General features: G+C 40.3%; 3 protein-coding genes, 3 long non-coding RNA genes and 1 pseudogene across 17 annotated transcripts; 4 read left to right on the top strand and 3 right to left on the bottom strand.

Annotated features, from left to right (window-relative positions):
- Positions 1–183,161: 183,161 nt before the first annotated feature.
- Positions 183,162–511,604, top strand: LOC114292579 (uncharacterized). 10 transcript variants are annotated; one of them, XM_028236575.2, is made up of 10 exons: positions 183,162–183,467; positions 186,118–187,256; positions 189,208–189,322; positions 192,055–192,196; positions 192,904–192,997; positions 194,166–194,243; positions 196,331–196,408; positions 200,113–200,187; positions 202,338–202,393; positions 202,827–203,715. In XM_028236575.2, exons 2-9 carry the CDS (start codon positions 186,167–186,169, stop codon positions 202,370–202,372), a joined length of 1,707 nt encoding a protein of 568 aa, XP_028092376.2. In that variant the 5' UTR covers positions 183,162–183,467; positions 186,118–186,166; the 3' UTR covers positions 202,373–202,393; positions 202,827–203,715. The 10 variants fall into 10 exon arrangements, with proteins under 10 accessions (XP_028092376.2, XP_028092371.2, XP_082772653.1 ...); XM_028236570.2 differs by lacking the exon at positions 202,338–202,393; XM_082916525.1 differs by lacking the exon at positions 202,338–202,393 and having other exon boundaries at positions 183,198–183,467; positions 186,043–187,256.
- LOC145820529 (uncharacterized) lies at positions 208,811–214,655 on the top strand. The gene is made up of 3 exons (XR_014362251.1): positions 208,811–209,167; positions 213,959–214,005; positions 214,415–214,655. It is a non-coding gene; the product is annotated as an uncharacterized LOC145820529 (long non-coding RNA).
- Positions 300,554–305,630, bottom strand: LOC114275252 (uncharacterized). 2 transcript variants are annotated; one of them, XM_082913649.1, is made up of 3 exons: positions 304,974–305,630; positions 303,843–304,074; positions 300,554–303,207 (listed from the first exon to the last, which is right to left on the bottom strand). In XM_082913649.1, the coding sequence occupies exons 1-3, from the start codon at positions 305,532–305,534 to the stop codon at positions 302,741–302,743; spliced, it is 1,260 nt and encodes a 419-aa protein (XP_082769775.1). In that variant the 5' UTR covers positions 305,535–305,630; the 3' UTR covers positions 300,554–302,740. The 2 variants fall into 2 exon arrangements, with proteins under 2 accessions (XP_082769775.1, XP_082769776.1); XM_082913650.1 differs by having other exon boundaries at positions 305,091–305,630.
- On the bottom strand, positions 307,915–312,983 carry LOC145819777 (L10-interacting MYB domain-containing protein-like). Its single transcript, XM_082913647.1, has 3 exons — positions 312,580–312,983; positions 310,257–310,665; positions 307,915–308,895 (listed from the first exon to the last, which is right to left on the bottom strand). The coding sequence occupies exons 2-3, from the start codon at positions 310,656–310,658 to the stop codon at positions 308,827–308,829; spliced, it is 471 nt and encodes a 156-aa protein (XP_082769773.1). The 5' UTR covers positions 310,659–310,665; positions 312,580–312,983; the 3' UTR covers positions 307,915–308,826.
- Positions 494,435–495,699, bottom strand: LOC145820530 (uncharacterized). Its single transcript, XR_014362252.1, has 2 exons — positions 494,953–495,699; positions 494,435–494,910 (listed from the first exon to the last, which is right to left on the bottom strand). It is a non-coding gene; the product is annotated as an uncharacterized LOC145820530 (long non-coding RNA).
- On the top strand, positions 503,796–505,605 carry LOC145820528 (uncharacterized). The gene is made up of 3 exons (XR_014362250.1): positions 503,796–504,240; positions 504,344–504,391; positions 505,163–505,605. It is a non-coding gene; the product is annotated as an uncharacterized LOC145820528 (long non-coding RNA).
- On the top strand, positions 506,447–510,220 carry LOC145820527 (non-structural maintenance of chromosomes element 4 homolog A-like; annotated as a pseudogene). The gene is made up of 5 exons (XR_014362249.1): positions 506,447–507,500; positions 507,838–508,059; positions 508,154–508,894; positions 509,544–509,636; positions 509,862–510,220. The product of XR_014362249.1 is annotated as a non-structural maintenance of chromosomes element 4 homolog A-like (transcript).
- Positions 511,605–521,304: the final 9,700 nt, after the last annotated feature.

The following is a 521,304-nucleotide window of genomic DNA, read 5'->3' as shown; positions in this document are numbered from 1 at the left end:
CCCCGCCTTCTTCGCTCTGGCTCTCCTAGCCATCTCCTTACCCTTCCTTATCCAATCCTCTCTGGTGGGCAGATAACCCAAGCCAAAGGTATGTGGGTTGTGTGGCACCTCGGCCAATGCTGTGACGCCCTTCCGGCCGCTCTTTCCCAATCCCATCCCGGGGATGTGTTGAAGCTTGTTCATGAGGTATACTGATTGAGCACTGACATACACCCCCTCACTAACAGCTAAGATGTTCTGCATGACCCGGGCCTCAGCTAGGGTAAAACCGGATGAGAACACATCCTCCATACCGTGCTTAATTTCCAAAACTGGCGTAGACACTTCCGGTGGTGGATGGATCGATGAATTCCCAAAAACTATAGCCACCTCCTTCCCGTGGGGGTATTTCAACATCTGGTGCAAGGTGAAAGAAACTGCCTTTACCTGGTGCAACCACGGTCGCCCCAAAAGTAGGTTAAAGGTTGCGGGAACGTCCAAGACGTGGAAATTAATCTCGTGCTATCCTGGACCAACCTGGGTCTGAATTTTGACAGTCCCCATCACCTCCCTGCTTGTGTTATCGTACGCACGAATCACCTGGGCAGTTGGCATGAAGTCCGCGGGCTTCAACCCGATTGCATATGCCGTCCTTGACGGGCACACATTAATGACGGACCCCGTGTCGACAAGAACCACTGGTACCCATTTGCCTCTACATTCCACAGAGATGTAGAGAGGTTTGTTGTGGTTTACCCCTTCGGGTGGCAATTCCTTGTCAGAAAAAGTCCGCATCGGGGTAGCTCCTCCCGGAAAGACTAATCCTACCAACTGCTCTGGCGTGGTTTCTATCGAGAGCTTGGCCTTGTCCATTGCCGATAGGACGGCCTGTCTATGTACTCGAGAAGCCATAAGCAGTCCCTAGATGAAATGTCTGCTTGTATCTTTTTCAACTGTCTCAAGACGGCCTCATCTTCAAGTTGCTTTTATTTCTGCTTCTCCGCTTCCCTATCCTTCCTAGACGCCTCTGGTTGATCTAGGTGTGGAGGCTTGAAATACCGTCCACTCCTAGTCATATGATCGACTTCGCCGATATACCAGGTATCATCTGGCTGATTGCTCTCTCAATCCTCATCCGTGTGGGCAAGACATAAATCATCGTCCTTCCACCACATTTCGTCGACAGCCAACAGACACCTGTCTGGCTCCGGTACAATTGCACTCGCAGTACTCTCTGTCCACATGCTCGCATCATTCTCTGTCTTTGTGCACACAGCAGTTTCAGTCCCTGCGTGGGCCGTAGCTTTCCTGATTCTCTCAGAATCCTCAAACCTTTCCTGTTCCAACTGTGTCAGTACAGCTCGCTGTTCATCAATTCCTGAATTCAAAATGCTCCAATCCTGAGCGAAATTCTTGACACCGACGCTCTTCGGCGATTCATTTTGACTTCCGGCCCTTCCGGCCACAACTGATATTCTCGCCCCTACCGGGCCCTGTTCTGGTTGGAATTCTTCCACAACATCTGGTTGATCATCTAGCCACCCGGTAGCCTCTGCCGATTCCTCATAATCAAACCAGTTGACTGTCGTGTCCCCTGGATCTTGGTCATTGAAAAACTAGAGGTTGGCAAAGTCCTCTCCCACAGCCGCCAAATCATTTACCCCTTGCTCAAATCTATCCCCCTGGATCACACACAACTCTGCCCTCTCTGGCAATTCTACACTTGGCCTAGCCTGGCCTGCTGACAGAATGTAATCACTCGGATTGTAGGCTTCCTCAATGAGACTCGCAGACTGTTCAAACCTTGACTCAGCAATCCCATCCTCCTCTGCAATCTCTTCTGCTCTGTCTTCGACAGTCACCACCATTGGTTCGGGTTGGGTTTTGGAGATGTCCAACATGCACAAGTCAGTGCAGTCGGGAAGGAACACCTCCGGCTTAGGTAGGTGGGAAGGAGTGATATAGATGCTAGGATCGTAAGACACGACCCCAGTCTGGATGAAGTTGATACGTTTGGGAGGTGGAGCTTGGTTGTGCGGAGGGAGAGGGTTGGTTGTGACGATGGGTTTTTCTGGAGGCAGGATAACCCCGTTATCGATGAGATCTTGAATCTCATGACGTAATTGGTAGCATTGGTCGGTGTCATGACCGTGCTGTTGGTGAAATGCGCAATATTTGGCTGGGTTGTGGGTAGGGGGAAGTTTTTTCGATAATGGCCGTGGCTCTAGGGGTTTCAGGTGCCCCTTTCTGATTAAAACCCCTAAAGCCTTGGACAAGGACATGTATAGTGGGGCGAAGGCTCTTTGGCTTTTGGGTTGGTATTTGGCTGTTTGTGTATTGCTTCCGGACGCGCCGGAGAATGGCATAGCTGCCACGGTCCTTGGAGGGGGAGGGGGGATGGTGGTGACCATGCTCACTTCTGAGGCTCTTGTAGTTGTAACACCACTCGGGCCAGCATTGTTGTTGCGATTGAAAGTTCTTCTGGGTTGCTTCCGGTCATTATCAATTGAGCCCTGCTTCAAGGCATCTTCAATCTGTACTCCCATCTCATGCAGATCTGAAAAGGTAGGGAATGGGAGCACGATCATCTTCTGCATCAACTTAGGCTGGAGATTGCGCACAATCATCCTAATCTGGTCTTTGTCCGTGGGCCTTAGGGTCATCATCGAGGCCTTGGCCCTCCATCTGGTCTCTAACTCTGAAAAGCTCTCCTTAGGCTCCTACCTCGTTGTCTCGAGATCACGAGTCGTAATCTCGATTTGCGTGTTATACGAATATTGTGCAATGAAGGCCTCGGCCATCTCATCCCAGTTTCTCTTGACGTCATCTTCTAATTTGGCATACCAGATGGCCGCCACACCTGACAGGGTCGGGCCGAACAAAGATAGCTTTTGTAGTCTGGTGAGGCCCATCGGCCTTAAGATATCGAAAAACAACCTCAGATGCACCATAGGGTCCCCGGACCCATCGAATCGGTCAATGTGCGCATCTTGAATCGGTCTGGCAGCGTCACGGCTGCGTCGGTATACCCGTCTTCAATATCAGGGATGGTCTTGACTCCCTGGGATTTCTTAAACATCTTTTCCAGCTTGCTCAGCTTTAATGCCGTGGGATCCACTTCGAACTCGAATGGAGAATCCGGTGCATTGATAGGTGTGGGTGCCTTGGATAGTTGTGGTAGAATCGGTGGCGGAGCTGGCCCCGTCGGGATGTCTGTATCTTCTTGGGCATTCTGAACGTTTGGTGTCTCCTCGGGTATCGGAACCCTTGGTGGGGGAGGAACCTAGTGTGAAGAAAATGCTCCGGTTTGCTGCTATAACTGAGTAATTAACTCTGCCTGTTAGGCCATAACAACGGCTTGCTGTTTGGCGAATTCTGCTTGACGGACAGCGTCCTCTTGCATGGCTTTCATGCTTTCCTGAAGTTGGCGCACCATGTCTTCCATCCCTGACATACTACCCTGATTTATCTGAACTGCCGGTGTATCTGCCTCTGTAGTAGACTCGGGAGTTTCAACCTGACTGTTCACAGACCACTGATCTGACAATCCTGGTACCGATACACTGCGTCTTCTTGAACTCCGTCTGACAACCGGGGGTAAGGAGTAAAACACTGGTTGTCCGTCTACTAGATCCTTGGATCAATGGAGTCGACGACCTCTAGTCCAGAGTGCTTGGGGGATATCTACTGGGTCAGAAGCAGTTGTGCTAAACTACCTAGCAAAAAGATAAATAAAGCAATAAGGAAATAAATAACCTGACAAATGGGCAGCATAACAGCGTAAAATAAATACACACAACACACAGTCGAGTATCACAACACACGGTTGATAAACTGAATACACTGCTCCTCAATACTAATTATTGTCCCCGAATCACTGTTCCCAAAACTGAACCTGATACCCGCAAATAACTGATTCTTAAACACTGAACTGGCGCCCGCAGGCCTGATGCCCAAACTTGCAAACTGATACACGCAACCTGTAGAGACACACTCTGGCAGCACATAGCAAGCAAGTAAGAGCCAAAACACCCCTATGTTGGGGTAGGGTTTTCCTGTCCTATTTTGTCAGGAGCTAGGGTTTCACTACGCACGCAGCGGTTTCAAACAACCTATAATCGGGTAAGCAACTTATCCTAGCTTGGAATGGTCACTATGGTTTCCGAATATGCACTAGGTCGAATGGTTAAAAAGGGTGCCCCGATAAAAACCGGGGCTTGTGTTCCCATACTGGCAGAGCCCATAACCGGTCAGCCTTATGGCATGCTTTGACAAAGCAAGCCTCCGGCAAACCGTTCAGGAATAGCAGATGGCAAACACGGTGTCCTAGGCGCACCAATGCACATGCAATAAAAAGAAACACATAAGTGTAGTCAAAACAAGATATCATGAGTTCGAGTTAAGTTCTCTAACTCCCCAGCAGAGTCGCCAGAAACTGTAGACATCCCCGAACGCCCCGGGAGGATGAATCTCGTTCTGTTCATATTGAGGGCTCACTACAGTTCGAACTCTCAAATTGTCACGGTTCTTAATCTGAACCAAAGAGTCCAAATCTGGAAAATCATTTTGGAAAACAGATTTTTGTAAAGAAGTGCCAAACATGGACTGCTTTGCCAGATACAGAGTCGCCACCTAAATATTTTATTTTGGGAGAATTTAGGAAACCCTGACTCGGTGCCAAAGGCCACGTGTCTGTCATCACCAAAGTTGCCTCGGCTCGGGAACTTGGGTACGATTGGGAAAGGTCAGCTATGAGCACCCCCGCTCGCCCGACCAAAGATCGACCTCTACTAACCATGATATCATGTTTTGAAAACATTATATGCTCTTATTCCGGTTATTAGCCTAGAATTACTATGTTATGCGCACAGCAAACAAGTATAGACCAAATCTCCTAAATTGGAACAAAACATTTTATGTTTGTTTTGAAAATGGTTTGCTACTCGCAAGTAGGCTAAAATGCAGATTTTGCCACCCTCAAGTGGGCTTTGGAAAAGATGGTTTTGCCACTATCTAGTGGGCTTAAAACTCACAGTTTTAGTGCATTATTCCAATTTAGGTAATTCAACCTCCATCCACAGGCACTCAAGCAGTTATATCACATAAGCAGCTAGCCTCATGGTAAGTATGCTGTCATGGCAACACTCACACACATGCAAGGATGCTAAAGCATGAGAACTTACCGAGTACTCCGAGCCAAAACAGAAACTAGTTAGTAATCATATGCATGATCCTAGTTCATGTTAAGATGGCTAATGCAACACATGCAAAATGCAACTAAGATGGGCTTGGCTAATCTACAATGACATGTGAAATGCTACAACTAACACATATTCAATTTGGAATTGGAATGCAAATGCAGTTAGAATGATGCGTCGAGCCCGGTGCATGCAAAACGAATGAATGGATGCAAACGTGCTATCATACTGTATGCTAATTGAAACATGCCCTAGACTAACCATCGAAAGCTAGTAAATAAAAGGGAAGAAAGACGTGGGGTTGGGAGACATACACACACTAACGCACACTTATTACACAATTGCCCTCACTCGGAGGGTCCGAATGAATAATACAGTCCGAATAATGAATCAACTATCCTAGCTAATTAATTATTACAGACCCTTAATTAATTAACAAATTAATTACAAAGTAAACCAAATGTGAAGCTTAAAGAGACTGCCGCAGCTCTGCCTCGGAATGCGCGAATAATGCATGCTTGACTCGCCCCGCTGGGAAACTCGCTGCCATAGCACTGTTGCCTCTGTTAACACTGCCCTGCCCCTCTGAAAATTCTGAAAGTCCCCGGAATTGCTCCTTGAGTGTTGTGGAATGTTACCGGCCAAAGGAATATGCTACCGGCCATGGGAATACTCTCATCGGCTAAATATTGTGCTCTCGGCCAAAAATTCTTTGTCGGTCGGCACTCAACACTGTCGGCCAGCCAAATCTTCCTACAGAAACCTGCAATTGACAGCAACAGAGGGCAAGCAGTGTATGGCATGGAATTTTCAAGCAAATGTGAGCATGGCCACACTCCCTATCATGCAATGGACTCAAGGGAGCATGACCCTCGACCCTCGGGCCATCAATTGTGCATTTCGATGTATGAAGGCCTAAGCGGCCAAGTTTGCAAATCGATGTTAATGCATGCAACAAACAAATGAAAGCTTCACGCCCTATCATGTAGGGATCAAGGGCGTCAGCGACCGAGGATCGAGGCGCGTTACGTCACTTTGAGTACGAACGCACCTCATCCCTCGTGCTTGGTTTGACACCCCAAACCAAGCAAAATGTAATGCATGTATGCAATATGGCTCGAGTATGCAAAATGACTCAAGCTAGCAAAGCATGTCAAATGTAAACACCAACCAAACATGCAAATATGCAATGTGCTAAGCATGCAACGCTACAATGCTACCTAGATAGACAACTAGGCAAAATGATAATCATGTAATAATGCATTAACTACAAGGATGCAACAATCATGCAATGTGATGATCATACTACAAGACACAAATGCATGGACTTACACTAGGATGGAGGAACCTCAGCCACACCCCAAAACAGTGGCCAAAGGTACTAAAATGATGGTGCCAACATGCAAGACAAGCATGCAAACCAATGGGCCTAAGACTAAGGCATAAAAGCCAACTTTCAAGCGCACTTAAAAGAAGACAAGCATGGGCATTAGACCAACAAAATAAGAGCTGTGGCATGTTAGAATGAGCCCCAAAACCTACTTAAATGGCATCCCAAATGTCTAAACATGGTGGCAAATATAATGACCAACTCTTGAGGCATAAAACTACAACACTTCAAAGCATTGAAAGAGAGCCAAATGCAAGTGTAAGACCACATTACATGGACTGAAATATGGTCTCAAATGATGCCAAATTATGGGAATAAGCCAAGTAAAGCATGCTAGTGACCCACACACCCAAGGCTCTCAAGCCAAAATGCATGGTGGCTATATCAAACATGGCAAATATGACCAAATCAGTACCGAACAGTCCTTAAGCATGGCAAAACATGACCTAAAGCTTCACAAAGCTGAGCCAAAACATGCAAGTATGATGGTCCAAAGGCAATATGCATTTCTAAGCAAAATAGAGGAATACAAGGCAAGTGTATTATGCATGCAAGGGGTCAACAAACCAACATGGGACAGAGGTATAATATGACCAAAAAACACCCAAAAACCTCTGAAATAAATCCACACAAAGCTAGGCATGCATGCTACCTTTATAACCCTTAAACACAAGCAAAAGAGACACAAGGGGAGAGGGGTGTCCCTCCCCTATGTAAGACCTCAAAACCTCTTCTTCACCATTGAAAATCCATTAGATTTCAGTGGTTAGAAGGCCAATGCACAAAAGGTTCAAAGCTCAATCAAAGAGGGGACAAAAGGGGGCCAAACAAGGCCTAAGAGGGAGAGGTCGACCCCCAACACCAAAGTGACCTTAATGAAAGGTCTTAAGCATAAAAATACAAGACTTTTTTCAGTTATACAGAAAGTCTAAAACAGTAAGCAAGATAGGCTAAAGGCTAGTGCAAGATTGGAGAATATAGAGTAAGTAACATTACCCTTGAAGGACCCTGGAAGAACAGCAAGCTCAGGCCCCTTTTTATGATCAAAATCGGCTCAAAACTTCAAGAACAAACCCTCAAGGCCTCCCAAGTCAAAGTATGGTGTAATAGTGTGTGTTTTAGTGCAATACTGTGAACTAAACACACTTTTAGGCTATAAAACACACACAAAATGAAGAGAGAGAGGGAGATATAGAGAGAGAGAGTGTATATCAGATATATATCTATATCTTGCTCTGGTTTTTTACTCAACCAAGACAAAGGAAGGGGGAGGCTCCTTATATAGACAATGGAAAAGGTTAAGCTTCCAAGGGAAGCTAACAAAGGGGTCAAGGCTTCCTAAAGAAGCCAAGGCAAAGGAGCCAAGGCTTCCTTAGGAAGCTGGGACAGGTGTCCAAGCTTCTTGAGGAAGCTAAGACAAAGGTCCAAGCTTCCTCAAAAAGCTAGACCAAAAAGGTGCAAAAGGGGCAAAACAACCACACTCGTGCATGGGGAGAAAGGTCCGTGCATTCTAGCTGGCACAGCTGGCTTGCACCATGCCTGAAAAAGGCAAAAATGTGGCACCGGCCAGAAAAGGAGGCCATCGGCCAAACAGATGGTCGGCCGACCACACCAAGTGCCGACCAGCCAATAGTATATTTCACCAATGGCCGGTAGCAATAATACATGGCCGATGGCCTCAATCCAAGGCCGGTGGGTGTCAGGGATAGCTTACAAGCTACTCTCTACCCTCAGGTACAAAACACACAAGTCCTTAGTGCAAAACCAAGCACAGAACAAGCAAGTCGAGAGATCCTGAGGCAAGGCGCGTGGCCGTGACCTCTGAGAACTCAAAACAAACACGAGCATGGATGATCACCGAGTATTCAAACGGTGATGTCCAAGTCTTGAGGACGGTCAAAAATGGGGTGTCTACACCCACATTGGACGACTTCATACGGAACGCCCACTTTGGACGACTTTATGTGGAACGCCTACATCGGACGACTCATATGGAACGTCCACATTAGACAACTTTATACGGAACATCAATAATGAGTAGAGATCATACGGAACAATTACTATCGAAGCCATGCAGAATGACCATCAAAGATTGCCATCATACAGTACATTTACAACGAGTCAATAACTTATATGAAACATACATAACGAATCGAAGACAAAATGGAAGCCATTGTAGATCAAAGTACATTTCCTAAGTTGTCACAGTAATTGTTGTTCAAAAGGAAACTCATTCATTCTTAGCAAAATCTCATTTTCAGAAAGCTTATCATATCGTATTCATTTCGAAATTTCATAGCACAACTTAGCGTCTCAAAAGCACTTATTCGGAAAATTTATCATATCATGAGCAATCGAAAATTCGTAACATATCTTATCATTTCATAAAGTACTTGTTTTATCGAATATCTCGTAAACAAAATATAGAGTTCATAATTCTTCATATAGCAAAGCCAATTTCAAAGTAGTTTATACGAAAATATCTTTATAAAGACATTATTCACCTTTAGCTAGTTTGATGTTCTACTTTAGCGTTCCAACCTACACATTACATATAACCACATGTATGGAATCACATTGTTAAATCGAATAACTCTTTCTTCTCTTTTCTAACTCAATTACTCATGATATTTTCTTACTTATTAATCCTCAATGAGTCATATATCATGCCTAGGAATGCCCAGATAAAGATGGGAACGAAGATAAAAACATAAAACAATTTTCAAAAATGTGTTGAAATAAGCCTGATTGCTCAAGCGGACCCTTGGTCGCTCAAGCGAACTGTGCAGCCTACAAAAATACTAGATAGTCCTCAAGTGTGCTTGAGCGGAATGCTGATCGCTCGAGCGGTCTGTGAAGACTGCAAAAGTGCTGGAAGCTCGCGATGTGCGCTCGAGCAGTATATATCCACCGCTCGAGCAATCTGCAAAATTTCTGAGTTTCTCTCTCTAAACTTGAATTCTCTCTGTTTCTCTCTCTAGACTTTCTTATGTTCTTCTTTCCAGCACCAAAACAAATGAAACAAGGCTCCAGCACAAGTGAAAATACATATACACCTCTTTGAACTCAACATATACACACACATAAAAGATAGAATGCTCTACACACTACTTCACAATGAATCACATGGGTAAGATTAGCTTACCTCTTAATTACACAATTCACATAATTAAACCACGCTTAACCACACGTAGTCTTAATTAATCAATTCCCACATAACTCGATTAGTCTAATAAACCTCAATTAAGACCCAATTAAACATATTTAATATTACTAATCTAAATCGGATTTTTAATTAAACTCCCAAAAGGCGCCAAATATTCAACTAAATTAATTAAGCTCATCTATTTTAGTTTCTCAAATCATTTAAGCTTTCAATTTATGATTTGAAACAAAATTTCTATTAATAAATTACATATACAAATTAGACACATCACAAATAAATCAAATTCAGAATTATCATAAATCCTACCTAACTTAATTAACTTAACTAAATCTAATTAGAGATTAATTTAATCATAACAAATTTTACTAAACTGAATCAAATATTTAACTAATTTCCCATAAGGCTCTATTCATGAAATTAAACTAACTCCACTCATCAATTATATTTTCTTAACCATTTAGGCTTTCAATTTCTGATTCAGAAACAAATCCTTAACAAAATTATATACAAACCAGACAAATATTACAAACAATCAAATCAGACACAGAATATGCTAATTAATTCAAAAATCAAATCAGAATAAATTAAATAAATAAATGAAAAATAATATATATGGTGGGGTTATCACAACTTTTTTCACAATGTTTGTATAAAAAAAATTAATTAGTAATTTACTAAAGCTAATTAAACTTTTTTTAGTGCACATACCTTGTCCCTTGAACAAAATTTCTACCATGATCAATTCTCGAGCTGTTCCCATACATGTGACCCACTATCACATAGCAATACATTTAAGACATGATTTCATAATTTTTTTTGAATAAGTTATACCTTGCACCCTTTTTATTTTGTATTAAATTTCATTTTGATCCTTATATATGAAATTATGGTAGTCAATTTCTGCACTTCTGATCAAATTTCACTTTAATCCCTACACATAAAATTATGACAGTCAACCCCTGCACTTCTAGTCAAGTGTTAATATCATTCTTTTGTTATTCTACTGTAGAAGTCTTTATTAGAAGTCAGTAATGTAACAAGTATATGACTATAAAATGACGACAAAAGAGTAAAATCACCCAAATTTTCCATCTATACACATTTCGTCCCAAAATTTACATCATATTTGGACTGTATTCAGTTAAAACAAAAGGCAGATTATGAATGATTAAAGAGAAGAACTAGAGTTTTGCAAAAATTGGAATCAAGAAACTCTATTTCTCACAGTAATACAATCTTTTGTCTATTTCTCTTCGATTTCTCAGGGGCTTTTTTTTTTTATTTCAAATCTCTATTTTCTTGTCTCTTTGTCCTAATTTTCAGAATATTAACATATATATATATATATATATATTGTTATATAGCTGTCACATGCTTATCATGTGAGACAAAATGTGTATTGTGGGAAATGGGGATGATTTTTTTCTTTTACTCTTATTTCGTAGTCACATGCTTTTTACATGACTGGATTCTGTTAAAAGCTTAAACAATGGAGTTATAGAAGGGGAAAATTGACACTTAACTAGAAGTGTAAGGTTTGATTGTCACAATTTTATGTGTAGAGACCCAAGTGAGATTTGACCAAAAATGTAGGGAGTTGACTATCATGATTTCATGTGTAGGGATCAAAGTGAGATTTGATATAAAATGTAAGAGTGCAAAATATAATTTACGTTATTCTTTTCCACCATATCATCAATCACATAGAATATTTGAAAGAAATTACAAATTATAATTTTAAAAAAACTTACTTTTTTTTTTTAATGTCAAATAAGCTCACAAAATTAAATATATTATAATTAAAAATTGCAATTAAATACCGTTGTGACTAGTGTGTCCTTCAATAACTAGACATTAAATTCTTACATAACTCAAAAAACAATAAATACGATAAATAGATTACAAATAGCATTAGATCAGCACACAAACACAAAATTTATCAAACTTGTGTGATAATTTTAGGCAATCTCCGTATTCCAATAATAATATTTGATACAATTCTAATTCATTGGAGTAATTTTCGATATCTAATCGATTTAATTTTTAATATGCATACTTTTCAAGATTATTTCATTTTTACTCTTATACTTTGTCACGATTTTCAATGACTTCCAGACTGCTCTTATTTTCACGTGTATCCCTATATTAATTAAGTTCCTATCAATTTTGCCCCCACCGTCAAATTTGAAATGAAAAAAGGTAAAAAAAATTACATTTTGATCCCAAATTTCAAAAGAAAGATGCAGACCCACCATTTTCCCACCAGCAAACCACCACCAGCAACCACCACTTCAAGCCCTTCTATCTCTTTCGTCATAACTCCGTTTCGCCTCATTTTTATGTCGTTGGATTCAACTCACGGTCTAGTTTTCGTATCACATCTCACACGCCTCATTCTTTCTCTTTTTATATGCTATCGGAGCTCCGAAAGTCGATAAAAAAAAGACTTTTCTTTTTGTTTTCGACTATTCTTCGAGCCATCTTTCGGACTTCATATTTTTCTTGATTCTGCACGGTTCTACTTCATTCTTTCACCATTCTCTTCACCTCACTTCCTACTTCGCCTCACACTACCTCGTTTTCTCACTTCTTCGTGTAATGAGCGGTTTTGGTACACCGAAAGTTGTCCGAAAACTAATTTCAAAAATTCAAAGGAGAAAACAAACGCAACCCACAAGCTGGAGCATAAGAAAAAAGAAATCAAGAGAAACAAATAGAGATTCATATGTATGCACATGGAAGAAACCATTGGCAGCAGTGTCTAGAACTTCAATGGGTCGAGTCTCCGTGATGAATTGGTAATGGTGATAGAGGAGTTTGGAATGAGAAACTCTGAGTACATATCCACGAAAAAGTTGTCAACAATGTCAAGGTAAACTGGGTACGTAAGGCACGCGTAGTTGTGGAGCACCTCTTCTATGTCCAACACATGGTCCACATCATTCATATCCATCATCTCTAACTCTCTCATCTTCTCCGCCAATATATAACCCCCTCCTCCTCCATTGCCAATCTGTGAACATGTCTCTCCTCTTCTACCTTGACTGATGCTTCCTATCTTCTTCTCTTCCTTTTCCCTCACTTTGCATTAGCTCTTCAGAGCATTCCTATCTTCAAATTTCGTGAAGCTTTCACTAGTAATATCTGCCTCATTCATCAACTCTTTGCTTTTTATCACCTTATCATTATCAGATTGCCACTGCTCGGAGAAGTCCCTGTTGAACTGATCTAATTGCTGCAAGTTTGGATTGCCATTGCCACCATATAAGAGGCTGAGAGGACAGGTTTTGGGTAGCTTTTTGTATCCCCCAAAGAGAAATGACTTGAGGTTTTGGAGAGTTTTGTGAAAGAACATCTTGGTCTTGTGAAAAGTGTTTCTTAGCAGCATTTTGTGGATTCCAGTGGTGTTTGTTTACAAGGAATATTGTGTGTGTCTCTGCTTGTTTTTTAAGTTTGTAGCAGCAACAGATAACTGCTCCAGCTTGTTTGGCTTCTTACTCTCCAGAGTTGTTGCTTCCAATATACAGCTAAGAGAGACAAAGACTGTTAAAGTTTCTCCCACTTTCCTTCAGATTAAAGGCAATGGATTTTAGAGGGACAATTTGTGTATAAGTGAAGAAGAAGAAGAAGAAGACGAAGAAGAAGAAGAAGAATGAGGAAGATGGAGAAGAAAGAAACAACAGATGAATCTTTTGAAATTTTCGAAATTAGTTTTCGGACAACTTTCAGCATACTAAAACCGCCCATTACACGAAGAAGTGAGAAAGGAAGGTAGTGTAGGGCGAAGTAGGAAGTGAGGTGAAGAGAATGGCGAAAGAATGAGATAGAATCGTGAAGAATTGTGAAAGATATGAAGTTCGGAAAATGGCTCGAAGAAAAGTCTAAAATAAAAAAAAAAAGTCTTTTTTTTATCGACTTTTAGAGCTTCGATAGCATGCAAAAAGAGAAAGAATGAGATGTGTGAATCCAACGACATAAAAATGAGACGAAGCAGAGTTATGACGAAGGAGATAGAAGGGCTTGAAGTGGTAGTTGCTGGTAGGAAAAGAATGGGTCTGCATCTTTTTTTTAAAATTTGGGGCCAAAATGTAATTTTTTTAACTTTTTCCGTTTCAAATCTGACGGCAGGGGAAAAATTGATAAGAACTTAAATAGTATAGGGGTACGCGTGAAAATAAGAGTAGTCTGGGGGGTCATTGAAAATCGTGACAAAGTATAGAGGTAAAAATGAAATCATCTCATACTTTTCTTTAAAAGTCTAATAAAATAAATAATTTAAATTATAAAAAAACAGATTCAAAATGAGTTAAATTTCCTAACTGAAAAGGAATCCGGCCCCTCTAACCTAAAGATAATCACTTGATGACCACTAATAACTTTCTCTACAAAAGACCTTCCTATCAGGAAGTTTGCACAAGTCAGAACGATGCTACTTGCAAGGCATTGACTTAGGCCATCCAATGCTCTTAAACCAACTAGATTATATATATAATTAATGAGAATGATTAATCTACATAATGAAGTTTTTTTTTCTTTTTTTTTTTAAAAAAAGAAAAAAAAAATCTACACAATGAATGCTGAACAATTCAAATGATGTTTGGACATGGCCTCACCAGGTACAAAGAGCTTGGGGTTGGTTGATCCATCAAACTTAAAAATACCTAGCTTCCCAAAAATAAAAATAAAAATAAAAATAAATTATGAAAAAAAAAACTTAAAATTTGTGTCTTATAATAAAATAAATTTTTAATTTTAACAATTTAAATGTTAATGTTTTGATTTATTTTCAATCTGAATTATCTATCTATTTTTGTTAAGTAAAATTGACGAAAAAATAGTATTTTAGCCATTAAACTCAATATAAGTGTATTAAAAATATATAAAAGTTGTCTAAAATATTCTTTTTCATTGATTTTAATGACTATAATATTAATTTTTTTTTATCAGTTTTACTTAATGAAAATAGACAAATAATTTAGATTGCAAACAATCAAATATTAAGATTTAAATTGATAAAATTAAGGGGGACTTAAGTGTAAGTTCTAATAGGTGAACTTATTGTACTTATTGTTCAATACGTCCTATGATAAGTAATGATATTTTTCATTAAACACTATTAAAAAAAGTCACTAATTGCTAATTTTCAGCGACAGATTGAAATTTTTTTACAAAAAATGTCACCAATTATAAGTTTTAACGTCAATTTAAAAAAAAAATGTCACTAATTTTTAACTTTTAGCGACAGTTTGAAAAATTCGCCACAAAAAAGCGTTACTAATTGCAAGTTTTAGCGGCAATTTATAAAATCATAACAAAAAAAGGTCACTAATCGTCAATTTTTAGCAACATATACAAAAAAAAACACAAAAAATTATTTTTAACAACGATTTTACTAAGACTTATTTTCAATAAGACTTGATATAAATTAAATCCAACTATTAGGACTTATTAGTAATTTACTAAAATTATGGAGCTACTATTCGCACCTACTAATTTTTTGGACTCCCCATTTTTTTGAACCACCACCTTGAATCCTAAATTTTAATGAGATTTCTTTGAATACTCCATTTAATACCAATTTCACCCATATTCATAATATCATCACACCTAAATGCACACCCACCTAATTTTGCACACCCTCTCTTCTCTCTCAACAAACGATGGATGATTGAGAGATGATTAAGAATAACAAATGATTGAGAGACGAATTGACTATCCATCTCTTCTCCTTCTCTCATAAACGATAGTCTTTTTTTCTTTGTCACCGTGAACAACGATATCTCAGTTGAAAATCTCTTCGACGATCTCTTTTCTCTTTTCTCAAGTAACCACCAACTCCCCAGCACATATTATTATTATTATTATTATTATTATTATTATTTTGTTTATTTCAGGGTAAAACCCTCGATATAGAGGGTTTTAGAGTGAAAAACCCTCAGGAAAAACAGAAATAGGTAGAAAATTCTACAAAAAATGGATGCATTTGGTATCCTAGTGTTGAACAAAATGTTTATGTTCAGCACTGTATTATTGAACTAAATATTTTTGTTGAACAATGTATTATTGAACAGAACTTTGACAATCGGCAAATCAGTACCGAACCGAAAATGACCCAGAATCGTAAATGTAAAATAGATAAACTTACCAATGCAACGTCAACCTCATCAGAATTGCTGTCACTATCCTCCATTACTCTATACGTATCAATGAATGGTGAAAATGACCACAAATATAGAAACTCAGAGTCTGTAATAGGATTGTTTGCAATGTTAATTGATTTGGAACCGAACACATTTGACTGATTAGGTAGTTTTAAATGTTTTTCATTGAAGATGAATACGTGGGTTTAGGATGGTGATGAAGAAGAATACGATTAGGGGTTAGGTTGGTAAGGAATATGTATAGATGGAGATGAAGGTGAGTGTACAATATTGTAGAGTATCATTCTAATTGTTTTCATTTGATGGATGAGTGTTTCATTAAAAGTTGTCCTTTAATGTAATTTTAGTTCAGGATATAATTGTAAAAAAAAAAAAAAGTGAGCATTGGAGGGTCCAAAGAAATTAAGTAGGTGCTAATAGCAGCATTCTAAAATTAAAAATTGAGATTTTTCTTATTATAAAAATCAAACCTAGAGATTTTTTCTATAAATTTCTCAAAAAAGAAAATTTATTGATGTCCAATTGATAAAATCAATAAGACACAATCCTGTCCCAAAAAAGGAGATTTTTTTCAATTGGCTTAACTGGATCATATTGTTGGGTTTCGATAAATCTACAACTCGATAATCTAAATAATTCATTTTATATGATTTTTCAATAAGATAGCCTATACAAAATTAAATCAATAAATAACGATAGTCACATAATTAAATTATATTTATCTTTTAAAAAATTATTATCAAAATCATTTTTGCTATGTATTTTATTAATAAAAAATTCCATATACGATCAAATTCAATTTTTTATATGAATATTTTGTTTAGCAATTAAAAGTTTGGCATTTGAAACCTTTATATAAAGTCAAGCTTATCAATTTCTTAGTTGTTTAAACACACGCACATATATATAACCAATTTACTATTTTATTATGAATTTTATAATAAAATATTTTCATTTTTAAACTTAATATAAGGGGTGACTTTTATGTAGGTTCTTGCTACTATTTCATGGTAAATTTCATTACATTTTGTTTTGTAAAACAGCCATGGAAGCATCAGCTTCTTCTTTTGAGGTTAACTTTCAAATTTCAGTCAATTTTGTTGTATCGTTTGACTCTATTCAATCTGAGGATGAAGTCGAATCTGTCATCTTAGGACATGCTTGGTAACGGGCACACACACCTACACTAAATGCAATGCCAGACCGACTGGCTGTGAGGTACAGAAGACTCCCTATCATACTCCTATAGAGGGTAGAATTAACATTAGTGCTAGAGGAGTCTTTGGAGAGGTGAAGACCGATGCTCATGGGGGTTCGTGCATGTTTGGCCAACTCTAGACCAAACTTAGACACAAGATTTTTGGCATACTTGGTCTGAGAGACAAACATACCCAAAGGTGACTGTTTAATTTGGAGACCCAAGAGAAAGGACAACTCCCCCATCATGCTCATTTCAAAATCATGTATCATGCAATCCGAGAAATATTTCACAAGAGAATCAGATGTGGATCCAAACACAATATCATCAACATAAATTTGAGCAACAAGTATATGAGATTTAGTATGTTTCACAAATAGAGTCTTGTCCACACTACCCCTTTGAAAGTCATTGTCAATAAGGAATGTAGTAAGTCTGTCATACCAAGCTCGAGGAGCTTGTTTCAACACATAGAAAGCCTTGTCTTACTTGTAGACATGATTTAGAAATTTTGGATCCTCAAATTCTTTTGGTTGCTCAATATAGGCTTCTTCTTTCAAGTACCTATTCAGAAAGGCACTTTTCACATCCATTTGAAACAGTTTGAATCCTAGAAAGCATGCAACACCAAGTAAAATATGAATGGATTCGAGACTTACAACAGGGGCAAACGTCTCATCATAGTCAACACTTTGTGGTTCAATATCCAAGAGTGGTGAATCACCATCTTTTCCCTCATGTATAGATATAGTGAGAGAACCTGTGTCATCTACAACCACATTGATCGATTCCATTAAAGATAAAGTACACAGGTTATAGACACGAAAAGCTCTACCAGTGGTTGAATACTCTAGAAAAATACCTTCATCATTTTAGGAGTCAAATTTGCTCAAAGGCTCGCTATCTTTGAAAATATAGCATTTACTCCCAAAAGTTTTGAAGTATTTTACATTAGGTTTCAACCCTTTCCACAATTCATATGGAGTTTATAAAGTGCCGGGCCTTAAATACACACGATTCACAACACAAACTATGGTATTTAAGGCTTCAGCCCAGAACTTGGGAGGGACTTTCTTGCTAAGGCTCATGACCCTAGACATCTCATGGACTACCCTGTTTTTCCTCTCAACAACTCCATTTTGCTGTAGAGAAATAGGTGCTGAAAACTTATGCTTAATTCCATGCATATCAGAAAAATCCAAGAATGAGCTATTTTCAAATTCTCGACCATGATTAGTTCGGATTCTTATGATACGCCCAATAGAAATAGCATGTTCATTTTGGATTTTAAGGACTAATGACTTGAAAACATCAAACGTATCATATTTTTCTCTTAAAAAATTAAACCACGAAAAGCGAATGTAATCATCAACAGTTAAAAAAATGTATCTTTTACCTCCAATGCTTTCAGTATAAGTGGGTCCCATAAGATCCATGTGAACAAGTTCAAGAGGACACTTGGTTGCTAAGTTGTTCACCTTTTTATGAGGGGCACGAGTTTGTTTACTAAGTTGACATGGCCCACACACATGGTTCACATTCTTACCCATTTTGAGAACTCCTCTCACAATCTCTTTATTGGCTATCTTAGTTAGGTCTCTGAAGTTCATGTGACCTAATCCTTGATGCCATAAGTCAAGATTACTTATGATGGCCGAATGACAAGTGAGATCATTTGGGGTAACGATCCCATAGCAGTTATCAAATGTGCGAATCCCATGCATGGCAGTATTTCCCTTTTTATCCAAAATTTCACATTTATTTTTTGAAAATAATACTTCATGATTAGAATCACACATTTGACTAATGCTCAACAGTTAAGCTTTTAGGCTATCAACAAGTAAGACATTTTCGAGCTTGGGTAGACCGGCCATACTTATAGAGCCCTTACCAATAACTGTACAAGTGCCACCATCTCCAAAGGTAACAATTCCTCCTCCATATTTCTCAAGAAATGTGAAGTAGAATTTGTCACCTGACATGTGACGAGAGCACCCATTATCCAGGTGCCACATGTGTGAGTCACATGCTTTTAGTGTTGTGTGAACAACAAAACAAGTTAGGTCACTCTTTCTCACCCATATCGTTTTGGTCTTAACAGAAGTGGGACTGGCAATCTTGGTAAAAGTCTTAGCATTGGGAACACCATCATGAATCTTGGTATTCAGCCTAGACATGTAAGGTTGTCTCCTAACCCATGAAATATTAGAATTTCTTACTTTTTGAGACACCTTTCCAAACAACTCATAACAATAAGGGAAAATGTGGCCATACCTACCATAATGATGACAAACAAAAATAGGTTTTACCTCCCTTTTGTTGATCTTACCCCCTTTAGGTTGATAGAGAGCTTTATCATTCTGTTGAACCTTTAAGTTTCCCTTTGCTTGAGTCTTGATGTCCTAAGATATAGAGGCCTTTCCCTTTTGAAGTGTTGCATCATCATAGCCTATCCCACTTTTGTCACAACTCATTTGTCAAGACCCAATGACGTCTTCCAATGTCTTTGACCCTATGTTCCACATATCCATCGTGGCTCTAGCATCTTTGAGTTCTTCCTCTTTTTGACCAACCAGTTCTACCAATGCAACTTGTAACATCTCAAGGATTTCAATCTTCTCTTCATATGTGGCATAGATTTTTAGAAGTTCATTCCTTTCGGTCTCACAAGACAGAAGTTTTCCACAGAGGTCTTGTCTATCATTTGAGGTCTTGATGACATCTTTTCTAGCTGCTGAAATCTTTTCCGTTAACTTGACATTCTCACTTGCACATGCTTTGAGCTTGATAGCGAGTTTGTCATTTATCTTAGATAAGTTCAAAGATTCACTATACAACTTTTCATAGGTTGTTGTAGTTGGTCACCATCAATCTCATCATTGTCTTCCGAGGTTTCATTATCTTCTTTTTTTTCTCTTTCTCCTCGATCTCATCCTATCGAGCAACTAAGGCATGAAAATTGATGGATGGTTGTGAAGATGACTCTTATTTTTTATGGAATTGACTAAGAACATCCCATGCATCTTTGGCCTTCGTACAGTGAGCAATCCATTGTTGTTCTTCTTCAGAAATCGCTTCACGGATGGTGTTCAAAACTCTTTCATTGATCGGATTGTCAACTCTTTCCACATTCTCTACAATCATGCACCAACCTTCAGGATCACTAGCTCTGAGATACACCCTCATTCTGCACTTCCAATATAGATAATTACTCCTATCAAAGGTAGGAGCACGGTGCAGGCTAGCCTTACGAGCAAACTTAACTAGCTTTGGAATTGGTTGAGTGAAGCTAGAGTAGAAAGCCATATAAGTACTATCTCCGTCTTCATCGAATTCAGCTTCTTCGGGTTCTTGCTCTAACCCGCTTTTATCATCCCAAGTCACTGTGTAAACTTTCTTTCTGTTCTTTTTCGATGGACATTCAAGTGCAATATGCCCAAACCCTTGACATTCATAGCACTTGACTCATTGACCTCTCACATTCTTCTTCTCAACTTTAGGAGCAACTTTAAATGGAAAAGTTTTGGATTTTTCATTACCCTTATCTTTTGAACTAGAGTCCTTGAAATTAGGCTTCTTTTTATTTAAATTTTTTTGAACTGTTTAGTAAACATAGCCGTCATTTTAGACTCTAAATCAATCCCAACCTCAGGGTTCGTAGCAGTCTCATGAGTACTAGAAAAAGCCACACTATCTTTTTATTTTTTCTTAGAAATCTGGTGGGCTTCACAAGTCTGCAAGTTTCCAACCAACTAATCAAGCTTGAGGTTCTCAACATCTTGAACCTCTTCTATAGCTGTCACTTTTGATTGGAACCTATCGGGTAAGGATCTCAAAATTTTTACAACAACTTTAGATTCAGGGATTTTTTCACCGACTGTGAAACAGGAATTCACGATGTCACTAAGTTTGGCATAAAAATCATCAAACTTCTCATTATTTTGGATGAAAAGAGTTTCGAAAGAAGAGGTGAGCCGTTGAAGTTTTTATCTTTTCATAACAGTGGCACCCTCGTAAATTGTCTCAATAATGTCCTAAGCCTCTTTTGCTATCTCACACGTAGAAATACGACGAAACTCTTTTGGTGTGACGAAGCAAAAGAGGGAATTATGCGCTTTACTATTCCAACTCAAATTTTGATAATCAATTGCGTCCTATCTATCAAGTGGTTTGGGGATATCAACACCATCGATGTTGACAACAGGTTCACTCCATCCATAAATGACACATTGCCAAGCTTTCTCGTCAATAGATTTTAAAAATACGCTCATACGAGTTTTTCAATAAGAATAGTTTGTCTTATCCAGTAATGAAGGTCTATGGGTCAAGTTACCTTCGCGAATTGAAGCCATGACACGAATCACACAAAATCACACTCCTATAGTTTTATAAAAAAACGAAGAGTGACCCGCTTTGATACCAATTAAAAAACCTACTGTAGACACCCCATTTTTGACCGACCTTAAGACTCAGACGTCATCGATTGAGCGCTCGGTGATGGTGCATGTTGTGCTCATTCTGAGGTTTCAGAGTTTCGGCTGAGAGCTTTACCCCCAGACCTCGGGACCCTTTTGTGCTTTGCCTCGGTTTGCGAACCAGGTCTTGTTTTCTCTTCTTGAAGGGAGGGAGAGGTCTTGTAGACCATCTCTCAGTGGCTGTAGGCTACTTTTCGTGGTCGTAGGCCACTTTTCCCGTTTGGAGACCAGTTTTTGATTTTTAGAGCCGTCTGCCGTGCGCCTCGATTCGGGGCTGCTTAACTTTCTCCGTTTGGCACGGTTTTTTGGCACACACCTTGCTTCCTCTCTCTAGAGGGACACTATGGCCCGGGAGATCACCTTTGTGGTCGCACGCCACTTTCGATGCTTAACAGCTTGTTTTCGGGGCTCCCGGCTGCACGTTTTGACCCCCGAACCCTCGTTTTGCATCCGTCTTGGTTCATTTTTGGCATGGACCTAGTTTTCAATGTTTGGGAAGTGGTACAAGGGTGGGAGACCACCTTTTCTCCTTGGAGACCACTTTTCTCCCGCCAGCCGATTTTCTTGTCAGAAAGCTGGTCTCCTTGGTCTTTGAGCCACATTTACTGGTCTCCCATCATACCACTAGCTTGCATTCAATGTGGAGACCATCAAATGGGGCTGCCGACCACCTTTCATTGGGTTGACCCTTTTGAACTGGTCGGCCGACTAGGGGAAGTGGCCGGCCAACCACCTGGACTGGTCGGCCTGCCTCCCCCAGTTTTGTCTCTGTGAGTGTGTGCCAGCTGTGCCAGTTGGAAGGCACAGTTTGTATCCTCCATACATGTGTATGGAGGATCTTGAGCCTTGGTTTTTAGCTTCTTGAAGAAGTTTTAGCCTTGTATCTCTATAAGAGAGGCCCTCCTCTTCCTTGGCACACGTTGAGAAATTAGTCTAAGGCAAAGAATAAATCCCTCTCTATATCTCTCTATTTTGGCTCAAAAAGTGTATTGTTCTTGTGCCTTTGCACACCACCTCATAGCCTAACCCTTTCACCATTGCTTGGAGCTTCTTGGAGGCCATTTTCAGAGGTTAAGGAGTTGGGTTTTGGGTCCAGAAGTTGTTGTCTTGCTGAGCTTCAAGGATAACACACTTTTTTCCTCTTTTAAGTTTTATTTTGATCCATCCTTAGCCTTATTTTCATGCATATTTGAGCTTTGTTGTCAACTAAAAAAAGCCTTTTTTTGAGGTCATTTTGTTGTTGGGGGTCATCTACCCCCTTGCATGCTTCATTTTGCCTTGTTTTGAGCCATGCCCTAAGCCCTTTTTGTTGACCTTTGCTTAGCCTTTTAACCACTGAAATCCAGCAGATTTTTTGTGGTTAACATGTATTTTTGAGAGCCAAAATCAGAGAGGGGTGACCCTCTCCCTCCTTGTCTTTTTCACTAGCATTTTGGCCTTACAAAGGAGCCTTCATTTGCACACCTCCAAGCCTTGTTTCAGGCCCTTTTCAGTGACTTTTAGGGCCTGCCTAGGCTCTGTCTAGAGTTGGTTTTGTCACCTTGGGTGTGTCTCTTGCCTGTGTAGAATAACCCCTCTTATAGCCTATCAAAGGAGCATGTCATTCTTGCATGCATTGATTATGTTTCAGTGGGTTTTTGGGCTTTATTTGGCATGTCATGTCTTTGAATTTTGCTGGTTTAGTGGCCTCTTGAATGCTTCATATGCTTGTAATGTAATCCATGTTCACTAGCTCACATTGCATGTTGTTTTGGCCCTTGATTCTAGCATATTTTGGCCATGTTCTAAACTGATTTTATACATGATTTGGGCTTCCTTAGCTCTATTTTGAGGTCCCATGGTCGAGTGATGCTTGCCATGCATGCTTGTAGTGTAATACCCTTGCCTAGCTTCGAGTTTTGAAGCCTCTTGCATGCTTAACTTGAGTTATTTTCATGTTTTGGCATCATTGAACATGTTATTCTAGAGCTTATACTTGTGCCATATTCCCATGTTTTCCACTCTTTAAATGCGTTTGAGAGTTGTGCTTGTATGCCTCATTTTTGGGCTATTGAATGAGCTTCATTTTTGTTCATTGCAAGCCATCATTTTAGTCTATTTTGCCACCGTTTTGGGTCTACATAGGGACTGTTTGGGGTTGCTTTGGTCATTTGGCCATCGCTTTGCATACCTCTAGTGTAATGCACTTCACTCGTTTCGGTAATTGTGCCATCCAACATGCATCGGGTGAGTTGTTTGCATGATTCAGGACCATCTTGCATGTCATTTCAGAGCTGGAACATGTGTCATTGTATGCCATATTTCATCATTGTCTTGCTTTGGTAGAGTTGCACTTTGTTCCTTAGGTTTGGTCCCTTGCATTTGTGCATGTTTGCATGTACCTTGTTGCCTCATTTTCATCATTTTGGCCACTGATTTGGGTGCGGCTGAGGTCCATCCATCTTGGTTTAAGTCCATCTTGCATTGTATATGCCATATAATCCATGCTATCACATGTTCGATCATTGCATTGCGTATGCCTCGTTCATAACATTGCGTATGTTAGTGCATTGTGTATGCATGCCATATAAGTGCATTGAGTATGCCATTGATTAGTTCATAGCATTGTGTATGCCATTTGCATGCTTGCATATCATTCCGTGCATCTTCGCATCACTTAGTTGCATTGCATTTAGATCGCATGCTAGAGTTGCATTTGTCCATACATTGTTTGTTGCATTGTGTTTGGAGTAGGGTTTAGTCCAAACACGGAAAACGAGAGACGTTTCGTACTCAAAGTGACGAAACGTGCTTCGATTCTTGGTCACCGACACTCTTGACTATCCATGATAGAGTTGTTGGCTTTAGATGTTTACATGTGCATTCATTTCATATTAAGTCGTGCAATTCGACTCCTCAGCCATCATGCATCAGGATGCGTGATTGATGGCACGAGGATCGAGGACTACACTCCCTAGAGCTTATGCAATGACGGGGAGCGTGGTCGAGCACACATATGTTAAAAATAGTTTGCCTTCTCTCTCTCTTGTCTTTGTTGCAGAAAATGCAGAAACCAGGAGAAGAAACTGGCCGGCCGACCAGGTTTTCTGCCAAGCCGACCACCTTTTCTGGTTTTCACCACCAAGGGTGGTCGGTAGGTGGTCTCCAATGCCTACAGCTGGTCGGTAACCTTCCCCTAGATTCCCAGGGTGGAGTTTCATGTCCTTGGAGCTTTGTGCAAGTTTCTGAGTTCAATTGCAAACAAAGGCGAGTTGAGACATCGCGATGGATTTCCCGACAAGGCGACTCGAGCATGCATGCATCCTTATCATTCAGAACAGAGCTGAGGCAGTCTATTTCATGTAGCTTGCATGCTAATTTATTTGCTTCCTTAGTTTAATTTGTTAATTAATTAATGTTGTGTAATATTTAGCTGTAATTCGTTATTCATTTTAGTTGTGTAATAACTAGTTTAATTAGCTTAGATTAGCTAGTTTGTTCTGTATTATTTATTCGGACCCTCCGCGAGAGGGCGAACTTTGTAATAAGTGTGCGTGTGTGTGATGCATGTCTTCCAACCCCACGTCTTTCTCCCTTTTATTTACCAGCTTATGATGGTTAGTTTTAGGGTATGTTTCAATTAGCATCTATATGTTCGCATGTTTGCATCCATTCATCTGTCTTGCATGCACCGGGCTCGGCGCATCATACTAACTGCATTGTATTTCAATTCCTATTTGAATATATGTATCAAATTGCATTTCACATGACATTTTAGAATAGCCGAGCCTATCTTAGTTGCATTTTGTATGTGTTGCATTAGGCATTCTTGACATAGCTAGGATCATACATTGATTTTTAACATAGCTTTTGTTTTGGCTCGGAGTACTCGATAAGTGTTTATGCTTTAGCATCCTTGCATGTGTGTGAGTGACTGCCATGATAGCATGCTTGCCATGAGGCTAACTGCTTATGTGATATAACTGTTTGAATGCCTGTGGGTGAAGGTCGGATTATTTAAATTGGAACAATTCGTCAATTGCGAGTTTTAAGCCCACTTTAGAGTGGCAAATCACCATGTTTTCTAAGCCCACTTGAGGGTGGCAAAATCCGCATTTTAGCCTACTTGCGAGTAGCAAACCGTTTTAAAAAACAAACATGAGATGTTTTGTTTCAATTTAGACGATCCAGTCTATACTTGTATGCTGTGCGCATCACGTAGCAATTCTAGGCTAATAAACCGGAATAAGAGCACATATGTTTTGAAAACAAGATATCACGTTTAGTAGTGGCCGATCTTTGATCGAGCGAGTGGGGGTGCTCATTGCATGACCTTCCCCAATCGTACCCAAGTTCCCAAGCCGAGGCAACTTTGGTGATGACGGACACATGGCCTTAGGCACGAGTCAGGGTTTCCTAAATTTTCCCAAAACAAAATATTTAGGTGGCGACTCTGTATCTAGCAAAGCAGTCCATGTTTGGCACTTCTTTCTAAAAATCTCTTTTTCAAACCGATTTGCCGGATTTGGACTCTTTGGTGATTTATCGGTCTCGCATTGCACTTTGCGAGATTAGATTCAGAACCGTGACATTTGAGTCTGAACTGTAGTGAGCCCAATGAACAAAACAGGGATTTTCCCGGGACGCTCGGGGACGTCTACAGTTTTTGGCGACTCTGCTGAGGAGTTTGGAGAACTTGACTCGAACTCATGATATCTTGTTTTGACTACACTTATGTGTTTCTTTGCATTGCATTTGCATTGGTGCGCCTAGGACACTGTGTTTGCCATTTGGTATTCCTGAACGGTTTGCCGGAGGTTGCGTGCCATAAGGCTGACTGGTTACGGGCTCTGCCATGATGGGAACACAAACCCCGGTTTTTACCGGGACGCCCTTTTTGACCATTCGACCTAGTGCATATCGGAATCCATAGTGACCATTCCAAACTAGGACAGGTTGCTCACCCGATTATAGGTTATTTGAAACCGCTGCGTACGTAGTGAAACCCTAGCTCCTGACAAAATAGGACAGGGAAACCCTACCCCAACATAGGGGTGTTTGGGCTCTCACTTGCTTGCTATGTGCTTTTAGAGTGTGTCTCTACAGGAATGCATGTATCAGTTTGCAAGTTTGGGCATTAGGCCTGCGAGCACCAGTGTTTTGAGAATCAGTATATCCGCGGGTATCAGACTCAGATTTGGGGCAGTGATTTGGGAAACAATGACCAGTATTTGAGAACAGTATATTCAGCTTACACGTGCCAATTGTGTGTTGTCATGCCGACTTTGTGTTGTGTTTATTTATGCCGTTATGCTGTCCGTTTCTGGTTGTTTATTTCCTTATTATGCTTTATTTATCTTTTTGCTAGGTATTTTAGCACAATTGCTTCCGACCAAGCAGATATTCCCCAAGCACTCTGGACTAGAGGTCGCAGACTCCATCGATCTGAGGATCTGGTAGACGGACAACCAGTGCTCTACTCTTTACCCCCGGTTGCTAGGCGGAGGTTAGTGAGGCACAGTGCATCGGTACCGCGGCTCCCGAATCAGTGGTCCTTGAGTAGTCAAGTTGAGATTTTCGAGTCTACTACAGAGGCAGATATACCGGCAGTTCAGTTAGATCAGGGCAGCTTAGCAGGAATGGAGGAAATGATGCGTCAACTCCAAAAAAGAATGAGAACCATGCAGGAGGACGCTGCTCGTCAAGAAGAATTTGCCAACACAGCAGGCCGTCATCATGGCCCAACATGCAGAGCTAATTACCCGGCTACAGCAGCAAGCAGAAGCATCAGCTTCACACCAAGCTCCTCCTCCACCAAGAGTTCCAATACCCGGGGAGACGGCGAATGTCCAGAATGTCCAAGAGGATACAGACATCCCAACGGGGCCGGCTCCGCCCCAATTCTACCTCAACTATCCAAGGCACCCACTTCTATCAATCAACTAGATTCTCCCTTCGAATTCGAGGTGGACCCCACGGCATTAAAAGTGAGCAAGCTTGAAAAGCTGTTCAAGAAATCTCAGGGTGTGAAGTCCATCCCGGACATCGAGGATGGGTATACCGATGCAGCCGTGACGCTGCCGAACAGATTTAAGATGCCACATATTGACCGCTTTGACGGGTCCGGGGATCCCATGGTGCACTTACGGCTGTTTTCAAACATATTAAGACCGATAGGCCTCACCATACTATAGAAGCTTTCTTTATTCGGCCAAACCCTGTCGGGCGTGGCGGACATTTGGTACGCAAAACTGGAAGACGATGTTAAGAGAAATTGGGATGAGATGGCCGAGGCCTTTGTCGCTCAGTACTCCTATAATACGCAGATCGAGATCACAACTCGTGATCTCGAGATGACTAGGCAGGAGCCTAAGGAGAGTTTTTCTGACTTCGTGACCCGGTGGAGGGCCAAGGCCTCAATGATGACCACTAGGCCCACTGACAAAGATCAGATTCGGATGATTGTGCGCAATCTCCAGCCCAAGTTTATGCAGAAAATGATTGTTCTCCCCTTCCCCACCTTTTCAGATTTACATGAGATGGGGGCACAAATTGAGGATGCTATGAAACAGGGTCTGATTGACCAAGACAGAGAGCAACCCAGGAGAACCTTCAACCGCAACACCAATACAGGCACAAGCAATGCCGCAACTACCAGAGCTTCAAAAGTAAGCATGGTCACCACCACCCCCCTCCCCAAGAGCCCTTGCGGCTACACCATTCACCAGTGCGTCCGATAGCAACCCACAAACAACCAAATACCAACCTCGAGGCCAAAGAACCTTCACCCCATTATATATGCCCCTGTCCAAAGCTCTGGGGGTTTTAATCAGGAAAGGGCACTTAAAGTCCCTGGAGCCGAGGCCATTGCCAAATCCACTACCTCCCTCTCATAACCCGGCAAAGTATTGTGCCTTTCACCAACAACATGGTCACGATACCGACCATTGTTTTAGATTACGTCACGAGATTCAGGATCTCGTTGACAACAGGGTGATTGTGCCTCCAGAAAAACCCAACGTCACAACCAACCCTCTCCCACCACATAACCAAGTTCCACCTCCCAAACACATCAACTTTATCCAGACCGGGGTCATATCATACGACCCCAGCATATATATCACCCCATCTCACCTACCCAAGCCGGAGGTGTTCCTTACTGACAGCACTAACTTGTGCATGTTGGACATCTCTCGAACCCAACTCGAACCAATGGCGGTGGCTGTCGAAGATAGAATAGGGATGATTTCGGAGGAAAGTGGTACAGTGGATTCAGGGACTGAGGAATTGGGGAGCTTTGCTGAGGAGGTGTACAATTCGAGTGGCCACATTGCGTCAGCAGGTCAAATTAGGCCAAATGTGGAATTACCAGTGGAGGCAGAAATTTGTGTACTGCGGGGGGATGGACTTGATCAGAGGATAGATGACTTAACAGTTCTGGAATGGGACATTGCTGACCTTCAGATTTTCAACGAACAAGATCCGAGAGACATGACAGTCAACTGGTTCGATTTTGAGGAGTCAGCAGAGGTCACAGGGTGGCTTGACGACCAACCAGATATTGTTAAAGAATCTCAACTAGGAAAGGGCCCGTCAGGGGCAAGGACATCAGTTGTGGTTGGAAGGGCCGGGAGTCAGAATGCATCGCCGGAGAGTGCCGGTGCCAAGCATTTCGCTCGGGATTTAGGTATTTTGAATGTAAGAGATATTGAACAACAGACTGCATTGACGTATCTAGAATGAGAAGGAATTGAAGACTCAGAGAGAGCCAGAAAAGCCAAGGCCCCTGTGGGGACTAAAAGTGCTGTGTGCACAAGAACAGAGGGTGCTGCGAGCACATGGACAGAAGGTACTATGAGTACAAGGACAGTGGTAACGGAGCTGGACAGGTGTTTGTCGGCTGCCGATGGCATGTGGTGGGAGGATGATGATCTATGTCTTGCCCACACAGATGAGGATTGGGGAAGTAACCAATCGGACGATACCTGGTACATTGGCGAAGTTGATCATATGACTAGGAGTGGGCGGTATTTCAATCCCCCGCACCTAGATCAACCAGAGGCGTCCGGAAAGGACAAGGAGTTGGAGAAGCAGAAAGAGAAGCTACTTGAGGATGAGGCTATGCTGAAACAATTGAAAAAGATACAAGCAGACATCTCCATCTAGGGACTACTTATGGCTTCACATGTGCATAGATAGGTTGTCTTATCGGCAATGGACAAGGCCAAACTCTCAATAGACATCACGCCTGAACAGCTGGTGGGATTGGTCTTTCCAGGAGGAGGTTCCCCGACATTGACCTTTCTGACAAAGAACTGCCGCCTGAGGGCGCAAATCATAACAAACCGCTCTACATCTCTGTGGAATATAGAAACAAATGGATACCGGTGGTTCTTGTCGATACAGGATCCGTCATCAACGTGTGCCCGGCGAGGACAGCGTATGTAATCGGGTTGAAGCCCGCAGACTTTGTGCCGACAGCTCAGGTGATAAGGGCATATGATAACACAAGTAGAGAAGTAATGGGGACGGTGAAAATTCAGACCCAGGTCGGTCCAGGACAGCATGAGATTGACTTTCACATCTTGGAAGTTCCTGCAACCTTCAATCTACTCTTGGGACAGCCGTGGCTGCACCAGGTGAAGGAAGTTTCGTCCACCTTACACCAGATGTTGAAATATCCCCACGGGAAAGGGGTGGCCATTGTTTTTGGAAATTCATCGATTCACCCACTGCCAGAAGTATCTACGCCGATTTTGGAAATCGAGCATGGTATGGAGGATATGTTCTTATCAGGGTTTACTCTGGCTGAGGCCCGAGTCGTACAAAACATCTTAGCTGTTGATGAGGGGTTATATGTCAGCGCACAATCAATATACCTCATGAACAAGCTCCAACACATCCCCAGGATGGGATTAGGGAAGAGTGGCCGGAAGGGCATTGCAGTATCGGCCGAAGTGCCGCACAACCCACATACCTTTGGCTTGGGTTATCTGCCCACCAAAGAGGATTAGGTAAGGAAAGGTAAGGAGATGGCTGGGAGAGCCAGAGCGAAGCAGGCGGGGAGGCCTTTTGAGTTGATGCACCAACCCATCCAGGGTACCCTAAACAGACGCTTCGTCCGGGAAGGGAAGGACTTTCCATTTTGTGGCTTCCCAGAGCCATAACTGAATGCCGAGAGGAGGCGCCTGCCGGGGTTTGAGATCTTTTTTGACCTGCAGTTATCCGAGGATCATGTTGCCGAAGAGCAGAAAGACCCATCTGCTGAGGTTGAGCAGTGCAAGAAAGTAGATTCTGAGAACGCCGAAATCGAAATGGGGGTAGCGCTGGCTTATCTACTTTCAGATCCTCCGATCGTATAGAAGTGTTTGGGGGATTATTTCTCAGTGTCCATGATCGCGAATGAAATGGTTGCGAGCCCACCTTCAAGCATTTTGGATGCATCCATCGCACCCTCTCTCATCTGGTAGTACGAGGAGGGATTTTTGTCAAGCAGCACCGGGTCAGGTAGTGAGTCAGAATCTGATTCCACCGAGTCTGTAGAGTCAGAATCAAGTTCCAGCTCGTCTGAGTCTGAGTCTGGTAATCCTGGGGGTGATAACCCGGGTACCACAATCCTGTCTAGGTCGTCTTTTTATTTCCCTTTTGAGTATGTTGTAACAGAAGAATCGGACGATTTGGATATGCTTAATGAGAATGGAATGGCTGTGGCTTCTGAGTACTTTTCTATGCCTTTGATTTATTGCATTAATCAGGACTTTCAAAATTTTGATGAAAACGACGAGGAAGAAATTCCTCTGGTTTTACAACGTTTAATTGATCAAGAGCATGAGAGATTTGTTAAACCCTTGGTTGATGAAATCACTACAGCTAATATTGGTACTGAAAAGGACCCGAGACTGGTCCAGATCAGGTCCACGTTGTCTTTGGAGGAACGCAAGCGCTTAGTCGCTTTATTAAAAGATTTCAAAGATGTTTTCGCGTGGTCCTACGAAGACATGCCTGGGATCGATCCTGAGATTGTACAGCACCGGATCCCTCTTGACCCAGAGGCCCGACCCGTTAAACAGAAACTCGGAAGGATCCGCCCGGACTAGGCTCTCAAAATTAAAGAAGGGGTCACCAAGCAAATTGACGCAGGGTTCCTGCTGGTATCTGAGTACCCAACTTGGTTGGCCAACATCATTCCGGTGCCGAAGAAGGATGGCAGGATCTGGGTATGCGTGGATTTCAGGAATTTGAATAGAGCCAGTCCGAAGGACGACTTTTCTTTGCCGCATATCGACGAGTTAGTAGACTTCACAGCGGGGCATGCTTTGCTTTCGTTCATGGATGGATTCTCAGGCTACAATCAGACAGTGATGGCACCTGAAGATCGGGAGAAGACTGCTTTCACCACTCTGCGGAGGACTTACTGCTATAGGGTGATGCCATTTGCGTTGAAGAATGCTGGAGCTACATATCAATGGGCCGCAACCACGATATTGCATGACATGATCCATAAAGAGGTTGAGGTGTACGTGGACGACATGATTGTCAAGTCCAAAGAAAGAGAAGGCCACTACACCGCCTTGCAAAAGATTTTTCAAAAGATCAGAGAATTTCGGTTGCGGCTGAATCCTCAGAAGTGCACGTTTGGTGTTACAGCAGGGAAAATGCTGGGGTTCTTGATTACACAGAGAGGTATCGAGGTCGACCCTTCCAAAATCAAGGCCATCTTAGAAATGCCACCACCAATGACTGAAAAGGAGGTGAGAGGCTTTCTGGGTAAAGTGCAATTCACAAGACGGTTTATCTCAAAATTAACCCTGACTTGTGAACCACTTTTTGGTCTCCTGAAGAAAGGAAAGAAGTTCCAATGGGACGGCCGATGCCAAGCTGCTTTTGAACAGATCAAGGAATACTTACAGAACCCACCCGTGTTGTCACCGCCTGAGCTGGGAAAACAGTTAATTTTGTACCTTTTAGTGACTGAAACCACGATGGACTGCATGCTTGCGCAGGAATCAAAGGATAAAATGGAGAAAGCTATCTACTATCTGAGCAAAAAGATGTTGGATTACAAGACCCGCTACACTCTGCTGGAAAAGGCTTGCTTAGCCTTGGTATGGGCTACCAGGAAGCTGCGGCACTACCTGTTAGCTCACTCTGTAATGTTGGTTTCAAGATTAGATCCTATTAAATATCTCTTCGAGAAACCAGCACTTACGAGTAGGCTAGCCCGTTGGTTGCTTCTACTTTCCGAATTCGATCTGAAGTATATGACTCGCAAGTCAGTAAAGGGGAGAGCGGTAGCGGAGTTCCTAGCCGATCACCCAATTGAGGGGGATGAAGCAATTGAGTACCTATTCCCAGACAAGGCCATTCTGCATATCGAATATGAGTTTTGGACGATGTATTTTGATGGAGCGTCAAACCAATACGGGTATGGGATAGGAGTGTTGCTGATAGCACCCGACAATTCCCATATCCCTCTAGCATTTAAACTCCGATTCAAAGTCTCGAACAACGAAGCAGAGTATGAAGCGTGCATTGCTGGTTTAGAAGCTGCCCTAGAACTAGGGGCAAAATGGTTGGATGTCATCGGGGACTCGAACCTTGTTGTGTCTCAAGCTAAAGGAGACTGGAAAGTCAAAGAAGAAAAGATGAGAATCTATCACCAAACCTTGGACTTGTTGATTCATTGGTTTGAGAAATTAAACTTCGCTCATCTGTTAAGAGAAAATAACAGGTTCGCAGATTCACTAGCAACTCTATCTTCTATGATAGATATCCCTTTTGGAGTCTGGATGCGTCCGATCATTATTGACTAGAAGTTTGCACCAGCCTACGAGTCGATTGCTGCCGTAAAAGAGGTTCAAGATGAGAAGCCCTGGTATTACGATGTCTGGAACTTCTTGGAGAAAGAAGTGTATCCACCAGGAGCAAATGCCAAAGACAAGAGGGCAATTCGAAGAATGGCTGCTCAATTCATCATCTGTAGAGGAAAACTGTATAAGAGAGGTCATCTGGGAATGCATAAGCTGTGTGTTGAGGCTGAAGAGTCGAAGCGCCTAATGGAGGCCATCCATGGAGGAGAGTGCTGAGCGCACGTGAACGGGGTGATGCTAGCTCGAAAGATCCTCAGGCAGGGTTACTACTAGTCCACCATGGAAGAGGATTGTATCAGCTTTGTTCGGCGATGCCACAAATGTCAGATCCATGCAAATCGTATGAACATCCCGCCATCGAAGCTATACAATATGACTTCACCATGGCCGTTCTCAGTCTGGGGGATTGATGTGATCGGGGCTGTCACTTTGAAGGGGTCTAATGGGCATGAGTTGATTCTGGTCGCGATAGACTATTTCACAAAGTGGGTTGAGGCCCAATCTTATGCAGTGTTGAAAGCTTCACACGTTGCAAAGTTCATCAGGAACAACATCATCTGTCGCTACGGGGTCCCGAACGAAGTCATTTCAGATAATGGTTCCCACTTCAAGAAGGAAGTGATTGACTTGTTGGAGAAATACAACGTGGCTTTTCATAAGTCATCCACATATCGGCCACAGACCAATGGAGCAGTTGAGGCCGCCAACAAGAACATCAAGCGTATTTTACAGAAGATGGTGGAAACCTACCGAGACTGGCCAGATAAGCTGCCATGTGCTCTGTAGGGCTACCGGACTTCAATTAGAACTTCTACTGGGGCGACTCCGTATTCATTGGCTTATCGGATGGAGGCCGTTCTACCTATCAAAATTGAGGTTCCGTCATTACGAGTACTGGCTGAGTGTCAGATAGCTGAGGCAGATTGGCAGCAGAGCAGATTTGAGGAACTCATGCTCTTTGATGAGAGAAGGCTGAAAGCACTGTACCATGTTCAAGGTTATCAACGAAGAATCGCCAAGGCTTTCAATAAGAAGGTTAAGTCCAGAAATTTGAAGAAAGGAAATTTGGTGCTCAAAGACAACCGAGCCCTCATCCATGACCCTAGGGGCAAGTTCAGACCCAATTGGACTGGTCCCTACATCATCAAGTCTATTTGGTCGGGTGGAGCTATCGTTCTGATGGACCTAGATAGCCTAGAGTTCTCACAGCCGATCAACATGGACAAGTTGAAGAAATATTACCCCTGAGTGGCTCGCTAGGCCGAAAACCCGAAAGGACGACCTAGGCAAAAGTTAGAGCACAAAAAATTTGAAATTATAAAAACTGAGCTCACAAGATTGAAAACCCGCAAAGGGCGGCCTTGGCAAAAGTTAGAGCGTAAAAGGTGAGGGTTAATACACGAGTGAACCTGAGCCGAACTACGTAAGGCTTGATTCCCATCTTTGGGATACGTAGGCAACTTCATCCTGAAGTCCAGCCATAAACTTATCCCCGATCAACTTTGTCCATTTGATCATCTCGGTCATCTTTGTCTATTTAGCATTCAAGAGCTTCGGTTGTGATCTCCGGTGCAGTGCTATTCAGACTAGGGGCAACTTTCCAGTTGCTGGGATTAGGGGTTGTGCATCTCAGTGACAGATCTCAAGCGTGTCCAGTTCTGATCCATATCGAAAATGGTTTTGAAAAGTTTTAATAAAAGTTGATTTTGCTCAAATTAATCTTTTTACGACTTAGACCATTTTTGGACCAAACGAAAAATTTTCACTACCCACAACTGTAGCACGCGCCCGCGAGGGGGCCCTCGCTACAGTTCGGACTCGATCAGTGTCACGGTTCTTAATCTGAACCAAAGAGTCCAAATCCGGCAAATCGTTTTGAGAAACAGATTTTTAAAAAGAAGTGCCAAACATGGACTGCTTTGCCAGATACAGAGTCGCCACCTAAATATTTTTTATGGAGGAATTTAGGAAACCCTGACTCGGTGCCAAAGGCCGCGTGTCCGTCATCACCAAAGTTGCCTCGGCTCGGGAACTTGGGTACGATCGGGGAAGGTCAGCTATGAGCACCCCCTCTCGCCCGGTCCGAAGACCGGCCTCTACTAACCGTGATATTTTGTTTTGAAAACGTTATGTGCTCTTAATCCGGTTATTAGCCTAGAATTACTATGTTATGCGCACAGCAAACAAGTATAGACTAGATTGCCTAATTTGGAAATAAGCATTGCATATTCGTTTGTCTTGAAAAACACTTTGGAATTTGCTACTCGCAAGTAGGCTAAAATACGGATTTCAACGAGTTTTTTCAACCCAGACAATCCAACCTTCACCCACAGGCATTCAAACAGTTTATCACATAAGCATCTAGCCACATGGTAAGCATGCTGTCATGATAGCATTCACACGCATGCGGTATGCTAAAGCATAAAATACTTACATCGTACTCCGTGCCAAAACAAAGAACTCGTTAGCAATCAATGCATGATCCAAGTCCATGTTTAAATGTCTAATGCAACGCATACGGAATGCCACTAGAGTAGGCTCGGCTATTCTATAAATGGCATGTGAAAATGCACGAGTAGCATGTATTCAAGTTAGATCTGAAATACTAATGCAATTAGCATGATGCGCTGAGCCTGGTGCATGCAATACTGACGAATGATGCACGCATGCATAACATGAGGTATGCTAAAGTAAACGTGTCCTAATACTAACCATCATAAGTAGGTAAGTAAAAGGGAGAAGGAAGTGGGGGTTGGAAGACATGCACACACTCACCCACACTTATTACAAATTTTCCCTCTCTCGGAGGGACCGAAAGAATAATACAGTTCGAATAATGAATTAACTATCCTAGCTAATTAATTATTACAGACCAACTAAATTAATTGAGCAAATTAATTAATCTAATTAAGCAATAAACAGTCCCGGGATGAAGGCCCAATGCAGTGCGCGCTCGGTTTTGCTCGGAAATCCGCCACCATGCACAAGATGCCTCTGTTTTCCCTGCTTTACTCCTCTGATGACTGCCAAAGCCTCAGGATTTACTCTGTGGATGCTGGGAAACACCACCGGCTGAAGGAGAACACCACCGGCCATGCAAAATGGTCACCGGCCACAACTTTGATCCATCGGCCAAAAATGGTGGCCGATCGGCACTAAATGTTGCCGGTCGGACAAAAGTTCCTGCAGAAACTGTTTTGACAGCAGCAGAGGGCAGTACTTGGCATGGCAATGCATTTCAAGCAATGTATGCACCAATCCTATCCCTCATCATGTGTATGACTCAAAGGGACATGGTCCTTGGTTCTCGGACCATCAAGCGCGCATTTCAATGCGTGATGGCCCAAAGAATCAAGTGTGCATTTTTGATATGGAATGCAATGCACACAATCAAACCAAGGGGCTTCTACCTCCATCATGACTTGGTCAAGAGGTAGAGCATGCATGCCAATGCAATGCAATCCTAATCATGTAAGCTAGCATGCAACATGAGCATACAAGCAAGTGACGTACACTAGGTACACAAACTAAGCAAATAAGCATGCCATAATTATGCAAACTACTAAAGCATGCAAGATGCAATCTAATCATGCGACATGCTAGCAACTTGACCAAGGGAATGCATGCCAAATGTGAGTGATTTCTAGCATGCAACACATGCAACCAAAGCATGCAAACATGGGATAATGTAACAACACTTGAATGGCATGCGAGGGATGGACTTACACTAATTGAACAGCTCTAAGTTAGGTCCAAAACAGTGGCCAACATGCTCAAGAATGAAGACAAAATGACATGCAAACATGCATGCACACAAGGACCAACACTTAAGCATTAAAGAGCAATTCTCGAGCACACTCAAGAGGGTGCAAACATGGACAAATGACATGCAATAAGCTCTGAAAATCATGCAAGAACATGGTGCCAAACCAAGCAAACAAGATAGGCTAAGCATGTAACAATGGTCCGAGATTCAAGGCAAGCTAAAGGGGTATTTGACCACACTTAGCAAAACCAAACATGGCATGAATTTAATGACCAAAAACAGAGTTTTAGCACATAAAACAAAGCCCGAAAGACCACTTAGATGGCATCTAAATGGCTTGAATTCAAAAGCATGCACAAATGCACTTTTAAGGAGCATACCACACAAGCTCATAAGGCATCAAAGAGGCATCCAAGGCAAGCATACAAGCATTCTAAGGGGACTGAAATGATGCTATAAATGGTGCCAAACCATTAAAATAAAGCAAGTAATGCATGCTACACACTCACATACTTAAGGCCAACAAGCCAAAATGCAAAGGGGCTATACTAAACATGCCATGGCCGACCGAAATGACTAAGGATAGACCTCTAACATGGCAAAATAAGCACAAAAGCTTCACAAAGCTAGACCTAAAACATGCTTGAACAATGGTTTACAACCTAAGGCATGTTAAGGCCTAAACATGGCATTACAAGGTAGGTATGCTAAGCATGCATGGTGTACCAAAACCAATTAAAAATAGAGGCATATTATGACATAATAAGCACAAAAATCAGCTAAGGCATGATCAACAAGAGCCTAAGCTAGGTGCTCCCCCAAGAGGCCAAAAATGGTCCTTTTCAAGGACAACAAGGAGAGGGGGTGGCCCTCTCCTTCTTGGGACCTCAAGGCACCATCCTCACCTCTGAAATCCCTCAAGATTTCAGTGGTGAGGAGGCCCAAACACCAAGGTCTCGGAGCTTACTCAAAATAGCACAAAATGGAGCCTCTCAAGGCTTAGGAGGGGTCAAACACCTCCAAACCATAAAACACTCTAAACAAACTATTTAGAGGGCCCAAAAAAAGAACTTTTTTATATTATACACTAAGCTCAAAAATAGTTCTAAGATAGGCAAAAATAGTATGCAAGAATGGGGTAAAAAGGGGTAAGATTGTTACCCTTGTTGACCTTCTTCACAAATGGTGGACCAGCCCCTTCCTTGAGCTCAAAACAGCTCCAAAGCTTCAAGAACAAACCTCTGGCCCTTCAAGAACCAAGAAAAGGTGTAACACTATGTGTTTGTGTGCAATAGTAAGACACAAACACACTTATACACACACTAAACACAAGAGGAAGAGAGATATAGAGCTAGGATATAGACAAACCCTAACCCTAGAACTCAAACCCTAAAATGGCTGTCTAAAAATGTCTAACCTCTTCAACAAGAGAGAAGACCTCTCTTCATAGAGCTTTTTGTCTTGTAAAGCTTACAAGACAAGCTTCCAAAGAGAGAGATCCCTCCATATACGTGTATGGAGGGGAGCCAAATGCAAGACAGCTGTGTCAAAATATTTGCAAAAGCAGATGCACAGTAGTCGGCGGGCCAAAGATGCAATTGACCAAAAAAAGATAGCCGACCGACCATCTATAGTGCCGGCCAGCCAAATATTTGGCCGGTGGCCACAAAACACAGCCGGTGGCCTCAAGACACGGCCGATGATGGGTGGTGATGGTCTACAAGCCCTACCCTGCCTCTCAAAGGCAAAACACAAGTGTTTGGTGTCAAACCAAGCACAAAACAGTCGAGTCGAGAGGTCCTGCGACGAGGCGCGCTGCCAAGGCTTCCGGAAACTCAAGACGAACACAAACATGGATAATCACCAAGTGTTCCAATGGTGACGTCCAAGTCTTAAGGACGGTCAAAAATGGGGTGTCTGCAGTTGCCCCTCTTTGACAGAACTCGAAAGTTATAACAATGACGGGAGTGAATGTCAAAACCCAGAGACGACCCATTTTTGACAAGGCCGAAGACTTAGACAAACATGCAAGACAAACAAGGTATGCGCCCGAAGGCGGGGGCAAAATGCAAGACAATGCACGAAGCCGAGCATAACTTATGATCATGCAAAGAAAAGCTGTAACGAAGCACACATGCAACAGTTTTAAGCTAGCATACACCAAACTACACTATAATGCAGAAAGGATGTAAGAGAATTATGCAATTCTCAATACGTCTCACTCGGAGGATACAATACCTGTGCGGTTCGTCTGGTTGCACCAGCCTCAAATGAACCGTACATACAATATCGTGCCTGTAAAGAAAACAACTCAACAGGTATGGTGTTATTAGCAACATGCATAACAACGCAAAAATGGATGCAAGATGATGTGCAATATATACAAAACTATGTATAAACAATGCAAATGAAAATGCAATGCAATTGAAACAATGCAAATTATATGCAAAGCAATTGAATCACGATCCAATCATGAGCGGTTCGAAACCACACAAATGTCAAATAGATTGATGGAGGTAACAAGTCCGTCTACCATAGAACGGTCTACTGAACTATGAGTAATGTAGACGGACACAAGAACAAGTATTGGGGGGGGGGGATTGACACAAGTGGGGAAACGACCCGCTGAAGAAAGGACAATGATCCTAATGCCGGATGCAAAAATTACACTACAATGTAATATATATATGTGGATATGCTGGGGAGATGGCAATGGATATGGCACGCGGGCCAAACCAAATCTTGCCTAGGAAAGGCATGTACACATACAAGCCATGTTTAACATAGAACGGTCTACTGAACTATGCTTCGACATGAGAAGTATGGGCGCATACCAGACCAAGCTCAACATGGAAAGGCGCAAGCCATAAATGGAAGGTGATGCAATGAATGCATGCAAATTACAATGCAATATCTACAAATATGCAATGGAATGGAAATGCAATATAATGGATATGGCCTGCGGGCCAAACCAAATCTTGCCTAGGAAAGGCATATACATGTACAAGTCGTGTCTAACATAGAACGGTCCACTGAACTATGTTTTGACGTGAAAAGTATGGGCACATACTAGACCAAGCTCAATCATGGAAAGGTGCGAGCCATGGATGGAAGTGATGCAGTGAATGCATGCAAGCTACAATGCAATATGCACTGGGATGGAAAAGATACGATGGATATGGCCTGCGGGCCAAACCAAATCTTGCCTAGGAAGGGCATGTACACGTATAAGTCATGTCTAACATAGAACGGTCCACTGAACTATGTTTCGACGTGAAAAGTATGGGCACATACCAGACCAAGCTCAATCATGGAAAGGCGCGAGCCATGGATGGAAGTGATGCAGTGAATGCATGCAAGCTACAATGCAATATGCACTATATCCTAATGATGCATGACAATGCAACTATTTACGATGATGCAATGACAATGCAATTATATTTTTTTGTTTTTGTTTTTGTTTTTGAAATGCAAATGATGCGTGTAATGCATGTTGCATGGAATGCGCGACAACACGCGACTTTTAAGATACATGACAATGTAAATGGACTGTGCATATCAATGCACTAAAGGTCTTGCACCTTCCAAGGATTTAAGGTCTCCTACACCGTGTATATTGCACAAGAAATGCATAACAATGCAAGTGAATTTGAAATGCGCAACAACGTGCGGCTTAAGACATGCATGGCAATGCAGACGAACTGTGCACATCAATGCGCCAAAGGTTTTGCACCTTCCAAGGATTTAAGGTCTCCTAGACCGTGCAATACAATACCTGTGTGGCTCGTCTGGTTGCACCAACCTTAAATGAACCGTAAATACAATATCGTGCCTACAAAGAAAACAAACTTAACAGGTACAATGTCGTTAGCAACATGCATAATAATGTACTCGAAATGCGTGACAACACAAAACGAGTGGGAAGCATAACAACTCTGTGAAGGTACAGACATGTAAGTGGAGCACGCGGTCTACGCGGGCAACGAAATTGATCAAAAGCATGCGGTCTACGCAAGCAATTAAATTCATTATAAACATGCGGTCTATGCAAGTAATGGAATTGTTTACAAACATGCGGTCTACGCAAGCAAAACATGCGGTCTACGCAAGTAATGAATTTGAACAAAAGAATGTAGTCTATGCAAACAAAACATGCGGTCTACGCAAGCAAAACATGTGGTCTACGCAAGTAATGAAATTGATTGCAAACATGCGGTCTACGCAAGCAAAACATGCGGTCTACGCAAGTAATGAAATTGAACAAACATGGGGTCCACGCAAGCAAAACATGCGGTCTACGCAAGTAATGAAATTGAACAAACATACGGTCTACGCAAGCAAAACATGCGGTCTACTCAAGTAATGAAATTGAACAAACATGCGGTCTACGCAAGTAATGAAACTGATTGCAAACATGCGGTCTACGCAGGTAATGCAATTGAACAAATATGCGGTCTACGCAAGCAATGCAATTGATTGAATGCATATAAAATGCAGTGAGATCCGCAAAACCGCGCGATGCGTTTTAGACAATGCGAGCGCACAAGACAGTGCAAATGATATGCGATACGCATGGGGCAACTTTTGAGTTTTGTAAAAGCCAAAAGGATACGAAAAGGATACACCTTGCACGAATTCGAGTGCCACGCTCAGAAGACACGACCCGAGGTCAAAACGGAGGCCGGTTGAGCGTCGGAAATGCACTGTTTTGCACTGTTTTGAGCACTAAAGGCCCTGGACCCCACACATAACTCAAACAAGGGTGTATGAGGCTCCAAAATCACTGTAGGAGACCACCGGATGTCCACCGGCCATCAAAATGCATCACCGGCCATCTACCGACCACAAAATTAGTCCACTGGCCAAATATTTGGCCGACCGGCCAACAGCAAAACAACTCAAACAAACCACCGCCATTTTGAACACTCAGCTCGTAACATAGTGCTTGGTTTAATCTGCATACAGCCCACACAGCTCACAACTGATTCTGAACACTGCTCATTCTGAACTCTGCTCATTCTGAACTTCATAGCCCATAACACAGTATTCTTAGTTCATTCTGCACGCGGCGAAAATAGTTCAAATCTAAAAAGATGGAATACAAAGGTGGGATCGGCTGAAGTTGAAGCACACTCAGACGTAATCTGGAAGCCACATGTTCACTGTTTCCAAGTGACCCAGGTTGAACCCCTGCGGTTTTACAAAAGAACCAAACCTATTTTACAGAAATGTGGAGAATGGCACAGCACTCTGAGCACAAAACGATTTGAGAAAAAGGGTTTTCAACCGGGGTATCGAGCCTACAACTGAACACAGCGGGGAGGACTCAAACAAAAGGGTACACGACCTAAACACATCGAGTAACACTCGGAAAAGACTCAAAACAAAGGTTGAGGTAAACAAAAGACACGACATACAGACGCGTTAACGGAGACGGGGGACCTCAGATCACGAGGAGCCAGTTTCTCTGGGTATTGTTTCCCACCCTTTTCTTATTTGTGATTCTCACATCACTCTGGCACTCAAGCTCGGTTTTTCTCTCAAAACCCTTTGGCTCGCTTTTTCTCTCAACTTACACCTCTCTATTCTTTATTCTCTCATTTTTCATCCCTCCCCAAAGTGATTGATGAATGAATAGGAAGTTGCGGGTTCATGCCCAACGTCGTTAGCTCACAGCTATTTCTTCTGGTGGGTAGAGTGCCCTCCTGGTAAGTATATTGACGACCGGGGAAAGACAGAACGCCTGACTCAAATGTGCCCCTAGTTCATCATTTTGACCATTTTTTCATTTTGGTTTTCTACTAAAACAGTTTTGATCAAGATGAGAGTCGGATTAACGTACTTGTTCGATTTTTGATTTGAAAACCATGCAAGTCAGACTATAACCACTGAAAATTTTCCTTTTTCGGTCCAAGAAAATGGTCCAGTTTTGGAAAATGGAATAGTTTTCGAGAAAATAGTCAACCTCAGTAAAAATTCTCAAAAACTATTTTTGCAAACGACCGGTGCTAAACAAGTGCGGAACTTACCCTCGAGATGCGCAACCTCGGATCAGAGGCAATGGAAAATTGCCCCTGGCTTGAAAGGGGTGGATGGCAACGGAAAGTTGCCCCTGGTTTGAATGGCGACTCAAGACGACTCGTGGCAACGGAAAGTTGCCCCTTGTTTGGATGATGTCGCAGCAGTCCGCAAACAGTCTTCATTGGTGGTGGTCAAATTCTTGGACACAGAGATGACGAAGACGGTCATAACAAATATATGGACACAGTCACCTTGGAAGCGTTGGTGACTGGACTTTGGGATGAAATCGAAACCATTGTATGGACCGAGACGCTATGAAAGCGTTGGGGGCTGGACTTCATGATGAAGTTGCCTACGTATCCCAAACATGGGAATCAAGCCTTACGTAGTTCCGGTTAAGGTACACTCAGGTATTTTAACCTCCACTTTTCAGGCTCTAACTTTTGCCAAGGTGCCCGATGCGGGTTTTCGACCTTGCGAGCTTCTTTTCATTTTCTTTTTTTTGTATCTTTTCATTCTCTTTTTTTTTCTTTCTTCTTTTTTTTTCTTGACTTTTTTTTGATTTTATTTCTTCTCTTTTTGCATTTTTTTTTTTTGTTCTTGCTCTAGCTTTTGCCTGGGTCGCCCTTCCGGGTTTTCGGCCCAGCGAGCCTCTCAAAAGGGTAAAAGTGTAACAAGTCCATGCCTAATGGTTTTTGAAGTTGAAGCCTCTCTGTATTTAGGAGAATGGCCGTTGCATTGATTTGCAGAAGAATCCGTCATGGTTGTTCCACGAGCTTCTTTTGGTGAGATCTAATCTTTTTGATTCGCCTCCGGTGCCTCTTGTTCGAGGGCTGCTTCAAAACTGGCCACACGGGCCTCCTCTGACAGTTGTCCGTTGAATGTTCCGAATGAGTTCGAGGTTCAAAACGAACAGGTCGAATCTTGAGGCTGAGAGCGATCCTAGGCTGCACAATCTCAAAAGCGATTCCATACAGGTCTTCACAGGGCCGCGCAAAACATTTTGTTTTTGAAGGTTTTTAAGAAAGCGACAAATCGCTCCCGCTGAAGATAGTGTGGAACTAATCTGGATCAGGCCAGGATCCTTCTCAGTACTCACGCCGACAAGCATGATTTTATTCATTAAGGGCTTAGCATGCGTCTTTTTCTCTCAAAATGATCAAAATTTTGCAAAACCCGAGGAATTCCTTCCTCTTCGTTTTTATCAATGCAGTGTTCAAAAGGGGGTTTTGAAAAACTTAGGTTAATGCAATGAGTTTGGCACACAGGAGAGCAGGCGAGATGTACTGTCAGCCCATTCAAATCCTCTGGCACAACTAACTCACACTGAAAGCAAGCATGAAAATGAGATAGCCACAGCTGTTTCATTCAGATTTGTTAGTGTAACTGGCCCTTCGGCAGAAATAGACTCAAAATAAAAATGGGTAATTACAAGACAAAACGGTGTTCGAGGCAACAACCCCGGAATCACCTGGTATTCTATACAAAGGGGACTGACTCGCTACAACAAGACAGACCCTTAAGCAAAAAGACTGACTCAAGACAAAGAGACAGACTCAAAACAAAGGACTGACTCGATACCCAAGCCAGAATTTACAAAGCTAGCGTTCACAGATGCTCAAAAATGCGTGCCAGACGCTACATCCAAAATATACCAAATGCCGCCCACAGGTGGTTCACCTTCTGATTACATACTTGCAGTATCTGTGTCCTCAAAATCCAATAACTAGGTGGTAACGGACTTGGCTGAGGTAGGCGGGAGGATAACCTCGTTGTCAATCAAATCTTGCACCTCATGACGAAGGCGGAAACAATTGTCGGTAGCATGGCCTGTCTGCTGGTGGTACGCGCAGTACTGAGCAGCATCATGCGTAGCAGGGAGATTCTTCGGGAGAGGCCGAGGCTCCAAGGGTTTAAGGTGTCCCCTCTCGGCAAGGATCTGAAGTGCCTTAGACAGAGACATGTAGAGAGCATGAAAGGTCCTGCACCCTCGGGGCAGGTATTTTGAAGTCTGAGCGTTCTTACTAGACGCACAAGCGAAAGGGTCGGCAGGCACTGCCTTGGCTTTCTGATCTTTCCCAGGTGCAGGGGCGGGAATAGGAGGAACTGTTCTGGCATGACGGGGCCTATCCCGATTTTCTGACTGACTTGAACTACCCTCAGGTGGAGTGGAGAAAGCATCCTCTACAGTTTTTGCCACAACTGCGGATATCTGTTGCTTGTTCATCCCTCCGGCCTTCAAAGCCTCAACTGCCCGCAACAGTTGTTCACTAGGATCGGCATCTGCCTTCACTTTGTCTTTTCCTCTGGCCTCAGCCTGATCGAGGGTTTGGGTTGACATTGACATGTCATTACCATAGCTGGAGGCCATCTCCGGTTGGCTGAGTTCAATCACAATTCGCCCCAACAGCGGGGGCTCCTGGGGTAGAAAATCCCGGCATATGGTGCGGCTGGAGGTGAAGCTTACATTCCGTAGGCGAGATCCGCCACAGACCTCTAGAGATCACCTATCATCCCCATTAGTTCAAATGTTGTAGGCTCGCGAGTCTGGTATAGCTGGGGGGCCTAGACCGGGTGCGCAACAGGCGACCTGGGTGGATGTGGCATACCGATATTGGTCTCACTTTGCAGAGTGATCCCTTGATCTAATGCAGCTATCATAACCACGATCTCTTCTAAATTCTGCGTCATCATAAGTCTGCTGTACTGGACGGTGACTGACGGATCAAATACCTGTCTTGCCTCAGCAAGGGGGAACACTATCTACTCCGTATCAATTCTCTGGACACTCTGAACTGAAAGGAAAAACAAACAGCATTTCAGCCCAAACAGATCAACCACAGGTGTAGCCGAACAACTGCACTCTATTGCTGATCACTGTTCCCCAGAATCACTGTTCCCAAAACTAAACTTGATACCCGCAGATAACTGATTTCTTGACAACACTGATACTGGTGCCCTCGGGCCTGATACTCAAACTTGCAAACTGATATGTACGTTCCTGTAGAGATACACTCTAAAGCACATAGCAGATAAGTGAGAGCCAAAACACCCCTATGTTGGGGTAGGGTTTCCCTGTCCTATTTTGTCAGGAGCTAGGGTTTCACTATGCGCGCAGCGGTTTCAAACAACTTAGCATCGGGTAAGCAACCTGTCTTAGTTTGGAATGGTCACTATGGATCCGAATATGCACTAGGTCGAATGGTCGAAAAGGGTGCCCCGGTAAAAACTGGGGTTTGTGTTCCCATACTGTCAGAGCCCATAACCGTTCAGCCTTATGGTCATGCCTTGACAAGACAAGCCTCCGGCAAACCGTTCAGGAATGGCAGATGGCGAACACGGTGTCCTAGGCGCACCAATGTACATGCAATGCAAAGAAACTCATAAATGAAATCAAAATAAGATATCACGAGTTCGAGTCAAGCTCTCTAAATCCCCAACAGAGTCGCCAGAAATCGTAGCACGCGCCCGCGAGGGGGCCCTCGCTACAGTTCGGACTCGATCAGTGTCACGGTTCTTAATCTGAACCAAAGAGTCCAAATCCGGCAAATCGTTTTGAGAAACAGATTTTTAAAAAGAAGTGCCAAACATGGACTGCTTTGCCAGATACAGAGTCCCACCTAAATATTTTTTATGGGGGAATTTAGGAAACCCTGACTCGGTGCCAAAGGCCACGTGTCCGTCATCACCAAAGTTGCCTCGACTCGAGAACTTGGGTACGATCGGGGAAGGTCAGCTATGAGCACCCCCTCTCGCCCGGTCCGAAGACCGGCCTCTACTAACCGTGATATTTTATTTTGAAAACGTTATGTGCTCTTAATCCGATTATTAGCCTAGAATTACTATGTTATGCGCACAGCAAACAAATATAGAATAGATTGCCTAATTTGGAAATAAGCATTGCATATCCGTTTGTCTTGAAAAACACTTTGGAATTTGCTACTCGCAAGTAAGCTAAAATACGAATTTCAACGAGTTTTTCCAACTCAGACAATCCAACCTTCACCCACAGGCATTCAAACAGTTTATCACATAAGCATCTAGCCACATGGTAAGCATGCTGTCATGATAGCATTCACACGCATGCGGTATGCTAAAGCATAAAATACTTACATCGTACTCCGTGCCAAAACAAAGAACTCGTTAGCAATCAATGCATGATCCAAGTCCATGTTTAAATGTCTAATGCAACGCATACGGAATGCCACCAGAGTACGCTCGGCTATTCTATGAATGACATGTGAAAATGCACGAGTAACATGTATTCAAGTTAGATTTGAAATACTAATGCAATTAGCATGATGCGCCGAGCCCGGTGCATGCAATACAGACGAATGATGCACGCATGCATAACATGAGGTACGCTAAAGTAAACGTGTCCTAATACTAACCATCATAAGCAGGTAAGTAAAAGGGAGAAGGAAGTGGGGGTTGGAAGACATGCACACACTCACCCACACTTATTACAAATTTACCCTCTCTCGGAGGGATCGAAAGAATAATACAGTTCGAATAATGAATTAACTATCCTAGCTAATTAATTATTACAGACCAACTAAATTAATTGAGCAAATTAATTAATCTAATTAAGCAATAAACAGTCCTGGGATGAAGGCCCAATGCAGTGCGCGCTCGGTTTTGCTCAGAAATCCGCCACCATGCACAAGATGCCTCTGTTTTCCCTGCTTTACTCCTCTAATGACTGCCAAAGCCTCAGGGTTTACTCTGTGGATGCTGGGAAACACCACCGGCTGAAGGAGAACACCACTGGCCATGCAAAATGGTCACCGGCCACAACTTTGATCCATCGGCCAAAAATGGTGGCCGATCGGCACTAAATGTTGCCGGTCGGACAAAAGTTCCTACAGAAACTGTTTTGACAGCAGCAGAGGGCAGTACTTGGCATGGCAATGCATTTCAAGCAATGTATGCACCAATCCTATCCCTCATCATGTGTATGACTCAAAGGGACATGGTCCTTGGCTCTCGGACCATCAAGCGCGCATTTCAATGCGTGATGGCCCAAAGAATCAAGTGTGCATTTTTGATATGGAATGCAATGCACACAATCAAACCAAAGGGCTTCTACCTCCATCATGACTTGGTCAAGAGGTAGAGCATGCATGCCAATGCAATGCAATCCTAATCATGTAAGCTAGCATGCAACATGAGCATACAAGCAAGTGACGTACACTAGGTACACGAACTAAGCAAACAAGCATGCCATAATTATGCAAACTACTAAAGCATGCAAGATGCAATCTAATCATGCGACATGCTAGCAACTTGACCAAGGGAATGCATGCCAAATGTGAGTGATTTCTAGCATGCAACACATGCAACCAAAGCATGCAAACATGGGATAATGTAACAACACTTGAATGGCATGCGAGGGATGGACTTACACTAATTGAACAGCTCTAAGTTAGGTCCAAAACAGTGGCCAACATGCTCAAGAATGAAGACAAAATGACATGCAAACATGCATGCACACAAGGACCAACACTTAAGCATTAAAGAGCAATTCTCGAGCACACTCAAGAGGGTGCAAACATGGACAAATGACATGCAATAAGCTCTGAAAATCATGCAAGAACATGGTGCCAAACCAAGCAAACAAGATAGGCTAAGCATGTAACAATGGTCCGAGATTCAAGGCAAGCTAAAGGGGTATTTGACCACACTTAGCAAAACCAAACATGGCATGAATTTAATGACCAAAAACAGAGTTTTAGCACATAAAACAAAGCCCGAAAGAATACTTAGATGGCATCTAAATGGCTTGAATTCAAAAGCATGCACAAATGCACTTTCAAGGAGCATACCACACAAGCTCATAAGGCATCAAAGAGGCATCCAAGGCAAGCATACAAGCATGCTAAGGGGACTGAAATGATGCTATAAATGGTGCCAAACCATTAAAATAAAGCAAGTAATGCATGCTACACACTCACATACTTAAGGCCAACAAGTCAAAATGCAAAGGGGCTATACTAAACATGCCATGGCCGACCGAAATGACTAAGGATAGACCTCTAACATGGCAAAATAAGTACAAAAGCTTCACAAAGCTAGACCTAAAACATGCTTGAACAATGGTTTACAACCTAAGGCATGTTAAGGCCTAAACATGGCATTACAAGGTAGGTATGCTAAGCATGCATGGTGTACCAAGACCAACTAAAAACAGAGGCATATTATGACATAATAAGCACAAAAATCAGCTAAGGCATGATCAACAAGAGCCTAAGCTAGGTGCTCCCTCAAGAGGCCAAAAATGGTCCTTTTCAAGGACAACAAGGAGAGGGGGTGGCCCTCTCCTTCTTGGGACCTCAAGGCACCATCCTCACCTCTGAAATCCCTCAAGATTTCAGTGGTGAGGAGGCCCAAACACCAAGGTCTCAGAGCTTACTCAAAATAGCACAAAATAGAGCCTCTCAAGGCTTAGGAGGGGTCAAACACCTCCAAACCACAAAACACTCTAAACAAACTATTTAGAGGGCCCAAAAACAGAACTTTTTTATATTATAAACTAAGCTCAAAAATAGTTCTAAGATAGGCAAAAATAGTATGCAAGAATGGGGTAAAAAGGGGTAAGATTGTTACCCTTGTTGACCTTCTTCACAAATGGTGGACCAGCCCCTTCCTTGAGCTCAAAACAGCTCCAAAGCTTCAAGAACAAACCTCTGGACCTTCAAGAACCAAGAAAAGGTGTAACACTATGTGTTTGTGTGCAATAGTAAGACACAAACACACTTATACACACACTAAACACAAGAGGAAGAGAGATATAGAGCTAGGATATAGACAAACCCTAACCCTAGAACTCAAACCCTAAAATGGCTGTCTAAAAATGTCTAACCTCTTCAACAAGAGAGAAGACCTCTCTTTATAGAGCTTTTTGTCTTGTAAAGCTTACAAGACAAGCTTCTAAAGAGAGAGATCCCTCCATAGGGAGCCAAATGCAAGACAGCTGTGTCAAAATATCTGCAAAAGCAGTTGCACAGTAGTCAGCCGGCCAAAGATGCAATTGACCAAAAAAAGATAGCCGACCGGCCATCTATAGTGCCGGCCGGCCAAATATTTGGCCGGTGGCCACAAAACACAGCCGGTGGCCTCAAGACACGGCCGATGATGGGTGGGGATGGTCTACAAACCCTACCGTGCCTCTCAAAGGCAAAACACAAGTGTTTGGTGTCAAACCAAGCACAAAACAGTCGAGTCGAGAGGTCCTGCGACGAGGCACGCTGCCAAGGCTTCCGGGAACTCAAGACGAACACAAACATGGATAATCACCAAGTGTTCCAATGGTGACGTCCAAGTCTTGAGGACGGTCAAAAATGGGGTGTCTGCAACAACCTTCAATTTCATTGATTTCAATACAGAGTTCTCCTAGTCTTGAATACAAATTGAAGTTGCTTTTTATTACACTCATAAAGAAAACTTGAGAGTATTGTTAAAGCAATAAATATGGGGCATAGATAAGTCAGGTGTTCCTGTGCCCCCTCCCAGAGCTGGTCGAAGCCTCTGATGCCAAGCTGGGCCTAACTTGTGCCTCTTCATTAAGCCAATCTACGCACTCGTCAGACAAACTGCAACTGAAAATGGGAGCGGGGGCCAGGAGCTCTCTAGTCCTCCATGCTGTGGCATACCGAGCAAGCTGCACGCCTCGGACCGGAAATGCAGCTGGGTATTCTATCCCCTCTGCGGGAAAATCTGATCATGGCCAAACTAGCGCTGGAACCGGAAAGGAAAGTAGAACACGTAGTATGTCAGGCCAATCAACTGGATCCCAGGCTGCCGGGACATGCTATAGCTCATTGCCGGTAGATTGAGCCAAAGATAGCGCCAAGCAATGCGGTCTGCGGACAAATTACACATCCAGTCAAACCACTATCCCTCGTCAAGGGCATCGACTAGGTGATGTCAGAAGAAGTAGCCGCGAGCTGAGTATGCTGGGCAAGAGTCCACAACCTGCAATTTGTCCATCAACCACACCTGGGAAGGGATGAAAAATGAGAGATTAAAGAATAGAGAGGTGTATGTTGAGAGAAAAGTAAGAAATGGGTTTTGTGAGAAAAACTAAGCCTGAGGACCGAGTGATATGAGCAACACACATGCGAGATAGGGTGGGAAACATTACCTACAGCAGCAGTGGACTCCCCGCAAATCTGGTCGTCTCTCAGCGATGGAAAGCATCTAAGCCCATCAATGTCTCAGCCAATGTCATGGCAATGCAGCTCTTTCCATCTTTCAAGCCTTGGGTAACTTCGATCAGACGAATGCTAGACTCGCTGAAACCTGGGGCAAGCAAAAAGTGAGATAGCATGCAAAGGCAAAAGCCATGTCGCCGAAAACCTTGCCAGTGGTGATCACTGCGGTCACCAGCATCAGAAAAGTGGTGAATCAAGCTGAGGATGTCCAATTCTCCGTCGCGGATCAGAGACCGAGCGTCGTGCATAGTAAGCCCACACATTCGACCTAAGGCTTGGGCGTGGCCGAAGCGAAGCTAGGGCAAGATTTCTTCGTCACGTTTGGATTCCATCAAAGCTTAGAAATCTTCAAAGGTAGGACATACCTCTTGCCCGCCAAAGCTAAAGACATGTGTTACCGGATTCCAAAACGTTGTCATGGCATGGAGGAATGGAAGATACAACGGAGTGCGACTCAGCATGAATAGTGCATTTATGCCGAAGCGCCAGAAGTTTAACTTTTTCGAGCCGTCTAAAGTAGCAATCCAAGCTGTGAGATTTTGGATGAGAAATGCCTCCATTTTGATGCAAAACTGAGATGGAATGAAAGAACCACGAAGCTGGAACTTTTATAGAGGATAAGGCACTGTTTGGAGGACATGTGTCAAAAATCTGGAGGTCACCGGGCCAAGTGGTCGACCGACCACTTTTTCTAGTCGGCCAGCCAGTTTTTCTGGTCGGCCGACCACCCCACTGGTCTCCAAGGCAGGAAGCTGGTCGGCCAACCTTCTTTGGTGGTCAGGCATGGGGGAAAGTTGGTCTTTGGTCCTTTCCTAGTCTCTAGAAGGGAGCTCCTAGCATTTCCATGTGTTGGGAGTGTTGAAGGTCCGAGTCTACCTCCGTTTCAGGTGCGTTCTGTCGCCCGGTTTGTCTGAAGTGCATTTGTTTATCGAGTTGTTGTTTAAGTTTTGTTTATTGAGTTGTTAAGTTTGCTTATCAAGTCGTTGAGTTTTGTACATCGAGTTGTTACTCTCTGTTTTTCAACATTATCGTGTTTTTCTTATCGAGTTGTAAACTTGCTGAGGTTTTGTTGTTTCTTAGTGAGTTAAGTTGTTTAGTTTGTTGCGTCGGTTCACTACCTGACTTGGTGATATACAATGCTCAATTTTCATTCAATCTCATTTTTGTGCAAAATGATGCGATGCGATGCTAAGAATACAAAATACAACACTTTTTGAACAAAAAGCTGTTTCACTCCATCATAGCTTCTTTTTTTTTTACAACATCTTACAACAGGGTACAAGTTTTAAAGAAAATAAAACTGCCTAAAAGCTGATGTGCTACAACTACTAGTAATAAAAGGAAACAAAGTAGGAACATCTGCATCAGTGCTATCAAGCGCAAGACTGAGAGGCCCTCTTCGTCCTCTTTGGCTGAGCAACCTCTGCACCATTACCATCCGAATCAGAGTCGCCGCCCGCGGAATCCTCCTCGACATCACCTCCGCCCTCAGAACCGGATCCATAGTCATCCTCTCTGCCTGCAGATGTCTCTGACTGAGGATGTGCAGACTCCTCCTCCTTGCTGGATTTCGGATCATCTCTGATAGGTGCTCTACGCCTACCTCGATTGCGAGTTGAATCCCCTTTCCCAGCTCCTCGAGAAGGCCGGGATGGCCCAGCCTGTAGCGGTGGCATCTGAAAAAGAGGACAATTTGAATACATTAGCCAATATGTATACCAGATGCAGAGACAAGAAAGCTACATAGAGTGGGTGTATGCAGATACGGTGTATGAATGTGGTGTGTGTCAGATGTGCTCTACACATACAGTCAACCAATGCAGTGAAATGGTCAAATTCAGCATGTCATCAAAAGTATGATAAATGCAAGAAAATTGAAAAGTACCGAAACACCAGCGATGAATAGTTGCGTCTCTCTCCGCAGGACCATGCCCTCGAGTGAGGCCACCAACCCGAGCAACCCCTCAGTATACTCGCTGGGAGGCTGCAGATGCAAGTGCAAGTTATCAGTGAATGAATAAATGTCCAAATATCTGAGTGATAAATCAAAACTGCAAAGCATACCGGTGGCGAGTCAAGGTCTTTGACGTATCGGTGATCAGGCAATGGAGGCTCCAATGGAATCGAGTAGGATGTCCCATACCGCCAACTTGTCAGCTCGGTCAGAAGATCTGGCCACCTAGCATGCTGATAAGTCGGGAGAATCGGGGAAATCTGTCCAGCCCCACCTCTCGATGTACCAACCCTGCTAGTCGAAGGCATATCTGCAGCCCGGACTCGACTCGACGGTGATGCACCAGCAGCCCTCCTCGTAGGAGTACAGATACCTGTCAACAGAGGCATCAAGTACGTATGGCGGTAAGTCACGTACTCTTCCTCCTCCGTGTGCAGAATCGCATCAGTACCCAACATAGCGACGTCGACCTCCTCGGGAGTGAGTCCCTCAGTGGACCGCATGTTCTCTGGAGGTGCTGAGGGGATACTCTGATCAGGGATGCCCATCGTCTGACGCATGAAGCGATCCCCCAGAAACTAGGCCCTGCCAACCGGCCCCTCAAATGATGTCTTGTATAGAGAAGAGGCCCACCCCCCAGGGAATCAGAAACGGATATCTCCTCCCAAGGGCGCCCAGGGCTGCCAACTGATCTGCGGATAACCAGTGCATGACCTGATTAGATATCATAAATATGCAAGATGAATCAAAGCTAAAAACATGAAGAACTGAGAGTTCTGAATTACCTCGGCGCCTGCACCGTATCAAAGAACTGCCGCAGGTAGGGCATAGTCTCCCGAGTCCTCGGCCGGCATCGACCCTCAAATACGTGAGAGTAAGGAATCACAAGAGGCACCTCCACCTCGAGCTCCGAGGCTAGCGTCGGAAAGTACGCGTAAACCCATAACTGTGGAAAATAGGACAATAGCCATCAGAATACAGAATGTACAGAGAATACAGAATGCTGAATGCATAATATGAATACAGAATGCTGAGTGCAGAATGTAGAATACCGAATGTAAGGTGTGCCGTGTGTAGTGTACAACTAATGAAAAATAGGAATGTAAATCAAGAGGGCAGAAAGTACCTCCCAGGCTCTCCAGTAGCCACCAACTATGTTCCCCCGCCCGCGGGAGGTCGCACTCATGTAACAGTAAAGGGTACCGAGGCCGGCGCCACCCCAGTCATACTGGCTGACCTGTGATAGGTCCACTAAAGCACTGAGCAGATACAGTCCAACTGTGTTCCTCCTGTCGGAGAACAAAGTGGTCCCAAGGAGGAACATCAAAAACCCTCGAGCGTACTGCTCTATCTCCTCGAGAGTCTCGGGCGTAGTCCCCCTGTACTGCACGGGAAACCAGGTGTACCTAACTCTACCTGAAGATCTGTCAATCGGCGGGCGGGCTCCCAGCAGATGAATCCAAGCCGCCTCCCACTCGCCCATGTCTGCGTCATAGGGGACCGGTCGGCCGGCCACATCAAGGCCAGTCAGCATGGAAAAGTCAAACGAGGTCATCGTCATATCCCCGGTAGCCGAAAAGTAGAACGAGTTGGTGGTGTCCCACCATCTCTCCACAAGTGCCTCCATCAAAGTCCTGCTCGCCGGGTAACGTGATAGCCCTGCGCAGAAGGGTCCAAACCCTGCCTCGTCAACCATATGATGAACGGTCTCTGGGAGCACCGCATACCACTCCCTAGCGATAATCGAGCCATAGCCTCGTGCAGAATGAGAAGATACCTGCATTCAGAATTAACAGATGTATTTAGTTTACAAATGAAATAAAGTAAATAAACTGTGTGTTCAGTATGAGTTGCGTGTTCAGGAATGAAGAAATGAACTGCGTGTTCAATATGAGCTGCGTGTTCAGAAATGAAGTAAATGAACTGTGTGTTCAGTATGAGCTGCGTGCAAATGAAGTAAATGAACTGTGTGTTCAGTATGAGCTGCAGGTAAATGAAGTAAATGGACTGTGTGTTCAGTATGAGCTACATGTTCAGAAGTGAAAAGTTTGAGTTGTGTGTTCAGATTACAAAAAGTTTGGGCTGTGTGTTCAATTTTCAAAAAACTGTGGGCTGTGTGTTCACCATCAAGAGTTTGGGCTGCGTGTTCAACTTTCAAAAACTGTGGGCAATGTGTTCACCATCAAGAGTTTGGGCCGTGTGTTCACCATCAAGAGTTTGGGCTGCGTGTTCAACTTTCAAAAACTGTGGGCTGTGTGTTCACCATCAGGAGTTTGGGCTGTGTGTTCACGACAAGAGTTTGGGCTGCGTGTTCACGACAAAACGTTTGAGCTGTGTGTTCAGGTTTCAAAAATGTAGGCTGCATGTTCACGACAAAAAGTTTGAGCTACGTGTTCAGATTTCAAAAATGTGGGTTGCGTGTTCACAACCAAAGGCATGAGCTGCGTGTTCAGAAATTCAAGTGCTTGAGTTGTGTGTTCAAAATGCAAACAGAATGATGTGTAATAGACTGAGTGTTCAGAACAAGCTGTGTGCCAACTCAACAGAATTCTGTGTTGTGAGCTGTGTGCTAAAACGAGCAAAGTCTGGTTATACATGAGCTGTGTGCCAGGTGGACCGGATGGTGTGTGCATGTGTTCAGAATGAGCAGATAAACATATATAGTGAAAACAGGAAATGCGCAAGAAATGCAGAATACATTGCAGAGAATGTAAAAATAAAGTACGTACCTGTAGCACGCGCCCGCGAGGGCCCCTCGCTACAACTCGGACTCGATTTGTGTCACGGTTCTAAATCTGAACCAAAGAGTCCGAATCCGGCAAATCGTTTTGAGAAAACAGATTTTTTAGAAAAGAAGTGCAAAACATGGACTGCTTTGCCAGATACAGAGTCGCCACCTAAATATTTTTTAAGGGGGAATTTAGGAAACCCTGACTCGGTGCCAAAGGCCACGTGTCCGTTATCACCAAAGTTGCCTCGGCTCGGGAACTTGGGTACGATCGGGGAAGGTCAGCTATGAGCACCCCCTCTCGCCCGATCCGAAGATCGGCCTTTACTAACCATGATATCCGTTTTTGAAAACGTTGTGTGTTCTTATTCCGGTTATTAGCCTAGAATTACTACGTTATGCGCACGGCAAACAAGTATAGACTAGATTGCCTAATTTTGGAAATAAGTATTGCATATCCGTTTGTCTTGAAAAAAAACACTTTGGAATTTGCTACTCGCAAGTAGGCTAAAATACGGATTTCAACGAGTTTTTCCAACTCAGACAATCCAACCTTCATCCACAAGAATTCAAACAGTTTATCACGTAAGCATCTAGCCACATGGTAAGCATGCTGTCATGATAGCATTCACACGCATGCGATATGCTAAAGCATAAATGCTTACAGAGTACTCTGAGCCAAAACAAAAACTAGTTAATAATCATATGCATGATCCTAGTTCATGTTAAGATGGCTAATGCAACACATGCAAGATGCAACTGAGATAGGCTCGGCTAATCTACGATGACATGTGAAATGCTACAACTAACACGTATTCAATTTGGAATTGAAATACAAATGCAGTTAGAATGATGCGCCGAGCCCGGTGCATGCAAGACAAATGTATGGATGCACGCATGCATAGCATAAGGTATGCTAATTTAAATATGCCCTAGTCTACCATCATAAGCGGGTAAATAAAAGGGAAAAAAGACGTGGGGTTGGAAGACATACACACACTCACGCATACTTATTACACAATTGCCCTCGCTCGGAGGGTCCAAATAAATATTACAGTCCGAATAAATAATACATTAATTATTACAGAATTTCTAATTAATTAACAAAATGAATGCAAAAAGAAAGGTGGCCACAGCCCCCGCCTCGGGATGCACGAATGATGCATGCTCGAACCCGTCTCGCCGGAAAGTCCGTACCATACCACTGCTGCCTCTGTTTACACTGCCCTGCTTCTCTGAAAATTACCAAAGTTCTGGGACAGGTCCCCTGAACACTGTGGAACACCATCGGCTGGAGGAAATGTCCACCGGCCATTTAAAATATCCATCGGCTGCTGATGAAGTAATCGGCCATTCACCAATGGCAGGTCGACACTCTATACTACCGGTCGGCCAAAAATCCCTTCAGAATCTGGTCTTTGACAGCAACAAGGACAGACAATGTATGGCATGGAATTTCAAGCAAGTGTATGCATGGCTACTCTCCCAATCATGTAACGGACTCAAGGGAGTATGGCCCTTGACCCTCGGGCTATCAATTGTGCATTTGATGCATGATAGCCTAAGGAGCCAAGGTTGCAATTCAATGTAAAAATGCATGCAACACACAAATGAGGACCAAGATCCTATCATGCCAACGTCAAGGGCCTCGGTGACCGAGGGTTGAGGTGTGTTTTGTCACTCGAAGTACAAACACCCCTCATCCCTCAAGTTTGGTTTGACACCCCAAACCAAACAATGTAATGCATGTATGCACTTGTGATTCAAGTTATGCAACATGAGGCTAAGATGCAAAACATGTCAAACGTGATGCAACCTATCATGTTAAGTATGCAAAATGCTAATCATATGAGATGCAAATGTAATGCAAACATGGACAAATATGCCCTAAGGCTAGCATGGGACAACATGTAATGAGCCAAATAAGCAACAAGCATATGATAAGCATGCAATGGTGGACTTAAACCATAAATGGCAGACCTCAACCTTGCCATAAACAGAGGCCAAAATGATGTACAAGAGCACAAATGATGCATGCAAGTGTGCACACGTCAAGGTCCATCACCTAAGCATGAAAGGGGGCAACTCTAAGCATACTTAAAGGCGGTATAAATGGGCATTAAACCAACATGCTAAGCTCTGAAAATGAATAGAGGATAATGCCAAATCAAACAAAACATGCAAGTAAGGCATGCAACAATGACCAACACTTGAAGCCAATAAAGGCGGTCAAACCAAAGCTATGTCAACCAAACCTTAAAGGACCAAAATGAACTAAAACAGTCCCAAGGGACTCCAAAACAGGACTAAAGCATGCATAGATCATGGTCAAAACATGCCAAGGAATGAGTCCAAAACAAAGGCATTCAAGGCCACCAAAAGGGAGCATCACTCAATACCTATCCCAAGCAAACATGGCATGAATTTTTCAATGCAAAACAGAGTTCTAGTATGCAAAAGGGCCCTCAAAACCCACTGATATGGCAGCCCAAGTGACTTAAACATACAAGCATGCACAATGCCCATTTCAAAGCACAAAACTACAACACCTTAAGGCATAAAATGATGATAAATGCTGTCATACAAGCATGATATAGGGACTGAAATAGCATGAGAGGTGACTCCAAATCATTTAAACAACCTAACCAAAGCATGCTAATGACTCATTTGCTCAAGGTCAAAGTTCTAGAATGTAAAGGAACTATGCAAAACACGACGAACATGACAAAAATAGTGGCCAACAGACCTAAAGCATGACAAATCATGACCAAAAGCTTCAATAAGCTAAGCCAAATCATGAAGATATACTAGGCTAAACACATGGCACATTTCTAGGCAAGGTAAGGAATTACAAAGCAAGTACAAGATGCATGCTAAGGGTTACAAATCCGACCAAAGACAGAGATATAACATGACTAATAGGCACCCAAAAACCTCTGAAATGGGACCAACAACAACCAAGCATGCATGTTGCCCTTTTAAGCCAAAACAAAGGTAAAAGAAGGACCAAGGGGAGAGGGGTGTCCCTCCCCTACACAAGACTTCAAAATCACTCCATCACCACTGAAAATCCACTGGATTTCAGTGGTGAGAAGACCAACACGACAAAGTAAACAAAGCTTAAAGAAAAGGGGACCAAAATAGGCCAAAAGAGGCCTAAGGGGAGGAATTCGACCCCCAATGCCAAAACACCCTTAATGAAAGATGTTAAGCACAAAAATACAAGACTTTTTCATGTTATACAGAAAGCCTAAATCAGCATGCAAGATAGGTAGAAAACTAGTGCAAGATTGGGGAAACTAAAGCAAATGTCTCACCCTTGAAGAAACCTTGAAGAACAGATGATCCAACCACTCTCTACTGATCAAAATCAGTCCAAAACCTCAACAAACAACCCTCAATGCCTCTCAATCTCGGAGCAAGGTGTAATGGTGTGTGTTTTAGTGCAAAAGTAAGGTCAAAATGCACTTTTAGGCTTCCAAACACACCCTAAGGATGAGAGAGAGGGAGATATAGAGAGAGAGGATAATATATCAGATATATCGATATAGAAGCTCTGGTTTTTTGATTCAAAAGCTCTAACCTCTAACAAAGGGAGAGGATGAGTGCTTATATAGGCAAAGGCCAAGGTTCTAGGCTTCTCCAAGAAGCTAGATGTAAGGGGCAAAGGGTGGAAAGGGTTCTTCGCTTCTAGGAGAAGCTAATACAGCTGGCCAAGCTTCCCCAAGAAGCTTGGCCAAAGGGTTCAAGCTTCTAGAAGGAAAAAGGGGTTCAAAGGTTCACACCAGCCAAAAACCGCACGGGGAGGAATGATGGTGCATTCCAGCTGGCACAGCTGGCATGCACCATGCCTCAAGGGTGCAAAGGAGTCACACCGGCCAGCAAAAGAGGTCGCCGGCAGAGTAAAGTGTCGGCCGGCCAAATATAGTGCCGACCGGTCATTGGTTTTAAGAAACCATGGCCGGTGGCACCCATAAACAGCCGGTGATGCTAGGGGAAGGCCGGTGGAATGTGGGTATGGCCAACAAGCCATTCCCCGCCCTTCAAGGCAGAAACACAAGTGTTTGGTGCCAAAACCAAACACGGAACAGTCGAGTCGTGAGATCCTGAGGCAAGGCGCGCAGCCAAGACTTTCGGAAACTCAAGACGAAACACTAACAAAGAGGATCACCGAGTGTTCCAACGGTGACGTCCAAGTCTTGAGGACGGTCAAAAATGGAGTGTCTACAGTTGCCCCTATTTGACAAAACTCAAAAGTCATAACAATGACGGGAGTGAATGTCAAAGCCCAGATACGACCCATTTTTGACAAGGCCGGAGACTCAGACAAACATGCAAGGCAAACAAGAGATGCGGCCGAAGGCAGGGGCAAAATGCAAGACAATGCACAGAGCCGGACATAACTTATGATTATGCAAAGAAAACTGTAACGAAGCATACATGCGACAGTTTTAAGCTGGCATACACCACACTACACTACAATGCAGAAAGGATGTAAGAGAATTATGCAATTCTCAATATGTCTCACTCGGAGGATACAATACCTGTGCTGCTCGTCGGGTCGTACCGGCCTTAAATGAACCGTACATACAATATCGTGCCTGTAAAGAAAAAAAACTTAACAGGTGCAATATCGTTAGCAACATGCATAATGATGTACTCAAAATGCGTGACAACGCAAAACGAGTGGGAAACATAACAACACTGTGAAGGTACAGACATGTAAGTGGAGCACGCGGTCTACGAAGGCAACGAAATTGATCACAAGCATGCGGTCTACGCAAGTAATGAAATTGGTTACAAAATATGCGGTCTACGCAAGTAACGAAATTGACTATAAACATGCGGTCTACGCAAGCAAAACATGCGGTCTACGCAAGTAATGGAATTGATTATAAACACGCGGTCTACGCAAGTAACAAAATTGACTATAAACATGCGGTCTATGCAAGCAAAGCATGCGGTCTACGCAAGTAATGGAATCGATTACAAATATGCGGTCTACGCAAGTAAAACATGCGGTCTAACGCAAGGAAAACATGCGGTCTACGCAAGGAAAACATGCGATCTACGCAAGCAAGACATGCGGTCTACGCAAGTAAAACATGCGGTCTATGCAAGGAAAACATGCGGTCTACGCAAGCAAGACATGCGGTCTACGCAAGTAATAAAATTGATTACAAACATGCGGTCTAGGCAAGTAAAACATGCGGTCTACGCAAGGAAAACATGCGGTCTACGCAAGCAAGACATGTGGTCTACGCAAGTAAAACATGCGGTCTACGCAAGGAAAACATGCGGTCTACGCAAGCAAGACATGCGGTCTACGCAAGTAATGAAATTGATTACAAACATGCGGTCTACGCAAGTAAAACATGCGGTCTACGCAAGCAAGACATGCGGTCTACGCAAGGAAAACATGTGGTCTACGCAAGGAAAACATGCGGTCTACGCAAGTAATGAAATTGATTACAAACATGCGGTCTACACATGCGGTCTACACAAGTAAAACATGCGGTCTACGCAAGTAAAACATGCGGTCTACGCAAGCAAGACATGCGGTCTACGCAAGTAAAACATGCGGTCTACGCAAGGAAAACATGCGGTCTACGCAAGCAAGACATGCGGTCTACGCAAGCAAGACATGCGGTCTACGCAAGTAATGAAATTGATTACAAACATGCGGTCTACGCAAGTAGTGTGTATGAGAAGAGTTGAATGTACACATGTAAGTAGAAACATGTTATTCACGATGCTGGAATGTAAAGTACTGTAACACAGCATAATTGAAATGATTTGTGGAATTCACAAGATATGAAAAGGATACGGGACGGGACGTTCTTCGTACGTATCGAGCATCGCCCGCAGAAGTTGTGGCCTGAGGTCAACTCGAAGGTTCACGTTTCAAAAGTATGCTTCCCCGCATTGTTTCGAGTGATGAAGGTGCCAAACCATGTAGTTGACCCGAACAAAGGTGCAGAAGGCGCGTTGACCGCAAGGGGAGTTTTACTGGTATCAATTCCGACACTTTGCTACCCTGTCATTCTATGCTTTACTTTCCTTTTTACTGGTAGTTTAAGCACATTGCACTGCCTCGGGTAGGTTTTATTTTTTTTATCAAAATTACAAATTTTGCAAAACACGTGATGGGAATGAAACAACCATTTTGTTCAAAAGATGTTGCAATTGTAAACTTTCTACGCATCGCATCGCAAGGTATCACACCACAATGTGAACGAAATTGAACCTGTTTTGAACATTGAGTACTTGCATCGTAATAATTAGGTAGTGAACCGACTTACAACTCGATAAGCAAAACAAAGGCATGATATAACCAATCAAGTGTGATTACAACTCGATAAACAAATCAAAAATTCAAAGAGAGTGAAATACAACTCGATAAGCAAATGTATAATAACTTGATAAGTAGACAGGTGTGACTCCGCAAGAATCGATCACCGAGGGGAGATTGGAGGTGGTGGAGTTCCCCAACCCTTTGTATAAACAACTCAGGGAACAAGGAGGAAGCCCATCGGCCAGGGGTAGAGGCCATCGGCCACAAAAAATGGCCATCGGCCAGAAATTTGTTCTGTCGGCAAACAGTGATGGCCGGTCGGCACAATATTTGGCCAGCCGTCCATGAATGAAGGAATCACCAGAATGTTGACACCTGTCCTCCACCCAACCTTATCTCCTACAAAAGACCTCAGCTCGTAGTTTTTCTCAATTCCACACTGATTTGCTCTAATGGAAGAGTTTCTTGCTCAAAATCTTACAGCTTGGATTGCTAGCTTGGATGGCTCGGAAAAGTTGAATTTCCGGGGTTTCGGCATAAATGCACTATTCACTCTGGGTCGTACCCCGTTGCACCTTCCGTTTCTCCATGCCGCGGCGAGATTTTGGAATCCGGTAACGCATGTCTTTAGCTTCTCTGGGCAAGAGATATGTCCTACCTTTGAAGATTTTCGAGCCTTAATGGAGTCCGAGCGCGACGAGGAGCTCCTGCCCCAACTTAATTTTGGCCATGCCCAATCCTTAGGGCAAATGTGTGGACTCAGTATGCGTGACGCTCGATTTCTGATTTGTGACGGGATGCTGGATATTCCGAGTTTGATCAATCGGTTTTCTGATGCCGGTGATCGCAACGACCATTATTGGCAAGGCTTCTGGCGACACGCCCTCTGTTTGTGCATGCTATCTCATTTTTTATTTGTCTCAGGCTCCGGAGGGTCTAGTGTCCGGCTGACCGAGGTTGCCCAAGGTTTGAAAGAGGGCAAGAGCTGTATTGCCATGACTCTGGCTGAGACGTTGATGGGCTTAGACGCCTTTTATCGTCATGAGACGACCAGATTAGCAGGGAGTCCACTACTACTACAGGTAACGTTTCCCACCCAATCTCACATATGTATCGCTCACATCACTCGGCTCTCAAGCTCGATTTTCCTCACAAAAACCCTATCCTCACTTTTCTCTCATCGTACATCTCCCTATTCTTTATTCTCTCCTTTTTCATCCCTTCCCAGGTATGGTTGATGGACAAACTGTAGGTTGTGGACTCTTGCCCAGCATATTCATCTCGCGGCTACTTCTTCCGGCACCGTCTAGTCAATGCCCTTGATGAGGGATGGTGGTTCGCTTGGATGTGCCGCTTGTCCGCAGACCGCATTGCTTGGCGGTGCCCTTGGCTGAGCCTTCCGGCAATGAGTTACAATATGTTCCGGCAGACTGGGATTCAATTGATTGGTCTCACTCACTGTGTATTCTACTTCCTATTCTGGATTCGACGCCAATTTGGCCATGATCAGACCTGCCCGCCAGAGGGGATAGAGTATCCTGCTGCATTCCCAGCCCGAGGCGCACAGCTTGCTCGGCAGGCCACCGCATGGAGGACGAGAGAACTCCTGGCCCCCGCTCCCATTTTCAGTTATACTTTGTCTGACGAGTGCGTGGATTGGCTCAATGAAGAGGCACAGATTGGGCCCAGCTTAGCATTAGAGGCTTCGACCAGCTCTGGGAGGGGGCGCAGGAGCACCTGACTTGACTATGCCCCAGATTTATTGCTTTATTAGTACTTTCAAGTTTTCTTTATGAATGTAACAAAAAGCAACTTCGATTGTATGCAAGAGCAGGAGAACTCTGTTTTGAAATCAATGAAATTGAAGGTTGTGGTATTGAAAATTTTCCACTTTGGTCCAAAAATGGTCTTAGTTGCAAAAAAAAAGATTAATTTGAACAGAGTCAACTTTTATTAAAACTTTTCAGAATCATTTTCGATGTGGATCAGAACTGGACACTCCTAAGATCTGTCACCGAGATGCACAACCCCGAATCCCTACAACTGGAAAGTTGCCCCTAGTCTGAAGAGTACCGCGGCAATGCATGGCAACGGAAAGTTGCCCCTAGTTCGAATAGCACTGTACTGGAGATTCCAATAGGTGCTGATAGACAAAGACGACTGAGATGATCGAATGGACGAAGTTGATCGGGGAAAAGTTTATGGCTGAACTTCAGGATGAAGTTGCCTACGTATCCCAAAGATGGGAATCAAGCCTTACGTAGTTCAAGCTTAGGTTCACTCGAGTATTTTCACTCTCCTTTTACGCTCTAACTTTTGCCAAGGTCACCCTTTGCGGGTTTTCAACCTTGCGAGCTCAGTTTTTATATTTTCTAATTTTTTGTGCTCTAACTTTTGCCTAGGCCACCCTTTCGGGTTTTCGGCCTAGCGAGCCTCTCAAGGGTAATATTTCTTCAACTTGTCCATGTTGATCGGTTGGGAAAATTCCAGGCCATCTAGGTCCATCAGAACCACAGCTCCACCCGACCAAATAGCTTTGATGATGTAGGGACCAGTCCAATTAGGTCTGAACTTGCCCCTAGGGTCATGGATGGGAGCTCGGTTGTCTTTGAGCACCAAATCTCCTTCCTTTAGATTCCTAGACTTAACTTTCTTGTCGAAAGCCCGGGCAATTCTGCGCTGATAACCTTGAACATGGTACAGTGCTTTCAGTCTTCTCTCATCAAAGAGCATGAGTTCCTCAAACCTGCTCTGCTGCCAATCTGCTTCGGCTATTTGACACTCAGCCAATACTCGTAATGATGGAACCTCAACTTCGATGGGTAGAACGGCCTCCATCCCATAAACCAATGAATACGGAGTCGCTCCGGTAGAAGTTCTAATTGAAGTCCTGTAGCCCCACAGAGCAAATAGCAGCTTATCTGGCCAATCCCGGTAGGTTTCCACCATCTTCTGTAGTATATGCTTGATGTTCTTGTTGGCGGCCTCAACTGCTCCGTTGGTTTGCAGCCGGTATGTGGACGACTTATGAAAAGCCACGTTATATTTCTCCAACAAGTCAATCACTTCCTTCTTGAAATGGGAACCGTTATCTGAAATGACCTCGTTTGGGACTCCATAATGGCAGATGATGTTGTTTCTGATGAACTTTGCGACGTGCGATGCCTTCAACACTGCATATGATTGGGCCTCGACCCACTTTGTGAAATAATCTATCGCGACCAAGATAAACTCATGCCCATTCGACCCTTTTGGAGAAACAGCCCCGATCACATCAATTCCCCAAACTGAAAATGGTCATGGTGAAGTCATGTTGTACGGCTTCGACGGCGGAATATTCATGCGATTCGCATGGATCTGACATTTGTGGCATCGCCGAACAAAGCTGATACAATCCTCCTCCATGGTGGACTAGTAGTAACCCTGTCTGAGGATCTTCTGTGCTAACATTCCTCCGCTCATGTGTGCACCGCACTCTCCTCCATGGACGGCCTCCATCAGGCGCTTCGATTCTTCGGCTTCGACACACAGCTTGTGCATTCCTAGATGACCTCTCTTATACAGCTTACCCCCACAGATGATGAACTGAATGGCCATTCTTCTGATTACCCTTTTATCCTTGGCATTTGCCCCTGGTGGATACGCCTCCTTCTCCAAGAAGTTCCAAATGTCGTAATACCAGGGGTTGTCGTCCTGAGCCTCATCTATGGCGAAAATTGACTCATATGCTGGCACAAACTTCTAGTCAATAATGACTGGACGCATCCAGACTCCGGACGAGATGTCTATCATGGAAGATAGAGTTGCTAGTGAATCTGCGAACCTGTTGTTCTCTCTTACTAGATGGGTGAAATTTAGCTTCTCAAACCGAGGAATTAACAAATCCAAGGTCTAGTGGTAAATTATCATCTTTTCCTCTTTGACTTTCCAGTCTCCTTTTGCTTGAGACACAACAAGGTTCGAGTCCCCAATGACGTCTAACCATCTTGCCCCTAGTTCTAGGGCTGCTTCTAGGCCGGCAATACATGCCTCATATTCTGCTTCATTGTTCGAGACTTTGAACCGGAGCTTGAATGCTAAAGGGATACGGGAATCGTCAGGCGCTATCAACAACACTCCTATCCCATACCCGTACTGGTTTGACGCTCCGTCAAAGTACATCGTTCAAGTTTCATCTTCGATGTGCAGAATGGCTTCATCTGGGAATAGGTACTCAACCGCCTCATCCCCTTCAATCGGGTGGTCGGCAAGGAACTCCGCTACCGCTCTTCCTTTTACTGACTTGCGTGTCACATACTTCAGATCAAATTTAGAAAGCAACAACAGCCAACGAGCTAGCCTACCCGTAAGTGTCGGTTTCTCGAAAAGATATTTGATGGGATCTAAGCGTGAAACCAAAATTACAGAGTGAGCTAACAGGTAGTGCTGCAGTTTCCTTGTAGCCCATACCAAGGCCAAACAAGCCTTCTCCAGCGGAGTGTAGCAGGTCTCGTAATCCAGCATCTTTTTGCTCAGATAGTAGATGGCCCTTTCTACTTTGTCATCTGACTCTTGTGCGAGCATGCAGCCCATGGTAGTCTCAGTTACTGAAAGGTACACTATCAACGATTTCCCCAGCTCTGGTGGTGACAACACGGGCGGGTTCTGTAAATATTCTTTGATCTGTTCAAAAGCTGCTTGACATCGGCCGTCCCATTGGAATTTCTTTCCTTTCTTCAGGAGACCAAAAAGTGGTTCACAAGTCAAGGTTAGTTTTGAAATAAACCGTCTTATGAATTGCACTTTACCTAGAAAGCCTCGCACCTCCTTTTCAGTCCTTGGTGGTGGCATTTCTAAGATGGCCTTGATTTTGGAAGGGTCGACTTCGATGCCCCTTTGTGTAATTAGAAATCCCAGCATTTTTCCCGTTGTAACACCGAATGTACACTTCTGAGGATTTAGCCGCAACCGAAATTCTCTGATCCTTTGAAAGAACTTTTGCAAGGCGGTGTAGTGGCCTTCTCTTTCTTTGGACTTGACAATCATGTCGTCTACGTACACCTCAACCTCTTTGTGGATCATATCGTGCAATATTGTGGTCGCAGCTCGTTGATATGTGGCCCCAGCATTCTTCAACCCAAATGGCATCACTCTGTAGCAATATGTCCCCCACGGGGTGGTGAAAGCAGTCTTCTCCCGGTCTTCGGGGGCCATCACTATCTGATTGTAGCTTGAGAAACCATCCATAAACGAGAGCAAAGCATGCCTCGCTGTAAAATCCACCAACTCATCAATATGCGGCAAGGGAAAGTCATCCTTCGGACTAGCTCTGTTCAAATCCCTGAAATCCACGCATACTCGAATCTTGCCATCCTTCTTCGGTACTGGAACAATGTTGGCCAACCAAGTCGGGTATTCGGATACCAGCAGGAAGCCTGCATCGATTTGCTTGGTGACCTCTTCCTTAATTTTGATGGCCCAGTTCGGGCGAATCCTTCTGAGCTTTTGCTTGATCGGTCAGGCCTCGGGGTCGAGAGGGATCCGGTGCTGTACAATCTCAGGATCGATTCCAGGCATGTCTTCGTAGGACCACGCGAAAACGTCTTTGAAATCTTTTAATAAAGCGACTAAGCGCTCGCGTTCCTCCGAAGACAACGTGGACCCGATCTGGACCAGCTGCAGGTCCTTCTCAGTACCAACATTCACAGTAGTGATTTCATCCATTAAGGGTTTAACAAATCTTTCCTGCTCTTGATCAATTAATCATTGCAAAACCGGAGGAATTTCTTCCTCGTCGTTTTCATCAAAATTTTGAAAATCCTGATTTAAACAATAAATCAAAGGCATAGAAAAGTACTCGGAAACCACATCCACATCGTTCTCATTAAATACTTCCAAGCCGTCCGATTCTTCTGTTACAACAGACTCAAAAGAGAAAGAAAATGACGACCTAGACAGGACTATGGCATCCGGGTTATCACCCCCAGGAATACCGGACTCAGACTCAGTTGAGCTGGAACCTGATTCCGGCTCACAAGACTCGGTGGAATCAGATTCTGGCTCACTACCTGACCTGGTGCTGCTTGATAAAAATCCCTCTTCGTATTGCCAGACGAGAGAGGGTGCGATGGATGCATCCAAAATAGCTGATGGTAGGCCCGCAGCCGTTTCATTCCCGATCATGCATACCGAGGAGTTATCCCCCAAGCACTTCTGTACGATCGGAGGATCTGAAAGTAGACATGCCAGTGCTACCCCCATTTCAATCTCGGCGCCTTCGGAATCTGCTTCCTTACACTGCTCAAACTCAGCTGACGGGTCTGTCTGCTCTTCGACAACGTCATCCTCGGATATTTGCAGGTCGAAGAAGATCTCGAAACCTGGCACGCGCTTCTTTTCCGCGTTCAGCCACGGCTCTAGGAAGCTGCAAAACGGAAAATCCTCCCCCTCCCGGACGAAACGTCCGTTTAGAGTACCCTGAATGGGCCTATGCATCAACTCAAAAGGCTTCCCAGCCTGCTTTGTTCTGGCTCTTCCAGCCATTTCCTTTCCTTTCCTTATCCAGTCCTCTTTGGTGGGTAGATAACCCAATCCAAAGGTATGAGGGTTGTGTGGCACTTCGGCCAATGCTGCGACGCCTTTCCGGCCGCTCCTTCCCAATCCCATCCCGGGGATGTGTTGGAGCTTGTTCATGAGATAGACTGCTTGAGCACTGATATATACCCCTTCGTTAGCTGCCATGATGTCCTGTACAACCCGAGCCTCAGCCAAGGTAAAACCCGATATGAACACATCTTCCATACCGTGCTCGATTTCTAGAACAGGCGTAGATACCTCCGGCGGCGGATGAATCGATGAATTTCTGAAAACAATGACTACTCCCTTCCCATAGGGGTATTTCACCACTTGATGTAGGGTGGAGGAGACCGCCTTTACCTGATGCAGCCACGGCCGCCCCAAAAGCAGGTTGAAAGTTGCAGGAACCTCCAAGACATGGAAATCTATCTCATGTTGTCCCGGCCCAACCTTTGTTTGAATCTTAACTGTTCCCATTACTTCCCGGCTTGTGTTGTCATACGCTCGAATCACCTGGGCCGTTGGCACAAAGTCCGCGATTTTCAAACCGATCGCGTAGGCTGTCCTTGCCGGACAGACGTTGATGGCGGACCCTGTGTCGACAAGCACCACGAGTATCCATTTATCTCTGCACTCCACGAAGATGTAGAGTGGTTTGTTATGGTTCGCACCCTCAGGTGGCAGTTCTTTGTCAGAAAAGGTCAACATCGGGGTAGCTCCTCCCGAAAAAACTAGGCCCACCAGCTGTTCGGGCGTGGTGTCTATAGAAAGCTTGGCTTTGTCCATGGCTGAAAGGATAGCCTGTCTATGTACTCAAAAAGCCATAAGCAGCCCCCAGATGGAGATGTCTGCTTGTATCTTCTTCAATTGTCTCAATACGACCTCATCCTCGAGTTGCTTTTCTTTTTGCTTCTCTGCCTCCCTATCTTTTCCAGATGCCTCTGGTTGATCTAGGTGTGGAGGCTTGAAATACCGTCCACTCCTAGTCATGTGATCGACTTCGCCGACATACCAGGTATCATCTGGTTGGTTACTCCCCCAATCTTCGTCTGTGTGGGCAAGACATAGATCATCGTCCTCCCACCACATTCCATCTGCAGCCGACAGGCACCTGTCCGGTTCTGGCATGACTATTCTCATACTCGCAGTACCTTCTATTCCTATGCTCGTGGCATTCTCCATTTCTGTACTCGCAGCAGTCTCAGTCCCCACATGGGCTTTTGCCTTCCTGATTCTCTCGGAACCTTCGAATCTTTCCTGTTCCGACTGTGTCAATGCAGCCGACCGTTCAATAATCCCCGTACTCGGAATGCTCCAATCCCGAGCGAAATTCTTGACACCGGCGCTCTCCAGCGATGCACTCTGTTCTCCAACCCTTCCGGTTGTCACTGACATTCTTGCCCCTGCCGGGCCTTGTTGTGGCTGAAACTCTTCTACCACATCTGGTTGATCGTCCAACCATCCCGTAGCTTCTGTTGATTCCTCATAATCGAACTAGTTGACGGCTAAGTCCCCTGGATCTTGGTTACTGTAAAACTGGAGCTTGGCAAGGCCCTCTTCCACAGCCGTTAAATCATCCGTTCCTTGTCCCAGACTGTCCCCTTGGATCACACACAGCTCCCCCTCCGTTGGTAGTTCCGTATCTGGCCTGTCCTGGCCTTTTCACAAAATATAGTCACTTGGACTATAAGCATTCTCAACACCATTCTCAGATTCCGCAGACTCTGGCTCAACAATCCCTTTCTCTTTTGGAGTCTTCTCTCTCCTGTTCTCGATAGTCACCACCGCTGGCTTAGGTTGGGTTATGGAGATTTCCATCATGCACAAATCGGTGCAATCGGGAAGGAACACTTCCGGCTTAGGTAGGTGGGAAGGAGTGATATAGGTGCTAGGATCGTAAGGCACGACCCCAGTTTGGATGAAGTTGACTCTTTTGGGTGGTGGAGTTTGGTTATGTGTGGGGAGAGGGTTTGTAGTAACGTTGGGTTTCTTGGGAGGCAAAATCACCCCGTTATCAATGAGATCTTGAATCTCATGACATAATCGAAAGCACAGATCGGTATCATGACCGTGCTGTTGGTGAAATGCACAATATTTGGCTGGGTTGTGGGCAGCGGGGAGTCTTTCTGGTAAGGGCCGCGGCTCTAGGGGCTTCAGATGTCCTTTTCTGATTAAAACCCCCAAAGCTTTGGACAGGGGCATATAAAGCGGAGCGAAGGTTCTGGTGTTTTTCAGTGGGTATTTGACTGTTTGTGGGTTGCTTTCGAACGCACCGGAGAATGGTGCGGCTGCCATAGTTCTTGAGGGAGGGTTGGTGGTGACCATACTCACTTCGGAGGTCCTGGTAGTTGTAGCGCCACTCGGGCCTGCATTAGTGTTACGATTGAAAGTTCTGCGGGGTTGCTCCCAGTCATTATCAATCAAGCCTTGCTTTAAGGCATCCTCAATCTGCACCCCCATTTCATGTAGATCAGAAAAGGTAGGGAAGGGGAGTACAATCATCTTTTGCATCAACTTCGGCTGAAGATTGCGCACAATCATCCGAATTTGGTCTTTATCTGTGGGCCTTAAGGTCATCATTGAAGCCTTAGCCCGCCATCTGGTCACGAATTCTGAGAAGCCCTCTTTGAGTTCTTGCCTCGTTGTCTCGAGATCCCGAGTCGTAATCTCGATTTGTGTATTGTATGAGTACTGCAAGATGAAGGCCTCAGCCATCTCGTCCCAACTTCTCTTGACGTCATCCTCCAATTTGGCATACCATATGGCCGCTACACTCGACAGGGTCCGGCTAAATAGAGACAGCTTCTGCAGTCTAGTAAGGCCCATTAGCCTTAGGATGTCTGAAAACAATCTTAGGTGCACCATGGGGTCTCCGGACCCGTCAAATCGATCAATGTGCGGCATTTTGAATCTGTCGGGCAGCGTCACGGATGCGTCAGTATACCCATCTTCGATGTCAGGGATGGTCTTGACTCCCTGGGATCTTTTGAACATCTTTTCAAGCTTGTTCAACTTTAGAGCGGTGGGATCAGTCTCAAACTCAAAGGGAGAGTCTGGTAGGTTGGTGGGTGTCTTTGATAGTTGAGGTTGGATTTGGGGGAGGATCGGGGTGGAGGTGGTCCTGTGGGAAGTTCTGTATCATTATGAGCATTGGCCGTCTCCCCGAGGTTTGGAACTCCTGGTGGGGGAGGAACTTGTTGCGAAGCAGAGGCTCCAGCTTGCTGCTGTAACCTTACAATTAACTCTGCTTGTTCATTCATAACCGTGGCCTGCTGCTTGGCGAACTCTGCTTGTCGGACAGCATCTTGCTGCATCATTTTCATGCTCTCTTGGAGTTGGCGCACCATCTCCTCTAAGCTAGCCATACTATTCTGCTCTGGTTGAATTACCGGTATATTTTCCCTCTCTGTAGGTGAAACAGGACCCTGATCTCTACTGAACTCAGGTGGGGTAGATAAGGCCTTCTGAACTGACTGCTGTACTGATGCCTTCTGCCTAACGGTCCTCCGTCTAGTAACCGGGGGTAGAGAGTGGTACACTGGTTGTCCGTCTACCAGATCCTCAGATCGATGAAGTCGATGACCTCTAGTCCAGAGTGCTTGGGGAATATCTACCTGGTTGGAAGCAATTGTGCTAAACTACCTAGCAAAAAGATAAATAAAGCAATAAATAACCAGACAATTGGATAGCATAACGGCGTAAAATAAACACATACAACGCACAGTTGAGCATTCATAACACACAGTTGGTAAGCCGAACACACTGTTTCTCGATACTGATCACTGTTCTCAAATCACCGTTCCCAAAACTGAACTTGATATCCGCAGATAACCGATCTCTCAACAACACTGATACTGGTGCCCTCAGGCCTGATACTCAAACTTGCAAACTGATATGTACGTTCCTGCAGAGATACACTCTAAAGCACATAGCAAGTAAAGAGAGCCAAAACACCCCTATGGAGGGGTAGGGTTTCCCTGTCCTATTTTGTCAGGAGCTAGGGGGTCACTATGCACGCAGCGGTTTCAAATAACCTAACATCGGGTAAGCAACCTGTCCTAGTTTGGAATGGTCACTATGGATCCGAATATGCACTAGGTCGAATGGTCGAAAAGGGTGCCCCGGTAAAAACCGGGGTTTGTGTTCCCATACTGTTAGAGCCCATAACCGGTCAGCCTTATGGCATGCTTTGACAAAGTCAAGCCTCGGGCAAACCGTTCAGGAATGGCAGATGGCAAACACGGTGTCCTAGGCACACCAATGCACATGCAATGCAAAGAGACACATAAATGAAATCAAAACTGGATATCATGAGATCGAGTCAAGCTCTCTAAAATCCCCAACAGAGTCGCCAGAAACTGTAGCACGCGCTCACGAGGGACCCCTCGCCACAGCTCGGACTCGATTTGTGTCACGGTTCTAAATCTGAACCAAAGAGTTCAAATCCGGCAAATCGTTTTGAGAAAACAGATTTTTTAGAAAAGAAGTGTCAAACATGGACTGCTTTGCCAGATACAGAGTCGCCACCTAAATATTTTTTAAGGGGGAATTTAGGAAACCCTGACTCGGTGCCAAAGGCCACATGTCCGTCATCACCAAAGTTGCCTCGACTCGGGAACTTGAGTACGATCGGGGAAGGTCAGCTATGAGCACCCCCTCTCGCCCGATCCGAAGATCGGCCTCTACTAACCATGATATCCGTTTTTGAAAACGTTATGTGTTCTTATTCCGGTTATTAGCCTAGAATTACTACGTTATGCGCACGGCAAACAAGTATAGACTAGATTGCCTAATTTTGGAAATAAGCATTGCATATCCATTTGTCTTGAAAAAAACACTTTGGAATTTGCTACTCGCAAGTAGGCTAAAATACGGATTTCAACGAGTTTTTCCAACTCAGACAATCCAACCTTCATCCACATGCATTCAAACAGTTTATCACGTAAGCATCTAGCCACATGGTAAGCATGCTGTCATGATAGCATTCACACGCATGCGATATGCTAAAGCATAAATGCTTACCTAGTACTCCGAGCCAAAACAAAAACTAGTTAATAATCATATGCATGATCCTAGTTCATGTTAAGATAGCTAATGCAACACATGCAAGATGCAACTGAGATAGGCTCGGCTAATCTACGATGACATGTGAAATGCTACAACTAACACGTATTCAATTTGGAATTGAAATACAAATGCAGTTAGAATGATGCGCCGAGCCCGGTGCATGCAAGACAAATGTATGAATGCACGCATGCATAGCATAAGGTATGCTAATTTAAATATGCCCTAGTCTACCATCATAAGCGGGAAGAAAGACGTGGGGTTGGAAGACATACACACACTTACGCACACTTATTACACAATTGCCCTCGCTCGGAGGGTCCAAATAAATATTACAGTCCGAATAAATAATACTTTAATTATTACAGAATTTCTAATTAATTAACAGAATGAATGCAAAAAGAAAGGTGGCCACAGCCCCCGCCTCGGGATGCGCAAATGATGCATGCTCGAACCCGTCTCGCCCAGAAAGTTCGTACCATACCACTGCTACCTCTGTTTACACTGCCCTGCTTCTCTGAAAATTGCCAAAGTTTTGGGACAGGTCCTCTGAACACTGTGGAACACCATCGGCTGGAGGAAATGTCCACCGGCCATTTAAAATATCCATCGGCTGCTGATGAAGTAATCGGCCATTCACCAATGGCAGGTCGGCACTCTATACTGCCGGTCGGCCAAAAATCCCTTCAGAATCTGGTTTTTGACAGCGACAAGGACAGACAGTGTATGGCATGGAATTTCAAGCAAGTGTATGCATGGCTACTCTCCCAATCATGTAACGGACTCAAGGGAGTATGGCCCTTGACCCTCGGGCTATCAATTGTGCATTTGATGCATGATAGCCTAAGGAGCCAAGGTTGCAATTCAATGTAAAAATGCATACAACACACCAATGAAGACCAAGATCCTATCATGCTAACGTCAAGGGCCTCGGTGACCGAGGGTTGAGGTGTGTTTTGTCGCTCGATGTACAAACACCCCTCATCCCTCAAGTTTGGTTTGACACCCCAAACCAAACAATGTAATGCATGTATGCACTTGTGATTCAAGTTATGCAACATGAGGCTAAGATGCAAAACATGTCAAACGTGATGCAACCTATCATGTTAAGTATGCAAAATGCTAATCATATGAGATGCAAATGTAATGCAAACATGGACAAATATGCCCTAAGGCTAGCATGGGACAACATGTAATGAGCCAAATAAGCAACAAGCATATGATAAGCATGCAATGGTGGACTTAAACCATAAATGGCAGACCTCAACATTGCCATAAACAGAGGCCAAAATGATGTACAAGAGCACAAATGATGCATGCAAGTGTGCACACGTCAAGGTCCATCACCTAAGCATGAAAGGGGGCAACTCTAAGCATACTTAAAGGCGGTATAAATGGGCATTAAACCAACATGCCAAGCTCTGAAAATGAATAGAGGATAATGCCAAATCAAACAAAACATGCAAGTAAGGCATGCAACAATGACCAACACTTGAAGCCAATAAAGGGGGTCAAACCAAAGCTATGTCAACCAAACTTCAAAGGACCAAAATGAACTAAAACAGTCCCAAGGGACTCCAAAACAGGACTAAAGCATGCATAGATCATGGTCAAAACATGCCAAGGAATGAGTCCAAAACAAGGGCATTCAAGGCCACCAAAAGGGAGCATCACTCAATACCTATCCCAAGCAAACATGGCATGAATTTTTCAATGCAAAACAGAGTTCTAGTATGCAAAAGGGCCCTCAAAACCCACTGATATGGCAGCCCAAGTGACTTAAACATACAAGCATGCACAATGCCCATTTCAAGGCACAAAACTACAACACCGTAAGGCATAAAAGGATGATAAATGCTGTCATACAAGCATGATATAGGGACTGAAATAGCATGAGAGGTGACTCCAAATCATTTAAACAACCTAACCAAAGCATGCTAATGACTCATTTGCTCAAGGCCAAAGTTCTAGAATGCAAAGGAGCTATGCAAAACACGACGAACATGACAAAAACAGTGGCCAACAGACCTAAAGCATGACAAATCATGACCAAAAGCTTCAATAAGCTAAGCCAAATCATGAAGATATACTAGGCCAAACACATGGCACATTTCTAGGCAAGATAAGGAATTACAAAGCAAGTACAAGATGCATGCTAAGGGTTACAAATCCGACCAAAGACAGAGATATAACATGACTAATAGGCACCCAAAAACCTCTGAAATGGGACCAACAACAACCAAGCATGCATGTTGCCCTTTTAAGCCAAAACAAAGGTAAAAGAAGGACCACGGGGAGAGGGGTGTCCCTCCCCTACACAAGACTTCAAAATCACTCCATCACCACTGAAATCCATTTTCAGTGGTGAGAAGACCAACATGACAAAGTAAACAAAGCTTAAAGAAAAGGGGACCAAAATAGGCCAAAAGAGGCCTAAGGGGAGGAATTCGACCCCCAATGCCAAAACACCCTTAATGAAAGATGTTAAGCACAAAAATACAAGACTTTTTCATGTTATATACAAAGCCTAAATTAGCATGCAAGACAGGTAGAAAACTAGTGCAAGATTGGGGAAACTAAAGCAAATGTCTCACCCTTGAAGAAACCTTGAAGAACAGATGATCCAGCCACTCTCTATTGATCAAAATCAGTCCAAAACCTTAACAAAAAACCCTCAATGCCTCTCAATCTCGGAGCAAGGTGTAATGGTGTGTGTTTTAGTGCAAAAGTAAGGTCAAAATGCACTTTTAGGCTTCCAAACACACCCTAAGGATGAAAGAGAGGGAGATATAGAGAGAGAGGATAATATATCAGATATATAGATATAGAAGCTCTGGTTTTTTGATTCAAAAGCTCTAACCTCTAACAAAGGGAGAGGATGAGTGCTTATATAGGCAAAGGCCAAGGTTCAAGGCTTCTCCAAGAAGCTAGATGAAATGGGCAAAGGGTGGAAAGGGTTCTTGGCTTCTAGGAGAAGCTAATACAGCTGGCCAAGCTTCCCCAAGAAGTTTGGCCAAAGGGTTCAAGCTTCTAGATGGAAAGGGGGTTCAAAGGTTCACACCAGCCAAAAACCGCACGGGGAGAAGTGATGGTGCATTCCAGCTGGCACAGCTGGCATACACCATGCCTCAAGGGTGCAAAGGAGTCACACCGGCCAGCAAAAGAGGTCGCCGGCAGAGTAAAGTGCCGGCCGACCAAATATAGTGCCGACCGGCCATTGGTTTTAAGAAACCATGGCCGGTGGCACCCATAAACAGCCGGTGATGCTAGGAGAAGGTCGGTGAAATGTGGGAATGGCCAACAAGCCATTCCCTGTCCTTCAAGGCAGAAACACAAGTGTTTGGTGCCAAAACCAAACACGGAACAGTCGGGTCGAGAGATCCTGAAGCAAGGCGCGCAGCCAAGACTTTCGGGAACTCAAGACGAAACACTAACAAAAAGGATCACCGAGTGTTCCAACGGTGACGTCCAAGTCTTGAGGACAGTCAAAAATTGGGTGTCTACAGTACCTCTCGTGCCTGGTGAGAGAGGTGAGACTCCAGCTCCCATAGCAGTATATCCGCGGGTGCTCGTCGATCAAAATCAGTAAAATGGTAGAAAATAACGGGAGGTAGGACGTGCTCCTGAGGACGATACCTCTCGGGATCGAAAGGTCGAACTCTCAGAGGCAAGGACATGATGTCTGGCTCATCCCCGGCACCTGGAGGACCTCCACCATGATGAAAATGACCTGCCATTTGAAGAAATCTGTAAAAATGAGCAAAATAAGCCAAAATTGGAAAACGTCAACAAAAGTCAACTCTCGGGAAATGAAAAGGTCAACAAAAGTCAACTCCCGAGAAAATGTTCCCAATTTCGAGACAAACTTACCTCAAGCAGTGAAAATGGAGAAAGAAGCTCCGAAATCAAATTTTAATCGGTTCAAAGTGAAGAGAACTGAAAGTTTTCGCGAAACAACTTTGCGTGGGGCGTTTGAAAACGCGTATAAAGCGCAGATTTGAGGGAGAAAATGGTCTAGGAAGGAAGAGGGACTAATTTCGGACTTGGAGTTGTGAGCAACAGTGTTTGGGATGTGTGTACTTAAAGATCCAAGCATGAAAAGACAAAACTGCCCCGGATTTAGCAAAGTGGTCGGCCGACCAGATTTTATGGCTGGCCGACCACCCCTTGAACAAACACTGGTTGATGGCCTCTCTAGGTGGTCGGTGGCCCTCCTGGGTGATCTCCAAGGTCTCTTTGTTCTCCCTGCAAATTTTGGTGGTGATTGAAGTCCCCGACTCTCGAGAAAGTACAAGAAAAGTGCATTATCGGGCGCGAAATGCCTCCGCAGGAACTTCAAATCAAGTCTTCGATGCATGGCTCGTCGTTACTCGCCAAGAGCAAGGTGTATCCTTTTTTAGTACATTGCGACTCCTCCGAGAGATAAATCGGAGGTCGCATTTGAGATGCTCTCTTCAAAGCTTGCATTTCTTTACTTAGCGTTTTGTTTCAAACCTGCTGTTGAAGTTGTACTTATCCTGCATTGTTATGCACATCGCTTGCATTGTTGTGCACATTTCATTGGCATTGTCATACATCCATACTTAACTTGCGTCGTCACGCACATTTCTCTTCCATTGCGACGTACTTTTCCATCGGCATCATGTCTGTCCACGTTCGATATAGCATTGAACATATGTTGCTAACTATGTTGTGCCTGTTAAGTTTCTCTATTTTGCAGGCGTGATATTGTATGTGCGGTTCATTTGAAGCTGGTGCGACCAGACGAACCGGACGGTATTGTATTCTCCGTGTGAGACGTAACGAGGGTTGTATAATTCTCCTACATCATAACTGCATGAAATGTAGTTTGATTTGCCTTCTTGTTTAAAACTGTCGCATTTATTGTGAATATTTGCTTCATTACAGCTTTATTTGCATGATTCTTACTGCATGAAATGTAATTTGATTTGCATGGCATTCTTGCTTAAAACTGTTGCATTTATTGTGAATATTTTCTTCATTACAGCTCGTTTTGCATAATCATGAGTTATGTTCAGCTTTGTGCATATCGTTTTGCATTTTGCCTCTACCTGCGGGCACATCTCTTGCTTATCCCGCCTGTTTGTCTAAGTCTTCGGCCTTGTCAAAAATGGGTCGGCTCTGGGCTTTGACATTCACTCCCGTCATGTATGACTTTTGAGTTCTGTCGAAGAGGGGCAACTGTAGACACCCCATTTTTTATCGACCTTAAGACTCAGACATCATCGATTGAGCGCTCGGTGATGGTGCATGTTGTGCTCATTCTGAGGTTTCAGAGTTTCGACTGAGAGCCTTACCCCCGGACCTCGGTACCCTTTTGTGCTTTGCCTCGGTTTGTGAACTAGGTCTTGTTTTCTCTTCCTGAAGGGAGGGAGAGATCTTGTAGACCATCTCTCAGTGGCCGTAGACTACTTTTCATGGTCGTAGGCCACTTTTTCCGTTTGGAGACCAGTTTTCGATTTTCAAAGCCGTCGGCCGTGCACCTCAGTTCGGGACCGCTTAACTTTCTCCGTTTGGCATGGTTTTTGGCACACACCTTGCTTCCTCTCTCCGGAGGGACACTGTGGCCCAGGAGACCACTTTCATGGTCGCACGCCACTTTCGATGCTTAACAGCCTGTTTTCGGGGCACCCGGCTGCGCGTTTTGACCCCCGAACCCTCGTTTTGCATCCGTCTTGGTTCATTTTTGGCATGAACCTTGTTTTCAATGTTTGGGAAGTGGTACAAGGGTGGGAGACCACCTTTTCTCCTTGGAGACCACTTTTCTCCCGCCAGCCGATTTTCTTGTCAGAAAGTTGGTCTCCTTGGTCTTTGAGCCACATTTACTGGTCTCCCATCATACCACTAGCTTGCATTCAATGTGGAGACCATCAAATGGGGCTGCCGACCACCTTTCATTGGGTTGACCCTTTTGAACTGGTCTGCCGACCAGGGGAAGTGGTCGGCCGACCACCTGAACTGGTCGGCCTGCCTCCCCTAGTTTTGTCTCTGTGAGTGTGTGCTAGCTGTGCCAGCTGGAAGGCACAGTTTGTATCCTCCATACACGTGTATGGAGGATCTTGAGCCTTGGTTTTTAGCTTCTTGAAGAAGCTTTAGCCTTGTATCTCTATAAGAGAGGCCCTCCTTTTCCTTGGCACAGGTTGAGAAATTAGTCTAAGGCAAAGAATATATCCCTCTCTATATCTCTCTATTTTGGCTCAAAAAGTGTATTGTTCTTACACCTTTGCACACCACCTCATAGCCTAACCCTTTCACCATTGCTTGGAGCTTCTTGGAGGCCATTTTCAGAGGTTAAGGAGTTGGGTTTTTGGTCCAGAAGTTGCTGTCTTGCTGAGCTTCAAGGGTAACACACTTTTTTCCTCTTTTAAGCTTTATTTTGATCCATCTCTTAGCCTTATTTGCATGCATATTTGAGCTTTGTTGTCAACTAAAAAAAGTCTTTTTTTTTTAGATCCTTTTGATGTTTGTTTAAGGTCATCTTGTTGTTGGGGGTCATCTACCCCCTTGCATGCTTCATTTTGCCTTGTTTTGAGCCATGCCCTAAGGCCTTTCTGTTGACCTTTACTTGGCCTTTTAACCACTGAAATCCAACGGATTTTCAGTGGTTAACATGTGTTTTTGAGAGCCAAAATCAGAGAGGGGTGACCCTCTCCCTCCTTGTCTTGTTCACTAGCATTTTGGCCTTACAAAGGAGCCTTCATTTGCACACCTCCAAGCCTTGTTTCAGGCCCTTTTCAGTGACTTTTAGGGACTGCCTAGGCTCTGTCCAAAGTTGGTTTTGTCACCTTGGGTGTGTTTCTTGCATGTGTAGAATAACCCCTCTTATAGCCTATCAAAGGAGCATGTCATTCTTGCATGCATTGATCATGTTTCAGTGGGTTTTGGGGCTTTATTTGGCATGTCATGTCTCTAACTTTTGCTGGTTTAGTGGCCTATTGAATGCTTTATATGCTTGTATTGTAATCCATGTTCACTAGCTCACATTGCATGTTGTTTTGGCCATTGATTCTAGCATATTTTGGCCATGTTCTAAACTGATTTTATTCATGATTTGGGCTGCCTTAGCTCTGTTTTGAGGTCCCATGGTCACGTGATGCTTGCCATGCATGCTTATAGTGTAATACCCTTGCCTAGCTTCGAGTTTTGAAGCCTCTTGCACGTTTAACTTGAGTTGTTTTCATGTTTTGGCATCATTGAACATGTTATTTCAGAGCTTATACTTGTGCCATATTCCCATGTTTTCCACTCTTTAAATGCGTTTGAGAGTTGTGCTTGTATGCCTCATTTTTGGGCTATTGAATGAGCTTCATTTTTGTGCATTGCAAGCCATCATTTTAGTCCATTTTGCCACCGTTTTGGGTCTGCATAGGGACTATTTGGGGTTGGTTTGGTCATTTGGCCATCGCTTTGCATACCTCTAGTGTAATGCACTTCACTTGTTTCGGTAATTGTGCCATCCAACATGCATCGGGTGAGTTGTTTGCATGATTCGGGACCATCTTGCATGTCATTTCAAAGCTGGAACATGTGTCATTGTATGCCATATTTCATCTTTGTCTTGCTTTGGTAGAGTTGCACTTTGTTCCTTAGGTTTGGTCCCTTGCATTTGTGCATGTTTGCATGTACCTTGTTGCCTCATTTTCATCATTTTGGCCACTGATTTGGGTGCGGCTGAGGTCCATCCATCTTGGTTTAAGTCCATCTTGCATTGTATATGCCATACAATCCATGTTATCGCATGTTCGATCATTGCATTGCGTATGCCTCGTTCATAACATTGCGTATGTTAGTGCATTGTGTATGCATGCCATATAAGTGCATTGAGTATGCCATTGATTAGTTCATAGCATTGTGTATGCCATTTGCATGCTTGCATATCATTCCGTGCATCTTCGCATCACTTAGTTGCATTGCATTTAGATCGCATGCTAAAGTTGCATTTGTCCATACATTGTTTGTTGCATTGCATTTGGAGTAGGGTTTAGTCCAAACACGGGAAACAAGGGACGTTTCGTCCTCAAAGTGACGAAACGTGCCTCGATTCTTGGTCACCGACACTCTTGACTATCCATGATAGAGTTGTTGGCTTTAGGTGTTTACATGTGCATTCATTTCATATTAAGTCGTGCAATTCGACTCCTCAGCCATCATGCATCGGGATGCGTGATTGATGGCACGAGGAACGAGGACTACACTCCCTAGAGCTTATGCAATGACGGGGAGAGTGGTCGGGCACACATATGTTAAAAATACTTTGCCTTCTCTCTCTCTTGCCTTTGTTGCAGAAAATGCAGAAACCAGGAGAAGAAACTGGCCGGCCGACCAAGTTTTCTGGCAAGCCGACCACCTTTTCTGGTTTTCACCACCAAGGGTGGTCGGTAGGTGGTCTCCAATGCCTATAGCTGGTCGGTAACCTTCCCCTAGATTTCCAGGGTGGAGTTTCATCTCCTTGGAGCTTTGTGCAAGTTTCTGAGTTCAATTGCAAACAAAGGCGAGTTGAGACATCGCGATGGATTTCCCGACAAGGCGACTCGAGCATGCATGCATCCTTATCATTCGGAACAGAGCTGAGGCAGTCCATTTCATGTAGCTTGCATGCTAATTTATTTGCTTCCTTAGTTTAATTTGTTAATTAATTAATGTTGTGTAATATTTAGCTGTAATTCGTTATTCATTTCGGTTGTGTAATAACTAGTTTAATTAGCTTAGATTAGCTAGTTGGTTCTGTATTATTTATTCGGACCCTCCGCGAGAGGGCAAACTTTGTAATAAGTGTGCGTGTGTGATGCGTGTCTTCCAACCCCACGTCTTTCTCCCTTTTATGTACCAGCTTATAATGGTTAGTTTTAGGGTATGTTTCAATTAGCATCTATATGTTCGCATGTTTGCATCCATTCATCTGTCTTGCATGCACCGGGCTCGGCGCATCATACTAACTGCATTGTATTTCAATTCTTGTTTGAATACATGTATCAAATTGCATTTCACATGACATTTTAGAATAGCCGAGCCTATCTTAGTTGCATTTTGTATGTTTTGCATTAGGCATTCTTGACATAGCTAGGATCATGCATTGATTTCTAGCATAGCTTTTGTTTTGGCTCGGAGTACTCAGTAAGTGTTTATGCTTTAGCATCCTTGCATGTGTGTGAGTGACTGCCATGATAGCATGCTTGCCATGAGGCTAACTGCTTATGTGATATAACTGCCTGAATGCCTGTGGGTGAAGGTTGGATTATTTAAATTGGAACAATTCGTCAATTGTGAGTTTTAAGCCCACTTTAGAGTGGCAAATCACCATGTTTTCTAAGCCCACTTGAGGGTGGCAAAATTCGCATTTTAGCGTACTTGCGAGTAGCAAACCGCTTTCAAAAAACATGAGATGTTTTGTTTCAATTTAGACGATCCAGTCTATACTTGTATGATGTGCTCATCACGTAGCAATTCTAGGCTAATAAATCGGAATAAGAGCACATATGTTTTCAAAACAAGATATCACGTTTAGTAGTGGCCGATCTTTGATCGAGCGAGGGGGGATGCTCATTGCACGACCTTCCCCAATCGTATCCAAGTTCCCGAGCCGAGGCAACTTTGGTGATCACGGACACGTGGCCTTAGGCACGAGTCAGGGTTTCCTAAATTCTCCCAAAACAAAATATTTAGGTGGCGACTCTGTATCTGGCAAAGCAGTCCTTGTTTGGCACTTCTTTCTAAAAATCTATTTTTCAAACCGATTTGCCGAATTTGGACTCTTTGGTGATTTATCGGTCTCGCATTGCACTTTGTGGGATTAGATTCAGAACCGTGACATTTGAGTCCGAACTGTAGTGAGCCCAATAAACAAAACGGGAATTTTTCCGGGACGTTCGGGGACGTCTACACCTACGTGATTCGTGATTCGTAATAGATTTAATTACAACAATTTCCAAACAATTAAAACTAACAATCTAAATCATCTAGCATGTACGAAAGTGATTTAGATTGTTGTTTAACAATAATAAATGGACACACACAATTTTTACGTAGAGAAACCCCACAGTTTGAGGACCTCCAATTATGATAAAAAATTTACAAGCGAAACACCACTAATCAATCCACTATAAAGAAAGAAAAAACACAAAATTACCAAACAATTTACCTACACTCTGCAAAATAGTCTTCAACAATTTGTGTCTCTTTCACTAACGCTTTCGTCTCAGAATTGATCAGCTTGATATTGAATCCACAACATCCATATCGAATCAATGGCCACAAGTAGCCTCAATCTCCTTCGAAAACTCCACGCGTGTGTTATGAGAGTAGAAAGAAAAGAGAAAACATAAACTCTTGTATTCAATCTGAAGATTAATGAATAAGTACATACTTTTTTATATATGAGAGAAGATAAGTATATACATAGAATATACTGTATAATAGATATATACAAATATATTTAACACCCCCTCCCCCTCAAGCTCAAGGTGGTAATGCAGATATCAAGTTGAGCTTGGAAAGTAAATCAGAAAATCGTCCTGGAGGATGAGCCTTGGTGAAGATGTCAGGTATCTGACCAACAGAGATAACAAAGATAAGACGAACAGTGCCACTAGTAACGTGTTGCTGGATGAAGTGACAATCAATCTCAATATGCTTAGCGCAATCAATGAAGACATCATTATGTACAAATTTGAAATAGCACTCTGATTGTCACAATAGAGGTTAGTGGCAGCAAGATGGGGAATTCTCATATTAGTAAGAAGCCAATGAAGCCACACAAGCTCTTGAGTAGTATCCGCAAGAGCACGATACTCTGCCTCAGTACTAGAACGAGCAACAAGAGTTTATTTCTTGCTACACCAGGCAATGAGAGAATCACCCAAAAAGAAATAGAACCCTATAGTAGAGCAGCAGTCAGTAGGATCCCCTGCCCAATCTGCATTAGAAAATGCATGTAACTGTAGAGAAGAGTGTGTTGAGTAGTGAAGACCATGGAATATAGTGCCTTTTAGATAGTGCGAATTGCGAACTAGAGCATCATAGTACGGAGACATGAACTGACTGACAATGTGAACAGCATAGGCAACGTCTGGACGAGTAACTGTGAGATAAACAAGACCGCCAACTAGCTGACGATATAAAGTAGCATCAGATAATAGGTGACCATCGAGAGGTGTGAGACGAGTCTGAGGATGAACTAGAGTAGTAACAATCTTGCAATCGGTAAGACCAACACGAGTCAAGAGATCAGAGATATACTTGGCCTGGGTGAGAAAGTAACCATAAGGATCATCAGAAATTTTCAAGCCGAGGAAGTAGCTAAGTAAACCCAAATCTTTTATCTCAAACTGGTGACTGAGGAACTGTTTGAGACTAAAGATACCCACTGTGTCATCGCCAGTGATAATCATATCATCCACATAGAGAAGAATAATAATAATACCACGCTGTCTGACGTATAAACAAGGCAGAATCATAGGCACTGGAGAAAAAACCAAAGTCATGAATAGTAGAACTGAACTTGGCAAACCAGGCACGATGAGCTTGTTTCAAACCATACAAAGCACGACGAAGTTTGCAAACTTTGATGGATAGAATAGAGGAACCAGGCGGAGGTTGCATATAAACTTCCTTAGTGAGATCCTTAGTGAGATCACCATTGAGAAAGGCATTCTTGACATCTATCTGACAAAGACTCTAGTGCCGAGCAATAGCAACTGTTAATAAGCTGCGAACTGAAGTAAGATAAGCAACATGAGCATATGTTTCCTCATAGTCAATCATATACTCTTGAGTAAATTCCCAAGCAACAAGACGGGCTTTGTAACGTTCAATGGAACCATCAGAATGAGTTTTGATCTTATAAACCCATTTGCAATTAACAGTAGTCTTGCTAGGAGGAAGATCAACCAAGTCCCAGGTATGAGTTTTATCCAAAGCCTGTAGTTCATTAGTCAAAGCTTGCTGCCAAAGAGGGTTAGAACAAGCCTTACGATAGGATGTAGGTTCATGAGAGGAAAAAGTAGTGGAACCAACAATATAATCCCAGAGAAGAATAGAAGGTTGTTTTACCCGAGTCGAATGATGATCTGCTGGAGGAAATGGTGGTGAGGATAGAGAAAGCTCCACAGGAGATGATGGAGGAGGCTCCACAGGAGGTAATAGAGGAGGCATAGGACCATTGTCAGATATAGAAACCTCATGATTAATGGTAGGCATAGGCAGCTGTGAAGGCATTGGACCGGAATCTGCATCAAATTCAGGAGACAACAAGTCTATAGAAAGATCAGTAAAAAAACAGGGAATGGGTGGACGGTGGTAGGTGAAACTTAGACAAAGTAGAGAACATTTTGTGTTCCTAGAAAACCACATGATGAGAAATATGAAGACGCTTGGAGACTGGATCCCAACAGCGATACCCTTTATGTTTTATACCATACCCCAGAAAAAGCAAAGACGAGAACGAGGTTCTAGTTTAGTGTGTTCATGAGGTTGAAGGAGAACAAAACAAGCAGAGCCAAAAAATTTAAGAGTGGTGTATGTAGGAGGAGAACCATACAGACGTTCATAAGGAGAGAGATTGGCTATGAGAGGAGTAGACACATGATTTATGGTGTAGACAGCAATGAGGGCAGCTTCCCCCCAAAACTTTTCTAGATCGAAAGAGGAGATGAGAAGGGCATCAGTAGTGTCTAGAATATGATGATGCTTTCTTTTAGCGTGACCATTTTGTTGGGACGTGCTTGCACAAGAACGATGAGATTGAGTACCATGTGCCCGAAGAAAGGAAAGAAAATCAAAATCCAAGTATTCCATAGCGTTATTAGAATGAAAGATTTTAATAGTTTGAGAAAACTAAGTGTGGTCCATAGTAGAGAAATCATAATAAATATGTTTAAGTTTAGACCGAATTTTGAGAAGAAATATCCAAGTATAACAAGAAAAATCATCAACAAAAATCACAAAATATCTAGACCCCCCCATGGTCGGGGTGGGGGAGGGTCCCCAGATATCTGAATGCACAAGACCAAATGGGGTAGTAGAAATAGAATTACTTTTATTAAAAGGTAATGCAAGCTATTTAGCAATTTGATAAGGTAAACAATCAATATTTTCAGAACTAACACGACCTTACCGACCACTAGAAACCAAAATTTTTAAACAACTAAAAGAGACATGTCCTAAATGATAATGCCAAAGGTGAAAAGAAGATATAGAAGTAGAAGTAGCGGAAAAGGAAACAAAAGCAGCAGTGGATGATGTAGATGGAATGCGAAGATGAAGAAGCTTGAACAAACGTCCATGCCTACGGCCTATCCCAAGGATCTATTTCGTCCGAGGGTCCTACACCAAACAACCATTAGCAGAAAAGGTGACGATGAGACCAAGTTCACACAATTGACCAATAGAGATAAGGTTTAATTTAAGAACATGAATGTGATAAACATTAGAAAGAGATATAGTAGAAGTAGAAATTTGACCAATGTGACTAATAGACATATGAGAACCATCAACAGTATGTATAGAGGGAATAGAAGAGGATGATGAGATAGAAGAAAATATAGTAGAATCAGAGGTCATATAATTATAGCAGGCATAATGAAAATACCATGAAGGACTACCTGATGTGACTGAAAGAACTGGAGAATGAAGAGTACCGGATTTGGCAAGCACCTACTGGATAATGGACTTAACATCATCCATAGAAAAGGATGGAGCAATAGGATCAGTAGAGTGGTGAGTGCAAGAACTCTCTAATACAGTAACAGTAGTAACAGGATGAGAACCAGGAGTAGATTTGGACTGATGCCGTGAAGATCCTTTCTTGGATGAAGAAACAGGGGGAGCTCAAGGACAATTGCTTTGGAGATGACCAAGAGCAGTCTTGTGGCAAGTCAAGCATTCACGAACTTAGCACTGAAGTAAGAAATGATTGGCAGGTAGGCCACGGTTGCGACAATAAATGCATGAGGTAGGAGGCTATGAAGATGAAGAACCCCGTGATGATGGCGTGGCAAGAACAGAATCCAAGTTTTGAGTTTTAAGCATCCCAAAACAAGTTTCTTCTGACAAGAGTTCGGTCATGGCTTGCTCGAAAGTCTGTAAGAGAAAACGATGGAGCAAGAAAGCACGCACAGGTTCAAAGGTGCTATGAAGAGCCATAAGAAATTGCAATAGCTGTTGATGATTCCTATGAACAAGAAATAATTGTGCATCCTCAAAATGTGCCCAAGTAGGTTCAGAAAGGGCCAGCTGGTCCCAGACAAATGACATCTAGGATAAAAAAATCATTGATGGATTGACCAGGCTCTTGGCACATGCGATGAAGAGTTTGTAGGAGTTGATATTGGTGAGCATGTCCAGTAGTCTGATTGCAGTCCTTCAAGAAATCTCAAATTGCTTTGGCATGAGAGACAATGGAAGCATCATCCTAAAAGCGTCCAAACTAAAGGTTAATGGAAGGGACAGAAGTAGCCCGGAACCTTGTGATAATCTAGTAGTTCTTCCCTTCCCATTCATCAAGACACTCATCGAAAGCAGATTCAGTCTCTTTGTTTTCTTGGATGGGTTTAGAAAGAGCAATAGTGATAATATGCCACAGCCGCTTCCCTTTGATAAATCTAGAGAGAGCTTCGACCCAGAGAACAAAATTAGACCCATCAAGTGTATTGGAGACGGAATAGATGTTGTCAGAACGATCCATGATGCTGAAACAGGAAAAAAAAAAAAAAAAAAAAAAGGTGCTTTGTAAAGGCTAATTTTTCCAAAACAGAACACACCAGCAGATTCAGGAGGTCGAAAATAGTTAGGATATGGTCTGAACGAGCCAAAAACACAACCAGAAAGGCAGTGAATTGACTGGTCAAAGTAGTTTGACCAATCTGGTCAACTAGGGTTGATGTCATACACGAAACCAGAGACGTGCGGCGCACTTTGGCAAAGATGCGTGGGGCACGATAGCAAGCGGAGTAGAAGTGGCGCACGAAACTAGGGCTAACGTCAGAAACACGCGGCTCACATTAGTAGATGAGGCCGTGGTGCACGATAGCGTGAGACAAGAGCAGAAGGCGAGTAGGGCGAGTGGAAAAACGACACAGCGCGTGGAAGAACTTCGAGTGGCACGTGGCAACTCGTGGAGGGTCGTATGGAAATGATTTTGATGGCCTTGGCTTCGCCTTGAAGAGAAGAAGAATGTGGTATAGTCCAATCGTTGAAACATGAAAGGATTAAATACGCAGAAACCAACGTGAGAAAAAAGCAATCTACCAAACAAAACAAAACAAAATGTTATGAAGAAGAAGAAGAGGCTAAGAGAAATCCCTAGGCTCTGATACCATGTTATGAGAGTAGAAAGAAAAGAGAAACTCTTGTATTCAATCTGAAGATTAATGAATAGGTACACACTTCTTTATATAGGAGAGAAGATAAGTATATACAGAGAATATACTATATAACTAATATACACAAATATATTTAACAGCTTGAATCTCCGGAATCCACCAAAGAAGAACTCTCTTACATTGATAAAAGTAAACACCCAACCCTTTGATTTAACGCACTCAATTCGTGAATAAACTCTCAAAATAATCAAAGCAAAACATGCCAAGAAACTCCAGAAGAAAAACCCTAATCCCCAAAAAGTAAATCTAGAAGTCGTACCCTAGAAGCATACTGAATTGCTGCTTTATAGAAAACAGGGCCGCAATGGTCGCTCGAGCAAAGGAATGCTCGCTCGAGCGATGAGAGTTAAATACATGTTCTGCCTAAGTGTCTTCACTCGAGCCACCACAAGTTGCGCTCGAGCGCACAAACCACTTTCCCAGTAATTTTGCAAACAGTGAAAATTCTAGGACACAACATTCTTCGCTCGAGCCAGACTTCCTGCACTCAAGCAAGCAAGCCAATTTTCTAGGAAAAATTACAACTCGATATACTATGTTTGTTCACGGAATTGGCAACAATAAGGGACCTAACCAATTTCTTTCATTTTCCTTTCGGGTGAGCACGGCAGATTTCTACCAAATCCAGATTTCGTTTTGCTTCTCCTGGTTGTCGAGCCTGATTGACTTGACTCTTTTCCCTGCCCCCCGATCTCTCATTTCGTTTCGTAATGTCATTTTCAAAATAGGTTTTGTAATTGTGCAACTTAAAATTTCATTTTCAAGTTTGTATTCTTTCTTTTCTAGTTTGTATTTGAAAATCTTTGTATGTATAGATGTTTGTATCTCCATATAAAAGATGGGTTGCATATGAGGGAGGGTGTTGTTTGGCTCATTTGCTAACAACTAAAGCTTTTAGAATTAGTGGTGATATAACACATTTTTGAATTCTTGCATCCAGACCTTGATCCCTATTCTTTGGTTAGATTTGTTGCTTTCTAAGCCAAACTGCTCTTTAATGGTTCTAGTCTAGTTCCAAAGATGACAAACCAACTTATTACCATTCATTGGTTTCATTTACAGTCCTAGAACAATGTTGACATTGTCTTTTCAATACTTAATATTATTCTCTAGTATTTGATTGCTAGCTGGTGAGGAGACCCATATTTTTCCTTGTAGGGCTCACATTTGTTGATGAGTGAAGAGCAACTAATAAACCTCTGAATTTCAATTTTAAATGTTATTTTCAGAATGGGTTTTATAATTGCTAAAATCGCATTTTCAAAATGCGAGTTTATGTTGAAAATGAAATTTCAACTTGTCACGTCAGCGCAACAAAAACCCTGTCAACTTGAAATCACATTTTCAACATGCGATTTCAACTTGCCACATCAGCACGTTGTTGTCCATGTTGACTTGAAATCGTATTTTGAACATGCAATTTCAATTTGAAATTGCATATTCAAAATTCAATTTCAAAAGTGGGTTAGTTTCCTACATAGTTTGAAAAGTGAGTCAATTCTCTAAATTATTTTTTATTTTAGAATATTCAAAAAAAAAAAAAAAGTAGGTAAGTTTAGTAGGAGTATTAAAAAAAAATAGGGTAACTACCAATAGATCTTAATAGTTGAACTTAATTCCCATCAAGTTTTATTAAAAATAAGTCTTAGTAAAATTGTCGCTCAAAATATTTTTTATAATGATTTTTTGCATATGTCGCTAAAAATTGACAATTAGTAACTTTTTTTTGGTCATGATTTTTATAAATTGTCTCTAAAATTTACAATTAGTAACGTTTTTCTGTGACAAAATTTTCAAATGGTTGCTAAAAGTTAAAAATTAGTGACATTTTTTGTGGCGATTTTTTTAAACTGTTACTAAAACTTTTAATTAGTGACATTTTTTTAACAATTTTCACACAGTTGCTGAAAATTAACAATTAGTGAGATTTTTTAATAGTGTCTGATGAAAAACGTCATTAATTATCATTGGATTTATTAGACAATTAATCTACATATTAAGACTTACACGCAAGTACCCTAAAAAATATTGGATTGGAAATAATTGATTCATCATATTTTTATTTTTATTTTCATGTGCGGTTCCGATTCGTAGCTCGAATTTTCCGTGGCTCGAGTGGCTCGAAATTCCAAAACGACGTCGTTTTAGGATTTTTTTGATTCTCTTACCGGTAAGATAATATTTTCTGTACCATTTGAGCCATTCGAGCCTCACTTTCTCGAGCTACGGAGCATTTTGCTATCTATATGAAATGCAAGAAAAAATTGAAAAAATTACTTATGGGTTGTACTACCAAGAAATAATTACAGATTCATGAAAAATTTATAATTTTAATTATTAATATGTTTAAACTTTTTTGTAATATCTTTTTAAAATATACCCTGCATTGAAATTTTTCTGAAAATATTTATACATGTTCTTTGTTGATGTATAACGCCGCTCGTGTCGTGCTTAAGTGTATCATCTTTTATATAGTCGATTCCAAACCTAAATAAAAAGAGTTGTGTCATGTAATCTATCAATCAATACATAAAAATTCTCATTAGCAATTTTAGAATATAGGAACAAGAAGATGTAAAATTATAAAATTAATAGATACTATGATCAGAAGAAAAGTTAATATAGCATTTTTAAAAGAAATTAAGTGGAATGGTAAAAAACTACATACGTAAATTTAAAAAATACTATGTATGAAATTTAGAGAAAATTATATAAAAAAAAATTCAAAAGTAGAACTTTATAACAAAATAAACCTTGCGTTTTTAATTTTGTTAATTTAAACAATATTCAAGAGTGTAGTTTAGTTTTGCACTAGTTGATTTGGTTCCCTCTATTTATCATATGATATGACATGTCACACAGTTATTTCAATCTGAAGATGGATCAGAAATTGGTTCATTTCCATTGATTTCAAACCTTGATGGTTCAGAACACCAGCAATCCATTGAAGAAATGACTTTTCAGGAAGCCTTTCACTTGATGGATGCTATCAAACCCTTTCTTTCTTTTTTTTTTGAACGAGCTATCAAACCCATTCAAGTGCCTCATTTTGGCTTTACAATAAGTCTTTTAAATTTTTTGAATTTCCAGAAGGATTTGGGGATGTTGTTGCGCAGTTGAGCAACAAAAACAGTGCCGTTTTGACGTTTGTAATTGTTTGTTTTTAATAAAAAAATAAATTGATTTCAGTATATTCTCTCATACTTATTTATTTTTATTTTTTCAGGGGATATCATTTAATGAATGAGAGGTCAATCCCATGGGGGGTGAGTCATTTTAGATAATGAAACTTTTTTTTAAAAAAAAAATCAGTCATTTACAACCTCCCTTACAAAATTGAAATGTAGTATTTTTATTTTACTTTTTACCGTGATTCTTAGATAATGGTTTTTTTTTTTTTTTTGTCGACGTATTTTGAATATTTCAAATGGGCTTCATAGATCTTTGTTTGAGCTTTGGAATTTTTCTTAGTGTTGTTTTGGATGGACATATTGTAGTTTTTAGCATAATTTGATAATTATTTTTTTTATTGTTTATTAGACAGACTGTATTGTTTGTTCTTGAAGTAGTCATTTTTTTTGTCATTTTGCTTCTTGTTTGGATGAATAGGTGCAAATATATATATATATATATATAAATCGAATTAGGTGAACATTATTTCTTCTCTCACTACGAAATTAAGAATTACATAGTAAAGTGAGATGATGACATCCACCTAATTAGATTTACATACATATAATTTATTTATTTTTCATTGATGACACCATTTGATTATATATACATTGAGAGGGTAATTTATATATATAAATTGGACCGAGCTCGGTAATGGGCCGCTGTGGGCCACAGTAAGAAGGGCGGAATAAAAGGATCTTGGCATTAGCCCGGTCCAAGGGAGTCTTGGAGTTAGCCCGGTCCTAGAAAGCGTTATTGTTATCCCGGTCCAGGAGAGATTTGCGGATAGCCTAGTCGCCACACTCAGAGTTAGCCCGGTCGTGGCACAATGCAGTTAGCTCAGTCAGACCTAGCCATTCGTTTGCACGGCCTAAGGACACTATGGTTAGTATTGTTTGTACAGAAGAAACCAAGGTACACACAGTGAAAAGAAGAACCGAACCAGGTGGAGCTTGGTCTATTCTGCAGCTTTAGCATGGCCATGTTATCCCAGTCGTATTGATATCTGACCTAGGTAAAACCATCTCACTTGGTTTAAGCAGTGAGGGGGGTGTTGAAGGATAAGCATTATCTTTCAGGAATGTGATTCTTAGGAGGACTCTACATGGAGGAGTAAGAGTCCTACTAGGATTGTGCCACGCGGAACCTATAAAAGCTCACAACATCACCTATGGAGAGGTAACACAACTTTGATTCCCGAATACACAGAGCTTTTATCTATTTGTTTGTTTTGCTGACTTAGGCATCGGAGAGGTATCCGACACACACCCGCCGGCTAGCTCATGTTTGTGTTTTCAGGGAGTAAAGCGACGATGTTTGGAGGAGTGCGGACTTGATCAACAAGATTATACGAGAAGGTTTATTTTTTTCCCGTACAATTGGCGCCGTCTGTGGGAAGATCAGACAAAGAACAAAACCTCTTGATCAAGTTTCCCTCGCTAATTGACTGGCACACAACGAAGATTTGCCGCAGTCCGCCATTGACAGACAAACCCCAGAGGAGGGTGGGAGGCGCGAAGGATTGCCCTCCGTCCCTCCCATGGTGGACTTAGAGCCCCAGCGACAGCATCCTCGGAGGGATACAAGGGGGAGGCGGAACAACAGCCCCCATTGCTCTCGCTCACAAAGTCCTGAAAGGCAAAGGCGAAGAATCGACCCTCAAGCTCTGGAGGATCGTGTAAAAGAGCAAGATGAACTAATAAGGAAGATGGCGGCGGACATGGAGGCCATGAAATGCTAGATCAAAGGAAAATGGGTGGCGACAGGAGAGGGGCGCAAAGGCAATACGCCTCCTCGCCACTCAGAAGATTGTGGTAGGCATACCACGCCCTCCCAAACAGAGAGTAGAAGCCTCAGGACAGGCGACACTCAATCAAGGACTTCCAGAACTCGTTACTCTAGGTCTGAGAGAATGAGATCATTGAGGTCTTACACTGAGGGAAGTACCCATCGGCCCTCACATACGCATCAGACATCATCCAGGCAAACGGAGTTGCCTAGATCGTCTGACTTACGGACTGTGCTTGAAGAAAGGGCACGATGAAAGGAAGATGCTAGGGCACGCGACCCGCACAGAGTTTCAGCCCTTCAGCGGTTGGCTCCTCGGACGCATGGAAGCGTCAAGGTTAGAATGCCAATACCGTACCTTGCCTACGAACCAACAGATAAAGCATTGGCAAGACTACATAGCTCGCCGTTCATTCCGGCGATTGAGAACACACCATTACCCTCAGGCTTCATCCAGCCTAAATTTACCACGTACGAAGGGAAGACAGACCCTTACATGCACCTAAGCCACTTTCGCCAGGTTATGGCAGTATACTGGCAAAACGAAGCTTTGATGTGCATCCTTTTCCCATCCAGCCTTGGCGACCTGGGTTTAACCTGGCTCGAAAGGCTATTAGAAGGCAGCATAGCCTCCTGGGCGCAATTAGCCGAGGCATTCGTGACAAAATTCAGAACGAACACCAAGACGCCAATGGAGATTGATCAGCTACTCTCCATTGACATGGGCGACAAAGAAACATTGAGGTCCTACAACAGTCGCTACTGGGAGATGTTCAACCAGATAGGGGACTGCCCCACCAATCTCGCCATCGCACAATACAAAAGAGGACTTCCAGTCGGAAACTGATTGAGGGATTCGATTACAATGACTCCACCCCTCACGATGGAAGCCCTGATGGAGAGAGTGCACCAACATATTCGGGTGGAGGAGGATGACGCTTGTGCCAAGGCAAAATCTGGTGCGACAGCAACACCAGACAAAAAGACTACGGCGAAGGTCAATACGGTAGAACGTCAAAGCAAGAATAGACGAGGTAAGCGAGACAACGAAGAGGACTGAGATAAAAGATGGTTGAGAGTCCGCACTGCCATTACCACGATATTCAAGAAACTAATCTACTGGATTCTCAGTGAGATGTGCGATGAACCTTTCGTCAAATGGCTAACTAAATTGGGAGAAGCACAGAAGGACTACGACGAAAGATCTCGATGCACCTTCCATAAGGAAAAGGGGCACCGCACTGAAAACTACACACCATTGAGACAGCATCTGAAGGAATTAGTGGCAGCTGGTCACCTGGACCGGTACATAGAAGGAGGAACGCAGCCAGTCCTCCAAAACCACGATCACCCAGACGGAACACCGAATGACGCCCCACCTCAAGGCGTGATAAACGTAATACATGGAGTATTCGAGCCTGAGCGAGTATGTGAGCTCAGGGGCATGATAAAGAAGGCTGAGCACTTAAGGGAAGTATTAAGTGCGCAGCCCACCATTAAAAAGGGAAAAACAGAGGCCACGAATGTCATGTCTTTTCAGACAAAGACTTGGAAAGGATATATTGCCCTCACAACGATGCACTGGTCGTCACTCTTCGCATCAAGGATTACGACGTCAAGCGAATTTTGATTGACCAAGGAAGCTCATGTGAGATAATGTACTACGAAACTTTCAAACAATTGAAATTGAAAGGCAAAGACTTGGCACCCGCCGTATCACCCCTAATCGGGTTCAACTCAATACCAGAGTGGCCAGTCGGCAAGATAATCCTCCCAGTCAGAGCAGGAAGCATGACCAAACAAGTGGAATTCAGGGTATTGAAAGTGCCCTCCACTTACAACATAATCTTGGGAAGGACGTGGCTGTACGCCATGACTGCACGCCATGAGAGCGGTAGCGTCAACCTACCATCAAGTAATGTGGTTCCCCAACAAAGCCGGAGTAATTGAAAAGGTCTATGGAGATCAAATTATGTCCAAGCAATGCTTCGTCACAGTAAATGGCAGCCGAGCTGCCAAGGGGTTTGTTCAAATGGTGGAAGAGCCCGAAAATAACGAATTATTTACGGATGTTGGCAAAGCCGCTAAACAGAAGGCAGTAGAAGACTTGGTACAAGTAAGAATAGATGAAAAGAACCCGGATAAGTTCTTTTTGCTTGGCTCATCTATGTCCAGCACTGAGAGAATAGAGGTCATGGAATTCTTGACCTCTAACATCGAAGTGTTTGCCTGGATGCCGTACGACATGCCTGGCATTGACCCAAGCTTCATCTATCACCAATTGAATGTCCACCCAACTGCCAGACCAATTATACAGCGCACTCGCAGATTGGCACTCCACCATGCCGAGATAGTGGCGGAAGAAGTAGAAAACCTGCTAGAAGCAGGAGCTATCAGAGAGGTGCACTACCCCAAATGGATCTCCAACACAGTAATAGTGCCTAAGAAGAATGGAAAATGGCATGTCTGTGTGGACTACAAAACGGTCAACAAGGCATGCCCAAAAGACAGCTTTCCTCTTCCACGGATAGACCAACTGGTAGATCTGACGGTAGGACACAACCGTCTTAGCTTCCTTGATGCGTACAGAGGCTACCATCAGATTGTTATGTATGAACCAGACCAGGAGGTCATATCTTTTACAACGCCAAGAGGACTTTACTGCTACAAGGTCATGCCCTTTGGCCTAAAGAACGCAGGGGCAACATTCCAACGGATGGTCACCAAGATGTTTGAGCCATTGTTAGGCAGAACAATGAAGGCTTACATCGACGACATGGTGGTCAAAAGCAAGGATAAGAATGACCATCTCAAAGACCTAGGTGAGATGTTTCAAATCCTGAAGAAGCACAAGCTACGCCTTAATGCATCCAAGTGCGTGTTCGGTGTAGGATCTGGCAAGTTCCTAGGCTTTCTGGTGACCAACCGAGGTATAGAGGCAGACCCTTCTCAGATCAAAGCAATTCACGATCTAGAAAGGCCCAACTCAGTAAAAGAAGTACAGCATCTCACCAGTATGGCAGCCGCACTCAACCGGTTCATCAGTCGGTCGTCAGACAGATGTCGACCATTTTGTCAAGCATTAAAGGCCAAGTTTGAGTGGGATGAAGAATGCGACCGTGCCCTTGAAAGTTTGAAAGAATACATGTCTTCTCCACCGCTGCTAGTGACCCCAATACTTGGAGAAGAACTATTTTTGTACCTGGCAGTCTCACAGTACGCAATTAGCGCAGTGTTGGTCCGAGCGGAAGAAATCCAACATCTACCCATCTTTTATGTCGGCAAGACATTGCTGGGTGCAGAAACCAGGTACTTACCATTGGAAAAATTGGCATTAGCCTTGATGATAGCATCAAGGAAGTTGTCGCACTACTTTCACGCCCACACTATAATCGTCCTCACAGCTTTCCCATTAAAAACTTTGTTTGAGAGGGCAAACTTTTCTGGGCGAATCTTGAAGTGGGCAGTGGAATTAGGACAATTTGACATCAAGTTTCAACCCAGAACCGCGATAAAAGCCCAAGCCTTGGCAGACTTTGTCGCAGAATTCACCCCAGGAAGTCATCATATCTGCCCAATCGACCTAACTGATACCACCGAACTAAGGTTGGAAGTTGACGCTGGAATAGCGCAACCCCTGGTGTAGGATACCCAATCAGACCCTAAGGCAGACCAGAGTAAAGTAAGAGAGGAAGAAGCCAACCATGCTACACCAAACCAAGACTCACCAACAAATAACGACTTGGTACAATAAGATAGCGAGGGACAAACAGCAAGCATGAACTTGGAAGAAAACACCAGCAACACTCAGGATCCCAAGGCATCATCCGATCCCTCTACCTGCTAGAAGTTATTCGTAGGAGAGATGTGGAAACTCTTTGTGGATGGAGCATCCAACAGGCACGGAGTAGGACTCGGCATAGTCCTCATCTCACCAGATGGCCTGGTAGTGGAACAAGCAGTCAACCTTGGCTTCCCAGCATCAAACAACGAGACGGAATATGCAGCACTTTTAGCAGGACTGAAATCAGCATCCTACATGAAGGCCACCGAGCTAATGGTTTACAGTGACTCACAGCTGGTGGTAAACCAAATTTCAGGTGACTACGAGGCAAAAAACGACAGGATGGATAAGTACCAAGAATTAGTCAGAAAAGAGATCAAGAAATTTGAAATAGTGCGGATAGAACAGATTGGTAGGGAAGAGAACAGTAGAGCGGACGAACTAGCAGGCTTTGCTTCAATGGCAGATACATCCACTACAACAAAAAGCAGATTTCGCGACTAAAATTGGATTTTCGTCACTGAAAGTAATAGAATTGGCGACTAAAATGGAATTAGTCGCTAAAATTGATCATTTTTGCCAACTAAAAGAGTTTAGTCGCCGAATATAAAGGTTTTAGCGACTAAAAGTCAGTTTAGTCGCCGAATATAGGGGTTTTAGCGACTAAAGGTTTTTTAGTAGCCAAAAGTGATAGTTTTTGGCAACTAAAATAATTTAGTAGCCAAAAGTATAGGTTTTGGCGACTAAAAAACAGTTTGGTCGCCGATTCTACGTGTTTTGGAGACTAAAAACAGTTTGGTCGCTGAAAGTGAAGTTTTTTGGCTACTAAAAAAAATTTAGTAGCTAAAAACAGGCAATTGGCGACTAAAGTTCCGTTTAGTAGCCAAAAGGGGACATTTTTGGCGACTAAAAACAGGCTTAGTCGCCAAAACTGGTTAGTTTTAGGCGGAATGAATTTTTTTAGCGACTTAAAAATAATTAGTAGCCCAAAATTATAGAATTGGCGACTAAATAATGGATTTAGTCGCCAAAAGTGGCCTCAATTTTTTTTTAGTAAATAATTTATTTTTTACATAAATTATATTGAATAAAAATAATTATATTTATATATATAGTTTTATATTAATACGGCGAAAATATACTATATAAATAACATATATTGCATATATATTCATGTGGTGTTGTAGTGGCATAGTGGAGGGAGTGTGTTGCTAAAGGTTTAGAAAGTGGGATAGGTTGGCGGTTCGAATCTCAGAAAAGCAAAAAAATTGTTTTTTTTTTTTTTTTTCACGGAAGCACCTTTGGCGACTAAAATTTTAGTCGCCAAAAGTGTTTATTTTGGCGACTAAATGGTTTAGTCGGCGATTCAGTGAGTATTGGCGACTAAAAGATTAGTCGCTAAATGTGTGATTTTAAAAAGTGTAAATCACTATTGGCGACTAAAACGTTGGTCGCTAAAGAGCTGTTTTTTGCCGACTAAAAAAATTTTAGTCGCCAATACCTTAGGCGACCATGTATACGTGACAAAACAGGCGACTAAAAATTTTAGTCGGGGAAAGTAAAAACTTGACTTTCGGCAACTAAAAATGGACCTTTGGCGACTAAAAATTTAGTTGCCAAAGGTGATTTTTCTTGTAGTGATCCATCCCACATCCGTTACTGATTGACTACTTACCAAGACCAAGCATTGAAAAACCTGAAGTAGAAGAAGTATGTTGCGCCGAACTAGGCCCTTCATGGATGGATCCCATCATGACATTCTTAAAAGACAGCGTCCTACAGGAAGAGAAGAAAGAGGCCAACAAAATAAGAGCAAAGTCGCAGCGATTTTAGCTCTCCCCATCAATGGCCTTGTATAAGAAATCCTTCACAAGACCTTATCTAAAGTGTGTCCATCCCAGCAAAGTTGAAGCGTTCTTGTTCGAAATACACGAAGGCGTATGCGGAAGCCACCAAGGAGGAAGATCATTAGCTTACAGAGCCATTTCGCAAGGATATTGGTGGCCATACATGCAAGCAGATTCAGAAAAGTATGTCAAGAAGTGCGAGAAATGTCAGAAGTTCGCACACCAAATACATCAGCCAGCCAGCGAACTCCTATCATTAACAAGCCTATGGCCCTTTGCAATGTGGGGCTTGGACATAGTAGGACCACTTCCAATGGCACTCGCAACAGAAAATTCTTTCTTGCAGCAACAAACTACTTCACAAAGTGGGTGGAGGCAGAAGCACTAGCATTAATAAAAGAGAAAGATGTAAAGAAGTTCGTCTGGCAAAATATCATCACTCGGTTTGGCATACCAGAAGCTCTGATATCTGATAACGACACTCAGTACGACGGCAAAGTTTTCAGAGGCTTTTGTGAAGAGTACAAGATAGAGTTCTACAATTCTACACCAGCATACCCCCAAGCGAATGGCCAGGCGGAAGCATGAAACAAAGTCGTTTTGGATGGACTAAAGAAAAGGTTAGAGAAAGCAAAAGGCAAGTGGGCGGAGGAGCTCCCCCACGTTTTATGGGCTTACCGCACCACACCTCGACGATCAACGGGAGAAACGCCATTCTCCTTGGCTTATGGCATGGAAGCAGTAATCCCGTTGGAAGTCGGCCTCCCTACAATCAGAAGTGAAAATTTTGATCCTAACCTAAATGGAGAAGCCATCACCTTGGAGCTCGATCTTGTGGAAGAAAGAAGAGAAAGAGCACTGGTTCATATCGCCTCATACCAGCAAGAGTTATCAAGGAAATACAAAAAGACAGTGCATCCAAGACAGTTCAAGATTGGAGATTGGGTACTTTGCAAAGTAATGAGAAATGCTTTGGTACCCGGAGATGGCAAGTTAGGGCCCAATTGGGAAGGACCATACAAAGTGGTTGGATTAGCAGGAAAAGGGACATACCACTTGGAAGATAAAGACAGCAAAGCCATTCTAAGGCTGTGGAACACTGCCAATCTCAAGTTATTTTATTTTTACCTTTTCTTCCAAGTATTTGTAGTTTTTTCCTTTCTCAATAAAACAAGCAGTTTCTTTTCAGTATAGTTGTTTCCTCTGTAAAAGATTATTTTAGTGAGTTAGGAAAATTGAAAGCATAATTGGCCGGAATAACCAACTATGCATCCCTCCTAAGCCCAGGATAAGGATCCAGACTGCAGGACGTTTGGCTGGAAAAACCAAACACTTTACTCTAGGTTGGCTGGAAAAACCAACTTAGAGGTTGGCTGGAATAACCAACACCCCTCCTAAGCCCAGGATAAGGATCCAGGCTGCAGGACGTTTGGTTGGAAAAACCAAACACTTTACTCCGGGTTGGCAGGAATAACCAACTTGGAGGTTGGCTGGAATAACCAACACCCCTCCTAAGCCCAGGATAAGGATCCAGGCTACAGGACGTTTGGTCGGAATAAGCAAACACTTTACTCCGGGTAGGCAGGAATAACCAACTTAGAGGTTGCCTGGAATAACCAACACCCCTCCTAAGCCCTAGATAAGGATCCAGGCTGCAGGACGTTTGGTCGGAATAACCAAACACTTTACTCTGGGTTGGCAGGAATAACCAACTTAGAGTTTGGCTGGAATAACCAAACACCCCTCCTAAGCCCAGGATAAGGATCCACGCTGCAGGAAGTCTGGCAGGAAAAACTAAACACTTTACTCTAGGTTAGCAGGAATAACCAACTTAGAGGTTGGCTAGAAAAACCAACACTTAGTCCTCTTTAGCCGAGATAAGGATTCAGGCTGAAGAGTGGTTGGCTGGAAAAACCAACACTTTGTACTCTTCAACCGAGATAAGGATCTAGGCTGAAGAGTGGTTGGCTAGAAAAACCAACACTAATTATTCTTCAGCCAAGATAAGAATCTAGGCTGAAGAGATTGGCAACTATGGCTTGATAGATTGGAAAGCTATGACCGGGATAAAGTATCTCGGCCAGAGAATGTTCTACTTCATTCAGACTACAGTTGGAAAGCAAAGTATATGCATAGAAGTAAACCGAAATAACAGTTGGAACAAAAGAAATTTCATTGATCATGCAAAGTCAAAGTACAAAAAGGGGACTTCTGCCCGATTACCATTTCTTGACCAAAAACAAAAAGAAGAAAAATACAAAGTCAGGCAAATAGGTCGTCAAGATCAGCATCTAGTTTAACTCGGAGCCCGATTTCGGTCAGGAGCACGGTCTCGGTTGGAAGCACGGTTTCAGTGGGTTACTCGTTAGTCAGGTCTTCCACCGTTGGCTCCCCCCGAGCTAACTGATCGACGGGATCATTGACGGCCAAGGTATCGATGGGTACGGTTTCTTCTTCATCATCTGAAGCTTCGAGAAATTATTGCTGAGTGGTAGCAGCATACTCCGCCAGTGAGCTCGGTATAAAGTATTGAGGAGGATTGAAAACCTCGGTCTCAGGCCCATGACTGAGCTGCACCACAGCACCCCTCCACCCGCACTTAAAGAAGAGGTCCTTTGCAGCTTCACACTGCTTAATGTACAGGACTTTACCTTCTTTAAAGCCACGGTCTTCCGCATCTTCCAGCTTCTTCTCAAGCTTGGTTATCTCGGTGTTCTTTTTTCCCTCGAGCTTGGCGAGCTCGCGCAGATACTTATCTTTTACCACGGCTGCAACCTTTTGTTTGTCTGCCTCAGCCGAGCTAACAAGACCGGTCAGACGACCATTCTCAGTTCGTAGCTCAGCTAGCTGCTTCCTGTCCTCTTCTAGCTCGGCGGTTTTTTCAGTTACTTCGGCCATAACCTGCCTTGTTGTTTTTCGAAGCTCCAACACTCGCTTATGAGCGATATGGTTCTTTTGTATGGCCTACAAAAGGATAGAGAGAAACTTTTTTAAGTACGACCGAGCAGAAATTTGTAAGAATTTGAAAGATAAGCAAATGAGCTACTTACTAGCACCATGGATTTCATGGATGAGCGAAGGGCCTTCAGCTCAGTTAGGTGGTCATGGTGCTCCATGTCAGGTGGAAGGAAAACACTCTTGGCCAAATTGAATGCCATTAGGTGGTCTTTCTCAACGACCACTGAGTCAGTATCCCGTATAGCACGGTTCTGAAAAGTGATTTTGGGAGCCCACTTGGAAGAGTTAGCTCGGTCAAAGCGCTCCGGTTGAGGGCTTCGTGGAGGAATGGTATCCTCGTCATAAATAAGGCGTGGCTCGGTTGTGGAAGTCCGAGCACGCTTGTTTGGACGAGATGAAGAGGGTTGATGGATCGGTAAGGCCACCACGGTCTCTTGTGGTTGGCTTGCTAGGGGTACCTCGGCTTGGTTTGTTTCGGTTAAAAGGGCCCTCACAGCTCATTTCTTGGCCATCTCTTGCTCAGCGGTTAGAGGGATCAATCTGATTTGGGGCAAGTTTGGGTCCGGTTCAGGAAAGGCTTCTAATAAGAAGTCAGTTACCTTGGTCTTCCGTTTACCACTATATCGGTAGGTCGCCTCAAAGTCCAATAGCTCGGTCCAACTTCGGTTTGGATATCGCAGGGCGGCGCGAAGTATATTCAAGTTGGGGTAGCTGTATTGGGACTTGAGGAAGTTCAAATCTGCATAAAAGAAGACAACAGTTAGCGCGGTTTAAGATGAGAAGACCGGAGTAAAGAAAGGCATAGTATGAAGCCGAGGTAACTTTACCGGTTACACCCTTATTCCAATTTATTCTGTCACCAGGGATCTGGGCCTGTTGGTCCTCAAAATTTCCAGATACCCAGAGGAAGTCATCATCATTTACGTCTTTATCTGGGGTATCCTTTATTATTTTTTCACGCCGGCGTCTTATTCTTAAATAATAGACCCATCCATCTTCGGCAGAGCCTATAGAATATTGATGGAAGAGCTCGGCTAGATCGAGGTTAAGGCCAGCCCGGCGGTTTAACTCGGCAATGCCATTTATTATACGGTAAGAGTTGGTGGACAGTTGGGTTGGACAAAGGTTGGTCTGCCTAAGGAATTCGCAGAGAAGAGGTTGTATAGGAAATCTTAGTCCGGTTTCTACTATGGACAGAAGGGTAAATGGAACAAAGCCTGGGTTTCCCCAAGGTGTGGTATTTAGTGCGGCTAAGGAGAAGTGTACATCATCAAGTATATTGTAATCCTTTCAGAATTCGGCTATGGCCCCTGGTGTGCTCACTAAGAACCTATACTTTCCCATTCGTGATTTAAAGTTATTAATAAATTAAACTGGAGTGTTAGCTCGGTCGAAAAGTAATGCTGAGTAGCTCGGTCGAGCGCTCAAAGGAGTGCCTGGACAGCCTAAGTCTGCAAAGTGAAAAACAAAGGGGTTAAGCACAGATCGATTGGACTGTGCTAAAAGAAACAAAGGCAAGATAATTAAAGACCAAGCGCGGCTATGTGAAATGCTGCGGATCTTAGCTCGGTTTGAGCAGGCGGTTTTTAGCCCGGTTGAGCCTCTAGGGGCAGCGTTCTTAGTTCGGTCCAAACTAAGAGGGCTGGTTTAGCCCCAAGCTATAGCTCGGTCGTGGTTCAGGCTTTCAAGCGTGCTACTGCGCAGACTTAGTACGGTTCGATAGCTCGGCTATTTGAATCAAAAGGGGGTTTTACTTGTTAAAACTACTGGTATAGCATGAAGTGTTAGTTCGGTTGGTTAGTCTGGCTAGATTGACGTTAACTACAAACAACTTTTTAGTTCGGCTACATTATGATTTTGGATCAAATACAGCGTTCTATAGATTGTTTCGTGAAATACAAGTGGTTCTTATAAAGTTTTTTCCCAGAAAACTCAAGGTGAAGCAAAAAATGGAAATAATGTGTTTTGCAAAAACACATAGTCAATATGCTATGGATTAAACAAAGGCGAAAACAACAAAAATAGAATGGATCTATGTAGCTTACCAGGACGTGAGGAGGGAACTGGAAAATGGAAATGGGACTAGAAGGAGGCACAAAGTTTTTTTCAGTTGCAGATCCAAGAAGAGTGAAAGTTCTTAAACAAGAGAGAGAGAGAGGGAGATGAATAGTGAAGTGAGTGATTCAAAACAAGGGTTTGTTTTGTGTAGAAGGAAGGACAAAAAGAGCGGGACTGTTCAAAATTCATGAGATACGAAGACGGCGTGACAGCTGCATTGGGCCAATCAGAGTGTGCCACGTGTCCTTGGAATGAGAAGCGATTCAGTTGCTGGGATTGAAGAGACATTTTTGATCGGACAGTTTTGTAGCTCGGTTGGAAAACTAAAGTTTTTTAGCTCGGTTGGAAGGCTAAAACTTTTTAGCTTGGCTGGTAACAAGTAATCCCTATCATGCTATGCAGATGGAATTAAGGGGCAATTGAGAGGGTAATTTATATATATAAATTGGACCGAGCTCGGTAATGGGCCGCTGTGGGCCACAGTAAGAAGGGCGGAGTAAAAGGGTCTTGGCGTTAGCCCGGTCCAAGGGAGTCTTGGAGTTAGCCCGATCCTAGAAAGCGTTATTGTTATCCCGGTCCAGGAGAGACTTGCGAATAGCCCGGTCGCCACACTCAGAGTTAGCCCAGTCGTGGCATAATGCAGTTAGCTCGGTCAGACCTAGCCATTCGTTTGCACGGCCTAAGCACACTATGGTTAGTATTGTTTGTACAAAAGAAACCAAGGTACACACAGTGAAAGGAAGAACCGAGCCAGGTGGAGCTTGGTCTATTCTGCAGCTTTAGCATGGCCATGTTATCCCGGTTGTATTGATATCCGACCTAGGTAAAACCATCTCACTTGGTTTAAGCAGTGAGGGGGGTGTTGAAGGATAAGCATTATCTTTCAGGAATGTGATTCTTAGGAGAACTCTACATGGAGGAGTAAGAGTCCTACTAGGATTGTGCCACGCGGAACCTATAAAAGCTCACAACATCACCTATGGAGAGGTAACACAACTTTGATTCCCGAATACACAGAGCTTTTATCTATTTGTCTGTTTTGCTAACTTAGGCATCGAAGAGGTATCCGGCACACACCCGCCGGCTAGCTCACGTTTGTGTTTTCAGGGAGTAAAGCGACGACGTTTGGAGGAATGCGGACTTGATCAATAGGATTATACGAGAATATTTATTTCTTTCCCGTACATATACATACATATTGATTGTTTGAATAATATAATAAATAATATATATATGTTCTTAATATTGATAGGGAAACATAGTGGCTCAGTGGTTAGCGTCAAAACGGCGCAATTTTTGTTGCACATCCCCAAATCCTTTTCGGAATCTATTTCTAAAAAATATTCAAAAATTAGTTTAGTAAATAAAAATAAAAGCTCAATTATTTTCTTATAATTTTCTCTTTTTTCAGGAAAAAAAATTAAAATATTTTTTTATTTATCAAAATAAATTCTTTTTTTTTTTTTTGGGTAAGTAAGTAAATAAATTCTATTGTTCATTAAAAATCAAAAAATTAGTTGTGATCACAAATTGATCAATGCATATATCATAATATTTTAGTAGTTCAAGGGAAATGAATCGATAGGTGTCATGGTGCAGTGGTATTCATAGTATTAAACGATACATATCAATTAGTTGTGAAGAAAAAAACTTCATAGCTGGAAATCAACTGATATACTCTAACTTGGGTCATGAATGAGTTATAATCACAAACCGATCAATATAGATGCAATTTTTATTCACACTAGTATACTAGAGTGTTTTAGTATTGAAAGGCCAAAAAAACCAAAACGTATCGGCCAATATGATGTACATCAGTTGATATTTAAAATGATGCTCGCAGTTAGAGCTTGCTTTATGTTAAAGCCACTTTTGGCCCTCATTTTGAAAGAGGTCCAAATTATCTAACCAAAACCCATAATGCAATTCTATATAGTTTTCTTTAAAAATCCTATTTTGCATAGAAGGGAACAGCTGCTTTCCAGTCAGGAAACGAACTAAATGATACTGCTGGGCTTCGGTAAGCCCAACTCCGAACCCATCTCAATGATCCAAAAAGCCTCCATAAGCATAGTATAGGTTCTACATATTTGGAGAAAGGCTCCCCTGGTTTGATATATGTATATGTTTGTTAAAAATATCCGTTCTACTTTTCATTTCATAGTACAAGTAAAATTTTAGTGACAAAAATCAAATGAGAAATCTAAGTTTTGCATAAAAAATAATAATGTATTTCCACAATTTTTTATGCCATTCTCATTAATTCTAAGCGGACAGACTAGTTTCAGCCACAGTGTTGGTTACATCAGGGTAATCCATTATCTCCTTTATTACTTTTTATAGTAGTTCAGGCTCTTTCATCCAGCTTTGAACATTTGGAGTCTCAAGGGGTCTGTCGGGGCATTTCAGTTAGTAGGCGTGGGCTAAAGATCTCTCATCTGTTGTTGTAGACACCCTATTTTTGACCGGCCTCAAGACTTGGACGTCATCATTTGAACACTCGGTGATCATCCTTGTTCATGTTCGTCTTGAGTTCCCGGAGGCCTCGGCTACGCGCCCTGCCTCAGGATCTCTCGACTCGACTGTTTTGTGTCTAGTTTTGCACCAAACACTTGTTGTTTTGCTTCTGAGGGTGGGAAGTAGTTTGTAGGCCATCCCCACACCTCATTGGCCATGGCTTGAGGCCACCGGCCTTGTTTCCTTGCCACCGGCCATTGGTGATGGTCGGTCGGCACTATTGATGGTCAGTCGGCATTGTGTTTGGTCGGCCGGCCACTGTTTCTGATCAATCGGCCACTTTTCCTGGCCGAGACCTTCTCCTGAGGGAGCTTGACCCTTTTGAAACCTTTTTTAGCTTCTTGAGGAAGCTTGAACCTTTTTAGCTTCTCCAAGAAACTTGACCCTTTTTTTAGCTTCTCCAAGAAGCTTGACCCTTTTGAACCTTTTTTTAGCTTCTCCAAGAAGCTTGAACCTTTTGACCTTTTTTTAGCTTCTCCAAGAAGCTTGACCCCTTTTTTTTTTTAGCTTCTCCAAGAAGCATGAACCTCTTGACCCATTTGCCTAGCTTCTCCAAGAAGCTTGGCCCTTTTGCTCCAAGCTTCTAGGGGAAGCTTGACCTTTTTGGTCAAAGCTTCTAAGAGAAGCTTTGCCCCCTTGGTTTCTCTATATAAGGAGAGCCTCTCCTCCCCTTTAGAGGGTTAGAAAAATAAGATATATATGAGATATATATCACTCCCTCTCTATATCTCCCTCTCTCTCTACATTTGTGTTGGTTAGAGGGTCCAAAAGGGTCTAGTTTTTGGCCATTTGAACTACAACTCTTGGCCTAACACCTCCATCATCAACCTAAGGAGCTTGGAGGCCATTTTTAGAGGCTAAGGGACTGTTTTTTGGGACCAAGAGGCTGCTGTCCCCTTTTGGCTACAAAGGTAACCCATTTTCCCTCTTTATTTCCCGTTTTTGCACACACTTTTAGCCTATCTTTCTTGCTGTTTTGAGCTTCATGTATAACATAAAAAAGTTCTTTTTTTTGTGTTTAAGATACTTCATTAAGACCACTTTTGTGTTTGGGGTCGTTTACCCCCTCTTAGGCCTTGTTTGGCCCCATTTTGTGCTATTTTTGGTGAGTTTCGGGACCACCTTGTTTGGGCCTCCTCACCACTGAAATCTTGAGGGATTTCAGTGGTGAGGATGGTGGTTTAAGGTCCTAGGAAGGAGAGGGTCATCCCCTCTACTTGTTGTCTTCAAAAAGTGCCATTTTAGCCTCATGTGTGAGCACCATTTTTAAGTTCATGTTGGCCATGTCTTAAGTGTTATTTGTGCCTATTTTTCCATGATATAGCACTTTTTTTACTTGGTTTAGACACACCATGCTTGCTTTGCATACTTGTCTTGTAATGCCATGAAATCGCCTTAACATGTATCTAGCATTTAGACCACTATGCTTACTTGTTTTGGCTTAGCTTTGTGAAGCTTTTATGCATATTTTAGTGTGCTTGAGGTCTGTTTTGGGTCATTCGGGTCATCCCTGCTTTGCTTTGTATAGCTACCATGTAACCCCCCTCGGCTTGCCTTGAGTTTTAGACCATCGTTGCATGCTTAGCTTGAAATGTTTACTTGGTTTTGCACCTTCTATAACATGATTTCAGAGCTTTCTATGCATGCCATGTATCCATGTTTGTCCTCTTTTAAGTGCGCTTCGAAATTGCTCTTTGGTGCCTAAGTGTTGGACCTTGTGTGCATACATGCTTGTATTTGTTTTGGCCCTCATTTCCATGACATTTGGCCGCTGTTTTGGACCTACTAGAGAGCTGTCCAAATTCGTTTAAGACCATCCCTTTGGCATGTTGTTTCATGCTATACATGTTTGTATGTTTAGGTACTTAGCCTATTTACATGTTGCATGTTTAAGTGTCATCGCATTTGGCATGCATCCTGTATTAAGTTGCTTTGCATATTTACATGTGTTATGCCTTTCATGTTATTGCATGTGTGTCATTAACATTGATGTTATATGCCTTGCATGCTTACTTGTTTGGTTCATGTGCCTATTGCACATAGTTTTGTTGTTTGCATGATCATGTTGCACACTTAGCTCACATGCCTAGGTTGCATTTCATTAAGCATACATCCCTTGCCTCTTGATCAACCATGATAGGGGTTGGGGCCCTTTGATGTGTTTTGTGCTTGCATTTCATTTGATATCGAAGTTGCACACTTGGCTTTTGGGCCATCATGCATTGAAATGCGTGATTGATGGCCCGAGGGTCGAGGGTCATGCTCCCTTGAGTCCCTTGCATGATAGGGGGTGTGGTTGGTGCATACATTTGCTTGAAATTCTATGCCATGCACTGTCTGTCCTTGTTGCTGTCAAAAACCAGCTTCCGCAGGAAGTTTCTGCCGACCGGCACTGAAGAATGCCGACCGGCAAAGGATATGAGGCCGATGGACTTGAAAGAAGCCGATGGAAATTTCCCATGGTCGGTGGTCATTTCACTTAGCCGGTGGTGTTATGCAGTTCTCATTGAAGATACCCTGAGACTTTGGCAATTTTCAGAGGATCAGGGCAGCATTAACAGAGGCAGCAGCGGCATGGTATGGGTTTCCAGGCAAAATGGACCGAGCATGCATCATTCACGTATTCCGAGGCACGGCTGCGGCCACCTTCTGTCTGCATTTATTTTGTTAATTAATTAAGGGTCTGTAATAATTAATTAGCTAGGATGGTTGATTTGTTATTCGGACTGTATTATTCTTTCGGTCCCTCCGAGTGAGGGCAAATTTGTAATAAGTGTGGGTGCGTGTGTGCATGTCTTCCAACCCCAGGTCTTTCTTCCATTTTTTTTACCCGCTTATGATGGTAGACTAAGGCATATTTAAATTAGCATACCTTATGCTATGCATGCGTGCACTCATACATTTGTCTTGCATGCACCAGGCTCGGTACATCATGCTAACTGCACTCGTATTTTAATTCCAAGTTGAGTATTTGTTAGTTGCAGCATTTCACATGCCATGTTTAGGATAGCTGAGCCTGTTCAGATTGCATCTTCGCATGTGTTGCATTAGCCATTTCAAATATGAACTAGGATCATGCATGTGATTACTAACTGGTTTCTGTTTTGGCTTGGAGTACTAGGTGAGCTTTTATGCTTTAGCATGCCGCATGCGTGTGAGTGTTGCCATAATTGCATGATTACCATGAGGCTAGCTGCTTATGTGATATAACTGCTTGAATGCCTGTGGATGAAGGTCAAATTGCCTAAATTGGGATAATTCATTAAAACTGTGAGTTTTAAGCCCACCCGATAGTGGCAAAACCATCTTTTCTAAAAGCCCACTCGAGGGTGGCAAAACCTGCATTTTAGCCTACTTGCGAGTAGCAAACCATCTTCAAAACAAACATGCAATGTTTTGTTCCAATTTAGGCGACTTGGTCTATACTTGTTTGCTGTGCGCCAACATAGTAATTCTAAGCTAATAACTGGAATAAGAACACATAATGCTTTCAAAACAAGATATCACGGTTAGTAGAGGCCGATCTTCGGATCGGGCGAGAGGGGGTGCTCATAGCTGACCTTCCCCAATCGTACCCAAGTTCCCAAGCCGAGGCAACTTTGGTAATGACGGACACGTGGCCTTTGGCACCGAGTCAGGGTTTCCTAAATTTCCCCAAAATAAAATATTTAGGTGGCGACTCTGTATCTGGCAAAGCAGTCCATGTTTGGCACTTCTTTCAAAAAATCTGTTTTCTCAAAACGATTTTCCAGATTTGGACTCTTTGGTTCAGATTAAGAACTGCAAACAAAATCGAGTCCGAAATGTAGCGAGGTCCCCCGCGGGCGCGTCTACAGTTTCTGGCGACTCCGCTGGGGATTTTAGAGAGCTTGACTCGAACTCATGATATCCTGTTTTGATTTCATTTATGTGTTTCTTTGCATTGCATGTGCATTGGTGCGCCTAGGACACCGTGTTTGCCATCTGCCATTCCTGAACGGTTTGCCGGAGGCTTGTCTTGTCAAGGCATGACCATAAGGCTGACCGGTTATGGGCTCTGACAGTATGGGAACGCAAACCCCGGTTTTACCGAGGCATCCTTTTGACCATTCGACCTAGTGCATATTCGGAATCCATAGTGACCATTCCAAACTAGGACAGGTTGCTTACCCGATATTAGGTTGTTTGAAACCGCTGTGTGCGTAGTGAAACCCTAGCTCCTGACAAAATAGGACAGGGAAACCCTACCCCAACATAGGGGTGTTTTGGCTCTCATTTGCTTGTTATGTGCTTTTTGGAGTTGGCCTCTACAAGAATGCATATATCAGTTTGCAAGTCTGGGTATCAGGCCTGCAGGCATCAGTGTTTTGAGAATCAGTTATATCTGTGGGTATCAGATTCAAATTTGGGGCAGTGATTTTGGGGAACAGTGATCAGTAGTAGAATACAGTTATTTAGTTATGCCTATGCCTATTCTGATGAAATTGGGCTAAGATGCTGCCTGTTTTCTCTTTTGCTAGGTAGTCTTGGAACCATAGCTTTAGAAGGCTCCAATATCCCCCGAGGTTCATTGGACTTGTACTGATAGACTTTGTCAGGTCATAGACTAAGTTCAAGGGTAATCAGGGCCAGAGAAGGCTAGTCAGGCACAGACCACCAGTACAACAGCTACTAGATCAGTGATCTTTGAGCAGTCGGGCTGAGATTTCCGAGCCTATTGCCGACACAGATATACCGGTTGCTCAGTTAGATTAGAACAGTATGTCGAGTCTGGAAGAGATGGCGCGCCAACTCCAGGATAGTATGAAAGCCATGCAGCAAGACACTGTCCGTCAAGCAGAATTCGCCAAACAACAGGCTGTGGTCATAGCCCAACAGGCAGAGACAATTGCCAGATTGGAGCAGGAAACTGGAGTATCTACTTCGCACCATGCTCCTCCCCCACAAAGAGTTCCCATACTCGGGGAGGCAACCCACGTCCAGGATGATACGGACATTCTAGTCGGGCCGGCTCCGCCCCCGGTTCTACCCCAGCTATCCAAGACACCCATCAACCCACCGGACTCCCCTTTTGAGTTAGAGACGGATCCAACGGCGCTAAAGATGAGCAAGCTTGAAAGGTTGTTCAAGAAGGCTCAGGGCGTGAAATCTGTCCCGGACATCGAGGATGGGTATACCGATGCAGCTGTGACGCTTCCAGACAGATTCAAGATGCCACATATTGACCGTTTTGATGGGTCCGGGGACCCCATGGTGCACCTGAGACTGTTTTTAGACATTCTAAGGCCGATGGGCCTCACCAGATTACAGAAGCTATCATTGTTTGGCCGGACCCTGTCTGGAATAGCCGCAATCTGGTATGCGAAATTGGAGAACTCTGTGAAACAGAATTGGGAAGAGATGGCTGAGGCCTTCAGTGATCAATACTCCTACAACACACAGATTGAGGTCACAACTCGTGATCTTGAAGTCACCCGCCAAGAGCCAAAGGAGGGTTTTTCAGAGTTTGTGGCGAGGTGGAGAGCAAAGGCCTCAATGATGGCTACAAGGCCTTCCGACAAAGACCAGATAAGGATGGTTGTGCGCAACCTCCAACCCAAACTAATGCAGAAAATGATCGTGCTCCCCTTTCCTACCTTTTCGGATCTGCATGAGATGGGGGTACAGATCGAGGATGCTATGAAGCAAGGCCTTATTGATCAGGAGAAGGAGCAGCCCAGGAGGGCGTTTACCCGCAATTCGAATGCGACCACCAGCGGTGACGCAGCTGCAATATCTTCTGAAGTGGGCATGGTCGCCACCACCACACCAAGAACAGCCACCCCTTTTATTGGTGCATCCAATCCAAACCCCCGAACTTCGGACTATCTACCCCGAGGCAAGAGGGTTTTCACCCCACTTTTTATGCCTTTGTCTAAAGCCCTGGGGGTCCTACTCAGGAAAGGACATCTGAAACCGTTGGAACAACGGCCTCTACCTGATCCTCTCCCTCCAAAGCATGACCTGACTAAGTACTGTGCTTTGCATCAACAAACCGGTCATGACACCGACAGTTGCGTCCGTCTTCGCCACGAGATACAAAATTTGATTGACAACAAGGTCATCCCCGCACCAGGTCCTGCAAAGTCTATCGACACTTGATCAGTGAACTTATGGGGGATAATGTGATGTGATCGAGGGATGAACTACCTGCGGGCAGCGCTCAGTTTACTCCGGATGTGGCGTATGGCACGCACTGTTTTGAGCATTTGTGAATGATGGGTTTTGTACGTTCTGGCTTGGGTATTGAGTCAGTTCTGTTGTTTTGAGTCTGTCTCTTTGTTTTGAGTCAGTCTTTTCATATCGAGTCAGTCTTGTTGAGTCTGTCTCGTTGTATTGAGTCAGTCGGGTCTGTCTTGTTGTATCAAGTCAGTCCTGTTTTGTTAAGTGTCGGGTGATTTCGGGGATGTTACCTCAAACATCACTTGCTTGTTTTGTGTTTGTCTTTTCGTTTTCTTTTGAGTCTGTTTCTGCCTTGGAGCCAGTAATGCCAACAGATTTGAATGAACAGCAGTGGATTTTCACACTCTTGTGTTTGCTTCTACCGTGTGCCAGTTGTGCCAGAAGTTTGAATGAAATGACAGTGCTCTGCGCCTGCCTTTTCTGTGCCTTTGAAGTCATTGTAATGACCTAAGTTTTTCAAAACTTTTTTCGAAACATTGTGATAAAAACGAAGAGGAAGGAATTCCTCAGGTTTTGAAAAACTTGATCAGTTAAGAGAAAGAGAGGCATGCTAAGCCCTTAATGAATGAAATCATGTCTGTTAACGTGAGTACTGAGAAGGACCCTGGCTTGATCCAGATTGGTTCTACACTGTCTTCGGCGCGAGCGATTTGTCGCTTTCTTAAAAAATTTCAAAAAATATTTTGCGCGGTCCTGCGAAGACTTGTGTGGGATCGCTCTTAAGATTGTACAGCTTAGGATCGCTCTCAGCCTCGAGATTCGACCCCTCACTTTCAAACCTTGAACCTGAGTTCAGAACGTTCAACGGTCAACCACAACGTGAGGCCTGTGTGGCCATTTTGAAGCAGCCCTCGAACAAGAGGCACCAAAGTCAGATCAAGAAGATCAGATCAAAGGAAGCTTGTAAAGCTAGATCGGAAGCCCCCCCTCAAACTAGGGGCAAAAATGTCAGATATGCTCGAAGAGCCGAAGATGGATCCATCAGTAAATCAATACAACAGCCACTCTCCTGGATACGGATGGCTTCAAAACCCTAAAACCATTTGGCATGGACTTGTTACACTTTTACCCTTTGAGAGGCTCGCTGGGCCGAAAACCCGGAAGGGCGACCCAGGCAAAAGTTAGAGCAAGAGAAAAATACAAAAAAAAAAGCAAAAAAAAAAAGCAAAAAAAAAAATGCAAAGGAAAAGAAAAAAAAGAAAGGAAAAAAAATGCAAAAAACAAGAAATGAAAAAAATTGAAAAGAAAAGAAGAACAAAGCTCGTAAGGTCGAAAACCCGCAACGGGCGCCTTGGCAAAAGTTAGAGCCTAAAAAGGAGAGGATAATACCCGAGTATACCTTACCCCGAACTACGTGAGGCTTGATTCCCATCTTTGGGATATGTAGGCAACTTCATTCCGAAGTCCAGCCGTAAAACACTTCAAAATCAACTGTGTCCATGTAATGGTTTTGATCATCTTTGCCTTCTCTATATCCGAGAGTTCGGTTGTCATCGGTACTCTGAGGACTGATTGCAATGCGCTGCGATGCTATCCAAACAAGGGGCAACTTTCCGTTGCCATACAGTGTGCCGCGGCGCCATTCAAACAAGAGGCAACTTTCCGTTGCCATGCAGCTCTTTTCAAGCAAGGGGCAATTTTCCTTCGGATCTGAAGTTGCGCATCTCAAGAGTAGGTTCTGTGCTTGTTGAGCATTGGCCGTTTGCAAAAATAATTTTTGAGAATTTTTACTGAGGTTGACTGATCCCTCGAAAATTATTCCATCTTTTCCAAAACTGGACCATTTCTTAGACCCAAAAAGGGAAAATTTTCAGTGCTCATAACCTAACTTGCATGATTTTCAAATCAAAAATCGGACAAGTATGTTAATCTAACTCTCATGCTGGTCAAAATTGTTTTAGTAGAAAATCAAAACAAAAAATGGTCAAAATGATGAACTAGGGGCACAGTTGAGTCAGGCTTCCTGTTTTTTCCTCGTTGACCATGCCTTTGCCAGAAAGGGCACCATACTTGCCAAGAAGGGCACCATATTCGCCAGAAAAAGGGCACCACTGAAGCTGACCGCAAAAGGGCTGAAAGCTCTTCCAATCCTCCAAGCGACGAGGTATCAAGCCAAGTGCGAAGCACGAACCGGAATGGGACAAGATATTCCACTCCCTTTTCTGGACAGATCTGATCATGTCCAAACTCCCCAGCAGAGCATCGTCAACCAATATCAACTGCAGATTTGCTACCCGCCCAGTTGTAGCACAGCCCCTCTCTAGGAGAAACTCACTGTTGTGAACAAGAAGAAGAATCTAGCGGAATACTAGGGGCAAGAGCCCACAACTTTCTGTTTATCCATCAACCACCCAGGGGAGGGATTTAAAATGAGAGATTGAAGAATAGAGAGATGTGCGATGAGAGAAAAAGTGAGAAAAGGGCTTTTTCAGAAAAACAGCGCCTGAGGGCCGAGTGATGTAAGAATCACAAATAAGAAAGGGTGGGAAACAATGCCCGGTGAAACAGGCTCCCTGTGCACGTCTGTGTGTCGTGTCTTTTGTTTTGTTTGTCTCGATTCTTGCTTTAAGTCGTTCCGAGCGTGTCTCGATGTGTTTCGGTTGTTTACCTTTTGTTTTCCGTCGTTGAGTCGTAGTGCGCTGTGTTCAGTCGTAGGCTCAATACCCAGTTAAGAACTCATTTCTTAACTTCAAAAATAAAATCGCTTTGTGCTTAGAGTGCTGTGCCATTCTTCACGTTTGTGCAAAATAAGATTCGTTCTTTCATAAAACTGCAGGGTTCAACCCAAGTTATGTCAGAACAGTAAAACCAGGACCTATTTGAAGCTATATGGGTTCCAGACTACAAAACAAGAGCAAAAGAGGAAAATATCGGGTATCTGAGTGTGCTTCAACTTCGGAAAACTCCGTGATTGTGCTCCGGATGTACTTCAGGCCTTGTCAGTGCTCCGAAGAATGAGTGTGCCTCTACTCCAAGCTTAAGCCTGCTTCAAGTCAGAATGGCAATTAAAGCAGCAGCAGATGTTATCTCTCGCCAATGTAAACAGGGTGTCCCTTTTTCGAGCAGAGTTGTGTTGCCAAGTCCTCCGAAAGGTAAATCGGAGGCACCAGAGTACGTGTTTGATGCCCTTCCATTGCATAGAATGTGAACTTTCATATACACTTCGGTTGCATGCGTGCCGTGCACCGTTATGTTTCTGCATAGAATATGCTTTCAATGTTGCATAGAAAATGCCCCCATACTTGTATAGAAATTGCATTTTATCGCACTGTCTTGTGCACCTGCATTGCATTGTTTTGCGCACTCCTTTATTTGGAAACACTGGGATACGTCCTTTTGTTTCTTATACCATTCTGAAACACCGGGATACGTCCCTACGTTTCCGTTTCTCTCTCTTTCCGAAACACTGGGATACGTCCCTATGTTTCTCCTTTCTTTCGAAACATCGGGATACGTCCCTACGCTTCCCTTTCTCCTTCTTTTTCCGAAACACCGGGATACGTCCCTATGTTTCTTCTCTTTTTCCAAAACACTAGGATACGCCCTTTTGTTTCTTATACATTTCCGAAACACCGGGATACGTCCCTATGCTTCTCCTTCTCTCCGAAACACCGGGATACGTCCTTATGTTTCTTCTCCTTCTGAAACACCGGGATACGTCCCTATGTTTCTTTCACCTTTTTTTTGAAACACCGGGATACGTCCCTACGTTTCTCTCTCATTCTGAAACACCGGGATACATCCCTATGTTTCACTCCTCCTTTTCCGAGACACTGGGATACATCATTATGTTTCTCTCCCTTTTCCGAAGCGCCAGGATACGTCCCTACGTTTCTCTCTCTTTCCGAAACACCGGGATACGTCCCTATGTTTCTTCTTCCATTCCGAAACAACAGGATACGTCCCTATGTTTCTCCTACCTTTCCGAAGCACCGGGATACGTCCCTCTGTTTCTTCTTCCATTCCGAAACAACGGGATACGTCCCTATGTTTCTCCTACTTTTCCGAAGCACCGGGATACGTCCCAATGTTTCTTCTTCCATTCCGAAGCAATGGGATACGTCCCTATGTTTCTTTTTCTCGCCGAAACACCGGGATACGTCCCTATGTTTCTCCTCCTCTCCGAACCTTTGGGATACGTCCCTAACCCTTGGGATACGTCCCTAATCTTTGGGATACGTCCCTAATCTTTGGGATATGTCCCTAATCCTTGGGATACGTCCCTAATCTTTGGGATACGTCCCTAACCCTTGGGATACGTCCCTAATCTTTGGGATACGTCCCTAACCCTTGGGATACGTCCCTAATCTTTGGGATAAGTCCCTAATCCTTAGGATACGTCCCTAATCCTTGGGATACGTCCCTTTGTTTTTCCCTCTTCGGTTAAAAGCGTTCGGAATACGTTCCAATGCTCACACCATTTCGAAACACCGGGATACGTCCCTATGTTTCTTTCTCTTTTTTCGAAACACCGGGATACGTCCCTATGTTTCTCATCCATTTCGAAACACCGGGATACGTCCCTATGTTTTTTTCTCTTTTTTCGAAACACCGGGATACGTCCCTATGTTTCTCTCTCCTTCTGAAACTCTGGGATACGTCCCTATGTTTCTTCTCCCTTCTTTCCGAAACACCGGGATACGTCCCTACGTTTCTTCTCTTTTTCCGAAACGCCGGGATACGTCACTATGTTTCTCCTTCTTTTTCCGAAACACCGGGATACGTCCCTATGTTTCTCATTCGTTTCGAAACACCGGGATATGTCCCTATGTTTCTCCCCCTTTGGTTAAGAGCATTTGGAATACGTTCCAATGCTTATACATTTTCGAAACACCGGGATACGTCCCTATGTTTCTTGCATGATCATATGTTATGCTCGGCTTTGTGCATTGTCTTGCATTTTGCCCCTGCCCTCGGGTGCATACCTTTATTTGTAGCTTGTATGCTTTTGTCTAAGTCTTCGGCCTTGTCAAAAATGGGTCGCCTCTGGGCTTTGACATTCACTCCCGTCATTGTTATGACTTTCGAGTTCTGTCAAAGAGGGGCAACTGTAGACACCCCATTTTTGACCGGCCTCAAGACTTGGACGTCATCGTTTGAACACTCGGTGAGCATCCTTGTCCGTGTTCGTCTTGAGTTCCCGGAGGCCTCAGCTACGCGTCCAGCCTCAGGATCTCTCGACTCGACTGTTTTGTGTCTAGTTTTGCACCAAACACTTGTTGTTTTGCTTCTGAGGGTGGGAAGTAGTTTGTAGGCCATCCCCACACCTCACCGGCCATGGCTTGAGGCCACCGGCCTTGTTTCCTTGCCACCGGCCATTGGTGATGGCCGGTCGGCACTATTGATGGTCAGTCGGCATTGTGTTTGGTCGGCCGGCCACTGTTTCTGATCAATCGGCCACTTTTCCTGGCCGAGACCTTTTCCTGAGGGAGCTTGACCCTTTTGAACCCTTTTTTAGCTTCTTGAGGAAGCTTGAACCTTTTTAGCTTCTCCAAGAAGCTTGACCCTTTTTTTAGCTTCTCCAAGAAGCTTGACCCTTTTGAACCTTTTTTTAGCTTCTCCAAGAAGCTTGAACCTTTTGACCCTTTTTTAGCTTCTCCAAGAAGCTTGACCCTTTTTTTTTTTTAGCTTCTCCAAGCAGCATGAACCTCTTGACCCATTTGCCTAGCTTCTCCAAGAAGCTTGGCCCTTTTGCTCCAAGCTTCTAGAAGAAGCTTGGCCTTTTTGGTCAAAGCTTCTAAGAGAAGCTTTGCCCCCTTGGTTTCTCTATATAAGGAGAACCTCTCCTCCCCTTTAGAGGGTTAGAAAAATCAGATATATATGAGATATATATCACTCCCTCTCTATATCTCCCTCTCTCTCTACATTTGTGTTGGTTAGAGGGTCCAAAAGGGTCTAGTTTTTGGCCATTTGAACTACAACTCTTGGCCTAACACCTCCATTATCAACCTAAGGAGCTTGGAGGCCATTTTCAGAGGCTAAGGGACTATTTTTTGGGACCAAGAGGCTGCTGTCCCCTTTTGGCTACAAAGGTAACCCCTTTTCCCTCTTTATTCCCCGTTTTTGCACACACTTTTAGCCTATCTTTCTTGCTGTTTTGAGCTTCGTGTATAACATAAAAAAGTTCTATTTTTTTGTGTTTAAGATACTTCATTAAGACCACTTTTGTGTTTGGGGTCGTTTACCCCCTCTTAGGCCTTGTTTGGCCCCATTTTGTGCTATTTTTGGTGAGTTTCGGGACCACATTGTTTGGGCCTCCTCACCACTGAAATCTTGAGGGATTTCAGTGGTGAGGATGGTGGTTTAAGGTCCTAGGAAGGAGAGGGTCATCCCCTCTACTTGTTGTCTTCAAAAAGTGCCATTTTAGCCTCATGTGTAAGCACCATTTTTAAGTTCATGTTGGCCATGTCTTAAGTATTAGTTGTGCCTATTTTTCCATGATATAGCACTTTTTTTACTTGGTTTAGACACACCATGCTTGCTTTGCATACTTGTCTTGTAATGCCATGAAATCGCCTTAACATGTATCTAGCATTTAGACCACTATGCTTACTTGTTTTGGCTTAGCTTTGTGAAGCTTTTATGCATATTTTAGTGTGCTTGAGGTCTTTTTTGGGTCATTCGGGTCATCCATGCTTTGCTTTATATAGCTACCATGTAACCTCCCTCGGCTTGCCTTGAGTTTTAGACCATCGTTGCATGCTTAGCTTGAAAATGTTTACTTGGTTTTGCACCTTCTATAACATGATTTCAGAGCTTTCTATGCATGCCATGTAGCCATGTTTATCCTCTTTTAAGTGCGCTTCGAAGTTGCTCTTTGGTGCCTAAGTGTTGGACCTTGTGTGCATGCATGCTTGTATGTGTTTTGGCCCTCATTTCCATGACATTTGGCCGCTGTTTTGGACCTAGTAGAGAGCTGTCCAAATTCGTTTAAGACCATCCCTTTGGCATGTTGTTGCATGCTATACATGTTTGTATGTTTAGGTACTTAGCCTATTTACATGTTGCATGTTTAAGTGTCATCGCATTTGGCATGCATCCTGTATTAAGTTGCTTTGCATATTTACATGTGTTATGCCTTTCATGTTATTGCATGTGTGTCATTAACATTGATGTTATATGCCTTGCATGCTTACTTGTTTGGTTCATGTGCCTATTGCACATAGTTTTGTTGTTTGCATGATCATGTTGCACACTTAGCTCACATGCCTAGGTTGCATTTCATTAAGCATACATCCCTTGCCTCTTGATCAACCATGATAGGGGTTGGGGCCCTTTGATGTGTTTTGTGCTTGCATTTCATTTGATATCGAAGTTGCACACTTGGCTTTTGGGCCATCATGCATTGAAATGCGTGATTGATGGCCCGAGGGTCGAGGGTCATGCTCCCTTGAGTCCCTTGCATGATAGGGGGTGTGGTTGGTGCATACATTTGCTTGAAATTCTATGCCATGCACTGTCTGTCCTTGTTGCTGTCAAAAACCAGCTTCCGCAGGAAGTTTCTGCCGACCGGCACTGAAGAATGCCGACTGGCAAAGGATATGAGGCCGATGGACTTGAAAGAAGCCGATGGAAATTTCCCATGGCCGGTGGTCATTTCACTTAGCCGGTGGTGTTATGCGGTTCTCATTGAAGATACCCTGAGACTTTGGCAATTTTCAGAGGAGCAGGGCAGCATTAACAGAGGCAGCAGCGGCATGGTATGGGTTTCCAGGCAAAATGGACCGAGCATGCATCATTCACGCATTCTGAGGCACGGCTGCGGCCACCTTCTGTCTGCATTTATTTTGTTAATTAATTAAGGGTCTGTAATAATTAATTAGCTAGGATAGTTGATTTGTTATTCGGACTGTATTATTCTTTCGGTCCCTCCGAGTGAGGGCAAATTTGTAATAAGTGTGGGTGCGTGTGTGCATGTCTTCCAACCCCAGGTCTTTCTTCCATTTTTTTTACCCGCTTATGATGGTAGACTAAGGCATATTTAAATTAGCATACCTTATGCTATGCATGCGTGCATTCATACATTTGTCTTGCATGCACCAGGCTCGGTACATCATGCTAACTGCACTCGTATTTCAATTCCAAGTTGAGTATTTGTTAGTTGCAGCATTTCACATGCCATGTTTAGGATAGCTGAGCCTGTTCAGATTGCATCTTCGCATGTGTTGCATTAGCCATTTCAAATATGAACTAGGATCATGCATGTGATTACTAACTGGTTTCTGTTTTGGCTTGGAGTACTAGGTGAGCTTTTATGCTTTAGCATGCCGCATGCGTGTGAGTGTTGCCATAATTGCATGATTACCATGAGGCTAGCTGCTTATGTGATATAACTGCTTGAATGCCTGTGGATGAAGGTCGAATTGCCTAAATTGGGATAATTCATTAAAACTGTGAGTTTTAAGCCCACCCGATAGTGGCAAAACCATCCTTTCTAAAAGCCCACTCGAGGGTGGCAAAACCTGCATTTTAGCCTACTTACGAGTAGCAAACCATCTTCAAAACAAACATGCAATGTTTTGTTCCAATTTAGGCGACTTGGTCTATACTTGTTTGCTGTGTGCACAACATAGTAATTCTAAGCTAATAGTTGGAATAAGAACACATAATGCTTTCAAAACAAGATATCACGGTTAGTAGAGGCCGATCTTCGGATCGGGCAAGAGGGGGTGCTCATAGCTGACCTTCCCCAATCGTACCCAAGTTCCCGAGCCGAGGCAACTTTAGTAATGACGGACACGTGGCCTTTGGCACCGAGTCAAGGTTTCCTAAATTCCCCCAAAATAAAATATTTAGGTGGCGACTCTGTATCTGGCAAAGCAGTCCATGTTTGGCACTTCTTTCAAAAAATCTGTTTTCTCAAAACGATTTGCCAGATTTGGACTCTTTGGTTCAGATTAAGAACTGCAAACAAAATCGAGTCCGAACTGTAGCGAGGTCCCCCGCGGACGCGTCTACAGTTGTGTGTGGCTGATTGTATGATTTTTATGCCCTTTAAAATGGAGGATGTGTGGTGTTTGAAATGGTTTTTGTTTGCTTTTTGTTATCCATCGGGCCTTCGAATTAGTTTCTAGAAATCTAATCTGTTTGTTGGTCCCAATATGTCCTCTCAACATAAGTCCTGTTTGGTAGAGCTGTGGGAAAGTGCTTATAACTTATGCCTAAACAGCTTATAGCTTATAATTATGAACATAAGCTGATTTTTGACTTATAAATTAAGCATCTCCTGCACCACTCGAAGAATAAGTTGATTTCTGACTTCCAAAAAGCTATAAGCTAAACCAAACACATCAAAATAGCTTAAATTAAGCTGAAAGCTGAAAAAAACAGCTTTTAAGCTGCACCAAACAGGCACATAGGGGGTTTTTAAAGGAATGTTTGGGAATTAAAGTGGAAACCGGGTATATATTTGGGAGCATCAATGGATTTTTAAGGTCATAAGGGGCAGGTTTTCAACAAAATTATGCATAAATTTAAGGCAAAGTTACAAGGGTGGAAAAGTGGGCTTCTTTTCTTAGCGGGTAGATGCGTAATTTTATATTGACACACTAATTTCACTTAGTTCACATGGGAAATTTTATTTTCACACACCAAATATTTTTTGTGCGCATTATTTCTCAAGGCACACACTTAATGAATTTAAAATCTCATAGTCTACTCAATACACAACTTATCATACCAAAAATGCCCTCATCTCCTTCCTTCTTCAAACCCTAATCCTAACCCTAGCTCACCATTTTTCATTCACCGCCAGCCAACCAACATTGGAAAATTACGCCATCATTGCCATTCTCATCCCTTTACCATCACTAGTCACCATTACCAGCCCATCCCATCCCATAACATTCTCTATTTACAATTTTAAAAAAATTGTATAATTTTCCAAACATAAACTGATGTTTTGTGAGTGTGTGCATCAGAGAGAAAGAGAGAGGGAGCTAAATACTTGTGATATTGTCGGTCAACTTTTTTTTTTTGTTTTGATCAGCAAATAAAAATTTCATTTAACAGCATAAAATTAAAGGTACAGGAAGATGGCATGCATCGAGTGAGATTCAAAAAGTACAAAAATACCCCTACTACTGCTATTCGCATCCATACAACCAATCCCTTGGCCTCACGATTTTTTTTTTTTTTTAAAAAAAGTTAAGAATGACTTAACTATAAAACAAAATACATGAAACCCCACCAAATCAACCCATCAAATCAACTAAAATCTATTCAACAACCCACACACCAAGACCCATGCCACTGCTGCTACAACTCCCAAAGCCCTCACCACCCACGCCTATGCTGCTGCCCACACCTATGCTGTTGCAGCTCCCAATACCCACCCTTATGCTGCTAGTTCGGCCGAGAAGACTCCACAGCCAACACCGGAAAAACTCCCACGCCAATGCTGGACCTTGATATTCCAGCTCCAACATTATCTGCCGAAGACACCCACTGCAGATCATCACCCACTGACATTGCAGATCATCACCCACGCCAGAGTTGCTACAACATTATCTCCCAACATTATCTCACCCACAGATCATCTCCCAACAGTTCTTCTTACTCACTGCCAAAAACCACACCACGCCACAACTGCTGCAACTCCTGAACCCACACCTATGCTGACCCGACCAACCGCTGGGACACCAACCAATAGGACACCACCCACTGAAGATCCAAACACCGACCAACCAGCAGTTCTTCTTCCTTCTCTAGTTCTTCTTCTTTCACCCCTCAAACTCTCATACGAAGAGAAGCGCTCGAATGAAAACCAGACAGATCTGGATCAACTCTGACACCCATGTTTCTGCCCAAACAAAGCATCGATACTTCTCCAATAATCTGAACCAGAGTTCACCCCTCAAGCTCCTACTCGCAAAAGAGCGCTTGAGTGAAGATCCTGGACGTCCCCTGCTAAAAACAACACACCACTACCCCCAAAGAATCAGCTATATAACGGCCCGAAATCACCAACAAATAACATCTACCGCAGCACACAAAACACTCCTAGGTGGGAAAATAATGGGGGAATCAAGTTTATTAAAGGAAAAACAACAGACAAACACGGAAGAAGCTAGCCCAGCCGACCGCCATAGCCAAAGGCGGCGGCCAGTCGGCCCAAAGAGAGGCTCGGGGAGGAGGTTTTTAGAGAGAGAGAGAGAGATGGTCGTGTAATGAAACTATTTGATATTGTTGGTCAACTTGGACGCAGGTCTGAGTCTAAATTTGTGATCAAGTTTGCCAGATTCAATGAATTTCAAGTCCTCCAAAAGGATCACATAATGTTTTAGAATTGCGTCCACTTGCACCATTCCCAAAACTGTCCATTATATTTATCCCTCACTTACTCACAACTCAAAACATCTAAACCAGATTCTTGACTTTCCAAGAAATTATGTAGTAGACCCAAAATTCATTAATCATTCACATTCTAGCTAGTATTCATCGAAACAAAAAACAAAATAATCAACAGGATAGAAAATCTTGCAAAACCCAACATGTGGTGACAGTGGCGGTGGGAAAAGTTCACCGGAGGTGGAGGCTAATGACCGCGGACGGCACAATTGTGTTTTAGTTTGAGAATTAGGGTTTAGGTTGAAAATATGAGGATATTTTAGTATTTTTATTTTAGGATAAAAATGTAATATAAGAAAAATTCATTAAGTGTGTGGATTGAAGAGATTTGGTGTGTGGAAATAGAATTTCCCAGTTCACACGCTTAATAAAAAATTTCATTAATATAATTTTATCATAAAATAAAAATACCATAATACCCTCATCTTCTTCTACTCAAACCTTATTTTTAAAACGCCACAACCATACACTTCCCACCATGAACCATGCATCCCCACAAGTCTCTTACCACAAATCACTCAATGTTGACTGTGAATGTCTAGGATAGAGGGAGATGAGCTAGAAGTGGCGATGGAGGGTTGAAAGTAGCGGCAATGACACTAAAAGATGAGTGGATGAATGCAAAAAAATAAATAAATTAGACTATGTTTAGTATAGTTTTAGAATATGTTTTCAAAAATAAATAAATAAATTTTTTTATTTCAATATGGTTTCATCTTATAGGGGCAAAAAAATTTAAAAATTAAAAAATATTTTTTTGGTATTTATTTTTATCAAATTAATTTATATTTTTCTCATAAAAATTTCAAAAAATTGATTCAAAAATTGAAACCAAACATAACCTTAGGGTTTTGAAAATGAGAGTAATATTAGAATATAGAGATATGTATTGAGGATTTATATTTTTATAATATGTGTATTGAGAAAGTATTTATTAAGGGGTTGTTTGGGATGATCTAAATAAGTGTATTTTTTAACTTTTTATGAAATATGGGTTGGGTTTGAAGTGATGTGTTAGAGAAGTGATGTGACTTAAATAAGATGATGTGACTTAAATATGATAGTGACTTTTTGATTTTTTAAATTTTTTAAGAGTTGCCAAACTTAGCCTAAGTGTGTGAACCGAGGGAAATTAGTATAGAAATAGAATTACCCTAGATGCGTTCTTGCAAAGCACTCACTGCTTTCGATCCCGGTGTATTTATTGTCAATGTTTAAGGCCCCTGATTTTTTCATGAAGCAAGTGAGAAGTATAATTGGTCGGTTTATTTGGAAAGGCGAGGATGGTAAATGTTTATATTGGAAACCCTGAGCAAGCCTATGTTTGCCTAAGGCAATCGGTGGGACGGGTTTAAGGGATCCAAGGAGTTTCAACCTAGCTCTTTGGGCTAAATTAGCTTGGTGCATTCTAGACCAACTGGATCTGCTACTTAGCAACGTCCTTAGAGCTAAGTACTGCTTAGGATAAAATTTTATGGGGGGTAGGGATTTGCTCAAAAAAAGGCTGTCTTGGAGAGTGGGGAATGGGAGAGTGCCACTTGCTCCCCTCATGTGTTGATAATTATTTTCCCTTTCCTGCACGTAGTTCCCCTAATATCATTTTATGCTTCAGCCCATGCAGCGGAAGCTCGAGCATGTTTTGAAGCTTTACAATGGTGTATCCAAAGTCGTGTTAAAGCAATCCAAGTTCAAATTGATAATCAAGAGCTGGTGAGACAACTGAACAATGTTAATGATGTTGATTGGCAAATTAAAACTATCTTATTAGGTTTATGTGTGTATTATAAAGGCATCTAGGACTAGGAAGGTAGTTCAAGTTGCTCACAATGCGGCGAAAGTAACTTCTTTAGGATGAAGCTCCTTTTGTATGATGATAGTGAATGTATGTTTCATGATATTTATATATAAAATCATTATTCTTCAATAATAATAATAATAATAATAGTGTAAAAATATATTAAATATTATTTAAATCAAAAAAAATCTCTCATTGATATTTTACTTTAGGCCTCATCGATAGTTAAGACAGCCCGCTCACATGTTCCAAAGTGACCATTGTCGAATCCCCATTGAAGAATCATTTGTATGACCCACTAGCCTACTTTTTCTTGCAAAAATATTAGGCTTTGGGTTAGGGCCCACCCTTAGATGTTCGGGCCTCGGGGCAAAATCTTAAAATTAGGGACTTTCATGTTTACAAATACAACAATGATTCATCCCACTAAAAACACCACCACTAATAGCACTAATGCATTAAAAAAGTAAAAAAAAAAAAAAAAAAACACAACTCTAAGACCAAAACATCACATCATTAATGGCGGGACCCACTGCCACCTAATTAGTGGGAGCACTAATTAGTGCTCCCAAGCATTTTTCTTACAAATATATATATTTATTGAAAATTTCATCTTGAAGGTTTCAAAATTAATATAATGTGAGTTATATTTAGAATGAATGTAATTCACAAATATATTTTTTTTTAAGTTAATTTTTAAGAGTATCTTGTATTATTGAATACATAATCATAAAAGCGAAAATAAAAATATATATATATAATTATTTGTGAATAAAATGGTAAATACTTATAACTTTTTTTTTGTAGTACCCACATAGAATTGGATTTTTTTTTTCTCATTAAATTTGATGAAAAGAAAAATTTGGGATAAAAGAGAATTTTAAAAAGATTTTGATGAAAGAGTTGAAAAAGTTCATATCAAAATGAGTGTTTTACTCAAATTAAATGAAAAATAAGTAATGAATAGTTAGAGAGGCTCTAAAGAATTTTAATTTAGATTGTGAATGATTGGCGTAGTGCATTCTTTAGTGGCTCAAAATGATATTACTTTGTGAAGAAAGGGTAGAGGAAAGAGGCATGTTCTGTGTTTTTCTTTTCTTTTCTTTTCTTTTTTTTTTTTTTTTTTTGGGTTAAGTTTTGTTCCAAAATGACGTCATTTTGGGAGAATTACAGGGTTCACTACAAGTAACACACTACGAAGGACTTGGATTCTCATCTTAGGCCATGTTTGATATTCAGATTAAGTTGACTGTAATTATGAATACAATGAAATTAAGTGATAAGGTCATTAGTGTTAGGTTAGAGATGTAAGAGTAATTATATATATTCATTTGTTCTGTTTGTTTTGTTTTAATTGGTTGATATTAAATTTTCAAAATTATGCAAATACACTCATTACATTAATGGCGGCTTTGGTTTTTTTTATTTTATTAAAAAAAAAAAAAAAAAAAAAAAGACACTTCATGGGGGCATCATAGCATCCGTGGGCCTTGGCCTCGGCTCCGAGATAACCGGTTGCCTGTCAAATTTAACTCAATCCAAAGGAAAAGATCCACCACTAGGACAAAAGATGAATGCACCAACTCCTAGCACAGGAGGCAGAGTCACGAACGGAGTACAAAGTAGTCAGCTTCAACCGTTTGAAAAAACGGGCTGCTAATCGCACCCTGCAGGAATCGGGCCCTACTCACCAATGTGGAAGGAAGGTACCTTTCCACTCCACCACCACCCCGGTGTTTTAATGGCAATTTGTTGTTTTTAAAAAGTGAGGGCAATGTTGTTAATCCCATAAGATAGGATCAGTAATACTACCTCCCATGAAAATGCAATTTTATTTGGTTAAGTTTTCAGAAGTTATTTTTTAATTATTTATCAAATTTAAAATTTTGTTTGATAAAAATAAACACAAAAAATAATATTTTAAAATTTTAAAAATTTTAAGTTTAATTTTTCATTGGCTTAATTTTTGAACTTTTCAGAAAACAATTACGAAAATACAACATAACCAGTCCCACAAAACTCTTACTCTCATGCTATTTTCATAATTAAACATAATTGATGTTTGCTAATCCAGTCCTATGGGATGGAGATAATCAAAGATGGCATTAAAGTTTGAGAGGTTATCCTCACGAACATTCTTTTCATCAGTTTGTGCAAACTAGCTTAAAATTTAACGAGTTGTAAAATATATATATAAATATAATTTATCTATATAATAAATCAATTTTAAACAAATTTTTAATTAGTTGAAAATAAGTCAAATGCAAATAATTTAATCACGGCATTTGGCATAGACCTTATGTGATGTGAAGTGTTGGGTTCAACTCTTACATTGAAGAGTTTGATACCCTTTCCCTTTGTAACGGTGATATATTTCTCTCCCATTATGGGGGTTGGGGTTGTTGGGTTTGGGTTTGGGTTTGGGCTTGGGCTTGGCCTTGGGTTTGGATTTATGGTGATGGTTTATTTCTCTCCTATTATGGGGGTTTATATAGTGGTTGTTGGGCTTGGTTTTTTTTTTTTTTTTCGAACGGACTTGGTTTATGGGTTATGCTAGGTTTTGTTGACTTTTTATCTATTGTCGACTAGTAGCTATTTGATAATGTAAATATTTGTTATATTTATAATTACTCTCCTATCGATTGATAAAAAAAAAAAAAAAAGAATAATTTGATTTTTTATAATGCATATATCTCTATCGGGCCAAATTAATTTACAAATTTAACGAGTTTTAAAATATATTTAAACTTCATTTACTTACTGTATGAGTCAATTTCTAATAAATTTGTAATGAACCCAATACTAATAAAGCCATTTATTGTCTTGTCGAGTCATTATTTATTGAATTGAAAATTTCCAAGTATATTTTTATTTTTTGCCAAATTTTTAAGTAATTTTTTTTGGGCTATCTAATATTTTGTTACAAAAACATCACTCTTTAGGTTATGTTTAGTTGAGAGATTTGAGAAAAAATATGAATAAAATATACTTATATTTTACCTAATTTCACATATTTTTTCCGTTTCTCTTTCCAACTCTCCAACCAAATACAACCTTAGGTACCAACAAAGCAGTGGCAATAACGAACAACAACACGCAACGCATAATAATTGTTGCAGTCATTAACAATCTTCAGATATCTTTCATTGTAATTTCTAATATCCATCGATATATAATTCAACATGCAACGCATAATAATTATTGTAGTGGTATCTCCCATTGTAATTCCTAATATCTATCGATATGTATTGTATAGTTGATGTATCAGTTTTTTAGATATTGATGCAAATTTTTTTATTCCAAGTGATGTATTAATTTTTTTAATTTCTTAATATTGATATCATATCATATTATATCATATAAAATATATGTAAATTAGAGACTTAAGATTTGATTTTCGGTTATGCTACATGCACTAACGTATATTATAACATTATTATTAATTCCGTTCATTACATAAATTATAAATACTTAAAAATTTTAAAATTATAACATATTATCTGTTAGTATACTAATTGATATACCAATTAATACATATAGTATTATTCTTTAATTTCTTATTTTGAAAACGTATTCACTTTGAGTTTCTTCCTTCATTTTGTATTTATTTCATAATAAATTATTGGTGTTATGAAAGAAGAGGGGCAGCCTTTCCCCTACTTTTTCCTACTTCTATAAAATATTAAGTTAAGGCCATAGTTTGGTTTTCATAAATTTGTTTTAGAAAAATTTCAAAAAAAAATCATAAATTAACTTAGTGAAAGAAAAAAAATCAAAAAAAAAAAATCAAAAACACTTATCATTTTATATAATTTTATATTTTGGTAGGTCAGAGATAATTTTTAAAAAGGTCTAAAGTTTCTTATAAGAAGAAGTCCAATCTGAATAAAAAAGCCTAACATTTTGAGACCCTCAATTTATATTTTAAATACATTTGAGATATAATTATAAACATATAATAAAACCAAAGCTTTTACCAGTTGGTTTCTGTAAGTAACAAGAATTAGAAGCATTCATCTAATTTATTTATTTTTTAACTAATTGAAGAACTATCATATTTCTTAGCTTTTTATGTATTGATATATATATATATATATATATTTTTCTGTTTTATTATTTGTTCAACTATGATGGAAAGTCTCAAATTTATAATATAAAGTTAGATTTCAAGATACAAACTCTATAATAGAGATGAATTCTTATTTTTGTTTGATTAAATATTTATTTGATCATTGATTATATATATTTTGTCTATTACAATTATATGTTTTTATTATTTTTTATGTTGTCTTTAATTGATTATTTGATTTGTAATGATTGAGGATTAAGTTAGCATTATGATGCTATTAATAATTTTTGATAAACTCTACCAAACATGTCACTATTCCTAGAAGTATGATTTTGGACATGAAAAAAAAAAAAAAAAAAAAGAATTAATTTACTTTTTATTTGGTATTCCATCTTATATTTTAGTCTTTTTTATTATTGTAAACTTTGTTATACATTTAAGTAAATTTTAATAGTCTTTTTGTGAGCACTATTAAAGCACCATTTGGGTACACTCTATACGTACACTTTTTATCATTTTATCTTTTGTGGATCATATCACATCTCTATTTTTTTGCATATCTTTTTATTAAAAATTAAAAAGTATACTTATTTAAATTATCTCAAACAACCTTTAAATACAAAAATTTAAAACAAAATTTGATACATAATCTTTTCTTCAAATCTTTTTTTTCTTTAATATATGTGAAAGGCCCATACTTAAGATTCACTTTGAATCCCAAAAAAGTCGAAACCGACCTTGATCATTTGAGGAAAATGACCATTTCAACAAAGTTTTGATGAACCTAAAATCAGCAATTTTCATATATATGTGGGTTTTATTTTATTTATTGACATCACCCCACTGGTACATATTCGGTTACGAGCATGAATTCAATTCGAATACAAATATGTACATACATGCTGTGTTGAGTATAAAATATATTAACAATGCTAGGTAGTTCAAAATTTTGTAACTTAAATGATTCAAATCACTTAAACCGACGTGATTTTGAATGTAAAACAACGTCGTTTTGACAAATTTGAACCATTTGAGCCACAGATTTTTAAACTACCAAACATTTTCCAAAATATATTAGACTAATGCTTGGGCCTTGACAAAACGAAGCTCGAATGCCTCGAATTGTTTTTTTTTTTTTTTTTAAAAGGTGGTTATGTATAAGGGTGTGTCAAAAAACTAGATATCTCGACCCAACCCAGCTTGTGTGGTTTAATAAGGTGAGTAAGTTGAGTTGGACTGGTTAAGTGATAGAATTGACTGATCGGTTAAGCTACTAGTTAAAATTTGTTAATTCCATACAGTTTCATACGAGTCCCTACTATATTTTTATTTCAAATCAGGAAGACTCGGAAGAAATTGAAATAACTTTGGTATTGTTTATGCAGAAAAAAATTAGCTTTTTTTTTTTTTTGCGTACACAATACCAAAGTCATTTCAATTTCCTCTAAGTCTTTCTGATTTAAAATAAAAAATATAGCAGAGACACATACAAAATTATATGAAATTAACAAATTTTTTAGTACAGTCCTACACATAACAACCCTTCCACACACAAAAAAATAAATATATAAATAAATGAATAAATTCGAGCCTCGATTTGTGGAGGGCCCTAGCACTACTCTACATAATGTTATAGATGTTTTGCAAATTATTAGCGGTATATGGCTCGACTCATTTAATTTTATAGATTCGATTGTATTATTTTTTCAAGGATAAAAGAGAGTTTTAATCCATAAAATATGTGTTTTTTTAATTTTTTTATTTTAGTCCTTTAAGTTTCAATTTTATTATTTTGATTCTCAAAATTTTTAACTTGAGTCAATTTAATCCTATCTCTAACGTCCATCTAAATTAATAATGAGAATCTAGTGGCCGAATATTGGGAGTCGTAAAGAGGCCGAATAATTGGACCTGAAGAGTCGAAATATATACATCGCATTCGACCCTATCTTGCACATTTAAATCCTACCCTATTCGGCCATATAGCCGGTTGAGTTAGGGGCCGAGTGAAAAGCAGTTTGCAACAAAAGAAGCCGAGTAAATAGTTATACGGCGAATTGAAAGTAGGCCCAATCCCGAGGCCCAAGAAAGAAAAGATATAAATAGAAGATCATCAGTCGGAGAGAAGTATGTGAGAACCAGTATACCTAACTTAAGATACAAGCAATTAAGAAAGTATAGACTAACTTATCCGTCGGAGTGCTAATTCTGGCACCCCCAACCGGAGTGTTCGTTCCTTTTCAGGTGACTAGCTGAGGATCACGAGCGCCCCCTAGGTTCAGAAGAGTATTTCCAAACCACTTCTCCGCAATTGGCGCCGTCTGTGGGAAAACTCAAGCACATCCATGCCGGGCGTGACGGAAGATTCTCCAGCAGTCGCTGTCGACCCTACGCCGCAAGATGAAACCACTCCAAGCAATATGCTTGGGGCAGAGAACATTACCGCAAGAAGGGCCTTGAACTTCAGTTCACCCTCGACATCAACACATGAGGCAATGCAAGCGATTATGGAGCAAGCAAAGCAAAACGAACAGAGGTTGGAGAACATGATCGCTGAGAACGAACGTCTCCGTCAGGATTTGTCCTTGGAAGTGGCAAAATCCAAACAAGCTGTACGCCAAGATCCGGAACGACCTCTGAGGACAGGTGGTCGACGACCTCGAGCCCGACAACAAGACACTGACAGTAACTCTGACTCATTATCCCTGGAGCCCAAAAAGAAGGGTCGACTCGAATCTACCAGTTCCTCTGAAGAGAATGTACGTATAAGGCATAAGCGAAAAAGAAACAGTTCAGACGAAGAAGACCAGCATGATCCCTTTGTACGACGGATTGCTAGGGTCGTGCTACCCAAAAAGTTCAAAGCACCGTCCTTCACCTTGTACGACGGTAAATCAGACCCCACCAATCACATCCGCCATTACAAGCAAGCCGTGACGCTCCATGTAGACGACGAGGCCCTCATGTGTCGAATATTTCCAAGCAGTCTGGGACCACTGGCTGTCAGGTGGTATTATAAACTGGAGCCGGTTTCGATGAAGAGCTTCCACCAACTCCAAAAATCTTTTAGGGCAAGGTTCATCACCAATGAGGTCCAGCCGAAGCAAGCCGACTCTCTCTGGGCAACGCAGATTCAGCCGGGAGAAACCTTACGAGCGTATTCGGCGCTATTGAGAATGCTTTAATCTTGTCAATGATGCTTGCAACGACTCCATGGCCATTACCGCCTTTAAAATGGGTTTGCATCCTGATAGCGCTCTGTGCTGTTCATTGACTAGAATACCCCCCAAAACAGTCTGGTCATTGATGAAGAAAGTTGAGGAATACTGCAAGGTGGAAGATGACGCATTGCGGGTTAAAGCCGGAAACATGGCCAACAAGATGGCCCTTTCTTAAATTGCTCAGCCGTTAAATTCTATACCACCTCAGAGCCCTGAACCATGACATCGGGCTAAACGAGACAAGAGACAGGATTCTCGCCATCAAGCGACCAATGCTCCCACCGAGCCAATGAACAACTGCAAATCGATAGCAGGCGTACAAGGCGCGCAGACAAGAAATGTACTGAGTTTTCGGAGCCGATCAGTGCTGTTATGTCCAAAGTCCAACACCTTCCGTTCTTCAAATGGTTGTCCAAAATGGTGGGACCTCCCGACACGAGAAAACGGGATATGCGGTGCGAGCATCACAAGGATCACGGCCATGATACTGAGAGTTGTTATGCATTAAAGGATCACCTGGAGGAATTGGTACAAGATGGTCGGCTACAACAGTACGTCCGAAAAGGTAACTCAACCAAAGCAATAACCTTACGGCATGATTCACCTCCACTCGGCGTGATCCACATGATATACAGCCTGCCGATGTCATCCGCTGTGCATACTATTCAGTTGAATCCCGACCCTCAAAATCAACTCACTTGAGCTAAACAGCCCCATGAAGCTGCGAGCATTGCTTTCGATGATTCAAATTTGGCCAGAGTGGCACTTCCCCACATCGATCCCTTGGTAATCGAGTTATGCGTAAACCAATTCACCGTTGAGCGCGTACTTATCAATCTGGGGAGCATATCAGAAGTTATGTATTACAAAACTTTTACCAAACTCGGCTTCTCCGAATCGGATCTTTCTCCGACTCTTTATCCACTATTCGGCTTCAACGCCAATCCAGAATACCCGTTGGGGAAAATCACACTACCCGTTCAAGCGGGCTCCCGAACAGTGGATGTGGAATTCTTGGTTGTCAAGCTACCATTGCCTTATAATCTCATCATGGGGCGAACTTGGTTGCATACTATGCAGGCTGTGCCAAGCACCTATCATCAGTTGCTACGCTTCCCGACAGAACGCGGCATTGAGCAAATCCGTGGCTCCCAGAAATCGGCACAAGCATGTTATCTCCTTGCTGGAAAGACCCCAAAGGAGTTGCAAGTAAATTCTATTGAGGTATTGGATCAGGAAAGCCTCGACGATGTTGGGCGGCCCCCAAGTGAAAAGGCCACGGAAGTCCTAGATCGAGTTGAAATCGACGGAAACCCAGACAGGTTCTTCATGGTCGGCGCCTCCTTGGATCAAGCCGACAGACAGCAGCTAATTTCCTTCCTGCTCGGCAACCTTGATGTATTTGTGTGGACTCCATATGAGATGCCGGGTGCAGATCCGTCTGTTTCGCAGCACCGTTTAAATGTTGACCCTAAATGCAAGCCGATTATTCAGAAAAGCCGGCGGTCAACCGCAGAACACACTGCCGCCATTGTTGAAGAGGTTGACAGGCTGCATGACGCCGGGGCAATCAGAGAAGTGACCTACCCTACATGGCTCTCTAATACTGTGGTTGTGAAGAAGAAAAATGGGACTTAGCGAGTGTGCGTAGATTTCACGGACCTAAACAAAGCCTGCTCCAAGGATTGTTTTCCCCTCCCCAGAATAGACCAACTTGTAGATGCAACGGCACGCCATCAGCGTATGAGCTTCCTCGATGCTTACAGAGGCTACCATCAAATTGCCATGCATCCGGAGGACCAAGATAAAATTGCGTTCCTCACCCCAAGAGGAACCTATTGCTATAAGGTTATGCCTTTTGGGCTGAAGAATGCAAGGGTAACTTACCAAAAACTGGTCACTACCATGTTCAAGGAGCAACTTGGCCACATTATGGAAGTGTACATTGACGATATGGTGGTCAAGTCCAAAAAAGAGCAAACTCATCTAGCTGATCTGGAAGAGACATTCGGCATTTTACGTAAATACAAAATGAAGCTGAACGCTTCCAAATGTGCGTTTGGGATCGGCTCTGGAACATTCTTGGGTTACATTGTCAACCACCAAGGAATCGAAGCCAACCCGAGGCAAATCACAGCAATCTTGGAGCTCGGCTTCCCTCGTTCAGTGAAAGAGATTCAAAAGTTGATGGGGATGGCCGCGGCACTCAACAGGTTCGTCAGTCGGTCCACAGATCGCTGCCGCCAATTCTTTCATACACTACGGCAGGGCAAGGCTTTTGAATGGTCCACCGAGTGTGAAGCCGCTTTTAACGGCCTCAAAACCTACCTCCGATCAGTTCCACTCTTGACAACACCTTCGGCAGGTGACCCGCTCATTTTGTATTTGGCAGTTTCCGACCGGGCCGTTAGCGCCGTACTGACAAAGGAAGAGCTGGGAGAGCAGCGGCCAGTGTATTATGTGAGCAAGGCAATGGTTGACGCCGAAACACGCTACCTTCAGTTAGAAAAACTCATTCTGGCCTTCGTCATGGCAGTGAGAAAGCTAATGCATTACTTTCAAGGGCATACCATCGGGATATTAACAGACCACCCCCTCCAGTCGGTACTCCGTAGTGTAGAAGCATCAGAGCGCGTTTCAAAATGGGCTCTTGAACTCGACCAGTACAATATTCAGTTTCTGCCCAGAACCTCAATCAAGGAATAGGTGCTTGTCGACTTTGTGGCCGAATTCACTGAGGGTCTTGCCGACTTCAAGTCTGATGAAATTCGACCTAACTCGAACTGGAGAATTTATGTTAGGGACATTTGACAGTTGTACTGTGATGGATTATCCAATCAATAGGGCAGTGGAGCCGGAGTAGTAATCATGGCTCCCGACGGCGCAATAATTGAGCAGGCCGTCAAACTTGGCTTCGAAGCATCAAATGAGGAGGCCGAATACGATGCCCTTCTAACCGGTTTGCGGAATGCACATCCTCTGGGTGCTCGGCGTTTTCTTGTATTTTGCGATTCAAAACTAGTGATCAACCAGCTAAAGGGGGAGTACGCGGCCAAAAATGACCGTATGGCGACTTACATGAAAACAGCTAACTCCTTGCTGGCAAAATTTGATCATCATGAATTGAATCAAATAACACGAGATCAGAACATACATGCAGATGCCCTGGCTTGCCTAGCCTCCGCCATTAACTCAAAGATTAAACGGACAATCGAAGTAGGTTTCATCCCGGAGCCGAGCATTGGCCCTTCAGAGGAAGTCCAAGTTAATGTCATAAAGTCAGGACCGAATTGGATGGACCCCATTGCTGTATTCTTGTCTTCCGAACAGCTCCCAGTGGACAAGAAAGAAGCGCACAAGCTGCGAAACAAAGCCCTGCGATACTACTTGGATTCGCAAGGAAAGCTTTATAAAAAATCCCTTTTTGGTCCATACCTGGAATGCGTGCATCCAGACAAAGTCGAAGAGCTTCTGACTGAAATACATGAAGGCAATTGTGGCGCACATTCTGGCGGGCGCTCTTTGGCTCATCGAGCTGTAACATAGGGGTATTATTGGCCGACAATGAAAGCAGATACCGAATCTTATGTGAAAAAATGTGAACAATGCCAGAAGTTCTCCCCCTTAACCCATCTGCCTGCTGAAGAGTTAAGCTTTATGACCAGTCCCTGGCCGTTCGCCTAGTGGGGACTTGATATCGTCGGACCATTGCCGAGGGCCCCAGGGAACAAGCGATACTTGATTGTCGCGACAGATTACTTCACAAAATGGGTCGAAGCGGAGACATTAACGCATATTCGAGATGCTGATGTTAAACGCTTTGTATGGAGAAATATCATAACAAGATTCGGCATTCCAAGAGCACTTATCTCAGACAACGGCACCCAGTTTGATTGTGGCGTCTACCGAGAGCTGTGCAGCAAGTATGGTATCCGGCCTTACTTTTCCACGCCGGCCTACCCACAAAGCAATGGTCAAGCTGAAGCCTCTAACAAATCCATCTTGGGTGGCATTAAGAAGAGGCTGGAGAAAGCTAAAGGCAAATGGGTCGAAGAATTGCCGAGTGTGTTGTGGGCTCATCGAACTACGCCGAGACGATCCACCGGGAAAACGCCATTTGCTTTATGCTTTGGGACCCAGGCAATCATACCACTGGAGATCGGCCTTCCAACCTTGAAATCGAAAGTTTTTGATATGGGCCAAAACGACATGAGGCTGGCCTTGGATTTGATTCTGATTGAAGAACGAAGAGACCGTGCCCTTGCATCCATGGCACAATATCAGCAGCAGCTTACTAAGTCATATAATCAACGTGTTCAACTGCACCGCTACACACCAGGAGAGTTGGTCTTGAAGAAAGTACTTCCAGCTTCCAGAAAGCCAGCTGATGGAAAATTGGGTCCTAACTGGGACGGCCCCTATCAGGTCGATTCGATCGTGGGAGTAGGGGCATATCGGCTCAAAGACATGTCTAGAAGGAGTCTGCCACGGCCTTGGAATTCAACGCACTTGCGTAAATTCTATCATTAAACCCGACCTGTGGGGAATGATACTAGTTTTGAATGGTTCGCCGTGTACATATTTCACTTTTACAATGTAAAGTTTCCCGTTTCTTCATCGCGCAATTCAGTTCAAAAAGTCTCTGGATTCGGAGCCCCATCAGTGCATGACACTTTTGGGCCGATTAAAACTCCGGAGTCGGAGCGCCCTTCGTAAATGTCACGATGGGCTAAGATTTAAGTCTCTGAATTTGGAGCCCCATCAGTGCATGACACTTTTGGGCCGATTAAGACTCCGGATTCGGAGCGCCCTTCGTGGATGTCACGATTGGCCAAGATTTAAGTCTCCGAATTCGGAGCCCCATCAATGCATGATACTTTTGGGCTGATTAAAGACTCCGGATTCGGAGCCCCATCAGTGCATGACACTTTGGGGCCGATTAAGACTCCGGATTCAGAGTGCCCTTCGTGGATGTCACGATTGGCCAAGATTTAAGTCTCCGAATTCGGAGCCCCATCAGTGCATGACACTTTTGGGCAGATTAAGATTCCGGATTCGGAGCGCCCTTCGTGGATGTCACGATTGGCCAAGATTTAAGTCTCCGAATTCGGAGCCCCATCAATGCATGACACTTTTGGGCCGATTAAAGACTCCGGATTCAGAGCCCCATCAGTGCATGACACTTTTGGGCCGATTAAGACTCCGGATTCAGAGCGCCCTTCGTGATGTCACAATTGGCCGAGATTGAAGTCTCCGGATTCGAAGCCCCATTAGTGCATGACACTTTTGGGCCGATTAAGACTCCGAATTCGAAGCGCCCTTCGTGGATGTCACGATTGGCCAAGATTTAAGTCTCCGGATTTGGATCCCCATTAATGCATGACACTTTTGGGTCGATTAAGACTCTGAATTCGGAGCGCCCTTCATAGATGTCATGATTGGCCAAGATTTAAGTCTCCAAATTCAGAGTCCCATCAGTGCATGACACTTTTGGGCCGATTAAAGACTCCGGATTTGGAGCCCCATTAGTGCAAGACACTTTTGAGCCGAATAATACTCCGAATTCGGAACCTCATTCGCGCAAGACAATTACTAGCCGAATAAGACTCCAGATTCGGAGTGCCCTTCGTAGATAAAAAGCCTCCAAATTCGAAACCAGAGCCGTACATAACATGTTTAGGCCAAATAAGACTTCGGATTAGGAGCACCCTACACGAAAGTTGAAGCATACAAACATTCAAAATGAAATGCTTAATTGAGTTGAGCCGGCACAAACAACATAAACAAATTAATACATGCAAACATTCAAAATGAGATGTTTAATTAAGTATGAAAACATTCAAGACGACATGCAAACATTTAAAACAAAGTATTTTATTAAGTTATCCAATAGATACAAAGCTGACACCCAATCTGTGTTGAAACGTTTACAATATATTCAATTCTATTCGCATCACCCTCGTCATCACTCTTCTCAATTTTGAAAGTGCCAAAGGAAAGTGATGCCGTTCATACAATGGCGACGCCGATTCAACTCCCGCTCCTTGGAGTGTCTCTGCGGCTTGGAGAGCCTTAATCCATCCATGCCAAAAACCCCGATTCTCACATCGGCATACCTCCTCTGCGAGTTTCTCCTTGGTCTTCTCTATCCCAACTTTCCGGCCTTCGTAAAAGCCTCGTTCATAGGCCACGGCCTTCGCATTCTCTACTGCTAACATACTTGTCGTATCTCGATTGGCAATCGCACGGCTTAACAGCCGTTGGGTTACTCTTTCATCCACGACTGGGTTGGATTGTTCGATCGCACGCGGCTCGACAGTTTGGGCCTTCCTTAGCTCGCGTTCGACCTTCTCCGCACGAGCCTCTAGGTGTCGAATGCGTTCGTCCTTCTTTTCTATCTTCCGCCGCACGGCGCGCAGATGCATGCCAACTTCATAGGCGGTATACAGCCCTCTCACTGCTCCGTGGATGCCCTCTCGAAATACTTCGAAATCCTGTCGACCAACCATCAACTGCTGGGCTTCCAGTAGAAAAATCTGTCGAGTGAACTCGACTGCGACACCTGGGTTGCTCACGATAGAATCTGCCTCCATCATCGATTTATTACCCACAAAAACCGCAAAACTCAACGGTCGTGGCGTCGCGTCAGCCTCATTTCTCGGTCGCGGTCGCGAGGAGCTTCCCTGTTGCTATTTTTCCTTTCAAGGTGATCTGCTTCGACGACTTAGGGGCTGACGTTTTTCCCGTTCCTTGGACGTCTTACCTCCCATACGTGTGGGCTCGCTACTGCGATGCATTTCAGTGTCAAGCTTAGCCAATGTTCGCCATTCTCTTCTGCTGTTGAAGAACAGTCTATTTGACATTCACACTTAGCTCATCAAACTGGTTTAAATTAAGTCTGAACACAAAAAGTGGAATCACTAGCACGAAGAGCCCACCCCATTTATTCCTAATGCATGCAGCGCCCCCGAGGCCATTTCATTAATGCTAAACTCCAAAAGTCCGATGCTGATCGACGTACGCCGCAGCAACTCCATGAACTAATAATATTCGGCCTTTAGAGTTCATGCATTGGCTGGGGTAGGAGCAGATTTATTAATCTGATCAACCAAATATCTAAGCTTGATGCCGATCGATTTGTGCCGCAGCCACTCCATGAACTAATAATATTCGGCCTTTGGAGTTCATGCATTGGCTGGGGCTGGGGCAGATTTATTAATCCGATCGACCAAATATCTAAGCTTGATGCCGATCGATCTGTGCCGCAACCACTCCATGAACTAATAATATTTGGCCTTTGGAGTTCATGCATTGGCTGGGGCAAAGACAAATTTATTAATCTGATCGGCTGTTCGACGAGGATAAATTAAGTTGCCTAGTTATCTAATCGGCAAGTGTGCATGAATGTTTTATCCAAAGTAGCAAAAAGCAATATCATTCATCAATAGCAAAATTAAGCACAAATAATAGCAAACTATAAAGGAGATTTTCATTAGTAAACTGGGCAGTTTGTAGCCATTTTACATGTGAAAACTACCAAACAAAAAGCTACAAGTTTGCATAAAAATGCCTAGCAAAAAACTTAAAAATTGTAGCCTTACATAAAAACTACTAAACAAACAATTGTAACAATACATTCAAAATCCTTAAACAAAAATAACTACTGTCGCCCTAATCAATCCTCGAAGTCAGACTCCAACGGCTCAACATCTACTTGCTCGTATGGAATCGGCATAGCCAATGTCACATCAGCAGCAGCAAGGGCATTGAGCCAGCCGTGTTTGAATCCCTGATTCTCGAATTTGGGGACTTCTTCCACATAATTTGCGAGGGCAGCGCTTTGCCCAGCCTCGAATGCCTTCGAACCCTTAGAGTCAGCTATTTCCTTCGCCGCCTTCGATTCTTTCAAATCCGCCTCAAGTTTGGTGATCGCCTCTTGGGCTAACTTGAGCGCGGCTTCGCTCGCATTCGCCCTCTCCTCGGCGGCCAATCTTAGCTGGTTTGCATTTCTTGCCCTTTCCATCTCAGCCTCGGCCTTTGCACCTTCCATCTTCGCCCTCGCCGCTTCAAACTCGGCCCGGCTCCTTTGGCCCTCAACTTCAGATTGTAAACGGCCAATTCGTTCGATGGTGTCGTGCTGATGATGGCCTATCTCGGCTATCCTTTCGATCGTCTGCAAAACAAGAGATTAAAACCAAAATATATGCATAAAAGGGAAAGGCAATATCAAGATATTTACCAGAAGAGCCGATTGAACGGCTAATGCTATTGCCAAAAGATCCGGCTCCGAGCAGAAAGCCACCTTGTCAGACGGCAAAGAGACCGACGAAGCCATGATCAGCGCCACGGCTGGACCTTTCATAGCCGACGCATCAGAGGAGATCGGTATGTTTTTTATCTTTCGTTGAACCACAAAAGGCACAACCGTATCTGACTCCTCTAAACGCGGCCGTTTGTCAGCAGGGTTTTCTTCATAACCGGCCTCGAACTCGCTAGGTCATTTCTCTGCCCTTCGATCAGCCTCCTGATTCGCCGTCACGACCGGCTCTGACTCAGCATTTCGGGTTTGAGCCGTCTCCTCTTCGATAACAGGCAGGAGGGGCTCAACATCGGCGACAGGTGGCACTTCGGATTGAATGGCCTCTGCTCTTCGCCGTGCGGCCATTCATTCGGCGTTTTTCTTTTTGGCGAGTTGTGTGAGCAACAACCCGGCTATGTCTTCAGGGTACGTGCCGGGAAGATCTTCTAATCCAATAAAGACATTGTCGTAAACGTCCCATCGGCCCGAGGTGGACGGAGGGTTGGCTGAATTGAGGCCGGCTTCCTCAAAGGCAACCCTTAAAGCCTCGTCTACTTCGGCCTCGGACTGGCCTGATTCTTCAGCGACCTCAGCGACTTCTGCAGGCTCCGAGTCGGATCCGTCGAAACCAATTTGGCGCAAGTTTCTGAAGTTGGTTAAAATAAGAGCCGTAAGGAACTCTTCACCCTTCGAAATCGGGATGTTTTCTACTGCCGAGAATGCCGTGTACGACGGCTCGTATCGAAAAAGAATGTGAGCCGCCCTCCCTTGTTTCTGAAGGCATGGACGGCCGAAGTATTTCAGCGCAACTTTAATTTCCGAAAGAACTGCGTCGTCGGCCGAAGTCAAGATTTTCTTCAAATCGTTTCCTGCACAAGCGAAACCATGAGATCTCAAAAGTGAAGCTTTATAAATATAAGAAAAATAAACGCAAAAAGCTATACGGCCACCTGGTTCGCCCCTCCGTCTAGGAATAGGATCAAGGCGATCCTCGCCTTCACCGAATTCCCAGTTGCCTTGGACAACGACCATAACATCATCGACTCGCTTGCCAGAGCTAGAAAGCATAGTCACTAGTTGATGGTCGGTGTCCTTAGCCCTAAGGAAATAGCGTCCATGCCAATCAGAAGACTTGGCCAAGGCGTAGCAATACCGAATAACATGTATGCCGAGGTTAATCCTAAGAAGGCGGTTTAGCTCAATAATCCCATTATGATTCTGAAAAAGTTGTCATTGGGTTGGGAGGGGATTAGACCCTAATAACGAAGGACAGCCCTAAAAAATGGATGAAGTGGGAAACGGATTCTGCCCTCTGCAATTGATAAGAGAGGGAAGACGATTGTGCTTTCATCATCCCTCTCCATATTGAGGGTGCCGTTTGTCACAAGCGACAAACGGACGTCATTAGGAATAGAAAAATGGCGTCGAAAGCCAGAGATTCGATTCACGGAGAGGAGGTCTTTTAGATGCTTTGCCATTTCGGTCAGCCTATAGGAGTGTACTAAACTAAAGGCAAACCAGGAAAAGAGATTCAAAGTAGAGAGGAAGAAAACTTACAAGAGACGGAGAGGACAATGAAGGATGAATGGAAGTTGCAGAGGCGAGTCGGAAGGCAGTCCAAAAACTCTAAGCATCCAAAAATGTGTGTTCGAAAAGACGACAAGATTTTAAATCACAATAAATGGAAGCGTACGAAGGGGCAGCAAGTTGAAATGATAACCAAGGGGCGTGTGCTCTGACATCCGCGTTGGAATAAGGTTAGCCGTCGAATTTCGGCTCTGACTTTCGAGTTCAAAACCAAACACTCCAGCTAACTATCGTTAGTGGAGTGCTTGGGGGGCAATTGTGGTAGCCGAATATTGGAAGTCGTAAATAGGCCGAATAATTGGACTTGGAGAGTCAAAATATATACATCGCATTCGGCCATATCTTGCACATTTAAATCCTACCCTATTCGGCCATATAGCCGGTTGAGTTAGGGGCCGAGTGAAAAGCGATTTGCAACAAAAGAAGCCGAGTAAATAGTTATACGGCGAATTGAAAGTGGGCCCAGTCCCGAGGCTCAAGAAAGAAAAGATATAAATAGAAGAATATCAGTCAGAGAGAGGTATGTGAGAACTAGTATGCTTAACTTAAGATACAAGCAATCAAGAGAGTATATACTGACTTATCTGTCGGAGTGCTAATTCCAACACCCCTGACCGGAGTGTTCATTCCTTTTCAGGTGACTAGCTGAGGATCACGAGCGTCTCCTAGGTTCAGAAGAGTATTTCCAAACCACTTCTCTACAGAGAATATAAATAAAAGACAGTTTTAATTTCTCCAGTATATATTTCTTCTCATTTTAGTTCTTTAAATTTCAATTTTTATCATTTTAATTATTAAAATTGTCAATTTGAATCAATTTCGCCATATCTCTATTGTTCGTCTAAATTATTAGTCATTAAGTAATGTTAGAGTAATTTAGATGGTTAGGTCATAATGAATGTATATATATATCACCAAGGATCCTCTAGAATGAAATTTCCCTAAAGTTTCCTAGAGTGCTATATTGTGTGGTTGAGATTTACTGGCAAGTCACATCAGAAAAATTGATGTGACTTGCCAGTAAATCTCAACCATACACTGTAGCACTTTAGGAAATTTTAGAGAAAAATTACTCTAGAGGATCCTTGCTCTATATATATATATAAGTAACACAACACAAAATCTTAGGTACCATTTGGTTAGGTTTTCAAATCATGATTTGAATCAAAAAATTTCTAAACTCATAACTAAACAAAATTTTTAATATTCTTTTCAAAATTCATAATCAAACTTTTTTATAAACTTTATTTATTTTTAATTTCAAAAAAAAATATTTTTTATTTTGTTCTTTAAATTTTATTTTTTTGAAAAATTTTTTTGTTATTTTTTTAAGTATTGGCCAAACAATTTGCTATGATTTATATGTATATAGGTGATCCAAATTTTTTTAAAATTTAAAAAAAAATTAAAATTTTTAAAAAAATAAAAAAATATATTTAAAAAATAGAGCCATAAATGTAGTAAATACAACGCTCAATAAAAATAAATAAATATTTAGAATGAAAAATATTTACCCTAAAAAAATAAAATTAAGAAATTTTTTAAATATTAAAAAAAAAACCCAAAATAATTTTAAAATACAACTCAAAACTCTTCTCAAAACTCATAACCAAACAAGTTTTCTCTTTTCAAAACTCATTAGATTTTAGGGTAAATTACACTGACACCCATTGAGATTTGGTTTAATTACATCCTACCCTCTAACGTTCTAGAAATTATATTTCCACTCCTGTAGTTAATAGTCTCATTTCACAAACTTCTTTACTTATATAAAAGACAATAACTCATAGTAGAAAAATAGAGGAAATTAAATTGAAAAAAAATAAAGTAAAGCAAATGAAGGGGGGGAAGATGAAGTAAACTAAAATAAGAAAAGAGAAAGTGCATTAGTTCAATATTTTCATTCTGTCTAAATAATTACAATGACAGGGGGTTAATGTAATTTTTCAAATGTCAGGAAGTGATATGTATTAAACCTAAACCTCAGGGAATGTAAGTGTAATTTACCCTACATTTTATATTAGTCTCATCTCAAATGATTCCTTAATCTCTTTATCTTATGATGGTCGTGATTTGGGATTTAAATTACTGCTCAGAAGGAAAATAAATAAAATAAAATAAATAAATGAATGAGAAATGAAAAAGACGTTATGTATGGTGACACGGTACAATAAGATATATTACTCAAAAAGCAACCTAAGAGGGGGATGAATTAGGTTTCTACAAATTAAAATTAATAATACCCCAATAAAATTAACTATTAGTACAACAAATTATGGGTAGCACAATAGATAAATATAATTAATGAAATAAGAATAATTAAAACAAGTGTCTTAACAACTATGTCAGTTAATGATTTTAGCACGGTAAAAATGTGAAATATAGTTATGACAATTTAAAATAAAATAAAAAGATAAGAGAGAGAGAGAGAGACAAACAAATTTATAGTGGTTCGGCTTCAACTCGACCTACGTCCACTCCTCAAGCTTCACTTGAGATTTTTCACTATCTTCTAGCTTCACAGGGGTGTTAGCAACCTCTTTACAAATGAAGCAATCCTCCATAGATTTTACACAGACTTCACAAATCCAAGCCCTTGCAAATCTTAAGTGATTCACAATCGCTCTCAAGATTTCAAGAACAAAGTGTTTGCAACACTTTTAAAAGATGAAATGGTATTTTTGCTTTCAAATAAAGCTTACAATAAATATCTCTCAAAGATAGATATATAAAATGAAGCTTTGATTTTTCTGTAAATCTCACACAGGAAAGATAGGCTTAAACCTATAAGGCTCAGTATATAATTTCTGAGAATAAATGTGAGTGATTATAGATCAAAAAATATTTTCAAGTTTTTTTGTAACTTGCTTACATTAAAAACTTTGGTATATATAATGAAAATTATAGCCGTTGTATTCATTTGAATTTATAGCCGTTTATAGCCATTGGAGTCACTTGAATTTATAGCCGTTGTACTTCCATTATTACCAATTTGAATATCTTCCACTCCATCATTACAAATTTGAATATCTTTCACTTGAACCTTTTGAACCTTTTGGCCTTTTGAACCTTTATAGCCGTTTATAGCCGTTGTAATTCCATCATTACTAATTTAAATATTTTTCACTTGAACCTTTTGGCCTGCTGCTGTGCTAGGCTGTTTGAACCTTTGTTTTGGGCTATTTGAACTCCTGATTTAATCAAATATTAAATACATTCTAACAACATTTAGGATAAAGGTTAAGGTGAGAAATAATGGGACAAAACAAATTTTGATTCTAATTTTCTCTTTCAAATACATCATCAAAATAAATTTTGAATTTTATTTTTCTCTTTCAAATAAATTAAAACATAATTAAATAAATCATCAAAATAAATAAGTCTAACAATCTCCCCCTTTTTGATGATGGCACACAATGATGTTTTGATTTGATTTGAGAGTAAGAAAAGATCCCCCTCAAGTCATGCTCCCTGAATGCATTTCTAAATACATAGGTTATCATATGTGTAATAAATAAGTTTTAATTGGAGACATGATATGAGACTAAGATATCAAATTATAAATATATAATCATTAGATTAGTTTTCAAATAATACCAGAATTTGAAAATAATACCATAATACATAACATCATATAATTTCTCCCCCTGTGACATTATCAAAAGGAAATCATGGGTCAGAATTTGGAGGAGGAGGAGGAAAATGATAGTGATAAATGGCATCAAAAAATAGATAATCAAAACATATATACAGATATATATATATGAATTGCTCGCGCCTATCTTTTTTGTCGAAAATCGTGTCGAACAAGCGGCCTGTCTCTCACTTTTTTTCGCAAAACGCGGTTACCACGCGGCTTGACTTTTGCGTCATTGGCCGACAAAAGTAGCTTCCCTCGATTACCGCTCGCCTCGGCTATCTCTCCCTTCTTGTCTACTTCTCTTCAGCCTGTTCTCTTCAGCCTTCTTCTTAATCACACACGTCCATTTTCTTATTCATCATTCTCTTCGATCTCTTCTTCACCACTCTCTTCTGTTTCTTCACAACTCATTTCTTTTACACCTCTCACCTCTAAACCATGGCTTCCTCATCCTATCCCCTCACTCTGTTTCCGAACCTGAACGATCCCATAAGCTCGGCTGGACCGATTGCCTCTACTCCTACTCTTCCTGTCATTTCTCTTCCTGACCTTCTTATGATGTCGATTAAGTAAATCATGGCAGCTCAATCTGACATAAAAGCCAATCATTTCACACTAACGTCCTGTATGGAGATGGTGACGGTAGTCACAAAATTGGCTCACCGATTGCAAAATAGGACGAGTGAGCTCCAGCAGGTCAACGCCCAACTCTCTCTGCTCCAGCGCATGTACAAGGATGAGCGAGCAGAAATAGGCGCACTGAAGGCCAAAAATAAAGAGCTTAAACAGAAGACCACCTCCATGGCCCGATTTAGAGCAATGTCATTCTTGGCCTTTGATAGTCAGCGGGGAGTCGTCGCTCTTGACGAAAGCACGGGGGTAGGGGCGTCAAGGGTCGCCCATTGTGATAAAAAGAAGAAGAAAACGGTGGAAGAGGCGAGTAAGTGAGGTTGGCGTATGGCGGGAAAAAAATGAAAGGTTGTTTTTTTTTTTTTTGTGTGAAATATGTTTAGTTTGATAAGTGTATGGCCGTAAAAAAAAAAAAAATGAAGGGTGTTTTTTTTTATGTAAATATTTGTATTTTGATTTATTTTTATTTTTATGTTTAAGTACTGAAAAATGAAATTAAAAAAGCAGAAAAAAATAAAAAAATTAAGCCTAAACAAAAAAATTTTAAAAAATAAAAATAAAAGAAATTAAGCCTAATAGCAAAATAAAAAAAAATAAAGTAAAATAAAATAATACCAGCAGAAATTAAACTTAATAGGACGTTGGTGTTGCTGGAATGGTAATGCCAAAAAAATACCATGAGGGTTTAAAAAAAAATCAATGTATGCAAAGTTAATTTTACCTCAAGATGCAGAACTCAAAAAAAAATTACATAGTTTAAAACTAATCAAGTTTAAATTATTCCCCTTGTTTCATTTAGCAAAATCAATAGGAGATATGAACAATGAAAATTCATAACTGAAATGTTCTCCTTAATAATATCAAATAGGATGCCAAATGTTATCAATAAGGATGCGAAAATGATACCAACATGCAATCTACTAAAGATACCAATATGCAATCTAGAAAATTTAACAATCATAGCTCAAGTATTATGTAGAATACCAAATATTGCTGATAATAGGTTAAACTCAATATAATCTCATGGAGCTAATGTAAATCCAAAAAATGAAGCATGTTCAAAGTATAGCAATCTATATGCCAAGAAAAATCATGAATTTCAATATGTACCACACATTTAAGCATATGTATGATTTTTAGGTAAGAGCATCATCAAAGAGTATACATTGCAAATCATATGAAGCATAATCAATCTTTTTCATATCAAAGAAATAACAGTATTAACTCAAGGGATATAAGATAGAATTTTTACCTCAAAAGCTTAAGAGAGTATATGAGGCATACGTTAGGTTCAAGAGATGGAAGCTTTTTAATTTTCAATTTTCTTTCATGAGGAGTTCATTTCAAAAGGGTTTAACAAATATGTTAGCAAAATGATTTATCCCCCTAAGTTGGTGCTACCCTTTTTTAATGTGATTTGTGTAAATATAGCATTCATAGAACAATCACTATTACTCAATAAAAATACAGCACAAATTATTTTTTATCACAAACTCAAAAGGTGAAAAATAATTCAATAATCGAACAAGAGTTTTGAATGCTATTTTTCAAAATTTTCAAGTTGTAGCACATAGCATAATATGCATAAGAAAATAGTGTTATGCTCTTTGTTTTATTAAAAAATGATGCAACAATCTCATTTAATCACATAACATTATCAAGAGGCATTTTCATCAATTCAATCCATATACTTAAGTGTGATAAAACATTTTACTTAATGTGGAACACAACATGAATGCTATAAATAATTAATTCAACAATTTATCAATCAAAAGCATTTCATGAGATGTATGCCAATATAATCCATATTCAAAAGATATTCAATAGGATAGATGCAATATCTCTACAAGCGTATGATACTTCTTTTCATTTAGACATTGTTGATGGATCATAATCAATGAATTTTATAACTCATTCAAATATTCCAATGTAAAGCATATAAGCATGAAATTTTCATATTGAGCATATTCTTGAGATCATAAATGTACAATTCAAAATATAGATAGTATACATCTCAAAAACATGCTACGACATCAAAATTGATTCTACAAAGATATGACTCAAAAATGAATTAACATATTAGCATGAAGTCATATATAAAATGTGAAAAGTATGCTCATAAAAAAATTTATCACTTCTTATCTCTTTTTCATAGCAATGGATGACATGATATAAAATCTTAATGAATACATGAATCATTCATATTCTAATAAGCATTCATCAAAATAATATAATTCTCATTTTTGAGTTCAATGAATGTTTGAAAGAAACTAGTAGAACATGACTTAGCAAACTTAGTACAATTAGGTTACATGGAAGTAATGATTAGGCACAACCTATTGTACACAAATTACACCTTAAAGAATATAGAACTTTAAGCTTAAAGGTGTGTTAAGAGTTATACCTTCATTTACCTCTTTGGAATCTTCACCCATACATTACCCCTATTGTTTATCTTGGTGATTTTCATGTCATCATTCTTCTTCTTGTAGGAGCTGATTTTGCTCTTTAGATTGAACACTCTTGTTGTGCATTTCCTCTTGAAGTCCTTGGTGTTTTTTGAGATTCCACCTACAAAATATTTTGATTTCTTTCTTGGTACCCATACTTTCTTGGGTTCATGGAGATTAGTCTCAAGAACATTTAATCTCATAAAAGATTTAGGAGGATCAAAACCAATGCCTACTTTGTCAAAAATACATCTTTTATTTCCAAGAAGCTTGTTGAGGTTTTATTTTCCTTTTACAAAATTTTCAAGAGTTTTGTTTAAATCCTCAACATTGTTTTTCACAATGTTTTTCTCATTGGCAATAGACGTAAAGTCATTTTTCGAAGAAGCATTTTCCATTTTTAAAACACCCACATCATTTGAAAGAGAAGTAACTAATTTCTTTAATTTAGAATTCTTAACACAAACGTTTCTAAATATGTCATGTAATTCATTGAAAACACTTTCAAGTTCTACATAATTAGAAATCACCTCATCTTGAGTGAATTCTTCTTCTCCAAGAGCCATGAAACATAAGTTGGCTACTCCATCATTTTCTCCCCAAATGGCTTCTTTTTGCTGTCATCCATCATTGAAAGTTCATGAGCCATGAGTGAGCCTAAGAGTTCTTCAATGCCTAATTTTGTTAGGTCTTTTGCTTCTTGGATAGCTGTAACCTTAGCTTCCCATTCATTTGGTAAAGACCTAAGTATTTTTCTTACAAGCTCAGCATTAGTATAAAATTTACCAAGAGATTTTAGAGTATTAATAATATTGGTAAATTTATAAAACATCTCAGAAATAGATTCAAATGATTCCATAGTAAAGAGTTCATAATCATGAATAAGCATGTCAATCCGAGACTCTTTTATTTGGCTAGTTCCTTCATAGGTGATTTTAAGTTTATCCCAAATCTCTTTAGCAGTAATACACCCAGAAATTCTATTGTACTCATTTGCATCTAGTCCACACACAAGAATAAGCCTGGCTTTAGCATTAGCTTGAAAGAGTTTATAATCACACTCATTAAATTCATCCTCAAGTTTAGGCACACTAATATGATCCACTACCTTGGTAGGGATTTTAGGACCTTTAGTGATAATGAGCCACAAAACATAATTGGTAGCTTGAAGATACAAAGTCATTTTTTCTTTCCAAAGAATGTAATTACTACCATTAAAGAAAGGTGGCTGTAGACACCCCATTTTTGACCGACCTTAAGACTCAGACATCACCAGTTGAGCACTCGGTGATATTGCATAACGTGCTCGTTCAGAAGTTTCAGAGTCTTGGCTGCGAGCCCCGCCTCCGGATTTCCGAACCCTCTTCTGTGCCTTGTCTCGGTTTGCGAACCAGACTCGGTTTTCTCTGTTTCTTTTCCTGAGGGAAGGGAGAGGTCCCGTAGACTATCTCTCAATGCCCGCAGGCTACATTTGGTGGCCGTAGGCCATTTTTCCCATTTCGGAGCCCGGTTTCCGGTTTTCGGAGCCGTCAGGCCGTGTGCCTCGGTTCGGGACCGCCTAACCATCTCCGTTTGCTCTGATTTTTGGCATACATCTTATTTTCTCCCTTTTGAGGGACACTGGGGTCTGAGAAACCCACTTCGTGGCCGAACGCCACTTTCGGTGTTTAACGGGCAGTTTCCGAGGCCCCGAACTGCGTGTTTTGGCCCCCGAACATTCGTTTGGCATCGGTTTTCGTTCATTTTTGGCAGGTACCTCTGTTTTATCACCAGGAAGGTCACTGAAGGGTGGGAGGCTAGTAATTGTTGCAGCAACCAGTTATCTCTCCTCCGGAGCCTCCCGACGCCCGTTTTTCTGACTTCCGGGCCAATGTTGAACACCCTGGGGTTAGTGTTGCCAACTTTCAACCACATATTTGTGATGTACACACATGGGAGGCCACTAAAAAGTGGTGGCCGGCCATTAATTCAATTTGACCCTTTTGAACCCCTCCTTCCGGGCTAATGTTGAACACCTTGGAGCCATTTTCTTCAAACCCAAACCACATATTTGTGATGTACACACATGGGAGGCCACTAAAAAGTGGTGGCCGGCCATTAATTCAACTTGACCCTTTTGACCCCTAGCTGGCCGGCTAGGGGGGGTGGCTGGCCGGCTAGGGGGTGTGGCTGGCCGGCCACCTGCAGAAAAAGTGATAGGTCGGCCGTGTTCCTTGCACTGTGCACTTTACAGCTGTGGGGCAATATCCCCCAGATATTTTCTGTGTCCGGGGGATATTTTGTGGGGGAGTTTTACCCTCCTTCTCCCCCACCTTTTACACCCCCTTTTGGCCCTTTTAACCAGCTGATGGCCTCCTCTACAATGGTTAGAAAAATTGCTCTTCAAGCTTCCATAGCCAACTCCATCTTCTTCCTCCTCAATTCCTCAAAAAACCCTAAGTCACTAACCATCATTCCTTCTACACCACCAAGCTCTACCACCACCATCTCATTTCCAGCAATAAGGAAAGATTCTTGAAGGCTAAAGAGGCTGAAAATCCATCCAAGAAGCAACAAAAGTTCGAATCTTCAAGGGTAAGTTACACTTTTACCCTTTTGACCCTTTTTCTTGATCTATTTCTAAGCCCCACTTCTTTTTGGTTTCAAGCTCCGACCCTAACTGAAAAGGGCCATATTTTGAGCTCATCTTCACTTCTCATTAAGGGCTCAACCCTGTTTGAGCCCTCCATAATATACTTGCTTCATTGATCATCTTGTATGTCATGATTTTGCATGCTATTTTTGACCCATGAGAAATTTATTTTCGAGCATGTTGTAAACTGATATAAGGCTTATTTTGATCCCCTCTTCAACATTGGAGAAGGGCTCAACATTGTTTGGTGTCTCTATGTGTCACTTGTAGTTATATCCCTTATTTGGCCCCATTTTTGCATAAATTGGTAGCCCTCTTTGCTTCTGTTTTTGGATCTTGGTCCGAACTGAAAGTGGCTTTGTTTTGGCCTATACTTCATGTTTCATTCACTTTTTTTTCCTGTTTGGTGATTATTTTGTATACTTCATGTTTTAGCACCTTTTGAGCCTCATTTTGCATCATATTTTTAGCATGTTTGTATACTGATTTGAGATCTGCCATATACTGTAAATATTCATATTTTTGGTCCCTCTTCAGTGTTGTAGAAGGAAATTTTTCAGTTTGGGTTTTGCTTATACCACTTGCTTCATTACCCCTCTTTTGGCCCCTTTTCTTGCATGCTATTTTTCCCTTACCTATGCTTGCTGTTTGGCCATGTTTATAACTGTGAAAGTGCATTTTTTGGGACTTTCTAGCTTCTGTCTTTGCATTGCATGTCCATATTGTGCATGTTTGGCATAGCTATAGGCCATTTCGGGTGCCTAAATTCGCATTTCGGGACAATTCCTTGCATTTCATGTCATTTCGCCTCATCCCGGGGCTGTTTTCCCCTTGTTTTGTTGCTGAAATTCCATTAGCATGCTTGCATATCATTTTTGCCATGTTGCATCACATTTCATCATTGCCTCGGTTTGCGTGCCCGTGTGCACGCATTTCGAGGCACCTCATTTTCTGCCAACGGCATCTTATGTGAGTGTGGCTGAGGCTCTCTCATGTTAGTATAAGTCCATTTGTCATTTTCCATGTCATTTGCATTGCGTATGCATTGCCTCGGTTTGCGTGCCCGTGTGCACGCATTCCGAGGCACCTCATTTTCTGCCATCGGCATCTTATGTGAGTGTGGCTGAGGCTCTCCCATGTTAGTATAAGTCCATTTGTCATTTCCATGTCATTCTGTCATCACCTCGGTCTGCGTGCCCGTGTGCACGTACGTCGAGGCATGTCATTTTCATTGTATCTGTCATCGCCTCGGTTTGCGTGCCCGTGTGCACGTACTTCGAGGCATCTCATTTTCATTGCATTTTGTCATTTTCTCGGTTTACGCGCCCAAGTGCACGTATTTCGTGGCCTATCATTCCATAGCATTATGTATGTTAGGATTGTATATTAGTTGCATTTCATGCATATCATGCATATTGCATCATGTCCGGAATAGGAGTTAACCCGGGCACGGGAAACGAGGTACATTTCGTACTCCGAGTGACGGAATGTGTCTCAATTCCCCAGTCACCGACACTCCGGATTATCCATGATGGAGTTAGGTTTTAGCTGTAGTTTCATGTGCATTCATCCTATATTGAGTAGTGCATTTCGACTCTTCGGCCATCATGCCTCGATATGCGTGATTGGTGGCACGAGGATCGAGACATGTATATATCTGTGCAAATACATTGCCGTGCCCCTTTCCTGCTCTCTGTTGCAGCAAAATCAGGAATCAGCAATTTTTCGGGATTCGGCACGCATTTCGAGGATAACTGCTAAACAGAGGCTAATTGGGGCATTCCGGTGGATTTCCGCGCAAGACGATCCGGACATGCATCATCCATCAGAAGCAAGACAGTCCCTGGCTTGCACGCCAGTTTTATTTGCTTTCTTAGTCAATTCATTAATTAATTAGAAATCTGTAATATTCTTTTATTCGGGACTGTAATATTTAGACTGTATTATTTATTCGGACCCTCCGAGTGAGGGCACAACTGTAATAAGTGTGCGTGAGTGTGATGTATGTCTTCCAACCCCACGTCTTTCTCCCTTTTATTTATCCGCTTATGACGGTTAGATTAGGGCATATTTAAATTAGCATACAGTATGACAGCATGTTTGCATCATTCATCTGTATTGCATGCATCGGGCTCGGCGCATCATACTAACTGCATTGTACTTTCAATTCCAAATTGAATACATGGTAGTTATAGCATTCCATATGCCATCTTAGAATAACCAAGCCTGCTATAGTTGCATTTTGCATGTGTTGCATTAGGCATTTCTGTACACTTAGGATCATGCATGATTTCTAATATAGTTTCTATTTTGGCTTGGAGTACTCGGTGAGTTTTATGCTTTAGCATCCTTGCATGCATGTGAGTGAATGCCATGATAGCATGCTTACCATGAGGCTATGTGCTTATATGATATAACTGCCTGAATGCCTGTGGGTGAAGGTTGGGTTACTTGAATTGGGACAATTCATCAAATGTTTGTTTTAAGCCCACTAGATAGTGGCAAAACCATCTTTTCCAAAAGCCCACCTGAGGGTGGCAAATCCGTGTCTTAGCCTACCTACGGGTAGCACCATCAAACCATTTTCAAATAAACAAGCATGAAATGTTTTGTTCCAATTCGAACGACCCAATCTATATTTATATGTTGCGAGCATCACATAGTAACCTAGGCTAATAACCGGAATAAGAACATACAATGTTTTCAAAAATTGATATCATGGTTAGTAGAGGCCGGTCTATGACCGGGCGAGCGGGGGTGCTCACGAAGTGACCTTCCCCAATCGTACCCAAGTTCCCGAGCCGAAGCAGCTTTGGTGATGACGGACACGTGGCCTTTTGGCACCGAGTCGGGGTTTCCTAAATTTCCCAAAATAAAATATTTAGGTGGCGACTCTGTATCTGGCAAAGCAATCCATGTTTGGCACTACTTTTTCAAAAATCAGTTTTCTCAAAAACGATTTGCCAGATTTGGACTCTTTGGTTCAGATTAAGAACCGTGACAAACATTGAGAGTCCGAGCTGTAGCGAGGTCCCCCGCGGGCTTGTTACAGTTTCTGGCGACTCCGCTGGGGATTTAGAGAACTTGACTCGAACTCATGATATTTGTTTTTGACTACACTTGAGTGTTTCTTTGCATTGCATTTGCATTGGTGCGCCTAGGACACCGTGTTTGCCATCTGCTATTCCTGAACGGTTTGCCGGAGGCTTGTCTTGTCAAGGCATGACCATAAGGGTGACCGGTTGTGGGCTCTGCCAGTATGGGAACACAAACCCCGGTTTTACCGGGGCACCCTCTTTGACCATTCGACCTAGTGCATATTCGGAATCCATAGTGACCATTCCATACTAGGACAGGTTGCTTACCCGTTTATAGGTTGTTTGAAACCGCTGCATGCGTAGTGAAACCCTAGCTCCTGACAAAATAGGACAGGGAAACCTTACCCCTTCATAGGGGTGTTTTGGCTCTCACTTATCTGTTATGTGCTTTAGAGTGCGTCTCTACAGGAATGCATGTATCAGTGTATGAGTTTGGGCATCAGGCCTGCGGGCACCAGTTTGCGAGTTTGGGCATCAGGCCTGCGGGCATTACTATCAGTATTTGGGAGTCAGCTTTACCCGTGGGTATCAGACTCAGTTTAGGGCAGGATTTTGGGGCAGAATTCAGTAGAGGGCACACTCATTCAACTATGCTTGTATCCGTTCAGATGGAATCAGGCTGAGATGCTGTCTGTTTTCTCTTTTGCTAGGTAGTCTGGGAACCATAGCTTCTGAAGGCTCCGATATCCCCCGAGGTTCATCGAACTTGTGCTGATAGACTTTGCTAGGTCAGAGATTCAGTTCAAGGGCAATCAGTGTTCCTCCACCAGAGGCAAGGGATAGATACCAATCAGTCAGATGGAACGGCAGAACACATCAGGGATAGAGGCCATGATGCGCCAGATGCAAGAAAGTATGAAACTCATGCAGCAGGACGCTGCCCGTCAGGAGGAGTTTTCCAAACAGCAGGCCGCAATCATGACCCAACAGGCCGAACTGATTACTAGACTGCAACAGCAGAATGAGGCATCTGCTTCACAACAAATTCCTCCACCGGCAGGGGCTCCATTACCTGAGCAGATACCTGCTGTTCGGAACGCTCCTCCAAACATCCAGAATACTGTGCCGACTATCCAGAACCAGCAAGAGGACACAAGTCTTCCAACGGGGCCAGCTCCGCCCCCGCTTCCACCACAACTGTCCAAGGTCCATACACCCAATCACCCGGACTCTCCATTCGAGGTCGAGGTTGATAATACAGCTCTGAAATTGAGCAAACTGGAGAAGCTCTTCAAAAAATCCCAAGGGGCCAAGGCTATGCCGGATATCGGAGACGGATATACCGAGGAGGCCGTAACACTCCCTGATAGGTTCAAAATGCCACAAATCGACCGCTTTGACGGGACCGGCGACCCCATGGTCCATATTCGACTGTTTGCAGACGTCTTGCGGCCGATGGGCCTAACACGACCACAGAAGCTCTCACTATTCGGCCGAACCCTGTCGGGTGTGGCCTCCCATTGGTACGCAAGATTACAAGATGAAGTGAAGAAGAATTGGGATGAGATGGCTGAGGCCTTTGTCACACAATATTCATTCAACACTCAAATCGAGATCACAACTCGTGATCTCGAAACGACAAGGCAAGAGCCCAAGGAATCTTTCTCGGACTTTGTGATCCGGTGGAGGGCGCAGGCCTCGATGATGACTCTAAGGCCTACTGATAAGGATCAAATTCGGATGATTGTGCGCAATCTCCAGCCTAAGTTAATGCAGAGAATGATTGTAATCCCCTTTCCCACTTTCTCAGATTTACACGATATGGGGGTACAAATCGAAGATGCAATGAGGCAGGGTCTGTTTGACCAGGATAAGGAGCAGCCCAGGAGGGCGGTTTCCCGCAGTTCGAATGCGACCACCAGTGGTGATGCAGCTGCAAGATCTTCTGATGTGGGCATGGTTGCTACCACCGTATCAAAAACAACTACCCCATTCACCGGTGCGTCCGGAAGTAGCTCACAAGGAACCAAATATCCACCCCAAGCCAAGAAGGTTTTCACCCCACTTTATATGCCTTTGTCAAAGGCTCTTGGGGTTTTGATCAAGAAAGGGCATCTGAAGCCCCTGGAGCCGCAACCATTACCAAAGAACCTCCCTCTCTCGCACAATCCAGCCGACTACTGTGCCTTCCATCAGCGAGCCGGCCATGACACTGACATGTGCTTTCGTCTCCGCCACGAAATACAAGATCTGATCGACAACGGGGTCATCCCTGCACCAGGTCCTACAAAGTCTATCGGCACTTGATCAGTGAACTTATGGTGGGATAATGAGATGTGATCGAGAGATGAACCACCTGCAGGCGGCACTCAGATTACTCCGGATGTGGCGTATGGCACGCACTGTTTTGAACATTTTGCAAATACTAGTTTTTGTGCTTTCTGACTTGGGTATTGAGTCAGTCTTGTCGTTTTGTTTTGGGTCTGTCTTGTTGTATCGAGTCAGTCCTGTTGTATAGAAGTCGGGTGATTCCGGGGGATGTTACCTCGGGCGTCACCATTTTGTTTTATGCTTGTCTTTTCGTTTTGTTTTGAGTCTGTTTCTGCCAGGGAGCCAGTAACACCAGCAGATTTGATTGAAACAGCAGTGTTTTTTCATGCTTTGTGCTTGCTCCTGCTTTGTGCCAATTGTGCCAGAAAGATTTAAATGAAACAGCAGTAATTTTTGCACTTCTGTGTTCGCTGCTGCCGTGTGCTAGGTGTGATGGAATCTGAATGAAATGGCAGTGCATTCCACCTGCTCTCTTGTGCCCCAGAATCATTGCATCGACCTAAGTTTTTCAAAACTCTTTTTGAACATTGCAGTAAAAACGAAGAGGAAGGAATTCCTTGGGATTTGCAAAACTTTGATCATTTGAGAGAAAGAGAGGCATGCTAAGCCCTTAATGAATGAAATCATGCTTGTTAGCGTGAGTACTGAGAAGGACCCTGGCTTGATCCAGACTGGTTTCACACTACCTTCAGCGCGAGCGATTTGTCGCTTTTTTAAAAACTTTCAAAAACAAAATGTTTTGCGCGGTCTTGCGAAGACCTGTGTGGAATCGCTCTTGAGATTGTGCAGCCTAGGATCGCTCTCAGCCTCGAGACTCAACCCCTTCGCTTCCAAACCTTGAACTTGAAATCAGAAGGTTCGACGGTCAACTACGATGTGAGGCCTGTGTGGCTAGATTTGAAGCAGCCCTCGAACAAGAGGCACCAAAGTCAGGTCAAGAAGATCAGATCTCATCAGAAGAAGCTTACAAAGCAAAGCAGCAGCCATTCTCCTGGATTCAGATGACTCCAGGATCTCAAAACCATTTGGCATGGACTTGTTATACTTTTACCCTTGAGAGGCTCGCTGGGCCGAAAACCCGGAAGGGCGACCCAGGCAAAAGTTAGAGCAAGAGAAAAATACAAAAAAAGAAGAAGCAAAAAATGCAAAAAGAAAAAAAAGAACAAAAAAGAAAGATGCAAAGAAAAGAACGAAAAAAAATCAAAAAAGGAAAAAGAAATGAAAAGAATTGAAAAAAAGAACAAAGCTCGCAAGGTCGAAAACCCGCAACGGGCGCCTTGGCAAAAGTTAGAGCCTAAAAAGGAGAGGTTAATACCCGAGGGTACCTTAACCCCGAACTACGTGAGGCTTGATTCCCATCTTTGGGATACGTAGGCAACTTCATTCTGAAGTCCAGCCGTAAAACACTTCAAACTCAATCATGTCCATGTAATGGTTCTGATAATCGTTGCCTTCTCTATATCCAAGAGTTCGGTTGCAATCATCGCTCTGAGGACTGACTACAATACACTACGGTGCCATTCAGACAAGGGGCAACTTTCCGTTGCCATTCAATGCACCGCGGTGTCATTCAAACAAGGGGCAACTTTCCATTGCCATTCAATACACTACGGTGCTATCCAGACAAGGGGCAACTTTCCGTTGCCATTCAGAACGCCGCAGTGTCATTTCAGACAAGGTTGCCATAGAGTGTCTTTCAGACAAGGGGCAATTTTCCATTGCTATGGATCTGAGGTTGTGCATCTCGAGAGTAGGTTTCGTGCTCGTTGAGCAGTGGTCGTTTGCAAAAATAGTTTTTGAGAATTTTCACTGAGGTTGACTAACCTTTTCGAAAAGTATTCCATTTTCAAAACTGGACCATTCCTTGGACCCAAAAAAGGAAAACTCTCAGTGCTCACTGCCTAACTTGCATGATTTTAAATCAGAAAATTGAACAAGCATGCTAATCTAACTCTCATTTTGGTCAAAAATTTTTTAGGAGAAAACTAAAACTAAAATGGTCAAAATGATGAACTAGGGGCACAGTTGAGTCAGGCTTCCTGTCTTTCCCATTGTCAACATACTTGCCAAGAAGGGCACTCTACCTGCCAGAAAAGGGCACAACTAAGGGCAGAAAGCTCTCACATCCTCCAAGCAACGAGGTATCGAGCAAAGTGCGAAGCACGAACTAGAATGGGGCAAGATATTCCACTCCGTCATCTAGACAGATCTCATCACGTCCAAACTCCCCAACAAAGCATCATCAACTGATGTTAGCTGCAGATTTGCTACACACCCAGCTGTAGCGCAACCTTTCCGTGGGAAGAATTCACTAACTGTGAGCGAAAGAAAGAGAATCTAGCAGAATGCTAGGGGCACGAGCCCACAATTTGCTGTTTATCCATCAACCACCCAGGGGAGGGATGAAAAACGAGAGATTGAAGAATAGAGAGATGTGCGATGAGAGAAAAAGTGAGAACAGGGCTTTTTCAGAAAAAAAACAGAGCCTGAGGGCCGAGTGATGTGAGAATCATAAATGAGAAAGGGTGGGAAACACTACCCGGTGAAACAGGCTCCCTGTGTACGTCTATGTGTCGTTTTTTTTTTTTTTTTTTTTTTTTTTTTTGGTCTCGATTCCTGCTTTGAGTCGTCCCGAGCGTATCTCGTTGTGTTTAGGCTGTTTACCTTTTTGTCTTTCGTTGTTGAGTCTCTTTCATTGTGTTCAGTCGTAGGCTCAATACCCGGTTAAGAAAGCTCATCTCTTAATTTCAAAAATAAAATTGTTTTGCGCTCCGAGTGCCGTGCCGTTTTCCACACCTGTGCAAAACAAGATTTGTTTTTTTTTTTCCATAAAACCGCAGGGTTCAACCCAGGTCATGCGAGAACAGTAGAACTAGGACCTATTTGAAGCTATATGGGTTCCAGGCTACAAAGCAAAAGCAAAAGAGGAAATGTCGGGCATCTGAGTTTGTTTCAACTTCAGTAAGTTCCGAGACTACATTCCGTATGTACTTCTTCAAGTCTTGCCAAAGCTCCGAAGTATGAGTGTGCCTCTACCTCAAGCTCAAGATCAAGTCTGCTTCAAGCTAAAATGGCAATCGAAGTGCTCCCTCAGAAAACCATTCCCCGCCAGAGGCATCTTGGCCGTGTTCGCAATGAGTTCCTAGGAGACCAACTGCGACGGTGGAAACTAGAGTTCGAATGGCCGATGCCTAGAACGTAAAGGTTCGGGATTTCCGAGACCAAAGTCTGGTTTAAATACCCAGAGGCATGCCCTCAGCTTGAAATCTGTATGGCAGCCCCATAGATTGAGATAGCATGTGAATGCGCCTCGATTCTGGATACTGAATCAACCTAGCCTGTCACCCCGTTGGAGAATAGGGAAAGTTGTGAACATGGCCAGGAAGGAAAGGTAGTAACTGCGGTTTGGAAGTACAATCAAGAAAGTGCAAGGAGAACCCACTCTTTTCAGTTCAAAATGTTTCTGCGGAATTTTCAACTCATATCTTCGATGTGTGGCTCATCGTCAGTCGGCATGCACGAGGTGTATCCTTTTTGGAATATATCGTGACCCCTCCGAGAGGTAAATCGGAGGTTGCGTTTGGAATTTGGTCTACTTAAGGTTTGTATTCCCTTATTCGGTATTTTTGTTTCAAACGGGTGTTGTTACGCGCGTTCCACTGGCATTGTTGTGCTCATTCGTTGCATTGTTATGCACATCTATCTAGCATTGTTATGCTCATTCATTGCATTGTTATGCACATCTATCTAGCATTGTTGTGCTCATTCGTTGCATTGTTATGCACATCTATCTAGCATTGTTATGCTCATTCATTGCATTGTTATGCACATCTATCTAGCATTGTTATGCTCATTCCTTGTATTGTTATGCGCATCTATCTAGCATTGTTATGATCATTCGTTGCATTGTTATGCACATCTATCTAGCATTGTTATGCTCATTGCTTGCATTGTTATGCACATCTTCTAGCATTGTTATGCTCATTACTTGCATTGTTATGTACACTTCACCTGCATCATTATGCACCTTTTCACTTACAATTCTTATCTTTCCTCTCTTGCATGTGATATGCTGAGAGGTTTTCTCTTGCGTGTGATACGCTGAGAAATTTATCTTTTCTCTCTTGCATGTGATATGCTGAGCAGTTTTCTCTTGCGTGTGATACGCTGAGAAACTTATCTTTTCTCTCTTGCATGTGATGTGCTGAGCAGTTTTCTCTTGCGTGTGATACGCTGAGAAATTTATCTTTTCTCTCTTGCATGTGATATGCTGAGCAGTTTTCTCTTGCGTGTGATACGCTGAGAAATCTCTCTTTTCTCTCTTGCATGTGATATGCTGAGCAGTTTTCTCTTGCGTGTGATACGCTGAGAAATTTATCTTTTCTCTCTTGCATGTGATATGCTGAGAAGTTTTCTCTTGCGTGTGATACGCTGAGAAACTTATCTTTTCTCTCTTGCATGTGATATGCTGAGAGGTTTTCTCTTGCGTGTGATACGCTGAGAAATCTCTCTTTTCTCTCTTGCATGTGATATGCTGAGCAGTTTTCTCTTGCGTGTGATACGCTGAGAAATTTATCTTTTCTCTCTTGCATGTGATATGCTGAGAAGTTTTCTCTTGCGTGTGATACGCTGAGAAACTTATCTTTTCTCTCTTGCATGTGATATGCTGAGAGGTTTTCTCTTGCGTGTGATACACTGAGAAACTTATCTTTTCTCTCTTGCATGTGATGTGCTGAGCAGTTTTCTCTTGCGTGTGATACGCTGAGAAATCTCCCTTTTCTCTCTTGCATGTGATATGCTGAGCAGTTTTCTCTTGCGTGTGATACGCTGAGGAATTTGCCTTTCTTCTCTTACGTGTGATACGCTGAGAAGTTTACCTTCCCTCTTTTGCGTATAATACGCTGAAAGGTTTACCTTCTTCCTCTCCTATGTGTGATACGCAGAGAGATGTTGTGTGTTAGACTCTGGGTATTCTCGGTAGTCGATTTTAGCCTTCTCCACGTGAGACGCAGTGAGAATTGCATAATTTTCTTACATCCTTCTGCATGAAATGTAGTTAGATTTGTATTCGCTTGCTTAAAACTGCTGCATGGTATGCTTCATTACAGCTCTCTTTGCATAATCATAAGTTATGATCAGCTGCTTGCATATCATTTTCATTTTGCCCCTGCCTGCGGGTATGCCTGCGGGCACATCTCTGTTTATCTTGCCTGTTTGTCTAAGTCTTCGGCCTTGTCAAAAATGGGTCGTCTCTGGGCTTTGACATTCACTCCCGTCACTTATGACTTCCGAGTTCTGTCAAAGAGGGGCAACTGTAGACACCCCATTTTTGACCGACCTTAAGACTCAGACATCACCAGTTGAGCACTCGGTGATATTGCATAACGTGCTCGTTCAGAAGTTTCAGAGTCTTGGCTGCGAGCCCCGCCTCCGGATTTCCGAACCCTCTTCTGTGCCTTGTCTCGGTTTGCGAACCAGACTCGGTTTTCTCTGTTTCTTTTCCTGAGGGAAGGGAGAGGTCCCGTAGACTATCTCTCAATGCCCGTAGGCTACATTTGGTGGCCGTAGGCCATTTTTCCCATTTCGGAGCCCGGTTTCCGGTTTTCGGAGCCGTCAGGCCGTGTGCCTCGGTTCGGGACCGCCTAACCATCTCCGTTTGCTCTGATTTTTGGCATACATCTTATTTTCTCCCTTTTGAGGGACACTGGGGTCTGAGAAACCCACTTCGTGGCCGAACGCCATTTTCGGTGTTTAACGGGCAGTTTCCGAGGCCCCGAACTGCGTGTTTTGGCCCCCGAACATTCGTTTGGCATCGGTTTTCGTTCATTTTTGGCAGGTACCTCTGTTTTATCACCAGGAAGGTCACTGAAGGGTGGGAGGCTAGTAATTGTTGCAGCAACCAGTTATCTCTCCTCCGGAGCCTCCCGACGCCCGTTTTTCTGACTTCCGGGCCAATGTTGAACACCCTGGGGTTAGTGTTGCCAACTTTCAACCACATATTTGTGATGTACACACATGGGAGGCCACTAAAAAGTGGTGGCCGGCCATTAATTCAATTTGACCCTTTTGAACCCCTCCTTCCGGGCTAATGTTGAACACCTTGGAGCCATTTTCTTCAAACCCAAACCACATATTTGTGATGTACACACATGGGAGGCCACTAAAAAGTGGTGGCCGGCCATTAATTCAACTTGACCCTTTTGACCCCTAGCTGGCCGGCTAGGGGGGGTGGCTGGCCGGCTAGGGGGTGTGGCTGGCCGGCCACCTGCAGAAAAAGTGATAGGTCGGCCGTGTTCCTTGCACTGTGCACTTTACAGCTGTGGGGCAATATCCCCCAGATATTTTCTGTGTCCGGGGGATATTTTGTGGGGGAGTTTTACCCTCCTTCTCCCCCACCTTTTACACCCCCTTTTGGCCCTTTTAACCAGCTGATGGCCTCCTCTACAATGGTTAGAAAAATTGCTCTTCAAGCTTCCATAGCCAACTCCATCTTCTTCCTCCTCAATTCCTCAAAAAACCCTAAGTCACTAACCATCATTCCTTCTACACCACCAAGCTCTACCACCACCATCTCATTTCCAGCAATAAGGAAAGATTCTTGAAGGCTAAAGAGGCTGCAAATCCATCCAAGAAGCAACAAAAGTTCGAATCTTCAAGGGTAAGTTACACTTTTACCCTTTTGACCCTTTTTCTTGATCTATTTCTAAGCCCCACTTCTTTTTGGTTTCAAGCTCCGACCCTAACTGAAAAGGGCCATATTTTGAGCTCATCTTCACTTCTCATTAAGGGCTCAACCCTGTTTGAGCCCTCCATAATATACTTGCTTCATTGATCATCTTGTATGTCATGATTTTGCATGCTATTTTTGACCCATGAGAAATTTATTTTCGAGCATGTTGTAAACTGATATAAGGCTTATTTTGAGCCCCTCTTCAACATTGGAGAAGGGCTCAACATTGTTTGGTGTCTCTATGTGTCACTTGTAGTTATATCCCTTATTTGGCCCCATTTTTGCATAAATTGGTAGCCCTCTTTGCTTCTGTTTTTGGATCTTGGTCCGAACTGAAAGTGGCTTTGTTTTGGCCTATACTTCATGTTTCATTCACTTTTTTTTCCTGTTTGGTGATTATTTTGTATACTTCATGTTTTAGCACCTTTTGAGCCTCATTTTGCATCATATTTTTAGCATGTTTGTATACTGATTTGAGATCTGCCATATACTGTAAATATTCATATTTTTGGTCCCTCTTCAGTGTTGTAGAAGGAAATTTTTCAGTTTGGGTTTTGCTTATACCACTTGCTTCATTACCCCTCTTTTGGCCCCTTTTCTTGCATGCTATTTTTCCCTTACCTATGCTTGCTGTTTGGCCATGTTTATAACTGTGAAAGTGCATTTTTTGGGACTTTCTAGCTTCTGTCTTTGCATTGCATGTCCATATTGTGCATGTTTGGCATAGCTATAGGCCATTTCGGGTGCCTAAATTCGCATTTCGGGACAATTCCTTGCATTTCATGTCATTTCGCCTCATCCCGGGGCTGTTTTCCCCTTGTTTTGTTGCTGAAATTCCATTAGCATGCTTGCATATCATTTTTTCCATGCTGCATCACATTTTATCATTGCCTCGGTTTGCGTGCCCGTGTGCACGCATTTCGAGGCACCTCATTTTCTGCCAACGACATCTTATGTGAGTGTGGCTGAGGCTCTCTCATGTTAGTATAAGTCCATTTGTCATTTTCCATGTCATTTGCATTGCGTATGCATTGCCTCGGTTTGCGTGCCCGTGTGCACGCATTCCGAGGCACCTCATTTTCTGCCATCGGCATCTTATGTGAGTGTGGCTGAGGCTCTCCCATGTTAGTATAAGTCCATTTGTCATTTCCATGTCATTCTTTCATCACCTCGGTCTGCGTGCCCGTGTGCACGTACGTCGAGGCATGTCATTTTCATTGTATCTGTCATCACCTCGGTTTGCGTGCCCGTGTGCACGTACTTCGAGGCATCTCATTTTCATTGCATTCCGTCATTTTCTCGGTTTACGCGCCCAAGTGCACGTATTTCGAGGCCTATCATTCCATAGCATTATGTATGTTAGGATTGTATATTAGTTGCATTTCATGCATATCATGCATATTGCATCATGTCCGGAATAGGAGTTAACCCGGGCACGGGAAACGAGGTACATTTCGTACTCCGAGTGACGGAATGTGTCTCAATTCCCCAGTCACCGACACTCCGGATTATCCATGATGGAGTTAGGTTTTAGCTGTAGTTTCATGTGCATTCATCCTATATTGAGTAGTGCATTTCGACTCTTCGGCCATCATGCCTCGATATGCGTGATTGGTGGCACGAGGATCGAGACATGCATATATCTGTGCAAATACATTGCTGTGCCCCTTTCCTGCTCTCTGTTGCAGCAAAATCAGGAATCAGCAATTTTTCGGGATTCGGCACGTATTTCGAGGATAACTGCTAAACAGAGGCTAATTGGGGCATTCCGGTGGATTTCCGCGCAAGACGATCCGGACATGCATCATCCATCAGAAGCAAGACAGTCCCTGGCTTGCACGCCAGTTTTATTTGCTTTCTTAGTCAATTCATTAATTAATTAGAAATCTGTAATATTCTTTTATTCGGGACTGTAATATTTAGACTGTATTATTTATTCGGACCCTCCGAGTGAGGGCACAACTGTAATAAGTGTGCGTGAGTGTGATGTATGTCTTCCAACCCCACGTCTTTCTCCCTTTTATTTATCCGCTTATGACGGTTAGATTAGGGCATATTTAAATTAGCATACAGTATGACAGCATGTTTGCATCATTCATCTGTATTGCATGCATCGGGCTCGGCGCATCATACTAACTGCATTGTACTTTCAATTCCAAATTGAATACATGGTAGTTATAGCATTCCATATGCCATCTTAGAATAACCGAGCCTGCTATAGTTGCATTTTGCATGTGTTGCATTAGGCATTTCTGTACACTTAGGATCATACATGATTTCTAATATAGTTTCTATTTTGGCTTGGAGTACTCGGTGAGTTTTATGCTTTAGCATCCTTGCATGCATGTGAGTGAATGCCATGATAGCATGCTTACCATGAGGCTATGTGCTTATATGATATAACTGCCTGAATGCCTGTGGGTGAAGGTTGGGTTACTTGAATTGGGACAATTCATCAAATGTTTGTTTTAAGCCCACTAGATAGTGGCAAAACCATCTTTTCCAAAAGCCCACCTGAGGGTGGCAAATCCGTGTCTTAGCCTACCTACGGGTAGCACCATCAAACCATTTTCAAATAAACAAGCATGAAATGTTTTGTTCCAATTCGAACGACCCAATCTATATTTATATGTTGCGAGCATCACATAGTAACCTAGGCTAATAACCGGAATAAGAACATACAATGTTTTCAAAAATTGATATCATGGTTAGTAGAGGCCGGTCTATGACCGGGCAAGCGGGGGTGCTCACGAAGTGACCTTCCCCAATCGTACCCAAGTTCCCGAGCCGAAGCAGCTTTGGTGATGACGGACACGTGGCCTTTTGGCACCGAGTCGGGGTTTCCTAAATTTCCCAAAATAAAATATTTAGGTGGCGACTCTGTATCTGGCAAAGCAGTTCATGTTTGGCACTACTTTTTCAAAAATCAGTTTTCTCAAAAACGATTTGCCAGATTTGGACTCTTTGGTTCAGATTAAGAACCGTGACAAACATTGAGAGTCCGAGCTGTAGCGAGGTCCCCCGCGGGCTTGTTACAGTGGCCTATTGCTAACTTGTCCTACGGCAGAGTAAGTAGAATACATGGTTGCTATGGATAAAAAACTCAAGATTTTTAGATCTAAACAAGAGCTCTAGGCTCTGATACCATTTGTTATCCAAAAAGCAACCTAAGAATGGGGTGAATTAGGTTTCTACAAATTAAAATTAATAATACCTCAATAAAATTAATTACTAGTACAACAAATTATGACTAGCACAATAGATAAATATAATTAATGAAATAAGAATAATTAAAACAAGTGTCTTAACAACTATGTCAGTTAATGATTTTAGCACAGTAAAAATGTGAAATATAGTTATGGCTATTTAAAATAAAATAAAGAGATAAGAGAGAGAGAGAGACAAACACATTTATAGTGGTTCGGTTTCAACTCGGCCTACGTCCACTCCTCAAGTTTCACTTGAGATTTTTCACTATCTTCTAGTTTCACAGGAGTGCTAGCAACCTCTTTACAAATGGAGCAATTCTCCACAGATTTTACACAGACTGCACAAGTGCAAACCCTTGCAAATCTTAGGTGATTCACAACCACTCTCAAGATTTCAAGAACAAAGTGTTTGCAACACTTTTACAAGATGAAATGGTATTTTTGCTTTCAAATAAAGCTTACAATAAATATCTCTCAAAGATAGATATATAAAATGAAGCTTTGATTTTTTTGTAAATCTCACACAGGAAAGATAGGTTTAAAGCTATAAGGCTCAGTGTATAATTTCTGAGAATAGATGTGAATGATTATAGATCAAAGAATATTTTCAAGTTTTTTTGTAACTTGCTTACATTAGAAACTTTGGTATATATAATGAAAATTATAACCGTTTATAGTCGTTGTATTTATTTGAATTTATAGCCGTTTATAGCCATTGGAGTCACTTGAATTTACAGCCATTTATAGCCGTTGTACTTCTATCATTACCAATTTGAATATCTTCCACTCCATCATTACAAATTTAAATATCTTCCACTTGAACCTTTTGAACCTTTTGGCCTTTTAAACCTTTATAGCCGTTTATAGCCGTTGTACTTCCATCATTACTAATTTGAATATCTTCCAGTTGAACCTTTTGACCTGCTACTGTGATAGGCTGTTTGAACCTTTGTTTTGGACTATTTGAACTCCTGATTTGATCAAATATTAAATACATTATAACAACATTTAGGATAAAGGTTAAGGTGAAAAATAATGGGACAAAATAAATTTTGATTAAAATATAATTAAATAAATCATCAAAATAAATTTTAGATTTTATTTTTCTTTTTCAAATAAATTAAAACATAATTAAATAAATCATCAAAATAAATAAGTTTAACAATATATATTCAAGGTAAATAGACATCTAATAATATGATTGTAGTGAGGACTAAATTAACTTAAATTGACAACTTTAATGATCAAAACGACAAAAGTTAAAACCTAAGCGACTAAAATAATAAAGAACAAATATTTTAGGAACCAAAATTATCTTTCAACAATGATTGAAATTTTTTTGTTTGGGGGAACTCCCACAACCCCTTTTGGATTCCAAAGGAGGTTGTGAGATCCCCAAAAAAAAGGGCTCCCAAGCATTTATGATTATCTTTTATCCATACTATTCCCATTATTGATATAAACTGACGTTAAAGTTAAGACCAAATTAAATCAAATTGACAATTTTAAGGATCAAAATAATAAATTAAAACTTAAATAACTAAAATAAAAAAAGAACACATGTGTTAAGGAATAAACCTGTCTTTTATCCTTTTTTCAATTTAGGTTTCACTTTGTATTTTTGAAACTTTTGATATTAAGAGCATGTGTTAATTAAATTGTTTTGGCCAATAATTACCAACTATTCCAATTTTTATTCTCGAACTTCTTTCACTTTAATTTGAATTAAACGATGTGTTTGTTTTGACTGGAATTATTTTTTAAAGTCTTCGTTTGTCATAAGTTAAAATTGAGTTTTTTTAATTAAAATAGTCATAAAAAATAAAATAAGTATTTTAGCCTAATAAGATAAAAATGTCACATCTAAACTATAATCATTTTATTTTCTCTCTTACAAAAGTCAAAAAAATTAAAAAAACTTATCCCAAATGAGATTTTTTAACCCAGGTTAAAATAGTTAAAAAGTCAAAAAGTCAACCCACATCTCCAACGAACCCAAAATATGTTGTCCTCATTTTCAAAATACGAAAGAAAGGAATAACTTTTTTTGTGGTCAATCAAAAATAAATTTGTTCGACAAAAAATCATTTTCATTTTTAAAAGGTGAATGTAGAATCAAGTGTTTATCATCTCACAAAACTTATAAGTAGTGGTGAAGGCGTAACTTTAAAAGGTATAATGCTAAGCGTTACAAGTCGACTATAATTCGGTCTCACCTCAGACCTTCACCGTAGTAGCATGCTAATCCCAACTAGGCCAACAGTAAAAAAAAAACGTTATCTTTTCCATTTTAAAAGTGAAAAACATTATCCAAACTCGATACTACCACATTACCACAACTCCCCACCACAACGACCTCCTCCACCACCCTCTGCCACCTCATCATCACTGCTAACACTATAACTAATATATTAGTTTTATAGTTGCAACTAAATTTTATAAAAAATATTTTCTCTTAAAAAAATATTTCTTTATCGAAACAAACAAAGCGAAAGCTTTTACCCTCACGAGTTCAATCTTATTCACACTAAAATCTCCAAAAATAAAAACTACTCAATTACCATAAGCAAAATGCATAAACTAGCTTAAACTTGTCCTAAAACCGAACACTGCTCTGATACTAATTTTTGAGGGGTTGAGTTGGTGGTCTACCACTATTTGGAATTGGGCTGAGAATTATCTAATTAATTCTACAGTTATGCTAAAAGATCTTCAAGCTGTTGTATAGCTAACTTTAAGGCTTCTTGTTTTATAGTTAGCTGTCTATTTATCTGAGAAATTTTTAAACTGTAATTTTCTAGAGATCTGTTAGAAGCTAATGATAAAAGAAACTGATATCTAAATTTTTGATCTTCTAATTCTTGTATTAGTTCAGTACTAATTTTAATTTTATTCCTAAGGTCTTCGTCGAAGGGCATATACTTTTTTTTTTTTTTGAAATTTAATTTTTATTTCTAAGGTCTACGTCTAAGGGCATACAAATTTTTGATTTTTTGAAATTCTTATATGGACAATATTTCCTTAATATTTCTACTCAGGTTGCTCTCCTTTTATTCTAAAATTCTTTTCTATGGCAAAAACTATTTTTAGGCAATGTTTGTTTTCATTACATGTACTCCCACCTTGAGACTAAGCCTCGTTCAACATAGTATATTTTTATTTTCCATTTTTTACTTTTTCCTTTCTGCCTGCAATTCGCCCTCCAACGCCTAACCACGGCTCACACGGGCTCTTCAGCTAAGGTCACTCAGTAACAAAATAGAAAACTGAAGATACTACGAAGGTTCAAAGCATGTAATATTAATGAGCAAACAAGCATTCCATAAACTTAGTTTTTCCAAAAAGAAAATAAATTTTCAGAATAGAAGAGTTACCCTTTCGAAATATTTAAGAAAAAAGAGAAACTACTCACACTTCATATTAATAAGAAATATACTTACAAAGATTATATTACAAACTCTGAAACTCTGAAAAACTTAATACACTTAGAGGTTTTTGAGAGGGGTTGGAAAATTTACAACGCAGAGTGAAGTGGTGTTTCTCATTCTGCTTTCTTCGTTGGCATGCAAGCCAATTTATACAACTCGAAAGAAAGATAAAAACAAAAATCCTAATCTATGTCCTATGACTAGCCTTTCTTAATTCAAAACCTAGAAGCCTAGCCTCTAGGCTTTTTTGAAAACATGTGCAAACTTTGACGGAAAATTGTATGCATATAAAGACAAAACATATATGTATACAATTATATGCTTGACTTAAATTACTATTCCAGATATAGATAAATTTTATCAATAAAAGATTAGGATAATGATATCGGGTACTACTCTGGGCCCCATCGCATATCATTCAATCCTTCTTTTTTGACAAAATTTTGACACTATAATTTGTTACAAGACACGTATAAAGATTTTCACAGCTTTTCTTTAATAAAGCAGGATAAGAGATATCCACTTTATTAAAGTAGTGAGTGAAGGAAAATCTTTATCACTGACAGACTCACAAGATATCTACAAAAATCCTTTTTGTCTTTTCTTGGCGTGCATTTTTCTGATATCTGAGGAGAATCTTTATCTTTTATGGATTTTGTCTTCTTTTGACGGAGAGCCAATTATTGATACTGACCCATGGAGTGATGCTTATAGGCGGGTTCTCGAATGTTTTGCAAAATTGAAAGAGTCACGTAGAAATACTTTTTAAAAGATTATATGAGTCTTGTAGTGGGAACCTGTTTTTTTTTTTTTTTACCCATACATTCTGTCTGCTAGGTCGTCCAAGTCTGCTGCTGAGAGTTGGTCGTAAAAGTCATTCTCATCTCCCATAGGTGGTTCATCGTACCATTCTTGATCATTTTCTCCCATCACCGGTGATTCATGAGAGACGCCATGCTGATAGTTAGGATACTGACTTTCATTGACAAATGTCTCTTTGGTGAATGGATATCCTGGGATGGCTAAATTACAACGTATCTTTTGGTGTCTATCTTCACAAACTAGATGTCCATAATTTTCATTATACGCTAATAGTGAGTTGCTAACAAATTTTCTCTATTTATTGAGCTGGTCCTTGAGTGGAAATCTTCTGCATGGCTAGGGTCTCCTATTGAGAAGTCCTGGGTATCCTGGGAATGTAGAGGTTCCTCTGAGATACATTTTGTGTTTAGCTTGATTGCACCATATTCCCTTCCACTCTGGTAGTTTGCTATCTATTAAAGCTTCCACATACGGATGATGTTCTTCCATAACGCACAATACTGCATGAGCAAGCTTATGTCCAAAGTGATCTGTCTGATCTGGATCTGTGAAAATTAATCTAGAGACAAAGCCGTAATCTAACAATTTTGGGGCTGTTAGATAACGAATTTCACCTCTGATTTCTATCTCTAATGGCTCGAAAGTGGCTAGATTTATCTGGCAAAGGCAAATGCTGAAATCTAGGTTACACTGACACCTACCAAAATGTTCAGACCTCTTTCTGCATTTTTCTTCTTCTACACAGGGCTGTTCTTCATCTTCATAGGTATAGGTTCATTGATAAGCTAGGCCAGGGCAGTCAACTCTTGCTATGGAGAGGTCTTGAAGCAATTGCTGAATAATGACTAACTCGTTATTTCGGCTATCTTCTGCTAAGGTGTAAATATAGGGTTTTAGGTCTTCCATTACTTGGCTTTTCTCACAAAAAGATCGAATGATAGAATGCCTGAAGAAATACATTCTAGCACTCAATTGGTCAAATTCCTCCCTGGTGAGTTGTTTAATTTCTGGGCTAGGTAAGGAAGTGGGTGTTTTTTCTGGAGCTAATTTTTTAAGTTGGTTGGTTAAGGTTCGAATGGTTGCTCTCAATTGTTTTTCTTCGTCTCGGAGCTTTCTTGAAATTTCTGGAAAGGCCTTCACAATGTCTGCATATCTGGAGAGGATTTTGAGAATCTGTCTGGGGGTTAGAACTACTATTGCCTGTACTACTGTTTCCAAATATCTGGCTAGCTGGAACTCCACTGGTAGCAAGAATGGTTGGCATCCTGCTCAATGTGTCTAGGTAATCTTTAGCTATCTGACTGATAAAGTAGCTGGTTCCTATTTGTCTTCGGGCATATGTACTAGCTGACTCAAAATCATAAAAACCTTTAAACTGGGGTGTGGGAAAAAATTTAACTAAGGGTTCTACTTCTACCCAGTCATGGTAAATTCCAGGCTTGGTTCCTTTAGCTACTACATAGAAAGAAAAACTTTTTGACAAAGGTTTATTTTGAATTTTTGAAAAATATATACTGAGAGAATTTAGGGCTGAAAGGCGTTTAGCTGGGTGGTTCTGGCTGTTCCAAAGGTTATCTAAAAGACACTGTTGAACTAGGTCTAACTCAATCCCTGTTAAAGGTCTGAATTTGGTTTTGCCTTCATGAATGGGAAGAGAAAATCCTTCAAAGTTCATGATCTTGCTGTTCTCCATTATCTGCACCAAAATTAAACTGGTTATCTTCTTTTTCTAAATAAATTTTCCTACTTAACCAATCTGTTAGCCTATTATCGCTTCCTTTAATATGTTCAAACTCTACCTTATATCCTTGTCCTACTATACAATCTAAAAATTTTGCCCATCTTCTAGTACTTAATTTACGTTCGTTAAGTTTATTATGAAATCTAACTATTGCTTCACAATCTGTTCTAATTGTAAAAGGTTTGTGCAAAAAAATCTAAATTTATTTATTGCGTCTACTACTCCTAGTATTTCAAAATCTAGGCTGGTCATGGTTGTATCTTTTTCTTTGAATTTTCCAGAACTGTATCTACAAATGCGTTCTTTATTTTTACTGTCATATTTGCTAGGTTTAGCTAATAATATTGTTCCCCATCCTAATTGACTTGCGTCTGTTTCTACAACTATGTATTCTGATTCTAAGGGAAGTTGTAAGTCTGGTAAATTTTTACAAATGTCTTTTATTTTTCTAACTAGAGCTATGTCTTGCTGATTAAAATATTTCTGTCCTGTGGGTGTAGTTTTACTATAAGGAGGTCCTATTATTTTACTAAGCTTAGGAATATACATTCGTGTATAATTTAAAATTCCTAAAAAAGATTGAAGTTGTTTTGTGTCTTCTAATTTATCTGGATAGTCTAAAATTTTCTTGACTATATGAGGTTGTAACCTAATTTTTCCATCTCCTAGCTCCATTCCTAGAAATTCTATGTAAGGTTTATTTAACTTTTTGCTAATTATTATTCCATTATTTATGAATTCTTCTAAGGCTATATACAAATGATCTATATGACTATTTTTATCTGGACTAAATACTAATATGTCATCTATATATACCAGTATAAAACTATATTTATTAAATATACTATCCATTTTACGCTGAAATATGGAAGGTGCATTTTTTAATCCAAAAGGCATAACTAGCCATTCATAATGCCCTTGAGGGCAGCAGAAGACTGTCCATGGTATGCTTTCCTTTTCCATTTTTATCTGCCAAAATCCTGACTTACAATCAAATTTACTAAATATCTTTGCTGTCTGTATTCTACTTATGAGTTGATCTTTATCTAGTATATCATATTTATCATCTTCTGTATTATCATTTAATCTTTTATAATTTATAACCATTCTAGCTTTTCCTCTTTTTATCTCTGCATGATTTCTAACCATAAATGCTGCACTCCTGTGTGGGCTATTACTGGGTCTAATTACTCCTAAATCTAGTAATTTCTTAATCTGTGTTCTAAATTCTTCTATGTCTGCTGGTGTATGATCTATTTGTGCTGAGGTAATCCTATAATCTTTATTTTTTATATCTAAGCTGGCTAAGATTTTATTTCCCTCCCAATATTTCATGGGTTGTTCTCCTAAAATTTCTGTTGTTTCAGCTAATCTTATTATCTCATCTAATTCATTTTCTGTTCTTCTGTATATTGGTTTTTTCTTTATTTTTCCTATTTTTGCAAAAATTAATTCTAAGTTAATTATTTCTTGAAAATCTTCTAAGTTCCAATAGTCTCCCTAATCTTCAAAATGAACCTCTTCCAAATCTTCTAACTCATAATTTTCCATATCTAATTTTTCTAAAGAAGTATTTGCTATCTCATTAGGTATGTATGTTTGGGCTAACTCTGGAAAAATATTTCTACTAGGGAATAAAAAACTAGCGAGAACTGAATCTACTCCTATGGTACCACCACGCTTCGCACGCAACTCTGATGAATGGGCTATGGTGCTAAGGGAATATGCTGTGGGTGTATGCACAGTTCGTTTGAAGAAACTAATGTTGTGTTGGCTGAGAAACATACCACCTTGTAAGCTAAGTATAAAATTAAGTCCTACGATGAAAGGATGATTCTGTCATGTATTTCCAATCCAAACTTGTGGTAAAGGAAACCATTCTATATGCTGATCTTGAGAACCTAGATGATAAAAACTAATCTGTGCGCCATTGATGCAATGTGTGTATGTCTGTTTAGTGCCGTCGGCTATGCTAACTAAAGCTGGGGTTGTTAAAGCGGTGCTCCAGCCTGGTGGAACTACGTGTTGTTCAATGTATGATTTAGTGGCTCCTGTATCTATCATGGCATCTATACTAAGGGTTTTTTCTACAAATTTAATTACACAAGAAATCTCAACTAAGTTGGACTTGGGTATAACAGGGTAATTGAATGGTAAATATATATTATCTGGTTGGGCTTTAGATTATTGACTAAAGGGTTGAGAATCAACTAGGTTGACTAATTCTAGCGAATTCATATGTTCTTCAATAAGTTTATCTTTTAAAGAGTACTTATGGTGAAGCTAGTCTAGCTGTTGTTTAAGCTGTTTATTTTCTAGTTCTAAACATTCTATGTTAAAACTAGTCTTAGTTTCTATCTCGTGTATCTGTAATTTAAGTTCTCTTATCTGTATTTCTAATTCTCGAATTGTTAAGTGTAATTCTCTGCTTTCTAAACTATGATCTTCTTTAGTATTTCCTAATGTTATCTTATGTGTCATGTTTAATTTTTCAAGACAGACTATACAATAAGTTATACTGCATAATAGACATTGAGCTCGTTTATCTTTAGCTGGAAACCAATTACAATAGCTACATCTAGTGGTATCAAATCCTAATCCTATTTGAAAATTATGCTGACATTCAATATCTGCATTACATTTCATCATATAGAAAGTATCTCGAGAAGGGTTCGTTCCTATTTCTTGGTTAAGTTGTCTTAAAAGATTATCTACATCTGTATCATTTTCTGAATCACTATCTGAGCTTATGGCCTCTATTTGGTATTCACAATCACTAACTATACTGTATACTTCTGAATTATCACTATTTATGCTGACTATATCTTCCTCTAAATCTTCTATAATATGTAGTCTTTCTATCTGCTTATTAGTATTAGGTTTCTGTCTTTTTGGGCAGGCTTTTGCAAAATGATTGGGTTCTCCACATATAAAACAATTGCATTTTTTACTATTGGGTTTTCTAACATATCTTTGTTTTCTTTTATCTTTTTCATCTTTGGGTAATCTCCTATAATTTGTCCTATTAAAGGTTCTACTTTTCCTAATGAATTTTTGTTTTTTCCATGGTTTTCTATATTTTTTCTTCCAATATTTTTCCTTTCTATATTTTTCATATTTTTTGTATTTTTTCTTATTATATTCATCTTCATATTGCTGAGGAGTATATAACCATAATTTTGTTTTTTCAAATCTTTCTGTATTTTAACTTCTATACATTTTTCTCTGAGTTTATAAAATGTAAAAACTATTCTAGGTCCTATTCCTAAAGTTCCTCTTATATTTAATTCTCCTGTAGCTATTTTTGCTGGTAAACTTGCACAATAAATTGCCCATTTATTTTCTATTTCTCTTCCTAGTTCTCCGGGTAATTTTCTAAAATATTTATTTCCTATTTCTTCGTCAAAACTTTTTCCTGTTCTAGCTGCTATGGCTAAGTATTCTCTGCTAAAAGGTACAATATATCTCCAACTTCCTAATGTTATTTGGTCTAATTCGGTTAATGCTACGCATTGGGCGGAATCATTTCCTCTAGAAGGATCATATCCTATAAGTATTTCTTTAATAAAATTAGTAAAATTCCAAGGGTTATTTCCTAAATCTTTAAGCTGTTTAATTGTTTCTTCAAATTTTCCTTTAAAGGTTAAATAAATATTATAAGCTGAATCTCCTAAAAGTGTCTCCATATATTCCCACATATCTGTTGATTCATAGGGACTGGTCATCCATGCTTTTATTGCATCTTTTTCCCATCTTTCTATTACTTCTTGCCATACCTGAAGGTCGAATCTAGCTAAATCTAAAAGGGTTCCTTGATTATTAACCGGCTGTAATTGTATGCTCATATCTAATGGTCTACGCTTTCCATGAAATTTATAGCTTTTATTGGGATCAGCATGACTACGTCCTAAACTGGCTAATGGTCTTCTTCCTCCTACTGCATAGTGCATTGGTTCTACGGGATCTTGTACAGTTGGTTGAGGGTTATTAGTTCCTGAGCTTTCTGTATTCATGTAAAAAGTATCTTCTAATTGAGATTGTTCTAATATTTTAGTATTTCCTACCTTAGATTGTTCTGGTATTCTAAATATTTCACTAGGATGTATTATATCTTCTATGATATCATCTACATATTCTGTATGGAATTCTTGATCTAAAAATGATACTGCTTCATCATGGGTATCTCCTCTGGCTAAGTATTCAAAATATCTAGCATCTAATATCTTGTTCATGTCTTCTAGAGTGAAATTTTCTAAATCTATCTCATCAATATTATATATCTTATTTTGTGACATAGTTTTTTCTTCTGTCATTACATAAAGCTGATTTATTTCACTACGATTATCTTGATTTTCTTCCTTATCTATATTGCTAAATTCATCATCTTCAGATTTTTCTGATGCTACATAAGTATACTGGGTAAATCTTATTACATAATTTCCATCTACTGTTTGATATAGTAAATTATCTTGAGGGGCTAATCTCTTTTGTCCTAAAAAATCTCCTAATTTTCAATCTAGGGCTGCATTATCTTCTGAATTAAATTTTTTAGCTGGTAATGCTTTTATTTCTTTTGCGCCTAATAACTTAACTATCTGATCATTTGTAAGTCTATAGTGGGTATTACTTTCTGAAACTACTAAGCCTAAAAATCCTGTGCAAACTAATAAATTCTTCTCTCCCTTTTTCATACTGTATCCTCTACTTTTTATTCCTATTTTTATCTTTTTATGGAAGGTTGATGTTGGTAGTAAGAAATCTGGTGTAAAATAAACTATACCTCTTTTTGAATTCATATCTAGTTCATAGTTGCCTAAAATACTCTGTCCTACATCATTAAATCTATCATTATAAAGACATACGAAGACTTTAGTTTCTAAATTTTCTCTGGTTAAAGCTTTAATTCCTACAACAACTAATCCTAAATGAGTCATTTTAAGGTGTTCTTTTACTGCGTATTTATAGCTTTCTCTATCTATCAAATTTAATTCTATTTTTTCATCTTTATGAGTTACGCTAATCATTTGCTCACCATAATATTTAAATAGATATTGTTTTTTATGAATCTTACCTAGTTTATATACATATTTGGCTGGAATTAACTCTAATTTTTCCTTTTAAAATTTTTCTATTTGTTGCTCTACATCTATAAATTCTTCCATTTTAACATCTTCATCTTCATTACGCTCTTTACTACTACTTCCTTTTATTAGTTGTTTAAACATTTTTATTTTCTGTAAGTTCTATAAACGGATTTCTTTGGTAATTTAAGCTTTTCAAAATATCTAGCTATATCTTCTTCGATTACCTGAGATTGAGGTTTATTAATTTGTCCTTCTACTCCTTTTCCTTTTTGAAGTATTGTTTTTTCTAAAGAAACTATGTGATTCTCTAAGCTATGTAGCTGTTCTGATAAATATTCAAATTTTTCACACAATCTAATAAGAAATAAAATTTCTATATTATTCTGTCTTACTGATATTTTATCTGACTGATTTATTCCTTGATAGCTACTGATTCCTTCTGGGTTATTATGAAAGTCTTCTGCTTGTTTTAAAATAGTTTGGTAATCTCTATTAGCCTTTTTATCACTACTCATAAACTAAGATCTTACTAGTTGTTCTAAAATTTCTAATTTCTGTTTTAAATTATCTTGAGTTTGATTAATCTGTTCTATTTGTTTAGCTATTTGATTTGTAGCTGAAATTAATATTTTTATTTCTAATTTAGTGGGAAATTTTTCTAAATTTAAATCTATTCTTTTTTGTAGGATAGAATTACACTGATCTTGGATATAATCTAATTTTTTATCTTGATCTTTAATTATACTACGATTATTTCGAAGATGGTCTATAGATGAAATAAAAAGATTACTAATTTTATCTATGTCCTTTTTAATATTTTCTGCAAAATTAATCTGATAATCTATGATACTATTTAGTTGAGGATTATGTTCACTATGAAGCTGATGTGTAAAATTGTTTTCAAAATTACAACGGAAATTATTTTTATTTATGCTAAGACGATGATTATGGCTGCTGAGTTCTAAATCTAGATACTCTACTTTTTTCATATACAAAATTAACTCCTACTTTAATCTAGGTTTATTTTGAAATTGATTTCGATGGTCTGAATCGTACATTTTTTAGGAGTCGTTGAGTGTAATATTTATGCAAAAAATTAAAATAATTTGATATTGGTAACTATGAATCATATTTATTTTAAAAAAATGAATAATAAATATAATTTTAAGAATAACCATCTATTTTTTGCAATATAAATTTGATTCAAACATATAGATACTTATGCAAAAAATAAAAATGTTTTGACATTTGAATCATATTTTTTTTTAAAAAATGGATGACAAATATAATTTTAAGAATAGTTATCTATTTTTTGTAATATAAATTTAATTCAAATATGTAGATACCGATATCGAATCATCTTATTTTTTACATGAATATTTGACCCAACAAATTTTAAAATGGTTCAAATAACTGAAATCAATCTCAAAATAGATTTACCAATTCAACACGCTATCTCAAATTAAAATAATCAACATGAGAAACCCCCCACCCATATATATTTTATATTGTTATTTTGTTGGACTCTATTTCCTCTTTTCTCTCTCTCCCTCTCTCTTTAATTTTTTGTTCTATTTTTTTTTGGACCAATAAGGACTTGGCACGTGAGATGCTTCTCATGTCCTTTTTATTTATTTTTTTTGACAAATTATATTAAACCCTCTCAAATTATCAACTATTTACACTCTATCCTCTAATATTTTAAACCTAACAATTATTCCCTAAAATTATTTGAATTTAAACATTAAGTCCTTCTATTAGTCATCTGTTAGATATTTGGATAAAAAATTGTCAAATACTGTGCACATGATGATTATATTAAATTTTTACAAAATATAAAATAGAATAATTTAGTCATAAAATTTAAAATAGTCATAATGTGCACAACACTTGACAAAATAGAGAGACTTAATGTTCAAATTCAAATAATTTGAGGAGATAATTGTTAAGTTTAAAATATTAAGAGAATAAAGTGTAAAGGATCGATATTTTGAGGAGATTTAATATAATTTGTTTTTTCTTTTATTTTTTCCCTTAACTTTTTCAAGACCAATTAGATTTCAATTGTTGTTCTTCCACTTTCACTTTAATTATTATAGTGCTGCTCTCGTTTGGCCATCTAAAGGTAATTATCTCTATGTGGTTAGGCCTCTCTTTTGGTCATCCAAAAAGCAAAGGCGTATGGGCCTAGAATATTAGAATACACACATATATATATATATATATATAGGAGAATTATATTTCATTGGAATATTTTTTTTTTATATAAATATAAATGGGTGTAAGTCACACTTACACCTTTATAATCTTTTATTTACACTTCATCACAAAACTACTTGTATAATTTTTTTTTATTTGTCTCACTATTTTAAAATAACCCCTACATATATTAATTAAAAAAAAAAATCTACTTAAGAGCAAAACATTTTGGAAAAATGTTACTTTTTTTAGTTGGATCCCAACCACACCTAACAAATGGAGAAAGGAAGTTGATAAACGACAGATATAATGAGTAATAGATTATACGGACTAAAATTAGAGAAGTGTCACTAATGCCACCATTATAAAGAGTATCAATTATTATTATTTTTTTTTGTTATAAAGAGTCGAATTAACAACTTTACACTATAAAGTGATGTTACACAATTACTAAATTAAATGATATGTTGGACTACATTTATTTCATTTATATTTTTTTCTGTTCTTTTTCCAATTCTCAATTCTTTTTGGACCAACAACAATTTGGCACGTTGCAAAGCTTTCTATGGAAACTTTGGTGACCTTCCTCCCTCTTTTGTCATTATTAAGGTAGTCTAAAAAAAATCATGTAACATTATTGATGTAATAATCTGAACCAATGGTATAACAGAAAATTTTTTCCTTAAAATATGATAATTTACCATTGTTAAGTAGTTTGGAAATAAGGAATAATCCGATTAATATAAATTGTAATTTTTTAATTTTCAAAATATCACAAAATAAAATTTTAGAAAAATTACAAAAAAAAATTCTTAAGATTTGAGCATTATAACAAAATAAATTTTTTATTTTTAATTTTATCAATTTAATATCTAAACTTTTAATTTATTTTCAATGTAAATTATTTGTTTATTTTCATTAATTAAAATCGATGAAAAATAGATATTTCAATCATTAAAATCAATAAAAACAATATTTTAGATATTTTATATATACAGTTTAATGACTAAAATATTTTTTCTGTCAATTTTATTTAACAAAAATAAATAAATAGTTTAGATTGAAAATAAATTAAAATATTAAAATTTAAATTGATAAAACTAAAAATTAAAAATTTTTGTTTTTTTATTATAATTTGTCTCTAAAATTTCTAATAATTCTTCCTTTCCTCGTAGCTTTAACCGACACTTTTGCTTTTTTGTCTTTTTCACAAGCCAAAAGCTGTCTCTCTGTTTCACATTTTTTCTCAGGCAAAGAGCCTCTCTTCATCTGGTGAGCTTAGCATTGTCTTCTTGAGTTGAAAGACTTGAAAGGGTCAGGCTCTCCTCACTCCCCTCCATCGTGCCCAAGATTGTACACACTCTCTATACACTTGTACACTTAAGACCCAAATGCCCCTCTTGGTGCTTCTGTGACCATTGAAGAAGAAGCAGCTCTCTTGAAGTCTACTTCACTTGGAGGACTTATCAATTTTTTTGGGTAAAACTCAATCCTCTCATCTCATCTCTTTTGATTTTGTGGTAAAAATTAAAGGGTAGGATTTTCTAAAGTAAACACGTTTAGGTTGTTCTTAATTTTAAAAGCATTTTTTTGTTATTTTGTTCTTGGATGAGGAATTTTGTGATGTTCCAGTATGTATTTTATTTTCAACATAAGGTAATTTAAAAAAATCATGAAAATGGGATGCTTGATGCTATCACTTGTTAGATGCCATGCCTAGGGTGTTTTATCTTGAAATCCTATGAAAAAAGGAGTACTCAAAATTAATTTATCTTGAATGGCATGTTAGAGTATGGTTGGTTATCATAATCACGATGCGGATCGTAGGATCTTACAATTGTATAACCCCAATTGGGCCAAACAACCCGGATCTCATTAGGATCTTAATTGTATAACCCCAGTTGAGCCAAACAATCCGAATCACGTTAGGATCTTAAATTTTGTAGAATCATACTGCAATCATGATTCTACTACGATCCCATTCCAACCGAAAAAAATTTGTTTGTTATTTATTTCTTACATATGTATGTCCATATGAAAAATTTGGCCATAAATCCCTCTCAAAGCATCTCCTCTAATAAATGTTAGCATAGAAGATGCCTTATATCAAATTGTCATTTTTCTTTAATGATTTTAAAATTATTTTACGTACATTATTATTATAGATAATTTTTCAATTTACTTTGCACTGAAATTAGAATCTTACAATTCTTGATCCGATCCATGACTCTCTCCCAAAGATCCCACATAGGATCCCGATTTTAACAACCTTGTGTTAGATGGTTGTTAAAATCGAGATTCTATGTAGGATTGGTGCGAGGGTATTGTAGATTGGATTGGATTGGATCGGATCGGGTCGTAGGAGTGGATCAAAGATCATAAGATTGTACTCCTATTAAAAATAAGGTAAAAATACAAGATATATATTAAAAATAAGGTGAAAAATCACAAATCCTACACTATCCCACACGATCCTACTTGTGATCCTACTATAACATTGATTTGGATCATTTTGACAATATAGAATTGTACGATCCTACGATTTGCATTGCTATTTTGATAACCATGATGTAAAATGAAAATTTTGAAGTATTAGGTGTTATATGCCATGTTATTGAAATGTATAATTTTTCTAAACATTTTGGTAGATTAGGGCTTTATTTTTAAAGCCATGCACCTTTGAAACTTTATTTTAGATAAATTTTGTAAAGTATTTGATTTATGCTTAGAGGAGTAAGTTCACATGATTAATATGCTTTGGATGATATTTTAAAGTTTAGTTGTCAAAGATGGGAGATTGGATGTCAAGTAAGTGACATTTTTATTGAAAATAATGAAGTATATGAATTAGAGCTTGTCTATGTGCTCACATGCTTTATAATTTTCTAAAATGATTTTGGAAGTGAATGCTTAGGTTAGGCTATATATTGAAGTTTATGTTTTGTTTGGGAAAAGATGAATTTTATTATGAAATTTTAAAAGTTGGAAACATTGTCAACATGTTTAGATGATTGTCAAGTAAAATGGAATTTGAATCAAGATTAAAATGAATGAGTTTGCAAGTTTCAAAACTGGAATGAATTCCTTTGACCGTATTCTGGGTCATTGAACCCTAACGTAATCATGGACTTCTTTAATTGGTTTGAGTTTTAAGGTACTGACTTAACTTCTTTCAGTTCATCTCATTAGGTTTAGAAATCCTGGGTGTCACATAATATGTGATATAATTAACAATGCAAAAATAGCACATGCTGCTGAAAGGACTATCAGTTACAGAAAAAGATATTTTTTGCACAATTGAGGAACAAATAGTTTAATCCTCATGAAATAAAGTTTATTACTGGAACTCTAATGCCAAAGATAACTGTTGCACATAGGTCTCAAGGTGTTTAGATAGAGAACGATGCTTTGATTTAAAAAAAGAAAGAAAAAAAGATGACAACCTTCCTAACTAAAATTTCATAAAAATAAACCAAACAATAAATTATATGGCATCAATATTTTAAAATGAGACAACTACAAAACCCAAATTGCATTCATGTGAGTCAAATTTAACTATTATCATCTGTTGGATTAAAAATGGAAACTTTTTTTTTTTTAATCAGCAAAGAAAATCTTTATGGAAACTTGATGGATATCAATTCTGAAAAGGGGCAAAACAACTGGAATGGAGAGAATTTCACAGTTGAACACATTTTAGCTGATGTGGCATTTACTCAATGGTAAACCATAAACAAAGGGTTTAAGGGATAAGTCTGATTTTCTTTCACAAGCTCAGAGTGTGAACAGTACACGTTTTTTGATTGGTGCCAAGCAAAATAGTGGAATCTTGATGAAAATCAATTCTGAAAATTCTTTTGTTAGTAGCTAGTAGCTAGAGTGAATTAGTTGCACTCTAGAATGATCTGCAAACAAGTATTAATAGGCATCTAATTTATTCAGCTATGCAAGCCCAACAGAGGCAAATAACTTGAAGTCAGAACATATTTTTTCATCTTCTTTGTCACAAATAAAAACTGATTCATACCCACAATTTTTCGTAACAAATTTCCAGATTTTTACAAATTTCTGCACAGAACTTTTCTTCCTTAACTCTCCTGAATTCTTGCTGCCCCATCACACCCTGCAGCAACCTAACAGTGGTATCAGAGCATTGAAGGTCAGCAAAAGTCCAAAGGATGGCAGCAAGTTCCAGCATTACAACCTTCAAATATTCACCAGCCGGACTACCGATTTTTGAAGGAGAAAATTACGATTTTTGGAGCACTCAAATGAGAACCCTTTTCATCTCAGAAGATCTGTGGGATTTGGTTGAAAATAGCTATGAAAGCCCTCAAAGCCAAGAATCAGCATGGTCAGAGGCAAGGAAGGAGAAGTTGAAAGAACATGAGATGAAAGATGCCAAAGCCTTGTACTACATTCAACAAGCAATCACAAAAACAATTGCTCCAAGGATAATGGCTGCAACAAAATCTAAAGAAGCATGGGAGATTTTGAAGAACGAGTTTCAAGGATCGGCAAAGGTGATCGTTGACAAACTTCAAACTCTTTCGACAGAATTTGACAATTTGATGATGAAGGAAGGTGAGTCCATCGAAATTTTCTTTACAAGAGTTTATAAAATCTTTTATCAATTGAAGGCTTGTGGAGGTATAATACAAGATGAAAGAGTAGTAGAAAAAGTCTTGAGAAGCCTTCCAATCAAATACAAACGTGCGGTGGCTGCCATAAAAGAATCAACAAATTTATCAACTCTTAGTTTACATGAACTAATGGGTTCCCTTCAAGTGGATGAAAAAAGAATGAATAGATTTTCTGATCAGCCCTTGGAGCAAGCTTTTCAAACAAAGATGAAAATGTCAGAAAATAAGGATGGAGAAAACAAGAAACAAAATCAAGACAATCAATTTCAGAGAGGCCAATCTAATCGTGGCCATGGAAGAGGAGGAAAAAGGTATACTCAACAGACTGCAAGAGGTATATCAAAATCTGAATCTTGCTGCAAATTTTGCAAGAAAACTAATCATGGAAGCATGGACTGCTATTTTAAAAAATGCACAAGATGCAAGAAACCTAACCATTTTGAAAAAGATTGTCGGTTTCGTGAAAAGAATGAAGCTAACTTTTCAGAAAAGGGTGAATCTTCAAACCAACAGTTCTATCCTTGCATGAACACTCAACAAGAAGCACAAATGGAGGTAAAGCTTGGAGATGGGAAGTTTCAGAACGTTGACGGAGAGGGCACCATTGCTGTGCAAACAAAGGGAGGTAACACCAAGCTAATCCATGATGTTCTTTATGCTGATAGTTTAACTCAAAATCTATTGAGTGTGGGCCAATTGATACAAAAAAGGATATTTGGTGAAATTTGATGAAGATGAATGCACTATACTTGCTAAGAAGAATAATAAGAAAATTGCTCAAATAAATATGGCCACCAATAAAGTGGTTACTCTCACAATGCCAGTAAAGGCAAGCTATGCCTTAAAGGCTGAAGACATGGATCAATCTATGATATGGCATTTGAGGTACAGTCTTTTGTCAACTTGTCTGCAAACCAACCCAACCTGCCTATATGTATATGAAAAAATTACCTTGCACTTGCTTACTAGCAATCTCTCCCTAACCTTATATACCATTCATCAAATAATACGCCCCCCTCATTTTTATTGCATATTTATACCTTAATTGACTCTTTTGTATTAATTTTTAATTTCGAATAATATCATGCATTGATTAATTTGTTGGTTTTGTGTTGGGATTTGGAACAAATACTAAATTTTTTGGTTGAAATTTAAAATAAATAAATAAATTAAGGTTATATGCTCACTAATGTTATATTTCATTTTGTATTTATAACCCATCCAACTTGTTCAAACCATTGGTTTGAAATCGCCGAAGTATTCAAGCAACCTGCTTTGAGGGTGGTTGTGTTGGTAAGCATATTAAAAAATTCTCCATTTGCCAAGGATAATTCAGTTGATGATTTTTTTCCCAAAAATCAACCCAAGTCGATCCGAGCGCACCCCTACTCAAGAGTCACATAATCTTGTAAAGTTTCAAGTGATTGTGACTCTTGGGGTGTTGGCAACTTGGCACAATGTTGAAGGAGCTTCTATTCCTACACCCCACTTTTTTGTCAGTCGACATCATTATTCAGTTCACACAAACAATTCTATCTTTTTTCTTTTTTCTTTTTTGGCTCAGTTCACACCACTTAATCCCCATAACATCCTCATCTTTAACCTTCAAACCCTAACCCTAACCCTAACCCTATCTCTATCCCTCTGCCACCCTCACTGGCACAACTCTCTCTCTTCCCCGTCACCAACGCCCCAACCTCCACCTCTTCCCTTCTTGTCCCTCTCCATCGCTGCCACCTTCTTTGTCTTTTTCTTCTTTTTCCTCCTCCTCCTCCTCCTCCTCCTTCTAGATCTTTGGGGGAGGGCTGGTCACAATGGTGGGGGCCTAGGCAGCGGGTTGGGTTGCGGTGGTACGGATTGGGGAGGGGGAGGGGGGAAACAGTGGTGGGAGGGCTAGCGAGGGGGTTGCAGTGGTGGGGAGATGGGGGTCACGATGTTGTGGGGTAGGGGTGGTGGTGGTTGGCAATGGTGGGGTTAGGAGGGAAGGTGTGCATCTTTTGTCCTTAATGGTAATTTGTTTGTGCGGCACAATCATAATTGAATAAAAAAAAATGGTGTGAACTGAGCAGAATGATGATATGTAGAAGCTCCTCAATGTCAAGGACCACCAAATAACTTCTCTAGCAACATACCTTTCTATCAAGGAAGCTTCCCGAAAGGTACAAAGATGTTACCTGCCAGGCATTACTTAGCCATCCAACCATCTTAAACCCAGTTGGATGGAATTGATACAAATGGCTTAATATGCACAATGAATGTTGGACAATCCAAATCCAAATAGCAATTAAGCCAAGCTTATCAATTTCTTAGCATATATGATCAATTTGCTATTCTATTATGAATTTTTTTATCATTTTTTTTTTAATAAAATTTTTAACCTAATACTAATTCGGTACTTTATTTTTTAATCAAATTTTAGGAGACCATATAGCGCCAATTTTGCATACCTTTACTACGGAAAATGCATGTCCAGGCAAACTTAATAGAATTTGTAGTTGTTATATATATGTTAGGATCTTGCTACAATATATTTCATGGTGAACTTCATTACATTTTGTTTTGTATTGTTAAAACAGCCATGGAAGCATCAACTTCTTCTGAGGCTAACTCTCAGATTCCAGACAATTGCTGCATACCGCTTTCTGTTCCATCTGGAGATGAAGTCGACTCAGCCATCTCAGGGTTTACGAGGTAAGTAGTACAAAAATATTGGGTTAGGAAGTATTCTTATGTGGGTTTTATTTTTTTATTTGTGTAGTTTTATGTTTACAACGAATCTATGAAAGGCAAAACAATATTCATCAATGTTCTTTCTCTACTTATTGATCCACATGTGTCGTGCTTAGTGTTTCATTTTTATCCCATTTTTGGATAAAGAGGGTTGTGTGGCTTGAAAATCCCTTCATATCCCTCACTAGCATGAAGCTTAATATGAATATGCAAATAACTACTAGGGTATTCCCATAAATAGGGCTACAAACGAATCAAGCAATTCATGAATAGCTCGAGCTTGGGTCATTTAAAGCTCTTTTGAATATGGCTTGTTTACTAAATGAATGAGTTCGAGCAAAATTTTTAGGTTCATTTATTTATCAAGTTGAGCTCAAGTAGACCAAAGCTTGCCTCATGTAGGCTCATGAACACAAATGCTATAAAAATTAATATTCATTTTTAATAATATATTTTCATTAATTTAATTTATTTCGGTATTTATGTTTGGAGTTTTTGCTAATTTACATATTTAATTGATAAAACTAACAACAATATGAGCATTACTAACATTTTGCACATAATCTTATTTTTTTCTCTTAATTTGCATTTTAATTTTCTTTCAAAGCTCAAGCTTGACCTTGGCTCTTTTAAGTAATTGAGCTAACTTGAGCCGAGCTTGAGTTTCACATATAATAGATGGGTTGAGCTCAAGCTTGAGCTCGATTTTTTAAGCTCCACTTGAGCTCAACTTGAACTCGAGCTCAACAAATTTTCAACAAGCCGAGCTCCAACATCCCAAAGCTCGGCTTGATCCATTTGCATTCCTATTTGTAAGGAACTCATTGCTCCTTCCTTTAAACGTTTCAAAAAATGGGCAAGGGGCACCACATTAGCGCTCGAGTGCAATAAAAAGAAGGCGAGGGTCTTAGCATTTTACTAAACTAGCGCGGGTAAAGAAATTAGTCTAGGATTGTAGGTATAGATAGCAATGTTGAATATACGAACACTAATAGGTAAAACTATGAAATTAGTAAATATTATGATTAGAAGAAAAGAGTATAGCATGTTTACAAGAAACTAAATTGTAACAATGTAGTAACGATGTAGAAGAAAAAGTTAATGAAATTTGTGTATAAAATTTACTAGGGGTGAAATCAGTTCGATTTTGCATTTTTTTGGATAGAACCGGTAAAATCGGTTTTCTACACTTACGGCACTGAACAGACTGACCAGAACAGGTAAATTGGACTGGACCGGTAAATTGGGTTTTGGTTTGGCTTGGTGCGGTTTACCGGTCTGGGCATTTGTTTAAAAAAAAAAATAGTAACTACCTTTATTTATTTTTTTTGAAAAAAAGATCAATCTAATTAAGATATAAGGCAACAAACAACAACGTAGTTGCACCAAGACTAATTTATCAAATATCAAATTCAACAATAGTAAGAACTAATGCTTGTATATTATTTGAATGTTCGGTAAATTCGGCATAATTTGTAAATTTGTTTCAGTTCGGTTTGGCGTGAAATCTCCAAAACCAAACACTGAACCGAATTTCAGGAAAAAAAAATCTCAACACAGACTAACTGTTTGGCGGTGTAGAAAACAAACTGAAAACCGGTCGGTGCGGTAGGTCTGTTTGGTGTAGGCAGGTTTTCTTTCACCCCTAAAGTTTGCCATACTGGAAATGACATAGTAATAATTGTAACAAAGCATCTTAAAGATAGATAGACAAAATATTGTTTTTATAGAATGTGCAAAATTGAAAAACAAATGGTGAAATCTAAAAAGTGAGGAATTAGAATTATTAAAGGATAAAATGTTGAAAGAAGCAACATAAAGTTTGGAAAGTGATATGCTTTAATTTTGCTTAGTCCTTGACCCAAAATGCCACTCTCATTTTAATAAGCTGTGGAATGAGATTCCAATTGGGTTGTGTATCCATGAAGACAAGCTTGTTCCTAACATTTTGAATTCTCCACAAAATTGCAAATGCAATCACCTCCCATAGAGCACTAACCTTTCTAACACTACCATCATCCAAAGAACACTCAATATTTGACACAAAGAAATTAAACAAAGTAGGGCACCTACCTTCCATTGCAATGATATCTTTCCAGATCCTGGATGAATTGTATGAAGATGAACCAAAAGGAAGCCAGGAGTTGTTCACATTGCCTGATTTGCTGCAGATAATTCTCTTCAAAAGAGCATTCCTTTGTGCGCCAACTCTCCACCACCATATCATCAAAAGACGTTCAATTCATTTCCCTGATTTTTCTGATTCCCAATCCTCCAACCTCTTTACTTTCTGCAACACTTTCCCATTTGTGGAATACAAATGTGATCATCAAAGCATTATTGCCCCTTTTTAATGCAAAGTGTTACAATATAGCAAAGGGAGAGAAACAAAGTATCACAATATACCAAAGAGAGTGAAATAGAAGAGTTCTGGAGAGAATAGAATATCAGTACATGATCTAGGCTTTCTTCTAGTTGTACTCTAGTGCTTCATGATTTATACTTGTTATCTTTTTCAATAGTTCATGTAATTTACTTACATATATATACACAGCTTTTTATACATTCAGAGAATACAAGAAATGTTTCGGATTGTGATTTTGTTTTACACTAGTTGATTTGGGTTCCCTTGCCTAGTTCGGATATGAATGCATCTGATCTTAATCCTATCTATCATATGACACCTCGTGTAGTTTTTTGCAATCTGACGCTGGATCAAAAGTCGGTTCACTTCCATTGATTTCAAGCCTTGATGGTCAAGGAAAGCTGCAATCTTTTGAAGGAATGACTATTCAAAAAGCTTTTGAATTGATGAACAGAGTCAAACCCATTCAGGTGCCTTATTCTGCTTATAATCGGTATTTTGAAACAATTGTTCTTCTCTTGTACTTGGACAAGACTATATATATATATTTTTGATAAATCACTTGGACAAGACATCATGCTTTCAATGATGAGTAGCAATTAATGATATGAGGTACACTCACAACCAAGGTTTTAAACAACGTAACCAAGGTATTGCAAAAATTTTAAAATCATCATCTGTGAAAAGAACTGCATAGCAGTGAACCGACCTGACATATCATCTCTGAATCAGGTCATGAATCAGCTATGAAGCGATATATATATCGCAAACTGGTCAATATGCATGCGATTTTTATTCCCACTGGTAAACCAGAGTGTATCTGTATTAAAGGCCAAAAAAAAAAAAAAATTCATATCAGCTGGTATTGCTATATATCATTTGATATTTAAAATCATGGTCACAACATGTTCCAAAGTGATCATTGTTAAATCCCTTGGAATCATTTATATGACCAACTTGCCTATCTTTTTCTTGAAACAAAAGTATTTGGTTTAAATAGAAAGAATAAAAGACTCTTAATAAATCACCCACAAAGAACATAAGGAATATTATTTGCTAATCTTTTGAATTAGTTAATCACGTGACAAGGAGCTTAAAGTTTTAAGCAGTTATTGTCATGAAAATTATTTTCATCAATTTATGTCCTCTAAATCTATTGGGCCCACTTTGTATGTAGAATTTGATCAAGGCTATAGCAACTAATGAAGAGATGTGGAATGCTTTTATAAACATTAATGAAGTTCAGGAATTCGTGCGGCAGCTGAAGACAGGTTCACAAATGCATTTATTTATTAATGAAATTTAAAATATTGGTAATGTTAGGATAACCATTGTTTCTTATCACAATTGGTTTACCATCTTATTTGTCAACATTGTATTAGTTTAATGGATTCCACCACTCATGTTTATTACCAATGCAGTATTAACACACATGAGATGTTAAGCAAAACATGATACAAAAATATAGTCATCATAGTATTATTGTTAAAATAATTGTACATCTTTCATAATACTAATTTTATATTAATCACATTTTAGTTTAATTTAATATTAATCACATTAACAAAATCTAGATTGATTGATAGAAATCCAACCTTAAACTGATCCTACGTCTGAGACCTTTACTATATATCATGCTAAGATGAATTTTTGCTTTGATTATATTTTGTTTTCTCCAAAGTGGTTAATTAATTTTGCTCATAGGTCTCATATATTCGTCTCTAGTAAAGCGATATGATTACATTGGTCTTACTGTTGGGAGTGCAACTTGCCTTCTGCTACACCTCTTCTACTGATTGTTAAAAAAAATAAAAATATGAAAATCATCATGGACCGGAACATAATGAAGGGGGCTTATTTATCTTTATTTCTTCATTAGTATGTATGAATGATGTTTCTTAACATTAGAGAGAGAGAGAGAGAGAGAGAGAGAGAGAGAGAGAGAGAAGCTATATTGTCCTTTCTTATTGTCTAGATTAATGCTACCCTTAACATATTTTTTATTATAATTTGTTTATTGTTTGATGTGGTAGACACATAATGATTGAATATTAATCAAATTATTTTGAGATTCATTGGAATAGTGATTGTAGGTGTGCCACATCGTATGGTAATCACAATATAGTAAAAAATATAATAATTCTAATATTATTTATAATTTAATGAAAATGTGGACTAGTTTGTGTCTACTGTCTAGTAGTTACAAAAAAGAAAAAGTTAGGGAGTATAAAAACTAATGTGAAAATTTATTAAAAAATAAAGTTTGTGGTGTAGATTCAAACTTAGTGTAATGAAATCACATCCAAAATAAATTTGGTCCACATTTCAAAAAATTTATTTTTGACTTTTTTTTTTAAGCAACTTTTTTGGGCTATGTAATATGATTGTTCAAAAATATCATAAGAAAAAGATAATGAATATATTATCTCACCTATTTAGGTGCCAATGGACTAGAGGCAATAACGAGCAGCAACCCGCAGACGCAGGGCATTAGCTACAGTCAGCAACAGTCGTCAGGTCTCTCTGATTCATTGTATTTACTTTTATGATTTTAAATATCAATCGATATGTATGATATCAACTTATACATATCAGTTTTAAATTTTCTTGATATTGATACATTTATCGATTGATACATATTGACTTTTTTTATTTCTTGATATTGATACACTTCAGTTTGCTAATGGTAATAAAAATTAGGGTGAAATACACTCATTGCCCTTGTAGTTTGCCTCTTATATAAATTTGGTCTTTGTAATTCTAATTGCATTGATTTTACCTTGACTTTGTCATATTTTGTCAATTTAGTCTAATTCATAACAATATTTAGTGTTGTACAAATTGTATATCTAAATAAATAAACAGATTCATATTTAATTAAATTTATATTACAGAACAAGAAATCTTGAATCTAAATCATGCAAGAGATTACAATTTGATGACAGAAATATTTAATCATGAATCTAAGGCCAAGTTTGGCATCTTCAAAAAAATTCAAAAAGTCACTATCCTATTTAAGTCACATCAACTTATTTAAGTCACATCACCTTTCTAACACATCACTTCAAACCCAATCAAAATCCAACCCATATTTCATAAAAAGTCAAAAAATGCACTTATTTAGTCTTCCCAAACTTGGCCTAAATCATGCTAGAGATTACAATTTGATGACAGAAATATTTAACAAGGTAAAATACTAAAATAAAATAGTAAATGAAGCAAAGTGAAGCCTATATGATATCACAGTCTACTTAAAACAGATTCGCCGCCTCACCATGGATGCTGGAGGTATGTCGGCGTTTGTCTTCCAGGAGATGATGGTTAGAACTTAGAACCCGCTAACGCAGAAGCATCTTCTGTTTAGCTCCGGAGAACTGACAATAGCAACACTCTCTTACACAGGAAGAAGATTACAGGAGCAGATTGACTGTATAGTATGAGAGCCAAAAATTCTGTGTTAAAAACTAAAAGAAATTGGTTTCCTTTTATACACAATGGGGGAAAGAGGAAGAGCCTCTTAGCCATGAAGGCTGACAACAAATGTAGTCAAAACTGCCCAATTACTCCTGCAAAACTAATGGAGTAATGCACCAAAACTAATGGGAAATAAGACACCATCTTAAGTGTAGAAGTTACACATAACGTACACGGGTGTATATATATAATAGCAGCCACCTAACAGACTTAGGTCAAAAAGATTAGGTTAGTGGACCACTAATCCAGTCCAGTCCAAACCTAACCCATTCCTCAAGCCTCAAGCCCCAAGGCCAAGCCCAAGATCCAAGATCTACAGACCCGGCCCGGCCCGGGCAAGCAGGCGGCGCACGCATGCGCACCCGTGTGGTAATTTTTGCATAATCAACTTGGACCATAGTTTTGGCCAAAACCCATCCCTGAAGCATCCATAATTCCCTTCCTTCGGCAAATTTGGATGCCTCAAAGGGCTCATGCTTTTATCAAAAACTTGGGATTTAAATACTATCAATGCTTTCCCCTACAATCAATGTGGGATAGGTGGTTATATACTATTCCCAATACCTCATTTATGATGCTAACTTTTTGAGACAATTTCTCATTCAATTCTCAATGATTTTTAGTCATTCTTTTTGTGGCATAAAGATCATGTTATAAAGAATGTAAACCCATTTGATCTCACATCAACCGGTGGTTAGGACCTACTTTAATTTCACATTAAAGTCACCATAAAATTATTTTTTTTCAACATTTAGAAATTGGACTGAAATCAAAGAGTAAAATCGTCAGTTCACTCTCATCAGAATGATCGAGGGGTTAGCATCCAATTTGAAATAGTCCATTTCTTTTCAGAACGGACTATTTTGCTCTAGATGTCTATTGAATTTCTTAACGAATATTATCGATTGGACTAAATTGATACAATCTGAAAAATTGCAGGGATAATATGTATAATTTATCCTAAAAATTACATGCATGTAGACTAGAAAAGTGTGATGGTCCACATCTAAGCTAAATCTAATCTATATATCTAAATTTTTTGGTTTTTAAGTATTTTTTGGGCTATGTAATATTATTGTTACAAAAATATCATTAAAAAAGGTAGTGAATATATTACCTCACCTCTTTAGGTGCCAACAAAGTAGTGACAAATCTCAGCACCAACCAGCAGACGCACAACAGTTTCTCGAGTCGGCAACTGTCATCAGGTCTTTCTAACTTCATTGTATTTCCTATGAGTTTAAGTATTTGAATCATGTCTTATATCGGTTGATACATGTTGATCTTTTTGTTTCTCGATTTGATACATTCCAATACATATATAGTAGTAATAAAAATTAGGGCAAAATCCAATTTACCCGCTTGTGGTTTGGCCCCATAGCATTTTATTGCCTAATCTTTAAAAAATAGCCAAAGATCTCCTATGTGGTTTAATTACTTTTTTCATCCAAATTTGATTGAAATTGTCATACACGCACCAATTTCGAGAGTTGGAATGATTTTTCATTTAAATGAAATTCAAATAATGTTGTAAAATGACATTTTTACCCATGTATTTGCATAATGAAATTTTTGCCCTTGTCGTCGTTGTCTTTTGCATACCATACAAACCCTAATAACTAGCCTTTACCTGTCGCCCCTATTCCCTTCCTAGCCCTAGCCTTGATCCCCTCTCCCAATTCTGACCTCCCCTATGATCCCCCTCTCCCCTCCCCAACCCCCTCGTCGTGATCCTCCCCGAACATGTTTTTGTTCGGGTTTTCTTTTGTGTTTACTCAACATTTTGCACAATTTAGTCTTTCTTTTTTTTTTAAAAAAAAAATAAAAATTAGAAAGTAGATAAACTAAAACAATTAACTTACATATGAAAAAACTTAACTAGAGGCAAAATTTTTTTTTGTCTAAAAATAGTTTTTGAAAAATCAAATCAAATAGAGTATCTATTTTGAAGTAATTTTTTGGGCTATGCAATATTATTTTTTCAAAAATATTATTAAGAAATGTAGTGAATATTATCTCACGTCTTCAGGTGCCAACAACATAATGAGAAACCCACCCAAGCATCAGCCCTCAGATGGACAATACCTTCTTCAGTCAACAACAATCATTGGTCTTTCTAACTTAATTGTATTTCCTATGATTTTAAATATTAAACGATATGTATTATATCGATTCACACATGTTGATTTTTTTGTTTCTCGATATTGATACATTCCAGTATACCAATTGATACGTTTAGATTTTTTGATTTCTTAATATTGATATGGTGATTATAAAAATTAGGGAAAAATTCAATTTAAACCCATGTGGTCTGGCCTCATAGCATTTTACCCTTTTATCATTCAAGGGTAGCCAAAGATCTCCCTTATGATTTTGGACAAAAGTGAAACTATTACATTTTTTGTCCAAATTGATTGAAATTGTCATAAATGCACAAATTTCGAGAGTTGGAATGATTTTTCATTTTTAAATGAAATTCAGTGTTGTAAAATGACATTATTACCCTTGTGTTTGCATAAGAAATTTTTGACCTTGTTGTCGTCGTCTTCTCCATACCCTAAAAACCATATCTCTAACAGCCAACGCTCTATGTTGCACCTATTCCCTTCCCAGCCCTAGCGCCAACCTTAGCCCTGACCTCGACTTCCATTTCTGACCTCCCCTGTGGCCCCCCTCTCTCCTCCCGAACCCCTTGTTGTGATCCTGTCTGCTATGAACCCCTCCCCGCAGCCCCCCCAACCATGACTTCCTCTCCCATTCTCATCCTCCACTGATCCACTGTATATAATTGTATATATATACATATGTGTGTATATTGTGTGTATATATGGTTAAATTAAAGTTTAGGTTAACAATTTTAGATAAAAGGTTAAATAAATTGGATTTAGTGTTAAAATAATTGGTTTAAGTTAGAAATTATATTTAAAGTTTAGGTTCATGGCCCTTGTTGTTTGCATCTTATATCAATTTCGTCATTGTAATTGTAATTGCTTCGATTTTACCTTTTTTTATTTATTTATCACATTATGTCAATTTAGTTGAATTAATAACAACATTTAGAAGCTAGATTGAAATCAAAGAGTAAAGTATTTTATTAACTCTCATCAAAATGATTGAGGGATTGGATTTATCAACAAAAATAAAAAAATGAATGAGGGATTGGCATCCAATTTGAAATGGTCCGTTCTTTTTGAACAGATTATTTTGCTCTTGATGTCTATCCAATTTTTTACGAATATTATCAATTGGATTAAATTAATATAATTTGAAAAATTGCGGGGACCATCGGGTATAATTTGGCCTAAAAATTGTATGCATATAAGAAGAGTGTGATAGGTCACATCTAAAATGAATCTAGTCTATACATCTAAAAATTGTTTTAATTAATTTTTTGAGCTATGCAAAATTATTGTAACAAAAATATCATTAGAAAAAGTAGTGAACATATTATCTCACCTCTTTAAGTGCTAACAACATAGTGACAAATTCGAATAGTAACCTGCAAACGCACAACCGCTTCTCTAGTCAACAACAGTCATCAGGTTTTTCTAAATTCATTGTATTTCCTATGATTTTGAATATCCATTCGTACATTATTATTATTATTATTATTATTATTATTATTATATTTTTGTGTTTGTCAATATTGGTACATTCTAGTATACCAATTGATATGTTTAGATTTTTTGATTTCTCAATATTCATAAATTTTAGTATATATATGGCGGCAATAAAAATTAGGGAAAAATCCAATTTTCCCTTTTGTGGTTTGGCCCCGTAGCACTTTACCCCCCTTATAGTTCAAAAATAGCAAAAAATCTTCCTTAGGGTTTTGGATTAAAGTGAAACGGTTACAATTTTTTCCACCAAATTGACTAAAATTGTCACTCAAATTTCGAAAGTTGGAATGATTTTTCATTTAAATGAAATTGAAATAATGTTGTAAAATGACATATCTACCCATGTGTTTGCATAACTTTGCCCCCGTTGTCATCTTCTTCTCCATACCTTACAAACCCTATCACTAACAACCAGCCTCTCCTTGTCACCCCTATTGCCTCCCTAGCTTTGGCTCTAGCCCTAATCCCCTCTCCCATTTCTGACCTCCCTTGTGAACCCCCCTCTCCCCTCCCCAACCCACTCGTCGCGATCCCTGTTGCCCCTATTGCCTCCCCAACTCTGGCCCTAGCCCTGATCCCCTCTCCCATTTTTGACGTCCCTTGTGACCCCCCTCTCCTCTCCCGAATCCACTCGTCGTGATCCCTTTTCCATCCTCATCCTCCCATGACCCATTGTATATAGTTGTATATGTATATATATTACTTTTATTTATTATGCATGTTAAATTAAAGATAAGGTTAAAATTTTAAAAAATAGGTTAATTACAATGGATTTTGTGTTAAATAATTGGTTAATTATATTTAAAGTTTAGATTCATTGCCCTTGTAGTTTCCCTCTTATATCAATTTGGTCATTCTAATTCTTATTGCATTGATTTTACCTTGACTTTGTTATACTATGTCAATTTAGTCCAATTCAGAATATGTAGAAATTAGACTGAAATGAAAGAGTAAAATAGTTAATTCACTCTCATCAGAATGACTGAGGGATTGGGATCCAATTTGAAATGGTCCGTTTCTTTTTGAACATACTATTTTGCTCTTGATGTTTTTTTTAATTTCTTAATGAATATTATCAACTGGACTAAATTTATACAATCTGAAAAATTACGGGGACCATAGGTATATGTATTGGCCTAAGGATTAGAAAAGTGTGATGGATCACATCCAAAATGAATCTAGTCTATACATCTAAAAATTTTGTTTTTAAGTAATTGTTTTGAGCTATGTAATATTATTGTTACAAAATTATCATTAAAAATGGTAGTGAATATATTATCTCACCTTTTTAGGAGTCAACAACATAGTGACAAATCCAAGTAGCAACCCCCAGACGCACAACTTCCGTAGCCAGCAACACTCATCAGGTCTTTCTAACTAAACTTGTATTTCTTGTGATGTTAAATATTGAACGTATATATTATGTCGGTTGATACATATTAATATTTTTGTTTCTTGTTATTGATACATTCCAGTTAAGGTTTTAAAAAGCAGCCACAACCGTTACGTAACGCCGTTATGTAACGGTTGTGGTGGTTACCGCCACCCGTTATGGCTACTGTAGCGGTGTGACAAAAATTCACATATGTAACGGCCGTTTCGGGGTTATGTAACGGCCGTAACGGTCCGTCATATACCGTTACACTATTTTACAATATTTTGAATAGCTTTCTTTTCCCAAAAAAAAAAAAAAACAACAAAAGCTTACAAAAAAATAACAAATACTCAAGTGATCCAAGTCCAAAGAAAAAATCTTGTATGGATTTTTTTTCTTTATAATTTTTTTTAAAAATTTTTATATCATTATATTAGCATGTAAAATAAAAATATATAAACAATTATTGTATTTATTTTTATAATCATTTTATTTGATATTTAATTATAAATATTTTTTTTTATTTTGTCACTGTAATGTGTTGTCTAAAAATGTCTTTAAAAAATAAATTAAATCAGTTACTCAAAAATAATTTTTATGGCACAAATTTTATTTTTATAATCATTTCATTTAATAATCGTGAATATTTTTTATTCAGTTAGTTCAGATATTGGTAAAAAATAATTTGTAGATATTTAAAATTAATTATTCTTTTTTTTTTTCATTATTCTTAAAGTCATTAACTATTGAAATAAAATGTAAAAAACTCATAATTTGAAAATATGAAATATATTGGATCATACTTAAAAATTAACAAAAATTGATCAAAATCTATTTGAAACCCCAATAAAGGTGACTTTGAAAAAAGAAAAATATGTATCGGTAAGTTTTCTTCAAATTGTGCAAAAAATAAAAAAATTCACGGTTTTAGTTACTACAACCGTCACACTACAGCCTTTACACCCCGCAATCACAACCACACCACTGCAACCGTTACGGCAACCGCTTTTCGAAACCTTGATTCCAATATTCCAATTGATACATATTGATTTTTTGATTTTCAATATTGATACATTCCAATATATATATCGAATTTACTCCTTTGTGGTTTGGCCCCGTACATTTTTGCCCATGTGTTCGCTGAATGCAATTTTTGCCCGTCATCTTCTTCTCCATACCCTACAAATCCTAACGCAAACAGCCAGCCCTAGCCCTGACCTGCTCTCCCATTTCCGACCTCCGCTTCCACATCCCTCTCCCTCCCCAGCCCCCTCGTCGTGATCCCCTCTCCCATTCTCATCCTCATTTCACCCACCATATATAATTGTATATACATTTTTGTTTATATATTACGTATATATATAGTGTGTATGTATGGTTAAACTAAAGTTTAAGTTACAAATTAAAAAAATAGGTTACATATAAATGATTTAGTGTTGAATAATTGGTTTAAATTAGAAATTATATTTATAGTTTACGTTAAAATTGAAAAACAGGTTGAGTAAATAGGATTTAATGTTAAATAATTAGTTAAGTTGTAAACTATATTTAATATTTAGGTTAAAAAATTTAAAAATAGGTTAAGTAAATAGGATTTAGTGTTAAATAATTGCTGAAGTTAGAAATTATTTTTAAAATAATTGGTTAGGATTTAGGGTTAATGAATTTGATTTGGAAGTTTTTTTTATTTTATTTTATTTTTTTTTATAAATAGAAGAGATTGAGAATAGGAGGAAAAGGAATAAAACATAGGGGTATGAAGGTAACTTTACACGACGTTTGTGGAGCTGACGGTTACACTTCAGTACGAAACCTTATGGATGGTGTCTGGCTATTTTTGAATAATATGGGGTAAAGTGCTACAGATCAAACCACAAAGGGATAAATTCATTTTTCCCTAAAAATTATATGTATATTGACCAGTTCATAGTTTTTTAGTTGATTCAGGACTTGATTCATAACCAATAAAGCCAGTTCACAGCCAGCTCGACTGCTGCAAACCTCTTTTCCCAGTTGATGGATTTTTAAAAATTTACAACTGAATCACCTGATATCTCTTGATACACCCAATTCTGCTATTTAAAACCTTGATTTCTATGTGATATTGTGACTTTGTGAGTGACTAAAGACTGTTTCTTGCAGAGGCCAAACAACAAAAAGAGCATACTGTCTTCTAACTTTTTTTGTGAGAAATAATAGTAAGTTTTTATGAAGAGTCCCTGTATTCATGGTTACAATTTTTTGGCTGAGAAAAGGAATCAGACCATTGCTTTCCATTTTGTTAGTTTAGCATTAATTGCTACTTCATCAATCTTATTGATTAGCCTATATGTATTTGTTGTATTTGTCGGTACTTCGTTATGGACTGGATTAGTTTTTCTACTACATATCCTTAGTTCTCTCATCTATTGAATGCTCTTGGAGTAATGTTCTATACCTTATGTTACCGCCCCCCCCTCTTGTTTTCCTTCGATGCTTGCTGTATATCTCTGTTTAATATCATGTAGGTATGACAATGATTTCTTAACAAAGAATCAATCTTAAATATCCACAGTAATACAAAATGGTGACAAAAAAAAAAAAAAAACCAGTATGGCATTTTCATTTTTTTATTAATTTTTATTCATGCAGCTCAACAGGAAAGTTTAAAGCCTGGTGCATGGGAAAAGATCTTGGAATTCATTAGGATTGGGAAAATGATATTCATGGATTTCAAGTTCTTGTTTCGGAAAGATGGAGGTGGAGGTGGAGGTGGAGGTGGTGGTGGTGGTGGAGGTGGAGGTGGAGGTGGAGGTGGTGCTGGTGGAGGTGGAGTTGGAGGTGGACGTGGACGTGGAGGTGCAGGTGGTGGTGGTGGAGTTGGACGTGGACGTGGAGGTGGACGTGGAGGTGAACTGCCAAGCGACGAGTATCTTGAAGTGGCATTCCTCCTTTCCATGGTGCTGATGGTGGCTATACGACTAATGCGCTTCTACGTCATGCAATGTTGAGTATACTACGATTACTACACGCTTTGTCATTTGTTATTCATAAATCTGAGAATGCAGAAACCAAACAAAGAACTGGACACGGAAAATATATACTAGAGAGGATTGTTTAGAAGTGGATCCCACCTATAAATCTTGTAAAATTCTGTCCATTCATATATTTTTTGTTGTCCAATTCTGTGTCTGATTTTCTGTGTTCTTGGACTTATTTGCCGACGTGCGTGACTGTGCTTTGTTGTCATAAAACAGTAGACAATTTTACCAAAGGGTGACATGCACCTCTAAAACATGATGGTTTGTAATTTTGTTATGCCCTAAATGCTTGGACTTTCTAGTGTGTTTAAAGTCCATTGGGACTTATTGCTTGTTGCTGGGTAGTTTGTTCACCCTTTAGGTTTGTGCTTTACAGAGAGCTAACTCTTTGGGTTGTTTTTCTAGAGTCACTTTGTGTTTCTATTACCTATATGTAATAATGAAAACAGCACTAGTGGCTTCGTTTTATTTATTTATATGTAGTTGGTTCTTTATTCCTATATACTTATTGGTGCTCAATTGTTTTATGGGTAAATTATAATAGTAGTCTTTGCATTTTGTTTCATGCGTCATTTTAACCTCTACAGTCTCAATTAACTCAATTTTGATCTTACATTTTAAATTTTGTATTAATTTGGTCTAAATGATAATGTCTTTAGGGTTTTTGACAAAAAATTATCAATGAGTTTGTTAAGATTAAGTCGTTGAATTGATGAAGTTTATAATTTTTACTTCTAAAAGCGTAACACGTGTTGCTTATGTGTGCATTTGTCAAAAAATGTTAACAATTAGGAGACAATAAAAAATTCAAGATTAAAATTGAGTCAATTAAAATTATAGAGATTAAAATAATATAAGAACCGAAGTATAAGGATGAACCGTGTTATTTCCTTTATTCCTATTTCTTTATAGCATCCCTAAAGATCCAACTGAAACACATAATACTTTAATGCACCTCCCTGCATAGAGACTGTTTGGTGCACTTTATGGAAATGTTTATAATTTTTTTTTACTTTAAAAATTTGAATAAAATTGTTTGGTGTAGCTTTTGGTTAGAATTTATTAGAAAATAATATACTTGAACGGTTGATTATTGAAATGTAGTGCAGATGCTTTTAATTTTTAATTATTAGCATTCAGATTGGTAGAAATTACACCAAACATCCACATAATCTTTGTGCATCACCTCTAAACTACTAATCAAAAGAGTTCTTACCCAAAACAAGAACAGAGCAAAAAAAAATTCAGAGTATTGGCAACCCATAATAAGTAATACAATTTTGCATGTAAATAAAACTAATTAAAGAATTAGATATAATCCCCGAGGTGAGACTCAAAAAACTGTACAAATATGTGATTATGTGATCCATTTTTGCGTTTTTAGAATTTTCCTATTTAATAGGGTATTTAATATAAAATTTTATTTAATTATAGTGAGATTTAAAGCATTTATAATAGATGTGTTAAAAATGTTAGTTAAAGCGCATGTTATAATAAACAAACAGGCAAATGTGAGGTTCAATTTTATGTGTCATTTATTTGTTAATTTAATAAGTGGATGGATATTTTATTACTAATTAAAATGTATATTAGGTTAGAATGGAACCACTTGAGTATGTAAAATTTGAAGAACAAAAAGTACAAAAGCAACTGTGTGGAGTTTCAAGTTATGTTTAGTTGAATTGGGAAATGGTGAAATAAAAGAGTAAGTGAATCCAAAAGACAAAAAGTGAAATTGTATTTCCCCTTCACCTTCTTTTCCCCTATGCTTCATATTCTAACGAAACAAAAAATCAGATTGGTTTTCCTTTTCCCTTTTCATTTCTCTCATCAAATCCTCCTAAACACAATCTTTGTCTACCATTTTATTACCTACCACCTTAGGTTGGGTTTGGTAGGAGGATTTGATGATAGAAATGAAAAAGAAAATGGAAATGCAATCTGCTTTTTGTTTGGTTATAATGGTGAAAAATCTAAAAACCCTCGAGATATTGATTTGTGATTATGTTTTAATTTTAAATAGTAAATATCAGTCCCAATCAAACAATCAACAACAAATCAACGTGAAAAAAATAACAATTTGAGCACCTCCAATTGTGCTAAAAATCACAGGTCAAAGTCACAAAAAATCCACTAAGAAGACAAAAAGGAACCTATGAGTACCCTCAATTATCTATCGAATCCACGCTTGAATTAAACCAAACTCGATGTGCCTCTTCCACCACTGTCTTTACCTTGGAATTGCTTTACCCAACGTTGAATCCACAACGCCGATGTCAAATCCACGACGATGAGCCACTCTAAAATCTATCAAAGCTTCATATAACGAATCTGGTTTAGACCTGACCCATTTATTACTTTTGAATATGGGAATCCATATTTGTAACTATTGTTCATTTCATTTTCATCTTGTTGCAAGTCGAGTTTGGTTGTTTTGAAGTTACTGTTGTGTTTGGAACAGGTTGGAAGTTAGTTTTTCTAAAGAGTTGTTGCCCAAATTTCGCTTGTTCGCTCGAGCGATCATTCTTGCGCTCAAGCAGTCTTTTTCAGTCAGTAAAACTTCTAGAAGTAGAGCATCTTCGCTCGAGTGGTGTTTCTTGCACTCAAGTGGTCTTTTGCAGGTTTAAACTTCTAGGAGGGGGTCATTGTGTTGGAACAATTTTCTATGTAAAATGAATAATGAAACAAATCAAACAAATAAAATAAATTACTTACCGAATTTATTTTACCAAATAAATATTTAAAAGATCAAGTCGAGTGAGTGACACTTTGTTCTTAAGACAGATTCGCCCCGCTACGGTGCTTACGGATAAAAGGCGTCTATCTCCCAGGATGCAATGATCTTCACAAATTATAGTAGCACTCCAAACAATTTGTAGGGCGAAGCAATCCTATGTTCTCTAAATTTTTTCTAAAATTATATGAAGAACATATATGTAACAAAGCAAAATCTGGACAGCAAAATTGAATTTTTTTCCAGTACCAAAGACTGCTGGAAATGGCTGTATTTATAGACAAACCAAAGTTGTCCAAACAAGTTCAATTTGAATCGAATAGGTGCAGATTTGAATGAATAGATACAGTTTGAAATCAAACAGATCTGGTGGCAGATTCAAACAGATAACTGATGCTAGTTTAAATCTGTAACTGTTGGGTAGTTTTTGACAGTTTTAAAACTGTAAAAACAGTTTGAATCTGTTAGGAATTTCGGGCTGAAGGAGGTAAAATTTGGACAGAAAATTAAATTCAATTTTAGCACAAAATTGGAATTTAATTTCATTAAGAATTTCTAGAAAAAATTCAACCCGACCCACAACCGCGCTCGGCACGACTCAGCAGGCCGGACGGCGGCGCGCGCGCGCATGTGGTGGTTTGAGCCAAGGTTCTATTTATCCATAACTCCTCTATTCTACAAACTTGGGGTGCCCCTTGGGGCCCAACCCGAGTGTTGCCACCTAAAACTTATATACATATATAAGTTCTCTTAAGTTTCCAACATGGGACAAGCTTTACAAGGAAACCCACATTTAATTCTTTAATTGTCCATTCCACGAACCCGAAAACGACGTCAGGTTCCCATTCACTCATAAATGGTTTTGACGAACTGTTTTCACCGTGTGACTTGCCATGCAGCAAGGAACACGTTACCTCTTTGGACCCACCTTAAAAGACATGTGGACCCCACTCAAATTTTGGCTCAAAGTTAGCCCAAAATAAGCCTGTAAAAGCATATTTTTCCAACACATTGTACGCTCGAGCGGTGACTTTGGTCACTAGATCGGTGTCACTCATTGTGTCTTACGCTTGAGCAGTGTTTTGGTCGCTCGAGCAGTCTGCGCGTATTTCAGTTTGGAAAGACGACTTTTTGAGTCACTTTTCATTTCCTCTCTCTCTAAAACACTCCAAACCCTAGTTCTTTATTCTCTCTCTCTCTCTCTCTCTCTCTTTAGAACTTGTCTTCAAACCTCAAATACTCTATCATCCGTTAATTTCTCCACCCTAGTCCTTTGGAGAAAAGGTAGAACACGTCGAGAGCTTCGTTTTAATTGGAGAGAAATTCGTTTTCGACTCTGCCAAACTCTTGTCTTCAAACTTTGAGGTAGGGATTTCTTCAACCTTTGGTATAATTTTTACCTTAGTTATTTGTCCATTGAAAGAGTAGCAATTTGGAAATTTTGGGTAAAACCTAGGTTTGATTTTGAAATATAAAATAGGGATTTTCAAATGGGTTCTTGAGAAATATTGTGGGAATGTGTTTATGCTTGAGTTATATTACACTACAACAAAAGTAACCTATGGTGACGAAAAGTAGTGAAGAAAATAAATTTCGTCACTAAATAAGAATAATCTGTGACAAATTATAAAATTTTGTCACATATAATAAAAAATAAAAATAATAGGTGATGAAATTTATTTTCGTCAACAAACATTTTTTTTTAGGTGAGGAAATATTAAGTTTCGTCACCAAAGGTTTTCCCGCTAATTCTTGTTTGGTGGCGCCAAAATTTTGAAACTTTTGGTGAGAAAAAAATTTGTCACAAATTATAAAATTATTAGTGAGGAATATATTTTCATCACTAATAATTTTATATATATATTTTTTGAAAACTTGATTTTAAATATTTGAAGAACATTTGGTGAGAAATATATTCTTATCACTAATAATTTTTAATATTGTGAGATTTTTTAGTGAGGAAATTATTTTGTCACTAATTTTGAAAGGAAAATTTTGACATATTTGGCGGTAATGAAAAAAAATAGACTACTAACTTTTTCCTCTTTTTATTTTTATTTTTATTTTTTATATATCAGTTTTCCTATCTCCTCTCTCTCAAAACAAAACACAAGTTAATTAGCTCTCTAAATAACCTATGATGACGAAAAGTAGTGAATAAAATAAATTTCGATACTAAATAAGGATAATCCGTGACGAATTATAAAATTTTGTCACATATAATAAAAATGTAAAAATAATAGGTGACAAAATTTATTTTCGACAATAAAAACTTCTTTTAGGTGAGAAAAAAATAAATTCGCCACCAAAGATTTTCCCTCTAATTTTTTTGGGTAGCGTCAAAATTTTGAGACTTTTGGTGAGAAAAAAAGTTGAACGTGACATGTGATTTGGACTATGTCAATCTATGTTAAAATGTAAGTTTTTAATTTTGTTTATAAAAAATTAACACAATAATTACCTTTTGTGTCTTTACACATAATAGTCAATTAAAAAATCAAAGTTATTATGGTACTTTATTAGCTAAAGTACGCATATGTATAATTATGGCTCACTTTAAGAACGTAAAATTTTAATTTAATCAATTTATATTATTATCAAACTAATCTTTACATATATGTTATATATATATATATATATATTTTTGCAGGGTTTACAGGATCTCCAGTCTCATGTTACCAAATTCAGAATTTATATGAATTTTTGTTTTACAGATTTTTTAGTTAAGATTAGTAAATATTATATTTTTTTAAAGATTTGTACATATACTTCATTTATCAAATACATTAATATCAACTGTTACATTGTACATAATTACTAATCATATGATTTATATGTATATTATTAAAAAAAATAATATAAAATTAATATTATAATTCAAAAAGCGATTGCACATCGCATGTGCCCGGCCGTGTGTATATATATATATACACATTGGTTAGATGTGCCAAAGTTAGATGCTCTCTCAATCGAAATCTAAAAAACCCAATCAAAAAATTCTCTCCGATTCTCGAAATTCTCTGTTTCCTCGAATTCAAACCGTAGTTCTTCGTTCGAACATTCGAAGATCTATTGCAATTTAATAGTTGTTGTTGATCATCGATTGCGTGAAAGGGCTTCGAGATTGTTCAACGGAATGATGGATCCTGAATTGATGAGACTCGCCCAGGAGCAGATGAGTCATGTCGCCCACTGAGATGGCCAGGATTCAACAACAGGTCACCATCTTTTGACCTCCTTTCTCTGTATTCGATTCAATTATGGTTGTAGATTCAAGAGTTTGGGAAAACCCATGTGCAATTGAATATAATTTTGATAAATTAAATGTCTGATGTTTCTGGGTTTGTTAATATTTGCTATAATTTGGATATATATAGTTTTTTTTTTTTTTTGGTTTATTTGGTTGTTGTTCATGTTAGATTTGAAATTGGTTCAAATTGAAAGAGTAAAATCATGAGTACTATCTTTCTTTTCCCTTTTTAGCGTTTCATATTGTAAACGAGTTGAGTCGATTCAAGTCGAGCGAGTAGTAGGTTGTCAAAGCTTGGTTTGAAAACTCAACAGGCAAGAAAATATGTTCAAGCTTAATTTGTTTACCATTATAATCGATTTGGTTCAAATAGCTTATTTTTTTCATAGTGCATATAATGGAGTAGATTGATCAAGTTGTCACCATATTATTTTTTTTTCATAGGAAGACTCATTTTATGCAATTCTTGCCTCTTTGGTACTGCATACTTACGATAATACAATGCCCAATTTTGCTTAACCCTTTCGTCATGGCTTACCATTATCATGAATACCCCCACATTGACTTGATTTATCTTGTTTATCCCTAAATTACGGATATAAAGCTGTCAGAACACTTGAAAAATTAAAGATGTAAACAAAAGCTCTACTAGTTGATACGATGGTCACTTTATACCATGATTGTCATTATATGTCTTGCATTATTGCCAACATTGCAAATTTGACTAATTGATTAGGTTTAAACTGCTAAAAGAGTTACTTATTAGAAAATTACTCCTGCTTGCAAATACATACATGACGAAAACCAGAAAAGAAAAACTCAGTGTCAGCTATGGTTAGGTAGCTTATTTATTGATATTTAACCAATGCATATGGTAATCCAGCCTGAAAAAGGCATTTGAAAATTCGCTTTAAAGCCTCAAAATCCATCTCAATTAACTAGACAAGGTTTGTTGAGGGAATACCAGTCAGTGGTTGCAAACATTAGATGCAAATATTGAGAACTTTGAAGTTATTCATGTAGGTTTTCCTTGTTCTTGCCACTGCACCTGCACCAAATTCCTTCAAGAATATTATAGAGAGTTAATAGCATTAGTATAACACACATTTTCAGGCTCACAGCACTCAACCCACTATATCTGAACTCACATACCTCACTCTTGGTAAGCATCCTCCTGTACCTGCAGCTGTAACAGATATAGATATAAAGATTAGTACACCTCCCTGTAGAGCCTCTCATCACACAACCCTCAATTGCTAACTCACCAACACTCAACCCTCTAAAAGCTACACTCCACTCAATTTAAGAATGGTGGCTGGGAGCCTCCATTCTTGCTGAAACCAATCATCAGTGGGTGAATTCTTGATGTTCTTTAAGGCCAGACACCTGTATCTAACCATGCATATGATACTCTAAAGGACAACCTCTTCAGGCTTCCTTTCTTTATTGAACACCCTGTTATTTCTTTCCAACCAGATTTGATAAACAGTGCAGCAGAAGCCAAGTTTCTTAATAATGGTAGATAGAGATTTACCCTTGCAATCTCTAGCCACCATACCCACCCAATCATTCCAGCTATTACAAGTCCAGTTCACATTGCATTTCTCACATTGCATTTCCCAAGGATAGCAGCCCAAATTTTAGAGGAAAAAGGGCATTGAAAAAACAAGTGGTTATGATCTTCCCCAATCTGCCCACACAGAGGGCATGTGGGGGCAATGTTAATGCCAAATATAGTAAGCCTATCACTCGTATTGAGTTTACCAAGGATAGCCATCCACACAATAAAGCTAACTTCAAGTATGGAATGAGGGCCCTAGAGTAATCCAGCCCATTGATTCTTAGGCCACTTGGAAAGCCATTGCTGCCAGGCAGACCCAATACTAAACTTACCATCCTTATTAGGAGCCGAAATAACTTTGTCAACCCTCAACGGGGAAGGTGTCAAATCAGGGGGAGTGGTAGAGATGATCTCTTGTACCTCCCAAGAGGATTCATTGGGCCACTGCCACCCACTATCAGTCACAATAGACCTAACTTTAGAATTCTATCAAGAGTAGTATCATAAATGAGCCTATCCCCATACTTAGACCATAGCGAATCTAATGGTTGCCAATTGTCATACCAGAGAAAGGTATTCTCACTAGAGCCTATCAAACATTTGATCAGAGGGTATATGAGGCTCCTACGAGAACAGTTTCCTCCAAACCCATGAGGGATTACTAGGGACCCTGACTCTCCAAAAACTATAGCCTTTTAAAAGGTAGGATTTAACCATTGGCACCACATGGATTGCTCACCCCCCGAAACAAGGAACCAAATGTGTTTAGACACAGCAGCTAGGAAAAAATGTGGTACTACATGTTGCATTGTTTTGCCATGTTTCAAAGAATGAATAATACAGATTTCGCAAAGACTTGAACCCTAGATCAATGTTCTTCCATAATTATTGATAAGTCATATTTACAAGCTACAACACTTCTAACAATTTAATATTTATGAAAGTATAAACAATTTTGAGATTAGCATCTAAATCTTCTTAGCAAGAATGATAAAAAAGCTAGCATGTAATGAAAAATTAAATTTGAAATATAGATGAATCAATTTTGTAACATTAGTACCATCTGCAAGGAAAAACTAATCTTAAGAAAGGTCTGCCCTCTTTACACCATCCGTAGAAGTTGACAGAGCAGCTGGATTGATTGCAACTCCTGTGACCAATCAAAAGAAATAGCCAGCTACAGGGACTATAATGCATTCCCCATCCATAATGATCAACATCATGGAGTTTCTTAAGAAACAAGGTTTTAAAGGACAATTTAGAGGAGGAGGTATCCCATGAACTCGTACATCGCCTTTTTGGTAAGTCTAGCTTGTTTATCTTTTTATTTTTCTCATGTTGGTTAGTATATACTAGTTAAAGTACAGTAGTTTGACTACTTATTAACTAAGATGTAACAAGTTTGAAGATGTATTTAATGAAAATAGATTCATTATCAAAATTCTTACTTAGCATGACCCTAGTTAAAATACACACTAACCAAAGTAGAGACAAGACTATGTGTTTACTTTTTTGTGTATTTTTGCTAGGCAGTGTTGGAGTTGCTCTAAGTTAGTGATGTGATTAATAATGAGTGTGTCTTTGATTGAGTTTTTCACAGTAGAAGAAATGAAGGAACATTTATTGAGTCTCAGGCAGTGGGTTGGTCAAGTTTGTATATCACTTTATGATTGTTGCTGTTTTGTATATATCATTAGGATGATTTAGCATAATAAGGACTTTTAATAGGTGGTGGCACACATGATGTATATGCATATTGATTGAATTTAAAATCTAAGAAGTGTAACAGTTTTTCAATTGTGGAAATAGTATGGTTAATGTAAAATTTTAGTTTCCATGCTTGGCTCCAAAGTTTGTGAAACCGAATCTGGGTGCAAATGTGATGCGAAAGATAAAAGGAATACTTACATTTTAATTGCAGAAATCCAGTGCATGACTCATTTGTACTTTCTTCATTTGTCCTGCTTTCTATATGGTTGAATGTTTTCTTCAGTACATTAAGAATTGGAAAAATCATATCAAATTATATCTCTCAAATCCGTCTATAGCTATAGCAATGTGCAATTTGGAAGGCCAGATGAAACTTGAAAGCAGCGAAAATGGAAAATACTTCGCTCAACAAAGCCACCATAATTAATGTCTTCTTTTTCTAGCAAAAAATGGAACAGTAAAGAGGAGAACATAGCCTTCTCAGGAATGCAACTGTCATGAGAACGTGGCCTTTGGAAAGTGGTTTGTTAAGTTCACTGCTTTATAAGGTTTTGTGTATTACATGTTTACCCCTATGGGTAAAATGCCAAAGTCATTAAATAGTATGGTTTTTTGGTCAACAAAACTACCATGACACAACTTCCAGAAAATGTGGACACCAAGTTGAGGCTTCCCATTATATATTAGTATAGATTGATCCATTTGAAGGTTTTCCCTATACTCAACCTAGTGAAGCCACATTTCAACCACTTTGTCTTGGCTAAAGAAGTCTTTTCTTGAGATCATGTGCTTTCTCACAACTTACATTCATATCTATTGGTCTATCTCTTGTTCTTAAGGCTTCAACTTCTCCCTCTTAGTGGTGCTGTCCTTGTTATTTGACACAAACATTCAATTCGTGTTAGCCAACCAATCATATATTGTCTTCATTGTGCTCAATTGGACTATATAAGAAGCAAAAGAGGAATATTTAGCAAACTTTATTTTTAGCTGGTGCTAGCTTGAGTTGCGTACCAAAGCACTCGTATTTTCATATTCTTTTCATATTTTTTTGTTTTTCTCCTTTTCTTTTTAGCTCATCAAAATTATGACTATCCTTGTTACATGATTCTATGAATTTTTAATAATACAGCCTTATGTTGTAATTCTTTCAGTTCGACTGAAAGTATGCAAATATCCAGATATACGAAACTAGTTCAAAGAAGAGTTTTTTGGATTTTAAATTATATGATTTTGAATCATTATTTCAAATATCTCTAGAATTCTAAACCCTTTAATCCAAACACACTCTTAGCTTATTAGAGTGGTTTGTGACTGCATACGCCCCAGGAAAAAGTTTTTTTTGGGCCTCATAGATGTGCTCTTAAAGCTGTCATGGCTTCTGCTGCTTCCACTCAAAACTTAATGTATGCTACTTGTGAATTGTCTCTTGCTGACAAAAAAAAAATATTTGTGCAAATCTGTAAGCCATTTTACTTGTTCTTGCAGATTGGATTACTCTGCGCATACATTATCAAAAAGTTGTACTTTGGTAGGTATGTAAATGCTGGTCTTTTGATTTGCCTCATTTTGTTTCTCTGGAAAATCATGTTTTCATTTTCGCTTTATTTATTAATTTAATTGAGTCTCCAGAGGCAAGTGCTTCTGCATTATTATTATGCGAGTGTCCAAATGAATGAATATAGCCCATTGTCGTGAATCAAATGTACCTCAATGCTACGTTATATTTTACCATTAGTGATAGTGATATATGGTATTCTTGCAATCTTTTGGCATCTTATGTTATCCGTGTTGCTTTGTTATCAAGGATCACCTCAACTCTTTGAAGTTTTGATTTGTTAGATGCATTTCTACTAAATTGGTTTATAAAATAAAATTATTTATATATGAGTTTAGATGTAATTGATAATATATTAATGTTTTCTTTGTTTATTTTCTTTGCAGATTGGTTTTTGATAACGTTTGGAAGTATACTTGCAAATGAAGATCAACTGTTGAATTTTGTTTCCTGAACTGATACTTAGTTGTAGTTGCAAATCAAGATTGAGTGTTGATTTTTTTTGTGGATTCCACGTTAGTTCATTTTAGGATTTGCTTTGATGGTTTTTTTGTTATACTTAATGGTTTATATTATTAAAGTTGTTTGATGGATATATTTGATTTATAATATAAATTGTTTACTGAATTTTTTTGTGGAGTGATGTATAATAGCTAGTGGATTTCTTAATACAATTAAAAAGCTATTGGGATATGAGCAGGGATATTTGTGAAATAATAATTGAAATTGAAATTGAAATTGAAATATAAAATATGGTACATATTTAGTGACGAATTTATTTCGTCATTTGTACTTGTTATTATGACAAAATGATTATTCGTCGTTAATAAACATTTTTTTGTGACAATTTATTACAGCACATATATGAAAATTTTCATTGATTTTGTTGTTTGGTGACAAAATATATTTCGTCATGTAGATAAATATATTTGTGACAAAATAAATTTCATCACGTATATAAATATATTTGCGACGAAATATATTTCGTCACCCATGTATGACTTTTGGAGACGAAAAATTTCGTCACCTTTGCATCTTACTGTGACGAAATTATTTCCTCATAAATGATCAACATTTGTGACAAATTTATTCGTCATCTAAAATTATAAATATGGTACTGAATAATTATTTGGTGACAAAAATGAGAATTTTTGGCGACAAAATCTTGTTTTATTGGTGACAAAAAATTTCGTCACTGAACTAATTTCATTGGTGACGAAATTATTTTTCGTCACGGTGGTTTTTAGTGACAAACATTCAATGACGAAACTGGTGACGAAAATATTTCGTCACAAATATCTATAGTGACGAAATTAGCTCTTTCGAGACAAAAAAATTCCGTCATTCAAAACCCAACTTGTTGTAGTGTTAAAATGGTGGATTTCCTTACTTAAAACTGGATTTTGAAAGTAAAGGGAGTTTTGTTCCAAAATCATGGATATTGGGGTTGTGAAAGAAAATGGAAAAGATGTTGGGTTTTAAAAGGATGGAATAAATGTGTATGTTGGTGATGATGGTAGAGTTGGATATGTAGTACACTCCCATTTGAAAATGATGAGATTATATCTTTTATTGAAAATTATCTGTTGAATAGAAATACCTGTTTTGGGCTATTGGTGGAATATAGTTTTGATTGTTGTAGAAATTGCATGAGAATTAGGTAAATTGAAACTAATTACTCATACATATTGCACTTGGCATTGTTGCATATTTAAATATTGAAAATGTATTGTTTGAGAAAATGGGTGAATACTTTGGTGAATCTGGTTAGGGGGTGTGGTTATGGTTATTATGTTGGCTTGTGTGTTCTTGGTAAAAGTCCAGAAACCCGGGCGATTAGGTGCCAATCCTTCCGGTTAGTACCAGTAAAATGGCTTTGGTAGTACTTGTACAGCCTATTGACAGACACGTACCTAGAGATTTCCAGTGTTTTGTATCCATTGCCCTGTTTTCTGATATAAGAGATTATTTTCATGAATTGCTATATAATCTGGCATTGCATTGTTTTGAGTTGAAAATGTAAAATGTTTGACAAATGACATTGCATATGCATTCACCTATGACTTCATTAGGATTCATATATTATGTTAAAGTATCTGTACTTGGGTTTAGTTCACCCTATGTAGAAAACAATTTTTAGGTCCTGATGATATACCTCCACTAAGGACACATCTTAGGAGGACGTGGAGCTAAGAGCATCATTTTGTTTGTTTGATATAATTATTTATGTACAAGCCTCGAGTTTTAATTGTATTGAGTGAAACTCATTTTGTTGTACCCAAGTCTTGACTTGGAAAGATGTAGCTATTAAGGCATTAACTTATCTGTGTAGCCTTTTATTTCATTTCACTTATATGTGGCATATGCTATAGATTCATGAATTAAGATTTTTGAATTTATACTCGCATATGTCACCTTTTGTGCGTCAAACTTATATAAATGGAAGGTTAATATTCAGCATGTGACGTTTCCCATTAATTGTTTTGAGATGGGTTATTATTATTATTTCGAGGGCGTTACACTTCAAGCCTAAGTTTTTTGGAATTCACAGAAGAACATCTCTCTCTTTTGTGAATGAAATAATAAAAATAAATCCCTTGATGATGTCAATATGAAACTCGTAAATCCATCGATCACTCTTAAATCATCAAGGAAACCAATATATAAACACCCTCAAATATAGAAAACCTTGGTAGCTCTCCTCTCTGAAAATTTGGACAGATTAAATCCTAAAAACAGCAAATGGTGCATTTTATACTAAACAAAGTCGCGAAGACCACTCGAGCGCACACTTTACTGCTCCAGTAGTGTGAGTAAAAGTGATGCAAATATATAGGCCAACTGCTCAAGTGCAATATCCACCGCTAGAGCGGTAAAACTTGTCTCCCAGAAGTTCAAACACAGGTAGAGATACTAGATGAACCAGTTCACGGCTTCAGCGCACAAATGACCGCTCGAGCGGTCAAACAATTTTGGCTTTGCGTTGGATTCACATCTAAATACTCACAGTCTCACTAAAACAAAAGAGAGAATAAAATTACAACTAAAAAGAGTTTTGTCAAACAGGATTGCCAATTACAAAAACCTAATGGTAAGCACAAGAGAAAAAGAAGTGAGAAAGAAATGCAATCCCACTTTTTGTCTTTTAAGATTGTGCTTAGTTGAATGATTTGATGAGGGAAAGGGAAAGAAAAACATAAAGAAAATGAGAAAGAATTGATAGAATTTGAATTCCAAACTATGTTTGGTTAAGTTGGGAATTGAAAAAATAAAAGAGCCTAACTGAACCCAAAACACAAAAAGTAGGATTGCATTTCCCTTTTATTTTCTTTTCTCTTGTGTTTTTCATTGTAAACAAATAAAAAGTGATATTACATTTCCTTCCCCCTTTCCATTTCTTTTATCAAATCTTCCAACCAAACACAGTCTAAGCTCTTTTCTTTTTCCATTTTCCAATTCAACTAAATATAACTTAAAATTTGAATCCTACCAATTCTTTTTTTTTTTTAATTTCTATTTTGTTTTCCCTTTTTCATCCTCATTAAATTTTCCAGCAAAACACAGCGTCAATATTTTTACTAGTCATTACTTTTGCTTTTTTGTTTTTGTCTTTTCTAATTGTTTTGATCCAAGTAATTGAAATTAACTTTAATATTAAAAAAACACATTCACGTATTCTCTTTTGTTTGCTGATAAAACAAAAAACAAAATAAAAAAAAAAACAAAACAAAATGTTTATAGATTAGCCTTCTCGACCAAGTTAATTGACTCCCTTATTCCCTTCCCTTTGTTTTCTTCCCATACAACATTTATTCCTCTGCAATTTTTTTTTGGGTACAATATTCCTCTGTTATTCATTAAAGAGAAATGTTATATGTTGGGTAATTACACTTAGTAACCTTGCATTTTTACCCAAAACTTCCGTTTGGTTTAATTTTAAAATTTATTTTGGAAGATAAGTTTTTTAAAAGAGTATTAAAAATTTAAAACTTGTTTGGTTATGAGTTTTAAAACTAGTTTTTGAGTTGTATATTTTGAAAGTACTTTTTAGAAATTTATAAATTGAAAACTTGTTTGGCTGGAGTTTTCAAAACTAGTTTTTAATTACAGTTCTTTTTGGATCCTGTATTTTTTTTTTGGTCTTATAGTCAAAACTTTTTACAATATTATAGTCAATTTTATTTACTTTTTTTTTATATACGTAATCAAAACTTTTTACAATATTATAATCAATTTTATTTTTATTTTTTATTGTTATATATATATATATTTGTTTACTTCTTTTACATGCGTATTCTAAATGTACTTTGTGAACAGATCTAATATAATCTATAGGCCAGAGTTTCATATGTGTATATTAGTAATGTTTTTAAATTTTAAAACTGTTTTTTGGATTTATATCCACTAAATCTACATACATTTAAAACGTTTCATATTTATTACATTTGTTTTTCATTTTCCCACATTTTGTTTACCGTTTACATATATTTTTGGATCGCCCATATATATCTAAAGGAGAATGGTCTGGACCCCCACTGGGGGTGACCCCCAAGGTCCCCCAGTGGGCTCTGATTGGTCAAAATTTTGTTTTTGTAGCCAATGACCAACCCTCACGTGTGTGTGGGGGTAGTGGGGGAGGGGGGACTTTACTAGGGGTCTCAATCATGATTCATATCTAAAATATAAATTATTTGGCCAATACTTAGAAAAAAATTACAAAATCACTTTCCTTTCTATTACACATCAATCAATCATTTTTTCTCTTTCACCTCTCTCTCTCTCAATTACTTTTTCTCTCACACCCATCTATTCAACTACAAAAAAAAAAAAAAAAATCAAATCATCAAAAACTCTAAAACTCCAAACTATTTTCAAAATATACAATCAAACAATTTTTCAAATTTTCTAAACTTTCTCTAGAAAATTATATTTGAAATAATATCTCAAAACACAAACAAAAAATGCCAAATTTAAAACTTGTTTAGTTATGAATTGTGAAAAGAGTTTGAAAATTTAGAACTCATTTGTTTATGAGTTTTGAAAATTTAAAACTTATTTGATTAAGAGTTTTGAAAAAAGTTTTCAAATGGTTGAGTTGAATATAGGTTTGAAAATCCAAAACCAAATAGGTTTTTGGGTTTTGGGCTGTCAAAATTGTGATTTGAAAAGTAAACCAAACATAGTCTTAGTTTGATCCTTTTACTTTCAATTGTAATAGTCAATCCTCTATATTTTAAATCAAGTTCCAATCTCATCCTTCTATTCATCTACAATTAATAAAGCTAACGAAAATTGAAAGTGAAGGGACTAAAGTGAGATTTTAGTAAGTGTAATGGTGTTAATGAGACAACAAAAATATAACATATGTTTCAAATGCCAAATTATGTCAATTTTGTTAATGACAAATGGATAGAAGGGTGGGATTGCAATATGACTTAACGTGTAATATATTGACTATTACAATTGTTAGAAATTGGGCGCCTATGTGGCATGACCCTTTGAACCTTTTGAACTCGAACCTTTTGAACCTGAACCATGTAAGTTTGAATTTGAATTCAAAACTTATTTGGATAACCATTCAGGATATCTATATCTATCATATCAATAGATATGGATAGATAGATATTGGTTGTTATATATTTGAATATATACATCTGATATGATGTGAATAATATATTGTAACGCCCTCAAAATAATAACATTAAACCCATCAAATAAGACATTCATTAACATATGAAATAACCACATTCTTCTATTCATCAGAGTTTCATTACAAAAGTATTACATGTTAACAACAAAAGCAAAATGCCCTACGGGCTTATAGCTTTCCAAGTTAACACTTGGTTACAACAAAAGAGTACTAACTCATTTACACGTTAAACCCTTGGCTTGAATTTACATGTAATACATCAAAAGTAAAACGACAAAAGTATGTCCGCCTCTAGCCTCCCAAGCTATGTCCTTGGAGGTGGCATGCTACCTGTACCTGAAAATGATATTCCCATATAGGGTGAGCCACAGCCCAGTAGAAATACACTAAACCAACCATGAACAATGACTAAAAGATTAGCAATTGATAGATGGGCAACACTGATATATTCACATAAATCACATGTTTATGTCATACGACTTATGAGTCCAAGTTACCTTTCATTTTCTCTTTTTCAACAGATAAGCATGTTAGCTCTATCATCATTTCAACAGATATGTATAAAAACTATATCCCACATTCACAGATAAGCATATAAGCCATATCCACATTCTCAACAGATATGTATAACAACAATATCCCGCATTCACAGATAAGCATATAAGCTGTATCCACACTTCACAAAGATAAGCATATGAGCTCTATCTTCACTTCTCTAGACAAGCATATGATCTGTATCTACGGAGTTCATCCCCTATCTTCTCCCAACACTATCCGGTTTAGAGGTACATCCCCCATCTTCCCCTAAACCGCGGAGTACATCCCTCATCTCCTCCTCTACACATAACGTATACAAACACATTGGTTCTATATACAATCACTCAATACATACAGTTAATGTATTCTAACAACCGTCAATTTTCATGACACATTCCATTGATTAGTTTCCGTTTGCCTAATCATCATGCATTGTCTACAACAATCACGACTATCCTCCACCGATAGCCCAAAGCAGTTATTTCTAAACAGAAAATAAATGCACAAATGGATATTCAATCAACATTTCAATTCGGTGTGTGATAAACAATTCAACTACACCCTTTAACCCCATATACTTCCAGTCTCAACAATCCCATTTTATTTCCTCATTTCTCACAATTAATTATCTCAATTAACCAATCAATGTAATTAGGTCATTTTCCATAATTAACATTACAACCCTTAGGTCCCATTTTCATCAATGATTCAACATTTATTCCATTTCTCTATACCAAACATGCATCTAGGTTTATTCTAAATAAAACCCCAACTTTTGTAAAATAGCACAAAAGCCCCTAAACTTTCACACAATTATCAAACCAACCCCAACATCTCAAAATACCAAAATTTAAAGACAAAATCCATAGAGAGGAGTAGGATATCCCTACCTCAAATTCGGAGCCCCAAAGGAGAAGATGACAAAACCCAACATGCTCCAAATCCCGAAATTTTCAGATTAAAATGTAGCCCTCGACGATCAACAACTTTTTTGTAAAGGCCAAAGATGAGAAAATCACTCCTACTAGATCAAAACCCAGAGAGAAGGTTGAGTTCTAGAGTGAGAGGCTCAACAATGGTGTTTTTGGAAAAGTAGGAGAGAGAAGAGAAAGTGAAAAAGTGATTTGAAAAGTCAAAACACGGAACTTAAACCCAGTCGCCCCGCTCGAGCGTAAAACACCCTGCTCGAGCGTCAGTCACAGACTCCCGTTCGAGCGCCAACAATCCCGCTCGAGCGGCGGATACACACTCCCAGAACTTTTACAGAACCAGGTCCCCGCTCGAGCTTCCAACTCCCCGCTCGAGCGGCACTCACACAACCCCGCTCGAGCGGCCAACCATACGCTCGAGCGTCCAACACTGCACAGGAAATACTGGATGGGTGCAATTCCCGCTCGAGCGCCAACACCCCCGCTCGAGCGGACAGGTCAAAATCTGGGCAACTAGTTTTGGTTTCTAAACTCAACCAACCTGTAACAAACCTGCCTAACACATCCTATAACTCAAATACAAAGTAAAAAGGATGTAAACAAGAAAGTAATCAACTACCAACATCCACAGACACATGTCCGGATCGCTGTACAACAAGGGTAAACCCGGGATCGCTATAACCTTCCCCCCTTAAAGAATTTCGTCCCCGAAATTAAGCACAAGTTTTCAAAAACAAGTTTTCCTCCATTTTAAACAATGTTACACTTTAACATTCAACAACCCGACCCATTACCGGTCACCCCCTCCCTTTAACAAGAGGCATTTCACAATATGTAAACAACATATGTACTTTCAACATGCATCAACATTACGCATTTCCTTCCCAATTTCAACAATATATTCAACATATATAATGTTACATTCAACTTCCATATGAGGCAAGTTCCAAAACATACTTCTAATAAACCAAACATTTTCAATGTTTCACAACTTAAGACATATATAAAAGCTCTTAAGTTCAACAATAGTTCAAAATTTAAATACAAGATTACATATCAACAAACAAGTCCGGATATTTTTCGCGGACTTCCAACTCACGTTCCCAAGTGGCTTCCTCCACTCCGTGATGTTTCCACAAGACTTTCACCAAAGGAATGGTCTTGCCACGCAGGACCTGATCCCGCTTATCCAAGACCCGAACCGGTCCCTCCTCATACGAGGCATCCTCATCTACCTCTAAATCGGTCCAATCCAATACATGTGATGGATCTGGCTCATACTTCCGAAGCATACTCACATGAAACACGTCATGCACTCCGGACAACTGCGGCGGTAAGGCTAACCGATAAGCAACCTCGCCAATCCTCTCAAGGATCTCAAAAGGACCAATAAACCGAGGGGATAACTTCCCACTCTTCCCAAACCTCATCAAACCTCGCCTAGGTGATATCTTCAGAAAGACATGATCACCTACCTTAAACGCCAAAGGCCTCCTCCTACGATCAGCATAAGATTTCTGACGACTCTGGGCTGTAACAAGCCTCCTACGGATAAGCTCAACTTTCTCCGTCGTCTCCCTAACCAACTCCGGACCCAACAAAGGTGCATCACCCACCTCGGCCCAACACACTGGAGACCTACACGGTCGGCCATACAAGGCCTCAAACGGTGCCATACCGATGCTAGACTGAAAGCTGTTGTTGTAGGCAAACTCTACCAAGGGTAAGTGCCTCTCCCACGTCCCACTGAAGTCAAGGACATAACCCCGAAGCATACCCTCGAGGATCTGAATAGTACGCTCGGACTGCCCGTCAGTCTGAGGATGATAGGCCGTACTAAAGGTCAACTTAGTGCCCAAGGCACCCTGCAAACTCTGCCACAACCTGGCAGTAAAACGAGGATCTTTATCTGAGACGATCGTCACTGGGACTCCGTGCAACCTCACTATGTCCCGAATATACAAGTCGGCAAGATGATCTACCGTGTCTCTCATGCACATAGGAATGAAGTGCGCTGACTTAGTCAATCGGTCTACAACCACCCAAATAGCATCACTACCCCGCTGAGTCCTCGGAAGACCTACAACGAAGTCCATAGTGACATGCTCCCACTTCCACTCAGCAATAGGCAAGGGTTGCAACAAACCCGCTGGCCTCTGATGCTCAGCCTTCACTTGCTGGCAAGTAAGGCACTTCGATACGAAAACAGCCATATCTCTCTTCATACCCCGCCACCAAAACTGGCGACCCAAATCCCGATACATCTTAGTACCTCCCGGATGCACCGCAAGGCGCGAATGGTGAAACTCTCGGAGTACTTCCTCTCGGCAAGACTCCGGCACAAACAAACGGTCTCGGTATCTCACACTCAGGTCGGGATACACCGACAAACCCTTCTCAACTTTCCTACTGGAGATCTTCTCTCGGAAGGACTCTACCTCAAGGTCACCTCTCTGTGCCTCTAACACTCTAGTCACAAGTGTAGGCTGCGCAACAATAGAAAACAAGGCCGCAGCCTCAACGGATTCGCCCAGTAGCAAATCAAACTCGCCAAGTGCTCCCAACATCTCCCATTCTCGGATGGCTATACTAGCTACATCACTAATGGATTTTCTACTAAGGGCATCGGCCACAACATTGGCCTTTCCCAGATGATAGTGCAACTCAAAATCATAATCCTCGATGAACTCCATCCATCTCCTCTGCCTCAGATTCAAGTCTCTCTGTGTAAACAGATACTTCAAACTCTTGTGGTCCGAGAACACCTCGAACTTCTCACCATAAAGGTAGTGCCTCCAGATTTTCAAGGCAAAGATCACAGTCGCTAACTCTAGGTCGTGAGTAGGGTAATTCTTCTCGTGTATTTTCAACTGACGTGAGCCATAAGCTACCACACTCCCTTCTTGCATCAACACACAACCCAAACCCTCTCGTGAAGCATCACAATAAACCGCATAACCCAACCCTCTCTCCGGAATAATCAACACCAGAGCGGTGGTCAATCTAACTTTCAGCTCTTGGAACGACTTTTCACAAGTCTCACTCCACACAAACTTGACTCCCTTCCGAGTCAGTCTAGTCAACGGTGACGCTAACCTGGAGAAATCTTTCACAAACCGGCGGTAATACCCAGCTAATCCCAGAAAACTGCGGATCTCAAACACACTCTTAGGCTGTGCCCAATTTTGCACTGCCTCTACCTTGGATGTATCAACAGACACCCCTTCCCCGGATACTAAGTGGCCTAAGAATTTGACTTTCCCTAGCCAGAACTCACACTTCCCAAACTTGGCATACAGCCTATGGGCTCTAAGCAACTCAAGCACCACTCTCAAGTGTTCCTCGTGCTCCTCCTCAGAAGGCGAATAAACAAGAATGTCGTCCACGAAAACGACTACAAATCGATCCAAGAATTCCTGGAAGATCCGGTTCATCAAGTCCATAAAGACTGCCGGTGCATTGGTAAGCCCAAATGGCATCACCAGAAACTCATAGTGGCCATACCGCGTACAGAATGCCGTCTTAGGAATATCCTCCTCCCTGACCCTCAACTGATGGTAACCCGATCTCAAGTCTATCTTAGAGAAACAACGGGAACCCTTCAACTGGTCAAACAAATCATCTATACGGGGCATAGGGTACTTATTCTTAACCGTAGCCCGATTCAACTTCCGGTAGTCTATACACAATCTCAAGGCACCATCTTTCTTTTTAGCAAAGAGGGCCGGTGCTCCCCACGGTGAGACACTAGGGCGAACAAAACTCTTATCTAGCAATTCCTGGAGCTGAACTTTCAACTTAACCAACTCTGCTGGAGCAAAACGGTAAGGTGCCATAGAAATCGGCGCCGTGCCGGGCATTAAATCAATAGAGAACTCTATCTCTCGGTGAGGTGGCAAACTAACAAGGTCTTCAGGAAAGACATCCGAATACTCACAAACCACCCTCGGCAATACAACATGGGTCTCATCACACTCACCACTCTCAAAGCTAGCAAGTAGACCACTAAGCTCACTTCGCCCTCGCGAATCATACCCCGGTGGCAAAACACTACCAACCCGGTCTCCCAAGAAATGGAACCACTCCCCGCTCAAGGTACATAACGTGACCCTCTGGCGGTAGCAATCGATAACAGCCCGGTATGACGATAGCCAGTCCATACCCAAAATAACATCAAAACCCTTCATGGGCATGACAACAAACGGAAAAGGAAGCCTATGGTCAGCGACCTCTATATCACAACCTCTAACACCCTGCTTCAGGATCAACTCACCACCCAAAGGTGATACCACACAAATAGGAGATGCTAACTGTGCTAACTCCAATTCCAAAACAGATGCAAATGCAGCAGATACAAAAGAATGAGATGCACCCGTGTCAATCAACACACTAGCAACCGAGTTACAAAACAGAAAAGTACCTCTCACTACTGATGGAGCCGGTACTAAATCCTGCGCGGTAACAGCATACACGTGCCCCGTAGGCCCCTAGTCTACCTGCTCACCTCTAGGAGCAAAAGACTGCTGCACAGACTGGGACGACGAAGCCCCGGATTGGCCCTCGAGGCCTGCACAGACTGAGCTGGCTGAAAACTCTGCGTCTGCCTGGAACCAGACGCTCCCGACGTGGCACTCAACTGCGGGCAAAACCTCTTCAGGTGCCCAGGTTGTCCACACTGATAACAAGACAAGGGCTGCCCCCTGCCCAAACTCTGACTCTGTGGTCTAGCTGAAGAAGAAGCAGCTCTCTGACCCCCATCCTTCTGCGGGCAAACTGAAACCTTGTGACCCAGCTGGCCACACTTGTAACAAGCAAACACCCCCTGATTGCCTCTCCCCGAGCCTACACTCGGCACCGGAAAGGTCAATCTAGAAACTGCTCCTTGAGACTGCTGAGGGTTATAACCCCTCTGCCTCCTGCCATCACCCTGGCCATCTTGGCCTCTCTTGGAGCCCCTCTGTTCTTCCTCCTCTTCCTGCATCATAATTTCCATATGAGCAGCAGCATCTACCAGGTGTCTATACTCTCGGATGTAAGACCCACCAACTCTCAACTTGAGGCCCCGCCTCAACTTCCGCTCAAACTCATAGTAACGGCGTTCCTCAGACGCCACCAGTTCAGGTGCAAACCTGGACAGACTGGTAAAAGTAGCCTCAAACTCGGCCACTGACAAGCCCTGCTGTTTAAGCCGGCTAAACTGATCCCTCAGCTTCTCCCTAGCTGCTGCAGACAAAAACCTCTCCTGAAAAGCATTCACAAACGCCTCCCAAGTACCACCAACACGAGCCTTCTCGTACTTCCACCATTGACCCGCATCTCCCTTCAGCTGGAAGGATGCCAAGGTCACATTCAGTGCTCCGTCCTCGATGCCAAGCATCTCAAACATCTTACTCATTTGCTCTAGCCACTCATCAGCCTTCAGTGGCTCCTTCGGATCCCCGATAAACTCATCTAGATTTGACCGGAAAAACTCCCTCTTCAAGAAAGAAGGCCCTGCCTCCGCTGCCTGATTCCAAGCTCTAAGAATACCCAAAGCTCCTACTATCTCTCTGGCCAAGGCACCCATGGCCTGCTGACCCATTGGCTCGGCCACATTGGCCTGGCCAACTCCTTCCTGTACTGCCGGAACTTCCTCCGGTAACGGTATTTCCTGCCTCGCAGGTCTACCACGCCTAGCACCTCTTCCTCGTCCTGACATCCTAATAAAGGTAATGCAGAACGTTAGCACATTCATAAATGTGCCGAAACTAAACACTCACGTCCTAATGCATGGACAACTGTAATTCACTCCACGTAAGCACATAAACACATAAGCACTTACGAACTTCATCTCCGGATAGTGATAGTCTCGAGGCGTTACTAGAGTTCCGGTTAGAAACAGCATTGATCAAGTGCTTTTCCAACAAGACTCCCAGAAACCCAAGGATCCCATCAACATCCTAGAAATCAAATCCCATACCCACATAGTCACATAAGCATGTTATCAATCAAGCACATAGCATATGATACTACATCTAAGTCTCTATCAAGCGAGACAAACCCATTGTGATCCTAATCACTTCCCACGTACCCAAAGTATTCGAACCCGGTACGCTCTGATACCAAGTTGTAACGCCCTCAAAATAATAACATTAAACCCATCAAATAAGACATTCATTAACATATGAAATAACCACATTCTTCTATTTATCCGAGTTTCATTACAAAAGTATTACATGTTAACAACAAAAGCAAAATGCCCTACGGGCTTACAGCTTTCCAAGTTAACACTTGGTTACAACAAAAGAGTACTAACTCATTTACACGTTAAGCCCTTGGCTTGAATTTACATGTAGTACATCAAAAGTAAAACGACAAAAGTATGTCCGCCTCTAACCTCCCAAGCTATGTCCTTGGAGGTGGCATGCTACCTGTACCTGAAAATGATATTCCCATATAGGGTGAGCCACAGCCCAGTAGAAATACACTAAACCAACCATGAACAATGACTAAAAGATTAGCAATTGATAGATGGGCAACACTGACATATTCACATAAATCACATGTTTATGTCATACGACTTATGAGTCCAAGTTACCTTTCATTTTCTCTTTTTCAACAGATAAGCATGTTAGCTCTATCATCATTTCAACAGATATGTATAAAAACTATATCCCACATTCACAGATAAGCATATAAGCCATATCCACATTCTCAACAGATATGTATAACAACAATATCCCGCATTCACAGATAAGCATATAAGCTGTATCCACACTTCACAAAGATAAGCATATGAGCTTTATCTTCACTTCTCTAGACAAGCATATGAGCTGTATCTACGGAGTTCATCCCCTATCTTCTCCCAACACTATCCGGTTTAGAGGTACATCCCCCATCTTCCCCTAAACCGCGGAGTACATCCCCCATCTCCTCCTCTACACATAACGTATACAAACACATTGGTTCTATATACAATCACTCAATACATACAGTTAATGTATTCTAACAACCGTCAATTTTCATGACACATTCCATTGATTAGTTTCCGTTTGCCTAATCATCATGCATTGTCTACAACAATCACGACTATCCTCCACCGATAGCCCAAAGCAGTTATTTCTAAACAGAAAATAAATGCACAAATGGATATTCAATCAACATTTCAATTCGGTGTGTGATAAACAATTCAACTACACCCTTTAACCCCATACACTTCCAGTCTCAACAATCCCATTTTATTTCCTCATTTCTCACAATTAATTATCTCAATTAACCAATCAATGTAATTAGGTCATTTTCCATAATTAACATTACAACCCTTAGGTCCCATTTTCATCAATGATTCAACATTTATTCCATTTCTCTATACCAAACATGCATATAGGTTTATTCTAAATAAAACCCCAACTTTTGTAAAATAGCACAAAAGCCCCCAAACTTTCACACAATTATCAAACCAACCCCAACATCTCAAAATACCAAAATTTAAAGACAAAATCCATAGAGAGGAGTAGGATATCCCTACCTCAAATTCGGAGCCCCAAAGGAGAAGATGACAAAACCCAACGTGCTCCAAATCTCGAAATTTTTAGATTAAAATGTAGCCCTCGACGATCAACAACTTTTTTGTAAAGGCCAAAGATGAGCAAATCACTCCTACTAGATCAAAACCTAGAGAGAAGGTTGAGTTATAGAGTGAGAGGCTCAACAATGGTGTTTTTGGAAAAGTAGGAGAGAGAAGAGAAAGTGAAAAAGTGATTTGAAAAGTCAAAACACGGAACTTAAACCCAGTTGCCCCGCTCGAGCATAAAACACCCCGCTCGAGCGTCAGTCACAGACTCCTGCTCGAGCGCCAACAATCCCGCTCGAGCGGCGGATACACACTCCCAGAACTTTTATAGAACCAGGTCCCCGCTCGAGCTTCCAACTCCCCGCTCGAGCGGCACTCACACAACCCCGCTCGAGCGGCCAACCATACGCTCGAGCGTCCAACACTGCACAGGAAATACTGGATGGGTGCAATTCCCGCTCGAGTGCCAACACCCCCGCTCGAGCGGACAGGTCAAAATCTGGGCAACTAGTTTTGGTTTCTAAACTCAACTAACCTGTAACAAACCTGCCCAACACATCCTATAACTCAACTACAAAGTAAAAAGGATGTAAACAAGAAAGTAATCAACTACCAACATCCACGGACACATGTCCGGATCGCTGTACAACAAGGGTAAACCCGGGATCGCTATATATATCGATATCAGATACGTTATGTGGTTTTTTACCCATAACCTTTTTTTCTCAGACTCTCTCTCTGACTCTCTCCCATTAAACAACGATCAAGCCATTTTGCACTGTGACTTGTGTGGGTGATACTCATTTTGTAGTATCATTCCACTGCTGGGTTCGTTGTTCAGATTCTGGAAGCACGTGATTTACTCACGAGATTCTATCACCTAAAGGTATGGTCTAAATATTTTTCCCAATGCATTATAATACTTTGATTTACATTGGTATCAGAGCATGATATGGGTATTTTCGTGCTTATTTTTATGCATTAAAATATGTGTATATTTTTATATAAATATATATACATGATATATGCATGAATATTAATAAAGGAGGAAGATGTCCACTCTTATTAGATTAAGAGCGTAAAATACCTCATTTTTATGTTCATTAAATGTAATTTTTAATGTCATAAATGTATTTATTTTCGAAAATAGAGTATGGCAATACCAAAATTGGACCAAAAAACACCCTGGAAGGCGGCGCATGGGCCGCATGCACCATCTACGCGCTGCCACGTGCCTCCACGCGCTCTCACGCGCTGAGACGCGCTTCCACGCGCTGCCACGCGCGCACTGTTCGCATTTTCATGGGCGTGCTGTCCGCGTTGCGCACGCGCGTGCCGGGCGCTGAGCCACGTGCTGAGCCGCCTTCTGAGCCGCGTGCTAAGCCGCGCTGTTTTTCCTCCGGCTTGGCTGCTGATACTAAGGCACTGTTTGTTTTGTTTTAAATTGTGAATTGCGTTAAATGGTCATAATTAATTCGTTATAGCTTTGTTTTAAGCGTGGTTCAGACCATTAGACTCATAATTAAATTTTCTATCTTCTGTAAAATTTTCAAAATTTAATGAAAATAAAAAATATTTTTCCTGAAATAATAATTCATTATTTCTGCTTTAAAATGCATCTGGTGTTGCATGATTAAGTTTCTGGGGCTGAATTTTTTATTGTAGACCACTGTAATGGTTTAATATTTACTGGTATGGTTTTTGCATTTTTCCAGATTCTGAAATATTTATTTCTAATTTTTTTGTGCGTTTATTAGTTATTAAAATTCTAAAAAAAATCAGAAAAATTACAGAATGATGTACATTATGTTATGGCATAATTTGAATATTAAATATAGTATATTATTTTTTTTGGGTTTGTAATATGTTGTGATTAGAGAAGCATGCTTAGTTTTTATTTGTTTAAATTCCATTATTAACTGTAACATAGCATGAGTTGATTGTGAATCTATATTATGATGCTATTGTATGGAATTAGAATATTTTATCATGCTTTGAGACATGCCATAGTCAGTGGGAGGTTTTCGGTTTAGAGAAATCTTTGTATATTTACTCCCGAAAACCAATATTTTGCGCATAAATTAAATTCAATTTTGGATAATTGTCACTTGTGGCGCAAGAGATGATTACGAGCATAGCGGATTTTCAATCTTGCGACTTGTGTAATATTGTCACTATTTAATTTAGATTTTTGCGGCAAAATTATATTATGCTAATCAAAATTAATCTCAATACGAATTTCTCTCTAAATTGACTTAGCTTATGGAAGTTAATTTGGTTGACCTAAACTTAGTAGAGATGTTCAAATGTGAACAATGTAATCCCATTCTTTAGATGAGCAAAAGTCTTGGAGACTTTAGGTCAGACCTTAATTGAGCCAAAGTAAGGAAACATGAATCAAAGTCGCCCTGATTTTGTTGCCTTGTTTGGCACAACAAAATTTGATGTGTGCGTTATGGTTAGCGGCACACTACGTAGTTTTGATTGACGAGTTTTGGAGTTATGAAATTAGTAAGCCCTCAATAGATCTGTATATTATCTTGACTATTAAGCTGCGCAGATTGACTTTGTAATTTGACTACGAGCTTAAATAAATTAGTCATTAAGTGTAAATAAATTAGTCATTAAGTGTAAGATGAGTAGCCAGTATGAGTAGCGTTTTGCTCTCTATCCAATTATTGGGAGTGGATGGAGCAAAATTTCATGCACTATAATAGTGTGCATTAAAATATCACGTGAAGTTAAAAGATTAGCGCTTAGAAGCAGCAAAATCTATTAACACTAAGTGAAAAGATTAGTGCTTAGAAGCTGCAAAATCTATTAACACTAAGTGAAAAGATTAGCGCTTAGTGGCTGCAAAATCTATTAGCATTGCCAACTTGTCTAAGTCTGGACACTTACTGTTTCCACACTTGAGTGTGAGACATGAGGAGGGGCTTCTTTGTATGATTCCTTAGCTAGGCTAATGTTTTTGAATAACATTTACCACTAAGCGCAAATGTTGCAGCATAGTAATGAAAAGGTCAAGGCCGACAAGGTTGTTATGACTCTAAGAATTTGACGCATGGCTCGTGAGAGCATTGTGTTGAATTAGACTCTTTAGCCTAATTCGCGCTTAAGTTACTTCAAGAGCTGTCATAGTTGATAGCTTATTCTCTCCTTCTTGTGGATAGTAGAATTAGTTGCAAGTAACTATGAAGCGAGAAATAGATATGGCAAGAGGAGTATCATCATCTTTCAACTAGATGCATTAAAGTGTATGGAGAATAAAATTGACTTGAAGGTGCAGGGGATTAGCACTTGCTAGTTAAATTTGCGACTTAGGCGCACTTGATATCTCCATGACATCCTTTTATGATCTAGTGAACATTAATTAGTCGTGAGTCATTACCTAGTTGGGCCTAAACCTTTAAAACTTGTCTTCAAGAACTCATACATTAGGATGATTGGAATTAGTTTATGACATTGGTCATGAACCGGTCGCTTATTATACTTAATCACATTAATAAGAAGATGCATGGATGTTTTGAGTAGGCCCTCTTGGGCCCACTCGCTTGTGACATCCTACTCTCATATGAATGTGTAACTTTGTTCGCAATGGTTGCGCACAAGTAAGTAGGAAAGCCATAGAAGGTCATTTGTATTGGCGCATTTAGTCCACTATGATAATTGTGACTAGATATGTGTAAGGGTATGATAGCTAAGCCTCAATCTCGACACATTTATAGATTACGATATTGTAGACGTCCCCGAACGCCTCGGGAGGATGAGTCCCGTTCTGTTCATTTGGGGTTACTACAGTTCGGACTCGACTTGTGTCACAGTTCTTAATCTGAACCAAAGAGTCCAAATCTGGCAAATCGTTTTGAGAAACAGATTTTTGAAAAAGTAGTGCCAAACATGGACTACTTTTCCAGATACAGAGTCGCCACCTAAATATTTTTTAATGGGGAAATTTAGGAAACCCTGACTCGGTGCCGAAGGCCACATGTCCGTCATCACCGGAGTTGTCTCGGCTCGGGAGCTTGGTACGATCGGGGAAGGTCAGCTATGAGCACCCCCTTTCGCCCGGTCCGAAGACCGGCCTCTACTAACCGTGATATCCGATTTTGAAAACGTTATGTGTTCTTATTCCGGTTATTAGTCTAGAATTACTATGTTATGCGCGCAGCAAACAAGTATAGACTAGATTGCCTAATTTGGAAATAAGCATTGCATATCCGTTTGTTTTGGAAAATGTTTTGGATTTGCTACTCGCAAGTAGGCTAAAACACGGATTTCAATGAGTTCTTCCAACTCAAACAATCCAACCTTCACCCACAGGCATCTAAGCAGTTTATAACACATAAGCATCTAGCCACATGTTAAGCATGCTGTCATGGCAACATTCACACTCATGCGATATGCTAAAGCGAAAATACTTACATCGTACTCCGTGCCAAAACAAAGAACTCGTTAGCAAACATGCATGATCCAAGTCCATGTTAAGTGCCTAATGCATCGCATACAAAGTGTTGCTAGAATAGGCCCGACTATCCTAAACATGGCATGTGAGAATGCACAACTATCACATATTCAGTTTAGAATTTGAAGTACAAATGCAGTTAGCGTGATGTACCGAGCCTAATGCATGCAATACAAATGCATGGATGCACACATGCATAGCATAAGGCATGCTAAATTAAACGTGCCCTAATCTACTATCGTAAGCAGGTAAATAAAAGGGAAGAAAGAAGTGAGGTTGGAAGACATACACACCACCCACACACACTTATTACAGATTTGCCCTCGCTCGGAGGGACCAAATAAATATTACAGATTAATTAACTACGCAAGCTAATTAATATTACAAATTAATTAATTTAATTAACAAATTAAATAAATTAATTAAAACAGGAAAATCGCCTCGGGAAACGCGTCGCCATGCATAGGCTGCCTCTGTTTTCCTTCCTTCACTCCTCTGGAGGCTGTCAAAACCTCAGGATTACATCCCTGGACACTGGGGAGTACCACCGGCTGAGTGGAATTACCACCGGCAGTGGTGTGTGGCCATCGGCACAAAATGAAGCTGTCGGCAGAGAAATTGTTGCCGGCCGGCACCTTACACTGCCGGTCGGCAGAATGTTCCTGCAGAATCTGCAAATGACAGCAACAGAGGGCAAGGCAAAGCATGGCAGCACAATTCAAGGCATGTATGCACCAACCATGTCCCTTATCATGGTAATGACTCAAAGGGGCATGTGCCTCGATTTTCGGACCACCAATCACGCATTTCCATGCATGATGGCCCAAAGAACCAAGTGTGCAACTTTGATTTCAAATGCATGCAAACCAATCAAACAAACTAGGCCCAATTCCTATCACCAATTCAAGGAACAAGGCATGCATGCAAGATGCAATGCAACCTAAGCATGCGAGCTAAGGATGCAATATGGCATGGCGACTAACTTATGCAAGCATACAAGCATACATATGGCAATGCAAACTAATGCTAAGGTGGTCTTATACATGAATTAGGCAGCTCCAAAATAGGCCTAAAACAGTAGCCATAATGACCAAAACAAGAAGCCAAAACACATGCACACATACACATGATGGAAGGCCTACACTTAGGCACAAATTAAACAACCCTCAAGCACACTTGAAAGGGACAAACATGAGCAAGTATCATGCAACATAAGTATTGAAATCATGTCATAAAATGATGCCAAATTATGCTAAACAAGACAAGCAAATGCATGCAAACATGGTCCAAGTGCTCAAAGCAAACCAATGGGGCATTGAACTACCCTTAGTATGACCAAACATGGCATGAGTTTGTTGACCAAAAACAGAGTTTTGGGACATTAATACAAGGCCCAAGGACCACTTAGATGGCATCTAAATGACTCCAAAACAAAGGCATGCACAAACACCAAAACATGGAGCATTGCTACACAAGCTTCCAAAGCATTAAAGAGGCATGCAAGGCAATCAAACAAGCATGGAAATGGGACTGAAATGGCATGTAGGGTGGTCCCAAATCACCAAAACAATGTAAAGATGCCATGCAATACATGCACATACTCAAGGCCAACAAGCCCAAATACAAAGGAGCTATATCAAGCATGCCAAAATCAACCCAAACACTTATGGACAGACCTAGAATATGGCAAAATAAGCACATAATCTTCACAAGACTAAGCCTAAAACATGCTCCAACAAAGGCTAACAACCTAAGGCATATTAAGGCATAAACAAGGCATTACAAGGCAACTATGCTAAGCATGCATGGAGTACCAAAACCAACTTGAAATCATGTTATATTATGGATATATAAGCATGAAAAACAACCTAAATATGCTCAACACACACTCAAGCATAATGCTCTCTCAAGAGGCCAAAACATGCCCTTTTCAAGGACAACAAGGAGAGGGGGTGGCCCTCTCCTTCTTGGGACTTCAAGGCATCATCTTCACCACTGAAATCCCTCAAGATTTTAGTGGTGAAGAGACCCCAACACCAAAATCCCGGAGCTAGCACAAAATGGCTCAAAATGAGGCCTTTCAAGGCCTAAGGGTGGTCAACTACCCTCAAACAACAAAACACTCTTAATAAAAAATATAGACGGCTTAAAAACAGAACTTTTTTATGTTATACAATAAGCACAAAAACAGCTCTAAGATAGGTAGAAAATCAATGCAAAATAGGGGAATAAAGGTGTAAGTTTCTTACCCTTGATGATCCCTTCACAAATGGTGCTCCAATGGGCTCCTTTAGCTTGGATCCAATACCAAAACTTCAAAACCAGTCCCTTAGAACCTCAAGAGCCAAAGGAAGGTGAAACACTAGGTGTTTGTGTGCAATAGTATGAACTAAACACTATTTTACACACACAAGAGGGAAAAAAGAGAGAGATAGGATGTGTATCTAATCCTAACCCTAAAACCAGAGCTTGGTCTGTGTTTTTCTCTCCCTCCAATGTCCAAAATCTCCAACCCTTTGCAACAAGAGAGAGCCTCTCTCTATATATGCAACCAAACTTGCAAAACTTACAAGTTAAGCCAAACTAGAGGGCCATCCCTCCATACACGTGTATGGAGGGAAAGTCACTGCAATACAGCTGCCTAAAAATATCTCAAAAAGCAACTGCACAGTAACCGGCCGGCCAAAAATGCCATCTTGGCCAAAAAGAGTGCCGACCGGCACAAAATAGTGCTGACCGGCAACAAATAGTGCCGGTCGGCAAACTACATTGCCGGTGGCAGCAAACACCAGCCGGTGGCCTCTAGCCACTGCCGGTGGTGGGTGGGGATGGTCTACAAGCCTCACCCTGCCTCTCAAGGGCAAGATGCAAGTGTTTGGTGCAAAACTAGACACTAAACGGTCGAGTTCGGGGATCCTGAGGCAAGGCGCGCGAGCCGAGACCTCCGGGAACTCCAAACGAACAAAAACATGGATAATCAGCGAGTGTTCAAACGGTGACGTCCAAGTCTTGAGGACGGTCAAAAATGGGGTGTCTACAGTTGCCCCTCTTTGACAGAACTCGAAAGTCATAACAATGACGGGAGTGAATGTCAAAGCCCAGAGACGACCCATTTTTGACAAGGCCGAAGACTTAGACAAACATGCAAGACGAACAAGATATGCTCCCGAAGGCGGGGGCAAAATGCAAGACAATGCACAGAGCCGGACATAACTTATGATCATGCAAAGAAAGCTGTAATGAAGCATACATGCGACAGTTTTAAGCTAGCATACCAAACTACACTACAATGCAGAAAGGATGTAAGAGAATTATGGAATTCTCAATATGTCTCACTTGGGAGATACAATACCTGTGCGGCTCGTCTGGTTGCACCAGCTTCAAATGAACCGTACATACAATATCGTGCCTGCAAAGAAAACAAACTTAACAGGTACAATATGGTTAGCAACATGCATGACAATGCAAATGTGGATGCAAAACGAAATGCAATATATACAAAACAATGTATAAACAATGCAAATGAAGATGCAATGTAATTGAAACAATACAAGCTACATGCAAAGCAATTAAATCGTGATCCAATCACGAGTGGTTTGAAACCACACCTATGTCAAATAGATTGATGGAGATAACAAGTCTGTCTACCATAGAACGGTCAACTGAACTATGAGCATTGTAGACAGACGCAAGAACAAGTATTGGGTGGAATTGACATAAGTGGGGAAACGACCCGCTGGAGAAAGGACTATGATCCTAATGCCGGATGCAAAAATTACACTACAATGTAATACATGAATATGGCACGCAGGCCAAACCAAATCTTGCCTAGGAAAGGCATGTACGCATACAAGCCATGTGTAACACAGAAAAGGTGCCGCAACCCTCAACCAACATATCAGCGTGGAATCGGCGCGATACACATGCAGAACTGTGTTTTAACATGAAAAGTAAGGGCACATACCAGACCAAACTCAACTTGGAAAGGCGCAAGCCATAGGCGGAAGGTGATGCAATGAATGCATGCAATCTACAATGCAATATCTACAAATATGCAGTGGAATGGATATGGATACAATGGATATGGCACGCGAGCCAAACCAAATCTTGCCTAGGAAAGGCATGTACACATACGAGCCATGTGTAACACAGAAAAGGTGCCGCAACCCTCAACCAACATATCAGCGTGGAATCGGCGCGATACACATGCAGAACTATGTTTTAACATGAAAAGTAAGGGCACATACCGGACCAAGCTCAACCTGGAAAGGCGCAAGCCATAGGCGGAAGGCGATGCAATGAATGCATGCAGGCTACAATGCAAATGCATGACAATGCACTATGATGCGATCTATTGGGGAAAATGCAATGAATGCATGCAAGCTACAATGGAAATGCATGACAATGCACTATAATTTTTTGTTTTTTTTGAGATGCACATGATGCAAGTAATGCATGTTGCATGGAATGCGCGACAACACGCGGCTTAAGACATGTACAAAGCAATAGTGTGCACACCAATGCATTAAAGGTCTTGCACCTTCCAAGGATTTAAGGTCTCCTGGACCATGCGTGTTTAAGGTCTCGCCAAACCGAGCGTGTTTAAGGTCTCGCCAGACCGGACGCAAAATGTAAGTGTGACACACATGCCCCACGGAATGCAAAATGAAACAAATGAGACAGGTGTGCCTCATAAGATGCAAAAATGATATGCGAGAAGATTTTGACAATTGGACTTATACGTTACGCGAAGCCGGTTTTGAAAGTTGGACTTATACGCTACGCGAAGCCGGTTTTGAAAGTTGGACTTATACGCTACGCGAAGCCGGTTTTGAAAGTTGGACTTATACGCTACGCGAAGCCGGTTTTGTGTTCAAAACAATGCAATGTACTAACAAGTACAAGCAAGATGCGCAAGATAGCGCGAATGGATGCATGCGAGATGCAATTGAGGTGCACAAAACAGTGCGATGCGCAAAACAGCGCGGTTGAAATACAATGCACAAAACAGTGCGACGATTTGAAATGCACAAAACAGTGCGACAGTTTGAAATGCACAAAACAGTGCGATGGTTTGAAATGCACAAAACAGTGCGCCGGTTTGAAATGCACAAAACAGTGTGATTGATATGCGATACACATGGGGCAACTTTTGGACCTTGTAAAAAGTCAAAAGGATACGAAAAGGATACACGTTGCATGGGTTGAAGTGCTAGGCACGGCAGATGCAGTCCGAAGTCAGAACGGAGGCCGGTTGAGCGTCGGGAATGCACTTTCTTGCACTTTCTTGAGCCATGAAGACCAAAAACAACTCAAATGGCCTAAACAAGGCTGTGGGAACATCACCGGCCGGGAGGGGAGGCCACCGGCTGGCCGCCGGCATCAAAATAAGTCCATCGGCACAAAAAAGTGCCGGCCGGCACAAAACATTGCCGACCGGCAAACAGTTGCTGAATCGGGGCAGTTTCGTCTTTTCACCCTGGGCATTATAAAATAGGGTTTCAAAACCCTATTCCTCACTTCCCCACCGCCGAAATCTCTTGCTCTCTCTTTCTAGAGTGTTTTTCTTTCATTTTCCGTCCGTTTCTTCGTGTTCTACGCCCATTTCGTCGTTGGATTCGCGATTTCCTTCGCGTTTCGGATATTTTCAACCGATCACATTTTTGTTTCGGTGCCTTGTTTGGCGTTCCCGCCTTTTCGGGATTTGTTCCCCTTGCTTTCCTCTTCATTCCTGTGCCTTTTCACATTCCGGCCTTCCCGGCCATTTCCGACCCTCTCGGGAGTCGACTTTTCGGTTGACTCTTAGCATTCCGGCCCGGTTTTCCTTCTTCCGGCCATTTTCTCATCATTTTCGATATGGCGGATGATGTTCCACGTGGCGGGACTCCCCCGGACCACGAGATGGATCCCGGGGTCGAGCTCTTACCACTGAGCGAGCGCCCGTTCGACCCGGCGACCTACCGGTCGGCGATCCATGTTCTGCCCCCCGACGGCCTGCGTCAGTTCCGGAGCTTCGAGAGGCATGTGGCACCTGAGCTACTACTGCGTGAGCCTACCTCCCACCTTTCATTCGGCACTTCCGAGGTAACTTTCTTTCTTCTGCTTTACTTTCCGCAATGTAGGATACAAAAACTGTCATAGTTAGTTGTACTCTTTAATTGCTTGAATCTGATATGCTGTAGACTGTAGTTGACTGTAAACATACATACAACTGATATCTGCTTGAGATTGACACATGCACACACACTGCACTAGCCCTGAATCACTCAAACACACTGCACTCACTGTATTTCACTGCATACACACTGGTACCCAGTATTTGTCTGAATCTGTTAGATTTGCACACATGCTATATCTGTTCTGAAACACCCAAACACGCTGACGCATCACACGCTGTAGTTCACTGTAAGCACACCGGCACCCGGTATTTGTCTAAGTCTGACAAACTTGCACACATGCTTCATCTGCTTTTTCAAAACTACATTTTGAATGTTGTCTTGCAATTGTTATTTTCTGCTTACAGGAGGGTTCCCATACCATTCGCGGGTATGGGAATACTGGTGCACGGGAGTGGTATGATGAGCTCCCCGACGCAGTCTGACGCATCGTGGATCGAGCGGGCTTCGGCGCCTTCTGCCGAGGACTTTCCAGGCTTTCCACCTGCAGACCTCTCATTGCCGCTCTGGCAGAGAGATGGTGGGACACCACCGATTCTTTTCATTTCTCTGCTACAGGGGATATGACGATGACCCCTCATGATTTCTCGATGCTCACAGGCATCGGGGTGGGGGGTGATCCGATCCCATTTGACATCGCGATGGATGAGTGGACTGCCGCTCAGGTCCATCTACTGAGGGAGGCGCCACCCCTAGCTCGCCCAGGTTTCGTTCGATATTCCTGGTTTGAGGTCCAGTTTCGGGTCCAGCCCGCGTTGGAGGAGAAGGCGGAGATGACCTCGGAGGACGTGGAGAGGTATGCTCGCGGCTTCCTCATGTTCCTGTTTGGGACTACCATCTTCGCCGACCGGGCGAACACCGTGCCTCTCTGTCTTCTCAGCGCACTGGTGGACGTCCGGGACATTCTGCACTATGACTGGGGCGGCGCTGCTCTGGCCACCCTTTATGGATATATGAGCTCGGCTTCGCGCGGTAGCGGCCAGCTACTCGGAGGTTACTGGCGGGCTTGGGAGGTACATTTCTTCTCCGCTTTTTTCATTTCTGTCTCGTACTTTCTGTACTCTGTACACTGCACACACTGTAGTCTGCTCTATACTTGCTGTATACTGTACACACGGCACACACATACATTCTGCTTTACACTGACTGTACACTACTCACACTGTACACTACAAACAATACACTGCACAACACACGGCTCTGCTATTTCTACTTTATTCTGTATATTCTGCTTTAACTGATAAATGCACTGGTATTTACCTTGCAGCTGTGGGTTTACGCCTACTTCCCTAGGCTCGCTCCTGTGCCAGTTGCGGAGACTCCCCTGGCCGTCCCCTTCTTTAGTCGTTTCGACGGGAGATGCACCTGGCGACCACGGGAGACATTCGGCTTCTTCCGCCGATATTTCGACACCATCACCCCCGCGGAGGTATGCTTTACTTTCAGTTCATTTAAGCTTCGCTTTCCAACTGTATATTTCAATAACAGTAGATAACAAACTGTCTGTCATTTTCAGATCACTTGGCGGCCGTGGGCTCCTATGCCGCGGCGATGCGGGGTCGGTTCCCTGGTGCGGAGGAGACCTCGCGTTTTCAGATTTTGCTTGAGGGCCCGGGCTGTCGAGCTTGGTACCTGGGGGAGCGTTTTCTACGCCAGACCCTAGGGTTACTTGAGCAGATAGTCCCGGTTCCCCCTCCTACAGATATGAGGGAGACCGAGGGGCTCATGACTGAGCAGCTGGATGATTACTCCATCGGCTGGGAGGAGGCCCGCTTCAGAGGTACCGGCGACTATCAGGAGTACGTGCGGACGTACCTGATGCGACCTTTGAGCGGCCGTTGAGCAGAGGGGGCCAAGCCTGTGGCATCGGCGGCTGGGGCCGGAGCGGGAGTTGGAGTAGGGGCTGCGAGGAGGGCCCGGGTCCGTGGCAGGGGCGGAGTGCAGGGAGGACGGGGAGTTGGCTGGCCTGCCCTGCCCGCTGTACTGACTTTCCAGGGGCAGGGTGGGTCGACCTACCAGATCCCCTTCGCCCCTCCACCGGCTGGTCATGAGTTCATCGACGTCCCCGACTTACCACCGGTACGTATCACTGCACTTCGTACAGTCATTTCATTTCAGTTTACTTGATATCCCACAGAATACTAATGCATCTGATATTTTGCAGGCCTCTTCTGAGTACACCTGTCAGTCGTTGGCGATGAATGCCTCGATGATGGGGATGCTTCAGCGGACATTTGACCTCTTAGCCCTTTACAGCATACCAGTATGTTCTTCTGACACTGGCCTCAAACCATTCGTACACTGCTTTACATAATCTGACGCACGGCCCAACACCTGATACACTGATCTCACAGTATCTGAACACTACATACACTGCATTCTGCACTGTTAAACTGCCCACGGCATTCATACTGCACTCATATACTGCATTCTACACTGTTAAACTGCTTACGGCATTCATACACTATACTCGGCATTGCATTCTGCACTGATAAACTGCTCACGGCATTCATACACTATACTCAACATTGCATTCTGCACTGATAAACTGTTTACGGCATACTGATGCATTTCCCTTTTGTGTACTTTTTCAGTCTCCTTTCCAGATTCCCATGGCAGGAGGTGCTCCAGCTGGGCCTTCTGTCCCTGCCCGGGGGAGAGATGAGGAGGGCCGGATATTTCCCCGTACCAGGGGAGGGCGTACTCACATCGGGAGTAGCTCGCGAGCTCCAGTCCCGGACGATGATGATGACGAGGAGTCAGAGGCGGAGGCGGAGGCAGAGGCGGAGTCAGAGTCATCAGAGGAGGAGACCGGAGGCGGTTCTAGCTCGGGCTCTGACGACGATGCTGATGATGCTCCTGGACCCTCGTCCAGGAAGAGGACCAGGACGGACTGACAGCCCTTGGAGTGCTCGACACAGATGCAGATTTTTGTTATCTTTCTTCTTTCTTGTACCTTTCTCTTTGTTGGTAGATAGATTACCTTGTACTGCCGCAGGCAGGTTTTTGTTTCCAAAACTTGTACATTTGAAAAGATAGTTAAATGAACAGATTTTTGCTTAAAAAGTGTTACATTCACATATCTCATGTATTGCATTGCATCTCATCATGTTACACCTCAATGTAAATGAAATTGATTGGTTGTCTGAAAATTGAACACTTGCACTGCAATAATCAGATAACTAAACAGCCCACAGCAAAACAACCCAAGCAACCCACTGCCTGATTCTTGGACACACAGCCCTTACTCTGTTGGGGATCAATCTGCATTCAGCCCATAACACAACATTCAGTTCATTTTGCTCTCAGCAGACTTTAAACAAAACAGCCCAATCTGACAAGACGACCTTCAAAGGTGAAACCAGCGAGGGTTGAAACATGCTCGAATGTAGAGAATGGCACAACATTCTGAATGTGAATGATTTTTGAAATCGAATGAGGGTTTTTCAAACCGGGTATCGAGTCTACAACAGAACACAGCGGGGAGGACTCAAATATAGGTGCACGACCTAAACACAACGAGACACGCTCGGGAAAGACTAAAAACAAAAGACGAGACCGTCAAATCAAAGAGACACGACACACAGACGCGTAAACGAAGATGGGGGACCTCAGACCACGAGGAGCCAGTTCAAACTGGGTATTGTTTCCCACCCTTTCTGATTTGTGATTCTCACATCACTCGGCTCTCGAGCTCGAATTTTTTTCTCAAAAACCCTTTTCCTCACTTTTCTCTCAACTTACACCTCTCTATTCTTCATTCTCTCATTTTTCATCCCTCCCCGGGGTGATTAATGGATAAATAGAAAGGTGTGGGTTCATGCACAGCACCGTTAGCTCACAGCTATTTCTTCTGGCGGGTAGAGCGCCTTTCTAGCAAATACGTCGATGACGGGGGAAAGACAGAACGCCTGACTCAACTGTGCCCCTAGTTCATCATTTTAACCATTCTTTTCGTTTTTGCTTTCTACTAACACGGTTTTGATCAAAATGAGAGTCGGATTAACGTACTTGTTCGATTTTTGATTTGAAAACCGTGCAAGTCAGGCATGCAAGCACTGAAAATTTTCCTTTTTGGGTCCAAAACAATGGTCCGGTTTTGGAAAATGGAATAGTTTTCGAGAAAATAGTCAACCTCAGTAAAAATTTTCAAAAACTATTTTGCAAACAGTCAATGCTCAACGAGCATGGAACTTACTCTTCGAGATGCGCAACCTTGGATCGGAGGCAATAGAAAATTGCCCCTGGTTTGAAGGGGGTGGGAGGCAACGGAAAGTTGCCCCTAGTTTGAATGGCGGCTCACGGCGGCTCGTGGCAACGGAAAGTTGCCCCTTGTTTGGGATGGTGCCGCAGCAATCCGCAGACAGTCTTCATTGGCGGTGGCCGAGTTCTTGGACACAGAGATGACGAAGACGGTCACAACACATATATGGACACAGTCGCCTTGGAAGCGTTGGCGACTAGACTTTGGGATGAAGTTGAAACCATTGCATGGACTGAGACGCTATGAAAGCGTTGGGGGCTGGACTTCATGATGAAGTTGCCTACGTATCCCAAACATGGGAATCAAGCCTTACGTAGTTCCGGTTAAGGTACTCTCGGGTATTTTAACCTTCACTTTGTTTTAGGCTCTTACTTTTGCTAAGGCGCCCAATGCGGGTTTTCGACCTTGCGAGCTTCTTTTCATTTTCTTTTGTTCGTTTCTTTTTCTTTTTTCTTTTTTGTATTTTTATTTTTCTTTTCTTTTCTTTTTTGTATTTTTTATTTTTGCTTTTCTTTTTTTTTAATTTTTTATTTTTTGTATTTTTCTCCTGCTCTAACTTTTGCCTGGACCGCCCTTCTGGGTTTTCGGTCCAGCGAGCCTCTTAAAGGGTAAAAGTGTAGCAAGTCCATGCCAAATGGTTTTTTGAATTGAAGCCTCTCTGTGTCTAGGAGAACGGCCGTTGCACTGATTTGCGGAGAATCCATCCCGGTTACTCCACGAGCTTCTTCCGGCGAAATCTACTCCTTCCGATTCGGCTTTGGCGCCTCTTGCTCAAGGGCTGTTTCAAAACTGGCCACACGGGCCTCCATGGCGTTTGACTGTTGAATGTTCCGGATGGGTTCGAGGTTCAAGACAACAGGTCGAATCTTGAGGCTGAGAGCGATCCTAGGCTGCGCAGTCTCAAGAGCGATTCCACACAGGTCTTCGCAGGGCCGCGCAAAACATCTGTTTTTGAAAGTTTTTAAGAAAGCGACAAATCGCTTGCGCCGAAGATAGTGTGGAACCAATCTGGATCAGGCCAGGATCCTTCTCAGTACTCACGCCGACAAGCATGATTTCACTCATAAAAAGGCTTAGCATGCCTCTCTTTCTCTCAAAACGATCAAAATTTTGCAAAACCTGAGGAATTCCTTCCTCTTCGTTTTTATCACCGCAGTGTGCAAAAAAGTTTGTTTTTTGGAAAACTTAGGTTAATGCAATGAGTTTGGCGCGCAGGAGAGCAGGCGAGATGTACTGTCAGCCCAATCAAATTCTCTGGCACTTATGCTGAAAGTAAGCATGAAGTTTGAGATAGCAATAGCTATGTTAATCGGCTCTGTTGGTGCAACTGGCCCCTCGGCAGAAACAGACTCAAAACAAAAACAGATAATAATTACAAAACAAAATGGTGTTCGGGACAACAACCCCAGAATCACCTGGTATTATATACAACGGGGACTGACTTGATACAACCAGACAGACCCTTAAGCAAAAAAAAAAAAAAAAAAAAAAAAAGACTGACTCAAGACAAAGAGACTGACTCAAAACAAAAGACTGACTCGACATCCAAGCCAGGATTTACAAAACTCGGTTTCACCGATGCTCAAAAATGCGTGCCAGACGCTTCAAAAACATACCAAATGTTGCCCGCAGGCGGTCCACTTCACATACTCGCAGTATCTGAGCCCTCGAAATCCAACAACTGAGTGGTGACGGGCTTGCCTGAGGTGGGTGGTAGGATAACCTTGTTATCAATCAAATCCTGCACTTCATGACGAAGGCGGGAACATCCATCGGTACTGTGATCGGACTGTTGATCGTACGCGCAGTACAAGGTATCATCATGAGTGGCGAGGAGATTCTGCGGGAGTGGCCGAGGCTCCAAAGGCTTAAGATGCCCATTCTTCGCCAATATTAGCAATGCCCTAGACAAAGGCATGTGGAGGTCGTGAAAGACCCTGCGCCCTCGGGGCAGGTACTTTGCAGTTTGAGGATTCTTGCCAGATGCGCTGGCGAAAGGGTCGGCTGGCATTGCCTTGGCTTTTTGAACCTTTCCCGGTGCAGGGTTGGGAGCGACAGGGATTGTCTGGGCATGACGGGGCCCATCTCGATTTTCTACCTGGCTTGAACTGCCTTTGATCGGAGTGAAGAAAGCATCATCCACAGCTTTGGTCACGATCGCAGATGTTTGTTGCTTGTTCATCCCTCTGACTTTCAGAGCCTTGACTGCCCACAGCAGTTGTTCAATAGGGTCGGCGTCTACCTTTGCCTTGTCTTTTCCTCTGGCCTCAGCCTGATCAAGGGTCTGGGTCGGTGCTGGTATGTCGCGGCTGTAGCTGGAAGCCACCTCTGGCTGGCTGAGCTCTATCACAATCCGCCCCAGTAGCGGGGGCTCCTGTGGTATGAAATTCCCGACATACGGTGCTGCTGGCAGTGAAGCCGACATTCCATAGGCCAAATCGGCCACGGACCTCTGGAGGTCACCTATCATTCCCATCAATTCAAAGGTGGTGGGCTCACGAGCCTGATATAACTGGGGAGCCCAGACCGGGTGCACAACGGGCGACCTGGGTGGGTGTGACATACTGATGCTGGCCTCACTCTGCGGAGCGGTCCCCTGTTCCAATGCGGCCGTCATAACCACAATTTCTTCTGTATTTTGTGCTGCCATATATCCTGCCTCAGCAAGGGGAGACACTGGCTATTTTGTATCAACTCTGTGACTCTCTGAACTGAAAGGAAAAACAGGCAGCATTTCAGTCCAAACTGATCAAACACGGGCGTAGCCAAACAACTGTACCCTACTGCTGATCACTGTTCCCAGATTTTTGTTCCCAAAAACTGAACCCGATACCCGCAGATAACTGATTCCTGATAACTGATTCTCAACAATACTGATTCTGGTGCCCTCGGGCCTGATACTCAAACTCGCAAACTGGTATATGCGTTCCTGTAGAGATACACTCTAAAAGCACATAGCAAGTAAGTGAGAGCCAAAACACCCCAATGTTGGGGTAGGGTTTCCCTGTCCTATTTTGTCAGGAGCTAGGGTTTCACTACGCACACAGCGGTTTCAAACAACCTAAGATCGGGTAAGCAACCTGTCCTAACTTGGAATGGTCACTATGGATTCCGAATATGCACTAGGTCGAATGGTCAAAAAGGGTGCCCCGGTAAACCGGGGTTTGTGTTCCCATGCTGTCAGAGCTCATAGCCGGTCAGCCTTATGGACATGCCTTGACAAGGCAAGCCTCCGGCAAACCGTTCAGGAATGGCAGATGGCAAACACTATGTTCCTAGGCGCACCAATGCACATGCAATGCAAAGAAACACATAAGCGAAATCAAAACAGGATATCACGGGTTTGAGTCAAGCTCTCTAAATTCCCCAGCAGAGTTGCCAGAAATTGTAGACGTCCCCGAACGCCCCGGGAGGATGAGTCCCGTTCTGTTCATTTGGGGTTACTACAGTTCGGACTCGACTTGTGTCACAGTTCTTAATCTGAACCAAAGAGTCCAAATCTGGCAAATCGTTTTGAGAAACAGATTTTTGAAAAAGTAGTGCCAAACATGGACTACTTTGCCAGATACAGAGTCGCCACCTAAATATTTTTTAATGGGGAAATTTAGGAAACCCTGACTCGGTGCCGAAGGCCACATGTCCGTCATCACCGGAGTTGTCTCGGCTCGGGAGCTTGGGTACGATCGGGGAAGGTCAGCTATGAGCACCCCCTTTCGCCCGGTCCGAAGACCGGCCTCTACTAACCGTGATATCCGATTTTGAAAACGTTATGTGTTCTTATTCCGGTTATTAGTCTAGAATTACTATGTTATGCGCGCAGCAAACAAGTATAGACTAGATTGCCTAATTTGGAAATAAGCATTGCATATCCGTTTGTTTTGGAAAATGTTTTGGATTTGCTACTCGCAAGTAGGCTAAAACACGGATTTCAATGAGTTCTTCCAACTCAAACAATCCAACCTTCACCCACAGGCATCTAAGCAGTTTATAACACATAAGCATCTAGCCACATGTTAAGCATGCTGTCATGGCAACATTCACACTCATGCGATATGCTAAAGCGAAAATACTTACATCGTACTCCGTGCCAAAACAAAGAACTCGTTAGCAAACATGCATGATCCAAGTCCATGTTAAGTGCCTAATGCATCGCATACAAAGTGTTGCTAGAATAGGCCCGACTATCCTAAACATGGCATGTGAGAATGCACAACTATCACATATTCAGTTTAGAATTTGAAGTACAAATGCAGTTAGCGTGATGTACCGAGCCTAATGCATGCAATACAAATGCATGGATGCACACATGCATAGCATAAGGCATGCTAAATTAAACGTGCCCTAATCTACTATCGTAAGCAGGTAAATAAAAGGGAAGAAAGAAGTGAGGTTGGAAGACATACACACCACCCACACACACTTATTACAGATTTGCCCTCGCTCGGAGGGACCAAATAAATATTACAGATTAATTAACTACGCAAGCTAATTAATATTACAAATTAATTAATTTAATTAACAAATTAAATAAATTAATTAAAACAGGAAAATCGCCTCGGGAAACGCGTCGCCATGCATAGGCTGCCTCTGTTTTCCTTCCTTCACTCCTCTGGAGGCTGTCAAAACCTCAGGATTACATCCCTGGACACTGGGGAGTACCACCGGCTGAGTGGAATTACCACCGGCAGTGGTGTGTGGCCATCGGCACAAAATGAAGCTGTCGGCAGAGAAATTGTTGCCGGCCGGCACCTTACACTGCCGGTCGGCAGAATGTTCCTGCAGAATCTGCAAATGACAGCAACAGAGGGCAAGGCAAAGCATGGCAGCACAATTCAAGGCATGTATGCACCAACCATGTCCCTTATCATGGTAATGACTCAAAGGGGCATGTGCCTCGATTTTCGGACCACCAATCACGCATTTCCATGCATGATGGCCCAAAGAACCAAGTGTGCAACTTTGATTTCAAATGCATGCAAACCAATCAAACAAACTAGGCCCAATTTCTATCACCAATTCAAGGAACAAGGCATGCATGCAAGATGCAATGCAACCTAAGCATGCGAGCTAAGGATGCAATATGGCATGGCGACTAACTTATGCAAGCATACAAGCATACATATGGCAATGCAAACTAATGCTAAGGTGGTCTTATACATGAATTAGGCAGCTCCAAAATAGGCCTAAAACAGTAGCCATAATGACCAAAACAAGAAGCCAAAACACATGCACACATACACATGATGGAAGGCCTACACTTAGGCACAAATTAAACAACCCTCAAGCACACTTGAAAGGGACAAACATGAGCAAGTATCATGCAACATAAGTATTGAAATCATGTCATAAAATGATGCCAAATTATGCTAAACAAGACAAGCAAATGCATGCAAACATGGTCCAAGTGCTCAAAGCAAACCAATGGGGCATTGAACTACCCTTAGTATGACCAAACATGGCATGAGTTTGTTGACCAAAAACAGAGTTTTGGGACATTAATACAAGGCCCAAGGACCACTTAGATGGCATCTAAATGACTCCAAAACAAAGGCATGCACAAACACCAAAACATGGAGCATTGCTACACAAGCTTCCAAAGCATTAAAGAGGCATGCAAGGCAATCAAACAAGCATGGAAATGGGACTGAAATGGCATGTAGGGTGGTCCCAAATCACCAAAACAATGTAAAGATGCCATGCAATACATGCACATACTCAAGGCCAACAAGCCCAAATACAAAGGAGCTATATCAAGCATGCCAAAATCAACCCAAACACTTATGGACAGACCTAGAATATGGCAAAATAAGCACATAATCTTCACAAGACTAAGCCTAAAACATGCTCCAACAAAGGCTAACAACCTAAGGCATATTAAGGCATAAACAAGGCATTACAAGGCAACTATGCTAAGCATGCATGGAGTACCAAAACCAACTTGAAATCATGTTATATTATGGATATATAAGCATGAAAAACAACCTAAATATGCTCAACACACACTCAAGCATAATGCTCTCTCAAGAGGCCAAAACATGCCCTTTTCAAGGACAACAAGGAGAGGGGGTGGCCCTCTCCTTCTTGGGACTTCAAGGCATCATCTTCACCACTGAAATCCCTCAAGATTTTAGTGGTGAAGAGACCCCAACACCAAAATCCCGGAGCTAGCACAAAATGGCTCAAAATGAGGCCTTTCAAGGCCTAAGGGTGGTCAACTACCCTCAAACAACAAAACACTCTTAATAAAAAATATAGACGGCTTAAAAACAGAACTTTTTTATGTTATACAATAAGCACAAAAACAGCTCTAAGATAGGTAGAAAATCAATGCAAAATAGGGGAATAAAGGTGTAAGTTTCTTACCCTTGATGATCCCTTCACAAATGGTGCTCCAATGGGCTCCTTTAGCTTGGATCCAATACCAAAACTTCAAAACCAGTCCCTTAGAACCTCAAGAGCCAAAGGAAGGTGAAACACTAGGTGTTTGTGTGCAATAGTATGAACTAAACACTATTTTACACACACAAGAGGGAAAAAAGAGAGAGATAGGATGTGTATCTAATCCTAACCCTAAAACCAGAGCTTGGTCTGTGTTTTTCTCTCCCTCCAATGTCCAAAATCTCCAACCCTTTGCAACAAGAGAGAGCCTCTCTCTATATATGCAACCAAACTTGCAAAACTTACAAGTTAAGCCAAACTAGAGGGCCATCCCTCCATACACGTGTATGGAGGGAAAGTCACTGCAATACAGCTGCCTAAAAATATCTCAAAAAGCAACTGCACAGTAACCGGCCGGCCAAAAATGCCATCTTGGCCAAAAAGAGTGCCGACCGGCACAAAATAGTGCTGACCGGCAACAAATAATGCCGGCCGGCAAACTACATTGCCGGTGGCAGCAAACACCAGCCGGTGGCCTCTAGCCACTGCCGGTGGTGGGTGGGGATGGTCTACAAGCCTCACCCTGCCTCTCAAGGGCAAGATGCAAGTGTTTGGTGCAAAACCAGACACTAAACGGTCGAGTTCGGGGATCCTGAGGCAAGGCGCGCGAGCCGAGACCTCCGGGAACTCCAAACGAACACAAACATGGATAATCACCGAGTGTTCAAACGGTGACGTCCAAGTCTTGAGGACGGTCAAAAATGGGGTGTCTACAGTTATGCATCTGAGTCAAGACTATTTGATCTCTCATAAGTCAAAAGTTTTGAGATGATTTTTGACATTGCACAACAGCTTTCGTGCTTTTAGTTTTGACCAAGGTGGCGAGTATCTATTTGAGTTATTTTAGAAAACTCTGTGAAGAGAAATGGATGCTTAGAAAATTGATTATTCCTAATACTCAACAACACAATGGTGTAGTAGAGATAAGGAATTAAGTATTGTCAATGTTAGGTGGATGATGGCGCAAAATGTTTCCCAATTGGGAATTGCACTTTAGTTTGTTGCCTATATCCCTAACTAAATGCCCTCCATATTAGATTTTATACACCATTTAAGTAATGGGTTAGCGGAGAGCCATCTATGGGCGATCTGTAACCGTTAAGCAGCTTATCTTTATTTTACTTCTCATAAGGTTGCGAAGTTAAGACCTAGGGTTCTATAGCGCATTATTGTATGCTGTCTTGTAAACACATAGGGTCATGTGGCGCATTATTATATTCTGTCATGTAAACCCTCCGGGTCATGTGCATATAGGTAAGCATCTTTGTGGTAGTGTAACTAAGTCACATAAAGTTTTTTTAGTAAAGGTGACGTGAATAGAGTTTTGGAACTCTATAAGATAGAGAATTTTAAGCATAGCGCTTTTATGTAGCCTAGTTGAGAATGGAAAGAAATTTCCAATATCCTAGGGACAGTGGGAGCGATGTGCCTACTAATGGATTACTCCATTAGAGAAGAATACTCTACATTCTTAGTTGCATGGTAGGGAATGTGAAAATTTTCCACGTCATCATTGGGTGATTGAGAAGGAAACATTCATGATTGCTCCGCAAGATGATAAAGAGCCTAGGATAATGCCAAAGGCTCTAGGCCCCTGTTTTTAGAAAGTGGATCAATGTTGCGCAGTTTAAGACAAAGTCTTTGAGGATTAACCATTTTTATAATTTGGTTGACTTTCCATTATGACGCGAAACTGTTCTAAAGTTATGCGTAATTTGGATAGTCATTGTTGAGGCATAAGGTTCGCTAGATACCGAAAAGTCGCACCATTGAGGAAAGTGTAGACCATGAGAAGACTTCCTCCTGGGGAGTGAGGTTATTTTGACTTAGGCTATGATTGACATAAGTTCGGAACATTGATTTGTGGACATTGTGACCCAACTTTCTCGTTAGAGAATTGGATAAGTAGATCCGTAGGGATTTACCTTCTGCTTTTATGTAGAAAAGTTAGGAGCGCAAAAAGGTTGCTAGTTCCAATAAATCTTTTACAGCCTAAAACAGTTATCCAAATAGTGGTTCTTAGATTTCGTTAAGCCATGATAGGCCAACGATGATCGATGAAGACCACTGAGGTATGATCAATGGTCCAAAAGAAGTTTTTCCTTACTTAGTCATTATGAGCCAGGAATTTATAGGGTTGTCGCCACCTATGATGGACATGGGTGATGTAATTTATATGCTTGGATGTACGATCCTTAGGGATTGTTTTGGGAGAATTCTTGTTTTGTCCTCGATGACTTACATAAGGAATATCCTAGAACGATTCTAGATGAAAAATTACAAACCCATTGACTTACCTATCGGTAAAAGCCAGAGGCTTAGCTATTGAGTGAATCCTTAGATTGTCTTTGGGAGAAACAGATGACCTATATTCCTTGATCTTTTCTTTGTTGTGGGAGCCTAAAGTACGCTATGTGGGCTTATTCGGTATGATAAGTGTTATCTTTGGCAAATGGTCAACTGAGTTGTTTAGACATTGACCTTACTCATTAGATTGTGGATAGAATGCTTTACTAGTAGTATATTAATTTGCTCCTTGTAAGATTCAATGCGCTAGTTGGGCGCATCAAGAATGAACGCAAATTGGTCACCAAAATATCTTTAGAGAGGTTATTGTGCAAGAGGTAGTGATCTTGAATCACTTCATGTGCGGCGCACATGGATGATTCTGTTGTATATGCTTATCGCAAGAGGTGTTGATAAGACTTATGTTTGGAATCTAGAATTGCGCAAGCTATGGTCATGTTTTTTAGATCGATCACTTATTTGTTGTGAGATGATGGGATGTTGACACTATTATGGTTTGTGTCATAATGATTAGCATATGATGATGTCAGCAGGCAAGATTGGCTCACTCACATGAGCAATCGCCCTTGGCGCTTGGGAGCGAGCAAGGATGAGACTAGTGGTTTATTTTTTATTTAGAGCCAAGAAAGGCTTAAATTATCCACTATGTATGTCGCCTTGGTTACAACCAAGATGAGGTCGTGTTAAGGACCAAACATGAATGTCAGTACCCACTTTTCATGTTGTGCCTATTATGATTAGCCAGATGCGAGATCTCATTTGGCGCCTAGAAGGCGAGTAAATAGAGAATTCGGGTTAGGCACTAGAAAGCGACTAGACTAATATTTGTATGTTGTATCGAGTATGACGTCACTCTTTTGGAAGAGTTACTTCACTGTCGCATGTATTCATACTATATGTGCTTGGCGACCGAGTAATGAGGTGAGAGAATGGATCCTTGTTTCCTCACCGTGTGAGTCTTACGCGTCATTATTGATATGACTTTCATTTATGTACCCTTTTGTGACTTTTGACTATGTCATAAGGTAAGGGGTTGATGTTCTGCTACTTTGGTATGTTGCCTGCGGTCATGTATGATTCGGCTTTAAGGGACATCACTGGGAAAGCGGCCAATCCTAAACTAAATGGCATGAGGGCAAAGGGAAGATCATCTAGTATTATACCACTGTTGTATATTCACTGCCGGCAACTCACATCGCTCTGTATGAGAGGCGGATTGAGTGTGAATATATTGCAAGAATTGAGAGGGTCAAACATGCTCTTTTTGAGGGATTAGAGATGTTTTTTGGACCGGTGTAATTAGATGGGTCTGGGATATATGAGACACTATTTCTGTTCTTTTTGGGTTAATGTCTCTATGCTGGCTCATTTTTGAGTTTCTAGTATAGAGCTCCCACATGTAGGTGTTCTTAGCAGTCGCACGGTGCATTGGCTAGTATGAGATTGTTCATTTTTGGGGAGATTGAGATAGAGATGTGGCAGTGTCATGCCAACTCATGTGTGAGTGGGAGATGTTAGAAATTGGGCGCCCATGTGGCATGGCCCTTTGAACATTTTGAACCTGAACCTTTTGAACCTGAACTATGTAAGTTTGAATTTGAATTCAAAGCTTATTTGGATAACCATTCAGGATATCTATATCTATCATATCAATAGATATGGATAGATGGATAGATAGATGTTGGTTGTTATATATTTGAATATATACATCTGATATGATGGGAATAATATATCGATATCAGATACGTTATGCGGTTTTTTACCCATAACCTTTTTTTCCCAGACTATCTCTTCGACTCTCTCTCATTAAATAACAATCAAGCCATTTTGCACTGTGACTTGTGTGGGTGATACTCAGTATCACTCCACTGCTGGGTTCGTTGTTCAGATTCTGGAAGCACGTGATTTACCCACGAGGTTCTATCATCTAAAGGTATGATCTAAATGTTTTTCCCGCTGCGTTATAATACTTTGATTTACAACAATTGAAAGTGCAGCGTTAATAAGTGTAATTTACCCTATATGTTATGGGAAATTATATTTATACATCACAAATTATTTCAGTACACACCATTATTTAGTTCACACATATAATATTTTTAACTTTTGATTTTTTACTCAAAACACACCACAATCTTTCTTTTTTACTCTAACACATACAAATATATATATATATATATATAGTTTTTACTACACACCACCATCACCACCATGCACATCACACACAATACGTTTAGTCTCACGTCCGAAATAAAGAGCTATATCGACGACAACTGATAACATGACACATAACTAGTGGCACTGAAGAAACAACACTTGCAAATTAGACTGTAGAAATTACACTTGCCGGCAACATTGTAATAATACATTGCTCTCGTGAAGATCTACGTCGCATTGAAAAAACAATTGGGCAAAGATCTTTGATTCTCACCTCAAAAAATATGTAATTAAATCTCACTTAATTTAGTTTTCCCCATTTGATTTCGATTTGGTTATCGATTTTCACATTTCCATAGCAATTTTGATTTCAAATTTGGTTCAACATTGGTTGTTTGAACATAATATTATTGTATAACAAAATAAAATTGAACAAATTAAATACGTCCAAACTATTTATGTTGAACAAAGTTAATAAGTTCTGACATTTTATGCTTAACAAATTCAACTCGTTTGGACTCATTATGGTTTTATTTTATTATATATATATTTTTTAACGTATGAACATTTTACAGTTGTTCGGCATTAATAATTTGAACAAAATATTTTTCTTCAAATGTAAATATTCGAACATTGTGAAAATGTTCAACTTTAGTTATCCAAACGTGTGCCAAACAGAAACGTCCTAGCAACTATACAAATGGAAAAAATAAAAATGCTATATGCAATAAACTTTTCGTTGTTGCATTGTTTTAAATCAACAATTTGAGTTCCATTCATAGTGTCAAATCTTTAAAAAATGATTAATTTAAATGTTCCAAAACCCTAAATATTCAAAGATAACAATGTTTTGAGTTGAGGAGGATAATGGAGAACAGAATAAAGTGAACTTGTTGATAACGAAGGATATGAGTATAGTGTATTAGATTATAATGGGAGAGATAATGAGTATTGGAAAATGATGATGATGTATGATGTATGTTTATATGTAATGGTGTGTAAAAAGTTTTATTTTTTATTTTTTATTTTTATTTTGAGGTTATAATCTTTGAATTGGTAGAAGGCACACAATTATTATCCTTAATAATAATTTTACTTGCGATTGTTCTAATGGTGTGTACTAAGAATAAACATAGTGTAAACAGAATTTTCCATATGTTATAGGCAATTGATTCCTTGTTACTATTTTATATTAGTACCTTTTATATGGATATTTATGATTAATTCTATTTATTAGGTGATAATTATTAAGGAATTAATAAAAATAAATAATATATTACTATGTGAAAAAAAATATACATTAATCCTCTTTACTAAATTTTTAAAGAAAAATGATGTCAGTTCACAACTCATTACTGATCAATTTAGTTTAGACGAGTGATCCTCAATAATAATACAATATTTTTTTAAAAATAATGTTATACAAATAGACTTTATGTACTCTATATAGAAATGGCACAACATTTTATAATATTTTTATTTCTAATCAAAAGACTCATTATTATAGTTTATAATTATAAATATGTCAATATCATATCATTCTAAACATATTTTATGTATACAAATTTTATTTGTAAATGTTTTTTTCTTCAAGTGTTCACATTAATAAGCTTGTTTAGTGGAGCTAATGACCGGCCAAGTGTTCAACTGAAAATGACTATTCATATTTATTGTTGAACTGAAATCAATATATATATATATATATTTATTTATTTATTTATTTACTATTTATTATTGGACTGTAATAAGGTGAGGGTCATAATTGCCCCGCTCTATTTTATTTTGCTCTTCACCTAAACTGTTAATTGCATATCATCTCTTTTTCTAGGTAAAAATTTTTCGTGGTGCTACATTCACCAATTAATATATAAATTAGAGTTATAATATTATTTCTGACCTCACCTATTACACAAATTATAAATATTCAAAAATTTTAAAATTATGTTATATCATCTATTAATACATTAGTTGGTACACTAATTAATACATATAGTATTATTCAAAAATTTTATATAAGAATTCTCTTTAAATGTTTCCTATGTATAAATTTATAACCCCCCCCCCCTCCCCCCAAAAAAAAGAGTACATTGGGCCGGATTTTGAGTTATAAAAAAGGGTTTGGCTTCCCTCCAGTCCGTGTCGGACTAGAGGGTATTGTTGGGCTCGTGGGAGCTCATCACAGGTTCCATTTCGATAATCTAAACCGTTGAATGTGTAAAACTCGTCGCGTACTATATGCTTATAAATAATCACGTTGATCGGATATTGATAGCTATGTGATCAAATCAGTTTTGTATAACGGTTGACAAAAATCTGATCCGATGAAATAGCTATCAATATTTGATCAATGTGATTTTTTACAGGCATATAGTACTCGACGAGTTCTACACATTGAATGATTTAAATTATTGAAACGGTACCCGTGGTAGATCCCCACGGGCCCAACAGCACCCTCCAGTCCGATACGGACTAGAGGGAAGCCAAACCCTATAAAAAAATAGTTAATTACTCACTGGTGTTGTTACAAGGGCATGTGTACCATTAAATCCTACAAGTGTTTGTATTGTAACACCCCAAAATAAATATACTAAACCCAATTCATAAGTGGAAAAACAATAGAAATAGAATACTTTCATTAATCTGAATTGATATATAAAAGTGCCATGCGATATACATTCATAAATAGTTTGTCCTGAATCTACAGCATGTGTTACAAGTAGCAAAGAGGAATGAAAGTTGACAGATATTTATATGCCCTAAAGGCTTACACCTTTTCAAGTCATTGCTTGGTTACAACAAAAGTGAAACTAACTCAATACAAATAAAGCCTTTAGCTATACAAAATGAAAATACAACAAAAGGAAGCTCTTGCTGCAAAGTCCCTCCAAGCTATTGCCTTGGCGGAGGCATATCACTAACACCTGAAAATGGTTTTTTCCAAATAGGGTGAGCCAAAGCCCAGTAGAGACAATCTAACACAATATATGAATTTTAACAAAGATATAAGTACGATGTGCATGTACAACGTCTGTGACAAAACAATCATGTTCTATATGATCATAAAGCACCAAATTTCATATCTCAATCCATTTTCCTTCAATACATTTCAAGTTAATTCATTTCATCTCAATTCATGAGCCAATTTCATTATCTTTCAAACAACCCACCTGAGACTACAACTTAGTGGTTCTCGAATGAACACAATTATCATACAACACTTCTATTTGCCATTTTACAAAAATTTTGCCTGCAAGATCGACATCCATTTGTACGTGCGATTTCGGGACTTTCACCTTGGACACATAGGCCAACTTAATTTCAATGGAGTCCATCTCGTATCTCTTTCCAAACATGGAGTACATCTCCTTTCACCTCCCAAACATCATACATATACAATGTATTTAAACATAGTCATATTCAATGACAACTGACAAGAGATTAGTTTCAATTCACCTAATCCTCATGCAATTTCTACAACAATCATAGTTATCCTCCACCGATAGCCCCAATACAGATATTTCTAAACAGATATTCAATCTCAAGACATATAAATTATTCGAATTCCACAGGTGAAAGGTAATACATATCCAATTCCAGCATTCACATATATATTCATCTAATTTCATATTCCCGATATCAATTTCATTATTTGTACAAAATAATTCTTTGAGACATTTTAGGGCAAAACTCTATTTTCTTCCAAACCCAATCCGTGTATCAAAATCAACATATTCGCCACAACACAACCTCACATCTACTCTTATAACCCATTTTACCATAAACATTTGAAAACCCCTTTTTTCATTTCACACCCAAACCTAGGTTTGTTCATAATACACCCAAGTTCCACCATTGTTACACAACAACTCATAACTAAGTTAAAAACCATATGAAAGTATAAAAAATCCTTACCTCAAGCTTAGAAGATCAAAGGAGCAAAGGAGACACTTCAAAGATGCCGAAACCAACCTTTGTTTGGATCACAATAGAGCTCTTGAGGTGCTTTACCTTCTTCTCAAAGGCATTAGGGTAGAGAGCTTAACGGATCTTGGGGAAAATGTAGAGAAAGTGAGTTTTAGAGAGAGAAGGTCCTGATCTAGGATTTTGAGAAAAAAGATATGAAAAAGTGATGTAAAAAGTCACTTTCGCGATTTGATATGCACAAAGTCCACTTGAGCGTAAGAAGTGACGCTCAAGCGCCAGACACGAAATGTTGTTTCACTTGAGCTCAGGAAGTGATGCTTGAGTGCCAAGACACAGTCAAAAGGGCATTACCGCTCGAGCGTAAGAAGTGACGTTCAAGCGCAGAATACACACACCTAGTAGTTTTGCAGACAACAGACCAAAGCTCAAGCGCAATAAAGGCCGCTCGAGCGCCAACTCGCTCGAGCGTAGGAAACACGGCTCGAGCCTAGAAATCACTCTCCAAGAAATTTTGCAAACCTACAAAAGTACTGAGAGTTCGCAAAGCCCCCGCTCGAGCACAAGAAGTGCCGCTCGAGTGGAAGAGCATACGCAACAAGGATTTGAAAACTAAGCAACCAACTTGTTCCAAACATGCCCCAACCAACTCAATGGCCAAACACAAGCAATAATAAAGGGGAAAAGATATGAAAAACATTGGAAACCATAAAACCCGAGTTCAGAATATCAAATGGGTCGGATCAAAACCAGAATTGCTATAACCTCTCCCTTTAAGGAATTTCGTCCCCGAAATTTCAAATCAAGTTTTAAAATTATGCTTAAACCAATCACAATAATGATCATCTATCAATTCCCACATCATGACCCATTTCCCGGTCATCCAATCCCACTAACACGATAAATGAATTCTCAATATCGAATGCATAATTCATATTTCCAAAACATATACAATGTACACAATGTGTCCATATTCTCAAAACATATACAATGTTTTCATATTTCACTAACATAACAATAATACAATACATGTTCAAGTTTTTACAAATAAATCCAGATATTTCTCACGGACTTCCAACTCACGTTCCCATGTTGCTTCCTTAACTCCGTGATGTTTCCACAATACCTTAACCAAGGGAATTGTCTTACCTCGTAAGACTTGGTCTCGGGTATCCAAGACTCTCACCGGTCTCTCCTCATACAAGGCATCCTCATCCACCTCTAAGTTGGTCCAATCCAACATGTGCGATGGATCCGGCTTATACTTCCGAAGCATGCTAATATGAAACACATCATGAACCCTGGAAAGTTGTGGTGGCAATGCCAAATGGTAAGCTACTTCTCCGACCTGCTCAAGGTCTCAAAAGGCCTAATAAACCGTGGAGACAACTTCTCACTCTTGCCAAATCTCATCAAACCTCGCCTAGGTGATATCTTCAAAAAGACGTGATCTCCCACCTCAAAATAAAAAGGTCTCCTCATACAGTTGGCATAACTTTTCTCGTGACTCTAAGCCGTAACCAACCTCTTATGAATAAATGCAACTTTCTCCGTTGTTTCTCGGACAAACTCTGGGCCCAACATTGGTGCATCACCCACCTCGGCCCAACACACCGGAGATCTACACAGTCGGCCAAGGCCTTATATGGCGCTATGCTAATACTCGATTGGAAGCTATTATTATAGGCAAACTCCACTAAGGGCAAGTGCCTCTCCCACGAACCCTTAAAGTCAAGGACACAACCTCGAAGCATATCTTCAAGGATTTGTATAGTATGCTCAGACTGCCCATTAGTCTGAGGGTGATACATAGTGCTAAAGGTCAATCTAGTACCCAAGACACTCTGTAGGCTCTGCCACAATCGGGCCATGAAACACGGATCTCTATTCGAAACAATTGTCACTGGGACCCCATGCAACCTCATTATGTCCCTAATGTAAAGGTCGGCAAGATGATCTACCGAGTCATTCACATGCATAGGAATAAAGTGCACCGACTTCGTCAACCGGTCAACTACTACCACCCAAATGGTATCACTACCCCGTTGAGTCCTCGGAAGGCCTACAACAAAATCCATCGTGACATGCTTCTACTTTCACTCGGCTATAGGCAAGGGTTGTAACAAACCTGCTGGCCTTTGATGCTCGACCTTCACTTGTTAACAAGTAAGGCACTTCGATACAAACATTGCCACATCCTTCTTCATTCCCATCCACTAAAATTGGCGACAGAGGTCGTGATACATCTTTGTGCCTCCCAGATGCCCCGTAAGGCGTGAATGGTGAAACTCTTTGAGTACTTCCTCTTAACAAGACTTCGGTACGAAGAGACGGTCAAGGTATCTAACACTCGAGTCAGAGTACAAGTTCAAGCCTCTTTCTACCTTCCCACTGGAAATCTTCTCTCGGAGGGATTCTACCTCAAGGTCACTGATGGGTCGTTACACACACCAAATATAAACACTAAAATATACCAAATTCTTTTAGAATATGACAAGTCCAGGTATCAATCCACAAGGACAAACGAAAAATTAAACTAATTTAACTGTTAAGGTTAAATTTGAAATCACCACTAGTTACGTAAATAAGGTTTCAATTTGAAATCAATTATGCTACTGTTCGAACTAAATAATACTTCACAACTACAAGTTCAAAGCATTGATCAAGAGAGTTATCACCTTCAATGTATAGGCACGAACCATCTTAAACAGTATGAGTTGTTCGCTCTAAACTAGGGTGGCAAAACGACTCGTCCCTCGCAGTATGGCTCGTCTCATACCTTGAATATGAAAGAAAAGAAAACCATTGTATGGAAAGTATTCAACAATCACAGAAAGCAGAATACTCGGAGAAATAGTGAAAATTATATATTTGAAAGTTCTAAAACACTATACAATTGTTCAAACCTTTACATAATCAAAAACCAAAAAGAAAACCTCATTACATAGCTAGGGTTTCATCAAAACCCTAGAAAAGAAGAGTCTAGCCACTCATGGAGGAGTGAGAAGAGGTGGAGGAAGAAGAAGCCACCATGGGAGACATTCTTCAAGCTTCAAATTGATTTTTCTCCAAACCCTAGCCTCTCTCTCATTTTTCTTAGAATATTTTTCAAACCCTCTTTCAATCTCCACTTTTTCCTTTTATTCGCAGCAGAAGAGCCTTAAAATTTCACGCACGTAATCCTAGGTGGGCCGCTCGAGCGGTGGTGGGCCGCATATGCTGTGAAGCTTGGCCGCACGTGCAGTGAGGTGGTTGGCTCAGATTTTTTGCTTCTCGCACGGAGAATCTGTTTTCGCGCCCTTTTTGAATTTGCGTATTTCTTGCCAAATCTACACTAGTGCACAAAACACTTCATCTTCGCCAAATAAACAATATTGAAAGACTAAAAATGTAACTTAAGTGACCTCAATATGGTACCTTTCGGCCTACATCCCCCAACTTACATTTTGCTAGTCCTCGAGCAAAACAAAAAAAATATGAAAAGTAACATAACTCTAAGCCACTTTTGTAGGGATCACGATTGCATTTAGCATATGCAACAATCCTTTAAACCACAAGGGTACCCCAAGTGGACGTTTATAGTCTCGTGAGGGTTTCTAGAAATGATACCCACAAGCATCAACATATTCATATCTGCTCAACAATAATTAACCACACTACCCCACCTAATAATAAACTTATGTGCCACTACAGTGCGATATTAAGACATGATGAGTCATTGAAGGCACAATGGACAAGCATGAAGGAATCTATTGAGCCAAACCCATAATTCAGTTAATACAAAAGTAAAGTACCCTCGATGTAAAGTGCAATCTCCATACTTGTTAACTGTCCACTATAATAGCCTAGTGTAACTCATAATAACACCCAACATATATAGAAAAACTAAACTATTGCAGCCAAGATTCTCAAATTTTTTTTTTTTTTGAAAGACTGTGCATTGTCCTGATCCATTAAGCTTTCTAATCAACCTATGTAACAAGCATTAGGCCAATGACTCCCAAACCAGGCGATTTTAGGGCACTAGGTATGAACACACCCCTACGGGCTTAGTAACTTGAGCTAAAAAAGCTACGAATCTGAAGAAGTCATTCTCCTTATTTTTTCTTAACTGTGCAATGTCTAGGTCTCTTAAGCTTTCTAATTAAGCCATCTAGCAAGCACTGGGCCAATGACTCCCAAACCAAATGGTTTTAGGGCACTAGGTGTAGAGACATCCCTATGGGCTTAATAACTCGAGTTAAAGAGGCTATGAACCCAAACAAGTTAAGCCTTTTTTTTTTTTAAGAATCTTTTCTACTCATTTATTCTTTTCTGCAACCTTATCAATTATCAATGATGTACACCAGGGATTATAATAGAGAGGTCATCGCTATGATAGTGTGTTCATGTGAATCAAGGCATATTCATGATAAGTGCACTAATACCATAAACACAAACAACCCTCCTAGTGCAAACATCACATGCGAGTATCTATTCAATAAACCCTTTTCATACAAGCCTACTATGTTCCCTACTTAACATATGCTCCTATCACTACTATACTGGCACAAAGTGATGATCAAGTGAAGTGGTGCAATCAAGTGCAGCAAGTACAAACATGAATTTTTATAAATACCCTCACCCCCCAATTGGAATACAACATTGTCCTCAATGTAAGCAACGGTAAAGTATATAGTAAAATGAGATAGATAGAGAGAGAGAGAGAGAGAGAGAGAGAGAGAGGATTTTACCAGATGTCGCAGGCGCACATCTAGTGAGGCAAGGACACACCAAACACACACATACACACTTGCCTGATAAATTAAAATAAAAAAAAACAAAGAGAAATAAAGAAATAAAACAAAGAGAATAGAACATATGTCACTGATTTGGGTCCAGTGGTGGTGGAAAATGCTGTTCAAATAGGGCATGCATCAGCGTTTGAGTCTTAAACGCCTCGTCATGAACCCTATCACCAAACTGATCAAACCGCTGCTGGCTCAACTCCCGGTATGCGTAGAAATTAGTTTGCAGAGACGCAACTGACTGCCGATACCATCAAATACTGTCTACGAGTAATTCCAACATGCCTGATAGTTTGCTTGGAGATCAACCACATATTGCTGAATAACGGCTTGATTATCCAAAAAAGCTTGATATTGCGCCCGTGTCATACGAAATGGTGGTGGTGGTGGTGGTGCCGCTGGCGCAACGGCGGGCTCCACCAAAATATCATTAGGATTGGCCGGGGCATCGGGGAGGAGTAATGGTGGCGGCAAGCGAGCAGTGGTTTGGCCCCAGTGGGTTTTACCATAAGGCATTGACGGCGGAAGCTGAATCTCATTAGGTTAGAGTGGATATGTCCCTTGGCTTTTTATGAGTGCAGTGATGAGGTTGGCAAAAAGGAGGGCCCATGTAGAACCACCTCGGGTGTTGCGCAACTTGACTTTATTGAGGATACGAAACATCTGGTTGAAGATCAGAATAGGGATGTCGACCCAAAACCCAAAGTCAAATCGGTGCAAGGCATGGAGGAAGTCCCCTCGCCGCTCTCCTTTGGCCTAGAGGGATGACATTCTTTTTTAGAACCACATCAAGGAAGAGCATGAGGTGTGGTAAGTTAGCCCGCCGAATGCTAGTTCGGTTGTTATCATCCTGTCACCCCTCATAAAATTCAGTCACCAGTGCCGGGATTGTGAGTTCCCGAGTGAACACCGGGAAGTATTCTTCATTGATGGTGTCCATGGAACAGTGGAGAACCCATGCAATGGAAGCTGGTATGACCACTAACTCCACCCCGTCAACAATAGACAAAAGAGCTCCTAGGGCCTCGTCACTGGTTTACATATTCTGATAAAAGACTCGCACAATGCGAGGATATGCCGGTTTAGTGACGGTGCAAATGCCCAGGAGGCCCTGGTCTTCAAGTTGTTGGACACTCCACACAGAAGGTTGATGGCGTCAGAAGAAGTCCACATCAAATGGTGTGTCACATGCAATTGGTTTCTTGGCCCATGTGTCAGCTGGTATATCTCTAGCGGCAATGTTAGCATTGCGAAGCTGTTTGGGTGCTCGGCGGGATGATGATGTAGACATTTCTGCACAAAATAACACAACCAAAAACATGAAACTATTATATCAGAACGCATAATATCGTAGGCATGCACGAATCACTCAAAATCACATTGCCATCACACCACCGATGTTTTTTTTTTTTTAATTTTTTATATTATTATTATTATTATTTTTTATATACTACAAAAAATTAACTTACACTAAGTTAGCATGAGACAAGTTGACAAACACAAATATGAAATACAAGGAATAAATAAATAAGAAAATAAAATAAAATAAAATAATCTAAGTTAGTAGAAGAGAATAAAATAAAATAAAATAAAAATTCAGAAAATAAAAATACAAAAAAAAAAAAAACTAAACCACTAAACAATTAAACTAACAATTAAATCACTAAATAAAACTCAAACTAAATCACTAACTAAACAATAAAAACAAAAAGAAAAAACAATCCACTAACCAAATTATTATTATTATTATTATTATTATTATTATTATTATTATTATTATTATTATTTTATTTTTTGTGTTTGGGCTGCACGTGCGCCGGAGATGGCTGCACGTGCGGTGGGTCTGTCGGTTGCACACTCAGTAGCAAATTTTTTTTTATTTTTTATTTTTTATTTTATTTTATTTTATTTTTTGGTATGTGAGGATGACAATGATGAACATCATGATGAATAAACCTCAAAAACAACCATTAAACTATTATATTGCAAGTCAAAACTAAGAAATCTGAACAAAAAGAGGGTGATTACCCTAAAAGATGATGTAGATCTGCTGAAAAATATGGTCACCGGGAGCTCGCTGGTCGGAAAAGATGGTGATGCTCCGCTGAAAGGTGGTTTTCAGAAAAAGATGGGGTGAAGGTTGAGGTTGAAGGTTGGTGATGGTGGGGTTAGATGATATGGCGGGGTTTGATGGGTTTGTGAGGTAGAGAGAGAGAGAGAGAGAGAAGAAGAAGAAGAAGAAGAAGAAGAAGAAGATACGAGGTAGAAAAAGAGTGTGGTAGGAAAGTGATGGTCAAAAAGGAGAGTTAGGGTTGGCTTAAAGATTTTTTTTAATAGAAATAAAATCATAAATATATATATATATATATATATAAAATAAACAAAAATGAAATAAAATCGGTAGGATTTTTTTTTTGAAAGAAATATAAAATAAGTACAGAAAAATAAATAAAAATAAAATAAAATAAAATAAAATATGTATTTTTTAATTAATTTTTTTTAAAAGGAATAAAAAATAAGTAACTAAACATAAATAGAGAAAAATAAAATAAACATAAATAGAGAAAAATAAATAAGATCTGCCGAAATATTTTTTTATTTTATTTTATTTTTGGACTGCTCGTGCGCCTAAAAGGGCCGCACGTGCGGTGAATTATAGGCCGCTCCACCGGCGGAAATGGGCCGCTCCTATGACGTTCAAGTAGTGGGCATTTGGGCCTGGGCCGCTCGTGCGGCCTGGGTCTTTGCTCGTGCGGTAAATTTATTTATTTTTTTTTTTTTTGTGGACTATATCGCTTGTGCGCCCATTTGGGCCACACAAGCGCCGATTTTTGGGCCACTCCAGCGGCAGAATTGGGCCGCTCCTGCGGTGCCCAAGTAGTACGCTTTTGGGCTTGGGCCACTCGTGTGCCCTGGTCTTGCGCTCGTGCGCTCTGCCTAGTCTTTCCGCACTTGCGCCAGTTATTTCTCTATTTTTTTTTTTTTAAAAACTAAAACCCAATATAACCCTTTTTTTTTTAAACCCAATTACAACCCAAAGAAAAAATTAATCCATTTCTACCTACGATACACATCCGAAATAAAAATAGCACTTTAAAAATACCGAAATGCTTAACAAAGGTATAATCTTCATGCGAAAACCGTGGGTACTACTTTTCTCCCTAACAATGTTTGTAACTTTCCCTATTCTCCAATAGGGTGATAGACTAGGTTGATTCGGTATCCAGAATCGAAACGCATAAAGCTAACTTGACCTATGGGGCTGCCATACAGAGTTCTAGCCGAGATGGTTTTGAAGCAATCTCTACACCCCTGGGTATTTAAACCAAACTTTAGTCTCGAAAATTCCAAACCTTTGCATTCTAGGTTTTGCCATTCAAACTCTAGTTTCCACCATCTAAGTTGGTCTCCTAGGAACTCATTACAAGCACAGTTAAGTGGCTATACCAGACCGTCAGATGCTGTTCAAGCATGGCTAACACCAAAGGAATTACACTTTTAGAGGATTTAAAGTCTCCTAGACATTAAATAAAACACAACAAGAATAAAGAAAAATATAATAAAATAGAAAGGAAAGAAAATTGAACAAGACTTCAATCTCTCAATCAAAGTAAAAAAGGTCTATCAAAGTAATGGACTCAATCATATCCCCATTCCCAATCCCCTCTATATATGGCTTCAGTCTTTGGTCATTCACTTTGAAAGTGTGGCCATTCCTTGGATCTTGTACCTCAACGGCACCATGAATAAATGCCTCTACAACCACAAAGGGACCATCCCATCTTGATCTAAGTTTATCCAGAAAGAGTCTCAATTTTGAGTTAAAAAGCCATATTTTTTGGCCGAGTTCAAAGGATTTTCTATTAATGTGCTTATCATGGAATTCCTTGGTTTGAGCTTTAAAAATTCTCGAACTCTCATATTCATCATTTTGAATTTCCTCCAACTCATTAAGTTACAATTTCTAGTTGAGCCCAGCCGCGGCCATATCGAAGTTAAACTTCTTTATGGCCCACAATGCTCAGTGCTCAAGTTCAACCGAGAGGTGGCAAGCTTTGCCAAACACCGCCCTATATGGTGACATCCCAATGGGTGTCTTATAAGCAATGAGGTAGGCCCATAATGCAGCAATCAAACGTATTGACCAATCTTTCCTATCTGGCCTCATTGTTTTCTCTATTATGTGCTTCACCTCCCTATTAAAGCCTTCCACTTGGCCACTAGTTTGAGGGTGGTATGGAGTGCCAATTTTATGAGTGATAGAATATTTCTTAACTACCGACTCAAAGAACCGGTTACAAAAATGCGTACCCTGATCACTTATTATGGTTCTAGAAGACCCAACTAAAGATGTTTTCATGCAAGAATTTGATTACTACTTTATGATCGTTTGTTTGGGTAGTTATCGCCTCCACCCACTTAGACACATAATCCACTGCCAATAGAATATACTCAAACCTGAATGACGAGAGGAAAGGGCCCATAAAATCAATCCCCCAAACATCAAAGATTTCTACCACAAGAATAGGGGACATTGGCATCATATCACGACAAGATGTCAAACCCATTTGCTGACAGTGCAAACAAGTTCTACAAAATTGATGGGCATCTTTAAAAATGGTGGGCCAGTAAAACCCGCTTTGTAAAACCTTGGCGGCACAAAAGAATGACAAAATGTAAGAATGTTATGCACCTCACTCTTCGGTACACATCATCAAATCACTTGGTCGGAGCAATATTTAAACAACTTCGGATCCTCCAAAAAATAATACTTGACCTGCGAAAAGAATCGGTCTTTGCCTTGCTTAGACCAATCTTTAGGAATTTGCCCAATGGCCAAGTAATTCACAATATCTACAAACCACAGGGGGCTCGCTCGTGACACCACTAGAAGTTGTTCGTCCGAAAACGAATCATGCAGAGTTAAAGGGTCACTAGTATACTCAATAAGGACTCGAGAGAGGTTATCCGCCACACATTCTTAGAACCTTTCTTATCTCGGATCTCTAGGACAAATTCCTGAAGCAACAAAATCCATCTAATCAACCAAGGTTTGGTCTCTTTCTTTGATAGTAAATACCGCAAAGCGGCATGATTAGTGAAGACTACGACCTTGGAACCTAGAAGATAAGACTAGAATTTATCTAAGGCAAAAACCACAGCTAGCAACTTTTTCTCGGTGGCAGTATAATTCAATTGAGCATCCGAGAGAGTGCGGCTAGCATAGTATATAACATAGGGTGCCCTATTGACCCTTTGGCCCAACACAGCCCCAACAACATAATCTGAGGCATCACACATGATTTCAAAGGGAAGCGACCAATTCAGTGATTTCATGATTAGAGCAGCAGTAAGGGCCACTCTCAATGTTTCAAAGGCTTTCAAACATGCCTCATCAATGATAAAAGGTGCGTCCTTAGCAAATAAACTACATAAAGGACGAGATATTTTACTAAAGTCTTTGATGAACCTACGGTAAAAACCTACATACCCTAAGAAAGATCAGATTTGATGCACAGAAGTGGGTGGAGAAAGGCCTGCAATAAGGTCAACTTCAGCTTTGTCTACCTCTATACCTTGAGGGGACACAATGTGTCCCAACACTATACCCTCATGAACCATAAAATGGCTTTTCTCCCTATTCAAAATTAGGTTTGCCTCAGTACATCGTTCTAGCACTCTAGTCAAATTCCTAAGGCATTCCTTAAAAGATAGTCCAAAAATTGAAAAATCATCCTTGAAAACCTTTAGAAATTTCTCCACCATATCAGAGAAAATGGCCATCATACACCATTGAAAAGTCGCCGGTGCATTACATAGCCCAAAAGGCATGCGCCTATAAGCAAAAGTGCCAAAAGGGCAAGTGAATGTGGTCTTTTCTTAGTCAGCGGGGTACACCGGGACTTGATTATACCCCAAGTAACCATCAAAAAAACAATAAAATCCCTGCCCCGCTAACCTCTCAAGAATTTGATCAATAAATGGCAAAGGAAAATGGTCCTTCCTAGTCATGGAATTCAATCTCCTATAATCAATACACATTTGCCACCTTGTAGTGGTTCGTATGGGGACTAACTCTCTTTGCTCATTCTCTATAACAGCGATGCCCGATTTTTTCGGCACCACTTGTGTGGGCCTTACCCACTTACTATCCGAGATAGGGTATATAATACCCGCATCTAACAATTTTAACACCTCTTTTTTCACAACCTCTTTCATGTTGGGATTAAGCCTCTGTTGCATTTCACGAGAAGGTTTGGCGTCCTCCTCTAGATGTATATGATGCATGCACATGGAGGGATCTATCCCTTTCAAATCAGCCACCGACCACCCTATAGCACTCCGATGTGTCACGAGAACACTCGTTAATTGACTCTCCTGCTCAGCACTCAAGTCAGATGCAATGATGACTGGTAAAATATCCTGAGGCCCTAAAAATGCATACTTAAGTGTGGCCGGGAGTGGCTTCAACTCAAGTGTAGGTGATGTGACTAGAGATGGTATGGCAGCTCTCTTAGACAGAGGAGAAAAAGACTCAAACCGAGTTTTCCACGGAGAAAAATCTGGTGTAGAAGAAGAATTAAGTAAGGCATTCACTTCCTCAACCAACCCGTCAATATAAAAATCCTCGAACCCAAAATGAGCTAAACAAGCCTCTAGAGGGTCCTCTACAAGAATGGAGGGTAAAGCCTCCTCCATAATCTCATCCATAACATCTACAAATAAGCACTCCTCTCTCTCATGGGGTTATTGGGATGCTTGCAAAACATTGAGTTTCACTTGCATATTCCCAAATGAAACTTTCATAACCCCGGTATGATAATTTATGCATGCATTGGCCGTAGTCAAGAAAGGTCGACCTAAGATCACCGGGATTTGCTTCCTAGAGCTGGCTACCGGTTCCATATCTAAAACCAAAAAGTCAAGAAGAAAATAAAACCTATTGACCTTTACTAGCACATTCTCAATCATGTCACGTGGCATTTGAGGGACCGGTCAGCCAACTGGAGTATAACAGTATTGGGCTTTAACTCGCCAAGTCCGAATTCCTTGTACACAAAGTACGACAGTAAATTGACACTAGCCCCTAAATCTAACAAGGCCTTATTAATGAAAGAGTCCCCTATAATGCATGCAATGGTTGGGGCACTCAGATCTTTTAGCTTGAGGGAGAGGGGGGGGGGGTGTGTCACTCAATAGAATGGAGCTTACTTGCTCCGTGAGTAAGACCTTTTGGGACAGGTGTGTCCTAGATTTACGCTTTTGCGTCCAAAGGTCCTTCAGAAATTTAGCATAGGAGGGTACTTGCTTAATCGCCTCCAACAGGGAGAGGTTGATTTTTACCTATTTAAAGACCTCCATCATCGCTTCCATGGATGCTGCCTTCTTATTAAAAGGGGACGGTGTATCAAGGCATTGGGGAAAGGGTGCCTTAGGCACATATGGTGCCTTAGGCTCATTTGAAGTGCTAGGGACTAAGTCATCCCTCTTAGGTGTTTCTCCCTTACCCTTACTCTTATTGGGTGTACCACCATGGTCACCCTTTTTAGCCTTAGTTACATCAGACGCAACTGGTCGAGGCTCTAACTCCCTCTCACTTCTCAAAGTAATTACCGCTTGCACCTGCTCTTGGTGCTTTCCATTCCCACTCGACCTCTCTGCCCCATATTGACCCGTAGGGTTGGCTACAGCCTAACTTAGTAATTTTCCCTTATCTCTCATATTTATGTTGTTAGCCATTTGACCTAATTGGGTCTCTAGTTTCGTAATTGAGTGAGTATGGGAGTGAACTACTGGTGCTAACCCCTTAAGTTCTGAAAGAACTTCCAACACCTGAGTCTTAAAGGCAGAGTTGCCTTGAGGAACAGGCAGGGGTTGTGGTTGCTTGTAAGGTTGTGGTGGTCGGTAAGAAAATTAGTTGGCAAAATTATTGAAATTCTGCCTTGGTAGTGGAGAATTGTAAAAAGTGCCTTGTGTAGGAGGTCTCCATGAAAAATTAGGGTGCTTTCCCCATCTCGGATTGTATGTGTTGGAATATGGGTCATTACCTAGGTTGGAGAATCCTTGAGCCACATTCACATGCTTTTGGACTAATTCCGAAAATTATGATATTGAAGGGCACTCACTCAAATCATGAGCAGGGCTCGCACAAGTAGCACACGCCTCATGAAATTGAGGCTAATCTTGCTATAGGGGCATGTCCCGAAGTTAATAATTGGTTCACCTTGTAGGACAATGCCTCTACCTGTTGGGCTAACTCTAGGTTTTTCTCTACCTCATAAATGCCCCATCTTTTTGGGGCTCCAACTACTAGTACCAGACTTGTCGAGCTGCGGAGGCATGGTGAAGGGAATTATCACTTAAGTTCTCAAATAATTGCCATGCCTCGGCGTCAGTTTTTGACATGAATGTTCCACCACAAGAAGAATCCACCATTTGACAGTGAGGTTCAGTTAAGCCATAGTAAAAGGTCTGGACAAGTTGCCAATTAGGCACTGTTGGAGACACTGTTGGAGAAGGTCACGAAGTCTCTCCCATGTGTCATGAAATTGCACGCCATCAATTTGAGCGAAATTGGTGATGGCTGGCCTGAGTTGGTTGGTCTTACCAATGGGAAAGTACTTCTCCAAAAATTTCTGCTGTAATTAGTCCCAAGTTGTGATAGCAAGTAAGGAGTTCAACTAGTGTTTGGCTTTGTCCTTTAATGAAAATGGGAACAATCGCAACATGAGGGTCTCATTAGTGAAATTCTGGATCCTCACTGTAGAACAAATTTCCAAAAATTCATGCTGATGCTTATAAGGGTTATCATGAGTAAGTCCATGAAATGATGGGAGCATTTTTATGGTGCTGGACTTAATCCCATAATGAGCAATAGTGGTGTCGGGTAACTGGATGCATGATGGAGATGTATATGCAGTGGGTGTGAAGTAATCCTTAAGGGTCCGATTGGGCCCATTTAGGCCATTTAGGTTCGCCATCTCAATTGGTTCAAGGAATGGGTATGGATATTCAAGCCTGGGAACATGAGAAGAGGCTCCAAGTTTCCTAAGAGTTCTTTGTAGTTCAAGGGCCAAATTCCACAATTCAAGGCGACAAGAACGGCGCCCGTGCATACACTACTTACACACACACACACTAAGTTCCAACTCTATGCACTAAGTTATGAAAGCAAAATACTAAAGGGAGACATACTCACAGCGATTTAACGAAAATGCTTTACTCGCCTTGCGGGTGCTTGACGTGTAGACGTTATCCCAATTTCCACTTGAGCTCTTTTTTTTTTATTTTTTTATTTTTATCACTTTGGTGCTGTGCTTGCGAATATTTGCTTTTGTTTTTTTAGCACTTTGGTGCTGCGATTTGTTTTTAAAGCTCGGTTGTGCTTCGCTTGCACTTCGGTGATAGCTCCACTTGCAAACACTCTGCACACTTAGCAACACAAAAATATAAAATCCTAAACTAAAAATTAAAATACGAATGTAAATTTAAATTACTCAATTTTGCTAGAAGTCCCCGGCAATGGTGCCAAAATTTGATAGATCGTTACACACACAAAATATAAATACTAAACTATACCAAATTCTTTTAGAATAATGACAAGTCCAGGTATCGATCCACAGGAACAAACGGAAAATTAAACTAATTTAATTGTTAAGTTCCTAAATTAATTTTGATAAAAAGATTGATTGTTCATAACCTAATAATAATTAAATTAGACAAAGCAAATAAACTAGCAATTATAAATGGAATTGGAATTATTGATTTTGGGGAAAAACTTAGGGTAATGAATTCACCACTAGTTACGTAAATAAGGTTTCAATTTGAAATCAATTATGCTACGGTTCGAACTAAATAATACTTCGCAACTACAAGTTCGAAGCATTGATCAAGAGAGTTATCACGTTCAATGTATAGGCACGAACCATCTCAAGTTCGCTCTAAACTAAGGTGGCAAAACGACTTGTCCCTCATAGTATGGCTCGTCTCATACCTTGAATATGAAAGAAAAGAAAACCATTGTATGGAAAGTATTCAACAATCACAGAAAGCAGAATACTCGAAGAAATATTGAAAAATATATATTTGAAACTTCTAAAACACCATATAATTGTTTAAACCTTTGCATAATCAAAAACTAAAAAGAAAACCTCATTACATAGCTAGGGTTTCATCAAAACCCTAGAAAAGAAGTGCCTAGCCACTCATGGAGGAGTGGGAAGAGGTGGACGAAGAAAAAACCACCATAAGAGACGTTCTTCAAGCTTCAATTTTTTTTTTCTCCAAACCCTAGCCTCTCTCTCGTTTTTCTTAGAATATTTTTCGAACCCTCTTTCAGTCCCTGCTTTTTCCTTTTATTCCCAGTAGAAGAGCCTCAAAATTTCATGCAAGCAACCCTAGGTGGGCCGCACGTGCGGTAAAGCTTGGCCGCACATGTGGTGAGGTGGCTGGTTCGGATTTTTTGCTTCTCGCACGGAGAATTCGCTTTCGCACCCTTTTTGATTGAATTTGCATATTTCCTGCCAAATTTGCACAAGTGCACAAAACACATCATCTCCGCCAAATAAAAAACATTGAAAGACTAAAAATTTAACTTAAGTGGTCTTAATGTGGTACCTTTCGGCCTACATCAGTCACCCTTCTGTGTTTCTACCACTCGGTTCACAAGTGTAGGTTGTGTAACTATCGAAAACAAGGCTGCAGACTCAGCAGACTCGCCAAGATACAAGTCAAACTCTCCAATGGCACCCAACATCCCCCATTCCCGGATGGCAATACAAACTATGCTGCTAATAGATTTCCTACTCAACACATCAGCCATAACATTGGCCTTTCTCGGATGATAATGCAACTCAAAATCATAATCCTCTATGAACTCTATCCACCTCCTCTGCCTCAAATTCAAGTCCTTTTGTATAAACATATACTTCATACTCTTGTGATCAGAAAATACCTAAAATTTCTTACCATACAGATAGTGCCTCCAAAATTTTAAGGCGAATGTCACTACCACTAACTTTAAATCATACGTAGGATAATTCCTCTCGTGTGTCTTCAATTGTCGTGAGCTATAGGCTACTACCTTCCTTTCTTGCATCAAAACACAGCCCAAGCCTTCCCGTGTGGCATCACAATAAACAGAATAACCTAAACCCCTCTCCGGAATAATCAAGACCAGAGCAGTGGTAAGTCTAACTTTAAGCTCTTGAAATGACTTCTCACAAGTCTCATTCCACACAAATTTGATCCATTTCCTCGTCAATCTAATCAATGGTGAGGCTACCCTAGAGAAATCCTTCACGAATCTATGATAGTATCCCGCCAACCCCAAAAAACTACGGATCTCAAAAGAGTTCTGTCATGACCCAAACCTATTTCTATAGGTTTAGCATCGTAACCGGCCAATAGTCTTGGGATTACGGAAGGCATCTGAGATAGATTAACATAATAATATGGGCTAGCAGAAGCATATAACAAATATACAATGTCCATTAAACTGCGCAGACTTATATGAGATAGAAAAATTTAAAATTTTTTATATACATATATATATATCATCCTTACGTCATCATGTACATACAAATTAGACAAAAAGGGACTTAGCTCCATTTACAAAATATACAAAGACTTATTTAACCACACAAGAAAACAAAACTTAAACTTTAAATCACATAGCCATAGCTACTTGACATATCCGAAAGCTCTACGGGGGGCACATAGGTTGGCTGACAAAAATAGATTCCAGGCAGACGCCTCTAAGCCTGGTCACGTGCCTGATCACCTATATACATAAATAATACAGTGAGCTGGAGCCTAGTGAATAATAACAAAGTAAAGGGTTTTAATGAATGATGTCCCAATAGTTTCAAAAAATAGAAACAGATTCACATTCATAATCTTGTTTGAATCATATACAAAAATCAGAATTTATGCTTGAGTAAACTTGGTACATCCAATAGTGCTAACTGATCAAATACAGAGCATTAGGGGTCATACTTGTTAGTTCCATAAAGGAACCTCCGGTACTGGGAGCGGATAACTTGTCAGTTCCATAGGGAAACCTCCAGTACTAGAAACAGATAGCTTGCCAGTTCCATAAAGGAACCTCCAGTACTGGGAACAGATAACTTGTCAGTTCCATAAAGGAACCTCCAGTACCGGAAGCAGATAACATACTTAATCTATGGAAATATTGCCACGAGTACTTGTCAGAAACTAGACAATCATTCATTGTACAGAACATTACATTTCATATAACAGAGCATTTCTTGTCATATCATATAGGAAATTACTTAAATGTAAACACAGTTTTACAAAGTTATTACTCACAGATAGTTGCAGAAGCAGATTAGATAGGTTGGACAAATCAGATAAATCAAGCATATAATAGTGCGTGACCTACACAAACACATAACATATACACATTGAAACACAATATTAATTCCTTGATTAAACTTGACTTTTCTTATCTTTTGTTTAAATAATCCAAAGATCTGCTACACTTATTCTTTCTTTATTCAAATGAATCAAGTTTCCGTTTCACATATTCTTCCATTACTAAATTATTTTTTTCTAAATAAACCAATTGCTTACTTGGCTTCTTAATCAATTATTACTAAGTCAATGACTTATTTTTTTAACCAACTAATTTATGTTGATTGGTAGTTTATTAATCTTGTGTGTCATAATTCTTACCTAAGAATGCTTGGAAGTGAAAGAGAACAGAAATCGAAATATGAAACAACTTTTCAAAATTTTCTAAAACAGGACTCTTCGCTCGAGCGCAACATTGGTCGCTCAAGCGAACCCTTTGCTCTGCAAAAATACTGGTTGCTTGCATTTTACGCTCGAGCGACAACTTCTTCGCTCGAGCGAGGGTGACGAATTCTGGGTTTTCCAGAATGTTGTTTAAACTTCAAAACACATTATCAAGGCTCCAAATTCATGCATGACTCACTTGAATATGCAAAAACATTCCCAATTACATATATTTAAAGTTAATTCAACTTATACTTCAAAATTCCATGATTTTAAATCAAATTTAAACCTTGGATTTCATGTTTAAAAATCATTTTTCAATTCTTGCTTTGTTCTTGTGAAACTTAAAATTGAATCTACAAGGCCCTTTCAAAAATATTTGCATGTATGAAATCAAACTAATTTTTGATTCTCAAATATAAATTGTAATTTATTTTCATATTTGTCCAAATTTAAATTCAATTCATTTTCTTCACATCAAGCCCAATTTCAAACCCAAAGTGATTAATTTCTAAATTAATCTCCATAAATTGAACATAGCTCCAATTTCTTATTTTCTTTTTAATTACATAAAATTGACTTCATGCTCTTTCTATTTTCCCTAAAAACATGAAATTAAAATCATAAACTCCTTAAACAATCATTTGCATGTATGAAACATTTATCAAAATCTAACCATTCTACATTATCAAGCTCAAACCATAATTTGACTTCTTAAGTTATATCAAATCTCAATCCCAAACTCATCATCTTTAAAATATGAATTAAAGTTCTAAAATCTTAAACATCCACCATGCATGTAAGGTTAGACTTCAAATTTATGAAGAATGACAAGAAACTCTAACCCAAATAACCACTTTCATTATCAATTTCTTAATTATCAAACTTAACCCAATTTTCCTTAATTTCCTTCCAATTTTATGAAATTAAACCCAAATACTACTTAATTTTAGTTGCTAGATGATTAATCTACCAAAATTTAAGCTTAAACTTTCTTACCAAAAGCTTTAGTTTTTGAAATTCCTTGAGCTCCTTCTTTCATTCACTTTTCCTTTTCCTTTCTTAATTGTTTTCCTTGAATCCTCGCTTTCCAGCAAGTTTCTCTTCCAACAACAAAGATGAGGTGAATTCTCTCTCTCTCTCTCTCTCTCTCTCTCTCTCTCTCTCTTTTCTTTTCTCTCTCTTTTTTTTTTCATCTTCTTTGAGTTCCTACTGTCTGCTTTCAACACACATATATATTGATACATATATATATCATTTGTTACCTCAACATCACACGTGTACAACTTCTCATCACACACCCACAGAATTGCTCAATACATCCACACCCACATACACCCTTAATTCTAGATTCTTTCATAATTTATTTTATGATTAGGATTAATTTAATTAAGCATCACTTAATCTTAATAAAATTTACTAACATGCAATTAATTAATTATGAGTAATCTCAAATCCCATATGATTTAATTAGTCTAATTTGACTTCCATTAGAGCCTAATTAATTATATTAAATTTATCAATCCAAATCAGATTTTTAATTAAACTTCCAAAAGGTTCCAAATATCAAATTAAACTTATTTCCATCATCAATTTTGGCTTCTCACATCATTACGATCTTCAATTTCATATTACACTTCAAAATCTTCGCCTATAATTTACTTACTCAATTGAATACCTCACAAATAAATATAATTCATAATAACCTTAATTCCCAATTCTAGGAACTTAATTAGCTCCAATTCAGACCCAATTAATCAAATCTCAACTTTACAAATCTGAATCGAATATCTAATTAAACTCCCATACGGTCCGATACTCGAAGTTAAAATAATTCAATGCACCAGTTATACTCTCTTGAGCCATGTAGGCTTTCAATTTCTAATTCCAAAATAAATCTTCAATAGAGTCATATACGAATCAAATTGAATAATTCTTATAGACCCCAAATTAAATTAGAATAATAGGCAATTAAAATTCAAATCTCCTTAGTTAATTAAGTGCTAATCATTATACGTGGTGGGGTCATCACACGTTCTTAGGTTGTACCCAATCTTGCACTACCTCTATCTTGGATAAATCTACAGTCACCCCTTCCCCAGATACCACATGGCCTAAGAACTTAACTTCTCTCAACCAGAACTCACATTTCCCAAACTTAGCATACAATTGGTGGACTCTAAGCAATTCAAGCACCACTCGCTAGTGTTCCTCATGTTTCTCCTCAGAGGGTGAGTAAATCAAGATGTTGTCCACGAAGACAACCACAAAACGGTCTAGGAACTTTTGAAAAATTTGATTCATCAAATCCATAAATACAGCTGGTGCATTGGTTAGCCCAAAAGGTATCACTAGGAACTCGTAATGGCCATATTGCTTACGGAATGCCATTTTCTGGATATCCTTCTCCCTTACTCTCAACTCGTGATAACTTGATCTCAGGCCTATCTTAGAAAAGCAACAAGACCCCTTCAATTGATCAAACAAATCATCTATACGACGCATTGGGTACTTGTTCTTGACAGTTACCCGATTCAACTTCTGGTAATCGATACAAAGTCGCAATGCTTCATCTTTCTTCTTAGCAAAGAGAGCCGATGCTCTCCAAGGTGAAGTACTAGGGTGGATAAAACCCTTATCTAACAATTCCTGGAGTTGAATCTTCAACTTGCTCAGCTCGGCAGGTGCAAATCTATACGGTGCCATAGAAATTGATGCGATACCAGGCACTAAGTCAATAGAGAACTCGATCTTTCGATGAGGTGGTAAACTAGTAAGATCCTCGGGAAAAACATCTGGGAATTCGCAAATCACTATTGGCAACTCAACCCAGACTTCATCACACTCACTACTCAAGAAGCTAGCAAGAAGACAACTAAGTTCACTCCGCCCACGCGGATCATATACTGGTGATAAGACTATATCCACTCGGTCCCCCAAGAAGTAAAAACAATCACCGCTCAAGATACATATAGTAACCCTCTAACAGTAACAATCTATAACAGCTCGGTATGACGACAACCAGTCCATACCCAAAATAACATCGAAGTTAGACATGTTAAGCAATACAAATGCAAAAGGTGGTTGGCGACCGGCAACCTCTATGTTACAACCCCGACACCCTTGCTTCAAAATAATCTCACCACCAATAGGTGACTCTACACAAATAGGAGATGTTAACTAAGCCAACTCTAACCCTAAAATCGATGCAAATGCAAACAAGACAAATGAGTGGGATGCACTGGTATCAATCAACACATTAGCAACTAAATTGCAAAACAAGAAAGTACCTCTCATAATAGAAGGTGTTGGTACTAGATCTGGCGCTGTAACGGCATACACACACCCCGTATGTCACTACTCTACCTACTCACCCCTCGGAGCATAAGCCTGATTTACTGACTGAACCGAAAAGGCTTCCTGATTGGCTCTCGAGGCCTACGCTGACTGTGCAGGCTGGTGGCTCTATGTTTGCCTCGAACCAGACGCACCAGACGTGCCACCCAATTGTGGGCAAAATCTCTTCATGTGCCCTGCCTGCCCACACTGATAACAAGTGAGCGGCTACCTTTTCCTCTAACTCTAGCTCTGAGAACAAGCCGTAGATGGTATAGATCGTTGCCCTCCTCCTCTCTGCGGGCAAGCTGGAAACTTGTGGCCCAACTAGCCACACTTGTAACAAATAAAATCTCCCTGACCACTTCTCCCAAAACCTGAACTCGGCACTAGAAAAGCGCACCTCGACTGAGCTCCCTAGGACTATTGTGGGGTAGGACCCTTTTGTCTCTTATTGTCCCCCTGAATGTCCTGACTCCTTCAAGAGCCCTTTATCCTCTCATCCTCTATCTGCATCGCGGTCTCCAAATGAGTTGCCGCCTTCACAAGGCGTCCATAGTCCCTAATCATCAACCCGACCAGATTAAACATGAGTCTGGTCCTCAACCTCTTCTCGAACTCTAAGTAACGGCGCTCCTTCGTTGCCATGAGTTCCGGTGCAAACCTTGACAGACTAGTAAATACGGCTTCAAACTTGGCCATCGGTGTGCTCAACTGCTGGAGCTAAGAAAACTGATCCCTCAACTTCTCTGTAACAGTGGGAGGTAAGAACTTGTTCTAGAAGGTGTTGACGAATGCCTCCCAAGTCACTCCAATGCCCCCACGCACATACTTCCACCACTGACCTCTATCCCCCTTTAGCTGAAAAGATGCCAAGGTCACCCTCAAACCCCCATCTTCGATGCCGAGCATCTCCAATGCCTTTACCATCTTCTCTAGCCACTCATTCGCTTTCAGTGACTCCTTGGGATCAATCAAAAACTCATCCGGACTTGACCGAAAGAACTCTCGTTTAAAAAAAGATGGCCTTGCCTCAGTTACTTAGGCCTAAACTTGATTCTCAGTCCTAAGAATGTCCATGGATTCCCGAGATGCTCTAGCCATTTTGTAATAACCCATATTCATGTCTTAGTCATGTTCATGTGCATTTGCATGATTTCGTCTTGTTAAGATTTCATTTGCATGTTTGTGACTTGTTTTGCTTATGTGAGTAAGATCCATGCCTTGTTTTGATGACTTAAGTGATTTGTCTAAGTGTTGTGTGCTTGCTTTGTTCCTTCCTTGGTATCCCAAGCCTAAGTCATGTTAGCCGATGTTATGCCAAGCCTAGGTTATGTTATGCCTAGATCATTCCAAGCTGAGGTCATCTTCAGTCTAGAAGTATCTTGGAACCCCCTTGTTGACCTCCATCTTTGCTTTGACATATTGGTCGAGATGTCACTATCTAGGCCGAGGTGTGAATCACCAAGGCCGAGATGTGTGTTATCTAGGCCGAGATGTTACCCTTGCACCTGAGTGATCTTGTCCTGGAGTGGTATGACCTAGACCGGGGTGTGGCACATCTAGGCCAAGGTGTGGCACAGTTTAGTCAAGTGTTGTCCTTCCTAGCCGAGGTCATTGTCATCTTAGTTGCCGATGTCACCACTTGCCGGAGTGCCATTCCGAGTAGCTTATTAGATACGCTTTGTCAGAACCTTGTCTTGTCAATCCATCATCTTTTTGAAGAGAACCAACCAGCCGTTGCCACGTGTCCGAGCTGAGAGTTAAGTCAACCGATAGAGAGAGAGAACCCATCATTTTGTTGTATATTGTTTTGAAGAGAAGAGAGAGAAGCTCTAGAAGAGGGAGAAGAGTTCTTGAGAGAGAGTGGATTTTCCAAGCTCGATTCCTAGAGATCGAACCGTTAGATCCACGTTCTAAGGTTAGATTCTTGATCTGCTCACGTTGTTCTTTATGTTTATGTTATTGCATTGCATGATTGAAAATGATTTGTAAGCCATGCATTGTTTTGAAGTTCGGTTTTAGAAAGAGAAAATGGCATTCATGTGTTCTTCAAGAAAAGTCATGTTTTGATCCGAAGGCTCATGCCTGAACCCGTGTTTTGTGTTTGTCCTTGCATGATTTTCAAGTATGGGTGCCCAGGTCCATGTTTTCGAATTCATAGCATGAATCTCAGATTTTGTAAACAAAGGAGTTATGATTTTGGCATCCATGTTCTTCATGATCTTGTTCTTCAAAGGGAAACCTAGGTTTTCCCGACTTTGCTTTTGAATGAGGCCGTCGGGACCACACCTCGGCAAGGAGGTGTAGGACCTCGGCTTAGACCTGGTTGGTGCCCAGCATGTCTTCCTGACATGTAAAACAGTGTTTGATTTCCAGCATGTTGTTCCGAGATCATTTGCATGCATGTTAGACTTGTTTTGGAGATGTATGTTCAAGTATGCTTTGCCATGTGTTTGTAGGACTTGGACCTTTGCTTTGACCCCGACGTCCCAAGAATCAAAGTGAGTGGTACTTCTAATAAAGTTATGTTCTTAAAGTTTTGATAAAGCTTTGCCTTGTTTCGATAAAAGTATTTGTTAAGCATGAATGATATCCCTATTTTTATGTATCAAGTATAAGCTTTGTTTTGAATGGCAAGTTATCAAGTAAGTGTTGTTTTAATGTCAATCTTTGAAAGTCCGTACGTGCCAGGGGACTTTAAGCAATAGTGGCACAAGTCTGTACGTGCCAGGGGACTTTAAGCATTAGTGGCACAAGTCCGTACGTGCCAGGGGACTTTAAGCAATAGTGGCACAAGTCCGTACGTGCCAAGGGACTTTAAGCATTAGTGGCACAAGTTCGTACGTGCTAGGGGACTTTAAGCATTAGTAGCACACATGTTAAGCAAGTAAGTTTTGAAGGACCAAGGTTATGCCGAGGTTATGTTATAAGATTTGACGTATGTTAAGTATGTAAGTTTTGCAAGATCAAGTTTGATGAACAAGATTTATCTCATGTTTTGTACAAGCTATGACAGGTATGGTTTTAACAAAGATATGTTACGTATTGTTTTGAAAGACCTCGAAAATCATTCATGTAACCCCTTTATTACTTGTACCAGTCACTGAGTATCCAAGCTCACCCTCCCTATGTATACATGTAGGTAACAAGCAAGAAGTCGGCTACGCCGAGATATTTGTTTTGTATGCATGTTATGTCGGCTTTGGGGATGTCGGCAGCCTTGAAGATTGTGTATTCCTGATTTGTATTTCATGTGTTATGTTTACGTCGGCTTGAGAAGCCTTTTGTCAAGATGTAATATGTACTTTTGTATTTGAGTTTTAAAGCTATGTAAAGATGTGTGCCATTTCATTTGACTTATGCACTGCTCTTATGGACCACTTGTATTTTGAATTAATGCTTCCGCACTTGCGAGCCCCATATCTTATACTCTGTTGTGTGTGATTTTTGTAAGTTGGCCTTCGGTAATTACGGATTACTGGCCATCACGGTACCAAACTACTAGGGGCGGTCTGGGGTCGTGACACATTTCGTCGGCCAAGGCACCCATGGCCTGTTGACAAAACTGGTTAGGTTACGTTGGCCTGACTAACACCTTCCTCCTGTGCCGGAATAACATCCGGTATCGGCATCTCATGCCGTCTAGGCCTACCATGCCTACCACCACGTCCATATCTTGACATCCTAATGAAGGTAATAAAAGAGATTAGCACATTTACAAATGTGCTGAAACTAATTCACTAACGTCCTAATGTGGTGGACAACGGTAGTCCACTCCACATAAGCACATAGTCACATAACCACCTACGAATTTCGTTCCTGGATACTGACCATCCTACGGCGTTGCCAGAGTTCCAATTAGAAACAACATTGATCAAGTGCTCTTCTAATAGGACTTCTAGAAACCCTTAGACCCAATCAACAGCCTAGGAATTAAATCTCATACGCATATAATCACATAAACTTGTTATCACAAAACATTACAAACATATGAACATCTCTGTCAAGCGAGATAAACCCATTGTGGTACTAGCCACTTCCCACATACCCAAAATATTCAAACCCAGTACGCTCTGATACCAAGTTGTAACGCCCAAAATAAATATACTAAACCCAATTCATAAGTGGAAGAATAATAGAAATAGTATACTTTCATTAACCTGAATTGATATATAAAAGTGACACGCGATATTCATTCACAAGTAGCAAAGAGGAATGAAAGCTAACAGATATTTATCTGCCCTAAAGGCTTACACCTTTCCAAGTCATTGCTTGGTTACAACAAAAGTGAGACTAGCTCAATACAAATAAAGCCCTTGGCTATACAAAATGAAATTACAACAAAAGAAAGCTCTTGCTTCAAAGTCCTTCCAAGCTATTGCCTTGGCGGAGACATATCACCAACACTTGAAAATGGTTTTTTCTTAAATAGGGTGAGCCAAAGCCCAGTAGAGACAATCTAACACAATATATAAATTTTAACAAAAATATAAGTACGATGTGCATATACAATGCTTATGACAAAACATTCATGTTTTATGTGATCATAAAGTACCAAATTTCATATCTCAATCCATTTTCCTTCAATATATTTCAAGTTAATTCATTTCATCTCAATTCATGAGCCAATTTCATTATCTTTCAGACAACCCAACTGAGACTACAACTCAGTGGTTCTTAAATCAACACAATTATCACACATTACTTCAATCTGCCATTTTACGAAAATTTCGTTCGCAGGATCGACACCCATATATACGCGCAGTTTCGGGACTTTCACCCTGGACACATAGGCCAACTTAATTTCAATGGAGTTCATTCCCTCTCTCCTCCCAAACATGGAGTACATCCATTTTCTCCTCCCGAATATCATATATATGCAATGTATTTAAACATAGTCATATTCAATGACAACCAATTAGAGATTAGTTTCAATTCACCTCAAGACATATAAATGATTTGAATCCCATAGGTGAAAGGTAATACATATCCAATTCCACCATTCACATATATATTCATCTAATTTCATATTCCCGATATCAATTTCATTATTTATACAAAATAATTCTTTGAGACATTTTAGGGAAAAACTCCATGTTCTTCCAAACCCAATCTATGTATCAAAATCAATATATTCGCCACAACATAACCTCATTTCTACTCCCATAACCATTTTTACGACAAACATTTGAGAACCCCTCTTTTCATTTCACACCCAAACCCTAGGTTTGTTCATAATACACCCAAGTTCTACCATTGTTACACAATAACTCACAACTAAGCTAAAAATCATATAAAAGTGTAGAAAATTCCTATCTCAAGCTTAGAAGATCAAAGGAGCAAAGAAGACACTTGAAAGACGCCGAAACCAAGTTTTGTTCGGATCACAATGGAGCTCTTGAGGTGCTCTACCTTCTTCTCGAAGGCATTACAGTAAAGAACTCAATGGATCCAGGTGAAAATGTAAAGAGAGTGAGTTTTAGAGAGAGAAAGAACTGATCTAGGGTTTTGAGGAAAAAGATATGAAAAAGTAATGTAAAAAGTCATTTTCGCGATTTGATATACGCACAGTCTGCTCAAGCGCAAAAAGTGACGCTTGAGCGCCAGACAAAATATTGTTCCACTCGAGCTCAAGAAGTGACGCTCGAGCACCAAGACACAATCAAAAGGGCATTACTGCCCAAGCGTAAGAAATGATGCTCGAGCGCATAATACACACATCTAGTAGTTTTGCAGACAATAGACCAGCGCTCGAGTGCAATAAAAGCCGCTCAAGTGCTAACCCGCTCGAGCATAGAAATCATTCTCCTAGAAATTTTGCAGACCTGCAAAAGTACTGAGAGTTCGCAAAACCCGCTTGAACGGAAGAGCCAAAATCTAGGCAACAAAGATTTGAAAACTAAGTAATCAACCTGTTCCAAACATGCCCCAACCAACTCAATGGCCAAACACAAGCAAAAATAAAGGGGAAAAGATATGAAAAACATTTGGAAACCAAAAAACCCAAGTTCGTAATATCAAATGGGTCGGGTCAAAACCAGAATCGCTATATGTATAGACCAAAAAATCCTAAAAATTGATAATTAGTGACATTATTCTAAATATGTCGCTAAAAAAATGATAGTTGGTGAAGTTTTTCTGTCATGAATTTTTAAAATTGTTGCTAACAACTAACAATTAGTGACACTTTTCATATAAAAAAGCCGCTAAAAAATAAGACTTTTTAATGCACCAAAAAGTTAAGAGGACCTATTGGTGCACCCATCTTCTTGAGCAAGTTCATGTTAATAGAGTTCTATTGGCTTGCTATGGTTAATATATATATATATATATATATATAGTATATAGTATCGCACTTTAAAACAAAAAATCTTTTGCAATGTCTCTCAATTACAATACCACATACTCCTTAAGAAAATGAGGGTAAAATGAATTTAAAATGCTTAAACTAAGTTTTTTTTTTTTTAATTTTTTTATGGGTAAAAGAAGAGAAATTTTATTGATAAAAAAAGCATCATACACATAAAAATTACATCAATAAAAAGGAGGAAGGGCAGAAAGTACCACAATATAATTATACGATCTCAACTAAGTTGACACCGAAGAGCATACTCGATCATTTGCTAGCACACATCTCATGGTTGGTGAGAAACCGACACAAGCATAATGAGAAACAGGGGAACAAGACCAAAAAAAAAAAAAATAGTAAATTTATTTATGAAAAAAACTAGAAACCCCCTAGATGTTGATTTGTGATTATGTATCAATTTTAAGCAGTAAAAAACAATCCCAATCAAACAATCAAGACAAATCGACACAACGATTTTACGTGAAAAAATCACAATTGGACACCTCCAATTGTGATAAAAAAAACCACAGGCAAAAGCCACAAAACAATCCACTAAAAAGACATAAAGGAATTACACAGGTATACTCTCAATTACCTAGCGAATCCATGCTCAAATTGAACCAACCCCTACGTGTCTCTTCCAGCCCCGTCTTCACCTCGGAATTGTCTTGACGATGAGCCACTCCAGAATCCACCAAAGCTTTAGGCTCAAATTCTTCAGAATCTACCGAAGAACAACTCTCTCTTTTGTATAGAATGAACAAACAAACGTTTGATGTATTCTTCTTAACCCATGAGTTGAATACTCAATTAAACATAAAGAAAACTAGCAAAATATCCCCAGATATAAACCTTCATATCCAAAAAGAAGATCTGGAGCAGTAATCTTAAAATCTGACAGAAATACGTACTTATAGAAATCTGGGATTGCGAAGCTCGCTCGAGCGAAGACTCTCTCACTCTAGCGAGGAACCAAAAACGCGTGTTTTCCATAAGTGGCTTCGCTTGAGCCAAACAACCTGCGCTCGACTGTAAAATCATCATTCTCAGGTTTTTATAGACGCAGCCTTTGCTCGAGCGAGGACTCTTTCGCTCGAGCGAGCAAGGGCGGACAAGCAACTTCGAATGTAATTTTGAATTTTGCTTCGGGGGTACTGCCGCTGGACCCTGCCTGGGCGCTGCCCCAGACCCGCCAAGGGGCGCTGCCCCTTGGACCTTCACGAGCTGACCGAGCAGCTCGATCCCCATCATAGTCTGCAAAGTGGCAACTTGAAAGAATTAACATCACAAACTTCTCTGCATGGCACAATTTGGATTGGATTCGCATCTAAGAAACTCATAGCCTCACTGAAATAAAAGTGCGAAAACAAGTACAACTGAAAGGAGTTTTGTCAAACGAGATTGCCAAGAATAAAAACCTAACAATCTCCCCATTTGGCAATGTCATGACAAAACAGACCTAACAAATAAAATCGTATTCACCCTAACCCATTATAGCCAACAAACACAAACTTTTTCCTCAAGGGCATGAGCTGCAAAACAACTATTAGTGCCACAAGAGTATATGAAAAAGCAATAAACATATGACAAGATTATCTTGAAAAGCAATAAACATATGACAAGATTATCTTGAAGGATGAGATGGAAAACATGAATAGATGCGACTTGGAGATATTAAGAACATGTAGCATGAAAACATGAAAACTAAGACACATGCACCCGACCAACATTTCTCTCCCATTTTGTCACGAATTGATGAAGAAAGCTCAAACAAATAAAGTAAAAGCATAAAACACACAAGCAATGATATGATAACGATTAACCAAACTCCCCCTCACTAAAAGCAATCACAAACACTGAAAATAGTGAACAAGAAGAAAATGACAAAAATAATATGGTGGAGCAAGCAAGGAATTACAGAGTTGTACCTTAAAACACACAAGATTATCCAAGAAGCACAATTACTTGAAAACACAATGTGCACAGCCTTTAGAAGATTCCTCACAAACGAAAGTGATGCATTATGTGAAAAGCATAGATCCCATGATAAAAGTGTGTGTGTGACTCTTGGAGTTCGACAAACACTAGACTCAAATCCTAGTAGTGATCAGATAGCTGAACCTTTGACAAGAGAATCTAAGCACAACTACGGAAAGTCAAACCACTAGGAATCAAGGGGTATTTGGTGAGTAAAGGTGGAGGCTCCCTCTCAATCAATGAATCCTTTATTTGTTCTTTTTTTTTCACATCTTTTTCTTTTCTTTCTTTTTCACATACTTTTTTTGTCTCTTTCTTTAGCACATTTTTTCTTTCTTTTGCACACTCATTCGTGGCTGACACGCTCAAGAGTATGGAAACCGAACCAGAGAAGCATGGATATAATAAGGACGGCCTGGTTAGTGACTTTGAGGTAGCCTTTTCCTCATGTCTGGACTACAAAGAACAGAGGGGAAAGCCGCGGAGATGCAAAAAGATGAAAGGTGGTTTAAGAGACTCAACATCACCCATGATATGCTAGTATAGGTCAATTCCTCTAGAAAAGCAAAAGATACAATGCCAGATGTCCATAAAAAAAAATCACTAAGGCGGAAGACTCCGATATTTGCTAATCCAAGAGTGTGTACTTAGGCCTAGTTGATGGGCCAATGCATGTGCATGCTTTGTTTTTGCATTTCATGCCTTTATTTTAGCATTATGGCCACTGTTTTGGGCATGGCTGAGGTTTACCCACATTCGGTTTAAATCCATTGAGCATTGTGTATGCCATGTTACATCACATTGTGCATGTTATGTTGTTGTTTGCATTGTGCATGCCATGTTCTTGTTCGCATTGTGTATGCCATAATCACATTGCATTAAGTATGCCATGTTATTCATCGCATTGAGTATGCCATGTTGCATTGCATGTTGTTGCATACTTGTTCCTTGCATTGCATGTTTGCACGCTTGAGTTGCATTGCGTATGCTAGGTTGTTACATTGCATTGTGTATGCCATGTTATTTGTTGTATTTTGTTTGGAATAGGTGTTAGTCCAAACACGAGAAGCGAGGGGCGTTTCATACTTGAAGTGATGAAACATGCCTCAATTCTCGGTTGCCGACGCTCTTGATCATACATGATAGAGTTCTAGGCTTTATGTGTTTATTTGTGCATTCATTTTACATTGAATTGTGCAATTTGGCTTCTCGGCCATCATGCATCGAGATGTGTGATTGGTGGCCCGAGGGTCGAGAACTACACTCCCTTGAGCTCATGAAATGATAGGGATGGTGGTTGTGCACACATATCTTCCAAATACATTGTCATGCCTTTTCTTGCTCTCTGTTGCAGCAAACTGGAGAAGTGCAGCAAAAACTGGCTGGCCAGCCAGAAAAACTAGCTGGCCGGCCACTTTTTTTGGTCTACATTAGTTAAAAATATGACTAATAAAGTTATTTTAGGAACACCATTTATATTTCTATTCTATGCATTCACCACTTCTAATCAAGGAATAACTACTCAAGCCTTTGGCCAAACCATAACTTTTAAATTTTTATCTCCACCTGAAGTTAAAGAATTAAACCAGTTAAAAGACCGTTCTATTTCTAAAACTATTACTTGATTAACTCGCCAAATCAGATATCTCAAAGAAGAAGTAAATTATAAAAGAATTGAGCAACAATTAACTGATCCCATTACTATTTCTCAAATTGAACAATTTAAATAGAAATTAGAATCAACAGTTTGTTCTACTTTACCTACTGCCTTTTGGCACAGGAAAAAACAAGTACCTTACCATATATTAAGAATTTTAATGAAAGAAAAATTCCTACTAAATCAAGACTTATTCAAATGAATCATGAATTAGTTGAAATGTGCACAAAAAAAAAATTAATGAATTATTGAAAAATAAAATTATTAGTCATAGCAAGTCACCATGGTCTTGTCATGCCTTTTATGTTAATAAAAATGCTGAGTTAGAACGTGGCGTTCCTCGACTCGTAATTAATTATAAACCTTTAAATAAAGTTTTAGAATGGATTCGTTATCCAATTCCTAATAAAAAAAGATTTAATTAAAAAACTTAGCCAAACTGTCATTTTTAGTAAATTTGATTTAAAGAGTGGTTTTTGGCAAATACAAATTCACCCCAGGATTGTTATAAAACTACTTTCACTACACCTTTTGGGCATTATGAATGGAATGTCATGCCTTTTGGATTAAAAAATGCTCCTAGTGAATTTCAGAACATCATGAATGACATTTTCAATCCATTTAGTCATTTTTCCATCGTTTATATAGATGATATTCTCATTTTTTCTAAATCCCTTAGTGAACATTGGAAACACCTTACTGCTTTCTTTTATACCATAAAAACTCATGGTCTCGTCATTTCTGCTCGTAAGATTAATGGGCCCAACATTGGTGTATCACCCACCTCGGCCCAACACGCCGAAGATCTACATGGTCGGCCATACAAGGCCTCAAATGACAATATGCCAATACTCGATTGGAAGCTATTATTATAGGCAAACGCCACTAAGGGCAAGTGCCTCTCCCACGAACCCTTAAAGTCAAGGACATAACCTCGAAGCATATCCTCAAGGATTTGTATAGTATGCTCAGACTGCCCATTAGTCTGAGGGAGATACATAGTGCTAAAGGTCAATCTAGTACCCAAGGCACTCGGTAGGCTTTGCCACAATCGGGCCGTGAAACGCGGATCTCTATTCGAAACAATTGTCACTGGGACCCCATGCAACCTCATTATGTCCCTAATGTAAAGGTCGGCAAGATGATCTACCGAGTCATTCACATGCATAGGAATAAAGTGCACCGACTTCGTCAACCGGTCAACTACCACCCAAATGGCATCACTACCCTGTTAAGTCCTCGGAAGGCCCACAACAAAATCCATCGTGACATGCTTCTAATTTCACTCGGCTATAGGCAAGGGTTGTAACAAACCCGCTGGCCTCTGATGCTCGACGTTCACTTGTTAACAAGTAAGGCACTTCGATACAAACACTACCATATCCTTCTTCATTCCCATCCACTAAAACTGGCGACAAAGGTCGTGATACATCTTTGTGCCTCCCAGATGCACTGCAAGGCGTGAATGGTGAAACTCTTGGAGTACTTCCTTTCGACAAGACTCTGGCACAAAGAGACGGTCAAGGTATCTAACACTCGAGTCAGAGTACAAGTTCAAGCCTCTTTCTACCTTCCCACTGGAAATCTTTTCTCGGAGAGATTCTACCTCAAGGTCACTGATGGGTCGTTACACACACCAAATATAAACACTAAACTATACCAAATTCTTTTAGAATAATGGTAAGTCCAAGTATCGATTCACAGGGACAAACGAAAAATTAAACTAATTTAAATGTTAAGTTCCTAAATTAATTTTGATAAAAAGATTGATTGTTCATAACTTAATAATAATTAAATTAAACAAAGCGAATAAACTAGCAATTATAAATGAAATTGGAATTATTGATTTTGGAAAAAATCCTAGGGTAATGAATTCACCACTAGTTACGTAAATATGGTTTCAATTTGAAATCAATTATGCTACGGTTCGAACTAAATAATACTTCGCAACTACAAGTTCAAAGCATTGATCAAGAGAGTTATCACATTCAATGCACAGGCACTTGTTCCTTGTTCCTTGAAATATGGTTTCTTAGAATATTTTTCAAACCCTCTTTCAATCTCCACTTGTTCCTTTTATTCCCAACAAAAGAGCCTTAAAATTTCACGTACGCAACCCTAGGTGGGCCGCTCGAGCGCCCATGTGGGCCACTCGAGTGATGGTGGGCCGCACGTGCGGTGAGGTGGTTGGCTCGAATTTTTCGCTTCCCACACAGAGAATCTGCTTTTGTGCCCTTTTTGATTGAATTTGCGTATTTCCTGCCAAATCTACATAAGTGCACAAAACACTTCATCTCCGCCAAATAAACAACATTGGAAGACTAAAAATGTAACTTAAGTGGCCTCAATGTGGTACCTTTCGGTCTACATCACATCCCCCAACTTACATTTTGCTAGTCCTCGAGCAAAACAAAAAAAAGAAAAAGAAAAGTAACATAACTTGAAGCCACTTTCATAGGGATCACGATTGCATTTAGCATATTTAACAAGCCTTTAAACCACAAGGTTACCCCAAGTGGACGAGTATAGTCTCGTGAAGGTTTCCAGAAATGATACCCACAAATATCAACATATTTATATCTGCTCAACAACAATTAACCACACTAACCCACCTAATAATCAACTTATGTGCCACTACAGTGCGATATTAAGACATGATGAGTCATTGAAGGCACAATGGACAAGCATGAAGGAATCTATTGAGCCAAACCTACAATTTAGTTAATACAAAAGTAAAGTACCCTCGATGTAAAGTGCAATCTCCATACTAGTTAATTGTCCACTATAATAGCCTAGTGTAACTCATAAAAACACCCAACATATATAGAAAAACTAAATATTGCAGCCAAGATTCTCAAAAATTTTTTTTTTTTGAAAGACTGTGCAATGTCTTGATCCATTAAGCTTTCTAATCAACTCATGTAACAAGCATTGGGCCAATGACTCCCAAACCAGATGATTTTAGGGCAATAGGTATGAAGACACCCCTACGGGCTTAATAACTTGAGCTAAAAAAGCTACGAATCCGAAGAAGTCATTCTCCTTATTTTTCCTTAACTGTGCAATGTCTAGGTCTCTTAAGCTTTCTAATTAACCCATATAGCAAGCATTGGGCCAATGACTCCCAAACCAGATGGTTTTAGGGCAATAGGTGTAGAGACATCCCTATGGGCTTAATAACTCGAGTTAAAGAGGCTATGAACCCAAGCAAGTTAAGCCTTTTTTTTTTTTTTAATCTACTCATTTATTCTTTTCTGCAACCTTATCAATTATCAATGGTGTACACCAGGGATTATAATAGAGAGGTCATCGCTATGATAGTGTGTTCATGTGAATCAAGGCATATTCATGATAAGTGTACTAATACCATAAACACAAACAACTCTCCTAGTGCAAACATCACATGCGAGTATCTACTCAATAAACCCTTTTCATACAAGCCTACTAAGTTCCCTAATTAACATATGCTCCTATCACTACCATACTGGCACAAAGTGAAAATCAAGTGAAGTGGTGCAATCAAGTGCAGCAAGTACAAACATGAATTTTTATAAATACCCTCACCCCCCAACTGGAATACAACATTGTCCTCAATGTAAGCAACAGTAAAGTAGATAGTAAAATGAGAGAAAGAGAGAGAGAGAGTATTTTACCAGATGGCGTAGGTACATATCTAGTGAGGCAAGGTCACACCAAACACACACACACACACTTGCCTGATAAAATAAAACAAAACAAACAAAGAGAAATAAAGAAATAAAACAAAGAGAATAGAACATATGTCACTAATTTGGATCCAGTGGTGGTGGAAAATGCTGCTCAAATAGGGCATGTATCAGCGTCTGAGTCTTAAACGCCTCGTCATGAACCCTATCGCCAAGCTGATCAAACTGCGGCTGGCTCAACTCTCGGTATGCATAGAAATCAGTTTGCAGAGACACAACTGACTGCCAATACCCATCAAATGCTGTCTATGAGTAATCCTAACATGCCTGATAGTCTGCTTGGAGATCAACCACAGATTGCTGAATAACGGCTTGATTATCCAAAAGAGCCTGATATTGCGCCCGTGTCATACGACATGGTGGTGGTGCTGGCGCAGTGGCGGGCTCTACCGAAATATCATTAGGATTGTATGGGGCATCAGGAAGGAGTAATGGAGGCGGCAAGCAAGCAGTGGTTTGGCGCCAATGGGTTTTACCATAAGGCGTTGGTGGCGGAAGCTGTATCTCATTAGGTTCGAGTGGATATGTCCCTTGGCCTTTTATGAGTGCAGTGATGAGGTTGGCAAAAAGGAGGGCCCATGTAGAACCGCCTTGGATGTTGCGCAACTTAACTTTATTGAGGATACAAAACATCTGGTTGAAGATAAGAATAGGGATGTCGACCCAAAACCCGAAGTCAAATCGGTGCAAGGCATGGAGGAAGTCCCCTCGCCGCTCTTCTTTGTGGCCTAGAGGGATGACATTCTTTTTTAGAACTACATCAAGGAAGAGAAGGCAGCGCGGTAAGTTAGCCCGCCGAATGCTAGTTCGGTTGTCATCATTCTGTTGCCCCTCATAAAATTCAGTCACCAGTGCTGGGACTATGAGTTCCAGAGTGAACACCGGGAACTGTTCTTCATTGATGGTGTCCATGGAATAGTGGAGAACCTCTACAAGCTGGTATGACCACTAACACCACCCCGTCAACAATGGACAAAAGAGCTCATGGGGCCTCGTCACTGGTTTACATGTTCTGATAGAAGACTCGCACAATGCGAGGATATGCCGGTTCAGTGATGGTGAAAATGCCTAGGAAGCCCTGGTCTTCAAGTTGTCGGACACTCCACGAGTAGGTTGATGGTGCCGGAAGAAGTCCACATCAAATGGTGTGTCACATGCAATTGGTTTGTTGGCCCAGGTGTTGGCTGGTATATCTCTAGCGGCAATGTTAGCATTGCGAGGCCATTTGAGTGCTCGGCGGGATGATGATGTAGACATTTTTGCACAAAATAACACAACCAAAAACATGGAACTATTATATCAGCACGTATCAAATATCGTAGGCATGCACGAATCACTCAAAACCTCATTGCCATCACACCAATAGTGTTTTTTATTTTATTTTTATATATATTATTTTATTTTTATTTATATTACAAAAAATTAACTTACACGAAATTAGCATGAGACAAATTGACAAACACAAATATGAAATACAAGGAATAAATAAAAAAGAAAATAAAATAATCTAAGTTAGTAGAAGAAAATATAATAAAATAAAATAAAATTTCAGAAAAAAAAAATACAAAAAAAAAAAAAACTAAACTACTAAACAATTAAACTAACAATTAAATCACTAAATAAAACTCAAACTAAATCACTAACTAAACAATGAAAACAAAAATAAAAAACGATTCACTAACCAAATTATTATTATTATTATTATTATTATTATTATTTTATTTTTTGTGTTTGGGCCACACGCGCGCCGGAGATGGCCGCATGTGCGGTGGGTCTATCGGTTGCACACTTAGTAACAAAAATTTTTTATTTTATATTTTATTTTATTTTATTTTTTGGTATGTGAGGATGACAATGATGAACATCATGATGAATAAATCTCAAAAACAACCATTAAACTATTATATTGCAAGTGAAAACTAAGAAATCTGAACAAAAAGAGGGTGATTACCTTCTTTTTTTTTAAAAAAAAAAAGGAAGGAAGAAGATGATGTAGATCTGCCCAAAAAAATGGTCACCGGAAGGTCACTGGTCGGAAAAGATGGTGATGCTCCGCCGAAAGGTGGTTTTGAGAAAAAGACGGGGTGAAGGTTGAGGTTGAAGAGTTGGTGATAGTAGGGTTTGATGGGTTTGTGAAGTAGAGAGAGAGAGAGAGAGAGAGAGAGAGAGAGAGAGAGAGAGGGGAAGAAGAAGAAAAAGAAGAAGATGAAGAAGAAGATGATGATGATGATGAGAGGTAGAAAGAGAGTGTGCTAGGAAAGTGATGGTCAAAAAGGAGAGTCAGGGTTAGCTAAAAGATTTTGATTTTTTTTTAATAGAAATAAAATCATAAATATATATATATATATATAAAATAAAAAAATGAAATAAAATCGGCAGGAATTTTTTTTTGAAAGAAATATAAAATAAGTACAGAAAAATAAATAATAATAAAAATAAAATAAAATAAAATCTACATTTTTTTAAAAGGAATAAAAAATACGTAACTCAACATAAATAGAGAAAAATAAAATAAACATAAATAGAGAAAAATAAATAAGATCTGCCGATTTTTTTTATTTTATTTTTTTTTGGACCGCTCGTGCGCCTAAGAGAGCCGCACGTGTGGTGAATTATAGGCCGCTCCACCAGTGGACATGGGTCGCTCCTACGACGTTTAAGCAGTGGGCATTTGGGCCTGGGCCACTCGTGCGGCCTGGGCCTCTGCTCGTGCTGTAATTTTTTTTTTTTGGACTAGATCGCTCGTGCGCCCATTTAGGCCGCACAAGCGCCAATTTTTGGGCCACTCCAGCAGCAAAATTGGGGCACTCCTACGGTGCCCAAGCAGTATGCTTTTGGGCTTGGGCCGCTCGTGTGCCCTGGTCTTGTGCTCGTGCGCTCTGCCTGGTCTTTCCGCAAGTGCGCCAGTTTGGGCCGCACGCGCGGTCTATTGCTCTATTTTTTTTTAGGAAAAATTACTCATAGATCCCATTTTAATAAATGTTGCCCTCCTTAGTCCTAAGTGTTTTTTCTTAAACCATTTAGTCATTTTATTTTTGATATTATATATATTTTTGATATATTATGTATAAAGTTTACATTTTTACCCACCAGTGAACAACATCATCAACATCCGAATCAATCTCTCTCATCTCGATTTTGAAACCCTAATTTTCTCTCTCTAGACTCTCTAATGGCACCCAAAGCAGCAGCGGAGGAGAAGCCGATGTCCCAATTTCTTTTTCTCTCTCACCCAAAGAACATCCAATGTCCCAATTTCTTTTTCTCGCTCAACCCAAATCCCAATTCTACGCTACCAACAGATCCAAATCCAATAGGCTTCGGCGTTGTGGTGGTGTTGATTGAAGCCCATAGACTGAGGATCTCGTTGGTAATTAATTATATGATATCACCCATTTGTTGATTTGTCAAGTTTCATTTCATGGGTCTCTTGCGAAATCTTCAAATAGTTTAGAAATCTGTTAGTTCCATTTGTATATTTGTAAAGTTTAATTTCATGGGTTTCTTTCGAAATTTGCTATTAATTCAGAAATATGTTAGTTCTTGAGCTTTTCTGCTGTGATTATCATAGTAATTAATTGGGTTCTGAGGATGAGGATCGTTGCAGTCACTATCGTCGCTCAGCCCTAGAACCACCACCGCACAAATCCACCGCCGCAGCGGAACAACAACACAGCAGCAAGCAGAAATCAGATTCATGTTCGAAGATCAAATTCATCGTTTATCAGATTCATGTTGTTTATGTTTGTTGATGTTGTTCATCGTTTGGAACATCAGATTCATCGTTTGGAACATCATATTCATGTTTGAAACATCAGATTCATCATTTATCAGATTCATATTGTTTATGTTTGTTGATGTTGTTTATGGTTTGGAACATCAGATTCATGTTTGAACACCAGATTCATCGTTTGGAACATCAAATTCATGCTCCAACATTAGTTCCTTTATGTTTGTTCATGTTGGTTCGAACATCAGTTTGTTTATGTTTGATGATTTCACGGAGGAAGAGAATGGTGTTCTGATGTTCTTATGTCCATCTCTGATGTTCTTATGTTTGATGATGTTATGATGTTCTTATGTTTGATGATGTTTGATGTTTGATGATGTTCTGATGTTTTTTTGCTAATGTTTGATGTTTGATATTTGATGAATAATGTTTGATGTTTGAAAAGAAGGGAAATCATAAAAAAAACCTATAGTAAGCTTCTTGGGTAATTCGGTAAATTACACATAAATATCAACCCAAAATTACCCTCTCAATTACTGACCCAAACATGTGAATAAATGGGTACTAATGTCTTTGTACATAAAATAAGACTTATTAGTCTAACAAAAAACTTTCAAGACTAAATGGGTTAACATTCTTAAATTTGGGATTTAATGGTGCTTTCCCCCTTTTTTTATTTTTAAAACTAAAACCCAGTACAACCCTTTTTTTTTTTAAATCCAATTACAACCCAAAGAAAAAATTAATCCATTTCTACCTACAATACACATCCGAAATAAAAATAGCACTTTAAAAATATCGAAATGCTTAACAAAGGTATAATCTTCATGCGAAAACCACGGATACAACTTTTCTCCCTAACAATGTTTGTAACTTTCCCAATTCTCCAATAGGGTGACAGACTAGGTTGATTCGGTATCCAGAATCGAAGCGCATAAAGCTCACTCGACCTATGGGGCTGCCATACAGAGTTCTAGCCGAGGTGGTTTTGAAGCAATCTCTACACCCCTGGGTATTTAAACCAAACTTTAGCCTCGGAAATTCCAAACCTTTGCGTTCTAGGCTTTGCCATTCGAACTCTAGTTTCTACCATCTAAGTTGGTCTCCTAGAAACTCATTACAAGCACAGTTAGGTGGCTATACCAGACTGTCAGATGGTGTTCGGGTACGGCTAACACCAAAGGAATTACACCTTTAAAGGATTTAAAGTCTCCTAGACATTAAATAAAGCACAACAAGAATAAAGAAAAATATAATAAAATAGAAAGGAAAGAAAAAAGAACAAGACTTCAATCTCTCAATCAAAGTAAAAAGGGCCTATCAAAGCAATGGACTCAATCATATCCCCATTCCCAATTCCCTCTATATATGGCTTCAGTCTTTGGCCATTCATTTTGAAAGTGTGGCCATTCCTCAGATCTTGTACCTCAACGGCGCCATGAATAAATGCCTCTACAACCACAAAGGGACCATCCCATCTTGATCTAAGCTTACCCAGAAAGAGTCTCAATTTTGAGTTAAAAACCATACTTTTTGGCCAAGTTCAAAGGATTTTCTATTAATGTGCTTATCATGGAATTCCTTGGTTTGAGCTTTAAAAATTCTTGAACTCTCATATTCATCATTTCGAATTTCCTCAAACTCATTAAGTTGTAATTTCTGGTTGAGCCCAGCTGCGGCCATATCGAAGTTAAACTTCTTTATGGCCCACAATGCTCGGTGCTCAAGTTCAACCGGGAGGTGGCAAGCTTTGCCAAACACCGTCATATATGGTGACATCCCAATGGATGTCTTATAAACAGTGAGGTAGGCCCATAATGCATCAATCAAATGTATTGACCAATCTTTCCTATCTAGCCTCATCCTTTTCTCTATTATGTTCTTCACCTCCCTATTAAAGACTTCCACTTGGCCACTAGTTTGAGGGTGATATAGAGTGCCAATTTTATGAGTGATAGAATATTTCTTAACTACTGACTCAAAGAACCGGTTACAAAAATGCGTACCCTGATCACTTATTATGTCTCTAGAAAACCTAACTAAAGATGTTTTCGTGCAAGAATATGATTACTACTTTATGATCATTTGTTCGGGTAGTTATCGCCTCCACCCACTTAGACACATAATCCATTGCTAACAGAATGTACTCAAACTCGAATGACGACAAGAAAGGGCCCATAAAATCAATCCCCCAAACATCAAAGATTTCTACCACAAGAATAGGGGACATTGGCATCATATCACGACGAGATATCAAACCCATTTGCTGACAGCGCAAACAAGTTCTACAAAATTAATGGGCATCTTTAAAAATGGTGGGCTAGTAAAACCCGCTTTGTAAAACCTTGGCGACACAGAAGAATGAAAAAATGTAAGAATGTTATGCACCTCACTCTCCGGCACACATCATCGGATCACTTGGTCGGAGCAATATTTAAACAACTCCGGATCCTCCCAAAAATAATACTTGACCTGCGAAAATAATCGGCCTTTGTCTTGCTTAGACCAATCTTTAGGAATTTGCCCAATGGCCAAGTAATTTACAATATCTGCAAACCAGGGGGGGCTCGCTCGTGACACCACTAGAAGTTGTTCGTCCAGAAACGAATCATGCAGAGTTAAAGGGTCACTAGTATACTCAATAAGGACTCGGGAGAGGTGATCCGCCACACATTCTCAGATCCTTTCTTATCTCGGATCTCTAGGTCAAATTCCTGAAGCAACAAAATCCATCTAATCAACCTAAGTTTGGTCTCTTTCTTCGATAGTAAATACTGCAAAACGGCATGATCAGTGAAGACTATGACCTTGGAACCTAGAAGATAAGACTGGAATTTGTCTAAGGCAAAAACCACAGCTAGCAACTCTTTCTCGGTGGTAGTATAATTCAATTAAGCATCCGAGAGAGTGCGGCTAACATAGTATATAACATAGGGTGCCCTATTGACTCTTTGGCCCAACACAGCCCCGACAGCATAATCTGAGGCATCACACATGATTTCAAAGGGAAGTGACCAATTCGGTGATTTCATGATTAGAGCAACAGTAAGGGCCACTCTCAATGTTTCAAAGGCTTTCAAACATGCCTCATCAATGATAAAATGTGCGTCCTTAGCAAATAAATTACACAAATGACGTGCTATTTTACTAAAGTCTTTGATGAACCTATGGTAAAAACCTGCATGCCCTAAGAAAGATTGGATTTGACGCACAGAAGTGGATGGAGAAAGGCCTGCAATGAGGTCAACTTTAGCTTTGTCTACCTCTATACCTTGAGCGAACACAATGTAATGACCCAGAATAAAAATAAATAAATAAATAAATAAATAAAAGGAATTTGTATGTTCAATTCGGTGGGAGTTGGGTTCATGTATATGGGTGATATTATTTTGCGAGAGAAAAGTTAAGAAAGAGTGGAGGAAAAAAGTTTTTTTTTTATTTATTATTATTATTATTATTATTATTATTTAAAAAAAAGGATATATATATCTCTTTGGTGGATAATAATAAAGGCACTTGTGGACTATGGGGCTGTCAACTATTTTGTAATGGAAAAAGTTAGAGATCATGAAAATTTTATCATGAAAATGATCATGAAAAATTTATGATCCTTGGATTACCTTGATTAGTGTGTGGTGTTTCATTCTAAATGTAATCCAAGGGTCACGAAACTTTCATGATTATTTTCATGAAAGATTTTTCATGATACCTAGCATTGATGTTTTGTAATACGAGGGAGATGCTTCTTGATACAAAAAGGGTAGACACGCAATTAATAAAAAAGAGGGGCGTGGGGTGGGGTGCTCAAGTGGTGTATTTTTTAGAGAGAGAGAGAGAGAGAGAGAGAGAGCATGGTCCCAACAGCTCTCCACAGCTTCTCGCATGCCTGCAATGGCATCTTCCTTTCCTACTCCTACACCTACACCGCCGGAGCTCAGCTCCCTACCACTCTCACCATTGTCAACAATGGTCTCGATGATCTCAAACCATGGCAAGTCTTCACTGGGTTTCAACACAACGAGTACTTAGTAGTCCTCCTCTTCCAGCAACCCATATAACTTTCGGCCATGGCATCACTGTTAGAGGTGGTAGTGGTGATGGCGATGCCAGTCCTCTTCCTAATGGGTCTGTCTCTCTCCACCAACAACGGCAGCAGAGTCGAAGCCACATGGTGCGTGACGAGGAGCGACGCCAGCGACCAGCCTCTGCAGATGGCACTGGGCTACACGTGCGGCGCCGGAGTAGACTGCGCGCTGATTCAGTCGTCAGGGCTGTGTTACCTTCCAAGCAATGCGAACTGCGTCATTGTCCCTCCCACCTCTGCAGAACATCGCTGATCCTTTGACCCTCGCTCACTCACAGAGCTCATCAATTCCACAACAGTTTCAACACCTTGAAAACCAAGAAACCTCAGATATGTATATATATGCCGATATATATATATATATATATAGAGAGAGAGAGAGAGAGAGAGAGAGAGAGAGAGGGAGGAGGAATCTAGGAAGTGCCAGTGGCTTGTGTTGTGGTTGGATTGTGATAGAGAAGGAGAAAACATTGCATTTGAAGTTGTTGAAGTCTGCACAGAAGCAAATCGTTATCTTAATGTGTGGAGGGCTCGTTTCTCTGCCTTTATAGAAAGGGATATCCGTGAGTCGGTGCAGGCTCTCGTTCGACCTAACCAATTGTTTGCTGATGCTGTTGATGTTAGGCAAGAAATAGATCTCCAAATTGGTGCTCCCTTCACTAGGTTTCAGACTATGCTGTTGAGAGATGCGTTTAATCTTAGGCTTGGTTTGGGGTGTCCTAAAAAAGTGCATTTTTTGTCTTTTTAGACTAAAAAAGTGAGAAAAAAAATATGAAGGTTTAGGTTAACTTTTTGACTTTTCATAAAAATATGTGCAATATAATATTATTACACATGGTAAAATGTCTCTTTTACCCTTCCCATCTGACACAAACAGAAGCACGTGTCGCGTACTTGTGATTCGTGGCTGTCAAGTGCAACGGTACTTTAATTCAAACGTTTTTATTCAGCAAAAACAATCACTGTGCAACGGTTTGCATGCCTTGTGTTCATTCTTTTCCTTTTAATTTTGTTTTTCTTTTATAGTCAATTTTTTTTTTTCCTTGCAACATTTTTGTTTTTTTATTTTTCTTTTTGAAAGAATTTATTTTTTTAATACCATTATTATTTGTTTTCACAAGCACGAAAACAAATATTTTTTCCTTTTTTAAAGATTTTTATTATTTTTTGTATTATTTTTTTTTTGTTTCCATTCTTTTCCTTTTAACATAATTTTTTTGGGATTTCTGTCAGTATTCTTCTCATTTTAACATTATTCTTTTTTTATTCTTTTCCTTTTAACATTATTAAAATTTTTATTCTTTTCCTTTTAACATTATTAATTTTTTTTTCTTTTCGTTGTTTTATTCATTTTTTTTTTTCATTCTGTTCATTTTAATTTTGGTTTTTTTATTTTCCTTTTTTAGTCAATAATTTTTTTTATTCTTTTCCTTTTTTATTTTCCTTTCAACATTTTCATTTTTATTTTTACTCTTTTAGCATTATTCTTTTCCTTTTTTTATTTTCCTTTCAACATTTTGGTTTATTGTTTTCATTTTTTTGTCATTTTTTGGTATTCTTTTCATTTGTCGTGAAATTTTTCTTTTTTTGTTGTTTTTCTCTTTGTATTCATTATTAATTTTTTTATTCAAGCAGAGGTTGCAATTGTTCCATTATTGTCCGAAAATTGGAAACGAGTGGAACAGGTCTGCTCTGTATTTTCGGGAATTCATATCATAACATGTGAATAAAAAAAGATAAACCACGTACATGCCCATTCATGCAAATTTCCTTTTCTTTTTTTTATGTTTTCTTTTTTTTCTGACAAATGGCTAGAAATTATTTTTTGGCATAGGCAAGTTGAGAACAAATTATTATAAAAGATACTGCAAAAACCTTCATACGATATTCTTGTATTTCCAATTCGCTCCTACCGGTGTGCTTGCCGTACCAGTGCGTTAGTAATGTTCACCCTTACAGCGGCCATTGCAGGGTCCGAGTCCTCTTCCTCCATCACATCAGCAACCCGTGTGTATTCGTCGTGGTCGGGCATTTGGGGGGCCATGTAATCGTCACGGTCTGGGATACCCATCATGACCTCATCAAGTTCACTATGTCGGCGTATGAAGTTATGTAACGCCATCGATGCACATACAAACGTAACTTGATTAGAAAAACTTAACTTCTGCATATTCCGCAATGCCCCCAACCTAGACTTCCAGGCACCGAATGTCCGCTCAATACAACTACGCAGTGACGAATGTGCCTTGTTGAACATTTCGAACTGATTCTGCGGTGTTCGATTTCGATGGGCATTTTGGTGATACCTATACCCCTTGTAGGGGGCTAGGTACCCTGTCTTGTTGCTGTAACCGCTATCCACCAAATAGTATTTTCCTACAAAATTTGTTTCATTTCATTTTCGATATGACTGTATTCTGTACCACTTAAATTATTCTTCAATTAACTTGCATTGGTTCGTAATGTTTTTTTTTTAATAATTAATTCTTTTGTTGAATAATTTCTCCATTTCTAAATTAATTTTTTCCCAATTTTGTTTTCAATTACTCCTTCTCCCAATTCCTTTTGTTCTAAAAAATTATAGTCCCAATTACAACATTGTTTGTGAATTATAATAATTTTTTTTTTGGACAATTACATTTTCATTAATAAAAATTGTTTTTATCCCAATTTTGTTTTCAATTATAATTTCATTGTGAAGTTCTTTTGTTGTGAACAATTATAATTCTAATTACGCAAACATTTTTCTAATTACTTTCTAATTCATTAACAACATTTCTATGAAAGAGTACTTTTGCAAAAAATTGTAAACAATAAATTATAACATCTCCTTTTCATTTTCACATTCTTATATACCACTTCATTGTTTTTGAAAAATTTTCATTTTCATTTGTTTCATGTTTTTTAAGTTGTTTTCCAAAATTTTGAATTTTGGGAAATAAACTACATTTTGGGAAATTTTTAATATTTATAGTTTCTACGTATTCATATTTCGGTTTAATATTTTGTACCTGGTGCGGGGTGCGGGAAGCGATGTTTCTCTTCGGTTGTCACGTAGTGCAAAACCCGGCTGTCGTGCATGCTCCCATCCCAACCGGCAGAGACAAATGTGAAGCACAAATTAAAGTCACATACAGCAATTATATTCTGTGTCGGCACGCCTTTCCGGCCATAGTATGATGTGGCGTACTCCTGTGAGACACGAGCCATCACGTGCGTCCCGTCCAATGCACCGATGCAGTCCTACGCAACGCACCAATCAATTAACATATTAACATAAGTACTCAACAAGCGCTATATATCGAATAGTTTGCACAATCAATGTAAGCTGTCTATGATTAGTCCATAGAAGCCCAACATTATTCTGTACTTGGTTTTTGACTTGAGAAAAAGGAAAAACAATAACAAAAATTACAATTATTAATCGGCGAAACTTTATAAAATTATATTGTTCTGTTTGTAAAATAAAAAAGTTAGTTAGTTGATAATACCATTGCACATCTGTTGGTCAAACAGTTTATTAATAAATCATCATTTATAATTAATAGTTTTAATAATGTTAAAATTTTGTTTCATAAATTTAGGTTATTTTATAGAATGTATAAGAGAGCAATTATAAATTTTATTGTGAGAAGTTAATTCTGTTAAAAATCAATTTTTTAAATGAAGGAGTAGTTCTGATTTTTCAAATCACAGCAAACAATTTGTTTTTTAAGAAAATTCCATCAGGTATATTTACAATTTACCTAATTTGTAACTATTGTTAAACAAAGTTTGAAATGTAAACTATGTAACCATAATATAATAATTTCATCAGCTATTAGTACCAACAAAATTACAACTACTGTGAAGAAAAAAAATTTTATTTAGAATTGACACGTTTAACGGTAATTTTGTTCATTATTTTACAGATGTGAATATAATTTATCTTAAAATCAAGTATACAGGCTGACTTCAATTCTTTTTGAATAAATTATTTTGCTACTGTTTATTGGTATGATGTTACAATTTTGTTTTTTAATTTTGTTTGACACACATACCACCCATTGGGCCGATGGTGATTGATAGCCTATTTTATTTTGGCCTCATCCTGGTTTTTTTGTAAGCGTTAAAAAATTTTGCACGTTTATGGAAATTGTCACCTTGAATGGCCAGTACTGCTGCTGTGACCGTAAATGTGGATGGCCCCCTTGTTGTACTTGTTCAGGCGTAAGACTCCTACTATGAACTGATGTAAACGGTATCATAACTTGCATTACCTCATGAAAATTGCGTGACAATGTCTCCTTTGAGTGTTGGAACCGTTCTTGCAAATGTTTCCAAGATAGACCCTGCAACGCACAAATAAAAATGGCTACCTTCTCTTCCAGCGAAACACCATGCTCGCGCTCCGGCAACGTCAATCCGAAACTGTGAAACGCATCGCATAACAACAAGAACACTGGTTGTGACATACTGACATTATCTTCAAACCGGCCCTGGTGGCCGTTAAACAACTCAAACATCCATAAACGTCCCGAAAGTATTGACGTATTTCGAGGGACTCTGTAATAATTGTTGTAATAATATCTTGCCACACTGTTATACGCTTCTACCAAGTTGTGATCAGTTTCGATCACCATTTCCCTCGCAATTTCATCGATAGCTTCCCGGGCGGGAATGGAAAGTGCAACGCGGTGACTCGGACCTGCGTCATTTGCCATTTGTTCTTTGAGTTTGGTGAAAAATGTGAACAACGTCAAACACTTCCAAGCAAATAAAATAATTCAAGTTGATGGTGAGAGAGAGACATAGAGAAAACCACACTGTGAACTCTTGAAGGAATAAAATAGACAAGAGGGGAAGAATATAATGGCCAAGGTTGTGGGGGCCATGTTTACACAAATGCGTAGCTTTTGTATGTAGGTCCATGACATTGTTGTCAAGGGTGCCATCACGTTTGATTTACTTTTTTGTGAGAACCATAAAACATTTTAATAATGTCCACAAATTAATATTTTGTGCAGCCATGCTAATTATTAGACAACTTGTCTAATAAATTTAAAAAAAAACGTATTTTTCATATTAATTTCTGCCATGATAATAAACTGGACATTTTAATAATGTAAAATAACAAAAGCTATCCATCACATACAGGGTACGCACATATTGACTGAAAATGTAATTTTTATACGTCAAGATTCCCATGAGCGCAACAGTGTTCACGTGACATCTATCAAGACTCACAAATGGACAACCTGCCATGAAAAACCTATGGTCTACAATTGTAGCATCTATGAAGACTCACAAAAGACAACCTGCCATGCAAAACCTATGGTCTACAATTGTAGCATCTATCAAGACTCACAAATGGACAATATTGAAGGAAGTTCACAACAATCTTTGGGCAAATATTTAGGTACAAACCATAGCACCAGTCCATCTGCCTACGCCTCCCTCTGTCAGTTCCATTATTGTCCGAAAATGTATGTATATTTTAAAAACTTTACATCCATTATTATCATCTTTGTTACAATTTTTTAAATTATTTGTGAACACAGCTAATATACACATTGAAAATATAATCTTTGTCAATTTTGCTAGAAAAAATTAACTAATACTAATACAAAAAAAAAAAAAATAAAACCAAAATTACTAGTACATTTTGCTTTTTTGTGTGTGAATATTTTAATTTTTTAAGAATCACGTTTTTACAAATATTTCTTTCATTTCTGATTGTCATTTAATTTTTTACAGACTACAAAGAAAAATATATAAATCTTAACAAAATTTTATTTTGTCCCACTAATTTCGCTAATGTCTCTTCTTTTTTTTTCATTTGAATATTAACCGATAATGATAGATGGAGTGCATTGGAACCAAAATGAAAGTACATGGACAAAATTGATAAAATTATTGCTACGAAATCTAAAGTGAAAAATTATAGGAATCAATTGTGTAATTTATCCCACATATTAATAATAATAATAAAGAGGAAGGGATCTTCTAGGTAGTCTAGTAGATGAGAAGGAAAATACATCCTTCCTGAGCATGGTGAAGGAAGTAACTAAACGAAAAGTCAAGGAACCAGAAAAGTTTAGTATAAAACAATTGAAAAAAAAAAAAAAAAAGGAAGAAGCAAATGGGGGAAAAGAAGTCAAGTCTGGCGAGCTGCTTGGAGTCAGTTTAGAAAAATTTTATTTATTAAAAAAATAAAAATAGAAAAATGGTAGAGAATTATACAAAATTACTAGTGTGATAATTTAAAAAGACAGCTAATATTTTGATCATAGTTTATAAAAATGTAACTGATATTTTGATCATAGTTTATAATAATCTTTTATTTATTTATTTATTTCCTTATGTGTGAACGTATGGACTTGACGAAGACTTGAAGAAAAACTCCGCAATACTATTTGGATGTGATTTGGGGGGGGGGGTGATTGTATAAAAAATCTGGTCAATTAATATTTTCTTTTATTCATGAAAAATCTTTTTTTTTTTAATTTTTATTTCCTTATGTGTGAACGAATTGAATAAACAGCTGTATGGAGTTGACGAAGACTTGAATGTATGGACTTGAGAAGACTTGAAGAAAAACTTCGCAATATTATTTGGATGTGATTGATGGTATAAATGGATGTAAAATATTTTTTTCATACATCGATTTTATATTATTTTTTGACATTTGGTTGACACTTAAATAAAAAAAATTTATTACTTTAAATTATATTTTATTAATTTTAAATTAATTTAACACTTTTTCCTTCTGAGAGCACCATTGGAAAATTTCCCCAATGCTCTGTGTTGTCAATCTGTAAAGTCTTGTAAGATCAATAGTCTTGACGAGTTGGTGCAAATGACATCTCGTAAACATGAAGTTAGAATCCTCATTTACAGCTCTGAATAGCCATGTTCGTTCAGCTGCTATGCTCATGAATGGTGGGTCATCACTATTAATAAAAGGTGGGTCATCACTATGAATGGTCTGAATAGCCATAGACCACAGATATACAACACACTCATAAAAGGTGGGTCATCACTATTCAGTAAGCTGCTTTGTTAGCATCCCTTAAAACCTAAGAATCGAAACACATTTATAAGGGAACGAAAAGAAAACATCCAACACATTTATAAATAACATGTCTGCTGCATACAAAGTCCGAATTAAACATCCAACACATCACACACCGATTCCATAATTTAAAAAAAATCCGACAGCCACTCTCAAACATAGGGGAAATAATAAACATAAAACAAACATAGGAGGTAGCAACAATTAATAGAACAAATACAGGGTATTAATGAAACATGAGCCATTTCCGGTGACTGAGGCCGTCAAAACCAGGGGCCGTGAGTTGGCGCTGATGGGCCAGCCATACTGTGGGACTTCTTGATTCGCAGCCAAGTAATGACGTCTGCGTCCGTCGGAAGCTGCAACAGTATTGCCTGATTTGCCGGATTGTCCATTAGCGACATACCGTAAAGGATTAGTGGGTCTTGCCGGTCCAAGCCTTGTAGGGAGTACAACCTTGCCATACAATTACGAATGCAGTCCGAGGCCGAATCTCCATATTCATGATGCACGCGGACTTCTCGTTGTTGTAATTTAACTGAAGACGCAAGGTTTTCCATGCTACTCGCCAAGAGCGATGCGCCGACACTCTGCCCTTTTTTCCGCTGCGAGTGTGTTGTGCGACTGAATTTGCGTTTGCTCTGGCCACTCGTAGGTGTGTCATCAGCGTGATTTGGCGATGCCGCAGCATGTACACTGACCGGGATGTCCTCAGCGTGAATTGCCGATGCCGCAGCATGTACACTGACCGGGATGTCCTCCTCTTGCGCAGAACTGTGGTGGACAGTTTGTCCATGCTGCACGGATGGCTGGAAAGGGGGCAAACCACTGCTGTCTTCGCAGTCTTCTTCGTCTACCAGCAACGGATTGTCCTCCGTGGCCACAGGTTCGAACGCTGCCCCTGGTGTCCATGCGAATTTCCCGGTTGCAGTTGCACCTTCTTACACCCTTCGCATTAGCTCCATATGCTCCAACGGTTTCGTTTTGAACTTCAGTGCATTCTTGTCAATCTGGGGAAAACCCAAACACGTAAACATAATGAAGTGAATCAAGGAAGGAGGGTAAACACAACAACAGCCATGGAAGATTCTGTTTATGTTACAGGTTTAGTAAAAAATCAGTTGTTACCAGATTGCATGAATTCTTGCAGTAAAGTTTACAGACTGATTGCCAGATTATGTTCATTGTCTATAAGTATAGATTATAAAGTATAGTTGATTGCTAAATTAAGAACCCAATTGTGAAAGCAGTGCAGGATGAGATAAAATTGTAGAAGTCAGAGATGAAGTCACTAAAAATTCTTCAATATTCATGAATTGAAATTCTGCAGTGGATCTGAAGCAAAAAAAAAAAAGGGGGAAATGCAAGGTAAGACATATTTTCCAAAACTATATCATAGAATGAAGCTTGAAATAAATAACCCCCAATCAATAATGAAACTTTGCAATTTATTGGTATGAAGCAGTTTGCTGTGAATCAGAAACAGAACTTCTAAAAAACAAAAAATATAAAACCAACATTACTTCTATCCAGTGGCCTTGAAAGCAGATATAGCACGACCATGGATGTTAGGTACATCCAATTCAGGAATGTTAAAAGAGAATAAAAACAAGTTCTAATCTTCCGAGAAACCCCAAAATGTATGTTTACTGGAAGCCCTTGAATTTCAGAGCTATTTCAGAGCCATTTTAGATAATGTAATATATGATAAGAAATTTACTCCGGCTTGTTTTATGACAGTCAGCGGGACAGATTACTTTTTCTGACAGTCAGGAATTTTTATAACTCTCCCACAGGTGCATAATCTCAATTTTTATGTATAGGAAATGATTTAAGGAAAAAATACTTTCTTCAACAAAATGACAATGGTGGAACCCACGTTTTCGTATGCAGAAAAGGAAAATAGTTTTCATATTCGTATTTCTTTCATTTCCTATCAATTAAATGCAGCAAAGAGCCTTATAGAAAAGAAGACATGTACACAATTTTGGAAAAGTAGAGGTGGCACCAATAAGGGAAATACAAATTGAATGTTAAGATTGTTTGCCCATGCTTACGTACCAATGAATCCATTAGCTAGTGAAGTACTGACATTAGCTAATGAAGTGAAGTCAGTCAAGTACTTGGCCACAGAAACTCACAAAGCAATGAATTAAAATTTCACAAAACAGTCATACATAGGAAGGGAGATAGAGAGACTGATAGGCCACTTGGCAAGTATAACAACGGTTGTTGGGGTGAAAAGTCTAACCAAGTTTAGTTCTTGTTTTTGGTCACATTAAAATATGTTTGAAGAATTTTTATAATTATATTGTAACATATATTTAATTTTGCAGGTTGGATATTACAAAGAAGATGATGGAATTATTACCTTTTCATAATGGGCCCACCAGTCGTCGGATGCTTGTATCAAACCAGTTGCTTCATTGTAACTTATGCCGGTTGGCCCATGCCTGCTGTCCATCAGGCGTGACCACGACTGCCAATCCTTTTTCAGTGACGCGTACTTGTTTTGCAGTTGCTTCACCTCATGGACCTTATGTGTACGCTCCTCGAAGGCCTTGGCGATAGCCCTGTATCCGTGCATTGTCATTGTATGGAAGCTGCCCTTGAAACCTGAGTCCAACTCTTTGATAACAAGTTGCAAGAACATGCGCACCGTGTCAGAGTCCCAATTTGCTTTGTGAGCTAGTCTGGACTGCGGTTGAGACTGTTTACCACCACGCTTACGCAAATGTCTCGAAGGTGTGGATGGCGATTGTGACTGCTCCATTGCGGTACTACAATGCAACAGTAATTATGAAAATGTCAAAAAATTACCATTGGCACAACATGAAAATGGTAAATAGCAATATGTATTTAAGAAATTCCCATCCATCTAGTTAAAACAATTGGAAAAAAAAATAAGACCGTATCTGGATTTCATAGTTTCATGTTCATTCTTGATGCGGTTCTTCTTGTTCATGCCTTCTATATTGTTGGATTACTGCTCTGAAAAGGATTTTCATATATAAACATGCATAGATATATATTCACTGCAGTGATACATCAAATGTAGCCTCTGTTGTGCCTATGTAGCATGGTCCCAGTTAGCTAGTTCAATAGTATGGAGTTCTGCCCATTAAAAAATTGATTAAAACAGAATCTGATCACCCTACGTACTTGTTCTGTATTTTTAATTTTTTTTGAATCATTCGATATTGGAGCTCTACTGCTATAGTGTATGGTATTTATGCAACTTGCCTGTGAGATAATATAGATGCATCATGAATATCCATGGATTCATTTATCCATTCCAAACCAACTCATCCTTCTGGCTTCCATTTAGAAAAGTTGTTATCTACCATTACCAAAAGCTGTCAGTTGTTAATCTGAAATGCTATTCACCTGGAAGATCTTTTAAGCTTTGAACTGTTTATTAAATTGTACTGAATATAAGTCTATGAAATGCAATATATATTATCTTTAGAGTAGCAACCTAAATTTTGGATCGAAATTGGTTTCTAAGAATTGCTTGTCATGTGCTTATTACTCAAGATAATTGGAAAAGGAAAAACAGTTGTTTCTCCTGTTACTATGATCAATCATGTTTTAAGCAATGTGCACAGTTATTTCTCCTTTTATGAAATGCAGATAAGGTCTCATTAATAAAAATTGTTCTCATACACTAACGATGCTGGAAACACTAATCTCCATTTTGTTTTGTAGATGCTAGAAGAAGCAAAAAATAAACAGACCCAAATGGTTGACACATCAACTGAGAAATTAAAATATCAGAAAAGATCATAACAAAAATAATAAACCCTTCTATTAAAAAAAAGAAGACATATAACGAATCCTACGAAAGAGTGTATTATAGAATTTCTTAATAATAACACGAGATGAATTATATAACATTACTCCATTTCTTTAACAAACCAAGTTAGAGGATTTTGTTAATACCATTATTATGTTTTTTTTTTTTGACCGTATGAGATAATTTATAAGAATTATATTATAAGCTGGACAACACTGTCTATAAGCTGAACAATTAACACTCAACACCAATAATTATACTCCACCTACAATATCTATAAGGTGAACAACATGAGGGCCGAAATTTTCGACAATGTGCTTTGGACGCTAGAAAAGTTTAACATCATTGAACAATTAAAGACCCAACAAACTCAAGCAACTGTGAAATATCCAAACCAAAAATTGTGAACATTACAAGCATAGAAGCCCAACATTACCAGGAGAAAAAAAACAAGAAAAAATTTGTCAAAATATATAATATTTTGTCAATGGGTATGTGAGAAAATGAAAGCTTCACGGAAGAAAAAATCCCCAATACCATCAGACACCCAGGACAAAAAAATCTACAAATTTTTTGAACGGCTGTGTGGGTCATCTTCACCAACCAAAAAGAGAGAGACCTAGAAGGCTAAAACATCAAACCACGCATATTGTATGATAGAGGGGTTAGGTTATGGGGCAGCCATTAAAGACAAAGGAAAGTGGAGGAACAGAGGAGAGAGTGATGAAGAAGGTAAACAAAAGAAAAGGTTGGAAAGTGGAAGTGTGATAGTACAGAGAGTACATGGCGATTCAGGAAAAATCATTGATTTTCCTCGCAACTACCAAATCGCCGAAAATGGGGAAATGTACAGATTTGGTTCACATGCCCAAAATCAGTGGCGTGGAAGAGGTGTTACCTTGTTCTTTGGGGGATACGGGCCGAAGTAGTGTAGATCTGGTCGGCGGTGGTGCAGATCTGGACGAGGGATGGTCCTTCCTGTCTGTTACAGTTTTCAGGTGATGGCGTCGAGGTCTGCCTTTGGCACGGCTGTGGCGGTGGTGCAAGGTGAAGGGTGTGACGGATCTCCGGCAGTGGGCGGTGTCTTCGACGGACTAGACTTTGTTCAATTGACTGAGGGATTTGTGAGGTTGGAGAAGGAAAGGGGCTTTCTGATCGTGTATATTCTGTGATATATTCGACTGATGCAATTTCAAAAAGGAAGGGCAGAAATGTAATTTTACCCTCTGCAAAGTCAGACAGGGTTTTGCCGCCCAAACTTCCGAGATAAAGGATCTTTTTGGCTTTTTTGATAACTTTTTGGCTTTTTATCTTATCTAGTAGATGCCAAACAACCCCTTAATTTTGCTACAGATGACAGAAATGTTATTCTAAGTTATGGACCTTGTCAGTTTCCCAGTTCCTTGTTGCTGACATTGACAATAATGGTTGTGTGAGGTAAATACATTGTTTCTTGTTATTTATTTTGGACTGTTTACTTTAAATCCTAACTCTATGGACTGAGCCTGATATGCATGAGAGTTAGTAATAGCCTATTTATTAATATGTTCAACTCTATTCAGTAGTAAATATGAGAAAAGTTAGAAATAATGAAATTTTTTTCATGAAAATGATTACGAAAGAGTTATGATTTTTGAATTACCTTGATTAGTGTGTGGTGTTTTATTCTAAGTGTAATCCAAAGGTCATAAAGCTTTCATGATTATTTTCATGAAAGACTTTTCATGATACCTAACATTACTGAGTAAATATTGGTGTGAGAAATTTTATGATGCCTATGAGGATGACGTCAATGTTTATGTAGTAGTGGAGTTATGCAAAGGAGGTGAATTATTGGATAGAATACTTTCTAGAGGTGGAAAATACTCGGAAGAAGATGCAAAGGCTGTCATGGTACAGATTTTGAGTGTGGTTGCCTACTTTCATCACCAGGGTGTAGTTCACCGTGACCTCAAGCCTGAGTTGAAGTTGGGAGGAATTTTGACATTTATGAGGACGGGCAGGTTTGACCCAAGGAATTTTGAAATGGCAAGAATGAAAGAAAACCTCAATGAGATTGCTAATGCATGTTTCCTCTTCTAGTTTGACGTAGAAATTTTCTTTGAGTTATATATATATTTTTGCAAGATCTAAATGATTTTCGAAATCATCCTTTCATTTGTTCTTTTTTTTAAAATGGATTTTTGTTGATTCAAGAAGATAAGTGATTTTGAAAGTGGGTTTACTTTCTTATTTCTTTTAAAATAGAAATTGAGGGTTTTGGACTATGTTGGTAAAAGAAAGATGTTTTTGGAGAGATCTTCTCAAATATTTGAAAATGGTTGGTTTTGGTGAGAAAACCTAGAAATTGGAGATTTTAAAAGAAAATGAAAATCCATGGGTAATATTGTTATATTTATTTTTGTGTGCCAAAATAAATGATGTTTAGAAAATTTCTTATATATATTTGTATAAATAATTAATTTTGTGGATTATGAGAATTGTTGTTCATTTTAGAAATGATTATTCAGAATGTTGATATAGTCTTGAAATGACTAAATTGTTGAGAATACTTGAGAAGAGGAAATTGTGTTATTCCTTGGATGATGAATTAGAATAAAAATATTTATGTTCATCTTGTGAAATTGGCATATCATTTCATTTTATTACATTAGACTTTGAAGGTTGATTTGAAAACTTGCATTGAGAAAAGAATGTTGAGAAATAAGTTTTCATGAAATGATTTTGGGGTAAATATGTTGGTAAGTCTTGATAGGTGGTGTAGATGATATTGAATAAGTTGGCCTGCGAGTCTGGGGTGAAAGACCAAAAAATTCGTGCGGATAGGTGTCGAGCCTTCCGGTTAATACCGGTAAAAATGACAATTTGGTAGTACTCGTATAGTCTACTTGCAGACACCAGCCTAAGGATTATCATAGACGTATTTACCTCCCTTGAAATAAATTGTTAAGTTTTGAACAATTGAAATTGCATGACATCATTGAGCATGATGGTTTTCAAAAGATGAAAAATGTAATTTATCTTCAAAAAGGGCATAACATGGCATATGCATTTCATCTCTCGAGACTTGTATAAAATGTATATACTTTGTTAAGAATTTTCTACTAGGCTTTATGCTCACCCTACGGGATTTTTGTGCAGGAAAAGATGTGGTGATTCCACCCAACTAGGGGCGTTGAAGTATGTGTGTTGGTGTAGACGTCCCCCGAACGCCCCGGGAGGGTTAGCTCCCGTTCTGTTCATTTTGGGGTCACTACAGCTCGGACTCTCAAATTGTCACGGTTCTTTATCTGAACCAAAGAGTCCAAATCCGGCAAATCGTTTTGAGAAACAGATTTTTGAAAAGAAGTGCCAAACATGGACTGCTTTGCCAGATACAGAGTCGCCACCTAAATATTTTTTATGGGGGAATTTAGGAAACCCTAACTCGGTGCCAAAGGCCACGTGTCCGTCATCACCAAAGTTGCCTCGGCTCGGGAACTTGGGTACGATTGGGGAAGGTCACTTCATGAGCACCCCCGCTCGGCCGATCGAAGATCGGCCTCTACTAAACATGATATCTATTTTTGAAAACATTGTGTGTTCTTATTCCGGTTATTAGCCTAGATTACTATGTGATGCGCGCAGCATACAAATATAGACCGAGTCGCCTGAATTGGAACGAAACATTTCATGTTTGTTTTCGAAAGTGGTTTGCTACCCGCAGGTAGGCTTGAAACATTTGATGATTTATTCCAATTTAAATAACCCAACCTTCACCCACAGGCATTCAGGCAGATATATCACATAAGCACATAGCCTCATGGTAAGCATGCTATTCATGGCAACACTCACACGCATACAAGGATGCTAAAGCATAAAGCTTACCGAGTACTCCAAGCCAAAATAGAAACTTCATTAGAAATCATGCATGATCCTAACTATACGGAAATGCCTAATGCAACACATGCGAAATGCAATTATAGCAGGCTCGGCTATTCTAAGATGGCATATGAAATGTTACAACTATCATGTATTCAACTTTGAAATTGAAAATACAATGCAGTTAGTATGATGCGCCGAGCCCGGTGCATGCAATACAGATGAATGAATGCAAACAGGCTGTCATACTGTATGCTAATTTAAACATGCCCTAATCTAACCATCAAAAGCGGATAAATAAAAGGGAGAAAGACGTGGGGTTGGAAGACATACATCACACTCACGCACACTTATTACAGTTGTGCCCTCACTCGGAGGGTCCGAATAAATAATACAGTCCAAATATTACAGTCCCGAATAAAAGAATATTACAGTCCAAAATATTACAAAATTCTAATTAATTAATGAATTAACTCAGAAAGTAAATGAAACTGGCGTGCAAGCCAGGGACTGCCTTGCTTCTGGTGGATGATGCATGTCCAGATTGTCTTGCGCAGAAATCCACCGGAATGCCCCAATTAGCCTCTGTTTACACCTGTTCTTGAAATGCGTGCCAAGTCCCAAAAGGTTGTTGATTCTTCATTTTGCTGCAACAGAGAGCAGGAAAGGGGCATAGCAATGTATTTGCACAGATATATGCATGTCTCGATCCTCGTGCCACCAATCACGCATATCGAGGCATGATGGCCGAGGAGTCGAAATGCACAACTCAATATAGGATGAATGCACATGAAACTACAGCTAAAACCTAACTCCATCATGGATAATCCGGAGTGTCGGTGACTGGGGAATTGAGACACATTCCGTCACTCACAGTACGAAATGTACCTCGTTTCCCGTGCCCGGGCTAACTCCTATTCCGGACACGATGCAATATGCACGACATGCATGAAATGCAACTAAGATATAATCCTAACATACACAATGCTATGAAAAATGAGATGCCTCGAAGTGCGTGCACACGGGCACGCAAACCGAGAAAATGACAGAATGCAATCTAAGATACAACCTAGTATGCACTATGCTATGAAAAATGAGATGCCTCGAAGTGCGTGCACACAGGCACGCAAACTGAGAAAATACAGAATATGATGAAAATGAGATGCCTCGAAATGCGTGATACGGGCACACAAACTGAGAAAATGATATATCTCGAAACACGTGCACGCTGGCACGCAAACCGAGGCGATGATATGTGTCTCGAAATGCGTGCACGCGGGTACGCAAACCGAGACGATGATATGTGTCTCGAAATGCGTGCACGTGGGCACGCAAACTGAGGCGATGATATGTGTCTCGAAATGCGTACACGCGGGCACGCAAACCGAGGTGATGATATGTGTCTCGAAATGCGTGTACGCGGGCACGCAAACCGAGGCGATGATATGTGTCTCGAAATGCGTGCACGCGGGCACGCAAACTGAGGCGATGATATGTGTCTCGAAATGTGTGCACGCGGGCACGCAAACCGAGGCGATGATATATGTCTCGAAATACGTACACGCGGGCACGCAAACCGAGGCGATGATATGTGTCTCGAAATGGCATGCAAACCGAGGCGATGATATGATATGATGAAATGACATGGAAATGACAAATGGGCTCATACCAACATGAGTGAGCCTCAGCCACACTCACATAGGGTGCCGGCGGATAAAAATGAGGTGCCTCGAAATGCGTGCACACGGGCACGCAAACCGAGGCGATGCATACGCAATGCAAATGACATGGAAACATGATATGGGCTTATACCAACATGAGTGAGCCTCAGCCACACTCACATAGGATGCCGGTTGATGAAAATGAAGTGCCTCGAAATGCGTGCACACGGGCACGCAAACCGAGGCGATGCAAAAGCGATGCGAATGGCATGGAAAATGCAACAAGGACTTATACTAACATGAGAGAGCCTCAGCCACACTCACATAAGATGCCGATGGCAGAAAACGAAGTGCCTCGAAATACGTGCACACGGGCACGCAAACCGAGGCGATGCAAAAATGTGATGAAATATGGCAAAAATGATATGCAAGCATACTAATGGAATTTCAGCACTAAAATATGGGGGAAAACAGCCCCGAAATGAAGCGAAATGACATGAAATGCAAGGAAATGTCCCGAAATGCGAATTTAGGCACCCGAAATGGCCTATAGCCATGCTAAACATGCACAATATGGACATGCAATGCAAAGACAGAAGCTAGACAGTCCCAAAAGATGCACTTTCACAGTTATAAACATGGTTTGATTGGTTTGCATGCATTTGAAACCAAAGTTGCATACTTGGTTCTTTGGGCCATCATGCATGGAAATGCGTGGTTGGTGGTCTGAGAACCGAGGCACATGTCCCTTTGAGTCATCACAATGATAAGAGACATGTTTGGTGCATACATGCCTTGAGTTGTGCTGCCATGCCTTGTTTTGCCCTCTGTTGCTGTGAGTTGCAGGTTCTGCAGGAATACTCTGCCGACCGGTAGTGTAATGTGCCGACCGGCACTATTTTCTCTGCCGACAGCTTCAACTTTGTGCCGATGGCCATACAACACTGCCGGTGGAAATTTCATCTAGCCGGTGATGATCCCCTCTGTCCAAGGATGTAGTCCTGAGGTTTTGACAACCTCCAGAGGAAGAAAGGGAGGAAAACAGAGGCAGCTTGCGCATGGTGGCGCGCTTCTCGAGACGTTTTACTGTTTTCCTAAATTAGTTAATTTGTTAATTAATTAATTTGTAATATTTAATTAGCTTGCGTAGTTAATTAATTTGTAATATTTATTCGGTCCCTCCGAGCGAGGGCAAATCTGTAATAAGTGTGCGTGAGTGTGTGTATGTCTTCCAACCTCACGTCTTTCTTCCCTTTTATTTACTTGCTTATGATGGTAGATTAGGGCACGTTTAATTTAGCATACCTTATGCTATGCATGCGTGCATCCATGCATTCGTATTACATGCATTAGGCTCGGTACATCACGCTAACTGCATCAGTACTTCAATTCCAAACTGAATATGTGATAATTGTGCATTTTCACATGACATGTTTAGGATAGCCGAGCCTATTCTAGTAACATTTTGTATGCGATGCATTAGGCACTTCACATGGACTTGGATCATGCATGTTTGCTAACAAGTTCTTTATTTTGGCACGGAGTACTATGTAAGTATTTCCGCTTTAGCATATCGCATGAGTGTGAATGTTGCCATGTCAGCATGCTTAACATGTGGCTAGATGCTTATGTGTTAAAATGTTTTGAATGCCTGTGGGTGAAGGTTGGATTGTTTGAGTTGGAAAACTCATTGAAATCCGTATTTTTAGCCTACTTGCGAGTAGCAAATTCCAAAGCATTTTCAAAACGAACGGATATGCAATGTTTCTTTCCAAATTAGGCAATCTAGTCTATACTTGTTTGCTGTGCGCATAACATAGTAATTCTAGGCTAATAATTGGAATAAGAACACATAACGTTTTCAAAATTGGATATCATGGTTAGTAGATGCCGGTTGATGAAAATGAAGTGCCTCGAAATGCGTGCACACGGGCACGCAAACTGAGGCGATGCAAAAGCGATGCGAATGACATGGAAAATACAACAAGGACTTATACTAACATGAGAGAGCCTCAGCCACACTCACATAAGATGCCGATGGCAGAAAACGAAGTGCCTCGAAATGCGTGCACACGGGCACGCAAACCGAGGCGATGCAAAAATGTGATGAAATATGGCAAAAATGATATGCAAGCATACTAATGGAATTTCAGCACTAAAATATGGGGGAAAACAGCCCCGAAATGAAGCGAAATGACATGAAATGCAAGGAAATGTCCCGAAATGCGAATTTAGGCACCCGAAATGGCCTATAGCCATGCTAAACATGCACAATATGGACATGCAATGCAAAGACAGAAGCTAGAAAGTCCCAAAAGATGCACTTTCACAGTTATAAACATGGCCAAACAGCAAGCATAGGTATGGTAAAAATAGCATGCAAGAGTAGGGGCCAAAAGAGGGGTAATGAAGCAAGTGATACAGGAAAAACCCGAACTGAAAAATTTCCTTCTACAACACTGAAGAGGGACCAAAAATATGAACATTTACAGTATATGACAAGCCTCAAATCATTATACAAACATGATAGAAATGTGATGCAAAATTAGGCTCAAAAAGTGCTATAACATGAAGTATGCAAAATAATCACCAAACAGAAAAAAAGTGTTAATGAAACATGAAGTATAGGCCAAAATAAGGCCACTTTCAGTTCGGACCAAGGTCCAAAAACAGAAGCAAAGGGGGCTACCAATTTATGCAAAAATGGGGCCAAATAAGGGATATAACTACAAGTGACACATGGAAGCACCAAACAATGTTGAGCCCTTCTCCAATGTTGAAGAGGGGCTCAAAATAAGCCTCATATCAGTTTATAACATGCTCAAAAACAGATTGCTCATGGGCCAAAAATAGCATGCAAAATCATGACACATAAGAGGATCAATGAAGCATGTGTATTATGGAGGACTCAAACAGGGTTGAGCCCTTCATGAAAAGTGAAGATGAGCTCAAAAGAGGGCCCTTTTCAGTTAGGGCCGGAGCTTGAAACAAAAAGAAAGTGGGGCTTAGAAATATATCAAGAAAAAGGGTCAAAAGGGTAAAAGTATTACTTACCCTTGAAGATTCAAACTTTTGTTGCCTCTTGGATGGATTTGCAGCTTCTTTTGCCTTTGAGAAGCCTCCCTTGTTGCTGGAAATGAGATGGTGGTGGTAGAGCTTGGTGGTGTAGAAGGAATGATGGTTAGGGGCTTAGGGTTTTTTGAAGAATTGAGAGCTATGGAGATGGAGTTCTATATGGGAGCTTGAAGAAGAGTTTTTTCAACCCTTGTAAGTGAGGCCATCAGCTGGTTAAAAGGGTTCAAAAGGGGGTGTAAAGGTGGGGGAGAAGGAGAGCAAAACTCCCCCACAAAATATCCCCCGGATAAATATCTTGTCTGGGGGATATTGCCCCACAGCTGTAAAGTGCACAGTGCGAGGAACACGGCCGGCCTCTCACTTTTGTTGGAGGTGGCCGGCCGGCCACACCACCTAGCCGGCCGGCTAGGGGTCAAAAGGTTCAATGAGATTTTCTGGCCGGCCAGCTACTGGGGAGGTACTCCTATGTGTGTACAACACAACCATGTGGTTAAAACTTCAAGAAAGTGGGTCCAAGGGGTTCAACATTGGCTCGGAAAGAGGGGGTCAAAAGGGTCAAGTTGAATTACTGGCCGGCCATGAACTTTTAGGGGCCTCTCATGTGTGTAGATCACAGATATGTGGTTCAAAGTTCAAGAAAAAAGGTCCAAGGGGTTCAACATTAGCCCGGAAGAAAGGGGTCAAAAGGGTCAGGTAACCTTAATGGCCGGCCACCAACTTTTAGGGGCCTCCCATGTGTGTAGATCACAGATATGTGGTTGAAAGTTGGCAACACTAACCCTAGGGTGTTCAACATTAGCCCGGAAGTTTGAAAAACGGGCGCCGGGAGGCTCCGGAGGAGAGATAACTGGTTGCTGCAACAATTGATGGCCTCCCACCCTTCAGTGACCTTCCCTGTGATAAAACAGAGGTACCTGCCAAAAATGAACGAAAACCGTTGCAAAACGAATGTTCGGGAGTCAAAACACGCAGTTCGGGATCCCGAAAATGGGCTGTTAAGCACCGAAAGTGTCATTCGGCCACGAAGTGGGTTTCTCAGACCCCAGTGTCCCTCAAAAGGGAGCAAATAAGATGTATGCCAAAAATTAGAGCAATAGGAGATGGTTAAGCGGTCCCGAATCGAGGCACACGACCTGACGGTCGCGAAAACCGGGAACCGGACTCCGAAATGGGCAAAATGGCCTACGGCCACCAAATGTAGCCTACGGACATTGAGAGATGGTCTACGGGACCTCTCCCTTCCCTCAGGAAAAGAAACAGAGAAAACCGGGTCTGGTTCGCAAACCGAGACAAGGTACAGAAGAGGGTTCGGAAGTCCGGAGGCAGGGCTCACAGCCGCAACTCTGAAACTTCTGAACGAGCACATTATGCAACATCACCAAGCGCTCAATCGGTGACGCCTGAGTCTTAAGGTCGGTCAAAAATGGGGTGTCTACAGTTGCCCCTCTTTGACAGAACTCGGAAGTCATAAGTGACGGGAGTGAATGTCAAAGCCTAGAGACGACCCATTTTTGACAAGGCCGAAGACTTAGACAAACATGCAAGTTAGACAGAAATGTGCCCGCAGGCATGCCCGCAGGCGGGGGGCGAAATGCAAATGATATGCAGAAAGCCGAAGGTAACCCAATGATCATGCAAATGCAGCAAGCTGTAATGGAGCAAGTATTCGCAAATAGATGCAACAGTTTTAAGCAAGAATGCAAAGCAACAACTACATTTCATGCAGTTAAGAATGCGAAGGATTATTCAATCCCCGCCACGTCTCACACGGAGAAGATACGATACCTGCGCGATTCGTCTGGTCGCACCAGCCTCAATTGAACCGTACATACAATATCGTGCCTGCCAAAAGAGAGAAATTGCAACAAGTACAATATGCTACAACATATATTTAATGTGATTTCGAAAGTTCGACACACGCAGCGTCAGTAAGCGGATGCATTGCAATGCAAGAATGGAACATGCGTGACAACGTATGTTCAAACATAGAAATATGCCAATAACAAGAAATGTACATGACAATGTGAGTATGCTCATGAGAATGCAAGTTATGCGCACGATAGTACAAAACGAGCATAAATTGAGGTGTTCATTTGTTATGAAACAACGAGTACGGAAATACGCGTTTCGGCGAAGGCGATTCGACCATGGCCTCCAATCTGCTTCCCTGAAAGGTTACAACTCATTCAAAAAGGATATACTTTGATTTCGATGAATGATGATGAGACACATGTCAGAACTTGAAGCCGAAGTTCCGACGGATCATTTCGCGACCGGAAGTGTACTTTTCTTGAACTTTTTCAGGTCCCGGGAACTCCGATCTTCCTCAAAATTTGCAGAGAGCTAGGTGAGCATGTGAGGAACATGGCCGGCCATTTATCTTCCCAAGGGGGGGTGGCCAACTGGTTTCCATAAAAGCTAATGGCTGGCCGGCCATTTCTGCAAAAAACAGATGGCTAGCCAGCTAGAAATAGGGGCCGGCCGGCCATGGCCTTTTTCCGGGGCTATTTTGGTCTTTTTCCCTCCTTTTTGCATGCTTCTTCAATCAAGGCTTGAGGCCTATAAAAGGCAGCCGAGTCCCCCTTCTTTTCTTGCATTCTACAACACTTTCCTCTACAGATCTGAGTTTCACGCGCGTTTTCCAACGCCTCGCGCAAATTGTTCTTGCAAAAACACTCAGTTTTAAGCACTTTGGAGCGATTAAATTCCGACTTCGGAGCTTCTTTTTGCATTTTCGCCAATTGAGGTAAGTTTATCTTAATATTTGGAATATTTTCTCGGGAGTTGACTTTTGTTGACTTTTTCCAATTTTTGCTCATTTTGCTCATTTTTGCTCCCCTTTTGCAGATTCTTGAAAATGGCGGGCAATTCTCCCCACGGTGGAGGTTTTCCAGGCGCCGGAGATGATTTCGATCCCATGACTCTACCTCCGAGGACCCGACCTTTCATTCCCGGGAGGTACCGTCCGGCAGCACACGTCCTCCCTCGTGCCGTCTTCCGTCATTTTACCAGCTTTGACGAGCGAGCACCCGGGGATCTGCTTCTCAGAGAGCCGGAGCAGCATCTCTCTCACGAGGCCCGAGAGGTATTTACCTTATCTTCTGTATTTTACATTTCGCACCTTTGCCATGCTTGAACATGCAGTTTAGCTTATGACATAGTACTTTGCTTACATCTTGAACATGTAGTTTCAACACTCGAATTTCTGAACACTCGGCTCATTAATTAATTGCGAACACACAGCCCACATTAGAACACACGGTTCAAACACTGATTTGTCGAACACACAGCCCGAATTCGAAAATGAACACACAGCCCACACTTTAAATTTTCTGAACACGCAGCCCAGATTAGATAGTGAACACGCAGCCCACACTAGTTGAAATTTGAACACGCAGCCCAAACTTTAAATTTTCTGAACACGCAGCCCAGATAGATAGTGAACACGCAGCCCACAATTTAACTGAAAGTTGAACACGCAGCCCAAATTTCAAATTTTCTGAACACGCAGCCCAGGTAGATAGTGAACACGCAGCCCACAATTTAACTGAAAGTTGAACACGCAGCCCGAATTTCAAATTTTCTGAACACGCAGCCCAGGTAGATAGTGAACACGCAGCCCACAATTTAAACTGAAAGTTGAACACGCAGCCCAAATTTCAAATTTTCCGAACACGCAGCCCAGGTAGATAGTGAACACGCAGCCCACAATTTAACTGAAAGTTGAACACGCAGCCCAAATTTCAAATTTTCTGATCACGCAGCCCAGGTAGATAGTGAACACGCAGCCCACAATTTAAACTGAAAGTTGAACACGCAGCCCAAATTTCAAATTTTCTGAACACGCAGCCCAGGTAGATAGTGAACACGCAGCCACAATTTAACTGAAAGTTGAACACGCAGCCCAAATTTCAAATTTTCTGAACACGCAGCCCAGGTAGATAGTGAACACGCAACCCAATATTTAAAACGAAAGTTGAACACGCAGCCCAAATTTCAAATTTTCTGAACACGCAGCCCAGGTAGATAGTGAACACGCAGCCCACAATTTAACTGAAAGTTTGAACACGCAGCACAAATTTCAAATTTTTTGAACACGCAGCCCAGGTAGATAGTGAACACGCAGCCCATAATTTAAACTGAAAGTTGAACACGCAGCCCAAATTTCAAATTTTCTGAACACGCAGCCCAGGTAGATAGTGAACACGCAGCCCACAATTTAACTGAAAGTTTGAACACGCAGCCCAAATTTCAAATTTTCTGAACACGCAGCCCACAATTTAAACTGAAAGTTGAACACGCAGCCCAAATTTCAAATTTTCTGAACACGCAGCCCAGGTAGATAGTGAACACGCAGCCCACAATTTAACTGAAAGTTGAACACGCAGCCCAAATTTCAAATTTTCTGAACACGCAGCCCAGGTAGATAGTGAATACGCAGCCCACAATTTAAACTGAAAGTTGAACACGCAGCCCAAATTTCAAATTTTCTGAACACGCAGCCCAGGTAGATAGTGAACACGCAGCCCACAATTTAACTGAAAGTTGAACACACAGCCCAAATTTCAAATTTTCTGAACACGCAGCCCAGGTAGATAGTGAACACGCAGCCCAATATTTAAACTGAAAGTTGAACACGCAGCCCAAATTTCAAATTTTCTGAACACGCAGCCCAGGTAGATAGTGAACACGCAGCCCACAATTTAACTGAAAGTTGAACACGCAGCCCAAATTTCAAATTTTCTGAACACGCAGCCCAGGTAGATAGTGAACACGCAGCCCAATATTTAAACTGAAAGTTGAAAACGCAGCCCAAATTTCAAATTTTCTGAACACGCAGCCCAGGTAGATAGTGAACACGCAGCCCACAATTTAACTGAAAGTTTGAATACGCAGCCCAAATTTCAAATTTTCTGAACACGCAGCCCAGGTAGATAGTGAACACGCAGCCCATAATTTAAACTGAAAGTTGAACACGCAGCCCAAATTTCAAATTTTCTGAACACGCAGCCCAGGTAGATAGTGAACACGCAGCCCACAATTTAACTGAAAGTTTGAACACGCAGCCCAAATTTCAAATTTTCTGAACACGCAGCCCAGGTAGATAGTGAACACGCAGCCCACAATTTAAACTGAAAGTTGAACACGCAGCCCAAATTTCAAATTTTCTGAACACGCAGCCCAGGTAGATAGTGAACACGCAGCCCACAATTTAACTGAAAGTTGAACACGCAGCCCAAATTTCAAATTTTCTGAACACGCAGCCCAGGTAGATAGTGAACACGCAGCCCACAATTTAACTGAAAGTTGAACACGCAGCCCAAATTTCAAATTTTCTGAACACGCAGCCCAGGTAGATAGTGAACACGCAGCCCACAATTTAAACTGAAAGTTGAACACGCAGCCCGAATTTCAAATTTTCTGAACACGCAGCCCAGGTAGATAGTGAACACGCAGCCCACAATTTAACTGAAAGTTGAACAAGCAGGCCAAATTTCAAATTTTCTGAACACGCAGCCCAGGTAGATAGTGAACACGCAGCCCACAATTTAACTGAAAGTTGAACACGCAGCCCAAATTTCAAATTTTCTAAACACGCAGCCCAGGTAGATAGTGAACACGCAGCCCACAATTTAACTGAAAGTTGAACACGCAGCCCAAATTTCAAATTTTCTGAACACGCAGCCCAGGTAGATAGTGAACACGCAGCCCACAATTTAACTGAAAGTTGAATACGCAGCCCAAATTTCAAATTTTCTGAACACGCAGCCCAGGTAGATAGTGAACACGCAGCCCACAATTTAAACTGAAAGTTGAACACGCAGCCCAAATTTCAAATTTTCTGAACACGCAGCCCAGGTAGATAGTGAACACGCAGCCCACAATTTAACTGAAAGTTTGAACACGCAGCACAAATTTCAAATTTTTTGAACACGCAGCCCAGGTAGATAGTGAACACGCAGCCCATAATTTAAACTGAAAGTTGAACACGCAGCCCAAATTTCAAATTTTCTGAACACGCAGCCCAGGTAGATAGTGAACACGCAGCCCACAATTTAACTGAAAGTTTGAACACGCAGCCCAAATTTCAAATTTTCTGAACACGCAGCCCACAATTTAAACTGAAAGTTGAACACGCAGCCCAAATTTCAAATTTTCTGAACACGCAGCCCAGGTAGATAGTGAACACGCAGCCCACAATTTAACTGAAAGTTGAACACGCAGCCCAAATTTCAAATTTTCTGAACACGCAGCCCAGGTAGATAGTGAATACGCAGCCCACAATTTAAACTGAAAGTTGAACACGCAGCCCAAATTTCAAATTTTCTGAACACGCAGCCCAGGTAGATAGTGAACACGCAGCCCACAATTTAACTGAAAGTTGAACACACAGCCCAAATTTCAAATTTTCTGAACACGCAGCCCAGGTAGATAGTGAACACGCAGCCCAATATTTAAACTGAAAGTTGAACACGCAGCCCAAATTTCAAATTTTCTGAACACGCAGCCCAGGTAGATAGTGAACACGCAGCCCACAATTTAACTGAAAGTTGAACACGCAGCCCAAATTTCAAATTTTCTGAACACGCAGCCCAGGTAGATAGTGAACACGCAGCCCAATATTTAAACTGAAAGTTGAAAACGCAGCCCAAATTTCAAATTTTCTGAACACGCAGCCCAGGTAGATAGTGAACACGCAGCCCACAATTTAACTGAAAGTTTGAATACGCAGCCCAAATTTCAAATTTTCTGAACACGCAGCCCAGGTAGATAGTGAACACGCAGCCCATAATTTAAACTGAAAGTTGAACACGCAGCCCAAATTTCAAATTTTCTGAACACGCAGCCCAGGTAGATAGTGAACACGCAGCCCACAATTTAACTGAAAGTTTGAACACGCAGCCCAAATTTCAAATTTTCTGAACACGCAGCCCAGGTAGATAGTGAACACGCAGCCCACAATTTAAACTGAAAGTTGAACACGCAGCCCAAATTTCAAATTTTCTGAACACGCAGCCCAGGTAGATAGTGAACACGCAGCCCACAATTTAACTGAAAGTTGAACACGCAGCCCAAATTTCAAATTTTCTGAACACGCAGCCCAGGTAGATAGTGAACACGCAGCCCACAATTTAACTGAAAGTTGAACACGCAGCCCAAATTTCAAATTTTCTGAACACGCAGCCCAGGTAGATAGTGAACACGCAGCCCACAATTTAAACTGAAAGTTGAACACGCAGCCCGAATTTCAAATTTTCTGAACACGCAGCCCAGGTAGATAGTGAACACGCAGCCCACAATTTAACTGAAAGTTGAACAAGCAGGCCAAATTTCAAATTTTCTGAACACGCAGCCCAGGTAGATAGTGAACACGCAGCCCACAATTTAACTGAAAGTTGAACACGCAGCCCAAATTTCAAATTTTCTAAACACGCAGCCCAGGTAGATAGTGAACACGCAGCCCACAATTTAACTGAAAGTTGAACACGCAGCCCAAATTTCAAATTTTCTGAACACGCAGCCCAGGTAGATAGTGAACACGCAGCCCACAATTTAACTGAAAGTTGAATACGCAGCCCAAATTTCAAATTTTCTGAACACGCAGCCCAGGTAGATAGTGAACACGCAGCCCACAATTTAAACTGAAAGTTGAACACGCAGCCCAAATTTCAAATTTTCTGAACACGCAGCCCAGGTAGATAGAGTTTGCATGTAGCTTATTGCACTTCATCGGCACGCAGCCCATTTATCTCATTGGCACACAGCCCATTTATCTCATTGGCATATAGCCCATTTCATCTCATTGGCATACAGCCCATTTCATCTGATTATTGACACATGTGTTCATTCTGAATGCAGGTTTGCTCCCGCAGTGTGCGGGGATATGGTTCCACTGCCGCGAGGGATTGGTATGCTGAGCTCCCGGAGGGTGTTCGAGACTTAGTTGACTTGGCAGGGTTCGGGCCCTTCTGCGTCGGGTTGTCACGTTGTCTTGCCAGGAGGACACTGATGGCGGCCCTGGTAGAGAGATGGTGGGACACCACCAATTCCTTTCATTTCTCTGCTACCGGGGATATGACCATGACCCCTTTTGGCTTTGCTGTATTGACCGGTTTAGACGTCGGAGGTTGGTCCATCCCCTACGATGAGGATATGGGCGAGTGGGAGGCCGCCTGGATGTATTTATTGGGGGCTCACCCACCCGTTGACAGGGTCTCTGGGAGAGTCCGATACACTTGGTTCTCTTCCCATTTCCGGCGGGCGGAGATGGTGCCCGAGACTCCCGAGGAGACAGAGCAGTATGCCCGTGGTTTCCTGATGTTCCTCTTCGGGACCACCCTGTTCGCCGACAGAGGGAACACCATTGGGCTATACCTGCTGAGCGCTCTAGTCGACCTATCACAGGTCCATCGTTATGACTGGGGTGGCGCCGGCCTGGCTACCCTTTACTTTTATATGAGCGCGACCTCCCGCGGGCAGGGCGACTTACTTGGCGGCTACTGGAGAGCCTGGGAGGTACTTTTCTGTCCCCTTGATTTACATTTCTGCTTCTCATTACTTGTACATTGCACACACAGCGCACTTTTACAGTCTGTATTTTGCTCTCAGCATTTCATACTTACATTCTGCATTGCTTTTTTCAGTTATGGGTCTATGTATACTTCCCATCATTAGCCCCAGAGCTGGAGGTGGTAGGGATTCCCGTGACCCCATATTCATTGATATTCGAGGGCCCGCACCGGCCGAGACCTCGAGAGACCCTCCTTCGCCTGCGACAGTACTTCGACACGGTGCGACATTCAGAGGTACCTCAGAACTTTCAGTCCCTTTCATTTTCATCTTTGATTTGCTTTGTATATTCTCGATTTCTGATTGGTTTATGCATTCATTATCCGCAGATTACATGGCAGCCCTGGGTGTCCCTAGGTGACGGCCTCCGTCTTCAGTACACCGGGGCATCGGACATCTCCCAGTATAGGGTCCTGCTTGAAGGGCCGGTTGGCAGGGCATGGTTCCTGGGGGAGCACTTTCTGCGCCAGGTATGGGGGTATCTTTCTCAGGATATTCCCGCAGTACCCCCAGCCAGTATGCGGACCACTGACAGACTCTCTTACTCAGAGGTAGTCGGCGCCATGCTGGGCACTGATGCTTTACTGCCTGTTGAGGAGGGGGACTACGCCACTTACTGTCACATATACTTGATGCCTCCATTGACGGAAGCTCGTATCCCGATGATGAGGCCTGCCGGTATGTCATCCTCGGGCCAGGCTCGGGCTCGGGCTGCAGACGCCCCTTCTACTAGCAGGGCTGGTACGTCTAGAGGTGGGAGTAGACCGGTTCCTCCGACTCCGTCGGTTCATCCTCATCCCGGATGGCCAGATATGCCTACTAAGTTGATGGCATGGCAGTATGGGGCTAGCTTTCCGACTCCGATTCCACTAGAGCCTCCGATGCCCAGTGATCGATACGCCATTGATCCGGACTCACCGCCGGTATGCTCCACTTCTTTTCATTCATCATTCAGATGTTTAGATACTCTTTTGTTCACTGATGATTATGAGCTCATTTTTGCAGCCATCGCGAGGATACATGGAGGAGGTGGTTGGACTGGTGGCCACACTCGAGGGCATGGTCCTACGCAGGGAGGCACAGTTGTCTGTCGCGGGCATCCAGGTACCCTTCAGTTTTCAGGCATTTATCATACTTCTGATGACATGCTGATTTCCACTGCATCGATAGACCACTTGTGTAGAGCACATCTGACACACACCCCACTTGGACACTGTATTTACATGCATCCACTTTACGTATCCTTTGCTTGCATCTGCATCTGATGTATATATTTGGACTGATGTATTTGAATTGAACTCTTTGTTTTCAGATGCCTTCATGGTTCGGTCAGCCGCAGACTAGGCCACTTGGGCCTCATTGGGGAGCTGGGCCATTTGGGCCTTTTCAGGGAGCGGGGCCGTCTCGGCCTTCCCGAGGAGCCGGGCCTTCTAGGCCTTTTCGGGGAGCTCGAGGAGGGCCTGTCCGCAAACGCAGGGCTCACGTTGTGGAGGTGGAGCCTGATGAGGAGGAGGAGGAGGAGGAGGCCATAGATCGTCAGTCCGAGACGTTCGCCGGGGAGGAGGAGGAGGAGGCTGAGGGGAATCCTGAGGATGACGGCGCTGATTCAGATGATGATGATGATGCTGTGGAGATTGTCCTGCAAAAGAGGACAAGGCTTGCTTCTCGTTCCCGCTCCCGAGGACTTTGATGTTATTATTTCCTGCTTTATTTTTCTTTTTGCTAGTAGTTTGTAGCACTTTGCACATTGTTAGGCAGTTTCATTTTTTGTAAAACTTGTACCTTTGTTTGTTGTAAAGCATGATGAAATGAAATAGCTTTTGAAAAGATGTTTGTATTTTAAACTTTTAGCATCGTATCGCATCAATTTATTTCGCACAAAAATGAAATTGAATGGAAATGTGCATTGTGTAATCACCAAGTCAGGTAGTGAACCGACGCAACAAACTAAGCAACTCAACTTACTAAGATATAACAGAATCTTTAGCAAGTTTACAACTCGATAAGCAAAATGCAACAACGTAAATAAACAAGACTTTAACAACAATTGCTTAAATAGAGAGCAATGACTCAAAAACACAAAACACGTCCGCTCGACAAACAACTCGATAAGCAAAACAACAACTCGATAAGCAAAACTCAACAACAACAGAGTGTTCTTCTGACAATCTGGGCATCGGAACGCATCCGAAATGAAGGCCTTTGACTCTCCCGTTGCATGGAAACGCTTGGAAATCTCCCTCAAAGGGTAAAACAGGGCCAAGAGGATACACTGCAGCATTGCCAACCATCCCTGGGAGCCGGCCGGCCATTTTTGGTGGAGAGAGATAGCTGGCCGACCATTTTTGAAAAAGTAAATGGCTGGCCAGCTAGAAAAAGTGGCTGGCCGGCCATTCAGTCCTGCAGCCACCAGATTTTTGACACGTGTCCCCGTGAATAGTGTTTTTCCTTCTATAAAAGCTTCAACTTCGGGAACATTCATTCCATCTTAGTTTTAGGCAAAGATGGAGGCGTTTCTCGTAGAAAATATCGCATCTTGGATCTCTTCCCTAGATGGCTCGGAAAAATTGAATTTCCGGGGTTTCGGCTTGAATGCACTATTCACGCTGAGCCGTACTCCGTTACATCTCCCTTTTCTCCATGCCGCGGCAAGGTTCTGGAATCCAGTGACGCATGTTTTTAGCTTTGGTGGCCAAGAGATGTGCCCCACTTTCGAAGATTTTCAGGTTTTGATGGAATCTGAATGCTCTGAAGTGATCTTGCCCCAGCTCCGTTTTGGTCACGCCCAGGCTTTAGGGCGGATGTGTGGGCTCACGGCGCATGATGCTCGATCTCTGATCTGCAGTGGGGAGCTGGACATTCTCGGCTTGATCCATCGTTTTTCCGACGCCGGTGACCGCAGCAACCATTTTTGGCAGGGTTTCCGGCAACACGCCATCTGCTTATGTTTGTTGTCTCACTTTCTGCTTTCCTCGGGCTTTGGCGGAGCTAGCATTCGCCTAATTGAAGTCGCCCAAGGTTTGAGAGAAGGAAAGAGCTGTATTGCCATGACCTTGGCCGAGACACTGATGGGCTTAGATTCTGTCTATCGCCGAGAGGCGACTAGGTTTGCCGGGAGTCCACTGCTGCTGCAGGTAATGTTTCCCACCCGACCTCACATATATATTTGCTCACATCACTCGACCCTCAGGCTCGGTTTTTCTCACAAAACCCTTGTCTTACTTTTCTCTCATCGTACATCTCTCTGTTCTTTATTCTCTCATTTTCCATCCCTCCCCTAGGTATGGTTAATGCACAAGTTGCAGGTTGTGGACTCTTGCCCAGCTTATTCAGCTCGAGGCTACTTCTTTCGGCAGCGCCTAGTCAATGCTCTTGACGAAAGGTGGTGGTTCGATTGGATGTGCAATTTGTCCGCAGACGGCATTGCTTGGCATTGTCCTTGGCTCAACCTCCCGGCAATGAGCTATAGTATGTCCCGGCTGATTGGGATCCAATTGATTGGTCTAACCCACTGCGTATTTTACTTTCCGTTCCGGTTCCTGCGTCAGTTTGGTCATGATCAGACCTGTCCACCGGAGGGGATTGAGTACCCAGCCGTTTTCCCAGTCCGGGGTGCACAGCTTGTCCGATATGCCACGGCATGGAGGACTAGAGAGCTCCTGGCCCCTACTTCGACTTTCAGTTGCACTTTGTCGATGAGTGCTTGGATTGGCTCAATGAAGAGGCACAGGTTGGGCCCAGCTTGGCATCAGATGCTCCGTCCAGCTCTGGGAGGGGACGTAGAGATACTTGATTCAACTATGCCCCAAATTTATTGCTTTATTAGTATTTTCAAGTTTTCTTTATGAATGTACCAAAAAAAGCAACCTCGATTGTAATGCAAGAGCAGGAAAACTCAGTTTTGAAATCAATGAAATTGAAAGTTATGGTACTGAAAATTTTCCGCTTTTGGTCCAAAAATGGTCTTAGTTGTAAAAAGATTAATTTGAACAAAGTCAACTTTTATTAAAACTTTTCAAAACTATTTTCGATGTGGATCAGAACTGGACACGCCGAAAATCTGTCACTGAGATGCACAACCCCAGATCCCTGCAACTGGAAAGTTGCCCCTAGTCTGAAGAACAAAGCGGCGTTGCAAAGCAACGGAAAGTTGCCCCTAGTCTGAGTAACTTTGCACTGTCGCGGCAACGGAAAGTTGCCCCTAGTCTGAACAGCACTGTACCGGAGATCACGATAAATGCTGATGGATAAAGATGACTGAGACGATCAAGATGGACAGAGTTGATCGGGGAAAAGTTTATGGCTGAACTTCAAGGTGAAGTTGCCTACGTATCCCAAAGATGCGAATCAAGCCTTACGTAGTTCAGGCTAAGGTTCACTCGAGTATTTTCACTCTCCTTTTGCGCTCTAACTTTTGCCAAGGCCGCCCTTTGCGGGTTTTCAACCTTGCGAGCTCAGTTTTTATATTTTCTAATTTTTTTTGTGCTCTGAATTTTGCCTAGGTCGCCCTTTCGGGTTTTCGGCCTAGCGAGCCTCTCAATGATAGTATTTCTTCAACTTGTCCATATTGATCGGTTGTGAGAACTCCAAGCCATCTAGATCCATCAGAACCACAGCTCCACCTGACCAGATAGCTTTGATGATGTAAGGACCAGTCCAATTGGGTCTGAACTTGCCCCTTGGGTCGTGGATGGGAGCTCGGTTGTCTTTGAGCACCAAATCTCCTTCTTTCAGATTCCGGGACTTAACCTTCTTGTTGAAAGCCCGGGCAATTCTTCGTTGATAGCCTTGGATGTGGTACAGTGCTTTCAGTCTTCTTTCATCAAAGAGCATGAGTTCTTCGAATCTGCTTTGCTGCAATCTGCTTCGGCTATCTGGCATTCAGCCAACACTCGTAACGACGGAACCTCAATCTCAATGGGTAGAACAGCCTCCATTCCATAGACCAATGAATATGGAGTTGCTCCAGTAGAAGTTCTGATTAAAGTCCTGTAGCCCCACAGAGCAAATGGCAGCTTGTCTGGCCAATCTCGATAGGTTTCCACCATCTTCTGTAGTATATGCTTGATATTCTTTTTGGCGGCCTCAATAGCTCCGTTGGTCTGCGGCCTGTATGTAGATGACTTATGGAAAGCCACATTGTATTTCTCCAACAAGTCTACCACTTCTTTCTTGAAATGGGAACCATTATCTGAAATTATTTCATTTGGCACCCCGTAGCGACAGATGATGTTGTTCCTGATGAACTTTGCGACATGCGACGCCTTCAACACCGCGTATGATTGGGCCTCGACCCACTTTGTGAAATAATCTATCGCTACTAGGATAAACTCATGCCCGTTTGACCCCTTCGGGGTAACAGCTCCGATCACATCAATTCCCCAGACTGAAAAAGGCCACGGAGAAGTCATGTTGTACAGTTTTGACGGCGGGATGTTCATGCGATTTGCATGGATTTGACACTTGTAGCATCACCGAACAAAGCTAATACAATCCTCCTCCATGGTTGACCAGTAGTAGCCCTGTCTGAGGATCTTTCTGGCCAGCATTACTCCATTCATGTGTGCACCGCACTCTCCCCCATGGATGGCTTCCATCAGGCGTTTCGACTCTTCAGCTTCTACACAGAGCTTATGTATTCCCAGATGCCCCCTTTTGTACAGCTTTCCCCCGCAGATGATAAATTGAGCAGCCATTCTTCTGACAGCCCTCTTATCTTTGGCATTTGCCCCTAGTGGATATGTCTCCTTTTCCAAGAAGTTCCAGATGTCGTAATACCAGGGGTTGCCGTCTTGAACCTCATCTATGGCGGAAATTGACTCGCATGCTGGCACGAACTTCTGATCAATAATGACTGGACGCATCCGGACTCCGGACGGGATGTCTATCATAGAAGATAGAGTTGCTAATGAATCTGCAAACCTGTTGTTCTCTCTTACGAGGTGGGTGAAATTTAACTTCTCAAACTGAGGAATTAGCAAATCCAAGGTTTGGTGGTAGATTATCATCCTTTCCTCCTTGACTTTCCAATCTCCTTTTGCTTGAGACACAACGAGGTTCGAGTCCCCAATGACGTCCACTCGTCTTTCCCCTAGTTCTAGGGCTGCTTCCAGGCCAGCAATACGTGCTTCATACTCTGCTTCATTGTTGGAAACCTTGAACTGGAGCTTGAATGCTAAAGGGATACGGGAATCGTCAGGCGCTATCAGCAACACCCCTATCCCATACCCATACTGGTTTGACGCTCCGTCAAAGTACATTGTCCAAGTTTCATCTTTGACGTGCAGAATGGCTTCATCTGGGAATAGATACTCAATCGCTTCATCCCCCTCAACCGGGTGGTCGGCAAGGAACTCCGCTACCGCTCTGCCTTTTACTGACTTGCGCGTTACATACTTCAAATCAAATTCGGAGAGCAACAGCAGCCAACGAGCTAGCCTACCCGTAAGTGCTGGTTTCTCGAAGAGATATTTGATGGGATCCAAACGCGAGACCAACATTACTGAGTGGGCTAGCAGGTAGTGCCGCAGCTTCCTGGTTGCCCATACCAAGGCCAAACAAGCCTTCTCCAGCGGTGTATAGCGGGTCTCGTAATCCAGCATCTTTTTGCTCAGATAGTAAATGGCTCTTTCCAATTTGTCTTCTGACTCCTGCGCAAGCATGCAGCCCATGGTAGTCTCAGTTACTGAAAGATACAGTATCAACGGTCTCCCCGGCTCTGGCGGCGACAACACGGGTGGGTTCTGTAGATACTCTTTGATCTGCTCAAAAGCTGCTTGACATCGGCCGTCCCACTGGAATTTCTTTCCTTTCTTCAGGAGGCCAAAAAGTGGTTCCCAAGTCAAGGTTAATTTAGAAATAAACCGTCTTATGAATTGCACTTTACCCAGAAAGCCTCGCACCTCCTTTTCAGTCCTTGGTGGTGGCATTTCTAAGATGGCCTTAATTTTGGAAGGGTCGACCTCGATGCCCCTTTGTGTGATCAAAAACCCTAGCATCTTCCCTGCTGTAACACCGAACGTGCATTTCTGGGGATTCAGTCGCAGCCGAAACTCTTTGATCCTTTGAAAGAATTTTTGTAAGGCGGTGTAGTGGCCCTCTCTATCTTTGGACTTGACAATCATGTCGTCCACATACACCTCGACCTCTTTATGGATCATATCATGCAATATTGTAGTTGCTGCCCGTTGATACGTAGCTCCAGCGTTTTTCAACCCGAATGGCATCACTCTATAACAATATGTCCCCCACGGGGTAGTGAACGCAGTCTTCTCCCGGTCTTCGGGTGCCATTACTATCTGATTATAGCCTGAGAAACCATCCATAAACGAAAGCAAGGCGTGTCCTGCCGTGAAGTCCACCAATTCATCAATGTGCGGCAAGGGGAAGTCGTCCTTCGGACTGGCCCTGTTCAAATCTCTGAAGTCTACACAGACCCGAATTCTGCCGTCCTTCTTTGGCACCGGAACTATGTTGGCCAACCAAGTTGGATATTCAGAACGCCCCGGGAGGGTTAGCTCCCGTTCTGTTCATTTTGGGGTCACTACAGCTCGGACTCTCAAATTGTCACGGTTCTTTATCTGAACCAAAGAGTCCAAATCCGGCAAATCGTTTTGAGAAACAGATTTTTGAAAAGAAGTGCCAAACATGGACTGCTTTGCCAGATACAGAGTCGCCACCTAAATATTTTTTATGGGGGAATTTAGGAAACCCTAACTCGGTGCCAAAGGCCACGTGTCCATCATCACCAAAGTTGCCTCGGCTCGGGAACTTGGGTACGATTGGGGAAGGTCACTTCGTGAGCACCCCCGCTCGCCCGATCGAAGATCGGCCTCTACTAAACATGATATCTATTTTTGAAAACATTGTGTGTTCTTATTCCGGTTATTAGCCTAGATTACTATGTGATGCGCGCAGCATACAAATATAGACCGAGTCGCCTGAATTGGAACGAAACATTTCATGTTTGTTTTTGAAAGTGGTTTGCTACCCGCAGGTAGGCTTGAAACATTTGATGATTTATTCCAATTTAAGTAACCCAACCTTCACCCACAGGCATTCAGGCAGATATATCACATAAGCACATAGCCTCATGGTAAGCATGCTATTCATGGCAACACTCACACGCATACAAGGATGCTAAAGCATAAAGCTTACCGAGTACTCCAAGCCAAAATAGAAACTTCATTAGAAATCATGCATGATCCTAACTATACGGAAATGCCTAATGCAACACATGCAAAATGCAATTATAGCAGGCTCGGCTATTCTAAGATGGCATATGAAATGTTACAACTATCATGTATTCAACTTTGAAATTGAAAATACAATGCAGTTAGTATGATGCGCCGAGCTCGGTGCGTGCAATACAGATGAATGAATGCAAACATGCTGTCATACTGTATGCTAATTTAAACATGCCCTAATCTAACCATCAAAAGCGGATAAATAAAAGAGAGAAAGACGTGGGGTTGGAAGACATACATCACACTCACGCACACTTATTACAGTTGTGCCCTCACTCGGAGGGTCCGAATAAATAATACAGTCCCGAATAAAAGAATATTACAGTCCAAAATATTACGAAATTCTAATTAATTAATGAATTAACTCAGAAAGTAAATGAAACTGGCGTGCAAGCCAGGGACTGCCTTGCTTCTGGTGGATGATGCATGTCCGGATTGTCTTGCACAGAAATCCACCGGAATGCCCCAATTAGCCTCTGTTTACACCTGTTCTTGAAATGCGTGCCAAGCCCCAAAAGGTTGTTGATTCTTCATTTTGCTGCAACAGAGAGCAAGAAAGGGGCATAGCAATGTATTTGCACAGATATATGCATGTCTCGATCCTCGTGCCACCAATCACGCATATCGAGGCATGATGGCCGAGGAGTCGAAATGCACAACTCAATATAGGATGAATGCACATGAAACTACAGCTAAAACCTAACTCTATCATGGATAATCCGGAGTGTCGGTGACTGGGGAATTGAGACACATTCCGTCACTCGCAGTACGAAATGTACCTCGTTTCCCGTGCCCGTGCTAACTCCTATTCCGGACACGATGCAATATGCACGACATGCATGAAATGCAACTAAGATATAATCCTAACATACACAATGCTATGAAAAATGAGATGCCTCGAAGTGCGTGCACACGGGCACGTAAACCGAGAAAATGACAGAATGCAATCTAAGATACAACCTAGTATGCACTATGCTATGAAAAATGAGATGCCTCGAAGTGCGTGCACACAGGCACACAAACCGAGAAAATGCAGAATATGATGAAAATGAGATGCCTCGAAATGCGTGCATACGGGCACGCAAACCGAGAAAATGACATATCTCGAAACACGTGCCTGCGGGCACGTAAATCGAGGCGATGATATGTGTCTCAAAATACGTGCACGCGGGCACGCAAACTGAGGCGATGATATGTGTCTCAAAATACGTGCACGCGGGCACGCAAACTGAGGCGATGATATGTGTCTCGAAATGCGTGCACACGGGCATGCAAACCGAGGCGATGATATGATATGATGAAATGACATGGAAATGACAAATGGGCTCATACCAACATGAGATAGCCTCAGCCACACTCACATAGGGTGCCGGCGGATAAAAATGAGGTGCCTCGAAATGCGTGCACACGGGCACGTAAACCGAGGCGATGCATACGCAATGCAAATGACATGGAAACATGATATGGGCTTATACCAACATGAGTGAGCCTCAGCCACACACGCATAGGATGTCGTCGGATAAAAATGAGGTGCCTCGAAATGCGTGCACACGGGCACGCAAACCGAGACGATGCATACGCAATGCAAATGACATGGAAACATGATATGGGCTTATACCAACATGAGTGAGCCTCAGCCACACTCACATAGGTGTAGACACCCCATTTTTGACCGTCCTCAAGACTTGGACATCACCGTTTGAACACTCGGTGATTATCCATGTTTGTGTTCGTTTGGAGTTCCCGGAGGTCTCGGCTCACGCGCCTTGCCTCAGGATCCCCGAACTCGACCGTTTAGTGTCTGGTTTTGCACCAAACACATGTGTTTTGCCTTGGAAAGGCAGGGTGAGGCTTGTAGACCATCCCCACCCACCACCGGCATTGGCTAGATGCCACCGGCTGGTTTTTGCTGCCACCGGCAATATAGTTTGCCGGCCGGCACTATTTGTTGCCGGTCAGCACTTTTTTGTGCCGGTCGGCACTTTGTTTGGCCAAGATGGCATTTTTTGCCGGCCGATTGCTGTTCATCTGCTTTTGCAGATATTTTTGGACAGCTGTTTAGCTTTTGCTCCCCTCCATACACGTGTATGGAGGGATCTCCCTCTTGCAAAGCTTGTCTTGTAAGCTTTACAAGAGGCATATAGAGAGGAACCCTCTCTAAAGGAAAAAAAAAGGGCCTTTAGACATTTTTGAGGAGAGAAGACAGAGGAGAGCTCTGCTTTTTCCTAGGGTTAGGGTTAGATACACTCACCTATCTCTCTTTTCCTCCCATTTTGTTCACTAGGTGTTTTGTGCCTTACTATTGCACACAAACACCTAGTGTTTCACCTTCCTCTTGGAGCTGAGGTTCTAAAGAGTGTGTTTTGAAGTTTTTGTCTTGGATTCAAGCTCAAGGAGGCCATTGGAGCATCTTTGTTGAAGAAGGCATCAAGGGTGAGATCCTAGTCCTTTTTTTCCCCATTTTTGCATCAATTTTCTATTAGTCTTAGAGCTGTTTTTGTGATTATTGTATAACATAAAAAAGTTCTATTTTTAAGCCCTCTTTATTGTTTATTAAGAGTGTTTTGTTGTTTGAGGGTTGTTGACCACCCTTAGGCCTCAAAAGGCCTCATTTTGAGCCATTTTGTGTTAGCTCCGGGATTTTGGTGTTGAGGTCTCTTCACCACTGAAATCTTGAGGGATTTCAGTGGTGAAGATGATGCTTTGAAGTCCCAAGAAGGAGAGGGCCACCCCCTCTCCTTGTTGTCCTTGAAAAGGGCATATTTTGGCCTCTCAATGAAGCCTATGCTTGAGTGTGTGTTGAGCATGTTTGGTTTGTTTTTCATGCTTATATATCCATGATATAACATGATTTAAAGTTGGTTTTGGAACTCCATGCATGTTTAGCATAGTTGCCATGTAAAGCCTTGTTTATGCCTTAATGTGCCTTAGGTTGTTAGCCTTTGTTGGAGCATGTTTTTGGCTTAGTCTTGTGAAGATTATGTGCTTATCTTGACATGCTTTAGTTCTGTCCATAGTCGTTTGGGTTGATCTTTGCATGCTCGACATAGCTCCTTTGTATTTGGGCTTGTTGGCCTTGAGTATGTGCATGTGTAGCATGCCATCTTTGCATTGTTTTGATGATTTGGAATCATCCTACATGCTATTTCAGTCCCATTTCCATGCTTGTTGGATTGCCTTGCATGTCTCTTTAATGCTTTGAAAGCATGTGTTGCAATGCTACATGTTTTGGTGTTTGTGCATGCCTTTGTTTTGGAGTCATTTAGATGCCATCTAAGTGGTCCTTGGGTCTTGTATTGATGCCCCAAAACTCTGTTTTTGGTTGATGATTGCATGCCATGTTTGGTCATGATAAGTGTAGTTCAATGCATTATTGATTTGCTTTGAACACTTGGACTACTCTTTGCATGTTTTGGCTTGATTTATAACTTGATTTGGCATCATTTTATAACATGATTTTAGAGCTTATAATGCATGCTAATTTGTCCATGTTTCCTCCTTTCAAGTGTGCTTGAGGGTTGTTTAAATTGTGCCCAAGTGTAGGCCTTCCATCATGTGTATGTGTGCATGTGTTTTGGCTTCTTGTTTTGGTCATTATGGCTGCTGTTTTAGGCCTTTTTAGAGTTGCCTAATTCATGTATAAGTCCATCTTTGCACTCATTTGTATTGCCATATGTATGCTTGTATGCTTGCATAAGTGCCTTGCCATGTCATGTTGCATTCCTAGCTTGTATGCCTAGGTTGCATTGCATTTTGCATGCATGCCTTGTTCCTTGAATTGGTGATAGGAATTGGGCCTAATTTGTTTGATTGGTTTGCATGCATTTGAAACCAAAGTTGCATACTTGGTTCTTTGGGCCATCATGCATGGAAATGCGTGGTTGGTGGTCCGAGAACCGAGGCACATGTCCCTTTGAGTCATCACAATGATAAGAGACATGTTTGGTGCATACATGCCTTGAGTTGTGCTGCCATGCCTTGTTTTGCCCTCTGTTGCTGTGAGTTGCAGGTTCTGCAGGAATACTCTGCCGACCGGCAGTGTAATGTGCCGACCGGCACTATTTTCTCTGCCGACAGCTTCAACTTTGTGCCGATGGCCATACAACACTGCCGGTGGAAATTTCATCTAGCCGGTGATGATCCCCTCTGTCCAAGGATGTAGTCCTGAGGTTTTGACAACCTCCAGAGGAAGAAAGGGAGGAAAACAGAGGCAGCTTGCGCATGGCGGCGCGCTTCTCGAGACGTTTTACTGTTTTCCTAAATTAGTTAATTTGTTAATTAATTAATTTGTAATATTTAATTAGCTTGCGTAGTTAATTAATTTGTAATATTTATTCGGTCCCTCCGAGCGAGGGCAAATCTGTAATAAGTGTGCGTGAGTGTGTGTATGTCTTCCAACCTCACGTCTTTCTTCCCTTTTATTTACCTGCTTATGATGGTAGATTAGGGCACGTTTAATTTAGCATACCTTATGCTATGCATGCGTGCATCCATGCATTCGTATTACATGCATTAGGCTCGGTACATCACGCTAACTGCATCAGTACTTCAATTCCAAACTGAATATGTGATAATTGTGCATTTTCACATGACATGTTTAGGATAGCCGAGCCTATTCTAGTAACATTTTGTATGCGATGCATTAGGCACTTCACATGGACTTGGATCATGCATGTTTGCTAACAAGTTCTTTATTTTGGCACGGAGTACTATGTAAGTATTTCCGCTTTAGCATATCGCATGAGTGTGAATGTTGCCATGTCAGCATGCTTAACATGTGGCTAGATGCTTATGTGTTAAAATGTTTTGAATGCCTGTGGGTGAAGGTTGGATTGTTTGAGTTGGAAAAACTCATTGAAATCCGTATTTTTAGCCTACTTGCGAGTAGCAAATTCCAAAGCATTTTCAAAACGAACGGATATGCAATGTTTCTTTCCAAATTAGGCAATCTAGTCTATACTTGTTTGCTGTGCGCATAACATAGTAATTCTAGGCTAATAATTGGAATAAGAACACATAACGTTTTCAAAATTGGATATCATGGTTAGTAGAGGCCGGTCTTCGGACCGGGCGAAAGGGGGTGCTCATAGCTGACCTTCCCCGATCGTACCCAAGCTCCCGAGCCGAGACAACTCCGGTGATGACGGACATGTGGCCTTCGGCACCGAGTCAGGGTTTCCTAAATTCTCCCATAAAAAATATTTAGGTGGCGACTCTGTATCTGGCAAAGCAGTCCATGTTTGGCACTACTTTTTCAAAAATCAGTTTCTCAAAAACGATTTGCCAGATTTGGACTCTTTGGTTCAGATTAAGAACCGTGACACAAGTCGAGTCCGAGCTGTGGTAACCCCAAATGAACAGAACGGGACTCATCCTCCCGGGGCGTTCGGGGGACGTCCACAGTTTCTGGCGACTCCGCTGGGGAATTTTAGAGAGTTTGACTCGAACTCGTGATCTCCTGTTTTGATCTCATTTATGTGTCTCTTTACATTGCATGTGCATTGGTGCGCCTAGGAACACAGTGTTTGCCATCTGCCATTCCTGAACGGTTTGCCGGAGGCTTGCCTTGTCAAGGCATGTCCATAAGGCTGACCGGCTATGGGCTCTGACAGTATGGGAACACAAACCCCGGTTTATCCGGGGCACCCTTTTTGACCATTCGACCTAGTGCATATTCGGAATCCATAGTGACCATTCCAAATTAGGACAGGTTGCTCACCCGATGTTAGGTTGTTTGAAACCGCTGTGTGCGTAGTGAAACCCTAGCTCCTGACAAAATAGGACAGGGAAACCCTACCCCAACATAGGGGTGTTTTGTTCTCTTTTACTTGCTATGTGCTTTTAGAGTGTTGCTCTACAGGAACGCACATGTCAGTTTGCAAGTTTGAGTATCAAACCTGGGGACACCAGTATCAGTATCAGTTGTGAGAATCAGTTATCCGCGGGTATTGGTTCAGCTTTCGGGAACAGTGACTTCTGGGAACAGTGATCAGCAGTAGGGTACAGTTGTGTGGCTACACCCGTGTTTGATCAGTTTGGGTTGAAATGCTGTCTGTTTTTCCTTTCAGTTCAGAGAGTGGCAGAGTTGATACAGGACAGCCAGTGTCTCCCCTTTGCTGAGGCAAGATTTATGGCGACACAAAGTTCAGAAGAAATTGTGGTTATGACAGCCGCACCGGAGTAGGGAACCACTTCGCAGAATGAGGCCAGCATCAGTATGTCATACCCGCCCAGGATGCCCGTTGTGCACCCGGTTTGGGCTCCCCAGTTATACCAGGCTCGTGAGCCCACCACCTTCGAATTGATGGGGATGATAGGCGATCTCCAAAGGTCTGTGGCAGACCTCGCCTATGGAATGTCGGCTTCACCGCCAGCGGCACCGTATGCCGGGAATTTTGTACCACAGGAGCCCCCGCTACTGGGGCGGATTGTGATAGAGCTCAGCCAGCCAGAGGTGGCTTCCAGCTATAGCCACGACATGCTAGCACCAACCCAGGCCCTCGATCAGGCTGAGGCCAAAGGAAAAGACAAGGCAAAGGTAGACGCCGACCCTATTGAACAACTGCTGTGGGCAGTCGAGGCTCTGAAGGCCAGAGGGATGAACAAGCAACAAACATCTGCAATAGTGACCAAAGCTGTAGATGATGCTTTCCCCGCTCCAACCAAGGGCAGTTCAAGCCAGACAGAAAACCGGGATGGGCCCCGTCATGCCCAGACAATTCCAGTAGCTCCCAACCCTGTACCGGGGAAGGTTCAAAAAGCCAAGGCAGCGCCAGCTGATCCTTTCGCCAGCGCATCTGGCAAGAATCCTCAAAATACAAAGTACCTGCCCCGAGGGCACAGGGTCTTTCACGACCTCCACATGCCTTTGTCTAGGGCATTGCTGATATTGGCGAAAAATGGGCATCTTAAGCCTTTGGAGTCCCGGCCACTCCCGAAGAATCTCCCCGCCACTCATGATGCTACCTTGTACTGCGCGTACCACCAACAGTCCGGTCACAGTACCGATGGATGTTCCCGCCTTCGTCATGAAGTGCAGGATTTGATTGATAACAAGGTTATCCTACCACCCACCTCGGGCAAGCCCGTCACCACTCAGTTGTTGGATTTCGAGGGCTCAGATACTGCGAGTATGTGAAGTGAAACGCCTGCGGGCAACATTTGGTGTATTTTGGATGAAGCGTCTGGCACGCATTTTTGAGCATCGGTGAAACCGAACTTTGTAAATCCTGGCTTGGATATCGAGTCAGTCTTTTTTGCTTAAGGGTCTGTCTGATTGTATCGAGTCAGTCCCCGTTGTATATAATACCAAGTGATTCTGGGGTTGTTGCCTCGAACACCACTTTGTCTTGTAATTATTATCTGTTTTTGTCTTGAGTCTGTTTCTGCCGAGGGGCCAGTTGCACCAACGGAGCCGATTGAAACAGCTGTTGCTATCTCAACTTCATGCTTGCTTTTAGCATAAGTGCCAGAGAATTTGAATGGGCTGACAGTACATCTCGCCTGCTCTCCTGTGTGCCAAACTCATTGCATTAACCTAAGTTTTCCAAAAACAAACTTTGAACACTGCGGTGATGAAAACGAAGAGGAAGGAATTCCTCGGGTTTTGCAAAATTTTGATCATTTTGAGAGAAAGAGAGGCATGCTAAGCCTTTTTATGAATAAAGCCATGCTTGTCGGCGTGAGTACTGAGAAGGACCCTGGCCTGATCCAGATTGGTTCCACACTATCTTCGGCGCGAGCGATTCGTCGCCTTCTTAAAAACTTTCAAAAGCAAATGTTTTACGCGACCCTGCGAAGACCTGTGTGGAATCGCTCTTGAGATTGCGCAGCCTAGGATCGCTCTCAGTCTCAAGATTCAACCCGTTTGCTTTCCGATTTTGAACCCGTTCAGAATGTTCAGAAAGTTCAACGGACAAACGCCATGGAGGCCCGTGTGGCCAGTTTCGAAACAGCCCTCGAGCAAGAGGCACCAAAGCCGAATCAGAAGGAGTAGATCCCGTCGAAAGAAGCTCGTAGAGCAACCGTGATGGATTCTTCCGCAAATCAGTGCAACAGCCGTTCTCCTAGACACAGAGAGGCTTCAATACAGAATAACCATTTGGCATGGACTTGTTACACTTTTACCCTTTGAGAGGCTCGCTGGGCCGAAAACCTGGAAGGGCGGCCCAGGCAAAAGTTAGAGCAAGAGAAAAATACAAAAAAAGAGAAAAATACAAAAAGAAAGATTGAGAAAAAAAAGAAAAAAAGAAAGAGAAAAAGAAATAGAAAATGAAAAGAAGCTCGCAAGGTCGAAAACCCGCATTGGGCGCCTTGGCAAAAGTGAGAGCCTAAAAAAGTGAAGGTTAAAATACCCGAGTGGACCTTAACCGGAACTACGTGAGGCTTGATTCCCATGTTTGGGATACGTAGGCAACTTCATCATGAAGTCCAGCCCCCAACGCTTTCATAAGCGTCTCAGTCCATGCAATGGTTTCAATTTCGTTCCAAAGTCCAGTGGCCAACACCCTTCAAGGTGATTGTGTCCACATATGTGTTGTGACCGTCTTCGTCATCGCTGTGTCCAAGAGCTCGACCACCGCCAATGAAGACTGTCTGAGGATTGCCGCAGTACCATCCCAAACAAGGGGCAACTTTCAGTTGCCACGAGCCGCCGTGAGCCGCCATTCAAACTAGGGGCAACTTTCCGTTGCCTCCCACCCCCCTTCAAACCAGGGGCAATTTTCCATTGCCTCCGATCCGAGGTTGCGCATCTTGAAGAGTAAGTTCCATGCTTGTTGAGCATCAGCTGTTTGAAAAATAGTTTTTGAAAATTTTTACTGAGGTTGACTCTTTTCTCGAAAACTATTCCATTTTCCAAAATCGGACCATTGTCTTGGACCCAAAAAAGGAAAATTTTCAGTGCTTGCTGCCTGACTTGCACGGTTTTCAAGTCAAAAATCGAACAAGTACGTTAATCCAACTCTCATTTTGATCAAAACTGTTTTAGTAAGCAAAAACAAAAAAATGGTTAAAATGATGAACTAGGGGCACAGTTGAGCCAGGCGTTCTGTCTTTCCCCCGCCATCGACGTACTTGCCAGAAGGGCGCTCTACCCGCCAGAAGAAATGGCCGTGAGCTAACAGTGTTGAGCATGAACCCACACCGTTCTATTTATCCATCAATCACCCCGGGGAGGGATGAAAAATGAGAGATTGAAGAATAGAGAGGTGTAAGTTGAGAGAAAAGCGAGGAAAAGGGTTTTGAGAGAAAATCCGAGCTTGAGAGTCGAGTGATGTGAGGATCACAAATCAGAAAGGGTGGGAAACAATACCCAGATTGAACTGGCTCCTCGTGGTCCGAGGTCTCCCATCTTCGTTTACGCGTCTGTGTGTCGTGTCTCTTTCATTCGACGATCTCGTCTTTTGTTTTGAGTCTCTCCCGAGCGTGTCTCGTTGTGTTTAGGTCGTGTACCTCTTTGTTTGAGTCCTCCCCGCTGTGTTCAGTGGTAGGCTCGATATCCCGGTTTGAAAAACCCTCATTCGATTTCGAAAATCATCTATGCTCAGAATGTTGTGCCATTCTCTACATTTGAACGCATTTCGACTCCAACCGGTTCCATCTTTGAGGTCCGTCCTGTCAGATTGGGCTGCTTGTTTGAGAATTTGCTGTGTGCAGAATGAATCGAATGCTGTGTTATGGGCTGTATGCAGATTAATCCCCAACAGAGCAAGGGCTGTGTGTCCAGCATCAGGCAGTGGTTTGCTTGGGTTATTTTGCTGTTGGCTGTTTAGTTATCTGATTTTTACAGTGCAAGTGTTCAATTTTCAGACAACCAATCAGTTCCATTTACATTGAGGTGTAACATGATGAGATGCGATGCAATGCATGAAATGTGTCAATGTAAACACTTTTTCAGATAAAAAGTCCGTTTCATTTCATTATCTTTTCAAATGTACAAGTTTTGGAAACAAAAATCTGCCTGCGGCAGTACAAGGTAATCTATCTACCAACCAAAAAGAAAAGTACAAGAAAGAAAGAAAAGATAACAAAAATCTGCATCTGTGTCGATCACTCTAAGGGCCGTCAGTCCATCCTGGTCCTCTTCCTGGACGAAGGTCCAGGGGCATCATCAGCGTCGTCGTCAGAGCCCGAGCTAGAATCGCCTCCGGTCTCCTCCTCCGATGACCCTGCCTCCGCCTCTGACTCCTCGTCGTCGTCATCGTCCGGGACTGGAGCTCGCGAGCTACTCCCGACGTGAGTACGCCCTCCCCTGGTACGGGGAAATATCCTGCCCTCCTCATCTCTCCCCCGAGCAGGGACAGCAGGTCTAGCTGGAGCACCTCCCGCCATGGGAATCTGAAAAGGAGGCTGAAAAGTACACGAAAGGGAAATGCATCAGTATGCCGTGAGCAGTTTATCAGTGCAGAATGCAGTGTGTGAGTACAGTGTATGAATGCCGTGAGCAGTTTGTCAGTACAGAGTTTAGTGCAGAATGCAGTGTATGCAGTGTTCAGATACTGTGAGATCAGTGTATCGGGTGTTGTGTCGTGCATCATATTATGTAAAGCAGTGAATGAATGGTTTGAGGCCAGTGTCAGAAGGACATACCGGTATGCTGTAGACGGCCAGAAGGTCAAATGTCCGCTGGAGCATCCCCATCATCGAGGCATTCATCGCCAACGACTGACGGGTGTACTCAGAAGAAGCCTGCAAAGGTATCAGATGCATTAGTATTCTGTGGAATATCAAGTAAACTGAAATGAAATAACTGTACGAAGTGCAGTGATACATATCGGCGGAAGGTCGGGGATGTCAATGAACTCATGCCCAGCCGGTGGAGGGGCGAAGGGGATCTGATAGGTCGCCCCACCCTGCCCCTGGAAAGTCAGTACAGCGGGCAGGGCAGGCCAGCTAGCTCCTCGTCCACCCCGCACTCCGCCCCTGCCACGGACTCGGGCCCTCCTCGAAGATCCAGCGCCTGCTCCCGCTCCGGCCCCAGCCGCCGATGCCACAGGCCTGGCCCCCTCTGCTCGACGGCCGCTCAAAGGTCGCATCAGGTACGTCCGCACGTACTCCTGATAGTCACCGGTGCCTCGGAAGTCGGCCTCCTCCCAGCCGATGGAGTAATCATCCAGCTGCTCAGGGGTCAGCCCCTCGGTCTCCCTCATCTCTGCAGGAGGGTGAGCCGGGACTATCTGCTCAGGTAACCCGCGGGTCTGGCGTAGAAAACGCTCCCTCAGGTACCAAGCCCGACAGACCGGGCCCTCTAGCAAGATCCGGAAACGCGAGGTCTCCTCAGCACCAGGGAACCGACCCCGCATCGCCGATGGCAAGGAAGCCCATGGCCGCCATGTGATCTGAAAGTAACAGACAGTTTGTTATCTACTGTTATTGAAACATGCAGTGGGAAAGCGAAGCTAAATGAACTGAAAGTAAAGCATACCTCCGTGGGGGTGATGGTGTCGAAGTATCGGCGGAAGAAGCCGAACGTCTCCCGTGGTCGCCGGGTGCATCTCCCGTCAAAACGAATAGAGAACGGGACAGCCGGAGGAGGCTCCGCGACTGGTACGGGTGCAAGCCTAGGAAAGTAGGCGTAAACCCACAACTGCAAAACAGATGTCAGTACGACTATCAGATAAAGCAGGATACACAGAATGAAGCAGAAATGGCAGAGCCATGTGTTGTGCAGTGTATTGTGTGCAGTGTACAGTGTGAGCAGTGTACAGTCAGTGTGAAACAGAATGTATGTGTGTGCCGTGTGTACAGTATACAATGAGTGTAAAGCAGACCGCAGTGTGCGCAGTGTACAGAGTGCAGAGAATATCAGACAGAAATGAAAAGCGGAGAAGAAATGTACCTCCCAAGCCCGCCAGTAACCTCCGAGCAGCTGGCCGCTGCCACGGGAAGCCGAGCTCATATAGCCGTATAGGGTGGCCAGAGCAGCGCCGCCCCAGTCGTAGTGCAAGATGTCTCGGACGTCCACCAGTGCGCTGAGAAGGCAGAGAGGCACGGTGTTCGCTCGGTCGGCGAAGATAGTAGTCCCGAACAGGAACATGAGGAAGCCGCGGGCATACCTCTCCACGTCCTCCTCGGTCATCTGCACCTCCTCCCCCAATGCGGGCTGGACCCTGAACTGTGCCTCGAACCAGGAATATCGGACGAAGCCTGGACGAGCTAGCGGTGGCGCCTCCCCCAGTAGATGGACCTGAGCGGCGGTCCACTCATCCATGTCAGTGTCGAAGGGGATCGGATCACCCCCTACCCCGATGCCTGTGAGCATCGAGAAGTCATAAGGGGTCATCGTCATATCCCCCGCAGCAGAAAAGTGGAACGAATCGGTGGTGTCCCACCATCTCTCCGCCAGAGCGGCAATGAGAGGTCTGCATGTGGAGAGCCTAGAGAGCCCTCGGCAGAAGGTGCCGAAGCCCGCTCGGTCCACGATGCGCTGGACCGCATCAGGGAGCTCATCATACCACTCCCGCGCACCAGTATTCCCATACCCGCGAATGGTATGGGAACCCTCCTGCAAACAGAAAATGACAATGGCAAGACAACATTCAAAATGCAGTTTTGAAAGGACAGATATGGCATGTATGCAAGTTTGTTAGATTCAGATAAATACTGGGTACCAGTGTGTGTGTAGTGAAATACAGTGTGTGCAGTGTGTTTGGGTGATTCAGGACTAGTGCAGTGTGTGTGCATGTGTCAGTCTCAAGCAGATATCAGTTGTATGTATGTTTACAGTCAACTACGGTCTACGGCATATCAGATTTCAGCAATTAAAGAATACAGCTAACTATGGCAGTTTTGTATCCTACATTGCAGAAAGTAAAGCAGAAGATGAAGACTTACCTCGGGAGTGCCGAATGAAAGGTGGGAGGTAGGCTCACGCAGCAGTAGCTCAGGGGCCGCATACCTCTCAAAACTCCGGAACTGACGCAGGCCGTCTGGGGGCAGAACGTGAATCGCCGGCCGGTAGGTCGCCGGGTCGAACGGGCGCTCGCTCAGTGGTAAGACCTCGACCCCGGGATCCATCTCGTGGTCTGGGGGAGTCCCGCCACGTGGAATGTCGTCCGCCATGTAGAGAATGGTGTGAAAATGGCCGGAAAAGGGAAAACCGAGCCGGAATGCGAAGAGTCAACTGAAAAGTCAACTCCCGAGAGGGTCGGAAATGGCCGGGAAGGCCGGAATGTGAAGAGGCACGGAAATGAAGAGGAAAGTGAGGGGAACAAACCCCGAAAAGGCGAGAACGCCGAACGAGGCACCGAAACGAGAATGTGATCGGTGGAAAATGTCCGAAACGCGAAGAGGATCGCGAATCCGACGATGAAACGAGCGTGGAACGCGAAGAAACAGGCGAAAAATGAGAGAGAAATACCCTAGAGAGAGAGAGGAAGGGATTTCGGCGGTGGAGAAGTGAGAAAATAGGGTTTGAAGCCCTATTTTATAACACCCAAGGTGAAAAGACAAAACTGCCCCGCACCAGCAACTGTTTGCCGGTCGGCAATGTTTTGTGCCGGCCGGCACTTTTTTGTGCCGATGGAATTGTTTTTGTGCCAATGGACAGCCGGTGGCCTCCCCTTTCGGCCGGTGGGGTTCCCACAGCCTTGTTTAGGCCATTTGAGTTGTTTTTGGTCTTCATAGCTGAAGAAAGTGCAAGAAAGTGCATCTCCGACATTCAACCGGCCTCTGTTTTGACTTCGGGCCGTATCTCCAGTGCGTGGCACTCGAATTCGTGCAAGGTGTATCCTTTTTGTATCCTTTTTGAATTCAAAGGTTGCCCCATGTGTGTTGCACAAATTCATCACACTACTTCGGTGCATTACATCGCACTGTCGTGCGCCGCACATTTGCATTGTTATGCACGTGTTACATGCGTTGCAACACGCACCCCTTTGCATTGTCGTGCACATTTCTCATGCATCATCATTGCATTTCCATTCCATGCATTGTCATGCATTCCGAAATACGTGCGTTGTTGCGCATTTAAGCCCATTTACACTCCGTGTGACATGCACGTCACACTTGGTATCGCACTATCTTGTGCATTTCAAAATTGTTCGCGCTGTTTTGCGCATCGCACTGTTTTGTGCATTGTATTGTTCGCGCTGTTCTGCGCATTGCACTGTTTTGTGCATTTCAAAATTGTTCGCGCTGTTTTGCGCATCGCACTGTTTTGTGCATTGTATTGTTCGCGCTGTTCTGCGCATTGCACTGTTTTGTGCATTGTATTGTTCGCGCTGTTTTGCGCATCACACTGTTTTGTGCATTGTATTGTTCGCGCTGTCCTGCGCATTGCACTGTTTTGTGCATTTAATTGTTCGCGCTGTTTTGCGCATCTCATTGCATTTTGCATGCATTCCATCGCACTGTCCTGTGCACTCGCGCATAGCGCTGTCTTGCGCATCATACCGTCGTGCAACGCATGGTCTGGCGAGACCTTAAACACGCACGGTCTAGGAGACCTTAAATCCTTTGGAGGTGCGAAACCTTCAGTGCATTGTCACGCGTCTTGTAAATACCCGCATGGTCTGGCGAGACCTTAAACACGCACGGTCTAGGAGACCTTAAATCCTTTGGAGGTGCGAAACCTTCAGCGCATTGTCACGCGTCTTGTAAATACCCCCGTGGTCTGGCGAGACCTTAAACACGCATGGTCTGGCGAGACCTTAAACACGCATGGTCTGGCGAGACCTTAAACACGTACGGTCTAGGAGACCTTAAATCCTTGGAAGGTGCAAGACCTTTATTGCATTGGTGTGCACACTATTGCTTTGTACATTTCTTAAGCCGCGTGTTGTCGCGCATTCCATACAACATGCATTTCACTTGCATCATTTGCATTTCAAAAAAAAAACAAACAAAAACATGCATTGTCATGCATACATTTTGTATTACGGTCTGGCGAGACCTTAAACACGTCCGGTCTAGGAGACCTTAAATCCTCTGAAGGCGCAATTCCTTCGGTGTTTGTCGTGCCCGAACGACTTTTCGGTGGTCTGGTAAAGCCACCAGTCTGTGCTTGCGATGAGTTCCTAGAAGACCAACTGGGACGGTGGAAACTAGAGTTCGAACGGCTTATGCCTAGAACGCAAAGTTCGGGAGTTCCGAGACTAAAGTCTGGTTTAAATATCCAGAGGTTTACCCTCGGCTTGAAATATGTATGGAAGCCCCATAGGTTGAGACGGCATGTCTACGCCTCAGTTCTGGATACTGAACCAACCTAGTATATCACCCTGTTGATAAGATAGGGAAAGTTGCAATCATAGTCATTGCATCATAGTGCATTGTCATGCATTTGCATTGTAGATTGCATGCATTCATTGCATCACCTTCCGCCTATGGCTTGCGCCTTTCCAGGTTGAGCTTGGTCTGGTATGTGTCCTTACATTTCATGTTAAAACACAGTTCTGCATGTGTATCGCGCCGATTCCACGTTGATATGTTGGTCGAGGGTTGCGGCACCTTTTCTGTGTTACACATGGCTCGTACGTGTGCATGCCTTTCCTAGGCAAGATTTGGTTTGGCTTGCGTGCCATATCCATTGTATCCATATCCATTCCATTGCATATTTGTAGATATTGCATTGTAGTTTGCATGCATTCATTGCATCGCCTTCCATCTATGGCTTGCGCCTTTCCAGGTTGAGCTTGGTCCGGTATGTGCCCTTACTTTTCATGTTAAAACACAGTTCTGTATGTGTATCGCGCCGATTCCACGTTGATATGTTGGTTGAGGGTTGCGGCACCTTTTCTGTGTTACACATGGCTTGTATGTATGCATGCCTTTCCTAGGCAAGATTTGGTTTGGCCTGCGTGCCATATCCATCCATTACATTGTAGTGTAATTTTTGCATCCGGCATTTGGATCGTAGTCCTCTCTCCAGCGGGTTGTTTCCCCACTTATGTCAATTCCACCCAATGCTTGTTCTTGCGTCTGTCTACAATACTCATAGTTCAGTTGACCGTTCTATGGTAGACAAACTTGTTACCTCCATCAATCTATTTGACATAGGTGTGGTTTCGAACCGTTCGTGATTGGATCACGATTCAAATGCTTTGCATATAGCTTGCATTGTTTATACATTGTTTGTATATATTGCATTCCGTTTTGCATCCACATTTGCATTGTCATGCATGTTGCTAACCATATTGTACCTGTTAAGTTTGTTTTCTTTGCAGGCACGATATTGTATGTACGGTTCATTTGAAGCTGGTGCAACCAGACGAGCCGCACAGGTATTGCATCTCCCGAGTGAGACGTATTGAGAATTCCATAATTCTCTTACATCCTTTCTGCATTGTAGTGTAGTTTGGTATGCTAGCTTAAAATTGTCGCATGTTTGCTTCATTACAGCTTTCTTTGCATGATCATAAGTTATGCTCGGCTTCGCGCATTGTCTTGCATTTTGCCCCTGCCTCCGGGCGCATACCTTATTTGTCTTGTATGTTTGTCTAAGTCTTCGGCCTTGTCAAAAATGGGTCGTCTCTGGGCTTTGACATTGACTCCCGTCATTGTTATGACTTTCGAGTTCTGTCAAAGAGGGGCAACTGTAGACACCCCATTTTTGACCGTCCTCAAGACTTGGACGTCACCGTTTGAACACTCGGTGATTATCCATGTTTGTGTTCGTTTGGAGTTCCTGGAGGTCTCGGCTCACGCGCCTTGCCTCAGGATCCCCGAACTCGACCGTTTAGTGTCTGGTTTTGCACCAAACACTTGTGTTTTGCCTTGGAAAGGCAGGGTGAGGCTTGTAGACCATCCCCACCCACCACCGGCATTGGCTAGATGCCACCGGCTGGTTTTTGCTGCCACCGACAATATAGTTTGCCGGCCGGCACTATTTGTTGCCGGTCAGCACTTTTTTGTGCCGGTCGGCACTTTGTTTGGCCAAGATGGCATTTTTTGCCGGCCGATTGCTGTTCATCTGCTTTTGCAGATATTTTTGGACAGCTGTTTAGCTTTTGCTCCCCTCCATACACGTGTATGGAGGGATCTCCCTCTTGCAAAGCTTGTCTTGTAAGCTTTACAAGAGACATATAGAGAGGAACTCTCTCTAAAGGCAAAAAAAAGGGCCTTTAGACATTTTTGAGGAGAGAAGACAGAGGAGAGCTCTGGTTTTTCCTAGGGTTAGGGTTAGATACACTCACCTATCTCTCTTTTCCTCCCATTTTGTTCACTAGGTGTTTTGTGCCTTACTATTGCACACAAACACCTAGTGTTTCACCTTCCTCTTGGAGCTGAGGTTCTAAAGAGTGTGTTTTGAAGTTTTTGTCTTGGATTCAAGCTCAAGGAGGCCATTGGAGCATCTTTGTTGAAGAAGGCATCAAGGGTGAGATCCTAGTCCTTTTTTTCCCCATTTTTGCATCAATTTTCTACTAGTCTTAGAGCTGTTTTTGTGATTATTGTATAACATAAAAAAGTTCTATTTTTAAGCCCTCTTTATTTTTTATTAAGAGTGTTTTGTTGTTTGAGGGTTGTTGACCACCCTTAGGCCTCAAAAGGCCTCATTTTGAGCCATTTTGTGTTAGCTCCGGGATTTTGGTGTTGAGGTCTCTTCACCACTGAAATCTTGAGGGATTTCAGTGGTGAAGATGATGCTTTGAAGTTCCAAGAAGGAGAGGGCCACCCCCTCTCCTTGTTGTCCTTGAAAAGGGCATATTTTGGCCTCTCAAGGAAGCCTATGCTTGAGTGTGTGTTGAGCATGTTTGGTTTGTTTTTCATGCTTATATATCCATGATATAACATGATTTAAAGTTGGTTTTGGAACTCCATGCATGTTTAGCATAGTTGCCATGTAAAGCCTTGTTTATGCCTTAATGTGCCTTAGGTTGTTAGCCTTTGTTGGAGCATGTTTTTGGCTTAGTCTTGTGAAGATTATGTGCTTATCTTGACATGCTTTAGTTCTGTCCATAGTCGTTTGGGTTGATCTTTGCATGCTCGACATAGCTCCTTTGTATTTGGGCTTGTTGGCCTTGAGTATGTGCATGTGTAGCATGCCATCTTTGCATTGTTTTGATGATTTGGAATCATCCTACATGCTATTTCAGTCCCATTTCCATGCTTGTTGGATTGCCTTGCATGTCTCTTTAATGCTTTGAAAGCATGTGTTGCAATGCTACATGTTTTGGTGTTTGTGCATGCCTTTGTTTTGGAGTCATTTAGATGCCATCTAAGTGGTCCTTGGGTCTTGTATTGATGCCCCAAAACTCTGTTTTTGGTTGATGATTGCATGCCATGTTTGGTCATGATAAGTGTAGTTCAATGCATTATTGATTTGCTTTGAACACTTGGACTACTCTTTGCATGTTTTGGCTTGATTTATAACTTGATTTGGCATCATTTTATAACATGATTTTAGAGCTTATAATGCATGCTAATTTGTCCATGTTTCCTCCTTTCAAGTGTGCTTGAGGGTTGTTTAAATTGTGCCCAAGTGTAGGCCTTCCATCATGTGTATGTGTGCATGTGTTTTGGCTTCTTGTTTTGGTCATTATGGCTGCTGTTTTAGGCCTTTTTAGAGTTGCCTAATTCATGTATAAGTCCATCTTTGCACTCATTTGTATTGCCATATGTATGCTTGTATGCTTGCATAAGTGCCTTGCCATGTCATGTTGCATTCCTAGCTTGTATGCCTAGGTTGCATTGCATTTTGCATGCATGCCTTGTTCCTTGAATTGGTGATAGGAATTGGGCCTAATTTGTTTGATTGGTTTGCATGCATTTGAAACCAAAGTTGCATACTTGGTTCTTTGGGCCATCATGCATGGAAATGCGTGGTTGGTGGTCCGAGAACCGAGGCACATGTCCCTTTGAGTCATCACAATGATAAGAGACATGTTTGGTGCATACATGCCTTGAGTTGTGCTGCCATGCCTTGTTTTGCCCTCTGTTGCTGTGAGTTGCAGGTTCTGCAGGAATACTCTGCCGACCGGCAGTGTAATGTGCCGACCGGCACTATTTTCTCTGCCGACAGCTTCAACTTTGTGCCGATGGCCATACAACACTGCCGGTGGAAATTTCATCTAGCCGGTGATGATCCCCTCTGTCCAAGGATGTAGTCCTGAGGTTTTGACAACCTCCAGAGGAAGAAAGGGAGGAAAACAGAGGCAGCTTGCGCATGACGGCGCGCTTCTCGAGACGTTTTACTGTTTTCCTAAATTAGTTAATTTGTTAATTAATTAATTTGTAATATTTAATTAGCTTGCGTAGTTAATTAATTTGTAATATTTATTCGGTCCCTCCGAGCGAGGGCAAATCTGTAATAAGTGTGCGTGAGTGTGTGTATGTCTTCCAACCTCACGTCTTTCTTCCCTTTTATTTACCTGCTTATGATGGTAGATTAGGGCACGTTTAATTTAGCATACCTTATGCTATGCATGCGTGCATCCATGCATTCGTATTACATGCATTAGGCTCGGTACATCACGCTAACTGCATCAGTACTTCAATTCCAAACTGAATATGTGATAATTGTGCATTTTCACATGACATGTTTAGGATAGCCGAGCCTATTCTAGTAACATTTTGTATGCGATGCATTAGGCACTTCACATGGACTTGGATCATGCATGTTTGCTAACAAGTTCTTTATTTTGGCACGGAGTACTATGTAAGTATTTCCGCTTTAGCATATCGCATGAGTGTGAATGTTGCCATGTCAGCATGCTTAACATGTGGCTAGATGCTTATGTGTTAAAATGTTTTGAATGCCTGTGGGTGAAGGTTGGATTGTTTGAGTTGGAAAAACTCATTGAAATCCGTATTTTTAGCCTACTTGCGAGTAGCAAATTCCAAAGCATTTTCAAAACGAACGGATATGCAATGTTTCTTTCCAAATTAGGCAATCTAGTCTATACTTGTTTGCTGTGCGCATAACATAGTAATTCTAGGCTAATAATTGGAATAAGAACACATAACGTTTTCAAAATTGGATATCATGGTTAGTAGAGGCCGGTCTTCGGACCGGGCGAAAGGGGGTGCTCATAGCTGACCTTCCCCGATCGTACCCAAGCTCCCGAGCCGAGACAACTCCGGTGATGACGGACATGTGGCCTTCGGCACCGAGTCAGGGTTTCCTAAATTCTCCCATAAAAAATATTTAGGTGGCGACTCTGTATCTGGCAAAGCAGTCCATGTTTGGCACTACTTTTTCAAAAATCAGTTTCTCAAAAACGATTTGCCAGATTTGGACTCTTTGGTTCAGATTAAGAACCGTGACACAAGTCGAGTCCGAGCTGTGGTAACCCCAAATGAACAGAACGGGACTCATCCTCCCGGGGCGTTCGGGGGACGTCCACAATAGGATGCCGGTTGATGAAAATGAAGTGCTTCGAAATGCGTGCACACGGGCACGCAAACCGAGGTGATGCAAAAGCGATGCGAATGACATGGAAAATGCAATAAGGACTTATACTAACATGAGAGAGCCTCAGCCACACTCACATAAGATGCCGATGGCAGAAAACGAAGTGCCTCGAAATGCGTGCACACGGGCACGCAAACCGAGGTGATGCAAAAATGTGATGAAATATGGCAAAAATGATATGCAAGCATACTAATGGAATTTCAGCACTAAAATATGGGGGAAAACAGCCCCGAAATGAAGCGAAATGACATGAAATGCAAGGAAATGTCCCGAAATGCGAATTTAGGCACCCGAAATGGCCTATAGCCATGCTAAACATGCACAATATGGACATGCAATGCAAAGACAGAAGCTAGACAGTCCCAAAAGATGCACTTTCACAGTTATAAACATGGCCAAACAGCAAGCATAGGTATGGTAAAAATAGCATGCAAGAATAGGGGCCAAAAGAGGGGTAATGAAGCAAGTGATACAAGAAAAACCCGAACTGAAAAATTTCCTTCTACAACACTGAAGAGGGACCAAAAATATGAACATTTACAGTATATGACAAGCCTCAAATCATTATACAAACATGATAGAAATGTGATGCAAAATTAGGCTCAAAAAGTGCTATAACATGAAGTATGCAAAATAATCACCAAACAGACAAAAAGTGTGAATGAAACATGAAGTATAGGCCAAAATAAGGCCACTTTCAGTTCGGACTAAGGTCCAAAAACAGAAGCAAAGGGGGCTACCAATTTATGCAAAAATGGGGCCAAATAAGGGATATAACTACAAGTGACACATGGAAGCACCAAACAATGTTGAGCCCTTCTCCAATGTTGAAGAGGGGCTCAAAATAAGCCTCATATCAGTTTATAAAATGCTCAAAAACAGATTGCTCATGGGCCAAAAATAGCATGCAAAATCATGACACATAAGAGGATCAATGAAGCAAGTGTATTATGGAGGACTCAAACAGGGTTGAGCCCTTCATGAAAAGTGAAGATGAGCTCAAAAGAGGGCCCTTTTCAGTTAGGGCCGGAGCTTGAAACAAAAAGAAAGTGGGGCTTAGAAATATATCAAGAAAAAGGGTCAAAAGGGTAAAAGTATTACTTACCCTTGAAGATTCAAACTTTTGTTGCCTCTTGGATGGATTTGCAGCTTCTTTTGCCTTTGAGAAGCCTCCCTTGTTGCTGGAAATGAGATGGTGGTGGTAGAGCTTGGTGGTGTAGAAGGAATGATGGTTAGGGGCTTAGGGTTTTTTGAAGAATTGAGAGCTATGGAGATGGAGTTCTATATGGGAGCTTGAAGAAGAGTTTTTTCAACCCTTGTAAGTGAGGCCATCAGCTGGTTAAAAGGGTTCAAAAGGGGGTGTAAAGGTGGGGGAGAAGGAGAGCAAAACTCCCCCACAAAATATCCCCCGGATAAATATCTTGTCTGGGGGATATTGCCCCACAGCTGTAAAGTGCACAGTGCGAGGAATACGGCCGGCCTCTCACTTTTGTTGGAGGTGGCCGGCCGGCCACACCACCTAGCCGGCCGGCTAGGGGTCAAAAGGTTCAATGAGATTTTCTGGCCGGCCAGCTACTGGGGAGGTACTCCTATGTGTGTACAACACAACCATGTGGTTAAAACTTCAAGAAAGTGGGTCCAAGGGGTTCAACATTGGCTCGGAAAGAGGGGGTCAAAAGGGTCAAGTTGAATTACTGGCCGGCCATGAACTTTTAGGGGCCTCTCATGTGTGTAGATTACAGATATGTGGTTCAAAGTTTAAGAAAAAAGGTCCAAGGGGTTCAACATTAGCCCGGAAGAAAGGGGTCAAAAGGGTCAGGTAACCTTAATGGCCGGCCACTAACTTTTAGGGGCCTCCCATGTGTGTAGATCACAGATATGTGGTTGAAAGTTGGCAACACTAAACCTAGGGTGTTCAACATTAGCCCGGAAGTTTGAAAAACGGGCGCCGGGAGGCTCCGGAGGAGAGATAACTGGTTGCTGCAACAATTGATGGCCTCCCACCCTTCAGTGACCTTCCCTGTGATAAAACAGAGGTACCTGCCAAAAATGAACGAAAACCGTTGCAAAACGAATGTTCGGGAGCCAAAACACGCAGTTCGGGATCCCGAAAATGGGCTGTTAAGCACCGAAAGTGGCATTCGGCCACGAAGTGGGTTTCTCAGACCCCAGTGTCCCTCAAAAGGGAGCAAATAAGATGTATGCCAAAAATTAGAGCAATAGGAGATGGTTAAGCGGTCCCGAATCGAGGCACACGGCCTGACAGTCCCGAAAACCGGGAACCGGACTCCGAAATGGGCAAAATGGCCTACGGCCACCAAATGTAGCCTACGGACATTGAGAGATGGTCTACGGGACCTCTCCCTTCCCTCAGGAAAAGAAACGGAGAAAACCGGGTCTGGTTCGCAAACCGAGACAAGGTACAGAAGAGGGTTCGGAAGTCCGGAGGCAGGGCTCACAGCCGCAACTCTGAAACTTCTGAACGAGCACATTATGCAACATCACCAAGCGCTCAATCGGTGACGCCTGAGTCTTAAGGTCGGTCAAAAATGGGGTGTCTACAGTTGCCCCTCTTTGACAGAACTCGGAAGTCATAAGTGACGGGAGTGACTGTCAAAGCCCAGAGACGACCCATTTTTGACAAGGCCGAAGACTTAGACAAACATGCAAGTTAGACAGAAATGTGCCTGCAGGCATGCCCGCAGGCGGGGGGCGAAATGCAAATGATATGCAGAAAGCCGAAGGTAACCCAATGATCATGCAAATGCAGCAAGCTGTAATGGAGCAAGTATTCACAAATAGATGCAACAGTTTTAAGCAAGAATGCAAAGCAACAACTACATTTCATGCAGTTAAGAATGCGGAGGATTATTCAATCCCCGCCACGTCTCACACGGAGAAGATACGATACCTGCGCGATTCGTCTGGTCGCACCAGCCTCAATTGAACCGTACATACAATATCGTGCCTGCCAAAAGAGAGAAATTGCAACAAGTACAATATGCTACAACATATATTTAATGTGATTTCGAAAGTTCGACACACGCAGCGTCGGTAAGCGGATGCATTGCAATGCAAGAATGGAACATGCGTGACAATGTATGTTCAAACATAGAAATATACCAATAACAAGAAATGTACATGACAATGTGAGTATGCTCATGAGAATGCAAGTTATGCGCACGATAGTACAAAACGAGCATAAATTGAGGTGTTCATTTGTTATGAAACAACGAGTACGGAAATACGCGTTTCGGCGAAGGCGATTCGACCATGGCCTCCGATCTGCTTCCCTGAAAGGTTACAACTCATTCAAAAAGGATATACTTTGATTTCGATGAATGATGATGAGACACATGTCAGAACTTGAAGCCGAAGTTCCGACGGATCATTTCGCGACCGGAAGTGTACTTTTCTTGAACTTTTTCAGGTCCCGGGAACTCCGATCTTCCTCAAAATTTGCAGAGAGCTAGGTGAGCATGTGAGGAACATGGCCGGCCATTTATCTTCCCAAGGGGGGGTGGCCAACCGGTTTCCATAAAAGCTAATGGCTGGCCGGCCATTTCTGCAAAAAGCAGATGGCTGGCCAGCTAGAAATAGGGGCCGGCCGGCCATGGCCTTTTTCCGGGGCTATTTTGGTCTTTTTCCCTCCTTTTTGCATGCTTCTTCAATCAAGGCTTGAGGCCTATAAAAGGCAGCCGAGTCCCCCTTCTTTTCTTGCATTCTACAACACTTTCCTCTACAGATCTGAGTTTCACGCGCGTTTTCCAACGCCCCGCGCAAATTGTTCTCGTAAAAACACTCAGTTTTAAGCACTTTGGAGCGATTAAATTCCGACTTCGGAGCTTCTTTTTGCATTTTCGCCACTTGAGGTAAGTTTATCTTAATATTTGGAATATTTTCTCGGGAGTTGACTTTTGTTGACTTTTTCCAATTTTTGCTCATTTTGCTCATTTTTGCTCCCCTTTTGCAGATTCTTGAAAATGGCGGGCAATTCTCCCCACGGTGGAGGTTTTCCAGGCGCCGGAGATGATTTCGATCCCATGACTCTACCTCCGAGGACCCGACCTTTCATTCCCGGGAGGTACCGTCCGGCAGCACACGTCCTCCCTCGTGCCGTCTTCCGTCATTTTACCAGCTTTGACGAGCGAGCACCCGGGGATCTGCTTCTCAGAGAGCCGGAGCAGCATCTCTCTCACGAGGCCCGAGAGGTATTTACCTTATCTTCTGTATTTTACATTTCGCACCTTTGCCATGCTTGAACATGCAGTTTAGCTTATGACATAGTACTTTGCTTACATCTTGAACATGTAGTTTCAACACTCGAATTTCTGAACACTCGGCTCATTAATTAATTGCGAACACACAGCCCACATTAGAACACACGGTTCAAACACTGATTTGTCGAACACACAGCCCGAATTCAAAAATGAACACACAGCCCACACTTTAAATTTTCTGAACACGCAGCCCAGATTAGATAGTGAACACGCAGCCCACACTAGTTGAAATTTGAACACGCAGCCCAAACTTTAAATTTTCTGAACACACAGCCCAGATAGATAGTGAACACGCAGCCCACAATTTAACTGAAAGTTGAACACGCAGCCCAAATTTCAAATTTTCTAAACACGCAGCCCAGGTAGATAGTGAACACGCAGCCCACAATTTAACTGAAAGTTGAACACGCAGCCCAAATTTCAAATTTTCTGAACACGCAGCCCAGGTAGATAGTGAACACGGAGAAAACCGGGTCTGGTTCGCAAACCGTGACAAGGTACAGAAGAGGGTTCGGAAGTCCGGAGGCAGGGCTCACAGCCGCAACTCTGAAACTTCTGAACGAGCACATTATGCAACATCACCAAGCGCTCAATCGGTGACGCCTGAGTCTTAAGGACGGTCAAAAATGGGGTGTCTACAGTTGGGAGTACAATGCTCTCATTTTGCGTGACTCTGTTTTGTAAGCCAATGGCTATATTTGTGTGTGTTTGAATAATCGATTTGTGTAACCGGGCCTTAGCCTTAGAAACTTGTAAACCCATGAGGGTATTTATTTGTTTTATGTTATTTTGATTTGAAGTAAATGTATTATTATTTGGGCATGAAAATTGGGGCGTTACACACAATGTGTCCCAACACTATACCCTCACAAACCATAAAATGGATTTTCTTTTTATTCAAAATCAGGATTGCCTCAGTACATCGTTCTAGCACTCTAGTCAAATTCCTAAGGCATTCCTCAAAAGACGGTCCAAAAATCAAAAAATCATCCTTGAAAACCTCTAGAAATTTCTCCACCATATCAGAGAAAATGGCCATCATACACCGTTGAAAAGTCTTCAGTGCATTACATAGCCCAAAAGGCATGCGCCTATAAGCAAAAATGCTAAAAGGGCAAGTGAACATGGTCTTTTCTTGGTCAGCAGGGTACGCCGAGACTTGATTATATCCCGAGTAACCATCAAGAAAACAATAAAATCCCTGCCTCGCTAACTTCTCAAGAATTTGATCAATAAATGGCAAAGGAAAATGGTCCTTCCTAGTCATGGAATTCAATCTCCTATAATTAATACACATTCGCCACCCAGTAGTGGTTCGTATGGGGACTAACTCTCCTTGCTCATTCTCTACAACAGCGATGCCTGATTTCTTAGGCACCACTTATGTGGAACTCACCCACTTGCTATCTGAGATAGGGTATATAATACCCGCATCTAACAATTTCAACACCTCTTTTTTCACAACCTCTTTCATGTGGGGATTAAGCCTCTGTTGCATTTCACGAGAAGGTTTGGCGTCCTCCTCTAGATGTATATGATGCATGCACACAGAGGGATCTATCCCTTTTAAATTAGCCGCCGATTACCCTATAGCATTCCGATGTGCCACGAGAATACTCATTAATTGACTCTCTTGCTCAGCAGTCAAGTCAGATGCAATGATGATTGGTAAAGTATCCTGAGGCCCTAAAAACACATACTTAAGTGTGGCCGAGAGTGGCTTCAACTCAAGTGTAGGTGATGTGACTAGAGATGGTATGGCAGGCTCTCTAGACAGAGGAGGAAGGGACTCAAACCGGGCTTTCCACGGAGAAAAATTCGGTGTAGAAGAAGAATTAAGTAAGGCATTCACTTCCTCAATCAACCCGTCAATATCAAAATCCTCGAACCCAAAATGAGCTAAACAAGCCTCTAGAGGGTCCTCTACAAGAATGGAGGGTAAAGCCTCCTCCACAATCTCATCCACAACATCTACAAATAAGCACTCCTCTCTCTCATGGGGTTGTTGGGATGCTTGGAAAATATTGAGTTTCACTTGCATATTCCCAAATGAAACTTCTATAACCCCGGTATGACAATTTCTGCATGCATTGGCCGTAGTCAAGAAAGGTCGACCTAAGATCACCGAGATTTGCTTCCTAGAGCTAGTTACCGATTCCATATCTAAAACCAAAAAGTCAACAAGAAAATAAAACCTATTGACCTTTACTAGCACATTCTCAATCATGTCATGCGGTACTTTGAGGGACCGGTCAGCCAACTGGAGTGTAACAGTACTGGGCTTTAACTTGCCAAGTCCGAATTCCTTGTACACAGAGTACGGCAGTAAATTGACACTAGCCCCAAAATCTAATAAGGCCTTATCAATGAAATAGTCCCCTATAATGCATGCAATGGTTGGGGCACCCAGATCTTTAAGCTTGGGGGGGTGTGTCACTCAATAGAATTGAGCTTACTTGCTCCGTGAGTAAGACCTTTTGGGACACGCATGTCTTAGATTTACGCTTTTGCGTCCAAAGGTCCCTCAGAAATTTAGCATAGGAGGGTACTTGCTTAATCGCCTCCAACAGGAGGAGGTTGATTTTTACTTGTTTAAAGACCTCCATCATCACTTCTATGGATGCCGCCTTCTTATTAAAAGGGGACGGTGTATCAAGGCATTGGGGAAAGGGTGCCTTAGGCACATATGGTGCCTTAGACTCATTTGAAGTGCTAGGGACTAAATCATCCCTCTTAGGTGTTTCTCCCTCACCCTTACTCTTATTGGGTGTACCACCGTGGTCACCCTTCTTAGCCTTAGTTACATCAAACGCAACTGGTCGAGGCTCTAACTCCCTCCCACTTCTCAAAGTAATTACCGCTTGCACCTGCTCGTGGTGCTTTCCATTCCCACTCGACCCCTCTGCCCCATATTGACCCTTAGGGTTGGCTATAGAGTAACTCGGTAATTTTCCCTCATCTCTCATATTCATGTTGTTAGCCATTTGAACTAATTGGGCCTCTAGTTTCACAATGGAGTGAGTATGGGAGTGAACTACTGGTGCTAATCCCTTAAGTTCTGAAAGAACTTCTAACACCTGAGTCTTAAAGGCAGAGTTGCCTTGAGGAACATGCGGGGGTTGTGGTTGCCTGTAAGGTTGTGGTGGTCGGTAAGAAGATTAGTTGGCAAAATTATTGAAATTCTGCCTTGGTGGTGGAGGATTGTAAGAAGTGCCTTGTGTAGGAGGTCTCCATGAAACATTAAGGTGATTTCTCCATCCCGGATTGTATGTGTTAGAATATGGGTCATTACCTAGGTTAGAGAATCCTTAAGTCGCATTCACATGCTCTTGGACTAATTCCGAAAATTGTGATATTGAAGGGCACTCACTCAAATCATGAGCAGGGCTCGCACAAATAGCACACGCCTCGTGAAATTGAGGCTGATCTTGCTGTGTAGGGGCATGTCCCAAAGCTAATAATTAGTCTACCTTGTAGGACAATGCCTTTACCTATTGGGCTAACTCTAGGTTTTTTCCTACCTCATAAATGCCCCATCTTTCTGGGGCTCCAACTACTGGTGCCAGACTTGCCGGGCTGCGAAGGCATGGTGAACGAAATTATCATTTAAGTTCTCAAATAATTGTCATGCCTCCGCGTTATTTTTGGACATGAATGTCCCACCACAAGAAGAATCCACCATTTGACAGTAAGGCTCAATTAAGCCAGAGTAAAAGGTCTGGACAAGTTGCCAATCAGGCACTTGGTAGTGGGGACACCGTTGGAGAAGGTCATGAAGTCTCTCCCATGTCTCATGAAATTGCTCGCCATTAATTTGAGAAAAATTGGTGATGGCTCGCCTGAGTTGGTTGGTCTTACCAATGGGAAAGTACTTCTCCAAAAATTTCTGCTGTAATTGGTCCCAAGTTGTGATATAATTAGCAGGTAAGGAGTTCAACTAGTGTTTGGCTTTGTCCTTTAATATGGGAACAATCGCAACATAAGGGTCTCATTAGTGAAATTCTGGATCCTCACTGTAGAGCAAATTTCCAGAAATTCATGTAGATGTTTATAAGGGTTATCATGAGCAAGTTTATAGAATGATGGGAGCATTTGTATGATGTTAGACTTAATCCCGTAATGAGCAGTAGTGGTGTCGGGTAACTGGATGCATGATGGAGATGTATATGCAGTGGGTGTGAAGTAATCCTTAAGGGTCCGATTGGGCCCATTTAGGCCATTCAGGTTTGCCATCTCAATTGGTTCAAGGTATGGGTATGGATATTCAAGCCTGGGAACATGAGAAGAGGCTCTAAGTTTCCTAAGAGTCCTTTGTAGTTCAAGGTCCAAATTCCACAATTCAGGGCGACAAGAACGGCGCCCGTGCATGCACTACTTACACACACACACTAAGTTCTGACTCTGTGCACTAAGTTATGAAAGCAAAATACCAAAGGGAGAAATACTCACAACGATTTAATGAAAATGCTTTACTCGTCTTGTGAGTGCTTGACGTGTAGACGTTATCCCAATTTCCACTTGAGCTCTTTCTTTTTTTTTTAGCATTCTGGTGCTTTGCTTGCGAATATTTGCTTCTGTTTTTTTTTTTAGCACATTAGTGCTGCTGTTTGTTTTTAAAGTTCGGTTGTGCTCCGTTTGCACTTCGGTGATAGCTCTACTTGCAAACACTCTGCACACTTAGCAACAAAAAAATATAAAATCCTAAACTAAAAATTAAAATACGAATGTAACTTTAAATTACTCAATTTTGCCAGAAGTCCTCGGCAATGGTGCCAAAATTTGATAGATCGTTACACATACAAAATATAAATACTAAACTATACCAAATTCTTTTAGAATAATGGCAAGTCCAGGTATCAATCCACAGGGACAAACGGAAAATTAAACTAATTTAATTGTTAAGTTCCTAAATTAATTTTGATAAAAAGATTGATTGTTCATAACCTAATAATAATTAAATTAAACAAAGCAAATAAACTAGCAATTATAAATGAAATTGGAATTATTGATTTTGGGGAAAAACTTAGGGTAATGAATTCACCACTAGTTACGTAAATAAGGTTTCAATTTGAAATCAATTATGCTACGGTTCGAACTAAATAATACTTCGCAACTACAAGTTCGAAGCATTGATCAAGAGAGTTATCACGTTCAATGTATAGGCACGAACCATCTCAAGTTCGCTCTAAACTAAGGTGGAAAAACGACTTGGCCCTCATAGTATGGCTCGTTTCATACCTTGAATATGAAAGAAAAGAAAACTATTGTATGGAAAGTATTCAACAATCACAGAAAGCAGAATACTCGAAGAAATAGTGAAAAATATATATTTGAAACTTCTTAAACACTATACAATTGTTCAAACCTTTACATAATCAAAAACTAAAAAGAAAACCTCATTACATAGCTAGGGTTTCATCAAAACCCTAGAGAAGAAGTGCCTAGCCACTCATAGAGGAGTGGGAAGAGATGGAGGAAGAAAAAACCACCATAGGAGACATTCTTCAAGCATCAAATTGTTTTTTCTCCAAACCCTAGCCTCTCTCTCATTTTTCTTAGAATATTTTTCAAACCCTCTTTTAGTCCCCACTTTTTCCTTTTATTCCCAGCAAAAGAGCCTTAAAATTTCACGCAAGCAACCCTAGGTGGGCCGCAGGTGCGGTAAAGCTTGGCCACATGTGTGGTGAGGTGGCTGGTTTGGATTTTTCACTTCTCACATGAAGAATTCGCTTTCGCGCCCTCTTTGATTGAATTTGCGTATTTCGTGCCAAATTTGCACAAGTGCACAAAACACATCATCTCCGCCAAATAAACAACATTGAAAGACTAAAAATGTAACTTAAGTGGCCTCAATGTGGTACCTTTCGGCCTACATCAGTCACCCTTCTGTGCTTCTAACACTCGGTTCACAAGTGTAGGTTGTGTAACTATCGAAAACAAGGCTGTAGACTCAGCAGACTCGCCAAGATACAAGTCACACTCTCCAATAGCACCCAACATCCCCCATTCCTGGATGGCAATACAACCTATGCTGCTAATAGATTTCCTACTCAACGCATCGGCCACAACATTGGCCTTTCTCGGATGATAATGCAACTCAAAATCATAATCCTCTATGAACTTCATCCACCTCCTCTGCCTCAAATTCAAGTCCTTCTGTATAAACATATACTTCATACTCTTGTGATCAGAAAATACCTCAAATTTCTTACCATACAGATAGTACCTCCAAATTTTCAAGGCGAATATCACTGCCGCTAACTCTAAATCATACGTAGGATAATTCCTCTCGTGTGTCTTCAACTGCCGTGAGCTATAGGCTATTACCTTCCCTTCTTGCATCAAAACACAGCCCAAGCCTTCCTGTGAGGCATCACAATAAACAGAATAACCTAAACCCCTCTCCGGAATAATCAAGACTGGAGCAGTGGTTAGTCTAATTTTAAGCTCTTGAAATGACTTCTCACAAGTCTCATTTCACACAAATTTGATCCATTTCCTCGTCAATCTAGTCAATAGTGAGGCTAGCCTAGAGAAATCCTTCACGAATCTATGATAGTATCCCGCCAACCCCAAGAAACTACGGATCTCAAAAGCGTTCTGTCGTGACCCAAACATACCTCTATAGGTTTAGCATCGTAACCGGCCAGTAATGTTGGGATTACTGAAGGCCTTTGAGACAAATTAACATAATATTAGGGGCTAGCGGAAACATAAAACAAATATACAACGTCCATTAAACTGTGCAGACTTATATGAGATAGAAAAATTTAAAACTTTTTATATACATATATATATATATATATATCATCCTTACGTCATCATTTATAAAATACACAAAGACTTGTTTAACCACACAAGAAAACAAAACTTAAACTTTAAATCACATAGCCATAACAACTTGACATATCTAAAACCTCTACGGGAGGCACATAGGTTGGCTGACAAAAATAGATTCCAGGCAGACGACTCTAAACCTAGTCACGCGCCTGATCACCTACATACATAAATAATACAGTGAGCTGGAGCCTAGTAAATAATAACAAAGTAAAGGGTTTTAATGAATGATGTCGCAATAGTTTCAGAAAATAGAAATAGATTCACATTCATAATCTTGTTTGAATCATATACAGAAATCAGAATTCATGCTTGAGTAAACTTGGTACATCCAATAGTGCTAACAGATCAAATATAGAGCATTATGGGTCATACTTATTAGTTCCATAAAGGAACCTCCGGTACTGGGAGCGGATAACTTGTTAGTTCCATAGTGGAACCTCCAGTACTGGGAACAGATAGCTTGTCAATTCCATAAAGGAACCTCCAGTACTGGGAACAGATAACTTGTCAATTCCATAAAGGAACCTCCAGTATAGGAAATAGATAACATACTTATTCCACGGAATTGTTGCCACAAGTACTTGTCAGAAACTAGACAATCATTCATTGTACAAAACATTACATTTCATATAACAGAGCATTTCTTGTCATATCATATAGGAAATTACTTAAGCGTAAACATACTTTTACCAAGTTATTACTCATAGATAGCTGCAGAAGCAGATCAAATAGGTTAGACAGATTAGATAAATCAGGCAGATAATAGTGTGTGACCTACACAAACACATAACATATGCACATTGAAACACAATATTAATTCCTTGATTAAACTTGACTTTTCTTATCTTCTGTCTAAATAATCCAAAGGTCCACTACGATTATTCTTTCTTTATTCAAATGAATCGAGTTCCCGTTTCACATATTCTTTCATTACTAAATTATTCTTTTCAATAAACCAATTACTTACTTGGATTCTTAATCAATTACTACTAAGTCAATGACTTATTTTTTTAACCAACTAATTTATGTTGATTGGTAGTCTATTAATCTTGTGTGTCATAATTCTTACCTAAGAATGCTTGGAAGTGAAAGAGAACAGAAATCGAAATATGAAATAACTTTTCAAAATTTTCTAAAACAGGACTCTTCGCTCTAGCATAACATTGGTCGCTCGAGCGGACCCCTTGGTCTGCAAAAATACTGGTTGCTTGCATTTTACGCTCGAGCGACAACTTCTTCGCTCGAGCTCAAGCGAGGGTGACGAATTCTGGGTTTTCCAAAATGTTGTTTAAACTTCAAAACACATTATCAAGGCTCCAAATTCATGCATGACTCACTCGAATATGTAAAAACATTCCCAATTACATATATTTGAAGTTAATTCCACTTATACTTCAAAATTCCATGATTTTAAATCAAATTTGAATCTTGGATTTCATGTTTAAAAATCATTTTTCAAATCTTTCGTTGTTTTTGTGAAACTTAAAATTGAATCTACAAGGCCCTTTCAAAAATATTTGCATGTATGAAATCAAACTAATTTTTGATTCTCAAATATAAATTACAATTTATTTCCATATTTGTCCAAATTTAAATTCAATTCATTTTCTTCACATCAAGCCCAATTTCAAACCCAAAGTGATTAATTTCTAAATTAATCTCCATAAATTGAACATAGCTCCAATTTCTCATTTTCTTTTTAATTACATAAAATGACTTCAAGCTCTCTCGATTTTCCCTCAAAACATGAAATTAAAGTCATAAACTCCTTAGAAAATCATTTGCATGTATGAAACATTTATCAAAATCTAACCAATTCTACATTATCAAGCTTAAACCATAATTTGACTTCTTAAGTTAAATCAAATCTCAATCCCAAACTCATCATCTTTAAAATATGAATTAAAGTTCTAAAATCTTAAACATCCACAACGCATGTAATGTTAGACTTCAAATTTATGAAGAATGACAAGAAACTCTAACCCAAATAACAACTTTCATTATCAATTTCTTAATTATCAAACTTAACCCAATTTTCCTTAATTTCCTTCCAATTTTATGAAATTAAACCCAATTACTATTTAATTTTAGTTGCTAGATGATTAATCTACAAAAATTTAAGCTTAAAATTTCTTACCAAAAGCTTTAGTTGTTAAAATTCCTTGAGCTCCTTCTTTTCGTCACTTTTCCTTTTCCTTTCTTAATTGTTTTCCTTGAATCCTCACTTTCGAGCAAGCTTCTCTTCCAACAACAAAGATGAGGTGAGTTCTCTCTCTCTCTCTCTCGTTCTTCTTTATTTTCTTTTCTCTTTTTTTTTCATCTTCTTTGAGTTCCTACTCTCTGCTTTCAACACACATATATATTGATGCATATATATCATTTGGTGACTGAACACCGCACGTGTACAACTTGTCATCACACACCCACAAAATTGCTCAATACACCCACACCCACATACACCCTTAATTCTAGATTCTTTCATAATTTATTTTATGTTTAGGATTAATTTAATTAAGAATCACTTAGTCTTAATAAAATTTACTAACATGGTGGGGTCATCAAACTGAATAATTCTTATAGACCCCAAATTAAATTAGAATAATAGGCAATTAAAATTCAAATCTCTTTAATTAATTAAGTGCTAATCATTATACGTGGTGGGGTCATCACACATTCTTAGGTTGTACCCAATTTTGCACTGCCTCTATCTTGGATGAATATACAATCACCCCTTCCCCAGATACCACATGGCCTAAGAACTTAACTTCTCTCAACCAGAACTCACACTTCCCAAACTTAGCATATAATTGGTGGATTCTAAGCAATTTAAGCACCACTCGCAAGTGTTTCTCATGTTCCTTCTCAGAGGGTGACTAAATCAAGGTGTTGTCCACGAAGACAACCACAAAACGGTCTAAAAATTTTCAAAAAATTTGGTTCATCAAATCCATAAATATAGCCGGTCCATTGGTTAGCCCAAAAGGCATCACTAGAAACTCGTAATGACCATACTGCGTACGGAATGCCGTTTTTTGAATATCCTCCTCCCTTACCCTCAACTCGTGATAACCTGATCTCAGGCCCATTTTAGAGAAGCAACAAGACCCCTTCAATTGATCAAACAAATCATCTATATAAGCCATTGGGTACTTGTTCTTGACAGTTACCCGGTTCAACTTCTGGTAATCGATACAAAGTCGCAACGCTTCATCTTTCTTCTTAGCAAAGAGAGTCGGTGCTCCCCAAAGTGAAGTACTAGGGTGGATAAAACCCTTATCTAACAATTCCTGGAGTTGAATCTTCAACTTGCTCAGCTCGGTAGGTGCAAATTTATACGGTGCCATAGAAATCGGTGCTGTACCAAGCACTAAGTCAATAGAGAACTCGATCTTTCGATGAGGTGGTAAACTAGTAAGATCCTTGGGAAAAACATCTGGGTATTCACAAATCACTCTTGGCAACTCAACCCAGACTTCATCACACTCACTATTCAAGAAGCTAGCAAGAAGACAACTAAGTTCACTCCGCCCACGCAGATCATATACCGGTGATAAGACTCTATCCACCCGGTCCCCCAAGAAGTAAAAATAATCACTGCTCAAGGTACATACAGTAACACTCTAACGGTAGCAATCTACAACAGCCCGATATGACGACAACTAGTCCATACCCAAAATAACATCGAAGTTAGACATGTTAAGCAATACAAATGCAAAAGGTAGTCAGTGACTGGCAACCTCTATGTTACAACCCCGACACCCCTGCTTCAAAATAATCTCACCACCAATAGGTGACTCTACACAAATAGGAGATGTTAACTAAGCCAACTCTAACCCCAAAACCGATGCAAATGCAGACAAGACAAATGAATGGGATGCACCGGTATCAATCAACACATTAGCAACTAAATTGCAAAACAAGAAAGTACCTCTCATAATAGAAGGCGCTGGTACTAGATTTGGCGCTGTAACAACATACACACGCCCGTATGTCTCTGCTCTACTTACTCACCTCTTGAAGCATAAGCCTGATTTACTGACTAAACCGAAGAGGCTCCCTGATTGGCCCTCAAGGCCTGCGCTGATTGTGCAGGCTGGTGGCTCTATATTTGCCTCGAACCAGATGTGCCACCCAACTGTGGGCAGAATCTCTTCATGTGCCCCGCCTGCCCACACTGATAACAAGTGAGCAGTTGCCTTTTCCTCTGACTCTGGCTCTGAGAACGAGCCGTAGACGGTATAGATCGTTGCCCTCCTCCTCTCTGTTGGCAAGCTGGAAACTTGTAGTCCAACTAGCCACACTTGTAAAAGGTAAAATCTCCCTGACCACCTCTCCCAGAACCTGAACTCGTCATTAGAAAAGCGGACCTCGACTGAGCTCCTTAGGACTACTGTGGGGTAGGACCCTTCTGTCTCTTATTGTCCCCCTGAATGTCCTGACTCCTCCTAGAGCCCCTCATCCTCTCATCCTCTATCTGCATCACGGTCTCCAAATGAGACGCCGCCTCCACAAGGTGTCCGTAGTCCCTAATCATCAACCTGACCACATTAAACATGAGTCTGGTCCTCAATCTCTTCTCGAACTCTAAATAACGGCGCTCCTTAGTTGCCATGAGTTCCGGTGCAAACCTTGACAGACTAGTAAATACGGCTTCAAACTCGGCCACCGGTGTACTCAACTACTGGAGCTAAGAAAACTGATCCCTCAACTTCTCTGAGGCAAGAACTTTTCCTAGAAGGTGTTGAAGAATGCCTCCTAAGTGACCCTAATGCGCCCACGCACATACTTCCACCACTAACCTGCATTCCCCTTCAGTTGAAAAGATGCCAAGGTCACCCTCAAACCCCCATCTTCGATACCGAGCATCTCGAATGCCTTCACCATCTTCTCTAGCCACTCATCTGCTTTCAGTGGCTCCTTGGGATCAATCAAAAACTCATCCAGACTCGACCAGAAGAACTCCTGTTTAAAAGATGGCCCTGCCTCAATTACTTGGGCCTAGACTTGATTCTCAGTCTTGAGAATGTCCATGCATTCCCGCAATGCTCTAGCCATTTCGCGGGCCAAGGCGCCCATGGCCTATTGACCAAACTGGTTAGGCTACGTTGGCCTGACTAACACCTTCCTCTTGTGCCAGAATAACATCCGGTATCGGCATCTCCTGCTGTCTAGGCTTACCATGCTTACCACCACACCCATATCCTGACATCCTAATGAAGGTAATAAAAGATATTAGCACATTTACAAACGTGCCGAAGCTAATTCACTAACGTCCTAATATGGTGGACAACAGTAGTCCACTCCACGTAAGCACATAGTCACATAACCACCTATAAATTTCGTTCCTGGATACTGACCATCATGTGGCGTTGCCAGAGTTCCAATTAGAAACAACAGTGATCAAGTGCTCTTTTAATAGGACTTCTAGAAACCCTTAGACCCAATCAACATCCTAGGAATTAAATCTCATACACATATAATCACATAAACACGTTATCACAAAACATTACAAACATACGAACATCTCTGTCAAGCGAGATCAACCCATTGTGGTACTAGCCACTTCCCATGTACCCAAAGTATTCAAACCAGGTACGCTCTGATACCAAGTTGTAACGCCCCAAAATAAATATACTAAACCCAATTCGTAAGTGGAAGAATAATAGAAATAGTATACTTTCATTAACCTGAATTGATATATAAAAGTGACACACACGATATACATTCATAAATGGTTTATCTTGAATCTACAACATGTATTACAAGTAGTAAAGAGGAATGAAAACTAACAGATATTTATATGCCCTAAAGGCTTACACCTTTCCAAGTCATTGCTTGGTTACAACAAAAGTGAGACTAGCTCAATACAAATAAAATACAATGATGGTTCCTCTTTATGGACAATAACCCAATAACAGTGAGAGACAACCTGACGAGTGTTATGTGATGCATTGCTCTAAGACCACCAAATAACCTCTCCAATCCAATATTGTAAAGCCATAATGGTATGAGCAATCCAATAGTATACCAAATTCTTAATGTTGATAGTACCAAATTCTTATTGTTGTTTTGCCAAAAGAAAATTCAACTTCACAAGTTTCAAAATTTCTATGCAGTTTTCTTGCTAGAAAATAAGTAGAACTATGCAAGTATTTGACCTATTGAGAAGGTGTTAGGATTCTTAATTATATGGAACTAGTCTTGAGTTTTAATCATTTCTGGTTTCTTGTGCTTCAACTCTCACTTATAAGCACACCCTTTACTAAAAACACAAGTAAAGGAGCAAAACAACTATTGAGAATTGGGCTCTGTGTACTTTCAGCCATTGGCCTTCTTTTGTACCACCTTGTCTATTTATTTTTAGAGATCACATTGTAGACAATTTGTTTGTTGTCTTTCTATTTTAATATAAGCAGATTAGTTTCAAACTTTGCATTGTGGATCCAAGTTCTCTATTTTGTCCAAATAGGACCATGGCACTAATGCACTGCACTCTCAATAGCATTTTCACAAACTTGGACTGAATTCAACAATTCAAAAATTTCAGAGCACAAATTGATGAGTAAGAGTGCCGATCCAATATCAGGCCACTCTTTAGTTGAATATTTTATGGATTTTGACCAGGCTTATTGTAGACTTGCAAGCATCCTATTATTTGGTGGCTTGAGGAGAGTTAAACACACATAAGAATTAAAACATTTATCTATGTAGTGAGCTGATTGAGAATTGAACTAGCAACCCCTTTAACTTATTCAAAACGTAAGGCACTTACCATTGCGCTACCTCTTGTATTGTTTAAAATTTTCTTTCTATTATTATAAGTATATGCAAAATATGCATTAAGTAAATATGAATCATGGAAGCTTGGTTTCGCTCTAAATATGGCTCTATGTAATAGTTAATGCATAAAATTGATTTCAGTGCTCTGTAGGTGCTCTCACTCCCAAGATATTTTCATCAAGGACATGAGGACACTCTCCTACTCTCGCTCCACTCACTAGCAGGTGGGGTAACTTGGTCTTTTGGTAAAGAGTATATTCCCTTGCGTTAATATGGAAATTTTAGGCGTCACATGACCATTAATTTGTTATTATTGTAACATTTTTTAGGTTTTTATTTTTTTTGGGTCAGATTGATGAAATGAAATATATGAAGCTTGACGAAAAAAAAAAAAAAAGAAAAAAAAGAAGAAGTTACCAAGGAATTGGATCTGCTTGTTGCCTATTAGAACCAACTCTTATTGTAATTACATGTACAAGTACCCATCTAACTTATAGATTTGTTTAATTTGTTGATCAAAGTAATTTATGACAAAAATGTCCCATTAGTAAAGTTCTTAGACATAGCTATAAGTTGTTCATGGCATAAATTTTGGAATATAAAAAATATTTGAGAGGGTTTCATGTGCCCTAACACTTCATATGTTTATTCTTTCCGTTTGAACATTAAATTGTTGAGTTTCCATGCGGTTAAGTTAGCTAATGAAGCATCTGATTGGAATGCAAACCAGGAACACTTAGATAGGATTTCTCAGTTGATTGAGATTGAGGATTTTTAGTAGTGTATGTAGCCTCTATGAGCCATAGTCTTATCTATGGTTGAATCTTGTTTCTAATATATGTTTCCATGATTATGCATGAATCTACTAACAAACAAATACACCATGATTCAGACGTTGGCTTTATGTGATGCAATTTATACTTTTTTGGTTGTTGACTGGTTTTGCAGAGTTGGTTAGAATAAAGTTCCTTTTCAATGCAGAAGTCAAATGACAATGGGGATCTAGAAAGTTTGGTTCTGCTTTTAAAATGTTTGAAAATTATGGAAAATGCCACATTCCTAAGTATGGACAATCAGGTAAACTGAATATGCTTCCCCTAGTGCCCCCCCCCCCCTCACACACACAAAAAAAAAAAAGAAGAAAGAAAACACACACACATATAGAGATTAAGTTATGGTTAAGTAAACTTGCTGTTAATTTTTGCATTATCATTTGTTTTACTTTTGGCAATTATTTTTGTACAGAGTCATTTGCTTGAAAAGAAAGGGAACCTCAACCATCAAGGTTCTCCCCGAACTTTCACAAAAACTCATTATAAGTGTCATCAACATACTCTTAAGTATCTAATAGTGCTGGATGTTAACTTCTTCAATTTATTTTTGGGTTGGTCTCCTATGTCAATAATGTCATATACATCAATTCATATTTTGCTTAATCTAGTTTACATTCTAAACAAATTGAAAGGTTTCAAAAGTCAAAGAAAAAACAAAGCAAGAAGATATAAAGTATCATAGAGTGTTTGAGGCAGAAAGGTATCACGGGAAATTTTGAGAGTGGGGAAAGTTCAGATTCTGATGGACAAGCTTCTTGTTTAGTATATTATGTTTCTATGTTAATTTAGTTTAAACTTCTTCTTCAACTAGGGTAGAATAAAAAACTACTTTGACATTTAGGCACTAGAGGTCCCGGGAAAATAGTGAAATATGCATGTAAAGGCTTGGGAAACATCACAAACACCTTGAGACGGAGCAACATAAGTTGTGCAAAATTATAGAACAAGCACGTGGTTCTCGATCTGAAAACTACTTTGAAATTTGCACTATTCCAATGCTTAGGCACGAAAATAAGTTTTGGGGAGGGGGGGAAAGCTTCAAATAGGCACGAAAAGGCTCGAGAAACATAATGAACACCTCTAGAGGAACCAATGTAAATTGTGAAAACTTATAGAACAAGCACGAGACTCCTGAAAATTTACCATTGTATTCCAAACTTAAAGTAACCAATGTAAGTTATGGAAACTTACGAAACTAGCACGGGACTCCCAGTTTGAAATCTAAGTAGAAAAATACACTTTTTAACACTTAGGCTTGAGAATAGGCTATCGAGGGGCCAAAATCGTAAAACAACCACAAGAAGGCCCGGAGAACACCCCGAACACCTCGAGAGGGACCAATGTAAGTTGTGGAAACTTACGGAACTGGCATGGGACTCCCGGTTTAAAAACTAAGTCAAAAAATGCATTTTTTCCAACACTTAGGCTTGAAAATAGGCCATTAGGGGACCAAAATTGTGAAACAGCCACGAGAAGGCCCGGGAAACACCCCAAACACCTCGGGAGGGACCAATGTAAGTTGTGGAAACCTATGGAACTAGTACTAGACTCCCGGTTTGAAAATTAAGTAGAAAAATGCACTTTTCAAAAAATGTTAAATTGTATATTTTATTGATAAGATAGTAATTGTCTTCCTCCTTTTTTCTTTTTTTCTTTTTTTTTTTGTTTTGTTGCAGATTGGAGATTAGAGATGGACATGTCTGGTAATTTGGAGAGCAAAAGCTTGCTTATTTTGTGTTTTTGTTAATATTACCTTACATGTATTTTGGTTGCGTTGTAAAGTTTATATTTTTGTATATTTTAGGAGACATGTTTGGTAATATGCACTTGGAATTATATCTTTGTGGATATTAGGAGACGTGTTTTGTAATCCGCAATTGATATTGTATTTTTGTGGATAGTATGAGACATATTCAATTGTGGTATTTATGAAAAGGAACAAGTTTTTGTATTGATCTGTAATAGATATTTTATTAAACATGTAACATGTGCAGGGAATTGTTAGTGAAAAAAAAAATTGAAAATTTGAAATATCACCCCCATTTTTTAAAATGTTAATTATTATTAGTGACAAAATAAAAAACTGTCGCTATTAGTTTTCAAACAACTTTTCTTGACGAATAATTTTGCCACTAATGATATAGTTCCAACAAATAATTTCGTCACATTTGATGAATATTTCGTCACTAACTTGAAATATTGTCGACAAATTTATTTTTGTCATTGAAGAATTTTGTTTTGTGCTCATTTTAGTGACGAATTTTTTCGTCACCTTAATCTATATCATTGGTGAGGATAAATTTCTTCGCTAAAATCTCTATCTTAATATTTTGTGATGAAATATTCCGTCACCAAAACAATTAAAAATAAAATATTATTTAATTATAGTGACGAAATAGATGTTATAGAGGACAAAAAATTCAACATTTAGAGATGAAAAATTTCGTCTCCAAAAATAAAGAATAGGCAACGTAACAATTTTTCATCACCAGGTACTTTTTGTGATGACAAATAGACTACGAATGTGGTGACAAAATTTTTTCATCACAGATCACTCTGGTGACGAAAATTTGATGTTTGGAGACAAAATTAGTTTATCACCAAAAGACCATTTTTGTTGTAGTGTATGTATACAAAACCATGCAACTCCCTTAAAACATTAACACATACACGTGTAAGAAGATGCATGCATCTGTGCCAACAGTTGGCACTGCTGGCAGAAAAATATCTGCAAAACACACATGTGGCTGGCAAGCCACTAATTCTGGTTGGCAGGCCACATCAGTGGCCGGTAGCCAGAATCTGTGGTCGGCAGCCCATAACAGTGGTCGGCAAGCCACAAGAGGTTGCAGGCTTGAAGATCTCTGGTTTTGGTCCAAAAATAAGGCAACAAGTGTGTAATGTTTGAAAGGCTTAAAGCTATGGCATTTTGCTGAGGACTCCGAGCACTCGACAAGCATATACACATTCATCATTGGGTGTGCAAGTGGTGACATCTAAGTCGTAAGGGTGGTCAAAAATGGGGTGTCTACAGTTGCCCTTCTTTGACAGAACTCGAAGTCATGAGATGACGTGAGTGAATATCAAAGCCCGAAGATGACCCATTTTTGCAAGGCCATAAGACTTGGACAAACAATCAAGACAAAAATAAATGGTTGCGCCCACAGGTGAAAATGAAAACTCATGATGCAAATGAAAACTCATGATCATGCAAGGTGATGCAATAATCAAACCAGTGTATCCGTTTGAAAACTGGACTCACACGCTTTGCGACGTCGGATATTTTGAAAACTCATGATCATACAAGGTGATACAATAAGCAATAACAGATGCAATAAGCAAGATAACAACATATGAATGAGCAGTTTCAAGCTTAAAACCAACACAGGTTCCATGCAAAAAGATCCAAAACACAATCTAACAAAGCCAAAATGCAGGACGAGGAAAGAAAACACCGCTCAGGGTTGCGTTTCGCACGTCCTGAGAAACTGAGAAATCAAAACTGCTCGAGGTCACGTTTCAAGTGTCCCGAGATGAAAACTGCTCAAGGTTGCATTTTACGCGTCCCGAGATAAAAGAAAAATTGCTCGGGGGCACACTTCACGTGTTCTGAGATAAAACCCACCCAGGGCTGAGCTTCACGCGTCCCAAGATACAAGAGAAATTGCTCGGTTTTGCGTTTCACACATTCCGAGATAAAAACACGCCTAGGGCTACGCTTCACGCATCCTGAGATAGAAGAAAAATAGCTTGGGCTCGCATTTCACGTGTCTCGAGATAAAACACGCCTAGGGCCGTGTTTCACGTGTCCTGAGATAGAAGAAAAATTGCTCGGGCTCACATTTTATGCGTCCCGAGATAAAACATACCCAGGGCCACGCTTCACTCGTCTTAAGATAGAAGAAAAATCGTTCGAGCTCGCATTTCACGCGTCCCGAGATAAAACATGAGGCACAAAAGAAATGAACAAGTGCGGTAGATGGATAAAGTGAACAAGTGCGATAGATGCACGAAATAAGCGAGTGCGATAGATGCACCAAGTGAATAAGGTTACAAGGCAATATGTTGACAATGCATGTTCCATGCAGGAGAGGTAACTGATGTATGATGTTAATTGAAAGCATGTTCTATGCAAGAAACAAAAAGCATATTCTATACAAAATTAAAAGCATATTCTATGCAAAATTGAAAGCATATTTTATGCAAGAATCATGATTGATGCAGGACACACGTGCAACATAAGTATAAAGGCACATTCTATGCAGCAAAAGAGAACAAATACATAATTCGACAAAAAGAAATAAATCGATATTCGGTGACAACCTCTGATTTACCTCTCGGAGTTTTTTCAACATGTTCACAAAAGATACACCTTGTTCATATTGGCAAATAAGGAACATTGTGTGTCAAAACATGGTTTTGAACTCCCTTAGAATTAATCTGGACCCACTAGTGAACCTTCTACACACTTCTTGGAAAACAGAGACATAAAACAGCATCAAGACAGAGAGGAGGGCCACTGGCCACGCGTCGGCCACAAGGGAAGAACGCTGCCCACCAATTCAGCTTGCCCCACTCGTGACAGTTTCAGGGCAATATGGTCTTTTCACGCGTGGGTCTTTAAGTATACCTTTCTATACTTCATTTTCACACACCCACACATCCGAAAACCCTCTCCCTCTCTCTCTAGGTGCATCTTCTCTCTAGATTTGCGCTTTACACGCGTTTTCCAATACCCCTCACAAATTTTTTTCGTAAAACCCTCTTGATTCTCTACACTTTGAACCGATCAGATTTTGATTTTGTTGCTTTTTCTACATTTTCAACACTTTAGGCTTGTTCCCCTCAAGTTTCTCTCGGGTTTCGTGAACTTTCCTAGATTTTGACTTTTTCTCCCATTTTCTCTCTCCTAGGGTTGACTTTTTCCTAGTTTACCATTTTTTCTCCAAATTTCCTTCACTTTTCACCTACTTTTCACCCATTTTCCGGATGACAGACAATATGCCTCACGACAGAGCTCCTCCCGAGGTTCTACCTGCGTTTCCACCTATAGCCGAGGTAGAGGAGCCAGCAATTGCCGAGGTCGGCGGGGCGGCTGAGGACATTAAAGCTAACCTTGAGGCGAAGTTCGCAACAGAGTTCGAGCCAGAGCCGTTACCACTAAGAGTGCGACCCTTTGATCCGGCGGCATTTCATCCCTGCACACATATATTACCACTTGGAGGCATCAGGCGTTTCAGTGACTTCACTCGTAGCGTACCAGAGGACTTCCTACTAAAGGAGTCGGACTCCCATCTTTCTTCCAACGCTACTGAGGTATGAATTCTGTTTTCATGCATTTCTGCCTTTCATTTAACTGCATTTCTTGCAATGCCTTTCATCTGATTGCTCTTTCATCATTGCCTAATTCACTTTTTTTTCTACCACAGGGAGCCTCCCGTGCCTACAAGGGGTACGGAGCGACGATGGCGAGGGACTGGTACGATGAGCTCCCTGTCGGGGTCCGTGATATTGTCGATGAGGCTGGCTACTGCTTTTTCTACTCCGGACTGTCACGCGTCATAGCGAGCCACCCCCTTCTCGGAGCGTTGGTGGAGAGGTAGTGGAACACTACCAATTCTTTCCACCTTTTTACTGTTAGGGAGATGACGATGACTCCATAGGACTTCGCCATGCTCATAGGCTTAGGAGTAGGGAGTGATCCGATCCCCTTTGTCACAGACATGGGCGAGTGGGAGGCCGCTTGGATCCACCCGCTGGGGGACACGCCCACCACTATACAGTTCGGCCATGGTGAGATATAGTTGGTTTGCCGAGTAATTCCGCGGGAGCGAGCCAGAGACACCAGAAGAGATGGAGCAGTATGCTCGGGGCTTCCTGATGTTTGTCCTCAGTACCACCTTGTTCTTGAACAGATGGAACACCATAGATTTATACCTGCTGAGCGCCCTGGCGACCCTACTCTGGGTTTGGTTTTATGACTGGGGCGGAGCTGGCCTCGCCACCCTCTATAGCTGCATGAGCTCCACTCTCTGCATGAGGGGAGAGCGGGTCGGAGGCTACTGGAGAGCCTGGGAGGTTTGCACTTATACTTTCAACTTCACATTTTCTACTTTATATCTGTTCAACACCTGTGCTTTCTGCTTTGCACTTTCTGTATCTGTTCATACCGTTGCTTTTTTCTTTGCACTTTCTATATCCATTGACACTGTTGATAACCACTACCCTTTCCTTGCAGTTATAGGTTTATGCGTATTTTCTGGCCCTTGCTCCAGAGCCTATGGAGGAGATCCCCCCTATTGTCCTTTACTCACGACAGTACGACAGCCGGTGCCAACGCCGAAGTCGCGAGACCTTCGTCTTCTTCCACTATTATTTCGATACAGTGGTCGCCGACGAGGTAACTTGAAACTCACAGTCATTTTTGCTTTAATACTGCTCTGATTCACACTTTGGCAACTGACGGCAACTAACAATCTGTACATTCTCTATTTGTAGATCACGTGGCAATCCTGAGCGACGATGCTAGCAGGGATGAGAGACTAGTATGTGGGAGATTGAGGCACATCTCGCCCGGATTCTACTGGAGGGCCTAGTCTGCCGGGCTTGGTTTTTGAGCGAGAGATTTGTACGCCAGACTGTGGGCTCACCTGATCCAGTCGTTCTGATGCCACCCCCAGCGTCTATGAGAACAGTGGATAGCCTACCAGTTGACAAAGTCATACAGTTCATGGTAGGCCTAGACGCTGACTTCTTCAGAGGAGAGGGCGACTACACAACATTCATTCAGATCCATCTTATGTCTCCTCTAACGGGCGCTCACGCAGGTAAGGGAGTAGGGGCTCCTGTGGCAGGCGAGGCGACTCGGGCGACCAGGGCCCATACTAGTTGGGCTCCTCCCCTTGAGCAGACTACCCGTTGGCCAGAGTTTCCTATTGCGCTCACATGCTTGCGGCTGACTAGGAATGCTTACCAGATTCCGATCGAGCTAGTAGAGGATAGGCACGAGTATGTCGGAGTTCGAGGCACGTCTCAGGTATGGACCATACTTTACAATTTGCACCCTACATTTTCATTTCAGATATGTTTATTACAGACATTGATTACCCAAATGCGCTTGCAGGAACCTATAGAATATACAGAGAGCCTCCTCGAGCTGGTCCCTTCTCTGATGGGCATGGTGCAGAAGAGAAAGATGCTGCTTGGTCTCTACGGTATCCAAGTAATTTCCTTCAGTTCAACATGCATTTCATTACTAACTCTGTTTGTGCATCACGCTATCATATTTCCCGATCCATTGGTACTTCAACTGTAGTCCTTCCTAAACTACACTGATACATTGCATTGGCATACTGTACTCACACACTGTACTCATACTGTATCTGATTTCTACATGACACTTATTCTGCATACCATACCTCTATCTGATACACATACTGTAGATGATATGTTGACAAACTTTCTTTTCAGATTCCATCTATACCGAGGGCACAAGTGGTAGTAGCAGCACCAGTACTGGCAGTACCTCATCTAACAGCAGAGAGGAGAGAAAAACAGGCCCCAGCTCGTGGCTGAGATATGAGTTGCGGTCGAGACAGGGACAGGGGCACCTGAGGCCAGAGCAGTCCTTTAGAGCCCATTTTGAGCGACGATGATGCTGAGACTACTAACTCCAAGGAGGCAGTGAGTCGACATGCTGAGTCATCTGAGAGTGGAGATGATGATGCTGGCTCGAGGTCTGAGAGCAGAGGTGATGCTGAGACGAGCTCTAAGGCAGGGAGCAGAGATGATACCAGCTCTAGTTCAGAGCCTGATTCTGATAGTGGTGCTGATGGAGATAGTGCCCCCGAGTCCTTTCCGAGAAAGAGGACGAAGAGGGCCTCTCGAGCCTGAGGCGACTGGCTCCGATTTTTCTTTTGTACTTTTTTCTTAGTTTCTTTTTTGTTTGGTAGAATTAGCACATGTATAGCTTCAGATGGGTTTTATTTTTTCTCTTTTGAAACTTGTACTCTTCTTTTGTAAAAACCATGATCAGAATAAAATCTCGCAGTTTTTATAAAAAGTGTTGTCATTTTTGCATCGTGGGCACCATATTTGCATGGAACGAAAATGAAATCGAATTTAGCAAGAGAGCGCTTGATTGAAACAATGTTCTTAATCGGGTAATGAGCTGACCAACAACCAAAATAAAAAATACAACGCGATAAACAAAGCAAAAACAACTCAAATACAAAAGACTTAAAACAAGACCTTAAAGCACACAAAGATCAAGACAAAACACATGCTGCCAACACTGCCCAGCACACAGGTGGACGGCAGGCCAAAAAAGAGAGTTGTCGGTCAAAAGAGGTGGCTTGCCGGCCACAAGTGTGAGGAACCTCCAGATTGTTGATAGCTGGCTTCCACTCACAGCCTTATCTTCTACAAAAGGTTTTGCTTCGTGATTTCTTCTCCAGAACCTTATTTCAGTTGCTATTTCTACCACAAATAGAGATATTCCTTGCCAAGAAGCTCACAGATTGGACAGCTACTTTAGACGGCACAGAAAAGGTAAATTTCTGGGGTTTCAGCATAAATGCACTTTTTCCGTTGAGCCACACTCCGCGTTGCTTTTCGTTCCTCCATGTCGCGGCCCAATGCTGGGATCCGATTACGCATGTATTTCTCTTTGGAACATAAGAAATGTACCTGACTCTTGAAGAATTTCGGGCATTGATGGAAACCCAGCACAATAAAAAAATCATGCCTCAGCCTCGTTTTGGCCACTCCCAAGCTTTAGGGCTGATGTGTGGGCTCACTTTGCACGAGGCTCGATCTTTGGCCCACAACGGAGAGCTAGATATACCCAGCTTGATTCATCAATTTTTTGACATCAGTGACAGAGGAGACCTTCTCTGGCGAGGTTTCTGACAGCATGCCCTTTGTTTATGCATGCTTGCACATTTGCTTCTCACCCTTAGTTTCGGCGTATCTAGCATTTGGTTGATCGAAGTAGCCCAAGGTTTGAAAAAAGGTAAGGGTTACATTGGTTTGGCGCTCGCCGAGACCCTGATGGGCTTAGATGCTTTTCATCAGTGATAGACTACCAGGTTCGCGAGGAGTCCACTACTTTTTCAGGTATTGTTTCCCACCCTTTCTCATATGTATTTCTCACATTACTCAGCATTCATGCTCTATTTTTCTCTTAAAGCCCTTTTCTTACTTTTCTCTCAACATACATCTCTCTTATTTTTCATCCGTTCCCAGGTATGGCTTATGGATAAGCTGAAGGTAGTGGACTCTTTCCCAAGTACTCAGCTCGAGCTTATTTCTTCTGCCACCAGCTAATGGATTTTCCCAACGATAGATGGTGGTGCAACTGGGTGTGCAGCAGGTCTACAACCGACATAGCTTGGCGTTGCCCCTTGCTTAATCTAACCGAGATGAGTTATAGCATGGCTCGACAGCCTGGCATACAATTGATCGGCCTCACACACTACATGTTCTACTTCCTTTTTCGGTTCAGACGTCAGTTTGGGCATGATCAAACATGCCTAGAGGAGGGGGTAGAATACCCGACTTCATTCTCGATTCGTGCTTCACACTTAGCTAGGTACCTCACTACCTAGAGGACGAGGGAGCTTTTGGCCCCTGCCCCTAGTTTCAGTTATGCCTTTTCTGGTGAGTGCTTGGCTTGGCTCGAGGATAAGGCATAAGTCGGGCCTACTTTGGCTTTAGAAGCTTCCGCAAGCATGAGCAGAGGATGCAGGAGCACCTAACTCACCTATGCCCCTAGTTTATTGCTTTGACCTTTCTTTTCAAGTTTTATGATGTAATAAAAGCAACTTTGATTTGTATCGGAGAGTTGGAGAACATTATGTTGAAATCAATAAAATTAAAGTTGTGAGCACTAAAAATTTTCCTTTTGGTCAAAAAATGGTCTAAGTTGTAAAAAGTAAAATTTTGAACAAAATCAACTTTGATTAAAACTTTCCAAAACCATTTTCGAAAAGGATCACCACCTGACACGCAGGGAAATAATCCTCAAGATGTACAACCCCGAATCAAAAGATCATAAATGCCCCTAATTGAATACCACTACTACTCTGCATTATAACCAGCTTTTCTTCCCAAAATGAAGATCACAACCGAACTAACAGATAATGGACAAAGGTGACCTGAACAGAAAAATGGACAGGACAGTTGAGTTAGAGATGGTTATGGCCAAACTTCAAGATGAAGTTGCCTACGTATCGCAAAGATGGGAATCAGGCCTTACGTAGTTCGGTTCTAGTTCACTTGAGTATTAACTCTCTCCTTTTGCGCTCTAACTTTTGCCAAAGTCGCCCCATTAGGGTTTTCAACCTTGCGAGCTCAATTTTTATTTATTTCTAATTTTTCATGCTCTAACTTTTGCCTAGGTTGCCCTTTTGGGTTTTCGACCTAGCGAGCCTCTCAGGGATAGTATTTCTTCAACTTGTTCATATTGATTAATTGTAAAAATTTCAAGCCATCTAAGTCCATGAGAATAACCGCTCCACCTGACCAGATAGCTTTGATGATGTAAGGACCAACCCAATTGGGTCTGAACTTGCCCCTAGGGTCATTAATGGGAGCTCAGTTGTCTTTCAGCACCATGTCTCCTTCTTTGAGATTCCAAGACTTAACTTTCTTGTTAAAAGCCCTGGTAATTCTGTGTTGGTAGCCCTGAACATGATACAATGCTTTCAGCCTTCTCTGATCAAATAGCATTAACTCCTCAAATCTGCTATGTTGCCAGTCCGCCTCTGCTATCTGACACTCAGCCATAACTCGCAGTGATAGGACTTCTATTTCAATTGGCAAAACGGCTTTGATCCCGTAGATGAGAGAAAAAAGAGTGCCCCTGTAGACGTCCAAATCAAAGTTCTGTAGCCCCAGAGCGCGAATAACAATTTATCTAGCCAATCCCTGTAGGTCTCAACCATCTTCTGCAAAATGTTCCTGATGTTCTTGTTGGCGGCTTCAACAGATTCATTATTTTGCGGCCTGTATGTAGATGACTTATAAAAATTCACATTATATTTCTTCAACAAGTCTATCACCTCTTTCTTGAAGTGGGAGCCATTATCTGATATGATCTCATTTAGGACTCCGTCCCGGCAAATGATATTGTTTCTGATAAACTCAGCCACATGCGATGCCTTCAACATTGCATAGGACTGAGCTTCCACCCACTTTGTAAAATAATCAATCGCCACCAAGATATATTCATGTCCATTCGATCATTTTGGCGTGACTACACCGATAACATCGATTTCCCAAACTGATAAAGGCCATGGCGATATCATGTTGTACAGTTTTGACGATAGGATATTCATGCGATTGACATGAATTTGGCATTTGTGGCATCGCCAAACAAAACCAATACAATCCTTCTCCATGGTGGACCAGTAGTAACCTTGTCTGAGAATCTTTCGGGCTAGCATCACTCCGTTCTTGTACGCTCCGCACTTTCCTTCATGGATGGCCTCCATCAGGCGCTTTGATTCCTCTTCTTCGACACACAACTTGTGCATTCCCAAATGACCTCTTTTGTATAGGTTACCCCCGCAGATGATAAATTGGACGACCATTCACCGTATTCCCCTTTTGTCCTTGGCATTTGCCCCTGGTGGATATGTCTCATTTTCTAAGAAATTTCAAATGTCATAGTACCTGGGTTTTTGTCTTGCACTTCATCTATCGCGGCAATAGTTTCATAAGTCCACGTGTATTTCTACTCGATGATAATCGGACGCATTCAAACTCCAAGTGGGATGTCTACCATAGAAGATAGAGTTGCAAAAGCATCAACGAACCTGTTATTCTCTCTCAATAGATGCGTGAAAGTCAGCTTTTCAAACCTAGGAATCAGAACGTATGGGGTCTGATGGTAAACCTTTATCTTTTCTTCTTTGACTTTCCAGTCTCCATTCGCTTGAGAAACAACTAAGTTCGAGTCCCCGATGATGTCCAATCTTTTTGCCTCTAGTTCCAGGGCAGCTTCTAAACCAACAATACACGCTTCATATTCTGCTTCATTATTGGACACCTTGAATCAGAGTTCGAAGGCTAAGGGTATATGGGAGTCGTCGGGTGTTATCAGCAACACACCTATCCTATAACCGTACTGATTGGATGCTCCGTCAAAGTACATCATCCAAGTTTCCTCCTCAACTTGCAGAATAGCTTCATCTAGGAATAAGTATTGCACTGCCTCATCTCCTTCTACCAAGTGGTCTGCCAGGAACTCCGCTACAGCTCTTCCCTTGACCGACTTGCAGGTGACATATTTGAGATCAAATTCGGAGAGAAGAAGCAACCAACGAGCTAGCGTACCTGTAAGCACCGGTTTCTCAAAGAGATATTTGATGGGATCTAATCTCGAAACCAGGATTACAGAGTGAGCTAACAAGTAATGCCTCAACTTCCTGGTAGCCCATATCAAGGCTAGGCAAGCTTTTTCCAACGGAGTATAGCGAGCCTCATAATCCAGCATTTTCTTGCTCAAGTAGTAAATGGCTTTCTCGACCCTATCTTCAGATTCCTGAGCGAGCATGCATCCCATGGTCGTGTCTGACACTGACAAATACAAAATCAAAGGCTTCCCCAGCTCTGGTGGCGACAACACAGGCAGATTCTGGAGGTACTGCTTAACCTGCTCAAAGGCGAATTGACATCGATCATCCCATCGGAATCTCTTCCCTTTCTTTAGGAGACCAAATAGTGGTTCACAAGTCAAGGTTAATTTGGAAATGAACCATCATATGAATTGCACTTTACCTAGAAAGCCTCGCACCTCCTTTTCAGTCCTCAGTGGTGGCATTTCTAGGATGGCCTTGATTTTTGAAGGATCTACTTCAATGCCCCTCTGTGTGATCAAAAAGCCTAACATTTTTCCTACCGTTACACTGAAGGTGCATTTCTACAGGTTTAATCTCAACATGTTTTCTCCGATCCGTTGAAAGAATTTCTTTAAGGCAGTGTAGTGGCCCTCTCTTTCTTTAGACTTGACAATCATGTCGTTCAAGCACACCTCAACCTCTTTGTGGATCATGTCATGCAGAATGGTAATCGCAACCCTCTGATAGCTAGCTCCATGTGGACTTGCCTTTTTCTGTGCCCCTACCTTTCGGAAAGGGTTTGAAAAGAAGACCTTACAGTTCGGACTCCCGCGGTTCTGAATCTAGTCTCACAAAGTGCAATGTGAAACTGATAATCACCAAAGAGTCCAAATCTGGCAAACCTTTTTGGAAAATCGATTTTAAATCAAATAATGCCAAAATTGGACTGCTTTACCAGATATAGAGTCGCCACCTAAATATTTTATTTTTGAAAATTTTAGGAAACCTTGACTCGTGCCAAAGGCCACGTGTCCGTCATTACCAAAGTTGCCTCGGTTCGGGAACTTGGGTACGAGGGGGGAAGGTCATGAATTGAGCACTCCCACTCGACCGATCAAAGATCGGCCTCTACTGACCATGATATATTTTATAAACATTATGTGTTCTTTCTCCGGTTATTAATCTAACCTTACTATGTGATGCGCACAAGCAAATATAGACTAAATCCCAAGAATTAGAACATTTCAAGTCATGTTTGTTTTGCGAAAATGGTTTGAATTTGCGACCCTCAAGTAGGCTTAAAGATGCGGATTTGCCACCAAACAAAGTGGGCTTAAAACGCACATTTGTTGAATCGTTCCAATTCAAACAACAAGCCTTCATCCACAGGCATTCATGCAGTTTAGCATGTAAGCACATAGCCTCATGGAAAGCATGCGAAACATGGCAACATGGAAATCACACCCATGCAAGTATGCTAAAGCATAAATTTCACCGAGTACTTCGAGCCAAAACAAAAACTAGTTAGAAAAGTGCATAATCCTAACTATGTTTAAGTGTCTAATGCAACACATGCAATGATGTAACTAAATAGGCTTGGCTACTTAATCATGGTATTTGCAACACTTTGATAGCATGCTTTGAAACATGTATTCAAAAAAGTATTGAAATCGCAATGCAGTTTGAATGATGCGCCGAGCCTCGATGCATGCAATACAAATGAATTGATGCAAACATGCGAGCATAAGGTATGCTAATTGAAAATGTCCCTACTTTAACCATCAAAAGCGATTAAATAAAAGAGAGAAAGACGTAAGGTGGGAAGACATACACACACGCACGCACGTACACTTATTACAACATTACGCCCACGCGAAGGAGGGTTCGAATGAATAAGAGCTAAGCTAATCTAATTAAGCTAATTAGACTAATTATTACAAATCAAATGAATAACTAGCACACTAATTACTAACTATTACAACACTTTAATTAACTAGTAAACTAATCAATTAAATTACAACACAAAGGCGAATAAACTAAGCAATTAACATATTAAACTATGTTGCCACTGTTCTGCCTCGGGAAGTGGAAGACGCATGCTCTCGGTTTTCTCCCCGAAAACACCTTCGTTATGCTCTCAAGAGGCTCTGTTTGCAGGGTTGAGAAAACTCCAGGATCTTTCTGCTCCACCTTACCAAATATTTGCTGAAGGTTACACCAATGGCCTGCTGGCCATGGATGGCTGCTGCCAGCCATCTGCTGGCCAAAGGGGTGCACTGCTGGCCACTGGTGATACATTGCCGGCCACTGTTGTATGGGATTACCATGCTGCAACAGAGCACAAACAGAGCAAAATGAAGGTTTTTCCAAGGGTATGTTTATACTGTACCCCTACTTATCATCTCAAAACCTCAAAGGAGTGGCACACTTGGATCCAAAACCACTAATCAAGCAATTTCATTGTATGATGGCCAAAGATCCAAGTTGTACAATTTTGATAAATGCACAAATAAGACTCGAAGGACCACTACCCTATCATGCATGATCAGGGGCAATGGAGACCAAGGAAAATGGCACATTTCATCACTATTGAGTATGAAATGTCCTATTTGCCTTGTGTTCAAACTAACGTCCGGTTTGAACACATGCAATGCAACACAAAGAATGCTTATCTTGCCTCTTTTACTTGCATGTTTTGTTTACTCATTTTACATTACCGATTCATTCTTTAATCGATTAAGTCCAAAAGTGAATGTCCTCTAATGGGAAGATGGCTCAAACAACGAGTTGCTTTGGGCATGAAAGAGGCATTACACTGTTGGTAATGAACTCCCTAAGGGATTAAACCATTAGGTGCAACACCTCAATTCCACACTTAGGCAAACAAGTGGTTTGAAACCACTTTCAAAGCAAACAAAAGAGTAAAGAATGGAGGGAGATTGCAAAGATTTAAAGTGCTGAAATGGAGTGCAAAACAACAGTAAAACATGCTTTGAACTTAAAACAATGATGATTAAAGCATGAAAACACCAAGCTAGTGAAGGAATTAACCTTACAACTATGCAATACAAGCCTCAACTGAATTAACCAGCCCAAAACAGAGCCAAAACAAGTCAAAAAAGAGGCAAAAACATGCTGGACTCAAGCCAAATTAAGCTAGAAAAACATGCTAACTCATGAAGCTAACTAGGCATGCAAACAGGACACATGGAGGAGAGGCTAACCCCTCCAATTTTGGACTTCAAAACAAGGTTTTTACCACTAAAAAACCTCTGAGATTCAGTGGTTAAAAGGCCCAAAAATGTTGGTTTGAAAGTGATGAAAAGATAGCACAAAAGCTTAACAAGTTAAAAAACAAAAGGGGTGGACAACCCCCTAACTCAAAAGAGCTCAAATTACCACTTTTAGGCCTCAAAAATAGAACTTTTAATATGCCAAAACCAGCTCCAAAATAGTAGAAAAAGATGGCTAAGCAAGTATTGAAAGTAAGCTTAAGTAACAAGTGTTATACCTCTTGAAGCGAAGGCACAAAATAGGCAACAATCCAAGCCGAAACCACTTGCTAGAGCTCAAACCAAGTCTCAATGAACCTCAGCTCAAAGAGAAGTAACTTCTATCAAGGAAGTGTATGCAAAAGTGTAGAGAAAACAAGTTTCAAGGCACAAAATTGTAAGAGAGAGAGAAATCTAGAGAGAGAAATAGCTTTTTTTGTCTTCAAATTTTTCTAACCCCCCCCTCCACATGCAAGAGAGGGGTCCTATATATAGAAAATACAAAAGCCCTTCACAAAGATCCAGCCACACACGTGTTGGAAGATGCATGAACCTGTGCAAACAGCTGGCACAAAATATCACAAAATATCTACAGAAAAGACTGATGGCCAGCCGGCCATCAGTAATGATCGGCAAGGCTTCATTGATGGCCGACAAGGCACCTCAATGGCCGGTAGCCTACAAGAATGGCCAGCAAGCCATCAAAAACTTCACCCTGAAAAGGCCCAAGCATGATCCAAAGATGAGGCAAAATGGATGCTGGGTTTGGAGAACTCAAACCTGTGGCATTCTGCCGCGGACTTTGAGCGTTCAGTGGGCAATCAAACTCATTATCGGATGTACCTACAAGAACATCCATGTACCGGCAAGAACATCCAAGTCTTAAAGGGGCCGTCAAAAATGAGGTGTCTACACTCCAGCGTTTTTCAAACCAAACGGCATAACTTGGTAGCAGTAGGTACCCCACGATCTAGTGAATGCGACTTTCTCCCTATCCTCAGGCGCCATCAGAATCTGGTTGTACCCGGAAAACCCATCCATAAAGGATAGCAATGCATGGCCCGCAGTGAAGTCTACTAACTCATCAATGTGCGGCAAAGGAAAATCATCCTTCGGACTAGCTTTGTTTAAGTCTCGGAAGTCCACACACATCTAGATTCTACCATCTTTTTTCGGCACTAGGACGATGTTGGCTAACCAAGTCAGATACTCAGATACTAACAAGAAACCTGCCTCGATTTGCTCAGTGACCTCTTCTTTGATTTTTAGTGCCAATCTAGACGGATTCTACGCAACTTCTGCTTTATAGAGGGATCTAATGCTATACAATCTCAGGATCAATTCCAGGCATGTCTTCGTAGGACCACACGAAAACATCTTTAAAATCTTTTAACAAATCAACTAAGCGCTCACGCTCCTCCGAAGACAACGTGGACCCGATCTGGACCAGACGCAGATCTTTCTCAGTACCCACATTAATGGCAGTGATTTCATTAGCACAGGGTTTAGCAAACCTCTCATCCTCTTGATTAATCAAGTTTTTCAAAACTAGAGGAATTCCTTCCTCTTCGTTTTCATTAAAATTCTAAAAATCCTAGTCAATACAATAAACCAACGGCATAGAGAAGTACACAGAATCAGCAGAATTCTCATTCAAAAGGTCCAGATCTTCGATTATAGACTCAAAAGAAAAACTGAATGAAGCCCTAGACAGGACTTTGGTATACAGGTTACCACCCCCAGAAATACAAGACTCAGACTCAGACTCAGAAGAACTGGAATCTGATCCTGACCCCCACAGACTCAGGGGATCAGATTCTAGCTCATCATCTGACTCGAAACTAGACAAATAGCCTTCCTCCAGCTGCCAGATAAGAGATGGTGCCTCTGATACATTCAAAATGCTATTGGTTGGGTTCACACCTAGTTCTTCCCTGATCAGGGAGATAGTAAGGTTATCCCCCAAGTCCTCTAGGTCAGCCGTAGGATCTGTCAGGAGACTAGACAGTGCTGCCCCTACTCCAAGTTCACTGTTGTCTGAGTCACTTTCTATGCTCTATTTAGCTTTGATGCTTGGTTCGGCCCTTTCTTCATCATCATTGTTCTGCAGCTGCAGATCAAAAACGATATCGAACCCAGGGACACGCTGCTTCATGGAATTCACCCAAGGCTCGGGAAAATCACAAAAGGGGAAATCTTTTCCTTCCCGAACAAAGGGTTAATTCAGCATTCCCTAGATTGGCCTGTGGATGAGCATATAGTGTTTCTCAGCTTGCTTGGCCTTGGCTCTATCTCTGATTTCTTCTCCTTTCCTAATTTAGTCCTCTTTGGTGGGTACATAGCCTAGACTAAAGGTGTGTGGGTTATGCGGCACATTTATCAGTGCTGCAACCCCTTTTCGGCCACTTCTTCCGAGCCCCATTCCTGGCATATACTGCAGTTTGTTCATGAAATAGATAGACTGGGCACTGACATATATGCCCTCATCTGCAGCCAAAATGGTCTGCACTACCCTGGCTTCAGCTAGAGTGAAGCCCGAGAGGAATACATCCTCCTTGCCATGGGTGATCTCTAGCACTGGCATAGTTACCTTTGGCGGCGGGTGAATGGATGAATTCCCAAAAACAATTGTCACTCCTCCCTCATGAGGGTACTTCAACATTTGATGGAGAGTGGAGGAGACAGCTTTCACATGATGCAACCAGGGCCTCCCTAACAGCAAATTAAAGGTAGCCGACACATCTAAGACATAAAACTCAACCTCCTGTTGAGTTGGACCCACCTAAAATCTAACTTGCACCATGCCTATGACCTCCCTGCTCATATTATCATACGCTCGAATTACTTGGGTTGTGGGCACAAAGTCCGATTGCATAGGTTGTGCGAGAAGGACAGACATTGATGGCCAAACCGGTATCTACCAACACCACCGGTACCCATTTCTCCCTATACTCTGCAAATATATACAAGGGTTTGCTGTGAGCTGAGCCCTCCAGTGGTAGTTCTTTGTCAGAGAAGGTTAGGGCTGGCCTAGCACCACCTGGGAAGACCAATCCCATAAGCTGTTTGGGGGTAGCGTCAATAGACAATTTAGCCTTGTCCATTGCTGACAGTACTGCCTGTCGATGTACTCGGGAGTCCATGAGAAGACCCCAGATTGAGATGTCAGCTTGGATTTTCTTAAACTGTTTCAATACTGCCTCTTCTTCCAGTTGCTTCTCTTTCTGTTTCTCGACCTCTCTGTCTTTTCCAGATGCCTCAGCTTGATCTAAGTGCGGTGGCTAAAAATACCGCCTTCTTCTTGTCATGTGATCTATTTCTTCAGCATACCACGTGTTGTCTGGAAGGCACTCACCCCAGTCTTTGTCAATGTGGGCCAGATGCAGATCGTCATCGTCCCACTATACACCTTCAGCAACTGACAAACAGTTGTTTGACTCCGTTTGTATTACCTTCACATCGCAGGTATCCCTCATAGCGTGTTGGGCCATTATTTCTTTCTGGTTGTTTTCAATCCTCTCTCGTTCAAACTGCTTCAGTGCAGCTTCCTGTTCCGTGTCTGCAGTGCTCACAGCGCCCAGTCCCTGAGTTGAATTTTCTATGCTAGCATTCTCCGGCAGCTTTCCCTTCTCATCGGCCCTTCCAACCATTACAGCAATCCCTGCTTCTTTTTTATCAGATTTCATTTCAGTTCCTTCCTCCTTATCCGGCTCATCACTCAACCATTCAGAGTTGTCAGTTGATCCATTTAAATCGAACCAACCAATCTGCACATCCCCCTGATCCTGCTTATCAAAGAACTGGAGGTTGTCTAAATCCTCCTCGAGTTCCGCCAAATCATCCAACCCCTGGCTCGAGCCGTCTTCTCTAACCACATTAACCTCTACCAAGGTTGGCAACATCACTTTGGGCTTGATTTGATCGGTTGCCACAATGTAGCAGCTTGGATCGTACACCCCATTAGGTAAATCCTCAGAATTTTTCGGCAACCGACTCATACCTTCCTCCAAGGTTGAGTTCCTTTCTACTGCAATTGTCACCACCATAGGCTTGGTTTGGGGGTCGAATGTGTCCATCATGCACAAATCTACACCTTCAGGAATAAACACCGTCGGTCTTGGTAGGTGAGAAGGGATAATATATACACTGGGGTCGTAAGGGACGGTCAATGTATGGATCGGGTTGAGATTTCGAGGTAGGGGGATTCAATTATGGATTGGGAGTGGATTTATGGTTACGTTGGGTTTTTGAGGTGGAACAATCACTTTGTTGTCAATGAGATCTTGAATCTCATGACGTAATCGAAAGCACTGGTCGGTATCATGACCATGCTGTTGGTGAAACGCGCAGTATTTTGAGGGGTTATGTTTGGATGGAAAGGGATCAGGCAATGGGCGAGGTTCTAATGGTTTGAGGTGCCCTTTTTTTACTAGCACCTTCATGGGTTGAGATAAGGTCATATACAGTTGATTGAAGGTTCTCTAGGATCGGTTAGGATTGGAGGGTGTTTGTGAGCTCGTGTTGGCAAAGGGATCGGCAGTTTTGGTTATAGTGACAGCGCTTACATCTGACGGCCTCGTAGCTGTGCTATCCCCGGCAACATTGGAACAATGTACAAACGGCCTTTTTGTCGGCTCCTTCTCATCTGTAATCAGCCCCTATTTCATGGCATCTTTGATTTGCACTCCCATCTCATGGAGTTCAGTAAATGTGAACAGAGGTAGGACGGTCATTTTTTGCAATAGCTTCACGTGCAGATTGCGGAAAATTATCCTAATATGATCCTTCTCAGAAAGCCTTGTGGTCATCATTGAGGACGTAGCTCTTTACCTAGTCACAAATTCTAAGAAGCCCTCATTCGGCTATTGGCGTGTTGCCTCGAGATCACAAGTTATGACCTCGATTTGTGTATTGTACGAGTACTGCGTGATGAAGGCCTCGGCCATCTCCTCCCAATTCTGCTTGATAGAGTGTTTCAACTTGGCATACCATATGGCCGCTATACCTAACATGGTCCGGCCAAAGAGAGACAGCTTTTGTAGTCTAGTCAGGCCCATCGGCAGCAAGATGTCCGAAAACAACCGAAGGTGAACCATTGGATCTTGGGAGCCATCGAATCGATCGATGTGCGGCATTTTGAACTGATTTGGCAATGTTACCGCAGAATCGGTATCCCCATCCTCTATATCCGGGATAAAGTTAACACCTTGTGCTCTCTTGAATAACTTCTCCAGTTTATTGACCTTGAGCCTCAGTTTGATAAACAGGTGTTTTAGAGGCTTGTGCTAGAATCGACTCAGCTGGATTACCGTGATTCTCTTGGGTATTGACAGTATGAGTAGTGGCTCCGGGTGTTGGGATACTTGTGGGAGGCGCATGGGATGTAGAGGCCGCAGCTAGCTGTGGTTGCTATTATTGTAGCATGTTTATTACCTCGACCTGACGGGCCGTGAAATCGGCCTGACGGGCAGCATCTTGCTGTAGGGTTTCAACTGTTTACTATAGATAATGAATCAATTCCTCCATACTGACCGGGGGATACTGTGTCATCGGAATAGGTGAGTGATCTCGTGCTGGACTAGAAGTAAAAGACTATCCCTGAACCTGACTGGACACAAGTGAATTGAGGGGTGACTGCTGTAAAAACTGAACTGGTGAATTCTGCCTGATTCTCCTCCATCTTGTAACTAGTAGGAGTGAGGTAAACACGGGCTGTCCCCAAACAAGATCCCCGGCTTTGCAAAGCCTTCTGACTCGGGTCCAGAGTACTTGGGGGATATCCAAACTTTCTGAAGCTATGGTAATAAACTACCTAGCAAAAAAAATAAAGGAAAAAGAAAACAGTAATCAGAAACTACACAGCACCTCAGCTAGTGATGTTACCAATACAGATGTAATCAAAGCTGTAGGACTGCACTCAACACTGAATTCTGCCCCCAAAACAGATACCAAACTCGCAACTAATATGCACATTCCTATACAGTTTCATTGTAAAGCACATACCAGTTAAGTGAGAGCCAAAACACCCCTAGGAGGGGGTAGGGCTACCCTATCCTAGTTTCGTCAGGAACTAAGGTTCACTATTCAAAAAAAGCAATTTTCACGCAATCCTGCATTTCAGGTGAGCATCCTGTCCTAGTTTGGAACAGTCTCTATGGCTTTTCGATATGCAACTAGGCCGAATGGTCAAAAAGGTACCGCAACAAGACTACCTAATATACCTCTCACACCTAACACCGAGAAGTGGAAAGAGGATCAAACAATACAGTGGTAGTCTAGATCCAAGGGTTGTGTTCCCATCATGGCAAAGCCCACAACTGGTTAGCCTTTTGGCAAGTTCTTAGGCAAGCCTCCGACAAACCACCCAGGAATAGCAGATGACAAACACAATGACTTAAGCGCACAAATGTAAATGCAATGCAAAGAAACATATAAGTGTAAATAAAATTTCACATCATAAATTTCAAGTCAAATTCTCTAAATCCCCATCAGAGTCGCCAGAAACTGTAGCTCGACTTTTCATGCCCCATTTCGGAAAATGAATAATCCCTACAGTATCAGACTCCCATGGTTCTGAATCTAATCTCACAAGTGCAATGTGAAATAGATAAACACCAAAGAGTCCAAATCTGACAAATCTTTTAGAAAATCGATTTTGAATAAAAAATGTCAAAAATGAACTGCTTTGCTAGATACAGAGTTGCCACCTAAATATTTTTGGAAAATTTAGAAAACCCATGACTCGTGCCAAAGGCCACATGTCCGTCATCACCAAGATTGTCTCGGCTCAGGAACTTAGGTACAAGAGGGGAAGGTCATGAATTGAGCACCCTCGCTCGCCTGATCAAAGATCGACCTCTATTAATCATGATGTGAATTTTATTTACATTATATGCTCTTGTTCCGATTATTAGACTAACTTACTATGTGATGCGCACACACACAGGTATAGACTAATTTGCAAGAATTGGAATATTTGGTTCATGATCGTTTGCAAAATTGTTTCGAATATGTATCACTTGAAAAAGTGATCGCATGTAAACATTACTCAAATTATTCCAATTCAAGCAACTAGCCTTCATCCACAGGCATTCAAAATAGTTTATCATTTAAGCATTTAGCTTCATGGCAAGCATGCTAGACATGGCAACAATCACACGCATGCGATATGCTAAAGTGAGTAAAGGCTCACCTAGTACTCCAAGCCAAAAAGATGAAAGAGTTAGAAAAATACATGATCTTAACTATGCAACATAACTAATGCAACACATACGATATGCAATTCCTAAGCTCAACTACTAATATAGCATATGAATCATTTAAATAGCATGTGGTCTAGACACATATTCAAAGAATGTTTAACTAACAATGCAAGTTAGAATGATGAACCGAGCCTCGGTACATGCAATACAAGTGGATGCAAACATGGAGAATGCTAAACAAAACATGATGCCTTCATCTAACCATCATAAGCAGGTAAATAAAAGGAAGAAAGACGTGGGGTTAGAAGACATACACATTATTACACTATTACGCTCTCACACAGGAGGGTCCAAATGAATAAACTAGCTAACTAATTAAAGCTAAAATAATTAATTAACTAGTACAAACCTAAACGAATAATTTAGCTAAACTACTTAACTAATTATTACAAACCGAATAAAATAATTAGTTAACTACTCTAGCTAATTAAATAATTACAATACGAAACGAATTAGCTATTACAAAGCCACTACTTCAAGCACAACATTAATATTAACATCACTTCATGGATTCTGAGAATCGAGGAAGGGTTCATGCATGAATGCGATTTTACCCGAAGAAGCCACTGTTTTGCTACCAGATACCTCTCTTGCACAGTAGAACACTTACACTGTTTTTCCACCTCAAGACCAATTTTGTTCTACTTCAAAAGTACACTGCTGGATTTTGCACAAGTGGTCGGCAGGTTAGAAGTGATGGCCTGCCGTCCACTGATAGTGGTCTGCCGACCATTGTTGCTTGGTTCTTCCTGCTGTAATAGAGAGCAAACAAAGCAAGAGCAGGGTATTCTCAAGGGTTGTTTGCACAACTCACCCCTCCTTATAATTAAATAGCTCAAAAGAGTGGCAAAATTTGATTCACAAACCATCAACGGATGCAATTTCATTGCATGATGGCTCATGAACCAAAAATGTGCAACTTCAATTAATGCAACAGAACAGGACTCTCAAAACCACCTCCCTATCATGAATGATCAAGGGAAGTAGTTGACAATAAATCTTGAGCCGTTTGCATCACTCATGAGTATGAAACGACTCAAGACTTAAGGATTCAATTAACATCCGATTGAACCCAACCAAGTTATTACCTTGCATCACTTTTACTCTCCAATTTTATTACTCCATTTTAAATTACCAACCATTCTTTAGTTCATTAAGTCCAAAAGTGAGTTTAAGTTCTCTAAAAGAGAGAAGTGTCAAACCAAGGGTTGGCTTAAGGCATGAGAGAGATGTCATGCCGTTGATAATGAACCCCTAAAAGGGATTAAACCATTAAGTATGACAATCTCAATCGCAAGCTTAAAAGAACAATAGGTTTGAAACAACTCTCAAAGCAAAGCAAAAGCCAAGAAAAGAGGGAGGTCGCAGAGGTGATTAAAGGTGATCACAAGTAAGGAAAGCCATAAATAAATGCCATCAACTCAAATAGGATGGTGGCTAAGGCCTACACCACCAAACCTATGAGGACAATTGCACTACAAGTATACAATACAAAGATCAAATGCAACAAGAAGCTAAAAATAGTCCTAAAATAGTGCTAAATTAGTCCTAAAACATGCTGGAATTAAGCTAAACATAGCTAGAATAATAAAGCTAAAACATGGAGCATGCTAGGCTAGTAAACAAACACAAGGAGGGAAGGCTAACCCCTACAATTTTGGGACTTCAAAACAACATTTTAGCCGCTAAAAAAGCTCTAAAAATCAATGTTTAAAAGTTCAAAAAGAGATGGTGTAAAGATGGGAAACACAAGGATAAAGGCTAGAAGAGCAAAGTGGAAAGAATGGTGAACCACCCTTTCACCCTTTGAGGCCTTAAACCACAAGTTTCAACCCAAAAAGACAAAGTTTATACGGCTCAAAAACAAAGGAAAAACAGTAAGAAAAAGAGTAAATAAAGCAAGAAGAAAAGCAAAGCTTTATACCTCTTGAAGAGGAGAACCAATTCTAGGCAACAAATCAAGGCAAACACACCCTCAAGAGCTCAAACTAGGCTCAAAGGTACCTCAACTCAAAGATGGTGAGGTTTGATTTAAAGTGTATAGGCAAAAACTTGCAAAAAGCTAAGAAATTGCAAGAGAGAGAGAGAAAAATAAATTTTTTTCTCTAAAAATTCCAACCTTGAAAATGGAAGGGGAGGCCTCTTATATGTAAAAAACCATGCAACTCCCTCAGAAATATCAATACATACACATGTAAGAAGGTGCATGCATCTGTGCCAATAGCTGGCACAACTGCCAGAAAAATATTTGCAAAACACACTTGTGGCCGGCAGGTCAAAAGAGGTTGCAGGCTTGAAAATCTCTGGTTTTGGTCCAAAAATAAGGCAATAGGTGTGTAGGGTTTTGAATGGCTCAAAGTTGTGGCATTCCGCTAAGGACTCCAAGCATTTGACAAGTATATACACATTCATCATTAGGTATGCAAGTAATGACGTCCAAGTCGTAAGGGCGGTCAAAAATGGGGTGTCTACAACTGGCCCAACAACTTCACACAACGTGCACTGGCTAACAACTCACTAACGTTCCACTTCAGGAACCTCGGGAACATGTGTGCATATTTGGCTTCCACTATTGATGTGTGTTCACATAACTAATACTACAAAACGGACCAAAGCAATCAACAAACTGAATGGAAGTAAAAAAAACATCTTTACATACCCCAACAACACCCAAAAAAAAAAAAAAAAAGATTAGTACGACATGAATACCAATAATAAATTGTTCAATACACTTAACAGCAAAGCAATCACACATCCGGTTACTTTATGTGGTGTCCGATAAAAGTCCATAACAGAACACATCAACGTACCACGTATCGCACCAATTCAATCGTATAACTTCATCACATCCAAATTGTCCATGTACCGGATAAATTCCCAGCTTATAGTTTCTCCATAAGTTGAAAAAAACAACTTCGCACAAACGTATAAGCAAAGCAGTTCCGCGGTGTCCTCATAATCCATCGCCGTACTTGTAGCTCAACTTTTTCGTGCCTCCCTTTCGGAAGTTCGAAATAAGTCTTACAGTTCGGACTCCTGCGGTTTTGAATCTAATCTCACAAGTGCAATATGAAATTGATAAACACCAAAAAGTCCAAATCCGACAAATCTTTTAAAAAATTGATTTTGAATCAAAAATGCCAAAAATGGACTGCTTTGCCAGATATAGAGTCGCCACCTAAATATTTTATTTTTTAGGAAATTTAGGAAATCCATGACTCGTGCCAAAGGCCACGTGTCCATCATCACCAAGATTGTCTCGGCTCAGGAACTTAGGTACAAGAGGGGAAGGTCATGAATTTAGCACCCCCTCTCGGCCGATCAAAGATTGGCCTCTACTAATCATGATATAAATCTTATGTACATTATATGCTCTTGTTCCGGTTTATTAGGCTAGCATTACTATGTGATGCGCACATACAAGTATAGACTAACTTGCAAGAATTTGAACACTTCGAGTCATGTTTGTTTCGAAAGTTGTTTTGAATATGTACCACTTGAAAAAGTGATCGCATATGAACATTACTCGAATTATTTCAATTCAAGCAAATAACCTTCATCCATAGGCATTCAAGCAGTTATAGCACTTAAGCACTTAGCCTAATGGCAAGCATGCTAGTCATGGCAGTCACTCACACTCATGCAAGTATGCTAAAGCACTAAAACTCACCTAGTACTCCAAGCTAAGAGAAAACAAAAGAGTTAGAAAATTATGCATGATACCTAACTTATGCAATATGACTAATGCAACACATGCGATATGCAACTAATATGCTCGGTTACTAATATGGCATATGAAGCAATGAAATAGCATGCGGTCTAAGCACCTATTCAAATAAGTATTTGAACTAACAATGCAGTTAGAATAATGAACCGAGCCTCGGTGCATGCAATACAAATGGATGCAAACATAAAGTATGCTAAACAAAACATGATGTCCCTAAACTAACCATTGTAAGCTAGTGAATAAAAAGGAGAAAGATGTGGGGTTGGAAGACATACACATTATTACATTACGCTCACATGAAGGAGAGTCTGAATGAATAAGCTAAGCTAACTAGCAACTAATTAAGCTAAAGCTAATTAAGCTAACTGTTACAAAACAAAATGAATAACTAGCTAAACTACTAAACTAATTATTACAACACTTGAATTAACTAACTAATTAACTAACTAATTAAATAATTACAACACAAGTGTAATTAAAATAAGTAATTAAACTAAGCAACTAAGTACTCCGCCTCGGGAAAATGAGGGATGTGCATGCGTATGCTCGGATTCCACCCGAAAAGACCACTGTTTTGCTCCCGAATGCCTTTGTTTGCATAGTTGAACATTTTCAGAACAACTTTGCTCCACTTTACCAACACTCTGTTGAGTTTTGCATCAGTGGCCAGTCGGCAGATGAAGGTTACCAGCCACCAACCGGCCATGGAGGTGGTCTACAAGCCACCTACCGGCCACTGATGCCTAGTTTCATCTTGCTGCAACAGAGGACAAACAGAGCATATACAGGGTATTTTCCAGGATTGACTGCACAACGCACCTCTCATTTTTATGAACAAATCCAAGGAGTGGTGAACCGAAGCCACAAACCACCAATTCAAGCAATTTCATTGCATGATTTTTTGTGAACCCAAGAGTGCAAGTTCAATAAATGCAAGAAAAAAAGACACAAACCTCCTCCCTTTCATGAAAGATCAAGGGAAGTGGTTGACCATGGAGACTTGGATCATTTCATCACTAACAAGTATGAAATGGTCCAAGTTTCATGTGTTCAATTAACGTCCGATTGAACACACCAAGACACAATCAAATTCTTATCTTTGCACAATTTTAGTTTCAACTTTTAGTTACTCCTTTTAATTATCCTTCCATTCTTTAACCAATTAAGTCGATTAGTGAGTTGAATCCTCTAAAAGAGAAGGAAGTGTCAAACAATGGGTAGTTTAAGGCAAGAGAGTGGTGTTATGCCGTTGATAATGAACCCCAAAAGAGGATTAAACCATTAAGCATAGACCTCAATCTCAAGCTTAAACAATCCCAAGGTTGAAACAACCCTCAAAGCAAACAAAGAGTGAAGAAATGAAGGAGGTTGCAGAGATTATGCTTGCTGAAATTAAGTGAGAAAAACACTAAAACAATGCAATCAACTCAAACAAGTGGTGTCTAAAGGCCTAAAACACCAAGCTTGTGAGGACACTTACACTAGAAGCATGCAAAACAAGACTCAAATAACTTAACCAACCCAAAACAGAGTTAAAATATTCCAATTAGAGGTTAAAACATGCTGGAATTAAGCTATAAATGGCTAGAAAATTAATCCAACACATAGCATAAACTAGGCTAGTAAACAAGACACAAGGAGGGGAGGCTAACCCCTCTAAATTTGGATTTCAAAATATGATTTTGGCCACTGAAAAAGCTCTAAAAATCAGTGTTTAAAAGCTCAAAAAAGGATAATGTAAAGGCCGGAAACACAAAGGTAAAGGCCTTGAAAGCAAGGTGCAAAAAAGGGTGATTAACCCCTCTACCTTTAATAACCTTAAACCACAAGCTTTAGCCCATAAAAATAGGTTTTAAAGACTTAAAAATAGCAAGAAAAGATGGAAAATAAGTGGTGTAAAGATGGTACAAAGGCAAGAGAAAGTATACCTCTTGAAGAGGAATGAACCCTTAAGTCAAAAATACCAATTTCACACTCTCAAGTGCTTCAAAAGCTCAAATTCAAACTCAAATCATCTCAGCAAGAAGTTCTCTAGGTTTGGTTTAGAGTGTTTGGGCATAAGCTATGCAAGTTGCAAGAAAGAGAGAGAGAGGATTTTTCCAAAATTATTTATTCACTCCTAATGTTTTCTAACCTTGAAAGCAAGAAGAGAGGTCTTCTATATATAGAAATATATGAGATTTGGTCGAAAATATCTAAAAACGAACAACTGGAGCTTTATGGAAACAGCTGGAGAAAATATCTAGGTTTTACACTGGTGGCCAGCAAGCCTGAAATGGTGGCTTACCGTCCACAAATGGTAGCTGTCGGCCACCTGCCGGCCATGCTTCCAGGCTCGACTTCAGATGGGCATATCTCTCTCAACTAGACTCGATTTTAGGTGATTATTGAGTCTAAATTGAAGCCTCGAAAGTTTACTTTCCAATGGTGGCAGCCTCACATCTAAATTCTAAGTGTGCAAAGAGATATGCTTATTTTAGTGAATTTTGCTCACTTCGCTCTTAACGGTTTCATGCCTAACTTCTTTCCCAACTAGGTTTCTTCCCTCTCCTCCAATTTTCTTCAACTACAAACCTATCAATAAGAGGTTTTAAAAGATTTTTCAAAAATTTTACCTCTCTTCCATTTATTTCCACTTTATCCTTGCTCGGTTTATCAAAAAGTGCAACATTTAACGAAATGCGAGCCTCGGAACATTATAGAAACATTTTCAAAAATATTTTGAAAGAGAGGGTTTTAAGGTCTAAAATAACTTTGGTCAAAATAGTTTTAGTTCAAGGTTGGGATTTAGAAGTTGGGATTTAGAAGGATGGGATTTAGAAGTTCTTCTTGCTGAAAAAATCGAACATTTGCACAACACAACTTTCATCATCGGGTGATCAATCAGTGGCGCCCAAGTCTTAAGGGTGGTCAAAAATGGGATGTCTACAGTACTACCCATTGCCGCATCAACCAACAATTTCCTTACAAGTTTAGTTGTAATGCGAGTTACACCACGGCACCTCCGTTGCACAAAATTCAATGGAGGCCTAAGACGTGGCATCAAATCCAAAAATGCATTCCAACATTGCAATCCAAACAACAACCTGACATCCTCATCGGTAAAGTCAACACTATGACCACCAATCATGAACATTCCTTCGCGTACGCTGTAAGACTATATAATGCTCACCACTATATCGTTACCTTTTTTGAACTTGGTGTGGTCCAGCAGATTTCAAAGTATGGCCTCGAACAGTAACCAAAATAGGGTCTTCCGTAAATGAACAAGGTACATGTCCTTTAACTTGACCACGTATACCATTTTCACAAGGCTTGCGATGTTGGATCGAAAATTGAGCCTTTGTTTCGAACGCTTAGTAGCACCACCAAAATGGCCCACATTCTTCGATTGCACAAATAGATTGCGTCCTTGCATGTTAACCCCAAACTTCTTAGATGTTGATGCCCCCTCTACCTCTTTGCATTTACGTTCACATAATTGAGTCCACTGACTCGATAACTTAGTAACTTCTACATTTTCAAACATCAAGCCGTCAAACACAAAAACACAAAATACCCCAAAACACAAATTTACCAACAAACACATTAGAAACATCACAGTGTGGGTATACATTGTTCAGTTGTCAACCAAATGAACGACAATACTAAAAAAACGTGGCTACTAAAAAAGAACACCAACCCAACAACAACAATTTCACAATGCACAACGTGCCACATAGAGAAACAAATACAATATTCATCGACTGACACGACTTATTGATGACTGACAGAATGTCGACTCCCATGCAACATTAACGAACAACACGACATTTCATCGCACATTAGGTCCCATCCCACCCCACGCGACGTGAAGTTTTTAATGACTATCCTATTGTGGCATGTGTGAGTTACACTTCATTACATTTATCTGTATTACTCTATACTATTCAACAAATCATAGAACACATTTACATACACGACTACCTCACACACACGTCCATTACACGTACACGACCAACCATATACCACAAAGCAACAACAACATCACCTTGTTACCCCATAACCCCAACATGTCACTTTAGTATTACAGACTCATATAAAACATACAACACCATGTCACTGCCTCAACATAAGTTTCAATAAACCCCCGAACTAGGAAAAGAACCCCCAAAACAGGCCCAACATCGAATGTGTTGTCCTCCAAACTCATTACATGGGTGTGTATAAAAACAACCCCAACACGAATAAAAACACACAAACACAAGAATAGATACATCGCCACATCAGTTCCAAACCATATACAATTTTACACATAAATCTCTCAACATCGTAACAAATTTCACAAAACCTACATAACAACCACCAAAGTTCGAACTTAGTAACAGAACATGCACAAACACACGATGTGAAGCGGAATAGAAAATGCTTACATTTCCTAGACATTGTTCAATCGTCCATTGAAACTGATCATGTTGCACAAGACAGAATGAAGAGGTTCACATCAACAAAAAACCAATCCACAAAGCTAGGGTTCTACACTAGAATAGACTCAAACACTTGATTTGTAAAATATTTTCCCAAATCTCGAGCATGGGATGCAATCACGTATCTTTTTCAAATTTCAATCATGGAAAACTACAATCACACAATCTTAGGGTTTCATTGCTTTCAGCAACGCTTTCTGTTTTCGATTTGGGGATTTACCCATAAACAATAAATGGTTATGCAGGTCAGGTTGGATCATTCAAATTTTCATGGGTCACAACTATCTGTGTGTTCACATAACAGGTAGGACCAACGGGTATATGAGAGATACAGGTAGCTGACGTCACACATAACCACAAGGAGGGAGACCAAGCACATGCGCCTTGTTCACATCCCACAACTTTACACCAAATAGATTCCAAAGAACAACAAATTAATAGTATGCTTTCTTAGGGGACGTGAAACACACACATCTTTATTCCCATAATTAAATACACCAGTTGTTGATGGTCAAAAACCAATGGCATTTTAGTAAACAACCAGGCACAAGGACTACACAGTTACCAAGAAAACATTTAGGACCATACAGATCAGAAGATCAAAAAAGGGGATTTATTGGTCAATCCCCTTAAATTTTAACGAGTGACAAAAACTAATAATAATAATTTTCCACAATCAAAGGCCATATATGCGTAGACTACTACATATATAGGCTTCATTTGGGATGTGAGTTGGTTTTTTGGCTTTTTTGCTATTTTAGCTTGGGACTAAAAAGTCTCTTTGAGATAGGTTTTTTGACTTTTTAAACTTTTGTGAGACAAGAAATGAAATGATTACGATTTTGATGTAATTGTAGACACCCCATTTTTTAACGTCCTGAAGACTTTGACGTCATCCTTTGAGCGCTCGATGATTGCACATGTTTCGCGCTCGTTTGGAGTCCCTGAGGTTTTTGGCTGCATGCCTTGCCTCTAAGTCTCTAAACTCTCTTGGTTTTGTGCTTGTTTTAAGCCAACTCTTGGTGCCCCTTTTGCTTAGAGGGAGAAGCAGGAGTGTAGACCACTTTTCTTCCTTGCCAACCACTTTTGGTAGTCGGTCAACCACCTCAAGTGGTCTGCAGCATGCCACCACCTTCTCCTCTCTTGGGAGACCCCCTTTTTACCTTGTCAACCAGGTGTTTCCCCTGTTAACCACCTGAGGTGGTCGGCGGCCATTTTTCACTTTTTGCAGATATTTTTTGTGCCAGCTGTGCCAGCTGTTAGGCACAGAATGCATCCTCCCTACGTGTAGGGAGGGATTTGAGCAAGCTTTGGCTTGCATTTCTATATAAGGGGAGATGTCTCCCCCTTGAGAGAGGTTCAGAATTTTAAAGGGCAAAAACTCTCCCTCTCTCTCTAGAATTCTCCCTCTCTAGAATTCTCCCTCTCTCTCCATATTTGTGCCTTAAAGGGTTGTTTATTCATACTTTTGCACACAAACACCTACTCAAGCACCTTCATCTTGTTGCTAAGGTACTTCTGAGCCTTATTTGAGTGGTTTTGACCTGATTTTTCCTCAGAAGTTGCTGGTTTTGAAGTTGTGCTTCAAGGGTGAGAAATAGCCTCTTTAAAGCTTTATTTTCATTGCTTATTTAGCCACCTTTGCATGCTATTCTAGGCTTTGTTTTCAACTACAAAAACCTTTATTTTAAAGTGTTTAAAAAGGTTGTTTGAGGCTTTGTTTGAGTTAGGGGTGGTTTACCCCCTTTGGTGGCTTGTTTTTCTTTGCTTTGTGCCATCTCTTAAGGCCTTTGGGACCATCTCTTTTTGGCCTTCTTACCACTGAAACTCAGAGGAATTTCAGTGGTGGAAAGGTGGTTTTGAGGTCCCAAATGGGTGGGGGTGGTCCCCCCCTCCTCTTCTCTTGTTTGCATATGTTGATGGCCCATCAAAAGAGCATGTGTTTCTACTTCTTAGTGGCTTTGTATAGGCTCATTTTTGTGACTTTTTAGACCTACCATAACTCTATTTTTGGCAGTATTGGTCACCTCTTGCATGCTTCTTGTACTTGTAGTGTAATCCTACTTATAGCCTTGCAAAGTAGCATGTCTTTGTGCTTTGAATTGGCTCCATTTCAGCATGTTTTTAGCCATTATTTGCCATGTCATAACTCATTTTTTGGCTGTCTTGGTCATCTCTTGCATGCTTCTTGTACTTGTAGTGTAATCCTACTTGCAGCCTTGCAAAGTATCATGTCTTTATGCTTTGAATTGGCTCCATTTTAGCATGTTTTTAGCCATTATTTGCCATGTCATAACTCTGTTTTGGGTTGGTTTGGTTTCCTCTTACATGCTCCTTGCACTTGTAGTGCAATTTTGTTCACTAGCCTAGTGTATTTGGTGTTTTAGCCTATTGATCTAGCATGTGTATGCTCTACTCCAGAATATTTTTAGCTATGTTTTAGCATGCTTTAGGTCTGATTTGAGTGGTTTTGGTCATGCATGCTTGGCTTTGCATAGCTATAGTGTATTTGGCTTTGCTAGCCTTGCACTTTGAGACCTCTGGCATGTCATATTTGAGCTTTTTGCATGGCATAGCATCATTTGGCATGTTATTTCAGACCATATACCTCTGCCATATTCTTGCATTTATTTCCCTTTTGTTGTGTTTGAGGTTTGGGCCTTATGCTTCACTTGTGAGCCAACTTGCACGCATGTTTGTCTAAGCTTTTGGGCTATCATTTCAGCATGTTTTGGCCTTTGATTTGGCATGTTTTAGGTCTGTCCATAGCTGGTTTGACCATTTGTGCTTGATATTGCATGCCTCTTGTGTGATGCTCTTCACTAACCTTAGTGTTTTTGGCCTTTAACATGTCTTGCATGCATGTCTTGCATGATTTAGCGTCTTTAGCATGTCATTTCAATGCTGAAATATATGCCATTGCATCCCACTAATTCACTCTTTCAAACCTAGAGGACTCTCACTTTTGGACTTAACCAATTAAGGGACTAATTGGTAATCTAAAATGTGTAAACAAAATGAATCAAGTAAAACATGGCCAAGATAAGCATGTTGTGTTTATTGCATGTGTTTGGATCGGACGTTAATCCAAACACAAGAAATGTGGGACGTCTCATACTCATAGTGATGAAACATGTCACATTTCTCCGTCGCCTACGCCCTTGATTGTGCATGATAGGGTGAAGGCCTTTCAAGTCTTATGTGTGCATTCATTGAGTTTTGCACAAGCTTGATCCTTTGGCCACCATGCATTAAAAATGCTTGGTTGTTGGCTCGAGAGTCAAGTGCCATACTCCTTTGAGCTTGAGATATGATAAGGAGTGTGGAAGTGCATACATTTCCTTGCAAATACACTGTCTTGCCTCTGTCTGTGCTCTGTTGCAGCAACAGGAGGAATTTCAGCCATTAAGGTGTTCTTGAGATCAGAAAGAAGCAATTTGGAAATCGGTGTAATTTTCAAAGATTCAAAAGAGTGCAAACAGAGGCGTCTTGAGGCAAAGCGGTGGATTTCCGGGAGGACGCAACCGAGTGTGCATTTCTTCCTCGCCCGCGAGGCCATTTATTGCTTCTGTTAGCTAGTTGTAGTTAATTACCCGTGTTGTAATTAATTTAGCTTAGTGCTTTGTAATATTTTAATTAGCTTAGATTAGCTAGTTATTTAATTTGGTTTGTAATAATTAATTAGCTAGAATAGTTAGTTAATTAGTTGGTTTTTAATAGTTTGCTTAATTAGCATAGCTAGTTAGCTTTCATTTTATTTGAACCCACTGTCGAGAGGGCAAATGTTGTAATAAGCGTCTTCCAACCCCACGTCTTTCACCCTTTTACTTATCCGCTTTTGATGGTTAGTTTAGGGCATGTTTCAATTAGCATACTTATGCTTTGCATGTGTGCATCATTCATTCGTATTGCATGCACTGGGCTCGATGCATCATTCAAACTGCATCGTATTTCAATACTTACTTGAATACATGTTTCAAAGCATGTTATCGAGTGTTGCATTCATATGCCATCTTAGATAGCCGAGCCTATTTAGTTGCATTTTGCATGTGTTGCATTAGGCATTGTTGACATAGCTAGGATTATGCATTGATTACTAACTAGCTTTTGTTTGGGATCGGAGTACACTGCAAGTGTTTATGCATTAGCATCCTTGCATGTGTGTAAGTGACTGCCATGATAGCATGCTCTCCATGAGGCTATGTGCTTAAGTGATTAACTGCATGAATTCTTGTGGATGAAGACTTCATTGCTTGAATTGGAACAATTCATCAAAATGTGCATTTTACGCCCACTTGTTTGTGGCAAATCATGTTTTAAGCCCACATGAGGGTGGCAAATCTGCATTTTAGCCTACTTGAGGGTAGCAACTTCAAACCATTTTCGAAAAACAAACATGAGATGTTTTGTTCCAAATTGAGTGATTTGATCTATACTTGTATGTTGTGCGCATCCCATAGTAATTCTAGATTAATAACCGGAATAAGAACACATGTGTTTATAAAAACAACATATCATGTTAGTAGAGGCCGATCTTTGATCGGGCGAGCAGGAGTGCTCATTTTAGGACTTTCCCCTCTCGTACCCAAGTTCCCGAGCCGAGGCAACTTTGGTGATGACGGACATGTGGCCTTAGCCACGAGTCAGGGTTTCCTAGATTTCCCAAAACAAAATATTTAGGTGGCGACTCTGAAATCTGGCAAAGCAGTCCATGTTTGGTGTTTTTTGATTAAAATTGATTTTCTAAAACGATTTGTCGAATTTGGACTCTTTGGTGATTTATCAGTCTTACATTGCACTTTGTGAGATTAGATTCAAAACCGTGACAGGAGTTCGAACTGTAGTAGCTAGAACCCAATTCGCGCCGTCTCCGAAAGGGGGGCGCACGGAGCGAGTTCGGGCGGTCTACAGTTACTAGCGACTCTGCTGGGGATTTAGAGAACTTGACTCGAAAGCATGATATGTTGTTTACACTTATGTGTTTCTTTGCATTGCATTTTGCATTGGTGCGCTTAAGTCACAGTGTTTGTCATCTGCTATTCCTAAACGATTTTCCGGAGGCTTGCTTAGAAAAAAGTGCCATAAGGTTGACCGGTTACGGGTTCTGCCACGATGGAAACACAAACCTCGATTTTTACCAAGGCACCCTTTTGACCATTCGACGTAGTTGCATATCGGAAGCCATAAAGACCATTCCAAACTAGGGCAGGTTGTTTACCCGATTGTAGGTTTTTTGAAAACGCTGCGTGCGTAGTGAAACCCGAGCTCCTGACAAAATAGGACAGGGAAACCCTACCCCAACATAGGGGTGTGTTGGCTCTTACTTGCTTGATATGTGCTGTCAGAGTGAGTCTCTACAGGTTGTATGTATCAGTTGCAAGTTTGAGTATCAGTCTGAGGACATCAGTATTTGGGGGTATCAAATTTGAGGCAGTGATTTGGGGGCAGTGATCAGTGTTGAGAACAGTGTGTTCAGCTTATAATATCAACTGTGTGTTGTCTTTATTTAAGCCGAAATACTGATCATTTTTCTCCTTGTTGTTTCCTTATTTCGCTTTATTTATCTTTTTGCAAGGTGATATAGCACAATTGCTTCCGAAGAGGTAGATACCCCCCGAGCACTCTGGACCCGGATTGGGGAATTCATCAATTTGAGGATCTAGTTGACGGACAACCAGTGTTTACTGCATTACCCCCAGTTACAAGACGGAGGTCATCCAAGCACAGATCATCAGTACAGCAGTTACCAGATCAGTGGTCATTATCTACCTCACCTGTGCGCAGTTGGGCTGAGATTTCTGTTTCTACCACCAAGAGAGAATATACACCTGTTCAGTCAGATCAGCACTTTACAGTCGGAATGGAGGACATGATGCGTCAACTCCAAGAGACCATGTAGGCCATGCAGCGGGATGCTGCTCACCAGGCAGAGATTACCAGGCATCAAGCAAAGGTTGTAGCCCAATAGACAGAACTGATTGCCAGGCTCCAACAACAGCAGCAACCACAACAAGCCGGAGCATCTGCAAACGTCCAGAAAGATACGGATGCTCCAACAGGGCCAGTCCCACCACCAGTTCTACCACAGACTTCAAAAACATCGGCCTTCTCAACAGATACACCATTTGAATCTGAGATGGATCCAACTGCTCTGAAGATGAGTAAGCTTGAAAAGTTGTTTAAACGGGCCCAGGGAGTCAACTCGATCCCGATCTCGGACATAAAGGATGGTTACATGGACTCGGCGATGACATTGCCGGATAGATTCAAGATGCCCCACATAGACCGTTTTGATGGCTCGGGCGACCCTATGGTTCATCTGAGGCTGTTCTCGGATATCTTGCGCCCGATGAGCTTGACGAGACTCCAGAAACTATCACTCTTCGATCGGACCCTGTCGGGTATTGCGGCCATTTGGTACGCCAAGCTGGAGGACTCAGTGAAAAGAAGCTGGGAGGAGATGGCCGAGGCCTTCATCGCACAATATTCATACAACACCCAGATTGAGGTCACGACCCGTGATCTTGAAGCGACCAGGCAAGAGCCGAAAGAAGGCTTTTCTGACTTTGTCACTCGATGGAGGGCTAAGGCCTCCATGATGACAACTCGCCCACTCTAGAAGGATCAAATAAGGATGGTTGTGCGCAACCTCCAACCCAAGCTAATGCAGAAAATGATCGTCTTACCCTCCCCACCTTTGTGGACTTACACGAGATTGGAAGATTGAGGATCCTATGAAGTAAGGTTTGATTGACCACGAGAGAGAGCTGCTCAAGAGGGCATTTACCCACGGTTCGAATGCAGCTACAAGCAGTAGTGCAGCCGCAAGAACTTCTGATATGGGCATGGTCACCACCACCACCACCCCAAAAACAACCACACCTTTCACCGGTACATCCAGAACCACCTATCAACCAACAAACTATCCACCCTGAGGCAAGAGGGTTTTTACCCCACTTTATATGCCTTTGTCTAAAGCTCTAGGGATCTTACTCACGAAAGGACATCTGAAACCGTTAGAACAACGGCCTTTACCCGATCCTCTCCCTCCAAAGCATGACCCGACTAAATATTGTCCATTTCACCAACAGCACGGTCACGACACCAACCAGTGCTTCAGACTGCGTCATGACATTCAAGATCTCATTGACAATAAGGTGATTTCACCTCCCGACAAACCAAATGTCACCACCAACCCACTCCCACCACATAACCAAGCTCCACCACCCAAGCACATCAACCTAATTCAAACCGCGGCCATCCCATATGACCCAAGCATATACATCATACCCTCCCACCTACCCAAGCCTGAGGTGTTCATCCCAAACAACACAGACTTGTGCATGTTGAGCACCTCCTAAACCCAACCTGAACCGGTGGTGGTGACTGTCGAAGACAGAACTGGGATGACTTTTGAGGCAGGTGAGAATGTTGATTCAGAGCATGAGGGGCCTGGGAGCTTTGCATACAACCCGAGTGGTTATATCACATCAACAGACCAGGCTAAGCCGAGGGTAGAGTTGTCGGTTGGGGCAGAGATCGGTGTGGTTCGGGAAGATGGACCAAGTCAGGGGCCAGATGACCTAACGGTGCTGGAAGAGGATATTGCCAATCTGCAGTTCTTCAACGATCAGGACCCGGAAGATGTGAGCATCAACTGGTTTAACCTGGACGGATTGGCAAAAAATACTAGGTGGCTCAGCAACGAGCCAGATGTTGTTGAGGCGCCTCAGCCAGAATGGGGACAATCAGAAGCTGGGATATCAGCAGTGGCCAAAATGGTCAAGAATCAGGAGGAATCACCGGAGAGCACCAACGCGAAGAATTTTGCTCGAGATTTGGGCAGTTTCAGTACAGTAGACACTGAACAGGAGGCTGCATTGAAGTGACTTGAGCAAGAAAAGATCGAGGATCTTGAGAGGGCTAGGAAGGCCAAAGCCCCTGCGGGGACGGAATGTGCTGTGAGCACAGAAACAGTTACAACGGAATCGGGCAGCTGTCTGTCGGTTACCGATAGCATATGGTGGGAAGAGGACGACTTGCGTCTTGTCCACACTGACGAAGATTGGGGGCAGAACCAACCAGATGACACCTGGTACATCGAGGAGGTTGATCATATGACCAGGAGTGGGCGGTATTTCAAGCCCCCACACTTGGACCAGCCGGAGGCGTCCGGGAAGGACAAAGAAGCTGAGAGGCAGAAAGAAAAGCTGCTAGAGGAGGAAGTTGTGCTGAATCAGCTAAAGAAAATTCAAGCAAACATCTCCATCTGGGGACTGCTTATGGCCTCGAGGGTTCACTGACAAGCCGTCCTTACAGCCATGGCTAGGGCGAAACTTTCAATCGATACCACACCCAAACAGTTGGTAGGGCTGGTTTTCCTGGGAGGAGTTTCCCCGACCTTGACCTTCACCGACAAGGGACTACCGCCCGAGGGCTCAGATCATAACAAACCACTCTACATCTCTGTGGAGTGTAGAGAGAAGTGGATACCGGTGGTTTTTGTCGACACAGGGTCTGCAATCAATGTATGTCCGTCAAGAACAGTATATGCTATCGGGTTGAAGCCCGCAGATTTCGTGCCTACAGCCCAAGTGATACGGGCCTATGATAATACCAGCCAGGAGGTGATGAGGACCGTACAGAATAAGACTCAGGTTGGTCCGGGGCAGCAGGACATTAAGTTCCATGTCTTGGATGTTCCAGCCACCTTCAATCTACTTCTCGGGCGACCGTGGCTGCACCAAGTGAAGGTTGTCTCTTCCACCTTACACCAAATGCTGAAGTACCCCCACGGGAAGGGGATGGCAATCGTTTTTGGGAATTCTTCGATACATCCGCCGCCAGAGGTTTCTACACCAGTTCTGGAGATTAAACATGGTGCGGAGGATGTATTTCTGTCAGGATTTACCCTAGTTGAGGCCCGGGTTGTACAAGATATACTAGCTGTTGATGAAGGGCTATACATCAGTGCATAGTCTGTCTACCTTATGAACAAGCTTCAACACATGCCCGAGATAGGATTAGGGCGAACTGGCCGGAAGGGCGTCGCAGCATTGGCCGAAGTGCCACATAACCCATATACCTTTGGCTTAGGTTATCTACCTACCAAAGAGGATTGGGCGAGGAAAGGAAGAGAGATAGCCGGAAGAGCCAAGGCAAAGCAAGCTGGGAAGCATTGTGAGTTGATGCACAGACCTATCCGGGGAACCCTAAACGGACGCTTTGTCCGAGAGGGGGAAGATTTCCCGTTCTGCGGCTTTCCAGAGCCATGGCTAAATGCAGAGAGGCGGCGCTTGCCTGGCTTCAAAATATTTTTTGATCTTCAGTTGTCAGGGGATGAAGTTGCCGAAGAGCAAACAGATCCACCAGCTGAGGCTGTGCAAGGAGGAAGGTTCCGAGAGCACAGAAATTGAGATGGGGGTAGCGCTGGCTTGTCTCCTCTCAGATCCTCAGATCGTACCGGAGTGCTTGGAGGATAACTTCTCAGTTTCTATGATCGGGGATGAAGCGGCTATGTGCCCATCTTCAAGCATTCTCGATGCATCCATCGCACCCTCCCTCGTCTGGCAATACGGGAAGGGCTTTTTATCGAGCAATTCTGGGTCAGGTAGTGAACCGAAATCTGATTCCACAGAGTTTGTGGAGTCAGAATCATATTCCAGTTCATCTGAGTCTGAGTCAGGTATTCCTGGGGGTGATAACCTGGATGCCACAGTCCTATCCAGGTCATCTTATTCTTTTTCCTTTGAGTCTGTTGTAACCGAAGGATTAGACGGACTGGATATTGTTAATGAGAATTGTACAGCTGTGGCTTCTAAATACTTTTCTGTGCCTTTGGTTTATTGCTTTAATCAAGACTTTCAAAATTTTGATGAAAACAACAAGGAAGAAATTTCTCCGGTTTTGAAACGTTTGATTGATCAAGAAGAGGAGAGGTTTGTAAAACCCTTGGTTGATGAAATCACCTCAATTAACATTGGTACTAAGAAGGATCCGCGGCTGGTCCAAATCTGGTCCACGCTGTCTTCTGAGGAACGCAAGCGCTTAGTCGCTTTATTAAAAGATTTCAAAGATGTTTTCGCGTGGTCCTATGAAGACATGCCTGGAATCGATCCTGAGATTGTACAGCACCGGATCCCTCTTGACCTAGAGACTCGACCTGTTAAGCAGAAGCTTCGAAGGATCCGCCCCGACTGGGCTCTGAAAATCAAAAAAGAGGTCACCAAGCAGATCGACGCAGGGTTCCTGTTAGTATCTGAGTATCCAACATGGTTAGCCAATATAATTCCGGTGCTAAAGAAAAACGGCAGAATTCAGGTATGTGTGGACTTCAGGGATTTGAACAAAGCCAGTCTGAAAGATGACTTTCTTCTGCCGCATATCGACGAATTAGTGGACTTCACTGCTGGGCATGCTCTCGTTCATGGATGGGTTTTCAGGCTACAATCAGATTTTGATGGCACCCGAAGACAGGAAGAAGACTGCTTTCACTACCCCGTGGGGAACCTATTGCTATAGGGTGATGCCTTTTGGGTTGAAGAATGTTGGGGCTACATATCAACGGGCTGCGACCACGATTTTGCACGATATGATCCACAAAGAGGTTGAGGTGTACGTGGACGACATGATTGTCAAGTCCAAGGAAAGTGAGGGCCACTACACCACCTTGTAGAAATTTTTCCAACGAATCAGAGAGTATCGGTTGCAGCTGAATCCTCAGAAATGTACTTTTGGTGTTACAGCAGGGAAAATTCTAGGGTTCTTGATCACACAAAGGGGTATCGAGGTCGATCCTTCCAAAATCAAGGCCATCTTAGAAATGCCACCACCGAGGACTGAAAAGGAGGTGCGAGGCTTTCTGGGTAAAGTGCAATTCATAAGATGGTTTATTGCAAAATTAACCTTGACTTGTGAACCACTGTTTGGTCTCCTGAAGAAAGGAAAGAAGTTCCAATGGGATGACCGATGCCAAGTTGCTTTCGAGCAGATCAAGCAATATCTACATAATCCACCTGTGTTGTCACCGCCTGAGCCGGGGAAACCATTGATTCTGTACCTATTAGTGACCGAAACGACAATGGGCTACATGCTTGCACAGGAGTCTGAGGATAAGGTGGAGAAGGCTATCTACTACCTGAGCAAGAATATGCTGGAATACGAGACCCGCTACACTCCGCTAGAGAAGGCTTGTTTGGCCTTAGTATGGGCTACCAGGAAGTTGAGGCACTACCTGTTAGCTCACTCTGTAATACTGGTTTCGAGATTAGATCCCATCAAATATCTCTTTGAGAAACCAACACTTACGGGTAGGCTAGCCCGTTGGTTGCTTTTACTTTCAGAATTCGATCTGAAGTCAAAGACGCGCAAGTCAGTGAAATGGAGAGCGGTAGCGGAGTTCCTAGCCGATCACCCAATGGACGGGGATGAAGCAGTGGAACATCTGTTCCTAGACGAGGCCATTCTGCATATTGAAGAAGAGACTTGGACTATGTACTTTGATGGAACGTCAAATCAGTACGGGTATGGGATAGGGGTGTTGCTGATAGTACCCGACAATTCCCGTATACCCTTAGCTTTTAAACTCTGGTTCAAAGTATCGAACAATGAGGTAGAGTATGAGGCATGTATTGCTGGACTACAAGCCGCCTTGGAACTAGGGGCAAAACGGTTGGATGTCATCGGGGACTCGAACCTTGTTGTATCTCAAGCTAAAGGAGATTGGAAAGTTAAAGAAGAAAAGATGAGAATCTATCACCAGACCTTGGACGTTCTGATTCCTCAGTTTGAAAAACTAAACTTCGTTCATCTGTTAAGAGAGAACAATAGGTTCGCTGATTCATTAGTAACTCTATCTTCTATAATAGACATCCCTTTTGGAGTCCGGATGCGTCCGATCATCATTGAACATAAATTCGCGCCAGCCTATGAGCTGATTGCTACCATAAATGAGGTATAAGATCAAAATCCCTGGTATTACCAAAGATAAGAGGGCAATTCACCAGGGGCAAATACCAAAGATAAGAGGGCAATTCGAAGAATGGCTGCTCAGTTAATCGTCTGCGGGGGTAAACTGTACAAGAGGGGTCATCTCGGGATGCATAAGCTATGCGTTGATGCTGAAGAATCCAAGCGCCTGACGGAGGCCATCCACGGAAGAGAGTGCGGAGTGCACATGAGCGGGGTTATTACTGGTCAACCATGGAGGAGAATTGTATTGACTTTGTCTGGCGATGCCACAAATGTTAGATCCATGCAAACTGCATGAACATTTCGCCGTCGAAGCTGTACAACATGACTTCGCCATGGCCGTTTTCAGTCTGGGGAATTGATGTGATTGGGCTGTCACTCCGAAGGGGTCCAACGGGCATGAGTATATTCTAGTAACGATAGACTACTTTAGGAAATGGGTTGAGGCCCAATCTTACGTTGTGTTGAAGGCGTCGCACGTTGCTAAGTTCATCGGGAACAACATTATCTGTCGCTATGGGGTCCCGAATGAGATTATTTCGGATAATAGTTCCCACTTCAAGAAGGAGGTGATCGACTTGTTGGAAAAGTACAACGTGGCTTTTCATAAGTCATCTACATATCGGCCACAAACCAACGGAGCTGTTGAGGCCGCCAATAAGAACATCAAGCACATTCTGCAGAAGATGGTGGAAACCTACAGGGACTGGCCAGATAAGCTACCATTTGCTCTTTGGGGTTACCGGACTTCATTTCGAACTTCTACTAGGGCAACTCTGTATTCCTTGGTTTATGGGATAGAGGTTGTTCTGCCTATCGAAGTTGAGGTTCCGTCATTACGGGTATTGGCTGAGTGTTAGATAGCCAAGGCAGATTGACAGTAGAGCAGATTCGAAGAACTCATGCTGTTTGACGAAAGAAGGCTAAAAGTACTGTAACAAGGTTATCAACGAAGAATTACCAGGGCTTTCAACAACAAGGTTAAGTCCAGGAATCTGAAAAAGGCGGATTTGGTTCTTAAAGACAACCGACACGACCCTAGGGGCAAGTTCAGGCCTAATTGGACTGGTCCCTACATCATCAAGTCGATCTGGTCGGGTGGAGCTGTCGTTCTGATGGACCTAGATGGCCTTAAGTTCTCCCAGCCAATCAACATGGACAAGTTGAAGAAATACTATCCATGAGTGGCTCGCTAGGCCAAAAACCCGAATGGGCGACCTAGGCAAAAGTTAGAACACAAAAAAATTGAATTAATAAAAACTGACCTCGCAAGGTTGAAAACCCAGAAAGGGCGGCCTTGGCAAAAGTTAGAGCGCAAAAGGAGAGTGTTAATACACGAGTGAACTTGAACCGAATTATGTAAGACTTGATTCCCATCGTTGGGATACATAGGCAACTTCAATCTGAAGTCCAGCCATAAACACTTCCAAATCGACTTTGTCCATGTGATCATGTTGGTCATCTTTGTCTATTCTGCATTCAAGAGCTAGGTTGTGATCTCCAGTGCAGTGCTGTTCAGACCAGGGGCAACTTTCCAGTTGTTTAGGATTCGGGGTTATACATCTCAGTGATAGATCTCAGGCATGTCCAGTTTCGATCCATATCGAAAATGGTTTTGAAAAGTTTTAATAAAAGTTGATTTTGCTCAAATTAATCTTTTTATGACTTAGACCATTTTTGGACCAAATGGAAAATTTTCAGTACCCACAACCTTCAATTACATTGATTTCAGTACAGAGTTCTCCTACTCTTGAATACAAATTAAAGTTACTTTTTATTACATTCATAAAGAAAACTTGAAAGCACTGATTAAAGCAAATAAACCCGAGGCATAGTCAGGTGTTCCTGCGCCCCCTCCCAGAGCTGGTCAAAACCTCTGATGCTAAAGTAAGCCCAACCTGCGCCTCTTCATTGAGCCAAGCTATGCACTCATCAGAGAGGGTGCAACTGAAAGTGGGAGCGGGGGCCAGAAGCTCTCTTGTCCTCCATGCTGTGGCATACCAAGCTAGTTGTGCGCCTCGGACTGGAAATGCAGTAGAGTACTCTATCCCTTCTTCTGAGCGGATCTGATCGTGGCCAAACTGGCATCGGAATCGAAACGGGAAGTAAAAGACACAATGTGTCAGGCCGATCAACTGAATCCCAGGCTGGCGAGACATGCTGTAGCTCATCGCCAGTAAATTAAGTTAGGGGCAGCGCCAAGTAATATTGATAGTGGACAGACTGCACATCCATTCGCACAACCATCCCTTATCTGGGGCATCCACTAGACGTTGTCGGAAGAAATAGCCACGAGCTAAATATGCTGGGCATGAGTCCACCACCCTCAACTTGTCCATCAACCATATCTGTGGAGGGATGAAAAATGAGAGATTAAAGAATAGAGAGATGTACGTGAAGAGAAAAGAGAGAAAAGGGTTTTGAGAGAAAAACAGAGCCTGAGGGTCGAGTAATGTGAGGAATACACATGTGAGTAGGGAGGGAAACATTACCTGCAGCAGTAGTGGACTCCCCGCGAATCTAGTCATCTCCCGGCAATGGAAGGCATCCAAGCCCATCAGTGTCTCAGCTAGTGTCATGGCAATGCAGCTCTTGCCCTCTTTTAAACCTTGGGCAACCTCAATCAAATGGACGCTAGACCCACCGGAGCTTGGGGCAAGCAAGAAATGAGACAACATGCACAAGGAAAGCACATGTCGCCGAAAACCCTGCCAGTGATGATCGTCACGGTCGCCGGCGTCAGAAAACCGTTGAATCAAGCTGGGGATGTCCAATTCTCCGTCGCAAATCAAAGACTGAGCGTCATGCAAAGTAAGCCCACACATCCGTCCTAAGGCTTAGATGTGGCCAAAACAGAATTGAGGCAAGATCTATTCATCACGCTGAGATTCCATCAAAGCTTGGAAATCTTCAAAAGTGGGGCATATCTTTTGTCTGCCAAAGTTAAAAACATGAGTTACCGGATTCCAACACCTAGCTGCGGCATGGAGAAACGAAAAACGCAGCGGGATGCGACTAAGCGTGAATAGTGCATTTATTCCAAAACCCCAGAAATTTAACTTTTCCGAGCCATCTAAAGCTACGAGCTAAATGGAAAGTTTTTGGGCAAGAAATGCTTCCATCTTGGGCAAAAATTGAGTTACAATGAGGAGATTATGGAGCTGTAGCCTTTTGTAGAAGATAAGGCACTAATGGGGGACAGGTGGCAAAAATCTGGGGACCCCCTGCATAACTGGTCAACCAACCACCTTTTCTGGTCGACCGACCACAAAAGTGGTCGACAATCACATTTTCTAGTCGGCAATGGGCCTAAGTGGTCTACAGCTGCTTCTTGTCTCCAGCAGAGAGCCCCTAGCCTTCCTGTGTGCTTACAATGCTAAAACTCTGAGTTTATTTCTACTTCGGATGCGTCCTGTTGTTTTGTTTGTCCAATATGCATTTGTTTATCGAGTTGTTGCGATTTGCTTATCAAGTTGTTGTGATTTGCTAATCAAGTTGTTGCGATTTTCCTATCGAGTTGTTACAATTTGTTTATCAAGTTGTATTCGTTTTGCTTATTGAGTTGTAGCTTTATTCGCCGGCTTATCGCCTAGGTTTGAGTTGTTTTACTCAGTTTGCATTTGTTTTGTTTAGTTCACTACCTGACGAAGAATTGCCAATACAATTCAAATTCCATCAATCTTATTTTTGTGCAAAATGGTGCGATGTGATGCTTAGAATACAAAATGCAACACTTTTTGAACAAATGGTTGTTTTCATTAGATCATGGTTTTTCTTTACAAAAGGTACAAGTTTTGAAGAAAATAAAACTGCCTAACGCTGTACAATGTGCAAAAACTAAAGCAAAAAAGAGAAATAAAGCAAAAGCAAAGTGTCTGAATCGGTGCCATCCAACTCAGGACTGAGAGGCCCTCCTCACCCTCTTCCTCGACTGAGAGGACTCTGGAGCATCGTCCCTCTCAGTGCCGTCATTTGACTCTTAATCGGAACCAGAACCAGAGCTGTCTCCGCTCCCATCCTCGGAGCCCTCCTTAGCATCACCACCACCCTCTGATGACCCCTCATCCTCGCCAGACTCGTCATCATCATGATGCGTAACAGGCTCCTGACGCCTCCCTCGGCCGCCTGCTGCTGGAGGAGGTCCCGATGGTCCTGCCCCTGCCTCTTATTGTCCTGTCTGGAGGGGTGTCACCTGAAAAGGCAGTTTGAATATATGTTAGCCATCGTGTGTATATCAGGTGCAAGTGTAATGTATGAGGTAAGTGTTTACAAAAAGCAGATACAGTATGCACATGTGGTGTGTAGTGTTAGATGTGATCTATACATGCAGTGAATCAGTGCAATGAGATGTTTAATTTAGGCATATCAGTAGAAATATGATGGTCAGAATGCAAGAAAACTGAAAAGTTACCGGAATGCCATGGGAGTGCAGCATTAACTCTCTCTGCAGGACCATACCCTCGAGTGAGGCCATCGCCTCGAGCAACCCCTCGACGTATCCTGTGGTGGGCTACAAATGCAAGTTGAAGCCATGAATGGATAGATGAACAAATATCTGAATGAAACTGAAATGCATAAAAGTTGTAAAGTATACCGGTGGTGAGTTAGGTGACCTGACGTATCGATGATCAGGTAATGGGGGCTCAAGCAGAATCTGGTAAGGTCCCCCACCAAGTCGCCAACCTGTCAGCTCAGTTAAAGGATCTGGCCATCCAGCCAACTGCCTAGAAGAAGACACCCCTCGGGTCTCACCCCGTGGTGCCCGAGCTCGGCTCGTCGAAGGGACATCGACAGCCCGAACCCTCCTCGATGAAGGCACATCAGTCGTCCTGCCTGTGGGAGGACGTGCGCCTGTCAAATAAGGCATCAGATATACCTCTATGTAGGTCGTGTAATCCCCCTCTCCGATGTAGTGGTCTGCCTTCTCACCCCGTATGGAGTCAATGAGTCCCTGAAGGGAGAGCATATCTGTCCCCTGCATGGAAGGTTGGGGCACCGAAGGGACATACTGCAGTGGTAGGCCTATCGTCTGGCGCATGAAGCGCTCACCGAGAAACCAGGCTCGACCTATGGGTCCCTCGAACACGATCCGATGCCTGAAGGTATCCCAAGCCCCGGCATACTAAAGCTGAGCAAACCCGGGCATCGATGCCCAAGGCTGCCATGCTATCTGCAAATAACAAGTGTGTGAGCTGATTAGTTGTCATCAGTTATACAAAATGAATTGTAGATGAAAGCATAAAAGACTGTGAGTCTTAAGTTACCTCCGACGCCCTCACAGTATCGAAGTATTGGCGAAGGTATGGCAAGGTCTCCCGGGGCCTCGGCTGGCACCGGCCGTCAAATCTCTTCGAGTATGGCACATCAAGCGGTGTCGCGACCTCTGGCTCGGGGGCAAGCATCGGGAAATAGGCGCATACCCACAGCTGTGAAAGGCAAGACAGTGGCAGTCAGAATACAGAATATGCAGAAAATGCAGAAAATGCAGAGTGCAGAATGCGGAGTATAGAATGTAATGTGTGCTATGTGTGGAGTGTGCACTGTACAGGTAATGAAAAGCAGAAATGTAAATCAAAAGGGCAGAATGTACCTCCTAGGCTCTCCAACAGCCGCCTACTATGTTCCCGCTCCTGCGGGAGGTCGAACTCATATAGCAATAAAGGGTAGCAAGGCCAGCGCCGTCCCAATCGAAGTGTCAAACCTGGGATAGGTCTACTAGAGCACTCAGAAGATGTAGCCCGACCGTGTTCCCCCTATCGGAGAACAATGTGGTCCCAATAAGGAACATCAGGAATCCCCGGGCGTATTGCTCCGTGGCCTCAACAGTCTCGGGTCTAGTCTCTCTGTACTTCTTTGTGAACCAGATGTATCTGACTGTGCTTGATGATTGGTAGATCGACGGTTGGGCTCCGAGTAGATAGGTCCATGCTGCCTCCCACTCACCCATATCAGAGTCATATGGGATCGGCCGACTTCCCACCTCGAGGCCCGTCAGCATAGCAAAGTCGTACGGGGTCATCGTCATGTCCCCGGTAGCTGAGAAATGGAAGGAGTTGGTGGTGTCCCACCATCTCTCTACTAGTGCACCCAGGAGGGTCCTACTCGCCGCAAGATGCGATAACCCCATACAAAATAGCCCGAACCCTAGGAATGGCAACGGGCCGGAGCCGGGGACTACACTCTCCGTCCCCGATCCCCGAAGGCTCAAAAATCCCCGTCCCCGCCCCCAATCCCCGGCGGGGGAACCCATCAACTCCCCGTCCCCGTCCCCTAACGGGGATCGGGTTTCCCCGACCCCGAAAAATCCCCGAACTTTTTTTTGATTTTTGTTCAACACAACAACAAATCAATATAATCACTATGTTTTGTCATGAACAACAAATCAATGTGTACACAGATCAGACACAGATTTAAATTAAAAAAAAATTAATGTGAAAGAAAAATCTATTTTTAACAACAATATGTTTTCATCATCATCAATAAATCAATATGTGTACACAGATCAGATCACACAGAGATTTAAATTTTTTAAAAAAATTAATCTGAAAAAAAAAAATTCTGATTTCAACAACAATACCAGAGAGAGATCTGAGTACGCAGATCAGATCACAGAGAGAGAGAGAGACATAACAGATCTGAGTTCAGATCTAATAGATTTGGGCGCGAGATCGACAATCACTGGTTGTGGCAGTGGGTTCGGTGGTGGTGACAGAGAGACACAGCTTCTGCGGCGGTGGTGGTGGCCAACAGTAGTGGTGGTGTCGGGGCTATGTTGAGAACGAGAGTTGACAGAGAGAAGAAACAAGAGTTGACAAAGAGTGAGGGAGAGAAGAACGAGAGACAGAGAGTTGAGAGAGTGAGAAAGAGACGAATGAGAGTGAGAGCGTGAGAGTGAAAGAGTGAGATGAGAGTTAGAGAGTGAGAGAATAGAGATGTATGTAAGAGATATATAATACTATAATAATAATATGAAAGAGATATATAATAATATAATAATAATACAACTAATAGTATATACGCGGGGAAGCTTCGGGGAACTTTCGGGCCGGGGCCGGGGCCGGGGCCGAGAAATTAATCTCCGTCTCCGGCCCAAAAATCATCGGGGATGTGTTTTTTAATACCGGCCCCGGCCCTATAGCGAATAATTTTCAGGGAAAAACCTATTTATCAGGACGGGGCAGTCCGGGTCCCCATCGGGCCGGATTGATATTGCCATCCCTACCGAACCCTACCTCATCAACAATCTACCGAACACCGACGGGGAGCTCCATATAGCAATCCCTCGTGATGATCGATCCATATCCCCGAGTGGGACGGGAAGCTACCTGTGTTCAGAATAAGCAGAGATACAGTGTGTGAGCTGTGTTCAAAATGAGCAGAAATGCAGCATGTAAGTTGTGTTCAGAATGAGCAGAAATACAACATGTGAGTTGTGTTCAGAATGAGCAGAAATGCAGCATGTGAGTTGTGTTCAGAATGAGCTGAGATGTAGTGTGTGAGCTGTGTTCAGAATGAACAGAGATACAGTGTGTGAGCAATGTTCAGAATGAGCAGAAGCGTTGTGTATGTAAATGTGTTCAGAACAAGCAGACGAAATACGGAGCAAAAGCATAAATTGTGCAAGAAATGTAAAGTGCATCGCAGAAAATATGAGGGTGCAGTATATACCTCGGGTGCGTAGTGAGACAGGTGAGACTCCGGCTCCCGCAATAGAAGATCTACGGGGGCGCGCCGTGCAAACCCGGTTAAATGGCGAGCTGTGCTGGGTGGCAGAATATGTACCTCAGAACGATACGTCGTAGGATCGAAGGGCCGAGTCCTAGATGGCAGCGGAATGATGTCGGGCTCCTCTTCCATCCCCAGAGAGCCCTCGTCGTATGGAGCATCGTCGGCCATCTGAAAAGAATGTGAAAGATGAGCAAAAATGAGCAAAATGAGCAAAAAGTCCCAAAAGTCAACAAAAGTCAACTCTCAGAAGGAGAAAAAAGTCAAAAAGTCAAAGCCCGGGAAAAGGGCGCCAAACTCAAGACAAACTCGGGGGAAACATACCTCAAATAGCGAAAATGGCGGAAAAGAGTCCGAAAGCAAGATTTGTTCGGTTCAAAGTTACGGAAACCGAAGAGTTTTCATGAATCAACTTCGCGTGGGGCATTGGAAAACGAGTGTAAAGCCCAAATCTAAGAGGAAAAGAGGTCTAGGGAGGTAGAGGAGTGATTTTCGGCCTTGTATGTGTGAGCATTTGTGCTTTGGAGTTGTGCTTTTAAAGATCCGAACCTCAAAAGACCAAATTGCCCCAAAATCTGCTAAACTGGTCAACCGACCAAATTTTCTAGTCGACCACCTATGTGGTCGACAGGTGGTTTTGGTGGTCGACAGCTCTCCAAGGTGGTCGGCAGGGTCCCACTGTCCTTCCTGTGTGCTTTTATGCTATTTTGAGTTCTTTGATTTTGAGAAAGTCCCAGAACAGTTCACTTTTCAGCTAAAAAGCCCCTGCGGGAATTTGAAATCACGTCTCCGATGCGTGACTCGTCGTCAAGTCTTCATAAGCGAAGTGTATCCTTTTTGAATGCATTGTCACCCCTCTGAGAGGTAAATCGGAGGTTGTATTTGAATCGGCTTTGTGAAGGCATGTTTTCTTCATTCGGTGTTTTGCATTGAATGTACACTTCTTTCTTGATTATATCACACTTTTTCTTTGTATAAGATATGCATGTCTCCACTTGCATTGTTATGCATGTTTCCCTTGCATTGCTATGCACCTTTTCACTTGCATTGTTATGCACTTCTTGTTTCGCATAGAATATGTATCTCGAATGTTGCATGGAACATGCGTTCAATTCTTTTGCACTCACATGCGTTTGCCGCTTTTACATAGAATATGCACTCCTCGCTTATGCGTAGAACATGCTTTTGGCATTTAAACACGGAACGTGTTGTCAATCCTGCATAGAATATGCATTGTGTTTTATTGTACCTGTTAAGTTTCTTTCTTACGCAGGAGACGATATTGTATGTACGGTTCATTTGAAGCTGGCGCAACCAGGCAATATTGGATGTGCGGTTCATTTAGAGAAGTCGAGTGTAAACTTTCTTCACTTAGTGTATCTATCACACTCTCTTCACTTAGAGTATCTATCACACCCTCTTTACTTAGTGTATCTATCACACTCTCTTCACTTAGCGTATCTATCACACCCTCTTTACTTAGTGTATCTATCACACTCTCTTCACTTAGCGTATCTATCACACGCTCTTCACTTAGTGTATCTATCACACTCTCTTCACTTAGTGTATCTATCACACTCTCTTCACTTGGTGTATCTATCACACTTTGTTCACTTAGTGTATCTATCACACTTTGTTCATTTAGTATATCTATCACACTCTTTTCACTTAGTGTATCTATCACACTTTGTTCACTTAGTGTATCTATCACACTTTGTTCATTTAGTGTATCTATCACACTCTTTTCACTTAGTGTATCTATCACACTTTGTTCATTTAGTGTATCTATCACACTCTTTTCACTTAGTGTATCTATCACACTTTGTTCATTTAGTGTATCTATCACACTTTGTTCACTTAGTGTATCTATCACACTTTGTTCATTTAGTCTATCTATCACACTCTTTTCACTTAGTGTATCTATCACACTTTGTTCATTTAGTGTATCTATCACACTTTGTTCACTTAGTGTATCTATCACACTTTGTTCACTTAGTGTATCTATCACACTTTGTTCATTTAGTGTATCTATCACACCTTCGCTAAGCTTGCATAATTTTCTTACATCCTTTCTGCTGAAATGTGTAAGACTTCTGCAACTTGTCGATTTGCTTAAATTGTTGAATTATTTTGCATAAATGCTTAATTACAGCTTTCTTTGCATGATCATAAGTTATGCTCTTGCATCGTGCATGTTCATTTGCATTTTGCCCTGGCCTGTGGGCATATCTATTTGATATCTTGCCTGTTTGTCTAAGTCTACGGCCTTGTCAAAAATGGGTCGTCTCTGGGCTTTGACATTCACTCCCGTCATTTCATGACTTCCGAGTTCTGTCAAAGAGGGGCAACTATAGACAACCCATTTTCAACCGTCCTAAAGACTCGGACGTCATCGTTTGAGCCCTTGATGATTGCGCATGTTCGCGCTCGTTTGGAGTCCCCGAGGTTTTCGGCTGTGCGCCTTGCCTCTGAGTCTCTAAACTCTCTTGGTTTTGTTCTTGTTTTAAGCCAACTCTTGGTGCCCCTTTGGCTTAGAGGGAGAAGCAGGAGTGTAGACCACTTTTCTCCCCTATGGACCACTTTTCTTCCCTGCCAACCACTTTTGGTGGTCGGTCAACTAGGGTTGGTGGTCGGTCGACCACCTCAAGTGGTCTGCAGCATGCCACTACCTTCTCCTCTCTTAGGAGACCCCATTTTTGCCCTGTCGACCAAGTGTTTCCCCTATCGACCACCTGAGGTGGTTGGTCGACTAGGTGGGGTGGTCAGCGGCCATTTTTCACTTTCTGCAGATATTTTTGGTGCCAGCTGTTAGGCACAGAATGCATCCTCCCTACACATGAAGGGAGGGATTTGAGCAAGCTTTGGCTTGCATTTCTATATAAGGGGAGGTGTCTCCTCCTTGAGAGAGGTTCAGAATTTTAAAGAGCAAAAACTCTTCCTCTCTCTCTAGAATTCTCCCTCTCTCTCCATATTTGTGCCTTAAAAGGTTGTTTCTTCATACTTTTGCATACAAACACCTACTCAAACACCTTCATCTTGTTGCTAAGGTACTTGGGATCCTTATTTGAGTGGTTTTGAGCTGATTTTTCCTCATAAGTTGTTGGTTTTGAAGTTGTGCTTCAAGGGTGAGTAATAGCCTCTTTAAAGCTTTATTTTCATTGCTTATTTAGCCACCTTTGCATGCTATTCTAGGCTTTGTTTCAACTACAAAAACCTTTGTTTTAAAGTGTTTAAAAAGGTTGTCTAAGGCTTTGTTTGAGTTAGGGGTGGTTTACCCCCTTTGGTGGCTTGTTTTGCTTTGCTTTGCGCCATCTCTTAAGGCCTTTGGGACCATCTCTTTTTTTTCTTCTTACCACTGAAACTCAGAGAAATTTCAGTGGTGGAAAGGTGGTTTTGAGGTCCCAAATGGGTAGGGGTGGTCCCCCTTCCTCTTCTCTTGTTTGCATATGTTGATGGCCCATCAAAAGAGCATGTGTTTCTACTTCTTAGTGGCTTTGTATAGGCTCATTTTTGTGACTTTTTAGACCTGCCATAACTCTGTTTTTGGCAGTATTGGTCACCTCTTGCATGCTTCTTGTACTTGTAGTGTAATCCTACTTGTAGCCTTGCAAAGTAGCATGTCTTTGTGTTTTGAATTGGCTCCATTTCAGCATGTTTTTAGCCATTATTTGCCATGTCATAATTCTGTTTTTGGCTGTCTTGGTCACCTCTTGCATGCTTCTTGTACTTGTAGTGTAATCCTACTTGTAGCCTTGCAAAGTAGCATGTCTTTGTGCTTTGAATTGGCTCTATTTCAGCATGTTTTTAGCCATTATTTGCCATGCCATAACTCTGTTTTGGGTTGATTTGGTGTTTTGGGTTGATTTGGTTGCCTCTTGCATGCTCCTTGCACTTGTAGTGAAATTTTGTTCACTAGCCTAGTGTATTTGGTGTTTTAGCCTATTGATCTAGCATGTGTATGCTCTACTCCAGCATATTTTTGGCTATGTTTTAGCATGCTTTAAGTCTGATTTGAGTGGTTTGCGTCATGCATTGTAATAACCCACATTTATGTCTTAGTCATGTTCATAAGCATTTGTATGATTATGACTCGTTAAGCTTGCATTTGTATGTTTATGACTTGTTTTGCCTAAGTAAGGTCCATGTCTTGTTTTGTGTTTATGTGATTTGCCTAAGTGTTGTGTGAATGCTTTGTTCCTTCCTTGGTGTCTCAAGCCTAAGTTATGTTAAGCCTAGATCATTCCAAGCCGAGGTCATCTTCAGCCTAGAATTATCTTGGAACTACTTTGTTTGACCTCTACCTTCGCCCTGACATATTGGCCGAGATGTCATTATCTAGGTCGAGGTGTTCATCACCAAGGTCGAGATGCGTACTATCTAGGCCGAGATGTTACCTTTGCACCTAAGTGATCTTGTCTTGGAGTGGTATGACCTAGACCAAGGTGTGGCACATCTAGGCCAAGGTGTGGCACAGCTTAGTCAAGTGTTGTCCTTGCTAGCCGAGGTCATTATCACCTTAGTTGCCGAAGTTTTGTCCTTAGCCGATGTCATCACTTGCCGGAGTGCCTTACCGGGTAACTTGTTAGATACACTTTGTCTTACACATGTCTTGTCAATCTATCACCTTTTTGGGGAAAACCAACCAGCCGTTGCCACGTGTCCGAGCTGAGTGTTAAGTCAGCCAGCAGAGGGAGAAACCTATCATTTGTTATATCCTTGTTTTTGAAGAGAAGAGAGAAGCTCTAGGAGAGGAAGAGGAGTTCTTGAGGGAGAGTGGATTTCCAAGCTTGATCCCTAGAGATCGAACCGTTAGATCCGTGTTCTAAGGTTAGATTCTTGATCTGCTCATGTTGTTCTTTATGTTCATGTTATTGCATTGCATGATTGAATATGACTTGTAAGCCATGCATTGCTTTGAAGTTCGGTTTTAGAAAGAGAAAATAGTATTCATGTGTTCTTCAAGAAAAGTCATGTTTTGATCCGAAAGTTCATGCCAAGATCCATGTTTTTGTGTTTGTTTCCATATGATCTTCAAGTATGGGTACCCAGGTCCATGTTTTCGAACTCATAGCATGAAATCCCAGATTTTGTAATAAAGAAGTTATGATTTTAACATTCATGTTCTTCACGGGTGGAACCCAGATCTCCAGACCTCACTTCCCTAAGTGTAGTCGCCGAGATCATTCTTACCTAGACCTCACACTTAGGCCAAGCATCGTATCTCACCTTGGCCTACCTTGCATGATTACTTACACCTTTAGTTTATCTTGTGCGCACCTCGGCATGCAGCCGCACGTCGAAGCCTAGGTAACCACACCTCGGCCAGGAGGTGTGAGACCTCGGCAAAGACCTGGTTGGTACCCAGCATGTCTTCCTGACATGTAAAATAGTTTTTTAACTTCCAGCATGTTTTTCGAGATCATTTGCATGCATGTAAGACTTGTTTTGAGAAGTGCGTTCAGTAGACTTTGCCATGTGTTTGTAGGACTTGGACCTTTGCCTTGATCCCGGCGTCCGAAGAGCTATGTGAGTGGTATTTTTAATAAAACTATGTTATAAAGTTTTGATAAAGCTTTGCTTTGTTTTGAAAAGTATTTGATCAAGCATGAATGATTATCCCTAGTTTTTGTATCAAGTATTATCTTGTTTTGATGACATTCTTGGAAAGTCCTCCCATGCTAGGGGACTCTAAGCCCGTGTAGCACCATGTTTGAGAGATCTCTGCCATCGACGGTCTGTGAACGGATGGCCCCACCGATGGTCTGGTGTACGGGTGGATTTGTCTAATCGATTCCGGGTCGATTATTCCCTTGTTTTGTCTTGTTTCGTCACCGACGGTCTATGAACGGGTGGGTTTGTTTTGTCAGGAATGTCATCACCCCATGTTTTAAGTTGACGTATGTTAAGTATCCCAAGCAAGTTTTGAAAGACCAAGGTTCGATTGATGTTTTATTTCAAGTCAAGCTAAGCTATGTTATGTATGGCTTTGATAAAGATATACTATGTATTGTTTGAAAAGATCTCGGGTATCATTCATTTAAACCTTTATTACTTATACCATTCACTGAGTATCCAAGCTCACCCTCCCCTTATATATATATATGTAGGTAACAAGCAAGAAGTCGGCTACGCCGAGATGTGTGTTTTGTATGCATGTTATGTCGGCAGTGAGGATGTCGGCAATCTTGAAGCTTATGTATTTTGAACATGTCAGCTCGAGAAGCCTTTTACCAAGATGTAATATGTATTTTTGTACTTCATTTTATTTGTATTCAAGATGTAAAGCTATGTAAAGATGTATGCCATTCCATTTGACTTATGCACAGCTCTTATGGACTAACTAGATTTGTATATATTGCTTCCGCACTTGTGAGCCCCATATATATTATACTCTGATTGTGTGTGAATTTTGAAAGTTGGCCTTTGGTAATCTCAGATTACTGGTCATCACGGCACTATCCTACTAGGGGCGGTTTGGGGTCGTGACATGCATTCTTGGCTTTGCATAGCTATAGTGTATTTGGCTTTGCTAGCCTTGCACTTTGAGACCTCTAGCATGTCATATTTGAGGTTTTTGCATGGCATAGCATCATTTTGGCATGTTATTTCAGACCATATACCTCTGCCATATTCTTGCATTTATCGCCCTTTTGTTGTGTTTGAGGTTTGGGCCTTATGTTTCGCTTGTGAGCCAACTTGCATACATGTTTGTCTAAGCTTTTGGGCTATCATTTCAGCATGTTTTGGCCTTTGATTTGGCATGTTCTAGGTCTGTCCATAGCTGGTTTGACCATTTGTGCTTGATATTGCATGCCTCTTGTGTGATACTCTTCACTAGCCTTAGTGTTTTTGGCCTTTAACATGTCTTGCATGATTTGTCTTTAGCATGTCATTTCAGTGCTGAAATATATGTCATTGCATCCCACTAATTCACTCTTTCAAAACTAAAGGACACTCACTTTTGGACTTAACCGATTAAGGGACTAGTTGGTAATCTAAAATGTGTAAACAAAATGAATCAAGTAAAACATGGCCAAGATAAGCATGTTGTGTGTATTGCATGTGCTTGGATCGGACGTTAATCCAAACATGAGAAATGTGGGACGTCTCACACTCACAGTGATGAAACGTGTCACATTTCTGGGTCGTCGACGCCCTTGATTGTGCATGATAGGGTGGAGGCCTTTCGAATCTTATGTGTGCATTCATTGAGTTTTGCGCAAGCTTGATCCTTTGGCCACCAAGCATTAAAAATGCTTGGTTGTTGGCTCGAGAGTCAAATGTCATACTCCTTTGAGCTTGAGATATGATAAGGATTGTGGAAGTGCATACATTTCCTTGCAAATACACTGTCTTGCCTCTGTCTGTGCTCTGTTACAGCAATAGGAGGAATTTCAGCCATCAAGGTGTTCTTGAGATCAGAAAGAAGCAATTTGGAAATCGGTGTAATTTTCAAAGATTCAAAAGAGTGCAAACAGAGGCGTCTTGAGGCAAGGCGATGGATTTCCGGGAGGACGCAACCGAGCATGCATATCTCCCTCGCTCGGGAGGCCATTTATCGCTTTTGTTAGCTAGTTGTAGTTAATTACTCGTGTTGAAATTAATTTAGCTTAGTGCTTTGTAATATTCTAATTAGCTTAGATTAGCTAGTTATTCAATTTGGTTTGTAATAATTAATTAGCTAGAATAGTTAGTTAATTAGTTGGTTTGTAATAGTTAGCCTAATTAGCGTAGCTAGTTAGCTTTCATTTTATTCGGACCCTCCATCGAGAGGGCAAATGTTGTAATAAGCGTGCGTGTGTATGTGCATGTCTTCCAACCCCACGTCTTTCTCCCTTTTACTTATCCGCTTTTGATGGTTAGTTTAGGGCATGTTTCAATTAGCATACTTATGCTTTGCATGCGTGCATCATTCATTCGTATTGTATGCACCGGGCTCGGCGTATCATTCAAACTGCATCGTATTTCAAATCGTGTTTCAATACTTACTTGAATACGTGTTTCAAAGTATGTTATCGAGTGTTGCATTCATACGCCATCTTAGATAGCCGAGCCTACTTAGTTGCATTTTGCATGTGTTGCATTAGGCATTGTTGACATAGCTAGGATCATGCATTGATTACTAACTAGCTTTTGTTTTGGTTCAGAGTACACTGTAAGTGTTTATGCTTTAACATCCTTGCATGTGTGTAAGTGACTGCCATGATAGCATGCTTGCCATGAGGCTATGTGTTTAAGTGATTAACTGCATGAATTCCTGTGGATGAAGGCTTTATTGCTTGAATTGGAACAATTCATCAAAATGTGCGTTTTAAGCCCACTTGTTTGTGACAAATCATGTTTTAAGCCCACTTGAGGGTGGCAAATCCGCATTTTAGCCTACTTGAGGGTAACAACTTCAAACCATTTTCGAAAAACAAACATGAGATGTTTTGTTCCAAATTGAGTGATTTGATCTATACTTGTATGCTGTGCGCATCACATAGTAATTCTAGATTAATAACTGGAATAAGAACACATGTGTTTATAAAAACAACATCTCATGATAGTAGAGGCCGATCTTTGATCGGGCGAGCAGGGGTGCTCATTTCAGGACATTCCCCTCTCGTACCCAAGTTCCCAAGCCGAGATAACTTTGGTGATGACGGATACGTGGCCTTAGCCACGAGTCAGGGTTTCCTAAATTTCCCAAAACAAAATATTTAGATGGCGACTCTGAAATCTGGCAAAGCAGTCCATGTTTGGCGCTTTTTGATTAAAATCGATTTTCCAAAACGATTTGCCGGATTTGGACTCTTTGATGATTTATCAGTCTTACATTGCACTTTGTGAGATTAGATTCAGAACCGTGACAGGAGTCCGAACTGTAGTAACTAGAACCCAATTCGCCCCCTCTCCGAAAGGGGGCGCGCAAAGCGAGTTCGGGCGGTCTACAGTAACATTTTGTCTTATTGACTTTTTAGCCTATTTTATTTTTTTGTGACTATCTTAGCCAAAAAACTAACCCAACCAATATGCTAAACAAGGGCATAAGGTTTGGCCTTTCTCAAATTGTTATCTCAATTTGAGAGAGCGTTTAGGTATAGTAGGCCCATTTTGAAACCGATATCGATGATCTGTACCGTATATTTTTTAAAACTTGCTCAGTAGAATTACGTAAAAAATCAAAATAGTTTGATATTGGTAACTATATGTTTGAATCATATTTATTTTTAAAAAATGAATTACAATATATTTTTAAGAATAATCATCTATTTTTTGTAATATAAATTTGATTCAAACATAGGTATTTATGCAAAAAATCAAAATGATTTGACATTTAAATCATATTTATTTTTAAAAAATGAATGATAAATATAATTTTAAGAATAGTTATCTATTTTTTATAATACAAATTTGATTCAAACATATATATAGCGATATTTGATCATCTTAATTTTTTTTGTATAAATATTCTACTCAATAAATTTTAAAAAGTGAAGAATTCAAATAACTGAAATCAATCTTAAAATACATTTATTAAATCAAAATACTCTCTCAAATTATCTATGTTATTTTGTTCGACTCCATAACCCTTTTTCCCCGTCTTTTAAAAAAAAATAAAATAAAATAAATAAATAAAATTGTTCTACTTTTTTGTACCAATAAGGACTGCACGTGAGATGCTTCTCATGACCTCCCACTTTTTTTTTTTTTTCTTTTTTTTTTGTTTTTTGGACTTTTCCAAGGCCAATTAGATTTCAATGTTCTTCCACTTTCCTTTAATGATGCCCGTGCGACGGGCTTAAATGAATAATTAAAAATAATTTTAAAATTAAATAATAATATAAAATTTATTAAAAAAATATAAAAAAATAATTTAGAATGAATTAAATTTTAATTATTTTATTAGAATATATATTACAGTTATTATGTTATTAATTATATATTTTAAGTTCACAATAAAAAATAGATTCTATAATTTAATTGGTAAAGATACAAAAATAGAAAAATTAAAAAAAAAATTATAATCATGATAATATAAAAATAAATTGCGTTTTATAAATTTTTTAGTTTTAGTTTATTCTATGTTAAAATTTGTCATAAAATTTAAACATACCTTTTAGAAATAATACAATATATATTTTTTTGATAAAATCGTTAAAATTGGTCAAAAGACCAACTAATTTATACAAAAATTAATTAATTAAAATTTTTAAATTTTATTTTATTTTAAAGTATAAGCGGCTTTCAACCGAAACATCTATAACACTACAATATAAATGAGAGCATAAATTTATTTTATATAAGTAAAATAACTGACATTTTCATTCTTTTTTCGATGTGAGATTGTGTAAAATAAAAATTAATTGTTGGTGCAGAAAGTTTATTTTAAATCAAATAATATCAGTCATTTCATCTTTAATTAAGTCAATCTTTAGTTTTTTTCGAATCAAACAAATTTATCTAATATATTTTGATAAAACTGTTAAGATTCAGTTAAACCAGCAAATCAATCAAATCGAAAACAGTTTTATAGATCAACCAATTTATACAAAAATTAATTAATTAAAACTTTTAAATGTTATTCTAATTTTAAAATTTAAATTGTTTTGAATTGAAGTATGCACAACACTACAATATTAAATGGGAGCATAAGGTTCACTTTATATAACTGAAAAACTCACTTTTTCCTGATTTTCCCGATGTGGAATCAGATTATAAAATAAAAGGTAACAATTATTTGGGCGGAAAGTTTATTTCAAATCAAAAAAATCTAACCAATATATTTGGATAATATCATTAAAATCGTTGTTAAACTAACAAATCAGTCAAATTCAGCCTAATCGGCATGTTTAAAAGACCAACCAATTTACACCAAAATTAATTAATTAAAACTTTTAAAATTTAAACTATATTGAATTGAAATATGCACAACACTATAATATTAAACGAGAGTATAAGATTCGGTTTATATAAGTGAAACAACTCACTTTTTTCGATGTGAGATAATCAAATAAATCATAAACTAATTAAAGTTTTTATTTTAAAATTTAAAATGCCTTGAACTGAACTATGCAGAATACTATAATATTAAATAAGAGTATAAGATTCACTTTATATAAGTGATACAACTCACTTTTTTTTTCTTTTTTCAATGTGGGATAATCAAATAAATTATAGATTAATTAGAGCTTTTATTTTAAAATTTAAACTGTTTTGAACTGAACTATGCACAACACTATAATATTAAATTTGAGTAAAAGATTCACTTTATATAAGTGAAACAACTCACTTTTTCCTTCTTCTCCCGATGTGGGATTATAAAATAAATCATAAACTAATTAAAGTTTTGTTTTTATATGGTTAAATGGAAGATAGCCAATGAAAATTTTTTTAATTGTTTAAAATTAAGAAAATCAGTATGAGAAATCAGTATGTAGCGACCTTAATTTTTTCTTAAATCATTATTTATTATTATTATTACTTTATTTTTTTATTGCTTTATTAATTACGCGAATACATGAAAATTTAATGTGATATTTAATTAATTTAAATATTTATATATAAAGGTAAAAAAAAATCCATCAAAGAAGCTGAGAAAGCAGAGAGAGAGAGGTGAGATAGATAAAAAAAAAAAAAAAAAAAAAAAAAAAAAAAAAAAGTAAAAGTGATTAGAGTTTTGTTGTGGTGTCTTTATTAATTCTCTAAGTATTTTTTTGATTTTTAAAAAATAATTGTGAGTACAAAATTTATTTTTCTTAATTAATGTTTATTTTGTTGTTATTATTTATTTATTTTTATTTATTTGATGTTAATTTGATATTGTACTTTCATGTAGATGATGGATTGATTTTCAATTATTTTGGTTAGTTGTGTATACAAGGTTTAGAATTTATATATATATTTATTTTATGGATGTAGTTACAATATTCATGGATATATGAAATTAAAATAAACTAGAAACACATAAATAAATTATGTATGCTGCACCATAACTCCATGAATTGTTATTTTATTTGAATACTGGTGAGAGTAAGTGTAAAAAAAAAAAAAAAAAGTGGAGATTATGAGATTTATTTAAATGTCTTAGACTCCGCATTGTTATATTTGTTCTCATGAGTAGATGAGGAGTTGTGTATATATATATTGTTGTTTCGTTCTCAAGAGTAGACAACGATATCCCCATGCAAGTTTGGCTTCAAAGCAGTGTTAGGTATATGGGAGGCATATGGGATATATGTGTAGACCGGAAGTAAAAGGCCGAAGTGATGGTGTTAAAGTACAAAGAATTAAATATGAATTTATTGATATATTTTGAATTGTTTTGATTTGTATATCTTGAAAAATAGTAAACAATTTTGATAAATTATGAAATTTTGGCAGAGGCATGTAAACGTAATCCTAGACAACTTTTGTATTTTAACTTTTTACTAAAAAGATTTGTAATCGAATGATCTTGGTTACAATAGTTTTTGTTCATTTTAACAATGCAGACTTGAGATGTTGTTTTAACCCACGAAGCGAGTTTATTTTCATTGATTTCACGTAAATTGAAGTAAAACATTATTTTAAACACTTTTTGTGTTTTGAATTTTTCAAAAAAAAAAAAAAAATCTTACGGCAGTTTCTTTTTGTTTTCAGCTTCAGGCTTTTCGGTCGATTTCCGTCTAGGTTCTTTTATCAAGTTTTTCTCTCATCCTGTTCAGTTTCTACTAAATCCTTTCGCAATACCTTTTAGGAAATTTGATTCTGTACAATCTTTGTTCTTTGAGTTTTGGTCAATTTGAATGATTTAAGTATGAAGTGGTGCATTACTTCTTCAGTAATTTACTTATGATTAAATTATACTAAATTTATTTTTGCAGAATGGTTGATCTTACTAACTTTTTATGCAAGGCTGACCCACTATATTTTATTTTTATTTATATATTTTTTATACTCAATTTATATTTAGTTGTGTATGGTTAAGAAACTAAATGTCACCGTATCTCGAAAAACTACCCCTTCGTCTCGGTGCGGGTGGAACTACTTGTCTTATCTCGTAACAAGAATTAAATATACTTTTGCTTGTGTCTGGTGGACACGTGAGTGTCAAATCTTGCACTCATATCAGTATACTTGTATACTGACCTGTTTTGTCTTTTGACATCTTGGGTGCGTTCTGTTTGAGTGCAGCCGAGCTTCTTTTGCAGGACTTGTTGAGACTACGGTGGTTATGAGAAATAACTATGGTTGTAGGACATGTCTCTTGGACTTCTTTTATTTTCTTGAGTTTATGGTTAATATTAGTTTATTATTTTTTTTATGACCTTAGTATTTTGATAATTTGGCATTGTTGGTTATTTTCTAACTTTACATTATTTAAGTTGTTTTGACTATTTGTTACTACTTTAATGTTTGACGTATTTAATGGTTATGAATTTATGATGGATGATTTGGTTAGCGTTTTGTTATATATATATATATATATATATTAGCATTAAAATTTACTTAAACCAAATTGAGACGAAAATATTTAGACTTTTTTTTTTCACCCTTAGGATTTGGATGATGGAATATTGATTGTGATTTAGTTCTAATTTAATGTTTAATTGTCCAAATTTTGGGGCGTGGCATTTTATATAAGTAAAATAACTCACTTTCTTATTTTTCTTTTTTTTTTTGTTTTCCTAATGTGGGATTATCAAATAAATCATAAACTAATTAGATTTTTATTTTTATTTTTATATGGTTAAATTGAAATTAGTCAATGGAGATTTTCTTAATTGTTTAAAATTAAGAAAATTAGTATGAGATATTGAAACATTCACAAGACTCCTCACTAAAATTTCTTTTTGCTTATATAATATAGATAGATAGATAGATAGATGGATAGATAGATAGATAGTGTTGCTCTCGTTTGGCTACCTAAAGGCAACTTCAGGAGTCTCAGCTCCTTATAAAATCAAACTTCAAAGGATATCCCTATGTGGTTAGGCCTGTTTTTGGCCATCCAAAAAGCAAAGATGTGTGGGGCTAGAATATTAGAAAATATATATGGAAAAATTATATTTTAATGAGAAAAAAAAAATTTACTCAAATATGAAAGAGTACAAGTTACACTTGCATCCTCACAGGGTCTTTTCCCAAACTAAGCCTCTTTTGCCTCCTATTTCCCAAACTAGGCCTAGTTTTGACGGATTTCCCAAACTAAGCTAAAGCATTATTACAAATCGCGATTTTACTTAAGAAAATGCTATTCCGAATAGCGATTTTAACCTCAATTTTTCCCCCGTATAAAACGCTATTCCGAATAGCGCTTTATTTGCGGATTGGTTTTGTAAAGAAAACGCTATTACAAATAGCGAGTTTACTGGTGAAGAAAACGCTATTGCAAATAGCGAGTTTACTTGTGAATAAAACGCTATTTAGAATAGCGTTTACACTGTTAAACTGCAATTGAGAACGCTTTCAGTGTTCATTTCTTTTTTGGTAAGCAGATTATTGTTTAATATTTTGTTTTTTTTCCTGTTGTCATTGTTTTGGTGATAATGTGATTTATAAAATTTTATTGACTTTAAAGCCATTGTCATGTTAAATTTTTTTTTTTTTTTTTTTTTTTTTGTGTTTTGGTTTAGAAGGTGTAATTCTGAAATTTTACATAATATGAGAAAAACCACTTTTCATATATTTATTTTACATAATATTTTTCATATATATAATTTTAAAATCATATTCATTTAGCCAATCATGTTCATTTACAAAAGTCATGATTTCACTGTTCACTATTGTAAGAAACCACACTTTCACTGTTCATTTAAATTAGATTTAATTTTTTTTGTAAATAATTTTTTTTTTTGTTGTCATTGTTTCGGTGATAATGTAATTCATAAATTTTGTTTGGCTTTACTGAAGCCGTTTTCACGTTAAATTTTTTATTTTTTCTTTTGTCTTTGTTTTGGTTTAGAAAATGTAATTCAAAAATTTTTTTGGCCTTTACTAAAGCCGTTTTCATGTATATTTTTTTTGTTTATTGTTTTGTGTTTGTTTTGGGTTAGAAGGTGATAATATAATTAATAATTTTTTTTTTGCTTTACTAAAGTCGTTTTCATGTAAATTTTTTTTTTTTTTTCTTTTGTCTTTGTTTTGAGTTAGAAGGTGTTATTCAGAAAATTATTTTGGCTTTACGAAAGCCGTTTTCATTTAAATATACATATATATTTATCATTTTGTCTTTGTTTTGGGTTAGAAGGTGAGAATGTAATTCAGAAAACCAGTTTAGTAAAACCGTTTTGTACCCGTTTTCATTAAAAAAATTTATTTTTTCGTTTCGTCTTTGTTATGGGTTAGAAGGTGATATACATGCTCTACAGTCCGAAGCACACCCACACACTGTGCAGCTCGACGAGCAACGACGAAGGGTGAGACGCGAAGACCACCACGGAGTAGGCCAAGAAGACGAAGGCCACAGCGAGAGCTCCTAAAATAAATTTTGTCAACACTTTTGTAATAAATCTTAATATATAATATACGAAGTCACTAATTTACTAAATACTCATACAAGCATGAAAACAACATAACTGAAGTTGTAAATGTAATAGTTTTCAGTTACATAGGTAGTACAGACATAATTCTCCCACAAAAATACATTCTGGACACCATGAACTGAACACACATTGCATACATCCTGGACATCCTGAACTGAACACACAATACATAAACATAACAGTTAGACAAACAAACACCTAATTCATGACCTAATATTGCATATTAATAGCCGCAACATTTGACAGACACAATACATAAACATAAACATAATATAACAGTTATACTTACTCTAACACAGACATTACATATGAATGCATGACCTAATATTGCCGTAGTGTAGACATTAACACCTAATTCGCGCTTAAATCGGCAGGTGGCTCAAAGTCTGAATAATCCGAAAGCTCAGCGTCAGAGACAAGCTCAGGATTCTCCATGATACCGTTGATAGCCGCAACATTTGGTTCTGTTCTGTTCTTCTGGGCATCCTTCTTAACTATGTATAGCTACATATCGTGGGCTAACCTATGGCGCATTTGAGAAATCTCACGTTGTAGTCTTTCACATAGTCGATCAACATTATCAGGATCTTCCTTTTGGATCTCAACAGAACGTACTTTTGGCACCTTCAGTCGATTTTCCCGACATAATCTTTCCATTTGCACTCGCTCTATAAATAGTGCGAGCCACTTCAAAAGTTTAGCGTTTGCTAAACCATATCCTGTTTGATTATCTGATGGATCCTCCACCAAACCACATGGATCTCGATAGTATTTGGGCATGACAAAATGTCGCTTCCCAAACCTATCATGATAAGTACAAGAGGCATCTAACAAAGGAAATCGTGTTTCATCTTCAGCATTGCCACTTCCCTTTCCCCCTCCTCGTCGTGAACTGTCACCCCTTTGCAAGTTCCTACCACCTCTGCGATTCCCACTCCCTCCCATGAACCATGTAGCCATGCTAATTTTTTAAAACAAATAAATGATAATTTCGTAGAGCAAAATGAGTTGTAAGGTTGTGTCTTCACCTTTAGTCGTTTATATAGTTGGTTATGAACGGCTTTAGAAAGATGCGTCTGCATCACAATCCCACATATATGAACAAGGTATGAGTGTCACTAGACTGAAAAAATAGAGAAAAGCAAATAGTGTGTACGAAGTCACGTGACTTGACAATCCATCTGCATATACGGACAAAATAAAGGCATGCTGACTGTAAGGTAAATCAGTGAATTCATTGTAGCCATGTGACTTTCTGAATTGAGAATCCCACATATATCAATAACAGATGAGTTATCACTGTAATAAAAAAATCGAGCAGAAACTCGAGAAAACCAAAGCATGTGCACCAAGTCACATGACTTGACAATCCATCTACATATACGGACAAAATAAGGGCATGCTGACTGTAAGGTAAATCAGTGAATTCACTGTTGCCATGTGAGTTTCTGAATTAAGAATCCCACATATATCAATAAGAGAAGAGTTGTCACTGTAATTAAAAAATCGAGCAAAAAATCAACTTGACCAAAGCCTGTGCACTAAGTTACATGACTTGACAATCCATCTGCATATACGGACAAAATAAGGGCATGCTCACTGTAAGGTAAAGCAGTGAATTCACTGTTGCCATGTGACTTTCTGAATTGAGAATCCCACATATATCAATAAGAGATGAGTTGTCACTGTAATTAAAAAATCGAGCAAAAAATCAACTTGACCAAAGCCTGTGCACCAAGTCACATGACTTGACAATCCATCTGTATATACAGACAAAATAGGGGCATGCTGACTGTAAGGTAAATCGGTGAGTTCACTGTTGCCATGTGAGTTTCTGAATTGAGAATCCCACATATATCAATAAGAGATGAGTTGTCACTGTAAGAAAAAAATCGGGCAGAAAATCAACTTGACCAAAGCCTGTGCACCAAGTCACATGACTTGACAATCCATCTGCATATACGGACAAAATAAGGGCATGCTCACTGTAAGGTAAAGCAGTGAATTCACTGTTGCCATGTGACTTTCTGAATTGAGAATCCCACATATATCAATAAGAGATGAGTTGTCACTGTAATTAAAAAATGGATCAAAAAATCAACTTGACCAAAGCCTGTGCACCAAGTCACATGACTTGACAATCCATCTGTATATACGGACAAAATAGGGGCATGCTAACTGTAAGGTAAATTAGTGAATTCACTGTTGCCATGTGAGTTTCTGAATTGAGAATTCCACATATATCAATAAGAGATGAGTTGTCACTGTAATAAAAAAATCGAGCAGAAAATCAACTTGACCATAGCCTGTGCACCAAGTCACATGACTTGACAATCCATCTGCATATGCGGACAAAATAAGGGCATGCTCACTGTAAGGTAAAGCAGTGAATTCAATGTTACCATGTGACTTTCTGAATTGACAATCCCACATATATCAATAAGAGATGAGTTGTCACTGTAATTAAAAAATGGAGCAAAAAATTAACTTGACCAAAGCCTGTGCACCAAGTCACATGACTTGACAATCCATCTGTATATACGGACAAAATAAGGGCATGCTGACTGTAAGGTAAATCAGTGATCACAATATTGCATGACATGATCCACAAAGAGGTTGAGGTGTACGTGGACGACATGATTGTCAAGTCCAAAGAAAGGGAGGGCCACTACACCGCCTGGCAAAAGTTCTTCCAAAGGATCAAAGAATTTCGGCTGCGGCTGAATCCTCAGAAGTGTACGTTCGGTGTTACAGCGGAAAAAATGCTAGGGTTTTTTATTACACAAAGGGGCATCGAAGTCAATCCTTCCAAAATCAAGGCCATCCTAGAAATGCCACCACCAAGGACTGAAAAGGAGGTGCGAGGCTTTTTGGGTAAAGTGCAATTCATAAGACGGTTTATCTCAAAATTAACCTTGACTTGTGAACCACTTTTTGATCTTCTGAAGAAAGGAAAGAAATTCCAATGGGACGGCCGGTGCCAAGCTGCTTTTGAACAGATCAAGGAATACTTATAGAACCCGCCTGTGTTGTTACCACCAGAGCCGGGGAGACCATTGATATTGTATCTTTCGGTAACCGAGACCACAATGGGCTGCATGCTCACGCAAGAATCAGAGGACAAAGTGGAAAGAGCCATCTACTATCTGAGTAAGAAGATGCTAGAGTATGAGACTCGCTACACACCGTTGGAGAAGGCTTGCTTAGCTTTGGTATGGGCTACCAGGAAGTTGAGGCACTACCCGTTAGCTCACTCCGTAATGTTGGTTTCACGACTCGATCCCATCAAATATCTTTTCGAGAAACTGGCACTTACGGGTAGGCTAGCTCGTTGGTTGCTGTTGCTTTCCGAATTCGATCTAAAATATGTGACGCGCAAGTCAGTCAAGGGAAGAGCAGTGGCAGAGTTCTTAGCCAATCATCCAGTGGAAGGGGGTGAAGCAGTTGAGTACTTATTCCTAGACGAGGCCATTTGGCACATCGAAGATGAAACTTGGACGATGTATTTTGACGGAGCGTCAAACCAGTACGGGTATGGGATAGGAGTGTTGTTGATAGCGCCCGACAACTCCCGTATTCCTCTAGCCTTCAAACTCCGGTTCAAAGTCTCGAACAACGAAGCAGAATATGAGGCATGCATTGCCGGTCTAGAAGCAGCCCTGGAACTAGGGGCAAGACGGTTGGATGTTATCGGGGACTCGAACCTTGTTGTGTCTCAAGCAAAAGGAGATTGGAAAGTCAAAGAAGAAAAGATGATGATGTATCACCGGACCTTGGACTTGTTAATTCCTCTGTTCGAGAAGCTAAATTTTGCTCATCTACTAAGAGAGAACAACAGGTTCGCGGATTCTTTAGCAACTCTATCTTCCATGATAGACATCCCGTCCGGAGTCCGGATGCGTCCCGTCATCATTGACCAGAAATTTGCGCCGGCATACGAGTCAATTGCTGCTATAGATGAGGTTCAAGATGAAAACCCCTGGTATTACGACATTTGGAATTTCTTGGAGAAGGAAGCATACCCGCCAGGGGTAAATGCCAAGAATAAAAGGGCAATCAGAAGAATGGTCGTTCAGTTCATCATCTGCGGGGGTAAGCTGTATAAGAGAGGTCATCTGGGAATGCATAAACTGTGTGTAGAAGCTGAGGAATCGAAGCGCCTGATGGAGGCCATCCATGGAGGAGAATGTGGAGCACATATGAACGGGGTAATGCTAGCGCGGAAGATCCTCAGACAAGGTTACTATTGGTCCACCATGGAGGAGGATTGTATCGGCTTTGTTCGGCGATGCCACAAATGCCAGATCCATGCAAATCGCATGAACATTCCGCCGTCGAAGCTGTACAATATGACTTCGCCATGGCCATTTTCAGTTTGGGGAATCAATGTGATCAGGGCTGTTACTCCAAAAGGGTCGAATGGGCATGAGTTCATTCTGGTCGCGATAGATTACTTTACGAAGTGGGTCGAGGCCCAATCTTATGCGGTGTTGAAGGCTTCACATGTTGCGAAATTCATTAGAAACAACATCATATGCCGCTATGGGGTCCCAAACAAGATTATTTCAGACAATAGTTCCCATTTCAAGAAGGAGGTGATTGATTTGTTAAAGAAATACAATGTGGCTTTTCATAAGTCGTCCACATACCGACCGCAGACCAACGGAGCAGTTGAGGCTGCCAACAAGAACATCAAGCACATACTGCAGAAAATGGTGGAAACCTACCGGGATTGGCCAAATAAGCTGCCGTTTGCTCTGTGGGGCTACCCGACTTCAATTAGAACTTCTACTGGGGCGACTCCATATTCATTGGTTTATGGGATGGAGGCCGTTCTACCTATCGAAATTGAGGTTCCATCTTTGCGAGTATTGGCTGAGTGTCAAATAGCCGAAGCAGATTGGCAGCAGAGCAGGTTCAAAGAACTCATGCTCTTTGATGAGAGAAGACTGAAAGCACTGTACCATGTTCAAGGTTATCAGCGCAGAATTGCCCGGGCTTTCAACAAGAAAGTTAAGTCCAGGAATCTAAAGGAAGGAGATTTGGTGCTCAAGGACAACCAAGCTCCCATCTACGACCCAAGGGGCAAATTCAGACCTAATTGGACTACATCATCAAGTTAATCTGGTCAGGTGGAGCTGTCGTTTTGATGGACCTAGATGGCCTAGAGTTCTCCCAACCGATCAACATGGACAAGTTGAAGAAATATTATCCCTGAGAGGCTCGCTAGGCCGAAAACCCGAAAGGGCGACCCAGGCAAAAGTTAGAGCATTGAAAAAATTGGAAAATATAAAAACTGAGCTCGCAAGGTTGAAAACCCGCAAAGGGCAGCCTTGGCAAAAGTTAGAGCATAAAAGGAGAGTAAAAATACTCGAGTGAACCTAAGCCTGAACTACATAAGGCTTGATTCCCATCTTTGGGATACGTAGGCAACTTCATCCTGAAGTTCAGCCATAAACACTTCCTCGATCAACTTTGTCCATTTGATCGTCTCGGCCATCTTTGTCTATTCAGCATTCAAGAGTTCGGTCATGATCTCCGGTGCAGTGTTCTTCAGACTAGGGGCAACTTTCCGTTGCTGCGCAGTGCTGTGGTACTCTTCAGACTAAGGGCAACTTTCCAGTTGCTGGGATCCGGGGTTGTGCACCTCAGTGACAGATTTCGGACATGTCCAATTCTAATCCATATCGAAAATGGTTTTGAAAAGTTTTAATAAAAGTCGACTTTGTTCAAAATTAATCTTTTTACAACTTAGGCCATTTTTTGACCAAAGCGGAGAATTTTCAATACCCACAACCTTCAATTTCATTGATTTCAATACAAAGTTCTCCTGCTCTTGCATACAAATTGAAGTTGCTTTTTATTACATTCATAAGGAAAACTTAAAAGTACTAATAAAGCAATAAATCCGGGGCATAGTCAAGTCAGGTGTTCCTGCGTCCCCTCCCAGAGCTGGTCGAAGCCCTTGGTGCCAAAGTGGGCCCTTCTTGTGCCTCTTCATTGAGCCAATCCAAGCACTCATCAGATAAGGTGCAACTGAAAGTGGGAACAGAGGCCAGAAGCTCTCTAATCCTCCATGCTGTGACATACCAGGCAAGTTGTGCACCTCGAACCGGGAATGCAGCAAGATACTCTATCCCCTCTGGCAGGCAAGTCTGATCATGACCAAACTGGCGCCGGAACCGGAACGGAAAGTAGAACACACAGTGAGTCAGACCAATCAACTGGATCCCGGTCTGCCGGGACATGCTATAGCCCATTGCTGGGAGATTGAGCCAAGGACAACGCCAAGCAATGCGATCTGCAGACAAATTGCACATCCAGTCAAACCACCATCCCTCATCAAGGGCATCGACTTGTCGTTGTAGGAAGAAGTAGCCGCGAGCTGCGTAGGCTGGGCAAGAGTCCACAACCCGCAATTTATCCATCAACCATACCTGGGGAGAGATGAAAAATGAGAGAATAAAGAATAGAGAGATGTACGATGAGAGAAAAAGTAAGAAAAGGGTTTTGTGAGAAAAACCGAGCCTGAGGGCCGAGTGATGTGAGCAATGTATATGTGAGAAAGGGTGGGAAACATTACCTGCAGAAGTAGTGGACTCCCCGCGAATCTGGTCGTCTCTTGGCGATAGAAAGCATCCAAGCCCATCAGCGTCTCGGCCAATGTCATGGCAATGCAGCTCTTTCCTTCTTTCAAGCCTTGAGCAACTTCAATCAGACGGATGCTAGATCTGCTAGAGCCCGGGGCAAACAAAAAATGAGATAGCATGCATAAACAGAGGGTGTGTCGCCGGAAGCCTTGCCAATGATAGTTGTTGCGATCGTTAGCATCGGAAAACCGATAGATCAAACTGGGAATGTCCAGCATTCCGCCATAAATCAGAGACCGAGCGTCACGCATAGTGAGCCCACACATTCGCCCTAAGGTTTGGACATGGCCAAAATTAAGATGGGGCAGGATCTCCTCGTCACGCTCAGATTCCAGTAAAACTCGGAAATCTTCAAAGGTAGGATACACTTCTTGCCCACTAAAGCTAAAGACATGTGTCACCGGATTCCAAAACCTTGCCGCCGCATGGAGAAACGAGAGGTGTAACGGGGTACGACCCATAGTGAATAGTACGTTTATGTCGAAACCCCAGAAATTCAGCTTTTCCGAGCCATCCAAGTTGTGAGATCTTGGGCAAGAAGCGCTTCCATTTGGGGCAAATCAGTGTTGAATTGGGAAGAACCACAAAGCTGAGGCCTTTTTGTAGAAGATAAGGTTGAGTGAAGGACAGATGTCAACATTCTGGTGATTCTTTCATTCATGGCCGGCCGGCCAAATATAGTGCCGACCGACCACCACTTTTGGCCGATAGATCAAAGATTCTGGCCGATGGCCGTTTCTTGAGGCCGGTGGCTTTCTCCCGTGGCCGGTGGTCTTCCTCTTTGCTCCCTGAGCTGTTTATATGTTGAAACATGCTGAGAATTTGGAGAATGCCACCATTTCCAAGGCCCTCCGATGATGGATTTTGCGACGTCACGCCCAGTTGTTTATCGAGTTGTTGTAAATTTGCTTATCGAGTTGTATTTCACTCTTTTCAAGTCTTTGTTGCTTGTCGAGTTGTACTCGCACTTGGCTAGCTTATTGAGTTTCCTTGCTTTGCTTATCGAGTTGTAAGTCAGTTCACTACCTGATTATTACGATGCGAATGCTCAATTTTCAAACCAAGTTCAATTTCATTCACATTGTTATGTAATACCATACGATGCGATGCATAGGAAGTACAAATGTAACATCATTTTGAACAGAATGGTTGTTTCATTTCCCTCATGTGTTTTGCAAAATACACATTTTTTTGAAAAGGTAAAACCTGCCTAAGGCAGTGCAATGTGTTTAAACTACTAGTAAAAAGGAAAGTAAAGCAAAAAAGAAGAGCGGAAAGTATCGGAATTGATACTGGTAACCTCCCCTTGTGGTTAATGCACCTCTCGCGCCCTTGTTCGGGTCAACTATGTGGTTTGGCACCTTCATTACTCGAGACAGTGCAAGGAAGTACACTTTCGGAACATTAGTAGGCCTTCGAGTTGACCTCAAGCCTTGTCTTCTATGAGCGATGCTCAGTACGCGCAAGGAACGTCCCTTCCCGTATCCTTTTCGTATCTTGTGAATTCAAAAATCGCTTCACTTATACCATGTTACAGTGCTTGGCATTTCAACATCATGAATAACTGGTCCTTACCATATTTCAAGTTTCTATACACATTGCTTGCGTAGACCGCATGCTTTACTTACATGTGTTCAAGTTCCTTTTTATACACATTGCTTGCGTAGACTGCATGCTTTACTTACATGTGTTCAATTTCAAGTTTTTATACACATTGCTTGCGTAGACCGCATGCTTTACTTACATGTGTTCAAGTTCCTTTTTATACACATTGCTTGCGTAGACCGCATGCTTTACTTACATGTGTTCAAGTTCCTTTTTATACACATTGCTTGCGTAGACCGCATGCTTTACTTACATGTGTTCAATTTCAAGTTTTTATACACATTGCTTGCGTAGGCCGCATGCTTTACTTACATGTGTTCAAGTTCAAGTTCCTTTTATACACATTGCATGCGTTGTTGCGTTATGCTTTACTTACATGTGTTCAAGTTCCTCTTCCTACACATTGCTTGCGTAGACCGCATGCTTTACTTACATGTGTTCAATTTCAAGTTCCTTTCTCTACACATTGCTTGCGTAGACCGCATGCTTTACTTACATGTATTCAATTTCAAGTTCCTTGCTATACACATTGCTTGCGTAGACCGCATGCTTTACGTACATGTGTTCAATTTCAAGTTTCTATACACATTGCTTGCGTAGACCGCATGCTTTGCTTACATGTGTTCAAATCTCTTCATACACATTGTGCACGTTGTCACGTGTTCTTTACTTACATGTGTTTGTGCCTTCACAGCATTGTTATACATCCCACTCAACTTGCGTTGTCACGCACTTTCGATTGCATGTTATGCATGTTGCTAACGATATTATACCTGTTAAGTTTGCTTTCTTTTCAGGCACGATATTGTATGTACGGTTCATTTTAGGCTGGTGCAACCAGACGAACCGCACAGGTATTGTATTCTCCGAGTGAGACGTATCGAGAATTGTATAATTCTCTTACATCCTTTCTGCATTGTAGTGTAGTTTGGTGTATGCTAGCTTAAAACTGTCGCATGTTATGCTTCGTTACAGCTTTCTTCGCATGATCATAAGTTATGTTCAGCTCCTTGCATTGTCTTTTGCATTTTGCCCCAGCCTGCGGGCGCATACCTTTGCTGTTTTGTATGTTTGTCTAAGTCTTTGGCCTTGTCAAAAATGGGTCGTCTCCGGACTTTGACATTCACTCCCGTCATCTTATGACTTCCGAGTTCTGTCAAAGAGGGGCAACTGTAGACACCCCATTTTTGACCGTCCTCAAGACTTGGATGTCACCGTTTCAACACTCGGTGATCATCCTTGTTTTTGTTCGTCTTAAGTTCTCGGAGGCCTCAGCTGCGCGCCTTGCCTCAGAATCTCTCGGCTCGACTGCCTTGTGTCTGGTTGTGCACCAAGAGCTTGTGGATGTGTTCCTGAGGGAAGGGGAGGGCCTGTCGACCAAGTCTCCTGCCCACCGGCCGCCTTGATTTTCAATCGGCCAAATGTGATAGCCGGCCGGCCAATTTGACTGCCGGTCGACCACTTTGATAGCCGGCCGGCCAAGTGTGGTTTTCAACAGATATTTCTGTAGACAGCTGGCAGCTGTCATTCTAGGCTATACCCTAGCCTATGCCTGGACGTGGGAGTTCTGAGGAGCTGCAGGTTGATATATCTATATCAATCAAGCTCTCTCAAAGGATAACACAAGGAAGGAGAAGAGAGATACAACTTGAAAGAAGAAAAAAATTTCCTTTCTCTCTAAAAAATTCTCAGCTCTCTCCCTATCTCTCTCTTCCAAACCCTTCAAACCCTAAGGTTCCTGCCCCCTTTACACTACTACTCATAGCCTACAACCTCCATACTTCATTCCAGCAACTTGAGACTATTTTTCAGAGCTTAGGAACACCATTTCTCGGACCAAAAGCTGCTGGAAGTTTGGACTACAAGGGTGAGCCTCATTTCTCTCTCTTTTTGCTCTATTTTGCATGCAATCTTAGCCTTTGTTTCTTACATTTTTGGGCTCTGACCTGAACTGTAAATAGCCATATTTTGAGCTCATTTTCATGTTTGATCAAGGACCTCTTGCTGTTTGAGGTCTCCTCCTCCCCCTTTGTGTTTAAACTCTCTTTTAGGCCTATTTTTGCATGATATTTTAGGTTTATTTGTGAGCTGTTTTGGACTTGGCCATAAACTGTGAAATGTCTTGTTTTGAGCCCATCTTCAACTTTGTTGAAGGGCTCTTCTCTGTTTGAGGTCATCTTCTACCACTTGCCTCTTTACCCCTCTTTTAGGCCTTTTTCTTGCATGCTGATTTAGCCTCACTTTTGTTCATTTTCGAGACTTAATGTAAACTGTAGCCCCTCTTCAACTTTGTTGAAGGGCTCTTCACTTTTTGGGGCCAGCTGCTGTCCCTTGTCTCTATTCTCTCTTTTAGGGCCATTTTCGCATGATAGATTAGCCCTATTTATGTTCATTTTTTAGACTTGTTATAAACTGGAAAAAGGCTTGTTTGACATCATATTCGTGTTTTATTAAGGGCATTATTTTATTTGAGGCCACATGCTTCCTTGTATGCTTGATTGTCCCTTGTTTTGAGCCTTACACCTAAGCCCCAATTGCGTGCTTTGTTTGGCCTTCTAGCCACTAAAATCCAACGGATTTTCAGTGGCTGGAACACTGTTTTGAGAGCCAAGATTAGAGGGGGGTGAACCCCTCTCTCCTTCTCTTGTTTGGTGGCCTTTTTGGCCTTTCAAAGAGACCCTACCTTGCATGCTTCGAAGTCACTTTCCAAGGTCAATTTGGTGAGTTTTAGGACTACCATATTTTATTTTCATAGTTGTTTATGCCATGCTAAATGTCTATCTTGCATGTGCTTAATAACTCCTTGCATGGCCCTCCAAAGTAACTCATTATTTTTGCATGCCATGGTTGCATATCAGTGGTTATTTGGACCTATTTTCACATGATTTATTCACTGATTTTTGCTGGTTTGGTGAGATTACATTTTCTTCATATACTTGCCATGTAAACCATGATTGCTAGTCAAGATTGCATGCTATTTTGTCCACCATGCTAGCATCTTTTGGCCATGCTTTGAACTGGAAGTGTCCATGTTTTGGGACTGCCTTGTCTTTGTCTTCATGCTTCATGATCAAATAATGCATGCTTTGTATAGCTATAAGTCATTCCATGTGCCTAGTTTCGAGTTTCGGGTTTCATCTCATGCATCGGGTGCCATTTTTCCATGTTTTGGGGCTGTTTAGCATCATATTTCAGTGCTGAAATTTGTGAGTTTGCATGCCATCTTGCATCCCTTGCCATGTCTTGTTAGAGTTACATGTTATGCTTTAGGTTCAGTCCTCGGTTTGCGTGCATGCGTGCACGCATTTCAAGAGTCTCATTTTCACCTAATGGCTACTGATGTGAGTGTGGCTGAGGTCCATTCATGTTAGTGTAAGTCCATCCTGCATTGTGTATGCCATGTTTCAATGCGTTGTGCATGTTATGTTGTTAGCATTGTGTGTGCTATATAGTTGCATTGCATGTTTGTATGTTTGCTTGCATGCTTAGGTCGCATGTGCATCGTTGTGCATTGCCTCGCCTCTTGATCAACCATGATTGAGGTTGGGTCCCTTGTATGTTTTGTGTATATTGCATTTGACATTGAAATGCATACTTGACTCTTCGGCCATCATGCATTGAAATGCGCAATTGGTGGCCCGAGGGTCAAGGGCCATGCTCCCTTGAGTCCATTGCATGATAGGGGGTGTGGCCATGCATACATTTGTTTGAAATTTCCATGCCATACACTGCTTGCCCTCTGCTGCTGTCAACTGCAGGTTTCAGCTGGAAGAATTGGCCGGCCGGCAGTTTTGTGTGCCGACCGGCAAAACATGTTTGGCCGAGAGCATAATATTTGGCCGATAATCTCATTTCCACGGCTGGTGGCATTTTGTTTTGGCCGATGACACTCCAGAGCACTCAGGGAGTGATTCAAAGCAGTTCTGAAAATTTATGTGATCCTCAGAGAAGCAGAACAGTCAAAGCAGAGGCAAACTTGTGCATGGCGTTGGATTTCCGAGCAAACCCGAGCACGCGCACATTGGATCCTCTTCCCGAGGCCTTTACTGCTTTCTTAAGCTTAGTTAATTTGCTTAATTAATTAGGTGGTCTGTAATAATTAATTAGCTTGTAGGTTAATTAATTTGTATTATTCTTTTGGTCCCTCCGAGCGAGGGTGAATTTGTAATAAGTGCGGGTGCGTGTGTGCATGTCTTCCAACCCCCACTTCTTTCTCCCTTTTACTTACCTGCTTTGATGGTTAGTATTAGGACATGTTTACTTTAGCATACCTTATGCTATGCATGCATGCATTCATACATTTGTCTTGCATGCACTAGGCTCGGCACATCATGTTAACTGCATTGTGTTTCAATTCCAAATTGAATACGTGTTAGTTGTAGCATTTCACATGCCATGTTTAGAATAGCCGAGCCCATTTCTAGTTGCATTTCGCATGTGTTGCATTAGCCATCTTAAACTAGGATCATGCATATGATTACTAACTAGTTTTTGTTTTGGCTTGGAGTACTCGGTAAGCATTTATGCTTTAGCATATCGCATGCGTGTGAGTGTTGCCATAACAGCATGATTACCATGAGGCTAGCTGCTTATGTGATATAACTGCTTGAATGCCTGTGGGTGGAGGTCGAATTACCTAAATTGGAATAATGCATTAAAACTGTGAGTTTTAAGCCCACTAGATAGTGGCAAAACCATCTTTTCTAAAGCCCACTTGAGGGTGGCAAAATCTGCATTTCAGCCTACTTGCGAGTAGCAAACCATTTTCAAAACAAGCATGAAATGTTTTGTTCCAATTTAGGCGATTTGGTCTATACTTGTTTGCTGTACGCATAACATAGTAATTCTAGGCTAATAAATGGAATAAGAACACATAACATTTTCAAAAACGGATATCTCGATTAGTAGAGGCCGATCTTCGGATCGGGCGAGAGGGGGTGCTCATAGCTGACCTGCCCCAATCGTACCCAAGCTCCCGAGCCGAGGCAACTTTGGTGATGACGGACACGTGGCCTTTGGCACCGAGTCAGGGTTTCCTAAATTCCCCATAAAAAATATTTAGGTGGCGACTCTGTATCTGGCAAAGCAGTCCGTGTTTGGCACTTCTTTTCAAAAATCTGTTTCTCAAAACAATTTGCCCGATTTGGACTCTTTGGTTCAGATTAAGAACCGTGACAATTTGAGAGTCCTGAACTGTAGTAGACCCGCAAAACGAACAGAACGGGACTCATCCTCCCGAGGCGTTCAGGGACGTCTACAGTGGCGAAAAATAAATTTTGAATCACATTGCAGCAATAACTTCATATGATCCCACCCTCAATATGATCAATTTGTAAAAGGCATTCACTGAAAATAAATAAATAAATAAATAATAATACCGACTCTACACAATCGTTAATTTAGGCAATAATTTAATCGTACGCATGTAAGCGGGACCAATTTTGAAAACACGTATTTTGTTTTCTTTTCATAAATCTTGATCTATTTTTTAGTATTTTCATAAGGTAGACAAATATATCAAATATTTAAAAAACACTTCATTGTATCAAGTATTTTTCTTATGCAGTGAGACTGGACAAAATTGGACAAATCATACAAACATCTTAAATCATGGTGTAAGTTTTGTAGATAATTAAATATTTCTTCCATTGAGTTGAAAGAACGCGATTGATTTGGACAATATAAAATAGAGGTTGCAAACATTGTTATTAATTTTTTAAAACTGGTGATCCAATTCTTCAGATTCATGGACAATATAAGTTAATTTGATTTGCTCAAACTTGTGCCTAGGGACCTTAATGACAAAGTTATTTCCTATGTGAACTAGTAACCCTCGTCCACTTTGTAGAAGTCATAGACGCTTTCTTCTAAAATTAAAACAAAAAGCTCATTTTGGATCGTTATGAAAAATAAGAAAAAAAATTTAATTTATTTACTCCTTTTTTTTCTTAAACATACAAAAATAAAAAAAATAATTAAAGAGATAATTTATAATAGCCAAAAATTAGAGAGAATTAAATTGAAGTTGGTGGTTAAATGTATGGACTAAATTTTGAATAGTTATCCATGTGAATCTATCGGGCCATCCGTACCAATTATTTGGTATTACGAAACACAGGCTTACCCATCAAAGTTCCATTTTTTTTTTCCTTCTTACCTACGAAATTGCTATAGACTATTAATTAAAATAGTTTAAGACTCTTTTCATGCATATATTATAACTAGTCTAATAATGACTTCTAATTATGTAAATAAAAATAAAAATTATTAAAACATAATATTTAGATTTTCCTTTTCAATGGTGGTGGACAGTCACAAAGCGGAAGTGGCGATAAGTCACTTCGTTCAATACCCATTAGAGAGAATTAAATTGAAGGTGGTGGTTAAATGTATGGACTAAATTTTGGATAGTTATCCATGTGAATCTATCGGGCCATCCGTACCAATTATTTGGTATTACGAAACACAGGGTTACCCATCAAAGTGTCATTTTTTTTTTCCCTTCTCACCTACGAAATTGCTATGGACTATTGATTAAAATAGTTTATGACTCTTTTCATGCATATATTATAACTAGTCTAATAATGACTTCTAATTATGTAAATAAAAATAAAAATTATTAAAACATAAAGTTTAGATTTTCCTTTTCAATGGTGGTGGACAGTCACACAGCGGAAGTGGCGATAAGTCACTTCGTTCAATACCCATTAGGGAAAATTAAATTGAAGTTGGTGGTTAAATGTATGGACTAAATTTTGGGTAGTTATCCATGTCAATCTATCGGGTCATCCGTACCAATTATTTGGTATTACGAAACACAGGTTTACCCATCAAAGTGCCATTTTTTTTTTCCCTTCTTACCTACGAAATTGCTATGGACTATTAATTAAAATAGTTTAAGACTCTTTTCATGCATATATTATACCTAGTCTAATAATGACTTCTAATTATATAAATAAAAATAAAAATTATTAAAACATAATGTTTAGATTTTCATTTTCAATGGTGGTGGACAGTCACAAAGCGGAAGTGGCGATAAGTCACTTCGTTCAATACTCATTAGAGAGAATTAAATTGAAGTTGGTGGTTAAATGTATGGACTAAATTTTGGATAGTTATCCATGTGAATCTATCGGGCCATCCGTACCAATTATTTGGTATAACGAAACACAGGCTTACCCATCAAAATGCCATTTTTTTCCCTTCTTACCTACGAAATTGCTATGGACTATTAATTAAAATAGTTTAAGACTCTTTTCATGCATATATTATAACTAGTCTAATAATGACTTCTAATTATATAAATAAAAATAAAAATTATTAAAACATAATGTTTAGATTTTCCTTTTCAATGGTGGTGGACAGTCACAGAGCGGAAGTGACGATAAGTCACTTCGTTCAATACCCATTAGAGAGAATTAAATTGAAGTTGGTGGTTAAATGTATGGACTAAATTTTGGATAGTTATCCATGTGAATCTATCGGGCCATCCGTACCAATTATTTGGTATAACGAAACACAGGCTTACCCATCAAAATGCCATTTTTTTTCCCTTCTTACCTACGAAATTGCTATGGACTATTAATTAAAATAGTTTAAGACTCTTTTCATGCATATATTATAACTAGTCTAATAATGACTTCTAATTATATAAATAAAAATAAAAATTATTAAAACATAATGTTTAGATTTTCCTTTTCAATGGTGGTGGACAGTCACAGAGCGGAAGTGACGATAAGTCACTTCGTTCAATACCCATTAGAGAGAATTAAATTGAAGTTGGTGGTTAAATGTATGGACTAAATTTTGGATAGTTATCCATGTGAATCTATCGGGCCATCCGTACCAATTATTTGGTATTACGAAACACAGGCTTACCCATCAAAGTTCCATTTTTTTTTTCCTTCTTACCTACGAAATTGCTATAGACTATTAATTAAAATAGTTTAAGACTCTTTTCATGAATATATTATAACTAGTCTAATAATGACTTCTAATTATGTAAATAAAAATAAAAATTATTAAAACATAATATTTAGATTTTCCTTTTCAATGGTGGTGGACAGTCACAAAGCGGAAGTGGCGATAAGTCACTTCGTTCAATACCCATTAGAGAGAATTAAATTGAAGGTGGTGGTTAAATGTATGGACTAAATTTTGGATAGTTATCCATGTGAATCTATCGGGCCATCCGTACCAATTATTTGGTATTACGAAACACAGGGTTACCCATCAAAGTGTCATTTTTTTTTTCCCTTCTCACCTACGAAATTGCTATGGACTATTGATTAAAATAGTTTAAGACTCTTTTCATGCATATATTATAACTAGTCTAATAATGACTTCTAATTATGTAAATAAAAATAAAAATTATTAAAACATAAAGTTTAGATTTTCCTTTTCAATGGTGGTGGACAGTCACACAGCGGAAGTGGCGATAAGTCACTTCGTTCAATACCCATTAGGGAAAATTAAATTGAAGTTGGTGGTTAAATGTATGGACTAAATTTTGGGTAGTTATCCATGTCAATCTATCGGGTCATCCGTACCAATTATTTGGTATTACGAAACACAGGTTTACCCATCAAAGTGCCATTTTTTTTTTCCCTTCTTACCTACGAAATTGCTATGGACTATTAATTAAAATAGTTTAAGACTCTTTTCATGCATATATTATACCTAGTCTAATAATGACTTCTAATTATATAAATAAAAATAAAAATTATTAAAACATAATGTTTAGATTTTCATTTTCAATGGTGGTGGACAGTCACAAAGCGGAAGTGGCGATAAGTCACTTCGTTCAATACTCATTAGAGAGAATTAAATTGAAGTTGGTGGTTAAATGTATGGAATAAATTTTGGATAGTTATCCATGTGAATCTATCGGGCCATCCGTACCAATTATTTGGTATAACGAAACACAGGCTTACCCATCAAAATGCCATTTTTTTCCCTTCTTACCTACGAAATTGCTATGGACTATTAATTAAAATAGTTTAAGACTCTTTTCATGCATATATTATAACTAGTCTAATAATGACTTCTAATTATATAAATAAAAATAAAAATTATTAAAACATAATGTTTAGATTTTCCTTTTCAATGGTGGTGGACAGTCACAGAGCGGAAGTGACGATAAGTCACTTCGTTCAATACCCATTAGAGAGAATTAAATTGAAGTTGGTGGTTAAATGTATGGACTAAATTTTGGATAGTTATCCATGTGAATCTATCGGGCCATCCGTACCAATTATTTGGTATAACGAAACACAGGCTTACCCATCAAAATGCCATTTTTTTTCCCTTCTTACCTACGAAATTGCTATGGACTATTAATTAAAATAGTTTAAGACTCTTTTCATGCATATATTATAACTAGTCTAATAATGACTTCTAATTATATAAATAAAAATAAAAATTATTAAAACATAATGTTTAGATTTTCCTTTTCAATGGTGGTGGACAGTCACAGAGCGGAAGTGACGATAAGTCACTTCGTTCAATACCCATTAGAGAGAATTAAATTGAAGTTGGTGGTTAAATGTATGGACTAAATTTTGGATAGTTATCCATGTGAATCTATCGGGCCATCCGTACCAATTATTTGGTATTACGAAACACAGGCTTACCCATCAAAGTGCCATTTTTTTTTTCCTTCTTGCCTACGAAATTGCTATGGACTATTAATTAAAATAGTTTAAGACTCTTTTCATGCATATATTATAACTAGTCTAATGACTTCTAATTATATAAATAAAAATAAAAATTATTAAAACATAATGTTTAGATTTTCCTTTTCAATGGTGGTGGACAGTCACAAAGCGGAAGTGGCGATAAGTCACTTCGTTCAATACCCATTTCAAAAACTTTTTTAAATTTTCGTAAGTTTTCGAAGGAAATTTTAATTTGTACTATAATGCTATTATATGTATTACAAATTTAGCTTATTAACTTTTTTAATCATATTCTGGGTGCCTGACCCCAAATATAGTGAAATAAACCAAACGAAATTAAACCAAAATTTTTTTATTTAAATAAAATAGGGTCAAAATTAAATATTTTGAGACAATATGATATTTTCATTTATTATTTTGAAGTCAATAAAAATATTTTTTTTGAATAAAATAGAGTCAAAATTAAATATTTCAGAGAACATGATCTTTTATTTGAGAGAACATGATCTTTTCATTTATTATTTTGAAGTAAATACAGATATTTTTTTTTAATAAAATACATTCAAAATTAAATATTTTTTGTTTAATAATTACATTTAGTAGAAATTAGACATTTTGATTCAAAAAATATAGACATTAACAATTTCTGAAGCATAATTTGATTCAAAAAATATAGACATTTTTATTCACAAGCATAATTTCAAAATTCCAATTTCTGATTTCAAATTTCAAAATATAGACATTTCATAATTCCAATTCAACAATTCTCAATTACATGAATTTCGTAATATGACATTAACAATTATGAATTATATGAATTTCAATTTTTTAAATTTTATTCTTAATTAAACAAAATTACTTTTAAAACCCTAATTTCCTTTTAATTCCTCTTAACAAGCAAAAAAAAAAAAAAAAAACTCACAAGCATAGTTTCAAAATTCCAATTTTTGATTTCAAATTTCAAAATATAGATATTTCATAATTTCAATTCAACAATTCTCAATTACATGAATTTCATAATATGACATTAACAATTATCAATTATATGAATTTCGAATTTTTTAATCACGATTCTTAATTAAAAAAATTACTTTTAAAACCCTAATGTCAAACCCTAATTTCCTTTTAATTCCTTTTAACAAGCAAAAAAAAACAATTTCCAATTCAACAAATATAAGTTGGTTTATTCAAAATTCAAAATATAGACATTTTGATTCACAAGCATAATTTCAAAATTCCAATTTCTGATTTCAAATTTCAAAATATAAACATTTCATAATTTCAATTCTCAATTCTCAATTATATGAATTTCATAATATGACATTAACATATTTATGATTTATGAATTTATGAATTTCATAATTCCAATTCTCAATTCTCAATTCTCAATTCTCATATTTATGATTTATTTAAAAAATTCAAAAAATTAAAAAAATTCCAAACCTGATTTATGATTCAAAAGCATAAAAATTCACAAGCATTAGAACCCTTAATAATCTGAACCCTAAAATGTCATCCTAAAAGGATGTGTGAACAATCTGATATCGAGCATCAATTATCATTAGAACCCTAATTTCATAACCACACTGATAAAGCGTAAAAAATCCAAACCCAAATATTCAATTCACAAGCAACATCCAAAAATTCAAAAGCATAAAAAATTCCACAAATTCAAAAGCATTCACATTTCTGATTTCTGATTTCCAAACCCTGATTTCTGATTTCAAAAAATTTCAAACCCTAATTTCATAACCACACTGATAAAACCCTAACACATTTAATAATTCACATATAAAACCCTAACATTCACAGCAAATTAAAACACATTCACATTTTTCACAAACACAAAAAATAAATACATAAAATTAGGGTTAACTGTCATACCACGGAGAGAGAGAGAGAGAGAGAGAGAGAGAGCAGAGACAGAGAGTGAGAGCAGAGAGCAGAGGGAGAGCGAGAGCGAGAGCGACAGTGAGCCGAAGCAAAGTGAGATCGAGTGAGTCTGAGAGCAGAGGGAGATGGAGAGTTTGTTTGAGACAGATAGATTGAGCAAGAGACGAAAAACCTAAGTGTCAAAAATGTGAATGCAAATGAGGAGGGGCTTTGTCTTTTTATAGGAGTGTTAAAAACACTTTTTCAATTAGCGTTTTCATTTAGCTACAGTGAAGTTGCCATTCGAAATAGCGTTTTATTACAAACGTGATTGACAGTGAAGTCGCTATTCGGAATAGCGTTTTCCTCAGGAATGAAGCGCTATTTGGAATAGCGTTTTATACGGGGAAAAAATTGAGGTTAAAATCGCTATTCGGAACAGCGTTTTCTTAAGTAAAATCACGATTCACAATAGCACCTTCACTATTCATCAAATTTTGGCCTCCAAATAGTTAAAGCGCGATTTGTAATAGCGCTTTAGCTTAGTTTGGAAAATTCGTCAAAACTAGGCCTAATTTAAAAAATAGGAGGCAAAAGAGACTTAGTTTGGGAAAAGGCTCCATCCTCACAACCTTTCACTTAGATCAACAAATCACTTGTACTTTACATATATATATATATATATATTGTTTTTTTTATGTCTGTTTCACTACTTTAAAATAACCCCTATATATATTAATTAAAAAAAATCAACTAAAGAGCAACATTTTGAAACAACCTTTCACTTAGATCAACAAATCACTTGTACTTTACATATTTATATATATATATATATATTTTTTTTTTGTCTGTTTCACTACTTTAAAATAACCCCTATATATATTAATTAAAAAAAATCAACTAAAGAGCAACATTTTGAAAAAACATGTCACTGTTTTTAGTTGGATCCCAAACCACACCTAACAAATGGAGAAAGGAAGTTGATCAACATAGCTGCGTTAATTCGAGTGAATAATTTTCTACAGACAACAGATATAATGAGAAATAGGTTATCCAGACTAATACCTTGTTTGTCATAACTAAAAACAATAATGCTAGGTATCATGAAAATAATGTCATGAAAAGTCTTCATGAAGATTCTCCACCATTGATTAGATTATAGTGTTTGTAGTGTTTTATTGTATGTTATGCATTCACCATTGGATTAGTTTCATGAAGTTTTTCATGATATTTACTTCATGATACGTAGCATTACTCAACTAAAAATAATCAGAAAGTTAAAAAATTACTATTCTATTTAAGTCACATCATCTTATTTAAGTCACATCACCTATCTAGCAAATCATTTCAAATCCAACGCAAATCATTTCAAATCCAACTCATATCCAATTCATATTTCATAAAAAATAAAAAAATGCATTTATTTAAATCATCTCAAATCATCCCTTCCTATTCTTTTTCTAGTTCTCAATTCTTTTTAGACCAACGGCAATTTGGCACGTGGCAAAGCTTCCTATGAAAATTTTGGTACCTTCCTCCCGCTTTTCTCATTATTGAAGTAATCTCAAAAAATCAAGTAACATTACTTATGCAATAATCTTAACCAATGGTATAACTGAAAATTTTGTCCATAAAATATGATAATTTACCATTGTTAAGTAGTTTGGAAATAAGGAATAATCTGATTAATATAAATTATAATTTTTTAATTGTCAAAATATCACAAAACACAATTTTAGAAAAACAAAAAAATTTCTCAAAATTTGAGCATTATAACAAAATAAATTTTTTATTTTTAATTTTATCTATTTAAAATCTAAATTTTTAATTCATTTTCAATGTAAATCATTTGTTTATTTTCATTAACTAAAATCGATAAAAAAATAGATATTTTAATCATTAAAATTAATAAAAATAATATTTTAAACATTTTATGCATACAATTTAATGAATAAAATATTTTTTTTAATAAAAATGAATAAATGACTTAAATTGAAAATAAATCAAAATATTAAAATTTTGATTGATAAAATTAAAAATTAGAACTTTTAGTTTTTATTTTTATTTTTTTATTATAATTTGTCTCTAAAATTTCTAACAATTATTCCTTTCCTGGTAGCTTTACGCTATGTTTGGTAACTTAGGAGAGAAAAGAAAAGAAATGATTACTTAAGTAATAAGAGAAAAGAAAAGAAAAGAAATGATTGTAATTTCTCTCCTTTTTGTTTGGATAAGTAAGAAATAAAAGAAAAGAAATGATTTTGATTTCTCTCCTTCTTGTTTGGTTAGATTTCATTAAGAGAAAAGAAAAGAAATTATTTTATGTTATATTACCAAAATAACCTTTTTATATTTTCAATCATTTTATTTCTTTTATTTTTATAGGGGTAAAATTGGTATTATGAAAATATAAACATTTGTGGATTTCTTTTCTCTCCCAATCTCTCCACTTTTGGGAAGATTGAAAATAAGGGTTATGAGAGAAATGAGTTTCTCTCCATTTCTCTCTATTTCTCCCAATTTCTCTCCACTTAAGATAACCAAACAAGGAAGAGAAATACATTTCTCTCTATTTCTTTTCTTTTCTCTCCAAATCACTCAATCCAAACACAGTGTTAAACACGGAGACTACAGTTTTTAAGTCTTTGCTTTTTTGTCTTTTTCACAAGCCAAAAGCTGTCTCTGTTTCACATTTTTTTTCTCAGGCAAAGAGCCTCTCTTCATCTGGTGAGCTTAGCATTGTCTTCTTGAGTTGAAAGACTTGAAAGGGTCAGGCTCTCCTCACTCCCCTCCATCGTGCCCAAGATTGTACACACTCTCTATACACTTGTACACTTAAGACCCAAATGCCCCTCTTGGTGCTTCTGTGACCATTGAAGAAGAAGCAGCTCTCTTGAAGTCTACTTCACTTGGAGGACTTCTCAATTTTTTTGGGTAAAACTCAATCCTCTCATCTCATCTCTTTTGATTTTGTGGTAAAAATTGAAGGGTAGGATTTTCTAAAGTAAACACGTTTAGGGTGTTCTTAATTTTAAAATCATTTTTTTGTTATTTTGTTCTTGGATGAGGAATTTTGTGATGTTCCATGTCTGTATTTTATTTTCAATATTAGGTAATTTTAAAAAATCATGAAAATTTGGATGTTTGATGTTACTACCTGTTAGATGCCATGCCTAGGGTGTTTTATGTTGAAAGTCCATGGAAAAAGGAATACTCAAAATTAATTTATCTTGAATGGCATGTTAGAGTATGGTTGGTTATCATAATCACGATGCAGATCGTAGGATCTTACAATTGTATAACCCAATTGGGCTAAACAATCCGGATCTTATTAGGATCTTAAATTGTATAACCCCAGTTGAGCCAAACAATCCGGATGACATTAGGATCTTAAATTTTGTAGAATCGTACTATGATCATGATTCTATTACTATCCCATTCCAACAAAAAAAAAAATAAAATTTGTTGTTATTTATTTCTTAGATATGTATGTCTATATGAAAAATTTGGCCATAAATCCTTCTCGAAGCATCTCCTCTAATAAATGTTACCATAGAAGATGCCTTATATCAAGTTATCATTTTCTTTCATGATTTTAAAATTATTTTACATACATTATTATTATAGATAATTTTTCATTTTATTTTGCATTGAAATTAGAATCTTACAATTCTCAATCCGATTCTATGATTTGATCCATGACTCTCTCCCAAAGATCCCACATAGATCCCGATTTTAACAACCTTGTGTTAGATGGTTGTTAAGATTGAGATTCTATGTAGGATCAGTGAGAGGGTATTGTGGATTGGATAGGATTGGGTTGTAGGATTGGATCAAAGATAATAAGATTGTACCCCCTATTAAAAATAAGGTAAAAATACAAATAAGGATGATATATATTAAAAATAAGGTGAAAAATCACAAGTCCTACACTATCCCACACGATCCTACTATAACACTAATTTGGATCATTTTGACAATATAGAATTGTACGATCCTACAATCTGCATTGCTATTTTGATAACCATGATGTAAAATGAAAATTTTGAAGTATTAGGTGTTCTATGCCATAATTTTTCTATACATTTTGGTAGACTAGGGCTTTATTTTTAAGCCATATACCTTTGAAACTTTATTTTAGATAATTTTTTTAAAGTATTTGATTTATGCTTTAGATGTGTAAGTTGACATGATTAATATGCTTTGGATGATATTTTAAAGTTTAGTTGTCAAAGATGGGAGATTGGGTGTCAAGTAAGTGACATTTTTATTAAAAATAATGAAGTATATGAATTAGAGCTTGTCTATGTGCTCACATGCTTTATAATTTTCTAAAATGATTTTGAAAGTGAATGCTTAGGCTAGGCCTTATTTTAATGAATATGTAACCTTTGAAGTTTATGTTTTGTTTGGGAAAAAATGAATTTTATTATGAAATTTTAAAGTTGGAAACATTGTCAACATGTTTAGATGATTGTCAAATAAAATGGAATTTGAATCAAGATTAAATAATGAGTTTGCAAGTTTCATAACTGTAATGAATTCGTTTGACTGTATTCTGGCTCATTGCACCCTAACGTAATCATGAACTTCTTTAATTGGTTTGACTTTTTAGGAACTATCTTACCTTTTTTTAGTTCATCTCATTATGTTTAGAAATCCGGGGTGTGACATAATATGTGATATAATTAACAATGCAAAAATAGCACATGCTACTAAAAGGACTGGCAGTTATAGAAAAATATATTTTTTGCACAATTGAGGAACAAATAGTTTAACCCTCATAAAATAAAGTTTATTATGTAAGTTTAGAGAAGAGAAAGAGATAGGGAATGAGTGAGACCTCATCCTCTTTTATATCGATAATAATGCGTAATTACAAGAGTGTCATCAGGCATAAATAATGCGCCAGTCCATTACATCAATCAAGGGAAAATAAAATAAAATAAGAATAAAATATATGCAATATTATTTCCTATTCTAACACTTATTCTAACATATTACTGGAACTCTAACGCCAAAGATAACTGTTGCACATAGGTTCAAGGTGTTTAGAAAGAGATGATGCTTTGAATTTAAAAAAAAAAAGAAAAGAAAAAAAAGATGACAACCTTCCTAACTAAAATTTCATAAAAATAAACCAAACAATAAATTATATAGCATCAATTTTTAAAAATGAGACAACTACAAAACCCAAATTGCATTCACGTGAGTCAAATTTAACTATTATCATCTGTTGGATAAAAATGGAAACTTGATGGAGATCAATTCTGAAAAGGGGCAAAACAACTGGAATGAAGAGAATTTCACAATTGAACACATTTTAGCTGATGTGGCATTTACTCAATGGTAAACCATAAACAAAGGGTTTAAGGGACGAGTCTGATTTTCTTTCACAAGCTCAGATTGTAAACAGTACACTCTTTTTGATTGGTGCAAAGCAAAATAGTGGAATCTTGATGAAAATCAATTCTGAAAATTCTTTTGTTAGTAGTTAGTAGCTCGAGTGAATTAGTTGCACTCTAGAATGATCTGTAAACAAGTATTAATAGGCATCTAATTTATTCATCAAAAAAAAAAATAGGCATCTAATTTATTCAGCCATGCAAGCCCAACAGAGGCAAATAACTTGAAGTGAGAACATATTTTTCATCTTCTTTCCCACAATTAAAAACTGATTCATACCCACAATTTTTTGTAACAAATTTCCAGATTTTTACAAATTTCTGCACAGAACTTCTCTTTCCTAACTCTGCTGAATTCTTGCTGCTCCATCACACCCTGCAGCAACCTAACAGTGGTATAAGAGCATTGAAGCTCAGCAAAAGTCCAAAGAATGGCAGCAAGTTCCAGCTATGAAAGCCCTCAAAGCCAAGAATCAGCATGGTCAGAGGCAAGGAAGGAGAAGCTAAAAGAACATGAGATGAAAGATGCCAAAGCCTTGTACTACATTCAACAAGCAATCACGAAAACAATTGCTTCAAGGATAATGGCTGCAACAAAATCTAAAGAAGCATGGGAGGTTTTGAAGAATGAGTTTCAAGGATCGGAGAAGGCGATTGTTGCCAAACGTCAAACTCTTTGGAGAGAATTTGACAATTTGATGATGGAGGAAGGTGAGTCCATCGAAATTTTCTTTTCAAAAGTTTTTACTGTCATTAATCAATTGAAGGGTTGTGGTGGTATAATATGAGATAAGAGAGCAGTAGAAAAAGTCTTGAGAAGCCTTCCAATCAAATACAATCGTGTGATGGCTGCCATAAAAGAATCAACAAATTTATCAACTCTTAGTTTACATGAACTAATGGATTCTCTTCAAGTGGATGAAAAAAGAATGTATAGATTTTCTGATCAGCCCTTGGAGCAAGCTTTTCAAAATCAAGGCAATCAATTTCAGAGATGCCAATAGAGGAGGAAAAAGGTATACTCAACAGACTGCAAGAGGTATATCAAAATCTGAATCTTACTGCAAATTTTGCAAGAAAACTAATCATGGAAGCATGGATTGCTATTTCAAAAAATGCACAAGATGCAAGAATCCTAACCATTTTGAAAAAGATTGTCAGTTTTGTGAAAAGGATGAAGCTAACTTTTCAGAAACGGGTGAATCTTCAAACCAATGGTTCTATCGTTACATGAACACTCAACAAGAAGCACAAGACACGTGGTATATTGACAGCAGATGCAGCAACCATATGACAGGAAACAAGAGCAGCTTTGTTAGATTGGATGGAGTAAAATCCAAAGTAAAGCTTGGAGATGGGAAGTTTCAGAACGTTGACGGAAAGGGCACCATTGCTGTTCATGACGTTCTTTATGCTAATAGTTTAACTCAAAATCTATTAAGTGTGGGCCAATTGATACAAAAAAGGATATTTTGTGAAATTTGAAGATGAATGCACTATACTTGCTAAGAAGAATAATAAGAAAATTGCTCAAATAAATATGGCCACGAATAAAGTGGTTACTCTCACAATGCCAGTAAAGGCAAGCTATGCCTTGAAGGCTGAAGACATGGATCAATCTATGATATGGCATTTGAGGTACAGTCTTTTGTCAACTTGTCTGCAAACCAACCCAACCTGCCTATATGTATATGAAAAAATTACCTTGCACTTGCTCACTAGCAATCTCTCCCTAACCTTATATACCATTCATCAAATAATACTCCCCCCTCGTTTTTATTGCATATTTATACCTTAATTGCCTCTTTTTTATATTAATTTGTAAAGTATAATTTCGAATAACATCATGCATTGATTTATTTGTTGGTTTTGTGTTGGGATTTGGAACAAATACTAAATTTTTTGGTTGAAATTTAAAAAAATAAATAAATTAAGGTTATATGCTCACTAATGTTATATTTCATTTTGTATTTATAACCCATCCAACTTGTTCAAACCATTGATTTGAAATTGCCGAAGTATTCAAGTGACCTGCTTTGAGGGTGGTTGTGTTGGTAAGCATATTAAAAAATTCTCCATTTGCCAAGGATAATTCAGTTGATGATTTTTCCCCAAAAATCAACCTAAGTCGACCTGCACACACCCCTACTCAAGAGTCACATAATCATTTAAAGTTTCAAGTGATTGCGACTCTTGGGGTGTTGGCAACTTGGCACAATGTTGAAGGAGCTTCTATTCCCACACCCTACTTTTTTGTCAGTTGACATCATTATTGTGAAGTAATCTTGCTTCACTATAAAACAATTTCCACCGGCCTAAGAACCGGCCTAAGAGTAGAATGGAGGCTGCAAATCAAGATTGTTAAAACTAGCAGCTGCAAATCAAGTTTGTCGTTTGAAGTTTGTTGCCTTAGCCGTAGTTGCATTTAATGCGTTCACATTGTTAGTTTTATCTATATATAGCTATTGTATTATGAGAGTTCAGTGTGTGAGAAAAAAGAAGAGAGTTAGAGAGTTTTTCCTCTCCTTAGTGTATCCTAAATATTTGAGTTAAATAATCTATTTTTTCTGATTATACATTCTCTCTCTCTCGTATTTGTTTTTATTTTGTGAACCACCATAAGTGGTTTGCACGCCACTCCCACCAACAGTGGTATCAGAGTCGAAGGTAACTTGAATTTGCAGACATTCTGCAAAATTTTTCAAGAATAGTGTTTTTCAAAAATTGCCTAGAAATCAAAGTGGTTGAAATCCACTTTTGATCATATCAAATTGAAGCTCCCGACGAGACGGGCACAACCGTGAAAACAACGTCAAAAACGCAAATCGGATGGCCTCGAACACGCCCCACGTGCCTCCCGACGCCGTTCTTACGCGCTCCCACTTGCCTACGTGCCACGCGCTGCCAGAGGAAGAAGACGCGTCATCCAACGCGCAAGCACACGGCACACGCGTGCGCACCAGAGACTGATGTCATCCACTGATGTCATCTGAGCCGTTGACCGAGTTGCTGACCGAGCCGAGCTGCCGTTGACTTGTGCCGCGACTGAGCTGAGTCTGAGTCACGCCGCTAACCAAGCCGCGTTGACTGAGCCGCTGACATCAGCATATGGAGGATTAATCAGGTGTGACGCAGCTAAGTTACAGCCGCAGATCTGAACCATTCAACTTGTTTTGGCTTGATCTGAGCGATTCGGAGTCTGTTTCTGATGATCCAATAGTGCTTTCCAACTATGTGGAGTATTCCGGACACATCTGTACGGTCAGAATTTGCAAATTCCATTCAGAAAATTTGCAAATTTTTAAAGACAACCAATGGCCAATACAAACAACTGCTTTCAGCCCCAGTTTCCAAAACTCAGCAAGGAGAACTATGAAAATTGGAGTATTCAAATGCAAGTTCTACTAGCCTCACAAGATTTGTGGGAGTTAGTGGATCGATGATATGACGAGCCAGCTACTCTCGAAGATGAAGGAAATTTAAATGACGCTTAGAAGACGGTGTTAAAAGATTCAAGGAAGAGAGATAAAAAGGCCTTGTATCTACTCTATCAAGGCATTGATGAGTCAAGTTTTGAGAAGATTTCAGCAACAACAACCTCTAAAGAGGCATGGAGTATTCTTCGCAATTCACACCGTGGAATTGAGAAGACGATCAGAGTTTGACTCCAAGTGTTACGTGGCGAATTTGAGATGCTGCACATGAATGAGAATGAGTTCATTTCTGAGTACTTTAACAGAACATTGACCATTGTTAATCAGATGAGAAGATATGGAGAGAAGATGGAATCTCTTCAAGTGATAGAGAAGATTTTTCGATCACTCAGTCCCAAGTTCGAGCATGTGGTTGTAGCAATAGAAGAGTCCAAGGATCTCAGTGCCATGAGCACCGATGAGTTGATGGGCACACTTGAGATTCATGAACAAAAGATCAACAAGAAGACTCCCTCAAGTACTCTAGAGCAAGCTCTTCAATCAAAGCTGTCTTTCAGAGATGACAGAAACGAGCAAGGGGGAACATCACAAAGAAGCCGAGAAAGAGGTCGTGGTTACAATAATCGAAGTTCTGGTTTTCGAGGAAGAGGTCTAGCCAAAGGAGGAAGAAGTCAACCACACTTTGCTCCAAGAGAAAGAGCAAGAGGTAGAGGAGGTGGTTACAACAACCGACCAAGATTTGACAAAAACAATGTTCAGTGCTACCAGTGTCACAAGTTTGGGCATTATAGCAATGAATGCTAAAGTCGAGCAACAACAGAAACCGGAAAGGAAGCAAATTTTGTCGAGTAGGAAACAAACAAAGTTGGACCTACAGTCCTGTTTGTCAACTATGGAGACATTGAAAACCAAAACAATGTTTGGTATCTAGATTCGGGAGCCAATAATCACATGTGTGGTAAAAGAGAGCTGTTCGTTGAGCTTGACGAGACTGTACAAGCACAAGTCTCATTTGGTGATTCTTCAAAGACTCCAGTGAAAGGAAGAGGCAATATTCTGATCAAGCTCAAGAATGGAGATCATGATTACATCTCCAATGTTTATTATGTTCTTGCCATGAAGAACAACATTTTGAGTATGGGACAACTCCTAGAAAAATGATACGACATCAGCATGAAAGATTGTCATTTTACCATCAAAGACAATGATGGTAATTTGATCGCTCGGGTGAGAATGTCCAAGAATCAGATGCTTTCATTGAACATCCAACATGATACTGCAAAGTGTTTAAGTGCCATCATCAAAGACAAAGACTGGCTATGGCATTTGAGGTTTGGACATCTCAACTTTGGAAGCTTGAAGCTGTTGTCAAGCAAGAATATGGTGAAAGGGCTCCCTCATATTGCTTATACTAATGAGGCATGTGAAAGCTGCATTCTTGGCAAGCATCATAGAACTAGCTTTGCCAAAGAAGTGAAGTGGAGAGCAACGAAGCCGCTGGAGCTAGTGCACACTGATGTGTGTGGTCCATTGAAGCCAATGTCAAATGGACAGAATAGATATTTTCTCACCTTCATTGATGATTATAGTCGGAAGACATGGGTGTATTTTCTGAAAAGAAAGTCGGAGGTGTTCAGTATCTTCAAAGAATTCAAAGTTCTTGTAGAAAAGCAAAGTGGCTACTACATCAAGACATTGCGATCAGATCAAGGTGGAGAATATGCATCAGATGCTTTTGAGAATTATTGCAAAGAGCATGGAATCAAGCATCAAACAACACCATCGTATACGCCACAGCTGAATGGTGTTGCTGAAATGAAGAATTGCACAATCTTAGATATGGCAAGGAGCATGTTGAAAGGAAAGGGACTGCCCGGGCAATTTTGGGCTGAAACCGTATCATGTGCTTTGTATTTGTTGAACAGATGTCCAACCAAGAGCCTTCATTCTATGCCTCTAGAAGAAGCTTGGAGGTCACATAAGCCAAGTGTCAACCATCTCAGAATATTTGGATGTGTTGCGTACACCAAGATTCCAGAAGCAAGAAGAACCAAGCTCGATGATAAGGTACAAAAATGTATCCTTGTCGGATATGGAGACAGAACAATGGGATACAAGTTGTATAATCCCATCACCAGAAAGGTGATCATGAGTAGAGATGTGATATTTGAAGAAGAAGAAGCTTGGAACTGGAATCAAGATGAAGTTGTTAAAGATGCAGAATTCATTCTTAAAGATGAAACATCAAAAGCTTTGGTTGAAATCACAAAAGAAGTTCAAGATGAGCCACAAACTCCTCCACATAGAATACCGGCACCTAGATCGCCAGTTTCTCACAGAAGTGCTGCATCATCATCATCATCAGCATTAGATGATAGCTTTTTCAAACAACCAAGACCAATGAGAAATTTGCAGGAGATATATGAAACTACAGAAGAAGCAGATCTGAATTTGTTCTGCCTACTCGCAGATAGTGATCCATTTACCTTCTCAGAAGCCATCCAAGAAGATAAATGGAAGAAAGCAGTGGATGAAGAAATTCATGCCATTGAGAAAAATGACACATAGAAGCTTACCAGTCTACCGAAGGGGCACAAACCCATTGGAGTGAAATGGGTATACAAGACAAAGAGGAATGCACAAGGCGAAGTGCAACGCTACAAGGCAAGATTAGTGGCAAAAGGTTACAAGCAGAAAGCTGGAATTGACTATAGAGAGGTGTTTGCTCCAGTTGCCTGATTGGAGACTATCAAGCTAATGATTTCTTTGGCTGCCCAGCACAAGTGGCAGATTTATCAACTTGATGTGAAATCTGCATTTTTTAACAGTTTCCTTGAAGAAGAAATCTATATTGAACAACCTTTAGGATATGCTTAGAATGGACATGGAGACAAAGTGTACAAATTGAAGAAAGCACTTTATGGATTGAAGCAAGCTCCGCCTGCATGGAATACTAGAAGTGATCAGTATTTTCATGACAATGGTTTTGAAAAATGTCCATATGAGCACACACTATATTTGAAGAAGGGAGTTGATGGAAGCATATTGTTTGCTTGTCTTTATGTTGATGATCTGATTTTCACTGGAAACAATCTAGTTATGTTCAAAGACTTTAAAAAAAGCATGGTCCAAGAATTTGAAATGACAGTTATTGGATTGATGGCTCATTTTCTCGGCGTTGAAGTGGCACAAAGAAAAAATGGAATTTTTATTTCCCAAAGTGGCTATGCCAAGGAAATTCTCAAGAGATATGGAATGGAGAATTGCAATCCAGTGAACACTCCTGTAGACAGTGGAGTGGAGCTCAGAAAAGGTACGAAGGCAGGTAATGTGGATCCAACTTATTTCAAGAGCCTAGTTGGAAGTCTTTGATATCTTACTTGCACCAAGCCAGACATACTCTATGGAGTAGGACTGATTAGCAAATATATGGAAATACCGGATCAGTCACGCTTTTATGCAGCAAAGAGGATTCTTCGCTACATCAAAGGTATAGTCGATGATGGTTTATTCTATAAACCAACTGATAATTTCAGTCTTGTTGGCTACTCAGATAGCGATTGGGGACATGACTTGGATGAACAGAAAAGTACTACGGGATTTACTTTCTTTATGGGAGATACAGCCTTCACATGGTCGTCCAAGAAGCAAGCCATTGTGACATTATCGACTTGCGAAGCTGAGTATGTTGCAGCCAACTCAAGCGTATGCCATGCAATATGGTTACGGAACATGTTGAAGCATTTAGGATTTCCACAAGAAAATCCTATTGAGATCTATGTTGATAATCGCTCCGCAATTGCATTAGCAAAGAACCCAGTTTATCATGAAAGAAGTAAGCATATTGACACCCGTTATCATTTTATCCGAGAGCATGTGAAAAATAAAGAGGTGGAATTATTTCCTTGTAAATCTCAAGATCAACTTGTAGATATTTTCACGAAGCCATTGAAAAATGATCTGTTCAACAGAATGAAGATAATGCTCGGGATGAAGCAGCATGGAGAATCAAGATTAAGGGGGGATGTTGTGAAGTAATCTTGCTTCACTATAAAACAATTTCCACTGGCCTAAGAGTAGAATGGAGGCTGCAAATCAAGATTGTCAAAAGTAGTAGCTGAAAATTAAGTTTGTCGTTTGAAATTTGTTGCCTCAGTCGTAGTTGCATTTAATGCGTTCACATTGTTAGTTTTATCTATATATAGCTATTGTATTATGAGAGTTTAGTGTGTGGGAAAAAAGAAGAGAGTTAGAGTGTTTTTCCTCTCCTCAATGTATCCTAAATATATGAGTTAAATAATCTATTTTTTCTGATTATACATTCTCTCTCTCTCGTATTTGTTTTTATTTTGTGAACCTCCATAAGTGGTTTGCACCCCACTCCCACCAACAATTATTAGTTCGCACAAACAATTCTATCTTTTTTTTTTTTTTTCCCTCAGTTCACACCACTTAATCCCCATAATATCCTCATCTCTAACCTTCGAGCCCTAACCCTAACCCTATCTCTATCCCTCTGCCACCCTCACTGGCGTAACTCTCTCTCTTCACTGTTACCCACTCCCCAACCTCCACCTCTTCCCTTCTTTTCCCTCTCCATTGCCGCCACCTTCTTTGTCTTTTTCTTCTTTTTCCTTCTCCTCCTCCTCCTCCTCCTCCTCCTCCTCCTCCTCGTCCTAGATCTTTGGGGGAGGGGTGGTCACAATGGTGGGGGCCTAGGCAACGGGTTGGGTTGTGGTGGTACGGGTTGGGGAGGGGGGACACAATGGTGGGAGGGCTAGCGAGGGGGGTTGCGGTGGTGGGGAGCTGGGGGTCACGATGTTGTGGGGCAGGGTGGTGGTGGCTAGGGGTGGCGGTTGGCAATGGTGGGGTTGGGAGGGAAGGTGTGCATCTTTTGTCCTTAATGGTAATTTGTTTGTGGGACACAATCGTAATTTAATAAAAAATGGTGTGAACTGAGAAGAATGATGGTATGTAGAAGCTCCTCAATGTCAAGGACCACCAAATAACTTCTCTAGCAACATACCTTTCTATTAGGGAAGTTTCCCTAAAGGTACAAAGATGTTACCTGCCAGGCATTACTCAGCTATCCAACCATCTTAAACTCAGTTGGATGGAATTAATACAAATGGCTTAATATGCACAATGAATGTTGGACAATCCAAATCTAAATGGCAATCAAGCCAAGCTTATCAATTTCTTAGCATATATGATCAATTTGCTATTCTATTATGAATTTTTTTATAATTTTTTTTTAATAAATTTTTTAAACTAATACTAGTTCAGTACTTTATTTTTGAATCAAATTTTAGGAGACCATATAGCGCCAATTTTGCATACCTTTACTAATGCATGTCCAGTCGAACTTAATAGAATTTGTAGTTGTTATATATATGTTAGGGTCTTGCCACAATATATTTCATGGTGAACTTCATTACATTTTGTTTTGTATAGTTAAAACAGCCATGGAAGCATCAACTTCTTCTGAGGCTAACTTTCAGATTCCAGCCAATTCCTGCATACCACTTTCTGTTCCATCTGGAGATGAAGTCGACTCAACCATCTCAGGGTTTACAAGGTAAGTAGTACAAAAATATTGGGTTAGGAAGTATTCTTATGTGGGTTTTATTTATTTATTTGTGTAGTTTTATGTTTACAACTTATCTATGAAAGGCAAAATAATATTCATCAATGTTCTTTCTCTACTTATTAATCCACATGTGTCTTGCTCAGTGTTTCATTTTTATCCCATGTTTGGATAAAGAGGGTTGTGTAGCTTGAAAATCCCTTTATATCCCTCACTAGCATGAACTTAATACGAATATGCAAATAACTGCTAGGGTATTCCCATAAATAGGGCTACAAACGAATCAAACAATTCATGAATAGCTCGAGCTTGGGTCATTTAAAGCTCTTTTGATTATGGCTCGTTTACTAAATGAATGAGTTTTGAGGAAAATTTTTAGGTTCATTTATTGATTAAGTTGAGCTCAACTAGACCAAAGCTTGCCTCATGTAGGCTCGTGAACACAAATGCTATATAAATTAATATTCATTTTTAATAATATATTTTCATTAATTTAATTTATTTCGGTATTTATGTTTGGAGTTTTTGCTAATTTACATATTTAATTGATAAAACTAACAACAATATGAGCATTACTTACATTTGCACATAATCTTCTTTTTTTCTCTTAATTTGCATGTTAATTTAAGTTTTAATTTTCTTTCAAAGCTCCAGCTTGACCTTGGCTCTTTTAAGTAATTGAGCTGACTCAGCCGAGCTTGATTTTCACAAATAATAGATGAGTCGAGCTCAAGCTCAAGCTCAAGCTCAAGCTCGATTTTTTTAAGCTCAACTCAAACTCAAGCTCAACAAATTTTCAACAAGCCGAGCTCCAACATCTCAAAGCTCGGCTCTATCCATTTGCATTCCTATTTGTAACGAACTCATTGCTCCTTCCTTTAAGCGTTTCAAAAAAAAAGCGTTTCAAAAAATGGGCAAGGGGCACCACATCAGCGCTTGAGTGCAGTAAAAAGAAGGCAAGGGTCTTAGCGTTTTTCTAAACTAGTGCAGGTAAAGAAATTAGTCTAGGATTGTAGGTATAGATTAGCAATGCTGAATATACGAACACTAATAGGTAAAACTATGAAATTAGTAAATATTATGATTAGAAGAAAAGAGTATAAAATGCTTACAAGAAACTAAATTGTAACAATGTAGTAACGATGTAGAAGAAAAAGTTAATAAAATTTGTGTATAAAATTTACTAGGAGTGAAATCGGTCTAGTTTGCATTTTTTTGGATAGAACCGGTAAAATCGGTTTTCTACACTTAACGGCACCGAACAGACCGACCAGAATAGGTAAACCGGACTGGACCGGTAAATTTGGTTTCGGTTTGGTTTGGTGCGGTTTACCGGTTTGGGAATTTGTTTAAAAAAAATAATAACTACCTTCATTTATTTTTTTTGAAAAAAAAGATCAATCTAATTAAGATATAAGGCAACAAACAACAACGTAGTTGCACCAAGACTAATTTATCAAATATCAAATTCAACAATAGTAAGAGCTAATGCTTGTATATTATTTGAATGTTCAGTAAATTCAGCATAATTTGTAAATTTGATTCGGTTCGATTTGGTGTGAAATCTCCATAACCAAACATTGAACCGAATTTCAGGAAAAAAAATTCTCGACACAGACTGACTATTTGGCGGTGTAGAAAACAGACCGAAAACCGGTCGGTGCTGTCAGTCTGTTTGGTGTAGGCAGTTTTTCTTTCACCCCTAAAATTTGCCATACTGGAGAAGATAGACATAGAAATGACATAGTAATAATTGTAACAAAGCATCTTAAAGATAGGTAGAAAAAATATTGTTTTTATAGAATGTGCAAAATTGAAAAACAAATGGTGAAATCTAAAAAGTGAGGAATTAGAATTATTAAAGGATAAAATGTTGAAAGAAGCAACATTAAGTTTGGAAGGTGATTTGCTTAGTCCTTGACCCAAAATGCCACTCTCATTTTAATAAGCAGTAGAATGAGATTCCAATTGGGTTGTGTATCCTCGAAGACAAGCTTGTTCCTAACATTCTGAATTGTCCACAAAATTGCAAATGCAATCACTTCCCATATAGCACTAACCTTTCTAACACTACCATCATCCAAAGAACACTCGATATTTGACACAAAGAAATTAAACAAAGAAGGGCACCTACCTTCCATTGCAATGATATCTTTCCAGATCCTGGATGACTTGTGTGAAGATGTGCCAAAAGGAAGCCAGGAGTTGTTCACATTGCTTGATTTGCTGCAGATAATTCTCTTCAAAAAAGCATTCCCTTGGGAGACTACTTTATTTTTTGGCAATGATAAGACTAATGCAATCTTTGTGGTTAATACAATAATTTCTTCTTTCAAATTCTCAAGCACGTTTGTTTTGCTTTGATTTTTACAATCTGAGCCTGGATTGTGTGTCAAGGAGCGGGTTTTGTTAGAGAGGATGGCTATAGCAGAACCCCACAAACGTGGTGGATGGATCCCAGTGGTGAAGCAAAGAGGGAGACAATCAAATCCGCGTTCGTGGTCGGATAGAACCAGAACAAATTTGATTACGCTTTTTGTGGATCACTTGCCTGAATCCATGGCACCTAGGAATCTATTTGATCTGTTCAGCAAATTTGGAGTGGTCAAAGACGTATTCATACCACATAAGAGAAGGAAAGCAACAAACTCCAGATTTGGGTTTGTCCGGTATGATTGCTCTACTGCAGCTAACGTAGCAGAGCAAAGAGCGCATGGGTTGTGAGTAGATGACAAATCCTTATCAGTCAAAATCGCAGCGTTTGATAAATACACAGATGCAAGGCAGCGGGGGAAACATTCCTTAACCAGGCAACCTACGGTAAGAAACTCATTCGTAGTGGCCAAAAGACCCATCTCGAACCCTGGCACCGATGGGAGATCCTTTGCCGAAGTCACTAAAGGAAACCTACCCAGATCTGCCCTGACGACTACGATCAGAGTCGAGGAGATTGGTAATGGTTGGCTGTATGAAAGTTTGATCATGAGACTAAAACCAGAGCTCACCTCTGTACAGGTGAAAAACGAACTAATCAGAAGAGAAGAGCAGAATGTGCTGGTTAGAAAGGGAGGTGAGAGAGATGTGTTTCTTTCATTTCCCTCTAAAGAAGTCTTGTTGGGCAAAAAGGCTATGGTTGAGGAATGGTTCCGTGACTGGTGCGAGTACATCACAGTTTGGAGTCCTGGTCTGTACCTTCAGCAACAGCGGCAAGTTTGGATCAACTGTGTTGGGGTACCCCCAAACCTCTAGAGCTCAAACACATTCAGTAGGATTGGTAGCATATGGGGCAAGGTGGTCTGTCTGGTGGATAATATCGGTGCTCCAATATTGTTTAGAAGTGGCAGATTCAAATTAGTTACGATGAAATGGAACCGATAAATACAAGTATAAATCTGGAGTGTAAAGGGCGAGTATACCCTATTCGAGTTTTTGAAGAGCTCTATGGTGTGGATGATAGTCTCAGCTGCAAAGTAACCCTATCTAAGGAGCCAGTTCAAGCGGTCTGCTCCAAAATCCATGGCGTAGTCCATCTCACTCAAAAACACAAACCAGATGAGGAAGATGGTGACTCAGCAGATGACATAGCAAGAGCGTCTGCTAGAACCACTAAGGGTATGACATCTGGATTAAAGGCTTCGGATGAGCTGGATGAAGGAGGTAGCTGGAGCAACACTTCCGTTGTAGTAGAGACGGTAGCTTGTATTGGGAACTCAACCGAAGGAGGCACTTGTGCCTGATTCAATTCTGACAGTGAAAAGTCTACACCATAGTGGTAATCATTCTGCTCAAAAAGGTGTAGTAGAACAGCTAGCTTTGGATACTCTGCAGAAGAGGGTTGAGTGCAATCAAGATCTTCCGTGTTGTCCCTTAGTTGGCCATGCTGCTGAGGGTCATACCTCTGCCCCTGGCTTTATTTCAAGCCTTAGTGAGACTGCAAAAATTAGGCCTAGCATTTGTATTGAGGTTGCTTTAGGCCTTGCTCCAAGTGGGCTGCAGCCCAATAACCCAGATCCCCAACTAAATCTACTGCCCACCGGCCCTCTTAATATTGGACCTACCTCCTTAGTTAGTAAGCAGCTGGGTAAAGCATATGGAGGGTGTCCACAACCTAAGGCCAAGGGCACTACCAGGCCATCCTGTTCAGGATCCATTAGCAGCCGTTTAAAGAAAGTCAAAAGAAAAGGTGCTAGAAGAGAAGGGATTCAGCAAACTGTATTTGCAGGAAGACTCTCTGGATTTGCAAGAATGGTAGGGCACAAAGGGGCTGGTTCAAGCACCGGATACAAAAGAAGAATTAGTGCTAACTCTTCAGCTACTCACTCCTCACCCAGGCACACATCAGAATCATTTCACATTTCCTCTTCAAAGAAAATTCTTCAAGAGGCTATTGAAACACTTCAGGTAGGGGAAATCTTGGGAATTGACTACAAGGGCCAGGAGTCTGAGGTTGTCCAGAAATTCATACATATGGAGGAGCAAGATAAAGTGAGGATGGCCGTAGGTACTGCTGGTGTGGAATAACAAGCTTCCTGTTGGGTGCAATCTGGAGTATAACTGTTTGCATGAAGATTTTAAGCTGGAATGTGAGAGGTCTAGGAAGGCCTGAAAAGAGGAGGAAAATCAGAAAGCTTTTGCATGATAAGGCAGTAGATATGGCTTTGCTTCAAGAGACAAAGCAATCATGTGTTGCACACTTAAGGGTAAAAAGCCTTTGGCCTAGAGACAAGATGGAATTCATGACTGTAGATGCTGCCGGGCTGTCAGGGGGATTAATCTGCATCTGGGATCCTGATGTTTTTCATCTCTCAGATTGCTGTAGCAGCAGGAACTTTATTCTCTTATCAGGTAAAGCCCACAATTCTTTTGATTGTGTTTTGATTAATATTTATGCCCCAAACGATGTATCAAGGAGGAAGGCTCTATGGGAGATCCTTTTAAATTTGAAAACAACCTTTGCAAACCCATGGTGCTTTGGTGGAGACTTTAATGAAATTCGGAATGTGGGGGAAAGAATAGGAGTTTCTCATAGGGATAGAGGCATGCAGGAGTTCAATAATTTCATTGACAATTGTGAGGTGATAGATGTTCAAATGCTAGGCAGAAAATTTACTTGGTGTAATACTCTTGAAGGGAATAAGTGGAGTAGAATAGATATATTTCTTCTTAGTCCTGAATGGTTGGCGAGATATAAACTTAAACTATGGGGCCTTCCTAAAACTATTTCTGATCACTGCCCACTTCTTCTCATGGAGGATGGTAGGGATTGGGGGCCCAAACCCTTCAGATTTTTGAATGCTTGGACCTTACATCCAACACTGGATTCCTTGGTTGAGAGTAATTGGGGTGATCTTCAACTATATGACTCTGCTGGATCCATCTTGAAAAGGAAATTGCAATCCCTGAAGTTGGCCCTAAAAAAATGGAATCAAGAGACTTATGGCAATGTTGCAAAAAAGTTACAAGAATCTGAATCTACTCTGCATGACCTTGACCTTAAAGCTGAAACTAGCCCTCTGGATGAAGATGAATTGTTGCTACAAAGAGAGAAAAGAAGTGAAATGTGGTCATTGAGCAGGAAGATGGAATGGGAGTGGCTCCAAAAATCTAGATTGGACTGGAATTTGAAAGGGGATAGAAACACCAGGTATTTCCATGTCATGGCCACTAACAGACAAACCAAGAATACTATTAACTCCATCACAGTTGGGGGTGTGAATCTTGAGGACCCAGACTCTATCAAGAGTGAGGTTTGGCTCCATTTTGCAAATCTGTTCAAAGATGACTGGAAAATGAAGCCTACTCTGAAAGGTGAATTCAAAAGTGTCAGTCATAGTACCCACTTTCTTACTCTTGAAGCAGACTTCACTGAAGAAGAAATTTGGGCAGCCGTAAATGATTGTAATGGGAACAAAGCTCCAGGACCGGATGGCTTTAATATGTTGTTTTTTCAGAAATTTTGGAAGGTGCTTAAAGGTGAGGTCCTCAACTTTATGCAAGAGTTTCATGCCAGTGGCAGATTAATCCCAGGTTTGAATAGCTCATTCATCACCCTTGTCCCTAAAAAGGAGAAAGCTCTATCACTCTCTGACTTTAGACCCATTAGCCTAATTGGGTCTGCCTACAAAATTTTATCTAAAGTCCTAACAAATAGACTGAAGTTAGTTATGCCTTCGTTAATTGGTGACTCTCAATCTGCCTTTGTGGGAGGTAGAAACATCTTGGATGGGGTCCTGATTGCAAATGAAGTTGTAGACAGCTGGGTCAAATCTAAGACAACCGGATTGCTCTTTAAAATAGATTTTGAGAAGGCTTTTGACTCCATCAACTGGAATTTCCTCTTTTCAATGTTAGCAAATTTTGGCTTTGGTGTCAAGTGGATCTCTTGGATACAGGAGTGTGTCTCTACTGCTCGAATCTCTATCCTTGTCAATGGATCTCCAACAAAAGAATTCAATCCCCAAAAAGGGCTTAGGCAAGGGGACCCCTTATCTCCATTCCTATTCAATTTGGTTGTTGAGGCTTTAAATATCCTTCTTCAGAGAGCTACGGACCTAAGATTGATTAAAGGTGTATCCTTTGGGGCAAATGATGAGGTGCATTTGACCCATCTTCAATTTGCAGATGATTCCCTCCTATTCTGTGATGCTGATCTGTCTGAGGTGCTAAACCTGAAAAGAATTCTTAGATGCTTTGAAGTGGCTTCTGGGCTTAAAATCAACTACCACAAAAGTGTGCTTTGTGGGATTGGCATCTCCGGATCTGCCCTTTCTGAATTTGCTGGCCTCTTGAACTGCAAGACCCAAAATTTGCCAATCAAGTATTTAGGTCTACCCTTGGGTGCAAACCCCAAAAGAAAGAATACTTGGAAACCTGTAGTTGATAAGGTGAAACTAAGGCTCGCCGGGTGAAAAAGGAAGCTACTATCTTTTGCAGGCAGATTAACCTTGGTGAAAGCAGTACTATCAACTATATCTGTACACTATTTATCATTATTCAAGCTTCCTGAGGGGATTGCCAAGGAGATAGACAAAATTCAAGCCTCTTTCTTATGGGGTGGGCCAGATCCGAAGCGTAAAATCCATTTAGTGAAATGGTCAGAGGTCACTAAGAGCATAAAGCAAGGTGGATTGGGTGTTAGAAGAATCAGAGATGTCAATCTGTGTCTACTCAAATGGTGGTGGAGATTTGCTACTGAACCAGAGTCCCTTTGGTATAGGGTATTATGCAGCAAGTATAAGTTCCTTGGTGGGAAATGGTTTCCAAACCCTAGTTTAAACACCTCATCCCCCTATATTTGGAATGGCATAGAGGCAGCAGGTGAGCAGAATCAGTCTTTATCACTCTTCTTTGCCAACAACCTCCAACTAAAGGTAGGCAATGGTTGTCGTATAAGGTTTTGGTTTGACTCCTGGAGTGGTAATGTTTGCCTCAAAGAGGAGTTCCCTCGGCTCTTCAGTTTGTCTTCACAACAGGAAGGTCTGCTAAAGGAATTTGTGGAAATCTCTGGCACATCTAAGAACTGGTTATTCACATGTAGAAGGCCTCTATTTGTTTGGGAAAAGAATGAACTGCTCAGACTCTATGGCATTATAGGTTCAGTGCCCCCCCTTCAGGCAGAGTCCCAAGATAGTGCAATTTGGAGAGCATCTAAGCCTGGGAAATCTATTGTGTCCAACCTTTACAATCACACCTGCAGTGTTTATGGAGGTACGGGTGGGTTCTATCATCTGGTGTGGATTAAATATCTCCCTCCTAAGGTGCAATTCTTCGGCTGGCTAGCTTGGAAGCACAAGATCAAAACCTCTGTTTTCCTACAGCGGATTGGAGTCTTGGACAATTCTGCTTCTACACTCTGCATTTTTTGTAAATCCCATCAGGAATCTATTGAGCATGTTCTTATCCACTGCCCATCTGTTTGGGAAGTCTGGTATGGTCTGCTACAATGGTGGGGTGTCTCTTGGGCTGCTCCTTATTCTGTCCATGGTCTGTTGCTCTGGTGGTCAGGGCATTCTTGTAGGAAAGCTGAACAGCGTATTTGGCGTGCAATACCCCTGGTGACACTCTGGTCGATCTGGAATCACAGAAACGACTGCTGCTTCAATGCATCTACTCCTAAACTGCAAGATCTCCAAGATCTGATTCTCATTCGGCTGGCTCTCTGGATTAAGGCTGCTTCTAACAAGCTCTATTTCTCGGTTTCAGATTTTCTCTACAATATTTCAGGGGTGAGGCGTGGTCTGCTACAATCTTAACTGTCAATATTTCAGTGGCTGAATTGGTGTTGAATGATTTGCTGGGCTGGTTTTGTTGCACTTCTTGCCTTTGTTTCTGATATGGTTGCTGCTTGCTGTGCATCACAGAATCTGCTGGGTTTGGATTTCAATGTCTTGACCTGATTAGTTGGTCATCATCAGTGGGTTCGCATCAGTGGGCCATCATCAGTGTGTCATCATCAGAGGGTGCAGGATTGGTGTAATATGATGTTGCAGTTGGTTTGCTGCTGGTTGTCTATGAGGTCTGGCCGTTTGTAGCTGCTGGGTGTCTAGCCGTTGGTAGTTTTCACCAGTCTGATTTGTTATTCAGTTTTGTTGAGTGATGCTGCTGTGATGGAGATGTATATGATGGTGCAGTTGGTTTGTTGTGTGGTGTTATAGGATGTGGTGTTATATGATGTGCAGTTGGTTTGTTGTGTAGTTTGCAATATTGGTTAGATGATGCCAACCCCAATCATCTGCTGGTCTGCTGCTGCTAGCTAGGTGGTGATTATAGATGATGCTATTGGATTGGTCTACTCTGCCCTGCTGCTGGAATTATTTGGGTGTTGCATGGTGATTTGGGGGTTGAGTTTTTGGGGTCTTTATTTTATTTCTGGGCATGGTCTCTCACCATCCCTTTGTGGTTGAGCTCGCAGATGATTGGGCTCTCTTCTCGGTGCCAACCTAGTTGGGATTGGGTTGTTAGCTTTGATGCGCTTCTGCTCTTCCACCTCTTTATTGATGTTCAACTCATATGTATTTGTATGTTTTCGTCATCAATAAAGTTCTCTTTTGCTGATCAAAAATAAAAAAAATAAAAAAAATAAAAAAAAAATTCTCAAGCACGTTTTTACACAAGCTTGACCTTTCCTTGGTTGCTTTTCAAAAAAAAAAAAAAAGCATTCCCTTGTGTGCCAAATCTCCACCACCATATCATCAAAAGATGTTCTATTCATTTCCCTGATTTTTCTGATTCCCAATCCTCCAACCTCTTTACTTTCTGTAACACTTTCCCATTTGTGGTATACAAATGTGATCATCATAGCATTATTGCCCCTTTTTTATGCAAAGTGTTACAATATAGCAAAGGGAGAGAAACAAAGTATTACAATATACCAAAGAGAGTGAAATAGAATAGTTCTGGAGAGAATAGAATATCAGTACATGATCTAGGCTTTCTTCTAGTTGTACTCTAGTGCTTCATGATTTAGACTTGTTATCTTTTTCAGTAGTTCACATATTTTACTTATATATATATATACACAACTTTTTATACATTCAGATAATACAAGAAATGTTTCGGATTGTGATTTTGTGTTGCACTAGTTGATTTGGGTTCCCTTGCCTAGTTCGGATATATTTTTTTTTTTGATCGGCAAAAACAAAATCTTTATTGATGGAACATACAAAGTATGAAATATTACATCAATAAAGAGGAGCTTAGAGCTAAGAAAAAGCTCCGAGCGCCAGTTGGTGAGGAACCAACAAAAGAGAGCAAGAGAAAAGGCACAGAGATAGATAAACAAGTCTAAACCTTGGAGCTAAGAAGGCAAACTGATAGTAACAACCATAAAGTAGCCCATAAACCAGAACACTGAAATTGATGAGCACCATAACAGAGATAGGCTTCCCAAACAAATCAGCCCATGAACCATTTGCCTTCCAGATGTATACAAAAACAGCACAATCAAGCAGCCTTCCCACCATAGCAGACCAAAATTCATCCATAGCAGACCAAAATTCAAACACAAATAGATCAACACAGCACATCCCCAGAAGGCACCATAGCAGAACAACAAACTTCCAAGATTGCTAAACCTAGTTACTCCACACAGCACAACCCTCAGGTGGATTAGCCCCCAGCTGAATCAATTAACTTCGAAATTCTGAAAACCCTCCTCTGCACAGGCCAAGGACAAACTCCTCTACACATTCTGAATCAACCTCCTCTGAAGCATCCACCCTGCTAATTCTGAGAGCATACCATGAGCTGCATCAGGCTAAACACCTCACCCAATCTCACAGCAGCTGGCAGAAGAGGATGGGGAGACCACCTTTCCTGTCCACAGCAAACCAGTGCACAGTCATCTGCTAACCACTACTACAACACCACTGGCTGAGATTGATCAGCAAACCAATTCAGACCACCAATTCAAACCACCTAATATGTGTTAGCCATCAGAAGCAAACCCATCAGCCAACAGCCAACTACAGCAGTGCAATAGCTCCAACTGCACTCCAGCCATACGGCATTCAGAGCATAACAGACTATTCTTCCTGCCTAGTTCGGATATGAATGCATCTGATCTTAATCCTATCTATCATATGACACCTCGTGTAGTTTTTTGCAATCTGACGCTGGATCAAAAGTCAGTTCACTTCCATTGATTTCAAGCCTTGATGGTCTAGGAAAGCTGCAATCTGTTGAAGGAATGACTATTCAAAAAGCTTTTGAATTGATGAACAGAGTCAAACCCATTCAGGTGCCTTATTCTGCTCATAATCAGTAATTTGAAACAATTGTTCTTCTCTTGCACTTGGACAAGATCCATTTTCCACTTGGACAAGACTATTTTTTTTTTCTTTTGATAAATCACTTGGACAAGACATCATGCTTTCAATGATGAGTAGCAATTAATGATATGAGGTACACTCACAACCAAGGTTTTAAACAACGTAACCAAGGTATTGCAAAAATTTTAAAATTATCAGCTGTGAAAAGAACTGCATAGCAGTGAACCAACCTGACATATCATCTCTGAATCAGGTCATGAATCAGCTATGAAGCGATATATATCGCAGACCGGTCAATATGCATGCGATTTTTATTCCCACTGGTATACCAGAGTGCATCGGTATTAAAGGCCAAAAAAAAAAGAAAATTCATATCGGCTGGTATTGCTATATATCATTCGATATTTAAAATCATGCTCACAACATGTTCCAAAGTGATCATTGTTGAATCCCTTGGAATCATTTATGTGACCAACTTGCCTATCTTTTTCTTGAAATAAAGGTATTCGGTTTGAATAGTGTTAAAATCCACTCACTACACCACTACCACCTCACCTACTCCACTAAACCTAACCCACTACACCACTACCACCTCACCTACTCCACTAAACCTAACCCACTACACCACTACCACCTCCACTTCACCTACTCCTTACCTACTACACACTCACCTTCTTCTATATATAGGAATCATGAATCATTGTAATAAATAGATCAATATATCAATCAATAATACAATCATTTCTCTTTATACATTAAATTTTTACATGGTATCAGAGCAGGTTTAGAACCTAGTATTTTCGCTTCCCCAGCGGGCGGCAACCTCACCTTAGCCGCCCGCCGGACCTCAACCTAATCCGCTAGAATTTTCTACACATACCTTGAAATTTCTTCGAGTTCACCACCTTCACGCCCAACTCCTTCGAGTCGCTATCCTTGACTCACCCAGTCAACCCATCACCACCATTTTCCTACCAGCAAACTTGCAGAAAAGAAAGCAAAGGAACTGGTGTGTTCATCCCACAGTCGTCACATCCGAGAAGAAAGAACAGGCAAGGGCAAAACAGCTCATCCCACAACACGAAGTTCCAAAGGCACTCTGATAACTCCAGCGGTTCTCTCTGCCGGTTTACCCGTCCACCCCGGCTTGTCCGACGCCGAGTTTGCCCGAGCCGAAGCTGAGTTCGGCTTCGCATTCCCTCCTGACCTCAAAGCCGTACTCTCCGCAGGAGTTGAGTTTCCAGGGGATAAACCTGGCCATATTGATGAGCTAGGTATGCAACCTGGTGAAATAAAGAGGGAACAAAATCAGCCACCTAGGCCTACAATGGGAGAGAACCAGCAACATCACAGGGTGTCTTCTGTTCCAGTGCCAGACACGAATATTGATGACAGTGGCATGATGGACAATAAAATAATTGATCTTAATGCCAAGCCCCAGCGTATACACGGGCAGGCTTCAAACAACCAGGAACAAGGAATGGATGTTCTAAGTGGGGCTAATCATGAATCTGCTGGTACAGCTTCAAGAGCCTTGCACATGCATTGTCTCTCTCTCTCTTCCTTTTAATTAAGTGTTTTATATTCCACCGCCTGCACATCCTCTCCCCAAAAAAAATATTCTCTATTTTCTTTCTCTATTTTATTTTATTCTTATTATTATTTTTTAACAAAAAAAAAAAAAAAAAACTCCCACCTATACTTTTCTTTTTTTATTCTTTCCCCACAATCTTTTTTTTAATCAACCCACTATCTCTCTCTCTGGTCCCGTTGTCCACTTTAATCAACCCCACTATCTTTTATTATTATAATATATTTCCCACACTATTATCCTTCACTCACCCTATATCCACTGATTCATCAATATATATATATACTGATTTTTCACAAAACTTTATTTTATTTTCTTTTTATTTTTTCTATCTTTCTTTTTCATCAATACTTCAATATTCTACAACACAGTTAGTGAGTATCATCCTTTTTCCATTCTCTTATTATTTTATTTTATTTTTATTCCAATACCAAAAAAAAAAAAAAAAAAAAATCCATTCACCACCAACTCGTTTTCATTTCACAAACTTGTCATTTCTTCATGTCGGGGCTCACCCCGATCACCATTTTACATTCCAAAAAAAAAAAAAAAAAAAAAAACACACACAAACAAACCAAAACAACAAAACCATATCCATAGACGGGATTTTTCTTCTCTACTCTGCCGCCGGTCTTTTCTTCTTGCCTCCGTCCTGGGCGGCCTTTGCCGGTGTTGTCTCCGTGTTTTCCACGCCACCGAGCACGTTTACTCCCCCATACTCCTCCACTGCAGCATATGGCGGACCTCCAAATCGAAACATAACGGTGGCCTTCCGCTTCAGCTCCTTATTTTCCGCCTTTAGCACACTTATCTCTGCTCGCGCATCCTTATACATGCGCTGGAGCAGAGCCAGTTGGGCGTTTAAATGCTGCACCTCATTTGTCCTACTCTGCAGCCGGTGCGACAGGTTTGTGACCGCCGTCATGGTCTCCACACATGACTTCAAAGTATACTGATTGGCTTCAATATCCGTTTGCACTGCCATTTTTTGCTCCACCGACCGCATCGGAAAGTTCAACGGAGCAAAACCAGAGGTGTTTGGTTGAGGTTCACGGGCCACCGCACCAGTTATCTCTCCTGTTGACTCGTTGAGGTCGGGAAAGAGAGTGAGCAGACCACGGGAAGATGAGGCCATGTTCTGGGTAGCTGAACGAGAAGAAGAGGCCATGTTTTTTGGGTTGCTGAGTGTTTCCGAGAAGGGTTGGATACAGAGTATTTACAGATTGTTTCAGAATGACAAGTTCAGAGGTTTCAGTCTGGTTTGGTTTCCACCGCCTCCGCATTGGTTTATATTGACACTGACGACGCGGCCGACACGCCGCTCTGTCGCTCACGTGCCTCGCCGCGTCTCCGGCTCACCTTTTGATGGCTCGACGCTTTCTGTCGGGCACGACTTTTGATGAAGTGGGCGCGCCTTTTGAGGGCGCAACTTTTGATGGCACGCCTTTTTATGGATCGGGCACGCCTTTTGATAGATTGGGCACACCTTTTGAGGGTGCGACTTTTTAAGGGTCCGACAAGACTCTGTAAACTGTCCCGACATTGATTCCGGTTAGCTCCTTCATGGGTCCGACAAGACTCTGTAAACTGTCCCGACATTGATTTCGGTTAGTTTCTACAAGGGTCCAGCAAGACTCCGTAAACTGTCTCAACAACTGTCAGAACATTGTCTGCTACAACGGTCCGACACGACCCCATAAACTGTCTTCTACATCGGTCTGACACCGCCATCCAGTGTCCTCTACACCGTTATGACACCACCATACAGTGTCCTCTACAACGTTATGACACCCCCATACAGTGTCCTCTACAACGTTATGACACCACCATCCAGTGTCTTCACCAATGGTCTGACACGACCATACAGTGTCTCCTATCCTCTTTTATTTTTATGTATTTTCTTGTTTTGTTACTCTCTCCAAACTCAAGTTGGTTAGTTCCTATCCCCCTTGAGTTTGCGGGGGGCTGTTAAAATCCACTCACTACACCACTACCACCTCACCTACTCCACTAAACCTAACCCACTACACCACTACCACCTCCACTTCACCTACTCCTTACCTACTACACACTCACCTTCTTCTATATATAGGAATCATGAATCATTGTAATAAATAGATCAATATATCAATCAATAATACAATCATTTCTCTTTATACATTAAATTTTTACAAATAGAAAGAATAAAAGACTCTTAATAAATCACCCACAAAGAACATAAGGAATATTATTTGCTAATCTTTTGAATTAGTTAACCACGTGACAAGGAGCTTAAAGTTTTAAGCAGTTATGTTGTGAAAATTATTTTCATCAACTTATGTCCTCTAAAATCTATTGGGCCCACTTTGTATGTAGAATTTGGTCAAGGCTATAGCAACTAATGAAGAGATGTGGAATGTTTTTATAAACATTCCTGAAGTTCAGGAATTCGCGCGGCAGCTGAAGACAGGTTCACAAATGCATTTATTTATTAATGAAATTTAAAATATTGGTAATGTTAGGATAACCATCGTTTCTTATCACAATTGGTTTACTATCTTATTTGTCAACATTGTATTAGTTTAATGGATTCCACCACTCATGTTTATTACCAATGCAGTATTAACACACAAAAGCCGTTATGCAAAACATGATACAAAAATATAGTCATCATAGTATTATTGTTAAAATAATTTTACATCTTTCATAATACTAATTTTATATTAATCAAATTTTCGTTTAATTTAATATTAATCACATTAACAAAACCTAGGTTGATCGATAGAAATCCAACCTTAAACGGATCCTACATATCTGAGACTTTTACTATATCATGCTAAGATGAATTTTTGCTTTGATTATATTTTGTTTTCTCCAAAGTGGTTGATTAATTTTGCTCATTGGTCTCATATATTCATCTGTAGTAAAGTGATATGATTACATTGGTCTTACTGTTGGGAGTGCAACTTGTTAGAATTTACCATCACCTACCACCACTACCACCTCACCTACTCCACTAAACCTAACCCACTACACCACTACCACCTCACCTACTCCACTAAACCTAACCCACTACACCACTACCACCATCCACTACACCTACATCTATATAAGGAACCATTTGTAATAGACAGAAAATCAATCAATATTAATCAATAATAAGATCATCAGATACATTTATTCTCTGTAGTTTTCTCTTTATACATATATTTTTACATGGTATCAGAGCAAGGTTAAGATCTTAGTATTTCCCGCTTCACCGGCGGGCGGCAACCTCGCCTTGGCCGCCCACCGGACCTCAACGTAGTCCCCTAGAATTTTAAACACATACCAAAAAATATTCTTCCTTTGTCATTGTTCCTCCCTCTGTTCTTATGCCGTCTTCTGTATTTGACAATATGAGGTATGAACACCCCAGTTCCATTTCCAGTCCTCATAGATGAGAGCCTTGTCTTCTTTAACTATCTTGTGAAGCTCAGTGCCCAATAACAGAGAATCAACTTCCTCCAAGCTCCAAAGCATTGGAATACAGTCATTCTCCGGCAACAACTGAAGATAACCGAACCAAGGGGACTGGTGTCCCAAGCCCTTCTCGTACACGAGGGCCACCGAGAGCCCCAAATAGCGCTCGAGACCAGCTGTCTCGATCAAATTCCGAGCACCTGAGGTCTTGATTGTGAGGCACGAATGCTTTCGTGGAGCACTACCACTCGTTCTCTCTCTCTGATCTATGGTAATATCAACAAATCTCTCTTGTCTCGATGGTCATCTACCAACTTCAAATAAAATACATAAATGCATGTGATCCACTCTATCACAAACAAATAAAATAAATAAATAAATAAGCAAATGAATTAAAAACAAAAACCCAGCTTATCAACTTTCTTTTTCTTTTTATTATTTTACTCCATCTTTTGATTTCACCAGCTACACATGCACAACCACCCACATGCCTTCTCTCTCTCATCTTTTCACTTTCCAACCCACTTTGCATCCACCGCCACTTTCCCCACTTTCTATATTTTATATATATATATATATATATATATATATATCTCTTTTTTATTATATATTAAAAAAAAAAAAAAAATATCATCTCTCCTCCGTTTGATTTCACACTCCATTATTTTTATTTATTTTCTCCAACCCACTTTCCTTATTTCCCCCATCTTTCATTTTTTTGATTTCAAATATATTTTTATTATTTCTTTTCTTTATTTTTCTTTCACATTATTTTTACTCTTTTTCCAATTCCATTCATACCATTTAGCTTTGCACACCAAACCATATTTTATTCATCTCAGGGATCAACCCCGATCACAATTTTACACAAAAAAAAAAAAAAAAAAAAAATACAAACAAACAACCACATTCACAGGTGGGATTTTTTTTCTTCTCTACTCTGCCGCCGGTCTTTTCTTCTTGCCTCCGTCCTGGGCGGCCCTTGCCGGTGTTGCCTCCGTGTGTCCCACTCCACTGGGCATGATCACTACTCCCTGCTCCTCCACTGCAGCATATGGCGGCCCTCCAAATCGGAACATCACAGTAGCCTTCCGCTTCAGCTCCTTATTTTCTGCCTTTAGCACACTTATCTCTGCGCGCGCATCCTTATACATGCGTTGGAGCAGAGCCAGCTGGGAGTTTAACTGCTGCACCTCATTTGCCCTACTCTGCAGCCGGTTCGACAAGTTTGTAACCGCAGTCATGGTTTCCACACATGACTTTAATGTATACTGATTGGCTTCCACATCCGACTGCACTGCCATTCTTTGCTCCACAGACCGCATCGGAAAGTTCAGCGGAGTAAACTCCGGGGCACTCGGTTGAGGTTCCAGTGCCACCGCTCCAGTTCTCTCTCTTGTTGACTCGTTAAGGTCGGGAAAGAGGGTGAGCAGCCCGCGGGAAGACGATGAAGCCATTTTCTAGGCACCAGAGTGTTACACAGTATCTCTCTCAGAATTCTCTCTCAGAAAACAGAGTGTTACAGAATCTCTCTCAGAAATCTCTCTCAGAATATCTCTTGCAGGTTTTTTGCCTCAGCCTCAGCCTCTGTCTTATAGCCGAGGCAGCCACGCGCATCGCGCGCCTCTTGACGCCCGACAAACTGGCACGCCTTTTCATGGCACATCTTTTGATAAAGTGGACACGCCTTTTGATGGCACGCCTTTTTATGGATTGGGCACGCCTTTTGATGGTACGCCTTTTTGAAAGATTGGGCACACCTTTTGAGGGTGCGACTTTTTTAAGGGTCCGACAAGACTCTGTAAACTGTCCCGACATAGATTCCGGTTAGTTTCTACAAGGGTCCGACAAGACTCTGTAAACTGTCCCGACATAGATTCCGGTTAGTTTCTACAAGGGTCCGACAAGACTCTGTAAACTGTCCCGACATTGTTTCCGGTTAATTTCTACAAGGGTCCGACAAGACTCTGTAAACTGTCTGCTACAACGGTCCGACATGACCCCGTAAACTGTCTTCTACACCGGTCCGACATGACCCCATAAACTGTCTTCGACAACGGTCCGACATGACCCCGTAAACTGTCTGCTACAACGGTCCGACATGACCCCATAAACTGTCTTCTACAACGGTCCGACATGACCCCCTAAACTGTCCTCTACATGGTTATGACACCCCCATACAGTGTCCTCTACACCGTTATGACACAACCATTCAGTGTCTTCACCAACGGTCTGACACGACCATACAGTGTCTCCTATCCTTTTTTTATTTTTATGTATTTTCTTGTTTTGTTTCTCGCTTCAAACTCAAGTTGGTTAGTTTCTATCCTCCTTGAGTTTGCGGGGGGCTGTTAGAATTTACCATCACCTACCACCACTACCACCTCACCTACTCCACTAAACCTAACCCACTACACCACTACCACCTCACCTACTCCACTAAACCTAACCCACTACACCACTACCACCATCCACTACACCTACATCTATATAAGGAACCATTTGTAATAGACAGAAAATCAATCAATATTAATCAATAATAAGATCATCAGATACATTTATTCTCTGTAGTTTTCTCTTTATACATATATTTTTACACAACTTGCCTTCTCGTGTATTCTACTTGAAAAATCTAGAAATCCCCTAGATGTTGATTTGTGATTATGTATCAATTTAAAGCAGAATATAACAATCCCAATCAAACAATCAAGACAAAGAGACACAACAATTTTAACGTGGAAAAAAACCACAATTGGACACCTCCAACTGTGATAAAAAAATCACGGGCAACAGCCACAAGACAATCCACTAAGAAGAATTAAAGGAATTACACAGGTATACTCTCAATTACCTAGCGAATCCACAACGCCTAATTGAACCAACCTTTATGTGCCTCTTCCAACCCCATCTTCACCACGGAATTGTCTTTCTGATGAGCCACTCTGGATTCCACCACAGCTTCAGGCTCGAATTCTTCAGAATACACAACTGAAGAACAACACTCTCTTTTGTAGAACAAAACACAACATTTGATGTACTCTCTTTAGAACATGAGTTGAAGACTCAATCAAAACATCAAAGAAAAACTAGCAAAATCTCTCCAGATATAAACCTTAAGATCCAAAAATAAGATCTGAAGAAGTTCAATTAATTCCTTAGTTTTGGGAGAAAACCAAGTATTTATAGAGAACCAAAAGCAATCCTAATTTCAGAAGAAAACCAACTCTTTAATCAAATCTGGAAATCTAGGATCGCGCGGTCCGCTCGAGCGCCCTTTTACCCGCTCGAGCGGAGACTTCAAATTCTGTGATTTCATACAGGCTCCACGCTCGAGCGTCGGTTTTGCCGCTCGAGCGGCAAATCACACTATCCAGTACTTTTGCAGGCGACTACAGAGATGCTGAGAGCTTCCAATCCCCGCTCGAGCGTCACTTTCCCCGCTCGAGCGGGAAGGCCAAAAATGGAAAAACTGGAAAAATATAACATGATCGGACAGGCAACTTTGAATGCATTTTTGCATTTTGCTTCGGGCGAAGTGGCAATCTTGAAAATATTTGCATCACAAACTTCTCTGAAAAGGCTCAATTCGGGTTGGATTCGCATCTAAACACTCATAGCCTCACTGAAATAAATGTGCGAAAATAAATACAACTGAAAGGAGTTTTGTCAAACGGGATTGCCAAGAATAAAACCTAACACTACTGATTATTTAAAAAAATATATATATGTAAAACATCACAGACCAGAACATAATGAGGGGGTTTATTTATCTTTATTTCTTCATTATTACGTATGAATGATGTTTCTTAAAATTAGAGAAGCTATATTGTCCTTTCTTATCGTCTAGATTAATGCTACACTTAATATATTTTTTATTATAATTTGCTTATTGTTTGATGTGGTAGACACATAATGGTTGAATATTAATCAAATTCTTGCGAGACTCATTGAAATAGTGATTGTAAGTATGCCACATCGTATGGTAATCGCAATATAGTAAAAATTATAATGATTCTAATATTATTTGTTATTTAACGAAAATGTGGACAAGTTTGTGTCTACTGTCCAGTAGTTAGAAAAAAGAAAAAGTTAGGGAGTCTAAAAACTAATGTGAAAATATATTAATAAATAAAGTTTGGTGGTGTACATTCAAACTTAGCGTAATGAAATCACATCCAAAATAAATTTAGTCGACGTTTCAAAATTTTTGTTTCTTGACATTTTTTAAGTTACTTTTTTGGGCTATGTAATATTATTGTTCAAAAATAATCTTAAGAAAAAGATCGTGAATATATTATCTCACCTATTTAGGTGCCAATAGACCAGAGGCAATAACGAGCGGAAACCAGCAGACGCAAGGCATTAGCTACAGTCAGCAACAGTTGTCAGGTCTCTCTGATTCATTGTATTTACTTTTATGATTTTAAATATCAATTGATATGTATTATATCAACTTATACATATCAATTTTTAAATTTCTTGATATTGATAATTTATCAATTGATACATATCGACTTTTTTTATTTCTTGATATTGATACACTTCAATCTGCTGATGGTAATAAAATTGGGTGAAATACACTCATTGCCCTTGTGGTTTACCTCTTATATAAATTTGGTCTTTGTAATTCTAATTGCATTGATTTTACCTTGAGTTTGTCACATTATGTGAATTTGGTCAAATTCATAACAATATTTAGAAATTGGACTGAAATCAAAGAGTAAAATAGTCAATTCACTCTCATCAGAATGTTTGAGGGGTTGACATCCAATTTGAAATGGTCCATTTCTTTTTGAAACGGACTATTTTGCTCTAGATGTCTATTCAATTTCTTAATGAATATTATCAATTGGACTAAATTGATCCCTCTCCTCCCATTCTCATCCTCCCATGACCCACTGTATATAGTTGTGTGTATATATATTACTTTTATTTATTATGTATGTTAAATTAAACTTTAGGTTAAAATTTTAAAAAATAGGTTAAATACAATGGATTTTGTGTTAAATAATTGGTTAAGAAATTATATTTAAAGTTTAGATTCATTGCCCTTGTTGTTTCCCTCTTATATCAATTTGGTCATTGAAATTCTAATTACATCGATTTTACCTTGACTTTGTCATATTGTGTCAATTTAGTCCAATTCAGAATATTTAGAAATTAGACTGAAATGAAAGAGTAAAATAGTCAATTCACTCTCATCAGAATGACTGAGTGATTGGCATCCAATTTGCAATGGTCCGTTTCTTTTTTAACAAACTATTTTTCTTTTGATATCTATTCAATTTCTTAATGAATATTATCAATTGGATTAAATTTATACAATCTAAAAAATTACAGGCACCATATAGGTATATATTGGCCTAAGGATTATATGGATATAGACTAGAGAAGTGTGACGGATCACAACCAAAATAGATCTAGTCTATACATCTAAAAATTTGTTTTTAAGTAATTTGTTTGAGCTATGCAATATTATTGTCACAAAAATATCATTAGAAATGGTAGTGAATATATTATCTCACCTCTTCAGGAGTCAACAACATAGTGACAAATCCGAGTGGCAACCTGCAGACGCACAACCACTTCTCTAGCCAGCAACGGTCATCAGGTCTTTCTAACTAAACTTGTATTTCTTATGATTTAAATATTAAACGATATGTATTATGTTGGTTGATACATATTAATTTTTTTGTTTCTCGATATTGATACATTCCAGTATTCCAATTGATACGTATTGATTTTTTTGATTTTCAATATTGATATATTCCAATTTATATATGGTGATAATAAATTTAGGAAAAAAACCAATTTAACCCTTTGTGGTTTGGCCCTGTACATTTTTGCCTATGTGTTCACATAATGAAATTTTTGCCCCTGTCGTCTTCTTCTCGATACCCCACAAATCCTCACGCAAACAGCCAAACCCTAACCCTGACCTGCTCTCCCATTTCCGACCTCCCCTTTCACCCCCCCTCCCCAGCCCCCTCGTCGTGACCCCTTCTCCCATTCTCATCCTCAGTTCACCCACCATATATAATTGTATATAAATTTTTGTATTGTGTGTATTTTTTTATATATGTATTGTGTGTATGTATGGTTAAATTAAAGTTTAAGTTAAATTTTTTTTTTAAAAAAAAAGGTAAAATAAAAATGATTTAGTGTTAAATAATTGGTTTAAGTTAGAAATTATATTTATAGTTTAGGTTAAAATTGAAAAACTAGGTTAAGTAAATAGGATTTAATGTTAAATAATTAGTTAAGTTGGAAACTATAATATCCAGGTTAAAAAATTTAAAGATGGTTAGGATTTAGGGTTAATGAATTTGATCTAGATTTTTTTTTTAATAAATAGAAGAGACTGAGAATTGGAGGAAAAGGAATAAAACATAGGGTGTTAAGGTAACTTTACACGACATTTGCGGAGTTGACAGTTACACTTTAGTACGAAACCTTATGGATTGTGTCCGGCTATTTTTGAATAATATGGGGTAAAGTACTACAGGACCAAACCACAAGGGGATAATTTGATTTTTCCCTAAAAATTATATGTCTATTGACCAGTTCACGGTATGTATAGTTTTTTAGTCGATTCAGGATTTGATTCATAACCACTATTTAAAACCTTGATTCCTATGTGAGATTGTGACTTTGTGAGTGACTAAAGACTGTTTTTTTGCAAAGGCCAAACAACAAAAAGAGAAGACTGTCTTCTAGCATTTTTTGTGAGAAATAATAGTAAGTTTTTATAAAGAGTCCATGTATTCATGATTATAATTTTTTGGCTGAGAAAAGGAATCAGACTATTGCTTTCCAATTTGTTATTTTAGCATTAATTGCTACTTCATCAATCTTATTGATTAGCCTATCTGTATTTGTTGTATTTGTCGGTACTTTGTTATGGATTGGATTAGTTTTTCTACTATATATCCTTAGTTCTCTCATCTCTTTAATGCTCTTGCAGTAATGTTCTATACCTTATGTTGCCACACACCCCCCCCCCCCCCCCCCCCCCCCTCTTTTTTTTTCCCTTCGATGCTTGCTATATATTTGTTTAATATCATGAGGGTATGACCACTACTACAAAAATGGTTAAAGATCACACTTTGACAAAAAAAAAAAGATCTCACTTTTATTGGAAGTGTGATAAAAAACATTAGATTGATATTTTAATCACACTTAATTTAATTGAGTGTGATAATATTTATTTTTTATGTCACTTTTCAATTAAGTGTGATTATATACATATATTTTTTAATCACACTTTCTAATTAAAGTGTGATTATATATACACTTCTACTTTTTAATCACACTTTTTAAACAAGTGTGATTATATTTATATTTTTTAATCACACATTCTAATTAAAGTGTGATTATTTATATATTTTTTAATCACACCTTCTAATTAAAGTGTGATTATATATATACTTCTGCTTTTTAATCACACTTTTTAAACAAGTGTGATTATATATATATTTTTTAATCACACATTCTAATTAAAGTGTGATTATTTATATATTTTTTAATCACACCTTCTAATTAAAGTGTGATTATATATACACTTCTACTTTTTAATCACACTTTTTAAACAAGTGTGATTATATATATATTTTTTTAATCACACATTCTAATTAAAGTGTGATTATTTATATATTTTTTAATCACACCTTCTAATTAAAGTGTGATTATATATACACTACTACTTTTTAATCACACTTTTTAAATAAGTGTGATTATATATATTTTTTAATCACATATTCTAATTAAAGTGTGATTATTTATATATTTTTTAATCTGTGATTATATATACACTACTACTTTTTAATCACACTTTTTAAATAAATGTGATTATATATATATATATTTTTTTTAATCACACATTCTAATTAAAGTGTGATTATTTATATATATATATATGGTAAATTACACTAACACCCCCTAAGGTTTATGTTCATTACAGTTCTCCCTTCACGTTTTGGAAATTACATCTCCCTCCCTGAGGTTTAAAGTTTCATTACAGATTCCCCCTTAGCAATTTAATTTTTTTAAATACTAATTTTTCCCTTACTGGGTAAATTACATTGACACCCCTTACATTTTAGAAATTACAATCCCCTCCCTAAGGTTTAAAGTAGCATTACCAATTGCCCCATCGGTTAGTATTAGTTGGAAAAAAAATTCATTGAAAAGAAACTAATTGGAAATAAAATTATTTGAAAAAAAATTAATTGAAAAAAAAATTGTTAGTAAAATTTTTAAATTTCTGTTTAAAAACCAACATAAACTTATTTTTTGAATTTACATTTTTTCCTGAAATTTACAAACTGAGACAACCATTTATAAATCAAAAAAATTATCAAATAAGTTTTTATGACAATTTTTAAAATTTTTGTAAATATAAATTGAAAACTGAAAACGAAATGGTTACCAAACAGGCTTCAGATGGTAAAAATGTCGTAAAATGAACAAATAATTAAATAAGTTACCAACATAAGAAACGACTTATCAAAAAATTCTTAGGCTATGAATGGTTTGAATTTTAGAAAAAAAAATTAAAAATTAAAAATTAATTTGGTTAAGAAATAAAAAATAAAAAATAATTATCATTTTTAAATAATTTTTATCTTTCGAGTGGTTAGAAATAATTTTTTACAAATTAAATTGAAACAGCTATACATATGTATATAACCTGCTCAAAAGTTAAAATGATAATTATTTTTTACCCTTAAATGATAATTATTTTTTAGTTTTTATTTCTTAACCAAATTAATTTTTAATTTTAAAATTTTTTTTCTAAAAATCAAACCATATATGGCCTAAGAATCTTTTGATAAGTCAATTCTTACGTTGGTAACTTATTTAATTATTTGTTAATTTTTACAATATTTTTACCATCTAAAGCCTGTTTGCTAAGGTGTCATTTGGTAACACTTACGTTTTCAGTTTTCTTTTTATATTTACAAAAATTTTAAAAACTCAAATAAAAACTTGTTTGGTAAATTTTTGATTTATAAATCAGTGGTCTCAGTTTATAAATTTGGCCAAAAAATGTAAACTCAAAAAATGTGTTTTCGTTTTGAGTTTTGAGTTTTTTTTTTTTACCACCCAACACTAGCCACCACCCGCCACCATTTTCCACCACCTTCTTCCGCCACCACCACCCATCCCCCCACCACCTGCCACCACCACTCGCCACCAACACCCACCTGCCAGCCACCACCACCCACCTGCCACCCACTCGCCACCACCACCCACCTGCCATCTACCCGCCACCCGCCACCCGCAACCTGCCACTACCATCCACTGTCCGCCACCTACCCGCTACCATCACTCAGCACCCATCTACCACCACCATCCACCACCCGCCACCACCAGCCACCCACCACCACCACCCCACCAGCCCTAAATAGGTGTGATTGTATAAAATATTTCAATTTGATTTTTATATATAATATACAATTCCCAAATCCACGCCTCTATTCTACCCGTGAATGATAGAGACGACTCACTACTAGAAAATGAGGCTTTAGACACGAAACTTTTTCACCCATTTTTTCATCTTCCTATTTCTCTGTCTCCGTCTCTCTTCTCTCTCTCTCACTCATCACTCTTCTCTATTTGTCTGTCTCTCTCTTTCTCTCTGTGTCTCTGTCTCTCTTATTTTTCTCTCTTTCACTCATTACTCTTCTCTGTCTGTCTGTCTGTCTCTTTCTCTCTGTGTCTGTCTCTCTTATTTTTCTCTCTCTCACTTATCACTCTTCTCTGTCTGTCTGTCTGTCTGTCTTTCTCTTTCTCTCTGTGTCTCTCGTCCATCTCTCTTCTGTCTATCTCTCCTATCTCTCTTCTCTCTCTGTCTCTCTTCTCTATATCTCTCTTACTCATCTCTCTCTGTCTCTCTCTCGTTTATCTCTTTTCGTTCTTTTTTTCTCTCTATCTCTCTTTGTCTATATCTTTTCACCCATTTTTCATCTTTCTCTCTCTCTTCTCTTTCTCTCTCTCACTAATCACTCTTTTCTTTCTGTTTATCTGCCTCTCTCTCTGTCTCTCACTTATCTATCTCTTCTCTCATCTCTTTTCTCTCTATCTCCCATCTCTCTCTATCTCTCTCGCTCAACTCTCTTCTCTCTATCTCTCTCTCTGTCTCTCTCGTTCATCTCTCTTCTTTCTTTGTCTCTCACTCTCTATCTCTTTATCTTTTTGTCCCTCTCTCTCTCTCTCTCTTTCTCTCCTACTGTGTTCGCGTTGCTCACTCTCTCCCTTCCGTCTTCTCTATTTACTAAGCTCCCTCTCGATTTATCTATCCACTACAAGAAAATGCACTTTTAGCGACTACTTTGTCTCTCTCTCGCTTATCACTCTGTCTCTGTCTGTCTCTCTCTCTGTCTCTCTGTCTCTCTCTCTATCCTCTATCTGTCTCTCACTCATCTCTCTCTCTCTCACCACCCATCTCCTTTATCACATTCACCACTACTGCAAACGATGTTCCACTACCACTGTCGTCACTTCACCTCTACGACTACCATTACTACTACCATTGCCACCACTACCACTACTACCACTACTACTACTATTACCTCTCTTTCACCATTGCCACTTCATCTACTCTACCACTACCACAACTTCACCACTAATCTCCTTCGCCACCGCCACCACCACCACCACCACCACCACCATTATCTCTTATCCACCACCTTTACCACTACTGCCACTACTACTACCATACCTCTCCTTCACCCTTGCCACTTCATCTACTCTACCACTACCACAACTTCCCCACTAATCTCCTTCGTCGCCGCCACTACCACCACCATCATCTCTTATCCACCACCTTCACCACTACTGCCACTCCCTCTCCTCTACCACAAAAAATTAGTTCATGATTTTTAATAATAAAAAAAATGGGCCGTAGAAAAACATTTTTCATTGTCCACAGAAAATTAACTTTTATTTTAGTGAAAATTTTTTTTCATTAAAATATTACACCTACTTCTACCAAATAAAAAATAATAATATTTTTTTTCATTGAAATAAAAATGAAACAAATAAATTTTCAATCTTAGTAACTAAAAAAAAAGGATTTTTTTTTAAAAAAATTCATTAACTACAAAAAAAAATATATTTTTAACAAAAAATAATTTTTTTTGACGACGATAACCCCCGTCGCAAAAAAAAAAAGAAAAGAAAGTTAAACAACATTATTTTGTTATTTAAATTTTATTTTTTAAAAAAAAAAATAATATTTTCATTCCCGCCCCTTTTTATTTTCCATTCCCGCTCCTTTCCCCACTTTTTTTTTTCCCATTCCCGCTCATTAACCCACCCAAACCCAAAACAAAAAATCCCCAATCTCAACCCCAAAAATCCTTAATCTCATCTTACCCCCCCTCTCTCTCTCAATCGACGGCGAGCGGCGGAGGATCAGCCGAAAGGGCAAACGAGCCCTAGCCGTTCAGATATTCGAAGCTCCTTCGAAGCAATTTCGAAGCTCCATCGAATCTCCGTTGAAGATTCAGTGATTTCCAGCGAAGATTCAGATATTCGAAGCTCCATCGAAGCAATTTCGAAGCTCCATCGAAGCTCCAGATCCAACCGATTTCGAAGCTCCGTTGAAGATTCAGTGATTTCCATCGAAGATTCAGATATTCGAAGCTCCATCGAAGCAATTTCGAAGCTCCAGATCGAACCGATTTCGAAGCTCCATCGAAGCTTACAGAGCGAGACCACTTCATCATTCTTGGCTGTGATGGCCTGTGGGGGTATATCATCTGTCCACTATCTCTTTTGCCTTCATTTTAAAACTATTTTGTCAACACACTTTCCGAGTTCTATTATAAAGTTGATGTTGTTAACAACTGTTAGGTTTTTGGACCAAGTGATGCTATTCAATTCGTTCACAAGCTGCTTAAGGTCAGAATGCATCTTTAACTTCCCAACTTTTGCCCGTTTCATTAGGATTGATGTGGCGTTTATTCTTTTAATTGTAGTTGAATATGTATATTCTCTTCCTGGTTACATAACAGTGAATTTGTCCATTCTCCTCCTAATTGCATTTAAGTGAATATGCACATAATTGTTGCCCCAACGGTATTCTAGAATAAGGGCCCTGGATGACTAAATTTTTTTTTATGCTTAGAATATCACTCTCCTTTTTTTTGTTAGTTAAAATTCAATGTAAATCAAATGGACTGATTCAATTACCAACCTGTTTATTATCTGAGTAGTACACTTGTTTCCTTTCATTCTGACCAAATGCTTTAATACTGTGAGTGATATCAGGCCCTGTTTGTTGCAGCTTCTTTGTGCTGAAAACTGATAATCAGAAAGTAGAAGTTAAAAGTATCCCTCCCACATACTTCTGAATAATCATATTTTTTTCAGCTTGTTGAAGCTATGTTTGTGTAGTATGCAAAAACTTTATCAAAACACTCTAAACAAAGTAACCTGCAGTGTTTGTTACAGGCTCCCAAATGGACTCGGGATACATATATATTATATTGCTCTGTAGGATTCTTAGACACCATTTAATGGCCAGGACATTTGACTTTCTGTCATGTCCTATAATTTATTGGCCTACTCATTAATCAAGGTGTTTCACATCCCCAAATTTCTTTTCACTTTCTATATTTCAATGTGATTTTATCATGGAAACTATCTTGATGATGCTATATTTGGTTACAGTATCCTGTGTATTTTGCTTTTGAGGATGACGATATCAATGTTGTGTTAGCTGATGTCAAGAAGAACGATGTTACTAGTCAGCCTGCTACTGCAACCACTGGAGGGTTAGTTGATTATAGTCTGCATGTTTTGAGTCATTTAAAACTAAGATCTTCTAGATGTTTAACCTCAGAGCACTTTATGATTATTTTGATTCCCCAAATTTGGTTCTCTTGTGTCATATGTTACATAATGTCAGACAGATATTTAGTGTTTTCACTAGTAATGGCTGTAATGAAACAAATAACTGAGGAATTGGCTTTGTTCCATTAATAGTGGGGGCAACCAAAACCTTTATGGTGAGAGTATATCATTTTCCTGACATGATGTTCCATTTAAAGCAGGGGCAACACCTACTTTTATTGTAAGAGTGATTCATTTAGTAACCTAAAAGATGAGGCAAAGGGGATGGTAGCCTAGTTTCTCAATTTTGACATTCTAGAGAGAAAGAAAATGGCTTCTTTTATGCTCTCTACAGTTTCAATCTACTGGTTGGTTAAGATTCTTCAGGTCCTTATGCCTTTAGTATGATCAAGATGAAACTCCTAAAAGTAAAGGGCCATATTCTTGGCAAAATCTATTCTTTCGGGGGAGACTCTTGGCCCTTGATCGTTTCCTTTTCAACCAGTTTACATTTTGTAGCATGTTTCCCATGAGTGGGAGGTTCCTTTTCTGTTTGTGCATCTCCTCCTTGCCTTTGTTTATTCTTTTCAAGGGATCAAATAGCATGAGTTTGCTTTTTGTATGGGTTCTTATGTGATTTCATATGATTTGGGGAGGGTTTATATAAAAAGGACACCTCCTTTTGGTGCTACCCCTTTTTAAAATATGTTTTTGGTGGTTATTTTTTGCCAAAACTAATTTTCATGTTTTCAAAAAGAATTCTGAAAGCAAATTCTGAAAATCAAACCAAACAAAAGTGTTCTTGATCATTATTGCCAAGATTAATGTATTTGTAACCCTGTTGCAGTGTGTCTGTTGAGAAATTTCCTAAAAACCGAATGCTCGGTGAGCGCGAGATTGTTATTGGGAAGGTGCATTGTCCTATAATCCTCTGCTATTGTTTCACTCATGTTTCTCTTCTTTTTGTGTTGTATGTATACATATGCTTATGTGAATGTAATTTTAGTTTTCCAATTCTCTACAGGCTGGTAAATATGTGTGGTTAACTTATGAAGTAGTTATATGAAATAGTATTGAAGGTTGGAGATTCCATCCGTAGTTGTGGTATCAATCAAGTAAGTTTATTTTGCTTTGTCGCAATTCAGAAGTTACATTAGCTAGTGCAAGCAATTATAGATGTTAGCTCTTGTAATTGAGGCTAAATTTGAGCTTCGCCATACCATGGCGCAATTTCATTCCAACTAATCCTTCATTGGTTTAAATTGATACTTTGCTTCAAAGTTTCATGCTAACTCTACCGTCTAATCACTTATAAAGGGTGCAAGATGTGGAATCTACGGTGCCAACTGCATGAAATGGATCATAAGTATGCAGGTAAAGTACCAATACACCTACCAAAGAGTTGGTTTTTGTTCCAAATACAGTGTTGTGACCTTTTACATTTTTCTTCTTCTGTCTTCCTCTTTATCTGTGTGGAAGTGCTAGGTTATGTATTTCTGTAACAGTAGAGTTCTGGATGAGTGAAACTAGAAAATGATTCTTTTGAGTTTTGAGCTCTAAATTCAAGTAGCCCATTCATCATGATATGTATATAAAAGCATATTTTGTGATATCTTTCATAGTCTAGGGAAAATTAGCAGTGGCTGCTTCCATGGGGTAGCTTTCCATCAAGTAGAATGTCATGTTTGGCATTAGACCATAGCTTGTTGCAGATGGAGAGGCTCTAATGAATCTTTCTAGGACTTTGTTGACCTCTGTTAAATCACATATCGGAGGAGGTGTTACCCCATCGGATTTCATATATTGTTTGCTGAGAGACTTCACAAAAGTACAAGGAAGAAAAGGAACCTCGGACTTTGAAGCTGCCCACAAGAACTCTATCCTCTGGAAAGAAATTGGCTTTGCTGTTTCACCCATTTTCAAGAATTTCCGAGGGTGCTGCACCATGTGACTGTTGTCACCCCTCTCTAATCTAAAAAAAGGCAGCAATAATTAAGGGACTTTTTGCTTCCTCATCTCATCATCTTTATTTGTAAGCGACTTTTTGTTTTGTTAACACTTTCTGTTTTCCCTATTTCGCTCAAGGCTTGGACCTATGCAAACTGAAGTTAAGCAGCGGAACGTTGCAGTTTACAGAAAACGGGCAAAACAAACTGAAAGTTCTCAGCCCCAACAGGTATGTATAATTGTGTTGCTATATATATTGACTGTGGAAAACTTGATGATTTTCAAGTTTTAGCATTTGCTTATTTACCGAGTGCTAAATTTCTCAAATTTCTTTTCATAATTTTTAGGAATGTAACAGCGTTAAGTACTTAGACACACAATTTTAGTTGTTTACTATGATGATTTATTTCTTTAGCTCATTCTAATATTTGCGTAGTCGAATAATATTTTGTGAGTGCATTGCATTATTTATACATGAGATTTTAACTCATAAAATTCAAATCTAGTAATGGTGCCAGGTTCTTTCAACAGTATGTATTCATTCATGTAAATTTCTTGTGCAATAGCTCGGTAATACTGGGGCAGAAGAAAAGAGGACAGATACTGACGAGAATATATGTTTACCATGTTCGACATCTTGAAGAGCAAGAGAAGGGTTAAACTTGAAAGTTTGATATTGAATAGAAAATCTTTTGCACAGACAGTGGAAAATTTATTTGCTCTGTCTTTCTTCGTCAAAGATGGGCGGGTTATAATGGCTGTGGATGAAAAGGGCTCTCATCTTGTTTGTAAGACACAACAACTCATAACAACATCCATTTGAGAATATTGTTTAGTTATTTGTTTTTGTATTATATTTGTAGTTATTGACTTTCTTTTCAGCGCCAACAAATGCCGCTGACGCCCCTTCTATTATGTCGGGTGAAGTTGCTTACAGCATTTTGTCTTCAGATATGATTTCAAGGATTGGAAGGTACAAAACTAAAGAACTTTATTGTAATTGATGTGCATATAAATAGAAATCATCATGTAAATGAGATGGTATGAAACTTCTATAGAACTTAGATGTTAGATTGAGAGAGAAATGAATAGACCTACTTTTAAAGAGACCATGTTAAGGATTCAAAAGCTTAAGGTAATTCTTTTGCATAGTTATCATTTTTGGTGTAAAGGAAATTTTTTTTCCTGCATCCTCTTTTCTTCTCGTAGATTCCATAGGTGAGCTCAATTTTTGTTTTAGGGCCATTTTGATCTCTCATAGTTTTTGTGTGAAGTTGGAGATTGAACGTATTAATGAGAAAAAACTTCATGAACCTCTTTTTTATTTTTTTGATAAGTGATTTCATGAAATCAAAATCTTAGCAGATGTAGCTCATCTTCTTTCCAAAAATAGAAGTGATAATAGTCAAACAGAATGATCAAACCTTTTTTCCATTCCCTTGATGTCATAGATTACTCCTTTAATTTATTTTTTTTACATTGACGAGTTTGACAGACATACTGTTTATTATATGGCTGTTTCTTCACTATCATTGCTTTCTTCCCATGCTTTCTATCTTTGGCAGTATTCGTGAGAAATAAATCTGTTCAGCATTCACTTGGACTTGGGGAGTCCTCAATTAGGTTAGTGCTTACCTATTTGTAGAGATATTAAAGTAAATTTATGTTTTGAGTTCCCAATCATTGCCTAGGAAATTCTTATTTGGAGATATAGTGCAAGGCATTTCTTATATGTTGGTATATGGGAGGGAGAGGGCAAAAAATATTAGCTATTAACTAATTAATTAACACATTTCATGTTTGGCTTCTAAACACTAACACAAAAGTAATGGACTCTACTAATTAACATGAAATCTCATAATACAAAAAAATATTAGCTATTAACTGAAATTTGATTGAGTTTATTCACAAAGTGCAAATATATTACACAAAAGTACATAAGAACCGAATTGGATTTCAAATCATATGCTTCCAAAATGCAGACCTTGTTTGTCGACTCCCAATACTTTGTTCAATTGGAGATATTATTATTATATGGGTGCAGAATAGCATGTGATTGTGTACCCGACCAATAGTGTTTTATGATTTATTCAAAAAAATTCTAATTTTTTGAACCATTGAAGCATATACCCTCTTATTATTTTGCGGATACACAAACCATTGTGTGTGTTGTGAATTATGTAATTATTAACATCTTTTTGAAAATTCTTTATGTACTTCGATTGTTTATTTCCTACAAATGCAATTTGTGCGATGATGGATTTTTTGGCAGTTGGAGAGGAGTTGATGCCCCATGGGGATTTTTCGAACATTGGCAGTTGACACTGAGCCATTGACACTGAGCTGCAGGGAAGTCATGACTCTGGTAATTTTCAGGTTAATCTTGGCGTTTATCATTTTTAAATACTATGCTCATTAGTGACCTCCTAATTACAATGCCATTGACACTGAGCTGCAGGGAAGTTACTTCCAAAAAGATTAAGATCAACCAGAAATGATTAATGTTCCTATTTTGGTTTGCTGAATTAACTTTTTAGTTTATTCATATGCATAAGTGGTTTTTGGATTAATTTGTGTTTTCTTTTTTCAGGTCAGAAATTTTTTGGAGAGATGCAAAATATGGTCCAAGAATTAAAGAACTTAGTTTTTTTAAGTTTTTTCATTTTTTAATATATGTAAGCACAGTTAATTTTTTTTTTATTTAATTCTTTTGTATATACTTTTGAATATTTAATTTCCATTTATGAAATATATGATGTTATTCTATTCAATACGTGGTTATGATTCAAAATATAGTATATAGTGTGTATTACGTTCTTCAAATGTGCATTCAAAAATAATATTGATTATTTTTCAAATATGTCGAATCTTTTTTTTATCACAGATTTTATTAGTTATTAATCACACTTAAAAGATGTGATCTAAATGTTATTAATCACACTTAAAAGATGTGATCTAAATGTTATTAATCACACTTAAAAGATGTGATGTAAATATTTTTAATCACTTAAAATGTGTGATCTAAATGTTATTAATCACACTTTTTAAGTGTGATTAAAAATGATCATTTTTAATCACACTTCCAAAGATCACACTTAAAAGGTGTCATCTAAATATTTTTAATCACACTTAAAAGGTGTGATCTAAATATTTTTAATCACACTTAAAAAGTGTGATTAAAAATGATTTTTTTTAATCACACTTCCAAAGATCACACTTAAAAGGTGTGATCAAAATACTTTTAATCACACTCAAAAGGTGTAATCTAAATATTTTTAATCACACTTAAAAGATGTGATCTAAATATTTTTAATCACACTTAAAAGGTGTGATCTAGATGTTATTAAGCACACTTAAAAAGTGTGATTAAAAATGACCCCTTTTAATCACACTCCCAAAGATCACACTTTAATAAAATTTAAAAGGTGTGATTAAATAACATACATGACACAAAAAAAGTGTGATCTTTATCTGTTTTTGTAGTAGTGGACAATGATTTATTAACAAAGAATCAATCTTAAATATCCAGAGTGATACAAAATGGTAACAGAAAAAAAAAAACTAGTATAGCATTTTCATTTTTTTATTAATTTTTATTCATGCAGGTCAACAGGAAGGTTTAAAGCCTGACGCATGGGAAAAGATCTTATTGGAATTCTTTAGGATTGGGAAAACGATATTCATGGCATTCAAGTTCTTGTTTCGGAAAGATGGAGGTGGAGGTGGAGGTGGAGGTGAACTGCCAAGTGACGAGTATCTTGAAGTGGCATTCCTCCTTTCCATTGTGCTGATGTTGGGTATACGACTAATGCGCTTCTGCGTCCTGCGATGTTGAGTATACTACTACTACAACGCTTTGTCATTTGTTATTCATAAGTCTGAGAATGCAGAAACCAAACAAAGAACCAGACACGAAAAGTATATAATAGAGAGGATTGTTTAGAAGTGGATCCCACATATAAATCTTGTAAAATTCTGTCCATTTATATATTTTTGTTGTCCAATTCCGCGTCTGATTTCTGTGTTCTTGGACTTATTTGCCGACTGCGCGGCTGTGCTTTGTCGTCATAAAACAGTAGACAATTTTACCAAAGGGTGACATTTACCTCTAAAACATGATGGTTTGTAATTTTGTTATGCCCTAAATGCTTGGACTTTCTAGTGGTTAAAGTCCATTTGGACTTATTGCTTGTTGCTGGGTTGCTTGTTCACCCTTTAGGTTTGTGCTTTACAGAGAGCTAACTCTTTGGGTTGTTTCCCTAGAGTCACTTTGTGTGTTTCTATTACCTATATATAATAATGAAAACAGCACTAGTGGCTGTTTTTTTGTTTTGTTTTGTTGTTTTTTTTTTTTTTTTTTTGATGTAGTTGGTTCTTTATTCGTAGACTTATTGGTGCTCAATTGTTTTATGGGTAAATTATAATCATGGTCCTTGCGTTTTGTTACTTATGTCATTTTAGTCTTTACAGTTTTAATTGACTCATTTTGACTTTTAATTTTAAATTCTATATCAATTTGTCCAATTGATAATGTTTTTGGGGTTTTTGACAAAAAATTGTCTAGAGTTTGTTAAGGTTAAGTTGTTGAATTGATGAAGTCTACAATTTCTCTTAAAACCGTAACACATGTTCATGCATGCATTTGTCAAAAAATGCTGACAATTAGGATCAATTGAACTAATTTGAGACAATAAAAAATTCCAAATCAAAATTGGATCAATTGAAATTATAGAGATTAAAATGACACTAGAACCGAAATATAAGGACGAAAACTGTAATTGGCTTTATTCATGTTTCTTTATAGCATCCCTAAAGATCCAATTGAAACACGTCATACTTTAATGCACCTCCCTGTATAGAGACTGTTTTGGTGTATTTTATGGAACTGTTTATAATTTATTTTTTTATTTTTTAATGTGTAATAAATTGTTTGATGTAACTTTTGGTTAGAATTTATTAGACACAAATAAACTTGAACGGTTGATTATTGAAATGTAGTGGAGATTCTTTTAATTTTTAATTTTTAATTATTAGCATTCAGATTGGTAGAAATTACACCAAACATGCACATAAGCTTTGTGCATCACCTCTAAACTACCAATAAAAAGAGTTCTTACCCAAAACAAGATCAGAGCAAAAATAAATAAAATAAATCAGAGTATAGGCAACCCATAATAAGTAATACAATTTTGCTTGTACATAAACAAATTAAAGAATTAGATATATTCCCCTTACATAGAAGTGAGACTCAAAAAAATGTACTGATTATGTGACCGATTTTTGTGTTTTTAGAATTTTCCTATTCAATAGGGTATTCAATATAAAATTTTATTTAATTATAATGAGATTTAAAGCATTTATAATGGATGCATTAAAAATATTTGTTAAAGTGCATGTTAAAATAAACAAACAGGCAAATGTGAGGTTCAATTTTATGTGTCATGTATTTGTTAATTTAACAAGTGGATGGATATTATATTACTAATTAAAATGTGTATTAGGTTAGAATGGAACCACTTGAGTATGTAAAATTTGAAGAATAAAAAGTACAAAAAGCAACTGTGTGGAGTTTTAGAAGAAACTCTCTTCTTGGAAGAGGAAATTGTTGTCTTTTGTTGGTATATTGACTCTGATCAAATCAGCGTTGTCCAATTTGCCTATCTATTTTCTTTCCATCTTTAAAATGCCAAAGGGGGTTGTCAAGTCTATTTTTAAGCTTCAGGCCAATTTTTTATGGGGAGGTTCTACTACCAACAGGAAAGTGCACATGGTCAAATGGAAGGAGGTCACAAAAAGCAAGAATCAAGGAGGTTTGGGAGTGAGGGACTTAGGTGTGGTAAATGAATGCCTGCTGCTGAAGTGGTTGTGGAGGTATGGCAGTGATGATAAAGCTCTATGGAAATCTGTGATCTGCTCTAGGTATGTGCAGACGTCCCCGAACGCCCCGGGAGGGATGAGTCCCGTTCTGTTCATATGGGCTCACTACAAGTTCAAGACTCTCAAACTGTCACGGTTCTTAATTTGAACCAAAGAGTCCAAATCCGACAAATCGTTTTGAGAAAATAGATTTTTTGAAAGAAGTGCCAAACATGGACTGTTTTGCCAGATACAGAGTCGCCACCTAAATGTTTTATTTTGGGGAAATTTAGAAAACCCTGACTCGTTTGCCTAAGGCCACGTGTCCGTCATCACCAAAGTTGCCTTGGCTTGGGAACTTGGGTACGATTGGGGAAGGTCACTTCATGAGCACCCCCGCTCGCCCGATCAAAGATCGACCTCTACTAACCATGATATCTAGTTTTGAAAACATTATGCGTTCTTACTCCGGTTATTAGCCTAGATTTACTATGTGATGCGCACAGCATACAAGTATAAACTGGATCGTCTGAATTGGAACAAAAACATTTCATGTTTATTTTTTAAAGTGGTTTGATGGTTCTACCCGCAAGTAGGCTAAGACGTGGATTTGCCACCCTCGGGTGGGCTTAAGAAAACATGATTTTGCCACTATCTAGTGGGCTTAAAACTCACAGTTGATGATTTGTTCCAATCCAAGTAACCCAACCTCCACCCACAGGCATTCAGGCAGTTATATCACATAAGCATATAGCCTCATGGTAAGCATGCTATCATGACAGTCACTCACACGCATGCAAGGATGCTAAAGCATAAAACTTACCGAGTACTCCAAGCCAAAACAAAAGCTATGTTAGAAATCCATGCATGATCCTAACTATACAGAAATGCCTAATGCAACACATGCAAAATGCAACTCAGATAGGGTTGGCTATTCTAAAGATGGCATGCGAAATGCTACAATTAACATGTATTCAACTTGGAATTGAGATACAAACGCAGTTAGTATGATGCGCTGAGCCCGGTGCATGCAAGAAAGATGAATGAATGCAAACATGCTATCATACTGTATGCTAATTGAAACATGCCCTAATCTAACCATCATAAGCTGATAAATAAAAGGGAGAAAGACGTGGGGTTGGAAGACATACATCACACACACGCACACTTATTACAACATTGCCCTCGCGCAGAGGGTCCGAATAAATAATATACAGTCCCAGATGAACAATACAGTCCGAATAAATACAAAATCCTAATTAATTAACAAATTAAACTAGGAAAGTAGTAAACTAGCATGCAAGCTAGGGACTGCCTCGACTCTGCTTTGGATGATAAATGATGCATGTTCGGGTTGCTTGGCATGGAAATCCATCGCGATGCCCCAATTAGCCTCTGTTTGCAATTGATGCCGGAATGCTGTGCAAGGCTTTTGAAAGCTGCTGATTTCTGATTTGCTGCAACAGAGAGCAGGAAAGGGGCATGACAATGTATTTTCACATATGTATGCTTGACTACTCTTCAAGGAGTGTAGTCCTCGATCCTCGTGCCACTAATCACGCATATCGATGCATGATGGCTGAGGAGTTGATTTGCACGACTTAATATGAAATGAATGCACACATAAACACAACAAGACCGAGACTCCATCATGGATAATCCGGAGTGTCGGTGACTGAGAATTGAGACACGTTCCGTCACTCGAAGTACGAAACGTCCCTCGTTTCCCGTGTTCGGGCTAACTCCTATCCCAAACACAATGCAATATGCATGACATGCATGAATGCAATTCTAACATGCAACCTAGCATATACAATGCTATGAAATGACATACACAATGCGCGATGTAACATGGCATACACGATGCTCTAACATACAACCTAGCATACGCAATGCTATGAATTGAAATGGCATACACAATGCATAATGGACTTACACCAACATGAATGGACCTCAGCCACACTCACATTAGTGGCCATAAGATGAAAAATGAGACACTCGAGATGCGTGCACACATGCACGCAAACTGAGGACCGATCCTAAGGCACAAATGCCACTCTAACAAAGCATGGCAAGGCACAAAATATGTCATACAAACATGCAAATTCCAGCACTAAAATATGATGCTAAACAGCCCCGAAACATGGCAATATGGCACCCGATGCACGAGATGAACCCCGAAACTCAAAACTAGGCATACGCAATGACCTATAGCTATACAAAGCATGCATTATTTGATCATGAAGAAAGAAGACAGAGTCAAGGCAGTCCCAAAACATGAACTTTCTTAGTTCGAAGCATGGCCAAAAGGTGCTAGCAAGATGGGCTAAAGTAGCATGCAATTTTGACTAGCAAACATGGTTTACATGGCAAGTGTATGAAGCATATGGAATCTCACCAAACCAGCAAAAATCAGTGAATAAAACATGCCAAAACATGACCAAATAATCATTGAAATGCAGCCAACATGTGCAAAAATGAGGAGCTCCTTTAGAGGGCCATGCAAGGAGTTATTAGGCACATACAAGATAGACATGAAGCATGACCAAAACAACTTTGGAAATCAAATATGGTAGTCCCAAAACTCACCCAATTGACCCTAAAATGTGACTTCAAAGCATGCAAGATAGGGTCTCTTTGGAAGGCCAAAAAGGCTACCAAACAAGTCAAGGTGAGAGGGGGGTCACCCCCCTCTGATTTGGAGGCTGTAGACACCCCACTTTTGACCGACCTTAAGACTCAGACATGACCAGTAGAGCGCTCGGTGATATTGCATATAGTGCTCGTTCAGAAGTTTCAGAGTCTCGGCTGCGAGCCTTGCCTCCGGACTTCTAGACTCTTTCGTGCCTTGCCTCGGTTTGCGAACCAGGCTCTGTTTTCTCTGTTTTCTCTTCCCGAGGGGAGGGAGAGGTCTCGTAGACCATCTCTCAGTGGCCGTAGGCTATGTTTCGCGGTCGTAGGCCTTTTTTCCCATTTGGAGTCCGGTTTCCAATTTTTCGGAGCCTACGGCCGTGTGCCTCGGTTCGGGACCACCTAACCACCTCCGTTTGTTCCGATTTTTGGCATACACCTTATTTCCTCCCTTTTGAGGAACACTGTGGCCCAAGAGACCAACTTCATGGTCGAACGCCACCTCCGGTGCTTAACAGCCCATTTTGGGGGCCCCGGGTCGCGCGCTTCGGTCCCCCGAACCTCCGTTTTGCATCCGCTTTGGTTCATTTTCGGTGGAGACCTTATTTTCATAGTTAGGAAGCTTGTAGGAGGGTGGGAGGCAAGCAATTGTTCCGAAAAGCCAGCTTTATTCCTTCATCGCCCTCCGACGCCCGTTTTTCTTACTAAAAAGACAATGTTGACCACCCCGGGGCCACTTTCTTGAATCCTAAACCCCATATTTGTGTTGTACACACCTGGGAGGCCACCAATAGTTGGTGGCTGACCAGTAATTGGGGTTGACCCTTATGACCCCCTCTAAAAAATGGTCTTTTCTCTCTCCTGTTTCACTTTTTTTGGATTTCAACCACATAGTTGTGTTGTGCACACATGTGAGGCTACCTTTTTGAGGTAGCCGACCAGTAATTTTGTTTGACCGATTTGACCCCTGGTCGGCAGACCATGGGGGGGTGGCCGGCTGACCACCTCAACTTTTTTTACCTGGCCGGCCAAACTTCCCTCTCCAAGTGGGTCCCAACTGTGTATTTTGTTTCTCCCCAGATTTTGTATCCGGGGGGGCTGCCTTTTGGGGGGAAATTTGAAATCATTTTCCCCCCCTTTTCCTCCCCTCCTTTGCCTATATAACCAACCCCTCAGCTGCATTTTGGGGGGTTACAAAAATTTGGTCTTGAGCCCTTGCACTCAATCTCTCTCTCTCTCTCTATTCCAGCCCTCAAAACCACCTTGCTCCTACACCATTTCTACACCACCTCATAGCACCACACCTCCATCCTCCATTCCAGCAACTTGAGGCTGCTTTCCAGAGGTGAAGAACTCCCAAACTTGACTCAAAAGTTGTTGGAGCATTGGTCTACAAGGGTGAGTCACTTTCTTCTCTTTTCTAGTCTTTTTTTTGCTTTGTATATAGGCCTTAGTTGCTTACATTTTTGGGCTCCGACCCTAACTGTAAATAGTCATATTTTAAACCTCTTTTCATGTTTGATTAAGGGTCTTTCTCTGTTTGAGATCTCCTACTATCACTTGCCTCTTTATCTCTCTTTTAGGCCTTATTTTTGCATAGTATTTTAGGCCTATTTGTGAGTTATTTTGGACTTTTACATAAACTGAAAAATAACTTTTTTTGAGCCTCTCTTCAACATTGTTGAAGGGATCTCCTCTGTTTGAGGCCAGCAGCTATCACTTGCTTCTTTATCTCTCTTATTGGCCAATTTTTGCATAGTATTTTAGGCCTATTTTTGAGTTGTGTTTGAATTTTCCATAAACAGTAAGATATCTTGTTTTGCGCCCCTCTTCAATATTTTTGAAGGGCTCTACTCTGTTTGAGAACAGCAGCTGTCACTTGTCTCTTTACCTTTCTTTTAGGCCTTCTCTTGCATGATAGTTTGGCCTCATTTTTGATTATTTTCGTGGCTTGATGTAAACTGTAAAGTACCCTGTTTTGAGCCCCTCTTCAACTTTGTTGAAGGGCTCTTTGCCATTTGGGGCCAGCTGCTATCCCTTTGTGTTTAATCTCTATTTTAGGGCCATTTTTGCATGGTAGATTAGCCCTATTTGTGTTCATTTTTGGGACTTGTTATAAACTGGAAATATGCATTTTTTGGGACTGTCTTGCATCTGCCTTCATGCTTCATGATAAAATAATGCATGTTTTGTATAGCTATAGGCTAATGCGTATGGCTAGTCTTGTGTTTCGGGGCCATTCCATGCATCGGGTGCCATGTTTCCATGTTTTGGGGTCATTTTGCATCACATTTCAGTGCTGAAACTTGCATGTTTGTATGCCATATTTCGTGCCTTGCCGTGCCTTGTTAGAGTGGCATTTGTGCCTTAGGATCGGTCCTCGGTTTGCGTGCATGTGTGCACGCATCTCGAGTGTCTCATTTTTCATCTAATGGCTACTGATGTGAGTGTGGCTGAGGTCCACTCATGTTGGTGTAAGTCCATCATGCATTGTGTATGCCATTTCATTTCATAGCATTGCGTATGCTAGGTTGTATGTTAGCGCATTGTGTATGCCATGTTACCTCGTGCATCGTGTATGCCGTTTTATAGCATTGTGCATGCTAGGTTGTATATTAGTTGCATTCATGCATGTCATGCATATTGTATTGTGTTCGGGATAGGAGTTAGCCCGAGCACGGGAAACGAGGGACGTTTCGTACTCCGAGTGACGGAACGTGTCTCAATTCCCAGTCACCGACACTCCGGATTATCCATGATAGAGTTTAGGTCTTGTTGTGTCCATATGTGCATTCATTTCATATTGAGTCGTGCAATTCGACTCCTCGGCCATCATGCATCGATATGCGTGATTGGTGGCACGAGGATCGAGGACTACACTCCTTGAAGAGTAGTCATGCACACATATATGAAAATACTTTGCCATGCCCCTTTGTTGCTCTCTGTTGCAGCAAATCAGAAATCAGCAACCTTTCGGAGCCTGGCACGCATCCCAAGAATAATTACAAACAGAGGCAAATCGGGGCATCGTGAGGGATTCTCCGTACAAGGCAACCCGAGCATGCATCATTCATCATCCGGAGCAGATTTGAGGCAGTCCCTGGCTTGCATGCCAATTTATTGCTTTCCTAATTTAATTAATTAGGATTCTGTATTTATTCGGGACTGTATTATTTATTCATTTGGGACTGTATTATTTATTCGGACCCTCTGCGCGAGAGCAATGTTGTAATAAGTGTGCGTGTGTGTGATGTATGTCTTCCAACCCCACGTCTTTCTCCCTTTTATTTACCCGCTTATGATGGTTAGATTAGGGCATGTTTCAATTAGCATACAGTATGATAGCATGTTTGCATTTATTCATCTGTTTTGCATGCACCGGGCTCAGCGCATCATACTAACTGCATTGTATTTTCAATTCCAAGTTGAATACATGTTAGCTATAGCATTTCATATGCCATGTTTAGAATAGCCGAGCCTGCTATAGTTGCATTTTTGCATGTGTTGCATTAGACATTTTTGTATAGTTAGGATCATGCATGGATTTCTAACCTAGCTTCTGTTTTGGCTTGGAGTACTCGGTAAGTTTTATGCTTTAGCATCCTTGCATGCGTGTGAGTGATTGCCATGATAGCATGCTTACCATGAGGCTATGTGCTTATATGATATAACTGCCTGAATGCCTGTGGGTGAAGGTTGGGTTATTTGAATTGGAACAATTCATTAAATGCGAGTTTTAAGCCCACTAGATAGTGGCAAAATCATGTTTTCTAAGCCCACCCAAGGGTGGCAAACCCACGTCTTAGCCTACTTACGAGTAGCACCATCAAACCATTTTCAAATAAACAAACATGAAATGTTTTGTTCCAATTCAGGCGACCCAGTCTATACTTGTATGCTGTGCGCATCACATAGTAAATCTAGGCTAATAACCGGAATAAGAACACATAATGTTTTCAAAACTAGATATCATAGTTAGTAGAGGCCGATCTTTGATCGGGCAAGCGGGGGTGCTCACGAAGTGACCTTCCCCAATCGTACCCAAGTTCCCGAGCCGAGGCAACTTTGGTGATGACGGACACGTGGCCTTAGGCAAACGAGTCAGGGTTTCCTAAATTTGTCCAAAATAAAACATTTAGGTGGCGACTCTATATCTGGCAAAGCAGTTCATGTTTGGCACTTCTTTCAAAAATCTGTTTTCTCAAAACGATTTGCCAGATATGGACTCTTTGGTTCAGATTAAGAACCGTGACAATTTGAGAGTCCGAACTGTAGTGAACCCCAAAGGAACAGAACGGGACTCATCCTAACGGGGCATTCGGGGACGTCTACAGTTTCTGGCGACTCTGCTGGGGACTTAGAGAACTTGACTCGAACTCATGATATTTGTTTTTTACTACACTTGTGTGTTTCTTTGCATTGCATTTGCATTGGTGCGCCTAGGACACCGTGTTTGCCATCTGCTATTCCTGAATGATTTCCCGGAGGCTTGTCTTGTCAAGGCATGACCATAAGGCTGACCGGTTATGGGTTCTGCCAGTATGGGACCACAAACCCCAGTTTTACCGGGGCACCCTTTTTGACCATTCGACCTAGTGCATATTCGGATCCATAGTGACTATTCCAAACTAGGGCAGGTTACTTACCCGATATAGGTTGTTTGAAACCGCTGCGTGCGTAGTGAAACCCTAGCTCCTGACAAAATAGGACAGGGAAACCCTCCCCCAACCTAGGGGTGTTTTGGCTCTCACTTGCTTGCTATGTGCTTTTAGGGTGTGTCCCTACAGGAATGCATGTAACAGTTTGCAAGTCTGGGTATCAGGCCTGCGGGCATCAGTATTTGGGAATCAGTTTTACCGGAGGGTATCAGTTTACCGGCAGAATTTTGGGCAGAATTCAGTAGAGAGCACACTCATTCAACTATGCTCATATATGTTCAGGTGAAATCAGGCTGAGATGCTACATGTTTTCTCTTTTGCTAGGGGGTAGTCTTGGAACCATAGCTTCAGAAGGCTCTGATATCCCCCGAGGTTCATCGGACTTGTGCTGATAGATTTTGTTAGGTCAGAGATTCAATTCAAGGGCAATCAGTGTTCCTTTGCCAGAGGCAAGGTAAAAGGGGCTAGTCAGGCATAGATCACCAATTCAGCAGTTACCAGATCAGTGGCCCTTATCCACCCCACCAGTGAATAGTCAGGCTGAGGCCTCAGTTTTTATCAGTTTTTTAGTCACCCCACCAGTCAGTCAGCCGGAACAGCAGAACATAGCAGGGATGGAGGAAATGATGCGTCAACTCCAAGAAAGTATGAAACTCATATAGCAAGACGCTGCCCGCCAGACGGAATTTGCCAAACAGCAGGCTGCAATCATGGCCCAGCAGGCTGAGCTAATCACCAGGCTGCAACAGCAAAACGGAGCATCTGCTTCACATCAGGCTCCTCCCCCACCAGGAGCTCCAGCACTAGGGGAGACACCAAATGTCCAGGAAGGTACGGACATTCCGATGGGGCCAACTCCGCCCCCAATCCTACCCCAATTATCCAAAA

Source organism: Camellia sinensis, chromosome 2 (assembly GCF_055761805.1).
Source record: "Camellia sinensis isolate YWXY chromosome 2, ASM5576180v1, whole genome shotgun sequence".
Taxonomy (NCBI): Eukaryota; Viridiplantae; Streptophyta; class Magnoliopsida; order Ericales; family Theaceae; genus Camellia; species Camellia sinensis.
The sequence above is the reverse complement of the archived record's forward strand: the minus strand, read 5'-3'. Positions and strand labels throughout refer to the sequence as shown.

Bases quoted from the DNA above. Each gene is read 5' to 3' on its own strand.
- LOC114292579 (XM_028236570.2), top strand. From the start codon at position 186,167: ATGGCAGCAAGTTCCAGCATTACAACCTTCAAATATTCACCAGCCGGA. The intron at 189,323-192,054 runs GTAAGTAGTACA...CACCTCGTGTAG, and splicing joins GCCATCTCAGGGTTTACGAG to TTTTTTGCAATCTGACGCTG. The intron at 194,244-196,330 runs GTCTCTCTGATT...TCACCTCTTTAG, and splicing joins CAGTCAGCAACAGTCGTCAG to GTGCCAACAAAGTAGTGACA.
- LOC114275252 (XM_082913649.1), bottom strand. From the start codon at position 305,534: ATGGCAAATGACGCAGGTCCGAGTCACCGCGTTGCACTTTCCATTCCC. The intron at 304,075-304,973 runs GTGACAATTTCC...TGCGTTGCGTAG, and splicing joins AGCAGTACTGGCCATTCAAG to GACTGCATCGGTGCATTGGA. The intron at 303,208-303,842 runs GTACAAAATATT...CAAATTTTGTAG, and splicing joins CTTCCCGCACCCCGCACCAG to GAAAATACTATTTGGTGGAT.
- LOC145819777 (XM_082913647.1), bottom strand. From the start codon at position 310,658: ATGGAGCAGTCACAATCGCCATCCACACCTTCGAGACATTTGCGTAAG. The intron at 308,896-310,256 runs GTAATAATTCCA...GGTTTTCCCCAG, and splicing joins GGTGGGCCCATTATGAAAAG to ATTGACAAGAATGCACTGAA.